The following is a 576,716-nucleotide window of genomic DNA, read 5'->3' as shown; positions in this document are numbered from 1 at the left end:
AAAAAAAATTCGTTTGCTGTTGTTGTTGTTTAGATTGCATGATCTCTTTCACTTCATTTTTAAATTCTGTGATTTTTTGTTTTTCCAACTCAAATTACTGTTGAACCCATTTAGAGATATTTTTATTTTAGTTATATTTTCAAATTTAGAATTTCCATTTGGTTCTTTATTTTTAAATAATTTATCTCTCTTAATTGTTATTTTTTATTTGATGAGACACTGTTATTATAACTTCCTTTATTTCTTTGGGTGTGTGAAGTCGCTTCCATTATGTTCAACTTTTTGCAACCCTGTGGACTGTAGCCCACCAGGCTCCTCTGTCCACGGATTCTCCAGGCAAGGATACTGGTGCGGATTGCCATGCCCTCCTCCAGGGGAACTTCCTGACCTGGAGAGTGACCTGCATTTATTTCTTTAATCATTGTTTATATTTTAGTTCTTTGAAGTCTTCACTGCTTCTTTGAAACCTTTGTCAGCTAAGTTTGAACACAGTACTCTCTCAAGTACTGATGCCTGCCTTTTTTTCTTATGTATGGATCATATTTTCCTTTCTATCTGGAAATCTTGTAAATTTTTGTTCAGAACTGATCATTTTGGACCCACTATTCTAGCAACAATGGATGCTGATCCTTCCCACCTTGCTTCCATTCTTTGTAAGGCTTCTTGTTCTTTGTTAATTTTTTTTTTCTCTGTTTAGTACTTTGCTGAACTATGTAATGAAGTTTATCTCCCTGCAGTGTACAACTTCGATGCCACACCTCAAAAGCACAGCCTTAGGCATGTACAGTCATCCTGCTATGGTAGTGGATTTGGCAGAGTCCCATTTATTTTATTTTCTCTTATGTTAAACTGTCTGTCTACCTTAGCATGGTACCTGTTCTTAGCTTCCATTAATTGCAGGCTGGTCATTCTATTGCTTTCAGTAATGCTTTGGGGCATAAATTGCTACCTATTCTGATCCAGATCTTTGAGGTCACCTGTCCAGGATTGTTCTGACCAAAGGAGGGCTCCTTTTTGTTGTCTCTTTTCCTGGCTTTCTCTGATAAACTTCTAGCCTGTTTACCCTGTAGCCTGTTGCTGTCATGGGGCTACCTTTTAATTTCTTATCATATATTGCTCACCTCTTTGTTTTCCAGAGCACCCTTAGACTTGAATTTTCCCACACTCTGTTCCAAATTGTTAGTTCCCTTGGGTAGAGTTTTAAAGGTCTGTGTTCTTATGACCTACATAGCCTGCTGGGCAAAACCTCTACGATACTGCTCTGGAGGTAAAGACCAGCTCAGTGCCCCCAAGTCTCTCAAAATGACACTCTGCTTCACAAACAGGTTACTGGGTGGTAGGGCAGCTGCTTGAAGATTTCTCTGTTGTCCTCTCCTGGGATGCAGACTCTGGTTTATGAACTGCGGTGAGAGCAGCTGGGGCACCAGTATTCTTAGCCTGCCATGCCTGTGTACTTTCTGTCCTATAAGTAGGGGCTAGGTGGAGGAAGAGCTCTCCAGACCTCTCACTTTTCTTGCTTCAGATTCAGCCGCTGCAACATTGAGCTGGTGGCCAGCTCCTCAGAGGTATCACATCGTTTGACTGGGAGCTGAATGAAAAGGGAGCACTGTATTCTTGGCTGCACCTCTGCAGAGTGGAGCTTCTACTTTGCTGAGCTAGTGTGAGAAAAGAATGAGTGAGTCATAGCTTAAATGCCACAGACTGTCACTGTTCTTACCAAGCAGATTTTCTAAAACAAATGCTTCTTCCTTTTCCGTGTGAGCATTCAGTGATTTAAAATAGTCAAGTTTCTTTTCTAATTTTTGCTAGTCAGGTTATTTATCTGGGGAGGGAGGTTCATAGAGGTCCTTGTGCCATCATTCTGGAAATAGTCTCCTAAAATCATATGATTTTATGTCAAGAGTTTCAAAATTAGTGAAGCATATTCATTGTGCTCAGTTAAAAAGATATATATGCAATAATAGGTTTATTTTATTCATTATTTATTATTTTACTTGTTATGTATTAGTTATCTATTTGGTGCATTAGAAATCACTAGAAAACTGTGTCTAATGGCAATGTTCATTCTGCTCATGAATCTGCATTTTAACAGGGTGCCATAAGGGCTCATTTTTGCATTACTCCATGTCAACTACATTTCCTGAAAGCTTGGGAATTGGAATAATCTAAGGGTTCACTCATTCATGTTTGTGATGGATGATGTTGGGGGCTAGAATAGCTGGGGCTTTGGGGATATCTTTCTATGTCTTTATGTAGCCTGTCCATGAGTGCCTCAGGGTAGCTGACCCTTTAAATGTCACCAGAGAGCTTCTAAGACATATGTCTTGGGAGAAAGAGTCAGGTGGAAGTTCCTTGGGGCTAGTGCACCGGGACAACCCAGAGGGATGGTATGCGGAGGGAGGAGGGTTCAGGATGGGGAACACATGTATGCCTGTGGCGGATTCATTTTGATATTTGGCAAAACTAATACAATTTTGTAAAGTTTAAAAATAAAAAAAGGAAAAAATAAAAAATAAAAAATTATTAACTCTGGCTGACTGGTCTTTGTTGCTATGTGTGGGTCTTTGTTTCTATGCAGTCTCTAGCTGCAACGAATGGGGGTTACTCTCTAGTGGTGGTGTATGGGCTTCTCATTGCAGTGGCTTCTCTTGTTGCAGAGTACAGTCTCTAGGGCAAGCAGGCTTCAGTAGCTGCGGCTTGTGGGCTCTAGACTAAAAGCGCATTAGCTGCAGTGCATTGGTTTAGTTGCTTGAAAGCGTGTGGGATCTTCCTGGACCAGGGATTAAACCCATGTCTCCTGCATTGGCAGGCAGATTCTTAACCACTGGACTACTGTGGAAGTTGCAGTGGAAGGTCCTTTTATGATCTAGCCTTGAAAGTCATACAGTAGCCAGAGGCTCACCAGATTCAATAGGGAGGAAATGTAGACAAAATTTCTCCTGGAAGGAGTGTCAACAATACAACGGAAGAATGTATGGGATTGGATGCACTGGGGTGGCTGCATTGGGAAAATGCTACCTATAACAAAGATGAAAGCTAAAAGGTTGCTATTTATTGATAGGAAACACAAAAATTTTAAATAACTTAAAATATAATTCAATCTTTGTCTCTTTTCTTAATTCTATTTTATTTGTTTATAATGTATGTAGTTCAGTAGCATATGCATGTGCTATGTGCTGAGTCACTCAGTTGTGTCCGACTCTTTGAGACTCCATGGACTGTAAGCCACCAGGCTCCTCTATCTATGGGATTCTCCAGGTCAGAACAATAGAGTGGGCTGCCATGCCCTTCTCTAGGGGATCTTCCTGACCCAGAGATCGAACCCAGGTCTCCTGCATTGCAGGCAGACTTTTTACCATCTGAGCCACAAGGGAAGCATGTAGTTTATAAATAAATAATCACATCATGGGATTGTGTTCAAATTCATTTTAATAATGGGGGTATGATTAAAAAAATTCGAAAACTTTGGTACAGAAATTCAAAATCAGGTTGAGTTATTTTCTCAGCAGCACACCAATATGTATATTATGATAAAAACTATTTTGTGATAACTTCCAAATGAGTATACAACACAAATTATTGGAACAGAATTATAAAAATAATTAGCATCTGGTAAGAACACTCTATGTGCCAGACATAATCCTGTGAGTTTTACATAAACATATAAATATTTATTTAGTCTTCTTAATATGTATACAAATCAGGTGTTCAGTATTTCTGTTTTGCAGATGAGAAAAATTGAAGCTTGGAAGGGATAAATCACCCAGCTTGTATGGTAGAGCTAAACTCCAGAGCCCATAATCTTAACTCCCATTTGAGAAGTGGGCCTTTTATGTCTATTTATGTGTATGTTTTTGGAAAAGTTTCTTTAGTGTCCAATGCAATAATGTGTTGAAAATATTTAACAACTAGCCTTCAAAAAATAAACTGTAGGCAAGGATATATGTATATCTGCTTATTATAATTTTTACTGCTACAAAAGAAATGCCCAATTTACAAATAATAAAATATGTATATATATATTATTTTTTCAGTTCTCTAACCTATAACTTCAGTGTGACTTGCTATTTATTACAAAATGCAACCTAAACTTCTAATGTACAATGTAACAAAATCAGATGATAAATAAAGGCTGGATTATTGTCTAATCTGCAAAGAAATTATTTGTATTGTCCAAAAAAAGGTAGTTTCAGCATGAACATTGGTTGTTAATTTGATTTGTGCTAATGAGTCAGATGAAAGTGAAACAATCAATATGTATGTCAATGAAAGTAAGTAGAGGAAGCCAACTTTTTAAAAGACATTACTACTATTTAGCAGAAGCATATTAAATACAATATTTAATACTTTAAATATTTAAGCATATTAAATACAGTAGGTTTCTAGAATATGCTCTCAGATACTGGAAGGATTCCAAATTTGCTGGCACGTTGAGTGCAGCACTTTCACAGCATCATCTTTCAGGATTTGAAATAGCTCAACTGGAATTCCATCACCTCCACTAGCTTTGTTCATAGTGATGCTTCCTAAGGTCCACTTGACTTCACATTCCAGGATGTCTGGCTCCAGGAGAGTGATCACACCATTGTGATTATGTGGGTTGTGAAGATCTTTTTTGTACAGTTCTTCTGTGTATTCTTGCCATCTCTTCTTAATATCTTCTACTTCTGTTAGGTCCCTACATTTTCTGTACTTTATTGATCCCATCTTTGCATGAAATGTTCCCTTGGTATCTCTAATTTTCTTGAAGAGATCTCTAGTCTTTCCCATTCTGTTGTTTTCCTCTATTTCTTTGCACTGAAAAGCTCGGCAGTAGTCAAAGGACTGGAAAAGGTCAGTTTTCATTCCAATCCCAAAGAAAGGCAATGCCAAAGAATGCTCAAACTACCTCACAAGTGCATTCATCTCACACGTTAGTAAAGTAATGCTTAAAATTCTCTAAGCCAGGCTTCAGCAATACGTGAACCATGAACTTCCTGTTGTTCAAGCTGGTTTTAGAAAAGGCAGAGGAACCAGAAATCAAATTGCCAACATCTGCTGGATCATCAAAAAAGCAAGAGAGTTCCAGAAAAACATCTATTTCTGCTTTATTGACTATGCCAAAGCCTTTGACTGTGTGGATCACAGTAAACTGGAAAATTCTTGAAGAGATGGGAATACCAGACCACCTGACCTGACTCCTGAGAAATCTGTATGCAGGTCAGGAAGCAACAGTTAGAACTGGACATGGAACAACAAGCTGGTTCCAAATAGGAAAAGGAGTACGTCAAGGCTGTATATTGTCACCCTACTTATTTAACTTATGCAGAGTACATCATAAGAAATGCTGGGCTGCAGGAAGCACAACCTGGAATCAAGATTGCTGGGAGAAATATCAATAACCTCAGATATGCAGATGATACCACCCTTATGGCAGAAAGTGAAGAGGAACTCAAAAGCCTCTTGATGAAAGTGAAAGAGGAGAGTGAAAAAGTTGGCTTAAAGCTCAACATTCAGAAAACGAAGATCATGGCATCTGGTCCCATCACTTCATGGCAAATAAATGGGGAAACAGTGGAAACAGTGTCAGACCTTATTTTTCTGGGCTCCAAAATCACTACAGATGGTGATTGCAGCCATGAAACTAAAAGGAAATTAAAATTTCCTTGGAAGGAAAATTATGATCAACTTAGATAGCATATTAAAAAGCAGAGACATTACTTTGCCAACAAAGGTCCATCTAGTCAAGGCTATGGTTTTTCCAGTAGTCATATATGGATGTAAGAGTTGGACTGTAAAGAAAGCTGAGCTCTAAAGAATTGATGCTTTTGAACTGTGGTGTTGGAGAAGACTCTTGAGAGTCCCTTGGACTGCAAGGAGATCCAACCAGTCCATCCTAAAGGAGATCAGTCCTCGGTGTTCAGTGGAAGGACTGATGCTGAAGCTGAAACTCCAATACTTGGCCACCTGATGCCAAAAGAGGATGAGATGGTTGAATGGCATCACTGACTCAATGGACATGGGTTTGGGTGGACTCTGGGAGTTGGTGATGGACAGGGAGGCCTGGTGTGCTGCGGTTCATGGGGTCACAAACAGTCGGACATGACTGAGCAGCTGAACTGAACTGAACTGAACTGGAAGGATTTCTTTAAATTTTTATTGTGGCAAAGTAAAATAGACATACAGTTTACCTTCTTAACCATTTAAAAGGCATTAAGTACATTCACATTGTTGTACAACCTTCACTACTATTCATCTTCAGAATTCTTTCATCACCTCAAGCTAGAACTCTGTACCCCATTAGACAATAATTCCCCACTCATTCCTCTCCTGGCCCCCAGAAACAATTCTGCTTTCTTTCTCTATGATTTTGCCTATTCTAGGTAGCTAATATAAGTGGAGGAATCATGTAATAGTTGTCCTTTTGTGTCTGGCTTATTTCCCTTAGCAAAATATTGTAGCATATGTCTAAATTATATTTCCTTTAAATGCTGTATAATATTCCATTTTGTGTGTATATCATATTTTATTCATCATTCATCCAGCAATGGGCATTTGGGCTGTTTCTACCTATTGGCTATTGTGAATAATGCTGCTTTAAACACTGGTAAACAAACACCTATTTGAGTCTTTGCTTTCAATTTTTTGGGGGTATGTACCCAGAAGTGGAATTGCTGAGTCATATGGTAATTCTATGGGATTCCCCAGTGGCTCAGCAGTTAAGAATCTGCCTGCAATGCAGGAGCCGCAGGTTTGATCCCTGGGTCAGGAAGATCCCTTGGAGGAGAGCATCGCAACCCACTACAATATTCTTGCCTGGAGAATCCCATGGACAGAGGAGCCTGGTGGGCTACATCCCATAGGGTCACAAAGAGACATGAATGAAGCAATGCATGCATGCATGGTAATTCTATACTTAATCTTTTGGAACATGTATACACCCGTGGCAGATTCATGTTGATGTATGGCAAAACCAATACAATATTGTAAAGTAATTAGCCTCTAGTTAAAATAAATAAATTTATATTTAAAAAAAAAGAATTGTCTACTATTCTCCAGTGCCACCCTTTAGTTGTATTTATTTGTTTTACTTACTCTCAGTCTGTGTTTTGCTATTATCATGGGAAATTTCAGGTTTCTAATGTCTCCTTTGCTTCCACATATGCTCTGATCACATTTTATATCTCATTATTAATGTCTCAAACTCTTACTATTCTCTCCATCACTACAAATTTAGATTCCAAACAGTTTAAGGCTTAGCTTGATTTCCAAGTACAATTCAATCATTGACCTGATTGAATACTGACTCTGGTAATATTCAATAAATGTGTTATAAATAATTAAGACTTCTATGTAAAAACAAATGCATACTTGTGAACAGGAAACAAAAATTCCTTCTAGGAGACAGACTGTGAGTCAGCAAGAAACACAAATCATACTACAAAGAAGTTGTTGTTGTTGTTTATTTGCTAAGTCATGTCTGACCCCTTGCCACCCCATGAACTGCAGCACACCAGGCTTCCCTATCCTTTACTCTCTCCCTGAGTTTGCTCAAAATCATGTCCATTGAGTCAGTGATGCCATTCAATGACAATAATGCTATGTGATATGTACACTTCACTAGTAGGAAATGAAAATTTTCAAGGGAAGCTAAAAGATGGAGCCATTTGCTCTTCTTTGAGGAATAATACATAACTGAGAAATGACCTTAAGTTGAGCCTAAATAGATCTTCAGTGACAGTCTGTAATGGAGCAAGGGAGATAAGGGCGATCCAAGTCAGCAGAACAAAAATGCAGAGGTTCAGAGCCAGCAGGTGCAGTACCAGGGGCGGGCCCTCAGGGCCCTATAATATGTCACTGTGGGCACAATGAAGGCAGGTGGAGTGGAGGTAGTGTCAGGGTGTGAGGCTGAATTGGGCCTAGACTGGGAACGACTTAGAGTGACACGCTAAGGAGCTGTTCTTTAAGACCAAAGAAGACTCACAGCAGTCTGTAAGTAAAGAAGTGATGTGGTAAATTCTGCATTTAGAAAACCCACTTCAGTGATCACACAGAGAAAGAATTGGAAGAATTTAAAACTGGGCAATAAGAGACCAGATAGGAAGTCAGTGTACCAGACAGTGCTCTCTGGTGAGAATGACTTTGGAGGGATATCTCTTATGTTTTCATTTCAATGCTGTTGTAAATATCTAAACTTGAAGAAAAATATAGAAAGTTATATGAAACAACAAAAAAATCTGTTTAGGTAGAGACGTGAACTTTTACAAAAAACATTTTGGCAAAATTTCAAGAGCAGCTTTTGTAGCATTGCAAAAGGGGAATCACCATTTAGTCAGCTTTTATTCTTCCTTTCTTCTCACAGGAGTTTGTCCTTGAAGTGCAAAATACAAGGTTTTGAACTAATGTATCTCCAATCTCACCTTTTCTTTGAGGCCAGCACACCTTTACTGTGACACTTTTTATATTCACAATCTCTTGTTTACAGAATGATTATTTTTATCAGAACGAGAGACAATGTCAATCAGCCAGTGTTAGTAAAGAAAAGTTCAAACAGCCCTCTCAAGTTACCCAACAATGAGAATTTATGGCACACTCAAATAGATGAAGATACTTTCTTGATGTATTTTAGCAGGTGGAATTTCTAATAAGTCTATTTTTTGCCTGAAACTTGCAAATGCATGTTACTTTTAATGTTATCAATGACATGAGTTACAAGTAGAGATAAGTGGGATGAACACAATGTTTGCTATGGCAAATCTTTCCCTTTTACCTCTAAAAATCAAAATAGTTTCATACAATGATCTTGGCTATAGTTACTGAGAATTACAATAAGACCCATTAATACTATTAGTTGAAACTTGAGATAAGTTAAATACACATAAATCCCCTCAAGTGGAAAAATATTTGCTGTGGATATCTTTCACTTTCAGTCATTAAAAACAAAGCTCTAGGCATCAGTGATCACAGTTGTTGCTCAGTTCTCTTTTGTACTCAGAAGATTCAAAGAGAACTTACATTAGCATTTGAATCACCCTCCTTCAGCAGGAGCTGACCAACCACACTCTGTTTAAATCTGCCTAAATGCCCTCCCTGGGACAGAGACTATGGAGAAAGGGGACCCGGAGCTAGTTTCCGACTTGTGAGCTTTAGATTCCTGCAGGGCCTCACATGAAGATGGGCACTGTGCAGCCAAACACATGTCAGAAGATGACTCTGGATTGAAAATATGAGGGTGGCTGAAAAATGCATCTCAAATATAAGTGCTCCTCCCTATCTACACAAACATATTAAATCCTTTCAAATACACCCCAGGGTCTCCTCTCTCTGTTACCCACCACCACACACACCCAAGAAATGAGTTTATTGAGTGAAAACAGAAACAAAGGCTGTGACTGGGATGCATACTTGAAGAGCAAAGTCTCTGTGTCAGAAATTAGATCAAAGTTTGAGGGAAAAGATTTTAAAAAATAGAGGCAGAGACTATGAGGATTATGGCGAGGAAGAAACGGAGACACTGTCCATGCAGAAGCTGGTCAAGAACATTTCTTAGGAGTGCCTGGAAGTTTCCTCAGAGCAAGTTACTATCCTTCCAGCCATCTATGGAGGACAATGAGGCCCTTGCCTCTCACTCACTGAGCATCTCATTTGGAGTCACACTGGTCAGTGTTTGAAAGACAGCACAACCTCCCCTCTTGTAGACAAGCACAGGCAATGGTATGAACTCTTAGTCCCAAAAAAGAAGAGGCTGCTGGGCGGCTCTGGAGGAGATATTGTTAAGCCCACACCCCCAGGCCAAAAGAGGATTATATTGAACCATGTTGCCACTGACACAATTCTTGCTTACGATATTTGGCAACTTATCTGGGATACTGTCGTTAAAAAGAAAAAAAAACAACAGGCCCAAAATAGAGTCATTCCAAGTAGAGTCATTTGTGCTAAGCCCCATACTGCAAACCAAGACTTAATACCGAACCTAACTTGTAGTTTCAATCTCTCTCAGAAATGTAATCTTAACTGGTCAACACTAGTGAGGTGATCCTCCCAAAAGGATCCTTCTAATCCTCTCAGGAGGGTGGTCTTCCCTGAAACACTTCATTGTTTGATAATTTCCTGCTTCACCCTTTTTCTGAGTTTAAAACCTGGATGAGATCCACAAAGTCTTTGATTAAAGCATTTACATTTTACTCAGTTGCATTTTATTTATCACCGTTAAGCTCAGAATATCAGTTTTAGATTATATTACAAGCATAGAAGCAATACTAGATGAAGCCACGCATAGCCCTTTCAATAATTACAAGAGGTCTGAGGATTTATCCTACTTGCAAGGTAATAAGTTAGTCGGCCACAGTTTTATGGTTGCTGGCAGAAGACATGCAACTCCTGGGTCAGAGACAAAGGATTTTATTTCTCAGGGCATAGTAGGCAGCATTAACTTCAAGCTAGCATCAGCTCCCTTTGCTTCCCAAGTCCCATTGGGTAGTGAGGAGGTGACCAAGAGGACAGTATGCTGGCCGTGGATTTGTATCATAGCCAAAGAGCCCCAAGCTTGGGAAACTCCAAAGTTTTATAGTAAAAGTGTTAGTCACTCAGTCGTGTCCAGCTCTTTGGGACCCCATGGATGTAGCCCACCAGGCTCCTCTGTCCACATAATTCTCCAGGAAAGAATAATGGAGTGGGTTGCCATTTCCTTCTCCAGGGGATCTTCCTGACCCAGGGATTGAACCCAGGTCTCCTGCATTGTAGGCAGATTCTTTACCATCTGAGCCACCAGGGAAGTCCCCAGTGTTTTATAAGGGAACAGCAAGTAGATCTGCTTACCCTTTTCCCTGTGGTGGGGGTGGGGACATTATCTCTATTATACTAGACAGTAAATATACCTGCCCTCACTTAAGCATCTCTGCCCAGTCTGGCTGTTATAGACTGCTTGGAAGAACAGTTCTCAGTGGATGAGAGAAATAGCTTTCATCCCTACTTGGATAGGATAGTTTAGTTCATTACTACCTACCTGTTATAACCAAATTGTAGTCCGTGGGACCATTCGCCAACCAAATAGTATCTTTTATGTGAATGTAATAGATAATGGGAAACTATAAGAAATTATTTCCCGTAAAAGCAAAATGTCACCTTGATGGGACTGAAAATTGCCCAGTGAATACCTGTTACACAGACTTACACACGTAAATGGGGAAATGACTCACAGGGAGGAAATAGAAGAAAGGAAGGCCAAGACGGAGAACAACTGCATAAATTCAAGGCATTCGGGCATACCCTTGCTCCGCATCCTGGTGCTGCTGCCAGTGCTGCTGCACATTTAATAAACAGTTGTTAGCAATGAGAGATGACTGAGCTTAAAGGTAGTTCTACCCCTGAATGTTTAACTTTTCTGCAGCCGTAAAGTACATCTCTTCTTTCCTTCTTAGGAATACCTTCAATGAAGAATAGCCTAACATTTAGAAAAGTGAATTATGTTAAGTGATGAATTATCATACACACAAAAAACACATCACTGAATCAGAAGCTAGAACAGGAGTTACAGTATGCCAGCCCCTCAAGTGCCCCCTGCAGCCAGTACTCCTAGAGTCGTTTCCTAAGATAACTACCATCCTGACTTCTAACATCACACATTAGATTTACCCATATTTAAACTGCATATAATGGCAGCACACAGCACACATTTCTTGTGACTGGCTTCTTTGTCTCTTCATTGTTAGCAAGATTTATAGTGTTATATTGTATGTAGCAGTAACTAATTACTGGATAGTGTTCTGATTACTGGATAGTATCCTAATTACTGGATAGTGTTCCGTTATATGAAGATATTGCATATGATGAATATTTTTTATTGACTGTAATGTTGATGACATTTTAATCTGTTTTCAGTTTTTGGTCGATAAAGATAATCCTGCAGTAAACAGTCTTGTACACATATTTTGACATAAATATATATTTCTGTTGAGTTTAAACCTAGGAGTGGATTTACAGAGATATGGGGTATGTATAAGTTTAACTTTAATTGTTAATAGGAAACAGTTTTCCAAAGTGACTATGCCCATTTATACTCCTCCTAAGGGTATGTGAAAGCTTTACATTCTCACTAACACTTCCTATTGGCAGCATATTTGATTTTAGCCTTTCTGGTAGTTCTGTGGCAGAATGTATTTGTGGTTTTATTTTTTTTTTTTTATTTATTTTTATTTGTGGTTTTAATTCACATTTTCTTGATAACTAATGAGTGTGTATTCTTTTCCATATGTTTGTTAATCAATTGTATTTCCACTCAGTGAAGCTGTTAAAATCTCCTGCCCACTTTTTTTTTCAATTGAGTTGTCATTTTCTTATTTTTAAGAGCTTTTCATTTTTGATACAAGTTCTTTTCAATTATATGTGTGGCAATATCTTTTCCAACTCAGTGGCTTGTATTTCACTCTCTTAATGTGTCTTAGTGTTAATTCTTTCTTTCCATAGTCATTTTTTCTTATTGATTAATACTTTTGATAGTTAAGAAACTTTCCACTCCTAAACGTATTCTCTTGTTATCTTCTTAGAATGTTAGTTGACTTATTTTTCACAATTATCTTTATAACCCATCTGTATTTTATTTTTGTGTAGAGCATGGAGTATGTCTCTAAGAAAAAACTCATTGGGTTTTCCTTTACACCTTTTAGGTTTTCCTAACATTCACAATACTTGTGAATTCAGACATGTGGATTTTCCACACCAAACTGTTCTCTGATACCAGTTGAGTGTCCTGCATTTCAATTCAATTCTGACAGTGACCAGAGTGAGTGCAGATCCCCCAGGTTAAAGGCTTAATCCCACAAAACTTCCCCACTTCAGATATAAAGTGCAAATAACAGGTCCCCAGGTTACCCACAACTTCTGTCTGACCTGGCTGTAAATTGAAGGACTATCCCTCTTCACGTTCGATCATTTGCTAGAAATAGCTCACAGAACTCAGAGACACACTCACTTGTGTTTACTGGTTGATTATATAACAAAGAACATGATAAAGGCTATAGATAAACAGCCAGAGGAAGAGGTACATAGGGTGAGGTCTGGAAATATCCCCACCACAAGAGCTTCTATCTTCATGAATTTGGGGAGCACATAGATGTGTTTACCAACTTGGAGGCTCTCTGAGCCCCATATTTTGAAAGTTTTAGGAGATTTCATGTTGTTGTTGCTTAGTCACTTACTTGTTTCTGACTCTTTGCAACCCCGTGGACTGTAGCATACCAGGCTCCTCTGTCCATGGGATTTCCCCAGCAAGAATACTGGAGTGGGCTATCGTTGATCAAAAACTCCACTTCTGGCTTCTCTCCTCTTCTGAAACGATGACGGTGGGGCTGAAAGATCCAAATGTCTAATTATGTCTTAGTTGAAGTGGCCAGCCCCGATCCTGAAGCCCACTACAGATCACCCTATTAGAACAAAAGATACTCTGTCACCCAGGGAAATCCAAAGAATGTAGGAGTTCTGTGCCAGGAATCAAGGTCAGAGACTAAATATCAGAACAAAAGATGCTCCTGACGTTCAGTTCAGTTCAGTCACTCAGTCATTTCCGATCCTTTGACACCCCATGGACTATAGTACGCCAGGCTTCCCTGTCTATCACCAACTCCTGGAGCTTACTTAAGCTCATGTCCATCAGGTCGGTGATAGCATCCAACCATCTCATCCTCTGTCGTCCCCTTCTCCTCTTGCCTTCAATCTTTCTCAACATCACGGTCTTTTCAAATGAGTCAGCTCTTCGAATCAGATCTCCTTTAGGATGGACTGGTTGGATCTCCTAGCTGTCCAAAGGACTCTTAAGAGTCTTCTCCAACACCACAGTTCAAAAGCATCAATTCTTCGGCACTCAGCTTTCTTTATGGTCCAAATTTCATATCCATACATGACTACTGGAAAAACCAAAGCTTTGACTAGATGGACCTTTGTCAGCAAAGTAATGTCTCTGCTTTTTAATATGCTGTCTAGTTTGGTTATAACTTTTCTTCCAAGGAGCACGCCTCTGTTAATTTCATGGCTGCAATCACCATCTGCAGTGATTTTGGAGCCCAGAAAAATAAAGTCTGTCACTGTTTCTATTGTTTCCCCATCTATTTGCCATGAAGTGATGGGACTAGATGCCATGATCTTAGTTTTCTGAATGTTGAGATTTAAGCCAACCTTTTCACTCTCCTCTTTCACTTTCATCAAGAGGCTCTTTAGTTCTTCACTTTCTGCCATAAGTGTGGTGTCATCTGTATAACTGACCTTATTGATATTTCTCCCAGAAATCTTGATTCCAGCTTGTGCTTCATCCAGTCCAGCATTTCGCATAATGCACTCTGCATATAAGTTAAATAAGCAGGGTGACAATATACAGCCTTGACACACTCCTTTTCCAATTTGGAACCAGTCTGTTGTTCCATATCCAGTTCTAACTGATGCTTCTTGAACTCTATACAGATATCTCAGGAAACAACTCAGGTAGTCTGGTATTCCAATCTCTCGGAGAATTTCCCACAGTTTGTTGTGATCCACACAGTCAAAGGCTTTGGCATAGTCAATAAAGCAAAAATAGATGTTTTCTGCAACTCCCTTGCTTTTTTTTATGATCCAACAGATGTTGGAATTTGATCTCTGGTTCTTTTGCCTTTTCTAAATCCAGCTTGAACATCTGGAAGTTCATGGTTCACATACTGCTGAAGCCTGGCTTGGAAAATTTTGAACATTACTTTGCTAGCGTGTGAGAAGAGTGCAATTGTATGGTAGTTTGAGCATTCTTTGGCATTGCCTTTCTTTGAGATTAGAATGAAAATTGACCTTTTCTAGTCCTTAGGCCACTGCTGAGTTTTCCAAATTTGCTGGCATATTGAGTGCAGCACTTTCACAGCATCATGAAATAGCTCAACTGGAATCCCATCACCTACACTAGCTTTGCTTGGTAGTGGTGCTTCCTAAGGCCCACTTGACTGTACATTCCAGAATGTCTGGTTCTAGGTGAGTAATCACACCATCATGATTATCTGGGTCATGAAGATCATTTTTGTACAGTTCTTCTGTGTATTCTTGTCACTTCTTCTTAATATCTTCTGCTTCTGTTAGGTCCCTACCATTTCTGTCCTGTATTGAGCCCATCTTTGCAAGAAATGTTCCCTTGGTATCTCTAATTTTCTTGAAGAGATCTCTAGTCTTTGCCATTCTACTCTTTTCCTCTATTTCTTTGTACTGATCACTGAGGAAGGCTTTCTTATCTCTTCTTGCTCTTTGGAAATCTGCATTCAAATTGATATCTTTCTTTTTCTCCTTTGCCTTTCACTTCTCTTCTTTTCACAGCAATATTTGTAAGGCCTCTTCAGACAATTATTTTGCCTTATTGCATTTCTTTTTCCTGGGGATGATCTTGATCCCTGTCTCCTGTACAGTGTCACGGACCTCTGTCCATAGTTCTTCAGGCAATCTATCAGATCTAATCTCTTGAATCTATTTGTCTTCCACTGTATAATCATAAGGGATTTGATTTAGGTCATCACACCTGAATGGTCTAGTGGTTTTCCCTACTTTTCAATTTTAGTCTGAATTTGACAATAAGGAGTTCATGATCTGAGCTACAGTCTTGTTTTTGTTGACTGTCTAGAGCTTCTCCATCTTTGGATGCAAAGAATATAATCAATCTGATTTCTGTGTTGACCATCTGGTGATGTCCATGTGTAGACTCTTCTCTTGTGTCGTAAGAGGGTGCTTGCTATGACCAGTGCATTCTCTTGGCAAAACTCTTAGCCTTTGCCCTGCTTCATTCTGTACTCCAAGGACAAATTTGCCTATTATTCCTACTTTTTCATTCCAGTCCCCTATAATGAAAAGGACATCTTTTTTAGATGTTAGTTCTAAAAGGTCTTGTAGGTCTTCATAGAACTGTTCAGCTTCAAATTCTTCAGCATTCCTCATTGTGGCATAGACTTGTATTACTGTGATGTTGAATGGTTTGCCTTGGAAATGAATAGAGATCATTCTGTTGTTTTTGAGATTGCACCCAAGTACTGCATTTCAGTATCTTTTGTTGACTATGAAGGCTACTCCATTTCTTCTAAGGGTTTCTTGCCAACAGTAGTAGATTTGGTGGTCATCTGGGTTAATTTCACCCGTTCCAATCCATTTTATTTTGCTGATTCCTAAAATGTCGATGTTCACTCTTGCCATCTCCTTTTTGACCACTTCTAATTTGCCTTGAGTCGTGGACCTAACATTCCAGGTTCCTATGCAATATTGCTCTTTACAGCATCAAACTTTATTTCCATCACCAGTCACATCCAGAAATGTGTTTTGTTTCTGCTTTGGCTCCTTCTCTTCATTCTTTCTGGAGTTACTTCTTCACTGATCTCCAGTAGCATATTGGGCACCTACCAACCTGAGGAGTTCATCTTTCAGTGTCCTATCTTTTTGCCTTTTCATACTATTCATGGGGTTCTCAAGGCAAGAATACTGTAGTGGTTTGCCATTCCCTTCTCCAGTGGACCACGTTTTATCAGAACTGTCCACCATGACCCGTATGTCTTGGGTGGCCCTACACACATGGCTCATAGTTTCATTGAGTTAGACGAGGCTGTGGTCCATGTGATCAGATTGGTTAGTTTTCTGTGTTTGTGGTTTTCAGTCTGTATGCCCTCTGGTGGAGAAGGATAGGTTTATGGAAGCTACCTGATGGGAGAGACTGACTGAGGGGGAAACTGGGTCTTATTCTGATGTGTGGGGCCATGCTCAGTAAATCTTTAATCCAATTTTCCACTGATGGGCGGGGCTGTGTGCCCTCTCTGCTTTTTGACCTGAGGCCAAACTATGGTGGAGGTAATGAAGATAATGGTGACTTCTTTCAAAAGTGCCCATGCAGGCAGTGCTGCAGGCAGTGCCCCCAACCCTGCAGCAGGACACGCCAACCCATGGCTTCCCCAGGGATTCTTGGACACTCACAGGCAAGTCTGGGTCAATCTCTTCTGGGGTCACCTCTCCTCTCTCCTGGCTTCTGGTGCACACAAGGTTTTGTTTGTGCCCTCCAACAGTCTGTTTCCTGGTCCTGTTTAAGTTCTGGCATCTCTGTGGTGGGGTTAATGGTGACCTCCTCCAAGAGGGCTTATGCCACACCCAGCTCTGCTGCACCCAGAGCCCCTGCCCCCATGGCAGCCCACTGCCTCCCCGCATCTCCACAGGAGACACTCACACACAGTTCTGTCTCAGTCTCTGGCATCTCTGGCTCCCGGTGAGCACAAGGCCGTTTGAACTTTCTGGTAGGTATGGGGTTTTATTCTAAATGTGATTTTGCCCCTCCTATCATCTTGCTGGGGCTTCTCCTTTGCCTTTGGAAGCAGGTTACCTCCTCAAAGTCACTCCAGCACCACGCAGCCACCCCTGGTGCTTTTATTTCATGTGAAATTACAAGGGTTTTAGGAGAGATGTGCGAGGAGGCAGAGGCAGAGGCAGAGACCAAACCATGTATTCTTTCACAATGTGAGTTAAAGATTAATTCTTTTCTTTTGACATGCAGTTTTTATGACTGCCCAGTACCATTTATATATTTATTGTCCTTTCTCTATTGCCTTCCAATAATATCTTTGTCATGATTCAAATGACTGCATGTATTGAGTTTATATTTGTGCTCTCTATTCTCTTTAGTAGCAAATTTCTCTATCTTTGCACAAATAACACATCTTTTAATAATTCAAGTTTAATTATAAGTCTTGATATCCAATACATAAATCTTTCAGCTTTTAAACGTCTTCCAGCTTGTCTTGGGACTAAAATTCTGCATTAATTTGAAAATTAGCTTATCAGTTTGCACCTATGTATATACACATGTCTGGTGGCTTTTTAAAATAAGGATTTTGTCAATTAAATCAGCTCCTAGAAAATTGGCATCCTTGTAACAATTAATCATCTAATCCAACAACAAAATACATTGCTTTACTTATTCAGATCTGCTTTAACTGCTCTCATTACTGTTTCAAAGTTTCCACTATAGAAGGCTTGTGCATTTTATATTAGATTTACTCCTAGATATCTGATGTTTAACGATGTAAGTGTAATGTCTAATTTTAATTTCATTTTCTAATTGTCAGTGTTACAGAGGAGTAAAATTGTGTTTTCCATATTTAATCCACTCAAGCAATTGTGTTAAATTCGGTGTTTAATTCCAATTATTTGTAAAGTTTTTAGAATTTCTACACACAAATCTTTTTCTTGGCAAATAATGACAAGTTTTACTTCTCCCTTGGAAACCTTACATATTTTATTTATTTAACTTGCCTTATTTTACTTCTAGAGACCTACACCGTGGTCATCCAATTTAAAAGAAAAATTTTCAATATTTCACTAATAAACATGTTCATTGTTATAGGTTCCATTTATTCCTTGCTAAAGACTGTTGAACTTTATCACATAATTTTTCTGTTTATTGAGATAATCATATTATTTTTCTCTTCTATACTGTCACAACTTAGATTTGCTGTTTTTGAACTTGATAAGCATAGAACTATTTAATACATGACCTTAGCATCTGACTATTTTGCTCGATGTTAAGTTTAGTCATTCACATTATTGCTTGTAACCGGAGATGTTCATTTTCATTGTTGAAGAGAATTCCATTATATGATTTTATCACCAATTATTCATCCATTTGATGGATATTTGATGTTTTTTGCAGTCTGGAGAAAATCAAGCTATCCACCTATCTCACTCCTCAGAACAGATTCTCATAGGCAAGGAGCCCTAAATTGCACTCCAGCATTGCTGCTAATTACTGTGGGGACTGTAGTTGTATCCATCGTGCCTGCCTGCGATGACGGCATGCCTTCCATCCCACACTAACACCCCCTCCAAACAACACTATGCACCCCTATGTCCTACTATCAATTTCAGTTAAGAACATTATGGAAATTCCCAAAGATGCTGCTACCTCCCCCTTGCGGCATTTCCCTCACTGTCTTGGTGACATGAGCATCCTCATGGAGCCCCTGAGAAACCTGCTAGGATCCTACATCTTCTCATCTTACCTTATAAACACATTCTTCATTTCTCCCTTTCTGTTTTTTGGTTCCTATCTCCAATACTATCCTGATGTAGTGGGGCAGCTCCATCTGACTTTCATATTCAAGCTTCAAGGAGCCATCCAAGGAGTATCCTAGGATTAGTGGCAGGGAGTTCAAGGAAGGCAATTGAGCCCAAGTCCTGGGCTAGGAGTTCCCCCATGGAGTCTCATGTTCTCTTGTGCTTCTTCCAAAGTCCACTCCAACATGGGGCCTCCCAGGTCCAGCTAATATAGTAACTCAGGGGCAAATACTTCTGTGTCCCAGTTATTCCTCATAGGCAGGGACTGGGTTTGCCTGCTCAGCTTGTGCTGAGATTGGACTGTAACTGTCTGAGACAGTGAGGGTGGTGATAGTGGGTGTAAAGTCATCCTGTGAGGCGCTTCCTGGGCAAGGGCTCCATGGGGTCTGCAAGCACAAGAAGTCTGTGCTGCTCTGCAAAGCGGGATGATGTTACTTCTGTTGGCCCCAGAAGATTCAGGGGAACCTACGAGCCCACGTTCTGAGCATGTCCACATACATACACCCAATCTCAGGTCTCAGATTCCATTAGTTCCCCTTAGGGCCCTCAATGTAGGACACCTGGTAAGGCTGTGTGTTCATTCATTCCCCTTTGCAGCTCTGCAATGTTAGCAGTTAGATGCTGGACCCTTGTACCTGAAGAAGATAAGGGGGTGCACAAACAACTGCCTTGGAGACCCTTTGAATCTCAGAGTACTTAGAACTGAAGCTTTCAAAGAAGCTAACGAAAGCTAAATTTTAATGACCATTTTTTCCCATTCAATTTAAAAGCCAGCACAAGTATACAACTTGTTACTTTCCTTTCTAACTATATCTTACCCTAATCCCCCACTGATGACAGTACTAATAGTGATGGGGCTACATATGCCATCCGCACATAGTCAGATGTGTGTTCTCATTTCCATCTGCCCAGTGAGTGAACCAGCTGTAAAATCCCACCTTGAGTATCTGTTTTCTAAGGTTCCTTTTGATATCAAATGTACTAGTTTGGGATCCCTCCAAAGCAGAGCCCTGAGACTAAAGTTCACCAGCTAGTGCTTTACTTGGAAAATGATCCCAGGAAGCAGAAATGAGCAACCAGAGGAGTGAAACAAAGAAAGAGGGACAACCAAGAAAGGGCGCTGGGTCACACTTACTCCTTATGTGGATTCCAGAGCACAAGTCTTACTGCCTTTTAGTTCACTACTGAAGAGCAGGTTTCCAAAGTCCAATCAAAAGTAACCAGGTTACCAGATTCATCCTTCCTCTTGGGAGACCATGGAACCTCTGTCCCTTTGAGCCTGCCCACACTGCAGCAAAAGGATGAAGACCTCTAAACCTTGGGTAGCCTGTCTGACTTCACTCTCTCCCTGCATCCTGACTCAGTGGTCACTGACTTACTAGGTCTCTGATGCACCTTGGCGGTATCTTGCCACATTCTCTAGTTGCTTTGAGTGGATGAAATGGCCCAAATTACTTACCCATCCATATCACACAAACAAAATCATCTTTTAAACAAAGGTCATGAACCAATAAACCACAACATAAATTACAAATGGTTCAGTTCAATTCAGTTCAGTTCAGTCACTCAGTCGTGTCCGACTCTTTGCGACCCCATGAATCACTGCACGCCAAGACTCCCTGTCCATCACCAACTCCCGGAGTTCACTCAGACTCACGTCCATTGAGTCGGTGATGCCATCCAGCCATCTCATCCTCTGTCGTCCCCTTTTCCTCCTGCCCCCAATCCCTCCCAGCATCAGAGTCTTTTCCAATGAGTCAACTCCTCGCATGAGGTGGCCAAAGTATTAGAGCTTCAGCTTTAGCATCATTCCCGCCAAAGAACACCCAGGGCTGATCTCCTTCAGAATGGACTGGTTGGATCTCCTTGCATTTAAAAGACACTGGGATGACCCAGAGGGATGGTATGAGGAGGGAAGTGGGAGGGGGGGGGTCAGGATGGGAACATGTGTACAAACCAACACAATATTGTAAAGTAATTAGCCTCTAATTAAAATAAATAAATTTATATTAAAATAAATAAATGGAGATTAAAAAAGACATCAGCTTCCTAATTATAAAAACTTTTCAATTAAAAATGATATGATTTCAAATGTTAAGGTACAAAGATGAAATAAACAGATGGAAGTTATTGGGGAAGCTATTTAGAAACTTTTCTGAAAGTTTCTGCTTGACTCTCACTAGTGGTATCTGAGGGAACCGAATAACTTCTGTCAGTGTTTTTGGCAATTAATAGAATTTTGGCGGTATTAACAGGAATGGTGTTACTCTCATACATATTGACACATTAACTCCACTTCTAAGTAACCTATTTATTCTAATGAAATAATCTAAAATGTCGACAGGCATTTAACCCAAATATATTTAACTTAGGGTTAATTTTAATGAAGAAGATATTTAAAATTCTCTATAATATGTGTGCTTGTTAGTCGCTCAGTCATGTCCAATTCTTTGCAATCTCATGGACTGTAGCCCGCCAGGCTCTTCTGTCCATGGGAATTTCCAGGCAAGAATACTGGAGTGGGTTGCCATTTCCTTCTCCAGGGCATCCTCAAGATCCAGGGATCAATAATGAAATCATAATATGTCAAAGAAATAAAATGCAATCTTAAAAATTACATTCAATTTAATTTCCCTCTGCAGGGAAAAATGCCTTTAAATACCACTAAGCCAAAGCAAAAATTTAATCATATACAATATGAATTCAATTAGGATAAAAAATGCATAAGGATAGCTCTTGAAAAAATATTCCAGATGTTAAAATTGGTTTCTTGGGCATGGAGTTATAGATATTTTCTTCTCCACATTTTTATAGCTTCAATTGTGTCTCAAATTTTCTACTGAGTGGACAATTCTTTTACAGTCAGAAATAACAAGGGAAAATAAAGAGAAAGTAGCTTCTATATTAGAATTAATAAAAGTAAATTATTTATCCAGAATAAGATAGAGAATGATGATTGATTTAATTTTCAGATAATTAAATATTTATGATATGTCTACTCCAAATAGAGTGTCTTTCAGGAATACATAATAAAATAAATCTAATATCAAAACTGCACAAACAAATCAGCTTTTCTCTTACAATTCATAAGGAACTTCAGCAGTTACACTCTTTGAAGTCACAATTAGGAACCTCGATTGTCATTCCATCAAAGTGTCTTAATCTCTTAAACTGAGTCTTGTTTCCCTAAAGGGGTGCTGGCTTGTTCTTTAAGCCCCCAGCAATTTACATCTGATATTTTCATTAATTTTCTCCACACTTCATTTAAGGTAAACATTATTTCATGTGCAAATAAATTAGCACTGTCTTTTGCCAATACTGCATCAAATCTTAGAGGTGGGACTTAAACACCAGTCTTGCCCCTTGCCCAGGCCGACCCTCTGGCTCCCGGCTGGAAATACTGGGGACCGGTAATTATTTGTTGGTTTTATATAATTTGGACTGATTTGCATTTTCTCTCTTTTTATATTGATCTGTAACCAGCTCTGTCTTCTACCTAGTGGGTATTTGGGCACGAACTAGCCAGTGTCATTTTCCTGTCCTTTCAGGCGGGGTTTCGCCCCCGGGCTTCTCTGGCAGCCGCCTCCGTCGCTATGGTGACCCCATGTCAGCTCTGACATCGAAGCATCAGCAGCTGTGCGGGGTCTCCCTGGCTCAATGCAGAGCTCAGCGCACTTGGCACCGCGGGCGGCAGGGTCTGGGCGGCGCTGCACGGGGCCTCTGTTCCTCCCCAGACAGGAGCCCACTTCCAAAGACAGACAGCCTGGCTACGATCCCAGCCATGAATGCCTTGAACTCAGCCCTGGACTTGATTTCTCCTTTAACCAAGAGAGAGAAACAAAACAAAACAAAACACCCAACAGTACACACTGGTGTAGTGCTGTCTTCTGAATCTTGGAAACATCTCAGCAGAATTTACAATGTTTCATTTCCAGGGTACAGGCTAGGGGGCCTATTGTGATTAACACCCAGGGAACTTCCCATAACCCCATCAGATCAATATAATATGGAATGCAGCACTGCAGTATATAGTTTTAAAATTATATAAGAACATATAAATAGGAGCTTATAATGTACTGTTAACTTTAAAAACTAAGATGTAAAATCATTTGCAAACTCAAAATACCACTAAATGAAAATACTCATATGCGAGTAAAGATAAAAATATATACCAACAGGATTCATAGAGGCTGGATATTCCATGATAGAAATTGGCAGATACCTTGTTTGGTATTGCACTTAAATTGAATGTAATTTAAAAATATGTCATAACATTTTATCAAACTGCAGTGGGCTCTCTATAGCAAAAAAGAATAACTCTTTCAATGCAATAAACAAATGAGATAAGAAAAACTTTCATTATATTGCATTATAAAGCACAAAATCACATTTCTAAAAGAAAGCTACCTTTACATTTTTTCTTTCAAGAAAAGTGTAAGATATGTCCTTTATAGAACATCCTGAAAGAAGCCTTAAGGCCAGAGAGTAAATGCTCCCAGCTGAGCTCCCCTCTGCCTCTCATGGGGCAGCTCACAGATGACCCAACCCAGTCCTGGAATATACCAGGTCCTTAATTACAGCTGGTAGTATTGCTTCCCTGGGAACACTACTTTTCATTTATTTTATCTTACAAAAAATTCCCGCAGCTAAAAATTTATATCTAATTGCATAGAAAGAATAAGGAAATATCAATATACCTTCATAGAGCATTGACATCTGCTGAGTATCCTCCAATGAGCTTTACAGATAGTCTTTCATTTAATCAGCACAGCAATCCCATAGGGTAGACACTGTTATCCTCATTGTACGGTTGCAGACACTGAGGCCAGAGAGGTTGAGTATCGTGCCCAAGGTCACACAGCTACAGCGGGTTGGGTCCATCCCTTGACAGAACTGGTTTCCTCACCCTCCCTTTCCTCCTCTTCCCTCTTTCTCCTTCCTCACACCTCGATAGGCACAGATAGACAGACACACACACATGAGAGTTTTTTTGTTCTAAATAAATGTGATTATACAATAAATACTTATCATTTTTATTCCTTTTAAGATTTTCTTCTTTTAAATCTTTTTCTTTTTTAAACTTAGGAGGTATACCTGGGCCTAGAAAAACCCTGACTTTATTCAACTGGCCACGCAAATCCCCATTTCTCAGCTGATCCTGAGAAAACTGAGGCTTCAAAGCAGCCTTACCCTAGTGACTCTCTTGACCTGAGTGGACCCAGTCATTCAAAGGGGAAAACAGGTTCTACGGTCAAGGAAGAGTTTATCTCTTCCCACACTGGACCATTTTATAATTGAAAGACTTAAAGTGAAGCAAATTCTATGAACAACAGAATAGAGCAATGAAGGGAACCTGTCACTGATGACACCGTCGAGCCACTGAGTCAACCAGCTAGTGCTTGACTTCTGAACTCCCGCCTTGCGAGATCACAAGTGTCGTTATGATGTAATTCAGTTTGACTTGGTCACTCTTTTACTTTCTGCTGAACTAATCCAACATGGAGAGGGTTTCTACAGGGCTTATTGTTACAAGTAGAATTGTTTGTTCAAAGTCTGTATGCTGTGCTCAGAGAAGGCAATGGCAACCCACACCAGTACTCTTGCCTGGAAAATCCCATTGACGGAGGAGCCTGGTAGGCTGCAGTCCATGGGGTCACGAAGAGTCAGACACGACTGAGCAACTTCACTTTCACTTTTCACTTTCCTGCATTGGAGAAGGAAATGGCAACCCACTCCATTGTTCTAGCCTGGAGAATCCCATGGACTGGGGAGCCTGGTGGGCTGCCGTCTGTGGGGTTGCACAGAGTTAGACACAGCTGAAACGACTTAGCAGCAGCAGTAGCAGCAGCGGCAGCTAGTAAATACTTGACACATTCATGGAAGTAGAGGTGGGGAGCACAGAAAAGCCTTGAGGGGAAATCCCTCATTTGCAACATTTGTGAATTTCTGTAAGTACTCCCACCACAGCTACCAACATAGCGTCAGTGAAGGCAGTTGGGTAAAGATGTGCACACTTAGCTCTTGGCCTCCTATGACACTTCACTGATTTATCTACCAACTGCCACTATAAGATAGTATCCACTTGAGGTTATCTATCAGGGGTTTCCAAACTCCAGGATCTAATGCCTCATGATCTGAGGTGGAGCTGAGGTAATAATAATAGAAATAAAGTACACAATAAATGTAATACACTTGAATCCCAGAACCATCTGCTACCACCTTCATCAGTGAGAAAATTGTCTTCCATGAAATCAGTCCCAGTGCCAAAAGATTGGGGACCCCTGCTCTCATAACACTGATTTAAAATGTTGCATTTACTGAATATTAAAAATTCTGTATTCACACGGGTATATGCTACTGATCTGTTTTCAATTCTTACATAATCCTGCAGTTTTAGTTCCCTTTGTTGCATTGTATGTTTGATTTCTGGTGGGATAAACTTCAACAGTACATGATTCAAGATCTTCCAAATGGTCAAGCTGGGTTTAGAAAAGGCAGAGGAACCAGAGACTGGTAATGGACAGGGAAGCCTGGCTTGCTGCAGTCCATGGGGTCGGGTTGCAAAGAATCGGACACAACTGAGCGACTGAACTGAACTGAAACTGTGATGAGTGGACATTGCTCCACTGCTAATCTTCTTCAAACTTTCCCTTGACTAATCCTGCACGTGACTATTCCAGATTAACTGCAAAATCAGTTTGTCAATTTCTTTGAAAAGTATCTCAAGATTTTTATTTTACAAGCTGTTCCAGATTAATTGACATGCTTATTATAATAAATCTTCCTTACTGCGAACATGGTTTCTATTTATTTTTATTTTTTTCACAAATTGTATGTTTTTCACACATATCTTATGTAACCCACATTTATTCTAAAAATTTTATAGTTTAAATTGTTATTATAAATTGAATTATTTTGTATTATTTATAATTTTGCATTGTTACTATATAGGAGAACAAGTGATATTATATTTTGATCCTTTCTCTATCTCTTTTTGGTTATGTCTTGGGAATGTCTGCATAAGCACAGCATCTGCCATTTCATTTTTTTAACCTCATGATTTTGCTATTATATTACAAAAGTGAAAGTGAAAGTGAGAGTCTCTCAGTCGTGTCCAACTCTTTATGACCCCGTGGACTGTATAGTCCATGGAATTCTCCAGGCCAGAATATTGAAGTGGGTAGCCTTTCCTTTCTCCAGGACATCTTCCCAACCCACGGATCGAACCCAGGTCTCCCGCATTGCAAGCGGATTCTTTACCAGCTGAGCCACAAGGGAAGCCCTACATTGTCTTAAACCTCCAGAACACAGATGAATAGTAGCATTAAGATTCACATTTTTGTATTCTCTGACTTCACAGAATCAGTTCTAAAGTTTTACCATTAAGAATGATGGTGCAAAAATTAAACAAATTGATGCTCCTGTAATTTTCCAGTAGGTCCATTTGCTTTTTAGGTTATGTATTTTCTTTCTATTGAAAAGTTATTTATAATTTTGTTAGAAATTAGTCTTGCAGTTTTATGTACTATTGGCATCTGACAACATATGAACATTTTTTATTCATCTCTTGGCCTAGTATTTTAAAGTTCAGTTTTCAGGGTACCTTATTAATGCAAAGCAATACTCTATATTTTTGTTTCATTTCTTTTAAACTTAATTATTTATGTTAATAAAAATATTATATATATCTTTAAACATTTCTTCTCTATTTATTAATTTGCCAAGCAGTGTTCTAAATTTTCCACATATATTTACTCATTTACCCAAACAAAACTTAATGAGGTAGCTGCAACTATAATAACTGCTTTACAAACGAAGACCCAAAAGAGCAGAGAGTTTGAGTAACTTATCCAAGGTCGTAAGGGTAAAACCTGGCAGACCTACGATTCAAACTGAGGCAGTCTGGTTCCAGGGCCCACAAATTAACCATACTATTTAGCCTCTTATTAATATAAATTACACAAATATATTTCTTAGTATTGAGCAATCCTTGCATCCTTGAGATACACTTCTTGGTCTTCAGATACACTTCTTGGTCTTCAGATAGTCCCAAGGATAATTTTTAATAATATATTTGGGATTTTTATATTGCTTGTTATTAAAATAAATTATAATTTTTGGTATTATTACTTTCATTGCAATCTTATAGAGTAAATTTAAAAGTTTTCCATTTTTCCTAAATACATGGGTAACTTTAACAATGGTATGGTTTTTTGTTTTTTTTTTTTTTTGGTTTTGATAAAAAGTCATTCCCAAAACTACAAAGGCCATGTTACATTTCTGTCTATCTCTGTCTCCCTCTCTCGCTCACTGTAGATTTTCTTCCTTTGGCTATTAGTTTTCTTTGGTTTTCATTGTCCTCAAATGTCATATTAGGAAATTAATATTTATCTAGAAAAATGAATACAAAAATATGTCTACAGAATCACCTAGATTTTCTTATCTACTGTGTTAAATATTCTTTAATTTTTAATCTCCATTATATTTATATTTTTTTTATTCCTAATACTTTTCGTAATGTTTTTCTCTAATTTTCCTGATCAAACCTTTCTAATGTTTGATCTTTATGAATAAACTGCTTTTGATTTGATTTATCAGGCTAACTTTTTGAGATTGGTTTATTTGCTATTTATTTTCTCTTTTGTTTAGTTTGATTTTGTCATCTTACTTCCTCATGGTTATTTCTGCTATTCCCTTTGTAGCTTGGGAAGATCCCCTGGAGAAGGGAAAGGCTACCCACTCCAGTATTCTGGCCTGGAGAATTCCAGGGACTCTATAGTCCATGGGGTCATAAAGAGTCGGACACAACTGAGCAACTTTCACTTTGTAGCCACTTATTTTCTAATCTATTGTTTTCTAGAAACTGTATATATGGCTATACATTTTCCTCTTAGTACAGTTTAGAACATGTATTACAAGTTTTGGTTATAAAGTTCCAGCTTTGTTTATTCTTAGTTTTCAGTTTCTGTTAGATTTCCTCTTGAGTTATTTAATGCATCTTATTTTAATCTTCAGTTAAACAGATTTTTGTTCCTATTCTCTTCTTAGTATATATACACTGTTCAGTTTAGATAATATGGTCTGTATTGTTTATAAATCTTTATCTATATGGATGTTATTTGTAGCCTAATACCAGATCAATATTAAGTGATCCACTGGCATTTGACAAAGAAAAATACTGTTTTTAGAGAGAGCTAATTTGTTATAACTAGGCTTCCCTGGTGGCTCAGAGGTTAAAGCGTCTGCCTGGAATGCGGGAGACTGGGATTCGATCCCTGGGTCGGGAAGATGCCCTGGAGAAGGAAATGGCAGCCCACTCCAGTACTCTTGCCTGGAGAATCCCATGGAGGGAGGAGCCTGGTAGGCTACTGTCCATGGGGTTGCAAAGAGTCGGACACGACTGAGCAACTTCACTTTTACTTTCAATTTGTTGTAAGTCTATAAAACTCGAGCTTGTTAGTGATGTTGCTTAAATATTTTTTAGAATTTTTTTTTCTGAATAGTCTGTTTCTGAATTTTTCTCTCTGACTGTGGATTTATTAATAATTCCTTGTGTTATTAATAGTATTTATTTATAATATCATCATAATATAATACTATAATATAATCTTTGGCAATATTAATCTTACACTGAGGGCACAAAGATTGATTACTATCATCTCTATGAATTGATTTTTATTTATAAACAACATTCCATTTCTTCACATTTTATGATTTTAGTCTTGGTTCCATTCATCTCGTTAAATTTGACCTTCATTTCATTTCTGTTACACTTTACTTTGTATATCATTCATAATTTCTAGATAGGTCTGGTTGTTTTTTAAATATGCACTTCCTATAAAAAGTTTGTGTTTCTGTCTTTAGCTTTACTAATTTTTTTCAACTCATTCTCAGAGTCTGTATTTTAGGTTCAGTTCAGTCACTCAGTCATGTTCAACTCTTTGTGACCCCATGGACTGCAGCATACCAGGCTTCTCTGCCCATCACCAGCTCCTGGAGCTTGTTCAAATTCATGGCCATTGAGTCAGTGATGCCATCCAACCATCACATCCTCTGTCATCCCTTTCTCCTCCTGCCTTCAATCTTTCCCAGCATCCGGGTCTTTTCAAATGAGTCAGTTCTTTGCATCAGGTGGCCAAAGTATTGGAGCTTCAGCTTCAGCATGAGTCCTTCCAATGAATATTCAGGACTGATTTCCTTTAGGATTGACTGGTTTGATCTCCTTGCAGTCCAAGGGACTCTCAAGAAACTTCTCCAACACAACAATTTAAAAGCATCAATTCTTCAGCATTCCAGATATTCAAGCTGGTTTTAGAAAAGGTAGAGGAACCAGAGATCAAATTGCCAACATTCGCTGAATCATCAAAAAAGCAAGAGAGTTCCAGAAAAACATCTATTTCTGCTTTATTGACTATGCCAAAACCTTTGACTGTGTGGATCACAATAAACTGTGGAAAATTCTGAAAGCGATGAGAATACCAGACCACATGACCTCCCTCTTGAGAAATCTGTATGCAGGTCAGGAAGCAACAGTTAGAACTGGACATGGAACAACAGACTGGTTCCAAAAAGGAAAAGGAGTACGTCAAGGCTGTATATTGTCACCCTGCTTATATAACTTATATGCAGAGTACATCATGAGAAATGCTGGGCTGGAGGAAGCACAAACTGGAATCAAGATTGCTGGGAGAAATATCAATAACCTCAGATATGCAGATGACACCACCCTTATGGCAGAAAGTGAAGAGGAACTAAAGACCTTCTTGATGAAAGTGAAAGAGGAGAGTGAAAAAGTTGTCTTAAAGTTTAACATTCAGGAAACTGAGATCATGGCATCCGGTCCCATCACTCCATGGCAAATAGATGGGGAAACAGTGGAAACTGTGACACACTTTATTTTTCTGGGGTTCCAAAATCACTGTAGATGGTGATTGCAGCTATGAAATTAAAAGACACTTACTCCTTGGAAAGAAAGTTATGACCAACCTAGACAGCATATTAAAAAGCAGAGACATTCCTTTGTCAACATAAATCCCTCTAGTCAAGGCTATGGTTTTTCCAGTAGTCATGTATGGATGTGAGAGTGGATACTCAAGAAAGCTGAGCTTCAAATAATTGACGCTTTTGAACTGTGGTGTTGGAGAAGACTCTTGAGAGTCCCTTGTACCACAAGGAGATCCAACCAGTCTATCCTAAAGGAGATCAGTCCTGGGTGTTCATTGGAAGGACTCATGCTGAAGCTGAAACTCCAATACTGCTGAAGCTGAAACTCCAATACTTTGGCCGCCTGATGCGAAGACCTGACTCATTGGAAAAAATCCTGATACTGGGAAATACTGAAAGCAGAAGAAGGGAATGACAGAGGATGAGATGGTTGGATGGCATCACCGACTCAATGGATATGAATTTGGGTGGACTCCGGGAGTTGGTGATGGACAGGGAGGCCTGGGGTGCTGAAGTTCATGGGGTCACAAAGAGTCAGACACGACTGAGTGACTGAACTGAACTGAACAGCTTTCTTTATGGTCCAACTCTCACATCCACACATAACTATTGGAAAAACCAAATCTTTGACTAGACGGACCTTTGCTGGCAAAGTAACGTCGATGCTTTTTAATATGCTGTCTAGTTTCGTCATACATTTTCTTCCAAGCAACGAGTGTCTTTTAATTTCATGGCTGCAGTCACCATCTGCAGTGATTTTGGAGCCCAAGAAAATAGTCTTTTACTGTTTCCATTGTCTCCTCATCTGTTTGCCTTGAAGTGATGGGACCAGATGCCATGAACTTAGTTTTTTGAATGTTGAGTTTTAAGTCAGCTTTTTCACTCTCCTCTTTCACTTTCATCAAGAGGTTCTTCAGTTCCTCTTCGCTTTCTGCCATAAGGGTGGCGTCATCTTCATATCTGAGGTTATTGGTATTTCTCCTGGCAATCCAGAGTCCAGTTTGTGTTTCATCCAGCCCACCATTTTGCATGATGTACTCTGCATAAAAGATAAATAAGCAGAGTGACAATATGCAGACTTGATGTACTCCTTTCCCGATTTGAAACCAGTCCATGGTTCCATGTCCGGTTCTAACTGTTGCTTCTTGACCTGCACACAGATGTCCCAGGAAGTAGGTAAGATGGTATGGTATTCCCATATCTTTAAGAATTTCCCACAGTTTGATGTGATCCACAAAGTCAGAGGCTTTGACATAGTCAGTAAAGAAGAAATAAATGTTTTTTCTGAAACTCTCTTGCTTTTTTGACGATCCAGTGGATGTTGGCAATTTGATCTCTGTTCTTCCTTTTCTAAATCCAGCTTGAACATCTGGAAGTTGTTGGTTCATGTACTGTTGAAGCCTTACTTGGAGAATTTTTAGCATTACTTTACTAGCGTGTGAGATGAGTGCAATTGTGTAGTAGTTTGAACATTCTTTTGCATTGCCTTTCTTCGGGATTGGAATGAAATCTGACCTTTTCCAGTCCTGTGGCCATTGCTGAGTTTTCCAAATTTGCTGGCATATTGAGTGCAGCACTTTAGCAACATTATATTTTAGAACGTGAAATAGCTCAACTGAAATTCCATCACTTCCACTAGCTTTGTTCCTAGTAATTCTTCCTAAGGCCTACTTGACTTCACATTCCAGGATCTCTGGCTCCAGGTGAGTGATCACACCATTGTGATTATGTGGGTCGTGAAGATCTTTTTTGTACAGTTCTTCTGTGTATTCTTGCCACCTCTTCTTAATATCTTCTACTTCTGTTAGGTCCCTACATTTTCTGTACTTTATTGAGCCCATCTTTGCATGAAGTGTTCTCTTGGTATCTCTAATTTTCTTGAAGACATCTCTAGTCTTTCCCTTTCTATTGTTTTCCTCTAGGAAACTTAATTCATTTGCATGTTATATTTGTTTATGGTCTATTTCAACCGAGTGTCCTTTAAAAAAAAAGTCCTCTTTTATGCTTTTCTCATTGTGAGTTTTTCAAATTTTATAGAATATTTCATACACACAAAAATATTTTTAAAATATTATGATGTAGAACTACACACACCACCTAAACTGAGAAATAAAAAACACTAAAGAAAAAATAAAAATTAACCCCCCTTGCCAATCTGTTCAACCCCAAGACTTTCTCTGAACTGCAAAGAACCACTCTCTTGAATTTGGTGATTACCCCTGCCTTTTTGAAAAGCTATGATCCATTGCTCCCAAGACACTACACTTTTTTGGTGTCCTCCTGTCTAGGCAGCTCTGGCACAGCCCTACCACAAATAGTCTGGGTGGGCTTAAACCACAAAAATTTATCTCCTCACAGTTCTGGAGACTGGACATCCAAGATCAAAATGCTTGCAGAAAGCACCTTCTTGCTGTGTCCTCTTCACATGGACTTTCCTCCATGTGTGTGCATGGTGGGATGAAGTGGGGGGAGCAGGAGAGAAAGGAAGAAAAGGAAAGAGGGAAAGACTTTCTTCATTTATAATACCACTAACCCTATCACATTAGGCCATCACACTTCTGTCCTCATTTAACCTTGATTTCCTCCTAAAAGTTGTATCTCCAAACACAGTCGTATTGGGAGTTATAGTTTCAGTATATAAATTTTGGGAGGACACAATTCAATCCATAGCACCTATAGCATTGTCTCTTTAGTTTGTTCTTTGTATATCACTAAATTCCCCAAATTGGGCCCCGTCTTTAAATATGCTTTTTCTCTGCCTTTATTCACAGCCTTCATGATTCTATTTCACATCTTGCCTCTATTACCATCTATGTATTTTGATGTCACTGTACATTTCCAGTCTTCCTGCACAAGCCTGACCCACCCACCCCATCTTCTCCATTACAGGCAATGACCATTCGAGTCCTCTGGTTACTCCAGTCAAACATTGGAGTTACTCTGCACTCCTCGCTTTTTAATACTGCATTCTGTTAATTGACCTATGTGTCTGTTTTTGTGCTATACCATACTGTTTGTGGTATACTCTCTGAAGTCAAAGAGGGTGTAATTCCCTCAGCATTTCTTTCTCAAGATTGTTTTGGCTATTCAGGGTCCTTTGTGTTTCCATACAAATTTTAAAATTGTTCTGGCTCTGTGAAAAGTTTTGCAAGGGTTGCATTGAATCTATAGATTGCATTGGATAGTATGGTCATTTTAACAATATTGATTCTTCAAATCTAAGGAAACAATATATCCTTCTGTTTATATTGTCTTCAATTTCTTTCATCAACATCTTACAGTTTTCAGAGTACAGTTCTTGTGCCTCTTTAGTTCAGTTCAGTTCAGTCGCTCAGTCGTGTCTGACTCTTTGCGACCCCATGAATTGCAGCATGCCAAGCCTCCCTGTCCATCACCAACTCCTGGAGTTCACTCAAACTCATGTCCATTGAGTCGGTGATGCCATCCAACCATCTCATCCTCTGTCGTCCCCTTCTCCTCCTGCCCCCAATCCCTCCCAGCATCAGAGTCTTTTCCAATGAGTCAAATCTTCACATGAGGTGGCCAAAGTACTGGAGTTTCAGCTTCAGTATTAGTCCTTCCAAAGAACACCCAGGACTGATCTCCTTCAGGTAGCTTTATTCCTAGGTATTTTTTTTCTTTTTGATATGACGATAAATGGGATTGCTTCCTTAATTTCTCTTTCTAATATTTTATTTTTAGTGCATAGAAATGCAGCAGATTTCTGTATATTAATTTTGTATTTTGCAACTTTATTGAATTCATTGATGAATTCTCTTAGTTTTCTGGTAGCATCTTTAGGATCTTCTATTCATAATATCACGTCAACTCCAAACAGTGACAGTTTAACTTCCTCCTTTCCAATCTGTATTTCCTTTAATTCTTTTTCTTCTCTGATTGCTATAGCTATGACTTCCAAAAAACTATGTTGAATAAAAGTGCTGAGAGTGTGCATCATTTTCTTGCTCGTCATCTCAGAGGAAATGCTTTCAACTTTTGGCCATTGAGTATGATGTTAGCTGCGGGTTTGTCATAAATGGCCTGTATTATGTTGACATGTGTTCACTTTATGCCTACTTTATAGAAAGTTTTTTTTTTTTTCATGAACGGATGTTAAAGTCTATCAAAGTTTTTTCTGCATCTGTTGAAATGATCACATGGTTTTTATTTTTCAATTCATTGATGTAGTTTATCACATTGACTGATTTAAAGATATTGAAAATTCCTCACATCTCTGCAATAAATTTCACTTGATTGTGGTGTATGATCCTTTTAATATATTGTTGAATTCAGTTTGCTAGTATTTTGTTGTGGTTTTGGCATCTACTGTCCTCAGTGATATTGACCTATAATTTTCTTTTTTGTGTGATATCTTTGCCTGGTTTTGGTATCAGGGTAATCCTGGCCTCATAGAATCAGTTTCAGAAAGATAAGCATTGTGCATGCTCAGTGGCTCACAAAGAGTTGTATCCAAATTTTTGTGACATTTTGGACTGTAGCCTGCCAGGCTCCTTTGTCCATGGGATTTTCCATGTAAGTATATTGGAGTGGGTTGCCATTTCCTCTTCAGAGGATCATCCCAACCTAGGAATTGAACCCACATCTCCTGCATCTCCCACATTGCAGGTGGATTCTTTACCTGCTGAGCCATCAGGGCATTGACTCTTCTCTAAATGTTTGGTAGAATTCACCTGTGAAGTCATCTGGTCCTGGACTTTTGCTTATTGGAAGTTTTTAAATTACTGATTTAATTTTATTACTGGCAATTGATCTGTTCATATTTTCTATTTCTTCCTGGTTCAGTTTTGGGAGATTGTTCCTTTCCAAGAATTTGTCCATTTCTTCTAGGTAGTCCATTTTATTGATGTGTAGTTGCTTGTCGCACTTTTATGAGGTTTTGTATTTCTGTGGTGTCTGTGTAACTTTTCCTTTTTTATTTCTGATTTATTGATTTGGGCCCTCTCCCTTTTTATCTCAATGAGTCTAGCTATAGGTTTATCAACTTTGGTTATCTTGTCAAAGAATCAGCCTTTAGTTTCATTGAATGTTTCTAATTTTTTTAGTTTATATTTCATTTATTTCTGCTCTGATCTTTATGATTTCCTTTCTTCTATTAACTTTGGGTTTTGTTTTTTCTTATTTCTCTAGTTCCCTTAGGTATAAAGGTCAGGTTGTTTATTTGAGATTTTCCTTGTTTCCTGAGATAAGCTTTTATTGCTATAAACTTCCCTCCTAGAAATGCTTTTGCTACATCCCATAGGTTTTGCATCACCATGTTTTTGTTTTCATTTCTGTCTGGGTCTTTTTTCTTTCTTCTTTAATTTCTTAAGTGATCCATTGGTTGTTTAGAAGCATGTTTTTTAGCCTCCGTGTGTTGTGGGGTTTTGCTGCTTTTTCTTTCTTTTTTTTTTTTTTTTGTAGTTGATTTCTAGTCTTAGAGTGTTGTGGTTGGAAAAGACGTTTGATGTAATTTCAATTTTCTTACAGTTACTGAGGCTTGTTTTGTGGCCCATTGTGTGATATATCCTGGAGAATGTTCCATGTGCACTTGAAAAGAATGTGTGTTCTCCTGTTTTTGGATAGAATGCTCTATATATCAAGCAAGTTCATGTAGTCTAGTGTGCTATGTAAGATCTGTGTTCCCTTACTGATTTTCTCTCTGATGAAGGAGGGGTGTTAAAATACTCTACTATTATTGAGTTACTATTGATTTCTCCTTTTATGTCTGTTAATATGTGCATTCTATATTGAGGTGCTCTTATGTTGGATGCATGTATATTCTAATTGCTGTAACTTCTTGGACTGATCCCTTGATCACTATGTAATGAATGCCCTTTTTGCCTCTTGTAAAGCCTTTATTTTAAAATATATCTTCTCTGATATAAATATTGCTGCTCTGGTTTCCTTTTCATTTCCATTTGCATGGAGTATGTTTTTCTAATCCCTCACTTTTAGTCTGTATGTGTCTCTAAATCTGAAGTTAGTGTCTTGTAGGCAACTTGTACACAGGTCTTATTTTTTTTTAAATCCATTCAGATACTTTCCATCTTTTAGTTGGAGCATTTAGTCCATTTACATTTTAGGTAATTATCAATATATATGTTCTTATTGCCACTTTGTTAATTATTTTGAATTTGTTTTTGTAGGTCTTTTCTTCCCCTTCTTTTATTCTCTTCTCTCGTTTTCTGGTGACTATCTTTAGTGTTATGTGTGGTTTCCTTTTTCCTTTTTATGTGTATGTCTATTATAAATTTTTGGTTTGAAGCTTTTCTATAGCAATCTCTTTCTATATATCTATATGTAGAGAAAAATATGATTGTTTAAGTTACTGATGTCTTAATTATATATAGTTAATATATGTTATACTTATATTATTAATGATCTCTTAATTTTATATATATAGTTCAGTAACTATAGATAGATATAAAAATCAATAACATATATATAGAAAGAGAGAGAGAGAGAGATGATTATTTTAAGTTACTGATCTCTTAATTTCAAACACACTTTTAAAACCCTATATTTATACTGTCTTCTCCTAATGATTACTGTTTTTGATGTCAAATACTACATCTAATTGTTTTCTGTATTGCTTAACTGCTTATTGTATATAGAGATGATTTTAGTACTTCTGTCTTTTAACCTCACTACTAGCTTTGTATGTGGATGATTTCCTACCTTTACTGTATTGGGCTTCCCTGGTGGCTCAGAAGGTAAAGTGGCTGCCTGCAATGCAGGAGACCTGGGTTTGATCCCTGGGTGGGGAAGATCTCCTGGAGAAGGAAATGGCAACCCATTCCAGTATTCTTGTCTGGAAAATCCCATGGACAGAGAAGCCTGGTAGGCTACAGTCCATGGGGTCACAGACAGTCAGACACGACTGAGTGACTTCACTTTCACTTTCACTGTATGTTAACCCTTACCAGTGAGCCTTTTCCTTTTGTAAGTTTCTTATTTCTAGTTGTGGCTTTTCCACCTAAAAAAAGTTAACATTCATTGTAAAGGTAGTTTGGTGACACTGACCCTTTTTAGCTTTAGCTTGTCTGTGAAGCTTTTGATTTCTCCATCAAATATGAAAGAGAATATACTTACTTGGCAGAAGAGATTCCATGATCATGAAGGTGTTTCCCTCAGGACAAGGCTTATCCATTGCACTCTGAATGTGCTGATCCTTGCAATTTCCACAAATGTGGGAAACTTGACTATGTAATTTGTGATAGCACTCTCTTAGTATTAAAAAACTCTGAAAAAAAAAAAAAAGTCTTGCTTGGTAGAGTTTATTCTGCTTTTCAAAAATTTTTAAGTCTTTATTGAATTTATTACAATATAACTTGTTTTATGTTTTGATTTTCTGGCTGCAAAACATGTGAGATCTTAGGCCCCTCACCAGGGATCAACTCACATCCCCCGCACTGGAAGGCAAAGTCCTAACCACTGTACTACCAGGAAAGCCCCCAGACTGTATTCTTGGCTGTAAATTTTTCTCTTTTATCACTTTAAATAAATCGCACCATTCCCTTTTGGTCTGCACAGTTTCCACTGAAAAATCAGTTGACAGCTTAATGGGAGTTCCCTTACACATTATTTGTTGCTTTTCCCTTGTTGCTTTTAATATTCTCCCTTTAACTTAAGTTTTCGTCATTTTAATTGCGACATATCTCGGTTTGTTCCTCTTTGTGTTTGATCTGTATGGGACTCCCTGTACTTCATGAACTTGGGTGACAGTTTTCTTTCTCAAGTTAGTGAAGTTTTCGTCTGTTATATCTACAAATGTTTTCTCAATGCTCTTTCTTTCTCTCTTCTCCTTCTGAGGCCCCTATAGTGAGTGTATTACTGTGCTTGATATTGTCTCAGAGGTCTCTTAAACTGTCCTCATTTCTTTTATTCCTTTTTTTTTTTTCTGTTCAGCAGCAGTGACTTCTACTTCTCTGCCTCCCAGCTAGGGTCGGACATGACTGAACGACTTCACTTTCACTTTTCACTTTCATGCATTGGAGAAGGAAATGGCAACCCAGTCCAGTGTTCTTGCCTGGAGAATCCCAGGGACGGGGGGGCCTGGTGGGCTGCCGTCTATGGGGTCGAACAGAGTCGGACACGACTGAAGTGACCTAGCAGCAGTAGCAGCAGCAGCCTTCCAGCTAACTGATCTGTTACTCTGTATCATTTAATTTAGTATTGATTCCTTCTAGTGTATTTTTCATTTCAGTTATTGCATTTTTAAATCTGTTTGGTTGCTCTTTATATTTTCTAACTGTTTGTTAAAAGCTTCTAGCTTCTTACTCTATCCATTCTCCTCTTGAGTTCTCTAGTTATCATTGTAATCACTACTCTGAACTCTTTCTCAGATAGATTGCCTATCTCTACTTCACAAGTTCCTTTGGGGTTTTATCTTGTTTCTTCAGTTCAGTTCAGTTCAGTCGCTCAATCTTGTCCGACTCTTTGCGACCCCATGAATCGCAGCACGCCAGGCCTCCCTGTCCATCACCAACTCCCGGAGTTCACTCAGACTCACGTCCATCGAGTCAGTGATGCCATCCAGCCATCTCATCCTCTGTCATCCCCTTCTCCTCCTGCCCCCAACCCTCCCAGCCTTAAACATTTTCCTCTGACATCTAACTTTGTCTAAGTTGCTATTTGTATTCTTATGTATGTGGTAGGTTAATTACATTTCTTGGCCCTGGAGAAATGGCCCTCTGTAGGAGACATCCGGTGCCTCTCAGCAGTGCTTTACCTTCACTTAGGCTGTATGCTCCAGGGATTCTCCCTAAGAGGACTGCATGGCTCCTTCTGTTGTGGCGGCCTGACTATGTGGGCAGTCTACTAGTCCTGGTTGGCTCCTGTTTTGGTTGGTTGCCAGGCCCTGCCTTGTGTGAATGCTGCTGGCTGCTGTTCACTGGGGCCTGGTCACAGGGCAGTTGTTTGTAGAACTGTGGGGGATCCCAGGGCTAGTGCTGGCTTTCTGGTGGGTGGAGTCAGGGTCCCAAAGACCTCAGAGCTGTTGCCCACCCACTGGCAGGTGAGGCAAGGTCCTGGGGTTATTGCCAAACTACTAGCAGGCACAGATGTTTCCTATAGTCTGGCTGCAGGGCCCAGGAATCCCAGAACTCGTTTCAGATACTTTGGTGGGTGGGGGTGGTTTCTGACACATTTAGATATGGTGCCCATGTTGTCCTGAAATGTGTTCACCTGCTACTGGGCAGAACCAGGGCCCTGCTAGTCTCAGGGTAGAGTCTGACTCATTGAGGGCAGGCTGAATCCACAGGCTTTGGGATTGTAATGTTTTTGCTACTAGTGTCTGTTCCCTGGTGAGTGAGGGTAGTCTAAAAGCTAGTGCAGGCTTCCAGGGAAGAAGTGCTGGTACTTGTCCATTGGTGGGTAGAACTGTGTCTCAGCCCTCTAGTGGGCAAGGCCATGTCTAGGGTCATGTCTAGAGGTGGCTGTTGGCTCAGGAAATCCTTAGACAGCCTGTTGGTTGACACTACCTCACCAAGTTAATTGTTTGTCCTGAGGTGTTCCAGCCCTGGTGCCTACAGGCTGTTGGGTGGGGCAAGGTCTTGGTGCTAATATACCAAGAAGGCATCCACCAACAGCAGTGTTCATGTGGTTTAATGCTCCCAAATATGTCTCCACCAGTGTCCATGTCCTCAGGGTGAGCAACAGTCAAACCCTGCCTCTCCAGGAAACTCCAAAATCAGCAGATATGTTTGGCCCAGAATTTTATCAAATCACTGCTTTTACCCTGGGTCCGGGGGCATGTGAGGTTTTTGTGTGCATGCCTTTGAAGAGTAAAGTTTCTATTTTCCCCAGTTCTGTGGAGCTCCAGAAATTAAGCCCCACTGGCCCTCAGGGCCAAAAGCTTTGGGGGCTTATCTTCCTACTGCCATACCCCTGGGCTGGGGAGTCTGATGTGGGGCTCAGGACTCTCATTCCTATGGGAGGACCTCTGCAATATTCTCCAGTGTATGGGTCCTCCACCTGGCAGGTATGGGATTTGATTATATCACAAGTTCACCCCTTCTCCCAGTCTCATTGTGGTTCCTCTTTATGTCTTCATCTGCAGAAAGTCTTTTCTGGTAAGTTCTAGCCTTATTCACCCATGGTTGTCCTGCAGATCATTGTGAGTTTGATGTACTCATGAGAGGAGGTGAGTTCAGAATCTATCTGCCATCTCAGCCAGTCTTCCTAGATGACATTCTTAAAGAAACTTCCTTCTGCTTCAAGTTTGAAGCAGTAGGTTTTAGCTTTCAGCTCCCTTGAATTCCCTGCATCCTGATTTCACAAAATTAAGCTTCACAATTTGTATTTAAGGTTGTATTATAGCTAGTTCTTCATTGTATTAAAAAGAAGTGTTTTTTTCCCTGTATTTTCATTCTTTGTAATTTTAATTGGATTTTAGAAATTATATAGAGCAAAAATGCCTTAACCGTATCATATGGTATGTAGTCTTTAGACGTTTCAAAGCTAGAGAGTAATAAAAACAAAATGTAGTGTGGTAGTTGCTTCTGTATGGTGTCAGGGAATGGCACTGAGAAAGAGTATGCAAGTTGATGCAATGAAGTAAATAATACTCTAGCTTTTAAGTTGACAACTGGGTTCCCAGCTTGTCATCTTGTTGTCACGCTTCATTACTTACTTTATTTTGCATTTAATTTTAATCAACTATTATATAATTTAAATTTCCCCCTTCCAGAATAAAGGATTAATTAGATAGGAATTCACTGCTGAACGAAGAGGAGAAGCCCCTACCAGCTGAAAGTGCAGATCTTCCTCAACGTGCAATGGGGTTGTTGGTTGTTGCTGTTTGTCACTAAGTCATTTTCAGTTCCTTTGTGACCCCATGGACTGTAGCCCACCAGGCTCCTCTGTCCATGGGATTTCCCAGGAAAGAATGCTGGAGTGGGTTGCCATTTCTTTCTCCAGGGCATCTTCTTGACCCAGGGATTGAATCCACATCTCCTGTGTTGGCTGCTGATGACAAGTTCAATTCTATTTTGATTCTCAATTATTTTCTTGGAAAGTATTTCTTCTTCAAGTTTTGCTACAATGCACTGTTGCAAACTGGCACACTGGTATTTGGGTGTGCCTTTAGCCTAGACGCTCGGGTCCTTCAGTCCTGAGAAATTTCTTGACTCATTACTTTCATTTTTTCTTTTCTGTTTAATGTTTCTTCCTTTCTCTGGGATTTCTATTCTTCAGCTATTCAATGTCTCAGAAAGTCTTCCCAGGTTCTGCTCTTACATTTCTTTTCTTTGCGTTCTGCTGTCTTGGAGAATTATTTTACTCTGTCTTTCATTCCTTATTTCAATTCTGTTGTCACGTTTTTAACTTCTATGAACTCTTTTTGTTCTTTGAATATCTTCTGTCTTTTTCATCTTTGTTTTTCAATAGTATCTCTTTATGTGTTTCATGCCTTCATTAACTTTCTTATCTCTCAGAAGACATTAATGGTAACCACTTTTGAAGTTTTGTTCTTTTAACTAGGACAATATGCCTACACATTCATGAAATATAGAGAAATTTCTCTCTCTAGGCTGTTTTGGCCAGGTCACTATCTTAGAGCAGTTGTTATCCAATTTGTTTATATCTCTTTACCCTTGTGAAAATTATTGAGGATTCAATGAGATTTTTGTAAGAATAAGGAGTGGAAGAGAAAAGATAAATTGTTTCATATATGATATTATATGGGGAGGGAGGAGGGAGGGGGGTTTGGGATGGGGAACACGTGTATACCTGTGGTGGATTCATGCTGATGTATGGCAAAACCAATACAATATTGTAAAGTAATTAACCTCCAATTAAAATAAATTTATATTAAAAAAAAAGAAAATACAAAATAAAATCCAAAGTTGCCACAAGCTAAAAAAAAAAAAAAATTGTTTCAGCACAAGACTAGACTCAAGAGGAGTCCAGCCCAATGCAAGAACAGAAGGTATGGATGAAGTGTAGAGTACAGGTTGAAAATGACAGAAAATTGGAAAGATTGGCACAAACTCCATGTTGCCAGATCCTGCCATGTAGTTACAGAACTAAGATCTCAGGAAGAATCATGGAAAAGTTTCATCTGGGGAGCAATATAATTTAAAAATAGCCTTTTTGGAAATCCCTTCTGCTTGCAGTCTGGAAATGAAATAGAAAAGGAACAAGTCTGGAAACAGCAAGATTAGACTGGGGGCTCCTGAAACAGTCCAAGGAAGGCGTAACATGGCCTTGAATGGAGCAACTGACAAGAGGGTTGAAGAGAAGGGAAAAGGTTTGTGAAGTATTTAGAATATGGAATCATCACAAGTGTGTGACAGATTAGATGGAGGGAGAAGGCAAGTGAGACACTGAGATGAGTCAAGAATATCCCCCATATGTTTGCTTTGAGCAAATGAATAAGTTATAACTTTTCACTGAAACATGGAAATAACACATTTAAGAGTAGCTATTTATTTGTACACAAATTTGTTCATTATGTGAAAATATCTGAGTCAAATTACTTTGGATTCCAAATCTCAATTATTACTTAATGAAGAATAATAAATATGTATTAAACTCTTATTCAAGCCCTGTTTTATACTCTCTCTGTATACACACACACACACACATATTCATTTATTCCTCATAAAATCCTTATGAATTAAGGACTATTAATATTCTTATTTTATGTTTCTTCAAAAGAGGCACAGACTGGTTAAGTAGACTTCCCAAGGACTCACAGCTTAGTGTTGGTGCAGGGATGAGAAGAATCTGACTCCAGATGGCAGTGATAACCACTAAACTGCACTGTTCAGTAGTGTGTACACATGTGTGTTTGCTTAACAAATCTTATGTGTGCGTGCTAGCTCGCTGCAGTCATGTCCCACTCTATGTGCCAGACTCCTCTGTCCATGGGATTCTCCAGGCAAGAATACTGGAGTGGGTTGCCATGCCATCCTCCAGGGGATCTTCCCAACTCAGGGATCAAACCTGCCCCTCTCTATCCTGCATTGGCAGGCATGTTCTTTACCACTAGCACTGCCTGGGAAGCCCAAGTCTTGAGTTTGGATGCAGATAAATTATTGGTGGAATCCATTTTCTCCCCTGATAACTTATTTTCTATTCCCATTTATTCAATCTTTTATTTATTGAGTAAGCTTGTATTTATCAGCCCTTGAGTTAGATAAAAATTCACATATGGAAAACCTAATTCATGCCCTCAAATTAGTCTAGTGGGGATGGGAGACAGGTGAAAGGACCATGACAATACAGAGTGACAAGGTGGGCTCAGAAGCCGCGAAAGCACAGAGGCAGGAAGCCTAAATCAGACCGGACTGGGGCAGGGGAGTAGATACATGCTGGAGGAGACACACAAGAGCTGCCCTAATGCTAGAATGAGAGTCACACACATGCAGAAAGAGGAAGGAGAAGCTTGAAGTTGGAGCCACCTGTACAAAAAAGTAACTGAGAATCAAGCGGATTTGAGGATACTGTTTAGACCTTCACAACCTCCTTCATGTCATAACACTCACAAAAATGTGAAGATGCTAATATGGCACCTGAGGATATGAGGCTGCCTGCAGGTTAATAGATACATGGTTGGAGCTCAAGACAACTTCGAGATGCATGATACTCTGGAGCATCATGACTGCTACCTTTCTGAAAGAATCAATATGCACGTTCCCAAGGCTCAGAATGAATGATGGAATTTGGGCAAAGAAGTGGAGAAGTAAATAATTATGTGTTTGTATATACAAGTATAAGATGCTTTCATTTAAGGTAAAACTACACCTTTTGGGGCAGGGAAAGAGAAAATAAATAGCTGAAGGGATGATGTAGGAAGAACACTTGTTATGATCTTCTCTTCCATTTTGAATTTTGGTTAGTGGGAAATATGACTTATCCTCATATGTAAACACAAAATTCACACTTTGACAGGTTGGTGGATTATAAAGAGCAGAGGATAACATTCTGTTTAATTATACTACAAACATGGGCTCTTTTGCTATTTTATGTCCTCTGACTGTATGGTCAAGCATAATGGCTTATTCTACACAATTTAAATCAGTCACTTTTAAAACAATTCATCAAAGTGTATAGTACAGTTTATTATAATGTTTGTTATGCTCATATTTATATGTTAATTCTAATAATCAAGGCTGAACAACCTCAGAGATTCCACAAATTGGATCACAGTGTGGAAAAACCTTATTATCTAGAAAAAAAATTTTGACATCAACAGTTTTGTTCCAAACTATTTGGCAAAATTTTATAACCAAACCAATACCAGAGAGCTCCACCTGCTTCTCTAGGGAAAAAAGTTCAGCATGGAAGGCAGATTCAAGTGTTAAATGTTAGGGTATAAATGATGCATCCAGAGAGGAAGAAGAAGTTATAGCCTAGAAGCAGGTCTCTGAGGAAATTGCAACATCATCCCATGTCTGGGGTCATCTTGTCCTCAGATCTCAAGGACATTTTTCTCTGAGCTGAATTGAAGTCTAGGCTTCTCAAGGGGATTGAGCATAAAATCATAAAAACTAAAGATGATTTTATTCAGTCTCTTCATTTTACAGCTGCAAGAAAAAAGTGCTCAAGGAGGATGAATAAATAGCCTGAACCAGTTGCAAGGCTAGAGTAGAATGCAGGTCTGCATTAAATCTTACTTTATGAACTTGCCATGGGACAGAGTAGATAGGAAGGGTGATGTCACAGGATGATTCAAATATCTATGATTCCAGGGTCTAATATTCCAGGACATTTGATCCACAAGTTTAAATAACGGTCCTTAAGAAAAAGATTCTATTGTCAAATAAGTCTGATAATTGAGTGAATTAACCAGAGGCAAACAGACTTTTGTGTTATGTTGGTAAGTAGGTTAGTTGGTTTTTACTACAGGAGTACTTAGGGCCTTTATATCTGAATTGATCTTTAAGGGAGCATATTAAAAATAATATGTTTCAAATTAATGTACTATAGAGTATCATTTTCTTGGAACATCTATCATCATCTTACTTCCATGGAGAAATATTAGCTTATAAACTTCAGATAGCTTCATCATGACTTTCAAGTTTTTTTACAGTAGGAATATAAACAACTTTTAAAGTCTATACATATTTCAGACTCTTCATGAAATTCATGACTTCCTGTATTTATTCACATTGCTCTCTCTTCCATCTCCCCTGTCGAACTTCATAACCCATCTTCACTGAATTATCTCTAATTCTTTCTGTTAGAGTTCACTTACATTTCCTTTTTGTCATTCACCAAGCCTTTCTTTAATTTGATGAACATTTGGAAAGTGCCTACTATGTGCCAGGTACTATTCTGGGAACTGAGGGTACAACTGTGAACAAAATAAAAATCACTGCCCCATGGAGCTTACATTCTTCTGAGATGCAGAGGTGAGGAAAGAGAAATTTTTTTTTAATTAATAAGCATACCTATAACAACATTTTATCTCTAATAAAGTATTTTTATGATACCTTAGGGTGTTTACACATTTGTCTCCACTTAAAGGACTTGGTGAGGGTTGTGCCATACTAGTCAGCTCGGGCTGTCATAATGAAATACCATAGAGCAGGTGACTTTAATAATAGGAAATTCTTTCTTATAGTTCTGGAGGCCAGAAGTCCAAGATCATGGTACAGGCAAGGTGGGTTTCACTGTGAGGCCTCCTCTCTGGGCTGGCAGCAGCCACTGTCTGCCTGTGTGCCATTTCCTCATGTGCTCCAGACAGGAGAGAGCTCTTTTCTCTCTCCCTCTTTCTATGAAAACACCAGTCCAATCATGGGGCCCCACTCCAATGGCCCCATCGAAACCTAGTTACCTCCCAAAAGCCCTGCCTCCAAATACCATCACATTGTGTGTGTATGGGGAGGAGGTGGTGGGCTTCAACATACAAAGTGGGGAGGGGGACAAAGACACGCAGTCTACAACTGCAGTGCTTCTTAGTGGTTTTCATATCTTTCAGAGCTCAGCAGGCTCTTCCCATCTAACAGGGCTTTAATGAATATAACTGAATTAATGCTTCAGAAAGGACTGTCTTCCAGCATTAGGAGCAGGCATTAGTAAGACTGCCCCAGGGAAGGAGGAACAAGGTTGCCAGGGATCATCTGTGCATGTGGCTTTCTTCTGAGAGGAGGGCAGAAGAACATGGCAATCTTCATGGTAGGTTTGCCAGGCATCATGCATGTTTCTCTTTCTTCCTTTATTGACTTCATGCTAGATGCTAGTCACATTTGATGCTTTGCGACCCCATGGGCCCTAGCCTGCCAGGCTCCTCTGTCCATGGGATTTCCCAGGCAAGAATACTGGAGTGGGTTGCCATTTCCTTCTCCAGGGGATCTTCCCAACCAAGGATCAATCCCTGGTCTCCTGCATTGTAGGCAGATTCTTTACTGTTTGAGCCACCAGGGATGCCCTTTTCATTCAACTTTTGCAAATAAATTACAAAAATTTGCCAGTTAGAGCTGTTTTCCAAATTTAAATGACATCCTGTATTTTTATTTGCTAAATATACAACTTTACCTCTTGGCTATGTAAAAGTGATTGAAATCTTCATTTCTATATTACTTTTTCACATAAGAGCACAAGTCTCAGTGATAGCCAACAAAATCATTGTCTGCTTAGGCCCTTGTATACACACAAACTTGAAAGGAAAAGAAGCTGCTTCTCTCCTTCACATAGGAAAAATGGGTACTCTTTGGTTAAATGGGAAGAATACAGATAACATTTACCGCATAACTGGCATACCAACTAGCTGGCATATCATCAACTCAACAGAAGTTTCTTCCCCAACCCTTTAAGAATAGGAAGGGCATCCTCTGTAAACCTTGTAAATATAGTATGATCACTCCCTGTTTACTCAATCAGCATCCATTAAGCATGTGTGGCAGGCCTGGCTCTCCTCAGGTGCCAAGAGTGTAAAAATGAGCATGGCATCTGGGATAACCTACTGTTTGTTTATTTTTCCACTTGATTATTTATTCATTTACTTAGTTATGTTTTTCAGACTTGACCCAAAAGTACTTAAAACAACATTTGACATATAGTACTACACATCAGAAAATACATTCAAAAATAAGTGAGGAATATACAACTCTAAAGTCTAATTAGACTGAAAATTTCTAAGAAAGAAAATAAGAATACATGCTAGAAAATGGAAAGGGACTATACATACCTAGATATAATTATATAATTTAAATCTTGTGTGCATTATAAAAATTCACCCACAAAATTAAAAGGGAAATAAAAGGAGAAAACACATGCAATTTTTATACAATACAAACAGTTATTATTCTTTGCAGATAAAAGACTTTCATAAACAGTAAGAAAAAGGTAAATATTCCCATTCAAATGATGCCAAAGGACATAAAGCATACATTAAGACCTCAAAGTAACTTTCCTTCTTTTTCCAGCTTTGTCTCAGACAAAAGTAATGTTATTTCAGAAAATAAAAATCCACAAGAAATAGTAAAAGAAGGGATCATCATGACAAAGGGAAAAGACCTCAAAGAATTTAAGGGCAGAAAATATAGCCAGGCAACTGGAAGTGAAAGGAAGAAAACTTTCTAAGGATTAGGAAAGGGGCAAGCTCTCTCACAAGAGGTCATAGTGTCAGGACCCTCCCAGGCACCCTTCTTAGGGTTGCTGCTGCTGCCATTAAATTTCCAAGTCATGAAGACGGATGTCATGGAAAGGCCCAGATTTTAAATCTGAGAAAGTCAGTGGAGCAAACTTGGACACTGGAACCAGGTAAACCTGAATTAGACTCCTGTCCCACAAAGCACCTCAACTACACTGATGTTAAAAGCTGTCACCTCTCTGGAGTCTCAGTTACCTCACCTGTAAGGTAAGGGACAGAGAAGCCTGTCTCACTGAGTCGCTGCAAGTGCTGCTGCTGCTGCTGCTAAGTCGCTTCAGTCGTGTCCGACTCTGCGTGACCCCATAGACGGCAGCCCACCAGGCTCCCCCGTCCCTGGGATTCTCCAGGCAAGAACACTGGAGTGGGTTGCCATTTCCTTCCCCAATGCATGCAAGTGAAAAGTGAAAGTGAAGTCGCTCAGTCGTGTCCGACTCCTAGCACCTCCATGGACAGCAGCCCACCAGGCTCCTCCGTCCATGGGATTTTCCAGGCCAGAGTATTGCAGAATCGCTAAATGCCATTGATGAGAGGAATGATTCTCAAGCAACATCTGTCTCCCTCTTATGTCTGAGTTGATACGTTATCATAAACAATATGAGGCCAAACAGCAGATTAATTAAAATGGAATATTCGGTTAAACAAAAGTGCATGCTGTTTTTGAACACAGCAATTCCAAAAGTGAAATATTATTCCTGAAGGAAGTTTCTTGAAAAGGCCATCTTCAGCCAAATAAGTCAGAGAAATGATATGGACTCTTTCCCCACTTACAGATTTGCACCATATTAAAAAGATTTTCACCTATTAAATGTATTTCTGTGTCACATAGTAAAGCAACATGTCCAATTTTGCTTAATCTGGCAACTTTCAGTTCTCCAAATGCTTAATTATGAAATAAGAAGAGAAGCTTTTGTTTTGCTAACTCTTCAAAAAGTCTCATAAAACTAATTTTCAGTAGAACGTATTTTCAAAAAAGCCACACTTCACCGATTCAAGCTTTATACTTGTTAGAAAATATAGTTCTTTTTTCCTTTATGAAACATACACAATATTTGCATGATATTAACAGGTCTTATTTAATATTCATTCGTATCCTCAGTGTATACATTTGAGACATTCACTAAAGTCTGGAAATTGAGGATATAAGATGCAGGTCCTGACCTCACAGAAATGAAAGGCCAGCACTGTTAACAGCAACACTAGTGTTATGATGAAGATGTACAAAATTCAAGGAGGATGTTCAAAGGATGGAAGGCAAGTCCTAATTCTAAGACTACTAGAAAATTTCAAGATCATTTATTAAAAATAATGTATATTCTATCATTTTAAAAATTTGTTGTGTACTTACATCAGGGCGTATAAAAATACTTCATTTCTTTAAAACTGATCTTTTCAAAGTTCCAAGGTAATAAGGTAGGGGAAAAGGTCAATTTGCATAATAGATTTGAACGGTTTTATTCTATTCTTTTGAAGCCAGCAAGAATTCCTTCAGACTGCATCTTAATCATGCCCACTTCTCACCCATAAAAAAGGAATGCAAAGGAGGAGAGGGGAGAGCTCTAATCAATCTCCCTTCAGAGGCATCATTTAAGTATTTATCTCTTTCTCAGAACTTGTGAGTTTTCATGATCCCTCAGCCCACCAGCTAAGCTAAGCTTTTCAGTGTAGAAAAGTGAGGATGTCGGGTAAGGTGTCCTCTGGATAGAGAAGATGGAAAAACTGCAAGAAGTTTAGTGCAAATGTGTTCATTCAGTTCCTTAGCCAATGAGTTATCACAAAACTTCATTTAGTTGATTATCAGTAAACATCCTATTCACCTAGCTGTCAAGACACTAATTTTCAGTGTTAGGGAGATATTCCTGAACTTATTCCATTTCTAATGAATGGGCTACTATCCCCTTGCTCATTGACATAGAATAGGACACTGAAACAGAAATTGCACATCTTCAGAAACTTGGGAAATAAAAGATTTATATGACATGGTCTTGGCTTCCTATCTGTACAAAGTTAAAATGAATTCCACATGCAAAAAAGAAAATAAAATTATCTCATGAGAATTGAGTTCAGGGAAGACTGTCAGAGAATGCAATGATGAACACACAGGGTATTTTGCAACTTTAGTTAATGGCCATTTGTCTTATCATATAAATGGGACTCTTCTAAATAATTAATTCAAAGTGTTCCATCAGTTTGAATATGCTTCTCCATATAGACATGTCTGTTAATTAGATCAAGTTTTCCCTACTCTACATTCTTTCTATCATCTGTATGACTTTTCCTTTGTAAGAAATTTCTCCTTTGCCTCAGTCTACAAGGGAAAAATATAGATATGGACCAAATTGAAACAAACCTTTATGTGAAAGGAGCTGCGATAGTGAGAAAACAGCCAAAAAAATCTGAAGAGAAAATGAAAGAAAATACAGAGTAGGTCTCTGTTGGGAAGAAATGCATTTAAGCGCTCATAGCTTGATAAAATAAACTAATTTATTATGAAACTAAATCCCCTGTCCAAATTCTGACCTAATTTTCCTTCTATTTTATGCTAACCTATTTTTGCATAGAAAGACTTCATGTTTACAAATAAGAAATCAATGTACTACAATAACAATTTAACAAAATTTTCAGTGGAGGAACCAAAACATCCAACTACTACAAGGCTTTGGGGAGTCCAGAAACATCTATTAGGACTTCTCAAATTATCTATTTGGGTATTTGAGAAAGACTCTGGTTTTTAAAGTTATTCTCTTAAATGTATGCTAAGTACAGAAAAGAGTGTGACTGATGTATGCTTGTTTACATGTTTGTGTGTGGTGTGTGTAGTCAGAAAGGTAATAAAGCAAATACTATGCACACCGGACCTAGTTTGAGAATAGAGCATTACCAGCCCCTCAGAAATGCTTCCTGATTTTATCCCACTCCTCTGTCCTCTCCAAGGTAACCACTGTGCTGAATGACTCGCTAATCCCTTCCTTAGTTTTATTTGTAGTTTTTTCATGTACATGTGTATACAGAATAAATACATTATTCAGATGTTTTAAGAGTTGCTCCCTCAGAAAAGGTCAATCTTGCCACTGTTAGAAAAGTTTCCTGGATAATAGAGGCAGGTCTGCATCTTTCCCAGGATCACAGTGTGACTTCAGTTTTCCTGAAACATTCCCAAATCCCCATTTGGGAATGTCAGTGGTGGATGAAAAAGTAAAAACTTATAAAAAGGCTCTAGTGCATTCCAGCAAGAGTATGTTTTGGGGATAGGATGGGAATGGGGTGTTTTCTTCTAAGCTATACAACATTGCCAATGTCCCACTCTCACAGGTAGCGGAGGAAAACGCTTCCAGGGAGTGAGCAAGTTATCTCAGCTGATTTGGGCAACAAAGTGTGGAAGGCAGAGCAGGAACAACTGGATATCTTTGCTCTCAACTCTGGTTAGAGCTCAAAATCATCTTGGAATTCCCATTGCTTCTCCCTCTGTTGCATCTTCTTTTTCCTCTTTTCTGCTTTCCACTTAACTGGTATTTTCACTTGTTTGGGTGGAAACTACCTTCTAGTAAATTCATAATAGAAAAGGCTGAAAATATATTCACAGTCAGTTCTCCTTATTTGCAGTAGTTATATTTTATGAAGTTGCCAAAAACACTGGATTAGCAAATACTGAACTATTGTTCCTGGGGTTATTCCTACGAACCTGTTCTCAGGTTTGTTTTTCTACCCATCAGTACCTTACAAAGGGATAGACACACAGATCAAAGGAACAAAACACCTCAATATACTAAACTGATTTTTGTCAAAGTTATAAAGGCAATTCATTGGAGAACAAAAAGTCTTTTCAACAAATGGTACTACAGTAATGGGATGTCTTCTGCAAAAGAAATTAATCTTGACCAGGATCTCACATCTTGTATGTGTGTGAATTAGTTGCTCAGGGCGTCTGACTCTTTGTGACCTCATGGACTGTAGACCATCAAGCTCTGCTGTCCATGTGGATTCTCAAGACAAGAATACTGGAGTGGTTGCCATGCCCTCCTTCAGGGGATCTTCCCAACCCAGGGATCAAACCTGTGTCTTTTGTCTCCTGCATTGGCAGGTGGGTTCTTTACCACTAGCACCACCTAGGAATAGCATATCTCAAAATGCAAAATATAAAATTGCAAAAAAAAAACAGGAAAAAAAATCTCTGTGACCTTGAGGTAGGCAGAGTTCTTCAAAATGACACCAAAAGCCCTATCCATGGAAAAAAACAAATCGAATTCATATATATTTAAAGCCTTTTGTTATTTAAATGACACTGTTAGGAGAATGAAACCACAAGTCACAGAAATAGATACAATATTTACAAATCACATTCTGACAATGAACTCGTATCCAGAATGCATGTAGAATACTTTAAAACCAGACATTTAGAAAACAATCTACTTTTTTAATGAGCAGAAGACTTACACAAAGGCCTGATAAAGGAAGGCTTGTATAGATGACGAATAAGCATACAAAGAGATTCTGCACATGATTACTCCTTAAGAAATGTAAACTAAAACACAGTGAATACCATTACAAAACTATTAGGATGGCTAAAAACAAACCACAAAAATTAGCAATACCGAGGAGTCATCAAAAGTGTCAAGGTCATTAACAATAAGGAAAAACCAAGGGAAATATCACAGACCAGAGGATAGTAAAAAAACATGACACTAACGGCAATGTGGGATCCTGGAGAGATTTCTGGAACAGAAAATAACATCAATGAAAACTGATGCAATCAGTTTGGAGTTTGATTAATATTCAAGCTCCAATTTCAGAAGAGCTACTGAAAGAGGCCTTGGTGCAGAAGGAATAGGATTCCAATCAGAACCAAAATGCATGAAGACATGAAAGCAAAGGGAAGAATAAATATATCAGTAAATCTAAATGAATATTAGTTTTATAAAATAATAATATCTTCATGGTGTGAAATACTTGAAAAGTAAAATACATAAAAATATCACAAAAGATGGGAGGTTAAATGTAATAAATGTGTTCTCAAGTTCTTACATTGTCTGAAAAGTGATAAAACTACCTTTTCCTGTTAGGCTCTCATTAGACAAAAGTACATGTTGTAAACTCTAGAGTATCCATTAAAGAATCATAAAAGAAGGTATCACTAAGTATTTAATGGTTAGAGATCTGAAATAATAAAAAGTGCCCAATCAAGCCAAACAAGCAAAAGACAAAAGAAAAGGAAAACAAGTAGAAAGCAATTGTTTTTCAACTCTTTCAATCTATAAGAAAATGGATTTCAACCTAATTATATCTAGAATTACATTCAATGTAAATAAACAATTTCAATTAAAAGACAGACTGTTGACCTAGACTAAAATAAATTAACAAATTCCTGACAAAAACATCCATGCATTACATTTTTTAAAAGACATTTTGTTTGTTACTTTTCATTGTTATATATTAATTTCCCATTAAACAATTTCTGTTTTTGTCTATTTCTCTTCATTTTGGGGGAAAAGATTTAACTTGCTGTTCTTTTTATAAGTTTTTGAGGTACTACTATAATCATTACTTCTCACAGTGTGTTTTGATAAGAACTAGACAATTTATGGCACCCCACTCCAGTACTCTTGCCTGGAAAACCCCATGGACGGAGGAACCTGGTGGGCTGAAGTCCATGGGGTCGCTAAGAGTCAGACATGACTGAAGCGACTTAGCAGCAGCAGCAGACAGTTAAAAGTTTCCCTAAGTAGCTCAGATGGTAAAGACTCCGCCTGCAATGTTGGAGACCTGGCTTTGATCCCTGGGTAGGGGAAGATTCCCTGGAGAAGGAAATGGCTAACCACTTCAGTGTTCATGGACAGAGTAGCCTGATGGGCTGCAGTTCATGGGGTCGCAAAGAGTCGAACACAACTGAGTGATTAACACTTTAGACAAAGCATATTCTCTCAAAAGATAAACAAATCAAAAAACAAAAATTTAAAGTAAAGTATGTTCTCTCTTATGCCATGACTATACAGACAAGAATGAATCCTTCTGTAGAACAGAGAGAGGACCTGTTCCGGCTGAGATGAGTTGCCCTCACACATATGGTGTATGTGCTTAGTCGCTCAGTCACATCTGACTCTTTGTGACTGCAGGTACTATAGCCTGCCAGACTCCACTGTGTATGGGATTCTCTAGGCAAGAATACTGGAGTAGGTAGCCATTCCCTTCTCCAGGGAATCTTCCAGATCCAGGTATTGAAACCATGTCCCCTGCATTGGCAGGTGAATTCTTTACCACTGAGCCCCCAGGGAATGAAGATCAAGGTTTTACTAGTCTCACAAAATGATTTGAGGATGGACTTTCCTAGCAGTGGACATGACTAGAGAGTAATACTTTCACTTTCAAATTAAGTATGTGTGAATCACATTAAGTGGGCAAAGGTGTAATGTTAAAATGCCAGTAACATGTTCCCAGTTGTAAAGACATCCCAGGTTACCAGTTTTAAAGACAAACTTCTGCCACTGAAAAGCCTTATTATATTAGACTTTAATTTCCACTGTTGAGGTCTTGACGCTAGGAGACCACACATGAGAGTGGTTAAATGTGTTACTTTAGTTGCTGGTATACTAATGATCAAAGATCAGAAGTGGACTTAATGCAAAACAATGCCCTGGAGCCAAGGGCAGGCTAAATGGTATTGCAGCACATTGGGGTAATGAAGGGATAGAATTTGCTAGAGTAGAACAAAGCAGTGAAGAAGTGAGCTAACTCGCAGAGTGGGTCAGTGTAATCAGCCAGAGAAACTCAGCAAGTCAGCACTTTATTGTGCTGATGAAGAATTCAGTCTCCGTTGTGCCAGTTTGAAACATGCATTTAGTAGCAGGGATACTAGTTAATAAGCAAGGTTTTTATAAATGGGATTTTTTAAAATTAATAATGCATTTTGAAGTGTATACCTAAGTGCAGGCTTGGATTTAATTGTTAATATAAAATGTCATCTCCCAACTTTGAATTCCAACAAGTATCATCAGTCACCATGAATTAATGTTGCTTTTGATTGTTATGGTATTTGCTTAGTAAATGTGTTTGGTTTTAGAGCTGTGATAAATGATAAATGCAGGAAGTTATGTTGAATACATACAAAAATAATGTAAATAATATATCAACATAGGATATATTGAGCTCCTTTTTTCCTTTAAAAGGAAGTCTTTCTTGAGAAAAACACATCAACATCAACTCTGGAGCTTTGTTAAAAGTAATGAGCATTGCAGCTCAGATCACATAAGTCAGGATTTCCTGGGTGGGATCCTGGGGATGTGGGTGAGTCTGTGACCCAGATACAAAGAGTCGCAAAGAGGTGAACACAACTGAACTACTGAACAGCAACTGGATATCAGACTAAAATGGCTTCATCTGATGCAGAAGAAATATAGTTCCTGAGCCTGACAGGGCACCTGCTCCACGGCCTGAACCGTGGGAAATGCAGACCATCTGGAAGTGGCAAGAGGAGTCTGTGGCAGCTGCCGGAATTTGTGTGTCTCCATTACAATGGCACCCCACTCCAGTACTCTTGCCTGGAAAATCCCATGAACGGAGGAGCCTGGTAGGCTGCAGTCCATGGGGTCACTAAGAGTCAGACACTACTGAGCGACTTCATTTTCACTTCTCACTTTCATGCATTGGAGAAGGAAATGGCAACCCACTCCAGTGTTCTTGCCTGGAGAATCCCAGGGACAGGGGAGCCTGGTGGGCTGCCGTCTATGGGGTCACACAGAGTTGGACACGACTGAAGTGAATTAGCAGCAGCATTGCTATGGAAGTTTCTTTACAATGAGAAAAACGAGGAGAGTTCAGGGCCATTTAACACGTAGTGACATTTAGTGAACTTTCTGACACTAAACCCAGAAATCCAAGTCTGGAAGCTATACTCCTCAACCTAGCAATTCCCACTCTCCTGCAAACCTTCCAACCATATAAGCTGGAAGGGACAAGTGCCGGGGACCAGCCCCGGCTGAACCAGGGTATTCGAAGGAGAGACGGCGTAGGCGAAGATCAGGAAACAATTGCTTAATTAAATGTTAATTAAGGATATAAAGAGTAATAGAATGAGGATAGCTCAGTAAAGTTCAGTGGAGAAAAGAGGCTGAAATAAGGATAGCTCAGTGAGGAAATTCAGTGGAGAAAAGAGGCTGAATAATTCAGCCAGAAGGTAAGAGAAAGAACGACATGGTGAGACCAAGTTTCGGTGAACAAGGCCCGCACTTTATTTTTCAAAGTAGTTTTTATACCTTAAGTTATGCACAGAGGATAATGGGGGAAGGGGTAGAGTCTTGCAGCAAACCAGGCTTTCTTCCTGCAAACTTATCATATGCAAAAGCTTAGGTGATTTGCATCATCTTCTGGCCTGGAGGCCTGTTAACATTTTAAGACCTTTTCTTCAGAAAACTTATTTTTCTCTAAAGGTGATTGGTCAGGAGCCACCCTCCAAAAGCATTAGATAAAGTTGCATTCCTACAGAGCAAAGGTATGGTGGGCTACAACAAGAAAAAGAATTAACTCAAGGGTCCCAGGTTACAAACATTAAAGCTACTATTTACACCAATTATATTAACCAATACACTGCCAGGGACACAGCAGGTAAGGGATATGGAGACTTAGCAGCAAACATTGGCCCAACAAGTGAAAATCCCTTCACCAATACAATTTCTAATCAATCTTTTAACTACTCAAAAGAATCTGTGTTTAGACAGTTAGAACATCTCCTGCTTCTCACAGTTGGGAGGCTCTGAACAATCACATGTTGCCGGAAAAACCTATTCAGGCAGGCTAGAGGATTTCCAAAGGAGTTTGTAGGTTGAAACACTGTCACACCCAAGAATTATTAACTGGAGCTGTAAGCTAACTCTTTTCAGAGAGGTAGTAGGGGACAGCCCCCCGTAAAGTCAGAGGTGTAGGTGAAAGCACAAAGCAGAAAGTAGGCAGACTCTGGTTTTGGGGGTATATGCTCGAGAATTTCCAGGGGGACTCCTGAAGCTCGATCCCGCCTTTGCGTATGCCGAGCCTTCCTCATGACCTTTGTCATGGGCGGAGTTCCTCACGCTGGCTACCGGCAGTGATAGAATTCCAGTTGAGCTATTCCAGATCCTGAAAAGTGCTGCACTCAATATGCAATATGCACTCAATATGCAATATGCCGGCTCCCGGCAGACAAGGAATTGTTGACAACTGTGGGGAGTACGTCAAGGCTGTATATTGTCACCCTGCTTATTTAACTTATATGCAGAGTACATCATGAGAAATGCTGGACTGGAAGAAACACAAGCTGGAATCAAGATTTCCAGGAGAAATATCAATAACCTCAGATATGCAGATGACACCACCCTTATGGCAGAAAGTGAAGAGGAACTCAAAAGCCTCTTGATGAAGGTGAAAGTGGAGAGTGAAAAATTTGGCTTAAAGCTCAACATTCAGAAAACAAAGATCATGGCATCTGGTCCCATCACTTCATGGGAAATAGATGGGGAAACAGTGTCAGACTTTATTTTTCTGGGCTCCAAAATCACTGCAGATGGTGACTGCAGCCATGAAATTAAAAGACGCTTACTCCTTGGAAGGAAAGTTATGGCCAACCTAGATAGCATATTCAAAAGCAGAGACATTACTTTGCCAACGATGGTCCATCTAGTCAAGGCTATGGTTTTTCCTATGGTCATGTATGGATGTGAGAGTTGGACTGTGAAGAAGGCTGAGTGCTGAAGAACGATGCTTTTGAACTGTGGTGTTGGAGAAGACTCTTGAGAGTCCCTTGGACTGCAAGGAGATCCAACCAGTCCATTCTGAAGGAGATCAGCCCTGGGATTTCTTTGGAAGGAATGATGCTAAAGCTGAAACTCCAATACTTTGGCCACCTCATGTGAAGAGTTGATTCATTGGAAAAGACTCTGATGCTGGGAGGGATTGGGGGCAGGAGGAGAAGGGGACGACAGAGGATGAGACGGCTGGATGGCATCACTGACTCGATGGACATGAGTCTGAGTGAACTCCGGGAGTGGATGGACAGGGAGGCCTGGCGTGCTGCGATTCATGGGGTCACAAAGAGTCAGACATGACTGAGCGACTGAACTGAATACCAGACCACCTGATCTGCCTCTTGAGAAATTTGTATGCAGGTCAGGAAGCAACAGTTAGAACTGGACATGGAACAACAGACTGGTTCCAAATAGGAAAAGGAGTTCATCAAGGCTGTATATTGTCACCCTACTTATTTAACTTATATGCAGAGAACATCATGAGAAATGCTGGACTGGAAGAAACACAAGCTGGAATCAAGATTTCCAGGAGAAATATCAATAACCTCAGATATGCAGATGACACCACCCTTATGGCAGAAAGTGAAGAGGAACTCAAAAGCCTCTTGATGAAAGTGAAAGTGGAGAGTGAAAAAGTTGGCTTAAAGCTCAACATTCAGAAAACGAAGATCATGGCATTCGGTCCCATCACTTCATGGGAAATAGATGGGGAAACAGTATCAGACTTTATTTTTCTGGGCTCCAAAATCACTGCAGATGGTGACTGCAGCCATGAAATTAAAAGATGCTTACTCCTTGGAAGGAAAGTTATGACCAACCTAGATAGCATATTCGAAAGCAGAGACATTACTTTGCCAACAAAGGTCCGTCTAGTTGGGGCTATGGTTTTTCCTGTGGTCATGTATGGATGTGAGTGTTGGACTGTGAAGAAGGCTGAACGCCGAAGAATCGATGCTTTTGAATTGTGGTGTTGGAGAAGACTCTTGAGAGTCCCTTGGACTGCAAGGAGATCCAGCCAGTCCATTCTAAAGGAGATCAGCCCTGGGATTTCTTTGGGAGGAATGATGCTAAAGCTGAAACTCCAGTACTTCGGCCACCTCATGTGAAGAGGTGACTCACTGGAAAAAATTTTGATATGGGTGGGATTGGGGGCAGGAGGAGAAAGGGACGACAGAGGATGAGATGGCTGGATGGCATCACTGACTTGATGGACGTGGGTCTCAGTGAACTCTGGGAGTTGGTGATGGACAGGGAGGCCTGGCGTGCTGCGATTCATGGGGTCGCAAAGAGTCGGACACGACTGAGCGACTGATCTGATCTGATCTGTGGACATAAAGTCTAAGGAGCCTTTGAAAGGTGGGCTGCTCAGCATCCAGTGTGACCTTCAGCCATGGTGCCAAGTGATGCCCCATGCAGACTTTGATACAGAATATGCAGCATCAATTGTGCAATACAGTTTAACAAATCAAATGTACAGAGGAAAAACAGCATTGGGTTCATTCTAGGGTAACTGATGTAGAAAGAGTTCAAAGTTAACAAAGGATAATGAAATGGGAGTGATTCTCTGAGCCAAGAGATGAACTGTTGCAAGGACTTTAAATATAACTATTTCATGATGTCAGGAAAGAGCCTACACCTGCCAGATAAAGCTGGAAGTGTCCTTCTTCTTGTGGACAGTTACATTTTTCTGAGTTTGAAGTGTATTTTGACAGTTCAATTTATCAGAAAATTGCTTTTTGTTGAAATTTATTTGCATGCCTGGTGTGTCATATTGTTTTATAACCGTTTCCTACATATATAGATTATTTTCACTTTCACTTTTGAAACATTTGTGTGTTCTTTTATATAGTTACATTTTCTAATTTATGCTATTTTCCAAGTTCCTTCTTATTTTCTAGTGAACTGTCTAGTATAAATATTTTAAGAGCCAACTTTTGTTATCTCTGTTTATTGTTTTCTTTGTTCTAATTTCCAATTTCTGATTTAATATTTCAATACTGTTTTTTTAAGACTGCTGCTTTAAAAAAAAAATACTTAACAATGTTGCAATACTTTCAGGTGGTCAGCAGAACAACTCAGCCATACATAAATGTATATCCATTCTCCCCTAGACTCCTCTCCCATCCAGGCTGCCGCATAACATTGAGCAGAGTTCCATGTTCTTGTTGGTTATCCATTTTAAGTTAGCAGGGTGAACATGCGCATCCCAAACTCCGTAACTATCCTTCCTTCCAGCACCATAAGTTCGTTCTCTAAGTCTGTGTGTGTCTTTCTGTTTTGTAAGTAAGTTCATTTGTATAATTTCCTTTTAGATTCTACATATAAGGGAGGGCTATTGCTTTTTGTACATTATGACATCTAATGGAATATATTAGTTTCTCTCTTAAGTTGTATCTAGCTGTAAAATTATCAGAGCCTTGAACATAAACTTCAAAAAGGAAGATATACAAATGCCTGATAAGGATATGAGAAAGTATCCAGCAGCATTAGTCATCAAGCAAATACCAAATCAGAGGTCACAACCCACCCACCAGAATGGTTAAGATAAAGAGAACGACAGCTCCAACATCACTGGGGGCAGTGAAAATGGAACAGCCACCTTGGAAAAGGCTTTGCTGTTTTTCATCAAACACACACCTACCCTGTGGCCCAACACGTCCACTCCTAGAAGTGAAATCACTTAACCACGGAAAGATCTGTACATGAGTGCCCTTAGCAGTTTTATTCATAATATGCAAAAATGGGAAGCAGTCCAGATGTCCACCAACAGGAAACTGAAGGCAAAGTGCAAGACAGTCATACACTGGGCTCTCACTGCTCAGCATTAACAGAGAAATGAAAATAACAGTAACATGGATGAGTCTCAGAAATATGTCACTGAATAAAGATGTGTGTGTTACTCACTCAGTTATGTCTGACTCTTTGTGACCTTCATGGAGACTGTAACCCGCCAGGCTCCTCTGTCCTTAGGAATCTCCGGGCAAGAACACTGGAGTGGGTTGCCATCTCCTTCTCCTGGGGATCTTCCCAACCCATGGATTGAACCCAGGTCTCCTGCATTGTGGGCAGATTCTTTACCATCTCACCTCCCAAGGAAGACTTACACAAAAGAGAAATTTCATTTATACAAAGTTCTAAAGTAAGAAAAATAATATATGGTAAAAAAAAAAAAAAAGTCAGAACCAAGCTTCCCTTTTTGGTGAGGGAGTAAGTAGGGTAGAAATTAATAGGGAAATAGCCCAAAGGAATTTTCTGCATTCTAGCTGTTTTTCTATTTTGTTGATAGAAGTTTGTCAAAATTGCAAATTATACACTTAGCATTTGTGCCTTCCACTGTATGTCAATTTTACCTTAAAAAATTAAGAACCAGAAACAAATGCTGATCAGACAGTTGAAATATTTAGAAGTAAAGCATATTGATACTTGCAACTTACTTTGAAGTACATCAACAAATTAGGAGGATTGATGAATAGATAGACTTACTATATATGTGTGTTAGCTAGAACCCAGGAAATTCCCGTGGGCCACATCCCTATCAATTTCCACACTTCATACTCTTCACTCCAAAAGTAATCATGGTTCTGATTTTTTTTTTTACCATATTATTTTTTTCCACTTTATAACTTTGTATAAATGGAATCATGCAGTATTTCCCTTTGTAAATTTTACCTAAAAAATTAAGAAACAAATACTGATAAGAATGTTGAGATTTTATAAGTAAAGCATACTGATATTTGCAACTTACTTTGAAGTGTGTCAAAAAATAAGATGGATCAGTGTATGGAGAGATTTATTATATATGTGATAAAATAAAAGTAACAAAATGTTAGCAATCATGGGACCTAGGTTGTGGGTATGTGAATATTCATTATTTAGTTATTTCAACTTTTCTGTATAGTTGAAAATTTTAATTGGGTTACATGAATCTTTTTGAAGCAAAATGTGAGGAAAATATCTTCGGGCACACTTGAGTTGTAGCCCAGTGGTGGACCCTTGGATAAAGCCTTGCACCATAAGCAGAGGCTGAATGACCTGGGCTTTAACTGGAATGAACAATTATGAAATATTTAAGAGGGAGGCTATTGTGTGTGTGCTTAGGTTTCCAGTAAGCACTGTTACTAGCAGAGGAACAGGAAGGCTGTTCATGTGAAACCTGTGATTACCCACAAGCAGCCCCATTGCAACCTTGGCCTCATTCCTCTGTCACTTAGTGTTTTAATTTGTGCATCGATTTGCAATTCATGATCCACTATTGTTTTATAATTTGGTTATGAGGAAAATTAAGTACAATGATAGTTTTTAATAACATGATATGACCTTTAATTCTTTAAAAAAAGGATTAGGTCAGAACAGAAATACCTCTCAAAATAGTAAGAAACAATGAGCATGGATGTTTTGGTTAATATTTTGTCTAATGTATAGTTTTTCTAAACACATCTCAAGATACTACAAAATATTCAAAAGACATGATTCATACATGAAATAGTGTAATGTAAATACTTATCTAGAAAGGTCAAAAACACTTTAAAAGAAAGTGTTTTAATACAGTGATTTTAAAAATTCTAGAAAAGTTCAAAAGTATGCTGATAGGAAAAAGGTACATCAAGAATGCAAAAATAGTCTTAACTGGATAAACTAAGTTTTTAATGAAACAGCAACCAAAGTATGATTACTAGTTTTTATTTAAATCTTTGATAGCAATGCCTTTAGAAAACTGGCTAAAATATCTTTGAATTGTTCAGAGATTCAATTCAGTTCAGTTGCTCAGTCATGTCCAACTCTCTGTGACCCTATTGACTGCAGCACGCCAAGCTTTCCCTGTCCATCAGCAACTTCTGGAGCTTGCTCAAACTCATATCCATAGAGTTGGTGACGCCATCCATCACCAGTTGGGGATGGTTGGAGGGTGATCCAGCCATCTCATCTTCTGTTCTCCCCTTCTCCTCTTGCCCTCAATCTTTCCCAGCATCAGGGTCTTTTCAAATGAGTCAGTTCTTCTCATCAGATGGTCAAAGTATTGGAGTTTCAGCTTCAGCATCAGTCCTTCCAATGAATATTCGGGACTGATTTTCTTTACAATTGACTGGTTTGATCTCCTTGCAGTCCAAGGGACCTTCAAGAGTCTTTTCCAACACCACAGTTCAAAAACATCAATTCTTTGGCACTCAGCTTTCTTTATGGTCCAACTCTCACATCTATACATGACTACTGGAAACCATAGCTTTGACTAGATGGACCTTTAATGGCAAAGTAATGTGTCTGCTTTTTAATATTCAGGAGTTAGAAAAATATAAATAAGCATATCTTAAAAAATTTTTCAAAAGATATTGAAACAATCCTGTTACACATAAAATAAAAATAATAGTATGATGCAATGTCCCAGAACATCTGTCAAAGACCAAATCAAATCCTCTTTCAATCTAGCCTACCAGGATTGCTTAGGATAAAATCATCTTCAACATTAAGTCCATAGTCTAAAATAGCCGACTAAAGGAAGAAAAAAAAAAATGAATGAGAGTCTAAAGCAAGAGAAAACATTAGATTTAGACCAACATTTAAATAATAGAATACTCTAATGAGGAATATAAATGCTGCATAAAGTTTTAAACAATTAAATTGAAAATATAGATAAGAAAGATATTTTTAAAAAAACAAAGTTTAATAGATTTAAAATAGTTGATAGATTTTTGTGAATTTGAATATATATAGCCAGAATTCAGCACATGGAAACAATTAACTAAAAAATATGATACAGAGGTTACAAGGCATGTTGTCTAGAACTAGAAATATGAACATGTATCTAATCAAAATACAGTACTATTTCCATTATCTAAATCTAATCATAAAATTAGAAAAACCCAAATTGAATTATAAAGAATGTCCTGTATTCTCTAAAACCATCAATGGCATGAACACCAAACTATTCCTAGCTAAAATTATACTAATTAGATGTGACTAGCTACAATGCACAATTCTGGACTAGATTCTATACTGGAAATCATTGTTATAAAGGACAAATGATTAAAAAGAGAGACAAAGCTATATGCTGTACCACACTAAGTCACTTCACTTGTGACACTATGGAGCCCTCTAGGCTCCTCAGTCCATGGAATTCTCCTGGCAAGAACACTGGAGTGTGCTCCTGTGCCCTCCTTCAGAGGTCTTCCCAACCCAGGGATGGAACCCACATCTCTGACATTGGAAGATTTGTTCTTTACCACTAGTGCCACCTGTGAAGTCCAAACTACAACATGGATTATAGTCTAAAGAACAATATTGCGTAAATAGTAAGTTTCCTGAATTTTATAACTTAACTACAAATATTTAGAAGAATATTATTGTTCTCAGGAAAAGCATGTTGAATTTCTATGCAATGAAGGTACTTAATTTTGTAATTTTTGGAGTCCAGGCAAAAACACCACTCAGCTGTGGCTGTGACTGGTGATGGAAGTAAAGTCCAATGCTGTGAACAGCAATATTGAATGGGAACTTAGGACCATGAATCAAGGTAAACTGGAGGTGGTGAAACAGGAGATGCCAAGAGTGAACATCGACATTTTTGGAATCAATGATCGAAAATGGACTGGAATGGGCGAATTTAATTCAGATGAACATTATATCAACCACTGCGGGCAAGAATCCCTTGGAAGAAATGGAGCAGCCCTAATAGACAACAAAAGAGTCTGAAATGCAGTACTTGGGTGCAGTCTCAAAAACAACAGAATGAGCTCTGTTTGTTTCCAAGGCAACCATTCAATATCACAGTGATCCAAGTCTATGCCCCAACTGGTAATGCTGAAGAAGCTGAAGTTGAATGGTTCTATGAAAACCTACAAGACCTTCTAAAATTAACACCCAATAAAGATGTCCTTTTCATCATAGGGGACTGGAATGCAAAAGGAGGAGGTCAAGAGATAACCTGGAGTAACAAGTAAATTTAGCCTTGCAGTGCAAAATGAAGCAGCACAAAGGCTAATAGAGTTTTGCTAAGAGAGCACACTAGGCATAACAAACACCCTCTTCCAACAACACAAGAAAAGACTCTATACATGGACATCACCAGACGGTCAATACTGAAATCAGATTGATTATATTCTTTGAAGCCAAAGATGGAGAAGTCTATACAGTCAGCAAAAACAAGACTGGGAGCTGACTGTGGCTCAGATTATGAATTCCTTATTGCTAAATTCAGACTTAAATTGAGAAAGAAGGGAAAACCACTATAACATTCAGTTATGACCTAAATCAAATCCCTTATGATTATACAGTGGAATGACAAATAAATTCAAGGAACTATATAAGATAGAGAGTGCCTGAAGACTGTAACAGAGGTTAATGACATTCTACAGGATGCAGGGATCTAGACCATTCTCAAGAAAAAGAAATGCAAAAGGGCAGAATGGTTGTCTGAAAAGGCCTTACAAATATCTGAGAAAAGAAGGGAAGTAAAAGGCAAAGGAGAAAAGAAAAGATATACCCATCTGAACACAGAGTTCCAAAGAATAGCAAGGAGAGATAAGAATGCTTTCCTAAGTGATCAGTGCAAAGAAATAGAGGAAAACAATAGGATGGGAAAGACTAGAGATCTCTTCAAGAAAATTAGAGATAGCAAGGGAATATTTCATGCAAAGATGGGTACAATAAAGGACAGAAATGGTATGAACATAACAGAAGCAGAAGATATTAAGAAGAGATGGCAAGAATACACAGAAGAACTATACCAAAAAGATCTCCATGACCCAGATAACCACGATGGTGTGATCACTCACTTAGAGCCAGCCATCCTGGAATGCGAAGTCCAGTGCATCTTAGGAAGCATCACTACAAACAAAGCTACTGAAGATAATGGAGTTCCAGTTAAGCTATTTCAAATTCTAAAAGATGATGCTGTGAAAGTGCTGCACTTAATATGCCAGTGAATTTGGAAAACTCGAGAGTGGCCACAGTGCTAGAAAGGGTCAGTTTTCATTCCAATCCCAAAGAAAGGCAATGCCAAGGAATGTTCAAACTACCCCACAGTTGCACTCATTTCACATGCTAGCAAAGTAATGCTCATAATTCTCCAAGTGAGGCTTCAAAAGTATGTGACCCATGAACTTCCATATGTTCAAGCTGGATTTAGAAAAGGCAGACATCAAATTGCCAACATCCATTAGAACATCACAAAAGCAAGAGAGTTTCAGAGAAACATCTACTTCTGCTTTATTGACTACACTAAAGCCTTTGACTGTGTGGATCACAACAAACTGTGGAAAATCTTAACAAGATGGGAATACCAGACCACTTTACCTGCCTCCTGAGAAATCTATATGGAGGTCAAGAAGCAACAGTTAGAACTAGACGTGGAACAACAGATTGGTTCCTAATTGGGAAAGGAGTACATCAAGGCTGTATATTGTCCCCCTGTTTATTTAACATATATGCAGAGTATATCATGCAAAATGCCAGGCTGGATGAAGCACAAGTTAGAACTAAGATTGCTGGGAGAAATATCAATAACCTCAGATCACACAGATGGCATAACCCTTATGACATTAAGGTGAAGAAGAATAAAGAGCCTCTTGATGAAATTGAGAGACTGAAAAAGTTGGCTTAAAATTCAACATTCAGAAAACGAAGATCATAGCATCTAGTCCTATCACTTCATGGTAAATAGATGGGGAAACAATGGAAACAGTAAGAAACTTTATTTTGGGGGCTCCAAAATTATTGCAGGTGGTGACTGCAGCCATGAAATTAAAAGATGCTTGCCTCTTGGAAGAAAAGCTATGACCAACCGAGACAGCATATTAAAAAGCAGAGACATTATTTTGCCAACAAAGGTCCATCTAATCAAAGCTATGGTTTTTCCAGTAGTCATGTATGGATGTGAGAGTTGGAGTATAAAGAAAGCTGAGTGCTGAAGAATTGATGCTTTTGAACTGTGGTGTTGGAGAAGACTCTTGGGAGTCCCTTGGGCTGCAAGGAGATCAAACCAGTGAATCCTAAAGGAAATCAGACCTGAATATTCATTGGAATATTCATTGGAAAGACTGATGCTGAAGCTTAAACTCCAATACTTTGGCCACCTGATGTGAAGAACTGACTCACTGGAAAAGACACTGATGGTGGGAAAGATTGACAGCAGGAGGAGAAGGGGATGACACAGGATGAGATGGTTGGATGGCATCACTGATATGATGAACATGAGTTTGAGTAGGCTCTGGGGTTTGGTGATGGGCAGGGAAAACTGACGTGCTACATACAGTCCATGGGGTCACAAAGAGTTGGACAAGACTGAGCAATTGAACTGAACTGACCCTATTAAATTAGTTTCCTCTTTCTAGTAAATAGTCCTAGTGGTTTATTCATTTTACTTAACTATCTTCAAATTCTGAATAATACTACAATAAGAGGTTTGTATGTAATCTTGTGCTGATATTGCATATTTGGCAGTAAGACAGAGAGACTGATTCATTCTAAAAGCATATTTTGAGTCCATGGGGTCACAAAGAGTCAGAGATGACTGAGCAACTGAACTGAACGGAACTCTCAAATGGCTGAGAGATGTTTAAGCTACAGTATATGTTTTAGATAAAAGTGATTGCAAAATATGACAAATATTTAAAATTGTCAAGTATGAATTGTGTTGAAGTTCTTTTCATTATTCTTGTAACTTTTGCAGTTGGAAATTTTCTATTAGTTTTAAATTATTAAAAAATAAAATGATAAAAAGTAAAGATGTAATATGTGATATCTACTAAAAAACAAGAAATATATCTAACAAAGACACAGAAACTTTGGGAAGAGAAATTATAAACATTTATTAAAGACTTTAAATAGAACTTAGAAAATGAAAGGATGTACCATGTCCATAAATAGAAAGATGTAATATCATAAAGATAAACAGCATAAGGAGAGAGAACCCTAACAGAATGCAATAGTCTTGCTGAATTGAGAAAACAGATGTTGACTAAAATTTACACATTATACAAGAAAAGAGGGAGAAATGTAGAGAAAGAGCTCCAGAAATCTGAATATAGAGTCTCCTTAAGTCTTTGGCTAAAGAGTAAGCTATGCATTCAGAGAGTATGATTCCATGAGACTAAACAAAAAAACTACTGTGGAAAGAACAACTCCTAGCAAACTAAAGCTGAACAACCACTGGAACTTGCACAGAGAAGACCAGCTGGAGTGTAGAAAGTTCATTAGATGCCAAAGGCATCCGGTATGGCACCCCACTCCAGTTCTCTTGCCTGGAAAATCCCATGGATGGAGGAGCCTGGAAGGCTGCAGTCCATGGGGTCGCTGAGGATCGGACACAACCAAGCGACTTCACTTTCACTTTTCACTTTCATGCATTGGAGAAGGAAATGGCAACCCACTCCAGTGTTCTTGCCTGGAGAATCCCAGGGACGGGGAGCCTGGTGGGCTGCCGTCTATGGGGTCACACAGAGTCGGACACGACTGAAGTGACTTAGCAGCAGCAGCAGCAGCAGCAGCAGAGATCACAGAAAAGTCAACCTGAATAGTAGAACTAAACTATCCCTAGAGCAGGGTTACTCTAAACCTGTCCTAATGAAGCATTTCAATAAGTTTTAGTAGGATCAAGATGATTTAGAAGAAATGAAACTACCTGTCAAAAAATTTTTGTGTTCTTTTAAAACATAGCAAAATCCAAACATCAACATCATGGTGTTCATTATGCAGCATTTACTTAAGAAGCACCAAACATGTGAAAAGGCAGTGAATACAAACAAATGAGTGAATAAAAACAGATCCAGAATGGACAGCAATGATGGAACTGACACATAAGGACTTTATAACAACTACTGCATCAAGGTTTTAAAGGAAAATGTGAACAAAAGAAATGCAATAGAATGAGAATTAATGTGTACATTTGAATGCACCTGTCAAGGTGCAAATGTCAACATTGGAAATGATAAACATTCATTCTCTAAGTCTGAAGGAAACGGAGACAGGATAGATGATAAGAGGGAGAGTGGAGGAATGTGACTGTATCCAACAAATGGTAAGAAAACTCACATCAGATTGCCTTTTAATGAGTATAAGCTTCATAGTAAATTTTTTTAAATCTTCTGGAATTAAGAGGAATAAAGTAGATGGAAACAAATGACTGCACAAAACAAATATAGGATGATATTAAAGATACAAACTGCCTTTCAGTTCAGTTCAGTTCAATTCAGTTGCTCAGTCGTGTCTGACTCTTTGTGACTCCATGAATTGCAGCATGCCAGGCCTCCCTGTCCATCACCAACTCCCAGAATTCACTCCAACTCACATCCATCGAGTCAGTGATGCCATCCAGGCATCTCATCCTCTGTCGCTCCCTTCTCCTCCTGCCCCCAATCCCTCCCAGCATCAGAGTCTTTTCCAATGAGTCAACTCTTCGCATGAGGTGCCAAAGTACTGGAGTTTCAGCTTCTGCATCATTCTTTCCAAGGAACACCCAGGGCTGAGCTCCTTTAGAATGGACTGGTTGGATCTCCTTGCAGTCCAAGGGACTTTCAAGAGTCTTCTCCAACACCACAGTTCAAAAGCATCAATTCTTCAGCACTCAGCTTTCTTCACAGTTCAGCTCTCACATCCATACATGACTACTGGAAAAACCATAGCCTTGACTAGACAGACCTTTGTTGACAAAGTAATGTCTCTGCTTTTGAATGTGCTATCTAGGTTGGTCATAACTTTCCTTCCAAGGAGTAAGCGTCTTTTAATTTCATGGCTGCAATCACCATCTGCAGTGATTTTGGAGCCCAAAAAAATAAAGTCTGACATTGTTTCCACTATTTCCCTATCTATTTTCCATGAAGTGATGGGACCAGATGCCATAACTGCCTTTAGACCTAGTTGCTGCTGCTGCTGCTGCTGCTAAGTCGCGTCAGTTGTGTGCGACTCTGTGCAACCCCGTAGACGGCAGCCCACCAGGCTCCCTGTCCCTGGGATTCTCCAGGCAGGAACACTGGAGTGGGTTGCCATTTCCTTCTCCAATGCATGCAAGTGAAAAGTGAAAGTGAAGTCACTCAGTCGTGTCCGACTCTTAGGGACCCCATGGACTGTAGCCTACCAGGCTCCTCCATCCATGGAATTCTCCAGGCAAGAGTACTGGAGTGGGGTGCCATTGCCTTCTCCTAGTCACTTTCCAGCAGATAATTCTAACATCACATGACCATTTTCATCAGAGTTTTAAAATCAGCAAGGCCAATATGTTACCAGGTCTGTCAATAGAATCAAGGGTGTTAGTTAAGCTAAGCTATGTGGAAAAAACTCAGAATATAAATGGCACAGTGGAATACTAGGAAAAATCAAGCTCTTAGAGATTATAGAAATGGCAAAGTTGATTCAAGAAAATTGGGGGAATAGCAACAGGACAGATGACTGTGTTAAAAGGAGTGGACCCACTTCTTGTAGCATACAGGTTATTGATTAAAACTGACATAAGTTTGGATTAAAGTAAGAAAATAACAGAACTGATTGAAAATTGGGCAGAAGTGTTGAGAAATGCACATGCTAAGGTCTTTGGGGGATTCTTAGAACCTTTCTCTTCATGAACATGTCATAAATTAAGTCACATGTTGCTGCTTTGGAAGGAGGGCAGGGAGAAGGTCCTCACAGAAACATGAGATACACAACCACTCATACTTGCCTGAGAAAGGCTTCTGGGTGTCAGGGTAACAGGAAGAGAATTCTACCCCCTCAATACATTTTTAGTGTGCCCAGGCTGTTGCGTTTGCCCACCAAGTTCAGTTCAGTTCAGTCACTCAGTCAGGTCCAGTTCTTTGCGACCCCATGGACTGTAGCATGCCTGGCTTCCCTATCCATCACCAACTTCCAGAGTTTGCTAAAATTCATGTCCATCTAGTCAGTGATGCCATTAAACCATACAAATCCTCCGTTGTCCCCTTTTCTCCTGCCTTCAATCTTTCCCAGCATTATGGTCTCCATCAATGAGAAAGTTCTTCACATCAGGTGGCCAAAAGTATTGGAGCTTCAGTTTCAGCATCAGTCCCTCCAATGAATATTCAGGACTGATTTCCTTTACAATTGACTGGTTTGATCTCCTTGCAGTCTAAGGGACTCTCAAGAGTCTTCTCCAATACCACAGTTCAAAAGCATCAGTTCTTTGGCATTCAGTCTTATTTATGGTAAAACTCTCACGTCCATATGTCACTACTGAAAAAACGATAGCTTTGACTAAATGGACCTTTGTTGGCAAAGTAATGTCTCTGCTTTTTAATATGCTGTTTAGGTTGGTCATAGTTTTTCTTCCAAAAAGTAAATAAATATCTTTTAATTTCATGGCTGCAGTCACCATCTGCAGTGATTTTGGAGCCCAAGAAAATAAAGTCAGTCACTGTTTCCCCACCTATTTGCCATGATGTGAGGAGATTGGACACCACAATTTTAGTTTTCTCAATGTTGGTTTTAAGCCAGCTTTTTCACTTTCCTCTTTCACTTTCATCAAGAGGCTCTTGTTAGTTCCTCTTCACTTTCTGCAATGATGGTGGTGTTATCTGCATATCTGAGGTTATTGATATTTCTCACAGAAATCTTGATTCCAGCTTGTACTTCATCCAGCCCAGTATTTCATGTGACTTTGAAGAGATTCCCCAAGTTAAAGGACAAAGGAGAAGCCCCAGCAAGATGGTAGGAGGGGCAAAATCACATTTAGAATCAAATCCCATACCTTTCAGAGACACTCAGGCAAACCTTGTGCACACCAGGACCCAGAGACCTCACAGAGACTGAGAAAGAAGACTGTTGGAGTGTCTCCTGCAGAGGTATGTGTCAGCAGTTGACTGCTGTAGAGGCAGAGGCTCTGGGTGCAGCAGACCTGAGTATGGCATAAGCCCTCTTGGAGGAGGTCACCATCAACCCCTCCATAGAGCCACAAGAACTTACACAGGACTGGAAAACAGACTCTTGGAGGGCACAAACAGAACCTTGTGTTCACCAGGTCCCAGGAGAGAAGAGCAGTGAACCCACAAGAGATTGACCCACACTTGCCTGTGCGTGTCCAGGAGTCTCTGGCACAGGGAAGGGTCAGGGATGGCCAGCAACAGGGTTGGGGGCACTGAGTGTAGCTGTGTGTGCATGGGACCTTTTGAAAAAGGTTGCAATTATCTTCATTACCTCCACCATAGTTTGGCCTCAGGTCAAAAAACAGGGAGGGAATACAGCCCCACCCATCAACAGAAAATTGGATTAAAGATTTACTGAGCATGGCCCCACACATCAGAATAAGACCCAGTTTCCCCCTCAGTCAATCTTTCCCATCAGGAAGCTTCCATAAGCCTCTTATCCTCCTCCATCAGAGGGCATACAGACTGAAAACCACAAACACAGAAAACTAACCAATCTGATCACATGGACCACAGCTTTGTCTAACTCAATGAAACTATGAGCCATGTCTGTAGGGCCACCCAAGACAGACGGGTCATGGTGGACAGTTCTGGCAAAACGTGGTCCACTGGAGAAGGGAATGGCAAATACTGAATGGCACTTCAGTATTCTTGCCTTGAGAACCCCATGGACAGTATGAAAAGGCAAAAAGATAGGGCACTGAAAGATGAACTCCCCAGGGCAGTAGGTGCCCAATATGCTATTGGAGATCAGTGGAGAAATAACTCCAGAAAGAATGAAGAGAAGGAGCCAAAACAGAAACAACACCCACTTCTGCATGTGATTGGTGATGGAAATAAAATCCGATGATGTAAAGAGCAATATTGAGTAGAAACCTAGAATGTTAGGTCCATGACTAGAGGCAAACTGAAAGTGGTCAAACAGGAAATGGCAAGAGTGAACATCGACATTTTAGGACTCTGCAAACTAAAATGCATTGAAATGGGTGGATTTAACTCAGATGACCATTATATTTACTACTGTGGAAAAGACTCCATTAGAAGAAAAGGAGTAGCCATCAACAAAACATTCTGAAATGCAGTACTTGGATGTAATCTCAAAAACAACAGAATGATCTCTATTCATTTCCAAGGCAAATGATTCCATACCACAGTAATACAAGTCTATGCCCCAACCAGTAATGCTGAAGAAGCTGAAGTTGAACGATTCTATGAAGACCTACAAGACATTCTAGAATTAAAACCCCAAAAAGATGTTCTTTTCATCATAGGGCACTGGAATGTTAAAGTAAGAAGTCAAGAAATCCATGGAATAATAGGCAAATTCGACACTGGAGTACAGACTGAAGGAGGGGTAAGGCTAATAGAGTTTTGCCAAGAGAATTCACTGGTCATAGCAAGCACCCTCTTCCAACAACACAAGAGAAGACTCTACACATGGACATCACCAGACAGTCAACACAGAAATCAAATTGATTATATTCTTTGCAACCAAAGATGGAGAAGCTCTATATAGTCAGAAAAAACAAGATCGGGAGCTGACTGTGGCTCAGATCATGAACTCCTTATTGCCAAATTCAGGCTTAAATTGAAGAAAGAAGGGGGAAACACTATACCATTCAATTATGATCTAAATCAAACCCCTTATGATTATACAGTTGAAGTGAGAAATAGATTCAAGGGAATATATCTGATAGACCAAGTGACTGAAGAACTATGGAGGGAGGTTTGTGATATTGTACAGGAGGCAGGGATCAAGACCATCTTCAAGAAAAAGAAATGCAAAAACATAATGTGCTTGTCTGAGGAGGTCTTACAAACAACTGTGAAAAGAAGAGAAGTAAAAGGCAAAGGAGAAAAGGAAAGACATACCCATTTGAATACAGAGTTCCAAAGAATAGCAAGGAGAGATAAGAAAGTCTTACTCTGTGATTAATGCAAAGAAATAGAAGAAAATAATAGAATGGGAAAGACTAGAGATCTCTTCAAGAAAATTAGAAATAGTACGGGAACATTTCATGCAAAGACGGGCACAATAAAGGACAGAAAGCATATGAACCTAACAGAAGCAGAAGATATTAAGAAAAGTTGGCAAGCACACACAGACAAACTATACAAAAAAGATCTTCATGACCCAGATAACCACGATGGTGTGATCACTCACCTAGAGCCAGACATCCTGGAATACAAAGTCCAGTGCATCTTAGGAAGCATCACTACAAACAAAGCTAGTGAAGGTGATGGAATTCCAGTTAAGCTATTTCAAATTCTAAAAGATGATGCTGTGAAAGGGCTGCACTTAATATGCCAGTGAATTTGGAAAACTCGAGAGTGGCCACAGTGCCAGAAAGGGTCAGTTTTCATTCCAATCCCAAAGAAAGGCAATGCCAAAGAATTTTCAAACTACTGCTCAATTGCACTCATCTCACATGCTAGAAAAGCGATGCTCAAAATTCTCCACACTAGGTTTCAACAGTATGTGAACCATGAACTTCCAAATGTTCAAGCTGGATTTAGAAAAGGCAGAGGAACAAGAGATCAAATTCCAACATCTGTTGGATGATCAAAAAAGCAATCGAGTTCCAAAGAAACATCTATTTCTGCTTTATTGATGATGACAGAGCTGTTGACTCTGTGGATGACAATAAACTGTGGAAAATTCTGAAAGAGATAGGAATACCAGATCACCTGACCTGCATCCTGAGAAATCTGTGTGCAGGTCAAGAAGCAACAGTTAGAACTGGGCATAGAACAACAGACTGGTTCCTAATAGGAAAAGAAGTACGTCATGGCTGTATATTGTCACCCTGCTTATTTAAGCTATAGGCAGAGTACATCATGAGAAACGCTGGGCTGGATGAAGCACAAGCCGTAATCAAGATTGCTGGGAGGAATATCAATAACCTCAGATATGCAGATGACACCACTGTTATGGCAGAAGGTGAAGAAGAACTAAAGAGCCTCTCCTTGAAAGTGAAAGAGGAGAATGAAAAAGTTGGCTTAAAACTCAACATTCAGAAAACTAAGATCATGGCATCTGGTCCTATCATTTCATGGCAAATAGATGGGATACAATGGAATCAGTGAGAGACTTTTGGGGGGCTCCAAAATCACTGCAGATGGTGATTGCAGCCATGAAATTAAAAGATGCTTACTCCTTGAAAGGAAAGTTATGTCCAACCTAGATAGCATATTCAAAAGCAGAGACATTACTTTGCCAACAAAGGTCCATCTAGTCAAAGCTATGGTTTTTCCTATGGTCATGTATGGATGTGAGAGTTGGACTGTGAAGAAGGCTGAGCACCGAAGAATTGATGCTTTTGAACTGTGGTGTTGGAGAAGACTCTTGAGAGTCCCTTGGACTGCAAGGAGATCAAACCAGTCTATTCTAAAGGATATCAGTCCTGAATATTCACTGGAAGGACTGGTGCTGAGGCTGAAACTCCAATACTTTGGCCACCTGATGCGAAGAACTGACTCATTGGAAAAGACCCTGATGCTGGGAAAGATTAAAGGCAGGAGGAGAATGAACGACAGAGGATGAGATGTTTGGATGGCATTACCAACTCAATGGACATGAATCTGAGCAAACCCTGGGTGTTGGTGATAGACAGGGAGGCCTGGCGTTCTGCAGTCCATGGGGTGCAAAGAGTCAGACACAATTGAGCGACTTAACTGACTGACTGACTCTGCCTATTAATTAAACAAGCAGGGTTTCAATATACAGCCTTAAGGTACTCCTTTCATAAGTTGGAACCAGTCTGTTGTTCCATGTCCAGTTCTAACTGTTGCTTCTTGACTTCCATTATGGATTTCTCAGGAGGCAGGTAAGGTGGTCTGGTAGTCCCATCTCTTTAAGAATTTTCCACAGTTTTTTTGTGATTCACAGAGTCAAAGGATTTGGTGTAGTCAATAAAGCATAAGTAGATTTTTTTCTGGATATCTCTTGCTTTTTCAATGATCCAACAGATGTTGGCAATTTGATCTTTGCCTTTTCTAAATCCAGCTTGAACATCTGGAAATTCATGGATCACATTCTATTGGAGCCTTGCTTGGAGAATTTTGAACATTAGCTTGCTACCATGTGAGGTGAGTACAATTGTGCAGTAGTTTGAACATTCTTTGGCATTGTCTTTCTTTGGAATTGGAATGAAAACTGACCCTTTCTGGCACTGTGGCCACTCTCGAGTTTTCCAAATTTGCCGGCTATTGAGTGCAGCACTTTCACAGCATCATCTTTTAGAATTTGAAATAGCTTAACTGGAATTCCATCACCTTCACTAGCTTTGTTTGTAGTGATGCTTCCCAAGATTCCCTGGACTTTGCATCCAGCATGTCTGGCTATAGGTGAGTGATCACACCATCATTGTTATCTGGGTCATGAAGATCTGTTTTGTATAGCTCTTCTGTGTATTCTTGCCACCTCTTCTTAATATCTTCTGCTTCTGTTAGATCCATATAATTTCTGTCCTTTATTTTGCCCATCTTTGCATGAAATATTCCCTTGGCATCTCTAACTTTCTTTAAGAGATCTCTAGTCTTTCCCATTCTATTGTTTTCTTCTATTTCTTTGCAATGATCACTTTGGAAGGCTTTCTTATCTCTCCTTTCTATTCTTTGAAACTGTGCATTCAGATAGGTGTATCTTTCCTTTACTCTTTGCCTTTCACTCCTCTTCTTAGTTATTTGTAAGGTCTCCTCAGACAACCATTTTGCCTTTATTGCATTTCTTTTTGTTTTTCCTGCCCACCAAATCTATTAAGAAACATTCGTCCTTTAGCGTAAGGTTTATTTTACTGTTTAAATTTAAAAAGCTTTACCCCAATGTTCATCGCAGCACTGTTTATAATGGCCAGGACATGGAAGCAACCTAGATGTCCATCAGCAGATGAATGGATAAGAAAGCTGTGGTACATATACACAATGGAGTATTACTCAGCCATTAAAAGAATACATTTGAATCAGTTCTAATGAGGTGGATGAAACTGGAGCCTATTATACAGAGTGAAGTAAGCCAGAAAGAAAAACACCAATACAGTATACTAACATATATATATAGAATTTAGAAAGATGGTAATGACAACCCTGTATGCGAGACAGCAAAAGAGACACAGATGTATAGAACAGCCTTTTGGACTCTGTGAGGGGGGGTGGGGGTGATGATTTGGGAGAATGTCATCAAAACATGTATAATATCATATAAGAAATGAATTGCCAGTCTGGGTTTGATGCAGGATACAGGAAGCTTGGGGCTGGTGCAGTGAGATGACCCAGAGGGATGGTATGGGGAGGGATGTGGGAGGGGGTTCAGGATGGGGAATATGTGTACACCCGTGATGGATGCATGTTGATGTATGGCAAAAACCAATACAATATTGTAAAGTAAAAAAAAAATAATAAAATAAAAGCTTTAGACAGGGACATTCATTCAACCTAATCTTTCATCTTTTATGAAGCTGGTAGTTTTCTCAAAATTTTTACTGGAAGCAGTTTTAATAAAAAGGTGAAGCAGTGGGGGACATGGTAGTTAATAGTGAAGTTCCAATGAGAAGAAAAGAATGCAATAAAGAGAAACCTGGGAATGTGTCGTTTATTATTTCAGCTGAGATTGCTTTGCATGCCACACCTTGCTAACACCTGGCCATGCAACTCTGAGATGGGTGTGACACCACTTGTCCCAGAATGAGTTCAGGCAAAGACTCTTCCTGAACCCCTGTCAAATTTACTGCACAAAGTCTTGAGTTAAAGCCAAATCCCCTAAAAGGAAAGTCTTCACTCACTTAATAAGCTCAGTTACCCCACTTTCTCATCAGTTTCCCATAGAAGACTGATTGGGGGGAAAAAAAATCTTGCTGTTGTAATACCTGGGTGTGTCTGGGATGTGGGATGGAAGCTGGGAGCAGAGAGGGAAGGTGAAGAAGAAGGATGCCTGCTATTTGGTTGTCTGTATCCATGGAGTTAATCCTTTTCTTTGAACAAGTCAAAGTGATTTGACAGCTACAATTAAGAAATAGTTTCTGTCTTAGAACTGAAAACCAGATAATAAGTACATTTCCAACTCTCCTGCTTGAACATAAAACATCACTATCTTTCCTTTATTTTCATCTGTGTGTGGGTTTCCACAAATGAAGCAAAAAAATTCTCAAAGCTCTCCCTCTTGTCCAGAGTCATATAACAATGGGAGGTAGTAACCAGATCACAGAATAGTTGTGACCTTCAGAGGCCACTCAAGGTTCTAAAGTTCACTTGTACTTATAGGGGTGGGAATGGGCTCCTCAACACAGCCTAAACCTGCATTTTTGCACCCATTCTGTAAAGGTTAGAGGAGGGGTATGTAAAGATGAGATTAGGTGTGGGGAGTGTGTGGTATGCAGTTTCTAGCTCACAGGTTTTAACAAAACCTTTCAATCATCCACATCAGTTTTGTTCCATTTGCCATTTAATATGTTATTATAATGCTTCAAACAAGGCTTCATAAGCAGAGTTTCTAAAACTATGTGACCTCACACAAATAATAGTTTAATGATGTAATAATCTGTGACATTCAAGATTTATAATCAAATGTTTATTTTTAAAATAAAAAATAAATTTAGTGAGTGATGTCAGTGAAAATGGCAGAGTAAAGAAACCCAAAAATCCTCTCCTTCATAAAAGCAATGAGAACACTGACAAAAATTGCCAGAATTAATTTTCAGAACTCTGGGCATTAACCAAAATTCTTTCAGCAATCTAGGAAACATTTATTCTTCAAATAACTGCTGACTGCAGATGGTGGTTGCAGCCATGAAATTAAAAGATGCTTACTCCTTGGAAAGAAAGTTATGACCAACCTAGATAGCATATTAAAAAGCAGAGACATCACTTTGCCAACAAAGGTCCGTCTAGTCAAAGCTATGGTTTTTCCCATGGTCATGTATGGATGTGAGAATTGGACTGTGAAAAAGATGAGCACTGAAGAATTGGTGCTTTTGAACTGTGGTGTTGGAGAAGACTCTTGAGAGTCCCTTGGACTGCAAGGAGATCCAACTAGTCCATCATAAGGGAGATCAGTCCTGGGTGTTCATTGGAAGGGCTGATGCTGAAGCTGAAACTCATGCAAAGAGTTGACTCATTGGAAAAGATCCTCATGCTGGGAGGGTTTGGGGGCAGGAGTAGAAGGGGATGACAGAGGATGAGATGGCTGGATGGCATCACCAACTCGATGGACATGAGTTTGGGTAAACTCTGGGAGTTGGTGATGGACAGGGAGGCCTGGCGTGCTGTGATTCATGGGGTCACAAAGAATCGGACATGACTGAGGACATCGAACTGAACTGAACTGCTGACTTTCAGTAAGAACAGCAATATACATGGCATTTCAATGTGATCCCTCCTATCCCACTTCCCAACTCTACAGTAGCCTGGAAAACAGCCTGTAGTCACTGTGGAAGCCAGCAATCTGGCAGCCACTGGAGGGAGAAGAGCATGGGTGGAGCTCCTTCAGAGCCCCATTTTCAGATTATTGTCAGTATTTGGCCTTCCTAGTGGTTCCTTGGAAGATCTTATGTATAAGACTGGCTATTTCACCAAACTTGGAGATTTCCCAGTGCAGAGCCTTTTCTCCAGGGATGTTTGTCAAAAACTGCCAAAGAAAGAGAGAGAAGACTCTAAAAAAAAAAAAAAAAAAAAAGGGAGAGAGAGAGAGAGAGAAACAAAAGAGGGGACATCACTACCTAACCTACAGAGGAACAAGAATACTATAAAAATATATGCTAACAAATGAGATAATGTAGATGAAATGGACAGATGCACAGAAAAACACAAATTACTGAAACTGACACTAAAAGAACTAGACAATCTAAGCAGACTTACAGCAAGTAAAGAGATTGAATGAATAATTTTTAAAAGCTACCCACAAAGAAAGGCTCGGGTCCATATAATTTCCCTGTTGAATTGTACCAAGCATTTAAAGAAGAATTAATACTAATTCTTCAAAACTCTTACAAAAAAATAGAAAGGAGTGAATACTTCTCTATTCATCTTGTTGTTGTTCACTTGCTAAGACATGTCTGACTGTTTGCCACCCTATGGACTGTAGCATGTCAGGCTCAATTCATCTTACAATGTCAGTATTATCTTCATACCGAAACCACTCAAAGACATCACAAGGAAATAAAACTCCAGGCCAATATCTCTCATGGATATGGATACAAAATTATTCAACAAAATAGTAGCAAACTATATCCAGCAACATAGGAATGGAATTACATATCATACCAAAGTGCAATTTATGTCAAGTATGCAAGGCTGGTCTGGAAATCAATTAATACAATGCACCATATTAATATTTTTTCAATGACAAGATCATCTGAATAAATGCAAAAAAACTTTCGACAAAATCCAATATCCTTTCATAGTAAATGCACTCAACAAACTGGGGACATAAGGTCATATTCTCATCTTGATAAGTGGCATCTATAAACACCCACAGCTGGCATCACGTATCATGATTCAGGACTGGATGCTCTTTATTTAATATCAGGAATAAGACAAAGATGTCATTCTTGCCACTTCCACTCAGCAGTGTCCTAGAGGGATTTGAGACAGTACAATTAGGAAAGAAAAAGAAATAAAAGGCATTCAGACTGAAAAAGAAGAAGCAAAACTATCTCTGTTCACATATAACATGCTCTTGTATTAAATATATAGAAAATCCTATGGAATCCACTAAAGAACAATTAGAACTAATAAATGAGTTCAGCAAGTTTGCAGGATATAAAAATCAATTATATTTCTAGACACTTGTAATAAACAATTTAAAAATAAATAAGGAAAATTTTCAGTTACAATAGCATCAAAAAGAATAAAATACTTAGGAATAAATTTAACAAAACAAGTGCCTGAATGCTTTTACACTGAAAACTACAAAACAATGTTGAAAGAAATTGAAGAATATCTTTAAAAATGAAAAAAAAAAATAGCACATATTCATGGATCAGAAAACTTAACATTGTTAAAAGAGTAATGCTATTCAAATTAGTCTGCAGATTCAGTGGGCAATACCTATCAGAATTTCAGTTTATTTTTTTGAAGAAATTGACAAATTGATTCTAAAATTCATATGGAACTGCAAGTGATCCAGAACATTACCTCATATTTGATGATCGATTCTTAGATACAACACCAAAAGCACAACCAGCAAAAGAAAAGCAGATAAATTGAACTATTAAAATTTTAAACTTTTGTGCATCAAAAATACAATCAAGAAAGTGAAAAGCAACCCAAAGAATAGAACATATCTGCAAATCATGTATCACATAAGGATCTAGTATTCAGAACATAGAAAGAATTCCTACAACCTAACAACAAAAATACAAAGTACTCAGTTAAAAACCGGATTAAAAATTTAAATAGATATTTATCCAAAGAAAATATACAAATGGCCAATAAGCACATGAAAAAATAATGATCCACATTAACCATTCAGTTCAGTTCAGTTGCTCAGTCATGTCTGACTCTTTGCGACCCCATGAACCGCAACACGCCAGGCCTCCCTGTCCATCACTAACTCCCGGAGTCCACCCAAACCCATGTCCATTGTGTCAGTGATGCCATCCAACCATCTCATCTTCTGTCATCCCCTTCTCTGCCTGCCCTCAGTCTTTCCCAGCATCAGGGTCTTTTCAAATGAATCAGCTCTGCGCATCCGGTGGCCAAAGTATTGGAGTTTCAGTTTCAACATCAGTCCCTCCAATGAATACCCAGGACTGATCTCCTTTAGGATGGACTGGTTGGATCTCCTTGCAGTCCAAGGGACTCTCAAGAGTCTTCTCCAACACCACAGTTCAAAAGCATCAATTTTTCAACGCTCAGCTTTCTTTATAGTCCAACTCTCACATCCATACATGACTACTGGAAAAACCATAGCCTTGACTAGACATTAACCATTGCTGCTGCTGCTGCTAAGTCACTTCAGTCGTGTCCAGCTCTGTGCAACATCATAGACAGCAGCCTACTAGGCTCCCCCATCCCCGGGATTCTCCAGGCAAGAACACTGGAGTGCGTTGCCATTTCCTTCTCCAATGCATGAAAGTGAAAAGTGAAAATAAAATCTTTCAGTCGTGCCTGACTCTTCGCGACCCCATGGAATGCAGCCTACCAGGCTCCTCCATCCATGGGATTTTCCAGGCAAGAGTACTGGAGGACATTAACCATTAAGGAACTGCAAACCAAAGCCACAAAGAAATACCACTTCACACCCACTAGGATGACTACAACAAAAACGTTAATGAAAATTAAACATCAGCAAGGATATGTAGAAATCGGACCTCATACATTGCTGGCTGGAGAGTAAAATAATGCAGTCACTTTGCAAAACAGTTTGGCAGTTACTCAAAAGGTTAAACATAAAGCTATCATATGACTCTGCAATTCCATTTCTAAGTATATACCCAGAAGATTTGAAGACATGTGTCTATAGAAAAACTTGTGCATAAAGTTTTTACACATTTGTGCATTGCACTTTGTTCATAATACTCTCAAACTGAAAACAACTCAAACACCCACCAATAGTTAAAAGAGTAAACCAACTGTGATATAGCCATCAGTTCAGTTCAGTTCAGTTGCTCAGTCGTGTCCGACTCTTTGTGACCCCATGAATCGAAGCACGCCAGGCCTCCCTGTCCATCACCAACTCCTGGAGTTCACCCAGACTCACGTCCATCGAGTCAGTGATGCCATCCAGCCATCTCATCCTCCGTCGTCCCCTTCTCCGCCTGCCCCCAATCCCTCCCAGCATCAGAGTCTTTTCCAGTGAGTCAACTCTTTGCGTGAGGTGGCCAAAGTACTGGAGTTTTCAGCTTTAGCATCATTCCTTCCAAAGAAATCCCAGGGCTGATCTCCTTCAGAATGGACTGGTTGGATCTCCTTGCAGTCCAAGGGACTCTCAAGAGTCTTCTCCAACACCACAGTTCAAAAGCATCGATTCTTCGGCACTCAGCCTTCTTCACAGTCCAACTCTCACATCCATACATGACCACAGGAAAAACCATAGCCTTGAATAGACGAACCTTTGTTGGAAAAGTAATGTCTCTGCTTTTTAATTTGCTGTCTAGGTTGGTCATAACTTTCCTTCCAAGGAGTAAGCGTCTTTTAATTTCATGGCTGCAGTCACCATCTGCAGTGATTTTGGAGCCCCGAAAAATAAAGTCTGACACTGTTTCCACTGTTTCCCCATCTATTTCCCATGAAGTGATGGGACCAGATGCTATGATCTTAGTTTTCTGAATGTTGAGCTTTAAGCCAACTTTTTCACTCTCCTCTTTCACTTTCATCAAGAGGCTTTTTAGTTCCTCTTCACTTTCTGCCATAAGGGTGGTGTCATCTGCATATCTGATATAGCCATACAACAGAGATTATTATTCAACCAGGAATAGGAATACTTCATGCAACTATGTGGATGAACTCTGAAAACATTATGCTAAATGAAAGAGATCAGACACAAAGTGCATGTATTATATGATTTCATTCATATGAAATGTCCAGAACAGGCAAATCCATACAGACAGAAAGCTGAATAATGGTTGCTATGGGCTGGGGACAGGAGAGGAATGGGGAGTGACTGCTAACAGAAATCAAGCTTCTTTGGGGGAAAATGAAAATACTACTCTGAATTAGATAAAGGTGATGGTTGCTCAACTTTGTGAAAATACTAGAAACCACTTTTTTGTTGTTCAGTTAGTCATGTCTGGTTCTTTGTGAACCCATGAACTGCAGCATGCCAGGCTTCCCTGTCCTTCACCATCTCCCAGAGCTTGCTCAAACTAATGCCTACTGATTCTCTGACGCCATCCAGTCATCTGATCCTCTGTCATTCCCTTCTCCTCTCGCCTTCAAACTTTGCCAGCATTAGGGTCTTTTCAAATGAATCAGTTCTTTACATCAGTTGGCCAAGTATTGCAGCTTCAGCATCAGCATCAATCCTTCCAATGAATATTCAGGACTGGTTTCCTTTAGGATGGACTGGTTTGATCTCTTTGCAGTCCAAGAGACTCTCAAGAGTCTTCTCCAACACCACAGTTCAAAAGCATCAATTCTTCAGCATTCAGCCTTCTTTATGGTCCAACACTCACATCCATATATGACTACTGGAAAAACCATAGCTTTGACGAGATGGACCTTTGTTGGCAAAGTGATGTCTGTGCTTTTTAATATGCTGTCTAGGTTGGTCAAAGCTTTTCTTCCAAGGAACAACCGTCTTTTAATTTCATGGCTGAAGTCACCATTTGCAGTAATTTTGGAACACCGAATAATAAAGTCTCCCACTGTTTCCATTGTTTCCCCATCTATTTTCCATGAAGTCATGGGAATAGATGCATGATTTTAGTTTTCTGAATGTTGAGTTTAAAGCCAATGCTTTCACTCTCTTCTTTCACTTTCATCAAGAGGCTCTTTAGTTCCTCTTCACTTTCTGGCATGAGGGTGCTGTTATCTGTGTATCTGAGGTTATTGATATTTCTTTCAGAAATCTTGATTCCAGCTTGGGCTTCATCCATCTTGGCATTTCACATGATGTACTCTGCATATAAGTTAAATAAACAGGATGACAATATACAGCCTTGACATTCTCCTTTCCCAATTTGGAATGAGTCCTCTGTCCCATGTCTGGTTCTAATTGTTGCTTCTTGACCTGCCTACAGGTTTATCAGGAGGCAGATAAGGTAGTCTGGTAGTCCCATCTCTTAAAGAATTTTCTACAGTGTGTTATGATCCACACAGTCAAAAGCTTTAGTGCTTTCAATGAAGGAGAAGTAGATGTTTTTCTGGAACTCTCTTGCTTTTTCAATGATCCAGCAGATGTTGGCAATTTGATCTCTGGTTCCTCTGCCTTTTCTAAAACCAGCTTGAACATCAGGAAGTTCATAGTTCAGGTATTGCTGAAGCCTGGCTTGGAGAAATTTGAGCGTTACTTTACTAGCGTGTGAGATGAGTGCAATTGTGCAGTAGTTTGAGCATTCTTTGGCATTGCCTTTCTTTGGGATTGGAATGAAAACTGACCTTTTCCAGTCCCATGGGCACTGCTGAGTTTTCCAAATTTGCTGGCACATTGAGTGCAGCACTTTCACAGCATCATCTTTCAGGATTTGAAATAGCTCAAGTGGAATTCCATCACCACCACTAGCTTTGTTCATAGTGATGCTTTCTAAGGCCCGCTTGACTTCACATTCCAGGATGTCTGGCTCTAGGTGAGTGATCATACCATCGTGACTATCTTGGTCGTGAAGATCTTTTTTGCACAGTTCTTCTGTGTATTCTTGCCACTTCTTCTTAATATCTTCTGCTTATGTTAGGTCCATACCATTTTTGTCCTTTATTGACCATCTTTGCATGAAATGTTCCCTTGATATGGTACATAGAAAACCCTAAAGATAGTATCAGAAAATTACTAGAGCTAATCAGTGAATTTAGCAAAGTTGCAGGATACACAATCAATACATAGAAATGACTTGCATTTCTATATACTAAAAATGAAAAATCAGAAACAGAAATCAATGAATCAATCTCATTCACCATTGCAACAAAAATAATTAAACATCTAAGAAAAAACTTACCTAAGGAGACACTCTGAAAGACAGAGTGCCTGATGAAGTATAGATGGAAGTTCGTGACATTATACAGGAGACAGGAATCAAGACCATCCCCAAGAAAAACATGCAAAAAAGCTAAATGGTTGTCTGAAGAGGCATTAAAAATAGCTGTGAAAAGAAGGGAAGCGAAAAGCAAAGGAGAAAAGAAAAGATATACCCATTTGAATGCAGATTTCCAAAGAATAGAAAGGGAAAATAAGAAAACCTTCCTCAGCAATCAGTGTAAAGAAATAGAGGAAAACAATAGAATGGGAAAGATTAGAGATCTCTTCAAGAAAATTAGAGATAGCAAAGGAACATTTTGTGCAAAGATGGGAGCAATAAAGGACAGAAATGGTATGGACCTAACAGAAGGAGGAGATATTAAGAAGAAGTGGCAAGAATACACAGAAGAACTATACAAAAAAGATCTTCACGACCCAGATCATCACAGTGTTGTGATCACCAACCTAGAGCCAGACATCCTGGAATGTGAAGTCAAGTCGGCTTTAGTAAGTATCACTACGAACAAAGCTAATGGAGGTGATGGAATTCCAGTTGAGCTATTTCAAATCCTGAAAGATCATGCTGTGAAAGTGCTGCACTCAATGTGCCAGCAAATTTGGAAAACTCAGCAGTGGCCACAGGACTGGAAAAGGTCAGTTTTCATTCCAATTCCAAAGAAAGGCGATGCAAAAGAATGCTCAAACTAACACACAATTGCACTCATCTCACACATTAGTAAAGTAATGCTTAAAATTCCTCAAGCCAGGTTTCAGCAGTATGTGAACCATGAACTTCCAGATGTTCAAGCTGGTTTTAGAAAAGGCAAAGGAACCAGAGATCAAATTGCCAACATCTGCTAGATCATTGAAAAAGCAAGAGAGTTCCAGAAAAACATCTATTTCTGCTTTATTGACTATGCCAAAGTCTTTGACTGTGTGGATCACAATAAACCGCGGAAAATTCTGAAAGAGATGGGAATACCAGACCACCTGACCTGCCTCTTGAGAAACCTATATGCAGGTAAGGAAGCAACAGTTAGAACTGGACATGGAGCAACAGACTGGTTCCAAATAGGAAAAGGAGTACGTCAAGACTGTATATTGTCACTGTGCTTTTTTAACTTATATGCAATGTACATCATGAGAAACACTGGGCTGGAGGAAGCACAAGCTGGAATCAAGATTGCCGGGAGAAATATCAATAACCTCAGATATGCAGATGACACCACCCTTATGGCAGAAAGTGAAGAGGAACTAAAAAGCCTCTTGATGAAAGTGAAAGTGGAGAGTGAAAAAGTTGGCTTAAAGCTCAACATTCAGAAAACGAAGATCATGGCATCTGGTCCCATCACTTCATGGGAAATAGATGGGGAAACAGTGGAAACAGTGTCAGACTTTATTTTTCTGGGCTCCAAAATCACTGCAGATGGTGATTGCATCCATGAAATCAAAGGATGCTTACTCCTTGGAAGGAAAGTTATGACCAACCTAGACAGCAAATTAAAAAGCAGAGACATTACTTTGCCATCAAAGGTCCATCTAGTCAAGGCTATGGTTTTTCCAGTGGTTATGTATGGATGTGAGAGTTGGACTATAAAGAAAGCTGAGCTCTAAAGAATTGATGCTTTTGAACTGTGGTGTTGGAGAAGACTCTTGAGAGTCCCTTGGACTGCAAGAAGGTCCAACTAGTTCATCCTAAAGGCAATCAGTCCTGGGTGTTCATTGGAAGGACTGATGTTGAAGCTGAAACTCCAATATTTTGGCCACCTGATGTGAAGAGCTGATTCATTGGAAAAGACCCTGATGCTGGGAAAGATTGAGGGCAGGGGGAGAAGGGGATGACAGAGGATGAGATAGTTGGATGGGCTCACCAACTCAATATATATGGGTTTGGGTGGACTCCGGGAGGCCTGGCAGTCTGCAGTTCATGGGGTCACAGTGAGTCAGACATGATTGAGCTACTGAACTGAACTGAACTGAAGGAGACAAAAGGACTGTACACAGAGAATTGTAAGACACTAAAGAAAGAAATGAAAGATGACATAAACATATGGAGGTATATTCCATGTTCTGGTAGGAACAATCAGTATTGTGAAAATGACTATATAACCAAATGCAATCTACAGATACAATGTAATCCCTATCAAATTACCAAAGGCATTTTTCAAAGAACTAGAACAAAAAAATTCAGAATTCATATGGAAACACAAAAGACCTCAAATAGCCAAAGCAATCTTGAGAAAGAAGAATGGAGCTGGGAGAATCAACCTTCCTGACTTCCGGTTATACTACAAAGCTTTGGTCATCAAGACAGTACAGTACTGGCCCCCAAACACAAATATAGACCAATGGAACAAGATAGAAAGACCAGAAATAAACCCATGCACCTATGGGTACCTTATTTTTGACAAAGGAGGCAAGAATATACAATGGGGCAAAGACAGTCTCTTCAATAAATGGTGCTGGGAAAACTGGACAGCTACATGTAAAAGAATGAAATTAGAACACTTCCTATTGAATGCTTTTGAACTATGGTGTTGGAGAAGACTCTTGAGAGTTCCTTGGACTGCAAGGAGATCCAATCAGTCCATCCTAAGGGAGATCAGTCCTGGGTGTTCATTGGAAGGGCTGATGCTGAAGCTGAAACTCCAGAACTTTGGCCATCTCATGCGAAGAGTTGACTCATTGGAAAAGACTCTGATGCTGGGAGGGATTGGGGGCAGGAGGAGAAGGGGACGACAGAGGTTGAGATGGCTGGATGGCATCACTGACTTGATGACGTGAGTTTGAGTGAACTCTGGGAGTTGGTGACGGACAGGAGGCCTGGCATGCTCCAATTCATGTGGTCGAAAAGAGTCAGAAACGACTGAGCGACTAAACTGAACTGAACACCATATATAAAGATAAACTCAAAATGGATTAAAGACCAGAAACTGTAAAACTCTTAGAGGAAAACATAGGCAGAATACTCAATGACATAAATCAAAGCAAGATCCTTTATGACCCACCTCCTAGATTAAAGGAAATAAAAGCAAAAGTAAACAAATAGGACCTAATTAAACATAAAAGCTTTTGCACAGCAAAGGAAACTGTAAGCAAGGTGAAAAGACAACCCTCAGAATGGGAGAAAATAATAGCAAATGAAACAACTAACAAAGGTTTAATTTCCAAAATATACAAACAACTCATACAACTCAATACCAGAAAAACAAACAACCCAATCAAAAAGTGGGGAAAAGACCTAAACAAACATTTCTCCAAAGAAGACATACAGATGGTTAACAAACACTTGAAAAGATGCTCAACATTGCTCATTATTAGAGAAATGCAAATCAAAAATACAATGAGATATCACCTCACACCAGTCAGAATGGCCTTCATCAAAATGTCTAAAAACAATAAATGCTGGAGAGAGTATGGAGAAAAGGGAACACTCTTGCCCTGCTGGTGGGAATGTAAATTGATCCAGGCACTATGGAAGATGGTATGGAGATTCTTTAAGAAACTAGGAATAGAACCACCGTATGACCCAGCAATCCCACTCCTAGGCATATACCCTGAGGAAACCAAAATTGAAAGAGACACGTGTATCCCCTTGTTCATTGCAGCACTATTTACAAGAGCTAGAACATGGAAGCAACCTAGATGTCCATCGACAGATGAATGGATAAAGAAGTTGTGATGTATTACTCAGCCATAGAAAGGAATGCATTTAAGTCAGTTCTGATGAGGTGGATGAACCTAGAACCAATTATACCAAGTGAAGTGAGTCAGAAAGAGAAAGATAAATACCGTATTCTAACACATATATATGAAATCTAGAAAAATGGTACTGAAGAATTTATTTACAGGGCAACAATGGAGAAACAGACATAGAGAATAGACTTATGGACATGGGGAAGGGGAGGAGAGGGTGAGATGTATGGAAAGAGTAACACTGAAATGTACATTACCATATGTAAAATAGAAACCTAACAGGAATTTGCTGTATGGCTCAGGAAACTCAAACAGGGGCTCTTTATCAACCTAGAGGGGTGGATGAGGAGGGAGATGGGAGGGAGTTTCTAAAGGGAGGGGGTATATATATACCTATGGCTGATTCATGTTGAGGTTTCACAGAAAACAGCAAAATTCTGTAAAGCAATTTAATTCAATAAAAAATTAATTAATTTTTAAAAAATCACTAGTACCTAAACACAAGTTTCAGAAACTAAAACCCTGGAAATATGTCATTAAACTGCTTCATTATACTGGATGCTTGGGACTAGTGCACTGGGACGACCCAGAGGGATGGTATGGGGAGGGAGGAAGGAAGAGGGTTCAGGATGGGGAACACATGTATACCTGTGGTGGATTCATTTTGATATTTGGCAAAACTAATACAATTATGTAAAGTTTAAAAATAAAATAAAATTAAAAAAAAAAAACTTGATTCAGCTTAGGGAAAAAACTTCACAGTAATCATTTTAAAAAATATATAATGTGATGATCCCCTAGAGAAGGTCATGGCAACCCACTTCAGTATTCTTGCCTGGAGCACCCATGGACAGAAGAGCCTGGTGGGCTACAGTCCATTGGGTTGCAAAGACTCAGACATGACTATGCGACTTAGGATGCACGCATAATGGGGTGAGCTAATAAATCATCATCTGAACAGATTATATGTTATTTATCTAATTTAGTAAACAACAAGATAGCCCAACAGTATAACATCCTGGCAGATTAGACTAAAGAGGCAATTTGAAGTTATTTCATACAACCTTTGCCTAAGTTACCATGGACTTTTATTTGTCATCCCTTTAATGTGATATAAATCATACCTGAATGGTCTAGTGGTTTTTGGCAATAAGGAGTTCATGATCTGAGCCACAGTCAGCTCCCAATCTTGCTTTTGCTGGCTGTATAGAGCTTCTCCATCTTGGGCTGCAAGAAATATAATCAATCTGATTTCGGTGTTGACCATCTGGTGATGTCCATGTGTAGAGTCTTCTCTTGTGTTGTTGGAAGAGGGTGTTTGCTATGACCAGTGCATTCTCTTGGCAAAACTCTATTAACCTTTGCCCTGCTTCATTCCATATTCCAAGGCCAAATTTGCCTGTTACTCCAGGTGTTTCTTGACTTCCTACTTTTGCATTCCAGTTCCCTATAATGAAAAGGACCTATTTTGGGGGGTGTTAGTTCTAAAAGGTTTTGTAGACCTTCATAGAACCGTTCAACTTCAGCTTCTTCAGCATTACTGGTTGGAGCATAGGCTTGGGTTACTGTGATATTGAATGGTTTGCCTTGGAAATGAACAGAGATCATTCTGTCATTTTTGAGATTGCATCCAAGTACTGCATTTCAGACTCTTTTGTTGACTGTGATGGCTACTCCATTTCTTCTAAGGCATTCCTGCCTGCAGTAGTAGATATAATGGTCATCTGAATTAAATTCACCCATTCCAGTCCATTTTAGTTCGCTGATTCCTAGAATGTCAACATTCACTCTTGCCATATCCTGTTTGACCACTTCCAATTTGGCTTGATTCATGGACCTAATATTCCAGGTTCCTATGCAATATTGCTCTTTACAGCATCAGACCTTGCTTCTATCACCAGTCACATCCACATCTGGGTATTGTTTTTGCTTTGGCTCTATCCCTTCACTCTTTCTGGAGTTATTTCTCCACTGATCTCCAGTAGCATATTGGGCACCTACTCACCTGGGGAGTTCCTCTTTCAGTATCCTATCATTTTGCCTTTTCATGGGGTTCTCAAGGCAAGAATACTGAAGTGGTTTTCCATTCCCTTCTCCAGTGGACCACATTCTGTCAGACCTCTCCACCATGACCTGCATGGTGGCCCCATGGGCATGGCTTAGTTTCATTGAGTTAGACAAGGCTGTGGTTCTAGTGTGATTAGATTGACTAGTTTTCTGTGATTATGGTTTCAGTCTTTCTGCCCTCTGATGCCCTCTTGGAACGCCGACCATCTTACTTAGGTTTCTCTTACCTTGGACATGGGGTATCTCTTCACGGCTGCTGCAGCAAAGCACAGCCTCTGCTCCTTACCTTGGATGAGAGGTATCTCCTCACTGCTGCCCATCCTGACCTTGAATGTGGAGTAGCTCCTCTCAGCCCTCCTGCACCCGTGCAGCCCTTATGATCAAATCTCTTATGATTATACAGTGGAAGTGAGAAATAGATTTAAGGTACTAGATCTGATAGATAGAGTGCCTGATGAACTATGGATGGAGGTTTGTGACACTGTACAGGAGACAGGGATCAAGACCATCCCCATGGAAAAGAAATGCAAAAAAGAAAATGGCTGTATGGGGAGGCCTTACAAGTAGCTGCGAAAATAAGGTAAGTGAAAAGCAAAGGAGATAAGGAAAGATATAAGCATCTGAATGCAGAGTTCCAAAGAATAGCAAGAAGAGATAAGAAAACCTTCTTCAGCAATCAATGCAAAGAAATAGAGGAAAATAACAAAATGGGAAAGACTAGAGATCTCTTCCAGAAAATTAGAGATGCCAAGGGAACATTTCATGCAAAGATGGGCTCAATAAAGGACAGAAATGGTATGGACCTAACAGAAGCAGAAGATATTAAGAAGAGGTGACAAGAATACACAGAAGAACTGAAGATCTTCATAAACAAGATAGTCATGATGGTGTGATCACTCACCTAGAGCCATCCTGGAAAGTGAAGTCAAGTGGGCCTTAGAAACCATCACTATGAACAAAGCTAGTGGTGGTGATGGAATTCCAGTGGAGCTATTTCAAATCCTGAAAGATCATGCTGTGAAAGTGCTGCACTCAATATGCCAGCAAATTTGGAAAACTCAGCAGTGGCCACAGGACTGGAAAAGGTCAGTTTTCATTCCAATCCCAAAGAAAGGCAATGCCAAAGAATGCTCAAACTACCACACAATTGCACTCATCTTGCACACTAGTAAAGTAACGCTTAAAATTCTCCAAGCCAGGCTTCAGCAATACATGAACTGTGAACTTCCAGATGTTCAAGCTGGTTTTAGAAAAGGCAGAGGAACCAGAGATCAAATTGCCAACATCTGCTGGATCATCGAAAAAGCAAGACAGTTCCAGAAAAAAACATCTATTTCTGATTTATTGACTATGCCAGAGCCTTTGACTGTGTGGATCACAATAAACTGTGGAAAATTCTGAAAGAGATGGGAATACCAGACCACCTGACCTGCCTCTTGAGAAACCCATATGCAGGTCAGGAAGCAACAGTTAGAACTGGACATGGAACAACAGACTGGTTCCAAATAGGAAAAGCAGTACGTCAAGGCTGTATATTGTCACCCTGCTTATTTAACTTATATGCAGAGGACATCATGAGAAATGCTGGGCTGGAAGAAGCACAAGCTGGAATCAAGATTGCCAGGAGAAATATCAATAACCTCAGATATGCAGATGACACCACCCTTATGGCAGAAAGTGAAGAGGAACTAAAAAGCCTCTTGATGAAAGTGAAAGTGGAGAGTGAAAAAATTGGTTTAAAGCTCAACATTCAGAAAACGAAGATCATGGCATCTGGTCCCATCACTTCATGGGAAATAGATGGGGAAACAGTGGAAACAGTGTCAGACTTTATTTTTCTGGGCTCCAAAATCACTGCAGATGGTGATTGCAGCCATGAAATTAAAAGACGCTTACTCCTTGGAAGGAAAGTTATGGCCAACCTAGATAGCATATTCAAAAGCAGAGACATTACTTTGCCAACAAAGGTCCATCTTGTCAAGGCTATGGTTTTTCCAGTGGTCATGTATGGATGTGAGAGTTGGACTGTGAAGAAAGCTGAGTGCCGAAGAATTGATGCTTTTGAACTGTGGTGTTGGAGAAGACTCTTGAGAGTCCCATGGACTGCAAGGAGATCCAGCCAGTCCATTCTAAAGGAGATCAGCCCTGGGTGTTCTTTGGAAGGAATGATGCTGAAACTGAAACTCCAGTACTTTGGCCACCTCATGAGAAGAGTTGACTCATTGGAAAAGACTCTGATGATGGGAGGCATTGGGGGCAGGAAGAGAAGAGGATGACAGAGGATGAGATGGTTGGATAGCATCACTGATGCAATGGACATGAGTTTGAGTAGGCTCTGGGAGTTGGTGATGGACAGGGAAGCCTGGCTTGCTACCGTCCATGGGGTTGCAAAGGGTTGGACATGACTGAGTAACTGCACTGAACTGACTGAGCCTATTGAATTAGTTTCCTCTTTCTATTAAATAGTCCTAGTTGTTTATTCAGGAGAAGGCAATGGCAACCCACTCCAGTACTCTTGCCTGGAAAATCCCATGGACGGAGGAGCCTTGTAGGCTGCAGTCCATGGGGTCTCGAAGAGTCGGACACGACTGAGCGACTTCACTTTTCACTTTCATGCATTGGAGAAGGAAATGGCAACCCATTCCAGTGTTCTTCCCTGGAGAATCCCAGGGACAGCGGAGCCTGGTGGGCTGCCGTCTATGGGGTCGCACAGAATTGGACACAACTGAAGCGACTTACCAGCAGCAGCAGCAGTTGTTTATTCACTTTAGTAAACTATCTTCAAATTCTAAATAATATTGCAATAAGAAGTTGTGTATGTAATCTTGTGTCAATATTGCATATTTGGCAGTGAGACAGAGAGAATGATTCATTCCACAAGCATATTCTGAGTTTGGTTGGGTGTCTGCCTGATGCTACCACACTGTTGGCACATAATATGTAAAGTGCTTTTCTCCCATCTTTTCATGGCACCAAATTTAGCGCTTTTGCAAATAATAGTTGCACTGTCTGCTGATTTATTTTTGTGTGGATAAAAGAAAATATTTTTTTATTTTATTTCCTGAGGCTTGAATGTTGCCACACCAGGCACCCCTTGTAAAAGTGCATTCTGGGGTAACTCTGAGAAGTCAGTTGACTGGGATTTTGAAGGAAGCTGTGTGTGCCATCGTGCAGAGGAACAAGCAGCCGGGAAATTGCAAGTCTTGCCAACTGTGGGCTCTACCACACCAGGATGCAGAAATAAAAAATTAAAAAGGCCAGTCCAGGCCCCTGTGATTTCCTTTTCTCTGGGTCCAGCACTTTGGACTCCAGTCAAGGCCAGCAGCTGGCATCCCAGACAAGTCTTAGTAGGTCAGGTTAGAAGCCTAGCCATTCCCACTCAGCCCTTCATTTGTACCCGCCACACACAAGGGGCCATTTGAATGAGCACTTAAGAACCAGAGCTCTGCCCATTCTTCATTTTGGGCAAGATTCATCTTTGTTCCTCAAGAAACAATGGTTGTGCTCCTTTTCCTCTCGGTTGAACTTTTGGCAACCTAAAAAGAGTGAGGCATCTGCCTCTGTGGTCTCAATTTCCCACTGAACACACTGTGTTCCTACTGCAGCATCAGGTCTGCAAATACATCTGAAATGCACTCATAGCTCCTGAATGAATAACTGTGACATTCATAGCTGGTGTGTGCATTCCCCACTGGCCAAGTGCCCTTGGGGGCTGATAAGCATGGGGCCGTCATTGGGGGCTGCAGGCCTAGAAGCAGAAATTCCAATTAGCAGATAGTCCAACGCTGCCACTCCAAACTAATTTTCCTCTCCACCCACCAGGATAATGGGAACATTGACTGCGTGGAGGAAATATCTGGTGGGCTCCAGGGTGAATCAGGACTGTGCAGTGTTGGTGGTGTAAAGTCAGATATGGTGTGATCCCAGTCCTTGAGGGATTTCAATTTAGTGGAGACTATATTAGATTGTGACATCCACTTGCTCATTGAAGAAGTATATCCTGTGCTCCTGACACGTGCCAGGTCTCGGACAGGCCATCTAGCCCTTGCTTCTGCTCTGTCACACTCACATCCTATCTGTTTTAGAGCCTGTTAGCTCTATCTTCACTATATATTCAGGATCCACCCTTTCTCACCACCACCACCACCACCACCACCACCTACATCAAGCCTTTGTCTCCTATGTCAGTTATTCAGTGAACGCACCTCTCCCTGCCACTGTGGGCCTCATTGTCCACACCACAGCCCAGAGTGGTTCTTTCAGATGTGATTCAGTGATGAGACACCCATGTCCAGAACATTTCAAAGGTTTCCAGGTATTTGAAAAGGAAAAGCCTTATCTCCTCGGTGGCACACGAGGCTTCAGGAGGTAGAAATTACAGCCACTTCTTCCAGATCATTCCCCATGGTTCTCATCTCCCTCCCCTCCACTGCTTGCCTTCCTCCTGTCCTTCAACTTGACCTTGGCAGGAGAGCTCTCAGCTCAGGGCTCTGTGCTTGCTTTCCTCTAGGAACTTTCTTCCCTCAGACAGGCACACAGGCCACCACAGCAGCTTGTTCAAGTTTGTGTTTAAATACCACTTTCACAAGAAGACTTCTTCTGACAGCTTCCAAAATTCTCATCTCATCACCAATCTTGTTTTACCCATATCCCCAACAATAGCTTACCTTATTATTATTTTGAACTAAATATTCAATATCTTATCTTTTTACCCATAAATGTTTTAAGAATGATTCTTTGTTTTAAAAAATAATCCCAATACCTTTATCACATAAAAAATTAACAATGATTTCTTAATATTACATAATATCCAGTTGGTATACAAACTTCTCCCAATGACTTATACATGCTTGTTTGTTTTTAATTTTGTTCAAATCAGAATTCAAGCAAGAATTTTTCTTAAGGTTTTTGTTTTTTAATCTTCTCTCTCCCTTTCTCTCTCTCTCTTCCTCTCTTCCTTCTCTCCTGCCTCTTTCCCAATTTATTTATTGAAAAAAATGAATGGTTTGTCTTGTAGAATTTTACATACTCTAGATTTTGCTGATTGTACACCATCCTCTATATTTCTGTAAACAGGTAATCAAATCTAGATGTCTGATCAGATTCAAGTTCAAATTTTAATTGCACAGGTGATGTTATATATTCCTGTCATGAGGAACCTCATGTCTTCTTACTTCCATGTTTCTGATCTTAGCAGCCACTATTAGATCCAGCAGTGCCTGGTTCTATTATCTCATTAGAGGTGAAAAGATGCTGACATTCAGCTCTACCAATCCCTCCTCATGTTTTGTTCACTGGTCAGGAAATCATTGTGCCAGGTTTGGATGAGGTCATCTGGGAAAGAGAGAGAACTCTGCAGAATGCCAACATTTAAGGAGAAAGGAGAAGGGAGGTGCTGAAAAGCAACCTGAGAAATAAAAACCCTGAAGGAGAGGAGAACACTATCAAAGAAACCAATACAGAAAAGGCTTCTCAAGAAATAAGAGGGAGGCCACAGTGCCAGAGGTTACAGAGATATCAAATAAGACATTGCAAAGAAAATAATAAAAATACTTAGGAATAAATCTACATAAAGAAACAGAAGACCTATATATGGAAAAACTATATAATACTGCTTAAAGAAATCAAAGATGACACAAATAGATGGAGAAATAGACCATGTTCATGGATTGGAAGAATCAATATAGTGAAAATGAGTATACTACCCAAAGCAGTCTATAGATTCAATGCAATCCCTATCAAGCTACCAACGGTATTTTTCAGAGAACTAGAACAAATAATTTCACAATTTGTATGGAAATACAAAAAACCTCGACTAGCCAAAGCAATTTTGAAAAAGAAGAATGGAACTGGAGGAATCAAACTGCCTGACTTCAGACTATACTACAAAGCTACAGTCATCAAGGCAGTATGGTACTGGCACAAAGACAGTAATATAGATCAATGGAACAAAATAGAAAGCTCAGAGATAAATCCATGCACCTATGGACACCTAATCTTTGACAAAGAAGGCAAGAATATACAATGGAGAACAGACAATCTCTTTAACAAGTGGTGCTGGGAAAACTGGTCAATCACTTGTAAAAGAATGAAACTAGAACACTTTCTAACATCGTACAAAAAAGTAAACTCAAAATGGATCAAAGATCTAAACGTAAGACCAGAAACTATAAAACTCCTAGAGGAAAACATAGGCAAAACACTCTCTGACATAAATTACAGCAGGATCCTCTATGACTTACCTCCCAGAATAATGGAAATAAAAGCAAAAATAAACAAATAGAACCTAATTAAACTTCAAAGCTTTTGCACAATGAAGGAGCAAGGCGAAAAGACAGCCTTCAGGATGGGAGGAAATAATAGCAAATGAAGCAACTGACAAAGAATTTATCTTAAAAATATACAAGCAACTCTTGCAGCTCAATTCCAGAAAAATAACCACCCAATCAAAAAATAGGCCAAAGAACTAAATAGACATTTCTCCAAAGAAAACATATAGATGGATAACAAACACATGAAAAGATGCTCAACACCACTCATTATCAGAGAAATGCAAATCAAAACCACAATGAGGTACCATCTCATGTGGGTCAGAATGGCTGCTATCAAAAAGTCTACAAACAATAAATGCTAGAGAGGGTGTGGAGAAAAGGGAACCTTCTTACACTGTTGGTGGGAATGCAAACTAGTACAGCCACTATGCAGAACAGTGTGGAGATTCCTTAAAAAACTGGAAATAGAACTGCCATATGACCCAGCAAACCCCCTGCTGGGCATACAAACTGAGGAAACCAGAATTGAAAGAGACATGTGTACCCCAATGTTCATCACAGTACTGTTTACAATATCCAGGACATGGAAGTAACCTACATGTCCATCAGCAGACAAATGGATAAGAAAGCTGTGGTACATATACACAATGGAATATTGCTCAGCCATTAAAAAGAATGGATGTATACCTGTGATGGATTCATTTTGATATTTGGCAAAACTAATACAATTATGTAAAGTTTAAAAATAAAATAAAATTAAAAAAAAAATCAGTTCTAATGAGGTAGGTGAAACTGGAGCCTACTATACAGAGTGAAGTAAGCCAGAAAGCAAAACACCAATACAGTATGCTAACACATATATATGGAATTTAGAAAGATGGTAATGATAACCCTATATGCGAGACAGCAAAAGAGACACAGCTGTAAAGAACAGTCTTTTGGACTCTGTGGGAGAAGGTGAGGGTGGGATGATTGAGAGAATAGCATTGAAACATACATATTATCATATGTGAAACAGATCACCAGTCCAGATTCAATGCATGAGACAGGGTGCTCAGGGCTGGTGCACTGGGATGACCTTGAGGGATGGAATGGAAAGAGAGGTGAGAGGGGGGTTCATGATGGGGAACACATATATACCCATGGCTAATTCATGTCAATGTATGGCAAAAACCACTACAATATTGTAAAGTAATTAGCCACCAATTAAAATAAATAAATTAATTTTTTAAAAAAGACAAAGAATGGAACAGAAACCATTCAGAAACAGCAGCATGAAATTATGCTCCTTTCCACAACTTCCAGTGTTGTATTTGAAGATGTGAAAGGAGACTGACATTTATTTATCACTTGACATGACACCTCCATTTCCCATGTGAGGTCTTTACCACAAGGGGAAGTTGACTCATCAGGCTAGTGGATATGGCTGGTGCCACTTTGGGAAAACTTCCAAGCAGTTTTTATAAAGCTAAGCCTACAAGTACCCATGACTCAGCAAGTCCAATTCTGAGTATTTATCTAAGACAAATGAAAACTAATGTCCACCAAAAAAAAAAAAAATTATGCATAAATGTTTATAATAACTCCAAGCTAGAAACAGCCCATATGTCAATTTGTAGATGAATCAGTAAGTTATGGTCTATTTCCAAAAAAGATTACTACTTAGGAATAAGAAAAAACAGATTAGTTACATATACAAGTGTGTAACTTGATTTCATTTATACAAATGTCTAACACAGGTGAAAACTGTGTTGAAAAATTCAGAACAGCAGTTACCTCTAGAAGCATGGGGTTACAGATTGACTGTGATGAGGCATGAGGGAACACGGTGATGGTAATTGCCTGTATAATTATAGGGATTTGGGTTGCATGAGTATAAGCATTTGTCAACTTCAAATCATGTACTTCAGACAGTCATCTCATTGTATGAAAATTTTACCTGAAAAGAAATAAAGGAACCTTGAAAAATACCAAACTCTGGTTGATGATAATGCATGCTGAAGTAATTAGGAAGAAAGTACTAATGTCTGCAAACTATTTCAAAATACATCCAAATAATAAGATAGACTGATGGGTGAATAGAGAGATGCAGCAATGGATAAATATATGCAAAAGCAAATAAGATAAAGTGTTAAATTCAAGTCAGTGTGGTAGTATATAAGTATTCATAAGGTTCATTGTAGTTTTTCAAATTTCCCATATATTTAAACATTTCCATAATAAAATTGTGAAAATTTTGCTGTTACATTGAAAAATTGTGTAACAACATAACAGCAAAAAGATAAAGATTTAACAAGCAAATCATTTGCAAAATCATTGAGAAATGGTAGGAATGAATCTAACAAAATATATTTCTCCATAGCAAATCTGAAACCTTATTATTGTAAAATGAACACCTTAATAAACCAAAGAATTCATTATAGTCAGGGTCTGGAAGGTACAATGTTATCGATATGTCAACTCCTTCAGCTGATCTGTGGATTCCATGAGATTCCCACTCAGTTCCCCAGCAGGTATTTATTGTTATGTTGAAGTTGACAAGCCAATTCCAAAAACTTATTAGGAAATACGAAAGGTCACAAATAGATACGGTAATCTTGTAAAATAAAAACAAAGCTGGAGAACATACCCTACCAATTGTCAATAAAATGGTAGTAATCAAGACAATGTGGAATTTATCTGAAGACAGGCAAATTGACCAATGGAATGAACAGCAAATCCAGAAAGAGAGTCACATAAATACAGCCACCAGGTTTATAATAGTACACAGGACAGGGCCAATACAATATTCCCTTATGAAAAAATTTAAGCTTGGTTCTTGCCTCACATCATACACACACAAAAATGATCAATTCCAAATGTATTGTAGACTGATTTGGAGGGAAAAACAATGAGTCTTTTAGAAAAAAGCAAAGCAGAATGTCTAAACAAGGCACAAAAAAATAGTAACTGCATAAAAGAGAAAAATAATAAATTGGACTATTTTAATTTAAGAAAATCTGTTCATCAAACACTATAAAGGGTATGGAAATGAAAGCTACAAAGAGAGGAAGATGTGTGTTATTTATTTCCAACAAAGGGCCATATCTTATTAAGCTGTAGTATAAAGAACTACAGCTCAATAAGAAAAGAGAGAAATCCAGTTTTTCAAAATGAGGGTAAAACTTGGTCAGATTCAACACAACAGGAGTTAGATTTGCTTACTTTTCCTCTTCCTGGACTTTTTTTATTCCCCTCCAGTTTTACAGTGATATAATTAATGCAAATCACTGTATATGTCTAAGGTAGACAGTACAACAGTTTGACTTACAAATATTATGAAATGAATACCAAATGATTGTTAAATTTAGCTAACATCCATCATCTCATATAGTTACAATAAAAAGAAAAAAAAGAACTCGTTTTTCCTTGTGATGAGAAATCTTAGGATTTAATCTTTTCTCAACTTTCATATATATCAGAGTGGCCTTGTCTACAGCTATCATGCCATACTTTACATTCCTGGAACTTAAGGGAACTTCCCTAGCACTAAATTATACAAATGATCCCTGAAAGTATAGTCTTTTCAGGGTTTTTTCTACTTACTTATCTTCTAGGTTATTTGAAATTGTACTAGGAATTATCTCAACTTTCATCAAAGTTCTCTTCTATCTCGTCCATCAGTTTTGTTCAGTTAGAACCCTTCTATTCAAAGACTCATCAGTACAGTTGTAATTTTTTTTTCTTTCTGTCTACTTGTACAGCGTTTCTCTCTACTGTATAGGTCAGATGATAAACCATCAAACAGCTTGAAAACTTGGACCCTTCAGATAAAATGTAGGGTGTGTTGGTGGGTGGAGGAACCTCTCTCTTCTTCAGCTCTCTTTACTTGATCAAATAGGAATTCAGCTTAGTGTTGCAGTTCCTTTCAACCTGCTGGCTGGTGTCCGCAGGATGCTGCTTAAAGTGTTCTGAACAACAAACCCCTTTCCCCGGACAGTCTGATTGGTATCTCTTGGGAATCTCTAAAACATGCTTTCCCAGGGTCTTCTTGTAAAAGACAGACTTCTCCCTGAATCCTGGACCCAAGTGTGTATCCTGGGACCACAGGTCCATTACAGCACTTGGACCTCCAAGTGTACTGCCTGTGCGAGCGTGGAGTTGGGAAGAATTCTGTGTCTCACATTGTCCTTGGCCTTGTCTTTAACTACAGTGCCACATTTAAGTGGGTAGTCATTCCTTTCTCCAGGGGATCTTCCTGACCCAGGGATCGAACCCAGGTGTCCTGTGTGGTGGGCAGATTCTTTACTGTCTGAGCCACTGGGGAAGCCCATTAGTTAGTGGCTCAATAGTTGTGGTTCATGGGCTTAGTTGCTCCAAGGTATATGGGATCTCCCCAGACCAAGGATCGAATCCATGACTCCTGCATTAGCAGGCAGATTCTTTACCACTGAGCCACCAGGGAAGCCCTTATTACTGACTTTTTATTGTGACAAAATATCTATCTATATATATATAAAAAAATGTTCCACTTCATCTGTTTTTACATGTATAATTCAGTGGCATTGATTGCCTTCACAATATCCTAAAACCATCACCATAATTTATTTCCAAAACCCCATGCAGGAATTCTAGACTCTGCTGATTCTAAAATCTACTACTGATTTTAAGTGATGAAAATGTTCATTTCTTTGATTTGAGAAAAGGTAGATTTAGCAATCACTTAGTTAAAGCCTTTTCTTATATTTAAAATACTTCTAATGGGAAGGGAGGAATGACAATTAATTCTAAACTTGCTATAGTTATGTTCCTGTTCCAGAACTAACCTTGTCTTCAGAAGGGTTAGATCTCCTCCTGTAAGGCATGAACTGCATTCTCTATTTCATGATAAGATTCCCTGGACACCCATTAGGACAGACATGAAACAGATTGGGAAGATGTGTCCAGAGTAAATACGTTATGGCAGCTCAGAAGTGGCACTCAGTCACTGACACATACATACACCCTGCCGCATTATCAGCATCACCACCACACGAGGCAATGTGAGGCGGGTCAGAGGACAGAGCAGAATGTAGACACTGTGACTAAGCAAAGGGTATGACCTTTAGTATTTCGATGCCAGGACATCTGTTTTGACCTTTCAAAAACTTTTGTTTGTGTTGGTCATACACCACACAGTGCAGGGTTAAGTACACGAGTGGACTCTGGAATTAAGTTACCTGGGTTCAAATTAGAGCTGTGAAATTTACTAAGCCTTATAACTTCCTAAGACTTTTACTTACTAAGGCAAGTTAACAAACCTCTCTAAGTCTCAATTCTCTAATCTGTATAAAACAGAAAGAAATTGTAACTCTGGCTGTCATAAGGATTTAATGAAGTAAATCTTCTAAATTGTTTAGCACAGTATCTGGGTAATACTTAGTGCAATACTTATAATACTAAAAATACAAATGAAACAGATCAACAAATAATTTTCAACAAATGAAATATTTAGTTACTGATTTTGAGATGTAAAAGTATGACAGAAAAGACAGAAAGGTTTTAATTAATAAGACTGTTCAAAATGTCATGCTTCCAGATTATCAAACTATTTCTTTAAATAGCATTTGGATGTCAAGTTTCTGCATGGAGCAAATTAAACATTCTTTTCATAGTCTTTGCCTTTTCAGTTCCAAGATGCCAAGTTTCAGACAAGCACCTGAATTCCAAGTGAAAATCTAACATAGCTCCAGTGTAAGGCGCATTCATGATTACTCATCCACAACCTGGATTTAGTCCATTTGTTTTCTGTGGGGGAGGGGTTGACATTCAGTAGTTACATGGGGAGTCCAGAGAAAACTTCAAGTTCATGAGAAGTTTGTACTTTGTACTGTTTGAGGTTATTCTAACTCCAGCAGAACATCCCATTTCTATGTATTGCAACAGCCAGGGTGATTGCACACCTGAACGTGTCCTTGGAATGTTCTGAGACATAAACTCATGCCAACTATTTCAGGTATGTCTCCAAAGCTCAGCACACATATCTTTTCACAAACAAGAGCTGAAACAACCCCTGGTCCCATTGCTTGAATGAGTTTGGGAAACTTACACTCTAAGATCAACATCTCCCATCTCAGGTCATGCAGTAAACATCATAAATAAGGATGACTCAGACTGAAGGCTAAAAAATAAATGAATAAGTTACCCAGCTGAAGTCATATTAAACAGTGTAAAGTTTTTTAGAGATGGTAGACAGAGCAGTGATTAGTCCTATTCATAATCATATCAATGAAAATCCTATATATATCCAACAGATGTGATCAACTCTAGACCTCGATGGACTGGGCAGCCAAGAAATGTATGACAAGTGGCAGAGAAGTGCACAGAAGTAGTTGACATCTGAGGGGATGGGTAACCACGATCCAGAGAAGGGAGGGTCACCTGAACTCTCTGAGGAGTTATACTTGATTACAGACACAAAAAGAATCTAGCAGAACTTACAGAGCTGAAAAAAAAAAAAAATTCACCAATGTGACCTGGAGTATAAAACAAGAGACCTAGTGGCAGGTCAGTCATGTAGCTGACCATACCTGATGGTGGGGAGAAACAAAGTGGACCTAGTCCTCTGTAGACACTGTCAGCCCTATTCCCAGGCATTTGGCAGAAAACCAGTTGCAGCCTGCATTTTGCACTCAAGGCTCAGCTCCCAAACACTCACGTGTATGTATTGTAGGCCCAGAAAGACTGAGGGCACAGGTACCAGCCTGGGGTTGAGAGAGACAGGGACTGACACTCACAAAGCCTCTTAACTACCAATACCAATCATAAGGAATTAAAGTATATTTTGATATTACATACCCCACATTTAATAACAATTCATTTCAAAAATTGATCTTTGCTTAATTGTTGTTAAATTAATGCTGCTATCCCATTATGCCAATCTATTTTCATTTTTCTGTTGCAGAGAAAGGTAGAAATGAGTTTATATTTTTCTTTTCTGTCAAGCATTTTCATATCGCATAAACTCTATAATTATTATTGGAAGTTTTACATCCTTTAATTCACTTCCATTTTAATTTTTTTGTGGAATATTATGTTTGATGCCAATATTTTATATTGACATCTATTGTGAATAAATACTACAGTAATCACCTTTTTGCTTTTGGATACAGTCTTTAGTTTAACTTCCCAGAAGTAGGATTCCGATCAAAAGGTGTCTTTTACTTGTCACTGTGTATATCTATTCATTTGTTATTTTTCTCATAAAAGGTGCTGCTAAATTAATGGCAATAAGCATTGCATTAATTTACATCAGGCATATTACGGGTGAAAGCACCATGTTCATCTCTAACACATGAGTTATTTTGTCATCCCGCTAGGCACAAAAGACACCTCAGCAGTCTTTAAAATAAAAATTCATTCATAAATAACTGTGTAGACTACAGTTTGCTGTTTACACATTTAAAACATTTCCTACTAGGTAAATTTTCTATACTTGAACACAGATATTTCATTTGATGCTTACTACTTTGAATAACAATTTTTCCATATAAGCTGAAAACAACACAAATATCTTATAAGTTCTGGAGATCAGAAATCCAAAATGGGTCTGTCTTGGCTGGCAGGGCTGTGACCCTTCTAGAAGCTCCATGAGAGAATTTTCCTCCTCATTTTCCAGCCTCTAGATGCTGCCTTCATTCCTTGGCTGGTGGCCTCCTTCCTCCACCTTCAAAGTCAGCAGCATCAGGCCAAGTTCTTCTCATGCTACCATCATTCTACCCTTCTATCCATTTTGTCCACTTTTAAGGATATTGTGATTGCACTGGGCTCATCTGGATAATTCACAGAATCTCATCATCTGAGCATTCATAAGTTAATTCAAATCTTCAAAGTTCTTTATACCATGTAAGGTTAATACACTCAAGTTCCAGGGATTAGAATGTGGGAAATATCTGGGGGCCGTTATTCTGCCTACCATTGCCCCTAAATCTGAAGGACTCCCTAGGCCCTGACGGAAGAAGATGTACATCCTCTCTAGATAAACACACCCTCAGCCTAATTTCACAGGATTTACACAGAGAAAAAACAAGCCTTAAGCCCACAATCAGCAAGTATATGAGGAAAAAAGTCACCATGACTGAGAGACAGTAGAAACAACAAATAGAAGACTTAAGCCCCAAGAATTAGCATAAACAGATTATTGTGATGATTATAAATAGTAACAAGACTCAAAGAAATGAAAAAACAATTGTTGAAATGAAACACACCACACACACACACACACACACACACACACACACATACATAAAAAGTCAGACTTGAAGATAGAGTATAAGATATTACACAGGATACAGCATAGAGGGGCAAAGATATGGGGACAATTTTTTAAATTAAAGCTACATAGAGAAAAAAATTAAATGTCTAAATCCTGCCCAATCAAAGTCACAGAGAAAAGGAAGATCAAAGGAAAGAGAAGAGAGGAAGGACAGTGTTTGAAAAGATAACAGTTGAAAGTTTTCTGGAAATTATAAAACACAAAATCCATTGATTTGGGATATATAACATACATAAAACTGAAGAAACAAAAATGAAATGTGTAGGACAGGACTTCCCAATACAAGGAACATGGATTCAATCCTTGGTCTGGGAAGATTCCACGTGCCGTGGGGCAACAGACCCATGCACCACAACTCCTGAGCCTGCACATCCTAGAGCCCGTGCTCCGTGAGAGAAGCCCACGTACCACAGCTAGAGGGTAGTCCCTGCTTGCCACAACCAGAGAAAGCCCACAGGGAGCAGAGAAGACCCAGTGCAGCCAAGAAAAGAGAAAATTTTAGAAAAGATGTGGGACACTTCTTGTGCCCCATCTCACATTTTCTTGGCCACTTTTTACTCCAACCATTACTGCAACACCATCTTTCTTCAGGTATAACTCACAGCTTTTCCTTTCTGTTCTGGTGCTTCTCTGGTGCATGTGGGAACCTGACAGACCCACCTGTGTATCAACCCTGATATTTCAAGAGACTTAATACTTCATAGAACAATCCTTGACCAGCGAGGAACAGGAACTGCTGGATAAAAGCTCCCCTAGTGCATTCTCACACAGTCACTTAAAACCTACCACAGAGAGTCCCAGGGGCTTAAATCCCAACTTTCTATAGCAGTGACCACATCAATAAGGTGCCCTTGCATTGGCTCTCCCTACATTCCTGTTTCATTTTTTTCTACTCCCACTTTTCTTTTCCCTCTGATCAGTTTCTAAATAAATAACCTATCCAGATCTATATCTCAGGCTCTGATTTACATGGGGAGGGGGAGATCAAGGCTTGTATGAAGAGTCATTTCCAGTTCTATCAAAGTGTAACTGTAAAATACCAAAGATAACAGAACATCTTAGTATTATCCAGAGATAAAAGAAAAATCATATAAAAAGTAAAGACAGTAAGACTGACATCAGATTTCTCAATGATATGAACACAGAAAACAGTAGGATAATACTTGAAAAGACTGGGAGAAAACAATTATTAATCTACTCTGCACCCAGCAGAGCCATATTTTAAAGGACAGAACAAAATAAAGATGGTGGGGGCTTCCCCGGTGGCACTACCTCTGCTGATGCAGGAGACATAAAGATGCAAGTTCAGTCCTTGGGTGGGGAAGATCCCCTGGAGAAGGGAAAGGCAACCCACTCTACTACTCTTGCCTGGAGAATCCTGTGAACAGAGGAGCCTGGCAGGCCTACGGTCCCTAGAGTCTCAAAGAGTCAGACACGACTGAAGCAACTTAGCACTAATTCATAGACAAATAGAAATTAGAAAGTTTACCATTAATACACCTACATAAAGGAACTTTTAAAGAATGTGCCTCAGGAAGTAGAAAAATAAACTCCGAAAAATGTTATGAGACACAAACAATGACAGGGAGAAAACTGGTAAGCAAGTATAAATCTAAACAAACGTAACATCTATGATATAATAGAAATAATATCTGGTTTGAAAGCTAACAGTAAAAAAGAACTATATTCTGGTAAACAATAAAGTAAAGAAGTAGCTATCAAAGCTAGAATGTTCCAAGTTTCCTGTAGCATTTGGTGAGTCTGGGTGAACTCCGGGAGTTGGTGATGGACAGGGAGGCCTGGTGTGCTGCAATTCATGGGGTTGCAAAGAGTGGGACAAAACTGAGCAACTGAACTGAACTGAACTGGGGGGTTAAGATATTAACTTTTAACTTGGTTAAATATATATTCTAACATGTTAAAATTTAGCACAAAAGTAGAAACAGGATTTAAACTTGATTTGAATGGAATGCAAGTCAAGTAAAAGAAACAAAGTATAATCACAGAGAGCAAAAACATAAAATAAGAGACCAAATGAATCTGTGATCATAGTTAATACTAAACTCTTTCACTGAGAATTTCTTCACAAATACAATGGCTTAACAAATAAAACCAAAACAAGCCATCTCTAGGTTGCTTGCAAAAGCCTCACCTAAATCATAAGAGCACAGAAAATTTGAAACTAAAAAGACTGAAAATTTTACCAAGCATATACTTCCCAAATGCATATCTCTAAATGCTTACAATGCAAAAGAATAAATTTAAAGAAATTTAAAAGGAAAAGATATTAAAAATAAGTGAATAAATCACCTAACTAGAAAACAAATGTATAATGGAGAAGATACACAAAGCCAAAAAGTAGAATCTTAGAAAAGACTCATAAAAGAGGTAAGATTTTGCTGAAATTGTCCACGAAAAAAAGGCTCAAATAGAATATTGCTGCCAAGTCACTTCAGTCATGTCCGACTCTGTGCGATCCCATAGACGGCAGCCCACCAGGCTCTCCTGTCCCTGGGATTCTCCAGGCAAGAACACTGGAGTGGGTTGCCATTTCCTTCTCCAGTGCGTGAAAGTGAAAAGTGAAAGTGAAGCCATTCAGTCGTGTCTGACTCCCAGCAACCCCATGGACTGTAGCCCACCAGGCTCCTCTGCCCATGGGATTTCCCAGGCAAGAGTACTGGCGTAGGGTGCCATTGCCTTCTCCTCAAATAGAATACTAGAACAAGAAAAATAAGTATAACTGCAGATAGATCAAAGTCTAAATTAAAGTACTAAGAACAACTTTATACAACTGAAAAAAATTAAATGAGCAATGTTCTAAAAAATATATAACTAACAGAAATCATTCCAAGATGAAACAGAAAATCTTAATATTCTTATAATTGTAAAGAAATTAAATTATTTTAAAATATTCCAACAAATAAAACAACAGACCCCAAACAACCTGCTGATAGGTTCTACAAACTTTCAAGGAGCAGACTGTTTCAATCTCATGAAAATTTTTCTAGAAAAGAGAGAAAGAGGAAGTACTGATAACACAGGCCAGGAAACTGAAAAAACTATATAACAGTACCAGGTATGAACAGTATAAAAATTAAAAATTCAGCATTAATCTTTCTTTATAAATAGAAAAATAAATCTTAACTAAAATTATAAATCTTTATTAAAGCCATAAATAAACCATAAATAAAATATTAGCAACTAAAGCCAAGAATATAGAACAAAGATAATAAACATACTATTCTCAAATTGAAAGAGCCAAGAACACAAAGTGACTTTAGCATTTTTTAAATTTATAAATATCATTCAGTACTTTAAATGCTGAAAGAGTAAAAGTTACATAACTACCAAAAATACAGAACAAATATTGGAATTCATTGACCTGGTACATGAAAAGATGCTCAACATCCCTAACCATCAGGGAAATGCAAGTCAAAAACACAATGAGATAGTATCTTACACCTGTTAGAATTATTATCATTGAAAAGACAGGAAATAACAAGTGTTGGTGTGGAAAAAAAGAAACCTTCGTACAGTGTCTTTTTTTTTTTTTTCTTTTTTAATCTAGATGATAGGTAGATGGGAGTTTGTTGTTCTACTTTCCTAACTTTAAAAAAAATTAATTTATTTATTTTAGTTGGAGGATAATTACTTTACAATATTGTGATGGTTTTTGCCATATATCAACATGGATCAGCCGTAGGTATCATGTGTTCCCCCCCATCCCGAACCCCCTCCCTCTCCCTTCCTACCCTATCCCTCTGGGTTGTCCAAGAGCACTGGCTTTGGGTATCCTGCTTTATGCATAGAACTCACACTGGTCACCTATTTTACATATGGTAATGTGTATGTTTCAGTGCTCTTCTCTCAAATCATCCCACCCTCGCCTTCTCCCACTGAGTCCCAAAGTCTGTTCTTTACGTCTGTGTCTCCTTTGCTGCCCTGCATGTAGGATCATTGGTACCATCTTTCTAAATTCCATATGGATGTCTTCTTCTCTCTTCCACCTATGATTTTTTCCTTCCATGAGCACTGCCTTCCTAGAGAGGCAGCTATGTAAAATGTTGAGGCCCAAGTCAAAAAAAACAAATACAGAAGTTGAAGGAAATACTCTATAGATCATTATGCCAAACAAGCATCTTTAACCAGGTTACAAGCCTATCTAAACTCTCAAAGGATAAATCTCTGGAGGAATTCAGAAACATCATTATAAAATATTAACATTTAGCCCCAGGTTTTGGGAAAGAAGAATGGGAAAAATCTGGTCACATCCTTCACCCTGATCATCTCTGGAACTCTCAAGATGGCCACTTGGTAGCACCAGATGACTTCAATTGGTCATTAGCTAAGCTTCTCCATGAAACCATTCATCATAGAACAGCCAAATTGGTTAGTATCCTAAGTCAACATTGTTGGGGAAGCTTTAAAAAGATAGTTGAGGTTAGTTTTCAGGTCATGTGTCACCCACGTGTCAACAACATAATCTTGGAAAAAGTGTCAAGGTGGGACATCGCCCAAAACCAAAGCCTCAAAGCTCTTTAAACACTTTCAGATGATTTTACCCAGATTCCAGCCTCTGTGAAATTTGAATACATTTTAGTTACTGTGTGTCTATTTTCAGGATGGGCTGAAGCATTTAGTTGCCAAAAAGCTACAGTCCTTATAGTTGCTGAAAAGACGCTTGATTTTTGTGTTTCTCTTGCATCAAGTGATTGAGGCACATATAAAAGAACTCTGTAAAACAGTATCCCTTACTCAAACACCACACTGTACTGAACCCTTACAGTCTGGAAAAGTAGAAGGGCCAGTGTTTTGATGTTTAGTTGCTAAGTTGTGTCCGATTCATTGCAACCCCAAGGAATGTGGCCCACCAGCCTCCTGCATCCACGGGATTTTTCCAGGCAATAATACCAGAGTGGGTTGCCATTTCCTTCACCAAATGCATTTATAAATTAAAATTACCAATAATTTCAGAAACATTTGAGCACCCTAGCCCAAAGATATCCTTCGAGGCCTTATGGACATACAGCCCACTCTCTGGGGGACACATTGGTTATCTATCTATGAATTAATGACAAGAGAACCCATGACTTCAACTCGCACACCAGACTCTACCTTCCTGCATACAGACACGGCAAAACACTGCAAGCGAATCACGCACTATATCCGGTCCTCTCATCAGTGGTCAAGGCCACCTTCCTACGTCTTTTTACATTGTTCAAGAGGAGCTTTGTTACTGGAAGAGAGATCAGAGACAAACTGCTCTTGAACCTTGCTGGAAGGGACTGTGTCAGAACTGTTATTGATACATACAACATTGAAAGTCTGAGACAAATGTGAAATTTTGGATTCACAATTTACAACTAAAGAAGAAATTCAGAGCCCCACACAATTGGAAGACTATTCCTATAAGGGATTTCAAACTAGGGATCATCAAAGATCCTCCAAAAGCAACCAGTCTTCAAAAGCAAATAGCTGACCTAAGACCTTCAGAACAAATAGATGACAATGGATAGTGGACTGTTTCCACCTAAGACATAAAACTAAGACCTCATCTAATTTCTATTTGTTTGTTTGCTTGCTTATCTACTTACTGATAATCATTCTTCTCATTTTCTATAGCTCCTGTCATCATCCACCCATAATGACCATTTTGCTTTTTTCTTCCCTTACTATCTGTTAAATCAGAACACACTCATTCTGAAACCATCCTTACTTGATCCCAAACAGTAGCCATGGCCTTCATTCTTACTGAATGCTGTGTAATCCATCTCCTACCAGGCTTCCACGATCAAAACTTCTGGGCAATTCCACATTCATGGAATGAGACCATAGGCAATCATAGCCTATGACGTTTCCACGTGCACCTACATGTACAACAGAATCTAAATAAATCAGTCTGTTATTTTGCTAGTGACTCTTTATCTTAGAAAAAGAACAAATTATTGAAATATATTGATCAGGCCCTACATAATTCTAACTTTGCATTCAAAAATCTTTGCAGAACAATGAGCCAGATACTATCTGGCAGAGACTGATAGAAATTCAAAAATGTAACCAACTCATGTAAGATCTTGGTTTCAACCTTGTGCTGTGAGCAAATCCTTTTTTCTTAGAGTACCATGTGTTTTTACTGGATACTATTCTTTGTGGCCAGGATGCCTGATTGTGTTTGCCTCAAATGAATACTTCAGAAAGTAGTATTAAGTCTTGTCTTTATACGAAGACTCCAGTTCTATAACTCAACAAGTTTGGAAATTCAGATTCAGATATGAGTTCCAAAACGAGGCCACCGTTGGTTATTTCAGATACACTACTTGAAAAATTACTGACTCATTATTTATGTAAGCAATTAGAGCAGCACTCCCATCCGTGGGATCATACAAATAGAAAAGGCTATAAGAAACCTACCTATACTGACACTTTCTCTGCCTTAAAGGGATCCACCTAAACTCATTGGCACAGGAAGTGATGAACAATTGCATTGCTCTTCATTTCTTTCTACTTAGTCATGCTAGGTCTGACTGTTGACATTGCCAATACTTCTTATTGTTCTTGAGACAATGAAACAAGCAAGTTTGAACAAGCTATACCTTGTTTTAAGCAGAAAGCTATTTGACTAACTAAGGTTGATCCTTGTAGCCCATGGGATTTGTTTTCTTGGCCTGGGTTTGGCAATTGGGAATCTGGTTTTGAAGAATTTTACAAGTACTAGTAATCATTCTTGATTTTGTCACAGTAGTTATGATAATACTCTGCTGCATTCTCTCCAGAGTCTTAAAGGCTTCTACATAGCAGCTCTCTTATCAGATGATTGCCATGATGATATAACAAAAGGATTGGGAAGATCTTGCAACATAAGTGATTATGAAGACAACTGGACAATCTCCTAGTGTCATGATCTGGATCCCTAGTTCTTCCTGAATTGGACAACCTCTTGCAAATGAGAGAATGACCAAAAGGGGAACAGGAAGACTGAATTTACAAATTACAATGACCTATATATAAAAGTAGAGCTTTGACCACCACCCCTCCCCATCTGCCGCAACTGCCCAGAGAGCCAACCTCTTATTCACGGGAACCAACCTGCTGTCTCTAGTGACAATTGAGAGCCAAATAATAACCCTATAACATTCAGTCCAAAATGCCCAGGACTTGATGAATGACCAACAGCTTCCCTTTGTCCCTACTTCCAACTTAGGACCAACCAGAGGAAGCCAAATGTGTCCCTCTAACAAACTGATAGCATGTCCCTTCTAGTAGCCACCTCCAGCCTCCACAGGCCAGCAACCTTCAGCCATGACACACCTGAAACCTCTTTCTTCCACTGTACAGCTTTCCTACTCCACTGCTTGCCCTTGAGTTTTTAACAAAATGTAAGTGATAATGATTGACTCCCTTGCTACAGACAGCTCTGCACAGCCTTTACCAGATCTTACATTCAAACTACCGCACAATTGCACTCATTTCACACGCTAGCAAGGTAATGCTCAAATTCCTTCAAGCTAGGCTTCAACAGTACATGAACTGAGAATTTCCAGATGTAAAAGCTAGATTTAGAAAAGACAGAGGAACCATAGGTCAAATTGCCAACATATGTTGGATCAGAAAAAAAGCAAGAGAATTCCAGAAAAACATCTGCTTCATTGATAGCACTAAAGCCTTTGACTGTGTGAATCACAAAAGACTGTGGAAAATTCTTTAAGAAATGGGAACACCAGACCGCCTTACCTGCCTCCTGAAAAACCTGTATGTAGGTCAAGAAGCTACAGTTAGAACCAGACATCAAACAACGAACTGATTCAAAATTGGGAAAGGAGTACATCAAGGCCATATATTGTCATCCTGCTTATTTAATTTATACACAGAATACATCGTGAGAAATGCTGGGTTGGATAAATCATAAGCTGGAATCAAGATTGCCGGGAGCAATACCAACAACCTCAAATATGCAGATAACACCACCTTAATGGTAGAAAGCAAAGAGGAACTAAAGAGCCTCTTGATGAAAGTGAAAGAGGAGAGTGAAAAATTTGTCTTAAACTCAACATTCAAAAACTATGATGGGGAACACATGTATACCTGTGGCGGATTCATTTTGATATTTGGCAAAACTAATACAATTATGTAAAGTTTAAAAATAAAATAAAATTGGAAGAATAAAAAAAAAAAAAAAAAAAAAAAAAAAAACCTATGATGGCATCCAGTCCCATCACTTCATGGCAAATAGATGGGGAAACAATGGAAACAGTGACAGGCTTCATTTTCTTTTGCTCCAAAACCACTACAGACAGTGATGACAGCCATGAAATTAAAAGATGCTTTCTCTTGGGAAGAAAAGTTATGACAAACCTAGACAAAATATTAAAAAGCAGAACATCATTTTGCCGACAAAGGTCTCTATAGTCAAAGCTATGGTTTTTCCAGTAGCCGTGTACAGATGTGAGCATTGGACCATAAAGAAGGCTGAGCACCAAAGAACTGATGCTTTTGAACTATGGTGTTAGAGAAGACTCTTGAGAGTCCCTTGGACTGCAAGGAGATCCAACCAGTCAATCCTAAAGGAAATCAGTCCTGAATATTCATTGGAAGGACTGATGCTGAAGCTGAAACTTCACCTGATGTGAAGAACAGACTCATTGAAAAAGCCCCTGATGCTGCGAAAGATTGAAGGCAGGAAGAGAAGAGGATGACAGAGGATGAGATGGTTGGATGGCATCACCAACTTGATGAACATGAGTTTGAGCTAACTCCAGGAGACAGTGAAGGAGAGTGAAACCTGGAGTGCTGCAGTCCATGGGGTCACAAAGTCAGACATGACGGAGTGACTCAACACCAACAACAACATGGGGGTGGGGGGGTCTTCATTTTTTACCACAGTGGGAAACATTAGTTCCTTGACCCAAGGCCCTCTCTACAAGCAGCTCACCATATGGCAGCTGGCTTTGCTCAGAGAAAGTGACCAGAAGAACAAGAGAGGGCAGGGCAAGACAGAAACCATCGTCTTTTTGTAACTTAATCTCAGAAGTGACATCCTTCCACTTGTATTCTTCAAAGGAAGTCATTTGATCCAGCCTGCATTCAGAGGAGATCATGTATGTGAACACCAAGATGCAAGGATCACTGTGGCCCACACTTAATGCAGTGACTGATGTACTTAATACAATCCCATAAATCATTTTACCTTGTTCTTCTTTTTGTTTTTGTCATTTTTAATGTTTTTAATATCATTTCAATGATTGTTTTGAATTTTCACTGTACATTTCATTAGTTATAATTTTCCTTCTCTATGCTCTCAGATATACATGATGTCATTTTTTAGAACAAGGGACCAACTATCTCTCCATAAAATTCTGTTTCATCACCATCTCATCACAGAAGAATGAGGGTTCTTTTAAAATAGACTCACTTCCCATCCTTTAAATCTCCCATACTATTGTGACCTTTAAAGCATGGTCATATGTCCCTCTCTCTGCACCAGCTCCAAGCAACCTTAATGTATTGTTAATATAATTTAGTACTTCTTTTGGTTTCCTTTAGGGGTTGTCTCTTTATTTCAAGAGTTGTCATTTATGCCTCTATTTCCTCTTCCTAAGTCACATAATTTTACTCACTTATACACACGCACACAGTTGTCGGATACATTATTCACTGCTCTCTCCCATGTATTTGCAATCTATCTAGTAAAAGTGTTAGTCACTCAGTGGTGTCCAGCTCTTTGTGACCCCATGGACTGTAGCCTGCCAGGCCCTTATATACATGGAATTCTCCAAGCAAGAATACTGGAGTGAGTAGACATTCTCTTCTTCATGGAATCTTCCTGACCCAAGGATTGAACCTGGGTCTCCTGCATTGCAGGCAGATTCTTTACCATCTAGGCTACCAGGGAAGCCCCATTTGAAATTCTCTATTCTGAGGTTTGTTTTTATATGTTTTCAACTTTCCATTGAGGTATATGATATACAGCAAAGCACACAAGTCAAAAGTGAATAATTTGATGACTGATCACAAAGTTAACACACTCATGTGACCTTCATACATGTCAGGAAATAAAACTTTGCCGGCACTTCAGAAGCTCCACCCAGGCCTCTGCCAATCAGTACCCTGTCCATCCACTCAAAAATCAGCCCACTATGATGATTTCTAACATGAGAGATTGATTTTACCTGGTTTTAAGGGTATGACAAAGGAACAATGCAATATTCATTCCTCTGAACCTGGTCTCTTTCACTCAACGTTATGTTCATGAGATTGGTCCTTGAAGCTCTAGTTCTTTCCTTTAAGTTAATATATAGCATGTCTTCATATGAATTACCACAATTTGCTTATCTATTCTACTCTCAATGAACAATTTGGCTGTTATCAATTTGGAGCTATTACAAACAATGCTTCTACAAATGCTTTGTATATGTCTTTAGCTGCATGTGGGCATGGATTTCTGTCAGGGTTACATCTAGAAGTTAAATTTTTGGTTTGCGGGGAATGCAGTTGTCATCTCTAACAGGCAGTTTCCTTTTCCAAAAGCTGTTACCACTCTGATTCCCACCAACAGTGTACAAAAGTTCCTTGGTTACTTTGTTTGTTTTAGTTAACATTTGTTATGTTTAATAAATACTTTCTTAAATATTTGCATCTTATGACAAGAGGATTTCAGAACATAATCCTAAACTTTGCAATTATTTACTGTGATTTTACCAATATCCTCAGAAACCAGAGCCCTGCTATTGTGTCTGTGTGCCCAGCCCTGTGTTAAACTTGAAGAACAGGATCAATTAGAAAACCCAGAGAACTTGATGTTATGGTGGTTGGATTCTTTTTGCTACTTGGAATTTCTTTTATTTCTTCTTACCCATGAAATTTCAGTAGTAATTACAATAGTTAAAATCTCACAGCCCTAGAAGTTTAATGAAGATAGCTATATTCTTACAACCAAAATTGCTGGATGATAATGATCCATTTATTTCAGCAATTTTTACAATGAAAAGAGATTATTAATAATTCACTTACTTGATTTATATATGAGCAACTCAGGAAATGATGAAAATATCAAATTTCTATAGTGGATCACTCAGTCAGAGCCAGTCTTAGTTATTCTTTCAGCTTATTACACCCATATCATTTTCCAAGACTTCTGCTTGGTAAAGAAAATAATTTATTTGTTAATTTGTTCAGTCATTCAATAATTATTATCCAACTCTGTGTCAACATTCTGCCAGGAACACAAGGTCAAGATGAGATCATGAACACTTCCTACTACAGATGGATGTGTTGGGCACTTTGGTTAATTCTTCTTCCTCAAATACTTCGAAAACAACAAAACAGGTGAAACGTAGAGGGAAAAAAACACAATTTTTATGAATCAAAGACATTTCCAAACCCCATGGGACAAACAGTGAAACATACTCACAAACTGCTTCCCAGCCTGGACTCAAGCCTGGTGGAAAAACCTGGGGCTTCCCTCCCAAAGCTCCAATCAAGAAACGCACCAGCTGCATCACTGAGATCACAGCTGCAAAATGCAAGGAGATGATGGGGACAGTGGAACATCCCCACTAAGACCCACTTCAATATCATGGGCTGTTGAGGGAGAGACAGCTGTAGTAACTAGCCATTCCATTGCCTCCCAGCAAAGAGAGCCTGCCAGAGGTAAAAGGAATTGTTGTTTCTTAAGAATAAAACAAGAAAAAATTAACAGAAAACATTCAAAGGTACAAAAAGCTTTTCTGAAATAAAGAAATACAGTTGACTCTTGAACCACACAGGCTGCTTCATGCAGTGCATCCCACTGGGGGTGGAGAGCAGGAGGGTGCAGTAGACCTTGGACTGGCAAATAGAGGCCTGGGGCTGGGGAGCCCATGTGCCTCAGTTTCCTCCCCAACAACAGCTGAATTTTTATAGTACCTGAAAATTGAGGGGACTTCTCTGGTGGCTCAGACGGTAAAGAATCCACCTGCAATGTAGAAGGCTAGGGTTCGATCCCTGGGTAGGGAAGATCTCCTGGAGAAGGGAATGACTACCTACTCCAGTATCTTTGCCTGGAGAATTCCTTGGACAGAGGAGCCTGGTGGGCTCCAGTCCATGGGGTCACAAAGAGTCAGACATGACTGAGCGACTAACACACACACACTCCCTATTGAGGTTCCTACATTTGTAGATTCAACCAGCCAGAGATCTTGTATTACTATATAGTACATAAAAATCTGCCTATGAGTGAACCTGAATTTCAAGCCCACATCATTGAGGATCAGTTATATTTAACTATGTAGATTAACCTAAAATAAACACATTTGGGAAAGCCCACAGCAAGACATAGCCAGTGAAATAAATGTGCTTCAAATAGAATAAAGAATTATGAAAGTATTCAGGTAGGAAAAACAAGCTACACTGGGGGAGAGGGGAGTGGATTCAGGTTCTTTGTAATAACTAGAAATGAAACAAAACAACAAAGCAATGTCCACTAGAACTGAATCCCAGAATATTCTTAACTAAGTAAGGGTATGGGGACTACTATACCAATATGATTATTTTAAATAGGAGTTTTAAACACAAGGCACAACAACAAAAATGCATAACAAGGGGCTTCCCTGGTGGTCCAGTGGTTAAGAATATGCCTTCAATGTAGGAGATGTGGGTTTGATCCCTGACTGGGAATATAAGATCCCACATGCCATGGGACAACTAAGCCCTCACACCACAGCTACAGGACCCACGTGATCTGTACACATGGAGCACGTTGGAGCCCAAGAAAATAAATATGCTGCAACTAGAGAGAAGCCTGCAGCCCACCAAAAAGACTGATGCAGCCAAAAATTAATTAATTAATTAATTAATTAAAAAATAAACAAAGTGCTTAACAAAATCCATTCACCTATCCAAACACCATTCATTGATGCTGAGTTTTCAACCTATTGAAAAATACAGCTATTGTTCAGTCGCTCACTCGAGTCTGACTTTTTGTGACTACATGGACTGCAGCATGCAAGGCTTCCCTGTCCTTCACTATCTTCTCGAGTTTGCTCAAACTCAAGTCCATTGAGTTGGTGATGCCATTCAACCGTCTCCTCCTCTATCATCTCCTTCTCTTCCTGCCTTCAATCTTTCCCAGCATCATCATCTTTTCCAATGAGTAGGCTCTTTGCATCATGTGGCCAAAGTATTGGAGCTTCAGATTCAGCATCAGACCTTCCAGTGAATATTCAGGGTTGATTTCCTTCAAGATTGACTGGTTTGATCTCCTTGCAGTCCAAGGGACTCTCAAGAGTCTTCTAAAACACCACAGCTCAAAAGCATCAATTCTTTGGTGCTCAGCCTTCTTTATGTTCCAACTCTCACGTCCATACATGACTATTGGAAAAACCATAGCTTTGACTACATGGATCTTTGTTGGCAAAGTAATGTCTCTGCTTAGGTTTGTCATAGCTTTTCTTCCAAGGAGCAAATGTCTCTTAATCTCATGGCTGTCACCATCCACAGTGATTTTGGAGCCCAAGAAAATAAAGTCTTTCACTGTTTCCATTGTTCCCCATCTATTTGCCATGAAGTGATGGGACTGGATGCCATGATCTTAGTTTTTTGAATGTTGAGTTTTAAGCCAGCTTTTTTACTCTCATCTTTCATCTTCAAGGGGCTCTTTAGTTCCTTTTAACTTTCTGCCATAAGGGTGGTGTCATCTGCATGTCTATGGTTATTTATATTTCTCCTGGCAATCTTGATTCCAGTTTGTGATTCATCCAGCCCAGCATTTCACATGTTGTACTCTATGACCAACCTAGACAGCATATTAAAAAGCAGAGATATTACTTTGTCAACAAAGGTCCAACTAGTCAAGACTATGGTTTTTCCAGGAGTCATGTATGGATGTGAGAATGGACTATAAAGAAACCTGAGCACCAAAGAACTGATGCTTTTGAACTGTGGTGTTGGAGAAGACCCTTGAGAGTCCCTTGGACTGCAAGGAGATCCAACCAGTCCATCCTAAAAGAAATCAGTCCTGGGTGTTCATTGGAAGGACTGATGTTGAAGCTGAAACTCCAATATTTTGGCCACCTGATGCGAAGAGCTGACTCATTCGAAAAGCTCCTGATGTTGGGAAAGATTGAAGGCAGGAGGAGAAGGGGACAACAGAGGATGAGATGGTTAGATAGCATCACTGACTCAATGGACATGCATTTGGGTAAATTCCAGGAGTTGGTGATGGACAGGGAGGCCTGGCATGCTGCAGTTCATGGGGTCGCAAAGAGTCAGACACGACTGAGTGACTGAGCTGAACCGAACTGAACTCTTGAGTATAAGTTAAATAGATAGGGTAACAATATACAGCCTTGACGCATTCCTTTCCCAATTTTGAACCAATTTGTTTTTCCGTGTTTGGTTGTAACTATTGCTTCTTGATCTGCAATACAGCCATAGGAAGAAATAATTGTGGTGAAGAGTAATTATAAGAAAGGACATAAATGTTATTACAGTGGATATCTAAAAATAATATATGACAATACCAAATGCTTGCAAAGATGTAGAGAAACTGAACCACTCACATTTTGTAAACAAGAACACAAAATGGTACAGCCCCTCTGGGGTATGGCAGTTTCTTACAAAACTAAGATGTGTTGCTCAGCACACAACCAGAAATTCATTCTCAGGTGATTTCCCAGAGAAAGGAAAACATGTTCACTGAAAAACCTGTACATAAATGTGCATAGAATTTTAATTTGTAATAGGCCAAAACTGGAAATAATCCAAATATCCTTCAGTGGGAGATTGGTTAAATAAACTGAAGTTCATTCATACTATGGGTAATAGTGATAAAAAAAAGAGTAAACTATGAAGTACACAAGTTGGAATGACATCAAGGGGATCATACTGGGTGAGGGGAAAAACAGCAACATCAAAAGTTTACATATTTGTAGACTTTTGGATCGCAGCCATTCTGACTGGTGTGAAATGGTACCTCATAGTGGTTTTGATTTGCATTTCTCTGATAATGAGTGATGTTGAGCATCTTTTCATGTGTTTGTTAGCCATCTGTATGTCTTCTTTGGAGAAATGTCTATTTAGTTCTTTGGCCCATTTTTTGATTGGGTCATTTATTTTTCTGGAGTTGAGCTGTAGGAGTTGCTTGTATATTTTTGAGATTAGTTGTTTGTCAGTTGCTTCATTTGCTATTATTTTCTCCCATTCTGAAGGCTGTCTTTTCACCTTGCTAATAGTTTCCTTTGATGTGCAAAAGCTTTTAAGGTTAATTAGGTCCCATTTGTTTATTTTTGCTTTTATTTCCAATATTCTGGGAGGTGGGTCATAGAGGATCCTGCTGTGATGTATGTCAGAGAGTGTTTTGCCTATGTTCTCCTCTAGGATTTTTATAGTTTCTGGTCTTACGTTTAGATCTTTAATCCATTTTGAGTTTATTTTTGTGTATGGTGTTAGAAAGTGTTCTAGTTTCATTCTTTTACAAGTGGTTGACCAGATTTCCCAGCACCACTTGTTAAAGAGATTGTCTTTAATCCATTGTATATTCTTGCCTCCTTTGTCAAAGATAAGGTGTCCATATGTGCGTGGATTTATCTCTGGGCTTTCTATTTTGTTCCATTGATGTATATTTCTGTCTTTGTGCCAGTACCATACTGTCTTGATAACTGTGGCTTTGTAGTAGAGCCTGAAGTCAGGTAGGTTGATTCCTCCAGTTCCATTCTTCTTTCTCAGGATCACTTTGGCTATTCAAGGTTTTTTGTATTTCCATACAGATTGTGAAATTATTTGTTCTAGCTCTGTGAAGAATACTGTTGGTAGCTTGATAGGGATTGCATTGAATCTATAAATTGCTTTGGGTAGTATACTCATTTTCACTATATTGATTCTTCCAATCCATGAACATGGTATATTTCTCCATCTATTAGTGTCCTCTTTGATTTCTTTCACCAGTGTTTTATAGTTTTCTATATATAGGTCTTTAGTTTCTTTAGGTAGATATATTCCTAAGTATTTTATTCTTTCCATTGCAATGGTGAATGGAATTGTTTTCTTAATTTCTCTTTCTGTTTTCTCATTATTAGTGTATAGGAATGCAAGGGATTTCTGTGTGTTGATTTTATATCCTGCAACTTTACTATAGTCATTGATTAGTTCTGCGATCCAAAAGTCTACAAATAATAAATGCTGGAGAGGGTGTGGAGAAAAGGGAACCCTCTTACACTGTTGGTGGGAATGCAAACTAGTACAGCCACTATGGAGAACAGTGTGGAGATTCCTTAAAAAACTGGAAATAGAACTGCCTTATGATCCAGCAATCCCACTGCTGGGCATACACACTGAGGAAACCAGAAGGGAAAGAGACACGTGTACCCCAATGTTCATCGCAGCACTGTTTATAATAGCCAGGACATGGAAGCAACCTAGATGTCCATCAGCAGATGAATGGCTAAGAAAGCTGTGGTACATATACACAATGGAGTATTACTCAGCCATTAAAAAGAATACATTTGAATCAGTTCTAATGAGGTGGATGAAACTGGAGCCTATTATACAGAGTGAAGTAAGCCAGAAGGAAAAACACCAATACAGTATACTAACGCATATATATGGAATTTAGAAAGATGGTAACAATAACCCTGTGTACGAGACAGCAAAAGAGACACTGATGTATAGAACAGTCTTATGGACTCTGTTGGAGAGGGAGAGGGTGGGAAGATTTGGGAGAATGGCATTGAAACATGTAAAATATCATGTATGAAACAAGATGCCAGTCCAGGTTCGATGCACGATACTGGATGCTTGGGGCTAGTGCACTGGGACAACCCAGAGGGATGGTATGGGAAGGGAGGAGGGAGGAGGGTTCAGGATGGGGAACACATGTATACCTGTGGCGGATTCATTTTGATATTTGGCAAAACTAATACAATTATGTAAAGTTTAAAAAAAAAAGAAAGTTTACATAATGTATGCATCCATCTATGCAGTATTCTAAAAATGAGAAAATTACAGATATGAAGAACAGATTCTTGATGCAAGGGTTTGAGGAATAATTAAGATGGATCTGTTCATGACTGTTGTGGTGGTCATGCAAATTTACATACATGACAAAATTACATAAAACTAAACACACACAATAGCATGTAAAAGTGGTGAACTCTGAATAAGATTGATTAAATCAATCTTGATTTCCTGGTTGGGATACGGTACATATGCAAGATATTATTTTGGAGGGAAAGATATACAGAAATATCTCTGCATTTCTTACATTTCTTTATAGATATGGATTTATTATTATCTCATAATTGTTGTTGTTCAGCCGCTAAGTCATGTCTGACTTCTTGTGACCCCATGAGCTGCAGCACAGGCTTCCCTGTCCTTCACTATCTCCCTGAGTTTACTTAAATTCATGTCTAGTCAGTGATGCCATCCAGCCATCTATCCTTTATTGTTATCTCATAATAAAAGTTATAAATATTTAAATAATCATATAAATAAGAAAAAATGGAGGTATAGGGGTATAAATAATTAAAACCTAATGTTGAAACATTTATTTAACCCAGATAATCACTTTGGTCTTTTAAAGTGTTTTACAACATTTACAATATTTTTAAAATATAAAGAAATAATTTATAACTATTTGAATAGAATGTAGACAAAAATAAATCTCAGTTCTTTCAACTTAGTTTCTTTTAAGTTCAAACAAAATTAATTGTAGTGTAATTTATTTTGAAACATCATATGTAATTTGATTATATTTTTCTAGAATTATTTCTGTCCTTTTTTTTCTGTCTTTGGATCTGCAATTACATGTTAAGTGATACTTAGAGAAATGTACATCTAGTGCCAGTAATGGCTACTTCCCATTAATGAGATTTGAGACAAGCTTTTTAAATTTCTTTTAGTATTTTTGTATGATTTTTAAATTGTGGATATGTGCCATTTTTAAGCCTAAACATACAAAAATCAAACAAAATTGTAAAGAACAATGAAAGAGTAGTACCTGAGCTTTAAAAAGTACTTTAAAAGCTGTGTAGGATGACAAGCAAGTAAGCAAAAGATTTAGAAGGGCAGTCGAAGTTTCCAAGAGAGACAAAGAAGGATGGAACCATAGCTGCCTGAGCTCCAGAAGTAAAGAAGACTGCCCAGGAATGATGGAGCATTTTATAATATTGTTTTTTAAAGCCTTCGTTTCTTGGTAATTTTACAAGTTCTGCCTGGAAAACGCACACTCTAGTAAAAACTTCTTCGAGTCAGACTTTCCACTATAAAATCCGTTAGTTTTGATAATTTATTCATGTAACCGTGTAAAAGGTGAGAAACTGCAAGTGGAACAGCATGGAGTCGGAGGCCAAGGTGCTGTTTATTTATCTTAATGAATAGTTTTCATAATTAAGATCTCACTTGAATAAGCTACTTTTCAAAAATTCATTTTCACCATTTCAACCATCATTTTCTTTTTATCATTGTAAAAGATGCTGCTGCTGCTGCTGCTGCTGCTAAGTCACTTCAGTCGTGTCCAACTCTGTGTGACCCCAGAGATGGCAGCCCACCAGGCTCCCCCATCCCTGGGATTCTCCAGGCAAGAACACTGGAGTGGGTTGACATTTCCTTCTCCAATGCATGCAAGTGAAAAGTGAAAGTGAAGTCGCTCAGTCATGTCCGACTCTTCGCGACCCCATGGACTGCAGCCTACCGGGCTCCTGCATCCATGGGATTTTCCAGGCAAGAGTACTGGAGTGGGGTGCCATTGCCTTCTCCAGTAATGTGCTAGTAACCTACTTTTTTCATTTATATATGAACTGAAAAAAGCACGCAAATGTTTAATTTTCATAATTAGTTGGGAATTTTCCTAATAATTAAGGAGCAGGTATTACTTTGTCACTTGATTTTAATCTCTGATCATACAGTTTGTGTATTTTCGATCTGGTCTTGGTCTAGCACCAAGAACTCTTGTACTAGCAAGGAGACAGGATCTCCATCTTTCTCTGGATCTATGTCTAATATTTGTACAGTTGACTGTGAATGTCACTGTCTATTTACATGGTTTAATGTGGACTAACATAATTGGCCATCATAAAGTCATGGGATAGGGCACTCATCAAACCAATCTTGCCCACAAGCCTAGCGATGCTGACATATGGTCACTCAGTTCCTGCCTAAGCACCTGCATCTTCAGGAAACTCACCACCTGCCAGGTGCTCAATTTTCACAATTATGAAGTTTTGCAATCTAAATAAAAGATGTTTGGGACATTATCTCATTACTCTACAGGCAGGCCTTGGATATTATACTATTGTAAGCACTTTAATCTTACTAATTCAAATGATTTTCGCTTTTCCACTGTTGCCTAATGGACTACTGTTCAGACACAACTTACTGTTCAGTGAGCTGCAGACTGGTCTGTATTAGACTTGTAGTTCTGGGTCAACACACTGCATGTGTGGGCACCTCATGCTATTTTCTATAATAATGACAATGTGGTTTGAATCACTTTCACAAGTTAATAACACACAAGCAATATATAATTGCAAAATTGTCCACATACCACATAAAAGAAACGTCACTTTTGAAGACTAGATGTGATGATGTTTGTGGAGTACTTAACTCAGAATTCATATCAAGTGGGCAAATAATGTCTATGAAAACCTCATGTTGTATTTCCCAATCTTGTATATAAATGTGTCTGTGTTTTCGAACTTATATGTTTTCATTTCTTTCATGGTTTTATGAAAAATAAATAAGGTGGGATGGCGATAGAAACAAGGGCCTATTTTACCCTATATGACTGGTTGATGAAAACCACATTTTTATACAAATATTATTATAGAACCTTACTGTGCTTGTTCATTAAGGAAAAATATTTGAATCCCATCATCACAAGTGACTCCTGTGCTCCCAGGGGAAAATCAGCAACAACTTCACAATTAGGACAGAAAATCAGAAATTAAGTCAAGATGCCAGACTCTCCCTGAGACCAGCAGCACGTGTGCTGCTCTGAGATGTTGGGCACATTTCTCAACCTCTCTAACCTTCACTTTCTTTGTTTGGAAGAAATAAAATCTCACTCTAGAGTTAAATACTCTGCTGTGGCAAACACTACTTGCATTATGTCTAGGTCTCAAAATGAAACCCCAACTGTCCCCCAAATGTTTACCACCCTCCAGATGGCATTTAAAATCAAGAACTCATTTGCAGCAATATGGATAGACCTACAGATGATACCAAGTGAAGTAAGTCAAACAGAGAAGACAAGTGTTACATGATATCATTTATATGTAGACTCTAAAAAAATAGAAATAATAGAATTTATTTGCAAAATGGAGACTCACAGACATAGAGAACAAATTCATGGTTACTAAAGAATGAAGGGGAGAGAGATAAATTTGGAGTATGAAATTAACAGGCATAACAGAGCATGAAATTAACACTCTATATAAAGTATATAAACTGCAAGGGTTTCCTGTATAGCACAGGGAACTATTGGGTTGGCCAAATAGTTCATTTCGCCTGCAATGTGGGAGCCCTGGGTCCAATCCCTGGGTTGGGAAGATTCCCTGGAGAAGGAAAAGGCTACCTACTCCAGTATTCTGGCCCGGAGAATTCCATGGACTGTACAGTCCAAAGGGTTGCAAAGAGTCAGACCTGACTGAGCGAATTTCAGTTTTATTTTCAATACATTCACTATCTTGTAATAAACTACAAGGGAAAAGAACATATATATACACACACACACATGTACACACACACACACACACACACACACACATATATGACCAAATCACTTTGCTGTACACCTGAAACTAACACAATATTCTAGATCAACTATACTTCAGTAAGGGACTTTTGAAGCAGTGCTGGTGGTAAAGAACCTTCCTGACAATGCAAGAGATGCAAGAGACACAGTTTCCATCCTTGGGTCAGGAAGATGTCCTGGAGGAAGGCATGGCAACCCACTCCAGTATTCTTGCCTGGAGAATCCCATGGACAGAGAAGCCTAGCAGGCTATAGTCCAGGGGGTTGCAAAGAGTCGGACATGACTGAAGTGACTTAGCATGCACTCACACGTGCTTCAGTAAAACTACAAAATAATTTTTAAAAGTCTAATGGCTCATTTTCTCACTTGAGATCTCAGCTACCAATACACCCCTACTCAGCTGTACCTAACTGCTTCAGGGAAGCCTCAAGGGGCATTCAGTCATGCTCAAAGACGAACACAGGTCACCTCAGTGTCAACCTTCCATGTCTATGCAGTCTCCACCGATCTTCCTGGGCACTCACTCGCTCCCTGGATCTCACTGGTCCTGCCAGTCCTAGGTTGCTGCTCCTCTGAAAGAGTGTGTATTCCTGCTCAGGGATGTCCCCAGGACTTCCAAAGCTACAAACTATTTCAATACAGCCAACTATTTTTACTCACGTCAGACATTTCTTTCTGCCTGCCCTCCCTCTGCACTGCCAGGGAATTATTTTATAGGGTTACCTTTTAAAGTTAGAGTCAATATCTCTCTGTCTTTCTTGCAGTGACAGAACTCATAGAATATATACAAGTTCCTTAGCAAAGGATATGCAAGCCCATCAGGACACAACACTTGTCTTCCTCTGTATTTTTATTTCCTGCAACTTCCTTGTTCCTAGAAACTCAGGTTCTAACAGTACACAAATCTTGCAGGCTGTTCCATTCCTCTTTGCCTCTGTTCAGGCTGTTCCTGCCAGATCTCAGATTCTGTTCCAAAGGAAGGGTTAAACATTCACCTCCTCCATGAAGACAGAGGATCTTGGAGGAACACTTAACCTTTGCTTCTTCTGAACCCTGTGGTTTGTCTAAGGTACCTAATCAATTGTATTGATTGTTTTGCTTTGTTTTTAATTTAGATCTTTCATACTAGTCCCTTCAGAGGCTCAGGCAATTTTAAAATTCCTTTGGAAATCCCTACCACCTAGCAAAGTGTTTGACACATAACTGACATTCCATGAACAGTTGTTGGATGAACAATGACACTCATCAAAAGAGCTTGGTATCAAGGTACCCATCACCATGGGGCTCTGCATGGATTGATCCAAGGTTACCTTTTAGAGCAGCACTGAGCTTTCTGGGCATATAGCAAATGACGTAAGAGATGAGAGTGCCTGAAGAGGCACAGAGAACACTGTCAAATTCCGAACGATGAGAGATGCTGGGTTTTTCTCATCACAGCATTTGGATTAAGAGCATCTCTTAAGCCAAATGACTACTGTCAGGAGCCAATGTAACCTGAGGGCAGAAGCACAGATGATAGGTCATGGGCAGCTGCACCTGCAATGAGTAAGCACTGAGAGAATGGAGGCTAACAAAGGGCTCACATCTCTTGAACTTCCGTAAGAAGCACCGGGTGTATGAAGGCCAGCAGGGCCGCCATCACTACTCAGAGACCAAGAGCCTGCCCCCTGCCAAAGGCGTCATCTCAGCCATCCCTCAGGGAAAACGAGAGAAGGTTTGCAGCGTACTCTCCCTCAGAAAGAGAGAAAAAATATTTCCCACCAGAAAACAAAGGAACAAGAAGAGCTCAGTGGGGCTTTCAGTGGGAAATTGCAAACTTGAAATGAAATCCAACTTTCCTATTTTGGTGGACGGCAGGGGCAGGAAAGAGAGCTAAAAATAGAATAACAAAAACTAACTTTATTTGAAATATACAGTGAAAGAAGTATTGAATAAGAACCAATGTAAATAACAAAAAAATGAGGAATTTCAAACCAAAATGAGGGTTTAATGACCCTTTTATTGCTTAAAAAAGAACTGAATCCTTTTTCCAATTTCTTATCCTACAAAAGAAACTAGTATGTGGACTATCCAATGCCAAAATTACAGCAAATCATTTTAACTCCTGAATTTTCTAAGCGTAAAGGATGTCTTTTCCAAAAGGCAGATATTTCCTAAATTTTGCTAAACAGAACAGTTTTCTTACTTTCTCTCCCCGTTACCACCATGGCCTATGATATTCAAATCAGTCATCTAAATTAAAATGTTTCTGAAAAGACTACAAAACTGAATGCTGCTTTTGCCTCAGATTTTTCTACTAAAAGCAAGTTTTTGCACAGACATTAAATGTATAATGCACATTGACTTGAAGTTATCTGGTATTCTTGGAGTAGAAGAGACAATCTAAAACTATGAAAAAATTGTCCTTCATGGGAGATATTGTAACAAAAGGGCAAGAAACACAGTCATTCCCACTTTTAAGGACAGAAAATCATTTTAGGACTTGCTTCCCTTTTTCTCACCTCCCCATCACTAAACTCTCTTGTGGGGGAAACATTATTATGGCAGATAACTCTGAGCTTCTAAAACAACCCCTCATGAGCAACCCTAAATGTGACTTAGGAGGTGAGTCACTTGGGCATTCTTCTCATCCCTTTTCTTCTCACTCCAAACTCAGTTCTAAACTAAGCTGTCTGCTCAGAGGAATGCAAAGAGAGAGGTCCTAATGAGAGGACACCATATCATGAGGCATCAGTGAAGGGACAGAGAACCACAAAATCGGAAAGGAACCAGTTAGTCTGTTAGTCCAGGCCCCTCACAGGTTTACAGTTAATATTTGCACACTAGGGTTTCACACAGATTCAACTTATCACCTGATTTACAAAGATAAGTGTCATAATTGCTTACATTTGCACAGCATCACAACTCTTGTCCGGAAGTCACCTACTCCAAACCTTGCTTGTCAGAATTTTGCCAAGACCCCAGAAGCAAATTGAAGCAAGACCCCAAGAAACTTGATGAGCTGGTGTAGAGTGAAGGCACTGAAGTTTCGGTATTCTATTCATGAGAGGACCCATCCAAAGCCAATTTCATTTTCATCTTTGTGTGTTTCTAACCAGCAGATTGGGCTTCCCAGGTGGCGCCTAGTGGTAAAGAACCCGCCTGCCAATGCAGGATACATGAGAGACATGAGTTTGACCCCTGGGTCCAGAAGATCCCCTGGAGGAGGAGATGGTTTCATGGCAACTCATTCCAGTATTCTTGCCTGGAGAATCCCATGGACAGAGGAGCCTGGCAGGCTAGAGTCCACGGGGTCACAAAGAGTCAGACACAACTGAAGTGACTTAGCACGCAGGCAAGCAGCATAATTATTAAATTTCTCAGCTCACGAATAGATGAGAAACAGCCAACATTTAAAAGATGACTGACTTAATCAGCTGACAGATGGTGAAGGAGAAAGAAAAATACTACAAGTTAATAAGGCATAGCCACCTAGTTAATAAGGATTCCATGTAGAGACTGATGTACCAACATATTTCATTAGTTCCTTGGGGATCTCTGTGTTATAGTTCAGACTCTCAATGAAGGTCAAAATGATGAATGCCCTTCATTCCTTCACACCTTCAGATGGCAGCTTACACACAAAATTCTCAGAAAAACTTTCCTCCAATGACTCCACTTGAAGCAGCCCTAAACCATCGTTCTGTTTCTCAGCACCTTTTATATGTCCTGCCCAATATATATCAAAATTTACAATCATGTTATTTATGACTTTACTTTTGTGTTACATTATCTACCTGCTGCACTAGATTATGAATTTCATGTGGCATTGAGCCATGTTCTTCTTGATCATCACTGATTCACTGACTGCCCAAATCCTAGCTCTGTGATTGTCACATGGAAGGGTCTTGATAAATAAACATTGGGTGAATAAAGAAATGTTACCAGGAAAGTGCATACATTCCCTCATTACAATATGTCACTTTAGAAATGTTTCTTTAAATTTAGGAATGCTCCTTACAAAGAGGATTAAAGAGATGTTGTTTCCTGAAAGGGCAGCAAAGTTGGGGGAAAGTAACTTACCATTTATTGAACAATGATTGTGTACCGGGAATACTAATCCTCACAATGACATAGTAAAATAGGTATGATTAGTCCTCCTTCACTGATGAGGAAACTGAAGTTAAGTAACTTTCCAATTTTGTGCAATTAGTGGTAAAGTCTGGATTCAAGCCTGAGGTCCACATCTCGTTACTCCAATGGGTAAAGCTTCAATTATCCTCACTTAAGAAATAGCTTATATGATGTCTGGGATGCTGGCTGGACTTGAACCAGGAATAGGGCTTCAAAGGCACTATTAGAAAAGAAGGAAGGTCTTGTAGATTGGAGCTGAGTCAAGTCTGAGAGTCAAGACAGGGAGACCAGGTTCAAAGGGCAGACAAAGAATTATAAAAGGACAGAATCAAAATCAGGAGTCCTATGAAAACAGGATCTGAGTCATGCTTCAACCCACTTAAATCTGGCATCCACCCCCCCAAACTTTCCCAAAACAGCTCTCACTAATGTCACCAATGACTCTGACATCACCAAATCCAGTGGGTAATATTTATTCTTTATCTTGCGTGGCTTCTCCGTAGCATTTGGCCTTCTGACCGTTTCCTCCTTTGTGAATCATTGTTTACCTTTGGCTTCCCCAGCACACTCTCTCCCAATCCTCCTTTTACATATCTGTCTGCTCCAACTCTGTCTCATTTGCCACTTCATCCTCCTCCACCTTGGCAATAAATGTGGGGCTTTTTCAAGATCAAGGTGAAATTTTTTTCTCTTCTATCTCTCAGTTTTTCTTCTCTCTGGGTGAACTTACCAATTTTTAAGGCTTTAAATATTATTGACAGATTGACAACTCTTCATTTCCATTCTACACTACATTTCTGAGCTTCAGACTTGATTTCAAAATTTTCCTACTTGACATTACTGTTTGGATATTTAAAAGACAGCACAAATGTAATAAATTCCAATACAAACTCATCAAATTTAATCCCCAAAATTGAGCCCATATGTCCTTCAATCCTCACATGTAAATCCTACTAGTTGTCCTGTTTGTTTGTTTGTTTGTTTGTTTCCTGGAACCACAACTAATTGATCTACCTAAACTCTTAGTCTTCTCCAATTCATTCTCCATGTTGCCACTAGATACACCTTTTCAAAATACAAAAATTTCTCCATATCATGTTACTAACCAGGGTAAAACTCCATGTTTATATTTGAACTGTATGCTGCTGCTGCTAAGTCGCTTCAGTTGTGTCCGAATCTGCATGACCCCATAGACGGCAACCCACCAGGCTCCTCTGTCCCTGGGATTCTCCAGGCAAGAAAACTGGAGTGGGTTGCCATTTCCATCTCCAATGAATGCATGCATGCTAAGTCGCTTCAGTCGTGTCCGATTCTGTGCGACCCCGTGGACAGCAGCCCACCAGGCTCCTCTGTCCACAGGATTCTCTAGGCAAGAATACTGGAGTGGGTTGCCATTTCCTTCTCCACTTGATCTGTATATTATTGAATAATCAGACTTCTGCATGCCTTTCTCAGCCAGTCTCAATCTATGCCAATTCTCCTTTCTGGGTTCCACCCACCAAAGGTGCACTTTCAGATTGTAGAATCCCCTGTGCTCCCTCTGACCTCAGGGCTTTGATATAGTCTATGCTTCTTCCTGGAATGGTCTTGCCGCTACCACCACCCTTCATTTGGCCATCCATAGAGTTACTCAACTCTAGTGTAACTTCCTCAGGAATCCCTGTACTTTGTGGATCCCCATCACACACACACACACACACACACCCACACACACCCACAGGATCAAGTTCCCCTGATACATATTATTCTTGTTCATAGGTACCTACACATTGTATGCTTTGATTAATGTCTCTCTTTCTCAATGAAATGTAGGTTCTGAGGGGGCAAGGACCATAGAGATGGCTCATCACTGAACGCCTGGGCCAGCACAGTATTTTGCACAAAGATGATTTACAAGTCTTTGTAAAATGCAGGAAGGAAGATAGCAGGGAATTAGTTCTGAGATTACCTGTGGGCAGCTAAATTTCAAATACACCAGACATTGGGTAGGTGGTATCCAGGTATGTTTGACTTAAAGTAAAGGTGATTTGGTAGTATCAGTGGAGAATGTGTGCAATTATTTATAAGGTAATAAACATTTCACTTAATCTTTAGATTATTTTGACTTTACAAAGTTGAATTATGACTAACAAATTTTTATTGTTGGACTAGTACTGTTTTGTTAAATCATATCTCCTAATTAACTTTTCATTCTGAATTTAAGATGTATTTCCATTATAGCAACTTGCAATACATTTTTCAATTTTTAACTTTTTCAGGGTGCCATTGATTATTTCATTTATTTTAATCAGAATACATTTGATTTATAATGTTATATTAGTTTCAGGTGTACAACATAGTGATAGATTCCGTTCAGTTCAGTCACTCAGTCATGTCCGACTCTTTGGGACCCCATGGACTGTGGCACATCAGGCCTCCCTGTCCATCACTAACTCCCAGAGCTTACTGAAACTCATATCCATTAAGTAGGTGATGCCATCCAACCATCTCATCCTCTGTTGTCCCCTTCTTCTCCTTCTTTCAATCTTTCCCAGCATCAGGGTCTTTTCCAATGAGTCAGTTCTTTGCATCAGATGGCCAAAGAATTGGAGTTTCAGCTTCAGCATCAGTTTTTCCAATGCATATTCAGGACTGATTTCCTTTAGGATGGACTGGTTGGATCTCCTTGCTGTCCAAGGGACTCTCAAGAGTCTTCTCCAACATCATAGTTCAAAAGCATCAATTCTTCGGTGCTCAGCTTTCTTCACAGCCCAACTCTCACATCCATACATGACCACTGGAAAAACCATAGCCTTGACTAGATGGATCTTTGTTGGCAAAGTAATGTCTCTGCTTTTGAATGTGCTATCTAGGTTGGTCATAACTTTCCTTCCAAGGAGTAAGCGTCTTTTAATTTCATGGCTGCAGTCACCATCTGCAGTGATTTTGGAGCCCCCAAAAATAAAGTCTGACACTGTTTCCACTGTTTCCCCATCTATTTCCCATGAAGTGATGGGACCGGATGCTATGATCTTCATTTTCTGAATGTTGAGCTTTAAGCCAACTTTTTCACTCTCCTCTTTCACTTTCATCAAGAGGCTCTTAAGTTCTTATTCACTTTCTGCCATAGTGTGGTGTCATCTGCATATCTGAGGTTATTGATATTTCTCCCAGAAATCTTGATTCCAATTTGTGCTTCATCCAACTTCATGATGTACTCTGCTTATAAGTTAAATAAGCTGGGTGACAACATACAGCCCTGACATACTCCTTTCCCAATTTGGAACCAGTCTGTTGTTCCATGTACAGTTCTAAATGTTGCTTCTTGACCTGCATACAGATTTCTCAAGAGGCAGGTCAGGTGGTCTGGTATTCCCATCTCTTTCAGAATTTTCCACAGTTTGTTGTGATCCACACAGTCAAAGGCTTTGGCATAGTCAATAAAGCAGATGTAGTGTTTCTGGAACTCTCTTGCTTTTTTGATGATCCAGCGGATGTTGGCAACTTGATCTCTGGTTCCTCTGCCTTTTCTAAATCCAGATTGAGCATCTGGAAGCTCACAGATCACGTACTGCTGAAGCCTTGCTTGGAGAATGGGAAAGACTAGAGATCTTTTCAAGAAAATTAGAGATTCTAAGGGAACATTTTAGAGATACCAAGGGAAGATTTCATGCAAAGATGGGAACAATGAAAGACAGAAATGACATGGACCTGACAGAAGCAGAAGATATTAAGAAGAGGTGGCAAGAATACACAGAAGAATTATACAAAAAAGATCTTCTTGATCCAGATATTCATGATGGTGTGATCACTCACCTAGAGCCAGACATCCTGGAATGTGAAGTCAAGTGGGCCTTAGGAAGAATCACTACGAACAAAGTTAGGGGAGGTGATGGAATTCCAGTTGAGCTATTTCAAATGCTAAAAAGATGATGCTGTGAAAATGCTGCACTCAATATGCTGGCAAAGTTGGAAAACTCAGCAGTGGTCACAGGACTGGAAAAGGTCAGTTTTCAATCCAATCCCAAAGAAAGGCAATGCCAAAGAATGCTCAAACTACCACATAATTGCACTCATCTCACACACTAGCAAAGTAATGCTCAACATTTTATAGATTATACTCCATTTAAAGTAATTAGGCTCCAATTAAAATAAATAAATTTATATCAAAAATAAATAAATAAAAATTTTTTAAAAGTCAAAAATAAATAAATAAATAGCACTTACCTGGGCTTCACTGGTGCCTCAGAGGTTAAAGTGTCTGCCTGCAATGTGGGAGACTTGGATTCGATCCCTGGGTTGGGAAGATCCCCTGGAGAAGCAAATGGCAACCCACTCCAGTATTCTTGCCTAGAGAATCCCATGGACGGAGGAGCCTGGTAGGCTACAGTCCATGGGATCGCAGAGTCAGACAGGACTGAGCAGTTAAAAAAGAAAGAAAGAAAAGTATAGGACTTACCTGGTGGCTCAGTGGATACGAAACCACCTGCCAATGCAGGGGATATGTGTTCGATCCCTGGTCCAGGTTGATTCCACATGCCAAGGAGTAACTAAGTTTGTGCACCACAACCACTGAGCCCAAGCTCTAGAACCTGTGAACCCCAACTACTGAGCCTGTGTGCCACACCTACAGAAGCCTAAGCACCCTAGAGCCCGTAGACTGCAACTAGCGAGCCCATGTGCTGCAACAGCTGAAGCCCATATGCCTAGAGACTGTGCTCTACAACGAGAAGCCGCTGCAATGAGAAGCCCTCACACCAACAGGAAGAGTAGCCCCTGTTCACTCCAACTAAAGAAAGCCCACATGCAACAATGAAAACTCAGTGAAGCCAAAAATAAAATTAATTAATTAAAAACTAAAGTTATTATAAAAATATTGGCTATATTTCCTGTGCAGTACAATGTATCCTTGCAGCTTATTTATTTTATACCAGGAAGCCTGTACCCTTATTCCCCTACTCCAATTTTGCCCCTCTCCCATCCCTCTCTACACTAGTAATCACTAGTTTGTTCTATATATATATATGTCTGTTTCTTTCTTGTTATATTTATTCAATTGTTTTATGTTTTTAGATTCCACATATAAGTGATAACATGCAGTATTTATCATTGTTTGATTTATCTCAATAATCATAAAAACCTCCAGGTTCATCCATGTTGTTGCAGATGGCAAAATTTCACTCTTTTTTATGACTGATTAATAGTCCACTGTTTATCTATACTATATCTTCTTTTGGGGACCATGCAAGGAGATCAGCCCTGGGATTTCTTTGGAAGGAATGATGCTAAAGCTGAAACTCCAGTACTTTGGCCACCTCATGCGAAGAGCTGACTCATTGGAAAAGACTCTGATGCTGGGAGGGACTGGGGGCAGGAGGAGAAGGGGACAACAGAGGATGAGATGGCTGGATGGCATTACCGACTCGATGGACGTGAGTGTGAGTGAACTCAGGGAGTTGGTGATGGACAGGGAGGCCTGGCTGCTGCGATTCATGGGATCGCAAAGAGTCAGACACGACTGAGTGACTGAACTGAACTGAACATGCAAGCTGTGGGATATTAGTTCCCAAAGTGAAGTCGAAAGTGAAAGTGAAGTCGCTCAGTCATGTCCGACTCTTTGCGACCCCATGGCCTACCAGGTTCCTCCATCCATGGGATTTTCCAGGCAAGAGTACTGGAGTGGGTTGCCAATTCCTTCTCCAATCACTTCCCAACCAACAATCAAATCCATGCCCCCTGAAATGGAAGTGTGACGTCTCAACCACTGGACCACCAGGGAAGTCCTATACCACATCGTTTTTGTCCATTCAACTATTCGTGGGCATTTAGGTTGATTCCATATCTTGGCTGTTATAAATAATGCTGCTATGAACATTGGGGGCATGTATCCTTTCTAATCAGTGTTTTCATTTTCTTCATGTATACGCAAGAGTGTAATTGCTAGATCATACAGTAGTTCTATTTTTAGTTTCCTGAGGACCCTACATACTGTTTTCCATAGTGGCTGCACCAATTTACGTTTCCACCAACTGTGTAGGAAGGTTCTATTTTCTCCACATTCTCACGAACATTTGTTATTTGTGGTCTTGCTGGTAACAGCCGCTCTGAAAGATGTGAGGTGATATCTCATTGTGGTTTTGAAAAACAACAATGAGTTGTTTCTAAAAACTAATTCTTGGTTTCATTGATCTTTTCTATTTTTTGTCTATATTTTATTTCCTCTTTTATCTTTATCATTTCTCTCTTTTCTTTTTAATTTATTTTTTTATTGAAGGATAATTGCTTTACCAAATTTTGTTGTTTTTTGTCAAACTTAAACATGAATCAGCCTTAGGTATACATATATCCCCTCCCTTTTGAAACTGCTTTTCATCTGCCTCCCCATCCCACCCTTCTAGGTTGACACAGAGCCCCTGTTTGAGTTTCCTGAGCCATAAAGCAAATTCCCGTTGACTATCTATTTTACATATGGTAATGTATATTTCCATGTTACTCTTTCCATACATCTCACCCTCTCCTCCCTCTCCCCATGTCCATAAGTCTATCCTCTATGTCTGTTTCTCCATTGCTGCCATAAAAATAATTTTTTCAATACCATTCTTCTAGATTCCATGTATATGTGTTAAAATATGATATTTATCTTTCTCTTTCTGACTCACTTCACTCTGTATAATAGGTTCTAGGTTCATCCACCTCATCAAAACTGACTCAAATGCATTCCTTTTTATGGCTGAGTAATATTCCATCTTGTATATGTACCACAACTTCTTTATCTATTCATGTATTAATGGACATCTAGGTTGTTTCCATATTCTAGCTATTGTAAATAGTGCTGCAATGAAGAATGGGATACATGTGTCTTTTTCAATTTTGGTTTCCTCAGGGTATATGCCTAGGAGTGGTATTGCTAGGTCATATGGTGGTTCTATTCCTAGTTTTTTAAGGAATCTCCATACCATCTTCCACAGTCCCTGGATCAATTTACATTCCCACCAGCAGGGCAAGAGTGTTCCCTTTTCTCCACACTCTCTCCAGCATTTATTGTTTGTAGACTTTTTGATGAGAGCCATTCTGACTGGTGTGAAATGATATCTCACTGTAGTTTTGATTTGCATTTCTCTAATAATGAGTGGGGTTTCCCTTGTAGCTCACTCAGTAAAGAATCTGCCTGAAGTGCAGGAGACCTGGGTTCGATCCCTGGGTTGGGAAGATCCCCTGGAGAAGGAAATGGCAACCCACTCCAGTATCCTTGCCTGGAAAATCTCATGGACAGAGGAGCCTGGTTGGCTGCAGTCCATGGGGTCGCAAAGAGTTGGGCACGACTGAGCAACTAACACAACACAGTAATGAGTGGCATTGAGCATCTTTTCACGTGTTTGTTAGCCATCGGTATGTCTTCTTTGGAGAAATGTCTGTTTAGGTCTTTTTCCCACTTTTTGATTGAGTTGTTTGTTTTTCTGGTATTGAGTTGTATGAGTTGTTTGTATATTTTGGAAATTAATCCTTTGTCAGTTGTTTAATTTGCTATTATTTTCTCCCATTCTGAGGGTTGTCTTTTCACCTTGCTTATAATTTCCTTTGCTGTGCAAAAGCTTTTAAGTTTAATCATGTCCCACATGTTTACTTTTGCTTTTATTTCTGTTAATCTAGGAGGTGGGTCATAGAGGATCTTGCTTTGATTTATGTCATCGAGTGTTCTGCATATGTTTTCCTCTAAGAGTATTATAGTTACTGGACTTACACTTAGATCTTTAATTCATTTTGAATTTATCTTTGTGTATGGTGTTAGGAAGTGTTCTAATTTCATTCTTTTACATGTAGCTGTCCAGTTTTCCCAGCACCATTTATAGAAGGGACTACCTTTGCCCATTGTATATTCTTCCCTCCTTTGTCAAAAATAAGGTACCCATAGGTGCATGGATTTTTTTCTGGTCTTTCTATCTTGTTTCATTGGTTTATATTTTTGTGCCAGTACTGTACTATCTTGATAACTGTAGCTTTGTAGTATAATCTGAAGGCAGGAAGCTTGATTGCTCCAGCTCCATTCTTCTTTCTCAAGACTGCTTTGGCTATTTGGGGTCTTTTGTGTTTCCATATGAATTATGAAAATTTTTTGTTCTAATTCTGTGAAAAATGCCCTTGGTATTTTGATAGGGATCACATTGTATCTGTAGATTGCATTTGATAATATAGTCATTTTCACAATATTGATTCTTCCTAGCCAGGAACATGGAGTATCTCTCCATCTGTTTATGTCATCTTTGATTTCTTTCATTAGTGTCTTATACTTTTCTGAATACAGTTCTTTTTTCTCCTTAGGTAAGTTTGTTCCTAGATATTTAATTTTTTGTTGTTGCAATGGTGAAGGGAATGATTCCTTAATTTCTCTTTCTGATTTTTCTTTGTTCGTGTATAGAAATGCAAGTGATTTCTGTGTATTGATTGTGTATCCTGCAACTTTGCTAAATTCACTGATTAGCTCTAGTAATTTTCTGATACTATCTTTAGGGTTTTCTATGTACTGTATCATGTCATCTGCAAACAGTGAGAGCTTTACTTCCTCTTTTCTGATCTGGATTCTTTTTATTTCTTTCTCTTCTCTGTTTGCTGTAGCTAGGACTTCCAGAACTATGTTGAATAATAGTGGTGAAAGTGGACATCCTTGTCCTGTTCCTGATTTTAGGGGGAATGCTTTCAGTTTTTCACCATTGAGAATAATGTTTGCTGTAGGCTTATCATACAGGGCCTTCACTATGTTGAGGTAGGTTCCATCTATGCCCATTTTTTGAAGAGTTTTAATCATAAATGGGTGCTGAATTTTGTCAAAGGCTTGTTCTGTATCTCTTGAGATTATCATATGGTTATCTTTCAATTTGTTAATATGGCGTATCACATTGATTCATTTGTGTATATTGAAGAATCTTTGCATTCCTGGAATAAACCCAGCTTGATCCTGGCATATGAGCTTTTAGATGTGTTGCTGAATTCTGTTTTCTAAAATTTTGTTGAGGATTTTTGCATCTATGTTCATCAGTGATATTGGCCTGTAGTTTTTCTTTTGTGTGTTGTCTTTGTCTGGTTTTGGTATCAGGGTGATGGTGGTCTTATAGAATGAGTTTGGAAGTGTTCCTTCCTCTGCAGTTTTTGGAAAGAATTTTAGAAGGATAGGCATTAGCTCTTCTCTAAATGTTTGATAGAATTCTCCTGTGAAGCCATCTGGTCCTGGGCTTTTGTTTTCTGGGAGATTTTTGATCACAGCTTCAAATTCACTGCTTGTAATTGGGTTGTTCATAATTCCTATTTCTTCCTGATTCAGTCTTGGAAGACTGAACTTTTCTAAGAATCTGACCATTTCTTCCAGGTTATCCATTTTATTGCCATATAGTTGTTCATAATAGTCTCTTATAATCCTTTGTATCTCTGCATTGTCTGTTCTAATCTCTTCTTTTTGATTTCTAATATTGTTGATTTGAATCTTCTCTCTTTTTTTCTTGATAAGTCTCACTAAAGGTTTGTCAGTTTTGTTTATCTTTTCAAAGAACCAGCTTTTAGTCTTATCAATCTTTACTATTGTTTTTTTTTTTCTTTTTTTTCTCTTTCTTTTATTTCTGCTTGGATCTTTGAGATTTCTTTCCTTCTAGTAATTTTGGAGCCTTTCTGGTCTTCTTTTTCTAGGATTTTTTTTTTTTTTTGGTGTACAGTTAGATTGTCTATTCGATGTTTTTCTTGTTTCTTGAGGTAGGATTGTACTGCTATAAACTTCCCTCTTGGAACTGCTTTTGCTGCATCCTGTAGGTTTTGCATTGTCATGTTTTCATTGTCATTTGTTTCTAGAATTTTTTTTTTTTCCAGTTGATTTCTTCAGTAACCTTTTGGTTTATTTAGAACTTGTTCTTGAATCACTATATGCTTATGTTTCTTCCACACTTTTTCCTATAATTGATACCTAGTTTCATAGTGCTTTAGTCAGAGAAGATGCTTGATATGATTTCAATTTTCTTAAATTTAGTGAGTTTGATTTGTGACCCAAGATGTGGTCTATCCTGGAGAAAGTTCCATGTGCACTTGAGATGTATTCTGCATTTGGATGAAATGTCCTGAAGATATCAATGATATTCATCTCATCTAATGTATCATTTAAGACTTGTGTTTCCTTATTAATTTTCTGTCTTGATGCTCTGTCCATTGGTGTGAGTGGGGTGTTAAAGTCTCCTACTATTATTGTGTTACTGTCAATTTCTCCTTTTATGTCTGTTAGTGTTTGTCTTCTGTATTGAGGTGCTTTTATGTTGGTGGCATAGATATTTACAATTGTTATGTCTTCCTCTTGGATTGATCCCTTGATCATTATGTAGAGTACTTCTTTATCTCTTGTAATCTTCTTTATTTAAGGTCTATTTTGTCTGATATGAGGATTGCTATTCCAGCTTTATTTTGCTTCTCGTTTGCATGCAATATATTTTTTGATCCTCTCACTTTTAGTCTATATGTGTCTTTAGGTCTGAAGTAGATTTCTTGTAGACAACATATATATGGGTCTTGTTTTTGTGTCCATTCAGCCAGTCTGTGTCTTTTGGTTGGAACATTTAATCCATTTACATTTAAAGTAATTATATATATCACATCAGATCAGATCAGATCAGTCACTCAGTCGTGTCTGACTCTTGGCGACCCCATGAATCCCAGCACGCCAGGCCTCCCTGTCCATCACTAACTCCCGGGGTTCACTGAGACTCATGTGCACGAGTCAGCGATGCCATCCAGCCATCTCATCCTCTGTCGTCCCCTTCTCCTCCTGCCCCCAATCCCTCCCAGCATCAGAGTCTTTTCCAATGAGTTAACTCTTTGCATAAGGTGGCCAAAGTACTGGAGTTTCAGCTTTAGCATCATTCCTTCCAAAGAAATCCCAGGGCTGATCTCCTTCAGAATGGACTGGTTGGATCTCCTTGCAGTCCAAGGGACTCTCAAGAGTCTTCTCCAACACCACGGTTCATAAGCATCAATTCTTTGGTGCTCAGCCTTCTTCACAGTCCAACTCTCATGTCATGTATGGACATGACCACTGGAAAAACCATAGCCTTGACTAGATGGACCTTTGTTGGCAAAGTAATGTCTCTGCTTTTAAATGTGCTATCTAGGTTGGTCATAACTTTCCTTCCAAGGAGTAAGCGTCTTTTAATTTCATGGCTGCAATCACCATCTGCAGTGATTTTGGAGCCCCCAAAAATAAAGTCTGACACTGTTTCCACTGTTTCCCCATCTATTTCCTATGAAGTGGTGGGACCGGATGCCATGATCTTCGTTTTCTGAATGTTGAGCTTTAAGCCCAACTTTTTCACTCTCCTCTTTCACTTTCATCAAGAGGCTTTTTAGTTCCTCTTCACTTTCTGCCATAAGGGTGGTGTCATCTGCATATCTGAGGTTATTGATATTTCTCCCAGCAATCTTGATTCCAGCTTGTGTTTCTTCCAGTCCAGCGTTTCTCATGATGTACTCTGCATATAAGTTAAATAAGCAGGGTGACAATATACAGCCTTGACATATTCCTTTTCCTATTTGGAACCAGTCTGTTGTTCCATGTCCAGTTCTAACTGTTGCTTCCTGACCTGCATATAGATTTATCAAGAGGCAGGTCAGGTGGTCTGGTATTCCCATCTCTTTCAGAATTTTCCACAGTTCATTGTGATCCACACAGTCAAAGGCTTTGCCATAGTCAATAAAGCAGAAATAGATGTTTTTCTGGAACTCTCTTCCTTTTTCCATGATCCAGCGGATGTTGGCAATTTGATCTCTGGTTCCTCTGCCTTTTCTAAAACCAGCTTGAACATCAGGAAGTTCATGATTCACATACTGCTGAAGCCTGGCTTGGAGAATTTTGAGCATTACTTTACTAGCGTGTGAGATGAGTGCAATTGTGCGATAGTTTGAGCATTCTTTGGCATTGCCTTTCTCTGGGATTGGAATGAAAACTGACCTTTTCCAGTCCTGTGGCCACTGCTGAGTTTTCCAAATTTGCTGGCATATTGAGTGCAACACTTTCACAGCATTATCTTTCAGGATTTGGAATAGCTCAACTGGAATTCCATCACCTCCACTAGCTTTGTTCGTAGTGATGCTTTCAAAGGCCCACTTGACTTCACATTCCAGGATGTCTGGCTCTAGGTCAGTGATCACACCATTGTGATTATCTGGGTCATGAAGATCTTTTTTGTACAGTTCTTCTGTGTATTCTTGCCATCTCTTCTTAATATCTTCTGCTTCTGTTTGGTCCATACCATTTCTGTCCTTTATTGAGCTCATCTTTGCATGAAATGTTCCTTTATATGTTCCTATTGCCATTTTCTTAATTGTTCAGGGTTGATTTTATAGATCTCTTTTCTTCTCTTGTATTTCTTGACTATATAAGTCCCTTTAACATTTGTTGTAAAGCTGGTTTTGTGGTATTGAATTCTCTTAACTTTTGCTTGTCTGAAAAGATTTTATTTCTCCATCAATTTTGAATGAGATACTTGCCAGGCACAGTAATCTTGGTTGTAGATTTTTCCCTTTTAGTACTTTAAATATATCATGTAATCCTCTTCTGGCCTGGAGAGTTTCTGCTGAAAGATCTGCTGTTAAGCATGTGGGGTTTCCCTTTTGTTTTTTGCTGCTTTTCTCTTGCTGCTTTTAATATTCTTTTTTTTGTGTTTGGTCTTTGTTAGGTTGATTAGCATACAACTTGGTGTGCTTCTCCTTGTGTTTACCCTGTATGGGACTCTTTGTGCCTCTTGGACTTGATTGGCCACTGTCTTTTCCATGTTGGGGAAATTTTCAACTATAATCTCTTCAAAATTTTTTCATAATCTTTCTTTTCCTCTTCTTCTGGGATCCCTATAATTTGAATATTGGTGCATTTGATATTGTCCCAGAGTTCTCTGAGACTATCCTCAGTTCTTTTCATTCTTTTTACTTTATTGAGAAGGCAATGGCAACCCACTCTAGTACTCTTGCCTGGAAAATCCCATGGGCGGAGGAGCCTGGTAGTCTGCAGTCCATGGAGTCGCTAAGAGTCAGACACGACTGAGCAACTTCACTTTCACTTTTCACTTTCATGCATTGGGGAAGGAAATGGCAACCCACTCCAGTGTTCTTGCCTGGAGAATCCCAGGGACGGGGGAGCCTGGTGGGCTGCCATCTATGGGGTTGCACAGAGTTGGACACGACTGAAGTGACTTAGCAGCAGCAGCAGCCCTTCAGAAGCTATTTCTACCATTTTATCATCCAGCTCACTGATTTGTTCTTCTGCTTCAGATATTCTCCTATTGATTCCTTCTAGAGTATTTTTAATTTCAGTGACTGTGTTGTTTGTCTCTGTATGTTTATTCTTTAATTCTTCTAGGTTTTTGTTAATTGATTCTTGCATTTTCTCCATTTTGTTTTCAAGGTTTTTGGTCATCTTTACCTTCATTATTCTGAATTATTTTTCAGGTAGTTTGCTTATTTCCTCTTCATTTATTTGGACTTCTGTGTTTCTCATTTGTTCCTTCATTTGTGTAGTATTTCTCTGCCCTTTCATCATATTTTTAAAAACTTATTGTGTTTGATGTCTCCTTTCCCCAGGCTTCAAGGTTGAATTCTTTCTTCCTTTTGGTATCTGCCCTCCTAAGGTTGGTGTAGTGGTTTGTGTAAACTTCCTATAGGGTAGACTTGTGCTAAGTGTTTTTGTTTGTTTGTTTGTTTTTCCTCTGATGGGCAAGGTTAAGGGAGGAGGTATCTGTCTGCTGATGATTGGGTTTGTATTTTTGCTTTGTTGGTTGTTTAGATGAGGCGTCCTGCACATGGTGCTACTGGTGGTTGAGTGATGCTGGCTCTTAGATTCAAGTGGTTTCCATAGTGTGAGTTCTCATTATCTGATACTCCCTAAGGTTCAGTTCAGTTCAGTTGCTCAGTCGTGTCTGACTTTTTGTAACCCCATGGACTACAGCATGCCAGGCCTCCCTCAGCATCACCAACTCCTGGAACCTACCCAAACTCAAGTCCATTGAGTCGGTGATGACATCCAACAATCTCATCCTCTGTTGTCCCCTTCTGCTGCTGCCTTCAATCTTTCCCAGCACCAGGGTCTTTACCAGTGAGTCAGTTCTTCGCATCAGGTGGCCAAAGTATTGGAGTTTCAGCTTCACCATCAGTCTTACCAATGAATACCCAGGACTGATCTCCTTTAGGATGGACTGGTTGGATCTCCTCGAACTCCAAGGGACTCTCAAGAGTCTTCTCCAACACCATAGTTCAAAAGCTTCAATTCTTTGACACTCGGCTTCCTTTATAGTCCAACTCTCACATCCATACATGACCACTGGAAAAAACACAGCCTTGACTAGATGAATCTTCATTGGCAAAGTAATGTCTCTGCTTTTTAATATGCTGTCTAGGTTGCTCATAACTTTTCTTCCAAGGAGTAAGAGTCTTTTAATTTCATGATGGCAGTCACCATCTGCAGTGATTTTGAAGCCCAAAAAGTAAAGTCAGCCACTGTTTCCCCATCTATTTGCCATGAAGTGATGGGGCTGGATGCCATGATCTTAGCTTTCTGAATGTTGAGCTTTAAGTCAACTTTTGCACTCCCTTCTTTCACTTTCAAGAGGCTCTTTTGTTCTTCTTCACTTTCTGCCATAGTGTGATGTCATCAGTATATCTGAGGTTATTGATATTTGTCCTGGAAATCTTGATTCCAGCTTGTGCTTCATCAGCCCAGTGTTTCTCATGATGTACTCTGCATATAAGTTAAATAAACAGGGTGACAATATACAGCCTTGACGTACTCCTTTTCCTATTTGGAACCAGTCTGTTGTTCCATGTCCAGTTCTAACTGTTGCTTCCTGACCTGCATACAGATTTCTCAGGAGGCAAGTCAGGTGGTCTGGTATTCCCCTATCTTTAAGAATTTTCCACAGTTTATTGTGATCCACACAGTCAAAGGTTTTGGCATATTCAATAAAGCAGATATAGATATTTTTCTGAAACTCTCTTGCGTTTTCAATGATCCAGTGGATGTTGGCAATTTGATCTCTGGTTCCTTTGCCTTTTCTAAAACCAGCTTGAACATCTGGAATTTCACAGTTCACATATTGCTGAAGCCTGGCTTGGAGAATTTTGAGCATTACTTTACTAGTGTGTGAGATGAGTGTAATTGTGTGGTAGTTTGAGCTTTGTTTGGCATTGCCTTTCTTTGGGATTGAATTGAAAACTGACCTTTTCTAGTCCTGTGGCCACTGCCAAATTTGCTGGCATATTGAGTGCAGCACTTTCATGGCATCATTTTTTAGGATTTGAAATAGCTCAACTGGAATTCCATCACCTCCACTAGCTTTGTTCATAGTGATGCTTTCTAAGGCCCACTTGACTTCTCATTCCAGGATGTCTGGTTCTAGGTGAGTGATCACACCATTGTGATTATCCAGGTCAGGAAGATCTTTTTTGTACAGTTCTTCTGTGTATTCTTGCCACCTTTTGCTAATATCTTCTGCTTCTGTTAGGTCCATACCATTTCTGTCCTTTATTGAGCCCATCTTTGCATGAAATGTTCCTTTAGTATCTCTAATTTTCTTGAAGAGATCTCCAGTCTTTCCCATCTTACTGTTTTCTTCTACTCCCTAGAGTTAGTTCTCTGGTGGTCTAGGGTCTTGGGTTCAGTGCTCCCACTCCAAAGTCTCGGGGCTGGATCTCTGGTCAGGAACAAAGATTCCACAGTGGTTTGTTATGGCATAGGTGAGATTAAAACAAATGCCCCAAAATGAGAAACCAAAGATGAACCCCAGACAAATGGCTGTTACAAAATCAGGCAAATAATACTTAAAACAATGCAATATACACCCATGTGCAAAGGCAAAACAGTCCAAAAACAATAAAGTACAGTAAATTGACCTGGCAAACAAAGGAAATCATAACTTATATTTACTGCTGCTGCTACTGCTGCTAAGTTGCTTCAGTCATGTCTGACTCTGTGCGACCCTATAGACGGCAGCCCATCAGGCTCCTCCGTCCCTGGGATTCTCCAGGCAAGAACACTGGAGTGGGTTGCCATTTCCTTCTCCAATGCATGAGAGTGAAAAGTGAAAGTGAAGTCGCTCAGTCATGTCCGACTCTTAGCGACCCCATGGACTGCAGCCTACCAGGCTCCTCCATCCATGGGATTTTCCAGGCAACAGTACTGGAGTGGGGTGCCATCGCCTTCTCCGAACAAAACTGACTAAAGCACAAACTGGAAAAGAAAATTAAAGCAATGTGCCAAGTGGGGAATAAAGCAATGAAAACCAAAATAACATATATGTTGAGAGGAAAGGAAAGAAAGAATAGATATGCAAAGTTAAATAGAGGTAAATAAAGAAGATTTTATACATTAAAGATTAATTGCAAGGGGAAAAGAGCAGCAGGAAAGGCAAACAAAGGAATAAATGTAGAAACAACATAATAAGTTAAAAAAAATTAAAATTATAAGAATGAGAAAAGATAAAAGGAAGAAGAAAGAAAAAAAAAAGTAAAACTCCACAGAAATGCAAAAGCCCAATGTAGAGGCAGAGGTTTATAACAACAACAAAGAGTGTGACTGAATATACACATATATATACACATCCATAAGCAAAATCAAAACATTTCAACAAAAATAAAGTACAACTGATTGACCTGGCAAACAAAGGAAACCAAAAATTATATCTACCAGAACAAAACTAACTAAAGCACAAACTGGAAAACAAAACTAAAGCAAGGTGCCAAGTGGTGAATAAAGTAATGAAAACAAAATTAACAAACTTGTTAAGGGGAAAAGAAAGAAAGTAAAGAAAGAAAAAGTTGATATGCAAGGTTAAATAGAGACAGATAAAGAAGATTTATATACATTAAAGACTAACTGCAAGGGGAAAATAACAGTAGAAAAAGCAAACAAAGGAATAAATGTAGAAAAAATAATAATAGGTTTAAAAAAGTAAAATTAATAAAAAAGAAAATAAAATAAGGGAAAACTCCACAGAACTGCAAAAGCCCAACATAGAGAGAGAGAGGTTTATATCAACAATAAAAAATGTGACTGAGAAAAATATTTTAAAAGCTCAAAAGTTTAATTAGATTTCATAGTGCCAATAAAATCAACAACTACAATGGGTGGGGGAGGACAAAATAAGAAAAAAAATCAAAAAGATTCTACAGAACAAGTCAAAACATAAGAATAATAAATGTTTTTCTTGAGTCACTGTTGTCAGAGTCCTTTCCCTCGCTGGGAGTCACAGTCCCCATCACCTTCCTAGGATGCCCTCCAACACTGTGCTAATCTCCGGACCTACTGTGGGGGGAGCTGAGATTCTAATCTGGTCCTATTCCTGTGTGTTCTCGCCTCCAATGTCCACAGCTATCAGAACTAGTGTGTTTTCTTTTGTGAGAGCTCTCAATGGCCTTTTATATATTCCATAGACACAGAGTTTGCCTAGTTGATCATGTGGATTTAATCTGCAGCTTGTACAGCTGGTGGGAAGGTTTTGGGTCTTCTTCTTTAGCCACACTGCCCCTGAATTTCAACTGTGGTTTTATTTCCACCTCTGCATGTGGGTCACCCACTGGGACTTGCTCCTGAGTCTGCCCTGGAGCACATGTGTCAAGGTGGTGAAGCTGCTTGGGTTGCACGGGTTCTGGCAGCACCAGGTACTCAGGGGAGTTGGTGGCTTGGACAACAGGAAATATAGTGCTTTAAACAGGTATGGCAACTAGTATTGGCCAATACGCTCCAGTATTATTGCCTAGAGAATCTCCCTCCCTGACAGAGAAGCCTGGAAGTCAGTCTACAGGGTCGCAAAGAATCGAACACTACTGAAGCGACCCTGCAAGCACAGACGCGAGACTATTTTTGTCTGTGGCAGCTCTGCTCCAGTGAGAATTGAGCATGAAGGTGGCACAGTTACTTGGCTTGCAGGGTCTCTGGTGATTCAGAGTGTGCAGGGACACAGCCTACCTCCTCTGCAGGAGTTATGGCCCTATCAGAGTCTTTTTTGAGCCTCTTGTAGCTGGCAATCAAAAGGCCTCTTCGGCCAGTCTTTCTCCATAGCTCTGCCCATTCAGGCACTTAGAGGGCTCCCTTGCCTGGGGTCCTTCTCTGTTGTTCAGTGCATCAAGCACATAGAGGACCCCTCTGGCTGGGGTCCTACTCTGTAGATCGGTGCACCGGGCACTTAAAGGGGCACCCTGGCTAGGGTTCTACTCTGTAGTTCAGTGCGTCAGCCATTTGATGGGCCAGCTTCTCTATTGTTCAGCTGCTGATGCTGGTGTGTGCGGACAGAGAGGCTACGGGGATGGCTCCACCCCCATATGCATGACTCAGCAGTATTGCCTTGCTTCCATAGCTGCCTGGCTTTTCTCCACAGGCATTTCCCACCATAGTCTCCTCCCTCACATCCCCTCAATCTGTCTCTCCCCAGTCAATAGCAGCCCTCGCCCTGGGATTGCTCCACAATCCCTAAACTCCAGCTCCCAGCTGCTGTACCTTCCAGGGGACCTGCATCCCTGTTTGGAGTATGTATGGCTGTGGCAAGGACTGTCTGATTCTCATTCTATTTAGGCTGCCACAGATCAGCTGTTTCACTCTCAGCCTTAAATGTTTCTTCTCTGAATCAGACAATTGCCCCAATGTGGGGTATCAGACCCCTGCTTCAGTTAACCCACCAGCCAAGGTCAGATCCAGGCCTACCAAAACTCCTATTTTCCCCCTAGTTCCTCATCCTAATGAGTTTTGCCTAGTTCTATATATATGAGCTATTTCAAATCCTGAAAGATGATGCTGTGAAAGTGCTGCACTCAATATGCCAGCAAATTTGGAAAACTCAGCAGTGGCCACAGGACTGGAAAAGGTCAGTTTTCATTCCAATCCCAAAGAAAGGCAATGCCAAAGAATGCTCAAACTACCGCACAATTGCACTCGTCTCACACGCTAGTAAAGTAATGCTCAAAATTCTCCAAGCCAGGCTTTAGCAATATGTGAACCGTGAACTTTCTGATGTGCAAGCTGGTTTTAGAAAAGGCAGAGGAACCAGAGATCAAATTGCCAACATCTGCTGGATCATGGAAAAAGCAAGAGAGTTCCAGAAAAACATCTATTTCTGCTTTATTGACTATGCCAAAGCCTTTGACTGTGTGGATCAAATAAACTGGAAAATTCTGAAAGAGAATGGAATACCAGACCACCTGACCTGCCTCTTGAGAAACCTATATGCAGGTCAAGAAGCAACAAAGAGAACTGGACATGGAACAACAGACTGGTTCCAAATAGGAAAAGGAGTACGTCAAGGCTGTATATTGTCACCCTATTTATTTAACTTATATGCAGAGTACATCATGAGAAATGCTGGGCTAGAAGAAGCACAAGCTGGAATCAAGATTGCCAGGAGAAATATCAATAACCTCAGATATGCAGATCACCCTTATGGCAGAAAGTGAAGAGGAACTAAAAAGCCTTTTGATGAAAGTGAAAGTGGAGAGTGAAAAAGTTGGCTTAAAGCTCAACATTCAGAAAACTAAGATCAAGGCATCTGATCCCATCACTTTATGGCAAATAGATGGGGAAACAGTGTCAGACTTTTGCTCTTCCATTTGAAAAAGAAAAAGAAAAAACTCTTCTGTCTTCTCATTTTAACTTTCTCTGTCTCTATGAAACTTGGTGAAATAGTTACCTATCCTGGTCTCAAAGATGTGCCCTTATGTGGGAGCATCCTGATGCAGACTGCATGTGCCCAGTAGCTTTCATGGGGGAGCTAGAGTGAGCACAGGCCACATTTCCCCCCAGAGTGTCACCGTGGTGGGAGGTGGGGCTTGAGAAGGAAGGACTGAGCCAGAACAGGGAGCTAGAGCTTCTCCTATGTTCAGTGGCTGTCACTACTCTATCAGGGATGAGTTAAGTCCTGAGGTGCTGCAGCAGAAGCCCTGTGGCCACGTCCAAGCTGGTTCTGTTCCTTCTAAGTGTGTGCTCTCCCCCAACAACCTCATCTTCACCCCCCATCGAAAGCTGTGCTAAAACAAGTAGGGCTAAAGTGGGTGCCTAGTGCAGGTTGGGGTATGAACACTGGGATGGCCCCAGTATGCAAGTCAGAGCTCTAGCCGTTCCACATCCAATGCCTCCACCAACAAGGGCTGCACTTGCTCTGTCCAGATGCAGGCATGGGTACACACAGCTGGGCTCTCTCCAGGGCAACAGCAGCTTTGCCCTAGCAGGGAGCTGCACCAGAGCGGGAGGGCAGGGCAGGGGCCTTCACAGGCAGGTGGCACACATGGGTGGTCGTGGGAAACAGGCCAGAGCCCCAGGCAGTTTCAGTCTGCTTCCTGCCCCCTTGTTTCAGGAGTGAGCAGGCGTGTGCACTCTTCACAAGCAGAGTTTTGGTTTCTTACAGCCCTCCTGTAAGCCCCACTGGATTTCAAACCAGCCAAGAGGGGTCACCTTCCTGGTGTTGGATGTCAGGGATGGAATCCTCAATATGTGTCTGGAACCCCTTGCTTCCCAAGGAGGATCCCTGACTCTGTATAACCCCTTCCTCTTCTGTGACCTCTCCTGTTGTGCAGGTTCCAACCCCATTGCTTCTCTTCCCTTCCTACCGAGTCCATGTGGATATTTCTTACAGCCTTGGTTGTAACAGAGCCTTCCTGCTGACTTCAGGTTGTTTCAGTGAGAACTGTTCCACATGCAGATGTATTTTTGATGTGTGCATGGGGAGAGGAGAGCTCAGCTCCCCCTACTCCACCATCTTGATCTCCTCCAACTTTTAAGTTTTTTAATGTGAGTAAGAGTAGAGTTTAAATGTCTGACAAATGTGTGCTATTTGCCTGACAAATAGGACTGGAAGCAGTTCTGCATAGATCTAAGATGTATAACTTGATCAGCTCCAGACTGTCTTTCCTATTCTTATCTCTAACTTTCCCTTCTCCCATAAGAGAGATTTCTTCGAGACCTGACAACCACCTCCAGTAGATTTAGATAGCTTGGGTTGGTCCAGGATCCAACACTCTTCCTGATAATAGCACCTAAGTATGCTGAGAAGGAAATGGCAACCCACTCCAGTATTCTTGCCTGGAGAATTCCAGGGATGGCGGAGCCTGGTGGGCTGCTGTCTATGGGGTCGCACAGAGTCAGGCACGACTGATGCGACTTAGCAGCAGCAGCAGCATGCTGTCTTAGCATACCACCTCCACCCCATCTAGGTGCTCAGGGCAGAGCAGACCACCCCCTCCCCCAGCTCCCTGGCTGGGCAAGTGGTCCAAGTCTGGGCAGTCAGAGCTCATTCCCCTGGTGAAAGTGACTGGCACACAGATGGACACAGTCAGGTCAGTGGGACTCGGTCTGGTTCATTGGACTAGGTGAGAAGAAACTCTTTTTCCTTTTCTCTTGGCTGAGAAGATAGAAAGTAAGTGTGTGCTGTTTCTGCCCTGTTGCCCTCACAAGATGGAAATGAAGCCACAGAAAGAAAATAAATAGTGGGAGAGAGTGAGATGATATCTGTGGAGTAATCTGAGTGCTGGTGCCATCGTGCTTCCAGGGCAAGGCTGAAAACTTCTGGAAAAGGGCCGACTAACAAATAAGTTAGATTTTGTGGGCCTATGGACTCTATTGTGGCAAGTCAGCTGCTCTCACAGCAAAAAAGTAGCCACTGGTAATATGCAAACTATAAAGAACTATGCTCCAAGACAGTTTTATTTTTAGACACTGAAATGTGAATTTCATAAAATTCTTATTCTCTTTTGATTTTTTCCCGCAATCATTAGAAACTGTTCTTAGCTTGCTGGCTTTACAACAGGCCATAGGCCAGAGCTGGCCACAGGCTATACTTGCCAACACTCATTCAGCTTTTCAGTATCCCAGTCTGTAAATTCCTCTCCTGCCCACCCCCGCCTTTTTTTTGCCTTCAATAAGTCCATGTTTGAGGACTTTTTTTCCCCCTACCATTTGCAAGTGAAAAAGTCTCAAACTTCTTATCCCATGTTTAGTACCTGGGCTTTAGTTTCTCTCTTTGGAGCCCGAAAAACTAAGAGATCTGAAAGAGCTAATAGAAATGATGTTTGAGAAACACTGCACATTTGCTAAGGGAGAAAAAAAATGTTTGATAATATCTTAGCCATGGTAAATCTGGGGCTGAATGCATTGCTTCAACACCAATATAAAAAAAAAAAAAGTCACTAATAAAAATAACCAAACAATTGTAAATTTACTAACTTCAAATAAAAACCAGTTTTATTCATTAAGTCACTTGTAAAAGTTTCTGTGGAACTTGAGAATTGTTCAAGTTCCTTTAGCCTGTGAACAGTCAGAAAGGAGTTGTGAACAAGCTCTAAGCATCAGGGAAACAAGACTGAGGCTTCATCCCACACCAGGAAGGCCCAGAAGGACTATCAAGACCCTCTCCATATCACACAAGGGCCAACTTCCTAGGCAGCAGCCTGACCTCCTCCCTGAAAGGTTGAAAGACAGAAGCACCACATCAGGGTGTTTATTTGTTTCATTTGAAGGTGGCATTTGGACAAGTGCTACAGAATTAATTCCTTTAAGAGTAAACTTGGCAGCCCTACCAACATACATCAGCTTTATGGTGGACATGGCACACAGAAGAGGAATATGGAGCAGCATAACAGGCATTTGCCCTTCAACTCAGTGTTCTCCTCCTGGGTATTTACCCAAGTGAGATAGAACCATATGTCCATCCAAAGATTTGTATATGAATATTCATAGCAGTTTTATTGATATTGATAATAGCCCTAAATTGGAAACAATTGGAGGTCCAACAGCTGATGAGTGAATAAACAAAACGTGGTTTGTCCAGGATGAGTGACTTTCAACTACGAACAGCTGACTGGTTCAGGATTGAGAAAGGAGTATGACAAGGCTGTTTATTGTCACCCTGTTTATTTAACTTATATGCAGCACACATCATGAGAAGGATGATGAGTTACAAACTGGAATCAAGATTGGAGGGAGAAATATCAACAACCTCAGATATGCGGATGATACCACTCTATGGGCAGAGAGTGAACAGGAACTAGCCTCTTGATGAGGGTGAAGAAGGAGAGTGAAAAAGATAGTTTAAAAGCCAATATTAAAAAAAAAATTAAGATCATGACATCACTTCATGGCAAACAGAAGGGGGAAAGGAAGAGCAGTGATGGATTTCCTTCTCCTGGGCTCCAAAATCACTGTAGATGGTGACTGCAGCCATGAAATCAGAAGATGATTGCTCCTTGGCAGGAAATCTATGACAAACCTAGACTGTGTGTTAACAAGCAAAGGCATCACTTTGCCTACAAAGGTCCATGTAGTCAAGACTACGGTCTTTCCAGTAGTCATGTACAGAGGTGAGAGCTCAACTGTAAAGACAGAGTTCCAAAGAATTGATGCCTTGCAATTGTAGTGTTGGAGAAAACTGTTGAGAGTCCCCTAAACTGCAAGGAGATCAAACCAGTCAATCTTAAAGGAAATCAACCCTGAATATTCTTTGGAAGGACTGATGCTGAAGCTGGAGCTCCAATACTTTGGCCACCTGATGCAAACACCCAACTCATTGGAAAGGACCCTGATTCTGGGAAAGACTGAAGGCAGAAGGAGAAGAGTGCAACAGATGATGAGATGCTTGGAAGGCATCACCAATTCAATGGACGTGAACTTGGGCAAATTCCAGGAGATGTTGAGGGGTGGGGAAACCTGGCATGCTGCAGTCCATGGTGTCGGGAAGAGTCAGACTTGGCAACTGAACAACAACTAGTAACTCAGCAGTAAAAGGAGCTACTGATAAAACCAACAGCATGGATGAATCTCAATAAGCCGAGTGAAAAAAGCCAGACCCAGAATACAGTTGACCCTTGAACAACACAGGAGTTGAAAATTCACATGGAACTTTTAACTCTCCCAAAATGTAATGACTAATAACCTTCAGTTGACCAGAGGCCTTACTGATAACATAAACAGTTAGCTAACATGTATTATGCATGTTATATGTATTATATACTATAGTCTTAAAATAAATTAAGCTAAAGAAAATAAAATTTCATTAAGAGAACCATAAGGAAGAGAAAATACATTTACAGCAGTGCACTGCATTTATTGATACCGTAAGTTTGCATTGCCTGTTTACAAGATGAATCATCTGTCAGCAACTACATCAATATTGTCTTATGTAACACAAAATATTGTAGATGTTTTATGTATCACTAACACTAGTGAAAAATATCACTATATCACTGTATATATCACTATATCACTAACACACTAACACATCAAAAAATAATCTAAAAAATAAATTCATACTTATTTACAGATATAATTATTCATAATGAACAGCATCAATATGATTGCTTTATGGTTGCCTAGTGTAATCAATAGCAATTACTTTATGGTAGCCTAGTCTATATACTAATGAGTGAGTTGTTACAAAATGTTTATGGGATACAGTTTTATAGTCATATTCATAAATTTGATATTGGAATTGCAGATGCTTTTTTAAAAAAAAAATACCTTACTTGTTGGGGACTTCCCTGGTGGTTCAGTAACTAAGACTCCCATTTCCAATGCAGGGGACCCAGGTTCAATCTCTGGTCAGGGAACTAGATCCCTCATGCTGCAACTAAGAGTTTGAATACTGCAATTAAAAATCCAGCATACTGCAATGAGGGTCGAAGATCCTGCACGTGGCAACTAAAACCCAACACAGCCAAATTAATTAAAAATTAACCAGGGGTGGAGGAGGTGGAAGGGGAGGAAGGAGAGGTAGGTGTAGCTTCATGGAAATAAGTTGTAATTTCTGTCTGACTTTTTTTGCTGTTTTTTTCTCTAAAAGTATCTCTATATTATATAGTACGAATCATTCTTTCACTGTTTGCTTTAGTTTCAGTGCCTATATCGTGGACAATCCAGGTCATAAAAGAAGTTGAAAGCAGTCCTGAGTAATCAAAGCCCTTCTGCCGGGTTGTCCGACATCAGCTTGTTGCCTGGTGCTGCTTCTTCCCTGTCTCCCTCATCGCCTGGCCCTGGTTGGGAAATGCTCTTCTCCATCAGGTCATTGTCTGTCAATTCCTCTCATATACCATCTATTAGCTTTTGAATTTCTCTAGGATCCATAACTTGGAACCCTCCACCTCCGACCTTGGTTGCCATATCCACAATCTCTTTCATAATTTCCTAGATGGGCTCTGTTGTAAATCCTGTGAAGTCATGCACAACATCTGGACTCGGTTTTCTCCAGTAGGAATTTATTGTTTCAGGCTTGATGACTTTTTCTATAACAATGATGGGATCTTCAATGGTGTAATCCTTCCAAGTTCTCATGATGATGTTTTCTCTATTGGTGTTCTCTTCCATAGTTTGACAATACTTTGCATAGAGTACTGTGTATAATGAGGTCCTTATGACCTCCTGACCTAGAGGCTGAGTTACAGACATTGTGTTTGGGGGCAAGTAGACGACTTTAAATTGGAGAAGGAAATGGCAACCCACTCCAGTGTTCTTGCCTGGAGAATCCCAGGGATGGGGGAGCCTGGTGGGCTGCCGTCTATGGGGTTGCACAAAGTCGGACACGACTGAAGCGACTTAGCAGCAGCAGTAGCAGACCACTTTAATACCTTTGATGTTGAACTCACAGAGTTTGTGGCAGTCAGGGACATTCTCCAATATTAAAAGAACTTTTAAAAGCAATCCCTTACTGGCACAGTACTTGGTGACTTCAGGGTCAAAGCATTGATGGAACCAGCCCAGGAAAATCTCTCACTGTCCAGGCTATCTCATTGTACAACCAAAAGACTGGCAACTGGTGTTCACCTTTTCCTTTAAGGCTCAAGGTTAGCAGATTTATAGATAATGGCCAAACTGATCATAAACTCAACTACATTTGCACAGAAGAGTGGAGTTAGCCTGCCCCTTTCTGCCTTAAATTCTGGTGCTGGCTTCTCTTCCTTACCACTGAATGTCCTTTGTGTCATCTCCCCTGCCCATAATATGGCACTTTCATCTGCATTAAAAACCTGTTCAGGCAGATATCCTTCCTCCTCAGTGATTTCCTTAACAGCACTTGGGAATTCATCTGCTGCCTCTTGGTGCGGAAGCTGCTTCTCCCGTTACTTTGACATTTTTAAAGCCAAACTTATTTCTAAAATTATCAAGCCATCCTTTGATGACATTAAATTCCCCAGCTTTAGACCCTTCACCCTCATTTTGTTTTAAGTCATATAATGACTTCACTTTTTCTGGAATCATATTAGAGTCTATATAGAACGCTTTTCTTATAGGTATTTCATACTCACAGAAAAGCTACCTTTTCAGTACAAGAGAAAATGGTCTTTCACAAAAAGTGCAACATTTTTGAGCCTGCTGCAGCAACTGCTTCACAAATTTCCTTCTTCTTCTCTTCTTTTTATTTATCTTTATTTCTACAATGACCCTTGCATTGGATTCATTTACCCTGAAATGTGGCAACTGCAGCTGCAGACATTAACCTACAGTACCTATCAAGCAACTCAACTCTTTCTTGTAATGTGGGAGCACTCTGGCATGGGTCTCACGGTGTTGTTTAAGGTTTACAGCACTGTACTAAACATGATGAAAAATACAGAAGAACCATGAGAAATCACTTTTTACTGAGATACCCAATTTACTGGAGAGGCAAACTGCTCATGTGGAGTAATGGGAGTCACAGGGAGGTTTAGGCAGCAATCCCAACATTTGAGATCACGTGATAGCAACAGGAGGTGCTCTGAAGTATTACAGTAGTACAGTATGTACTATAGTTCATTTTATGCAGTTTTGATTTCCTGCTGTATCTTTCTGTTGGTTTACATTTACATTTCTCTCAACTTTAAATGGTGCTTGGCTCCTCCGTCCATGGGATTTTCCAGGCAAGAGTACTGGAGTGGGGTGCCATTGCCTTCTCCAAGTATGTGCATACATTTTGCTAAATTTTAAGAAAAAGATTTTTTTTTAGTTAAACTTATGTTTATTTTAATGCATCTTAGCCCACATAGTTGGTATAAAATCAGAAAACACAAAGCAAAAAAGAGAGAAAAAACAAGATCTGGAGTCTTGGCATCAGAAGGGCCCCTCATAGACTTCTAGAGTTGGTGGCCAGTATGAGTCATTGCCAGACAGTTCTTGGAGGCAGAGGACATTCTAGACTCTGCTGCATCCAGGAAATCCAATGTCCCAGGGAGTCTCAAATTTGTCTTGATGCTCTGACCATAAGGAAAATGTGAAAGTGATAAACCCAGTGGTTTGTTATTTATAATAATAATAATAGCAGCCTGCTGCTGCTGCTAAGTCACGTCAGTCGTGTCCAACTCTGTGCGACCCCATAGATGGCAGCCCACTAGGCTCCCCCATCCCTGGGATTCTCCAGGCAAGAACACTGGAGTGGGTTGCCATTTCCTTCTCCAATGCCTAGTTGGGTATAAAAGTGGTTCAGTTCAGTTCAGTAGCTCAGTCATGTCTGACTCTTTGCGACCCCATGAATTGCAGCACGCCAGGCCTCCCTGTCCATCACCAACTCCCAGAGTTCACCCAAACTCATGTCCATCGAGTCGGTGATGCCATCCAGCCATCTCATCCTCTGTCGTCCCCTTCTAGTGGTTACAAACACAGAATTATTCAGATCTCTGTTCAAAGTGATGTTGTAAAATTGTTAACTGAATTTCCAGTGAGGTGTTTAAATGATTAGTGATCATCAGTTCAGTTCAGTCCCTCAGTCGTGTCCGAATCTTTGCAGCCCCATGGCCTGCCGCACACCAGGCTTCCCTGTCCATCACCACTCCCAGAGCTTGCTCAAACTCATATTCATCAAGTCGGTGATGCCACCCAACCATCTCATCCTCTGCCGTCCCCTTCTCCTCCTGCCTTCAATCTTTCCCAGCGTCAGGGTCTTTTCCAATGAGTCAGCTCTTTGCATCAGGTGGCCAAATTATTGGAGCCTCAGCTTTAACATCAGTTCTTCCAATGAATATTCAGGACTGATTTCCTTAAGGATTGGCTGGTTTGATCTCCTTGCAGTCCAAGGGACTCTCAAGAGTCTTCTCCAACACCACAGTTCAAAAGCATCAGTTCTTCAGTGCTCAGCTTTCTTTATGGTCCCACTCTCACATCCATACATGACCACTTAGTGATCATAAGGAATGGTAAGTACACAGCACCACTTTGTAGGTTTTTGTCACAAATTTCTCACCTAGACATGTGACTGTGACACCCCACTAACCCAGCCACTCACCTACCCCTGTCAAGTGTAAGTATTCCAAAACCACAAGCCATGATTCTCCAAGGGCTCCAGTTTGGGGTTTTCATCCAAGTGCAGATAAGCCTGCACACAGAGGCGGCGACAGTGCATGTCTGTGTGTCACAGGCTGGGTCACCCACATAAAAGGGCTTTGGGCCATTCAGAGTTTCTACCACACTTTGGTTTTCTAAATGAGGTGAAGTGGAAGGGAGGTATCTTCAAGGGAGGGGTTGAGATGGACTTATTTTCTTTCTGGGCAAAACAAACAAAAGTGAAGAAACAAAAAAACTGAGCTTGATAATGTGGTTAGGATATCCTTAGCTACTTTAAGGTTTAACCCAATCAGACCATTTAAGGCTATGGTCAACGTGTAAAGCAAATAATACTAAGTACATATATGTAAAAAGTGTTATGAATAGGTTTTATACACCATTAATATTGTATACATCTTCAGTCAACACTATCCACCTCCCCATACAACTTTCTGTTTGGTTTGGTTTGAGTTTGGGTTTTTTGGCTAGCTTTTTTTTCTGTTTGTTTTCCTGGCTTCTGATTTGCTTCCCTCATCCCCGCGTGTGCTGAGAGCCTTGGATGTCCAGCCCTGGGGCCTCATTCACGCTTCCACAAGGTTATATAGATGACACGGCAGAGGAGGGTCAGGCAGAAGCCCCCCAGGCCAGGGTGTAGGCAAAGCAGTAGGAGTTGTCTGAGTTGAGATTGCATTCCAGGTGCCTGACCCTGTAGACGGACGCTATGCACAGATCAGCGAGGATCCGGAAGCCCCGGTGATGTAGAACCACACCACCCCCTTGGTGAGAGTGAAGAGCTGGCGGAAGAACAGGAACAGAGAATGCTGAAGATGATGGACAAGATCATGGTGGTCTGGACAGACAGCAGCCATTCTCTAACAAAATTTTTTATAACAGATTTGCTTATATTTTGTGGTGAAAGTGTTAGTGAAAGTGTTAATCACTCAGTCATGTGTGACTCTTTGCCACCCCATGGACTGTAGCCTGCCAGGCTCCTCTGTCCATGGAATTCTCGAGGCAGGAATACTGGAGTGGGTTGCCATGCCCTGCTCCAGGGGATCTTCCCAACCCAGGGATTGAACCCAGGTCTCCCAAATTACAGGCAGATTCTTTACTGTCTGAGCTACCAGGGAAGCCCATATATTTTGTGGTAGTAGATGATAAAACAGACCAGATCTACTTATATTTTATGTACTCGTCATGCCTTTAACTTAATTTCTATGATGTGTCTAGGCTACAGCTTGTAAGTTTTTAAAAATTATTGCAAATCTCAAAAATATTTCCAATATATGTATTTTAAAAAATTTGTATTGTGGACCCACAGATTTCAAACCAGTGTTGTTCAAGGATCAAGTGTACTTTATACTGTTTAATTCCTTTTGAAATCTATATTCCTTTAGAAATTCTAGAAAATGCAAACTAGTCCATAGGGACATAGACTTTCCTGGTGGTACAGCGGTAAAGAATCTGCCTGCAATGCAGGAGCTGCAGGAGACTCAGGTTCGGTCCCTGGGTTGGGAAGATCCCCTGGAAAAGGAAATGGTAACCCACTCCAGTATTCTTGCCTGGAAAATCCCCTGGACAGAGGAGCCTGGTAGGCTACAGTCCATGGGGTCGCAGAGTTGCACACAACTTAGCATGCATGCTATAGTGACATAAGTTACGTGGGGCAAGGCGCAGAGGGCTGGGGTTTGCCAAGAAACACGAGAGAGCCATCAAGGTGGTACATGTGTATTCTGACTATGCTGGTGATTCACAGGGCTTACATTGTACACTTTAGACAGATGTGTAAATAATACCTCATCAAGTTGATAATACTTCTTTCTTTTTTTAAATTTTATTGGCATATAGTTGATTTACACCATTGTATTAGATTCAGGTGTACAGCAAAGTGAATCACTTATACATATAGATAATAAAGACTTAAGACAGCTCTCAAATGGCCAATAAATACATGAGCAAAAAGCTCAGTACTACTAGACAATAAGGAAATGCAAACTTAAACCATATAAAACCATAAAAACATGTATTTCATTTCATCTAAATTATACATTAATTTTTTAAATGCAGATCTTAAAAAAAAAAGAGTTTTATTTTTAAAACTGAAACAAAATACTCAGAAATTCCACTTGTTTACTCAAAGTTTAAATTAATTTCACTTAATAAAATAAGTGGACACAAACAACCCACCACATCTCTTCATGGCTAAGTATCAAAAGCCAGGATCCTTGGAAATCTCACCTCCTTCCAAGTCAAGCCAATGAGCAGACTCCTCATCTACACCCCTCCTTTCTCCTTCCCCTCCTGGCTCATTCTAGTTCTGGCCTCTGACACTTGTTCTGTCTTAGACCTTCAGGAGTTCCATTCCCTCTTATAGTTGCCCTGAAGAAGCAAGCAGACCCCTCCCTCTGCCATCTCTCCACAGATACCTTTCAGATCCCAGCACAGCAAAAGTGTCACTTGATGTCTGCCTATGTAATAAAGGAGTCGGGGGAGTAGGAAAACATTATTTTTCTGAATGTGAAGATTTAATATTATCAGGAGGTAGAGAAAATATTTTAAAGAGATCAATACTTCTTAAATATTCCTATAAAGTTAATAAAATTTCAACCAAACCTCCACTCCAACCAGACTCTCGCTCTACCACTCCAGTGAAACTTCTGGCCGAGGACACCACCGACATTCCAGTACCAGATTCCATGGGTGGATCTGCAACTTTTTAAGCCGCACTTGCCTCCAGCATAGATCAGTCCACTTCTTTTCAGTCTCCTTGGCTTCTTCCTCTTTATCTCCCAAGTCTCTTCATCAGAGGCCCCAGGGCTCAGGACTCTGATCACTTCTCCTCCTCTAATCCCTTTATGATTTTATGTAATCTCCAGCCTAAGTAGCATCTGTATATCGATGATTACAATTTTTATCTCTTGCCTGGACCTCTCTCCTGAAGCTCAAACTCATAAGGCCAACTTCTCCAGTACTCCACTCTAAAGTCTAAAAGTATCTCAAACATAGCAAGTCCCAAAATCAGACTCTCATTTTTCCTTCTCAAACTCTCCTCCCCGCTCCATTTCTTATCTCAATAAAGACTACCATCACCCCCTTCCTAACCAAGACCTGGAGGTCATCCTTGGCTCTTGTCTTTCCCTCACACCCAGATTCCTCAGTAATTTCTGTCAACTCTTACTGCCTCTCCTTCTTGTACTCCACTGCTCCCTTCGGAGGGAGCACCCCTCCCCCCATCTCATTTCAAATTCATTGATCTTCCTGCTCCTCCCTTCCATCATTATTCTCGCACAGCACTTTCCCCATAATATCTCTTTATTGGCAGTCTTCCATCCACTAGAATACATGCTGAGCACTGCCCTTAACAATCAGGAGATTAAACAGTAGTACCCAGCACACAGCAATCACTCAGCAAACATATGCATGCAAGTATGGCAGCTAAGGAGTTTACTACACAAACTAGACAACTTCAAGTTAACTGTGACTAGCTGAAGGCCATCTCCCGCCCACTTTCCTCCTCCGTAACCCCAAACAAGGTGTGGACGTGAGGGCAAAGATCAAATCTCCCTAGGTCCATGTCCCACAGCTGGTGTAAGAGGTGAAAAATCAATGGGTTGTCTTGGGAGATGACCAGAAGCACATTCTGCTTTCTGCTGGAGAGAAAGGACTTAGCAATTCTGTGTATAAACTGCCTTGGAGAAGGTACAGCCTTCTGAAGCTGGTCCTAGGTTGACCCAACAGTGTTCAGAGCAGAGGACCTATATCCAGGAATGCCTACAGGGGCTACAATCAGATGGAACTTGATATGAAGCACAGGTCTGCTTTTTTTCAGAGTGTTTTATTTTATATTTTATACCTCAGAGGCCCCCTTAGGTTTAAGAGAAAGTGTATCACCGACCAGATTGGTCCATGAAACCTGTTGCCACAGAATTTAGGGCTAGAATTACTCTTTATGTGGAACTTGCAGTCATCAGGTGTTCTAAGGCTAGATAAAGATGCCCCGTCCAGTAAAGCACTGTCAGCTGATCTGTAGGAGGACTTGCAGTGTTGAAATCCCTCTTATCAGATAACAAGTAGCAGGTGAGAGCTTCTCCCCTCACCAGGTTCAGCAGAGGGGTGTTTTCTTCAAAAGACATGGATCTCTTCAAAGTAGTTCTAGCCTTAGTCAGTTTAAAGTTGGTTTAGAGGGACTGTGAAAGGTGGTTACCTACTGAGACAGGAGGAAAGGGGGCAGGGTGCAACCTTTAGAAGAGTGGCATAGCCATTTAAGATACTGTATAAACCAGTAAGGATCAGCTAGGTCCAAGATTGAGGAAGCTTTGACTTTCAGTGGACCATGAGCTTCATTGCATGCTTGTTGTAACACATGAGTATCTAAATGACACACCCACAGGTGCCATGACAGTTCCAAGGATGGCATAAAAGGCCAAAGAGTGGGTGGTACCCCAATTTCTGGAAATCACCACCCCTTCTCCGAGAGAGTTGGAATAATCTTCCCTCTTGTTAGCCCATAAAATTACCCAGCCCATAAAAATTAACCACCCTCACACCTCTGGCCATTTGCCTTTTGAGATGGACAGTATTCTGTCTGTAGAATGTGTATCCCCCGGGGTCACCTTTCGCCCTCTGAGAGGACCCACACTATGTCAATGGAGTGTGTACACATGTGTGCTATGTTTAGCCAGGTCCGACTCTGCAACCCCATGGACTGTAGCCCATCAGGCTCCTCTACACATGGAATTTTCCCAGCAAGAATACTGGAGTGGGTTGTCATTTCCTACTCCAGGGGATCTCTCCTACCCAGGGATCAAACCTGCGTCTCTCACATCTCCTGTACTGACTTGCAGATTCTTTACCACCTGGGAAACCATGGAGTGTGTATAACTCTAAATAAATCTGTTTACACTTTTCTTTGTCTGGCTTTTGAGATCTTTCCTGTGCAAAGCCAAGGCCCCTCATTTGGCGCCCCTCCTGGGGACTCAATCAAGACCTGAAATGTGACTATTTCGCTTGAGCCCCGCTTTCCCTGCAACACAACCACGTGGCACTTCCCTTGATAGGACTATGTCCAAGGTTCCCACCACACTTCTAGGAGGATAAACTGGATTCCATCTCTCTGGCTCTGCTGTAGCTCAGCCCAGCTCCTTTCCTTCTGGCTGCCCTCAGAGGGGCTTTCTATAGACCTTAGGGACGCCCTTTCCAGTGACACCTGCTGAGCTCAAGACATTGCAGGAGATCTACATCGCTGTTTGAAAAACAAACGAGAAATATCCCCAAATCTCAGAAAAGAAGGTGTAAGGAAAGCAGCCAATATTCTCCTCTGTCCTCTTGAAATCACCAACCTCCCCCCCCCCCCACCCTATTTCTCCTGCTAGTCCTGTTTCATTGCTCATTTAAAAGCTAAATATTTTTTAAAAGTACACAAAAGTTGAGGGAAGAGTGGGGGATGGGCAATATAGCCAAAACACCCAGTTACAAAGAGATCCTTATGAACAAAATCACAATAAAGGGTCACACCATCATCTCTGGCCACATCAGAGAAGAACGCCTCACACGCAGCACATCCGCAGGCGGCCCAGATGCACGGCCAGGAGAAGCTGGGAGTAACCATTAGGGTGGCCCACCCCGGACGCGCCCCCACCTCCACGCGTCCTCCCGGGCCATCTGGCCAGATGGCCAGGCCAGACTACAGCTCCGGCCTGAGGGTCCGCAGTCGGGCGCTCCTCCGCGCCTCTCTGCGAAGGGGGAAGGGAGCGCAGTGCACCCGGGGAAGGGAGGCAGGGGAGCCACTGTGTGGCGCGGGCGCTTGGTGAACCTGCAAACCAGGCTGAGCTCATGGTGGGCACAGACTTGGAGGGTATTTGCTCATTTCCCCACGCAGCTGTCGCAACAAATAACAGGTTTTTTTTTGAAGGCAAGGAACAACACTGGCCCTCCAAGTTTCATCATTAGAAACCTCAGGGGAAAAAAATCATTGTTGTTAGCTTGTTCCATGGGGAGACTGAAAGGGTGTTTTGTTTTGTTTTGTTTTTTAAAAGACTAATTCTATGTCCAGATTGTTTATATGACCATGAAGATTAGCTGAAGGGTAAATCTAATGGGCTGCCACTCCATCTAAGGGTTCAGAGCTGAGCCAATGAACTGTGTTTGCTTATTGCTCTGTCTGCATATGAGGAAGGCTTAGAAAACCTCCAGGAAATGAAAGAATGTTACATATACAACCCACAGCTCTGAAAAACGTGTACAGTAGTTTTTGTCAATTGCTATGTGGTAGGTGCTTTGCCTACATTATTTTGTCGTAATAATTCTATAGTGGCAAAATAAATAAATAAATAAAAAGAATTAATGACAATTTATGGAGACAAAAACTAAGGCTTTTTGTTGGAAAGATTGAATAAATAAAACATGCTCAAACTCACAATGGCTCAGACAATAAAGAATATGTCTGCAGTGCAGGAGAGCCAAGTTCCATCCCCGGAACTAAGCAACTTTCATACACACACATGCTCAAAGTCCATTTAGTTAACGGCAATTTCTAGATCTTATTCATTTGGTTACTTCACACATGCCCCCTGCCCCATATATGTGTGTGTGTGTGTACTTGTGTATAATATATATTACACATGCACAGATATATATGTGTGAATGTTTATGTATCAAACATAAAGTAAATAATGTAATACAAATTATTCATAAAATATCATTTAAATATTTAACTAGGTGTTGAAGACCTTGTTGTATAAACTAAGTAATGCTAGGGTATAATAGAGTAAGAAACAACCTGGACATCCAGGTAGCTGAGCAAAGCTGAGTTTCTCTCCTGCTCTTCCTATCCATCATGTAGATGTGACAAGCTGAAGGGTCTGCTCCCTGCCGTCATCCTTATTCCAGGCCCAGGCTGAGGAGGAATCCACTCTCTGGACCATCACCAACTAAAGTAGAGGAAAGTGTCATGGGGAAGTGCACTCTGCTTCTGAAGAGTTTGCCCAGAAATGACATGAATCTCTCCATTATCATGTTACACAAGTCCAAGGCTGTAGGGGGAACAGAAGGTTCCATCCTCTATGGGGTGAGGGCAGCAAGACCCCATGGACACTCTGCTTTTCCTCATTGGGCTACAATTAATTGGTCTCAAGCGAGATTACTAAAGAGGAAAGGCAGTGGGAACTTGCCAGATGATCTTGCTGCTGCTGCTGCTAAGTCACTTCAGTCGTGTCCGACTCTGTGCGACCCCATAGATGGCCTCCTACCAGGCTCCCCCATCCCTGGGATTCTCCAGGCAAGAACACTGGAGTGGGTTCCCATTTCCTTCTCCAATGCATGAAAGTGAAAAGTGAAAGTGAAGTCACTCAGTCGTGCCCGACTCTTATGACCTAATGGACTGCAGCCTACCAGGCTCCTCCGTCCATGGGATCTTCCAGGCAAGAGTACTGGAGTGGGGTGCCATCGCCTTCTCCAGCCAAATGATCTTAGCATGTGACAAAACTAAGTGCCACCATTAGAACACCTCACTAATCTCCAGTGACAAAATAGCAATTCCCTTAAATGCAGGCATTGAGATTTCTAGTTACATTTGACATTATTTTTACAGCGGAATGGTAAAAAATCCTATTTTTTGATGGCATTGAGAAATCAGTGAAATTGGTAGCGGTGAGAGCAAACCCATAATGAGAACCACACCTAAAATGTGGCAGTAGCACTATTTAATCAGGAAGATTGAGGCTGCAAACACTAATGCCAGGAGTAGCCACACAGGCCCCATGACATGTTGGATCAGGCTTGGTGGTGTTGGAGACCCAGTGTCCTTTCCGAAAACGACAGTTATCACCTTTCGAAATGCCAGCTTGCAAGAAAGCCCACCCAGTTGGCCAGCACTTCGCATTTTTCAAAAGAAACACGAAATCCACATTTTGAATATGAAATCTCTTGATTTTTAAATGCTGCTATTAATAAATTACTTTAATTGGAAGAAATATTACATGGACCCCACAGAACTACATCTGCATCCTGAACTTGGTTTGCAGGCCACCAGTTGAAACCTCTAGGCTAGTGTTTCTAGCAAGACAAGTAGTGACACCTTGGATAAAATATTTAGTGTCAGTTTTAAACCCTTAACATGAGCAAGGCATTGTGTAGAGTCCAGAAACTTTCTACAAGATAATTAACAAAAATCTCAACAATGCTAGAAACTAGCATTCAAAACAAGCTCCTGCTTTTTGAGCGTTATTGTTGTTGTTCAGTTGGTAAGTTGTGTCTGACTCTTTGTGACTGCATGGACAGGAGCATGCAAGGCTCCTCTCTCCTCCACTATCTCCCAGAGTTTGCTCAGATCCATTACCATTGAATTGGTGATGCTATCTAACCAGCTCATTCTCTGTCACCCCTCTCCTCCTGCCCTCAATCTTTTCCAGCAGCAGGGTCTTTTCCAATGAGTTGGCTCTTTGCATCAGGTGGCCAAAGTACTGGAGCTTCAGTAACAGTCTTTCTAATAAACATTCAAGGTTAATTTCCTTTAGAATTGATTGGTTTGACCTCCTTGCAGTCCAAGGGACTCTCGAGAGTCTTCTCCAGCACCACAATTTGAAAACACCAATTCTTCGGCACTCAGTCTTCTTTATGGTCCAACTCTCACATCTGTACATGACTACTGGAAAAGCTTTGACTATACAGATGTATGTTGGCAAAGTGATGTCTCTGCTTCTTAATACACTGAATAGGTTTGTCATAGCTTTCCTTCCAAGGAGCAAGCATCTTAATTTTATGGCTGCAGTCACCATGTGCAATGATTTTGGAGCCCAAGAAAATAAAATCTGTCACTGCTTCCAATTTTGTCCCTTCTATTCACTAGGAAGTGATGAGACTAGATGCCTTGATCTTAGTTTTTTTAATATTGGGTTTCAATCGAGCATTTGTTTACTCTCCTCTTTCACACTCATCAAGAGGCTCTTAGAATGGTATCATCTGCATATCTGAGGTTGGTGGTATTTCTCCTGGCAATCTTGATTCCAGCTTGTGCTTCATCCAGCCCGCCATTTAGCATGATGTACTCTGTATATAAGTTAAATAAGCAGAGTGACAATATACAGCCTTATCATACTCCCTTCCCAATTTTGAACCCGTATGTTGTTCCATGTCCAGTTCTAACTGTTGCTTTTTGACCCAATCCAGGTTTCTCAGGAGACAGGCAAGGTGGTCTGGTATTCCCATCTTTTTAAAAAATTTCCACAGTTTGTTGTGATCCACACCATCAACCCTAGAGATAATGAAAAATACTAATGACATAAAATTTTTAGTAGTAAGAATACTAATGACAAATGAAGGCCTCAGCACTTCTGTGTCAGTATATTATCCCTGAAGAAGAAGCTGCATCCACTGTACCAGAGACAGGCCTCAACTCAGAGTCAGATGCATATAACTTGACTCAAAGGGAGAAGAAATCAGGAAAGCCTGCCACCAGCACCTCCCAGGAACCTCAGCAAGGGTTCTGGGGCCATAGACTCTTACCTTTCAGAAGCATGTGATCTCTGCTCACAGTGAATAATTGTAAGCGTGTAAAAGGACAGACATTTGAAAACATGTCTCCCTCCAACTCCTGACCCTCAACTACTTCCCAGCTGGGGAGATGTCCCCTACAGTGGCAGTTCTTATATCTTCTCAAAATATATCTTTAGAAGAACTGTTGAGCATGTGTACATTGAAGTGGAAACCTGTTTTAGAAGCACATGTTCTTATAGAACTTTAGGATTGGAAGGCATCTAGTTCAGCTCTTAATTCACAGCTTCCCAGGTATTGCTTCTGCATCCAAATTTCTCTATCGATAGACAAACACACTTTCCACTTGGAGGCAACTCATCCCACTTCTAGAAAACTCCAGTAGTTTATAAAAGATAATTTTTAAAGTTCTGAACTCTGCCACTCTGGTGTTTTTCCTCTTCAGTTCTTGCTTTGACCTCAAAGGCCAGCGAAAACAGGTGGCCAAATGCCTTTTGCCTAAAATGGAACTTAAAATATTTGAAGCCTTCCCATCGTCACCCTGCCAAATAATCCTGGCTTCTCCTCCCCTTTCACAGGGTGTGTGGTTTCAGGGGATTCTCTGCCATGTGCCCTCTAGAAAGGATTGAACTCTTACTTAAAATACTCAGAAACCTCTTCAAAGAGGAGAACTGCTTATCAGAGGAGAAAAAGAGTTTCCAATTTGTAGCTGGCAAAGTAATGAACAAATCTGTGTTATGAAAATGGATGGACAACAGGAGATTTAATGTGTAAATTCTTGGTGTGCAGGGAGGCTTTATCTAGGAATTTGGTGGCCAAGTAGAAACTTTGGTTGTACTGTCTCTAAAAAGTTTCCAAAATATTCTGAAATAGAATTTGGAGGCCTAAAGTCTCTATGTGTCTCAGGTTTGGAAAAGTGGCAGTATGACAGTGATGAAGGACATTGCCAGGGTTTGGGTTCGAGACTGGCCTCATGACTAGCAAGGATGCTTTGAGACTTTGGGCAAGTTATTTACTTAACATTTCCTAGCCACAGCATCATCTTGCCATAAAAGGCAGACAAGTAACCTTGCTCATGGGTGGTCAGATAAGTGAGTTCCTGAACAGTACCTGGTACAGTGGAGTCAGGGCTGCTCCTGCTTTTCTTATGGTGGTGATGGTGGTGGCAGCTTTTGCTTGGGCTATGGCCCGGGATGTGACCTGGGGTCACTTTCTTCAGAGGCTGAGTACCCAAGCATCCTCTACAAAGGGTCCAGTCTGGGAAAAGCTCTGCTCTCTCAGGATATCATTTCTGCTAGCTCAGTCACACAGTTCTTTACTTAACAAGTAACACATTTATGAGTACATACCCCTCTGTGTACCTATCAAAGAGCATAAAATCATCCTGCATGTCACCCCTCACATCACAAGCTCAGGACATGTCACATACCTGTCCTAGGAGGATGGTGAACCACCCTTTTCTCCCCACTGGACCCACCCCATATTGACTCGTGTGCCACAGTGTCTCTTCAGGTAATTGTTTCCACAAATCTCTCCTTCTTGAGATACCATCAGGTCATGTGGAAGGATGTACTGTGAAGGTTATTGCTGTTGACCTCTTTTGGGGGACTCATGGGAGAATTCCTGTGCAGTCTTCCAAATTGGTGGTAGCTTTGTGTTTTAATGGACAATATGATCCATGCTACCGCATAAATGTTCCTCAACAAAGGCTTAGGGCTCAGTCTGTGGCCCTTGTGGAGTACATGCCTGGAACTTCTGTGAGCAGGTCAGCTATTCCAAGTACCCCTGGCTGCACTCCATGCCCACTGCTACGTGCCCCTGTGCCCTTCTCTAGCAGACAGTGTTTTCCTGTGGTTGTTTTTCTATAAACCACTTTACGTCCTTGCTTGGAGTGTTTGGAGGGGACTGAAGCCATGGCCTGCAGAATCTACACAGCCTTCTTCATCCAGGGGCTGGATGAGTTCAACAGGCTCAGTGGTCATCCTGATTCATTAAAATGAAGAAACAAACACAAATAACTCTAAATTTAAAGGAGCCCCACCCAGGTTCCATGGACTTGGTCCCTGGGAAGGAAAGATGCAAGTTCTGCTCCTCCCACCATAGGAAAGGTCCTGCTCTAACTCCAATTATTGTGAGTTTGCGATTCCAGCTTAAATATCAGGGAGACCAGAGGTAAACCACCTGAATGTCACAGTGGATCTTGTGAAGAGGAGTCTGACTGTAGATGGTGGAGGACGTCTGTTTTGGAGGAAGAGGAGCAGTAGGTTAGGGTGGGCTTTGCAGAAGGAATTTAGCTAAAAAGATCCTGCAGCCTGCTGCTGCTGCTGCTGCTAAGTCACTTCAGTCGTGTCCGACTCTGTGCGACCCCAGAGATGGCAGCCCACCAGGCTCCCCGTCCTTGGGATTCTCCAGGCAAGAATACTGGAGTGGGGTGCCATTGCCTCCTCCCCTGCAGCCTGAGAAAGCCTAATTTCTTCCTGCCCAGTCCTTAGTGGGTTTCTCTGTCTTTCTCTTGCTTGAGTTACACCGTGGTTGTCTCTGGGCCGAGGGGCATCTAGCTAGTATTTATATTAAGCCTTTATTCTAAGCGCTTTGACTTTCTGAAGTGATTTACTTCATGTACCCCTGGCATACTCCTTCGGTGCCAAGCACTGATTCAACAAACATTTTTCCAAGGCTAGTCTCTGCCAGGAGTTGGGTGTCCTTGTTTCATTTGAATTCGAGGGTGCTTGACGCCACCTGAAGGACCCTCGGGCTTGAGAGAGCATCTCAGAGGCCAGACACCCACCCCAGCCACGTGGGCGCGGCTAACGAACGTCTTAGCTTCCAGGCCACTTCCGATCCCCACTGGGATCCCAGGGTGCTCAGAGGAGTTGGGTGCCAGAATAAAGCGGTGGTTTCCCCCAAGGCACCCTTATCTGGCCTTGGGCCTAGGGCTCAGCCAGTTTGCCTGGAGTTAGTACAAGTTTGCCCCGCAAATTGGAGGGAGAAAGAGGGGAAATGGTAACCCCGCACAAAAGTGGCTCGAAGAAGGCTGGATTAGGGAGACAGCAGGCGCGTCCGCGAGGGACGCCCGGCTCGGCTCCTCACGGCCCCTCCGTGGGCACCGGGCTCCTGGGGCAGCCGCTGTCCGCCGCCCCTAGTCCTGCCGGCCGGCGCTCCTCCGGCGGGTTCCTCCTCGGTCAGGCGCGCGGTCCGCCCCTCCTCCCGGTCCCTCCTCCTGCAGCCCGGCCTCCCCGCGCCCCCGCCCCCGCCTCCGCCCCAGCGAGCTAGAAGTCCCGGTGGCTGGCGCAGCGCGCAGCCTCCGCCCCGGCTCGGTGCGCACGCCCGCGGCCCCACGCGAGCCCTGTCCGTCGTGCGCCGCCGTGTCCCGCGCCGCCGAGACCAGCGCACGGCGGCCGCTGCGTCCCAACCGAGTGCGGAGCCCGGCGCGATGCGACTGTCCGGGGCGGGCCGCGCGGCGCTCCTGGCGCTGCTGGCAGCGCACTTCCAGACGAGTCTAGCGCTGGAGGAGAAGAAAGGTAAGGACGCCCGCGCCGCCGTCCTTCCCGTCCCGGGCGGCCGCGCTTTCCGCCGGGCTGCAGAGGAATGCGCGTCTCGGTTCCGGGCGGCGGGGCAACCTCGGGCGCGGGGCGCGGGGCGCGGCGGGCCGAGGAGCCCGGAGCGCGGCTTTCCCCTCAGCTCTCCTGCCCTCCGCGGGCTGGACGCCCAGGCGAGCGCGTCCCAGCACGTGCGCCCACAATCTGCCCGGGCCGGGAGCTGAGACGGGACACTGTCCACCCCGCTCCCTCGGACCTCCAGGACCGGAGCGGCCCTCCGCGCCCGGCCCCGCACCCGCGCCCAGCCTCCGGTCAGGCTCCCGAACCTGGCAGCCATCCTCCCAGAGCAGCCTTGACCTGGAGGCCCGGAAGCTCGTTCCGGGCACCGGCCACCTGTGCTGCGAGTCAGGGAGGGCCGAGGTACCCGTTGGCACCAGGGGGCGGGTCTCACAGCGCCTCCACACCCGGGTGCGGCCCGAGCTGCCCCCGCCGTCCGCGCCCCTCAGGCGGTGGACTCTTCTGAGTGGTGGTTTCCCGGGACTCCCGAGACTCGCCCCCACCTGCAGCCCGTGGGCCGCGTGTCCCGGCTTCGAGGTGGATGGGACGGAGCGGTGGGACAGGCTGTGGCCAAACAGCCGGGGCTTGGTGCGAACGCCCCAGGGGCGGAACCCATCCTGGCTGGTTCCCCACGGTTTCAAAACAGGGCTCACAGCAAGCTCTCCTCCTCAAAATCCAGAAATTTTTGTGTTTGGGATGTGTTTTCTAGTTTTGAAGAATTTGACATTAAGCCAACCAAAATATTAAACTTAATTTAAATTAAAAAAAAATTGATGTCCGTGATTCACGTGTGCCAAATATCCAGACCGAACATGAGCGAGTCTGGCTTCGTGACTGCCGACCATAAACCCACTTGAAATGAGAAACATGCCTCAGAAGGTTTAATTGCACAATTTCAAGATCGAGCAGCTTGGGTTCCGAGAGTCAGGTCTGTACTTGCTGTTGAGGTCATTGGCACAGGGTATGGTGCTGAGCGAGTTTGATGCGGGAGCGCTAAGGCATAAAGCAGTGTTTCCCAAACTTTGTTTCAAATTAGAATCACTTGGGATTTGAAACAGAACAAACAAAAAACGGTGTCTGGCTCCCACCCCCAGACTTTGTCATTTCACTGGTCTGGGGTGAGTCCTGGTTGTATGAATTTTTAAAAGCTCTTCAGGTGATTCTGTTGGGCAGCCAAGTTTGGAAATCACTGGCAATAGAGGTGAAATCTCTGGCAAGATTGCTGCCGATGTAAAAAGCTCTTTTGGAACATCTGGAGTTTTAACAATCTTGCAAAGGAAAGAGAATGATGATTTTAGTAAAAAAAAAAAAAAAAGGAAAGAAATTAGTTTTTTCAATGAAAGTCTCTCCTCCTCTGAGTCCCAGGCTGTGGTCCAGCTCCTGAATCAGTTGACAACAGGATTCCCGCCTGAAGGCAGGTGGCAAGGGGACCCCATCCTTATTTTAAACCCTTGGAGTGCCTCCAAAGCATCACTTTTCTCACTTCAGAAATGTTCCCAGCTCTTTGCTGTTACCCTTCTGAACACTACTATTAGTGCTTAAAGATTCTTTTCTAAGAAATATATAAATACCACTTAAATTGCCTGTTAGTCCCATGTTTGTTTAAAACAGAATGCTTCTGAATAGAGTAGTGAGAGTAGGTGAACAAATGTTAAAGTAAGAAGACCAAAATGTACAGGGCAAATTATTAACAGCAAGTGTTAAAGACCCGTGTTGATCAAATTGGTAAGTTTTATTCTAGAATATTTACTTATTTTAGAGAGGTTTGTCTTTGTTCTTGCTGCACTTGGTCCTGTTAGACACCATTTTAAGTGTCCTTTTAATCCTTACATCAACCATACAAGTTGGCTCTTGTCATTATATGTGGGGAAACCGAGGTATGGAAAAGTAAAGTGACTTTCCCATAGCTTGCAAAAGGCAGATCTTATAGTCAAACTCTGGCCCCAGAGCCCTCCCCTAGGCGCTGCCTGTGTTGCTCTGTGCGGGTTCTGGCTTTTGAGGAGCCCTGTCGGTGTGTGTGATGTAGGATGCTGGCAGAGGGAGGAAGAAGACTGGGGATGAGGAAGCCACCTGCCCATGGTCTGTACTCCTGCTCCCAGTACTCAGGAGGCCCCTTTTGTGGAAGAACTCTGTCACAAAGTGAGCGATGAATGTGGAGATTGCTGGAGGAGTGTTGAGCAAGTTCCTTGCTTTTGAAAAACAGAAAGGTGAAGATGCTGCTCCAGAAGTGATCCTGGATGGTATTCCCAGCTAGGCCATCCTGCCTGGCCCCTCCTCAGGTGATATCCTTGGCTCAGTAGATCTGGGCTGTATAAAAGAGAACAAATTTGGGGATTTTGAATCGTATCCAGGGTGAAGCCTCCCTTTCTTTAAGGAGACTAGAGGACGCCCACTCAGTACTGGCCTGGAGGCCAGGAGCCTGTGTCCTCATTCCCACGCTGTTTGAAGGTGAATGTGTCCCTTGCCAGCTCCAGGTTCTGAGACCTTGTTTCTCAATTCAATGAATGTTTATTGAGTGCATCGCGTGTGCTAGACATGATGAGTTAAAAGGGGCCGTGGTTATCCTAATGGTTTGTATTGTTGTTTCCAGAGTGGTGCTTTAGGCCACTGATTAAGTAGTATCTTGCTTTTCCGATCTGGAAAGGAGACCAGCATCTGTGTGGCTGTCATCTGTCCACACTATGTAGCTCCATCTAGCAGTAAATGGCTGATAGCTCCCATCGGCTTTGGACTGCCATTTCATGCTTCATATATTTAGTTGCATAGTCCATAAGTTTTCAGGAACTTATTCTGAAATTTGAAGACACCAATTGCCAGAATTCATTGTGCTACATAATTAGACTCAGTCCATGTGATGGCACTAACATGTTGTAAAATGTTGTTAGAGGTGGTGTCAATAAAGAGAAGAATTCTGCCCTATTTAAAATAAAACATTCTTTGTTTTTCCTTTGGTCCAAGCTCCAGAACCAGCAGCTAGTGTCTGAAACTTTCTTCACGGGAGTGGCAAGCCAGCTCTAACATTAAACTGATGATCATGGTATTTAAGAGAAGATAGCCCATATTGGTACCCCAAGCCTCGATATGGGGGCAGGATCTGTGATGGGGATCCTCAACTTGTTAAAGGACATCTAGGAGCTCTCCTGGCCCCTGCCATGTGACTTGCTGTGAAAGTTGTGTTTGTGTGTGTGTGTGTGTGCGCTTTAATTTGGACTTAGTATAGTAGAAATGGGTTTTGGTTTTACTAATGGGGATATGTTTTCCAGAAAAGATCCAAGTTCTAGAACAAGTTCTAGGCATTGTTTCCTTGTAGACGTAATTCAAAAACTAGATTCTGCTTCTCAAACCCTGTTGTGTTTTCTTCTTTTATTTGTGGACATTCAAGATTATAAGAACCATTTTTTATTTCAGTTAATAATTACTTGTTTATTTCTGAACCATCAACACATACGGAACAGAATTTACATCGTAGCTTGTTCTTATACGTCATTCCCATTTGCATCAGAGCTTCTGCTCGTACCTTCTTTTTCATCTTCCTTCTAAAAGGTTTTTTCCCGGAGAAAATTCCAACAGTTTTTTCTTTGCACAATGTCTAAGGATAGTCTGCCATGCAGCCCATGGGCGTCAGCAGGTGAGCTTGAATTGAGGCAAGGATCCAGGCTTTAGGACTTACGCCAAATAACCGGTTTGACTGAAATTTTCACCTTTTCAGAGTCATCAGGTCCAGCTTCCTTGCAACAGGTTTAGGTAGACACAATTCAGTTGTCTAGAAGGTTCCCTGAGCCAGGTGGGGCAGGAGCGGTGGCTGGGGCTGGTGACTGTGGTAGCTTGTTTACTTAGCCCCATTAGAAGCTAAGCGCTGAATTTGACATTTTAATCTCTGAAGACATTGAAGTATAATATCAAATGTCTGACCCTGTTGAACGAGCATCTGTGAGTTGTATATGCTTAAAATAAATTTTACTCCTACCAAATTTCAGCAGCTTGCTTAAGAAAGTCATTTGTGAAAGCTTAAGTGTGGAATAGAGTTTCCTTTTCTGTTCTGCATTATACCCCATTTTGGTGGGTTCTCATGGAAAAACCCAGGGTCCAAGTATCTTTTCTGACTATATCTGGAATGTGCCTTTATCAAGAGCCTTGAATTGCAATTTAGTGAACTAATGATTGGATGAGAATGTCTCGAAAACAGTTTTTTTTTTAATTAATTTTTTTATTGAAGGACAATTGCTTTACAGAATTTTGTTGTTTTCTGCTAAACCTCAACATGAATCAGCTATAGGCTGATATATACACACATGCCCTCCCTTTTGTACTTCCCTCCCGTCTCTCTCCCCATCCCACCCCTCTAGGTTGATACAGAGCTCGTGTTTGAGTTTCCTGAGACATACAGCAAATTCCCGCCAGCTACCTATTTTACATTTGGTAATGTAAGTTTCCATGTTACTCTTTCCGCACATCTCACCCTCTCCTCCCCTTTCCCTGAGTCCACAAGTCTATTCTCTATGTTTGTTTCTCCATTGCCACCCTGCAAATAAATTCCTCAGGGCCATCTTTCTAGATTCCATATATATGTGTTAGAATACAATATTTATCTTTCTCTTTCTGACTAACTTCACTCTGTTCTAGGTTCATCCACCTCATTAGAACTCAAATGTGTTCCTTTTTATGGCTGAGTAATATTCCATTGTGTATATGTACCACAACTTCTTTATCCATTCATCTATCGATGGACATCTAGGTTGCTTTCATGTTCTAGCTATTGTAAATAGTGCTGCAGTGAAAAATAGGATACATGTGTCTTTTTCAATTTTGGTTTCCTCAGGGCATATGCCTAGGAGTGGTATTGCCGAGTCATATGGCAGTTTTATTCCTATTTTTTTTAAGGAATCTCCATACCATCTTCCATAGTGGCTGTATCAATTTACATTCCCACCAACAGTGCAAGAGTGTCCAAAACAGTTCTTGATACAGCCACAATTGCACCTGTTACTAGGTGGCCAGTAGACATGGCTTTGACTTAGTTTATTATATTCAATTATTATTATATGAATTAACCACTGTTGTTCTTCCTTTGAGTAAAAAGACAGGTATTATTACGTATGACAACTTTGGCTTTTATTTGCATTTTTTTTCTTTATGTTCTAGCCATGGTGACTATTTGTGCTGTTCCATCCACAGTTTGAGCTCTGGGAATGAATCTGACTTGATACTTGTCTAGAAGTCAAAAGAAGAAGAGATCTATAGATAACAAGTGTGAAAATGTCACAGAAGCAGTGATAGAATTCGATGGAAGATAAAGAAGTCTTCTGGTATTTAGTCCTTGCTTTAAATTCTGCCTGCAGAGGGGGCTAGGTGTAGCACCAAATGGAAGGATTACTCATTTGAGCCTGAAAAGAACTATGTGTATTTCCCCAGATAATATGATGTGAAGGACATTCCAAGAAATGTGTCAAGAGTAGCAAAGTCCTGAAGAGCACTGGTTATCCATTGTGGTGGGAGGTGAAGGGAGAGCTGACGAGGCTGCAGTTGTTTGAGAGCTATGTGTGAAGGGAGGGGCGCCATGCAGCTAGGAACTGGTGTAATGTATTTGGTGGAAAGAAGACTCTAGCAGGCTTGTGGGGAATGGGTTACATGGGCAATGGTAGAAATAGGGAGATGGGTGAGTCATGCAGATGAAATGCTGTAGCAGAACATGAGATGAAATGTGCAGAACAAGAGACTCAGGAAGATCGGAGGTGGAATTGATTGATTATCATATGTCACGAGTACAAGAAAGAGAGAGTTCCAGGATGACACACAGGCTTCTGACTTGAAAACCTGGACAAACATAAATGCATTCACAGAGGCTGCAAGTGCTCCAGGAAGAGTAGAGTCAGTTGGTGGAATTTGCGGTACTCTGATAGAAAAGTCCAGGAGGCAGTTGCAGTATACAGGTCTGGAGCCCAGGAGAGTGGTGGCCTTGAATTGTTGTTTTATTAGCATTTCAGTGTCTTTGGTATTGTGTTTGTCTTCAATGTTTTTGGCAGTGGAACAACTCACCCCAACCTCTTCCATGCTCTTTGTCACCATCCATACTGAGCCTGGCCAGGTTCTAGATTACCTGCTGCTTTTTGGACTAGGCCACTGTGATTAGCAAGCCAGATTAGGTGCAGTTATCAACAACCGTACATATTGTGCATGTAAGTACGTTAAGAATCATGTACTTGTAATCATGTTATTGTGGAATGATCTCATGTATGTTGAGAATCATGTTAGTATACTGCTGCAAATCATCAGATGAGAATTCACCATTTCTTATGTAGGAAAGCATCAGATTGCTTTTTTTATATGTTAATGACTGATCCGAAAAGACTAGGAGGTGACTCTTTTTTAAAAAACAAGACAGAACAGTAGCCTTTGAACTTTGAACATTCCTCACCAAGAAACTTCTGGAAAAAAAGGATGCCCTAGGTCAGTCCAGTCAAAATTTCTGGAGGATGGAGCACTGAATATACCTTTAAAAACTCCCTGGGGGGTTGTGAAGAGTACATTAAGTGGTGTGTGCAGCTTGTGCAGACAAGTTTTGTCTCTGTTTCCTGACTTCCACTTTTCACACATTACACATGGGTTTCCTCAAGATCAAGGAACTGGTTTATATTTCATTAGTAAAAGAGACTCAAAGTTACTTTTTTTTTTTCATGAACTGATACATGAGAAGTCTAGTCCACTGGCTTCTAAGTATGTCCCAAGACAGCAGTAAGAGCATCTTGATAGGAATGTCCATTCCTGAATCCCCACCCAGACCTCTGGATAATTGCTGGGGGTCAGGCCCACGATGAGATGCACACCAGGGTGGAAGAGCTGCTGACGTGCTGCCTACAGACCTCAGGCTGGGTTCTGAGTTCACTGGAGGAGCACTGTAACTGCGTCTGGCCTTCCTGGATGCATAGTTTGCAGAGCTGAGTTGGGACAGGGACACGTGTAGTACAGCGTCTCATGACAGACATGACAGGGGTTTGATTGGAGCCCAAAAAAGGAGCTGCCTCTGTCTCTGTGACAGTGGCAGTGTCCCCAGAAGAGGACATATAGTTGAACCTCAAAGGATGAAGTTTTTGCCTGGTCTCTGTGCGAAGGGAAAAGAGAGGCAATATTGTGGCTGATGTTCCTGCAGTGGGCCCACCATGACTGGTCATGTCATACACACAGGGGCGAAGGCGTTTAGCATTTCCTGCTTCATTTTCTTAATAATCATAAGGAAACTCACAATATCAAAAGTAAAGTGCATTTAAAAAATACAATGGCCATTTGGTCGTTTTTTAAAAAAGTAACCAGATATGAAGGATTGAACTAGAATCTGGACAATAGTTGATAGTTTTAACATTCTCCCCAGTAGCATGATTTGGCCCTAAAACTTACTGTGAATAAGAAAAATGACCTTGTCCGATCCTTTATGTAACTCCTACTACAGAAAGCAAAGAGAGAATGAAAACAGAAGTCTGCCTAGTTCTGGACACAATAAATACTTGTTAAATCACACTGAACTCAGAAAATCTCTCGCATTAATCGAGCCTTGCTCACTTGTAAATTAAAAGACATCTGTTTCCTGATTCACTGTTGAAAACTGGTTTACCTGTTTATTTGCAGAGGTTGTTTGGAAACAAGCAGGCAGACTTGTAACGGGGTTAATGGCTGTTGATGCACCCCTGTGTACTCATTCCTGCCTTTATGTGGAAAGAAATATGGAGGTGGTTCTAGACCACTGTTTACTTAGAGCATTTGTGAAGGACTTTATTTTAAATGCAGCAACATGATACCTGATGGTTTCCTACTACAGACGCCCAGGCCTGCTCATAGCGGGTGATGTCATGATGGCCTTAGCAGCTGTAGTCCCTTACTCATGAGGTTATCATGGCCACTGGCTAAAGTTCCTTTCTTTTACTCTAGGTAAAAGCTTCTTATTTTTCTTGGAGAAAACTGACTCACTGCTTATAGTCTCTCCAGGATGACAAGCTGAATATGTGTGAATGTATGTGAAAAACTGTGCCTGTTTTACTTTCTTTGCCCTCAGTCATAAAATTCATCTCTAGTGTCTGGAATAGAGACAAATCATTTATTGATCCTGTGGAAGTCCTTCAGGACAGGCAAGTGTTCCTGGAAATCTCTTGTGATTGTAAATGGGATTTCAGAAAGTTTTTCAAAACTTTTTTTACCTGTTTTACTTACTTACCAGCAAATGCTGAATACCTGAAAATTGTCAGGAGATTTCATTGCCATTCCTTTTCTGCATTTACACAATATCTCTTAGTTCATTCGTATGTGTCATAAGCCAGAGTAGATGGCTAAAGTTGTGCCAAACAATATAAATTAAACTATTTTAAGTTGCAAGAGCCTTTTTTTTTTTTAACTAAGGTATATTTTAACGTAATACTAGAAAGTTTAAAAATTACCATCTCTTTCACAAGGGGAAAAAAGCCCAGAACTTTCGGTTTCATCTACTTTTGATTAAGTCCAGATGAATGACAAAAAAGCAAAAGGTGGTAGTTGAAGCATTATTGTATCACCTGTTGGTGTTTAAGGTACTGATTTTAATTACGAGGCGTTTCAAGACTTGTTCTTGGTTTTGATTTGCTACAGCGTTAATAAAGAATCAGAAACCTTTCCTTATAGTTACTTCCTGATTGCTTTATCTCTTACCGTTTCCTAGTACTTATGCCTGGAACGCATTTACAAGTAAGAATAATGTATTACCTTAATCTGTCCTCCCTTCCTTCCTTTCTCCCTTTCTTTTGTTTTTGGAAGCTGCTATGAGTAAGCCTTTGCAGAGAAAGAAAACTTTGACAAAAGACCACAATAAAAAACTTTGATAAGGGACTGTAAAAATATAGAATATAATTGTTTAAGTCAGAAAGTATCAAAGACATTCATGCTTATGATTATTTTTAGTACAAATAAGCATATTCACGTATCACTCCTTGAAAAGTGGCATTGCTCAAGGGTTTTGTCTCAGTATGCAGCTTCGTGTATTTTTTCCCAGTAATCTGTTGTTAGTTACAAGGGGGAAGAGAAAACAGGCTGGAATCTACCTTCCCAGTTTCAACTTCCATAAAATAACTAAAGCACATGGTTATGAGACTCCTGCCAACTGGAAGTATCTATGAAATTAAAAGCAAATCTAAATGCATGCAAGATATGTATTTAAACACATTGATAATAAATGTATTGTCCCTATAATTTAGATGCTAAAACATTGATGTCATAATAATAATAACAGCTTGCGTTTGTACAGCACTTCACAGTTTACACAATGCCTTAATATCCATCTTTCCAAGCCTCCTAACAACCCCACAGGATGGAGATAATTATTCACATTTGAAGGTGCAGGACTCAGGCTCACAGGCATTCTGCACTTTGCTTGTGGTCGCCGGACTAGTCGACACTTTGGTGCTGAGAGCTTTTCCTGCTTCACAACAGACATTGTTTTCGAACTGCTGTGTCAAATGTGCCCCCAAACTCTCCTTACTCCTCCTTTGAGACGGGTTTTTAGCTGTTGATACCGCCTATCATTTTTAGTCCAATTTGAGAATCAAAAAACTAACAGTATTCTTCAACATTTCTGTTATATTTCTCTTACTTCTATTTAATGCCTCTCAGAAGTTCTGTTCTGTTTTTGTCCCTTTCCTATTTTTCCTCATGTTTTGAAGTATTTTTTTAGTTTTCTTATATATGTGTTAGAGTAGCCTATTTCATAAGATATAGGCAGTGAATTTATGAGCCTTGAAAACATTTACTCTAGAAATTAAACGTATAACTTTATTGTAAAGAGTCATAAACCGTCAAGGAGATGTGGGTTCGATCCTTGGGTCTGGAAGATCCCCTGGAGGAGGAAATGATAACCCACTCCAGTATGCTTGCCTGGACAATTCCATGGACAGAGGAGCCTGGTGGGCTGCAGTCCATAGAGTTGCAAAATTGAACAGGACTGAGCGACTGAACACATACAACACAAACTTATTTAAATTTGCCAGACCTGTAAATACTTGAAGAAAAATGAAGGGAGAAAGCAACTTGATAGAGCAGTTGGATCAGTTAGCAATGCCTGTGGCAAAGTGTGCTCATTTACGTACACAGTTCTGTGAAGAGTCGTATCTGTGATTTAAATGGAGCACATAGTTCAGTTCATTAGGGTGTGTAAACAGCTATTATGAAAAGATACACACTCAGTAAACAATGTGCACTCCAGGATGGCTCACACCCTTTACACGAACCCATTCTGGATGGTATCATCCTTGGAAGCATGGACTTTAAGGAGAAATTATTACAAAAATAAAATTGTTCCACTTTGAGGAGCTTTGTTAGTTAAATTGATGGAACAAGGACTTCATTTATGCAGAGACACCTTTTCTCAAAGAAATACCAGACACGGTGTTCGTTCTCCCCCGTTATGAAGGAAAGGACATTTGTTTGTCATTGTTTATTCCTAGCATAGTGGAAACTTTTCAGTACTCCAGCAGAAATTCCCGCAAAGCATGTTTATATTTCATAATTATCAAGTGAAATAGGAAAAAGTTTGTAAGTAAGCAGCATAATTGGTCTGCAGTTGCTGCCTGTGTATTACAGGTGTAGGTCTGTCACTGAGAGAACACATGATCTTTGCAGCCTGAGATGGCACAAACCCTCGCAGAGAACAGGCAGCTAGTGTATTGATTTCAGGGCCACTTTAGTAACTGAGCCTCTAAGTCTTGCGAAAGTTACTTGGGCAAAAGCTATGCCATGTCACCTTCAGTCAGCAAAGTCTGTCCAGCCAAGGCAGAACAGAAAGTTAAGCAATTTGGTGAAACAGAACAACGTAAGGAGTCAATCAGATGAATTGCCCAGTTTTTCACTTCACTTTCAGCCTCTAGATACTCTTTTTTGTTTAAATGCACATTTAACCTTGTGCGTGGTTTGGGGGAGGCACTAAGTGCAAAAGTCCCAGGTAGATGGAGGATTTGGGCAGGTATCTCAAGTCCATGTTCCCTCGTGACGTAGTGATTGTTCTTAAAGTCTCGAATAGAAAAGCTAGGTTTTTAGATTGTTGAGCAGTGGCTACTAACTATGCATAATGTTGCCCAGTTGCAAAAACAAAACATTCAAACTGTAGCCAGGGAAATAAGTAGTCAAAAGTTCCAGGTCTGAAGCATCCTAGGAACCAATGAGAATGGGGTCTTTGATGCCTTGATGGGGACAGTTGTCAGGAGTGCCTGCTTCTGTTGCATTTTTCTTTCCTCCTTGGACTCATTTTGGGGAGAGTTTGGACTTTATCCACCTTCTAAGCTTGTATCGTCTCACCTAGGTGACAAGGGAGAGGTGGACCGAGGTGACAGTCACAGTGACATGGAACAGGGGTGAACACAGGGCTGCCGAGTGCAGCTTATAGAAGTTTTACAGGCGGGGTGACTTCTGGACACTATGTACAAGGCTGATTTTTAATTAAGACAGAACCACTAGGTATCATGTAACGTAATAACAATATGCAGTCCTGATCTCGTGACTGTCACATGTCCAGTTCACAAGCTGCTCTGTCTAGCCAGAAGGGGCTCAGGCTGAGTTTAAGAGGCACTTTAAAAGTAACAAATGATAATTAATACCCAGTGGTTTTGAAATGAGCCATCAAGCATGCCGACTCAGTGGCGTCTCTTGGTGACGGGGAGAGGGTAGGATCATGAAGTCTGTGTCTGTCTGGGGAAGCGGCTCTGGCCAGCGAGGTGGAAGCTGAGTGTGCCTCACAGGGAGGAGCATGTCTGCAGAGGGGTTTCCTTAGAGTTTGATCGGTGACATTTCATAGAGCTTCACACACATGCACACACCTCTGCCTCCTGGTGTGGCCTGGCTTGCCCTGACAGGTGGGAGTCGTGTGCATCCTGACACATGTGGCTGGGACATGTTTGTAGGTTTGCACGTGTGTGCCGCCTCCACAGGTGTGCAACCACTGCCCTCTGACCATCCTGACTGTCTCTGTTGTTGGTGTCTTTGCCACAGTCACTTATCAATGATCTCTGCCCACTAGTTGATACAGACTTGATTCTCCTGAAGAATCTGTATCTGTTTGTATTTTGGGGACTGTAGAGTGGAATATGTATGTTACTTATTAAAATGTTATGATTAAATGGGGGAAATGTCCCTGGGCTTCTTGACTCAAACAGGGAAAGAAGACACTTCTTCAGCCAAGAAGTGACTACATTTGTGGGGTGAAGAGGACCTCCCAAACTGGAGGCCAACAAAGTCACATGTGCCAACTGTTCAGGGCTCTTGAAGTAACTACTCTCAAAACAAAAGCTTCCGTTAGGTGGGTGTTTGTGAACCTCACTGGTTCTGTGTCCAGAATTATCATGTTTATGATTAATTTTTCCAGTCTACATATTATTATGCTAAAGGATGCATTAGACCAGTGATTCTAGGACCAATCATCATCAACATTTGACAGATGACTTTTTTTTTCATTCTAGGAAAGGCAATAATAACCTTCTGTATCTCTAACATCTACTTGGTGTTAAATGTTTTATAAACAGGACAAACAAATGTGCACATGGGACTAAAATATAAATATACAAAATGATTATGTCAGAGAACGTCTAGATCTGCTATGTGGTGCCTTTTTGGATAAAAGTTACTGAGGCCCCCCTGCCCCCTGAACACACCCAGGGTGGGGTGGGGTCTGGATTGGGCTTCACCTCTTGGTTGCTGGCTCAGCCCAGCAGCCCTGTGAGTCCTGGTTTCCTCATCTTTAGAATGGAGACACAGTCGTAGTGCTTATCTCCTGGTGCTGCCAAGAGGATGAAAGGAGATGATTATCCATTCCACAGGAGCTCACTGTATGACTGTGTAAGTGCTGTGCCTTGCACTCTAACCTCTAACCCTTACCTCAACCTTCACGATTCCTGTCCCTTCACCTACCTGAATGCATGTGCCTAGGAAGGGTCACTCTGGAGCCCGCCTGGGACCCGTGTCCTCAGCAGATGCTTGCCTCTGCCCCAGACACCCACCAGCTCTGGGTCCTGGGAAGGCTGTGGGGTCCCAGCAGCAAAGGCTCCCCAGACCCACTCTTTCCCTCCGCAGTGGGCCTCACTTTCCCTCAAAAGAGCATTGTTGTTGTTTTGTTCCTGTAGATCCCTGAGCCAGTTTTTAAAATGCTCCTGGTTTCATTGTACAACTTGATGACTTATTCCTGTGCTATTTGCACGTTGGCGCTTCATTGTGGCCATGGTGAAAGGCCGTTTCTCCTCTGCTCTCCTTGCTCACCTTCTCCTTTCGTCACCACAGCACACACAGCAGAGATGGCCACACACATTTCCCAGCCTCTAAGACTTCAGGGTCCCCTCGCAGACGCCCTGTCGGAAGCCCGTGCCCCTCTCAGTGACAGTTACGTTTCTAAAGAAAGAAAAAAGTGGAAGTGTTATTTGATCTGAAACTAATTCAACTGTTTCAGGTAGTGCTTCGTGCACTTGTGATGGGTTTTAAGCCCCTACACGTCCCACCCAGCGGCCGCTGCCTTCATCCTGGCGCCAGCCTCATAACTTCCTTTGCTTTCCTGTTCTTCACTGAGTTTGTACTAAGATTTTCAGGTGCTCTTGTGGAGCCATGAAAATGCACCAGTTACCCATCATTCTTCCTGTCTATCTGTCTATTACTTCTATCATTGTTTTTGAATTTGCAAGATAACAGAGGGTCATGAATTAATACACTAGAGACTTGCTATTTCCTAGCAGCAGCATATAAAAGTTATTTTTAAAGTTGTTTTAAATCTGTGAGTAAAAATAAATTGCTGCAAGAAACACCAAAAATGGAAAAGCTAACAGTACAAAGTTGATCATTTATCTCATAGGCATTGCTAGCAGCATAGCTGCTTTATAAACAGTGAGAGGATTTATGAGACACTTAATTTACAGCTGGGATGAAGGGCATTCTAACCTCGCTCCGGGTCTTGCCACCCTTGAGCTTTTTGGAGTCACATGGTACGGGGTGGGGATACAGCCTGCCTGGGAGCGGGCTGTTTGAAAATACGCAGGACACAGAGGGAAGCAGTCAGCACTCAAGCAAACATTTATTTTCTTAGAATATTAATTTTATGGTTAGCGTTTCTTTTTTTAATTTTAAGAATGGGAGAAAAGAAAATGTGTGGTTAGGAAGGTGAGGATTAAGGAAGTTAACCACTGTACATCCCCTAGATAATGTTAGTGACAGTAAGTTCTTCACTTTTAAACCCTGTTTTAAAGTGGGTATTTGTCTGAACTGAACGTATGGATCTTATTTTTTCTCAAATTTTTTTTTTCACTTAATAGAGAATTTCAGAAGACTTTTTAAATTGTTGTAGTTCTTAGGAAAAGCATACTGAAAACACTGACCACGTTATGTAAATATGAATGGTGGTTTGTTGTAACAGCAAGGCTTTTTGTTGTTAGCTTTTTATTTTTAAAGAAGTACAAATTCACTGGAAGTTGCAAAACAGGCACAGGGAGGTCCTATGCACCCTGCCCACACCTCACCACCACCCCCCACCCCCCGCCCCCACCAAGTGGAACATCTTCATAAAGCTGTAACTATTCAATTTGACATCTTTATCTAATAAGCTAAATGCTCACTGCTTTAATTAGCTTTTTAGGTAGTATTATAAATTCGTCTTTACAATACTGTTTAGAAGGTAATTTCTTAAAATGAAATTTGTGGGTCTTCAAATTTGGAGACCATGCAGTCGTGAGGTGGGAAAGCTAAAGAGAGATGAGTGAAGAACACAGATGAACAGATGGACAGAGAAATAGAGACAGATAGATTGATTACTTTTTTCTTGATTATTTGGACAAGCCAAACATTTTCTTGTAGTTTTGGGGTTAATTTGCCAAGTCTATATTCTCTTTGAGTCAGAGTGGTTGGGTTTTTGTGTGTGTAGCATTATATTCATCCCATGTTTATTTTTGTCTATGTGGTCTATTTTGCCTTCTTTAAGTGGCCTAGAAGGGGGTCTTCTGGATTGCTGGTGAAGTCATGTTTCTTGATTCAGATGCTGATTCCACAGATATGTCACTCAGTGAAAAATTCATGGAGCTGAACATTTTTTATTTGTATACTTTTCTACGTATATGTTATGCTATAATAATTTAAAATACTAGAATCACAGTCATGCAGTAGAGAAGATAGAACATCTACAGGGAAAGCCAAGGTTTTATTAGAAAAATCAAGATCTCAAAGACAGTATTGGACTTCAAAGTCAAGGCTTTACATTTGTTCTTTCTCTTGGTATAAATAGCAAAAAGATCTCTCCAATTCAAAATGAGGCTGTTCTTACTGTTACTTCAATTTACTCTAAGCCAAAGATGGAGAAGCTCTATACAGTCAGCAGAAACAAGACCGGGAGCTGACTGTGGCTCAAATCATGAACTCCTTATTGCCAAACTCAAACTTAAATTTAAGAAAATAGGGAAAACCACTAGACCATTCAGATATGACCTATCTCAAATCCCTGACGATTATACAGTGGAAGTGAGAAATGGATTTAAGGGACTATATCTGATAGATAGAGTGCCCGCATGAACTATGGATGGAGGTTCATGACACTGTACAGGAGACAGGGATCAAGACCATCCCATAGAAAAGAAATGCAAAAGAGCAAAATGGCTGTCTGAGGAGGCCTTACAAATATCTGTGGAAAAACAGAAGTGAAAAGCAAAGGAGAAATGGAAAAATATACCCATTTGAATGCAGATTTCCAAAGAATAGCGAGGAGAGATAAGAAAGCCTTCCTCAGTGATCAGTGCAAAGAAACAGAGGAAAACAATAGAATGGGAAAGATTAGAGATCTCTTCAAGAAAGTTAGAGATACAAAGGGAACATTTCATGCAAAGATGGGCTCAATAAAGGACAGAAATGGTAAGGACCTAACAGAAGCAGAAGATATAAGAAGAGGTGGCAGAATATACAAACAACTGTACAAAATAGATCTTCACGACCAAGATAATCACAACGGTGTGATCACTCACCTAGAGCCAGACATCCTGGAATGTGAAGTCAAGGGGGCCTTAGGAAGCATCACAATGAACAAAGCTAGTGGAGGTGATGGAATTCCAGTTGAGCTATTTCAAATCCTGAAAGATGATGCTGTGAAAGTGCTGCACTCAATAGGTCAGCAAATTTGGAAAACTCAGCAGTGGCCACAGGACTGGAAAAGGTCAGTTTTCATTCCAATCCCAAAGAAAGGCAATGCCAAAGAATGCTCAAACTACCGCACAATTGTACTCATCTCACACGCTAGTAAAGTAATGCTCAAAATTCTCCAAGCCAGGCTTCAACAGTACATGAACCATTAACTGCCAGATGTTCAAGCTGCTTTTAGAAAAGGCAGAGGAACCAGAGATAAATTGCCAACATCCGCTGGATCATCGAAAAAGAAGGAGAGTTCCAGAAAAACATCTACTTCTGCTTTATTGACTGTGCCAAAGCCTTTGATTGTATGGATCACAACAAACTGAAAAATTCTGAAAGAGATGGGAATACCAGACCACCTGACCTGCCTCTTGAGAAATACATATGCAGGTCAGGAAGCAACAGTTAGGACTGGACATGGAACAACAGACTGGTTCCAAGTAGGAAAAGGAGTACGTCAAGGCTGTATATTGTCACCCTGCTTATTTAACTTCTATGCAGAGTACATCATGAGAAATGCTGGGCTAGAAGAAGCACAAGCTGGAATCAAGATTTCTGGGAGAAACATCAATAGCCTCAGATATGCAGATGACACCACCCTTATGGCAGAAAGTGAAGAGGAACTGAAAAGCCTCTTGATGAAAGTGGAGAGTGAAAAAGTTGGCTTAAAGCTCAACATTCAGAAAACTAAGATCAAGGCATCTGATCCCATCACTTTATGGCAAATAGATGGGGAAACAGTGTCAGACTTTATTTTTCTGGGCTCCAAAATCACTGGAGATGGGGACTGCAGCCATGAAATTAAAAGACTTTTACTCCTTGGAAGGAAAGTTATTACCAACCTAGACAGCATATTTAAAAGCCAAGACATTGCTTTGCCATCAAAGATCCATCTAGTCAAGGCTATGGTTTTTCCAGTAGCTATGTATGGATGTGAGAGTTGGACTGTGAAGAAAGCTGAGTGCTGAAGAATTGATGCTTTTGAACTGTGATGTTGGAGAAGACTCTTGAGAGTCCCTTGGACTGCAAGGAGATCCAACCAGTCCATCCTAAAGGTAATTCAGTCCTGAGTGTTTATTGGAAGGACTGATGTTGAAGCTGAAACTCCAATATTTTGGCCATCTGATGCAAAGACCTGACTCATTTGATAAGACCCTGATGCTGGCAAAGATTGAAGGCAGGAGGAGAAGGGGACGACAGAGGATGAGATGGTTGGATGGCATCACTGACTCAATGGACATGAGTTTGGGTAAACCCCGGGAGTTGGTGATGGACAGGGAGGCCTGGCATGCTGCAGTCCATAGGGTCGCAAAGAGTCAGACATGTCTGAACTGAACTGAATTACAGGTTATTTTAAATATAGGTTTAAAAAAGGATAGCATTCGAGTGGCATACTCCCCCTCCTTACATATATATAAAAATCCCCACACAGAGAGCCTCTTTTAACAGGTATTAACCAACTGGAGAATTCTTGCAGAAAGACAGTGTTGTTCAGAGATAACCGTATCTTCCTTCCCTGCCTGTTACCTCCCAGTGCCAGGCTCTTGTGGAGCTGTATTTAGACACACACAGGGAAAGCGAAGGGACAGCCAACCCCATGGTAAAGACACTGCCAGTGCACATGGCATGAGTGTTCCCCTCCTGCAGATCCTCCTGTGGGGCTCTCCAGAGACTCCCAGTGCCCTGGCTCTTACCCCGTCACACTGTGCTCACAGCGCCACAGGGGCACTTGATCGTACTAGATTGATATAATTTTGCCGAATCTTAGGTCATGTTTCATTTTCATTTTTCAGTTCAGTTCAACTCAATAGACGTGCATTAAATATTTCCTGCATAGACTTTGTACCGAAAAGCTGCTGGGGACTGGCTTCCATAGTCAGAAAATATAGTCTTTGCCCATAGAGAGCCTTCAGTCCAGAAGCCTGTGCTTTCCCTTGCATTTCCGAAAGTGAGAATTTAGTCTACAGGGGTTTGTGAGTTCTTCGCAGCCAAAGTGACAGTCACACAAAAGCTGAATGGGTCCAGTAGGTGCTGGCACATGGACGTGAAGCATGGTGTAGCTCTGAGTCCCTTGCAGCTTTCTCAGAGCCTCTGACACACTTCATTTTGTCTTAATAATCATATAAGAATAGCCCCATTTGCATTTTTGATGTCTTTATCAGGGACAACAAACCCCAAGCTCCTGTGTTCACAAAATAACTGAAGTGATTCAGAAAATATGAACTCCTTCCACATTTCTAAGTCAACATCTAAAATCATTTACCATAAGCTTAATAGTTGTAAGAGAGAAAATTTCAGTCCTTTGGTAAAGCTGCCAGAAAGACACTGACTTCTTTTTTTCTGGTCAAAATACTTGTTAATTCTTTCCTCAGAAGGTCTGTCTCAGTTCTGAATGCCAATTCTGAGACGGTTATTTTGACACTGGATGGGAAGTTGGGGCAAGGAGATGCCATGGACTTGCTGTGGGAGGGAGTCTACCAGGCTATCTACAGGATTCCATGGCTGAGTCTGGTGCCATGCATCCTGGCACCTTAGTGGGGCCTGAGATGGACCAGGAGGGTGGTTGTGAAAGGTGAACATGGGTTCAGGTGGTGGGCATTAGGGAAAAGTGCACACAGGAGAGGTAGACCATGGAGAGTCCCAGTCCCACAGGGGCCGCCACAGTGGGTATGAGACAGAGCGGCAGGGGTGTGAAAATGTCATTCAGGAAGCGGGAGGCAGCGTCTGGCCTGCAGCACCGGCCTTTTCCTGAGCAGTGGGCCTTTCTCCAGAGGGAGGGGGCTGTGAAGAGCCCAGAGGTTCGGAAAAGTGCTGAACAAACCCATCACCGTGCAGGCGCGCTGTTCCTACACAACTCTAAGTCCACCATGCGTCCCCACCGGGGCTGCTGCCGGGAGAAAGTCCACTCCCACCTTGAGCTTTTCAGTAGCGGTGGCAATTTTGAAGCTGCTGTAAAGTTGCTCTCAAACTTGGGGGTCATAGATGTACCCCTTGGGGAAGAGCCTGTGGATTTCATGAGATTTTAAATCCTATTTATTCATTTTGAGGATAATCTGAATTCTTTTGAACTTTTGTGCAGACTGAACCATTTTGTAGCAATAGATCACCACTTGACGGTGGGTGCAGTGAACCTCACCCTCCAGTGATATCTCAGCAGTCACCTGAGTACTAATGGAATTAGGAGGGAAAAAGAAAGCTGTCCACGGAGCCACATGTTTACTGTGTGTTTGCCTTCTCTTCTGTTGTTTAGGCTGGCACTGACCGTGGCTGTGCCTGAAAAGAGTTGCCTCAACTATTTCACTCAGGTTTTTGGTTGTTGATAGCAGGAGTTTGAGTCTAGTACTAGTAACCCAGGAGTGGACAGAAGCAGAGATGTGTGGATGAACTTTTTATCATTTCTGACTTTCCCCAACTGGGGTCCAAGGGAAATTGTCTCTCTGTTTAAAAAAAAAAAAAAAGCCCATGAAATATTAAATGTGAGCAACCTCACTATAAATGAATGAAGCTCCGAGGAACAAGCAAACAGTTAGGTTCTTTTTCAACACACCATAGCAGGGGCCTGATCATCAGATGCTCCATTGACGTCAAGTAGCAGAATAAACTTGGGATTGGGAATTCTGTTGTGCACTCCCCGCTGTGTGAAGAACCTGGAAGACAGGTGTGGATAGTGGGAGAGATGGTGGGAGAGAGTGGAAGATGAGGACCAGTGATGAGAACTAAGGACACCTAATGGGAAGGAGAGGAACCTCAGGGGCCACACTGGACTCTGCAGGTGGACAGGGAGGTGAGTGTGCAGGGATGAGGAAGGGCAACAGAGGCTCCTAGAGGTACGAGGCATCAACTCTGACACCAGAGTGGAATGGCCTGGCTGGGGCAGAGCCCCTCTGTCCTGGAGGGTTGAAGACCGAGCATCATGCAGGGTTAGTGCTGAGATCTTCATTTATAGAGAGTGTCTAGGAACGCTTGAGTGTGTAGTTATTTAAGGAAGAATTTCCATGCATCCACGCTTGTTCACACTCTCTCATGCTGTCACAGTGGCTACAGAGAAAGCACGGCCTGACATGCACCCAGCAGCCCTGGGAGCAGGGAGCCGTCCCTAACCTACTGAGGATGAAGGAAAGAGATGGGTGCTCTCCAGGCACCTGGCTGATCTCTCTTTCCTAGACTAACTAATCTCTAACATATGACTGTCCTCTTAACTCATACACTGATGGTGAAGCAAAGATTCAGAGCTCTGTGAGGGTCACAGTGTGTAAGCAGGTGTTTTTAAACAAGTTTGCTAACACGTGGGGTAGATCCAGCCTTGTCTCCACTGGCCCTTGTTACAACAAAGAAAACTGCTTATCGAGGTTTTATTGTGGCAATGCCTCTCCACTTCAAGCTTGGAATCTGGCCATGTGAGCTCAGTGGAGTGGTTCTACCTAGGGAAGCATAAAAAGTGGATTATACCTCTATAGCTATATTGCCTGTAAGATTTCTGCAGAACTACTATATACATATATTCAAAGAAATATTAATCTTAAAGTCAGGTAGGATCAAGATGCTTAAGAAAAAGGTGAGCTTGGGAGATCTGTGTCGTTACATGCATTCTCTGTTTACTGTAATGGCATCGGGGAAAGCTTTGGTAGGTGCAAAGTGGGTGAATCAGAGCTCTTCAATACCCTTTACGCGTTGCTGCTTTTATTTCAAGGCTGGTTTGAACCATTACAGACTAATATTTAAAGTGCTTTCCCCACTCTCCTTTGCTCTACATTTCCCCATCAGGTCACTGGATTATTGAAGGGAGATGTTCTTTGTTTTTGTTTTTTTTGCTGTCTACTTACAAAACATGTCTTTTGAACTACCATATTTCAGAGATAGCATGCCTTTTCCCAGAAAATCTCAGGTTAAGATTAAATAGGCACTGGATGTTTATCTGATTTTGTTTATGGGAGCATGAGAAATTTGGTAACCTTTGTATATACATACACTGTTAACTAGGTAAGAGGTCATTGGAACATTTAGAATTCCACTATAAACTTCTAAAATTGTCAGGTCAAGTCTATTGCATCAAAAGATATTTGCTGTTCATCCAGGAATAAAATCAGCTATGTGAAAAAGAGTGGGGTTCTATTTGGAAATCTACATTCAGTGACAGAAGTCCCAGCAACGTCAGATTCTTCAGGAGTTCACAAGGCCTTTCTGCCCTGCCCACCTTGCTGGATGCCTTAGCAAATCAGTCTGAGTCTCTATGATGGGAAGTGTTCTAACTCCACACATGCAATCAGTCATTGATTGTGGAAGAAGTTATATGTAAAGCCACAGAGTGAGCCGGAAGTACTCTGTACTTCTTTTATGATGTTCTAAATTGCATTATCATTGTTTATGTTCTGGTACAAATTTCTCAGTTCAGTTCAGTCGCTGAGTCGTGTCCGTCTCTTCACGCCCCCATGAATCGCAGCACACCAGGCCTCCCTGTCCATCACCAACTCCCGGAGTTCACCCAGACTCAACGTCCATCGAGTCAGTGATGCCATCCAGCCATCTCATCCTCTGTCATCCCCTTCTCCTCCTGCCCCCAATCCATCCCAGCATCAGAGTCTTTTCCAATGAGTCAACTCTTCGCATGAGGTGGCCAAAGTACTGGAGTTTCAGCTTTAGCATCATTCCTTCCAAAGAAATCCCAGGGCTGATCTCCTTCAGAATGGACTGGTTGGATCTCCTTGCAGTCCAAGGGACTCTCAAGAGTCTTCTCCAACACCCCAGTTCAAAAGCATCAATTCTTTGGCGCTCAGCCTTCTTCACAGTCCAACTCTCACATCCATACATGACCACTGGAAAAACCATAGCCTTGACTAGATGAACCTTTGTTGGTAAAGTAATGAGAACAAATTTCTCACTAGATTGTAAACTCTATGTGAAAAGCAACTATCTGATTAATTCTTCCCACAGTGTTCAGCCCCATCCCAGGTACACAGTAGGCACTAAATAAATACTGGCTGCACCCATTGAACATGTCTAAGGTATGATTGGATTTCAAATAAACTTCTAAAATCCAAACACATCTTTATTCACCAGGAAGCATGAATTATTTTTTAAAGGTAGTGGTGGGGGAACTTTTTAAACCAACAAAAGATTAGATTATGATCATCTTAATTCATGAATTTTCTCATTCAGTTCAGTTCAGTTGCTCAGTCATGTCTGACTCTTGGTGACCCCATGGACTGCAGCACGCCAGGCCTCCCTGTCCGTCACCAACTCCCGGAGTTCACCCAAACCTATGTCCATCGAGTCGGTGATGCCATCCAACCATCTCATCCTCTGTTGTCCCCTTCTCCTCCTGCCTTCAGTCTTTCTCAGCATCAGGGTCTTTTCAAATGAGTCAGCTCTTTGCATGAGGTGACCAAAGTATTGGCATTTTAGCCTCAACATCAGCCCTTCCAATGAACACCCAGGACTGATCTCCTTTAGGATAGATTGGTTGGATCTCCTTGCAGTCCAAGGGACTCTCAAGAGTCTTCTCCAACACCACAGTTTAAAAGCATCAATTCCTCAGTGCTCAGCTTTCTTTATAGTCCAACTCTCACATCCATACATGACTACTGGAAAAACCATAGCCTTGACCAGATGGACCTTTGTTGGCAAAGTGATTTTGGAGTACATAGAAAAACAAGCATGTCTGAAGGAGAATACCAAGTGTTTTATTATTTTACTTTTCAGAGAATTCATCTCTAAAGTGAATAACTTGATTTCAATGTATTTTTAAGGAATTAGTAGTTGGATTAGAATTTAGTTATCAAGGAAAAGCATATCTTAGCATTTATGATTAGACCTCTTTGAATAGAAGGGTCTGAGCTTTATCTGCTGTATTCACCATCATCCAAAGAACTCAGGAGTATAGATTTCTTTCTTTTTTAAAAATTTAAAGTAGTAGAAATTGGCAGGCAGTTCAGAGTAATATCTGATCTTCAGAGTGTCCTTAGTAATTAAAAGAAAAACTAATTATTTTTGTGTGGAAGTCAGTAAGGTGACTTTAAGTACATATTGAGAGGTCGTTTAAAGGTCTTAAATATTACGACCAAGAAGAATAAGTTTCACTTTCATTTATTTTGGAAATAGGTATTAACTGTAACCTCAAGAAACATTATGAACAGTGAGTTTGCTTCATGCCAGAGTGTTGTGAAAGTTAAGTGGTTGGTGGTTATTTTTATTTGTTACTGAAGTCACGTCCTATCTGTCTGTGTGTCTGGATCTGCACAGGGTTGGCACATTGCTGAGAAGACCACAGTTCCAGGTGGCACTGGTGGTAAAGAACCCACCTGCCAATGTAGGAGACCTAAGAGATGCAGGTTCCATCCCTGGGTCAGGAAAATCCCCTGGAGGAGGGCATGGCAACGCATGTCAGTATTCTTGCCTGGAGAATCCCATGGACAGAGGAGCCTGGCAGGCTACAGTCTGTAGGTCATAGAGAGTCGGAGATGACTGAAGCAACTTAGCCCAGGCAGTAAATGAGAACTTTTCAATGAAGTAAAATTGAATGTCAAGGACAGGGAAAGCAAAGGTCATTTGATTCTGTGATTCATATCCCAGGTATTTTATGCTTTTTTGTACTCTGTGCAGGATTCCTCTGTTTCATTTTATATTTCCACCTAGCGTGGGTGTGGCTGAGTCTCCTTACAAAGGTGATTCATGTAATTTACTGTATGTAAGTGTGTGAGGAAGCTATAAAATTTTGAACCATCAACCAGATAAACTGTTGAATCTTCAAACCAAAAGACATAGAATAGAGAGAGAAAAAAAAAATCTCAACAAAATAATGATAACAGGTCAAATTTTGCCGCCACACATGAGTCTGAGGAGGAGCCCTGGTCTTGACTTTGCTCGTACGCATTTAACTAATAGTTCTTTCTTCTTTCCCATTTATCTCTGGAAATGGAAATTAGCATTGTAGGTGACAGTGACTTTACTGGGATGTAGCAGCTGTCTGTGAATTTCCTTTTGTTGTTTTTAAAACAGACTATCACATTTAAATGTCAAATACTGTGATAAGCTGGTATCCTTTAGAAATACTTATTTTATTTCAAATCAAACATTCTGTCCTTCACACTGCCAGTAATGACTGACTACCGTGCACAAGCTGTTACCCTCAAAGTTAGGACTTGAGTTGCAAATAAACTTAACTGTGTTCAGGAATATGGAGGTCTAGACCAACAGTTCTTAACTGGGCACAATTTTTCCTCCCCCTAACTCTTCCAGGGAACATTTGGCAATGCCTGAAGCATTCTCTGGTTTTCACACAGGATGTGTTACAGTGTGACACACCAGGTATTCTTTACCTGGTGGCTCAGCTGGTAAAGAATCCTGCAATGTGGGAGACCTGGGTTTGATCCCTGGGTTGGGAAGATACCCTGAAGAAGGGAGCAGCTACCCACTCCAGCACTCTGGCCTGGATAATTCCATGGACTGTATAGTCCATGGGGTCATAAAGAGTCAGACACGACCGAGTGACTTGCACTTCAGAGCTCCTCCAGGGAGCATTCGGCAATGTCTGAAGCAGTTTCTGGTTTTCACACTGGGTGTGTTACAGGCGTCTAGTGGGGAGAGGCCAGGGACAGCCCCCACCACAAAGAATGATCCCCAACCCCAAATGTTAGTGGTGCTGAGGTAGGAAAAGCCTGGGCTAGGCCAAAACCACTAAATTAGGCTCATACTCATCCATCTTCTTTCATATTACCCTAGAATACACTCATGGGCTTTATTCTTCTTGCTTTGGAGTTAATTACTCCTTCTTCTGGGTTTTCTGTACGCTTGGCAGTGCAACAGAGGCTTGGAGTTTGGCATTCCTGATGGCTTGCTCTCAGGCCAGCATTCCACCTCCACCTGCACTAGCCTGTCCAACCTGAAAGCTTACCAAGTGAAAGCAAGAGTCTTGTGAAGACGCCTTAATTATACCCACCCATAAACTTGCTTAGAAAGGAATCTGTGAAGCCCTGGAGTTAGAAACTGGCTCTCTCACTGTTGTAGAAACAACATAAATTTCACATAAAACACATGCTTTTCTTTTCTTCTTTTGTCTCCATCCTGGCAATTCAAAAGTGCCACTAGGTGAAGAAATCTCTCCCTGCCACTCCCCAGAACCAGAAGAAAACCCAGCTTGTTCTAGCCCAGCTTTGTCATGGAGAGAAGGCAGCTGCTCCATTCTGAAATAGCCTTTCTCTGATAGCAGTTCACCCAAGGGTAAAATGCATTTAACTGTTTGAATTACACAATGAACAGTAAATGCATGCCTGTTTCTGCTTTATGGTACTTGACAGTGAGACTGTGTGTTGGGGCTTTATATCACTATACCTGATAGCCTAGCAGAGGAGGACGAAGCTTCTTCCAGGCAGGGGTCACCATGTCAGCGCTGTGGGGTGCTGGCCACCAGCGGCCAGAGACCCCTGAAAGGGCTAAGTCACCATGCTGTAGGCCATGCCTGAAGGGAGTTACTAGAGTCCTGGAATGGGGCCACACACCTGTGGGGTATTCCTGGGGCATTTGGGCAGGGCTGGTGACCCAGGGTCTTGTTGGACTATGAGCTTTACAGTCCACAGGGGGGCTTCATTGACAGGCCCCTCCCCCAACCCAATAATTCATGTGTCTCATAAAACACAATCATTTCTTGAACTTTGAAGTTGTCCCTGTAATAGTGCCTGACATACAACAAGGGCTCAGTAAGTATCTGTTGAGTGAATGAATGGGTTCAGAACTCTATGGGCTCTTGCTCCAGTTCTCATTTAACAGAGACGGAAATGAGAGGCCCATAGACATCCCACAATTGCCAGGTGAAAAGTTTGCTTTCATGGCTCATGGGCTGCAGGGCCCTGTGGTCGGTGTGCTCACGTGGACCCCAGGGAAACAGTCATTCAGCGGATGGTGCTGCGTGGGCCCCCTCCGGCTCCCGCTCCAGCTTCCTTACAAAGAGCCTCCAGGTTTGCTTAGGCTGCAACTTCCCCAAGTCTGCATCTCCCCAGCTGAGAAAAAAATCAAAGAATAGATAGAATGCAGCTGAAGACCTCAACATAACTATTAGTTTTAAAACAATGAAATAGATATTTTCAAATGTCTAACTCCATTAAGCAAGATTTTTAAAAAAAATTATTTATATATATTAGTTCTTTAGTTGATTATATATTAGTTTATTATATATATTAGTTCTTACTCTCTCTGTATGAATGCAATACAAGTTAGAGAACCAAATGGATAATTTTTTTTAATGAAGTAGACACATTTTAATTAAATTTAGTGTGACTGTAGCCCGCTACATAACTGATTGAACTTAATTTGAATTTCTATATTGTATGATTTTCCCAGTAATTGATCCCATTTTCCCATCTGTAAAAAAGAGGTTAGACCTCATGATAAAAGGTACCTTTACCGAGTTTAAGGACAGTTTTCCAACAGGAGGTCTCTGGCCCAAGTGCACATGGGGTCTTGCAGCTTCAGAGTCAACACCACCACCTGGTAACGATGAGGACTTCTCTGTACCTTAGTTTCCGCACCTGCCAGATGCCAGCACCGTGGCAGCAGGGCTTAGGGACATAAGGAGGGTTCAGGGAGGTGATGTATGAAGTGCCTGGCATGTAGACAGCGCTCAGCAAACGTTAACTATTTTACTGCTGCTGCTTTGATTATTGATGTTGTGGTTTCTAGACTTTTACCAGTAAGGTAACCATGAGTCGCATTCAGTGGCTTTTGGCTGCTTGAAATGTGGCTTGTCCAAACTAAGATGTGCTATGAGTCTAAAGTAAGATTTCTCATATACTTTCTCTTGTACTAAATCTTAACACTTTTTAAAATTAATTACACATTGAAATAAAAAGATCTGGGACATATTGCATTAAATGAAGTATATTGTTAAAATGTATTTCAGCTATTTCTTTTTACTTTTTTATTAATGTGACCTGGAGAAGGAAATGGCAACCCAGTCCAGTATTCTTGCCTGGGAAAATTCCATGGATGGAGGAGCCTGGGGTCACAAAGAATTGGACATGACTGAGCAACTAACTCTTTCACTTTTTCACTGCTGCTGCTGCTGCTAAGTCGCTTCAGTCGTGTCCAACTCTGTGCAACCCCAGAGACGGCAGCCCACCAGGCTCCCCCGTCCCTGGGATTCTCCAGGCAAGAACACTGGAGTGGGTTGCCATTTCCTTCTCCAATGCATGAAAGTGAAAAGTGAAAGTGAAGTTGCTTAGTCATGTCTGACTCTAGCGACCCCATGGACTGCAGCCCACCAGGCTTCTGCGTCCATGGGATTTTCCAGGCAAGAGTGCTGGAGTGGGGTGCCATTGCCTTCTCCAACTTTTTCACTAGAAAATTTTAAATGACATATGTGGTTCACATGATATTACTGGATGGTGCTGTGGGCAGCCAGGGTCCCTGAAATATGCTGCAGGTTTTGTTACAATCTTACCACATCTCCTGGTCTCCTCCAGTTCCAGTCCTCACATCATGGGCCTGAATATTTAGCTTTTTTTAGGCTTTATCTCCAAAGGGTTGGCCGAAATAGATTGAAAAGAATAAGCACCTAAGCAAATAGGAGTTTAATTTGCTCTCTTACTGTTCGGCTCTGGCCAAGGGGAGGTCCTGTTTAAGCATAAATCTGCCCCCAGTGAATGAAGGGAGATCCACTTCCCTGCTTCTCAGAGGATCCACTGAGAGAGTGTCATGGCCTTGCCCATGGCTCTCCTTTCAAGGGCAGCACGTGGTGTGGTGCTTCTTCAGTTTGTGATTCCCGGCTTTGTTCCTTAGACACATGCTAGTGCTAAAGTTGTTCTTGAAAAAAAAGTTCTAAGTGGAAGGCCCTGCATGCACAAAGCTACTTTCTGTGCACATTTTGTATTAAGGACTCTGGGAAGTGAAGGACTCTGCCCTGAAGAGGCCTGTCTGACGTTGTCACCACCCTCAGTCACTCAAGTTTATTTGACCACAGAATCCTTTTCAAAGAGCACCTGTAAGACACATCCCACTGCCCGCCTGAGATAGCTTCAAAAACATTCTCTTAATGAAAAGGGTCCGTTCACATGAACAATGTTTTCAGGGAAGGCAGGCTGAAACGCTGCCCTGGAAATGTGAGCCTGCTTTTTGTTGATTGCCTTTGCTGGAGAAGTCGCCGATAACTGTGCTTCTCTACAAAGAGTGAGGGGAAAACAGTAATTGCTCTTTTATTGGTGTGTCAACCTCTTATGAGTACCGTTCTTTTTTTGTTTGTTTGTTTTCTCAAACAATAATGAAAGAATGCCCTGTTTAGATCAATAAAATAAGAAAAAAGCCACAAAGGGTTTGCCTTAAATTTATATTTCTTTATAACCAGTCTGTTTCCTGACAACAATTGACACATCTAATGAGAGATGCAAATCTGACAGGACCACTCCAGCAGAACTGTACAGTAACAGGAAGGTAGCCACACGGGGAGGAGGTGGCCCTGCGGGAGGCGGCAGGCTGGGCGTGAGCACCAGCTGGGAGCCTCCTGGTTTCAGGAGGCTTTGCGGCTTCATGGTCCCAACCACAGGCCTGTGCCGTCTAAGTCGTAGCAGCATGGCCAGCTCTGGGGGGATCTCCTCCAACATCCAGTTACTTCAGATTTCAATTTAGAGGATTTTGCAGTACTTTAGTGTTGTTATTCAGAAAAACTTATTTATAAAAAATCTCAAAGAAATCTAATACACTCAATCAAATTTTTTTTAATGAAAAATGTATTTGTGTATATGATTTGGCCTGCTGCTTTTAAAAGGTTAAAATTGGGATGAAAGAAGACTGTGTACAACCATATGTCTGATAAGGGGTTAATTTCCAGCATATATACAAGAAATTCATACAACTAAATCAATAGCAACAAAACAAAACAAAACAAAACACAAGTAATCCATTTAAAAAGTGAGCAAAGGACACAAATGGATATTTTTCCAAAGAAGACATAACACATGGCTGACAGATACATGGAAATGCAGGTTGAAACCATGAATATCTTTTCATACCTGTCAGAATGGCTGTTATCAAAAACATAAGATGTAACAAGTATTGGTGAGAACGTGGAGAAAAGGGAACCCTTGTGCACTGCTGGTGACAAAGTGAATTGGTGCAACCACTGTGGAAAACAGTATGGAGGGTCTTGAAAAACGAAAAATAGAACTACCTATGACCCTGAAACTCCACTCCTGGAAACTAAATCAGTATCTCAAAGAGATATCTGTACCCTCGTGTTCACAGCAGCATTGTTCACAAGAGCCAGGATATGGGGACAATCTAAATGTCCATTAATTAATGAATGGATGAAGAAAATGTGATGCAATTTTTTAAAAAAAGGAGGAAAGCCTGCTATTCTCAATGGCATGGATAAACTTGGAGTACATTATCCTAAGAGAGATAAGCCAGACAAAAAAAGACAGGTAGTGCATATCATCACTATGTGTGGGGTCTACACAAATTAACAAACACTGAACTTGTAGGAACAGAGAATAGAATGGTAGCTGCCAGGGGCTGCCTGGGGGAGAGGGGGGTGGGGAAGTGAGCGGATGCTGGTGGAAGGGCATACACTTTGAGTTGTAAGGTGAATAAGTTCCGAGGATCTGATGTACAGCATGGTGACTATAGCTAATTGTACTGTGTTGTCTACTAGAAATATACTGCTAAGAGAGTGAATCTTAAACCTCACTACACACACACACAAACACATACACACACACAAAGGCAACTGTGAGGCGAAAGAAGGGTTAAAAGAAGACATCATCTGAATATTCATATTATGTATTTTGTGACAGGGCTAGAAAATAATCAAAGATTGATATTTTCCCTAGGGAAAATATTCTATTGAGGAGCAGAAACTTTAATTTTTATCTCATGATTTTCTTTTCTTAATGCATAACATATATTATACCATGGTCTACATGTGTTATAATCAGATGATCACTTATTACAGGAGTGTTCTCAATATATATTTTGTCAACAGGGATGATGATCCAAACCATTTAGGCCTTCCTGTTCTAGCTTTGTCCACTGGTTTTCCCTCAGTAATGAGGGGTATTTAAAATAAATTTTTTGTAATGACACGTGGCTTCTCTGGGCTGATATGTAGGGTCTAGGTAACAGCATATGCGTTGTCAAGCTGTGTAAGCTGGCTCCAGGGCCCTGCATGGAATCTGAGTTACAAGTGCGAATGAAGTCGGTGAAGTTTAGGTAAACACAGCTGCCCGATGGCCTCTGGGTAACCTTGGACATCACTGTAATTTACCTTTGGAGACATGCATGTGCATCTTTTCTGGCGTGATAGGACCTTCCATGATGCTTTTACAGTGGTTTTGTCTGTTTGTTTTTTTGGTTACCAGACTTTCATGGAGCCAATAGAAGACAGTGGTTAAAGGCGACTCTTTATAGACAGACTGGGCTCAAACCGATGGGACCGAGGGCATGCTCCAGCGCCCAAGTCTTGGTTTGTGGCTTTGGGTGGGGCTTCCACCATGGTCAGCACACAGGACACTGCAGCATGAGCAGGGTGGGTGCTCACAGTGACAGGGCCCGCTGTCCCAGGGCACAGTCAGGTGAACTGCAGGACAGCCGATCCAGAGTTCACACAGGGATTTTCTTCTTTTGAATGTCTCTAAGAATGAAAATAGCATAGAATGCTGGTGACTCCCAGAAAGGAGTTATATACATCAAATACAAACTGTCTCTTAATTAAAGGACATCCAAACTATTGGTACAAATGGTGTGAACAAGCCATGTATACACAGCAAACCACGGCCAGGCAAGGCTTTCGTTTTTCTGTTAGTGTTTCCCAAACTTTCCACTCTGATTTTTGGTGTAGACACCAAGTAACCCTGGTTATCTCCCCTGCTTTCTGAATACTTTGTCAGGATCCACAACAGGAGGAGAATCATTGGTTTTATGGGCCGAGTGTTTGGATTATACTATAAAGTGGAAATGAAATCATCAGACTTTTGTTGCCTGAAGTTGGTGACACTACATGTATATCTTTTCCACAAGTATTTTGCTGATGCTAGTTGTAGCCTGCCTGCTGATACAGTGTCTGTGGAACATACAAAGGGTGATGCTGTATTGAAAAATCAACCCCCAAAAAGTTTTTGTTATCATTGTCTTTGGAGGCTCCTGATTCTCTGAATGGTGTCACAGTCAAGGGTCTCATCTTGTCTTTGCTGTAATTGATCCAGTGCTTAAAATTGTTCTCAGAGATTAAATTTTGCAGGAGTTGTATTACCCCTTTCCAAATGCTTACTATGTTTAACCAGCATACCTATCTAGAAAATTCAATCTATATTTGGTATAGTTTTTTTTTTTTAAAGAGAACAACGGCATTGTGAGTCTGTGTTGTGTCTAAGACTAACTCACCTCACTGCCACCCCCCATGGTTTTAAAAGTAAGCAAGCGTGGTTGTGATATGAGATTCAAAAAGTCCCAAGTACTATCTATACACACACTTGCCATTTGACAAGAATAGTAAGTCTGAGAAGTAGTCTGAAGTCCTTGTATTAGAAAAAAAGTTCTGTGTCAGTATTTCCATTCCCTGTGAATGATCAGTGGAGGTGTGTAGCCAGAACCACTCAGGTTTTCGGTGCGTGCATTGAGTGGGGTGCTCTCTGAGGCAGCCCGTCTGCAGGTAACAGGGCTGGAGAACCACGTGGCCACGTAATGGGACACTGGAGCCATACCCAGATCTTTCGACTTCAGTTGCTTCTGTAACACCAGAAAGAAGAAAGTCAGGCTAGAAGGATAACAGAAAACAGAAACCAGCTAGCTTAATTCTCACAAAGAAGACACTGAAGTGGTACGGAGGCCTGGAGTGGCTATGTGTTAATAATTAGGAGCACAAATGGCCTCCAGTGCATTGACGATAGAACTAGAAACTCAAAGTCCTATATTAAAAGAGTATTTTCAACCCTTTAAAATAAGTGGAAGTATTAGTATGTATGCTTTAGCCACATGAAGTATTTTGCTATTGTTGATACAGTACGTTACATGACTTTTTATATCCAAATTAGCAAAGTGTGATTTCCATCCACATTATAAATTATAATACGATTTTTACAGATTGCACATAGGGCTAATGATTCATTGATATGTGCATAGAAAGGGCTACCCCAGCTTCACAACCTAGGAGGCATGAAGAAAGTAGAATTTTAACATAGCTTTTATTAGGGAAAACCCGGAGCCATAGCACCCTCCTGGCCATGGACTCGTGAGTGCTCAGCCCCTCCTCACTGTTTCACAGGTTGCCGCTGGTCCGGCAGACCTATCAGCCCTTAGACGGGCTTTGTGGAAGGAAATCTGATTTTTCACGCACAGGTCACATTTGACAGTTGGAGACTAGCTGTTCCAGGCCTCTATCATCCTCCTACAGACCTTCCCCTGGCAGCCTAGCCACGCCCCTGGGCATCCCTCACCTTTCCCAGGGCTGCAGGTGAGAGGCTCTGGGCAGCATAGAACCACGGATAGAGTCGGGTGAGGCCCTCCTCAGAAACCAGCCCGCAGGGAGCAGGGTTCTTTCATGTATGAGTGATAAAGAAAATCAAGACCGTGTCCACAAGCTCAGAGGAGTGCAAACCCCTTGCTTAGAAGAATTCTCTTCCTTTTTAAAGATAGTAATATTTTATTGTGTATATTTACCACATTTTATTAATCCATTCATTCTTCAATTGACATTTGGCTTGCTTCTGCGTTTTGGCTGTTGTGACTAATGCTGCTATGAAATGGGTGACTGCTGTCCTTTTCTAAAGCCCAAATCTGATGAAGTCACTCCCCAGCTTAAAATCTGCCCAGCGGGGTCAAGGCCGGGGTGTTCTTGGCTTTCTCCTGCCAGCCCTGGGTCATCTGGCCCATAGCTGTGGCTGAGCCTTGAATCTCCATAGCCGTCTGCCTGTGTCCCTACTCTGCCCTCCCTCTAGAATGTGGCTCAAATCTCTACCTGCTCAAACCTTGTTTCTTCTTTAAAAAACAAAAACAAAAACAAACCCCAAAACCCAAAGAACTCAGGTGTCCTGGCCTCTGCCTAGGGTTTAGCACATGCCTGCTCCATCCCCTCCCTCCTGTATTTGTCTCTGTGTGTCTGTGTTACCTGTAGGATCTGAGCCCTAGAGCAGGGCACAACATCTGGTTTAGTTTGGAAATCCTGTTCTTCCCCAAGTGCCTAATGTACTGGAAAGGTCCCTTGAGCAGTGTGACAGCTCCTGACCCTCAGGAGAGCCCTGCAAAGTCATTCCTTTGCAGACTGCTGGAGCTGCCCAGGTCACAGCTCTGTGCATGAGTGATTCTAGTCCCCAGAGAGTGACCTGTGCGGCTGCCACAGTCCTAGGAAGTCTTTACACAAAGATGGGGCTCAGCCCTCTTTGGTCAAGTTAGGGTCATGACCCTCTTAAGTCTGCTTGTTCAAAAGTGTAAAGAGCCGAACTCATGCACTCAGGCTGGCTCCACCCATTCCCCAGCGTCATGTTAACTCACTGTCCCCCTGGCTCACTCGGCTCCAGTCACACAGATCACTGTTTAATTTCTCCCACTGAAGTACAAGCTGTTCCCTCCATCTAGAAAGCTTATCCCAGAGCTTCCATTGTAACCTCCTTCTCACCTTGCAGAGTGTTTGCTCTTTAAATGTCTCTGACCACAAGGGCGGAGTTCTCACCTGCTTCCTCCAGCTGTGGAGTCATAGAGGCCAGCACCACCATACAGCGATTGATAAAAAAAAACACTGGGTTGAGAGTGGTTAAAAAAAAAACAAAAACGTGAATCTCAGCTCTGTGGTGCCTGCTTTAGCGGAGTGAGTTGTCTCAAATCCCGCATCCTCTCTGGGCCTTAGTTTTATCTGCTGTGCTACTGCTGCTGCTGCTGCTGCTAAGTAGCTTCAGTCGTGTCTGACTCTGTGTGACCCCATAGATGGCAGCCCACCAGGCTCCCCCGTCCCTGGGAGTCTCCAGGCAAGAACACTGGAGCGGGTTGCCATTGCCTTCTCCAGTGCATGAAAGTGAAAAGTGAAAGTGAAGTCGCTCAGTCGTGTCCGACTCTTAGCGACCCCATGAACTGCAGCCCACCCGGCTCCTCCGTCCATGGGATTTTCCAGGCAAGAGTACTGGAGTGGGATGCCATCGCCTTCTCCGTATCTGCTGTAGTATGATCAATATTCCCTTTTCTGGGGTTTACTGGAGGATTACATGAATGGACACTGAGCCAGTGCCTGCACACTGATGAGAAATGGCTCTGAGCCTCGCAAAAGAAGCTTACACACGGTCCTTTCTCAGGCACAGTTTATTAACTAGATGTATGTATTAACTAGAAAGGGGTTCTGGGAGTAGTGTGGTGTCCACAACACTGACCATGCACCTTGGCCTCGTGTGACTGGACCCTCACATGTTAAGCCTTGCTATTCTTCAAAAAGCAGACTTTTCTTTCAGTATTTTAAGTAGCAATCAATCGTTAATAGTAATGGCAGTAATGATGCTGCCTCCACTGAAAGCAGTCTAAATGCTGCTCTCCCCAGAGACCCTGGGACTGCTGTAGCCAGGAATGGGACTCTGTAACGGATCAAGGGGAGATGCCACCAGATAGAGACGTGGCCCCGGCAGTGCACACTGTAGCGGGGGCATGCAGCCAGCCTCTTGCTCACTAGGGCTGACGTCAGTGCCCGAGGAGCAGATGCCAGGTGGGCTGAGTAGAAAGGGGTGAGTCTCCACGCTCCTGGTGGGGATGCAATGGCTGCAATGTGACTGAGGCTGGCTTGGGGCCATCCGGAGGAAGGGTCCACTGCAGAGGGTGAGGGCACTGGGCTCTGACTGCTGGGGCCCAGTGCACCCGTACTGCTCAGTTCTGGGTGACCCTGCGGACAGGGACACATGGTGAGTGGGAGAAGAGCCAAGAAAAGAAAATGTGGATTTCCAGCACCAGGAGAGCCCCCTCCACCTCTGAAAACAGTGCCCTGCAAGCCTTTCAGGGACACGGTTTGAGGAAAAATATGTTATTTTAGCTTTCCTAGGTCAGGGAGAGAATCTAGCCTGCTGCACATTCCTCAGAGCAGACTCTTCTAATTATTACCAGTTTAATATGGGTTCTGCTTATTTAAGGAAAATCCCTGTGGTTCCCCGACATGTTTCACTGTCATAACTTCGTGTTTGAGTAAATAAAACTTCACGGACCCAGCTCCTGTAAGAACTCAGTCCTTGGCCTGGGGGGCTGGGAGACCCCTGACCCCAGGAAGCAGGACCGCAGCTCTGGAAATGAGCCCGACGTCACGTGGCCCTGGTCCAGAGGTGGTGCAGGGATGTTAGTGCGTGCCCTGTCCCGATATTCTGTCCCGGCGGCCGCGGAACTTCCAGCCTGTGGTTGCTGGAGCCGCCTCCCTCCCAGGCGTGCTTTCCACTGTGGGGTTTGCATGTGATCCCAGAGCGCTGCCCGTGTCAGTGGAAGCTCAGCTTCTGCTTTCCAGGGCAGCAGAAAGCCTCCCGCCCTGGGAGAAATGCGGGTCATAATGTTGTTGGCTAGCTGCCCAAGGCCAAAAAGCAAATGTTACAATTAAAATGCAAAGGACAGCAAATCCGAGAATTCTGACCCCTTACTGGGAGCGCCTGCCGGCTCCTGTCCCCACCTAGCGGCCCTTGTGTCCCAGGAAGAAGGGGTGGGGGAGCCATCTCCTCAGACACCTGACCCCTGGCCCTTCTTCCAGGTGATTCACGTGAGCTCACACTGCTTTTTGTTTGTTTGTTTGAGCTCTTAACTGATCTGCTTTACAATGAGATGGTTTTGTTGGAAGCAGACAAACCCAGTTTCCAAGGGACACTGATGATTTCTCCCGTCTCTGAAAAAGAGTTTTCATTTCCCCCAGTTTGTGAAAAAGGTGCCCTCCCTTCCCCTCCGTGGACAATTTCCAGCTGTCAGCAGCTGCCGCGGGTGGCCGTGTGGGGCCTTGTCAACCATAGAAGAGGAGAGCCTGCCCACCTGGCTGCCTGTTCCTGTCCATTCTCTGCCCAAACCTGCACCCACCCTTTCTGGAAGGTTGAAGGCTGGCACTCCATGCTTCCCTCCTTCAAACCGTATGGCCCAGTTCAGGTGGCTCCCAGAGCCCAGCACCAGCTGTAGCCGGGATCCGGCCATCCAACTCCACCCACCTCAGCCTTCACTGACCTTGAGCAAGTTTTCCCTCCAGGTCATCCTCCCTTTAGTGTGTTCAGGACCAGGTGACAGTGTTGTGTGGAAGGCAGCACTGGAGGATGGAACCATCTGGCAGGAAGAGCTGTGTTTGACCAGACAGGGAGGCCAGAGTCTGGTGGGTAGGGCTGCCTTGAGCAGGCCTGGAGCCCTGACAGGCTCTCCTGCAGAAATCCTCCTCCCTCTACAGCCACACTCGAGTTGGGTCATCAAGGCTGATACATGCATCTCTGTCCCTTGCTCCCAAAATTGGGACACTTCATCTGAATCATGGCTTGACAGCAAGCCTGGTTGTGTGAAATCTGCTTGGGAAAGTATGGACACAGTAGGAAGCCCGCACCTCTGCGCTCACACCTATGCCGTGGTGGTGGGTCCTCGGGGCCTTCTGTATCTGCGTCCGTCCTGGTCCTCATCCTCTTCTTCATGCTCATGGCGAAAGGCCCCTGCCGACACAGTGCAAAGCCCTCCCTGCAGTCAAATCTCCTCAGGTCGTAAGCGCCTTAACTCTGTTAGGTAGGTCCAAAATGGAACGTATCTGGACTCAGTGTACACACTTACACTCGTGCGTTAACTCATCCAGCCCACAGACATCATTTAGGAACTGGTTACTATAGCTGCATATGACACATGGCTGTTCTCCTCATAAGTTCATGACATTTGGGGCTATCCTTGAAGTGACCACATCTAGCTGTGCAGCTTCCTCTCTCCCCTTCTGTCCTCTTCCCCTAGCAATCCCTGCCCACCTCCAGACACACGCACCAGGATCCGTGTCATCTGCAGTGAACCACATCATGAACTTTTCTGAGTTTGAGTGACTTAACTCTTCTGTTTACTGTTTCTCTTAAAGTGGATTTCCACCTATTTGAGGTCAGTTTCTTGAGCTTTGTGTGTTCACAGTGCTTATTAACACAGAACTGAACACATGTGGGTCAGAGCTGAATGAACAGGGCACATCAGGGAGCCTCAGTGTACTAAAGCTTTGGGTTTCTCCAGTTCTGACCTTGAGTTTGCTCTTAATAGTTAACCTGATTCTGTGACAGTTTGTTAATTATGAAGGGAGTACGAAAGGTGAGTTAGACCTTTTGCTCCTGAAAAAATATTCACAAAACATGAAAGAATGAATAAAGACCTTTGTAAGTGACATTTGTAGCTTCAGAGTTTAAGGAAAATTCATGAGTGTTTTCACTATTTGAGTAAAATAGATGGTTATCCTGTATTTATGTGTAGGGTAATGCCTGGGAAACTAAGGAGCTCGTCTGATGTGTCATAGTCATTAAAGCAGCTATTCCCTTCTTAGAAGTAACTTCAATATGCTGGCAAAACCAACACAATATTGTAAAGTAAAAAATAAATAAAATTTAAAAAAAAAGAAGTAACTTCTAAGAATAACATTTTAAACTGAAAGATGTTCTTTTTACTGATTTTCAAACTGATGACAGAATCTGACTCTTATCTCAGAGATATACTCTGCCCCTCAAACACTCGTGTCTGAGCAGGCTTGTGGGATGTGATAGAACTCCATGTGTCCCTGGGACTCTACCTGCCGGGTTTGCCTTTAACAACTACTGATAATAATATAGTTAACTTTTAACATGGAAAATTTTAATTTCGGGTTCACTTGTAGATCACAAGTCCTTGTGTTTCCTTAGTCTGTTTATTGTCCGACCATCTTACGGAAAATTGTCCACTTTTGGTGTGGACGCAGTTTTCTTGAAGGCACTATTTGTTGAGTGACTGACAGGATGAAAAAGCACGAGTTACGTAAGTGTGAAGAAGATGGGGTGTTTACACTGGCTCGGGTTAGGTGTGAGCCAACAATGGAGTGGTGTGGACATGGCACTGTGCTGGTGGGAGTTCAGGGTCCTGACCTCGGGAGGCGATGGCCCAGCGCCAGCTGCCGGCAGCAGAGAGTGCACCCTGCTGGCTGAGCCAGGGCACACCTTGTAGGGACCGTGGCAAGTGGGAGTTTGTGGAGTGGAGTGGAGTCACGAGGAGAGTTAGAATCCACACACGAGTAGCTGAGGGCCCGCGGGGCATGCAGCGTGATGGACAGGCTCGTGGTGCTAACAGCCAACTTAAATGTATTTGCTCCTTCGCTTTGTGTTACTCTATGCTTACCACATTTGTCAGTGTGAAACTATGTAACCTATAGTAGTACTCGATAAATATTTGTTGAATAAATATTTGCATGATTAATCAGAGTTTTACAAGATTTCTTATCCATTACATCATCATTATGAGAAAACAATGTTTTCACAGAGATGTGCTAAGGGGACTCTGGGCCTGTTTGTGACCCAGAGAACATCCAGTTGGAATTTGAGATGGAAGCATGGGGGTTCAGGCTGAATTGGGTTCCCCACCACATGGGGTCCTGAGGGGGACAGGCGGGGGCTCCTTCCACCCCCACAGAAGAACAGCCTGATTTTAATTTACTTCTGTCACTCCAAGTTTTCTTCCCTTTCCCAGTGACCAGTTTTATTACTGTTAATCACAGAATTGCCATTTGAAGTCATATGATTTTTTATTGTTAAATTTAGGTATTCTAGTTTGTTCAACCATTTTTTTATTGGACCAGTTTGTGTGGTTTCTTGATATTTATGTTTGCAATAGTGCCTCAGTTTTATACAAAATTATTTTTCTCTTGGATTATTTCCTTGGGGTATAGTTCAGAAAGTGAAATTACTACAGTCTCGTGGTAAAACTTTTGAATTTCACAGTGATGCTAATTTTTCAAAGCCCCACACTCTACAAAAATTGTAACAATGCACATATTTTTAATTTAAAATAAACCTTTCCTTAGTATCATCTCTGTCCATTTTTATAGGAGAATATCAAACTGTTTCAAGAACCCAAGCTCTAATACCATCCCCTCATGAGCACGGTGGCCCTTACTCTGTCTCCATTTCAGGAAAACATTGTGGAACTTTTCATCTTGTGTTTGGGGAGCCATAGAAGACTGTGAAAGACACCATAGTTTAGAAGGTTATTTGGCTTGTTCCCAGTGTAACAATGCAGTTCCCTCTGAACAGTGGGTGAGCAGGTTTGGGGACACTGGCTGCTGCGTGGCCTGGAGAAGGAGCCTGGCTTTGGAGCTGGAGAGTCTGGTCTCGGTTCAGTACCGCCCGTCACCAGCCGCACAACCGTGAGAGCCTTAGGAATGATAAGCACAGAGTGGGAGCCCAGCAAATTATTGTTATTCATGATGACGTTACACGGACGTAGCCAGATCTGCGATACTTTAACTCCTGTCACGTGTCAGGCTTCTAAATGACCCGAAAGAAGTTGAACAAAACATTGGGAGACATTCCTTGCTCTGTAAACAAGCCGTAAACTCCAGCCCAAGCACCTATGCAGGCCACTCCTTACCGTGTTTCCACCAGCGATACTGAGTTGAAAAACAGCACGCCCCACTCTGCATCACTTAATGTGAATCCAGAGGATCTCGTGGTCATGTTCAGTAGGCCCCAGTCCTGGGTGTAAGGGTCTCGTGTGGACAGCGTTCTGCTTCCACGCAGGGCTGTGTCGCTGGGTAGCTTTCAGGCCCCAGCCCTGGGACACAGCTCCCCACCCACGCTAAGGAGAGCTGTGTCCAAATGTGGAGAGCGCGCCTCCTGCTCTTCTCAGCTGCTTCCAATTAGCCCCGATGTACTTAACCTGGCTTGCGCCTCTATCAGTACAATTCTCCCATGTCCATGCAAATTCTGAACCACAGAGGGAGAGGAAACAACAGTGAGTGTTTTCTGTAATGGAGCTCTGCCCTCCCTGCACTGCAGTACTTGCGCTGCACGGATTTCTTTGCTCTGATTAGACAAATGCTTCCTATCCCAGACCGCCATGAGAGGCACGCTTCTCCCTCAGCGGGCTCAGAGGATGTCATATATAACAATCACTGTGTAAACATACAGAGCTCTCTGTGTGGAATGCCATTGTCCATATGTGGATTTTTGGAACCAAGACAAAATGAACTTAGCCAAGAGACTGTAAAAGGTAGGCCAGCTATGATCTAATCTCCTTAACCAACAAGGCAGTTTGTACTTTGATGGATACAATTTGTGTAGCACCTCAGAAGGGAATCTGTTTAAGCCTCATAGACAGAACCATCTCTATGTGGGTACCATTTCTGGAGCTATAAAGCTTGGACTGACTGGTCCTCACAAGCTCAAGTGCGTGGTGCACCCTGTCATTCTCGGTGGATCGGGGGCTGGGGATCTAATTGCCCAGAGACATGGGACTCTAGTGGTAAAGAACCCTCCTATCTATGCAGGAGACAAGGGTATGATCCTTGGGTCAGGAAGATCCCCTGGAGGAGGTCACGGCAACCCACTGCAATATTCTTGGCTAGAGAATCCCATGGACAGAAGAGCCTGGTGGGCTCAAGTCCATAGGATCAGTAGGGTTGAACAAGACTGAAGCGACTGAGCACACACACATGGGACTGTAATTTCAGCTTCAGGGGAATTTAGGGCCCCTGGGGAGGAACTAAAAATGCCTGTGAACCAGGAGGGGAACTGATGCTGGGGATAGTGAAAGGTAAGAAATCTAGCCTTTAGGAACTAGAGAACCTGAGGCTAGAAGCTAGAATGGAATGATGGGGCAGGGTCCCAGCCTCAGCAGCTCCCAACACTTGGTAGAGAAGGACACTTCATTTTTGAATTAAAATTATGCTTCAAAGACATGTGGGGGATTTGTGCTTTAATACGTGAGAAAGGGGCAGGAGTTCTGGCTTCCAAAGCATCTGAATTAAAATGTAAGTAATACGTGGCCATGAAAGGGTGAAATAGTAGAGAAAATGGACTCTACACCCTTTCTGAACCCTTTATTTAAGATCATAGAAATAACCCTGCTGCTGCTAAGTCGCTTCAGTCGTGTCCGACTCTGTGCGATCCCATAGACGGCAGCCCACCAGGCTCCCCCGTCCCTGGGATTCTCCAGGCAAGAACACTGGAGTGGGTTGCCATTTCCTTCTCCAATGCAGGAAAGGGAAAAGTGAAAGTGAAGTCGCTCAGTCGTGTCCGACTCTTAGCGACCCCCTGGACTGCAGCCTGCCAGGCTCCTCCGTCCTTGGGATTTTCCAGGCAAGAGTACTGGAGTGGGGTGCCATTGCCTTCTCCAGAAATAACCCTAGGAATAAGTTACAAATAATTGCCCATTGATCATTTTCACCTATCACTTGAATGGATTTCTCTTTCATCACTACTCATTTGCATGGAAAAATGTACATGGGTTTCTGAGTTTAATTTTATGCTGTTCCTCTCCACTGTAACGGTGCCATTTAGATCCTATTTGATAGGCAGGAAAACAGTATTATTCAGTATTAGTCACAGTATTATACAGTATTGTGATTCAGTATTATTTCCCAGTAGCTTTTTATCCTTCCCAGTTCTTTGCAAATACTAATAATCAGAAGCTGACATGTGGCATTACTGAAAACCTGTTTAATATGATGCTGTGCTCTGAACTTGACAAATGTGCTTTTAATACCATGTTAATGGAGCCCGTAACTGCTTACATGAGATGAATCTTACCATGCTGTGGAGGCTTGTCCCATGGCAGGCGTTGTGCTTAAACTCAGCCTGCAAGAGACACATCATGGCTCCTTTTCTGGTGAGGACACAGAGGACCAGAGAGGTGGAATGACTACCCCAAACTCACAGAGCCAAGCCCAGGCCCCGAGCTGTGTGCTGCCAGAGTCGCTCTGCTTCTCCACACCACACTGCATGTCCATTCTCATCTCTCAGGATCAAATGGGAAGAACAGATGGGGTCAAATTTCAACCTTAAGAGAAATTGGGAAATCTATGCCAGGAAGCCAAAACAACTGGCCTCATCAAATTGGTCCAGTCGCTCCTCTCATTTCCAACCTTTTTGCCTTTGGCAGACTTTCTCTCCCCCGCGTTTCCTCTTTGATCTTCCCTGGTGAAGTCATTAAAGTCCAGGCTTTGTTTCACTGTCGTTCATTATTTAGCTGGACCCAGGTGGGCTGATGCAGTTGGAACGGTGTGGAATTCTCTGGACAGCAGTAGAGTTGTGGACAGGTCCAGTGTGTTTTTAAGATTAAAAGCCCAGGTGTGGGGGAGGAAATAGAAAGAACAAAAAATAGATTTCTTTTTTTTTTTTTATGTAAATACTAAACCTACACTTACAGAAAAAGCTCTCTCCCCATGAGATCCACCCAAAGTATTTTACCATTAGCACACCCAGAGGTTACTCAGAGATGGGCCGTCTTGGGGCTAGCCAGACTGCACACGGCATCAGCCAGGCCAGCAAAAGTACCTCGTGAGCCCAGAAGTGGGCACTCATTGCCAGGCTGGGTCTGTGCGGCAGGGGAAGCAGAGCGCTGGTGGAATGGTTTGTGATGACACGCTCTCTTGAAGGTGACACAGAGGGGTGTCCCCCGGGACTAAAGGCACCACTTAACTTGTCCTGGGGTGTAAATTCCAACAACTCTTGTCTTAAACTAAGAAATGAAGCTGAATCAGTGCAGGAGTTTTTAGGCTTATTTGGTTTGTGCTGCACATTTTACTTGTTTTCCTTCCTTTTCACCTCCACATGCCGCCCTCAGGGAGTGATAAGCCTAACATGGAAAATAGAGGTTTTAGTACATGTTTGTCATTTGGACACCACTGTCCTTCAGCGCTAATAGAAAGGTAGGTCCCATCAACCTTCTTGTTTTATCAGTGCCTCGTGGTGTGTGACGCACAAGAAACAGCAAATACTGTATCAGATATCTTGGGTTTACTTGCCTGAACAAAACAGATTTTTCTTTTAAAAGAATGATCTTCCCTAGACTAAAAGAAAGCACCCAAGTACAAGAAAACATCAGATTTTGATCTATAACAATGCGTTTCTTTAAACTATGTCTTTTATTTAGACTTTAAAAATACGTGCAGGCTTATGTATAAACCTATCAATATAGAATGAATGTTTAATAGTAGATTGTGTGTGTTATTCACAGGCCTATTTGACTGTCAAGTAAAAGTAACTTCAATTCATAATAATTGTGTCATGTTCTTCTCTACCAGTAAGCAAATTATGCAAGCTTTGCCATTCACATGTGGAAAATCATTTTAACATAGTATTAGTTATAATTTCAAAAATCCAGAACTGGATATTTGTCATGGAGCAGCCTGTATTGCTTTGTTAGGAGAACATATTAGAATCCAGACATCCACAAAGATCCCCTCACCTTTTCAGACTCCATTTTCCTTTTTTGAACAACACAGAGTGTAGGGGCACTGAGCTCCTGCACAGAGGAAAATGTGAGTATAACTTTACAGTCAGCCCTCGGTATCCATGACTTCAACCAACAGCAGACAGATCACGTGATGCTGAAGTTTTTACCATTGCAAGAAACCTGTGTGTAACTGGACCCGTGCAGTTCAAACCTGGGTTATTCAAGGACCCAGTGTACAGACAAAAACACAAATAGATGCAAACCAAACAGAGATCTTAGAGTGATCCCAGTGATGTTTATGCCCTTTTTCCCCCTCATTCAGTCCTGCATATTCTCACTCAGTGGCCATTTGCTCTTATTTTAGGTACAGTTTAAACCCAATTAGAAACCAGAAATTCTTGTATGTCCACAAAGGATTTTAAAAGCTTGACAACAGGAAAAAAAAAAAAAAAGTTTAGCGATTTCTATAGCAGGTAAAGACTGCTAACAACACAAAGATAGAATTTCTCATTGATCTTAAGACCTCTGAATTTAGAAGTTCTCATAACAGCCTCCAGAACAAAGAAAAAGTCAGGGGATGAAGGACACAAAAAGAAGTTATAAGCCTAAGGGGCAGGTCTTCCATGAGACATCAAGCAAGCCCTACCAGCCAAGGCCCAGGAGGGTGGTGTCCCAGCGTCATCTCCAGAGCAGTCACCTGTACACGGTACCACACACCTAATATGGTGACATCGGAAGGCTTACAGCAAATATTTTACAAATACTTATCCAAAACCATTGAAATAAGCATTCTCAAGGCTTACAGAAGTCAATCTGAGTTATCTGGAAGGTGACAACGGTTTTCGGAGATTGCTTTCAGTTCAGTTCTGTTCAGTCACTCAGTGGTGTCCAACTCTTTGCAGCCTCATGGACCGCAGCATGCCAGGCCTCCCTGTCCATCACCAAGTCCCAGAGTCCACCCAAACTCATGTCCATTAAGTCGGTGATGCCATCCAACCATCTCATCCTCTGTCGTCCCCTTCTCCTCCTGCCCTCAATCTTTCCCAGCATCAGGGTCTTTTCAAATGAGTCAGCTCTTCGCATCAGGTGGCCAAAGTATTGGAGTTTCAGTTTCAACATCAGTCCTTCCAATGAATATTCAGGACTGATCTCCTTTGGGATGGACTGTTTGGATCTCCTTGCAGTCCAAGGGACTCTCAAGAGTCTTCTTCAGCACCACAGTTCAAAAGCATCAATTCTTTGGCGCTCAGCTTTCTTTATAGGAGATTGCTTGATCCTTAATAAATGAGGGGCCAGATGAGGATTTCCCCCTCTGCTGTCTCAGAAATGTAATTCTAGAATTCCTTAGCTTCCTGGAGATCTTGCTGCATTCCAGGCTTTTCATGTATAAACACTTAGATATGCTAAGTAACTAACTCCCTAGGGAGGAGAGGGGTGGATGAGGAGTAACCTTTGCTGATGACTCATGTGCTGTGTGGAAATTCCCCGTGCAAGTAAGATGCATTGGGTGAGTCTAAAGAGTTAATGCACTTTGAGAAGCCTCTAATTTATTATTCCGGAAGAGTAATTTACTCACCAGAAGTGTAGGGGTGATACCAACACATCTGTAGCCTTTAAAAGATCAATTTTATTTTAAGATTAAAAGTACAAAGCAAGAGCTGGAAAGTCGTTAAAAACTGGCAGTTTCCCAATTTTGAAAGTACTCATTAAAAGATTCCTGTTGCAGAAGAAGCAAGAAATAGCTTGGGATTGTGGCAGCGTGGATCATGTTGTAAACATGTTAACTCCAGCTGGAAAGAGGTCTGCAAATAAAACCAGAGATAAGATGAAGCATCAGCAGGAGGTGCTTGGGTGTAGGGCCTGTGGACCAGGTTTCCCTACTTCTCTCCACTAACAGGTTTTAATGTACCTGGCAGGGTTGAAGACATGTTGTCCCCCTGGCAGGGGACAACAGAGTAAGTGAAGTAATTTTTCTACCAAATCAAGTTGGGTCATATAGCACTGTCATTCCCAAACCTCTCTGCTGTCGCATTCCTCTGTAACTCTGGAGAGGGTTCCGGAAGTCTCTTGCTGTCATAGATTATGAAAAAGATGAGCTGTTCCAAAAGGCTAGAGATTGTTTCTAGCCTATGTGTTCCTAGGTGTGGCTGCATGATTGAAGTTCAGCGCAGATAGGACATCTGAATGCTGACATGTCTCTCTGTGCCTGTGGAGACCTGCCCTGTGGGGGTCTGCTCAACTTTTGCTTCTCTTTTTTGCAAGTTAACATGTTCCTTCCATTTGGAGAGACTCCTTCACCTTTCACTTGGTGGTGTTCTCACCTTCAGAAACATAAAATAACTAATCTGATTTGAATTTGGAGAATTACAGCCCAAGTTTAAGAATTAACACTGTGGTTACAATATTGTGGCATTTGATAGAAAATGAATTCTCACCCTGCTTCTATTATTTTCGGACTTTCATAGCTCTTTTTCAACATAGGACTGTTGTGGTGCAGGAGCCTGGGCATGGTAGGTGATGGGCAGCAGAGGCAGGGGATGCCCAGCAGTGCTTGGTCACAGCAAGACCAAGGCCAACATGTAAGCGAAGAGAACCCAGATCCTGCAAGGAGATGAAGTCAGAATGCATGGTAGCACACAATCTTTAGGACCACACAGAGGCATCTCTTTTCACCATCAAGTTTGGTTTTCTGAGTCACAAAAAAGGGCAGGTGAAAAGGTTTGATTTCAGATCAGTACTAGGAAGGAAAGATAGGAAGATGAACTGTCCTGGCAGGTTGCTGTGGCTATTCCTGAGGTCCATGGCGCACTGCTCTTCTTTGGAATGGACCTCAACAAAGACTAATGATGTGTAACGTTCCTGAGCTTGGAAAATGATACAGCAAGGAAGAAGTACATCATTTCACACTCACATAGACCTTCTGAAACTTAAAAATAATTAACGCATTCAGATAGAGTTGAAATGACAGAACTAGAGGTTGAGTTGGCAGTTTCAGAAGCAGGATGGTGAGCCTCACCCTGCCTGCAGGATGACAGCAGGTGGGCTCAGCTCCCCCACCAGCTGACCACAGGATCTTGGGCTGGCTCTGCACCCCTCAGGGTTTCTCTGCTGCAGGATGCTATGAGGTGAGGGTACTCAGCACCTACTCAGTGCCTGGCACAGGAAGTGCATCAGCCAACTACAATTCTGTGGTGTCAGAGTAAATGAGGAAGGTCAGAATTTAAAAAGCTCAAGCTGGAAAATGCTTCTTGGTTTGAAATGTCAGAACAGTGATAATTATCTATAGACAGACATCTTCAATCAACACCATTATTCTGTCTCATATATTCTTTTTAAATTTTTTATTATTAATTTATTTTTAATTAGAGGAGAATTGCTTTACAATATTGTGTTGGCTTCTGCCATATAACAATATGAATCAGCCAGTATACATAGGTCCCCTCCCTCTTGAACCCCCACCACTGCCCACCCATGCAGCCCACCCCTCTAGTAGTCACAGAGTGCTGCACTGGGTTCTTTGCGTTATACTGCAACTTCCCATCAGCTGTGTGTTTCACATAGCTGTGTTTCCCATACAGCTGTGTGTATGTCTCAATGCCACTGTCTCAATTTGTCCCATCCTCTCCGTTCCCGTGTCCAGACCATGTCCAGTTTATTCTCTATGTCTACATCGCTATCCTTGCCCTGCATATAGGTTCATCGATACCGTTTTCTAGGTTCCATCAGATCAGATCAGATCAGTCACTCAGTCGTGTCTTCGCGACCCCATGAATCGAAGCATGCCAGGCCTCCCTGTCCATCACCAACTCCCGGAGTTCACTGAGACTCACATCCATCGAGTCAGTGATGCCATCCAGCCATCTCATCCTCTGTCGTCCCCTTCTCCTCCTGCCCCCAATCCCTCCCAGCATCAGAGTCTTTTCCAATGAGTCAGCTCTTCGCATGAGGTGGCCAAAGTACTGGAGTTTCAGCTTTAGCATCATTCCTTCCAAAGAAATCCCAGGCCTGATCTCCTTCAGAATGGACTGGTTGGATCTCCTTGCAGTCCAAGGGACTCTCAAGAGTCTTCTCCAACACTATGGTTCAAAAGCATCAATTCTTTGGCGCTCAGCCTTCTTCACAGTCCAACTCTCACATCTATACATGACCACAGGAAAAACCATAGCCTTGACTAGACGGACCTTTGTTGGCAAAGTAATGTCTCTGTTTTGAATATGCTATCTAGGTTAGTCATAACTTTCCTTCCAAGGAGTAAGCGTCTTTTAATTTCATGGCTGCAGTCACCATCTGTAGTGATTTTGGAGCCCAGAAAAATAAAGTCTGACACTGTTTCCACTGTTTCCCCATCTATTTCCCATGAAGTGATGGGACCGGATGCCATGATCTTCGTTTTCTGAATGTTGTTAATATATAATATTTGCTTTTCTCTTTCTGACTTTAGGTTCATCCACCTCACTAGAACTGACCCAAATGTGTTCTGTTTTATGGAATAATATTCATTGTGTGTATGTACCACAACTTCTTTATCCACTCATCTGTAGATGGACATCTAGGTTGCTTCCATGTCCTAGCTATCGTAAATAGTGCTACTATGAACATTGAGTAAATGTGTCTTTTTCAATTATGGTTTTCTCAGGGTATATATCCAGTAGTGGGATTGCTGGGTTATATGGCAGTTTTATTCCTAGTTTTTAAGGAATCTCCATACTGTTCTCCATAGTAGTTGTATCAATTTACATTCCCACCAACAGAGCAAGAGGATTCCCCTGTCTCCACCCCCTCTCCAGTGTTTATTGTTTTAGATTTTTGATGATGGCCATTCTGACCAGTGTGAGGTGATACCTTATTGTAGTTTTGATTTGATTTGATTTCTCTAATAATATGTGATGTTGAGCATCTTTTCATGTGTTTGTTGGCTGTTCTTCATTCTTTGGAGAAATGTCTGTTTAGGTCTTACACCCACTTTTTGATTGGGTTGTTTGTTTTTCTGGTATTGAGCTGCTTATGTATTTTGGAAGTTAATTGTTTGTCAGTTGTTTCATTTGCAATTATTTTCTCCCATATTGAGGGCTGTCTTTTCATCTTGCTTATAGTTCCCTTTGCTGTAAAAAAGCTTTGAAGTTTAATCAGGTCCCACTTGTTTATTTTTGTTTCTATCTCCATTACTCTAGGAGGTGGGTCAAAGAGGATATTGCTGTGTTTTGCCTGTTTTCCTGTAAGAGTGTTATAGTTTCTGGCCTTACATTTAGATCCTTAATCCATTTTCAGTTTATTTTGTATGGTGTTAGGAAGTGTTCTAATTTCATTCTTTTACATGCAGCTGTCCAGTTTTCCCAGCACCACTTATTGAAGAGACTATCTTTTTTCCATTAGGTATTCTTGCCTCCTTTGTCAAAGATAAGCTGCCCATAGATGCATGCGTTTATCTCTGGGCTTCCTGTCTCATTACATTGGTCTGTCTTTCTATTTTTGTGCCAGTACCATACTGTCTTGATTACTGTAGCTTTGGAGTATAGTCCAAAGTCAGTAAGGTTGATTCCTCAGCTCCATTCTTTCTGAAGATTGTTTTGGTTATTTGGAGTCTTTTGTGTTTCCATACAAACACAGAAATTTTTTGTTCTACTTCTGTGAAAAATGCTATTGTTAATTTGATAGGCATTGCACTGAATCTGTAGATTGCTTTGGCTTCAGTTCAGTTGAATTCAGTTCTCAGTCATGTCTGACTCTTTGCGACACCATGAACTGCAGCACGCCAGGCCTTCCTGTCCATCACCAACTCCTGGACTCATGTTCATTGAGTCAGTGATGCCATCCAACCATCTCATCCTCTGTTGTCCCCTTCTCCTCCTTCCCTCAATCTTTCCCAGCATCAAGGTCTTTTCAAATGAGTCAGCTCTTCGCATCAGGTGGCCAAAGTATTGGAGTTCCAGCTTCAACATCAGTCCTTCCAATGAACACCCAGGACTGATCTCTCTTAGGATTGACTGGTTGGGTCTCCTTGCAGTTCAAGGGACTCTCAAGAGTCTTCCCCAACACCACAGTTCAAAAGCATCAATTCTTCAGCACTCAGCTTTCTTTATAGCCCAACTCTCACATCCATACGTGACTACTGGAAAAACCATAGTCTTAACTAGACGGACCTTTGTTGACAAAGTAATGTCTCTGCTTTTTAATATGCTGTCTAGGTTGGTCACAGCTTTCCTTCCAAGGAGTAAGCATCTTTTAATTTCCTGGCTGCAATCACCATCGGCAGTGATTTTGGAGCCCAGAAAAATAAAGTCAGCCACTGTTTCCACTGTTTCCCCATCTGTTTGCCATCAAGTGATGGGACCGGATGCCATGATCTTAGTTTTCTGAACCATGAACTTCCAGATGTTCAAGCTGGTTTTACAAAAGGCAGAGGAACCAGAGATCAAATTGCCAGCATCTGCTGGATCCTTGAAAAAGCAGGAGAGTTCCAGAAAAACATATATTCCTGCTTTATTGACTATGCCAAAGCCTTTGACTGTGTGCATCACAGTAAACTGTTGAAAATTCTGAAAAAGATGGGAATACCAGATCACCTGACCTGCCTCTTGAGAAACCTGTATGCAGGTCAGGAAGCAACAGTTACAACTAGACATGGAACAACAGACTGGTTTCAAATAGGAAAAGGAGTACATCAAAGCTGTATGTTGTCACCTGCTTATATAAATTATATGCAGAGTACATCCTGAGTAATGCTGGACTGGATGAAACAGAATCTGGAATCAAGATTGCCAGAAGAAATATCAACCTCAGATATGCACATGACATCACCCTTATGGCAGAAAGCAAAGAAGAACTAAAGAGCCTCTTGATAAAAGTGAAAGAGGAGAGTGAAAAAGTTGGCTTAAAACTCAACATTCAGAAAACTAAGATCGTGGCATCCGGTCCCACCACTTCATGGCAAATAGATGGGGAAACAGTGGAAACAGTGAGAGGTAGGTTTATGTGCATGCTAAGTCATTTCAGACATGACTGAAAATGACCCTGTGGACCATAGCCCACCAGGCTTCTCTGTCCTTGGGATTCTCCAGGCAAGAATCCTGAGTGACTTGCCATGCCTTCCTCTAGGGGATCTTCCTGACGCAAGGATTGAACTTGCTTCTCTTACGTCTCTTGCATTGGCAGGTAGGTTCTTTAGCACTGGCACAACCTGGGAGCCCCTGAAGTAGGTTTCTTCCTAGGTGTTTTATTTTTGCTGTTGCAGTGGTGAATAGGTTTGTTTCCTTAATTTCCCTTTCTGATTTTTCATTTTTAGTATATAGGAATGCAAGGGATTTCTCTGTGATTAATTTTATATCCTATGAGTTTACTAAATTCATCAGTTAGCTCTAGTAATTTTCTGGTGGCGTCTTTAGGGTTTTCTATGATTAGTATCATGTAATCTGAAAATGGAGAAGGCAATGGCACCCCACTCCAGTAGTCTTGCCTGGAAAATCCCATGGATGGAGGAGCCTGAAAGGCTGCAGTCCATGGGGTCGCTAAAAGTCAGACACAACTGAGCGACTTCACTTTCACTTTTCACTTTCATGCATTGGAGAAGGAAATGGCAGCCCACTCCAGTGTTCTTGCCTCTGGAGAGTCCCAGGGACGGGGAGCCTGGTCGGCTGCCGTCTGTGGGGCCGCACAGAGTCGCACACGACTGAAGCGACTTAGCAGCAGCAGCAATCTGAAAACAGACTTTTACTTCTTTTTTTTCCAATCTGAATTCCTTATTTTTTTTTCTTCTCTGATTGCCATGGTAAGGAGTTCCAAAACTATGTTGAATAATAGTGGCAAGAGTGAGCACCCTTGTCTTCTTCCTCATCTTAGAGGAAATGCTTTCAGTTTGCTATGGGTCTGTCATATATAGCCTTTTATATGTTGAGGTATGTTCCTTCTGTACCCATTTTTCTGGAGTTTTTATTATAAATTGGTATTGGATTTTGTCAAAAGTTTTTTCTGCGTCTTTTGAGATTGTCATGTGTTTTTATCTTTCAATTTGCTTATAGGGTGTACCACATTGATTGATTTGTGAACGTTGAAGAATCCCTGCATCTCTGGGAATAACCCCACTTGATCATGGTATATGATCCTTTTAATGTGTTGTTGGATTCTGTTTTGTAGTATTTTTTTTGAGTATTTTTACATCTATGTTCATCAGTGACGTTGGCCTGTAAATTTCTTTTTTTCTTTCTTCTTTTTTTGATATCTTTGTCTGGCTTTGGTATCAGGGTGATTGTGGCCTCATAGAATGAGTTTGGGATGTTCCTCCTTCTGCAGTTTTTGAGTTTGAGAAGGATAGGTGTTAATTTTTTGTTAAATATTTGATAGAATTCACATGTGATGCCATCTGGCCCTGGGCTTTTGATTGTTGGAAGAATTTTGATCACAGTTTCAATTTCAGTGTTTGTGATTGGTCAGATCATGATTTCTGTTTTTTCCTGGTTCAGTTTTGGAAGATTTTGGATCACAAAGAGTTGGACATGAGTGAGCAACTAACACTCTTTACTTTCACTTTTCTAAGAATTTGTCCATTTCTTTGAGATCGTCCATTTTATTGGCAATAATTCCTCGTGGTAGTCTGCTATGATCCTCTGTATTTCTGCGTTGTCTGTTGTAACATCTTTTGCATTTCTAATTTTATTGATTTCAGTCTCCTCCCTTTTTAAATTAATGAATCTGCCTTATGGTTTATCAATTTTGTTTATCTTCTCAAATAACCAGCTTTTAGTTTTATTGATCTTTGGTATTTTTTCCTTCATTTCTTTTTCATTTATTCCTGCTCTGTTCTTTTTGATTTCTTTCCTTCTACTAACTTTGGTGGGGGTGGGGGTGGGGGGCGGGGCGGTGTTCTTCTTCTTTTTCTAGTTGCTTTAAGTGTAAGGTTAGGTTGTCTATCTGATGTTTTTCTCCTTTCTTGAGGTAGGCTTGTATTGCTCTAAACTTCCTTCTTCAGTTCAGTTCACTTCAGTTGCTCAGTGGTGTCCGACTCTGTGACCCCTTGGACTGCAGCACATCAGGCTTCTCTGTCCATCACCAACTCCAGGAGTTTACTCAAACTCATATCCATAGAATCAGTGATGTCATCCCACCGTCTCATCCCCTGTTGTCCCCTTCTTCTCCTTCCCTCAATCTTTCCCAGCAACAGTCTCTTTTCCAGTGAGTCAGTTCTTCGAATCAAGTGGCCAAAGTATTAGAGTTTTAGCTTCAGCATCAGTCCTTCCAATGAACACTCAGGACTGATCTCCTTTAGAATGGACTGGTTGGATCTCCTTGCAGTCCAAGGGACTCTCAAGAATCTTCTCTAACACCACAGTTCAAAAGCATCAATTCTTCAGCACTCAGTTTTCTTTATAGTCCAACTCTCACATCCATACATGACTATTGGAAAAACCATAGCTTTGACTTGATGGACCTTTGTTGGCAAAGTAATGTCTCTGCTTTTTAATATGCTGTCTAGGTTAGTCATAACTTCTCTTCCAAGGAGCAAGCATCTTTTAATTTCATGGCTGCAGTCACCATCTGCAGTGATTTTGGAGATGCCCAAAATAAAGTCTCTCACTGTTTCCATTGTTTCCCCATCTATTTGCTATGAAGTGATGGGACCAGATGCCATGATCTTAGTTTTCTGAATGTTGAGTTTTAAGCCAACTTTTCACTCTCCTCCTTCCCTCTTAGAACTTCTTTTTTAAACTTTCCTCTTAGAATTGTTTTTGCTGCATACCATGGGTTTTGGGTCATAGTGATTTTGTTGTCATTTATTTCTATGTGTTTTTTTATTTTCTTTTTTATTCTTGGTTATTTAGAAGTGTGTTATTTAGTCTATGTGTGTTTCTGTTTTTTAGAATTTTTTCCTGTTACTTGATATCTAATCTGATTGCCTTTTGGTCAGGAAAGATGCGTGATACAGTTTCAATTTTCTTAAATTTACTGAGACTTGATTTGTGACCCAACATGTGATCTACCCTGGTGAATGTTCCAGAATGTGCCCTTGGGAAAAAAAAGTGTATTCTGCTGTTTTTGGGTGGAATATCCTAAAGATATTTGTTAGGTCCATCTGATCTAAAGTGTGATTTAAGGCTTGTGTTTCCTTATTTTCTCTGTAGATGATCTGTCCATTGGAATAAGTGAAGTGTTAAAATCCCCTACTATTATTATGTTAATGTTGATTTATCTATTTATGGTTGTTAGCATTTGTCTTATAGGTATTCCTATCTGGGGTACATAGATATTTATAATTGTTACATCTTCTTCTTGGACTGATTCTTTGATCATTATGTAGTGTCCTTATCTCATGTAACAGTTTTTATTTTAAATTCAATTTTTTTGATATAAGTATTTCTTTTTTTTTTAATTTTATTTTTAAACTTTACATAATTGTATTAGTTTTGCCAAATATATAAGTATTTCTATTCCTGCTTTATTTTGATTCCCATTTGCATGGAATATCTTTTTCCATCCCATGACTTTCAGTCTGTATGTGTCCTTAGAGGTGAATCAGATCTCTTACAAGCAGCATATAGACACATCTGTATCCATTTAGTCAGTCTGTGTCTTATGGTTGGGGCATTTAATCCATTTATATTTAAGGTATTTATTGATATTTATATTCCTGTTGCCATTTTCTTAATTGTTTTGGGTTTGTTTTTGTGAGTCTTTTTCTTCTCATGTGTTTCATGCCTACAGAAATTGCTTTAGTATTTGTTGTTCAGCTGGTTTGGTGGTGCTGAATTCTCTTAGTTTTTGCTTGTCTATAAAGCTTTTGATTTCACCACCAAATCCGATGTGAGATCCTTGGTAGGTAGAGTAGTCTTGGTTGTAGGTTTTTCTCTTGCATCACTTTAACTATATCCTGCCACTCCCTTCTGGGCTGTAGAATTTCTCCTGAAAAATCAGCTGTTAGCCTTATGTGGCTTCCCGTGTATGTTATTTTTTGCTTTTCCCTTGCTGGTTTTAATATTTTTTTCTTTGTGTGTGATTTTTATTGGTTTGATTAATATATGTCTTGGCATGTTTCTCTTTGTGTTCATCATCTGTGGTACTCTCTGGCCTTCCTGAACTTGGGTGACTTTTTCCTTTCCCATGTTAGGGAAGTTTTTACTATAATCTCCTCAAATATTTTCTCATACCCTTTCTTTTTCTCTTCTTCTCAGACCCTGTAATTTGAATGTTGGTGCATTTAACATTGTTTCAGAGGTCTCTGAGACTGTCTTCAACTCTTGTCATTCTCTTTTCTCTGCTCTTTAGCAGTTATTTCTATCATTCCATCTTCCAGCTTACTTATGCATTCTTTTGCCTCATTGTGCTGTTGATTTTTCTAGGGTATTTTTAATTTCATTCATTGTCTTGTTCACAGCTGTTTGTCGATTCTTTATTTCTTCTAGGTCTTTGTTACGTGTGTTAAATGTTCTTGCATTTTCTCCATTTTGTTTTTAACTTCTGAAACTTCTTTACTATTCCAAATTCTTTTTCAGATAGGTTGCCTAGTTCCTCTTCATTTATTTGGTCTTGTAGCTTTTTACCTTGCTTCTTCATCTGTAACATATATTTTTTGTCATTTCTTTTTTTTTTTTTTTTGGATGGATGGGACTGTGTTCCTGCCTTCCTAGTTATTGGGCCTGAGGCTTTCAGCAGTGGAGTTTGCATGCAGTTGGGTAGAACCAGATCTTGGTGTGCCAGTGTGGACCTCTGAGATACCTCACTCTGGTTACTGTTGCCTGGGGCCTGATGTTCTCTGTTACTCTAGCAGTTCTGACTCAGCATTCTCACCACAGGGACTCAGGCCTGATCTCTCATACCTGGTTGCCCCCGGGGCTCCTACCATCAGCCTAGCTGTTGGAGGTCCCCCACCAGCTTTTGGTGAGTATCTTTTGCATGGAGAGGCACAGACCGTGTCTTGGATGACATCTTGGCTGTCTCTCATTTATTCTTTTTGAAAAAAAAAATTTATTGAAGTAAGGTTGATTTAAAATATTGTGTTAGTTTCAGATATACAGTATAGTGATCCAGTTATCATTTTTTCAGATTTTACTCCATTATAGGTTTTTACAAGACAGTGGGTATAATTTCCTCTGCTATACAGTATATCCCTATCGCCTATCTATTTTATTTATGAAAGTTTGAATGTGTTAATTCCATATTCCCAATTTTCCCATCCCTCCCTTTTTCTGTATATCTGTTATTCTGTTTCTGTTTTATACGTATATTCATTTGTATTGTTTTTAAGATTTCACATATAAGTGATATTGGGATTCCCAGATGGCACAGTGGTAAAGAATCCACCTGCTGGTGCAGGAGACGCAGGACGTGTGGGTTTGATCCCTGAGTCAAGAAGATCTCCTATAGTAGGAAATGGCAAGCCACTCCAGTCTTCTTGCCTAGAAAATTCCATGGACAGAGGGGCCTGCTGGGATTCAGTCCATGGGGCTGCAAAGAGTCAGACATGACTGAGCAGCTGAGCGCAAGCACGTGTAAGTGATATCATACAGTATTCATCTTTCTCTGTTTTCCTTATTTCACCAAGTATAATATTCTCTAGATCCACCCATGTTGCTGCAAATGGCAGCACTTCATTATTTTTTATGGCCAAGTAATATTCCCACCTGTTTGTGTGGGGGTGGGGGACATTTTCTTACATCAGCCATCTGCTCACAGGCACTTTGGTAGTTCTCATGTAATGGCTGTTATAAATAGTGCTACCATGAACTCTGGAATGCATGTGTCCTTTCTGGATATATGCCCGGGAGTAGGATTGCTGTGCCTGGAAAATCCCATGGACGGAGGAGCCTGGTAGGCTGCAGTCCATGGGGTTGCTAGGAGTCGGACACAACTGAGCAACTTCACTTTCACTTTTCACTTTACTGCATTGGAGAAGGAAATGGCACCCCACTCCAGTGCTCTTGCCTGAAGAATCCCAGGAACAGGGGGAGCCTGGTGGGCTGCCATCTATGGGGTCACACAGAGTCGGACACGACTGAAGCGACTTAGCAGCAGCAGCATCAGACCATTTGAAGATGGCCATTCTGACCAGTGTGAGGTGAAACCTCATTGTAGTTTTGAGTTGCACTTCTTTAATAATTAGTGATGTTGAGCATCTTTTCATGTGCCTTTTGGCCATCAGTATGCTGCTAAGTCACTTCAGTCATGTCCGACTCTGTGCAGCCCTGTAGACGGCAGCCCGCCAGGCTCCCCCGTGCCTGGGATTCTCCAGGCAAGAACACTGGAGTGGGTTGCCATTTCCTTCTCCAATGCATGAAAGTGAAAAGCGAAAGTGAAGTTGCTCAGTCGTGTCTGACTCTTAGCAACCCCATGGACTGCAGCCTACCAGGCTCCTCCGCCCATGGGATTTTCCAGGCAAGAGTACTGGAGTGGGATGCCATTGCCTTCTCCAACAGTATATCTTCTTTAAAAAATGTGTGTTTATGTGTTCTACTTATTTTTAATTAGATTTTTTATATTGAATTATATGAGTTGTTTGAATAATTTTGGATGCCAATCCCTTTTCACATTATATGCAAATATTTTCTCCCATTTTTTTAAATATAAATTAATTTTTTTAATTGGAGGTTAATTACTTTACAATATTGTATAGGTTTTGCCATACATCAACATGAATCTGCCACGGGTATACACGTGTTCCCCATCCCGAATCCCCCTCCCTCCTCCCTCCCCACACCATCCCTCTGGGTCGTCCCAGTGCACCAGCCTGAAGCAACCAGTATCACGCATCGAACTTGGACTGGCGATTCGTTTCCTATATGATATTATACATGTTTCTCTAGGTTGTCTTTTTGTTTTGTTGATGATTTCCTTTGTTTTTAAGGCTTTTAAGTTTAATTAGATCCCATTTGTTTATTTTTGTTTTTATTTCTTTTGCCTTATGAGACTGATCTAAGAAAATATTGCGGCAATTTATTCAGTTCAGTTCAGTCGCTCAGTCGTGTCCGACTCTTTGCGACCCCATGAATTGCAGCATGCCAGGCCTCCCTGTCCATCACCAACTCCAGGTTGGCTAAAAAGTTCATTTGGGGTTTTCCATAAAATGGTATTGTGGTAGTCAGCATGCCAGTGCCATCAGCCAGGATATTGATATTCTGTCAGTATCTAAGAGCATACTTGGGAAGAATTGAAAGGAGAAAGGGGCTCACCTCCATACTTGTATTAGAAATGTATGGAGCTGAGTGGAGGAACAGGCTGGGATGGGCAGCAGGGGAAGAGTGTTAGGACGTGTGTTCCAGGTAGAGAGGTCTGGCTTTGTTACTGAACTTCCAGGACCCTTAAGGGACAGTAGCCACTTCTTTTTCCTGATTTTCCTTTTTCTTTAGAGAAAGGTCAGGAGACTAACATCTCTCTTTTTTTTTAAGTTGGATCATAATTGCTCTACAGTGTTGTGTTGGTTTCTGCCATACAGCACACAAACCAGTCATAAATATAGGTATATCCCACATGTACATCCCTCTTCTCGAGCCTGCCTCCTCCCTCCAGTCCCACCCTCTAGGTCGCCACGGAGCAGCAGGCTGGGCTCCCTCTAACATCTCTTATAAAATATAGCTTTGAGACTCTCAGTTCCAGACTGACTACAGAGTTGAATATGAGGCTTATTCTTACTGTATTTTTTCTTAGCCTTTTACTTTTGTATTGGTGTGTGACTGACTAACAATGCTGTGATAGTTTCAGATGGACAGCAAGGGACTCAGCCATGCGTATATCCATCCTCCCCCAAACAACCTTTACTGTATTTTTTAATGGAGTTCTCATTTCAAGAAAGGTAAAGAAACCAGGTGAGAGTTCTACAGTTAATTTTTCCTCTAAAATCCAAATAATTAAGACAAGTGATCCTCCTGACACTGCTGAGCATATGAAGAGAAAAATTTACACTGATGCCTCTGGAGTTCCATATGCTCAGCTGCAGAATGAAGTCACTTATAACCACCCAGCAATGGCGATTTTAGCCCTAGTGATGGCTGTGCTACACATATGTGTCCAATAAGTATTTGTTGAATGAATAATAAACAGCCCCAGAAAAAGAGACAGTGGGTGTTTGCCAGGGCCTGCGATCCCAGGTCTAGAAGAACCCCTTGCTCCATCCATCCCGACTCACTCACAGGTCCCCATAGGCCCAGCTCAGCAGACCCATCAGTTCCCATCTTGCTCCGTTCTGGGTGCCCCATAGCCCAACAGGTACTCTGCCTATCAGGAGCAGGCTCCCTACTCACTTTGTCCTCCTCTCAAGAACTGGAGACCTTCTAGGTCACAACACTGTGTTGAGTATCCACCTTCCCGTGACATTGCCAACTTGAGTTTAAATATTAGGCCACCAACAGTGGAGTCAGATAGATGCAGTGAACCCAGAAGATGCTTAAATAGACTTCCCTAGTATTGGAGGAGAAAATCCTTACAGTGCATCCCCCAAACTGATTTCCCCACTAATCACAGAGGTTCTATTACACACACAAACATGCATTCTCTCTCTCTCTTTCTTCCCCTCTCCACACAGCCCTGCCCACACACAGAATCTTGTTGCTTAACTTTCAGATAGTGCACTTTCAGAATAGTTTCCAGAAACACATCATGTACTAAACCAAGATATTACCTGAGCTGTTTTGTTGTTGTTGTTCTAAGAGAGAGCAATGCAGCCTGCATTATTTTTCAGACATCACAAATATCACACTTGAAATGCACAGGCAGGACACAAATATAGTTAGAAAACTAGGTTTCACAGTATTTTAAAAGGAGAATAAGAGTTGCGTGCCTTATCCCACCTTTCTCTGAATGTTACATTTCTCCCATCCCAGGCTGCATGAGAAAAATGACAGGGGTACATTGTGTCTCTTTTGAGTAAAGAAGCTCCTGTTTTCCCATGTTTTTATTGCACAGCACCTTCTTTTACTTCTGGTCAGACAAGCATAGGTTTTGATCCAAGAACTTGTGCTCTTCTGAGCCCCCTAATATCACTGCCTGACTTATTCTCCATCTAGGTGATTGTAAGAATCACCAACTTTCCAGCCTCAGCAAAACCTCCACTGCCTGAAATATAACGAGCTTACCCATTTTGGAGAGGACTGCCATGATTGGAGTAGGAAGAGAGCCAAAGTGTTGAACTTCTTATCTAATTTCCATTTAGAGTTCTAAGATTTAAATACATATGTACACACATACCCACATGGAAGAAACTGGGAACAGCATTTTAAAAAATGATGAGATGCTGGAGTTAGAACAGGACGTGTGTTCTCCAGGTCAATCTCCCATTTTATAGATGAGAGAGAAGGCCTATGGAGATGGCCATTGGCAAATGATCCTCTCGTCTTCCATTTTATGTCATCATCCACAGCGAATGCTGATTTTAGAAGCAAAACGTGCAGGAAGAACTCACACAGACTGTGGCCTGGGTTTCCTCCTATCTTGCTACTTTCATTGATCAGTGTTTCCTTCCTCACCGCCCCCCCCCCCCCCACCGCCCCACACACACATTAGTCCCACAGAAGCGAAAGGAGGTGGAGAAAAGAAAAAGAAATGAACAAAGCTGATGGGCTTTCTTCCCAGAAGAATCCTACTTAATCCTAGCTTTATAAAGTTTTTCTTTATCCCATGGCAACAAGGATGTACACATCCCGCTGAATGTTTCAGTCACTTGGAGCAGGTGAGGTCTGTGCCAAGTTCAGGCAGGAGGCAAAGTGGAGATGAGCCCCAGAGGTAGATGCCAGCCCCTGTCATGCCCCCTGTGCCTCTGCCTCTGCTGTGAGATCCAGAAGGGCCCCCTGACACTGACCACAGAGGCAGAGCAACACGGCAGCTCACAGCACTGCCAGGGGGAGTCTCAGGTCCTGCTCACAAGCCAGAGGAGCTGTGTGAATGAAGACGCCCTGTGAGTCCCACTCCACTAGTTGTGTGCGACAGTAGAAAACTCATAAAGGATATAGTTTCCAAAACTGACTTTGTGTGTTTGGGGGTTACGGCAAAAGGAAAGAAACTTTTGAATATATACCTCCGTTTGCTTCTCTCCCTTATGATCGTGTTTTGCCTATTTTTAAAAATTCAGAATCTTCGAGAAACAGATGAAAAGTTCTCTCAGAATGTTTTATTTGAGAAGAAAAGTGAAGCCAGAGAGCCTCAGGGTGTCTGTTAAACCAGGGCTCGGTGGCTGTCTCCTCACAAGCTGCCCAGGCATGTTGGCAGAGTCCTGGCAACTCTGTGGCTTCTTGGGTCTCTTGTTCTCTCTTAGACTGTGACCGTCCTTCCCTCCTAAACGCTGGTACCCATGTGCCTGTGTGTGCCTCTATGTATGCACACGTGTAGCTTACAAGAACTCTAAAGAGATACATTTCTGCTTAAATACTAATATGTTTGCAGTTTACGTTTCAAATCAGTATAGAATCACAGAATTCCCTCCAAATTGTATTTCAAAGTGCAAGCAAAACCAAAATGTATCTTACAAATATACTCATGGCACATTTAGGTCACATGTAACTCTGTATGTTCCAGAATGTAACTTATCTCTTGAAAGACAGTTGACATGGTTTTCTGGGCAAGACAAGGCAAAATATTCAGTAACTTAGCAGCATAATCAGAGTAGAGCCAATACTGCAGCACATTTTTCTCTTGGATTGGGTCAGGAAGTGGCATAGAGAAAACAGTGTAGAAAAACCTGAAAAACTCCTGTCGTCAGTGCTGGGATCAGCACTGTCCCTGGTAGGAGTTCCGCCAGGGACACATGGGTGCCAGCACCTCCTTGATCATGACTTTGCAGGCAGCTCTCATATTGTATGTGACCTCCTAGAAGGTGAAGTGGGTATGCCTTATAAAGTTCCAGTGCCAACTAAATTATTGCTTTACAGAACATCAGTCCAGGTATCACCACTGTTACTAGCAGAGTGATTTGGGAGTGACTTATTCAGGTAACTTTGCACAAACTTCAGCACATACTGCTTGCTCAAGTGATATAGAGCTTTATTCATAGCGTCCAATCACTGCGGGAAGAGCACGCACACACTGGAGGGAGACCAACAAGTGTAAACCGCAGCTTTCCCGCCTCACCGACCACGGGATCTGGTCAGCTCCGCGAGGCACCTGCACCTACACGTCCTTGGCGAGGACCCTTCCCGAGGGCCCTGGAAGGTGTGAAGTGGGGCCGTGCCTGGCACGTGCTGTGTTACCTGCTGTCATGAGTGCTGCTGGTGCTGGGTTCTCTTTTTAAGGAAGTGATTTCCTATGCAAAGGCACCAGCTACATTAGGACAACTTCTTACCAGAACATTTGCCGGTTAATTGTTTTCTCTAATGGGGCCAGGAATGGTGGTTTAGTCTTTGTATGACTGCTGGCTGCACTGCAGTCAAATTGCTTGGATGTGTTTAGATAAATACTGACGATAGATTTTAACAATGTGCTGTTTTGTCTGCTTAGAGAGATCCTTGAAAGATGACTACTGCTGCTACTGCTAAGTCGCTTCAGTCGTGTCTGACTCTGTGCGATCCCATAGATGGCAGCCCACCAGGCTCCCCCGTCCCTGGGATTCTCCAGGCAAGAACACTGGAGTGGGCTGCCATTTCCTTCTCCAATGCAGGAAAGTGAAAAGTGAAAGTGAAGGTGCTCAGTCGTGTCTGACTCTTAGTGACCCCATGGACTGCAGCCCACCAGGCTCCTCCATCCATGGGATTTTCCAGGCAGGAATACTGGAGTGGGGTGCCATCGCCTTCTCCGTGAAAGATGACAGCACAGGTGAAAAGCTGTCAAGACACCTGACATCTCCAAATGAACCTGCTTCCTTTCCTTGTGAATCTGCCAGTTTCCAAAATGTCATATGCCTGTGACTTTTTTTTTTTTTTTTTTTTTAAGGTACATGGTTACAGTTTAATTCACCATCTGGAAAGTTTACTAACAACTAGACTGAATTTTCTCATGTTAGCATCTCGCTGCTCGTGCATAAGCACTCGGGCTTTGCTCTACCGTCACTTTCAAGGCGCCTTGTTGTTCTTTTCCTCCCTTGGAATAAGGCCAGTGTGCTACCCGTCAGTCTTCTTTCTGTCATTTAGCCACTTAATTATCCATGACTATTCCAAAAACCGAAGGACTGCTCTCAGTCCAGATAGTTGGTGAAGGACAGTGCTGATCATCCACATCCGCCGCCCAGGGCTCCCCCGAGCCTGCTTCCTCATCTGTGAAAAACTGTGAATACAGTGCCTTGCTACTAGATTTGTGTGTGTGTGTGTGAGAATAAAATCAAATACTCACTGGAAAACTTTAGCACAGTGTGTGGATAAGGCGTGTGCCAGAAACGCTTCTGCGGTTGCTGGATGAAGGGTGTGCAGTGTAGATGCCCTGTGATATGCACACGTGGCTCTCCCCACACTCCCCGAATGCCACTGGAGTGCAGCTCACACTTTGTATGTGACCTTGGGGATGTGAAATGTATGTTACTCCATAATGTTCAAGTGTGAGCTCAGTCTTTAATTTATATAACATGATGGGCTCGTAACTGCTGTTAAGAGCATTTATATCCACTTTGCGCCATTTTTCCCATGAGGAAATCAAGGAGCAGAAATTAGAGTACTTTCTAGAATCATCTGAACCACATTTCTGTTCCTTTGCCACCCTGTTAATTATAGAGACAGCCACACCTACACCAGATTTCATTTTCCCCACCTCTTAAGATGTTATCAGCTTCATTAAAAAGAAATAGTTTCCCCACTAGTGGGGGATTCCCTGTTGGTCCAGTGGTTAGGACTCTTGCAGTCTTACTTTCGAGGGCCCAGGTTCAATTCCTGGCTGGGGAACTAAAGTCCCACAAGCACACACATGGTGGCAAAAAAAAAAAAAAAAAAAGAGGCAAATATGTTGTCTACTCTGTCAGTTAAGCAACTATAATGTATTTTTCTTTGAAGACTCTGTCTCCTGGGATGTATATCTTCCATCAGAAATAACTTTTAGGCAAATTATAGTTAAAATACTGCCTGCACCTTTTCCCCTTTAAAGCTGAAATAATCATATCTTCAGTTCAGTTCAGTTCAGTTGCTCAGTTGTGTCTGACTCTTTGTGACCCCGTGAATCGCAGCACACCAGGCCTCCCTGTCCATCACCATCTCCCAGAGTTCACTCAGACTCATGTCCATCGAGTCAGTGATGCCATCCAGTCATCTCATCCTCTGTCGTCCCCTTTTCCTTCTGCCCCCAATCCCTCCCAGCATCAGAGTCTTTTCCAATGAGTCAACTCTTTGCATGAGGTAGCCAAAGTACTGCAGTTTCAGCTTCAGCATCATAGCTTCCAAAGAGATCCAGGGCTGATCGCCTTTAGAATGGACTGGTTGGATCTCCTTGCAGTCCAAGGGACTCTCAAGAGTCTTCTCCAACACCACAGTTCAAAAGCATCAATTCTTCGGCACTCAGCTTTCTTCACAGTCCAACTCTCACATCTATACACGACCATTGGAAAAACCATAGCCTTGACTAGACGGACCTTTGTTGGCAAAGTAATGTCTCTGCTTTTTAATATGCTATCCAGGTTAGTCATAACTTTTCTTCCAAGGAGTAAGCGTCTTTTAATTTCATGGCTGCAGTCACCATCTGCAGTGATTTTGGAGCCCAGAAAAATAAAGTCTGACACTGTTTCCCCTGTTTCCCCATCTATTTCCCATGAAGTGATGGGACCAGATGCCATGATCTCTGTTTTCTGAATGTTGAGCTTTAAGCCAACTTTTTGACTCTCCTCTTTCACTCTCATCAAGAGGCTTTTGAGTTCCTCTTCACTTTCTGCCATAAGGGTGGTGTCATCTGCATATCTGAGGTTATTGATATTTCTCCTGGCAATCTTGATTCCAGCTTGTGTTTCTTCCAGTGCAGCGTTTCTCATGATGTACTCTGCATAGAAGTTAAATAAGCAGGGTGACAATATACAGCCTTGACGTACTCCTTTTCCTATTTGGAACCAGTCTGTTGTTCCATGTCCAGTTCTAACTGTTGCTTCCTGACCTACATACAGGTTTCTCAAGAGGCAGGTCAGGTGGTCTGGTATTCCATTCTCTTTCAGAATTTTCCACAGTTTACTGTGATCCACACAGTCAAAGGCTTTGGCATAGTCAATAAAGCAGAAATAGATGTTTTTCTGGAACTCTTTTGCTTTTTCAGTGATCCAGCGGATGTTGGCAATTTGATCGCTGGTTCCTCTGCCTTTTCTAAAAGCATCTTGAACATCTGGAAGCTCACAGTTCACGTATTGCTGAAGCCTGGCTTGGAGAATTTTGAGCATAACTTTACTAGCGTGTGAGATGAGTGCAATCATATCTTAGACTGAGTTAAACTAGCCCTCTCTGAGCGAGAGTGTAAGCTGCACCCTTCACTTGGATGCGGAGCGGGGAGGGCGGAGCCACTGAATGTGAGCAGGGCTCCGTTCGTCCTGGGTGTGGCCGGCGGTCCCTGCTTGGCCTCTGGTCCACTGCCCAGTCCTCCAGGGCAGCAGCTCTGCTCCTCCTCCTGCTGGGTTCTGGCTCAGTCTAAGGTGCTCACTATTAACCCCAAGAGAGAACAAAGAGGCTGGCTCCCCGCCCTTCCCACTTGCTCTGAGTCATGCTGAAAATGTTTCACAGTATCTGTTTTGACCATGACTCCCATCCAGATCCACAAAAACACTTGGGAAAAGGACCACATGGTCACTGTGAGATTCCATTTTGAGTCTCCTCCTGGATGACCAGTTACTTCATAACTTTAATACCTTGCTGCATTTACATCCTGGCTGTCTCAGGACTGAAAGTTATGAGCATGTCATCAAACTTGAGCACCAGTTTCCAGCTGGTTCTCCCTGGTTTGTGTTTATAAAATAGAAACAAAGTATAAGTAGTGATGTATTCTTTTACTCAGTGTGAAAGACCACTTGTTTTTGAGACTAATACAGATTTTTTTTTAATACCTAATTATTTTTAAACATCCTACCTGTTCCCTGAATACATGATGTTCTTACCTAGGATGTTTCAGGGAGGGGATAATTTCTCTCTGCCACTCTTGTGTTCTTTGCTGTTGTTCTTTAATCACTCAGTTGTGCCTGACTCTTTGTGACCCATGGACTGTAGCCCACGAGGCTCCTCTGTCCATTGGATTTCCCAGGTAAGAATACTGGAGCAGGTTGTCATTTCTTTCTCCAGGGGAATCTTTCCAACCCAGAGATTGAACTCATGTCTTCTGCATTGGCTGGCTTCCCAGGTGGCGCTAGTGGTAAATAACCCACCTGCCAATGCAGGAGACAGAAGAGATGTGGGTTAGATTCCTGGGTCAGGAAGATCCCCTGGAGAAGGGCATGGCAACTCCAGTATTCTTGCCTGGAGAATCCCATGGGCAGAGGAGCCTGGAAGGCTACAGTCCACAAGGTCGCAAAGAGTCGGACAGGATTAAAGCGACTTAGCACGGTAGCTCCTGCATTGGCACGTGGATTCTTTACTACTGAGCCACCTGAGAAGCCACCTTGTATTCTTTAGGCTTGTCTAGTAATTAAGTTGACACAAAAAAAAGATTAATAGGAGGGAAAAAAACAGTATAATTCATATGCACAAAGGCCTCATAGAAATGGGACCCCCAAACTGACCAGAGCAGACTGTTTTTATATCATTTTTAGATTAAGAAGAGTTATTTGTGAAGATTTAACAAACAGAGGGGCTTGTGCTTGGGAGAGCAGAATAATTAAGTGGCAGAGTTTGCTTGTACGGCTTTCCCAGCTTTGAATTCCATGTATCTGGTAGTAAAGATGCCTTCTACCCTTTTGGTACAGGGAGGACACCTTCACATGGGAGATTGCTTCCCACTTTCTGGGGGAAAGAAGAGGGTCAGAATGGGGGGTTTATACCTTTTCTGCCATCAGCTATTTGTTAAGTAACTTTAATTCAAATTAATCAATATGCTTTTGAGGCATATTTTGGGGTGGCCTGTTCTAGGATGCAATAGATGTACAGTATTACTAAAGAATATCTTATATTTAGGGATCCTTATTTTCATGTTATAAACTACTGCAACTACTAAATGAACCATGCATTGAAGTCAAAAAAGAATTTTGTAATCGATTAGTGAGGGTTTCCCTCGTGGCTCAGGGGTAAAAAATCTACCCACCAATGCAGGAGACGTGGATTCCGTCTCTGAGTCAGGAAGATCCCCTGGAAGAGGGCATGGTAACCCACTCCAGTATTCTTGCCTAGAAAATCCCATGGACAGAGGGGCCAGGTGGGCTGTAGTCCATGGCGTCACAAAAGAGTGGGACATGACTTAGTGACTAAACAATATCAACAAATCAATTAGTAAGCTGTCAAAATCCAGATTATTTTTGCTAAATGGCTAACCTATCATTATAATTACCAGATAAAGAGCTCTCTAAAGAAGGATATTTCAACAAAACCTTTCCATCCAGAATTTGAACCATGAGATTGTATTTCAGAAATCTATCTTAGACAACTTTGGTGAAGATTCTTACAGTCATGTTAATGGAAAATCAATATAAGAACAACCTCAAGAAGGCAAAGCACACTAGTGAAGTCACTTCATCACCCTCTTAAAACTCTCATAGAACATTTGTAAGTCACTGAGTGAGGGTCACTGAGTGAGTGTCCAGGTGGCAGTACTGTCCCCTGCTGGGAGAGCAGGGTTAGGCGGCCCCCGGCTGTGGGCTTGTGATTGGCACAGTGGAAGACAAAGCTCAAAGGAACCAGTCAACTCCACCAGGTGGAATGCCACCTCTGATGGCCTGGCCTCCCTTGCCCACGACTGAGGCCTCAGGTTCCTCGGTACGTGTGACAGCATTCCTTTCGCTTGAGCCCTTCTTCTGGAGGTCATTTAATCAAGCGAGTTATAAACACCGTGGCAGAAGTTCTCATCTCAGGGCTTTTATAATAGAAACAGTTTTCAGACTGTGCTCATGGGGGAGCGGACTTAGCAACGACAATAACAGTAACAAAAGAGAAACCCAGTGTGCTTTGGAACACATCTGTCAACCTGAATTTTCCCCCAGTTTTGGTCACATCACAGCTGATATATAGCTGTGCCCCACCCAAATTTTGGGAATACGTCTTCTTGAACTTGCTTACAAGTTGCCTGCTCCCTGAAGTGAGGGCTCCCCTGACCGGGATGCCCAGGAGGCAGGCCTGTGCCAGCAGGGAAGTGAGGCGGGCGCTCGGGCCCATCACAGGTGTGCTGTAGCTGCCTGCGGCTGGCAAGCACCACGCTGCACGGTGCAGCACCACGCTCCACGGTGAAGCACCACGCTCCACGGTGCACTCCGGGACTGGAGCACTGTTTTGTTTTCTTTTCCAGTTGGTTTGTAAATAGGATTGCACAAAAATCCGTGCATATCAACTCTCCGGTCAAAATCTGCTGAGCTAAGAAGAACACTGAGTCAGAGGGGCTGATTTCAGTGTGTGGGAGAGTCAGTGAGGCTCCACAGCACAGTGCTTTACAAAGACAGGGGGGCTCCCTGCACGGCCATTTCGAGAAACTGGGAATATCCAGTCCGTTTACTGCAATTGTCCTTGTCTGCGTGTCCAGCCTAGCAGTTATCCATTACTACCTAGAAATGAATGGGGCATTTGACATTTAAAAAATCTCATTTAAGGTACTGCTGCTGTTTTTTATGACATTCTATTAGTGATGTTTCATCAACTTGAAATTTATTAAACACTTTACTGATCCAAACTTTCAGTATATTGTGTGGCCTGGACTTAGGAATATAGTTAATGTCAAGAGAATAATTCTTTTTTATTTCTATTATTTGGTTCACCTATTTTCATACACACCAGCCAAAACAACCATGCACACACACACACACACACACACACACGCACACACACATTCACCTATATCTTTTGTATCAATTTTTCAGAGCTCATCTCGGTGATCCCTGCTTCTTCCAACAGTCTCCCTTGCAAGGAAATAGTTTCTCCTCCTTTTTATTTCATTTGTACAGGATACAGCTCACTCTTGAGGAAAAGTTACTTGGGCATGCATTGTCCCTCCCCTACTAGAATGTCACCCCTTCACTTACCCTAGATCTTTGTAATGCCAGCCACCCCATCACTGGCATTGCCATGTAAATGGTCAACAAACATATGATGAATAAAACAGAGAATGAGAGAAGTTGACCAACAACCAAAGATCTGAACCTTCTCTGCTTTGGTGTTTGAAAACTGAGTTCACTACCATCATAGGACCTATAAAGGCAGAGTGAAAATTGTACAGAAATCCATGTTAGTACCAATTTGTCAGCACACTTGTTGAGCAAATACCCATGTAGTAATAGAGGAGTTGATACGTCATTCAGTGTCTCAGTGAGACCAATTATAATTACTTAGATGCAAAGATTCCAAAGAAGATATTTGGAGCGAATCTTCCTTCTTTGTATACCTGGGTGGAAACGGACGGTATTCTGTGCTAGATCTGCTATTTTTAATAACACATCAGTGCGCCTAGCATAGAACCTTGGGGAATTTCAGTGTAAAAGATCATATTAAGATTGTGAAATTATTTTCCTGTGTGGTTAAAATAGTAAATACATATTTGTACAACATAAGCTGTTATCCCATTTAATTGCTTAATTTTCTAATCTCAGTCTTGCTATTTACCTAGAAGGGAAATCTTTGTCTTCCTTTTCTTTCTTTAACAGTGAAAAGCATGTTGTGTCATGTGCCCACGCACAGACTTCCTAGTTTAATATATAGATTGATGATGTGTGATTGTGACAGAAATGTAGCCTCCTGAGTGGAGCCAGCCCAGGGGAAGCCAGGCTGGGTAGCACATAGACTAAACGACCCAAGTCCAGCAGAGAGCTGAAGCAGACCAGAGCAGGAATCCAGGCTCCTGGAAAAGGGGACCTCCTGTGAGGCCATGGGCTCTTAGGTGCTAGGGTTAGTGAAACACTCATGGGAAGGAGACTCGGAGAGGTGCTTTTCTGGGTGCACCCTCACCTTTTCTTTTAAACTAAGGCGGTGACAGAGAGCTGGACATTGTCCCCTGGGCTAGGGCTGCAGAGCAGGCTCTGACGCCTTCGTTCTGTTTGGTTTGGCTCGCAAAGCTTCACAGGATTGCCGTGTTTCACCAGGTAAAGGTGATGGCTGGTGAGCCAGCAGCGCTGAGGGTGTGGAGGGCATGGGTGGGCACCTTAGCTGACTCCCTCGGGTAAAGTACACTGCAGGCCTGGCTGTCCTCCCTGGGTTGGAGAACAGTCAGGAACAGGCTGCATGTGTTTCTCGAAGCTTTCTAGAAACTGTGGTGTGCTTCTAGTTCCTGAGTGTCCCTTGCCTGTGGGGGTGGGGGGGATTCAGAATGACAGTTGTGGGACTGTGATGGGATGGAGGGCGGATGAGGGTCGGCCCTCAACACACCCATCGCTTCCCTAAAGGCCACAACAGGGCCAGAAAGTGCCCTTCTCATAGCCATACTTTAGGCCCCCCCTGTCTCCAGAGGTACCACGCTTGTGGAGAAACACTGTTCTTTCTTTGCTTTACTTTCCCTAATACCTAGACTAAATGCTGGTTGAACTAAGCCAAACAATACCTGAATGTACAAAGAGTCTATAAGCTTCCTTCTTCTTCTGTCTGGTCTCAACTCCCTGAGGAGACCTGTTCTTACAAACTGTAACATGTCTTTCCACCTGTATGTTTATCTGTGCCTGTCAGTTTGGAGACCACATTGATGCTCCAGTTGCTGAACCTGTTGTATTAAGTAACTGCCAGCGTGGAAGCCATGATGGGTCCATGGTGTGGGCTCTGCTCAGAAGGACAGAGGTGTGGGCAGCCCACGGGCAGCAGGGGGTCTCTGGGTTCCAGAGCATCCACTCCATCACCTATGCATCCTCCACAGAGAGGCGCGGTGAGAACCAGTCCAGGAACTCTGCTGCTGTGTGTAGCCCCACGTCCTTGTGTGGCATAGAGTGGGATGCAGGCACAGGGCACCAGACTCCCCTCCTCCTCCAGGTACCAAGTCCTGATGCTCAGTTTTGGTTTCAAAAGGGAGAAGAGACAATCAGATCAGCACTAAGGGGTTCTTTACTCTTTCCTGCCTTGACTGATAGGTTGTTGCCAAAAGCAAATATTTGTGTGTTTTGAGAGCTTTTCATATGTTATATTTGTGGGTCTTTTGTCAAATATGTGGTTTGCAGTATTAACTCCAGTCTACAGCTTTAGCGGGGTCTTTGCTGAGCAAACCTTTCTCATTATGAAGTACAGGTGATCAGTTTCTTTTTATGGATTGTGCTTTTGGTGTCATGTCTAATTCCACCCCGAAGTCCAAATCCTGAGGCTTTTCTCTTATAAAAGTTTCATAGTTCTGCAGTTTAGACTTAAACCTTTGGTCCATTTTTAATATACTGTGTGATCTTTAGGTCACCATTCATTTTTTTTTTTTTTTTTTGCCTCTAACGTCCAGTTGCTCCTGCAGCATCTGTAGAAAAGATGCTAGCCTATTTCAAGACATTACACACCTGTGATAATCAGGAAGTCTTGTTTCTTTTTGTTTTGATAATAAATGTTGGTCACTGCAACATCGACATGGTGGAGACCAACATGGGGCATTCCTCGCTATGGCACTATGACCTTGGGGCTACTTGGTGACATCAGTCATTTGTTTGGAAGTTGGGGTGCTGGTAATGACAAGACCCCCCTGCCAACCATTAGACACTTAGATAAATGCCCACTAAAGGCGCACAGCAAAGCATGAAAGGTCATTCCTAGAGTTTAAATGCTTACAAAGTACATGGCTACCGTGTTTATGTCAAATAGTTTTCCTGGAGGAATTTTTCCTAATGTAAAGCAAAAGCAATTTAATTTGAGCTGATCGTGTTTTGAAACATGCTTTTGGCAGGGCTCCTTGCAGATAGGGAAATGATTAACAGGGTGGTTTATCAGTTTGGACTTTTGGCGCAGAGGGAACATTATCTTTTGATGTAGTGTAGGACTGGGACATATACCCCAGAAGTTGGACTTTGTGGACAGTCCTCTTCCTCATCCATGGCAAGGAGCAGGAGGAGAATGCGGCACTCACAGAGGACATGCATCCTCCTCTTGGCCATTCCTGCTGCTGGTATGAAGCAGATGTGTTTACCCTGGATCTGCTTTCTTCTTTGCTGTGTGTTGCAGACTCCCAACAAAGGCCAGGTCCCAGGAAGCTGTGGTGCAGGTGAACTTGAGCTGCAGTACTGAGTGCACCTGCCCTTGGCCACCATGCAGAGGTGGCAGCAGCCACTAGGTCCCTGCCACAGCCTCCCCTTGGCTAGCAGGCAGTCACCAAGTTACCCCCTAGCCTAGGATAGCAGTGACTGTTTCTGCACAACTCCTTGGTATTGCTAGGAAGAGAATGGGCAAAGAGAACATTTTAAAGTAGTGAATGTTTTTTTCCTTCAAGTTCTTTTCCTCTCTTCAGAACACAGTGTTAGTGTTTTCTTGTTTATTCTCTAGGGGATTTCGAAGCCAATCAGACTCACAAAAAATTGGTACAGGAAAGGTTTCAAGATAATATTTAGTTTAATGGCTCTAAGACATTACCAAACTGAGAAATCTATTTTAAAAATTATGACATTTACACATAGCTATATATAAAGTTTCATGAAATAATACTATGTTTATAATGTTATTCTGATACTGTCCACTTTCTTTTATTTCTATCAATGTGTTTTTCTTTTTCTCCTTTGTTATGCTGGTCTTAATCCACTAAGATGATTTCCCAGCACACTTCTGAATTGAGGCCGCAATTTAAAATAGCATCTGTGGCATGATTCTCATGTACACAACAGAAAACTGAGGCCATTGGTGGACATGTGATTAACCTCAACCTCAACTTGGTTAAAGCTAGTTATAAAGTGGCAGAATCTGGATTAGAACTGTTACAGCATCAGGAACTTGGGCCATTCTTGGTACTCCAGAAAGTAGAAAGATAGTCTTTGAACCTCATACAGGAATAAAAGGTACATTATTACGTTATTCCCCATTTCATTTTCTCCTTTCTGCCACCAGTCATTAGATTAGGACCCCAATCAGGTATGACATGATTTTAACTTGATTACATCTTTAAAGACCTTATTTCCAAATAAGGTCACATCACAGATACCAGAGATCAGGACATGGACACCTCTTGTTGAACAACTCAGCTCACTGCACAGTCACCTACCTACTCCACTCGAAGACTTTGATCTCAGTGTTCATAACCACAGGCAGCCTAAAGCACATGATCTCTGAAGTGCATTGAAAACATTGTATTCCCTTCCTTAGTCTATAGTCAGTCAACCTTGAACTCCAATGAAGGGCTTCCTTTGGATTTTCTTAATGATTGACTCCACCAAGCCCTCCCCACAGTCCAGAAGGACTGTGGCAGATACCTTTGCTGGTGGTCTGGAGCCCTGGCTGAAAGCTGTCTGTGGTGAATGCAGTATGAGAATGACCCACAGTAGGTCATTCCCAGGGGCTTGAAAACTGATCTGCAGTGTAACAAATAAAGTGATACGGTGGGACACCTTAGATATCGCAAGTTTTAAATTATAGCAGGGCTGACTGGAGAGCCCTGGTGAGTCTACAGATGATAACAGAGACTGAGGAAAGGGAATCACTTTTGCCCCTCAGAAGTTGCAATTCATTAATCAAACTTGTGTTTTAAAAAATATGTGAAGAGGAGATCAAGATGGTACAGTAGAGGGATGTGGAGCTAACCTCCTCCCACACATACATCAAGAATACATCTACATTTGGAGCAATTCTCACAGAATACCTACAAAAGCTTGCATAAGATCTTATACAACCAGAGCTGTAAGAAAGATCTCCATGTAACGGGCAGGATGAAGGAAAAAGAGAGAAGAGGAGGTGTGGGGAGCGGACCTGGATGCTGGGAGGGAGCTATGATAGAGGAAAGGCTCCCTCCCCCTGGGAACCTCTCTCACTGGCCAGGAGGTCAGCTTGGACAGACAGGGAGCTTCAGAGGCTGGAGAGGAAAGTTTGCAGGCTGGCACGTGGCCCCACAAGGCAGAGAGAGACCAGCACAGACGGTCCTGGCCACATCACTGTGCTTCCCAGCCCAAGATGCATGCCTGCTGGTGTGCGCAGTGACTGGCTTCAGCAGACAGACCTGGAGAGACAGCTTGGTTTGGTCATACAGAGACAGCCCAAAGGGTCTTTTTGGCCACAGAAAGAAAGTCATGATTGTTGTTATGTGTAGGTTTCTATATACTCTATATAGAAAACCATAAAGATGCCACACAAAAACTATTATTAATAAAACTGATAAATGATTTCAGCAAGGTAGTAGGATACAAGATTAATATATAGGAATCTGTTGAATTTCTTTACACTAGCAATGAAATATCAGGAAGAGAAAGTAAAAAGCAAACCTGTTTAAAAACCTGTGTCAAAAAGTACACAGGAGGTGAAAGACTTATATGTTGAGAACTACAAAACATTAATAAAGGAAATCAAAGATGATTCAAGGAATGAAAAGATACTCTATACTCTTGGATTGAAAGAATTAATATTGTTAAAGTGTCCATGTTACCTGAAGCAATCTACAGATTTAATGTGGTCTCTATCAAATTACTGATGGCACTTTTCACAGTACTAGAATAAATAATCCTAAAATGTACATAGAACAACAAAAGACCAAGAACCGCCAAAGCAATTCTGAGGAAAATGAACAAAGCAGGAGGCATAAATCTCCCAGGCTTCAGACAATACTACAAAGCTACAGTAATCAAAACAGCATGGTGTTGGCACAAAAACAGACACATGGATCAATGGAACAGAATAGAGAGCCCAGAAATAAACCTGCACACCTATGGTCAATTAGTTTTTGACAAAGGAGGCAAGAATACACAATGGAAAAAAGACAGACTCTTCAGCAAGTGTTGCTGGGAAGCTGGACAGCTGCATATAAATCAGTGAAGTTAGAACACACCATACACAAAATAAACTCAAAATGGCTTAAAGACTTAAAATATAAGGCATGCCACCATAGAACTCCTAGAAGAGAACATAGATAAAACATTCTCTTAACTAAATCATAGCAAGGTTTCTTATGTTGGTCTCCCAAGGCAATAGAAATAAAGGCAAAATTAAACAAATGGGACCTAATGCAGACTCATTACCTTTTGCACAGCAGAGGAAACCATAAACAAAACACAGAGACAGCCTTCACAATGGGAGAAAAATAATTGCTAATGATGTGACTGGCAAGGACTTAATTTCCAAACTATGCAAACAGTTCATACAACTCAATAACAAAAAGCAAATAACCCCATCAAGAAATGGGTGAAAGTGAAAAGTGAAGTCACTCAGTTGTGTCCGACTCTTTGCGACCTCATAGACTGTAGCCTATCAGGCTCCTCCGTCCATGGGATTTTCCAGGCAGGAGTGCTGGAGTGGATTGCCATTTCCTTCTCCAGGGGATCTTCCCGACCCGGGAATCAAACCCAGGTCTCCCACATGGCAGGCAGATGCTTTACTGTCTGAGCCACCAGGGAAGCCAATGAAATGGGAAAAAGACATAAATAGCCATTTTTCCAAAGACGATTCACAGTAATAACCAACAGGCACATGAAAAGATGCCCAATATCACTAATTACTAGAGAAATGCAAGTCAAAACCACAATGAAGTATCACCTCACACTGGTCAGAATGCCATCATCAAAAAGTCTACAAATAATAAATATTGGAGAGGGTGTGGAGAAGAGAGAACCCTCCTGTACTGCTGGTGGGAATATAAATTGTTACAGTCACTCTGGAAAACAGAATGGAGGTGCCCTTAAAAACTAAAAATAGAGTTACTATATGATCCAGCAATCCTACTCCTGGGCAAATATCCAAAAAAAAAAAAAAGATAAAAACTAATTGGAAAAGATACATGCACCCCAGTGTTCATAGCAGCACTGTTTACAATATCCAAGACTTGGGGACAACCTAAATGTGCATCAATAGGTGAATGGATAAAGAAGGTATGATACATATATACAATGGAATAGTAGCTACAAAAGGAGTAAAATAATGCCATTTGCAGCAACATGGATAGACCCAGAGATTGTTATATTGAGTGAAGTAAGTCAGGCATAAAAAGAAAGTATCATATGATATCACCTATATGTGGAATCTTAAAAATAGTACAAATGAACTTACTTAACAAAACAGAAACACAGACACAGAAAACAAAGTTATAGTTACCAAAGGGGAAGAGAGGGGAGAGAGAAATTGGGAGGATGGGATTAACAAATGTACACTACTACATGTAAAATAGATAAACAATAAGGATTTACTGTATAGCACAGGGAACTATATTCAATAACTTGTAATCAACTATAATGGAAAAGAATTTTTTAAAAGGAATATAGGTATACCAGTTCAGTTTAGTTCAGTTCAGTCACTCAGTTGTGTCCGACTCTTTGCGACCCCATGAATTGCAGCACGCCAGGCCTCCCTGTCCATCACCAACACCCAGAGTTCACTCAGACTCACATCCACTGAGTCAGTGATGCCATCCAGCCATCTCATTCTCTGTCGTCCCCTTCTCCTCCTGCCCCCAATCCCTCCCAGCATCAGAGTCTTTTCCAACGAGTCAACTCTTCGCATGAGGTGGCCAAAGTACTGGAGTTTCAGCTTCAGCATCATTCCCTCCAAAGAACACCCAGGACTGATCTCCTTCAGAATGGACTGGTTGGATCTCCTTGCAGTCCAAGGGACTCTCAAGAGTCTTCTCCAACACCACAGTTCAAAAGCAATTCTTCGGTGCTCAGCCTTCTTCACAGTCCAACTCTCACATCCATACATGACCACTGGAAAAACCATAGCCTTGACTAGATGGACCTTTGTTGGCAAAGTAATGTCTCTGCTTTTGAATATGCTATCTAGGTTGGTCATAACTTTCCCTCCAAGAAGTAAGCGTCTTTTAATTTCATGGCTGCAGTCACCATCTGCAGTGATTTTGGAGCCCCCCCAAATAAAGTCTGACACTGTTTCTACTGTTTCCCCATCTATTTCCCATGAAGTGATGGGACTGGATGCCATGATCTTCGTTTTCTGAATGTTGAGCTTTAAGCCAACTTTTTCACTCTCCACTTTCACTTTCATCAAGAGGCTTTTGAGTTACTCTTCACTTTCTGCCATAGGGTGGTGTCATCTGCATATCTGAGGTTATTGATATTTCTCCCGGCAATCTTGATTCCAGCTTGTGTTTCTTCCAGTCCAGCATTTCTCATGATATACTCTGCATAGAAGTTAAATAAGCAGGGTGACAATATACAGCCTTGACGTACTCCTTTTCCTATTTGGAACCAGTCTGTTGTTCCATGTCCAGTTCTAACTGTTGCTTCCTGACCTGCATACAGATTTCTCAAGAGGCAGGTCAGGTGGTCTGGTATTCCCATCTCTTTCAGAATTTTCCACAGTTCATTGTGATCCACACAGTCAAAGGCTTTGGCATAGTCAATAAAGCAGAAATAGATGTTTTTCTGGAACTCTCTTCCTTTTTCCACAATCCGGTGGATGTTGGCAATTTGATCTCTGGTTCCTCTGCCTTTTCTAAAACCAGCTTGAACATCAGGAAGTTCACCATTCACATATTGCTGAAGCCTGGCTTGGAGAATTTTGAGCATTACTTTACTAATGTGTGAGATGAGTGCAATTGTGCTATAGTTTGAGCATTCTTTGGCATTGCCTTTCTTTGGGATTGGAATGAAAACTGACCTTTTCCAGTTCTGTGGCCACTGCTGAGTTTTCCAAATTTGCTGGCCCATTGAGTGCAGCACTTTAACAGCATCATCTTTCAGGATTTGAAATAGCTCAACTGGAATTCCATCACCTCCACTAGCTTTGTTCGTATATAGGTATATACACGCACATATATATATATATGACCAAATCACTTTTCTCTATAGCTGAAACTAACAAAGTATTGTAAATCAACTACATTTCAATAAAAATTAAAATGTGAACTATAATGCAGACAGCCACTTGTTAAGTATTCTGTGAAGTCTTTGGTGGAATAAAGTCCACTATCTGTACATATTACTTACATGAATCAGTAGGTGACATGCTGGGAATGATCATCCAGGTTCAGTAAGTAACCAGGGTTTTTTTAATACAATAAATGAGGAGGAATTTGAATATACAGACTGGCAAGATCAGAATCCTGAAATGTGGACCACAATGAATGGAACAGACCTAGGGAATTCATTAACAGCAAGGTCAAGGCAGAGCCAGCTGCAAAGATACAGGATGAAGGAAAGCTGACTTAACAGATGCACTCATGAACGTGAGGCTAGCTTGCCATAAAGAAATAAGAGCCCCAACTGGGATGTTGTAACAAGTCACTGCAAGTGCTATGGTTTCAGATAACATACGTGCTTCATCACCTTGTTTGGTGCCCAGGTTCTCAGGGACCCACAGTGCTAGTATCCAGCTGGGTTCTCAGCTGGAGCTCCCAGCCCTCCTCCATGCTCATCCAGGTTGTTGGCAAAATCCGCTTCCTGGAGGTTGTAGAACTGAGGCCCTTGGCCACTAGCAGCTGCCTGACATTCACAGCAGGACTGTTTTCTTCACAGCCAAAGTGTCTCTGCCAGGAGAGACATTTGTTAAGAGCTGTTACCTGATCAAATCAGGCCCACACAGATACTCTCCTGTTTAATCTGGGACCTTAATGACATCTGCAAGATCCCTTTGCTTCTGACATAAAACCTAATCACAGGCATGGTGCCCATCATGCCATTTGGATCAAGCTGCATGAAGAAGTGAGCAGGGCTATGAAGCTGGGTAAGCTTATGTTGATTGGAAGTGCTGTGCTCCAGGGCTGTACTTGGGAGGGGTGTGTGCAAACTGAAACAGGCCAAAAGGTGAAGAAGGCACTTAGGAGAGTCACAGGGACAGATGGAGATGGCCTGGGGATGCTTATTTGGGAGAACACTAAGGGAGGATATAGTAGCTGTCTTCACATATTTGAAGGGCTATCATTGAGAAGAGGAATTTGGCTTTTGGCCTTCAGAGAGGCAGAATGTGCCATCCGGAAACACTTATCCTGGCCCCAGCGCTTGCCTGCCACGTTCTTTCCTAGCTCCAGTTCAGTGCTTGTCTGAATTCCAGAGGAGCACAGCCCTGGTCTTAGTCTTTAGCAATCACACATATTGTGGATACTCAGTAAATAGAGAAAGAACCATGGCAAGGGCACATTTCCATTGGACTGATCTACTGAAGGGTTGCTCCAAGCCAAGGAGCATCTCCTCCCCTTATTTCTGTAGACCCTCAAAGGTCAACTGGCACCAGAAAATCAGGAGCGTTCAGAAGTGTCTGGTGCCCAAGTGGACAGCAGTCAGCTGCCTAGAATAAAAAACATCCATACCATTGTTTTGTATTTAATCATATAAAGAATATGTACCAGTTTGAAAAGTTGCCTCAAGTATCTTACCTGAGGCATTGGAATTGACATTCAGTTGCCCCTTTCTAACTACATTTCAGAAAATTCTTTTAATATTGCAAAAACTCAGTATCATTTCCATCTTCTTTAAGTCTTCTGCTTGTATCTGCTTTTCCCCAGGATGATCTGGTAGATCCGAATGCTGTGGGCCCTGGGGTCAAGTGGGCACTGGTTTCAGATCTGAAGTCACCCTTAGATGTCTGCTCTGTCTCACTGAGCCATTTTCTTTCCCATAAAAATGGGGGTGATTCTGTCTCTAAAAGAGTCTTTGAAAACCTAATAGAGTAACATACAGAATAAACGATATAGTTGGTGCTTCATAAATACTTCTACTTTCTGAAAATTACTTCTGAAATAACTGGACAAGAATCCTTGAGCATTTAGAATGTTCATTTAGCCATACCATAATATCAGTGCTGTGAAATTCTGCTCAACATGATCTGCTAAGTGTCAGGCAGAGGGAGGAATTGACACTCAGGGTCCCTGTCTCCTGGCACAATGCTCGTTCCTTACTCAGGGCATCCTTGATGCTCACAGGCACCCCAGTGACATAGGGGCAGATGCAGTGGCCAAGCTCATGCATATCTGGCTCTGTGTTTCATCCACTGAATGTGCTGCTCTGAGTCTGGTCTGTGCCAACTACAGGCCTAAGTGGGGACATCCCCCACTGCCCTCAGGAAGGCAACTGTCTTCCACTGATAACTCCTTGTGCGGCTCACAAGTTGTTTAAAACCAGTATTGATTTTTTTACATGAGCCCGGTGTACGAGACAGCAAAAGAGACACTGATGTATAAAACCAGTATTGATAGTATTACTGTAGCTGCTGTTTACCAGGTACAAGGCCCTGTGCTAGGTAATTATTATGAATTATCTCATGTCTGTAATGGGCTTCCCTGATGGCTCAGTGGTAAAGAATCTGCCTTCAATGCAGGAGACACAGGTTCGATCCTTGGGTTTGGGAAGATCCCCTGGAGGAGGAAATGGCAACCCACTCCAGTATTCTAGTCTGGGAAATTCCATGAACAGGAGCCTGGCAGGCTATAGTCCACAGGGTCGAAAAGAGTCAGACAGAACTTAGCAACTAAACAACAGATGTCTGTATTGCCGCACAGTTTTCCTGCTTTAGTGAGGAAAGTGAAGCTCAGAGACTGAATAACTTGCTCTGGCTCACACAGTTGGTCAGTACAGAGCCAGGGCTTCCAACCCAGAATGTCCTTAATGTCTTAAAATCAGTAATTACAGGTTAAGATTTAAAAAAAAAAGACTGTGGTAATCCAAAAAAGTGCGATTATTTGGCTCCCTTGGAGGAAGCAAGAGCCCTGGAAAGACGTATCACCAGAGCATGGGAAAAAGTGAAGCTGCGGCTTCTCTGTGAGCCAGTCCTTTCCTGGCAACATCTTGGAACAAAACCAACTACAGCAGAGTTTTCTGGCTTAATATGAGCTGCAGAGTGACTTTTTTCTGTAGTGCTTTCACTTCTTTCTCTCATCTCTGCTTAGTTAACTTCAGGCACCTGCCTGGCCCACTGGACAGCCGTTCAGTTGGCAGCCCCAGTGCTGGCCCCCGAGGCACAGGGGCTGCTGCTCCCTGGTCCCCTGGGCCACGGCCACTGCAGGCTGAGCAGAAGACTGTGATCTGGGGGTTGAGTGCTTCTTTTCTTTCTGTTCCCCCTTCTAAGTTGAGAATCAACCCCAGTCTCCCCCTACTTTGTCCCCTCTGCCTGTCCTCACTGTGGCCCCGCTGCAAGCTCATATTCTGTGTACACAGTGCTGTCCTAATATTTCTCTTTTCTCCAGGCAGGAAATGAGAACTCATTTTTTAGAGCCATTCAGGAAGTCGTCCAGAGTTATAATGGCCTATTATCTAATGGCCAGGGTTTACTTAGGCTTTCACTACTTCCACTGCCCACTTGAAACAAGGAAAAATATTTCCCCCGCCACCATGAGTGTGCTATTTACACTGACCACAAGCACTCGGACGTGGCGAGTTTCCCTCCAGACACGGATCCACGGAGCTGCCCTGCTGCCCAGCACCACACTTCAGGCTAACACTATTTCGTGTTCTTTTAAGAAGTTTCTCAGTTACTTTTTTTTTCAGTCTGTGATCTGAACATTGTGCTCATAATCCCTTTATTTAACCCTTCACCCTTCATTGCTTAGAGTGTTGATCACCCTGAGCTGTGGTACTTATTTAAAATGGGTATTCCTAGGCCTGTAACTGAGATTATGGGAGGGTGGGCCTCCAGAACACTCACATTCCAAGTCTTGTTTTCTGAACCCAAAAAAGGCAGAGCACGTGCTTTTACGAAAGATGGTTTGTGCCTAAAGTGTGTAAAACATTTCAAATGTGTGGCAAAATGTGCTTTATTGGCACCAAAGATTTGTTATTTTTATTAGGAGCATTAATGACAGGAACAGACTTTGAGGGAAGATGAAGAAAGCACCCTTAGCTGCTGTCTGCTGTGCGGTGATGAGTTGAATCGCCCTCTCAGGGTCATCAGTGCGTGAACAGCCACACCCCAGCCAGGGCCCCACCCCGTGGGCCGAGCTCTCATGCAGGTTACCGGCAGGCCTGGCCTTGAGTCAGGGCTTACAGGAACCTGTGCAGGTGAGCGGGGAGCATTCCAGTACCTGGTGTGCAGTGGCCCCTCCCTCCCGCACCCTTCCCTCTGTGTGTCACAGGCCACAGGAAGGAGCCCATGGCAGGAACACAGGGTGTGTGTATCGGGAGCTGCCTGAGACGGGCCCACGAAGGAGGTGACAGATGGGAACAGCAGTCTCCTTCCTTAGATCCCAGCCTAACAGAGGGAGGAAAATGCCCTCTCTCCACATCCTTGGCATCTGCCACACCTGCCCAGTTCCCATTCCTCTCCCGTCTGGGTGACAGCCCCACAAAGCCTGAGGTATCAAGACGGAAACAGGATGGTTACCTCCAGGAGAAGAAAACCTGGTTTCAGACTCTGCACTCACCTCGCCCTCCTGCCCTGCTCTGTCAGGCCCCCTTGACACACAGGACATCATGGATGAGCCAGAAATCCATTCTGTAAAACTGCAAGACAGATGCTAGAAATGTTCCTAGGATGTCTTCATGAGCCAGAACACAGGTGCCTTCAAGGACACTTAACCACTTTGCCCTGAGCGTTTCCACTCTCCCTGAATGGAGCCCAAGCCACACTTCTGGTTATTCAGATTACACGGGGGTAATTTCAAAGTAATTTAAAAGTCAACTGCCACTGCTGGGCATCTGCACTGCAAATTAAATGTCTGGCACGTGACTTTATTAAGGTAATAGTTCATTACAATACAAATTACATGTGCCACCTGGGTGCCCTCACAGGCACCCACCCCTGTGATTAGCAGCAGCCATCACCCTCCCTCTCAGCCCTGATGAAAGCCTCCATTACTCTGCTAATGGGGACACAGCCCTCTTATCAGCCCCATTTGCTTTTTTTTTTTTTTTTAATGCTGACACTGTTTTCTTTCTGGAATGAAAAGCCTCTGCTGATTAAATTGAAATGTATGTCTCACTCCCATCCCTTTGAATGTGAAGACATCCTGCACTCCCCCATCCTTCTTCTTCTGCTCCTCCTCTGTGCTTATCTGTCTTCATTTATTTATTTATTTGGCAGTATTTTAATTACTTGACACAAATGCCTCATATTTGTAAAAAGTTCAGTGGTAGCAGAAAGTCAGACAGTGTAGGGAAGCAACCTCTCAGATCCCACTTCCACCAGCCAGTTTGGGAGGTGCCTCCCAGAATTTGTTCTCTGTATTTTACATGCAAAAATATGCACAAATAAAAATAGTTTTTGTTTATAGTTTTATACTATTAGTTTATATAATGCAAACTCTTCTGCCTCTTGCTCCTTTTTTTGTAGCTTTACTTTACCTGAGAGCTTTCCAGATTGCAATAATGTGGACAGCTGTGTAATTGTTCCTCATCCTGGGGTGGCCTGCTGCTGCTGATGGGCATTTAGATGGCTTTGGATTTGTCAGCCAGAACACTGTGGGCTGTAGTGAACATGTTGACTCAGATTTTCTCTGCATACAGGAAGGGGTTTTCCAGAAAAGACTTGGAAAGGAAAGACCTTTCCATGGATTTTTTGATCAAATTTTTAAAAAATTTCCATCATACTCAGCAGTTGGAATACATATGCAGAGCCCCAAATCATCAAGATCATTTCCCCATCTATCCTTTTTTTTTAATTTTATTTTATTTTTAAACTTTACATAATTGTATTAGTTTTGCCCCATCTATCCTTTTGTGAAGCCAGTCATGTCGCACCAAGAAGTGATGTCACTTCACCACACCATCCTTCATTATGTGCCACATGAAGGCTCCAGAGTCCTCACTTGCAAATCCAAGCAGCCCTAGAACCCAGCACTCTCACAATTCACCTACCCCCACAATTGTAGCACATGAACGATCCTGTTTTTCATTCCCTAGAACTGCTTTTTCTATATTTATTATTGTATAATTGCTTTTGAAGACAGTGTTCAAATTTTATATCATGTGGAATATGTTAATATAATCAAGTTTATAAACCTTGTTCACCAGTTCACAACAGACTGTCCTAGCAAATGTCACCAAGCTCAGTGACAAGCAGGTGACGTCATTCATGTGCCAGGCTAATTATTAATACAGCTGCCTGTCCTGGCGTCAGCCTCTGGGCAGGGTGAGCTGGTAGTGCATCTCCAGCAGTTTGCAGATAATAAATGTGGTTTGATCATGTTACTAAAGAGCTGTCAGTGTAGAGATTGGATTAGAGGTTAGGACTGGATGGTTTCTATTGCTAGCGTTTCTACAAATGGCCAGTTAGAGGACTGAATTCAGCCTGAACACCTGTCTGAAAACCTGTAATGGACAAAGTTCACTTAATTGGTTACTTATATGTGTTGCATCATTCTAACTTGCCCTGTGTTTTCACGTTTCTAATTTTAATTTAAAAAAATCCAGACTTAAAAGGGGCTTTGAAAAATTATTTCATTTATGTTGTTTTAACTTCCTCAAGCAGCATGTAGGAAAAAGAGGATGGGCTGGTGCTCTCAGTGGTACCCTGCAGCACGAGTGCCTGTCCGCTCCGCACCCTGGGCAGCCTTTCAGGTCACTTCTGGTGGTCGTGTCCTGTGAGAGCAGATCTGCCTTCTACCCTTTTAGTTCTGTTTTCTGTATTTGAAATTATCAAGATCATGTTTCCAGGCTTTTAAAACGAAATTGCCTTTGTGTTGGTATTGGTCATTTTTTACTCCACTTAGTTTTGGAATCTCCAGCTTGACCAATTTATAACCCCAAATGGTAGTTTACAGTTAGTAATAAATCCCACAAATGACTATAGTAACCAAATCCATATTCTCTTCCCATTGCTCATTTCCAGGTTTTAGTCCTAGTTAATGATAAACAAAACAGAGCGTGTCTCACCCTGATTGTAGAGCTCCTCTGCACTGCTCTTCCTTGCCCTCTCAGGGGATCACACAGCTGTTTCTTCTGGAAGCAGTGATTTCTACTCATATCTGTACACAGTCAATAATGAAAAAATGATTTTTTGAGAGGGAAACTGCATTTATATCTATTCTAATTTTGATGGAAACTTTCTCTAGAGATTGGGGTTTTGTTTTTAAAGTTTTTTCTTACAAGCATGGGAGAGTTTTTATATCTGTTATCCAAAGACTCACCTGAGTTTCTTAGTGTGTCATGTAAGGCTCAATGTTTTGAGTCTAGTCCACTCCTGGCAGTGGTGTTGATCCTTCTGGTCACATTGTGACTGTTCCTGATGGCCCAGAAAGTGGCCAAGGAAGATAGGTGCCAGCAGACACGGAGCAGTTGTCCTCGTAAAACATTAGCTATATCGCAGATGATGGGAAAACCATGAGCAGGACAGGAAGTGCATCCACCTAGAACTTCCAGTACAGCCAGCATGAGATGCACATAACACCTAAAAAATGAGACTATTGTACAGATGCAGAGCATCACAAAGGCTTGTTTGTTTTCCCCATGACAAAGGAAAGTTTGTCTTTAAGACATCTGGCAATAACATTTTTCATTTGGAAGTTAATCTTAGAAATGAGTTTCCATTGACTGGCGAGGAGAATGAATTGTCCTACCCTAGCATCCAGCTGCCCATCCTTGGGAGAGAGAGCGCTTGACCTCTCGTGGTCAGTCAGGAGAGGCTGCAGCTTTGTGACAGTGCCAATTCTGGGATGTTTGCCTAAGGATCATCCTGAGCACAGCCAAGGGGCTTCGTGGAACTGACCCTGCTACCGTCCAGGTGATCATACAGGACAAGCTGACCTGCCACAGTAGGAGGTCCAGTCAGAGAGAAGTTTGCAAGCATCTGATTCGGGAGCAGTTGATAGAGCAGTGCTTGAAGACTCCTTAAGTTAGAGACTAACATCTAGGTCATGGTTTTCTACTAAGTGATCATAATGAAAATAGGAAGAGGAATCTACTCTAGAGCATTCTAGCAATTTTCCTTCTAACTTCATCTCTCCCTTATGCTAGATACTCTAAGACTTTGCATGCATGCTGCTATCTCAGATCAGTTTTGGAAGTGCATGAAAGAAGTAAACATGTGGTGCTTTACACTGCTTCTGACCATCATCATTGCTCAGCACCACATGTTTATGAGCTCCAGGCAGACTTCGCTTTCTAGCAGATTTCAAAGTCATTATCTTTGAAATATTAGAAAGGTCCCAGCAATTTAGCAGAGGCATTTTGGATCATTCAAAACCATGACTCATAGTAATGCAATTCATGACTCTAACTTGAATTCAGACATCCAGACTTGGGAAGTTGCTCTGAAGGCTTTTTGGGAACTTAGAGATGGAGCTCTGAGCTCCATCAGTAGTTTTTCTCACTCCTCTTTCCTCAATGTGTGTGTGTGCTTAATCGCTAAGTTGTGTCCAACCTTTTGTGACCCTATGAACTGTAGCCCACCAGCCTCCTCTGTTCACGGAATTCTCCAGGCAAGAATACTGGAGAGGGTAGCCATTCCTTTCTCCAGGGGATTTTCCTGAACCAGGGGTTGAAGCTGGATCTCCTGCATTGCAGGAGGATTCTTTACCATAAGTTACCAGGAATGTCTTGCAAGTGTGGACCAAAAAGATGGTCATTTCCCTGAGGACACTCTTTGATCCTGTTATTTTTGTGTAACTTCTGGTGCTCAGGCCTGCGGGACTGAAGGCAGGGTCTCTCCAGACCCTGAGGGTGCACTTGCTTGGAAATGCTGGGAGAAGGAATCTGTCACCTTGGGAACTTAGAGCCACCTCCAGCTAAACAGGAAAGTCAGAGGTAAACACAGGGTGATCCTGGGGCTTCTTCACTCTTAAGCTGATAAGGGAAGAACTTCTGGGAGATTCAGTTGACTAGATTTCACAGGGAAAAGAGAAAACAGTATTTTAAAACTCAAATTTGTATTTTCTTTTACTTACGATTCAGTGAAAACTCTATAGGTTTTATAGAGCCTTAGAAGTCACCCTGTAGGGTTGAATGTATTGCTTTTTGCATGTTTGAAGCCCTTACCACTGTTAAGAAAGAAAAAGTCACAAAATAGTGATAAGAGCAGCAAAGGCTAGATTGACAGCAGGGCATCGTGAAAACAAAATAATAACTTACTGCCTCTGTCCTCATAATTAAAATATATATATGCTCACCCTGGCAACCTTGTTTAGATCCTGGGCCCACGTAACATCCAGCAGCTGGGAGTACACACAGCAGCCTCTTCAGTGGAGCCAAGTGGAAGGCAGGCCAGGGTCAGGCCACTGTGCTCCTGCCAGAAACCACTCCTCCCGTCAAGGAACCCTCAGCTCAGTGGGTCTCAACTGAAATGGTCTGAAGAGCTTACAAACACCAGTGCCCACCCCAGAATGATTAATTTGCAAATAACACTTTTTAAAGAATGTACCATGACTTACTGAACATCTAACCCAATGATTCAGTCTATAAGTTCTTTCCCTTTAATTTTCTTGGTAGTAAATGGGAGTTTCCCACCTGTGTCTTCTAGGGTTGGCAACTCTTGGTTCTATTTCATAGCAGTGCTGGCTCTGTTGATCAGAATTCACTTATGGCTTCTTTCTAGAAGAGCATGGTGGTGATGGGGATTTGTCTCCCCAGCAAATATTGAAGGGTGAATTTGCACATCAGGAAGTCTCTTCCTGTTGGCTGTAGCTGTCTGCTGGCTGGGAATAGTATTGTTTCTGAACAGTTTACAGTAACACTGGGTTAAGAAAACATGCCAGCACACCATGAGGTATCATCAGTGATGGAGACGGTGGCCTGTGGACTAGCTCATTCATTCAGCAGGTTTCTCTCTCGGGCTGCTGAGTCTTTACTGAATATTGGGCATGTAGGTTTGAAGCAGACACAGCCCTGCCCTCTCATCTCCCCCATTGTTTCAGTCCAGTTAGGCCAGAGCCAGTGGTCAGCGCTCAGAGGATTGACTGCACCTCTTCATACCGTGACCAGCCGTATTCTTCACTCCCTTGCTTGTTGTTGACCTGAACAGTATCTTTGGGGCTCACTTTCCTCACATATGATATTTAAATGCTAATAGATGCTGCTGGCAGGGGCCTTAACCTGTTCTGTAACAAATAAGGTATCCCTTATTCTGTGCCCCAACTTCCTGCAGCCTCGGCCCCCCTGTTCCGACTGCTCAGGCAGCCCCTCCCCAGCCCATTTCCCTGTGTCTGTGGTGCCCCGGCCCGGGTTACATCTTGAGCCTGTTCTCTGACCACTTCCTCTGGATCTCCTCTGAATGGTTCCGCAGCTGCTGCACCATAACTAACATTTTGGATACCACGGTGTGAAGAGGAAAAGGAAAGGAAAGTGAAGTCGCTCAGTTGTGTCCGACTCTTTGCGACCCCATGGACCCTCTGTCCATGGGATTTTCCAGGCAATAGTACTGGAGTGGATTGCTGTTTCCTTCTCCAGGGAATCTTCCCAGCCCAGGGATTGAACCTGGGTCTCCTTGTAGACAGACACTTTACCATCTGAGCCACCAGGGAAGTCCTGTGTGAAGAGGAGTGAGTGGTATTTCAGAGCTCTCAGCTGCTGTCTCCAGATGATGAAGTACCCACTGCCCTGTCCTTAAGGTTTATCACTCAACGCCCTTGAGAATGACATTCGGAATTCCAGAGATGTGTAATTCCAAATCACCTTTCCTCCCTGCTCCCACGGCATTATAGCTGTTTCACCTCAGAAATCTTCAAGCCTAAGATCAGGAACCCAAATTTAATGCTCGTTGCAGTGCTTTGCTCTATCACACTTTGGAGACATTGCTTTTTTTTTTTTTTTTTAACAAATTGAAGGTTCGTGGCAGCCCTGCATCAAACAAGTCTTTTAGTGCCATTTTTCCAACAGCATATGCTTACTCTGTGTCACTTCTGGTATTCTTGCAATATTGCAGACTTTTTTTAAAACATATTTGTTTTGGTGATCTGTGATTAGTGATCTTTAATGCTATTATTCCAAAAAGGTTACCACTGCCCGAAGGTTCAGATGATTGTTAGCATTTTTTTTTTTAGCAATAAAGTACTTTTTTTTTTAAATTGTAGTCTAATTGCTTTACAATGTTGTGTTAGCTTCTGCTGTACAACAAAGTGAATCCACCATAAGTATACATATATCCTCTCCCTCTTGAGCCTCTATCCCACCTCCTCATCCTACTCCTCTAGATCATTACAGAGCACTGGGCTGAACTCCCTGAGATAGACAGCAGCTTCCCACTAGCTAGCTATTTTACACAAGGTAGTGTATATATGTCAATCCAAATCTCCCAATTCATCCCTTCCTCCTCTCCCCACCTCATGTCCACCCAACATGTCCATTCTCTGCGTCTGTGTCTCTATACCTGCCCTGAAATTAGGTTCATCTGTACAATTTTTCTAGATTCCACATATATGCATTAATGTACAATATTTGTTTTTCTCTTTATGACTTACTTAACTCTGTATGACAGTCTCTTGGCCCATCCATGTCTCTGTAAGTGACCCTATTTTGTTCCTTTATGTGGCTGCATGATATTCCATTGTATATATGCACTACAACTTCTTTATCCATTCATCTGCCAGCATGTTCTGGCTATTGTAAAGAGTGCCACAGCGAACGCTGGGGTACATGTGTTTTTTCATATTATGGTCTTCTCAGGATATATGCCCAGTAGTGGGATTGCTGGCTCATACGGTAGTTCTATTTTTAGTTTTTTAAGAAATCACCACACTGTTCTCCATAGTGGCTGTATAAATTTACATTCCCACCAACAGTGCAAGAGGATTCCCTTTTCTCCACACCCTCTCCATCATTTATTGTTTATAGATTTTTTGATGATGTCCATTCTGATTGTGTAATGTGTGCGATACCTTATTGTAGTTTTGATTTGCATTTCTCTTAACAGTTAGTGATGTTGAGCATCTTTTTATGTGCCTCTTGGCCATCTGTATAGCTTCTTTAGAGAAATGTCTGTTTAGGTCTTCCACCCACTTTTTGTTTGTTTGTTTGTTTGTTTGTTTTTATATTGAACTGTATGAGCTGTTTGTGTATTTGGAGATTAATGCTTTGTCCATTGCTTCATTTGCAAATGTTTTCTCCTACTTTCAGGGTTGTCTTTTTGTCTTATTTATGGTTTCCTTTGCTTTGCAGAAACATTTAAGTTTAATTAGGTCCCGTTTGTTTATTTTTGTTTTTATTTCATTACTCTAGGAGATGAATCAAAAAATATCTTGCTGTGATTTGCGTCAAAGAGTGTTTTTTCTGTGTTTTCCTCTAAGAGTTTTATGGCCTGATGTTTAGGTCTTTAATCCATTTTGAGTTTATTTTTGTGTCTGGTGTTAAATAATGTTCTAATTTCACTCTTTTACATGTAACTGTCCAGTTTTCCCAGCACCACAATTTATTTCTCCATTGTGTGGTCTTGTCTCCTTTTTCATAGATTAGGTGACCATAGATGCATGGGTTTATCCCTAAACTTTCTGTCCTAGCCATACTGTCTTGATTACTTAGCTTTGTAGTGTAGCCTGAAGTTAGGAAGACTTATTCTTTCAGCTCCATTTTTCTTTCTCAAGATTGCTTTGACTTTTCAGGGTGTTTTGTGTTTCCATAAAAATTGTAAAATTTTTTGTTCTAATTCTGTGAAAAATGCCATTGGTAATTTGATAGGGATTGCATTGAGTCTGTAGATTATTGCTTTGGGTAGTAGAGTCATTTTCACAATATTGAGTCTTCCCATCTAAGAATAGGATATATTTCTCCATCTGTCTGTATCATCTCTGAATTTTTTCATCAGTATTTTGTAATTTTCTGAGTATAGGTCTTTTGCCTCCTTTCATACATTTATTCCCAGGTATTTTATTCTTTTTATTGTGATAGTAAATGGGATTGTTTCCTTAGCAATAAAGTATTTTTGAGTTAAAGTATGTACATTACTTTTTTATATATAATGTATTAAACCCTTAATAGATAATGATATAGTGTAAATATAACTGGGAAACCAAAATATCTGTGTGACTCGCTTTATTGTGATTTTCACTTTATTGCAATGATCTAGAACCAAACCCAATTCACCTCTGAGGTCTGCCTACACTATGGTTTGAATAAAAAAAAAGAAAATGAGCAGCTAGGGTTGCATGAACACTTCATACTGTTTTATTTTTTCATAATGAAGACTTCTCCCCTCTTATAAGAATGTCACCCCCTCTTCTCTACTGGTTAAATTCTAATGTTTCTTCTGATCCCCAGTCTCTCTTCATCATCTTTCCAGATGTTATATGGAAACCTTCTTTTGCAGTTTTGAAGTGAGTGAAGTTGCTCAGTCATGTCTGACTCTTTGCGACCCCATGGACTGTAGCCTACCAGTCTCCTCTGTCCTTGGGATTTTCCAGGCAAGAATACTGGAGTGGGTTGCCTTTTCCTTCTCCAGGAGATCTTCCCCACTTAAGGAATGAACCCAGGTCTCCCGCATTGTAGGCAGACACTTTACCGTCTGAGCCACCAGGGAAGTCCAGTTTTAGTAAAGACTAAACCCTGTATACCTGTATAAAGACTAAAACTTACCAACCATGTCTGGTTTGGAAATTGTCATCTGTCTGGAGCCACAGTTCCTCCTCATGTTCTCAGGGTACTGCCTCCCTGCCTCTGACACACGGTTGTGAGCTGTGTTGAAAGTGTCCAGGCCACTTGCTGCCGAGCACAGAGAGATGCTTAGTCGAGCTGACCAGACACATCTGCTTTGATAAACCACACAAGCATCCTCACAATCTTTGTCATTCCTCCTACAATGTGAAGCCCTGTTTTTTTCTGCTAATTTAGATAAAATTTTCTTTTTTAATTTTTTTAAATTTTATTTAATGTAACTTTACAATATTGTATTGGTTTTGCCATATATGAAAATGAATCTGCCACAGGTATACATGTGTTCCCCATCCTGAACCCTCCTCCCTCCTCCCTCCCCATACCATCCCTCTGGGTCGTCCCAGTGCACCAGCCCCAAGCATCCAGTATCGTGCATCGAACCTGGACTGGTCACTCGTTTCATATATGATATTATACATGTTTCAATGCCATTCTCCCAAATCATCCCACCCTCTCCCTCTCCCACAGAGTCCAAAAGACTGTTCTATACATCAGTGTCTCTTTTGCTGTCTCATATACAGGGTTATTGTTACCATCTTTCTAAATTCCATATATTAATTTAGATAAAATTTTCTTTGTAAATCTTGATAAAATGTAGACTTTAAACTTTTCATTGATTTTCCAGTTATATAGTTATATTAACCATTCAGAATCTTGTAAGATATACCCATGTGTACAGGGAAGTTTGCTTCTGAGTTAACTCTGGCACGCCAGTGGACAAAAGCCTAAACCATGTCATGGGAATAGCTGTCTTGGCCATTTAAGCCCAGTTTTTCTGCTTGTTTATAAAAATTCTACCAAGCTATGGGAATTAGATGACAGAGATCACCTATTATTTAAAAACAAATTCTATTTCTGAATATTTTACTTGAAGGAAGATATGAAGCATCATGATCTCCGGGAGCAGGAAACCAAAATATTTTCCCACTTGGATATAAATTGATTGATCATGTGTTCCAAGCCCAGCTGCTCTTTCCTCAGCTTCCAGTTTTACATTTGTTGAGTAGAAACGTATCAATTCCCTTGGAAAAATAGACCTCTGTCTCCCTTGCACTGGTGGTAGAATCTGGCTATGTCTTCGCCACCCGCTCCAGAGTGGCTCTGAGTGATGGCCATGCCCTTGCTGGGGGCTGGGCAGGGCGCTGGGGCGGCAGTGTTTCTTGACTGCTCTCTTCATGAAGTTATTGGAGGTTCTGCCGAGATTAGATGTTAATAAACCGCCTGTACTGCACTTGTGCAATGGAGCTAGTGCAATGGAATGAATGTAATGTAAATTTAATACCCCAGCTCCTCCCCAGGCCTCCAGATGCACTGTATCATCCTCCTTTACCCGATAAGGAAACGGAAGCAAGAGAGACTATGACTTTCCCGAGGTTGAGCCTGTGTTCTTTCTGAAGCATGAATTGGTTCAGTTCAGTTCTTTCTGGAGCATGAATCAGCTCAGTCGTGTCCGCTTGTTTGCGACCCCCTCATGGACTGCAGCACACCAGGCTTCTCTGTCCATCACCAACTCCCAGAGTTTGCTCAAACTCATGTTCAGTGAGTCGATGCCGCCATCCAACCATCTCATCCTCTGTTGTCCCCTTATCTTCCTTGAATAACTGGTTCTAAAATGTTAGCATGCAAAGAAACTCCTGAGAACACTTGTCAAAATTCAGACTTCTGTGTGCTGCCCAGATCTACAGAACCAGAGCCTCCTGAGGGGGATCTGAGCCACTTTCCTAGAACACAGGACCCCAGCCTCCTCTTTGCTCCTTGCCCGATGTCCTGAGGGCTCTCAGATCCAGAGGAGCAGGCAGGCAACACAGCTGCTGTGAGAGTGAGCTCAGCTGACAAAGCTCCCGCTCACACCTCCCACCCACAGCAAAACAAAATAAAACTGACCAGCCCAGCTATCCATCAAGGAACAAATGGATAAACAAATCACCCACACTCACCTGGAGGGAATTTACTATAAAGCTAATGAAACTGAAGCTCCTTCCAAGGCCCTGGGAGGTCCTGGCAGTATGCTGGCAGGGTTTTATATTTTATGAAATTTGCATAAAGGAATTATCTTGTGACTTTTCATTCCAAGTATTCACTTTCACTTTGTACCTAATTCTCCATGCATAAGTCTCAGGACCCATAAAGCCTGTGTCCTCTTCTAGGGCCACAGGTGGCTCCTGCACAGGAGTAAAGAGATTTCAGGAGATCACAGTGTGCCTGGTGAGCAACAGCCAAGATGGAGTCTATGCTTTGTCCAACAACAGGCACAGAACATTCCCATTTGTGAAAGAAAGGAGTGATACACTTATATGCACCTAAGCACCTGTAAAGGGCCTTCCCTGGTGGCTCAGACAGTAAAGAATCTGCCTGCAATTTGGAGGACCCAGGTTTGATCCCTGGGTTGGAAAGATGCCCTGGAGAAGGGAATGGCAACCCACTGCAGTACTCTTGCCTGGAGAATTCCATGGACAGAGGAGTCTGGCGGGTTACAGTCCATGGGGTGGCAAAGTGTCAGACACAACTAAGTGACTACCCGCCCCCCCCCAACAACACACACACACAAGCACCTCTAAAAATGTTTTTAGCTCTATATCCTTCTATACTCTTGATCTTTTCCCAAACTTCAAAATGAAATTGATTCTATTATTTTTCTAACTAGAAGTGTAAATTGTTATAGGAAGTTTGAAAATAATTAAAAATGTAATAGGAAAATATTCTCAAATCATGCTTCACAGTAATAACTACTCTGCTGCTGCTGCTGCTACTGCTAAGTCGCTTCAGTCGTGTCCGACTCTGTGCGACCCCGTAGACAGCAGCCCACCAGGCTCCTCCATCCCTGGGATTCTCAAGGCAAGAACACTAGAGTGGGTTTCCAGTTCCTTCTCCAATGCAGGAAAGTGAAAAGTGAAAGTGAAGTCGCTCAATCTTGTCTGACTCTTAGCGATCCCATGGACTGCAGCCTACCAGGCTCCTCCATCCATGGGATTTTCCAGGCAGGAGTACTGGAGTGGGGTGCCATTGCCTTCTCCTAATAACTACTCTAACATTTATTTAAAATTGGTGTTCCTTCTAGAACAGACCCCAGAGCTGCCCTTTGCCTTAATGGTGTAGTTGCTGAAACGGAGAATCCCCTTTGCTTTATAAATGAGGGTGTAGGTAGCATTATTGGAAACAGAAAGCTCATTTATTTTTCTTCCAACCCTACTTCTAAAGAGCCTATATTTCTCTGAATAACCAATTTTTGGCCTGGTTGGGACCAGCACAGTCAAGGGAGGAGCACACCTCTTCACCTCCTGCGAGTGTGTCAGCCACCAGCCTGTTTCTAAAGACCTGGAAACATTCACGGCCTTCCGACAATCGAGAATGCTTTAAATATATAACTTGACTCTCTACATGATGAAATACTCCTCAGCCAGTAAAAAGTATTCTGTATTTAAATATTTATTAAAATACAAATTTTGCAATTTATTAATTTTAGTAATAAAAAAGGGCAAGTAAAAATTATGTGCAGTAGAATCCCATTTTTATAAATAAAGTCCCTACCTGCCAGGTATTCATACAAAGAGTTCTGAAAATAGAAAAACCTATGAAGATCATTGGTTTTATCTTTTTTCCTGTTTGCTTATCTATAGTACAAGTTTGCTTCAAAGACCATGTTCCTTCAACAACATAAAAGTGAAATAATTGAATTATTTAAACAACATGGCCCTCCAAGCAGCTGTCCTTTGTAATTTGAAGCTTCAGATTTCTCAACTGATAAAAATATTCAACCAGATGTTGAAATAATACGTGAACAAGTAACTCATAGAAGGTGTTAAGGTGTTGTCTGTGAACCGATAATTAAGTGATTTGATTCCTGACTCCACCTTCTGATTTCCATGCAGCAGTTGCTGCTCCAGGATCTGTGTCTCCAGAGGGAGCAGGTGAGAAGCCTGAGGAAGGCCCCCACAGCATAGCATGTGGCCCTCTAGGCTCTTCTCAAGTGCCTGTCTTCTCCCATCTTCCCTCCTTCCTCCCGTGGCCTCAAAGAGGAAGTGGAAATCACTTTAGAAATAGTCCTGTGTTCTCGCTAACCTGGTATGCTCACAAGTGGTTTCCTTTGTATCCTCTGTTGGTTTATTCTCTGGAATTCAGTGGATCGCAGTCCCATTCCTGGAATGCTGTGAAGACCATGGTCCACGTTCCCCATGTCTCATCGATTAAATAGATGTTTCAGATGCTCTAACAGATGCCCTTTCTAGGGTAGAATGGCCCCATTTGACTCTTCTGTTTTGGGCCATGGAACGGGTAGTTTTTTTTAGTGATACATTCTTTTAAGAATTAAAAGCCAACATTTGGCTTTCAGAATTGGAAGTCAGTGTGATGGTACAAGCCTTGAGAGTGAGGGCAACATTCCTTTCTATGAGAAGATTAAATAATTGCTCAAAATAGCTGAGGAGGACACTTGGTCCCAGAGGCACAGGAAGAATTCAGGCGAAAGGTGGGAAGAGAGCACTTTGCACTTAGTCACTGGAGAGTTGTGAACAGATGCTGCAGAGCCACCTTCTCGAGGGGTCCCTGGCCGTCCCCAGCTGTGGCCCCCCTCTGAGGACAGGCTCACCAGGCTGTGCCTGCACTGAGGCATGCAAGGCTGGGGGGCATCTTCTGCTGATGGTTCTGTGTGCCCCCTTCCCACATCTGACTCGTGAGAAAGCCCAGATTTCACAATCCCTCCCATGTCTTCTGCCAACTTCTGTGAACAGATGTGGAATTAAAAAAATAAAAGCAAAGGACCTCCATTCTCAATTTAATATTATAACTAGGATGTTTCTGATAGAAGAAAATAGGCTAATGACTTGTTTAAAATCTCAGAGATGGAACCAATACATTAAATGCACCAGTGTTTACATATATGAGCAGACCCGCATTTTACTGCTCTTTGCTTTATTGTATTTCAAAGATACTGCGTTTTTTTACAAGTTGAAAATTTGTGCCAACCCTGCTTTGTCAGATGATGGTTAACATTTTTAGCAATAAAGTATTTTTTAATTGAGTATGTATATTTTTTAGATACGATGCTGCTGAACACCCACTAGACTACCATATAGTGTAAATATAACTTTAATGTGCGTTGGGAGTGCAAAAACTCCTGTGTCTTACTTTACTGCCGTATTCACTTTATTGCCTGGTCTGGAATGGAACCTGCAGTGTCTCTGGAGTCTGCCTGTGCTCCACAAGGTGGGCTGCATTCTATAAATTTAATCTTTGAACATTTTTCTGAGAGACACTGGGTCTAGGAGCCCTGCACACCAGCCAGGTTTGTCAGAAAGACGTCGGCCTTCGTTGTGGCCTGGGTGGCCAGGGTGTGCGGCCAGCCAGCCTCACAGCACCTCCAGGCCTTCTGTGGGTGGCCTGCTCCTTGAGCAGGGCCTTGAGCACCTTAGGAAAGGAAAGCGCTAGAAGATCACAAACCTTCATGGAGCTGCTACCGGCCTGTTTGCTAATGTTAACTGTATCAAGTGGTCCAAGAAGGCCCAGCTCCTGTGCACTGTGGGCTCCAGTCACAGCTGCGTCATGCACTCCCCTCCCCCGTGAGCCAGGATGTTCCATGTAAACAGCAGTGTTGATTCCATCTGGCCAGCTCCTCTGGGTTTGGTGGGTGGGCCCCCAAGAGAGCCTGTGCCTACAGGCGCACCTCCCCCTCCAGCTGTCTGCTTTCTAAATTGTCTCAGAGCCACCGCAGCTGTGCACCGAGGTGACCCTGCTCACAGCTGTGGTGAGCGAGGCCCAGGAAGGGGATTGCGGCTTCCGCCCTCTTGGAGCACCGAGGCCTTGGGGTCCTGGGCTCGGGGGACACCTGACAGGAAGTGGCAGCCAGGCTGCCCGGGCCTACGGGATTAGGGTCCATTTGAACTCTGCCAATGGCAGGACCTCACCACACCAGAGACAGTCTGTGTGCCTCCTTTTTCCGTAGCTCTAGTAATTTAAAAACAAAAAAAAGTTTTTTGACATCATTACAGTATCCGTGTCCCCACCTCACCTTTCTTCTGGTCCTCTGACACCACACAGGAAGCCTTCTTTCTTCATGCGAGTCCCCCAGTTTAAAGACAACTGAACATCCTCTACCTGAAGCTAAGCAGTTCCCTCCATGCAACCAACGATGGCTCTTGTCACACTTTGTCACCAGCCCAAAGAACCCGGTGCTTCCCAGGCAGCCCCCGACGACTCCTGCCGTCTCGCAGCTGCTGCGTGTATTGGGGTTTGGACACCTAAGTAAAGCACTTATCTTTTGTCCCTTTTAAATTAATACTGTTATCAACACTCCTTTATTTCAGCTTCCTGAGGACACCTGGGATCCAAGCCTGCCGCACAGTTTGGCTTCCCAGTGTTTCATAGTGCTTTCTGTGACTTTGTTTACCGTGTTGTGGTATAGATGTTGACCAAGACTCAGTTGTATGTGGTTAACTCTACTGCCCTCAACTGCTTAGAAATCAATACTCTGTCAACAGGCTCTGTTTACCGTATGGGAATCCATGAAATCCTATCAGCCACCACATCTTTACTAATTAATTTTATGGTTTAGTTAACTAGATGGTCTCATTGCAATTCATAATTATAATATGCCTTAAAATATCTCTACTTTCCTAATACTTTCTAATGCATTTTTTAGAGATACCATTGCAAAATTAATCGAACATTCATGAACCTGTAGTGTCACATTAAGAGATGGAGTTGAAAGCTGGCATATTTCATTTGAAGCTCAGTCTGAGGAAGAGAGTTCATATAGACAGAGCTGTGCAGGTGGAGTGCTTTGGGAAGAACAAGGTACCGGTGGATGGCAGTGTCTGAATCTGAGCAAGGAATATTGTCAAGGAAATTTAGGCATCAGACTATGTTCTTCTACAGAATAAAATCCTGTAAAAAAAATTCAAAGTATTCTGGAACTGTCTCTTGATTGGGAACTACTCATACAGGTTTTATCATCTCTAGTTGCAAGAACAAAGGATGCTGTATAGGACCTTCACATCTTTTAATTCACGAAAATTAATTTTTATTGAATTATATGGTTTCTAAAATTTTATTGCTTACATTACATTATTTTATTTTTATGTTTTCATGCCAGAGGGTAGATGTGCCTATGCTCATATTAAAAACAACAGTGTTAATTTCTGTCTGAATCAAAACCCAGTATATAGGATCCATGATGCCTATGCCTACTCAAAAGCATCCGAGACATGCTGAAAGAACATCTGTTGCTAAAAGGATAGGAAATGTTTAACAAGTGTTTACTTTGTGATAGGCACTCGCATGTGAGCTTTAGGTTCTCATTGACAGCCCTCCATGGCAAAAAGCATTGTGAGCAATTCAGCAGGAGGAAACTGAGGCATAAAGAGTCTACATAAATATCCCAAGGCCACACTGGCGATAACCTGTCAAGCTGGATTGAAGCCACACACGTTGGTTCCAGCCCATCTGCAAGGCTGCTGAGGATAAGTAACTTGTGGTAGATGGAGATTTGAAGTCACATTGAATGCTCAGATGGGCTGGGTTTAAATCTCACCCCAGCTGCCTACATGCTCTAAGACCTTTCTGAAAATGGTTAATTGCTCAGCCATGTTCGATTCTTTGCGATTCCATGAGCTGTAGCCCTCCAGGCTCCTCTGTCCATGGGATTCTCCAGAAAAGGACAATGGAATAGGCAGCCATTCTCTTCTCCAGAGAATCTTCCCAACCCAGGGATTGAACTAGGTTCTCCCACACTGCAGGCAGATTCTTTACCATCTAAGGCACCAGCAAAGCCCTGTGGCAAGGTCATTTCCCTGAGTCTCACTTTTCTCAACTATAAATTAAGAAAAACTAGGGCCAATTATGGAAGGTTATCTTAACAATTCCAAGGATGAGCACAATACCTACTAGGTACCCAGTATATACCACATGGTCCACAGTGGTTAGCACTGCTTTGTATTCTTGGGGCAAAGATGCCAGGTGTGCCAGGTCACAGCCGCCTTGGCCCATCTGCCTTCTTCTCCCAGCTCCTGCCCATGAGCAGGGCTGGGCTGGGCTCAGCCCAGCAACTCGGGGAAGCACTGACTCCTTTCATTCAAAATCCATGTTAGTGACCCTGTGGAGTCTGTTTTTTGTGTTTTTTGTTTGTTTTTTTTCCAGTGAAGTAGGAAGTGGGCAGCCTTTCAGGGAAAGTGATTTAGAATCATTTTTTGTTTATACTTTAGCTTCATTTTATCGAAAACAGATCAACTGCTCTCAGAAAGCTACTCAAATGGAAGAAAAGTGGAGGTCAGGAAAGGAATTTGGGTTAGTAAACTTTTCCATTATAGAAATAGAATTAATAATCAGCAGCAACTCTTTTTGGTTAATATGGTCAATTTACACTACAATGACGCCCCTTTGAAAATTAATTGTACAGTGGATATTTACTTTTGATTTCAGGATTTGGAGTGTAATCAGCATTTTCAATTATTGTTATGAGCTTGTGGTTATTGCATCTTTACCCTTATTGCTTGCTTTAGCTGTCTCCTCTGATGTCAGAAACTTAGGCAAGAATAAGACATTTGGTAATAATATGACTTCATGTACTTTGGGAAACCAAAGAAAGGCTGCGCCTTCACTCCTTCAGGTATTGGAGGTGAAACTAATTCATTTGTTGTTCCTTTTTTAAAAAGTCTTACTCTAAGGGATTTTGTAAGTCAGTTTTCTGTGTTAGAAGACAGGAATTTATAACTTTCTTATAAAATAGAGTGTTAAACCTACCTTCTGTGATCAAAGAGAAATTAGGCCGATGGAATGGGAGATGGGGAGATACAGGTAAAAAGTTTCAGTCTTAAGAGGAGTTCATTCTGAGGATCTAACTTGTGGCTTGGTGACTGCAGTTAATAACACAGCATTGTATTCTTGAGATTTGCCATCACACAGACAAATGACTTTATGTGATACGATCTTGATCTTGATAATTATTTATCAATGTGTATGTGTGTATGTATCATGCATCACTCATATGCATGAAATCTGTCCTATTAGATTTGCCAGTTATTGCTCAGTAAAATTAAGGAGTGAAAAAGGAGAGCCTGGGTCTAGTAGTCTCAGTGCCCATATGTAGACGTGGGTTGCTTCTCCTTTTCATCATGGAAACAGCTCCTGCATAATGGTGTGTGCAGTGAATGAGGCACAGTCACAGTGTGAGGGTCCTCAGAGCCTGGGCACAGAGCTGGCCACCTGTGTCTGACTCCAGAGGGGTTGATGACATGCAGGTAAATCATAGGGCATAGGTTCACCCACATTAGGACATGCATAGAAAAAAGAATCCTGATTTTATTCTAAAGCTCATTATATTTAAGGTTATTCCAAATGTATATGTTTTTAATTTCACTGTTTTGGTAGAATTTGACAAATAGGCTTCCCAGGTAGCACTAATGGGAAAGATCCCACCTGCCAATGCAGGAGACATAAGAGATGAGGGTTCAGTCCCTGAGTAAGAAAGATCCCGTGGAGGAGGGAATGGCAACCTACTCCAGTATTCTTGCTTGGAGAATCCCATGGACAGAGGAGCCTGGCGGGCTACAGTCCATGAGGTTGAAAAGAGTTGGATGTGACTGAGCGACTAACACACACATTTGACAAATAAGATTTCATTTAAAATAAATGTGCATTTGATGAGTGGGTTTTTTAAAACTTTTTATTTTTTCCTCTGAAAGAAGTAGGATGGTAAAAATAAGTAATAGAAGTTTTAAGCATGAAATAAGAAGTCTGTCACATGAATTTCTTAGTTCTTTCTTGAAAACAACAAAATTCAAAGCTTTGGAAAGGAGGTAGTACGTAGAATCCCCAGAAGCTTCAGCTCAACCACCTCAGCAGAAAGCCAGGGCCATAGCCACTCTGGAGAGCAGATAGAAAACTGTTCAGATGTGGAGCGCAGAGACTGGGGTGGCTCAGCTGTTACATGGGTGGGTAGTGCAAATAAATAAGGATGCTCACTCAGCCCCTCCCCAGCACTGGTTGAGGGCTTGCTGTTTGTTCACGCCCACTCTCAGGTCAGAAATGAGCTGGAGCACTTCTGGTCCTGGTCATGATTCACCAGGAGTGTCGTCCTACTTAGAAATCCCTGCTTAGAAATTCCCTTCATATTTGTGGCTGTATGTCTGTGTCTCAGGACTTCTGTAGTGGTTCAGGGGTAAAGAATCCACCTGCCAATGCAGAAGACGTGGGTTTAATCCCTGGGTTGGGAAGATCCCCTGGAGAAAGAAATGGCAACCCACTCCAGTATTCTTGCCTGGAGAAATCCATGGACATAGGGGCCTGGCAGGCTGCAGTGGGGTTACAAAAGAGTCAGACATGACTTAGCATTTAAACAGCAACAACAGTGACCAATGTCTGTCCTTGAAAGTGAAAGTGAAAGTCGCTCGGTCGTGTCCGACTCTTTGTGACTCCATGGACTGTATAGTCCATGGAATTCTCCAGGCCAGAATACTGGAGTGGGGAGCTGTTCCCTTCTCCAGGGGATCTTCCCAACCCAGGGATCAAACCTAGGTCTCCCGCATCGCAGGTGGATTCTTTACCAGCTGAGCCACCAGGGAAGCCCTGGTATATCCTTAATGTGATAGTTTATCAATTATTCCTCAACACCTGCATTTTTTTAAATGCATATTTTTAAATCAGTTTTTAAAAAGTAGTGTTTAGAGATCTTGATAAAATTATAAGGGGCAAGACAATACCCTATTAACCATGGAATTCCCTTCAACTCTCATAACTCAAATGTTCCTGAATTCATTTTCATAATAAACATGCTAAATATATGTATGATATATTTGCTTGTAATACATACACACACACACACACACACACACACACATATATATATATATTTACAACACTACAAGTCTGCTTTATCAGAAAAAAGTGTGCTTTAGGAAGCGTAATTTGGCAGCATCTGGACATTCTCATTGTTTACACAAAATAGTTCATGTTGTAACAAATGATTTCCTCCCATCTGTCACTTCCTCTTTCTCGCCATTTTTTTGTTCCTGATACTTGGTATATATATATTTTTCCATTTCCATTGTCAAGCTACATGACAAACAAATAATCACAAAAAGAATATGATTTTTCAGTGAAGGAAAATACCCATTAGGTCTTGATAATAGTGAAATTATTATCACTATTTCCCCCCCTCCCCAGGTTTGGTTTTATTTTGCTTTCAGTAGCACCTATAGAGCTAAATGATATAAAAATGTATTACTGTTTCAGATGTTTATGTTGAATGAGTTTCATGTGAAATATTAGCGTTATAGTCCCAGTAGAAGGGAGTATGTGAGGAGTAGATGCTGCAGCAAGTGGGAAATATCCAAGTTCCTATTTTTCAGCATCTTGTAATATCCCAGCAATGTCCTGCTGGACAGAGTGCATCATAAGGCACAGGAGTGAATTCCACTTATCCAGAGTACATTTGACTCCCAAATCCTTGAGGCCAGTTTGCCTATGAAACTGTAGGATGGTTTGGCACGAGTGCCTGTACATCATGTGGAGAGGTGTTGCCCACTCAGAAAATTTCTAACCCCCTCCTCCACCCCCCTTATCTGAAGCAAACTACTGAAAAGATAGGCATGTTTCCAAATAAAGGATTTGCAAACTAAGAAAAATATTTTAAATTCATGCAAACAGTTATACTATGTTTTACTATACAAGAATTGTCAATAAACAAAGAATAACTGGAATGAAGCATCTTTTTACTGGATCCCACTGGGTTTCTTACAAAGATCTGTGTTTTCTCTTCAGTCATTATCCTTGAAAGATGAAGTTGAAACAAAAGCTCTTTTCTTTTTAAGTTGGAAGAACTTCTAAAAGGTGATTCCTAGCTATATTCTGATTCAAGTGCAAAATTCTTTGATTCTGAGCTAGTCTGTTTTTCACATAGGAGCCTAGAAAAGCCATGAGTGATAGGAAATGGCTATATGTAGACTCCTCTGTGAAGTGTGATCCAGAAGACCCAAAGAACAGACCAGGCATTGTGGTTGCCTGCAAGCTTGGTACAGACTTACTCCCTTCATTTTAGAAGACACCCTGAGCACCTCTTATGAGTTAATGGAAGGATGGCTGGTGTTCAGAGCAAAGGAGAAAGTGGTCCTGGTCTGCTTCCCTCGGCAGACCTCTAGTGGAGTAACATATTGCTTTTCTGATATTCAAAGTAACACTATACTTTATATATATATTTAACACTATATATTATATATATATTTAACACTTCAAAAATTATAGAAATATATGGCATTAAGTAAAAATCCCCATAAACCTCTTTCCCCACACAACCAAGAAATAGCAGTTTATAACTTTCCCCAAATTTTTGCATTTCATATAGCGTGTGTGTATGTGTATGGAGACATATATATGTGTGTATATAGGGAGAAGGAGAGGTGTGAATTCATACATAATGAATTTTCAACAAAAATAGAACCATGTTCATGTTTTAACCTTTAATTAAGAGTTCATAACTCATGGTTGTAATTGTGTTCTGAAAGTTCCTTATTTCCTTTTTAACTTCATTCTACAACTTGAGCAGGTTCTGTATCTAATATTTTAATAGCTTCCCTGTATTCAAGGATTGGGATGTGCCCTAATTGGTCTGACAAACCCTCTATTGTTAGATATTTGGTTTATTTCTAGAAAATGTCGCCTCCTTGTTCATACACTTTTAGTTTCTGTTGGATAATTTCTGAAAGTGAAATCATGGTCAAAGGTTTGTGAGAGTTTTAGATGAACATTTTAAGAAGGTGATAAACTAGATTAAAACTAGTTGTTTAATGTTTTAAAACTAAAACTAGGAATTTAAGAATCTGCTGGTGAGGAAAAAGAGGAGAGTGAAAAAGCTGGCTTAAAACTCAGCATTCAAAAACAAAGATCATGGCATCCAGTACCATCACTTCATGGCAAATAGATGCGAAAAAAGTGAAAACAGTAGCTGATTTTATTTTCTTGGGCTTCAAAACCACTGTTGATGATGACTGCAGCCATGAAATTAAAAGACACTTGCTTCTTGGAAGAAAAGCTATGACAAACTTAGACAGTGTATTAAAAAGCAGAGATATCACTTTACCAACAAAAATCTGTATAGTCAAAGCTATGGTTTTCCCAGTAGTCATGTAGGAACAGTATAAAAAGGCAAAAAGATATGACACAAAAAGATGGACTCCCCAGGTTGGCAGGTGCCCATTATGCTACTGGAAAAGAGCAAAGAAATAGACCCAGAAGGAATGGAGAGGCTGAGCCAAAGTGGAAATAATGCCCAGTTGTGGATGTGTCTGGTGGTGAAAGTAAAGTCCAATGCTGTAAAGAACAGAATTGCATAGGAACCTGGAATGTTAGGTTCATGAATCAAGGTAAATTGGAAGTAGTCAAACAGGAGATGGCAAGAGTGAACATCGACATTTTAGAAATCAGTGAACTGAAATGGACCAGAATGGGTGAATTTAATTCAGATGACCATTATATCTACTACCATAGGCAAGAATTCCTAGAAGAAATAGAGTAGCTCTCATGGTCAACAAAAGAGTCCAAAATGCAGTACTTGGGTGCAATCTCAAAAATGATAGAATGATCTCTGTTCGTTTCCAAGGCAAACCATTTAATATCACAGTAATGCAAGTCTATGCCCCAACCACTAATGCTGAAGAAGTTAAAGTTGAATGGTTCTATGAAGACCTACAAGACCTCCTTAAACTAACACCAAAAAGAGATCTCCTTTTCATTATATAGGACTGGAATGCAAAGTCAAGAGATACCTGGAAGTCAAGAGATACCTGGAATAACAGGCAAGTTTGGTCTTGGAGTTAAAAATGAAGCAGGGGAAAAGGCTAACAAAATTTTGACAAGAGAATACACTGGTCATAGAAAGCACCCTCTTCCAACAACACAGTGACAACTCTACAAAAGGAATATCACCAAATGGTTAATACTGAAATAGATTGATTATATTCTTTGCAGCTGAGGATGGAGAAACTCTATACAGTCAGCAAAAACAAGACTGGGAAATGACTGTGGCTCAGTTAATGACCTCCTTATTGCCAAATTCAGACTTAAATTGAAGAAAGTGGGGAAAACCACTAGACCATTCAGGTATGACCTAAATCAAATCCCTTATGATTATACAGTGGAAGTGACAAATAGATTCAAGGGATTAGATAAGATAGACAGAGTGCCTGAAGAACTATGGATGGAGGTATATGGAGGAGGCAGAGACCAAAACCATCCCCAAGAAAAAGAAATGCAACAAGGCAAAATGGTTGTCTGAGGAGGCCTTCCAAATAGCTGAGAAAAAAAGAGACGCAAAGGAGAAAGGGAAAGATATAGCCATCCGAATGGAGAGTTCCAAAGTATAGCAAGGAGAGATAAGAAAGCCTTCCTAAGTGAACAATGCGAAGAAATAGAGGGAAACAATAGAATGGGAAAGACTAGAGATCTTTTCAAGAAAATTAGAGAAATCAAGGGAACATTTCATGTAAAGATGGGCTCAGTAAAGAACAAAAATGGTATGGACCTAACAGAAGTAGAAGATACTAAGAAATGGTGGCAAGAGTACACAGAAGAACTATACAAAAAGATCTTCATGACCCGGATAACTTTGATGGTGTGATCACTCACTTAGAGTCACACATCCTGGATTGCAAAGTAGAGTGGGCCTTAGGAAGCATTAGTATGAACAAAGATAGTGGAGGTAATGGAATTCCAGCTGAGCTATTTCAAATCCTAAAGACAATACTGTTACAGTGCTGCACTCAATATAGCAGCAAATTTGGAAATCTCGGCAGTGGCCACAGGACTGAAAAAGGTCAGTTTTCATTCCAATCCCAAAGAAAGGCAATGCCAAAGAATTTTCAAACTACTGCACAGTTTCACTCATTTCACATACTAGCAAAGTAATGCTCAAAATCTTCAAGCAAGGCTTTAACAGTATATGAATTGAGAACTTCCAGATGTTCATGCTGGATTTAGAAAAGGCAGAGGAACCAGAGATCAAATTGCCAACATTCATTGGATCACAGATAAAACAAGAAAATTCCAGAAAAACATCTGCTTCATTGACTACACTGAAACCTTTGATTGTGTGGATCACAAAAAAACGTGAAACATTCTTCAAGAGATGGGAATACCAGATCACCTTACCTGCCTCCTAAATAACCATGTGGAGTCAATAGCAACAATTAGAGCTGGACATGGAACAAATGGCTAGTTCCAAATTGGAAAAGGAGTACATCAAGGCTGTATATTGTCACTCTGCTTACTTAACTTATATGCAGAGTACATCTTGCAAAATGCTGGGCTGGATGAAGCACAAGCTGGAATCAAGATTGCTGGGAGAAATATCGATAACCTCAGATACGCAGATGGCACCACCCTTATGGCAGAAAACAAAGAGGAACTAAAGAGCCTCTTGATGAAAGTGAAAGAGATGAATGAAAAATCTGACTTAAACTCAACATTCAAAAAACAAAGATCATGGCATCTGGTCCCATCACTTCATGGCAAACAGATGGGGAAAGAATGGAAACAGTGACAGACTTTGTTTTCTTGGGCTCCAAAATCACTGCAGATGGTGACTGCAACCATGAAATTAAAAGATGCTTGCTCCTTGGAAAAAAAGCTATGACCAACCTAAACAGCATATTAAAAAGCAGAGACATTACTTTGCCAACAAAGGTCCATCTAGTCAAAGCTATGGTTTTTCCAGTGGTCATGTATGAATGTGAGGGTGGGACTGTAAAGAAGGCTGAGTGCTGTAGGATTGATGCTTTTGAACTGTGTGTTGGAGAAAACTCTTGAGAGTCCCTTGGACTGTAAGGAGATCAAACCAGTCAATCCTGCAGGAAATCAGTCCTGAATATTCATTGGAAGGACTGAGAGTGATGCTAAAGCTCCATTACTTTGGCTACCTGATGCAACAAGCTGACTCATTAGAAAAGACCCTGATGCTGGGAAAGATTGAAGGCAGGAGGAGAAGGGGGTGACAGAGGATGAGATGGTTGGATGGCATCACCAACTCAATGGGCATGAATTTGAGCAAACTCTAGGAGATGGTGAAGGACAGGGAAACATGGTGTGCAGCAGTCAATGGGGTCACAAAGAGACATGATTGAGTGACTGAACAACAACAGCATGTATGGATTTGAGTGTTGAACCATAAGGAAGGCTGACTGCCAAAGAATTGATGATTTTGAACTGTGGTGCTGGAGAAGACTCTTGAGAGTCCCTTGGACTGCAAGAAGATCCAACCAGTCAATCCTATTGGAAATCAACCCTGCCTATTCATTGGAAGGACTGATGCTGAAGCTCCAGTGCTTTGGCCACCTGATGCAAAGAGCCGACTCCTTGGAAAAGCCCCTGATGCTGGGAAAGATTGAGGGCAGGAGGAGAAGGGGATGACAGAGGATGAGATGGTTGGATGGCATCACTGACTCAATGGACATGAGTTTGGGCAAACTCCAGGAGATAGTGAAGCACATGGAAGCCTGGCCTGGTGCCGTCCATAGGGTTGCAAAGCAGCTGAACAACAACAAGGAGATTTAGCCTGCCTGGGTTTCATGAACAATAGTTGAAAGAGCTGAAGTTATTCAGTCCTGACAGGAGGATCAAAGGGTGCCTCAGATAGGACTGCTGCTGCTGCTGCTAAGTCGCTTCAGTCGTGTCTGACTCTGTGCGACCCCATAGACAGCAGCCCACCAGGCTCCCCCGTCCCTGGGATTCTCCAGGCAAGAACACTGGAGTAGGTTGCCATTTCCTTCCCCAATGCATGAAAGTGAAAAGTGAAAGTGAAGTTGCTCAGTCGTGTCCAACCTCAGCGACCCCATGGACTGCAGCCTTCCAGGCTCCTCCATCCATGGGATTTTCCAGGCAAGAGTACTAGAGTGGGGTGCCATTGCCTTCTCCATCAGATAGGACAACCATCCTCAAATCTGCAAAGAGCATGGAATGGACTCCACTTGAAGGAGGCAAAACTGGGAGTGGGCGGTGCCAAAGGATGGACTCCAAGCATGGCTTCTTAGGCTTAGGAAGGATGTACAGAGTGCCTGGCACTAACCAGACCCTGCCTTAGCAGCAGGAACACAGACCTGGCAAGTTGTCTGCTCTCATGGAGCTTACATTTTAGTTTGGAAAACAGAAAATGCAGAAATGAACTTACCAAAAAGGAAATTAATGATCGTGGTCAATGCTTATTGAAATGTTACTGGTCAATGTTCATATATATAGGGTACAGCAGTAGAGAGTGACTGGAAGGGAAGAAAGTTGAGGGGCAGCATTTAGCAAGATAAACAGTAAAGGCCCAAATGAAGAATAGGCTGCCTTACTGCTACTGCTGCTAAGTCACTTCAGTTGTGTCCGACTCTGTGCGACCCCATAGACAGCAGCCTACCAGGCTCCTCTATCCATGGGATTTTCTAGGCAAGAGTACTGGAGTGGGTTACCATTGCCTTCTCCAATAGGCTGCCTTATTAGGCAGTAAATTCCACTGCCTTGCAAGTTAGAAAGGGAATAGATTAATGTACACAGAGGATTGAATTCTGGGATCTGCAATGTTATTTAAAGTCTCTTTCAACATCAGATGTATTGTTGTAATCCAAACAAAATGTACCCTCAAGCTCTCATATTCTTCCCAAGGATCAAATTTTACTGTAGTTACTGTGGGAGACTCACATTCTTGTCAGGAGAATTATAAGGAATATCTGGAGTAAATATCTTCCAGCATTGGACTGTGTTCCCAGATAACAGTAACTTCAGGCTGATTTCTGCCTTAAGGCGTGGCCTCATGACTGTCTTCAAAAAACCAAAGCACAAAACACAGTGCTTGATTGCAGGCAATCCAGTTACCAGAGACCAAGCAGAAAGCAAGACTAGACAGGTCCTATAGCAATGCCTTCCTCTCTTTCCCATATGAGTCATTGCTAGAAAATTACCTTCGCAGAAGGGCTTAATTCCTTTTCAGACCTTAAAGTGAGACTTCCTCCTGGCTTAAGTATAAACTTTTGTCTCAAAAGACAGATTCTGTTACTCCATTGAGCCTAGGACTATGAGGGTGTGTTTATTTGAATGATGAAAAGGCCTATTTGATATTTCAACAAGCAAAAACAGATATATCAAACCATTCTCTTTTTTAATGAGTACCAAAAATAGGTCTCCAGTGAACTTCTGAAGGAAGAGGAGAACCAGGTCCTGCTCAAAGCTGGTTGTGATTTGCTGTGCAGGACATCTGGCAAGCTAGCCCTCCACACTGAACGGTCATCCAGATGACCAAATTGGAAAGTACGTTGGTGGTGGTTTAGTCACCAAGTCATGTCCAGCTCTTGCGATCCTGTGGACTGTAGCCCGCCAGGTTCCTCTGTCCATAGGATTTCCCAGGCAAGAATCCTGGAGTGGGTTGCCATTTCCTTCTCCAAGGGATCTTCCCAACCCAGGAATCAAACCCAAGCCTCCTGCATGGCAGTCAGATTCTTTACCAAATGAGCTTCGAGGGAATCCCAGCATGTGGGATCTAGTTCCCTGACCAGGGATCAAACCCGGTTCCCCTGTGTTGGGAGCTCAGAGTTTTAGTCACCAGGGAAGTCCTCATAAGTATGTTAGGGGGAGTAAAAAGATAAAAGAAATTGAGATATAATGATATAAACAGATATCAAGCAGTGTGATATTATCACTGTAAGAGTTGGTGGAGGAAGAGTTTGGAGAGAAGATTTCATATGAATCCTATGAGAATTAACAGAAAGAGACAGAGATCTCAGTAGAGAGAGATGGCTCTGAGTCTATCCACACTGATCCCTGGAGGGAGCAGCACAGAGTGTCTGTGTCCCTGAAGCCAAGCCCACCCAGCCCTGCAGGGAAAGCCCCGTCTCCAGGCAGCCCTCCCACCCCTCCAGGGGCAAGGCAGCCAAGGTTGGGCATCTCCCAAGGTTTGCATCAGTACTGCCCTCAATCTTTTATAGGCCTTTGTCTTAAATCTTAACATGTATCTACATGAACAGAGTCAAGGACCCAGGCTACTCTCAGTCCTGTAATTACTGGATTTCCATGTTGCTTCCTGTTCACACCCGGAAGTTGAATTTCAAATATTGCTTTTCAGACTGTATTTGGGGCCAATTTTAGCTCCACTTTCCTTTCTTTTGCCTCTTGCTGGCCATCCGCCACCAGACTCTGCACAATGACCAGCTGGCCCCTGGCAGATCTTGGGCCCAGGTGTGAAGTAGCTAGAGAAGCATTCAAGAGCCAAGAAGGGAGTGATTGCATTTTCCATTGGCAGTATGCAGAAATGAAGGGGATTCAAGTGCCTTCAGAAAAGCTTCCTTCCAGTGAGTGGAGTTTTGGGGGGTTTCCAGACTTATACTGCTTTTATTCTTGGAAGCATCATTGTCCCTTTCCCCCTGCTTCCATTTATATCCCAGGAACTGATTCAGAAGCCATAGAAATTGGATTTGGACTTGCTGAATGCTAGCAGACAGCTGACTACACTCTTCCCAAGAACCCTGCCAGATGGGTTAGGTACCAAGTACGTGCTCTGGGCTGGCTGGCTGGGTCCTCCAGCTCCTCTGACCGATGGTGAAGTGACCAGAATGAGCTCCGCTTCATTCTTTAGGTGCTTTGTGATTTGGGCTTAATCAACCAGGGTATGATTTCAACCGACAGTAACGGGTTCAGGGCAGCTGCCCAGAGAGACAGGTTTCATCCTGCTTCCTTGCTGGTTTTTCTTACCTCACACTTTTTTTTTTTTTATTAGACTTGGATTTCAGTTTCTTGAGGCTGTTGTTTCCACCAATTCAGACAGGCTCCCAGGAGGACCTACCAGCTTCTTGAATACAATGCAGCAGTAAATGTCTTAGGTTTAAAATTGCCTAAAATGTGGTCTTAAAAAACACTAAGAATATTATTACCTTCCAGACTGAATAAAATCCTACAGAGGTAAATTCCTTGTGTACTGGCCTTACCTAAAGAGTAAATGTGTTCAGTTAAAGATAATATGGAATAGAGGAATATTACCCTGGGAAGCAGCTGGCCTCTCCCATTAGCAGCACATCCAGTAAAAACCATAGAAATGCCACATTTAGGAGGGCTTGGGGTGGTGCTAATGAAAGGAAAGGTTTTTAAAATGGGGAAAAAGTGAAATGTGTACCTCTGGTAATAATTCCTCTCTGCCAGGCATTGTGCCAAGTGCTTTTGTCCACATTAGACTGAGAGTACCCCGTTGTAGGGAGCAGGGGCTGGTGGGGGGAGTATGGGGGGCTTGACTGCTTACACCAAGGCCTGGAGCTGGAACTGAACTCCTCTGTGACTGAGACCCACCCTGGCTGGATGAAAGCCCTCAGCTGCTCACTGCACAGGATTCGTGGGCAACAGGGCAGCTGCTCGTCACCTCCTCCTTTTCAGGCCAGAAAAAGCCACCACAATAGCAACAAAGCATTAAACCTGTGCGCCACAGTGGACTTCTCAAGTATTATGCAAAACGTGCACAGAGTGAGTTTCCCATCCTTCTACATCTCGTGGATATTCATAGTGACACCAGCACAATTTTGAGGACACTCTGATGGCTGCTGCTCAGTGTTCTCCCCCCATCCTGCAGCCAAGAATCTTGGGCCAGCTCTGGGGACACAACAGCCCAGTGTCCAGGCAGCTGGTGGGAGGGGGCTGTTGCTCAAACCTGTAATTCACAGGCAAAACAAACAGATGATTGGCTGGGGGTTGTCACTTTCAATGAAGGCCTTCGGCCTCGTCTGACATGGCCTCAGAGTAAGCCCCCTGGGGCTCCCTGGCAGGCTCTGCGGCGGACTGGGAAGCTTGAGGAAGGGCTGCACGGATCCAAATCAGAAAGTCTACCTGGGCCTCCTTCACCTATGAGGCTTGCTGTTAGAGTGAAAAACAAGAAAGAGTGGATGTGAGTAATTGTTTGAAATGTGACGTCGTGACAATCCTTGTTAGGCAATGAAATTGCTGTCCAGAGGGCTTTTGTAACCAGCCCAGGTCACTAGCACACCGTGGTGCGGCCACTCCTGGATCCGTCTCCTGATTTTCAGTCCTGTGTGGTTTTTTCATCGTGCACACACTCTTGACTGTCACACAGGAACTGCAGTCCAAACCCCTGGGCTCCAGGCTTCTCTTCTAAAGATAGGTATCAGTTTATCGTGGTGGCCCTGAAACATCAATGGAAGAAAAAATTATGCCCCATAGACTCAGGATATCCATATAATTTTCCCCTGCAAACTAGCACACTGTCGTGAGTGAGACAAGGGATATACCAGACCAGACCCTGGAGGTAAATCCCTAAGAGAACCGCTCAGGCAGGCAGAGCAGCGATTCCCACACTGTAGAAAGGTCCACAGAACTTTGTAACTGAGCCTTCAGTTACACAGAAAGTTCAGTGAATTGGAACAGCTCATTGCCTAAACATTCTGACTAATAGTGACACAGTGAGATAACACTGCTCACCGTGTCTCATGCTCACGGTGACTAAACGAGATAGCGTAACTGCCTCCTGCATAGTGAGCACTCAGGAAACGTCTTCATCCCGTAAAACCACTTCCTAGTCCGGCCCTCAGCACCCAGGAGCTGCCTACCTCCCAGGTGAAGTGCACAGCGAGACGTGTGCCCTGTTTTTGCTCTCCCAGGTGTCGGCAGGGGGCTCCTTTCTGTTTCCTTTATCTCCGAAAGTGTGAAAAGTCCGTAATGTTTTTACACATTATGTTTTTGCCTGTAGACAAGGAAATAACTTTCTTTCCACATTTCCAATGTTTTTTAAATGGATGGCCTCCAATAAAGATTCATTGAAAGCTTTTATTACATTCACTATTGATTCAAAAACAGAGCTCAGAAATTCAGCTTTTTTCCAACGTTGTTGCCCTGTGTATTCATAGAGCTTCAGTTCTGATACAAGCAGTTTATCTGTGACAAAGACCCCACGGTGAGTTGGTACGAAGCAGAGCAGTGGGACAGGCTCTGGAACTGTTTAAGAGGAGTTCAAGTGCTACCCAAAGGCCCACAGACCTCTAGAAAGCATGAGACGTGCCTTACTTGGTGGCCTAGGGCCACCTGGGGAGCACTGAAGAAACGCTGCTGGGTCAGCCCCACCAAACTCTGATCCTCAGGTCTGGGCCCTGCCCTGGGTGTGGGACTTTGAAAGCCCCCAGGGACAAGTGCCCCCAGAAGCACTGTGAATGACACATCCCCTTCTCTCCACACTTAATACCTTCTCTTCCATTTACAAAGTAAGACATGGCCATCCTGGAATATTAGAAAAGTATATTGTAGTAAATAAAAACCTTGCCATCCAGAGACAATCAGTATTAACAGACTAGTATGTATAAGTGTCTTTTACTCATTAACAGTATACCCTGAGATTTTTCTGTGGCATTTAATATTTTAAAGAGATGTTTCATTGTTAGACCACTCAATTTTATACCTATGTGCAATTATTTATTTATTAGAGTTTCTTAACATTGGACATTCAGCAATTTTTTAAACAAATGGTATTCTGTTAAATATACATTTCTGATTTTTATCAGAAGGAACCAGTGGACTTGATGTAATTGGAGAATTTATTCTCTTCTATGGTAGCTGTGTCCAGTAGATCTAAAGTACTAATATATATGCTTGTGGGGTTCTTTTCTTGGCATTTCAGACAGAATGAAATATATTGTTACAACCTATGTAATATCAGCTTTTGAGAGGAGGAACATATACAGGCATAATGAAACATTGCAGCCTTTTATTTAGTATTCTTTAAGTTTACATGAAAACCTAAGACAATTTCAAAAAATACCCTAACTTAAAATATTACCAAGACTCTACTTAGGCAAAAGTACAGGAACTTTGTGGTTTAGTGGTTAAGGATCCACCTTGCTACGCAGCGGGCAAGGGTTCGATCTCTGGTCAGAAAACTAAGATCCCACATGCCAAGGAGCAGCTACGCCCAAGTGCGGCAACTGCATAGGCCCATGTGCTCTGGAACCCCAGAGAAAGACCCTGCAGCATGCAGCAAAGATCCCGAGTAACACAATTAAGATGCAAGGCAGCCAAATAAAATTTTTTTTTTAATCTCAATGGAAGTGCATCAGGCACTTGACAGGCTTGTGTCCTAATGCCACGATAGACTTGATAAGAAGGATGTTACCTACCAGGATAACTGAAGAAACACCATGCACAGTGCCCACAGAGTAAATATCTGTGGTTGCTATTTCTGTGAATTCTGTTTAACAAATATGTATTGTCCTCTGTTGCGTTAAAGAAATTATTTATCATTACCTAAGACTTTAACTCTTCTATCTTTTAAAAGTAGACTGTGTAATCAGTCACAGGATTTCAGAGTGACTCACAGATCTGTAAATATGAAGGGTTTCCTGGAAACCATCTTGGAGGTGGAGGCTGTTGGGAATCCCTCAGGTCTGGCCTGGGACAGTGGGACACGGGTTCTTCAGGGTTTCACTCCCCACCTGCAAGTTCCATTCAGACACTCAGGCTGCTGCTAATCAGACGTGGTAATTTATTTATATCAACTCTGTCAATCCCATGGGGACCTTCCTGTGTGCCCCTCCCTCTCCCATCTAATTCCATTTACATAATGACAAATCGGTGTCTTTGCGGGTGGTTGGACTGGTTGGCCCCTGGATTACATAACTAGAATGGAGAATGACCTCAGTAAACTTTATGATCCTCCAGGCAATCGTATACTGGTAAAATTTTACGTTTAAATGACAGCAGGTGTGTGGAGGAAGATGCACACAGCACTTCCCAAAACATGGATAAGCATCTGAAGTTGGAAACAAGTGTTCCCGAGTCAAAGTTCAGCTATTTTATTAATTTGCTCAACTTGGAATAGGGGGAAGAGTGTTTGGGTTCGTGGTTATTGTTATAACCTTATATGATACTTGAAAATATAGCTTAATCATGCTAGAAAGGAGAGACTGCCCTGGGGAAAATGTGGACTGACAGATTTGAGGAAGCCACGTGTGCTCTTGGTTTAAACGCCTCTCTGTGCGGCGGGCGCCTGATTGTAAGCCTTTCGCCTTCTCTCTTCTGGCGCGGGGCAGGTGAGTGAGGTCCCTGTGCCCACACTGCGCTCAGAGTTCCAGCCCTGGTGGCGCTCCTCAGGAGTCCAACCACACCAAGCATCTCCTCTTTTGCCAGTGCCTTAGTGAGAGGCTCTGAAAGGTCCTGAGCTAGACCACAGTGCCCTGGCCCTCACAGGGCTCCCGTATCTGTATGCTCTGCAGCTTCATGCATGCTCCCAGAATTCTGAAAGCCTTTTCCTGTTGGGAGATTCTGTTCAACTCAGGCAGGTTTTCATATAGAGAGCAACAGTCCTAGAATTTTTACAAGTAAAATTTCAATTCCTATATCACAGAGTCAGAAAAGTGCACAGATCAAAGGGGTACATAAAATTTGATGAACTTCACAAACCAAACCCGTCTTTGTAACCAGTGCCCAGATCAGGATAATCGGCCTCTGTGTCTTGTTCTGGGATATGGGAACCATTATCTTCACGCTAACATCATGGACTGGCTTTGCCTATTCTTGAATTTTGTATAAATGAAATCATCCAATAAGTACTCTTGTGGGTCTGGTTTATTTCACTGAACATGACATGTTCAGCTTTGTCCATATTGTTCTGTGGAATTGTGTTTTTTTCATTCCCACTGTATAGTCCGTGAAAGAGAATTCTCTGCTGCATTTGTCCATCTGCCATTCACGAGCTTTAGTGTTATTCTCTTTTTTGCAGTTATGACATGGTGAATATTATTGCACATGTTTGCTGGTGCGCTCATCTGCATTTCTGTTGGATACCTAGGAGAGGAATTGCTGGGTCTTAGGTGTGGGTTTGCTCTACTTAAGTAGATATTACCAAAACGTTTCTGAAGTGGTTCTGGCAAACTACACACTACCTGCAGCGTTGGAAAGTTCCCACTGCTCTGGATCTGCTCAGTGATTCTGGTGTCTGTTTTCATTATTTTAGCTATTCTGATGCCTGTGCTCCTGGAAATCTAATGATGAAAGTCAATATTAATTAACCTTCCCTAAATTAACTTTCTTAAATTTATAAATATAGAAATATAGCCTTTATGCGAAGGAGGTAGCATGGGACCTAGGACACTATATAAAGCAGAAATGGGCTTCAATGTTGCTTCTGCCTTTGTCAGCTGAGTAACTTATCTCTAAACCTCAGTATCTCCTTTCATAAAACTGGAATAAAGGACGGGATTACGTGAAGATTAGATCACATAATGAGAAGAGCCATAAAAGAGAAGAGCCTTGAGCACACTATGTTCAATAGTAGTTTGTTGTTTATACCCTCCTCCCTACAGGTTTTTTTAAAAAAATTCATGGTTACTACAGAAAAGCTTGTGTTCTTCAGCAAAGCATGAGGGTTGTGTAGGGCCATGGGCCACAGTGAGCTCTGACGAAGGATGGCAAGCTGACATGTGGTCTCTTTGCTTTGTTCTCCTCCTGGATGATATGAATTTTCATAGTTTTCCCAGGGACATCCCTAAAATCATAGAGGATGACACTTCAAAGAGAGCTTGGGGACATCCCTGGAGGTCCAGTTGTTGCTGCTGCTGCTAAGTCACTCAGTCGTGTCCGATTCTTTGTGACGCTATGAACTGTAGCCCACCAGGCTCCTCTGTCAATGGGAATCTCCAGGCAAGAATACTGGAGTGGGCTGCCATTTCCTTCTCCAGGTCCGATGGTAAAGACTCCATGATTCCACAGCAGGGAGCACAGTTTGGCTCACTGGTTGAGAAACTATTATTCTACTTGTCTCATGGTGTGGCCAAAAAAAGAGAGAGAGAGCACGTGCATGGGAATCCTCCAGCCCAACAGTTTACTCCATTAACCTGTAACTAAGCCTCAGGAGGTAGAATGACTCTCTAATGTCGTTGTCCCCTGCATGCACCTAGAACTCAGACCTTCTGATTCCAAAAGTGGAATCAGATGCTGGTTCCACAGTGTTTGGTGCCTCTAGTAAATTCGGCGTTTATATATAAGACAAAATGAAAATAACTTCTGACATATGCAGTTAGTATAATTAACTTGTTTGCAATAAATCCAACACCTCTCATACCAATGACTTAACTATTCAGCAAATTGAGAAGGAAATGTAGGGTTTCCCTGGTGGTTCAGTGGTTAAGAACTCACCTTCCTTGTATATTTTTGAGATTAGTTGTTTGTCCGTTGCTTCATTTGCTATTATTTTCTCCCACTCTGAAGGCTGCCTTTTCACCTTGCTAATAGTTTCCTTTGTTGTGCAGAAGCTTTTAAGTTTAATTAGGTCCCATTTGTTTATTTTTGCTTTTGTTTCCAATATTCTGGGAGGTGGGTCATAGAGGATCCTGCTGTGATGTATGTCGGAGAGTGTTTTGCCTATGTTTTCCTCTAGGAGTTTTATAGTTTCTGGTCTTACGTTGAGATCTTTAATCCATTTTGAGTTTATTTTTGTGTGTGGTGTTAGAAAGTGTTCTAGTTTCATTCTTTTACAAGTGGTTGACCAGTTTTTCCAGCACCGCTTGTTAAAGAGATTGTCTTTAATCCATTGTATATTCTTGCCTCCTTTGTCAAAGATAAGGTGTCCATATGTGCGTGGATTTATCTCTGGGCTTTCTATTTTGTTCCATTGATCAATATTTCTGTCTTTGTGCCAGTACCATACTGTCTTGATAACTGTGGCTTTGTAATAGAGTCTGAAGTCAGGTAGGTTGATTCCTCCAGTTCCATTCTTCTTTCTCAAGATAGCTTTGGCTATTCGAGGTTTTTTGTATTTCCATACAAATTGTGAAATTATTTGTTCTAGCTCTGTGAAGAATACTGTTGGTAGCTTGATAGGGATTGCATTGAATCTGTAAATTGCTTTGGGTAAACTAATACAATATTGTAAAGTTTAAAAATAAAAAAATAAAAATAAAAAAAAAGATTCCCAAACTGGAAAAAAAAATTTTTTTCCAAAAAGGTATTTATTTTCTTTTGTCATCCTTCTATTTTTTTTTTCATTTGGGTATCTAGAAACTGCTGCTTTCTGTATTTTGTTACTAGGTCATTTGCTACATAGGGATTTTTGTCTGTTGTAACTTTGAGAGTGCATCATTTTAATTTAGCAATATAATCTTTTAAAAATGTGCTTATACTATAATTTTGTGGGGTTTTGATATTAAAGTTACCACTGTGTATTTTTTTATTCATTTGTCAAATCGTTTTTTTCTTGCCTTTTTTCAGTTCTTCTAAATATATTTTTGTTTAAAATTAAATATATGTGAAATAAAAATATAACATATAATGTTCATACAATAAAAAAAATATGAAATAAATATGTATATAGTAAAAAAAAAAAAAAAAAAAAAACTCACCTTCCAATGCAGAGGATGTGGGTTTGATCCCTGGTTGGGGGACTAAGGTCCCACATGCTTCGTGGCCAAAAAAAAAAAAAAACATAGAATAGACACAATATTTTAACCAATTCAATAAAGACCTCAAAAATGGTCCACATTAAAAAAAAAAAAAAAAGGAAATGCATTTGCTCTTTCTTTATAAAGTATGGTAGGGGTGTGGTTAAAGGTTTTCTTGCCACCTTTTTATTAATAGATCAGTAAATGTTTATGAAGGTGTGAGTGGAAGTGGGGTCATAGCACCCAAAGAAAGATGTAACGTTCTAGAAGGGAGGGGCATTTCTTTGGGGAGCACCCACGCTTTCCCACCCCCACAATTAAGAAGCATGTTACAGTTAAGCTACAAAACCCAAACAAGGCAACTTGTCAAAAAGGAAGACCTTTTGGCTGTAGCTGCTGCATGGAGGAATATTTGATCCTAGGAAAGCCAGGGTGACCCTGGAGCCAGAGATCTGAGTAGGGGAGACATGCCTCCAGGCCACAGCCCTGTCCTGATGGAAAGATCTCTGTGGTCACCCAGACCCTCTGCAGAGGGCACTGTCCATGTGCTGCTTCCTCAGACTGGTCCACAGGCGTTTTGCAGGATGCCCGCAGTGGGCTTGGAGGACCTGGGCAGACGCCCCAGCCTCCACATCTATAAACCCGTGTGGGGACTGAATGTGTGCTCTCACATTGTTGGTAGCTTCAGAAGTCTCTAGTATAAGTTAAGTTTTTATGAATGAATTCTTTGTCTTCATAAAATACTTAGTTCCCCTTTCAGGTTTTCAGCAGAAATGCTAGAGCAGGGTGGGCCCAGCAGGTCCACCTGCTGCTCAGGAGACTGCTCTCCCACCCCCACCAGGTATCATGACACAGCTGTGGCAAGTCCAGTAGACACAGTGCCTGCCGCCCAGAAAGTCCACCAGCACACAAGTCAGGCAGTCACTCAGAGCCCGGGAGTAAGTGGTGTGGGCTGGTCCCTCAGGGACCAGACACTGGGTCAGCAGTGGCTGGACACTGAAGCCGCAGACTGCTGTGCAGTTGCTAAGTCATGTCCGACTCTTTACGACCCCATGGATTGCAGCACGCCAGGCTTCCCTGTCCTTCACTATCTCCTGGAGTTTGCTCAAACTCATGTCCATTGAGTTGATGATGTCATCCAACCATCTCACCTTCTGTCAGATCCCATCTCCTCCTGCATTCACTCTTTCCCAGCATCAGGGTCTTTTTCAGTGAGTTGGCTGTTCATGTCAGGTGACCAAAATACTGGCGCTTAAGCTTCAGCATCAGTCCTTCCAATGAGTATTCAGGGTTGATTTCCTTTAGGATTGACTGGTTTGATCTCCTTGCATTCGAGGAACTCTCAAGAGTGCAGAGAAAATGTGCAGTGTGTGTTTCATTTTACAAATTCTTATTGGAAATCTAAAGTTTCAAAATATACTTCAAAAATATATATTTTTTTAATTTAAATTTATTTTTTTAAATTTCTTTATTTTAATTAGAGGCTAATTACTGTACAATATTGTATTGGTTTTGCCATACATTTTTAAACAAATCCTACCCTTCCTCCAAAGTAAAGGAGAAAAGAATACGAGTCTGGGAAGTTCAAGTAAGCCTGAAACCACTTCGCCTTTCCCCACTGCTCATTTTACAATTAAAGTGTCAGCATTTTATTATTGCAAGAAATGTATCATTATTAACACCTTAATTTTATAAAACAGTTTAATGTGAAAAGAATATGAGTGCTCTGCAATGCACGCCTTCTGGAAGCCTTCTCTAGTCCTACACCGAGTCCTCTCTTCTGTGCGAGCAGTATAGTGGTCTGCAAGTCCTTTCCCGTAAGATGTAACACAGTGAGAATACAGACTCAGAATTCAACATCAGACTCTTCCTTCCTTTGATATGATACGATGTGACGTAAGTTGGAGTGTTTAAAACTGCATGGTGACTAATAATACTATATTGTGAGCTCGAAATTTGCTGAGAGTAGATCTTAAGTGTTCTCACCGCACACACACACAGAGTAACTCTGTGAGATGATGGCTGTATTAATTATGGTAATAATTTCATAATGTGTGCATTATTAAATTATCACATTGTGCATCCTAAATAGATACACTTTTTATTTGTTAACTATGCCTGGATAAAGCTGGAGAAAGTGATGTTGGCTCTAAAGTTGTACTTCAACAAATGTTTAATCCTCGGAAGCTAGAATTTCAAATTTCAGTGTAGTCAGAGACAGTCTTACTCCAACAAATGTGAGAAGAGATTGTCACTGTGCGTTTTCTCCTCCTCGGCAGTGTGTGAATTTCCTCAGAATACAACCTGTGTGTTCTAAGCACACCACTGAAACTCATCTGGGAAAGATTCAGAGACTGCCTCTATAGTGAGATCTGGTCCATGCCTTACTCTTTCCTGCGGAAGCTGTTACAGCTTTGGCCCGTGTGGCAGCTGCTCTTGCCTCGTGGCTCAGGGGACTGCCCTGTCTCAGCTGTCTGTCTCTATCTCTGTGTTCGTGCCTTTGACAGTCTCTCCTGTTGGGAGGACAGGGTCGCAATCCGTGACTGCTCAGAGGCCCGTTCAGTTCCTACTGCCTCCTGTGCTACCTTCACCTGGCGCTTGTTAGAAATGCAGAAACCCAGGTCCCCAGGAGTTTCTGATCTGTATTTTAACACAATCTCAGGTAATTCATAGGCCCTCCAGGGCTTGAGAACCAGTTTCACGAGTTCCTGGTGTGATTATTACTGAGGTCAGTGCTCTAACGGAGTGGCTGGATATGAATGTGTGCATGCTAAGTCGCTCAGTATGACTCTTTGTGACCCTATGGACTTTAGCCCAGTAGGCTCCTCTGTCCTTGGGATTTTCCAGGCAAGAATGCCGGAGTGGGTTGCCCTTCTCCAGGGGATCTTCCCAACCCAGAAATTAAACCTTTAACCTGCATTGGCAGGTGGGTTCTTTACCACTAGCACCACCTGGGAAGGTATGAATGGGGAATCTTTGTGTGTGAGTCTGGAGGGACCCAAGGCCATCCACCTGGCAGGGGCTGGCTTGCACTCTGGACATCGTTGCATCTCTGCCTTCCCGCAAGCTGGGCCCCAGCTGCATCTGGCAGAGCGCTGCAGTAGCTGTTCTCTGAGCCTGGGGACCCGCTCCCAGCCAGACCCATCTACACTCGTGGAACCAAACTGGAGCTTCTTTGTGAGCAGGCTCTGCTTCCTGGTTTTTGGTATGAATTTCTCAGCCACTGCATGGGTGCCGAGCAACTTTATTAAAGGCAAAAGGAAGTGCTTTCTTTCTTTGATAAATCATTGCTTCCACTCTTTCATTTGAAAGTTGTTCACTTTAGTACAAAAGAGAACATATGACCGCCATGAGGACATTGGTGTGGATATGGCCCATCTGAAAAGGCATCTACTCATTTCCCTGCAGGGCTGCCCAGGTGGCGCTGTAGTAAAGAGTCCACCTACCAGTGCAGGAGGCACAAGAGATGCGAGTTCAGTCCCTGGGTAGAGAAGATCCTCTGGAGTAGGCTACACTCCAGTACTCTTGCCTGGAGAATTCCAGGGACAGAGTAGCCTGGCAGGCTACAGTCCACGGGGCCACAAAGAGTCAGACACAACTGAGTACAGCACATCAGTGGTGGTGTGAGCACTCACCTGTGTGTGGTGTGAGCACTCACCTGTGTTTAGTGTTGGTCTTTCTTACCGGACTGTTAGTTCTGTGAGTACAAAGACCATTTGCACCCCCAGCAACAGGCACAGAGCCTGGCGTGTATTTGGGCCCAGGAAACATGTGATGAACGACATATGAGCACATTTATTCTCCTACGAACATCACCAGCAATCTTCAAACATTTGGAGCAGAGGCTGCTTGTCAGGCTGCCTGTTATTAATACTTTATTTTCCACTGGTTATGGAGCTCTCAGACTTAAAAAGGCATTATTAGTATTGCTTAAGAAGAAATGGTGATGGAAACAAGTCCAATGGCATTACGGTTAGAAACTTGCTAGGTGTCATTTTTGAGGGATTAGATAACTATGTTGTCTGGTCGACTGAACTGCCTGTTTGTTGCAAGTTGGGACTTTGCTGGACTGGTTTTCAGGGCTGGAGGGGGAGAGATAAGTGAATCTTCTAGTGAGAGGTCATCTGTTTTGAAAGCAGGGAAGATTCCACGAACCAGATCCAAGTGTTACAACATAGGGAACTGCCTCAGACCGCTCTGGATAAGGAAGCCCCCCAATTAAACATGAAAGCAAAAATTCACCATGCTGTCCTCTTTGCAAAGCCCGTGCAATCCAAAGCACTGAGTGCTTAGATGTTCACAGCTGTGAGTAGATTTGGGGGTGAAACTGATACCAAAGGACAGGCGAGCTTCTCCCACTAGCACCAGAGGATGAGCAGCCCTGCACCCTTGCCTCTGTGCTGCAGAAGCTGTTTCCACAGAGAACGCGCATTTCCACAGAGAAGAGCAGACAGGCAGGGCGGGTAAGGCAGGTCCTCTCCATGGCCTCCTGCCATTCCTCCCTCTCAGGTAGTGGCTTGGCCATTAGAAGAATGTCTTGGGCATCTTTGCATTTTCCTTGGCAAAAAGAACAGAAGATCCTGCCTTTCCAGAGACTTCTCTCGTCCTCACACTCAGCCGGCTGGGCCAAGCTTGCTGCTGCTCTGTCTTCCTCTCTGCCCCTGACTCGGCCACCACCCCTGATTCTTTCTCCCTCTGAATTACACTCAGAGAACCACCATTAAAACCAATTCAATATTGTAAAGTAATTAGCCTCCAATTAAAATAAATAAATTTAAATATAAAAAAAAAGAAAAAAGAAAAAAAATAAAAACAGACTAGAAATACACCAGTCTGCAGCGTAATGGGTGATTGTTTTATCTTTTGTTTTAGATAACCAAGCTTTCCTGGATAGTGTCAATTAATTGAACTTAATATTAGAAGACCTTCCCACTTTACCAGAATAAAAAGGCATTTCAGTGATGCAACTGAGTGTGTGGTGTAGTTAATTCAGCTGTCTAAGAAATGTATTTGTTGAATACAAGTTCTGTGTTCAGCCCCTTGTTCTGTGCAGGGGGCTCCTTGCTGTCCGATTCCATCAAGTCACATGGTATTGTGCATTTAAAATCAGTTATGAAGATAGGTCTCATGTTAAGTATCTTACCACAATACAGTGTTTAAAAAGTAAATACATTATTTGATTTTTTAAGTCAATTCATACCCTTAGAGTCCATCCCCGAAAGATTTAGACAGTGTGTCTGAGGCCACTTTCTGAGAGAAATGATACCAGTTTACTTAGGTGCGTGCATGCTAGGTCGGTTCAGTCACGTCTCTGTGACCCTATGGACTGTAGCCCACCAGGCTCCTCTGTCAGGCAAAAATACTGGAGTGGATTGCCATGCCCTCCTCCAGGGGATCTTCCCAACCCAGTGACTAAACCCACATCTCTTTCATCTCCTGCATTGGCAAGCAGGTTCTTTACCACTGGCGTCAACTGGGAAGGCTAGTTTACTTAGGTAGTCGTGGTGAAACGAGCAGCCGAAGAGCCTCTGAGACCACACCATCACCTAGGGTGCTCCACTCTAAACCCCTAACACCCACATCCCTCCCCACCTCCTAAGCTCCCAGCCCACAGCCGCCCTCCATGCCCCAGCCGGTCCTCCCTGCCCTCTGACAGCACACTTTGCAGCAGCCCTGGCCCACCTGTGTGCCACAGGCCCTCCCCCCACTGCCGGCCCGCTGTGCGGGCTTTCCTTCTCAACAGTGCCAGACTGGCATCAGCATGCTGGCTCGCTTAGTGGGTGGACCTGTCTCCCTGCTGCCTCCCTCGCTCCAGTCTTCTCATAGTCTGCTCATGTTCTGTTCCTTTCTTCTTTCTCCCCCCGTCCCCCAACCCGTGTTCCTCTGCATAATGAAAAGCTACTCTGCACCATACATTCAAGCATCAGATCCTTTAGGAAGCTGTTTTGTTTTGTTTCTTAAGGTGTCCTCTGTCCTCTGTTAGTTGAGAATTAGCAGTCTAAGCTGTTGCTGTAACTTCTTTCCAGCTTGTCACATTCTGTCTCTCCCTGGACTGAGTCTCTTCAGGCCTGGAGCCAGTATACAAGTATCTTGTGTTCAGTAGATGGTGACAAATGGATGGATGGATTGGCTAATTAACACTTTACAGTAGCACACCTTTGGTGCAAGGATCACATTAACATAACCCACATACTGGGTTACCTTAGAGTGAGGTCCTATAATCAGCACACAAAACACAAGACTAGGTCTTGGATTCCTTCTTCATGCACTGGCTTGCCAGAGAGGATACTGAAAATGATCCACCTGGCTCCTCCAATTTTACCAGAATGTGTCTTAAATGTCTTGTCTGGAAAAAATGTGATATGTGGCTATAGACCCTTCTTGGTGTGGCCTAGTAAGTTTCAGTGAATTTGTGGAGTGATGGTGATGTTGTGGTGAAAGCCAAGGAATAAAAGAAGTATTTTCTGCTCTAGCAATTAAGAAATAAACATTCAAAGTTCACTTATAGTAATTAGCATAACCATTTCTTTGATAAATATGGAGAAAAGAAAACATGACTAAAAATACTGCATATTTCTGTTCAAGATTATGTACCACCCTGAAGAACTTCATCCCACCTTTATCGTGTATTTCATTTCATGAGGCTTTCTAAAAGGAGCTTTAAAGCTGCGGTATATCTAGTATAAATGTCAGTTTAAATCCAAGGTGCAGTTTTGAGAAGGAAAGTCTATAGGAGAAGACAGAGAAGGATTAAAATATGGGGGAATTATAATGAAAGACTAGAGCAGCTGGACTTTGCCAGCTCAAACACAGAATTAAAGCTCTGTGTGTGTGTACATGTGTGCAAGTCTAATTAGGGAGAGTGAATAAAGGAATAGGGACATGATCAAGAAAGCTATGGATTCAGTTATAGGAAAACTCTTTGCTGTAGTTCAGTCATGGTTTTAAGATGTCCAGACTTGTTAATATTTTCCTCCTGTGCTATTGGCACAAATTTTGCTGTGACACTACATACTCCTTCAAGCAAATCTAAAAGCTTTGTTTCAGCTTGTTTTGTTGAAATCTGTGTGTTTCAAGTCTCTACCAAGTTTTTTAAAGGCACATTTCGGCATGAAATTAACTAAATCATTCATGATAGAGGCTGAACCCCATACAAGGTGTAGACTCAGGCTCTGGAGATTTATTTGACTTTGTTGGTATTTTCAGAATTTCAAAATTGCAAATTTAAGCTCTACAACTGTGATGTTGCCCAGGATACGTTTTACTTACAGCCTCTGGTTGGAAAGCCATAGGGGTTCCTGTGTGAATACCACGGATCTGGAGATTTTTGTGATGCTGCATTGTCATCATACACAGGTTTGGACTTGGCGTAACTAACTCCAAGGACAGACCCTTGTGAGCTGTGCACTTGGCTGACAGTCGGGAGCCATCGCCAGCTGATTTGCCCTCGGGTGCCCCGCTCCCATCCACAGCCCCAGGCCCAGTCCAAGACAGGCCACCCCTCTTGCCCTGACTTGATTGAACTCAAGGTCTTTCCCTAGGATCCAAGCATTTAGTTTTCCCTTACTACTGTGACAGCTCACAGTCCAGATTTTTACTTGGGAAGGTCAGTGCTCCTGACATCATGCTCTTCTGTGCTTCTGTACTGAGCTGTCCACCTCTCTGTGGATTCAGACTCCCTAACACCTGCCAGGGTTGGCTGTAACCCTGCCACCACGTTAGTGCCTGGCTGGAAAGCTCAGTGCATGGGCATCTCCAGAGATCTTGTTCAGACATAGATTTTCATTCTGTGAGTCTATGATGAGGCCCAGGATTCCTTATCGCTAACAGACTCTCGCAGGTGAGGCCAATGTTGCCAGTCTGCAGCCCCCACTCCACAATGTGAGGCTCTAAACTGTTCTGCATGTGCCTAACTGGTCTCTCCATGCTGTTCTTGAGACCTGCTGGGCCCCTCTCCATGGGTCAGTAAGGCCGTTTGTTTAAATTAGAAGAGGGAGAATAGTTAATTTTATGAAGGTGCAACATGGCATAGAGAAATGTAATTCTTGTTTTTGCATTGAAAAAAAACATTGAAACCACATGCTTCAAAAATAATGGCTTTTCTGTTTACAAGAAAAAATCACAGCATTTGAAAATTACAAGCTACTGACATCCCACATAGAGGGGAAGAGTCCCCTGTCACCAGGACACTGCCAGAAGCCAGGCTCATTCCCATCAGCTCTGGGCTTCAGCTGAGGGTGCTGGCTCTTCAGACAGGTAACATGTTCTAGGGATGCCAGTTCCTACAAGACCTCTGTCTCAGAGCTTGTGCTTCTGAATAAGTTGTGTAATTAAACTTCTTGTTTTGAGGAAAGTGGAGATTCACATGTTGTAAGACATGGTACCAAGAAGCCCCGTGCAACCTTTTGTCTAATTCCCCAGTGGAGCATCTTGTTGGAACAGAACATCTCCTCCCATAGAACCTCTTACAGACACATCCACTTCTGGTCACCATCTAGGTTCTGCTCCAAAAAGCAGCAGGTATTTTTAAAACACAAACCTGAGCATGTTCCTCCTCGTTTGAAATCTTCTCATGCCTTTAAAATGGAGAGTCCTCAGCAGCAAGCCCTTTAACGGCCCCCTACCTCCCCTTACCCTGCCCTCTGCTAGACTCATGTCCATCCAGGGGACCTTCCACAGTCACAGCTCCTCCTGCAGGAAAGCCTGTCGAGCCCTTCCCCACACTTGGTCAGGCTCCTGAAGAGCTCAGATGAATGGCTGTAACTCAAAGGATCCTGCCAGGGCCTCTCAGACGGGATCAGGGTCTACCTTCCATACTCTCCCCCAGCCACACTCACAGTGCACGCATCAGCGAGCAGTTCCATGAGTTGGTGGCTGTCCGTCACCCCCTCTGGACTGCAGGCTTCCTGAGGCAGGAGCAGCGTGAGTCCGTTCTCAGCTGTGTCCCTGGACCTCGTGTGTGCCTGACACACGCTGATGCTACAGTGACGGACTAATGATGACGACAACAGCGATGGCCTCTGGGAGCCAGACACTGTCTTACAGATGTTAACAGTTTAATCCTCACACTGATTCCACAAGGCAGGCACCTTTACTCCCATTACGGAGGAGGAAGGACAGGCTGAGTAAGAAATAATTTGCCTGGGGTGATACCACCAGTCCCTGCAGAGCTGGCTCAAAGGCAGGCATCAGAGTTGGAATCCTCAAGCTAGGACAGGAGTATTCACCACAAGCAACCTTTGTGCTGGGCCCCACGCGTGGTGGTCAGGTGTCCAGTGAGAGCATCCACTGCGTGAATACAGAAGGGAAGTGGTCCCAAGACTGCCCTCATTAACCAGGGCATAGGAGACACCAAGACTTTCATTCTAGTGGGCTTGATTCTCAATAGTTTCCTTATGTTGACTTTTTAATAGCTTATGTATTAGGTAGGGGCTTCCCTGGTGGCTCAGTGGTAAAGAATGCACCTGTAATGCAGAAGACACTGGAGACTCAGGTTTGATCCCTGGGTCTGGAAGATCCCCTGGAGGAGGGCATGGCAACCCACTTCAGTATTCTTGCCTGGTGGGCAATAGTCCATGGGGTCACAAAGAGTCGGGCACAACTAAGCAACTGAGCACACACCCACAGAACATTAAGTAGACATGAATTAGACATGAATTAGAAAACTGAGATTATTTGCATGTGTGAAGTATAAAACATTTTGTAAATGTTATTTTATTTGTAAGTGGATGAGGGTATAATGAACATGACACTCATTATATGAACAATATTGTAGGATTTGGAGTATAAAATTGACTTAGGAATTGTCCTGTGAAATAGCCACAAACATCCCGTAACACTCCCCATTTAACCTCAAATCAACATTAAATAAGAAGTGACTGGACTTAAGGGCAAAAACTGCAAGTGTATTTCTGGTGGTAAAACCATTCCCAGTGACAATTAATTTATTGTCTAGTTAATAAGAGTTCCCTTGTCCCTTAGCACGTTAATACTTGCTCCCAATTACTATTTAATATTTTTGATTTTGTATTTCTTTTGCAAGCTGAGCGATCATTTGATGAATGGCTGGATTCTGCTGCCCAACTTTTGAACTATTTCCAGCGTAAAATTACAATCCCAGATAATCATGCCACAAAGATCTGGGTCTCATTATGAGGGAGAAAAGCTGGGAAACGGCCCAGTCTGACCTCCCCCAAACCAAACAGCCATGGCTTTTTCTAGTTGTTCTACAAATGATTCAAATTTTTTAGTAATTCTAAAAACTGATGTGTTTTTTCCATGAAAGGAAGTGTTACCACATTTTCCAAAGGAGGAGGATCTATATCCTTGCTCTTTCATCCTCTCATTCCCACCCCCTCACCCTTGCCACCACCCACACAACATCTGTAGTTCCTAAACTAAAAGCACAAATTATTATGAAAGTTAATTGAGCTTACAAAGAAATGTTTGTGTAGGAAACTTTCTCGGCTTCAAGGAGAGGTCTGGTTTGAGTGGCCATTCACCAGGGTAGAAATCAGCTCACTGAAGGCATTCCTGCAGCCCCACAGGAGCAGCCCCTTCTGCTGCCACCACCCCCGCCTGCAGATTTGATCATGTGCCAGAATAAACAGTTCGATGATGAGTTCAGTTAAAACATAAAGTACACACTCACAGTTTTTCACCACTCTGGGTACTGGCCTCAATAACCAGATAGTCAGCAAGAAAAAAAAAGTAGGTTACAGATTACCAACTAATTACATCCACCGCATTAGGCCCAAGCCCTCCGGCCACTTGAAAGGCCCTTGGACACAATCCTCACTCGGCACTGGCCTTACAGGGACCTGCAGGCCCCAGGCTGCCAAGAATGACTTTATCCCCATCAGCATGTTCTGTCAGATTGAATGGCACAGCCTGAGAATCCCAGACTGGCTGAGAACAAATGAAAAGGTTTGCCATCTCTTGGAGTGCATTGTTGAGCCTGAATTTGGTACTTAGACATATTGTGGGGCTCGGCAGCTTTCCCTTGAGGTGGTTTTTAGACCCAGGGACTTGGCTCCAGCCCCAACACTTCACTCCTCTCCCTTAACTACCAGGAGTCTCTTAGACATATGATCACAAGCAAATAGATGGAGGGCATATTGTTGAAGCCTTGTAACGTCACTTACAGCACCTGCCCTTCGAAAGACACTAACCATGATCAAAGGCAGCATATTTTGCTCCTAGAGATGAGTCTCTGATTGTCCCCAAGAGGAAAGAAATTCAAATAGTTTGCTACTAAGTGATAAGGTTGATTCCCTGGTGGCTTAGACAATAAAGCATCTGCCCACAATGCGGGAGACCCTGGTTCAATCCCTGGGTCAGGAAGATCCCCTGGAGAAGGAAATGGCAACCCACTCCAGTACTTTTACCTAGAAAATTCCATGGATAGAGGAGCCTGGTGGGCTACAGTCCATGGGGTCGCAGAGTCGGACACGACTGAGCAACTTCACTTTACTTTGAGTGATAAGAAAGGGGCCTCCCTGGTGACTCAGATGGTAAAGAATCTGCCTGCAATGCAGGAGACCCAGATTTGATCCCTGGGTCGGGAAGATCCTCTGTAGAAGGGAATGGCTACCCACTCCAGTATTCTTGCCTGAAGAATTCCATGGACAGAGGAATCTGGCAGGCTACCTTCCATAGGGGCACAAAGGGTCAGACACGACTGAGCGACCGACACACACACAAGAGATAAGGAAACCCCACTCAGGACTCTTTGGCCTAGAATGATTGTCATGGTGGAGCAGTTTTACCTTGGTCATTGCACTTAAAGGAAGGCTCTCTAAGAACGCTTGGCAAGGAAGAGAATTACATAATGTCTTCTGTGAGCAGGAGAAAAGCATAAGAGAGAAGTTAAAGGTAGGAATTTTTTCAAAAGAAGATAAAAAGTATGTCTTGTGAATCCCGTGTGCGTTATTTTTAAGTATTCCCTTGGATAATAGTTAATAATGCAGCAAGGAAAGCAAGGGTAAGTTTTCTTGTCTGTTACTTAATAGACCATGTTTTTGGAAGAATCAGTCTGGTTAAATCCCAGATACATTCAATCAGAAAACGGGCTTTCAACAACAGAATTTTGTGCCTGCAGTCTGTAGCAAATCCAATTCTATTAGGCCAGGAGGATGTAATAGAAACTAAAACCTAAGAGAGACCCAAGCAAGGAAAAATACTTCCTCATCCAAGCCTGAGAGGAATTTACCATCAGCCCTACTATTAATAGAAGCAGTGGAGATTCCATTTTCATTGCTCATCTGCCACTTTAGTTATTAAACTTAAAAAAGAAGTGAATCAAGTCTGCTGAAAACCTATATATGATGTTAATATAGAGATTTTAGTAACTCAGCAGTATTTATTCATCTCTTATGGCTTGCTGAATTTCTCAGTGTAATAAGCTAAAGGGAAGCCAAAGGAAACAGAATGTTTGCTGCTGTTCTCAGGTGACATGTTATTCTTTAAAGAGACAGAATGTGCTGTGAAACAACAGAATGCTTTCACCACAAGTGAAAATGATGAGCAAGTGCACATCCACAAGAGGCAGCCACAGGGCTGAGGAGCCAGGAGGAGGAGCTGATAGGGGAGCCTCTCTGGAGGACAGCCTGTGAAGGGAGACCACACACGTGGAATTCCCGAGAGCGCTGGGGAGGCAGGATTCAGGGATCCTGAAAGCAAGGGGCTAAAAACAGCAGTGAGAGACTCTCATTGTCTTCGCATATCTGCACGCCCAGAGGTAGAGGAGAAATGAGCTGCATCTGTGTTAAGTCAAAGGCCATTATCAGGGGTCTAGCTTAAGGGAAGAGAAGGAATAATTTTGAGATAGCATTGTAGATGGAAAATTGGATTGCTTTACCGACTCATAGCAGGATTAACATTCTTAGTCACTGGGAAGGATAAGCAGAACTTGAGTTTTTGTTTGTCATGAATATGGAAAGCCAGGATTCCTGGACATGGATTTGGCTGTCCAGTTCTAAGAATAGATGTTGCTTCACACAGAACCGTAACCCGCATGTGTGCTTGCTAAGCCACATCCAGCTCTTTGTGACCCTGTGGACCATAGCCCACCAGGCTCCATTTCCATGGGATTCACCAGGCAAGAATACTGGAGTGGGGTGCCATCCCCCTCCTCCAGGGGCATCTTCCAGACCTAGGGATCAAACCCTCGTCTCTCACATCTCCTGCACTGGCACCTTACCATTAGTGCCACCTGGGAAGATTGTAAGCCCCACATACACATATAAATAACAGCTTGAAGCCCTTCACTTCCTTGTTAGTTCTTAGTACCTTATATCTTCAATCCCTCTATTTAGCTGATGATGAATTAGGAAGAATTTAACCCTAAGAAAACCCTTTTGGGGGCTTCCCAGGTGACACCAGCAGTAAAGAACCCACCTGCCAATGCAGGAGACATGTGTTCGATCCCTGAGTCAGAAAGATTCCTTGGAGTAGGAAATGACAACCCACTCCAGTATTCTTGCCTGGAAAATTCCATGGATGGAGGAACCTGACAGGCTACATTCCTTGGGGCTGCAAAGAGTCGGAGACTGACTGAGCACGCGCACACACACACAAACCCTTTTGGAGTTTGACCTTAGGAGTGAAATTGCCCACTTTAACCAGGTTTATCTTCTAGAAAGTCCAGGATAAAGGGAATTCTAATTGTGTGCTTCCCCTCCTCCTGTCAGGCCTTTCCCTAAATCAGAGATTGGCAAAGTACAATCCAGTGCCCAAATCCAACTGCTGCCTGTTTTACAAATAAAGTTTCATTGACACACGGTGGCACCTGGCCATCATTACTTGTGTCTGGTGCTGTCTTTGGCCCACAACAGGATCGAGGATTAGGACACAGACCATATCATCTGCAGACCTGAAAATATTTACTCTGGCTTTTTTCAGAAGTTTTCCAGTCCCTGCTCTGGAACAGCATACAGGGTGCTTCAGACTGTATTTTCTGGACTCAGACCTGTGTCAGTGAGAGGCAGCTCTGGTTGGCATCACCCATTCACACCTTTTTCCAGGCACATGGTCCATCTAATAGCAGATGGTTCTGTAGGAGAACTATGACCTTGAATTGCTGGCTTCTCATGGAGAGCTTTCACATTCTAGAAACAGTAGTATCTGAGCACAATCAAGAATCTTCTGCAGCAGAAGGTTGGCTCAGGCTTCTCCCGAGTCAACGGAGAAGTTGTTAGTGATTTCTGAGTCAGTCTTTCCTCATCACTGAGCCCAGGAATTGGGATGGGCTTTGGGTCACATTGTAAACCAAGGAAAGAGGCTGCATGCCTCCCCCACTGAAATGCAACTTAAAAGGAATATTTAAAGTAAGTAGGAGTAAGTGAAAAAATTGTTCATTTTAAAACAAGCATTAAATAAAAATATGTAAATACACACAGCACACAAATCCCAGCTGCGAAGGGTCAGATGAAGCTTTTTGCTAAATGAAAAATAACAAGAGTAGAGAATGTTGTGAACACAAAGCTAGGAGCTCTTCTAAGGGAATTCTTCTAAAAGACACACAATAGGTGTGGCTTCTTCAGGCTTAAGTGCCCAACACAGGTTCCCTGATGAGATATGGGTCCAAATGTGCCCCCTTTCAGGCCATGGGCTCTGGGTTAGCTATGGTCAGTGTCCACTGTTCCTCCCTCAGCAGCAGGAGCCACAGCTGTTCGCCAGGCCACACGTAACAATGTGAGCAGAAGGCAGAGGGGTCAACCTCTGGGAGAGCTTGGAAGGAAGGAAGCAATTCATTCTACTGGGACCCAGTCCAGATTTAACTCAGATTAAAGTTGTAGTAATATTTATTGAGTCTACCATGTGTCAGATGCTTTGAGCACAGATTCTCCCATTTCCCTGAACCCTCCCAAGAGTCCCTGTTTTATAGGTGAAGAAAAAGAACCTCAGTGTGATAGAAACATGGTCCCAGTAGTGTTGGGACCAGAGTTCTGACCCAGTCCTTATGGCTCTAAGGCCATTGGTCATTGACAGGTCATTGTAAAATTTGGATGCTCTTGTTCTGTAGTCAGAATGGATAGGGGGTTAGCTTGCCCCTTTTCTGACTTTTCAAATCCTTTATGACATGACTGTGACGGATTGGTTCAAATAGTTGTGCTGAGGACTTGGCACGTTTTGGTAACTTTTTAAAAAGCAAGCAGCTCATTGGTGAAATCAAGCCCCTTATCTTTTTAGGGAGATTACTTTTCTCCTTTTATTGTTTCTCATTTGTTCCCAGGGGCAAAAGGGATACAATGATGCCCCCACAGAAAGCAATTCCAGCCTGAAGCAGCATAATGCAAGCTCAGACTTGAAAAATGGCTTAGAAATCTCAGCCCTGTTAGCTCTTATCACGTCTGAACCCTCCTCCCCCAAATCCATCCTTTCCCAAGCAGTCCCAGTAGACCAGCTTCCTTCTGTTTCCTAACATCTTTGCTCCCTTTCTTCTGCTCCTTTTTCCTGTAGGTTCCCTTGTAGGAGAGTCACAGGTCCTCTGTGACCTCCTGAATGTCTCACAGCAAAGGCTGGGCAGAACACCATGGGACACTCGAGGAGCTCGTCCTGGCCTTGCCGTGGCTGGTGCCAGTGGGGAAGCACAGGGAGGGGTGCTGGGAACATCTTTGTTTTCAGAAGAAACCTTTGGTGTCATGACTTCTCCTGGTGTTAGTGATCACTCCCTTGTTTAGCTGTTTGTTGTCATTTACCCTGTTTTTTTTTTTTTTTGGGGGGGGGGTAGGTGGCTATTTGTATGTTCGATTTTCCTTATGCTCACGAGTAAACCAAGTTAAATGGGTATCTATTTAGAGACGTGGCCTTGAAACAATTGTGCATTAGTGACTTATTTTTAAAAACAAAATCAATAATGATAGGAGAAAACATTTAAAAGCACATTCGGATTGTCTTGGGGTGGGGGTAGACATGCCACATGGAGCCCACACCCAGTCTTTCCACAGAGAAACAGTTGCAAGAAAGATCCTTACCCTCCATTCTGGTTTAGACATCTTTTATTTCCTTGCAAATTATGTATCTTTTCCAGAATTGTTTTCATTAAGAATGCATGGAGAAGTGATTCTTAGAGATAACTATAGAGAACCCAGGAAGAATCATTCATGTGTATCTCCAGATGACCCACAGGAGGGCAATGCAGGGGAGAAGGAGAAATGAAATAAATCTTATTTTCTTAGTGTGGCAAATTGTGGGACTGGGTGTAGTGGAGTCACCAAGCCCAGCGCCTGGCACTTTTAGGCAGCCTCCTCTTTGCTGGGAACATGGAGTGACTTCTTTGCTTTACTGTGAGGAACATAAGGAATGTTCCCATTGGCGACTTCTCCTCTTGCGGGCCTGGGTCCTTCAGTGGCTCTGTTGCATGGCTGGGGGAAGTCCTGTGATTATTTCGTGAGTAAAGTCATCTCCCCAAAGGGCTGGTATGTCTCTTCAGGGCAGTGAGCACTTCTGATTCATTCTTGACAACTGTTGTTGAGCCATTTTATTAAATGTGTTTTAGTTGAAGCAGTGAATGAACAGAAGAACAACCAGCCCTCGTGGCCCTGGTGCCGACCACAGAGCAAGAGGGAACAAACATTTGCTCAGTGGCCAGCGACACCTACGCCATGGCTCCCCAGGCTGGGGTGCTCTTCGGCCGGACTGGTGTTTGGGTGAGCTCCAGAGGAACAGCACCCACCTTGGGGAGCATTCCCCAGCCTTCCTCATTAGGGGGAGTCACAGAGGCCTGGGCAGGATAGAAAGCCGCTGCCTTCTGCTCTCCAGGTCTCTACTGAAGAGGGTCATCGGAGTCAGAGGTGAAAGGTGCAGGGAGACAGAGGCTGTCTTAAGTCAGACTCTGAACTGTTAAGTTTTGAACCGGTTTCAAGTAGTGGTCTTTGACACCCACCCCATTAGGAATATTCCCTTTCCCACTTTCCAGGCTTACCTCTGTGATGACCATCTGCCCCCCACCCCTTGCCTCCGTCCTGCTCTGCTCTTTCAAGTCTCCTGCTTTTAGACAGGCAGACCATCCCATTTCAGTGGCCCTCTGTGGTGAGAGGGAGTAACGGCCCTTCCTCATTTAGGTGATAGGCAGGTCTCAGCGGTCACATTCTTGAGGAAGAGCTTTGAAATTTGTCTCTGCAACTGTGCAGTGTCAAGTACTGACCTTGTGGCCTCTGCACTGGCCCTTGTGGCCCTGCACTGCTCGGGTTGAAGGACTCACCTGAAAACACAGCAGGACTCTGAAGAAGTAGGTCAGAAGCATGAAAATCGAAGTGGGGGTGAAGCATCCAGGTGATGGGTTGGCAGTGGCGTTTCTCACTTGAGAGGCATGCCTGTGTGTGGAGACAGCCCCGAGTGTGAGAAAGCAGTAGTCCCCAGCTAGGAGATTAGAAAAACAGAACCCAGCCGGGAGGAGGCGCTGACTCATGATATCTCTAGAAAGTAAAGACCAGACACACTAAATTCTCTCTTGTTTATATTTTCACATGGAGAGATTTTAAACCAATTCCAATCTTCTGTCCTTTCTTCAGTGTACCCTGCTCAGCGTTTAATATTCATTCAAGGAACACTAACCACATGTAATCTAGTTCTGTACTACCTAATATAGATTCTGGTGTATAATCTGATAATGTCATTCATCTGCCCATGAATTTTCATTCAGTATTTGTCCATCTGTTTAAATAAAGAGGACCAGGCACAAATTGTGTTGCCAAATACTCAAAAAAGATTTATGGGGCTGAATGAATAAAAAATTAATGGGTATGGCTTTCTGAAATCTTTTCTGGTCCAGGTTCATTTTTGATCATCCCAAATAGGTAAAATTCATTTCTTACTTACCAGCCATTCAACTACCTATAAAAATGGAATGGACAACCAGCTCCATGATTCAAAAGTTTTTCATTTCCATTGTCAGAACCATTCTCTGGACAGCATCCAATAAAAGTGAACAGTAATGTCTTTAATTTTAGAATTTTAAAGCATCCTCAATTTTGACACAACACAGCAGTTCTGTTGACTGCATTTAAAGAAGAAATCCACCCCGCCTCCCCAAGAGGTGGGGGTAGTTTGCTGGTATCCTTGAAGACACATAGGCAGAAATAGATTGCAGTGGTTTGCCTGCTCTGAATACTGCTGTAGCAAAGCCTCAATGTCAGACATGATTTGTATTTAGAGAAATGTGTGATTTATGAAGCACTTTTGTGTCCACAATCTCATTACTGCTCACAAGTACCCTGTCAAGGGCATCAAGCTGGTCCTGTTGAGACCCAGAGAGTTGAGATAACTGGCTGGAGATCATCCCATAATGATACATCACAGTCTTCACACTGATTTGGAGATGTCTGAGTTGGCTTAAAGCTCAACATTCAGAAAACGAAGATCATGGCATCCGGTCCCACCACTTCATGGGAAATAGATGGGGAAACAGTGGAAACAGTGTCAGACTTTATTTTTCTGGGCTCCAAAATCACTACAGATGGTGACTGCAGCCCTGAAATTAAAAGACGCTTACTCCTTGGAAGGAAAGTTATGACCAACCTAGATAGCATATTCAAAAGCAGAGACATTACTTTGCCAACAAAGGTTCGTCTAGTCAAGGCTATGGTTTTTCCTGTGGTCATGTATGGATGTGAGAGTTGGACTGTGAAGAAGGCTGAGCGCCAAAGAATTGATGCTTTTGAACTGTGGTGTTGGAGAAGACTCTTGAGAGTCCCTTGGACTGCAAGGAGATTCAACCAGTCCATTCTGAAGGAGATCAGCCCTGGGATTTCTTTGGAAGGAATGATGCTAAAGCTGAAACTCCAGTACTTTGGCCACCTCATGCAAAGAGTTGACTCATTGGAAAAGACTCTGATGCTGGGAGGGATTGGGGGCAGGAGGAGAAGGGGACGACAGAGGATGAGATGGCTGGATGGCATCACTGACTCGATGGACGTGAGTCTGAGTGAACTCCGGGAGTTGGTGATTGACAGGGAGGCCTGGCGTGCTGTGATTCATGGGGTCGCAAAGAGTCGGACACGACTGAGCGACTGATGCGATCTGATCTGATGCTGTCACTGGAAACCTTCCACCACCCCTCCCCAAGCTGGTCTTCCCGGGATTCATGCACCAGTTAGCTCCCAAAAAAGTGGACACAATGTGCACAGGTCTCCTAACTTGTAGTTTATTTTTAAAAAGTCATAAACTTGGTTTGGGCTTACTTTAATGGCTAAGGGGAAAATTATAGGGAAGAAATCAACCAGGTACTCTGTGTCCCAACTCTAAAACAAAATAGGTGTTGTTTTAAAGTCTTCTGCTTGTTAGCTTAGATTTGAGTTTGTAGATGTGTCGATCATGCCAAGGCTTGGCATGTTTAATCCAGTAGGCGTATTATAACGCACATTGCAAATTACCAAATATTTAAGAGGACTTTTTGAGTGTTATATGTGCATTTCCAAGTTGCAATGTAGATTGAAATTCAGTTTGACAACAGTCTTTGGATGCCTACAGGATGAGGACTATGTATTAGGTATGAAATTAAATATGATCAAATAAGAAACTGTTGATAAAATATAAAGTTTTGAAAAATAAAAATCTTTTCAAAATTATAATGAAACTTTTCCCATTCCACAAAACCTTTTATTAAAGCCACAATGAAAATTTAAATACTATTTTGTACTTTTTAAAAATCATATTTGTGTTTACTTTTATTATATGTTTTCCCAAATTTTTCATTATAATTTAACTGTAGGTCAACATTCCTACAAACTTATATGGATTAAATAAATTTCACAGGCCAGTCTGATGCTATAATCACAATTTATGACATTTTTCTATGGAATAAATTTACTCTCTACTCCCTGAAATGAATGTAAAAAATGTATTGATAGATCAGGAAGAAAATGGAACTTGGAATCTCTTCAACTCCATCATTATTGAAGAGACACCAAATCTGTGCAATGCATGGCTTTTCCCAAGGGCTACCATATGCAACTGTTCTGAATACCAATGAAGTGAAGAACCTGCAGCTTCCTTACCCTTCTAACAGTTTCTATATCTAGTATTTTATTTGGTTACTTCTAATTTTTAAAGCACTTCCATAAAGCCATTCAATTAATAATATGCAAAACTTTGAAGAACATTTCTCAATTTTTATGAAATGTATTTTATTAAAAGTGTCATTCTTTTGGCCTTGTTCAACACAGAGTTTTGTAAATTATCTCCTCAGTAATATATTATTATAAAGTAATATATGGTCACTGTAGAAAATTTGAAAAATGCAGAAACTCTAAGGAGGAAATAAGAAAAACACCCCAAACCCAGTATTCATAAAAGACTATTGTTAACAATTTTTCTTCCAATAACATTTCTGTGCATTTTTTTTTCAGATGTATAAACATACACATTTTGAAATTACCACCATAACACAATTTGAGTAGGCAAAAGAAATGATTAATCCTGATACTATGAAACCTCTAGCAAGCTCTCTGAGTATCTTTTCTTTATTTATTTTTAAATCCATTATGTAAATATCTTATTTGAGATTTCCTTAAACCTTTTCAGGATGAAAGTGGGCAAAATCTTCCTTTGGTTTTTAAAGCTTAATCTAATACGTTAAGTAGCCTAGAATGATTTTACAGTAACCAACTAGAAAGTTGTGAGAACTGACACTGTCCTGCGACATCCTGCCTCCTTCTCTACCACCAGACACAGGGAAACAAGAAAGGCTGAGAGGTCCATGTCAAGTCATCCAAGACTCTGGTCACATGACCACTATCAGCCCATTGCTTTCACATCTGAAATGTAAACACAGCATGTGTATTCACATCCCAGCAGTCAGTCCAAGGAGATATATGTGTATTCCACCTCTCCCCACTCTTTGTATTTGCATAATAAATAATTTTAAGTAGTGATGAATGCGAAGAGAAAAGAAATCAGAAAAATGTGATAGAATTCAGTAGGGAAGACTTAAGCTGACCTGGTCCCAGAACAGGCTTTTCTGAAGGGATGTCATGTCCACCGAGGTAGAATCTCAGTGACAAAAGGGACACAAAAATGCAAAGACCTGGGGAGAAAGGGAAGAGTGTTCCAAGCAGATGGAAGAGCCCTGAAGGGGGCGGGAACCTGGTGGCTGGGAGAAACAGAGAGGCTTGGCTGGACCAAAGGGCAGGGGAGGGAGCCTGAGAGAGATGGTAGGAGGGGCACGAGCAGGGGCCCATCCTCTGTTCTGCTTCCCTGGGAAACTTGGATGGTTCAAACCCAGAGCAATGTGATGTGATTTCTGCTTCAAAATGAGGTACTCTGTGGGAAATGAGGCAATAATAAAAACAGACAGTTTTAGAGGCCATGTGGAGAGATTTGCAAGTGCCCAGGGACCTTGGCTGCCATTAAAGCATAAAGAAAGCAAATTAAAACAATTAGGCAATTCCAAAAGTATCTAAGTGGATTTGGGAAAATCTGGAGAAACCTGTTTTAGTGTTATGTCTTAGCCTTACAGATTTGTCCAGGCTTGTGGGCAAAGAGAGAGGTACACCCCCACAATGACACAGGAAAGCCACAGGCTCTCCCTGTCAAATCAGGCATGTCTCAGGACTTAAAGGTGGCAGACTGTTTTATTTTCAATTCAAATAAATTGGGGGGTGGGGTTTGGTTCTTCAGAAAGAGAACAGCCTGACTCTGGACAGCACATGAACCCTGGTACCAATGGTGCCGTGTGAGTCCATGAGCAGAAGTCCCCAGACAGGCAGAATTGTCCTAACTGGAAACACATCTGCAGTTTGTGGTGTCTGGGTCAGGGGCTGTCTGAACAGGGCCACGAGGGAGCTCCCAGGGTGACCGTGATGTTCTGGGCATGACAGGAGTATAGGTTACACGCTGCATGCATTTGTTGAAACTCATCAGTGCTACACTTATTACTGATTATCTCATAGTTTGTGGTGTGACCTCAATAACCACTGTCAGTAATCTTGAACTGTAACCAGTGGCATGTCAGGATGAAGGATACAGCTATCTGTGCCTTACTTTGTAATGCATAGAAAAAATTAGATGGTAGGTATGTGTTAAAGTGAACATAATAAAATGCTACTTTAAGGATGCTCACAGTACAATTCTGTTAGGTTTTTGTCCATTTATGAATCATCATAATAAATTGTGAAGATGAAAAGCTGAGTGCTTTGAAGGCCCCCTTCTTGTTTCAGTAGAATTTGTCTTCAGATTTGCGGGAAGGAAAGCAAATCTCTATCATGTTATATGGAGCTTGACACAAACACTTTTAATTGTCTAGTTTTCAAAGGCTTAGCCTAATGTAATATTGAATTCTCTCTGAATAAATTGCTTAAAAACCTAATCCTAAATGCATATTTCAATGAAATTCTTAAAGTACAATATATTATTTTTTCTTTCTTCTTCCCATTGGATAAATATTCTTCTCACAGAGTAACTCTATTTAATGCCCAGTATTTGAGTAAGCCAACCAAATGCGGCCAGTTCACACAGTATCACCGGACAAGGACACATCCACGGAGGTCCCAGCGTCTGTCTGGGCACACCTTCTGTCAAGGCAGCTGTCACAGTCCCCAGTAGTTAGCTGTAACAAAAGAAACCTGAAGCTTTGTGTGCATTCACTTCTCAGAATAGCTCTGGGAGGCCAGAATGGATTTTTAGCAAGTCTGTATTTGAGAAAACCCTGCTGCGGAGCTCCAGGAAGTCCTTCAGTCTGCATACAGGGGAAGTGCTGACCGGAAGCTTTCTCCTCTGAGCTCAGAGCCTTTCCTCTCACAGCTTTGCCTTAGGTCTGCCTCGCTAGTTAGTGATTTTTATTTTTCAATATTACTGATTTAATGGTCTCACATTTAAATGTCCAATATTACATAACATGAGATATTTGGTATAAAGATGGAGCCAAGATTATACCTTGTTCAGTCAAGAAACCCAGGCCAAGCCATTTGCATCCTCACCCCAGACCTGCTGTCTCCCTTTTTGTGTGTGGCAGAGAAGCCTCAGAATAAGCAGCCTTGTCATGTTTTCTGTTGCTACTTTAGTCATTAACCCAGGAGTAGGACTCAAGATGGATTTGCCTTCAGCTCAGTCCAATAGTGTGTTGGCTGCTTTTTCTTAAGAATAAACATGTTGGGCAGTTGGGCAATTTTTTGCCATTATTAAAAAATATGTCAACATTTTGCATGAAAGTTTAGGTCTGTTTCCTCAGAATAGATTTTCCAAAGTAGGGGAATCATCATGACATAGACTTTAAGCATATTTATTTGTATGCACAGTCTGTCCAGTTGTTTCCAAAATGTTTTACAAATTAACATTCATATCAATAATGTGTAATGTTGCTATTGTCTTCCAAATATAGGATCTTTTTTTAAATTGGAAAGTAATTTATAGTAACTATAAATAGCAAAGGGTCATGGTAGGTATTCATCAAATAAGTCCTTTCAGTGTTCATTTAGCACTTTTTGAAAGAATAAATAAAAACACAAGTGTAGTCCTTTTGCAATTATTTTCTTCTTTAACAGGGTAAACTTACCTGACATGTTTTCCTTTTTAACTGATGAAAGTCATTTTCACATAATTTAGTAATAAAAATAGTTCAGCCAAGAGAAATTTACAAATGGATATTTTTGAGCCTTTAAAATGAAAACATTTGTGATTGCTTTCATCCTTCTGTGTACAGAAGAAACCCTTCGGAAACATGCTCCAACACCCAGTTCTAGTCAACAGTGGTCACCTGGCTGGCATGAAGGGCATGACCAATACTTGGGGCTGCCTAGACCAGAGCTGACCAGTTAGGCTGAAATTTAGGGACCATAGCTTCCAAGGTGTGCCAACAGAAAGGTCACCTCTTGTTGTCAAAATCCGGCACTTCCACTGATGCTGGCATCTTTAAGGACCTTCGAATTGGGAAATCAGTCTGGCCTCATCTGTATGCACTGCAGCCAACTGTGTGCAGTGATTCCAACTTGAGGTTGCGATCAGAGCAGCCCACACTCCTAAGTGAAGGCAGCCAGAGATGTTGGGTCCGTCCCTTGTTATGGTTGAAAGAGTGATGAAATCACCGTGCCCTGGAGCCGGTGCAGGGGGCTCTGTCTTGTGAACCATTGCAGTTCCCTTGTGAGCATTCTCTCTACCACCAAATTTGAAAGAGACCACAGAAGGGAGAAGAGGGAAATCCTCACAAAGTCAAAGAGGAAGTAAGGGTTGCTTCATATTTAATGGTGGTGTAAATGCTTCACGTTCATTATGTGCTGTCTGAACATGCGCTCAGTGCCTTGGCACCAAAATGCAAGAGCAGACAGTCAAATGATGCTCTGCAGAACACTACCGTGGGGAGGGAGCAAAGAACCTATCAAATAGAAATGCAGATTTGGGAAGAGTTCCTCAGGAAGTCCCCACATACTGACTCTGGTGTTGGTATTGTGCTCAACCACCTGGTTGCAGATTGCAGCCTTGCCTGGTCAGGTCTGAATCAAACCTCCAAAGCCAGAGGCCGTATTTCCTCACTTATGATAATTTTGGCTCAAAGTACAGTCGCTTACCAGCTCCCTGCTTCAAAAGTCCCAAACCTCTTTGTTTTCTTATGCTTGCCTATACATGTTGTTCAAAGAGCTAATTTATAAACATGGCTTTATTATAATCCTCTCCTTTGCTTTTAAATATAGACTACCAAATGTATTTTCATAGTCTGACTTCATCCCCTAATTTAAAATGTTTTCTTATGTTAAGTTTGACAGCTGAAAACATCAGGGCATTAAGTGTGCCGAGGCCACATCCCAGCAACTGATGCCAAACCCTTGCCCCTCCACCTGGGTGGCAGGCTCCTTAGAGTGTGGCAGACTCAAAGACATGCTGGTTTCTTAGCAACCAAGTGTGTTTTCATGTTACTTTCTAAATTTTATGTAATATTTGATTTTATTCTTCGGTGCATCAGTTTAGAATATTTTTTGTCTCCGGTCAATGGATTTTAATTTACAGTCTTGTCATTGATTTTAGGTTGTACAAAGCTGTGGTAGGAAACTATGTTTGTAAATAGTCTTTCAACACATAATAATGTGACATGTTATCTTTTTGCAAAGTAAAAGTTCATTATATATTTATTAACATTGTAAATATACAATTATTGTCTATTTTTTCATGCATTTTACTAAAACTCTTATAGACTGTTTGGTCTCAAAGATTTCCATAGGGTTTTCATCTGTTTCTCCTTGAATTTTTAATATTTTTAAACAGTTGCATGCATTATAGAGATGAACTAGTCCTTAGTTTGAACTGCATCTTGTATAAACTTTTAAACATTGTTTATCATGTTTGTCCTGAGTGGCCTTCAATCAGAATTACTATCCTAAGTCCCTGAAGCATGCAGTTAGTTGAAGATTGTGAAGATTGTTTTATTTTAGTTTTTCTACTTTACTTTATTTCATGTGATACCTTTTTTCCCTTGTTTCCAGTTTGCCAAGGGACAAGTAACAAGCTCACCCAGTTGGGCACTTTTGAAGACCACTTTCTGAGCCTACAGAGGATGTTCAACAACTGTGAGGTGGTCCTTGGGAATTTGGAAATTACCTACATGCAGAGTAGTTACAACCTTTCTTTTCTCAAGGTTAGTTCAATGAATTTGATCCTTACCCAAATACAGTAGAAGTAAATAAAGTAAATATAAGTAAATAAGGCCTTGGCAGAATTTAATTGGCAGCGTATTTACTTTTACTATGGCAATTACTTACACATGCAAGTTTTATGGAAAGGTCACTTTACCAGATAGTGTCAAGTTGTAGCTATAAAAGAATAGCAAAGAGAAATAGACTAGCCTGGCATTCTGCTATCATTGTGGACACTAATCTTTTAACCAGCACTGCAGCCATGGTATCCTGCTATACTGAAAGAAGACCTGCTTTGTAGCCCTTGCCTGTTTTCTTGGTATAAATACTCCCACCACGGTTGATTTCTGGCTACCAAGAGTTTAAAAACTAGTTCACAAAACTCCCATATGTTTTGCAATAGGCTCCAGTGAGCCAATCGGAGCCAGCCTTAAAAGCTTCTGAGTTGGTGTAGTTAAACTTAGGATTTGATTGGTTTTCTTCTGGGTTTGTTTGTTTGCTTTTGATGGAAAGCCTGCAAGACAAATACAAAATAAATTAATAAAATGTTTCCGTTTTCTGCTAAGTCTGTTAAACACCAGGCAAAATGAAAGTCACAGCATTCCTCAGTAACGCACATGGTCCGTTGTTACTGCTGTCAAGCTCAAGAGGCAAAAATGCAGGAATCACTATAAATCTTGTTACCTCCCATGGGGTCAGTGGTAATTATCTACATGATTTGTCAACCACTCCTGTTCAGCTAGGTGTCCTGGGCTCTCTGGATCCGCTTTAGATCTTGCGTTCATGGTTCCTCCAAAGAGAAATAATATGTTCATGTTTTATTTCCTTAGACCATCCAGGAGGTTGCTGGCTATGTACTCATTGCCCTCAACACAGTGGAGAAGATTCCGCTGGAAAACCTGCAGATCATCCGAGGAAATGTGCTTTATGAAAACACCCATGCCTTAGCCGTCTTATCCAACTATGGAGCAAACAAAACCGGACTGAGGGAGCTGCCCTTGAGAAACTTACAGGGTGAGAGCAGGGCGCAGGAGGCTATAGTACGAAGAGCGACTTGGACGGTACTTAGCAGACTGGGTGCTTTTCTGAATTCCACTCAGGGAAGACTTTTGCTTTGCATGCCAGCCATATGCAAGAGACAGTGAGTAGAAGTTCTAAGAAGACAGTAGTTAATGGGGCAGGAAGGGAAGAGTTAAGCCAAGTACAGGTTCTGTCTTGTTCATGGAAATGTATCCAGAGAGTTACCAAATAAATTAAGACATGGTAAAGGTTCTGGAAAAAGGAGAGTATGACCAGATGACGGGACTGGAATGCTCAGGTAGTCCGCCAGTCACTGCCTGGACCTCATGTATAAGGGGACAAAGAGTAAAAATCCAACCACTGTCTGAGACATTTTCCAGAGTCACGCTATTATACAGAAAGCCATTTTTAAGTTTGTAAGGATAGAGAATAAAGGTATTACAGGCGAAGTTTGAGTTCTTGTGGGGAGGGCACTTACGAGGGTGCTGTGAGAGAAAACTGTGGAAAAACGGCAAGTTGATTTTTAAAATTTGAAGATAACGATGACTGTGGCAGGTACAGTGCCAGCCATGCTAAATTGGTAACTTAATTTAATGCCCCTCACCTTCTTTCAGAGCAAGTGGTATGCTCTGCCATTTTACAAAAAAAAAAAAAAATTGGTCAAAGTAACCCTCTTGAATTCCTACAGGAGTGCGGAAATGGCCAGGGTTGGCCACCCAGACCATGCCACAGAGCCCTAACCTTCCCTCGTGCCTCACGGCTCTGATGGGCAGTGGGGCCAGCCCTGAAGGGGCTGAGAGCAGAGGACACACAGCAGAGGAGGGTCGCGGTACGGGGCCTGACCCCAGGCCGGGGTGCAGAGCGGGCTGACTGCCCAAGCCCCATGGCGCCTGTGTGCGGGTCAGCTCCTGGGCTCTGCGTTTATGAAATGGCCTTAGGGCTCCCCTCAGCCTCCCACGCAGTTGGGTGCGGTGCTGGCACTGGGCTGTGCTGTCCTCGCCCTCAGCCCACCGGGATGCCTCCGAAAGTTGCTGTCTCGTGGTGCCAGGCAGAGGCAGGTGGGGGCGCAGACTGTCAGTTTCCAGCCCCAGCTGTATCAGCTCCATGGCTCACCAGCCAGGCGCCTGGGAGTGGGTTCTTTCTGTGATTTCAAAAATGGGGGGGGACAATGATAACAGACTCCGCAGGGTTGTTGAGAAGATTAAGTGAATTACTGCAGATAAAGCCCCAGGGAGCTGTTTCTGTGCTTGGTATTATTCCTGTTGTGAGTATTAGGGTTGTATCAATTCAGATTATTTAATTTTATTAAATAATCCTCTAATTTGGATTATTCGACATGAATTACAACCCACTCCAGCATTCTTGCCTGGAGAATCCCATGGACAGAAAGGAGCTTGACGGGCTATAGTCCATGCAGTTGCAAAAGTGTCAGGTATGACTTAAGGACTAAACAACAACAGTTGATAACTAACATGGGCCTCTGGTCATCCCGCTGCTGTCCCCTTGGCCTTCCTGCTCCTGGTCTGTCATCCTGAGGCTCCTGAAACCCCAGCTCTCTCTTCTATGTCTCCAGCTCTGGCCTCTCATGAGTTTATCCCTTGACTCTGGCTCCCTCCTAAGTGAAGCTTTTCACTTGGTTGTCCAGCTGTCATATCTGATTTCACACCCAAAACAAGATGTGGCCCTTTCCGACCCCCTAGCCTGCCTTCTGTGACTGCAGCCCCTCCCCACCATCTGCCGAAGGAACTGCTTACCTGGCCCCTCACGGCCTCTGCTGGGGCTGTCTGTCTGCCTGGAGCACACTGAGCCCACTTCCATCTGGGTTCCTCCACATGTTCTCTTCCCAGAGATGTTATTCTTTCTAACAGCCAAAGAGAGCTTCCCCAGAAGAAGTCTTCCTTTTCCGTGTCCTCTCCCACTCTGGGATGCTTGGCATTGCTTACATATCTAGAATTGAGTTATGGTCAGAGGACCATGTGAGGATTAGCTCAGGCCATGCATATGTCTGACTACTAGGTAGTACAGTGGTAAAGAGGTTCAATAGACGCAGGTTCGATCCCTGGGTCAGGAAGACCCTCTGGAGGAGGAAATGGCAACCCACTCCAGTATTCTTGCCTGGAAAATTCCATGCACAGAGGAACCTAACAACCCATGGGGTTGCAGAGTCAGACACAACTGAGTGACTGAGCATGCATGCATGTAAAGCAGCTGGCACAGTGCCAGCCTCGTCATGGGTCATGGTCCTCTGTGAACAAGAGGTTACTGACTATGCATTGCCCCTCACATGCTTGTGCTTTCTTAGAGAGGAGCCAGCAGGAATCATTCATCTCCGCATGCCTCACAGCACTCACGTCCATGTTCTGTGCACAGAAGCCATTCGGTAAATGTTTGCATAAGTGTCATGGGGGAATACTTGCCCTCTGCTCCAGCTCAAGTTTTCTTATCACCCCTGGTGTTTCACGTCATGCCAACTCTTCCTTTGAGCAGTTGAACAGTTTTAAGTCTTTGCCTTCCCTTGGCCACACAGTCTCTTCATCACACATACAGATCCTTCCTGCTCCTCTTTCCCCACTTTCCCAAGCACCACAGCATCTTCCCTTCCACCCACCCTTCCTGTCCCATCTGCCCTTTCACACTGTCATCACGCGGTGACCCCGGTCTGGCTGGGACCAGCCAGCCTCCCTGGGAACCATCAACTTACTGTATACCTGTCATTCATGCTACTTGACTAAAGCATTATCTTCCCATGGCCCCTGATTTCTAAATTCTGGTCATTCATTGTTCAAAGACCCAATGCAGGGGAATCCCAACTCCTCCACAGAGGAATCCATCAGCTCACTTTCCACTGCCCCACTGCAGTTCCAGGGAGTCTCATTTGCATGCTGCCATCTCTTAACAGAAGGTAAAATGTGAAGAAGCATATGCATACTTCACAAGAGTTTAGAAGAGATGGCAAGTTTGCTCATGGGGGTTCCTTTCTCATGCAGAAATTCTGCAAGGTGCCGTGAGATTCAGCAACAACCCTGTCCTCTGCAACGTGGAGACCATCCAGTGGCGGGACATCGTCAACCCTGATTTTCTAAGTAACATGACAGGAGACTTTCAGAACCAGCAGGGCAACTGTAAGTGTTCCACAGTGCTCCCCCCAACCCCACCCCCGGATTGCAGCTCATAAGGCAGGGCGGAGCTGTAGAGTTGGGGTGGGAGCCAGAGAAGGCACAGTTCATGTTAAGTTACATGAATCTGCAGCGAAAATAAGTAGTAAACAGATTATATGCTCACTAGAAGAGCACCTATTTAAGACAGAAATAGGTTTGTTTTTTGTGGTGACAGCTCACTTGCTTACAGGTCACACACACACACACCCCGGCCCTGCCAGGGCAGCTGAGCTCTCATGTGGCATTGAGAAAAGCCCATCGTGCCAACCCTGGCAAGGGGCTTCTCTCATCCTGTTTGAGGAGACTAACCACGCTTTTGTAGCTTCCGATTTTCTGCTGAGGCTCAAAGTGGCGCCAGGCCCTTTGGAAGCTTTGAGGCTCAGCTCTGCCCTTCTGCTCCTAGGTCCCGGGCACTCCCACATGGATGGAGTGCCCGGCAGAACTAAGGAGCACATGGAGATAAGCTTGTCCACATTTAACTAGTGCCCATGACCTAGTCCCCACTATTCATCAATAAAGGGAGCAGCTGGCCAGGACCACGCTGCAGGTCAAGTCTCCCCGTTAGCACCCTTGACATACCTCGTGGGAAACTTTGAGGACCCCAGTTTCCAAGTAGCCTGCTCCCTTCCTGATCTCCCTCACCTTTCAGGCTTTTAAAATAAGAAGCCATCACCATTTCCTGCTTCTCTGTTTTCCAACAACTGTGCAGTGGATGCATGGGTGCTTTTTTTACTTTTTTTTTTTTTTTGGTGTTTTTGGTCTTAGAATTTGAAGCTGATATGGGTCTTAAAAATCAACTAAAGCTGCTTTGTTTTTTGCTTTTTTGTCTTTGACTTGATTGATTGATTATGATGAAATACCTCTAAGATGAATTTACCATCTTAGCCGTTTTTAAGTGTACAGTTCAGTAGCATTAAGCACATTCACATCGTCGTGCAGCCATCGCCACCAGTCGTGTATTTTCCTCTTGACAAACTAAAACTGTCCCCACTGACCACTAACTCTCCACCCCCAGGCCTTGCGTCCATCATCTTACTTTCAGCCTACGAATTAGACAACTTTAGGTGCCCTATATGAGTAAAATCACACAGTATTTGTCCTTTTGTGACAAATTTGACAAATTTGTACTTTTGTGACTGACTTCTTTCACTGAACACAGTGTCTTCAAGAGCCATCCAAGTTAGAGCATGTGTCAGAACTTCCTTCCTTAATATGGCTGAATAATATTTCATTTGTTTATACATTCATCTGTCAATGAGCACTTGAATTGCTTGAGTTGCTTCCACCTTTTGACAGTTGTGGACAAAATGTTGCTGTGAACATGGGCATTGAGCCCTTTGACTTTGTAAATGCATTATTCCAACAGATACCTGACTGACCTACTTTGCTTGCAAGAAAGCAAAAGCTTTCTTTTACAATGTAAAATTTTACATTTTCCAGAGATGGAGGTTAGCCTTTGCTCAGCAATCTGATGTACAGTGGGGAGGTTAAATTGTGTAAATTTGTAACAACAACAATAACAACAACAACAAAAAATAAAACTGTCATGGAAAGGCTGTGAGCGTAATATGGTTTTGCTATAGATCAAATCAGGTACCCAAAGTAGCTCACCTGCCCTCCTTACGCCATAGCTGCAGAAATGACCTGGCAAAACAGTGTTGGGAAAGACAAATGGTGAACAGGTTTATGCAATAATAAGATTCAAATATTACAAAGCTACGGCAATAAACCAAGATGGTATTGGTTTAAGAATAGACATATAAAAATAAGCCATAGACAAATAAGACAGTCACTTTCACTTTTCACTTCCATGCATTGGAGAAGGAAATGGCAACCCACTCCAGTGTTCTTGCCTGGAGAATCCCAGGGACGGGGGAGCCTGGTGGGCTGCCGTCTCTGGGGTTGCACAGAGTCAGACACGACTGATGTGACTTAGCAGTAGCAGCAGCTGAATCAAATGTCCATAAAGAAATGTCATTGTAAGCAAATAAGAAAAGAATTAAATATTTAATATATTATTCTGGAATGTAACTACTAAAGGAAAAATACCTAAGTGACAGAACTATTAACGGAGTTTTTTTAAAGGAACTAAGGATATTAGGTTAGTCACATTGGAAATTACAAAACTACCATCACCCGTTACCTGTGTTTCCCTCATTAGTTGCCTGACTAGGGACAAACTCACAGTCTTGCTCCTCTCAACTGGAGCTTTCAGGTCACAGATGACTTCTGAGAGCTTGTTTCATGTCATCTTTACCCAAAAAATCTCATAAGGTGATTTAAGTGTTTTATGGACATGGGTTTTATGGACAGAAAAGTTACTTAATATTACGTTATTATTGATGTAGTTTGGAATTTGAAGTTAGAATGGGTAAGTTTACTCAAGAGGAAATTGAAATAAATCTATAATCCACTTCATATACCACTGTAAATTCCAAATGCAGGTTAAACATAAAAAATGTTGAGTGTATATATAAGTGCTAGAAAGAAACATAAAAATAAATATTTGTAATATCAAGTTGAATAAAAGCCAAAGTTAGATACTATAAAAGAAAACTTCCATATAAAAAAATATTAATGATAGGAAAATACTGTGCAGCTTCTGATTGCCTTGAAAAGGTTAATATTCTTGCTATGTGACTATGTAATGTAGTCTTCTAAATCCTAAGAAAAAGGTGACTACCTCTCCAAAAATGGGTCAAGGACATGAGCAGCTCCCCTCTCCCCATCACACACACACACACACACACACACACACACACACACACACAGCCAAAAATAAAGTAAAATATTATTTGTCATTGTATTACAAATGGTTAAAATGAAATAAAGAAGCATCATTTTTGCCTTTGCTAAATACATATGTTCCTTTTGATTTTTCAGTGCCTATATTGCAAAGAAACAGAAATTTACATAGTCTACTTGTGGGCATGTAAGTTAATTTTGGCAGTATGTATTGAAGTTTTAAAGTATGCATGCCTCTGGCCTATGAACATCATGTCTAGGAATATTAAGGAAAAAATGAGAGGAATGAAAATTGTAAAGGATGCAGAAAAATATTTTTGTTCAAGCATATTCCTTATATCCTTGTGTTTAATACATTTCAAAGGAAACATGTCTAAAAACAAGATTGGAAAAAAAAAAAGAAAAAAGAAAAACAAGAGATTGGTTAAATAAATTGTGGTACAGCCATGCCATTAAAAATTCATGTTATTGTGCATCGAACCTGGACTGGCGACTCATTTCATATATGATATTGATATATGGCAAAACCAATACAATATTGTAAAGTAAAATAAAATAAAATAAATTAAAAAAATAAATAGAATAAAGTAAAATTAAAAAATTTAAAAAAAATAAAAAATTCATGTTAGGTAGAAAGATATTTAAAGGCATGGAAAATTGTCATAATGTATCATGAATTATTAAGTTATAATGCAATGTGTAATGTGATATTAATTCTTATATATAGATATACTTATGCCTATATTGTAGAGAAGGCAATGGCACCCCACTCCAGTACTCTCGCCTGGAAAATCCCATGGACGGAGGAGCCTGGAAGGCTGCAGTCCATGGGGTCACTGAGGGTCGGACAAGACTGAGCGACTTCACTTTCACTTTTCACTTTCATGAATTGGAAAAGGAAATGTCAACCCACTCCAATACTCTTGCCTGGAGAATCCCAGGGACGGGGAGCCTGGTGGGCTGCCGTCTATGGGGTCGCACAGAGTCGGCACGACTGAAGCAACTTAGCAGCAGCAGCAGCATGCCTATATTGATTACCTCTGGATGATCCTCAATTCTTCTTTTTGCTTTTTTCTGTTACTCATATTTTAAATAATCTCTGTGATTCTTTTTTTGTCACAGAAGTTTAAGAATATAATCATAAACAGACTTTGAATTCCTTAATTGGCAAATATTTCCTGTGTTATGGAAAGATGTCATTAAACATTTTTATTTTAAATATTTTCTTTTATAAACTTATATGCTTATAATAGAAATTTGAAAATATGGTGACATATAGGGTAAAAAGGAAAGATCACGTGGTGTCACTGTACAGATGTAACCACACTCTACATACCTACCTGTTACTTTGCTCTTTCCTCTTAGGTTTCTCTCTCTCTGTCTGCCTTGTCTCCATTTCTGTCTCTTCTCCCGGTGTATGACCGACACCATCCGTTCGGGGCTCAGCTGCCCCTCTTTCAGGATTTTGAGAAGCACCAGCACTGCACTAGGGCCTTTCACCCCTGGGATCAACTATAAACCTTGTTGGTCATACTGAAGGGGTGCCCTCGTCCCACCATCACTTGGCAAATCATCTCTTCCATTTAAAACTGAAATTCTCCCAGAGACTGAATTCTCCTGACTGTAGCAGACTTTGGGACATATATTAAGTCCCTTGGGTTTTTTCCCTCATGAGAGTCTTTTTAAATCATCTTGCAAACCAACCAACTGAACAAGTAGAGAATAAGAAATTTGAAAGCTCTTGTTTCTAGGCTGCAGCTCTGCTTAGAGGCTGGGGCAGGTGTTGTCAGTTTCTCGTTCCCTTTCCCTGTGATTATGAATTTAACTATTACTTTTATATTTTAGGCCCAAAGTGTGATCCAGCCTGTCTCAACAGAAGCTGCTGGGGTGCCGGGGAGGAGAACTGCCAGAAATGTGAGTCAGGAACAGAATTTCACTGGCCACCTTCTCCCCTTACACTTGGCTGATGGTATTGATATTCGTTTTCCCTTTGAAGACTCCAAGCATTGTTGATTTTAAGGCCAGATGTTAGCAGTTACATGAATGACAGTCTTGCACATCTCCCCGCATGCGGTTAGTCCAGCATGGGCCACTGCTGGCACTGCAGCCTGGCATGAACCAGTGCAGGCCCGCCACCCAGGCATTCTCTCTGAACAGTAGTTTGGGTTTTCCTGAAAATGGAGGCTTGTCTCTGTTTCTTGCATCACGACACCTCCTGTGTCCTCTCCCTTCCTGCCCCTCTTTTGGGTACCCACCTCCAGAGAAGCAAGAGCAGCTTCTTGAAGGGGATTTTTCTGCGGGAATCCTAGCTTAAGACCACGAATGGCCAGGAAATGTAGGGACATGTCAGCTTGATCTGTGTTTAGGTCAAATTGTGATGTGATTGTTATGCCCTTTTAAACACTGCCTTCTGACAGGCGTTATGTTATTTGTACATACTTTCTGTTACCCCAAAACTCAATTCTTGTCAGTCTCTAGTTTAACAAGTCTGAAAGTCCAGAGTTAATCTGAGTCAGTTCTTAGTGATTAAAAACAAGTAGAAAAAAGAAAACATACAGTAAGAAAGATCAAGATGAGTTGAGTTTAGCAGAACAAGCATGTTTGGGAACTTAAGTGTAGAATCACTAAATTCATCCTTGTTATCAGTCTTTCATCGCCATTTGCAAGTGCTCCCAGGGTCCCTGAGAAGTGATCCTTCCACCTTCCTGACCCCGCAGCTCACGGTGGCCTTTGCTTCCTTTCAGTGACCAAAATCATCTGTGCCCAGCAGTGTTCCGGGCGCTGCCGTGGCAGGTCCCCCAGTGACTGCTGCCACAACCAGTGTGCCGCTGGCTGCACAGGGCCACGGGAGAGCGACTGCCTGGTAAGACACACCGCAGCTTCTGCGGCCCAAAGTTCAGGGGCCTCCCTTTGACTGAAATGTGCTGACTGATGTTTGCAGCCACCAGGTAACAAAGCATCTTTCAGTGACCGGCCTTCACCACCTACTTGGTGACCTTGGGTAAATTATGTGACCTCACCTACTGTTACGTGGTCTAAAGGGCATGATGTATGTGGCATCAACACCCGAGACCAGGGCACAGAATGAGCCAAATACTAACTGTGTTAATTGTCCCTCATGTCTGCTGTGGCCAGCACCAGTGTCAGCACCATTTATTGCTCCGCTCAATTCTCCTTACAACCTAGAGAGCTAAGGCTGCAGGGACCCCTAAAATGTCCCCAGTGAAGTTAGGCGATCACACAGATCCTCAGGGGCAGGACAGCTGGACTCCATTTGTATCTTTTGCCCCTAAAGCCTCTGCTCTTTCCGCTTAGCTCAGATGCTTTCTGCTGATTCCCCAGCCCATGAGGGTGCTGAAGGCCTCGCTGTAGTCCCTGTGACTGCGGAAGGTGTCACCGTGGGCCGTTGGTGCCACATGTCTGATTATGGGTACCTTGTGTGTCCCGAGACCCCAGGACAGGCAGCCAGGGTCCCAGGGGCAGCACTGAGTGAGTTCCAAACTGGGAGACTCACCCTGAGTGGGACCCAGAAGAGTCTATAGTTTTTAGGAACAGGGAAACTAATGTTCCAGAGGCTGGAGGGGCCCTGGGCTTTGGACCCCACTGGTCTGACCCAATTCTGCCAGGCTGCTGGAGGGAGGCAACACCAGGCTCTTGGTCAGGACCCCTCTGTGTGTGGTCTGATTCCCTCTGCACAACAGCCCCCAGTCAAAGTTCTCTGTGTTTGATAATAAATCAAAAATGTATCCTCAAGTGTTGTTTAGGAGGGAAATTGGACGTAAGTTAAGTTGAATACTTTCGCTGTAGAGTTACTACTGTAGCGTGTGAACTCCTGCCTTATTTTGAAAGTTAACAGAGATGTGTTTTTCCCTCCTCATAATCTCCTCAAAACTATCTGAAACAGTGTATTTAAGAAAAACCATGCTTTTAAGAAAACAGTCTTTCTGCCCCTGTTGAGAGTGCTTTACTAGACGTCTGCTCTGACCAGACCCCTGGACACAGAGGGCTGTGGCCCCGCTCCCCGTGGAGTCTAACGATCACACCACCCCTCCCGTGGCAGGTCTGCCGCAGGTTCCGTGATGAAGCCACCTGCAAGGACACGTGTCCGCCACTCATGCTCTATGACCCTACCACCTACGAAATGAAGGTCAACCCGCTGGGGAAGTACAGCTTTGGCGCCACCTGTGTCAAGAAGTGTCCCCGTGAGTGTCCCTTGTGAGCCCCTTCATTGCCAGGCACCTGTTTCTGCTCTGTCTCCTGCTGAGGTTCCCGTATCCCCCACTCAGGGATCCTTGGGTCCCTGTATTCACTTCAGTATCAGGCAGGTGAGGTGATGGCTGACCCCAAGTTGGTTCTTGTGTCCTGAGCCCAGCCATGGTTGCCCAGAACATTCCATGGTCTGATTGGCACAAACCCAGGGCCGTTGGGCCATTTCCCTGTTTGGCTCTTGTACTCGGCAGGTGTTTATAAGGCCTAAATGAGAGAGAGGTCAGAAGACCGGCCTTCTTTAGCAGTTAAAAACCTGGGCGTGTTTGTGCCATTAGGAGCACAGAAGAGAGCTTTTTGCTTGTTGATTGGCTTTGTTTAATTGTTGGGGCTTGGGTTTTGCTAATTTGTGCTTTACATGAGACTCTAGTATTTAGGGAAATGGCAACATGAGTGATTTCATAGGAGAGGAAGTGATTTTCAAGAGGGAAGATTAACTAAAAAAAAAATTGTTTTTAAGAACAATTATGAAGGAGAGATTTATACTACCAGACTTGTGAACATGAAATTTTAAAAATTTGGAACAACAACAACAAAAAAAAAACCACAAAAAAAGTCATTGTAAGGTAAATGACAAGATAAAGAAAACTTAGCCACAACTGTGACACAGATATAATCTTTGAGAGAATTTGAAATCTACAGGAAACCACTTAGAGCCTCAGAGAACATAAGCAGACAATTTACAGAAGGAAAGTGACAAATATCCACTAAACACTCAAACGTCCAGTGGTTCGAGGATCCACTTGGGGAAGTCAAAAGAAACACAGAGAGTTCCTGAAAAGTTTATTATGAACGCAAGTTACTTCTCCCTGAGTGACGGCCAAGGCAGGATGTGGACCCTGTCGCCCACAGAGGCCCGAGGGCATGAGGGTGGCCAAGAGAAGAGTGGTCTTTGTTTCGGGTCACTTTTTAAAATAAATATTAAGCTTTCAGCTGTGAGTCCTGAATGTAAGCATCATAACCAGCGAGCAGCAACCTGATGGGGAGGCCATGAACACCTTGAACCCCATTCCTCTCTGTTTGCAGCCTTCCTTCTTGTCCTTAAAGTAACCAGAACCAGAGAATCACCTGTCATCCAGGGTCACTATGCCCAGAACCAGAGAATCACTGTCATCCAGGGTCACTATGCCCAGAACCAGAGAATCACCTGTCATCCAGGGTCACTATGCCCAGAACCAGAGAATCACTGTCATCCAGGGTCACTATGCCCAGAACCAGAGAATCACTGTCATCCAGGGTCACTATGCCCAGAACCAGAGAATCACCTGTCATCCAGGGTCACTATGCCCAGAACCAGAGAATCACTGTCATCCAGGGTCACTATGCCCAGAACCAGAGAATCACTGTCATCCAGGGTCACTATGCCCAGCACACCTGGTGCTGCTTTCACCACCTTCCTTTCACTGTCCCCCAGGTAACTACGTGGTGACAGACCACGGCTCCTGCGTCCGCGCCTGCAGTTCTGACAGCCAGGAGGTAGAGGAAGACGGTGTCCGCAAGTGTAAAAAGTGTGACGGGCCTTGTGGCAAAGGTGGGAAGCTGCCCGGTGTGGGCACGGGGCCCTCTCTGCTTCCAGTCATGGCTAGGCTCCCTGCCCCCAGACCCTCAGCATCATCCTCAGACCAGATTTGAGGGAGTCTCCAAGCTCAGAAACATGTTCCTTCCTTTCTGCTGTGCTCTATCCCAGGGGTGTCTTCAATGCCAATTTATCCCTTCTTATCCTGCACTTTATCTTTTATCTTGACATTTTTCAAACACCCAGAAGCATTGCAAAATAGCATAATGAACACCCATCTGCCCTGAACTTGAATTCCTCAATTTTCAGTAATCACCACATTGTTCTCACTCCGTGTTTGTGTCTCTCTGTGTGTGTTTTCTGAGTCCTGTGATGACTACAGGTATTATAACACTTCACCCTGCATTCGCCAACACACTTTTGTACAAACAGGACATGTTCCTAAGTAACAAAAGACAATTTCACTCTTATCCCATGTTTAACATTGATTCTAGTTTTCAGTTTAATTTCAACTCCTCTGTTATCCCAATATATCCTTTTTAGCTGCTTTTCAATCCAGGCTCTTCATTAATTCAAGATCGTTTCTCAGGCCTCTTTTCTCTGATGCTGTGAGGAGTCAAGGCCAGCTGCTCTGACCACCCCTGTCTGGTCGGGTCATGTTTTCTGTGGGGCGGGACACAGATGGGGCACTGCAGGTAGAGAGTGTCCCACCAGGGGTGCACAACTCTCATCTCATTACTTCTGTGGCTTCTCTGGCTCAGTGGTAAAGAATCTGCCTGCAATGCATGGGACCTGGATTGGATCCCTGGGTCAGGAAGATTGCTTGGAGAAGAAAGTGGTAACCCACTCCAGGATTCTTGCCTGGAGAATTCCATGGACAGGGGAGCCTGGGTTACAGTCCATGGGGTTGCAAAGAGTTGGACATGACTGAGTGACTAAACCACCTCGATGGCAGAACCGATGATTCGCCTGAAGTTGCATCAGTCAGATTGCTTGGCGATTGTAAGAATGACTTCCTATTTCTGTCATTTCTTCTATATTTACTAGTGGACATTCTGTTTCTAAAATAGCTTTCTTAGTACCCATGTGAGCTCACTGAACCCTTTTTTATTCAGTTTATGATAACCCCTCCTCACATTATTCACTCTGATGTGCAGACTATCTCCAGGCTCCCATGGAGCCTCCCCAGCTGGTGCCCAGGCCCTTTGGGTGTGTGCCAGGCCCAGGCCATATCTTCCACTTGCACAGAAGACACATCTACACTCTAAGCATCCCCTGGAGATCACTCCAGATAGCATCATGTGAATCTTCCTTATTCTGCTTAGCCCTGTCCACAATCCCTATACGATCTATATGGTCATTTAGATTGTTTCCACTATTTTACTGCTATAAAAAAAATGCCTCAATGAACAGCTGCTTGCTTGAACATCTGCCTCAGATGCCACCGTCTCTAAGAAGTTTCTGTGGTTTCGGCTGACACTGACCACTGCCCCATGTATTCTTTCAGGGGCAGACTGAGCCTCCATGCTCCACGCCATCCAGTCCCTCAGCCTCTTTAGGAGGTTTGTGCTATTACGATCCCCCTTACAGAGGAGGCACTATATCACAGAGGATCTAAATGACTTGCCCAGGGACCAGTGGCCAGGATTGGCAGATACAAGCTGGGACAGCTCACAGGGCTTCAGTCTGAGGTCAGACCTATGAGCTCCCAGTGTGGCAGGCGCGTCAGTGCACAGAGGAATGGATATCCTTTGGCTCCAGGGAATCTTCAGGCAAAGGAAACATGCAAGGAAGAAAATGACACATAGGGTGGTGCCTGGAGAGGAAGTGAGTGAGTTCAGCCACTGAAGACAGAGGCTTACTACCAGCATCCTCAAATGGATCAATAAAAGCAGAGATTATTTCTGATTTTGGTCTGTTAATTTTGTGCTCAACAAACATTTTGGCTCGCCTATAATCATTATGCTGTAAACCCACCCGCAGTTCAAATCCTGGAGTAGTGGCCAACTGAGATCCCTTTGTGTAGGGAGATGTTGGTAAACGAAGGTGGGAGCATGTGTGTTGATGGCCCACAACTCCTCCAGATCTGAAAGATCTAGAGGTGAATTACAGTTTGTCTCCATATTTAGGAATTAAGGTAACCCCACCATCACCATCACGCCTGAGCAGAGATAGAATGAATATTCTCTCAAACATGTAGAATTCTCTTCCAAACCTGTAATTAAAAGGCAAGTCCCCATCAGCAGGCATCTGCCTCGGGGCTTGTTTTGCTGAAGCTGCCTCACTCTGTTTTCAGCCAGAGCCTTGGAATCCTAAGCAAGCCTCACCACCCCTTTGCCAGACCCATAGCGAGGTATATGCATTCCAGGGCAAGCCTGGAGTTCCATGGGGCTGATGGGATAGGCCCCATGGCCAGGTGGCAGCCCAAGCAGTGGGAACTCCAGAGAGAATGGAGAAGAAGGAGATGCGGTAACAGGGCTCCCATGTCCCTGGTGAGGCCTGAGAAGGGAGGGGAGGACCTCACCCTGAACAATAAGATCTTCCATGATTATTCTTCAAAGATAAAGTCTGAAAGAGAAATACCAACAATTGCATTGTGAATTCTAGAAGTAGAGCCACAACAGATAAATGGGCTTCGGAGGGAGATGACATTTAAGATGGAAATTAGGGAGTGAATGTAAATTAATAAATGAGCTCAGAGTGCAGAAAACGGCATCTGAGACTGATGTCACAGTAGGACAGAGATCAAAGCATGTGGCTTAAGTAGGCCCTGTGGAAGAAAAGCAGTTCATCTGATAAGACTTATTACAGTATTCTTTATGATGTAATATCAGTTCAGTTCAGTTCAGTTCAGTCGCTCAGTCTTGTCCGACTCTCTGGGACCCCATACACTACAGCTCACTAGGACTCCCCCTCCATCACCAACTCCCAGAGCCTACTCAAACTCATGTCCATCGCATCGGTGATGCCATGCTTGTGAATGGTTTTACTGATAGGACAATATTTTACTTACAGGACAATGTTCGCAGCATAATAAGTGAAAAAAGAAACAAAAAACTACATATGTGGTGTGACATAACCTTGGAGGATAACTGAAAGGACATTTTCTAAAATATCAAAGTTACACAATAGAATTTTTAGTCATTTTGTTCCTCTTTGTTCCATGTTTTCAAGGTTTTCTTCCATGGATGCATCTTGCTCTTTTAGTTAAAAAATTTATGCATACTGTTTCTTTCCATTAGAAAACTAAGCTGCAGCCCAGATGAGGGCAAGGGAAGGCATTGAGGGTTTAGTGGGGGCACACGCGTGATCCCCGTGCGGTACCAACAGCCCAGGGGGCAGCTGTAGTGTAGAAGGAGCTGGAGACCTCCGGGGCAACTGGACTCTGGCCCAGGTGGGGAAAATTGAGGAGGAGAAGGCAAGTTCAGTGAGGACAGGCAGCGTCTCCTGCACTGCAGCCTCACACCCTGTCATGGCCCCTGGTCCCTGGCAAGCCTGGCAGTGTTTGCTGCAGGGATGAAAGATAGCACGCCAGCGACGGTTCCCGCGGCTGCACTTCTCTTCCTGCTCCCGTCTGCCTGAGGGACCACAGCTCTTACTAATTCAATACATGTGAATGGAATAAACACCTCTCTTTACAGTTTGTAACGGAATAGGAATCGGTGAGTTTAAAGACACACTTTCCATAAATGCTACAAACATTAAACACTTCAGAAACTGCACATCCATCAGTGGAGATCTTCATATCCTGCCAGTAGCATTTAGGGGGTAAGTAAAGATCAAGTTACTGGTATACCAGAGAAAAATAGACTCTGCTCTGTTCACGGCAGGTTGTTACTGACGGCTCTGTTACTTGTTTCAGTGACTCCTTCACACGTACTGCACCTCTGGACCCGAAAGAACTGGACATTCTAAGAACTGTAAAAGAAATAACAGGTGTGTAATCATTAAGTGTGCTAGTTGCTCAGTCGTGTCTGGCTCTTTGTGACCCCATGGGCTATAGCCTCCAGGGTCCTCCATCCATGGGATTTTCCAGGCAAGAATACTGGAGTGGGTTGCCATTTCCTTCTCCAAATAATGTCTCATACAAAATAGAAATTTCTAAGCGGTATGTGTCTGAACTTTCCTACTGCTTTGTAGGGTTTTTGCTGATTCAGGCCTGGCCCGAAAACAGGACTGACCTCCATGCTTTTGAGAACCTGGAAATCATACGTGGCAGAACGAAGCAGCAGTAAGTGGGCCCCAGCCAAAGACTTGTAGAGTCTTTTCTTTTGAGGTAAAAGCTACTGAAGTGCTGCAGAGACACTACAGAAAGTCCCCACACACCCTCACCTGGCTCCCCCGATGGTGACACCCTGCATCATCAGCATGGCTGTAACTGAACTGCAGACTTTCTTGGATCTCGCCAGTTTTCCGCAAACACTTTTTGTGTTCTGGTCAGCCCACACTGCAAGGGACAGTCACGTCTCCTTAGTCCCCTGCTGTTCATGATAGTTCCTCTGTCTTCCTTGTCTTTCGTGGCTTTTGAAAAGTACTGGTCAGGCATTTGTAGGATGGCCAGTGTTTTCTCCTGATTTGGTTGAGGTTTTGTACTTTTGGCAAGAATAGCACTAAGGCTACCAGTCCTCATCAGCACCTCATTTCAGGGGACCTGAGAGGCACTGAGCATGTCTTTCAGGATTTCCACTTTTCCAGCTCCAGCACACAGACACACACACATGCACATGCGCACACACATATGCGCGTGCACACACACACACAAGCATCTTTAACATAATAAGGGTAATAATGAATTTTGTGGTAAGGCAAAGTTTGGGACGCTCTTGTTCAAACCTGCCTTGGAAAATACCTGGTTTTGAGAACTGTTTCTCATAATGGACACCTGAGAGGGCTACATAATACTGTGAGTATTAAAGAAAATCAGAATACAGTGAATGTAAAATAAGCATCGCTTTCCAGAAATCATTCCAGCTTTGCATCTCTGATGCTAAACATGCAGCTAATATCATTTCCCAGAAAGGCCCTGTGCCCTGAGTTCTCAGGAATACTTCTTTTGACCAAAGTTCATATAGAGATGAGAGACTTAGGTCAGTTTTCTTGGGTGACTAGCATGTACCTCTCAGCTTAGTTTTAGGGTTTTAAACATAAAACTGACTTTTTTTTTTTTTTTTTAATTTATAACATTTGCTGAGAAGCCCAATGATACACAGTTCCTCCTGGGGAAGTGTGACCCCTGCCAGACCTCCCTGCAGGGAGGACTTCAGCTTTGTCCCCACTGGCGTGGCTCCCCTGAGCATGGCTAAGGGAAGGGATTCCTAAAAGCAGGGGTGCAGTCGAATACACAGAAGTCACACTGTGGGGGGGACACAGAGAGGAAAGAGTGGGCAGAGAAAGAGAAGCGAGGAGAAAGGAGTTTCCCGATTACACTTTACATTTTCTCATCTCGTGCCTTCATCATCAGCCTCTCTATTCAGTGCTGTCTCAACTGGTCTGTTTCCCACCTCGGTGTTTAGTGAGCTTCCTAACAATGCACATCTCCTTCCTGTGGTTTCCCGTCATTGCAAACAAGAGCCTCCTCCACGTGGTGTCCACAGTGGTCAGGCTCTGGCCTCTTCTCCCTTCCCAGACCCCGTCCCACCTTTCTGCTCCAGCAGCAGCATGTGGTTCTCAGTGCCTGTCACGTGCTCCTCTGTGTCGAAGACTTCCTTCCCTTTAGTGAGAATAACTTCCATCTGGTCATGTGATGAACACGTCCTGGTCACCTTGTAGGAACCTAGCACAGGGTTGGGTAGTGAAGAAAATATCATGGCTCCTGCTCTGGAGGTCCTGATGATCAGGCATCACCTCTTCCAGAGACCCTTCCTCAGACTTGTTTAGGTGAACCCTGCTCTTTGCCTCTGTGGTCCCCTCATCACCACTCTCATGGTACTGGGTTAAAAATGATTGTATCATCAGTAACAAAGGGTTTTTTGAGAGCAAGAAGCACACACTTAACCTAGAATTAGAATAAAATTAGTCACATATTACCTCAAATATTTGTTCAATAAATGGATTAATAGATGGATGGATGGTAGGTGGATGGATGGAAAGCTGAATCTATGATTTTTTAAGTATATTTGGATATTTGAAAAGTTAATATATTCTCAATTGCCAAGCAAAGTTAAAATGCAGTAAATGAAATAATGATATTAATAAATTATTCAACCCCTAGTCTGCCACTAGAGTTAGAGATATTAAATGAACAAGGAACTAACTTTTCCCTGGAGGAACCTTAAAAACACTTGCAATTTTCCAAAGTTGCGGGACAGACCTTCCATAACATGACTTACATGACTACAAACCGGAAGGCAGTAGTAAATCTAAAGTGGTACAGAAAAACGTTTTTGTTGATACTATGCTGTCATAATTTTTCACAATATTATTTTTTTTCTCTTCACCTTAGTGGCCAGTTTTCTCTTGCGGTTGTCGGCCTGGATATAACATCTTTGGGATTACGCTCCCTCAAGGAGATAAGTGATGGTGATGTGATAATTTCAGGAAATCGAAACTTGTGCTATGCAGATACAATACGCTGGAAAAAACTTTTTGGGACCTCAACTCAGAAAACCAAAATTTTAAACAACAGGAGTGAAAAACAGTGCAGTGAGTAATCACTTTGGTTGATTGTGGAGATGGTTCTAACAGGTCATTTATTTTGATTTAGAATATTGAAAGGCTAATCCCAAACATTTAAATTACTTTTTACATTCCTAAGAAGCAAATTAAGGGAAATGTGTATATTCTTTTGTGACGTTCATCAGATTTTTTCCTAGATAATTCTCATCTCATAGGATAAATCTGCCTTGAAGTCTAAGCCATCAGTTATTGGTAATTTACAGAACAAAATTTAGTATTGATTATGGCATTTTAGCTGTGTGTTCCTCCCTACTCATTTCATCCCCAATGACTAAACACATTCTCATACACACACACACACACAGACGCAGAGGAATGGGGTGAACATTTCACACTGGCATTTCCAGATCCGAGTTCACAGCCATAGTCAGCTTTTGAAGTGGTGCCTGCCCCTGTGCTGAGATCCTGGCCACCGGTAGAAGCAGAGCCAAGTTCATATCCCGGCTTGAGCCCTTCCTAGCTTTGAGGCATTCATCAGTTTACTTAAATCTTTGGGCTTTATCTTCCTCATCGATGAAATGGAGGCAATAATGATTCTCACACCATAGTGCAATTAAGAGAATTGGTGAAGTTCTGGGTGTCTTCCTGGTTCTGTGTCCCGTACACGCATGACAAGGACCCTCACGCTTTCTGCTCCTGCAGCTCTGACAAGCTCCATCTAGATATGCTTGGCACCCAGCAGGGCAAAGGGGACTTGTGCCGGGCCTCTGGAGGCCCTCGTGTCACTGCTTCTCCCGGGGGCACTGGTGTATTTGTGGCCACTGTTCCTTGTCTGACCATGGGACTCACCCTGTATTCTCAGAGGCCACAGGCCACATCTGTCACCCGCTGTGCTCATCAGAGGGCTGCTGGGGACCTGGACCCAAATACTGCATGTCCTGCCAGAACTTCAGTCGTGGCAAGGAGTGTGTGGGAAAGTGCAACATTCTAGAGGGGTAAGAGTTTTGTTTTGTTTTGTTTTTTTCAATTGCTTTGTTTTGATTAAAAAATAAGACTTAGGATTGTTTTATAAGTGTATAGTTAATTTTCTTTTCCTTTTTGTTTGTTGACAGTTGTTTTGTGTGTGTGTGTGTGTGTAGATTTATTTAGTTAGTTCATTGTTTTTGGTTGTGCTGGGTCTCCGTTGCTGCTCGCAAGAAGCAGGGGCTACTCTTTAGTTGCAAGAAGCAGGGGCTACTCTTTAGTTGCAAGAAGCAGGGGCTACTCTTCGCGGTGGCATCTGTTGTTGCAGAGCACGGGCTCTAGAGCTCCGGCTCAGTCATTGTGGTACACAGGCTGAGCTGCTTCACAGCATGTGGGATCTTTCCAGACCAGGGATCGAACTGGTATCCCCTGCGTTGCAAGGCAGACCACTCAACCACCCATGAAGCCCTGTTGATAATTGTTAACCACAAAAGGAAATGAAAATACATTTTTCATTACTTAATCCAACCCAATTTATAGAGTCTCTTTATCTGGAAATTTATTTTTCTAAGCTACACAAAGTTCCCAAGACAAACAGAACAGTCTTCCGTGGTTCAGATGACCAAGACCATGGCCATTAGTCGTATCCTTGTAGCACGGCATTCCTGCTGTGTCAAAACACAGCTCCAGGTTAGTTTTTGTTTATGTTCAAGACACACTGAACAGTGCAAATAACTTTAAATAGAACCTTGGACAAAGAAATAAACAGTTTGTATAACATTTGTTGAATTTATTGCAGTCAATAAAAAGTACAGTCTGTTGATTCTATGGGAATTTTGATATTGAGTAAGGCTTTGAATGATCTCAAATAGTGATGAAAATAAACTAACAGGAAAACAAAATGTAAGGATAGCAACTGGAAGAGGCAATTTTTTTAAAAATAAAGAAAAAGAGAAATTTTATGGTAAAGAAGAAGATAGGAGTTACAGATAGCTCTAGGAAATTTTCCTTTCTGTTTCACTATCAGGGCTTGAACTACAGCTCAGCTCAACTAACTAAATACTCAAAACAGGATGAATTCAATTCCATAGGACTCCTTTAGTTGATAGGCTCATTGACCTAACAGAGTAATTTGCATAATCAATAGTATTGTTTCAATAAGTAAGAAACACTGGTGTAATCCTTAGGGCTGCAAGCAGATGCTGAGCTCACATTTTCAGTGTTCAGGTCTCTCTGAAGGGGCTTCCCCAGTGGCTCAGATGGTAAAGAATTTGCCTGCAGTGTGGTAGACCTGGGTTAGGTCCCTGGGTGAGGAAGATCCCCTGGAGAAGGGAATGGCTTCCCATTCCAGTATTCTTGCCTGGAGAATCCCATGAACAGAGGAGCCTGGTAGGCTACAGTCCATGGGGTTGCAAAGAGTCGGACAAAACTAACACTTTCAACATTTTTCTCTTTGAAGCAACAAGGTAATTAAAATAACCTTGGCAGTGGTGCCTGGGTCTTCCTATTAGAGAATCCTGGTGTCCAGCAGCACCTTCTCTGTTTGCAAAACTGGCCCCTATACTGCGTGTGGTGACTCAAGAAGCAGCACAGGGAAAAGTCATGTGGCTCTTTTGGTTTAATTGACGCTGACTGCCTGAGAGGACTCACGGAACATATCTTTGGGTGTGCACACTTCTTGTTCACTGCCTAGTTAACTCCCGGTAGTCTTAAGAGCTGCCCACATCTACCATGTCCTTTCAGTCAAGCATCAGCTTCTCAAGTATTTATTTATTTACTTTGTGGTTGCACTGGGTCTTCACTGCTGTGCACGGGCTTTCTCTAGTTGCAAAGCGTGGGGCCTGCTTTCTCGTGGTGTTGCTCAGCTTTTCCCTGCAGTGGCTTTTCTTGTCGCCGCGCACAGGCTCTAGTGCACGGACTTCAGGAGCTGCAGCGTGCAGGCTCCATAGTTGTGGCTCATGGGCTTAGTTGCTCTGTGCCATGTGGAATCTTCCCAGATGAGGGATTGAACCCGTGTCCCTTGCATTGGCAGGCAGATTTCTCTCCACTTTACCACCAGGGAAGTCCCACTCTATCCATTTTTGAGAAATGGTTAAAATAGTCCAAGGAAAATACTTGATACCTGTGTTCCATTCTTACTGTTTTTAGTAATAATCATTAAGGAAACTTTAATAGCTCTCTTTCCCTTTCCCAGGTATTGATCTAGTTACCATTTCTTTGCAGCGTAACTTAAATATCCATGAATCTGATATAGGAGGGGGTGCCTTTTAAGGACTATGATCTTCTTTTCTCCCATGTGTTGGCTTATCTAATATTCAGAGACTGTGCCTGTAGAAAAAATGTAGAGAAGCTGTTTTGATCGTAAATGAAGCTTATGCTTTGTTCTAGGAGAAGATGACTAAAGATTCAGCTGACAGAATCACTTTATTAAATTACAGTATAGTCCTACTTTCCCAGCCGTTTGACTTTTACATAAAATTGTTTTGTCTTTCTAAGAGAGGTGGTTGGTGTCACCTGAACCTTCAGACAGGTGAACCCAGACAGCATTTGGAAGCAGGGTCTGTAGGGATGGCACTGACCAGTTTCCTGTCTTCCTTCTGTCAGAGAGCCCAGAGAATTCGTGGAGAACTCCGAGTGTGTGCAGTGCCATCCAGAATGCCTGCCCCAGGCCATGAACGTGACCTGCACTGGACGCGTAAGCAGCATGTTTGATGTTACCCCCGCGCATCAGCTGCAGACCCGCAAGGGTGACCCACCACCATCACCCCGTGGCTGCTAGACCGCCGTCCAGCCCACTCCCCACACTCGGCCCGTCCCGTCCCGTCTCACAGCCATCGGGGCTGTGACTGAGGGGAGGTCGGCATGTGGCCTGGCTGGCTCGGGCACTCATCTTCTGTGTCCAACCCCCAGACGCACACAGCGGTGCCTGGTCTCAGACCACAGATCAGGGCCCTATGAACAGGGTGCACTGACAGCCAGCCTTCACTGTTCCTGACACCTGCCACCACCGCTTTATCATCTTAATCAAACGTTACCACATTCTTATTTAACATTAGTTTATAGTTATTTGAAGGAGGTTTTTTAAATCACATAGAAAAATTTTCAAAATTCAGTTTCATATCTACATGTTCAGTAATATTTTAGAGAGTGTAAGTGAGAATGAAGATCCCTCTCACATCAATGTGTTCACATTGTTAATTCTCAGTATTACTTACATGAGGAGCTCTGTTTGAATTTGAGCTGCAACAGTCATATCTAAATCTACTGATGGAAAATGCTTTTCAGAAGTTCTCTGAATCAGACAGATGATGATAAGGTTTTGAGGTACAAGCTGCCAAAATAGCTGGTTACAAAGTAAACCACTGGTTTTTAGGTTAGTGTTGGGTTAACTTTTCATCAGTGAAATAAAATGATTGGTGCTATTGATTGACTTAGTCATCTGATTGTTCTCGCTCTGGGAACACTCAGTCTTTGAGACATAAGGGTGCTTAGCCAACAGGCAGACCCTCCCTAGCCACCTTACTTCAGCCCTTGTGAAGTGTGTGGATGCAACCCAGGCAGCCCTAATGTATCGACAAGTTTAACAAACAGAACCAAATTTAGCACAGCACAGTTAATTATGCAGCCACTGTGTTTCCACCTGCCACCTTCTCAACACTGGGGAAACGCAGGTGTGGGTTTGCTTAGCTTTGCCTTGGCAAGCACAGCTTCCCACAGAAGCCCCTAGGAAGCCCATCTGAATGATAAGGATGTAAATACACACGTAGGCCAATCAGTGTTTTAACAAGGAAAAATGCCCACAAGGTATGAAGTAAAGTCAAGTAAAACACCCAGTTCGGTTTCTTTTATGTTTTCATATACAATACACATATAAAGTCAGGAAGGCTTTATTCTCACCTGTTAACAGTGGTCACATCAGGCAAGACACAGTCAGAGAAGAATTCGTCCCCTTGAAGCATTTCTACATTGTTTGACTTTTTTTTATGATATATATTTTAAGTAAAAAGTTACTTCATTCTGAAAGACACATACATAAATATTTGATTTATGAAATGGTTTTTCTGCCTCGGTGCAGGGACCAGGCAACTGTGTAAAGTGCGCCCACTACATTGATGGCCCTCACTGCGTCAAGACCTGCCCTGCTGGAGTCGCGGGAGAGAACGGCACCCTGATCTGGAAGTTTGCAGATGCCAATCACGTGTGTCTCCTGTGCCACCCCAACTGCACCTATGGGTGAGTCAGGGAACTCTGGGTCTGCAAGAGAAAATGCAGACTCATAAACTGAAAACATTTTCCAAACTGTGCAGGCGGTAAAGTACAGAGCTTTGTATTAGAGTCAGGTCCTCCGGGTGTTCTGGCCCTACGGCCATGGCAGCAGCAGTGAAATCTCACGGGAGGTAACGGTGCTCACCAGAAAGCCTCTCAGCGTCTCCAGGTGTGCATCATGCCAGGGCTCTGTTCTGCTGTGCCAACAAGTGCAAACAAGGGTAAGGGGCAGCTGGGATGAACACGAGGTCCTACCCTATCCTCAAAGGTTTCTACACATCTTTCCAGATGACTGGGATTCCTGTGGGAATCCTTACTGTTTTACAATTAATGGAAGATAACATTGCCTAGAATGTTCCTTAAAGGAGCTTTTTTTTTCACTACAGTTAGCTGAAGCACTCTGAACATTTGTATCTTGTTTACTAAAATAATAAATTTGGCAATGAAACTAGACTACTTCTAGAAATCAGAAGGAAAAGTTGAGTTCTCATATATATTTCATATTCCCTTCTATCTCTCAGTCCTCAACCTTATTTAGAACTGTTACTCTTCTCCAGAGCCATCTCTTACTAGCTCTGTGGCCTTTCGAAAGTGTATTACCCTGTCTGTGCCTCACTTTTCTCATCTGTAAATTAGGTTAATACTACTGCATTGCTCACAAGGTTTCTGTGATCTTAATACACGTAATGTACTTAAATGGTGCCTGGAACACATGCGTGCTCAATCAAGGACTGCACAAAAGGAGGCGTGGGGCTGTTGGTGGTGGTTATGATGTTCATAAGCAGTGGTGGTGCCAGTGTTGGTGGTAGTGATGGTGGTAATTGTGATTGTGATAATGATTAGAGTCCTGAAGGGATGCAGACTTCCAAAAATCAAGAGTCTTGAAAATTTTCCAAATATGTCCTAATATTTTAACTGTATTTGTATGTACAAAAATGGTCTTAATGACCCAGATAATCACAATGGTGTGATCACTCACCTAGAGCCAGACATCCTGGAGTGTGAAGTCAAGTGGGCCTTAGGAAGCATCACTAGGAACAAAACTAGTGGAGGTGATGGAATTTCAGCTAAACAACTTCAGATCCTAAAAGATGATGCTGTTAAAGTGCTGCACTCAATATGCCAGCAAATCTGGAAAACTCAGCAACAGCCACAGGACTGGGAAAAGTCAGTTTTCCAGTTGTTTTCCCAAAGAAAAACAATGCCCAAGAATGTTCAAACCACTGCACTGCTGCTGCTGCTAAGTCACTTCAGTTGTGTCCGACTCTTTGTGACCCCATAGACAGCAGCCCACCAGGCTCCCCTGTCCCTGGGATTCTCCAGGCAAGAACACTGGAGTGGGTTGCCATTTCCTTCTCCAAAAACCACTGCACAATTGCACTCATTTCACATGCTAGCAACGTAATGCTCAAAATCTTTCAAGCTTTAAAAGTATGTGAACCAAGAACTCCCAGATGTACAAGCTAAAAAGCAAAGGAACCAGGGATCAAATTGCCAACATCCACTGGATCATAGAAAAAGCAAGAGAATTCCAGAAAAACATCTACTTTTGCTTTGTTGACTACACTAAAGCCTTTGACTATGTGGATCAAAGCAAACTGTGGGAAATTCTGAAAGAGATGGGAACACCAGACCACCTTACCTACTTTCTGAGAAACCTGTATGCAGGTCAAGAAGCAACAATTAGAACTGGACATGGAACAATGAACTGGTTCAAAATTGGAAAAGGAGTACATCAAGGTTGTATATTGTCACTTTGCTTATTTAACTTGCATGCAGAGTACATCATGAGAAATGCCAGGCTGGATGAAGCTCACAGTGGAATCAAGATTGCCAGGAGAAATGTCAATAACCTCAGATTTGCAGATAACACCACCCTAATGGCAGAAAGGGAAGAGGAACTAAAGAGCCTCTTGATGAAAGTGAAACAGGAGAGTGAAAAAGTTGGCTTAAAACTCAACATTCAGAAAATGAAAATCATGGCATCTGGCCCCATCATTTCATGGCAAATAGATAGGGAAAAAATGGAAAGAGTGACAAATTTTATTTTCTGGTCTCCAAAATCACTGCAGACGGTGACTGCAGCCCTGAAATTAAAAGATGCTTGCTCCTTGGAATCAAAGCTGACCAACCTAGACAGTGTATGAAAAAGCAGAGATCACTTTGCTGAAAGGTCTATATAGTCAAAGCTATAGTTTTTCCAGTAGTCATGTACGGATGTGAGAGCTGAACCATAAAGAAGGCTGAGTGCTGAAGAACTGATACCTTTGAATGGTGGTGTAAGAGAAGACTCTTGAAAGTCCCTTGGACAGCAAGGAGATCAAACCAGTCAATCCTAAGGGAAATTAATCCTGAATATTGACTGAAAGGACTGCTGCTGAAGCTGAACCTCCTATACTTTGGCCACCAGTTGCAAAGAGCCGACCCATTGGAAAAGACCCTGATGCTGGGGAAGATTGAGGGCAGGAGGAGAAAGGGGTGACAGAGGATGAGGTGGTTGGATGGCATTCCTAACTCAAGAGATGTGAAAGACAGAGAAGCCTGGTGTGCTGCAGTCCATAGAGTCACAAAGAGTCAGAGGCAACTAAGCGACTGAACAACAGCAAATATGGAGGAGTCTGGGCCTGGAGACAAGTGATTTGGAAATGACTTGCACCCTGGTCAATTTCCATCATTTAACCTTCTTCAGTTTCAGCTGTTACAGGGGTAAATGGAAGGGCACCATCTTTCCATGACCCTGTGGTCCAGAAGTTTCAGTCCTGGGTGACTGAAGAGTAATCCCAGCAACAAGTAGGAAGCCTAGGGATCTCCTATGCCGTTTACATGTGATTTTCTTCCCCCTCTAATGTTAGTCTAGCCTATTGGTGTGTTCCAAGTGACTTGGAGTATTTTACCAAGTTTAACATCCAAAATCCCCACTAAAACCAGTAAGTTAATTTGGCTAGGGCTAACATTTTTATAATATTTTGTATTTCCAGTCAGGAAATGATAATTTCTTCATAAATTATTTTATGAAGAAATAAAATTTCTTTTTTATTCTTCATAAATTCACATATTCTTCAGTTAAGTTTTACAGTTTTGTTCTTTCATGTTCTGTCTGTATTACATTTGCTATTGTGAAATGGCCCTTACTTAGAGTTTATCTTCTAATTTATTATTTCTAATATATAAGATAGCTTTTGATTGTTTTGGTGGAGGTGTATAGTCATCTCATATTGATGGTCTTTATTGAACTTCCTTTGAAATTAATGTTTTAGTTCATGTTCTTGAAGTTTCTGGGAAAACAATCATATTGTCTCCAGTAATGGTATCTTCATCTCTTTTCCAAAAGTTTCAAATCATATTACAAAGGCCAGAATTTCTAGAATAATGTCAGATACAATAGTAGTGGATATCTGAGTTTTATATCTGATGATTGTGGGAATGGCTATAATAAATCACCATTAAGAACATTATTTGCTATTACTGTGAGTTACTATCTTGTTAAAGAAACAGTTATCTACAGTTACCTACAGTTATTCCTACTTTTGAACTATTTTTGTTAATCCAGAATGAATTTTGAATTTTACCAGACCCCTCCTTGACAGAAATTTTAAGATTTTTAATATTTTTCCCTTTGGGTATATCAACATGCTGTTATATTGAGTAATTTGCAAACTCTACAAAGCATGATATAAATGATAGTTTGCTAGTTTCTCACTCAATCTATTTTTTTTCATATTTCTCCATAATAAGGAATTTTGGAACAGATTCTCTTAAATAGAATGATATTACCCATAAAATATATGTTTCCTATTTTTTTCTGTCTTTTGGAAATAACTGTATTTATGTATGTGTCTGTGAACATGTAACACTGATAGAAAAGCATGTAGTTTTATGCAATCTTGTTATTACTATCTGTATCTTCATCCAAAAGAATTATTTGACAAAAAATGGGTTTAATTTTTTAAATATGGAGAAATATTGATAGGATAAGGGGAAATAAGAAACCGTGTCTTTTATTGTGTATCTATGATGAATACAGCATCATCAAACAGATAGTCTCATTGATGTCTCAGAGCAAGCTCACTGCTTTTCCATTTGTATTGTTAAAGCAACACTTGGGCTCTGGAGTCATTAGCCTGCAGTCACAGAGCCCAGGTTATGGGAGCATACCTGCTTCAAGAAGCCATCCTGTTCCCACAGGGGAGGTCTGGTTACCCAAGGGAATGGGTCAGGAAACTCAAAGGCCATCCACTGTTGAATGGAACCATATTTTATAGTAAGGTATCAGGGAAAGGTTTCTTTGAAATTTTATGCCAAAAAACTAAATAATATAACATTTTGCCAATTTTAATTACATGTAACAAAAAATAAATGGGAGACAGACAAGCAGTAATTTTTCTGACTAAATTAAATGATAGCATGATGCAGCCTCTTTTGCCTGATATTTGACAATCATTTCTATAGACTTATGCAGGGCACCATCAGCTTTCTCATGGACCTCTTAATCCTCTGATACTCAGATCATCCCCTCTTACCACACCTGTCCTGTCATTGCCCTCGTCCATCATCTCTTCAAATGCAAAGGCTAAGCTCTGACTGTGAGTATCTCTTCTCAGTAACTTCTTGCTAGAAACCCAGTAGGTTTCCCAGCAGCACTTTCAGAAGCTGCATGAAACCTGCTTCTTGTCCAAAGTTTGCAGTTCCAGTTTGCACCACTTTGCATAGAGTTCCCATTTTGTTACTTTCTGGAGACTGACAGGCATAATGGGAAAATATAAAAACACTAGTGAGGAGGGATATATTGAATGGTCATCCATTCAGTTCAGTTCAGTCGCTCAGTCGTGGCCAACTCTTTGCAACCCCATGGACTGCAGCACACCAGGCTTCCCTGTCCATCACCAACTCCTGACACTTACTCAAACTCATGTCCATCGAGTTGGTGATGCCATTCAACCATCTCATCCTCTGTCATCCCCTTCTCCTCCTGCCTTTAATCTTTCCCAGCATCAGGGTCTTTTCAAATGAGTCAGTTCTTCACATCAGATTGCCAAAGTAGTGGAGTCTCAGCTTCAGCATCAGTCTTTCAAATGAATATCCAGGACTGCTTTCCTTTAGGCTGGATTGGTTTGATCTCCTTGCAGTCCAAGGGACTCTCAAGAGTCTTCTCCAACACCACAGTTCAAAAGCATGAATTCTTCAGTGCTCAGCTTCTTTATTGTCCAACTCTCACATCCGTAATGACTACTGGAAAAACCATAGCTTTGACTAGACAGACCTTTGTTGGCAAAGTAATGTCTCTGCTTTTTAATATGCTATCTAGGTTGGTCACAGCTTTTCTTCCAAGGAGCAAGTGTCTTTTAATTTCATGGCTGAAGTCACCATTGCAGTGATTTTAAAGCCCAGAAAAATAAAGTCTTTTACTGTTTCCATTGTTTCCCCATCAATCTGCCATGAAGATGCAACTGGGTGCCATGATCTTAGTTTTCTGAATGTTGAGCTTTAAGACAACTTTTTCTCTCTCCTCTTTCACTTTCATCAAGAGGCTCTTAAGTTCTTCTTCACTTTCTGCCATAAGGGTGGTGTCATCTGTGTATCTGAGGTTTTTGATATTTCTCCTGTAAATCTTGATTCCAGCTTGTGCTTCATCCAGCCTGGCATTCAGCATGATGTGCTCTGCATATCAGTTAAATAAGTAGGGTGATCATATATAACCTTGACGTACTCCTTTCCCCATTTGGAACCAGTCTGTCAGTCTGTTGTTCCATGTCCAGTTCTAGCTGTTATTTCTTAACCTGCATACAGATCTCTCAGAAGGCAGGTAAGGTGGTCTGGTAGTCCCATCTGTTTAAGAATTTTCCAGTTTGTTGATCTGTGACTGATCCACACAGTCAAAGGCTTTGGCATAGTCAATAAAGCCGAAGTAGATGTTTTTTTGGAACTCTCTTGCTTTTTCGATGATCCAATGGATGTTGGCAATTTGATCTCTTATTCCTCTGCCTTTTCTAAATCCAGCTTGAACATCTGGAATTTCCCGGTTCATGTAATGTTGAAGCCTGGCTTGGAGAATTTTGAGCATTAACTTTGCTAGTGGATGAGACAAGTGCAATTGTGCCATACTTAGAGCATTCTTTGCCATTGCCTTTCTTTGGGATTGGAATGAAAACTGTCCTTTTCCAGTCCTGTGGCCACTGTGAGTTTTCCAGATTTGCTGGCATATTGAGTGCAGCACTTTCACAGCATCATCTTGTAGGATCTGAAATAGGTCAGCTGGAATTCCATCATTTCCACTAGCTTTGTTCATAATGATCCTTCCTAAGGCCCACTTGACTTTGCATTCCAGGATGTCTAGGTGAGTTACCACACCATCAAAGTTATCTGGGTCATGAAGATCTTTTTTGTATAGTTCTGTGTATTCTTGCCACCTCTTCGTAGTATCTTCTGCTTCTGTTAGGTCCATACCATTTCTGTCCTTATTGTGCCCATCTTTGCATGAAATGTTCCCTTGGTATCTCTGATTTTCTTGAAGAGATCTCTAGTTTTTCCCATTCTATTGTTTTCCTCTATCTCTTTGCATTGATCACTGAAGAAGGCTTTTATCTCTCCTTGTTATTCTTTGGAACTCTGCATTCAAATGAGTATATCTTTACTCCATTGCCTTGCACTTCTCTTCTTTTCTAACTATTCTCTAAGGCCTCCTCAGGCAACCATTTTGCCTTGTTGCATTTCTTTTTCTTGGGAATGGTCTTGATCACTGCCTCCTGTGCGATGTCATGAACCTCTATCCATAAGTCTTCAGGCACTCTTGTCTATCAGATCTAATCCCTTGAATCTATTTGTCACTTCTACTGTAGCAATTTGATTTAGGTCATATCTGAATGGTCTAGTGGTTTTCCATACTTTCTTCAATTTAAGTCTGAATTTGGCAATAAGGAGTTCATGATCTGAGCCACAGTCAGCTACCAGTCTTGTTTTTGCTGACTGTATAGAGCTTCTCCATCTCTGGCTGCAAAGAATATAATCAGTGTGATTTTGGTATTGACCTTCTGGTGATATCCATGTATAAAGTCTAGTCTCATGTGTTCTTGGGAGAGTGCTTGCTATGACCAGTGCACTCTCTTGGCAAAACTGTGTTAGCCTTTTCCCTGCTTCAGTTTTTACTCAAAGACCAAACTTGCCTGTTACTCCAGGTATCTCTTGACTTCCTACGTTTGCATTCCAGTCCTCTATAATGAAGAGGGGATCTTTTGGGGGTGTTAGTTCTGGAAGGTCTTATAGGTATTCATAGAGCCATTCAGCTTCAACTTCTTCAGCATTACTGGTCGGGGCATAGACTTGGATTACAGTGATACTGAATGGTTTGCCTTGGAAATGAACAGAGATCATTCTGTCATTTTTGAGATTGCATCCAAGTACTGCATTTTGGACTCTTGTTGACTGGGAGGGCTACTCCATTTCTTCTAAGGGATTCTTTCTCACAGTAGTAGATATAAGGGTCATCTGAGTTAAATTCACCCATTCCAGTCCATTTTAGTTCACTGATTTCCTAAAATGTTGATGGTCACTCTTGCCATCTCCTGTTTGACCACTTCCAATTTACCTTGAGTCATGGACTTGACATTCCAGGTTCCTATGTAATATTGCTCTTTACAGCATCAGACTTTACTTCCGTTATCAGTCACATCCACAACTGGGTGTTTTTTGTTTTGTTTTGTTTTGCTTTGGCTCCGTCTCTTCATTTTTTCTGGTATTATTTCTCCACTTTTCTCCAGTAGCATAATGGGCACCTACCGACCTGGGGCGTTCATCCTTCAGTGTCATATCTTTTTGCCTTTTCATACTGTTCATCCATTAGCAGATTTTTTTTGTCTTTGATGATTATGGTTTTTGTAGGAGATAACAGATTATGAGAAAAGGAGAAGCTTGTGTCTGGTGTAGGGAGGAAAGTCTGTAAGCTTTTAGGGTCAAGACTACATTGTCTGACACCATGGAAAAGGGGTCTTAGACCCTCAAGACCAAGAGGAGTACAGTGCAGAGATGAGAGCCCTTTGAATGAGATAGAAAATGATGTGTACACCCATGGAGGATTCATGTTGATGTATGGCAAAACCAATACAATATTGTAAAGTAATTAGCCTCCAATTAAAATAAATAAATTTAAAAAATAAAAGAAGAAAATGACTAGAACCATATGGCAGTGTACATCAAACAAGCACAAATCCTGTTCACACACCTGAACGGGGCTTCTTTATCTTTCCTCTGGCCAAGAATGTTAGTGTTCGCCATCAAACTGGAATATTCAATCTTGCTATTGAATATTCAGTCTTGCATTGACAAATATTGCTGTACTTCAAAACCAACTTATTCTGCCTTTTCATCCGTCATCCTATAATCAGAATAGCAGATGGTGGTGCCCCCCCAGAATGGGAACCCAGCTGCTGAGGGGATGCGTTAAGACAAATGCTATCTATGCTTCGTGTATGACATCTTAGTTGTGTGGAAGAGGGTGAAGCCAGTTTCTGGCTTTCTGGGTCTGCCATCATCCCCATTTCCCTGCCCTGAGCTGCACATTGTTACTTGTCTGCCCCCACCTTAATCAGTGTGGCCCAGGAAATGGTTCTGATCTCGGCTCCCTGCACCTCCTGCCCACATGGATGTTCTAGAGCCAGCTGTAAGGTATTTGAACCTCTGTCAAAAGTAAGACATGAAAACATTTCAATAACAAAGACCAGAGGCTGCCTACTCTGTTCAATCCCTATCACAAACTGGACACTCAAAACTACTTGCTGAGTGAATGAACAAATGAATAAATGCATGATAAACAAATGATTAAGCAATATTGAGACACATTGTGATTCTAATGATCTAAGAGTAATTTGATACATGTCACCTTATGATTTAATAAAAACTCTCCAAGAAAAAATGATAAATAAAATGATTGAAATGTGTCTTTACCTTTCAATTCCTACAGCTGTGAAGGGCCAGGTCTCGAAGGCTGTCCACAGAAAGGGTAAGTGTGACACTTTGTGTGTGATGACCTGACCAGAAACAACCAATAGTTCTGTGGGCAAGGGTAATGCTTTCTCACTTTTCTGACTCCCCTCTGCCCTGGCAGGTTCTCACTTCTCCCCAGGCCAAACTGGGCATTCCTAGCAGAACCCACCCTGCCTGCATTACTGGCTGTGTCCCAGGGATGGGAGAGTGACACAGGGCATCAGTGCCAGGCCTCTTCCACATAGAGCCGGCCGCACCACCTGGTGCTTCGCTTTCTATACAACCCGTCGTTGCTCCGTGGCTCACAGTATTATTGGATGCTGCTTCTCTTCCAGCTCGTCTTCTCTTTCCTCGCTAACTCAGTTGGCCTTCAACTTGTGTTTGAATGACCTTTCTGTTTGATGACAGAGCTCCAACTGTGGGGATTTCTCCCCTTACTTTCTTTTCTAAACACATGACTTCCTTCAGCATTTCAGTTGTAATCTGTTTGCCATCATTGCCTGAAATGCTACACAGAGAAAAGCAGAATTGACACTTTCTATTCAGACTCATCAGGAAAGAATGATATTATCAATTAATAATATCTGTCATGGAATCAGAATTATATACAAGACACCCACCAAATACCCCCAAACACTAGCCAAATATCCAGGCACCTCTGCCATCTCTACTAAAGTTTACAAAACTCCTCCCCTCAACAGCTTTCCTTAGCATCAGTCCGCTCAGTCTCTTGCCCAAGAATTAGCCAAGATAACCGATCCCTTCTACTATCAAGTGAAACATTAAAGACAAATAGGGAAGTTTCTCAAAGACAAAGGTTGCCTTTTATGCCCCTCTTCACTTGAGCCATGAGGACACCAGCAAGCTTCATCCTCTCTTCATGCTGCAGTCAGTATCTTAGCAGTGAGGTTTTCCATCATATCAGCACCCTGAAACCAGCCAATGACCTTTGTTATATTCATTCTTTCAATTTGTTCTTCTCTTTTCACCCACCCTTACTATCCATGGAACATATACTCTGTACAAATTATTCCTTTTACCTTTCAATGGCCCCTTCAAAATAGTAAAAACCCATTAATTCAAACTACATTAACTAGGAGAATAGTATAACTCAAGACATGACTTTTTTATGTGCTAAGAAGAATGTGTTCTAAGTACTACTCACATAAAGTACATTTGACACTTAGGAGAAATTTGTAAGAATGCTGGCACATTTTTTGTGTGTAAATTGTGCTACTAATTATTCTTTGATATTCATTAACTGCCTGAAAATACAAAGTTTGCCAGAAGCTCAGATGGCACAGGTGCTTGAAAAACAATAGCTTTATAAAGATTCTAAATTCAGAATCTACTCATTCAGACAGTTCTTTCCCCAGTGAGTTTTGGGTGTTTGCTCTCCCCTGGTGGGGGAAGGGGGTGGGGGTGGGAGGACGACTGCAGAATGACCTAACTTATCTATGACAACTCTGCTCTCTGTGTGGAAATCCTGTCCCTGCCTTACTCCTCCACACATTCATGCAGCACTTCACACGGTTCTCATCCCACGTTATAAGTTCAGGATCCCTCAAGCAGTCTCCACAGTTTTGAAAGGGTCCCTCCGTCCAGCCTGGCCAGCAGACATCACATGGGGAGGGTGTGCTTCTAACGAGTGGAGACACCCAGGGGAGACACACAAATTCGTGCAGAAAGCATGACTGACTCAGCTATTTTTCGAGTTATGTTCCCTTAATCAACAGACGACAACATACTCTTCATAGCGAGAAGTCCAAATGATACCCAGTTTAAAAATCCAAAAAGGTGGGGTGAGGAGGCTATTATACTGAAGAAAGTTGAAAACCTGCCCTGGGAATATTAATCTGCCTCTCTTTCTCCTTGACAAGCTGTGCACTATCGCACTGAGACAGTTCTAAATGATGTCACAGCATCCACACACATGGCAAATATAGGACATGCCAACATGACAAACCAACCCCCCTTGTGTGTCCGCCAGGCCCAAGATCCCGTCCATTGCCACGGGCATCGTGGGCGGCCTGCTGCTGGTGGTGGTGCTGGCCCTGAGCGTCGGCCTCTTCATGCGCAGGCGCCACATCGTGCGCAAGCGCACACTGCGCCGGCTGCTGCAGGAGCGTGAGGTGAGCTGGGCGACCACCAGGCGGTGTCTTACAGATGAGATTGCATGACTGAGCTTTATTGTAATGAAAAAGCCAGGAGAATCTCTGAATGTCCAGTTATAAGCAAGTCCGTATACACTTTGGTACTTGCATTCAGTGACATGCAGCTGTTTCCAGGGTAAGTCCTGCTGGAGGTTACCCAGCTGTGGTGCCCACCACCCGGCTTGTTCTGCTCAGTGGTCGGCGAGGGGGAAGCTGGTGCACAGAGGCCCGTGAGTTGCTGTGAGCACAGGAGGTGTCACTTTGTAAAATGCCACAGTTCCCACCAGTGACCAGTATTGTCTCTGACACCATGATTTCAGGAAAAGGTCTTCAGGTGGTATCTGTGACCATCCGTATGTCTCTCCAGAGACATACAGGGCCTGGGGCCAGAGCCCCCAGGAGGAGGGACCCATGGCAACTTCAGCAGCATGGCTCTGCAGGGCTCAGATGGGCTACCAAAATGACCATCACACAAGCTTGCCTTCCCCCCAGGCTTTCCTAGCCTGGTCACAGAAACAGAAATTGCACTTATTGCCCAGGAGCTGTTCTGTTCAAGGTCACATGCTTTGGAGGATGTGGGAGATGTCAGTCCCGGTTCCTTAGGTGTCTCTCACCAAGTTCCCTAGAACAGGTATCCCCGTCTGGGGAGTGAGTGGGGCAAGCTCTCTGGGCCAGAGCGTGAGTGCGCCTCCTGCCACATGGAGTCAGGAGCTGCCACCCCATCCCTGGGCCATGTAGGCAGGCATCAGCTCTTCCCCTTGTCTCTCACAGCTCGTGGAGCCTCTGACGCCCAGCGGAGAAGCTCCCAACCAAGCTCTCTTGAGGATCCTAAAGGAAACAGAATTCAAGAAGGTCAAGGTGCTGGGCTCAGGAGCATTCGGCACCGTGTACAAGGTGAGCCTGAGGCGCCTAGACTCGAGTCTGGGGCCGCTTCCTCTGCTGTGGTCCTTATCACAGTGCGGTGCTCGTTGTGTCACTGAGGGTTCAGGAAATTCCAGTATTTTTCCTAGGTTGTCTGGATGAAATTTTTTATAATCAGAGTGACAAGGAAGTGGTCCACTTGGGCACAGATGATTTCCTGGAGGACAGAGTGAGTTTTCAGAGGATGGGTGGCACAAGTCAATCTGAAAGAGTGTGGCCTGTCCCTGCAGGGCAGCATCTGAATAAAGCCCAACTCAAAACAGCTTCCTCTTCATTTATTTTTTCTATGCCCTCTTTGCTTAGTCTAATCACAGTTAGTCCTACACCCAGTATCTCAGAATTCTGTATACAATGACTCATACTGACTCTGTAACTTACATGAGCTGAAGGGTTTTATCTAACTACTCTGATTCCTGGGACACAACAGCTAAAGAGCTGCTGAGCTGTCATGACTCCCAGCCTGGGTGGCCTTGGGTGCAGAGCTGTGCTTCCTCACCCTTTGGGGTATGGCCACTAATGACACCCAGCCAGGCCAGGAGCCACATCTTACATGTGTGACGACTGCCAGCCAATGACTTCTCCTCTCTTTGTTGTAGGGACTCTGGATCCCAGAAGGCGAGAAGGTTAAAATTCCTGTAGCTATCAAGGAATTAAGAGAAGCCACATCTCCAAAAGCCAACAAGGAAATTCTTGATGTGAGTTTCTGCTTTGTTCTCTAGCTATCTGCAGGCCTGGACATCAGAAGCTACCTTTTCTCGTGGTTGGCAGCACATTTCTGTGTTCTGGACTTCCTTATCACCACATTCTAAATGGTCACTTTTCACTTTTGCTGTATTTTTTCCTTCTGGCTACACAGTTGGTATAATTCTCCCTCATAGAGATGACTCGCTCTTCTGTTCTCTTAATGCCCCAAAAGAATGGGAACCTGTGATCCCTGGGCATCCACTAGGGGCTGGTGGCTTCCCCCTGCCGTCTCAGTGATGCCTCTGGCTGGCCTGTGGTACTGTAGGTTGTTGTGTTCAGCATGCCTTGGGAAAGAAACAGAGACATGAGGCAGCCTGCTCAGGGTCACGAAGCTGGGTAGGTTTCCAGCGCCAGGTTACTTCTGATTCTGAAATGAGTGTTCGTTTTCTTCCACCAAATATCTCATCTTTGAAATGGCTTTTTAAAGGTTCCTAGGATTAACAATATCATGCTCCATAAACTCTATAATCTGTTGCTCACCTTCTGTACTTTTTCTCAAAATAATTTAAATGTTTCCAGCATCTGCTGAGTGCTATTTTATGGAGTCTTTGAAATACTTCATAAGGTTATTATTGTTACATGCTTTTACTTTAGATTCTGCTGAACTTTTCCTGGCTTCCTTTGGACCTTCACTAGCCAATGAGGGCTCTGCATGGTCTTAGAAAGAGGCTGGAAGAAGGAGGAGCCAGCCTGGTGTTGGGCAGAACCTACTTCAGGCAAAAGCTCAGAAAGTTCTGAGGGATGCAGCCTTGCGGGCCCCAGCTAACAGCACTGCCACCACTCGCTATGGGTGGATGTGGGTTTTTCTTGCTCTTTTCCCAAAGCAGAGCCAGTAAAAGAAGAGGTGGAGGGGCTCAGCAGTGAGTTAGGAGAACAGTCAATGAAAAAGGAAAGTGACTGCCTTTACTGACTCAGAAATAGTTCATCTTGCAGCCAAGAAAGACAAAGGTCAAATGTAATATTTCCCCACTCATATCTAACCAACAGAATAATATGGTAAGCAAAGCAAACAGGCCTTTTAAAAAATGTGTTCAGACACTGAGCTTCCCAAGAGGAAATCCTCTCCATCCGCATTTCTCTAGGCAGCCTTCCCTCCATTCGTTTTGCAGCAGGGAAGTCCCACTGCAGTATTTTCTTTGTGAAGGATGAATTATTAACACAGTGTAACAGGAAATCTCACACACTGTTGATATGCTTATCAAGCCAAGTTATCGTTCATTTTAGCAGTTTACAAATTAATGAGTCTGTTAATATAATGTCAGTTCCTATTTACGTAACCATAAGAAGTGTTACAAGCAAGCCATTTGTGAAGTCTCTTCACTTACAACCTCTAGCTCCTTTTCCTACACAGTTAAAAAGAAAATATTTTAGCAAAATTTGCTTCCTTATTTCACTTTTTACTCATTCAAGACATTCTAATAACTGTCACAAAATGTGAATTTTGACAATATTCTCTGTGCAGAGTAAGGGCAATTTTGAAGATAGTAGCAATACTTTGAGAAAGAAGTAGTTCTGCTGAAAAGGACCCTCCAGAACCCCTAACCTGGAGGAAATCTGCTTTCATGGGGCAGGGGTAGGGTAGAAAATAGAGAAAGTGAAGACTTAGAAAAAGTGTTTAAAGCCCTTTTTGCCTCTTGCCCTGTCTCTGGGCTCCTCTCCTTCTCTCCCTCTGGCCCATTCCTGCTTTCTTCTTTCTGCTCTGACACCCACCCTGTGGCTGTTCTGGGAGAGGACAGCAGCCTGAGGCCTTGGTCTGCTTGTCCTGAAGCTCCGTCTGCCCCACAAACACAGAGCCACTCTCGTAGGCTGGGTGCTGCCATGGGGAGCCCCTAAGGAAAGGGAAAACTAAAGCAAAGGCAGTTTCAACAGTGAGTTAAAGGGCAAGTTAATCCTGTGACCAGGCTGCCCAGGGGGCTGAGTGTGGGCTTGGCTCACACGCACTTGTAAATGGCTCCAGCTTCCCCTGGTTTTACTTCCCTACCCAGGCCAGCACTAACGTCCAGCACACATGCCCTCTACCCTGGGTGCACGGTGCCATCAGTGGTGGCTTAGGTACTGGGAAGCTTCAAAACTATTCTTAAAGCTGGGCATATGCCTCTCCTGAAGGAGTTTAATGTTTAGTGAAATCCCTTTTCCCCAGTCCTTAACATAAACTAGTTCACAGATGAGGGAGACATGCAAGAAAGAAGGCCCAAACAATCGTTTCGACAACTGGACAAAATAATAGATTTTCAAGGTCGACGAGCCTCAGAGGCTCTGCTGCCACGTGACTCTGACCTCAGCCTTGGGAGCCTCTGAGCGTGGGTTCTGCCTGCCAGGCTCCAGATTGATCAGAGATGGTGAGGAATACCAAGCATTCTTGCTGTAGGTCACAGAGCACCTTTGAGATTCCAAGATAAACAGTTAAGAACAAATCTCACGTTAACTCCTGCACACACTGAATAGGACACGTGACTGGACAGCATCCCTGTTGAGCTCAGGCTTAGACGTGCAGAAGGGACACCCTAGCTCGGGTGCTGTACCAGATTTTAATAGGAGCTAGGACCTGGCAGGGCTCCAGGCTCTGTGTGGCCCGACACCCACACCCATGCTCCACTCCCTGAGCCCTGGGTCAGCTCCTCACGGCCCACAGCAGATGGGCTGCTCAGACTGCTCTGCTCTGCAGATTTTTCTCCCCTCTGAAGTGAGTACAACATGTTTCCAAATCTCAACCAGATCTTGAGAAAATAGAAACAGCCAGAGGATTACTTTGGTGTTATGGTTGTACAGTTTCCCAGACTCGGGAGAGAGATGTGATTTCTGCTTTTCTGGCAATCACAAGGCCTATTAATTTTCTCATAGACTTTCTAGTTTAAATTTAGGGTGGGCATAGAAACAGCATGCAGAAGAGATTCATATATGTGCTCTGTGTTATAAGGTCTAGGGCTTTCACTCAGCAAGTCTTCCCCGGTCTGTGGGGTTAATCAGTAGCAGGGAGGATGGCTGAGGGGCCCCGGAGGCCAGCGGCCTGGGGCGGGAAGACTCTAGTGGGCCCAGTCCTGACAAGAAGTGTGATCTTGGGCATGGTCCACTGGGTCTCAATTTCCTCTTCAGACGAATAGTAGCTTCAGGAGGAACCACTTGCCTGCCTTCTCCAGTCCTAAATTTTTATCAGTTGTTGTTGTTGTTTGGTTCCTAAGTTGTGTCTGACTGTTTATGACCCCATGGACAGCAGCACAGCAGGCTTCCCTGCCCTTCACCATCTCTCCACGTTGGCTCAAACTCCTGTCCACTGTGTCAGTGATCCCATCCAACCATCTCATCCTCTGTCGTCCCCTTCTCCTCCTGCCCTCAATCTTTCCCAGCATCAGGGTCTTTTCCAATGAGTCAACTCTACACATCAGCTGGCCAAAGTATTGGAACTTGAGCATCAGTCCTTCCAATGAATATGCAGGGTTGATTTCCTTTGGGATTGACTGGTTGATCTCCTTGCAGTCCAAGGGACTCTCAAGAGTCTTCTCCAGCACCATAATTCGAAAGCATCAGTAGCTTTTTATCAGTAGCCCTCTGAAAAATGAAGAGCTGTCTGAATGTCCATAATATTAAATATCTACTCTGCTCTTTAACATTGTGATGCTGCGTTTACAACCAGAGGAGAAGGGCTGCCTGCCCATGAAGGTGGGGTACCGCCCACTCAGGGTGCTTGTTCTAAAACAAGTAGCAGAGCTGAAGTCTCTCTTATTAGTGAAAGCAACAGGGTCTCTGATTTGTGTGATTTCAGTGTCGTTCAGCTGTGATGTTTCTAAGGTATTTCTAGAGGTGTGTTGGGCAGCACGGAGGCCCCACAGGGGAACAGGTGTTGGGGAGAGGGAGACACTAAACAAGTCCCCCCTCCCTGCAGCTCACACAGCACACCCGCCGGGATGGGTCCAAGAATCAGCATTTCTGGCAATTTGGCCAGCAGCACTGAGCCTGCTGCCCTGAGCGAACAACTGCAAGGAGCCAGTAAAGTTTAGCTTAGATGGGAGTCAGAGGCCCTCAGAGGAGGGGTCAGCCAGGGAAAGCGGAGGTGGAGGGGCATTCCGGACAAAGCCCCTGCTGGGGGCGAGTATGGGAGAGCAGTGAGCGGGTGGGGCAGCAGCGCCTGTGGGAGGAGAGTCCAGGGAGGCGTGGGGGCCTCCCCGGAATGGTGAGGCCCGGGCAAGGTTACTGCAGACGCTGGTGTTTAGGACACTGAGGACATTTGTGTTTCGGACTCTGCGTTCGCCCCAGTCCCTCCACCCATCTGCTCTGTCCCCACTGTCCGCTCCTGAGGCACAGCTCCCGGCAGCCCCCTCAGGTGCCTTCACCTCCCAGGCTGTGTTGGCTCCTGCACAGGGAGCCCAGCCCCGACCACATCAGTGGGCAGAGCGGGAAAGGCACCTCTGAACTTTCTCTTGGAGACGAGGTGGTCCCTTTTGTGTCTGTATAAAAGGTCAGCATCCTTGTACTCTAAAGGGAAAGAGATTGAGTTTATTGGTAGAAATTTAGGATTCCCTAATTCTTAGACAAAAACGAGGCCCAGCTATGCGCTTGGTTTAAATGAAGTCAGCTTCCTCCAGCCAAGGATAGCAGAAGAGTTAAAATGAAATCCGTAGTCGTGAGTCTGTGTCAGGCCTCTGCCCTGGCCGCCTCTGAGTCAGCAGGGGTAGGCTTGGGGGAAGTGGTTTTCCTTTCCCAAAACTGCGGCCAGCAACACAGACCACCTCTTAAGAGATGAATCCTGGGTCGCCCACAGCGTCTGCGATCACTGCAGGTATAACGTCCTCTCTCCGTTTCAGAGCCGGCACATGTACACAGAAAGGCCTTCTTTCTCCGCTGTGTGTGGTAGAGGTGCCTGTGGTCCCAGCAGTGTTGATGGTGGGGTGGTGGATGGGGGGACTCCTCCTCTGCCTGCCACAGAGGAGGAGAAGTGAGGACTGACCTCCCAGAGCTGTCACCATCACCTCGATGCCCATGGTGAGGGTTCCTTAGTCAATGGCCAGGTCATCATCAGGATGTGGGTTGCCACCCGCCCCAACAGTGTTTTAAACTGAGGCATCTTTGGCTCTGAGGCGGAGGTCCTCCTAATGACTCAGCATCACCCAAACTTGGGGACATCGGGTCTTGTTTTCACCCAGCACTTTGCCAGTGGCGAGCACTGCTGCGGTCTCTCTGTGGTGCTGAATGCCACCTGCAGTCAGAGGGTGCCTACGCCCACCAGATGTCTGGTCACTGCTTGGCCTCACGAGCCAGAGATCCTGTGTGAACATCCACTGCTCTAGATGTTTCATGTGCCCATTTCCACACTTAGACTCCAGTTGGGTTTTTAATCTAGGAAGGGTCTGCCTGCTTGGTCCCGTAGCCACGTCAGGGAGCCACGCTGATGTGCCTTCTCCTCTTCTCCTGCAGGAGGCCTACGTGATGGCCAGTGTGGACAACCCCCATGTGTGCCGCCTCCTGGGCATCTGCCTGACCTCCACCGTGCAGCTCATCACACAGCTCATGCCCTTCGGCTGCCTGCTGGACTACGTCCGCGAGCACAAGGACAACGTCGGCTCCCAGTACCTGCTCAACTGGTGTGTGCAGATCGCAAAGGTAACTCGCAGGCAGCCAGCGCTGAGAGCCAGCAGCCAGGGCCACAAAGCAGGCCCAGCAGCCACCTCTGCTTCTTGCTGTGCCCGCACCTCCTGGGCTGATGTGATCGTTAGAGGGAGCCCAAAGAACAGTGGCAAGGGGCAAAAAACAACCACCAGGAAGTCAACAATTACATTCTCCGTCCTAGGACAGCAGAGAGTTTGTCAGGAGAGATGTGTGTGTGTGCGTGCGTGCGTGCGTGCGTGCATAGACACAGTGTAGACTTTATTTTGGATTAAGTTGAATTGATTGTCTTTGGCGTCAGATTAGTGCCTCCCACTCCACATTGAAAATCTAATTATTCAGCTACATTCGCACAGTTGGGTGCTCTCAGAATGGTTCATGTTAGTGTCTTATTTCCCTGGCATTCTTTTTGTTGAACACTATGGTAATTTGTAGCAGAGGATGAGGTATGGCTTTCACGCAGGCAGAACTGGTAACAAAACCAGCAAACCAGCCCACCTGAGGCTGTCAGGTGACAGAGTGCTGGGTGGACAGGCAGGTGCTGGCTCTGATGTGTGGTGGCAGGAGGTCAGCAGATGCTGCTTCTGCTTCCTGAGGCCCCTCATACGTTCCGCTGTCAACAGGCTAGACTGAGGGAGGAGCCGGTGGGGCGGTGGGCAGACAGTGACCAGGTGGCTACACTGTGAGCTGAAGCCAGGAGCTGAGCAGCAGGTATTTAGCTGCTCGTGTGGCCTCACAAAGACTTTCTTTCATCTCAGATCTCTCTTTCTTGATCACAGCACTGCATCAGTTATTTGCAACCCAACTTGCTAATTCTGTTTCTTCTAACAGTGGGTATACCTTTCACTCAGTTGAATGAATGGAATCTGTGGATGAATCCCGCCCCGAACCCCTCATCCCTGGAGAGCGGTTATTAGCTGGAGGAGACCAGGGAGGCAGGGAGCCCCTCGTCTCCCAGCCCTGTCAAGTCCTGGTTGCTCCTCTCACCCAGCGCAGCAGTGCAGCTCGGTCCTGTGGATTTACAGTTCTCCCAGAACTGGGGGGCTCCACCAGGCTGTCAGGCAGCAGGCTGCCTCCTGGGAAAACAGGCAGCAGCATGACGCTCTTTTTCTGCTGCCACTGGGCTTACTGTCTCAGCCACAGCCCCGGAGGCTCCAGCACCCTAGGAGTGGGAGAGCGCCTTCTCAGAACCCTCCCACCCCCCAGTGCTCCTGTCATTGTCACGGCCACAACCCTGGTTTTGGAACAGAGGGAACCACGCGGCCACGCTAAACAATGGTCCTGACGGAGCCTGTGCGCCTTAGTGCTGCGGTCTCATGAAGATGCAGTAATTTCTGTGTCTGACTGCGTTAGTTTCCTAGGGCTGCCACCAAAGATCGTGACAGACTTGGTGGCTTTCCACAGTGGAAACTTAATCTCTCACAGTTCTGGAGGTTGGAAGTCTAGAATCAAGGTGTTAGCAGGGCCGTGGCCCCTCTGAAGGCTTTAGGGGAGAATCCTTCCTCCCTTCCCCAGCTCTGGTGGCTCCAAGCATCCCCGGTTTGTACCAGCATCACTCCCATCTCTGCCCACATCTTCACGTGGCCTCCTTCCCTGGGTCTGAGTCCAGATCACCCTCTCTCTTATAAGGTACCAGTTCAGTTCAGTTGCTCAGTCGTCTCCAACTCTTTGCGACCCCATGAACTGCAGCACGCCAGGCCTCCCTGTCCATCACCAACTCCCGGAGTTCACTCAAACTCATGTCCATCGAGTCGGTGATGCCATCCAGCCATCTCATCCTCTGTTGTCCCCTTCTCCTCCTGCCCCCAATCCCTCCCAGCATCAGAGTCTTTTCCAATGAGTCAACTCTTCGCATGAAGTGGCCAAAGTATTGGAGTTTCAGCTTTAGCATCATTCCTTCCAAAGAACACCCAGGACTGATCTCCTTTAGAATGGACTGGTTGGATCTCCTTGCAGTCCAAGGGACTCTCAAGAGTCTTCTCCAACATCACAGTTCAAAAGCATCAATTCTTCAGGGCTCAGCTTTCTTCACAGTCCAACTCTCACATCCATACATGACCACAGGAAAAACCATAGCCTTGACTAGATGGACCTTTGTTGGCAAAGTAATGTCTCTGCTTTTTAATATGCTATCTAGGTTTGTCATAACTTTCCTTCCAAGGAGTAAGCGTCTTTTCATTTCATGGCTGCAGTCACCATCTGTAGTGATTTTGGAGCCCCCCAAAATAAAGTCTGACACTGTTTCCACTGTTTCCCCATCTATTTCCCATGAAGTGATGGGACCAGATGCCATGATCTTCGTTTTCTGAATGTTGAGCTTTAAGCCAACTTTTTCACTCTCCTCTTTCACTTTCATCAAGAGGCTTTTTAGTTCCTCTTCACTTTCTGCCGTAAGGGTCATCTGCATGTCTGAGGTTATTGATATTTCTCCTGGCAATCTTGATTCCAGCTTGTGCTTCCTCCAGCCCAGCGTTTCTCATGATGTACTCTGCATAGAAGTTATATAAGCAGGGTGACAATACACAGCCTTGACGTACTCCTTTTCCTATTTGGAACCAGTCTGTTGTTCCATGTCCAGTTCTAACTGTTGCTTCCTGACTTGCATATAGGTTTCTCAAGAGGCAGGTCAGGTGGTCTGGGATTCATCTCTTTCAGAATTTTCCACAGTTTATTGTGATCCACAGTTTATTGTGGATCACAATAAACTGTCAAAGGCTTTGGCATAGTAAAAGGTGCCAGTCATTCCTAAATCCAGGATGATTTCGTCTCAAGATCTTTTAATTAGATCTGCAAAACCCTGTGTCTGAGCTCACATCCTGGGTTTCTGGGTAGATGTGAAATTTTGCAGACTCTGTTCAGCCCAGTGTCTTATGTCGGGGAGGAGGTCATTAGCCTGCCATAGGTTTCACTAAACATAAAGTCTTTCCTGGAGGTCTATTCATGTCCTGACCTCTAATCTCAGAAATTCTTCCTTAGTCTCCTCCCTGATAATCTTAGGCAGGAGAATCGCCAAAGTTATCCCCCTCCACTCCAGGCAGTCTCTCCTGCTACTGCTGCTAAGTCACTTCAGTCTTGTCCAACTCTGTGCGACCCCATGGACTGCAGCCCACCAGGCTCCTCTGTCCATGGGATTTTCCAGGCAAGAGTACTGGAGTGGGGTGCCATTGCCTTCTCCGCCAGGCAGTCTCTAGTACCTTGCTTAACTTGCTTTCCTTTTTTTTAACCCCTTTTGCTTCCTGGGAAGATCTGGCTTATATACTTGTTTACTTGACACTGGGAGGGAGGTGAGCTGTTAGTCGTACCCTGACTGCTGCCCACATGGGACCAGGCGTCCAGAATGCGGCACAGCCGAGCTGTCTGCTCCTGCCTGAAGGGTGAGCACAGCTCACCAGGTGCCCATATGTTTAGCATTCTAATTATCTTGTGTCAATTTGCAGCTCCACAAAAGTGAATTTTTATGTGAGGGGACACACAGCCTTGGCAAGTTCTGCCCAGTTACAGAACTGGGCATGTAACTCTGGGGGATTCACAGCTCCGTTTTGGCTTTTACTAGGCGAGTTGTCTCAGTGGTAAAGAATCTACCTGCCAATGCAGGAGACATAAGAGACATTGGTTCAATCCCTGGGTCAGGAAGATTCCCCTGGAAGAGGAAATGGCAACCCACTCCAGTATTCTTGCTTGAAGAATCCCATGAACAGAAGAGCCTGGCAGGCTATGATCCATCAGGTCACAAGGAGTTGAACACAACTTGGGGACGGAGCAGGCGAGTTGTCTCCGAGGTTGAGCCGAGACAGAGAAGACAGTCCACAGAGCCCCTGTGAAGTGCCCACTCAAGCCCCAGGATGCATCCCATGCTCACTCCTCTGGTTTTTCCCTGCACTTTGACTGATTTAGGTTAGTGACTAAAATCTCAGCTGAAACATCATCATATTCTAGCTCTATATCTACTGTCTTTCCTTAGAGCAGCATCTCCTGGTTTTGTTCCTTTCTTATTCTTGAGGTTTTCCCCTTCTTTCTTTGGCAACCCCACATTCAGATCTGCTTGCCCACAGAGATGTATAGATGGAAGCTTGTTTGACCCCAAAATCAGTCTTCTACAGCATGAGGAAAAGCAAACACCTGACCATGGCAGTGCCCACCACAGGGCAAACTCAGCTCCGGCCCGACCCCGGTCAGCCCTGAGTTTCCAAGGTTCTGGAGTTGAGTCCCCAGGGCCTGAAAGTTTTCCAGTGTAGTGCTCTATATAATATTATTCAGAATTTCACTTTGTTATTTAAATCCACTGCTCTGCCTGTTGTAGTCTGTTTAAGATCATTTTCCTCTGAAGTCCGTTCACGTTGCAGCTGTCATTAACTTTTGTCTCTATGGTGCTGCTTTCTGTTTCAGCAGAGAAGCCTCACTGTTGTGCTTGCACAGCTGTATCAGTGCAGCATCTATCCTGCCAGGATAGGAAAGCAATGGTCTCCTCACTTGTAAGGAGAGAAATTTGCTGTTGGGTTAGGTACTATTCACCTTTAGTATTAAACAGTTTTCTTTGTAAAACTTAGAAATGAAACTACCCAGAAAGACTTAGTGGCTGACCAGAAACTAAACTTGCTGGCATTTTTGAAGTGGGATTTATTGACTTATAAATGTCCTCACTGATTCACAAAGGCCCAGGCTCTCTTGGGAAGTTTTCCAAACGTTGCTAACAAGTCAGACACTATTACACAGGTTTATTGTCCTCACTAAATTGGTAGGAAGACAAGTAAAATTATATCACCCAGGCACAAGGAGAAAGAAAAGAAGCAGAGGTGGCCTGGGGGGATTCTTATTGGGGTTTGGAGACCAGAGGTGCCCTTCCATACAGGGGTAGAGTGGATTCTAGACTCAGGTCTCAGAAGGCTGTGGTCCCATCATCTGCTCCGTGATCCCCCCTTCCTAAGTTCCCAGCTCATGAAGGTACACAGAGCTCTCACTCACGGGAAGTAACTTAGGTGCTTCAGAAAGTGTGTCCATTCTTTCTGGCTACTTAAACTAGCTAGTAAATTCCAAAATAATTAGATGGGATGATAATGTCATAAAATCCTAGAATCCAAAAGATGTGCTGGACTTTAATTTAGAGAACACTGCTGCCGTGCCAGGCTGTTCCTTGGAGCACCACAGAACGCATACTGCAAATCCTATGTAAATCAGCTCCCCAGGCTGATTCATTTAACATTTTCTCCAGCCTTTGGGACACAGAGCTTTCTTTCACCTAACCTGGATTAAGATCTCACAGAAGTTAGTTTTCAGAGAGATAAGTTTCAGATCTTGACCAGGCCCCAGTGAGATTTGAAGGCAGCTCTTGGGGAAGGGGGATCCAGGGGAGAGGCTGTCAGAAAGAAACTGACCACAACTCTGTAAGCACCAGACTACGCCTAGTGTATTCTATAAGATGAGACTTGATAAGGATGAACTTCAAAAGGCATTCCATTCAAAGGACCCATTTCTTAAGCACACCGGACACTTAGTTCGGTCTCAGTTCATTTGAAAATGCCCCAGGTATTTTCACCGTTCACACATTTATAGGAGTTCTTAGGTCGTGTGAACAGCTAAGAGAAGACCCATCCAGGTTAGGGGAGGAAGGTGGTCCTGCCTCTAACGGGAGTGAATGAAAATCATGCTGGCAAAGGAGTGGTCATCCGTCACCCTCGCTCGGCCTTTGTGTGGGAGATGCTGACCATCCCGAGCAGCTCCCATGCACAGCCTCCTGTCCCGGCCCAGGGGCTCTGACCTTTGCACCTAGGTCTGCTCCCCTTCCCCACACCACCCAGGTTTCCTGTTCTCCAGATCAGCACTCCTAAAGGTGAGGTTCCAGGCAGCCCCAGCCCCACTGACTCTCTGTGCAGCTTAAGGGTGGTGACCAGAGAAGACTCCTCCTAAGAGCTGATTCACCTGCAAAGCACACACCTGCATAGCACCCCGAGGCACCAAACCGCAGACAGGACAGAGACAAACACACATCTAGTCATAGATATTTTCAGTTATTTGGATTTTTTTTTTCATTCTTACATTGTTCCATAAAAGATTACAGTTGAACTTAACCTAAATGATCACTTTACATTATGTCCTTATAAAGCCAAAAGTTGCTGTACGATTAAAGCATATTCATCAGCTCTTAGACATTTCATTTAGTTATTTCTTGAGCATTTATCTGTCAGTGTCCAGTATCATGTGAAATATATATATAATTAAGACAAAATTTCTTATCTCCCCAAACTTATGAACAGGTAAGGAAAACAGATCCATAGAGAGCTAATAGTACAGGAAGAAATGAGGGGGTCAGATCAGGAGAGGTGGGGACCAGACTCCCAGAGGCTGCTCTACAAGCCACATGGGGGCCAGCAAAGTGGGCTCAGCCTGCCAGTCAGGCGCCTGGTGTGGGGACGGCAGTGGTGAGGCAGGTGCCCCACACCCTCTGGAGTCCTGGACGTGGCTCAGTTCCATTGATGGGAGTGAGAGCCAGGCCCTGTCCTGGGAGTTGTCTGAGGGAGCAGTGGGCAGTGACGGAGAGACGCTGAGGGCTGCTGAGGAATGAGGGGCAGGACAGGAGGGGAGGGAATACCACCCAGGGACCTTCAACCCCAACATCATCATGAAAGCCAAGGCCACCATGCAGGTATTGGGGGCCATGGCAGCGGCCTAATTCAAGGTCATGTCAAAAAGGGTGGAGTAGAGAGGATGGATTTGACATCCAGGAGGAAATGATGACAATCACAGCAGTGACGGACCATTCTACTGGGTGCTGTCCTACGTGCTCCATAGGGATTAACTCATTTAATCCTCTGAGTAGCCTGTCTTACATGTGGAGAGAGTGAGGTAAGGGTGTTTAAGTAACGTGCCAAGGTCTCAAGTATATAAGCAGCAAAACTAAGATTGGATCCCAGGCATCCTTGCTCCCACATCTGTGCTTTTCCCCAGCCCTTGATGTCACAGATCAGAGTGGAGCCCCCAGACCAGTGAGCCTAGCAGGTCTCCTGTCCCCGCCCAGCAGAAGCTTGGTGTCTGGAACAGGACAGTCTGACACTTGCCTGCCTCTCCTGAGGGCAGGGCTCAGTGGTGTGGAGGCTGTGCTTCATTGAACTCTACCAGAGCCTTCTGCCTGCCCTCCACTTCCTATTTATGCCGTCTCCATAGTCCCCAGGTCACATCCCCCCCTTTCCCACACGGTGGTTAAAAAATCTGCTAGAAACGCAGCTCAGGTCTGCCTCTCCCTCTGGGCTCCTACTGAGAGCTCCAGGATGCTGCAGTGCCTGGGAAAGCCGTCTGTGAATGTCAGACCCAACCCGGGCCTTCTTCTGTGAGTGTTGTGCCAGGAACATCTTCACATCCCTCATGGAGTGTCCACAGGTCTGTGCCTTCAGGTCCCAGCGTGAAGGGGGCACTTCAGATCCCCTTTTAACCTCATGGTTGCAACATCCACCTTTGCTGTCCTATGTTAACTGACAAAATAAATATATTCCCTTAAACTGAAGGGAGAATCTCAGAGAAGAACCAGGGAAATGCATTTCCAAGAGGCCCCACGAGGCTTAAACACTGGTGTTGCTTCCTGCGGTTCTGTTTGGATTCTGAGAGTTCACGAGCAGTGTCAGGGCTCTTATCTTTGGTGCTGGTTAAAATCTTAACTGTGTGGGGCACTGAGATGGCCTTTCAAGCCCTCTGTGTTATGTGGGACAGAAACCGAGGAATAGAGTTTCATGTAAGTTCAAAGGAGCCTAATCTTATCCTGTAATTAGCTCTGACTTTTAAATCCCTCTGGCTGATTGGCTGTCTGCTCCAGAACACATAAACTGCTTTCTTCTCCCCTTTCCCAAGCCTTCTCTGAGAAAACATTGCTCTGGTCCTTTAAAGATCTCAGGAGTAGGAGGAGGGGTAGGGTGGAGGTGCCTTTCATTGTTACATTTACACAGCAGCAGATAAGAGTAGAGACCCCACAAGAGACTGGCCCAGACTTGCCCATGAGTGTCCAGGAGTCTCTGGTAGAGGCATGGGTTGGCGGTGGCCTGCTACAGGGTCGGGAACACTGAGTGCTGCAGTTCATGCACAGGGCCTTTTGAAGGAGGTCGCCTTATCTTCATTACCTCCACCATAGTTTGGTCTCAGGTCAAACAACAGGGAGGGAACACAGCCCCACCCATCAACAGGAAATTGGATTAAAGATTTACTGAGCATGGCCCCGCCCATCAGAACAAGACCCAGTTTCCCTCACAGTCAGTCTCTCCCATCAGGAAGCTTCCATAAGCCTCTTATCCTTGTCCATCAGAGGGCAGACAGAATGAAGACCACAATCACAGAAAACTAATCAAAGTGATCACATGGACCACAGCCTTGTCTAACTCAATGAAACTATGAGCCATGCCATGAAGGATCACTCAAGACAGGCGGGTCATGGTAGAGTTCTGACAAAACGTGGTCCACTGGAGAAGGGAATGGCAAACCACTTCAGTATTCTTGCCTTGAGAACCCCATGAACAGTATGGAAAGGCAAAAAGATATGACACTGAAAGAACTCCCCAGATTGGTAGGTGCCCAATATGCTACTGGAGAAGAGTGGAGAAATAACCCCAGAAACAATGAAGAGACGGAGCCAAAGCAAAGACAACACCCAGTTGTGGATGATGTAACTGGGGATAGAAGAAAAGTCCCATGCTATAAAGAACAATATTGCCTAGGAACCTGGAATGTTAGGTACATGAATCAAGACAAATTGGAAAAGGTCAAATAGGAGATGGTAAGAGCGAACATCAAGATTTTAGGAATCAGTGAACTAAAATGGACTGGAATGGGTGAATTTAACTCAGATGACCTTTATATCTACTACTGTAGGTAAGAATCCCTTAGAAGAAATGGAGTAGCCCTCCCAGTCAACAAAAGAGTCCAAAATGCAGTACTTGGGTATAATCTCAAAAATGACAGAATGATCTCTGTTCGTTTCCAAGGCAAACCATTCAGTATCACAGTAATCCAAGTCTATGGCCCAACGAGTAATGCTGAAGAAGCTGAAGTTGAATGGCTCTATGAACACCTACAAGAACTTCTAGAACTAACACCCTAAAAAGATGTCCTCTTCATTACATGAAACTGGAATGCAAAAACAGGAAGTCAAGAGATACCTGGAGTAAAAGGCAAATTTGGCCTTAGAGTACAAAATGAAGCAGGTCAAAGGCTAACAGAGTTTTGCCAAGAAAATGCACTGCTCATAGCAAACACCTTCTTCCAACAACACAAGAGAAGACTCTACACATGGACATCACCAGATGGTCATACCAAAATCAGACTGATTTTATTCTTTGCAGCCAAAGATGGAGAAGCTCTATACAGTCAGCAAAAACAAGACCAGGAGCTGACTGTGGCTCAGATCATGAACTCCTTATTGCCAAATTCAGACTTAAATTGAAGAAAGGAGGGAAAACCACTGGACCATTCAGGTATGACCTAAATCAAATCCCTTACGATTATACAGTAGAAGGGACAAATACATTCCAGGAATTAGATGTGATAGACAGAGTGCCTGAAGAACTATGGACAGAGGTTTGTGACATTGTACAGGAGGCAGTGACCAAGACCATCCCCCCAGGAAAAAGAAATGCAACAAGGCAAATGGTTGTCTGAGGAGGCATTACAAATAGCTGAGAAAAGAAGAGATGCTAAAGGCAAAGAAGAAAAGGAAAGACATATACATTTGAATGCAGAGTTCCAAAGAATAGCAAGGAGAGATAAGAAAGCCTCCCTCAGAGATTAGTGCAAAGAAATTGAGGAAAACAATAGAAGGGGAAAGACTAGAGATCTTCTCAAGAAAATTAGTGATACCAAGGAAACATTTCATGCAAATATGGGCACAATAAAGGACAGAAATGATATGGACCTAACAGAAGCAGAAGATATTAAAAAGAGTGGCAAAAATATACAGAAGAACTGCACAAAAAAAGATCTTCATGACCCAGATAACCATAACAGGGTGATCATGCACCTAGAGCCAGCCATCCTGGAATGCAAAGTCAAGTGGGCCTTAGGAAGCATCACTATGAACAAAGCTAGTGGAGGTGATGGGATTTCAGCTCATCTATTTCAAATTCTAAAAGATGATGCTGTTAAAGTGCTTCACTCAATATGCCAGCAAATCTGGAAAACTCAGCAGTGGCCACAGGACTGGCAAAGGTCAGTTTTCATCACAATCCCACAGAAAGGCAATGCCAAAGAATGTTCTAACTATTGCACAATTGCACTCATCTCACACGCTAGCAAAGTAATGCTCAAAATTCTCCAAGCCAGGCTTCAACAGTACATGAACTTCCAGATGGAAGTTCAAGATGTTCAAGATGTTCAAGCTGGGTTTAGAAAAGGCCAAAGAACCGGAGATCAAATTGCCAACATCCATTGGGTCATTGAAAAAGCAAGTGAATTCAGAAAAATATCTACTTCTGCTTTATTGACTGCGCCAAAACTTTTGACTGTGTGGATCACAGCGAACTGTGGAAAATTCTTCAAGAGATGGGAATACCAGACAACCTCACCTACCTCTTGAGAAATCTGTATGCAGGTCAAGAAACAACAGTTAGAACCAGACTGGAACAATAGACTAGTTCCAAATCGGGAAAGGAATATGTCAAGGCTGTATATTGTCACTTTGTTTATTTAACTAATATGCAGAGTACATCATGTGAAATGCCAGGCTGGATGAAGTACAAGCTAGAATCAAGATTTCCAGGGGAAATATCAAAAACCTCAGATACACAGATGACACCACCCTTATGGCAGAAAGCGAAGAAGAACTAAAGAGCCTCTTGATGAAAGAGGAGAGCAAAAAAGCTGGCTTCAGACTCAACATTCAAAAGACTAAGATCATGGCATCCAGTCCCATCACTTCATGGCAGATAGATGGGGAAACAATGGAAACAGTGAAAAATTTTATTTTGGGGGGCTCCAAAATCACTGCAGATGGTGACTGCAGCCATGAAATTAAAAGTCACTTGCTCCTTGGAAGAAAAGCTCTGACCAATCTAGACAGCGTATTAAAAAGCAGAGACATTACTTTGCCAACAAAGGTCCATCTAGTCAAAGCCATGGTTTTTCCAGTGGTCATGTACGGATGTGAGAGTTGGACTGTAAAGAAAACAGAGCAGCGAAGAATTGATGCTTTTGAACTGTGGTGTTGGAGAAGACTCGAGAGTCCTTTGGACTGAGATGACATCCAACTAGTCCATCTTAAAGGAAATCAGTCCTGAATATTCAATGGAAGGACTGATGCTGAAGCTGAAACTCCACTATTTTGGCCACCTGATAGGACCAGCTGACTCATTAAAAAGACCCTCATGCTGGGAAAGATTGAAGGCAGGAGGAGAAGGGGATGATAGAGGATGAGATGGTTGGATGGCATCATCAACTTGATAGACATGAGTTTGAGCAAGCTCCAGGAGTTGGTGATGGACAGAAAAGCCTGGCGTGCTGCAATACATGGGGTCACAAAGATTTGGACACAACTGAGAGAGCGAACTGAACCAAATGCTGGGGTATTGGGATATTTTCTGGTATCTGGGCATCTGGCATTTGGCAGTCTCTGTGGTAGCAGCCAAGTTTCACTTGGAGACCCCAGCATGAAATTATGGACACAGTCCCAATGGTGGCCTCAGAGCACTTGGTTTGTGTAGCAGCAGCTCAGCCTCGGGACCTGGGTCAGCTCTCAGGGCAGTTGTGTGGGTGCTGGGTCTGCCAGTACCTGGAGAGGTTTCTTTACAGGTGAGTTTGCCATGCCTGACTTGGAACTGTCAGCTGCCATGATCACTCATTCATACCCTCATTCTTCTTCAACAAGCTGTTATTTTGTTTGTTTCATTGTTTTTTTAACTTTACAATATTATATTGGTTTTGCCATATATCAACATGAATCCGCCACAGGTATACACATGTTCCCCATCCTGAACCCTCCTCCCTCCCCGTACCATCCCTCTGCGTCATCCCAGTGCATTGAAACAAGCTGTTATTTAAAAATGTATCCAGTGTACCAGATTCTCTGTTGGGCATATAAAGAGGCAGAATGGAAGTTCACAGTGATAGTTAATTGTAGCTGGAAATGCCCTCTGCTGTCCTCCCTGTGGGTTTAGTGAACCCTTCGGGGGACAAGGCTGATGCTAGAAACCCCGTGAAGGTGGAGAGGAGCCAAGGAATAGAATGCCTTCTGTGTTTGGAAGCCCTGCTTCTTTCTCCATCTCCATACTCCATCCATAAATAACTATTCCTAACCTGAAAGTGCTGCTCCAGGGAAGCACCTACCAGTTTCCCCTTGAGTAGACATGAGCCAATTAACCTTATTTCCTGGCACCTGAGAAATCTTAGGAAGGGAAGCAATTAAATCAAACAGCATCTTCAACATTCAGGAGCTTTCTAAATCATACAAAGGAGACTTGGAAATCAGTCACCTTTTTACAGGAAAGAAGAACACAAAAGGCCTCAAAAATAGCCCTCCAAGACTAATTCCTAGTAATGTCTTTGTAAGACCCTATTTTCTTATGAGGACTTCCCTGGTGGCTCAGACAGTAAAGAATCTGCCTACAAGAGACCTGGGTTTGATCCTTGGGTTGGGAAGATCCCTTGATGAAATCCATGGACAGAGGAGCCTGGTGGGCTACAGTCCATGGGGTCACAAAGTGTTGGACAAAACGAGTGACTTTCATTCACTCACTCACTCATCTTCCTAATTTTTCATTTTGCTTTGATATGACAAGTTAATTTTTAGTTTTTACCTAATATGTATCAAAAGGAAGTAAAGCATTTGCCAGAAAATGTGGGATCTACTCTTATCTACAAGTGTTCCCTGCACTTGCACTAAAATAAATACAGCTGTGTACAAAAAGCTGAAAAGTAATGAAGAGTTGGTTGAATTCCATTCATTTCCATTTTTTGCCCTTCAATAAGCATTTCCATTTTTTGCCCTTCAATAAGCATTTCCATGATGCCTGCCCTTCCCTGGAGAGGTTATGAGTGTCAGCTGTAAAGGAGGCTGGAAGTGTGGTCCACTTCCCTGACTGGAGAGAGGAGAGGTACTTCTGTGAATAAGTGGGAGAGAATGTGGTCCCAACAACACAGGCTTCTCCTGCCTGCCAGGCCTGGCTTGGGAGCGAGGGCTGCCAAGCTTGTGACAACAGGTTAGAGCTTGGGAAGGTCAAAGGAGTTTAGCTCATCTGGGCGGGCATCAAGCCAGAAGTAGGAGCAGGAAGTGACCCCACCTGTCAGGGGAGGAAGGGCAGGTAACAAAAACACCAAGGAGGCTGTGGACAAGGATGAGAGGTCAGGGTCACAGTCAGCCCTTCATATCCACGGTTCTGCATCTGCAGAATCAGCCAACCATGGATCAGAAATACTTGGGAAGAAAATTCCAGAAAGCTAAGAAAAAAAACCACCAAAACTTGAATTTGCTGGGCGCAGGCAACTGTTTACATAGCATTTACATTGTATTTACAACTAATTACTTTGTATGAGGTATTGTAAGTAATCTAGAGAGAATTTAAAGTACGCAAGAGGATGTGTGTATGTTACATACAAATACTATGCCATTTTTTATAAGGGACTTGAATATTTATGAATTTTGGTTGGGAGGTGGCAGTGGGAGGGGTTCCTGGAACCAGTTTCATGGGTACCAAGGGACTGCACGTCTGAGAATTCACTAAATGTCAGGCACTGCGCTGGGTGCTTCTCAAATATTCTTTTTCTTACAGCGTTCTTTTTTTTCATATTAGAATCCATCTATTAGTTTTTTAAAAATTCAAATTACAGAGCACAAAAGACAATTTTGTATCTATTTTGACAATATCTTTGAGATTTTTCTCAGTTTGAGATGTTATGAAAAAGCAGGTCTCCATACAGCTGGTGAGAACAGAAACTCTCTCTTGACATGGTTCGTTAAACAAAACTGGAACAGGCCAGTTAACAGGCCAGTTAACTCATTTTATTCCATGAAGATAGATGAAAGATTATATGAGCTTTCACAACTGGAACAACCAAAAGAGAACTATAGGTAATTCATTGTATCCAAATAGAGGACAATTTTCAGCACAGATTAGTTCCTCAGATCTATTCATTCTGAAGGCCTTGTGGCAATTTATAGGGCAGACTACATTTCCATGAAAGGAATATGATGTATATAAATCCTGAATCTAGGGAAGTGTATGTAGAGAGTAATATCCTCTTTGGCCTAGTAGGCGGTCGGGGAGCAGGGTGGGGTAAATACCAAAGTCATCTCTTAACATCAAAGCCTGGCAGTAAACAAGTGTCTGTAATATCAATAACACATACATTAAACATTAACTAATCAGAATTTTTCTATATTTCTATGCATATTGGCATATTACTCAAACACTGATGGTGTTAATGGGAAAAGAATTCCAATATTATGAGTAATAAATAATACCTAAGATTTCTCCAGATAAACTGCTGGGGCTATCTTAAGTACAGAAGCAATTTGAGAAAAGCAAATTTTTTTTTTATTGGAGTATAATTGCTTTACAGTGTTGTGATAGTTTCTGCTATACAGCAAAGTGAGTCAGTTACACGTATTCATATATCCACTCAGATTCCTTCCCATCTAGGCCACCACAGATCATTGAGTAGAGTTTCCTGTGCTACACAAGAGGTTCTCATTAGTTATCGGTTTCATATATAGTAGTGTATATTTGTGGAGAAGCAATGGCACCCCACTCCAGTACTCTTGCCTGGAAAATCCCATGGACGGAGGAGCCTGGTAGGCTGCAGTCCATGGGGTCGCTGAGGGTCGGACATGACTGAGCGACTTGCCTTTCACTTTTCACTTTCCTGCACTGGAGAAGGAAATGGCAACCCACTCCAGTGTTCTTGCCTGGAGAATCCCAGGGACAGGGGAGCCTGGTGGGCTGCCATCTATGGGGTCGCACAGAGTCGGACACGACTGAAGTGACTTAGCAGCAGTGTCTGTTTGTCAATCCCAATCTCCCAATTCATCCCCTCTTCCCACTTAGTTTTCATGCATTTGTTCACTACATCTGTCACTCTGTTTCTGCTTTGCAAATAAGTTCATCTGTATCATTTTCTAGAGCCCACTATATTATATAATGTTTTTTTTTTCTCTTTCTGACTTGCTTCACCCTGTGTAACAGTCTCTAGGTCCATTCATGTCTCTGCTGCTGCTACTGCTACTAAGTCGTTTCAGTCGTATCCGACTCTGTGCGACCCCATAGACGGCAGCCTACCAGGCTCCCTGTCCCTGGGATTCTCCAGGCAAAAACACTGGAGTGAGTTGCCATTTCCTCCTCCAATGCATGAAAGTGAAAAGTGAAAGTGAAGTCACTCAGTCATGTCCGACCCTCAGCGACCCCATGGACTGCAGCCTACCAGGCTCCTCCGTCCATGGGATTTTCCAGGCAAGAGTACTGGAGTGGGTTGCCATTGCCTTCTCCGATTCATGTCTTTACAGACGGCATTTCTTTCCTTTTATGGGCTGAGTGATATTCCACAGTATATATGTACCACATCTTCTTTTTCCATTCCTCTGTTGATGGACCTTTAAGTTCCTTCCATGTCCTGGCTATTATAAATAGTGATGCAGTGAATTTTGAGAGTCATGCATCCTTTCAGATCATAGTTTTCTCTGGATTTATGCCCAGAACTGAGATTGCTGGGTTATATGGTACCTCTATTTTTAGTTTTTTAAGAAACCTCCATACTGTTCTCCATAGTAGCTGCACCAATTTACATTCCCACCAACAGTGTCAGAGGGTTCCCTTTTCTCCACACCTTCTCCAACATTATTATAGATTTTTTGATAATGGCCATTCCGACTGGTGTGAAGTGATACTTCACTGTAGTTTTCAATTTTATTTTTCTAATAGTAATGTTGAGCATCTTTTCATGTGCTTCATGGCCACCTGTATGTCTTCTTCATAGAAATGTCTATTTAGCTCTCCCCCCCACAATTTTTTATGGGGTTGTTTTTTGTTTTTTGTTTTTTTGATATTGAGCTACATCAGCTGCTTATATATTTTGGAGATTAAACCTTTGTCAATTGCTTCATTTGCAAATATTTTCTCCCATTCTAAGGACTGTCTTTTGGTTTTGCTTATAATTTCCTTTGCTATGCCAAAGCTTTTGTTTAATTAGATCCCATTTGCTTATTTTTGTTTTTATCTTCATTAGGAGGTAGATCAAAAAAGATCTTGCTATGCTTTATGTCAAAGAGCGTTCTGCCTGTGTTTTCCTCTAAGTGTTTTATAGTGGCAAGCCTTACATTTAGGTCTTTAACCCATTTTGAGTTCATTTTTGTGTATGGTATTAGGAGTGTTCTAATTTCATTCTTTTACATGTAGCTGTCCAGTTGAAGAGGCTGTCTTTTCTTCATTGTATAGTCTTTCCTCCTTTATCATAGATTTGGTGACCATAGGTACATGGGTTTATCTCTGAGCTTTCTGTCCTATACCATTGAGCTACATTTCTGTTTTTGTGCCAGTACCATACTGTCTTGATGACTGTAGCTTTCTAGTATAGTCTGAAGTCAGGGAGCCTGATTCCTCCAACTCCATTTTTCTTTCTCAAGATTCCTTTGGTTATTCGGAGTCTTTTGTGTTTTCATACAAGTTGTAAAATTTTTGTTCTAATTCTGTGAAAAATGCCACTGATAGCTTAGTAGGGATTGCATTGAATCTGTAGATTGCTTTGGGTAGTATAGTCATTTTCACAATATTCATTCTTCCCATTTGAGAACATGGTATTTCTCTCCATCTGTTTGTTTCATCTTTGATTTCATTGATCAGTATCTTACAGTTTTCTGCATACAGGTCTTTTGCATCCTTAGCAGCCTTGATTCTGATTAGCACAGTTATGGAGGCAGCCAGGGAGAGGGTGAGGATTGGTACTTTGTAAAAGCAAATTTAAAAGCCATGTGATTTCCATTTAAAAAGAAAAACAAAACTGGACAAAAACCTTCACTGGTAGTGAATCATGTAAGATAGTCCAGGACAGTGTGATGAGAGCCCTGGGCCCTGGGGAGGCAGTGTCCCATATGAACTGGCCCAGGGTGGCAAAGCCAGGCAAGAGGCAGCAGCCATTCTGAGTAGCATGCGGCCAGGTTTTGGCCCTACAGTGGGGCTCCTTCTCTGTCGCTGGCCTCTTCTACTTGTTCGTTTGAGCTTGAAACTTGAGTAACTGGATGGAGATCAGTTAGCCTCTTCATCCTTGGAGTGGATCAATGGTCACTGATGTTGCCAGGTCCAAGTCACTGTGTCTGTGGAGGGCAGTTCGCCCACGCGTAGACTTCAGGTCAGATACTGTTGCGTGACACTGAACGCGGCACTGAGGCGCCCACCCCTCCCGTGTGGCCCTGTGTTTCAGGGCATGAATTACCTGGAAGACCGGCGCTTGGTGCATAGGGACCTGGCGGCCAGGAACGTGCTGGTGAAGACGCCGCAGCACGTGAAGATCACAGACTTCGGGCTGGCCAAGCTGCTGGGTGCCGAGGAGAAGGAGTATCATGCAGAAGGAGGCAAGGTGAGGGGCTGGCTTGTCGACAGGCACACACTCTCCTGAAGGAGACTGACCAACTCAGGGCCATTCTCAGGACCTTCTAGGTGAGGTCACAGTGCCACCAGCACTGGGTCTGGCCAGGCTCCAGAGCTGCCTGGGGAGAAGCATTTCCTGGGAAGGTGAATAGAGATGTTTCTGACACACCCAGAAGCCAAAGGCAGTAAATGTGAATTCAGCTTCATCTGTAGGGGACTATTAGCCAGTTAGGTTTCCACCTCCTGCTCCAGGGTAAAGACCCTTCGGAAGAACATCTTGAAATGTCATAGCTGATTTGGCAGCAAGGAAAGTTTCCTGTGATTGTTCCAGGACCTCCCGAGGGGCGCTGGGGGTACTTGGCTTCTTCCTCTGGACAGGCCTGGGGCTTCTCCAGGGGGCTTTCCCAGCAGTGAGGGATGCAGGTCTCCAGATACACCCTTCAGAACACTCTAGATCAGCTGTACACGTCTTCAGTTTCACACTGCCTTGCATGACTCCAAGCAGCTGGCCCTGTAAGCACCCACAAACACAGGGCACGACCAGGGTCCCCAGCTACCAGCCCATGCACCCAGCTCAGCAGAGGAGCCCACAGACAGACCAAAGGCCCTCCTCAGTCCTGGGGTCTGACAGAGACCCTGTCCTCTGCCAGACAAACCTCTCCTCCTGCTGGGAAGGAGCCCTGGGCCTGGGGGGCAGGGTGTGGGTGGCCTGGTTTTCTCACCTTTGTCATTTTCAATTTCTCCCTTTGTCATTTTTTTTTTCAATAGAAGGAAGCTAATAGTTGTCTTATTACTTTTACCTCTCATCATTCCAAGGTCCCTATCAAATGGATGGCTTTGGAATCAATTTTACACCGAATTTATACCCATCAGAGTGATGTCTGGAGCTACGGTGAGTCAGAATCCTGAGGCTGGTGAATCAAGGCCGAGACTGTGCTGGCTTGCACTGTTGATGTGCTTTGTACACTCTGCCATGTGAGACACTGACTACAATAGAAAACATGAAAAAGGAAATTGAGTCTAACGTCCTCCTGAGCGTCACTGGAGGTAATAGTGAGCTTGTCAGGAGAGAGAGTAACAAGAGGGAAAGAATGTGAACCTGGGAAATGCCTGTACCCCAAAGTCAAGCAGGTATAACCTCTCGCTGTGAATTTGAAGTGAACCAAAGGGAGATGACAAATCAGGTTTCGTGTGGAAGTGTTTCCGGTAGAGGGTGTGGTTCTACAGTGGACTGACTCAGTGACCGCAGCTCCGTGTACTGAGTGGTTATCTTTGTGCTCGACAAAACGCACTGTGAGAGTGTGTCTTTGGGCAAATATGAGGAAAGTAGCTGCTGCTTCCAGCTCTCATGAAGGCCATCTCACCAGGACCTGCTTCTTTCTTCCTCCAAATCCCACGCGGCCTGTGCTCTGTCCTCTGCCCAGCTTCCCTCTCCTCAGACACACCTTTCATGCTCTCGTCTTGTTCTCTGTCAGAGGGGCTCCAGAGCCTTCAAGAGCCTCGCCTTTCAGGAAAGCATTTCCACTGGTTGCTGTGCTGGGTACTACCCACTGTTATGCAGTCAGCCCCCCCTGTACTGCCAAATCAGCCCAAAGGCTGCAAAACAGCTGATCTGCATTGAATGGTGAACATCAGTCTATCCCAGCTATCAAAGCAATAGAGGTGAATCACCCACCCATAGAACATGTATTTGAGGAGAGTAATATTATAAGGAGTTTCCAAGAGGAATGCTGTCATTATCACAAAACAGAATCATTCAGGATATCTCCCGTTTAGCATTTCTTTTACAGCATTATTAACTTCCTAATATTCCCATTAAATTTTTAAGATTTTCATGGATTTTTGTCTATCTCTCCTGCTATTAAATTTTTTAAAATGTCATGGGCCTTTGTCTATCTCTCCTGCTATAATATAAGCTTTATGAAGACAGAAATCTTTGTGAATGAATATGTGAATTTTCATTTATACCTGTGAGCTGAGCTGCTTACAATTGACGAACTAGATAAGGAAACAAAGGTATTCTGATACCTTGTTATTTTCAGCTGTGTTCAAGAAGTGTCTGCTCCCCTGGAGGGACAGGGAGAAATGCTGCTTCTCCTGTTTGTGGTTCTGCCCAGACCCGTCATTGTCATTGTTGCCACATAGCCCAGTGTGGTGACACACACCCCCTTCCCGCGACACTACGCAGGGGCTCCTCCTGGGTCTTCTCTGGGCTTGTTTTGTACTCATTCATCTATTTTCCAGACAGCTGGCAAAAATATTTTAAACTACATTAGACTTTTACTTCTCTGCTTAACCTCCTTCTTTGATTTTCCAAATATGCTCCAGATAAAACCTAAAACCCTGACCGTGGTCAAGAGTGGTATGGGCCCCTGCCTTTCCCAGCTGCCCACCTGTGTTCTCCCCTTGCCCCATGTGCCCACTTGCAGATTGCAGGGCCACGTCTGCCCAGTAAATGAAAATTCTCAAACTCAGTGACTTAATCCCTCTGGGTGATTATAACCAGCATCAGAAAGCAGCGTCAGCACAGGGGTTATGTTTTTCATCTCAGTGGAAATTGTGCTGTCAAGTGATTACGATCTGCTGTTCTGGCAGTACATCAGAATTGTTAGAATATGAACCTGAATTTTTAGTTTAAAAAACATATCCTGTTACTCTACTCTCTAGACTCTAGTCAAGGCAAAATATTTTAGTTGGGAACCTGCATGTTCCACTTACCAGTTGAAAAGAGAGAGAATTCATACCAACTTCCAACCCTACTCATACCCCACAGCCAGGCATACACACGGCCCTCTTTCACCATTTGTCCCAAAACCTGAAAAGTTTGCTTTCCTTTAGGAAGTCATTGTGTGTGTGTGTGTTAAATGCAATGTGTAAACCTAGTTTAAACCTGGACATGAGATTTTCTTTTTTTGATCAAGTCCATAATGACTCTGTGGTGGGAAGGACAGAAGGGTTATTAATATTTTCTTGTTCCTGGACCATGGCTTTTCTTCATTCTTCCACCTTGCATCTGCATGTTAATTCAGATCATTCAGTTTTGGAATGGCCTTTAGAAAATCCACCGTGCAGATCCATGGTATTTAGAGGTCAATTCTAAAGAAAAGGGGTCGTTAGACTAGTTGGAGATTAGGAACCACCCCCCGCACTCCCTGTGTGGTTTGGGGACTCAAGACTCAGGCCCACTATGCTCATCACTAGAGGCACCCAGGGTATCGTGCTGTCCAGATGGGGACATACTGCTCATCACATTTGTGTTTCTGGAGCAGAGAATTCCATCAAGGGAGGCATTTAGGTAGAAAGACCATCAGAACTTCAGAACAGTCTGAAAAAAACACCAATTCTAATAGTACTCTTGCTTTAATTTTTTTAATCATGGTGATTTATTGAAGTTGAAATTTAAAATATGGAGTTTTTATATTTATCAAAAGGAACAGAGGTTTTTATCTCTAATTTTTTTATTCTTTAAAAACACAGTTTATAGTTAGTTAAGTCTCTTGGGGCGCACGTCTGACTGTGTAACTCCTGCTCCATAGACCAGGCATGTCTCAGAGAGGTGGTGTCTTGTGCTGTTATTACTAAAGTTTGCTACTTATTGGCTACTTACTATTTGCCTGGCATTGTCTGAACTTTGAAGTTGTGTTATCTTGTTTGATCTCACAACCATCCTATGAGACAGACGCTGAACTGAGGCTTCCAGGACCGAGCAAATTGCCCAAGGCCACAGAAACAGGGGTTTTTAAACGTTGGAACAGTATGTCAACAATGATGACTAAAGACAAGATGCTGTGATTATTATTGACTCATAAAGCAACCCCTGCTGCCTCTTAGGAGTCACTGTTTGGGAGTTGATGACCTTTGGATCCAAGCCTTACGATGGAATCCCTGCGAGTGAGATCTCGACTGTCCTGGAGAAAGGAGAGCGCCTCCCACAGCCACCCATCTGCACCATCGACGTCTACATGATCATGGTCAAGTGTGAGTGGCCAGCGGGACCTGTCACTGGGCTGCCCTGAGCCACACCCCAGGTCTTAGACTCCCTAAGACACTCTCTCACAGCCTATAGGCAGGCACATTCGTCAACCCCTTCTCAGGGCACTTCACCAGAAGCGCATACCTGCTGCACTGAGCACTGTGAGCTAATGTCACACTCAGCACTGTGAGCTGATGTTTTCAAGCAAACAAGTCAAGTCAGAAGCCCCCAGAAGCTGTTGTATCAAACACTCTGCTCTCTGAGTTGCTCAATGAAAAACCTGCCCCACATTTTGAAGCCTGTTACCAGAGAGACTGTTTTTAAATGCCTAACGGTGAATAACCACACGAGATTAGTAGAGTCAACACTTCTGCTTTGACTTAAACCTTTCAGATATTGGATTTACGTGAGGCCTTCTGCAGTGTAGCAGGTAAACATTGTAATCCAAGTAAGAGTGTATGGCTTGATTGTGACACTACTTCGCTGTCAGAATCCCAAGTTCAGTAGGCTCTGGGGGTAGTATTACATATATGATGAGAATTTACACAGAAAGCAGCCCAGGGAGTGTGAGAGAGCCAAATCCATGTCAGTATTGAGCCTTTCTGAACTTTAGACCACAGAGCTAATCAATTGTGACTTCCTTGCTTTAGGTTGAGGAAGCTGGTATCCAGAGAGGTCACATGATTTGTCTGAGGTCACATAGCAGCCTGGCCTAAAATAGCTTGACGTCCTGCTGAAAACAAATGTGAACTCTCAGGGTCATGAGGATTTCCAGTCAACAGCTGTTCCTCCAGCATGTTTAATCTAGACCTGGATCGTTGTGTCATCAGATGCAGTGGCGTGGTCAACAGGAGTGTCCTCCACACGAAGGCACTGAGCGTCCTGTCACGCGCATGTGTGATTGCTGAGTGTGACACAGTGAAATGCCAGGGAATGGCACTCCCAAGCGCTGAGCTTCTTAGAAAGTTCCTAAATTTCCCTAAATCTGGTTTCCAACTTACTAGACTGCTGAGTGAATGTGGATGAGGCTGAATGTCAAGTGAGAACTTTACGGAGAGTCGAGACCCAGGGCTCCCTACAGTCAGAGCAGTTCACAGAAAGTGAAGTCTGTCATTCGGCTGCTGGGTCACTTAAGACGATGACACCATAATGACCCTTGGAAGGGCAGGCACAGGAAATTAGAGCATGTTATTGCCATTCTGACTCAAATATGTGACGTCATCATGGTCTTTAAACAGTAATCAGTGCCTGCTTGCCAAGACTGAAAAACCTGTCACAAAGATTAGGTTTCATCCTCATTTATTTGTCTTAAAGAGTCCCCCCATAAATACTTTCAGGGATGCCATCTTTACCAGTTCTTTTCGGGTTCTAACTGAACTGACTTCCCTCCTTCCTTCCCCAGGCTGGATGATAGATGCAGACAGTCGCCCAAAGTTCCGTGAGTTGATCCTTGAATTCTCCAAGATGGCCCGAGACCCCCAGCGCTACCTTGTCATCCAGGTACGGTCCGCTCCCCCGCTCCTCCCCAGGAGGATCCTGTAGTGAGCTCACACATCCCCGTAGTACCGCGGTGATGCAGCTCGCTGCCTCCCAGGCCGCACCAGAAACCGTCAGGCATTAGAGCAAGCACAGCTCAAGGTGGACTAAGTCAATTTCACCATGGGGCCCCCAACTGTCCGCCACTGTGTGAGCCCAGCACACTTGGCGCCCCCTCATCTTCATGGTCCCTTTAGCCAAAGCTTCATATCTGTCTCTGGGGAACCAGGGCTTTGGTGTGGGGCAAATCTGGCTTCAGATTCTTGACTCTCCACTTTAGGTTAACCAAACCAAGCTCATGGAACTTTAAAGATTCAGTGAAATAATAAATGCAGAATGCATTGCAGAGCACCTGAAGCAGTTCCAGGAATGTGTGTGTTCTAGGGGGAGGGTCCCCACACCCCCAGGCAAGCACTTCTCCAGCACCAGCTGGTGTCCTGCAATTCAGCTCAGTCTGACACTGTCCACCTGGGACAGCATCAGAGGCCATACTCCTCCACGTCAGATGCCAGTGCCAAGTCCAGATGCTTCTGACCTACCAGCTAAAGACTGGAGGTTCTCACTCCCCCTCTGCTTAGGTTCCATTTATTTGCTAGAGCAGCTCACAGAACTCAAGGAAACATTCTACTCACTAGACCACTGCTTGATTATAAATGGATATAATGCAGGAGTGGCCAGATGGAAGAGACGCAGAGGGGAGGTGTAGGGGAAGGGCATGTTTTCCATGCTCTCTCAGGCACTGCTCTTCCCCAAATCTCCACGTGCTCACCATCCTGGAAAGACTCTGAACCTCATCCTTTCAGGCCTTTATGGAGACTTCATTACATAGGCATGATTAAATCATTGACCCCCAGTAGATTTGACCCCCAGGCCCTCTGCCCTCACTGAAGGTCAGGGTCTAGACTGAAAGTTCTAACCCTCACATGGGATTCTAATCATGTGGCTCTACTGGTCACCAGCCCCCATCTTTCAGTGCTCCCAAAAATCTCCTCATTAACATAAGAGACACTGAGGAAATTCCAAGGGTTTAGGAGCTCTGCAGTGCGGAAGACCTGGGTTCCATCCCCGGGTTGGGAAGATCCCCTGGAGAAGTGAACAGCTACCCACTCCAGTATCCTTGCCTGGAGAATTCCATGGACAGAGGAGCCTGCCAGGCTACAGTCCATGGGGTCACAAAGAGTCGAACGTGACTGAGTGACATTCACTTTGAGGAATTCTGTGCCAGGAGCAGGGATGAAGAACAAAAGTGCCTTTTTTACTGCACATAGCACAGCACGCAGTGAAGGCTGTGCCTCCGGCACCTCTTTTACCTCCTGAGCTGTCTGCATTTCCTTTAAGGACTTTGGGACATCAGGGAATTTTCAGTGTTTTCATTTCAGCCAGGGGGTGGGGAATGGGGGAAGGGAGGAGGAACTGTATTTTGGAGAACCCGCGGGGGAAGGGGGCGGGTTATTAGAGCTAAACTGGCAAATATACAGGCACCTGCAGACCACAGACCACACCTCGATAGCAAGGGAGCGGAACAGCAGCTCTCTGGCCTTTCTGATGGTCTCACAATCTCTGTGCCAGGGGGACGAGAGAATGCATTTGCCAAGCCCTACGGACTCCAACTTCTACCGCGCCCTGATGGATGAGGAGGACATGGAGGATGTTGTGGATGCTGACGAGTACCTCGTCCCCCAGCAGGGCTTCTTCCACAGCCCCGCCACCTCCCGGACACCCCTCCTCAGCTCGCTGGTACCAAAGTCACTCTTTCTTAAGCTCTGCCTCTTGGTTTGAACAGATTGAGTTTTAGAGAAAATAATACCCATCTTGCAGAACTTAACCAGATGGTGAAGCTAAAATCAGAATGAATCAATTGAGTGTATCAGTGATTTTATTGCATTGCAACAACTGTGTCATAATCTTTTTGGTCCATTAAGGAACAGAATTAAATCAGAACTAAACCTAGTTTTCTCATACTAATGCGTCAAGATGAAATCAAGCCCCTTTAAATGTCCCTTCTCCCTGAGGCCCCTTCCTGCTCTCAGTGGAGATGGTTGAGTGTCCGCCTGCATCATAAACACTGTGATTCTTTTTCAGAGCACCTCCAGCAACACTCCCACTGTGACTTGCGTTGATAGAAATGGGGTAGGTATCAACATCTACAAACCAGAATTAAATAACATCTCTGTTCCCCAGATCTATTAGACATAAGAAGTACCCACCTTAACCTGAATAATTGTGATTTCCTTCCTGTATTGCTTCTTCCCTTGATCCCTACTCTGTGGCCAGCAATTAGCTATCATTTCTCAAAGTGCTGTTGAAAATGTGATTCATGGACCAGCAGCATCATGCAGTTCCTGGACCTGGCAGTTTGTTAGAAATGCAGACTGTCGGGCCCCTACCCCAAACCTACTGACACAGGATCTGCTGGGAGGCGTCTGGCCATCTGTGAGCTCGCCTTCCAGGCAATGCTGATGCTTGATATGTGAAGCCCTGATTAGATCCACACTTACCAATGCAGAAGCCACTAGCCATGTGTGGCTACTTAAATTTAAATGTTAATTAAAGTTAAATAAAATTTTAAATTCCATTCCTCATACATGTGGTAAGGAGCTACCGTATGGAAGAGCGCAGATCACAGGGCACATCTGTCATTGCCAAGAGCCCTGCTGGACAGCCCTGGTCAGGGCCATCCACTTGCCCTGTGGTCTGGGCCAGGAGTGAAGTACCACCTGGTTAGAAGTGCAGCATCTCTGGCCCTCTCCCGGATCTCCTGCATCAGAATCTGCATTTTAGCAAGCTCTCAGGTGACTTTTATCCCCGCTGAAGTGAGCAGCACTGGCTGGAGTTAACCTTGCCTCATCTCCCCCCGACAGAGCTACCCTCTCAAGGAAGACAGCTTCCTGCAGCGCTACAGCTCAGACCCCACTGGTGCCCTCATCGAGGACAGCATGGATGATGCTTTCCTCCCAGTACCCGGTGAGTACCGCTCGCTGTGGGGAGTTCTGTTCCACGGCCTCAGCCCCGGGGCCAGGCCAGCTGCTTCCTTCAAGCTGGTTCAGAGGTGGAGCCCACGGTGAGAGTGCAGACAAAACAAAGGGAGAAAGAGGGCAGTCAATAGACAATGACTAAGTATGCACATGGGTCCAGGCATGTCCAAGTTGTCTTTAGAAGGAGTCTGTAGATTTTCTAGAATTTGAAGCCAACAGTAAAGATATACATGTGTGAGTACTTGAGAGAAAGAGTGTGTGTGTGTGAGAGAGAGAGTGTGTGTGTGTGAGAGAGAGAGTGTGTGTATGTGAGAGAGAGTGTGTGTGAGAGAGTATGTGTGTGTGAGAGAGAGTGTGAGAGTGTGTGTGTGAGAGAGTGTGTGTGTGAGAGTGTGTGTGTGAGAGTGTGTGTGTGAGAGTGTAAGAGTGTGTGAGAGAGTGTGTGTGTGTGAGTGTGTGTGAGAGAGTGTGTGTGACAGAGACAGTGTGTGTTTGTGTGACAGTGTGTGAAAGTGTGAGAGAATATGAGAGAGTGTGTGTGTGTGAGTGTGTGTGTGTGAGAGAGTGTGTGTGAGAGAGAGTCTGTGAGAGAGAGTATGTGTTTGAGACAGAGTGTGAGAGACTGTGTGTGAGAGAGAGAGTGTGTGTGTAAGAGAGAGAGTGAGTGTGTGTGAGAGAGAGTGTATGTGAGAGAGAGAATGTGTGTGAGAGAGTGTGTGAGAGAGTATGTGAGAGAGAGTGTGTGAGAGAGAGTGTGTGTGTGAGAGTGTGTGATAGAGTGTGTGAGAGTGTGTGAGAGTGTGTGTGAGAGTGTGTGAGAGAGAGTGTGTTTATGTGAGAGAGAGAGAATGTGTGAGAGAGAGAGTGTGTGTGTGACAGAGACAGTGTGTGTTTGTGAGAGTGTGAGAGAATATGAGAGAGAGTGTGTGTGAGTGTGTGTGTGTGAGAGAGAGAGAGTGTGTGTATGTGAGAGAGTGTGTGTGAGAGAGAGTATATTTGAGACAGAGTGTGAGAGACTGTGTGTGTGTGAGAGTGTGTGTGAGAGAGAGTGTGTGAGAGAGAGTGTATGCGTGACAGAGAGTGTGTGTGTGAGAGAGAAAGTGTGAGAGAGAGGGAGAGAGTGGATGTGTGAGAAAGAGAGAGTGTATGTGTGTGAGAGTGAGAGTGTGTGTGAGAGCGAGAGAGTGTGAGAGGTGAGTGTATGTGAGAGATTGTGTGTGTGATAGTGTGTGTGTGAGAGAGATTGTGTGAGAGTATGTGTGAGAGAGAGTGTGTGTGAGAAAGAAAGAGTATGTGAAAGAGTGTGTGTGAGAGAGAGAGTGTGTGTGAGAGAGTGTGTGTCGAGAGAGTGTGAGAGTGTATGTGAGAGATTGTGTGTGTGAGAGTGTGTGTGTGAGAGAGATTGTGTGAGAGAGATTGTGTGAGAGAGATTGTGTGAGAGTATGTGTGAGAGAGAGTGTGTGTGAGAAAGAAAGAGTATGTGAAAGAGTGTGTGTGAGAGAGAGAGTGTGTGTGTGAGAGAGTGTGTGTCGAGAGAGTGTGAGAGTGTATGTGAGAGATTGTGTGTGTGAGAGTGTGTGTGTGAGAGAGATTGTGTGAGAGAGATTGTGTGAGAGTATGTGTGAGAGAGAGTGTGTGTGAGAAAGAAAGAGTATGTGAGAGAGAGTGTGTGAGAGAGAGAGTGTGTGAGAGAGTGTATGTGTGAGAGAGAGAGAGTGTGTGTGTGAGAGAGAGTGTGTGTGAGAGAGAGTGTGTGTGTGTGAGAGAGATTGTGTGAGAGAAATCGTGTGTGTGTGAGAGAAAGATTGTGTGAAAGAGAGTGTGAGAGAAAGTGTGTGTGTGAGAGTGTGTGAGAGAGAGAGAGTGTGTGAGAGAGTGTGTGTGAGAGAGAGTGTGTGAGAAAGAGAGAGTGTGTGTGTGAGAGAGAGAGAGTGAGAAAGATGTGTGTGAGTGTGTGAGAGAGAGAGTGTATGAGAGAAAGAGAGAGAGAGAGTGTGTGTGTGAGAGAGAGTGAGAAAGAGATGTGTGTGAGTGTGAGAGAGAGAGAGTGTATGAGAGAAAGAGAGTGTGTGAGAGAGAATGTGTGTGTGAGAGAGAGTGTGTGTGTGAGAAAGAGATGTGTGTGCGTGTGTGTGAGAGAGAGAGTATATGAGAGAAAGAGAGTGTGAGAGAGAGAGAGAGTGTGTGTGAGAGAGTGAGTGTGTGTGTGAGAGAGAGACAGATAAGATCCCTGTTCTCTCTCCTGGCTGCATTTCTGGCCTGTGAAACTTGTATTTACTTAATCTAAGCTCTGTCCCCAGACAGAGCCAACCTGCACAAACACACATCTCAAGGGAAGCAGTCCTCTGAAAACTTTAAACTTTAAAAAGAAAAACATGCACGTTTCTCTGAGCAGTACGAAAAGAACACAATTCATTTTTGCAAGAGAGTCCTCTCCTCAGGCTTCCCTGCCTCTGTCATCCAGTGCCTCATGGAAGAATAGTCACAGGGTTCAGAAAGAGCTGTGAAATCCTGTTGGGGATGATGCTTTGCTGATTACACTTGATTTCTTTTCAATTTCAGAATATGTAAACCAATCTGTTCCCAAAAGACCCGCAGGCTCTGTCCAGAACCCTGTCTATCACAATCAGCCTCTATATCCAGCTCCCGGCAGAGACCCTCAGTACCAAAATTCACTCAGCAACGCCGTGGACAACCCTGAGTATCTCAACACCACCCATCCTGCCTGTATCAATGGTGTGCTCGACGGCCCTGCCCTCTGGGCTCAGAAGGGCAGTCACCAGTTTAGCCTAGACAACCCTGACTACCAGCAGGCCTTCTTTCCCAAGGAAGCCAAGTCGAATGGCATCTTTAAGGGGCCTGCAGCTGAAAATGCAGAATACCTGCGGGCAGCACCAGCAGGCAGTGACTTTACTGGGGCCTGACCGTGGAGGACAACATCAGCCATAAACTTCCAGCCCCTTCCACCCCCAGGACCAAGCCACGGCAGCTGTTGAGTCCTGACCGCCATGCCGACATTCTCTCTTGGACCCACAGACTGGTTTGTCCATATTTGCCCTGATCAGCCCACCTTTCAACCAAGAAGTGCCCCCGACTCAGATGCGCTTTGCACAGTTGCAGGGACGTTCCTTTGTGTTCAAACTGTGAGGCTTCCACAAAAGGCATCCAGGAAGAATGTTGTCCGTTTGGGCAGAAGTTCACCTTTCAGTGAGGTATATTTGAAAAACACTAAATATGTTTAAGGAGTTTTATTGCTTAGAAACATCTGGGGTTTTTTCATTGACACTGATTTTACTTTTAATGAGCTTTTCTAATAAGGAAAAAGCTTGCTTATAGCACCTGTGGTACTGAGTTGACCCAGGCCCAACTGTGACTGAGACGCACGGACCAGCCTTCCAGCCAACACGTGATTCCATTGGCTCTGCTTGGAGACTTCTCCACTGCAAGTCAGTTGAATAACCAGCCAGTCCTCTGAGTCCTCAGCAGGCCACATTGGTACTATCTCAGATCAAGGCAGGTACAAGACAATAAGCCACTTTGAACTCTTCCTGAGCAAGGAAGAAACAGAGGGAGTAGAATTCTTCCTCAGACTTACTTGTATATAGATGTCTCCATGGTACTTTCTCTCCTTTGGGTGACCAGTGTATTTTAATTATAAGTATTAGACTTGTTTATTTTCCATTCCATAGTTTTGAAACCCAGTATGCTTTCCCTGTACAGCAAAACGGTAACCACGGTCAGCTTATATGTGATTAATCGGCATTCAGACCATTGCCTTTAATTGAGATGGAATGACAGTGCAAAAAAGGAACAAATCCCCCGAATTTGAGTCTTAAAGGAAGTATATCAAGTCTTTGGAGGTCAGGGGACAGGTGTCTGTCTGAAGACTGCATATGTGATGCTGCTCTTGAAACTCTTAGCTCCCCCAACGCTCTCCCCGACACACACACAAAACAATTTGTTTAGGCTACTCCTAGAAGATAATTAATTATTTTACTTCAAGGGTTTTTTACTCAAAGGGCACTTTGCTCTTCACTGGGAAGCTGCCCAGAACCCTGCTTGCCCTTGGTGAGTTGAAGGGTCCAGGCACGGGGGTATCTGTGCAGGAGTGCCTCACCACTACGGCGCTTTTCACAGGCGAAATAGAGACGGCATTATGTGTCATATGAAATTCAGGTAAATATGAAATTTGACTTTGAGGTTGATGATAATGCCTTCATAACATCTCCAGGTATGTGGGAAGAAGAAAACAATCCCCCTTTAAAATAACTCCCTGTAATTAGAGGACCTGCTACTTAGGACACAAGCTTTTTCTCATCTGTGTCCCCAAACCCTGAATGTTACATAGTTCTTTGTAGACAGTGTTGTAAACACTCTTAGTCAAGATCCATCTCAGCCAGCAAGAAGTGTTTTAGACAGTATTTTCAGCCCATGGTTTTATTCAGCTCCCAACTTGCCCCCCACACACAATTTTCCTTTAGCTTTTAAGTTATTTACTGACTCAGGTGGATCAGGGCCCCACAGTTTTGTCATCAAAGTATTTAATTTTGTCTCAATAGAAATATAAGTTATATTCAGCTCCATCATGTTCCACACTTTAACACCTTACCAGCTTGGCATAGGTATTAAAGATAAAAAAAAAAAAATGATAATACCTGATTCCACAAAATTCACAATTTAGCAACGAAAATTGACTAACGAATACTAACCTGAAAATGACATGACAGATGCCAGTCAAGACTTGTCAGCCCAGCACGGTGACAGCACAGGGCACAGGGTGAGGGGCGCCTGGTGTGGAGGGGCCATGGAGTCGGGTCAGAGGACCCCTAGGGCATCAGCCAGCAAGAATTGGAAAGTGCAGCAGAGGGAGCCCGGCCATGAAAGTGTCCTCCAGAGAAGCTGCTCCTGCAGCAGCTCCACAGGCTCTGCTGCCCCTTCAAGCCTGGGGTTAGGCTTGGCACATTCCCCAAGTGCCCTTCCGGTCCATCCCCACTGGGGGGTTAAAAACGATTCATGAAAAGATTAAACAATGTCTCTAAGGATCTGAAGTTTTATGTCCTTGTCAGCAAACCACTCTCATTATTTATTCATCTCAGAACATAAGTGCTTTAGCCAGATATGTATCCAGCACTGAGAGACAGAATGACCCACATTCTGCTCTCACAAGTTTGTCAGGAGACAGTTGAGGAGGGAGCACCACAACATCCTGGTCCAACTGTAGCAGTAAGAGCTTAGTATTTTTGTAATTTGAAATATTTTACTGTAACATAATAAAGTAGAGAGAACTTCAAGGTTTTTCTTTTTTGTATTTCAATTTCCTGGCATAAAATCTACTCACTAAATTTTTTTTTTTTTTAATTTTCTAAAACATTGTGTTTCCATCAGTTTTCTCACTGTGTCTGTCCAGGGAGGTTCAGGGGGCCTGTAGACTCTAGAGAGCCTAAGAGAGCAGAGCCTGAATCCAGGTCCGGGGGCCCCGTGGACAGTCAGGAGAGGGGCTCTCACACCTCAGGGGTCTGAGGGGCCACTCAAAGCTTAACCCTCACCCCTTCGGTTTCTGCTCGTTAACACAAAGCCCTGAGGCCCCACAGAGAGCCTGTCTGCTGTTTTCCTCCGCAGCCAGTCCCTGGAGCATTTCCCCACAGCCCAGTCAAGCCAGGCCTTCAGAAACAGGTCAGGGAAAGAAGAGTGAGAGTGTTTACAGCTGACCCTTGAACCTCATGAGTTTGAATGGTGTGGCTCCACTTAGACATGGATTTCTTCAATAGCGGACACAACAGGCCACATGAGCACCAGTCAGCCGAATTCGCCATTAAAGAACCAAAAGCTCTGGACAGCTGACTGTGTACAGTTACAGGCAAGTCCACTGCTCAGAGGGTCAGGGCCCCAACCTGGTCTGTTCTAGAGTTAGCTGTCCAGTGGGCCATACATACATATTATCACATAATCTTTAAGGAGGCCCTGTTGTCTCACACTATGAAAAATAGTTCTGTCACCTCAAGATAGAGTTGAATCTTCCAAACTCTAAATTTGCCCAGAGTCAGTTGTCACTGAGTTATAACTAGTAGCACAGTGGAGGGTGCAGATTACATTCCAGTTGATGGCAAGCCTTAGAGGTCTGTTGAAAGTTCTTAATTTTGAGCTTTAGCCTTCCCCTGTCAAAACTGCAGACATGCATGAACCATGAAGTGCAGAAGCAGACAGGCAGTGGTTCTCAGGCTGACTGCCCTTGGGTGTCTCCTGGGTCCCAACCAAAAAGACTCTGAATTTGTCTCAGCTGCAGCCTGGGCTAGGCGCTTCTGAGAGCTCCCCTGGTGATTCTGATGGGCACCAGAGTTTGGGCAACAGCTGTGTAAAGAAAATGTCCTTCAGGGAGACTTGGGCCTGGACTGACAGCCTCCCACTCGTGCGAAGCCTGGGGCTGCATTCGTGCAGGACAGGCTGTCAGGCCGTGGCGACTCACCGTGCTCACCTGCACTGCCCGTCAGGACTGACTGTAAGCTCAAAAGGAGCAGTGTAATCATAATTGCAGGGTCTCCCCGTGTGGTTCTAATGGACAACCAGAGTGGGAACCCTCATCTCTCAGGTCACCTTCACTTGGACTAGCCTATGCATCGACACTGTGCCCTTGATCAGGGCAGAATCAGACTATGTGTGTGGAAGAGGTTCCTGAGGCCGTGCCAGGATGACCACTGTCCTTGGTGTGCCTGGAGCCTCGGCTGCTGTTGGCCGTTCCAAAGCCTCTAATTCCTTGTCACCAGCAGCTAACTCATGCCAACAGTGGCAGATACCCCAAATCTGAGCCTTGAGAAAGCCCTAGACAGTTTCTTTTCTAAGAAGTTGGTTTAAAAAACCCATCTCCTGCTACAGGGAATGAGCTGCTCACCCCAGTGATGGTTCTTGAAGTTGCCCTTAATGTCTGTTCTGCATTTATTACTTGGTGACAAGCACATTATTTTTTTTTTTTTCCTTTGTCTTCCTTGCTGGGGCTATAAAACCTTACTGAATAGGGTCTCTTGCCTCTAGTCATGTCAGCCATATCAGGGGCACACATTTTTATGCTATAAAAGACACATTCCAATAGGATTTTTAAATGTAAGTCTATTTTTGTAACTTTTTAGAGCACTGAGCTTTGTAAGGTATATTTTTAGGAAAACTCATTTTTCTGCTAAAGGAAATAGTTTACTTTAGAAAGACTGCAAGAAAATCAAAATTTGAAACCGAGATTGTTGTTTAAACAATTTTAACATTTAACAGTTTTAATTGTTGTTTAAAGGGATTTAACTGAAGCAAGAGAAAAGTCTCTCTCATAAAAAGGCACAATGTCATTGCAGAACTGGGCTAGGTTGTTGTCCTGATGAAGAGGAGAATCATTTTTATATTTATAAAATGAGAAAAGGATACAATTACATTTAGTTTCTTTGTCTGAATCAGGTTCATTTGACTCTGGGGCAATTCAGTGGGAAAGAACCACCGTCTATTACAACTAATAGACAACATCAGCTTCATGCTGTATACCACTCATCTGCCGATGGACTCTGTAAATGTAAGAAAACAATAGCAGAGCTCTCTGTTGGTTTATATATACCAATCTGACTGATGTAGATTATTTTTGTGTTTACAGTTGATAGACATTTACAATATAGACTAGAAATACCTGCAGAGCCCTAATGTGTAGCATGTTTGATGAACACCACCAGCAGTCTTCCAAACTAAGCAGAGCCATCCTAGCGATGGGGTTTTTATCTCAGGCTGCACAGTGACATCATGGCAGTGGGGGAAGGGAAGCTTTTGAAAATCTTGAGGCCTAACAGTGCCTCAGGTGAGTGAAACCCAAGATTTATACTTTGTAAAGCTCCTAAAATCATTCTGATGTACAGCCAAAGCTGAGAACCACCAGCCTAGGGATTCACCACAGGTGTGTGGACTTGCAGGTAGATTCTCCAAGAGTAGGTACGTAAGCATTGGGCGAACTCTAAGCACAAAGACCCCAGCATCCGTTGCTGCGGGTCAGGACCCTGAATGGATGGGGAGAGGGCCTAATTCATCGATGAGAAAGAAATGTAAAGCAGACCCCTTCTTCCATGTCCTCTGTCAAAGGTAGATGGATAGCAAGCATCCTTGCCACTTGTCAACCATCTGGCTGCCCTGCCTCCAGCCATTGTGCAGCCATCACTGCCCAGGGAGAAAGGAAACGTGGACTCAGAGTTAGTCACAAAGGGAGACGGCAAGGATACCGCATGAGTAGTTGGATGGTGTTTATAAAATAAAAGCCAACAAGAGGATTCCTGCTAAATGTTTTATATATATGACTGTGAAGAAAGCTGAGCACCGAAGAATTGATGCTTTTGAACTATGGTGTTGGAGCAGACTCTTGAGAGTCCCTTGGACTGCAAGGAGATCCAACCAGTCCATTCTAAAGGAGATCAGTCCTGGGTGTTCTTTGGAAGGACTGATGCTAAAGCTGAAACTCCAATACTTTGGCCACCTCATGCAAAGAGTTGACTCATTGGAAAAGACTCTGATGCTGGGAGGGATTGGGGGCAGGAGGAGAAGGGGACGACAGAGGATGAGATGGCTGGATGGCATCACTGACTCAATGGACATGAGTCTGAGTGAACTCCGGGAGTTGGTGATGGACAGGGAGGCCTGGCGTGCTGTGATTCATGGGGTCGCAAAGAGTCGGACATGACTGAGTGACTGAACTGAACTGAACTGATATATATATATATATAGGATAAAAACTGAAGCAATAACTAGTATTATTTTCTCTTCACAAGCACAGTATGCCCTCTGAGGTTACAAATTCCTGTCTGAATTGCCATCAGAAGTACTAAGAATCCCTACTCTATCACCTGGTAGATAAAACTGCATTTTTAGGTGCATTTACTAATTTTTTTCTTAAAGAAATACTTTTGACTTAATTCGGCTACAAAGTAATCTTGCTGTATAATATGAAATTTTGGAAAGGAAGATGTACTGTGGATCTGATGACATATTAGAGGTGATGTAATCAAGTAGCCTTAGGCAGCAGTAATTTCATTTTTAAACAAGCAAGCAATAGCTTTATAGCCTCTAATATATGGTACATTTTAATATTATAAAGTTTTTCTGTGATGAAATCAATATTTGTACAAATAGAAAGCAAGATTCTCTTTTATATGGTTTACACTGTTGATCAAAACATGTTGATTGTATATGGAGTATTAAAAAATTAGATGTATACTATTCATGTTCTTTACTCATAAGTATCTTATAAAAACATTGTATTCTTGTTAACAATGCAGTGTTGATAATAGTTATTAATCATATCTGACCTATTGTAGATGTCCTTTCCTGACAACTTTTTAAAGTTAATTAATAAACTTTATTTTTAGAGCAGTTTTAGTTTCAAAACTGCAAAATTGAGGAGAAATTATGGAGAGTTACCATGTGCCCTCTGCCCCACAGGCTCCCCACTCTTCCATGCACACTGCAGGGCCTGATGCACTTCAATTAGTGGAGAGTTCCTGAGCCTGAGTTGACCGTCCCAGCACCTTGCAATGTAGGGCAAACCTTCCCGGATTCCCTGCATAGTCTCTTCTCTTTCCAGAGCCGAGAGGGAATTCCTTGATGATGATGCTATAGCAAGTTGTGGTTCTGCTCAATCATAAACACTGAAAGTCTGAGGCATTAACAAACCACAACCGTGTGTGCAGAGCCTCAGGCCCAGCTGCTCCAACTCTTCCCCAGCAGTGCTCCCCCATGGGGAAGACCGGCCCCCCAACCCCCACTCCAGGCCTGTGGGGGAGCCCTTCTGAGCCCATCAAGAAATGACTAGTGCTGAGGGAAGTTGTTGCGTTGAGATGAAATCCTTGAACAGGTAAGGGAATCAGGTTTCTCATTCGAACTGCCCTTAAAAGGGGGTATGGGGAGAATGGGGTGCACAAGTGGGAGGCGGGTGCTGGTGGGGGATTGCCACAGGCTGGCCAGCACCTGGAGCCCACCCTACCTCCCCAGGGGCCACCCCAAGGTCCTCTTGTGTCACAGTCTCCCTGATGCTTGGGGTGACACCCATCATTTTCAGAAAAACTGTGGCTTTGTTTAACATGGTTCATCCAGAAGACCATTATCACTTACAAACACAAGTTGAGGGGGACTGTCGTACAGGTGGGAGCAGGACTTCAGGTTAACTAGGTTCTGGAATAATAAGCGGATCCAGGGACCTTTCTGTATCCCTGTGGGACATGCCCCACCCCCAGACCCCCTCAGGCTCCTGGCCTCCCCGAGCCCCCACTGCCCTCACACAGCACCCTGGATGGCATGAGCCTCTCAGCATCACAGCCTTCCATCAGGGCTGAGCCATGGAAGGAAGGTCAGGCAACTGAGGTACAGGGACCATGTTTTAGGGCCTGGCTGCCTGGAACCTTCACTCCCAGGGGAAGGCCATGGCTTTCATCCGGAGGCTGACACCCCCACCTGAGAATAAGTACACCGGCCCCTCAGTCTCCATCCTCCCGCCCCCTGATCTGTAGCTGAAGCTCAGTGCAGATGGGGTTTCAGCTTGAAGAGATTTCGCCTTTGGGCCAACAATCTTGTAAAAGTAATCACAGCTCTCTGGAGAGAGAACAGCTTTGCCAAGTATAGGAGAGTCTGAAAAGCATGAGTAGCTGGTTCTTCCTGCTTTTGTGTGGCTCTCCCCTAGCTCAGGCCTTGGGCAGGGCGTCCTGCAGCCTGTTCTGCCAGCTCTGCTGGATCCTGGCTCCTTCAGGCTGTTCAGGGCCTTCCTCCACACGCAGAAAAGGATATTTAAAACCTGGAGTAGGAAAGCTGTATCACATCTAATTTTTGCTCTGGTCTCAAAACACAGTAAACAAAATATACTAGAGCCCATGGGCATCCGTTTGTAGTTTGGAACTGGAAGGAGGCTTGCCCCCTGGCCCACCAGGCACACTGAGCATCCTGAGAGACTCAACCCTGGGGGATGCCACATCTGCCCTGAGGTCTTTCCACTGGTTCTGCCTGCAGTCTCTTCCTCCCTGCCCTGGATACTAGGTTCTAAAGAAAACAAAAATACATCTTTTGTATATTTTACTCCATTCCTGGAGTAAAACAAGCCCAAGCACAGAGCTAGCCCATCCAAGGCCCTCACACGTGCGGGTCAGCCGCAGGACAGACAGGGCCTCTGGCCAACCATTCTGTCCTCCACCGGTGGCTCCCCTCGCGCACAGCAGGCCACCCTGGCCTCTCAGGTGGTCTTACGGAGAAGGTGCTGCTGACCAGGGCTTAGGGGAGGACTCCCTAAGTGCCTGCCCCCTACACCAGCATGAGAAGGGAAGGCAGGCTGCGGGGGGGTCTCTGCGTACTTCCTACCCCTCCCCCAGGAAAGGCTGCATCCCAGGATGCAAGGGTGTTGTGGGGACACAGCTAGGATTACAGCCCAGGACCCCGACACCTGGGACTGAAGCTGCTGTGGCAAGCAGCGATGACCCGTCAGCTCGGCAGGGGCGGTCCAAGGTTCCCAGGAGCCTTTGAAAGGCCCACCCAGTTTTCCAAAATGCAAAACCTCTTCTTCCCTTGAACCAGTGATGCCATTAAAAAGCCCAGCCCTGCTCCCTCTGGGTGGAAGGAGAAGTTGGAGGGGTACCTCCCCTCTATTCTATTCCAGAGTAGCTCGGCATTTCTCCTTTCCAATTATTTTCTCTCTAAGGAGCTTGCCTCTTCTGCCTTTCCTGCTTCCCCTCTATCTTATCTCTATTGTATAATTTAACCGTTCTGGAACCAAGCAGAAATGGGAGCATATGCTAACCTATGACGAGTTTCCTCTGCTCTCACATCCACTCAGCTGAACAGTTTCCTTAAGGGCAAGTCTAAATGGATGGACCTCACACAGCACACAGCCTTTAGCCACCAGGACAAAGAGGCTCTGCTTCATAAAGATCAATAAATAACAGACAAAATGGAAATGGCACAGCCCTTCACTGAAGAGTACTAGACTCAAATGATTTCTGGACGTTTTAGCAAACCTGAAAAAGAATAGTTAATTTTCATATCAATTAAAGTGTTGCAAAACTTTATAAAAAATGGGAAGTTTCCCAATTCATCCTACAAAAGTTAGAATAATGTTTTAAAAATCAAAGAAATATTACAGAAAGAAAACTGTAACTTCATTTACAAATGTAGATATAGAAATCATTAATGAAATACAGGAAATGGAATTATTTACTCCATCAATTCAAGGACAGTTTATATAAGATATTTCATTTATATTCATGAAGAGAATAATAGGGAAAATGTGAATATTAAGAGATTCACAAAGGATTTGATAAAATTCAATCACACTGCTACTAAAATTTCTTAGTAACCTAAGAAGGGATGAAAACACCTTTAACTAGGTAAAAATATCTACCAAAAATTTTAAAAGAAGCATTGAGCTTAATGGTGAAATAGCAACACAATACCAAATACCAAATAAAGAACAAGTGACTTTATCACTTCTGTTATTCAACACTCTTCTGAAATCCACTGTTTTGGAGACAAGGAAAAGCATATAATTCATATACAATATACTTGCATCCATAGACTATAGTCAGCAAATCCTGTTCCATGCCCAAGAGTTAAATCTCGCCAGCAGGCTAGTTTATAAATAAAGCTTTATTGGAACATGGTCACATTTATTGCCTAAGGCTGCTTTCGCACTGCAGTCGCAGAGTCAATTCAGGGCAACAGAGCTCCTGCAAAGCCAAAAACATTTCCTATCTGTCCCTTCACAGAGGAAGTTTGCTGATCCCAAACAATGGAATGAAAGCAATTATTAACAAAATTAATAAAATAAAATTCAGTCCATATGTAAATGTCATTAATCCTATATACCATCAATCATTAATTAAACAATGTAATGGAAAATAATCCCATTTAAAATAGCAATTAAAACTACAAAATAACTGGATGTAAACTTAAATGTGCAAGAACAGTATGAAAACAGAAACTATAGAACTTTGCTGAGGCATAAAAGAAGACTTAAAATATATATTGTATTCATGGATATAAGTACCTAGCTAATCATGTTAAAATATCAATTCTCTCCTAAGTATAAGGTAAAGTCAATGCAATTCACTTGAAAATTTCAATGATTATTTTGGGAAGTAGAAATTTTAGAAGTTGGAATCTAAAAATGAAAATGCATGACAGCAGCTAAGAACATTTGGAAAGCAACTGAGTAATGATATCAATGATATAAGAATACACTATATAAATCTAAAATAAAGCTACCTAGGACCAATGTAGCTACAGGAAATAATTAATGAAAAAAAAAATAGAATTATGGAAACAGATGTGCACATGGAAATGTAGCATGTAATGGTAATGCCATTTCCAGACAGTGGAAGAATGAAAGTGTGTTTAGTCACTCAGCCATGTCCGACTCTTTGCAATATCATTGACTGTAGCTCACCAGGCTCCTCTGTCCATGAAATTCCCCAGGCAAGACTACAAGAGTGGGTTTCCATTTCCTGCTTGAGGGAATCTTCCCAACTCAGGGATTGAACCCAGGTCTCCCACACGGCAGGCAGTTTCTTTACCATCTGAGCCACCAGGGAAGAAGGCTCCCCAATGAATGATTTTAGAGAAAATGTTTATACCTTTGAAAATTAATTAGAGATCTACTTCAAATTCCAGTTGGACTAAAGATCTAAACCTAAAAGATATCAAAGCAACTGGGTAAAATGTATGTGAATATTCTTGAAACTCAGGCAAGGTGATGCTGACACATAATAACTTAATCCCAAAGACATGGAGGGAAGGACTGTTATCACGTCCACCTAAATTCTTCTTTTTAGTTTTTAAAGAAAAAAATAACACAGTAAAAAGTCAAAATTTATATAAGGAGAAAAAACCTTGAGGGGTATCAGGGATTAATATTAAGGATTAAAATATAAAGCCCAACAGACCCATACAAATGTTAAAAACCGTACTAAGACTTTGACAGTGTATAAATGGACAATTCATGATACAATTACTCACATTCACATGCTAGCAAGGTAATTTTCAAAATCCTTCAAACTAGGCTTCAACAGTATGTGAACCAAGAACTTCCAGATGTATAAGCTGGATTTAGAAAAGGCAGAGAAACCAGAGATCAAATTACCAACATTTGTTGGATCATAGAAAAACAAGAGAATTCCAGAAAAACTTCTGCTTCATTGACTGTGCTAAAGCCTTTGACTGTGGATCACAGCAAACTGTGGAAGATTCTTTAGGAGATGGAAAACCATATTAGCTTACCTGCCTCCTGAGAAACCTGTATGCAGGTCAAGACGCAACAGTTAGAACTGGACATGGAACAATGGACTGGTTCAAAATCAGGAAAGGAGTACCACAAGACTGTATATTGTCACCCTGCTTATTTAACTTTTATGGAGTGTACATCATGCAAAATACTGGGCTGGATGAATCACAAGCTAGAATCAAGATTTCCGGGAGAAATACCAACAATCTCAGATGTGCACATAATACGACCCAATGGCAGAAAGTGAAGAGGAACTAAAAAGTTTCATAATGAGGTGAAAGAGGAGAGTGAAAAGCTGGCTTAAAACTCAACATTGAAAAAACTAAGATCATGGCATTTAGTCCCATCACTTCATGGCAAATAGGGAAAAAATGGAAACAGTGGCAGATTTTATTTTCTAGGACTCCAAAATCATTTTGGGTGATGACTGCAGCCATGAAATTAAAAGATGCTTGTTCCTTGAAAGAAAAGCTATGACAAACCTAGACAGTATAATAAAGAGCAGAGACATCACTTTGCCAGCAAAAGTCCATACAGTCAAAGCCATGGTTTCTCCAGTAGTTGTGTATGGATGTGAGAGTTGGACCTTAAAGAAGGCTGAGCACTGCACCAAAGAATTGATGCTTTCAATGTGGTGCTGAAGAAGACTTCTTGACAGTTCCTTGTACAGCAAGGAGATCAAACCAGTCAATCCTAAAGAAAATCATCCCTGAATATTCATTGGAAGGACTGATGGTAAAGTTGAAGCTCCAAAACTTTGACTACCTGATGCAAAGAACTGACTCATTGGGAAAGACCTGGATGCTGGGAAAGATTGAAGGCAGGAGGAGAAGCGGGCAACAGAGGATGAGATAATTGCATGGCATCATCAACTTAATAGACATGAGTCTGAGCAAACTCTGGGAAATGGTGAAGGATAGGGAGACCTGGCATGCTGCAGCCCACTGGGGTCACAAAATCAGACCAGACTTAGAGACTGAACAAAATGGGGAACTTACAAATGACTAATAACAAGGAAATATATGCTTGGCCTCACTAATAGTCAAGAAAATGCCAATTAAAATGAAATTATAAACCCTTTTCTCCACACATGTTGATAGAAATATAAAGTATCATAAACTTTTTGGAGGTCAGTAAAACCCTAGGCGATAGTAAAGTACAGGGAAGCCTGGCATGCTGCAGTCCATCACATCGCAAAAAGTCAAACACAACAGAGTGACTGTACAAAGACAGCAAAAGAGTTTAAATGCGGGTCTTCTCTCATGGTCCAGTGGTTGAGAGTCTGCCTGCAATGCAGGGGATGTGGATCCCTACTCTGGGAAGATCCCACGTGTCATGGAGCAACTAAGTCTGTGCACCACGGCTACTGAGCTTGCACTCTAGAGCCCCAGCTCTGCGGCAAGAGAAGCCACCGCAGGGGGAAACCTGAGCACCACAGCTAGAGAGCAGCTCCCTTTCCTCGCAACTAGAAAGTCCACAAGCAGCAATGAAAACCCACCACAGCCAAAAATATTAAATAAACTAATTAAAATAAATAAATGTTCAAAAAAGTGTAAATGTGCATATCCTTTGATAGGGTAATTTAATATTTGTAGAAATAAACTCCCACTCTAGTATTCTTGCCTGGAAATTTCCATGAACTGAGGAGCCTGGTGCGCTGGATAGTCTATGGGGTCGCAAAGAGTCAAACACGACTTAGAAACTAAACATATGTGCAAAATACTGTTATTGACCAAACCTCTCCCCACCCCAAATTCATGCTGAAGTCCTCATGCCAGTATTTGAAGGTTGGGCCTTTCGGGGTAGTTAGGGTTAAGTGAAGTCAGGAGGTTAAGACCTCGTATTGGGATTAGTGTCCTTGTAAGAGGAGAGGGGCCAGAGCTCACATGCCCTCTGCCACATGAGGACACAGTGAGAAGGCATCTGTCCGCAAGCCAGGAAGAGTTCCCACCAGAACCTGGCACCCTGATTCCACACTCCCAGCCTCCAGAACTGTGAGAAGTCAGTGTCCGCTGTTTAAGCCCCCAGCCTGTGGTATTTTGTTTTGCCAGTTGGAGGTAAGACAAATATTCAAGCAATTATACATTTGTTATATGAATTATACATACAAATATATGAATACAAATGTTCACTAAAAAATTATTTGTAATAAAGAAAAAAAATTTTTAATTTTAATATCTATCAAAAAACAAATTATCAAATAAATCATGCAGCATTCATAATACGGGATTCTGAGCAGTTGTGAGAGAGAATAGGAGAAATCCATATGAATATGGAAATATATCCTCATGATACAGTTCTAAATGAAATAAAGCAAGTTGCTAAATAGCATTTTTGTCATTTTTAAAAGCTTATGTTTCTATATGTACCTACCTTTGAGTGTGTGTGTATGTGGGGGTGTGTGCACACAGTCTGAAAGCCATCTGGGAATAGTAATGTGAGCCCATTCATGCTGGAGAACTGAGTAGGGAGCAATATGTGAAATAACAAAGTAGCAAGGAGCGACTTTACGTTCTGTTTTCTATCCTTCTGTGTTGCTTGGCTTTCCACAATGAATATATATTATTTTGGCAGTTGTTTTGGGACAAAATTTAATGTTTGTCGGTTCCATTCCCTCCACTCACAACAAAACATTTAGTGGTTTTTCATTTTGTTTGCTTTTCTTCCTCTCTTCCCCCAGAACAAATCCTGGCAGCATGGTCTCGGGGGAGCTGGTCGTGGAAGGAGAAAGCAGTGTTGGGGCTTCAGGCCGCCAGAGGATGTGGCTGGCGGGGAGTCAAGCTGAGCACACAGGTTCCTGGCTCACCAAGGATGGGACGACATAGCCCCTCCACAGCCAGGGAGTCTTAGTCAGCTTGGCTGTCATAAAATCACACCACAGACCAAGTGGCTTAAACAACAGACATTTATTTCTCACAGTTCTGGGGGCTGAGAAATGCAAAGTCAAAGTGAAGGTAGATTCGGGTCCTGAAGCCTCTTCCTGGCCTTGCAGAGAGCAGACTCTTCACTGCTTACCCACATGGCAGAAATAGAGGGAGAGGGCAAGCTCCCTGGCACCTCTTCCTAAAGGGACACTGACACATCAGGGAGCCCCACTCTGAGCCTCTTACATCGTCTTTGTTTTAAAGTCTATTTTGTCTGGTATGACTATTACTACTCCAGCTTTCTTATAAATTCTGTTGGCTTGGAATACCTTGTTCCTATCCCCTTACTTTCAGTCTGTAAGTGTCCCTAGGTCTGTGGTGGGTCTCTTGTAAACAACATATATACTGGTCTTGATTTTTTTATCAGCCCAGCTAGTCTATGTCTTTTGGTCAGTGCATTTAATCCATTTACATTTAAGGTAATTATCCATCTGTATGATCCTATTACCATTTTGTTAGTTGTTTTGGGTTTATTTTTTTGTAGATCTTCTCCTTCCCTTGTGTTTCCTGCCTAGAGAAATCCCTTTAGCATTTGTTGTAAAACTGTTTAGTGGTGCTGAATTCCCTTCCCAACAAATGGGAATACCATTTGTTGTAAAACTGTTTACTGGTGCTGAATTCTCTTAACTCTTGCTTCTCTGCAAAGCTTTTAATTTCTTCATCAAATCTGATCCAGAGTCTCACTGGGTAGAGTATTCTTGGTTGTAGGTTCTTCCCTTTCATCACTCGAAATATATTGTGCCATTCCCTTCTGGTCTGTGGAGCTTCTGTTGAGAAATCAGCTGATAACCTTATGGAATTTCCCTTTGTTATTTCTTTTTCCCTTGTTGCTTTTAATATTTCATCTCTGTCTTTAATGTTTGTCAGTTTGATTCCTATGTGTCTTGGTGCATCCCATCATGGGACCCCACTCTCATGACCTCACCTAATCACCTCCCAGAGGTCACATCTTCAAACACTACTATAACTGGAGGTCAGGGTTTCAGCATATGGATCTGGGGACAAAAATATTCAGTCTATAACAAAACTCTTTCTTCATTTTAGAATACAAGAACCTGGAGGAGGATAGAGGACTTTAGTGAGAGCACATGCACCCTTTAGTTTAAGTGATATACAAGTATGCCTTCGAATTTCTGGGTTTTTTTTTTTTTTTCTTTTTAAGTGAGATACTGATCCAAGTATTCAAGCCTTGGCTATTATAGGTCAAAGTTTCAATATTTAATGCTTTTTAATGCTTAAGAAACAATATTTTTAAGTTTATTGGCTTCAGGAACCAGCAGCAGAAAGATCTGGGATATGTTTTTTAAAGTGAGTTGGAGCAGGAGGGTGTTAGGAAGAGTTTCCTTAAATATATTCCCTTCAAAGAGCACATCCCAAAGACAGTCCTAACCCAGTTCCACAAGAGGATTAGCCTTAATGTGGGAATCCACTGTATGTGGATTAAAGAGATAGGAATACCAGACCACCTTACCTGTCTCCTGACCTGTATACAGGTCAAGAAGCAATAGTTAGAACTGGACATGGAAAAACAGGCTGGTTCAAAATTGAGAAAGGAGTATGTCAAGGCAGTATATTGTCCCCCTGGCTATTTAACTTATATGCAGAGTACATCATGTGAAATGCCAGGCTGCAAGAATCTCAAGCTGGAATCAAGATTGCCAGAAGAAATATCAACAACCTCAGATAAGCATATGATACCACTCTAATGGCAGAAAGTGAAGACAAACTAAAGAGCCTCTTGATGAAAGTGAAGGAGGAGAGTGAAAAAGTTGGCTTAAAAACTCAACATTCAAAAAGCTAAGATCATGGCATTTAGTCTCATCACTTCAAAGCAAATAGATAGGGAAAAAGTGGAAACAGTGATAGATTTTCTCTTCTTGGGCTCCAAAATTACTGTGGATTGTAACTGCAGCCATGAAATTAAAAGACACTTGCTCCTTGGAAGAAAAGCAATGACAAATCTAGACAGCATATTAAAAAGCAGAGACATTATTTTGCCAAGAAAGATCCGTGTAGTCAAAGCTATGGTGTTTCCAGTAATCACGTGTGGATGTGAGAGCAGCCAAGTCAAGATGGCAGAGTAGAAGGACCTGTGCTCATCTTCTTTGAGAACACTAAAATCTCAACTAGCTGCTGAACAACAATCAACAAAAGGTTGTTGGAACCCACTAAAAAAAGATATCCCAGGTCCAAGGACGAAGAAGAGGCTGCAACAAGATGGTAGGAAGAACTCAATTATGTTAAAACCAAACCCCATACCTGCCAGAGACTCTAGGGAGGCATAAACAAAATCTTGTATGCGCCAGGATCCAGGGGAAAAGAGCAGTGACCCCACAAGAGACTGAGCCAGACGGATGTGAATGTTGGACCGTAAAGAAGGCCAAATGCTGAAGAATTGATGCTTTCGGATTGTGGTGCTGAAAAAGATACTTGAGAGTCCCCCGACTGCAAGAAGGTCAAACCAATCAACCTTAAATATTCATTGGAAGGACTTATGCTAAAGCTGAAGCTCCGATACTCTGGCCACCTGATGCAAAGAGCCTACTCATTGGAGAAGACTCTGATGCTGGGAAAGATGGAGGGCAGGAAGAGAAGGGGCAAGAGAGGATGAGATGGTTGGATGGCATCATCGACTCAATGGTCATGAGTTAGAGCGAACTCTGGGAGAGTGTGAGGGACAGGGAAACCTGGTGCCTGTAGTCCAAGGGGTCACAAAGTGTCAGACACTACTTAGCGACTGAACGACAGCAGCTGCATGTACCTAATAACCTTTCCCTGCCTGTCTAGCATTGTGCTAGTTATGTACCATACTTGGGAGAATCAAGACGATAATCACTTAGATTACTTCCTATAGGGCTTAATTCTCTCCAGGTATCAAAAGGCCAGCTGACCTCTAAGAGTAAAGAAGGATTTCAAGCTTCAGCCACTACACTAACAGAAGGAATACACTCAATAACGAAGTGCTAATTAATACTTAAACAATGAAAGAAATTAACTAAGAAAATAATAATTAATAGCAAATACTGATTGTTAACATAGGTCAGACACTGTGCTAACTGCATATCTACACTATGAGAGAAAAATGATTTTCCCATTTTACAGATGAAAAAACATTTAAAATGCAGTGTTATACTACCATTTTGGACATAGGAAAAGTCATGTCAACCTTTATGGGAACAGAGCCCACAGAGCTGGGGTATTCTCTGGGGGTCAGCTGCACATTGCCTGGGCTGCAGACACAAAGTCAAAGCAGGCAACGGTGGGATGTAGTCCTTCTGGGCCCCCAGAGAATGACAGGCCAATAGAGTATGTATCAGTAATGAAGGACACCGGCTTACTACAGCAAACATTTACAAACTCACCCTGTGCCAAGAGAAGTGTTAGGCACTTGCTGCAGAACACCAGCTTTCTTCACAGTGCCTAACACTTCTTGGCCACCAAGGGCCAAGAACTGTTCTGGACACTGGGGATGTGATGGTAGAAAAGCTGGCAAGGCCCTGCTCTCCACCAGAGCCTCAGCTCGTTTCTTACATTCCCCCTTTTCCTGAGACAACATAGATGATCTTAAAGTTTCTAAATCTGAAGGCACCAAGGAGTTCCCAGAATAGCCACAGTGGGTTCTCCAGGTGACTCCTTTTTCTCAAGTATATTTACTTATTCCTAGGACCTCCAACACTTCCTCACTGAGTTTTCCTTTAAGCAGCTCTCCCCTCCTTCCTAGACCTAGTACTAACTCTGCCCAGACATGTCCTCTGTTACCACCACAGCGGAGCTGGCTAGGACTCTGTGCTTTCACTGGTGAAACCACCCACCAGCTCATCTCCCTAATGCCAAAGACAGGTTTCTTCAATACGCCCACTAACCACCAATGCCAAGCAGATCTATCTAGCACCCAGATCCAACCACATACCTCACCATCTTGACTCTGTTCATCCAAATTCCTCAGTGTGACATTCATTCCTTGTGACCCAACCCAGCCTGTCCACCCTCCTAGCCCATAATTAGCCCATCATTGTCTGGTCCAGGATGCCGCACCTCCCACCTTCCCCAGCAGATCCAGCTGTCACTTACCCGACAACACCCAGCCCTGTGCCACCTCCTCCAGGAAGCCACGTCTGACCTCTACCTCATACTGAGAATTCTGTTGTGTGGAGTATTTCCCACACTAGACAAAATTCCATGGAGTCAAATATTGTGCCATACTAACTATTATTCTCTGGTGCCTAGAGCGGTAACGGGCACTTAGTAAGTGCTCAATAAAGATTTGTTGAACCAAACTAACATGATCCCTGCCTTCTTCTATACGTAGTAACCAATCCTTCACTTAGATCCAGAAATAGTCCCACAGCGACTTTCTCCATGTTCTATAAAATTAATTTCTCAGTGACCAAAGGCATAATTAGCAGAATGAGATGACCAGAAAACTCCAGCTGAAATCTCTGGCCATGAGCGGTCCTGTATCTTATTTCTCTTTTAAAACCTGTATCAGCACACAGCATCCATCCCCAGCACCCACCCTCAGCTCCACATCACTGTGGCGCGTGTCACCACACTCCTGTTCTTCCATAAACCTCGCGATCCGTGGAGATAGTCTTTGATACTACACCTATGTAATATCAATTCATCCCTCTTTATAAAACACTAAGATATTGTCATGGTAATCGATTTTGTGTGTGTGTGAGGAGGGAGAAGTCTTCAAAACATTTTCCTGAGGGAAAAGAGCAAGCTACAAAATTATAAAAAGAGACTTCTCTCTTTTATAACAGAGAAATCCAGCCTATTCTATCCAAATCCTGCATAGTACTGGATATGGTAACCCACTTCAGTAGTCTTGCCTGGAAAATTCCATGAACAGAGGAGCCTGGTGGGATACCTTCCATGGGGCCACAAAGAGTCAGACACGACTGAACACACACACCAATGCACACACACACTCCACAGTATAACCTTGTCATTTCTTTTTAAAGCCACTATCTCTTTGTATCCCCTTGGTAGCTTGTTTCCAGTCATTCGCTATTATAAACAATTTTTCAATGGACATTGTATACTCCCTCCTGTACACCTCTGCAAGGCTGTCTCAGAGGTATGGCAACAGGGAACTGCTTTGTCAAATCATGGGATATTTTAAATACATACTGTCAAATTGCCATAATAATGAAAGGCTCATTTCTTAATATCATTGTCAATTCTTAGTATTATCAAACTTTAACATTTGTGTCAGTTCAGTGAATGTTAAATAGCTGTTTTGGTTTTTCTTTTTCTTTTTTTGTATTGGTTTTGCATTTTCCTAGTGAATATGGACATTTACAAAATACTTAAGTAAAACATATAAATAAAGATAAATGAACATAAAAATATATATTTATTTTCTTATTATATTACACATTCAAATTTTGTTTGTGATCTTTTTCTATTGGGATGTCTGTTTCCTCTCTGTGGATGTATAGGAGTTCATTACATACCCTGGATTCTCATTTTCAATTTTCTAGTCAGATACAGTATATATTGTAACTATTACCATTGGTAAACATAATTTTAACATTGTTCAAACAAATGATTTTTATTTCTGGTTTTTGCCTTGTGAATCTTATTTTAGAAGGTCTTCCTTTTCCCTAAGGACATAAAAATGTTTTCCTATATTTTTGTTTGTCTCCAGCTTTATTATTATTTATTATATTATATTATATATTATATTTATTATAATTATTTATTATAATTATTTTTTTTATTCTCAGCTTTATGAGTTTCAACAGCATAGCTCCCCCTCTGGTGCTAGACCACACATCCTTCCAATGAGATGGTTTCCTTAGCCATGTGCTCCTCAGCTGGCACTTCCTGGGCCAAGGCACACCCAGCAGGTCTGCTCCCTCATCACTATTAAACCTACAACCTCCCAGCAAACCAAGTCCCAGCCTCAGTGAGAAAAGTCAAGGGAAACATTCCAAGTGGCCCTGCTGCTTTGGGTTTTCTGGTTCTGATTTCACGGTCCTAGTGATTAAATGCCTCCCACACCACCCACAGAGGCTGGAAACCTAGGAACAGCCCTGGGACTTAACCAGTAGGAGGTTCATGTGATGCCTTAAAAATGTTTTCCTGGCAGAGGAACACATCCCCACATAACTCAGCAGGATGGGGCGGCAGTGAGGGGTCTGAAGAACCTTGGCAGATTCTGTCATAGCCAGGATCATCTTTCCAAGAAGAACTTGCAGACGCTGTTGGCTGCCAGGGTGGTACTGAGCCACCTCCAGACTAGAGAACCAATCCATATGACCATATCTCTCCTCCTTGTTGGGTCAGAGAAACATGCTCTATACCTCAAGTGCGTGCCAACTCCATCAGGGTCCCCCTTCCTGGAGCTGGGCAGGCTTTAGACCACTGCACATTTTCAGCAGGAGACACCTTCCCCTTTGTCATAAGACAATTCCAAGACTTCCAGGCCTCAAACAGAAAGAAGCACCAGAGTCTTCCTTCCAACAGCAACAACAATCCTCATGAGGTTGGCTGTTATTATCATCCTAGTTTGCAGGATGGCTGCTGTACCTCCAGATGACAGCAAGAAGATGGAGACAGGAGAAGCAGGTAAAGAGGAATGCGAAACAAGCAGCTTTGGGTCAGAAACTCTAGAAGTTTGATTATCTGTCATCTGTCAGAACACTGATCAAGGGCAGCAAGATACCCTGACCCTTCTAGGGCCATCATGTTCCATCCATTGGAGCTGGAGTAGTCACTCACCCTCTCAGAATCAAGGAATCTCTGCCACCTAAACAACTGGGACTACTACAGCAGAAAGCAAGAGAAACGAGATGCTGTCGGAGAGAGACTAGCCAGTGCACACAAGGAGAAATTGGGGGGAAACAGAACTATGGTAAAGGTATGAATTCAACCAAGTGGTAACCAGAGATTTCATCACAATTCCACAGGCAGCGCAGCAATGGAGGCTCAATGTGGGGAGTGCCCAATGGCTGGGATGTTGGGGACGCCAGGGATGCTGGAACCCTACAGTTACCCACATACTCTTTTCAGTGTGGAGCAGACCCTGGAAAGCTAACAGTGATGTGAAGAGCAGAGTCCAACCCACAGAGAAGGACTGGAAAACTGGATCAGGGTATGTGGGCTCAGCTAAGTAGGTCAAAGTGCAGGGCTAGGCAGCAGCCTCAGGAGGAAACCAGAAAGCAGCCAAGAAGCCAAGGCAGAGCTGATCACCTGGCCCAGGGAGACGCAGCTAGCATTAGAGATGGAAGCTGGGACTTAGGAGTCAGGCAGTGACCAGGATCGCCTCCGGGTGTAGCCCAGGATTTCTGAGAGCAAGGCTTGGAGCAGCACAACCAAGTCTAGCCTCCATCCTAGGGGTGGGGATGAGGCTTTCATAGTACACTCCACCCTTGCTGGATGTGACTAGGTCCTGTCAAAGTTGACCTCAGTTGAGCCAACACGGCTGGAAGGGGAACCCAGGGAAGAGGGGCTAACACAGTCCTCACAGCTCCCACTCACGTTCACTTGCTCATCAGCCTCCTTCACACCCATTCCTGTGACAGAGGAGACAGCCCCTCTCCCTCCACTCTCTCTCCATGTGCTTCTCTGTGTCTGTGATTCTAGAGAAAGGTCCAGAACAACTGCTCTCCCCTCTTTCTCTTCCCATGACGCCCTTCCCATCCTCTTGACAGGTTGTGCCAGATTTGGGCACCCTCTGGGTTATTTCTACCTCCTTTCCTTTCATCCACTAGGGTGTGGAGAGAAACTGGAGTCCAAGAGTTGTCTGTGCTTCAGGCCACACCCAGCAGGGCCCACTTCCCACCTGGAATTCTGACTTGCTGCTTGGAGGTGCAACAGCCATCTTTTCAAGCACCTTAATGTATTTATTCACTAAAAACAAACTTTCTTCTATGACTTTGTCATCTCTTGCATACTACAGCTCAGCTTTCACTCTCACCTTTTAGTCTCCCCAACCTATTCCATCTAACAGAATACAGCATATTAGTTATGAAGACCATTTACCACAGAACAGGAAACAGTAAGGCACATTGCCCATGGCCTCATGCATTTTGGAGTTCTCATTACTAGACCATATAGAATGCAATTAAGACACTTGCTCCTTGGAAGAAAAGCTGTGACAAACCCGGAAAGCATATGAAAAAGCAGAAAGATCACTTTGCCAACAAAGATCCATATAGTCAAAGCTATAGCTTTCCCAGTAGTCATGTATGGATAAGAGAGTTGGACCATAAAGAAGGCTGAGAACTGAAGAACTGATGCTTTTGAACTGTGGTGTTAGAGAATACTATTGAGAGTCCCTCGGACAGCAAGGAGATCCAATCAGTCAATCCTAAAGGAAATCAACCCTGAATATTAATTGGAAGGATTAATGCTGAAGCTGAAGCTCCAAAACTTTAGCCACCTGATGTGAAGAGCTGACTCACTGGAAAGACCCTGATGCTGGGAAAGATTCAGGGCAGGAGGAAAATGGGCAGTGGACAATGAGATGGTTGGATGGTATCACCAACTCAATGGATAAGAGTTTGAGAAAACTCTGGGAGATAGTGAAGGATGACTTAGCGACTAAACAACAGCAACAAGAAACAATAAAGAATAAAGAGCATCCTGTTGCTAGTAGATTTATCTGAAATTGCTGGAGTAAGACATCTTGCTAGGATTTGAGCTGAGGTCTGCTCCGTTGTGTGTGCTGTTCAAACAAAGCAGGATCCTGGATGTTTTCGCTTCTGAGAGACAAAGCACAGGACCCCTCTGCCCTTCATGGGAGTCCACAAACTGCCCGAGCTGAGGACTTCACATTCAGGGGGCGAAAGCACTGTTGTGCTTACCTTGTTTTACATTCTTTGAGAAAAGGAGGGAGCTTACTCAGGTTATAACCTGAGGAGCCACTTCCTTGGCAGTGAGAGTCTCAAATCAGCCATTAACGTGATTTACAAGCGTATGTGAAATAAACAGCAGGCAGAACAGGTGCTTCTAGCCTCTCCTACAAAGGTGCAATGACTCTATGGAAATGCACTTTATCATTTGTAAAGGACTCACATCCAAGAAAGAAGGCAGTGGCACCCCACTCCAGTACTCTGGAAGACCCCATGGACGGAGGAGCGTGGTGGGCAGCAGTCCATGGGGTCTCTAAGAGTCAGACACGACTGAGAGACTTCACTTTCACTTTTCACTTTCATGCATTGGAGAAGGAAATGGCAACCCACTCCAGTGTTCTTGCCTGGAGAATCCCAGGGACGGGGAGCCTGGTGGGCTGCCATCTATGGGGTCGCACAGAGTCGGACACGACTGAAGCGACTTAGCAGCAGCAGCAGCAAAACCTCCAAGAAAACCAGACTTTTCAATACATGAGCACAATTACCTCCTTGTCAGTTCAGTATTTTATAGAATACCTACACTCCCCAGCCTGTTCCCAAATGAGGAAACCATGAGCCACAATGTTACATGCAGGGTTATATAAAATGAGATTCTCTCCCCATAAGTGGGGAGGAAGCACAAGTTGAAAGAACATGTAGCTGTTTGATGTCAACTGCGGAAACAAAAGTCTTCTAGGACAACTCAGATTCTTGTGAAAAACGATTTGTGACAGCAGGACAGGCGATGGCTGCCCGCCTCTCCCTCTTCCTGTTCCTCTTCTGTCGGGTCACCACAGACACACAGGAGCAGGCAGAGCAAGCGGCAGTGGCCCGGGAGGTGGGCTGGCTCAGCTCTGGCTTGCAGGGGGTGCCAGACCAAAGCCCAGGGCTCCAGCTGGGATTCTGGAACAAGACCGAGTGTCATTAGCTCTTTTCTGAAGGCAAAAGCGTCCGGATGAGGTGACAGGAGAGCCAGGTGGCTCCGTCCACAGAGCAGAGGGGGCTGGAGAGGCCTGCTGGCACCGCTCTGCCTCCCTGGACTCCGGCCAAGGCCTCCAGCCACAGCCTGAAGCCTGGTGAACCACTAAGGGCCGGCAGGAACCGATGCTGAAGGGCAGGCTTGGGGTAAAGAGCAGCCTCTCACTTGGAGGGGAGAACCTCCTGCCATTTATCTGGCCTCCTGGGCTCCCTAGCTCAGTCTTTCCCCATGGCCCCCTGCCCGCCCCTCTCAGCCCTTCTCTCCCTCGAGAAGCACCTGCGCTGGGGGATACAACAAAGAGAGACCACCACGGGGGCTGGAGTCCGGCCAAGGCCTCGCGGTGGTCCTGCGATGGCAGCCTGCTCATTACCCACTTCAGCTCAGGTGTCAATCTGGTTTAATATCAAGGAGAAAGTGCAGGTGAGCCGTGGGCATCCAGCGTGGGCGGTGCAGCCTCCCCCAGCCTCTGCTGTCCTGGCCACCAGGTCGCTCCTCTTTCTGAAGCCAGCACCCTGTCCTCAGCTCCCACTGATGGCCCAGGGGCATCCTCACAGCTGCCCTGGAGCAGAGGGACAGACGGTGTCAGCCGCGGGCCACCTGCTTCAGAGCCCCTGCATGCCCCCTGTGCTCAGCCAGGTTCCTCTGCCGTGAAAGCGGCCACCCCTCCAGACTCAGCCTGGCACCTCTCCTGTCCCTCTGCACAGAAACAGCCTGATGCCAGCCAGCTCCACAGGCCTCGCACCGGTGCCTGTGCTCGCCCTGCTTTATCCATGCTGCGGGGGCTCGTCTCTGTTATGGAAAACTCTTAAAAGCAGGGGAGGGAGTCTCCCAACTCTAAGTGGGGAGCCACCAGCACACATGTGGCAGGTCTAGCGCATGTGAAGGATGCAGAGCAGGACCTTGAATGTACTAGTGCGTGCAAGGAATCGTCACTTTCCTTTTTCTAGTTGTCATTATGTTTTCACCCTCATCCGTGTTCAGGTGTCAATGAAAAATAAATAATAAAGAAAAAAACATACAAAAATAACAAAATACATTAAGCAAAGGTTCCCCTGTTTGTGTATATCTGTCACATCTCTTTCACAATTTATACTCCATGAAGACAGAGACTGTTTCATTTGGTTTGTCAAACATAGGTGTTAATATATTATAAACACCTGGTCAAAAACCAATACGAAAGAGAATTTAGAAATGCCACTTCTGCAAAGGAAATTCTAGGTAAGTATCCAGATCTTTTGTTGAGTCAGTAATCTGTGGGAATAAGATTTTCAGTAGTGTTCAGCCTGAAATTCCAAACCAGTATAAATATTGATCAATTCAATTCAGCCACTCAGTTGTGTCCGACTCTTTGAGACCCCATGAACCGCAGCACGCCAGGCCTCCCTGTCTGTCACCAACTCCCGGAGTCTACCCAAACCCACGTCCATTGAGTCGGTGATGCCATCCAACCATCTCATTCTCTGTCGTCCCCTTCTCCTCTTGCCTTCAATCTTTCCCAACATCAGGGTCTTTTCAAATGAGTCAGCTCTTTGCATCAGGTGGCCAAAATAAATATTGATAAATCTCCTGAAACGAAAAGACTGTTACAAACTAATTCCCTTCCATGCCAAGGTACATGAAAAAATGCTATAAAAGAGAGAGAAGAAGACATCACTCTGTTACCTTTCAAGGCTAAAATGCAAGGAGAACTTGCCATAGCCCCAAGTCCAAATGGTCTTGCAATTTCAGGGCCAGTAGTGGTGGGCAAGGACAGTAAGACCATCTGTGATGGGAATGTGTGGCAGAAAGAAGCAGATTTCCAAAGCTGTAACAATTTGAACAACGAAATAAGCAATGATTGTAACAGATTAGAGCTCATTGAATCAAATAGGAGTTGATGAGTCCATACTAATAAAAGACATATATATAAGAAGTGAAAGCTCTTTATTAAAGTAGAATGCCAACTCATAAATACAGAATAAAGATGGAAACCTCATGGTGTTGACACTCACACTGAGAGTGCAAATGCAGTGCACTAAGCCTGCTGGCACCTTTACACACATCAACACAACAGCTGCAAACCGCCAGCTGCCCACTCTCCCCGTTAGGCACACAGTCATGAACAAAGAAATGTGACACCAATGACAAGTGATGTCAGTTTCTCTCAAAAATAATCTTGATAAATTGGGGGGGTGGGAAGGTATCAGTTTCACTAAGTCTGGGCCAATAATACACGTCCTTTACTATTGCGTGAGGTCGAATGAGGGGGCTGGGTGAGGCGCGGGCACCTTGTGCTGAAGGGTGATGGTCATGGCACCGAGGAGCCTGGTGCTGGATGGGGTTCGGGGGTGGAGCTGGCCAGCTTTCTCACGGACACCAGTCTTATTTGAAAGAATTTATAGACAAATTCGCACTTTGGGTATTAGGGAGACATTTTCTCAAAAACTGAGAAACCAAGCCTGAAGCTTCAAAGGAAATAACTGAGAGCAAGAGTTCCCAATGAGAAATTTCAAGATCTTTAACAAAAACTGGAATATTGGAAAACTTGAATCTGCCACCATGAGCTTGTCTGTTTCCCAGTATCTAATTACTTTTGTAATGAGATCAGTGGTGATAGAAACAGATGTGATATTTTGATATTGTAACATGAAATGTGTCAATATTTGAAAAACTTCAAACTCAAGAATCCAGTATTTTCCAAATGACCAATGTCACAAAATGTGACAAAACAATACAATGGTAAAACATCTATTCGAACTGCAAGATAGAAAAATGGATTTTAATGTAACAGACTATAAAAATTTAATTGATGTTTCAAATTCCACATTGCAACTAACCTTTTAAGAAATTACTGTTGTTGAGTTTTGGTGTAATATTGAAAAAGAAGACCTGTAATTTTCCAAAGCAGATATTTATTAATAAATACCCATCCTTTTTGTGGATTTTCTGCAAACATTTGTGCCATAATAGCATACTACAACAAATCAAAGAGGTGTGCAAAAATACAAAACAGAGCCACTTTTCTCACTAAAATTTCTTTTGAAATATTATTTTTCCTAAAATTTTTCATTTATGTTAACACGCAGTTAGTTTATTATTGTTATTTTAAATGAATTAGTAAATAGGTTAAAGGTTTCCTACCTCTAATTTCTTCTTCAATAAATACTGAGAGTTCTAAACCATATTAACAAAAGCTCTTTGGAGCCCTTAGTAAGTTTTAAAAATGAAAGGGGAGGACATTCCTGGTGGTCCAGTGGTTGAGAATCTACCTTCCAGTGCAGGGGACGTGGGTTTGATCCCTGGTTGGGGACTAAGATCCACATGCCGTTGGGTAACTAAGCCCAGGCGTTGCAACCACTGAGTACGCTCACTCTCGAGCCCGTGCCCAGCAACAAGAGAAGCCCCACCCACTGAAAACAGAGAAAGCCCATGTGCCTCAGTGGAGAGCCAGTGCAGCCAAAAAATAAAAATAAAAGGAGTCCTGAAACTTAGAAGTTTAAAAGTTGTTGCCTCGGGGAAAAGTATGCTTTAGGAAAAGGTATTTTCTTTCTTGCTGATTCCTCAGAAACATTGATCTGCTAACAATTTGGAACTCTGCAGAATTCTGGGAGAGAGAGATGGCCTATTTAGCCTCACTCAGCCTTATCTGACCCCACAGACCCTGTCTGTGAGCTCACAGTGTGAGCATCTCCCCACAGACAGAAACAGTGGAGACTGGAGCACAGGCTCTGCCACGAACTTGCCATGTGGCCCACACCAAACCCTAACACTTTGTAAATCCAAACCTAACACCCTGTGCAGCGGCACATCAACACTCCCACCCGCATGTGACTTGGACTGAGCTGTCTTCCCAAAATCACACGTGGACGCCCAGGGCCTGAATGAGGGGGTCCAGAGAGGCATCATTTGGGGATGAGGCCTTTGGGAGGTGGCTGGTTTAGATGGGATCCTGAGGGTGGGGCCCCCATGGTGGATTAGTGCCGTTATAAGAAGAGTCACCAGAGACCTGGCTTCCCCGCCCCCACTCATGAGCACAGCCAGAAGGCAGCCATCTGCTGCCACGAAGAGGGCTTGCCAGGAACTGAATCTGCTGGCACCTTGATCTTGGACTTCCAGTCTCCAGAACTGTGAGAAACAAATGTCTATTGTTTCAGCCTCAAGAATGTGGTGTTTTGTGACAGCAGCCCTAGCTGGCTAAGACACACACGCCTATGATGAGGACTGGCAGCGCTGTGCAATAACATACCTGAGCTCCGTGTCCCTGCTCAAGTGAGCATCCTCAGCTAAACTCTTTTCTAAATGTTTAAATGCATTTTAAATCAGAATAACATGTACACGTTTTCTAAAAACCAACTAGTGAGAGACACTGATAAAGAAAACCATTGTCCCCGCCTACATTCCCCCCATCAGCCCTGCTCTCTAGAGCAACCTGATTCAATCATTTCTGACTCGGCTCTGCAGTTGCCTCTGATATTGCCTCCAATAACAAACTCACAGAGCCATTTCTGGACTCATCAGCTCTATGTAGTATCCATTAGCTCTCTGTTATGCTGAATGATGGTTTTGTTTTCCTGTATACTCAATATCTTTCTCCATAACACATTCATCTACTATATACAAATACATATGTATATGAAATATAAGTGTATAATACGTTTTCAATGTATCTCTTGTTACTTTATAAATTTAAATTATATCTTTACATCTCTATTTCTTCTTTCACTAATTATAGGCATGTTGCATTTCTCTCTTTTCCAAATATAATACCAACACTCATTTATTAATCAAAGTCAAATGGAAAATACATCTGCTCTGATTTGTAATTTAGGCTCCCTAGCTGTCAGAGATGGAGTAGGCAATGGCACCCTACTTCAGTACTCTTGCCTGGAAAATCCCATGGATGGAGGAGCCTGGAAGGCTGCAGTCCAAGGGGTTGCTGAAAGTCGGACACAACTGAGTGACTTCACTTTCACTTTCACTTTCATGCATTGGAGAAGGAAATGGCGGCCCACTCCAGTATTCTTGCCTTGAGAATCCCAGGGACAGGGGAGCCTGGTGGGCTGCCATCTATGTGGTCGCACAGAGTCAGACACAACTGAAGCGACTTAGCAGCAGCAGCAGCAGCTGTCAGAGATGGTAAGCATCACCTGGGCATCTTGTTTTCTTTCTGTCTTAGTGTTTTTCAGGTCTACTGCAAAATGTCTACTGTCTCAGTGGTGAGAGCTATTGAAACCCAGACTGCATCTGTGGCCAGGCTCTGTCACAGCATCCACAGGGCACCTTCACAACATCCATGGCCTGCACCTTGGAGAAACTTGTGTGTGTCCCAGGAACCCTCTTCTCCCATGTCTGTGAAGACGTGATCTTTCCAGGGCTGAGAACTGTTATCCTCCAGGAACTCTCTTCAGAGATCTCCCAACATGGACCCACTGTCTCCTGGACCCCATGGCTTCTTTTCTTATTTGGTCCTTGTTTTTGCCATAGCACAGCCTTGCGGTAGCTTCCCAGGATAGACGCAGAGGAGTAAATGTGGACGTCCTGCCCTGCTAATGAACATCTTTCAAGGGCCTGGGAAGGAAGGGCCTTTGCCTTATATTGACGTGATTGTGTGTGTTTACAAATTCTTCAAAAATTAGATACTTTAACAGCAATTGTTTAGGGCAACATCTCTCTTCTGCCTGCCCTCTGTCACATTCTCCACCTTCCTGAGTGCTGGTGAAAGTGTTAGTCATTCTGTCATGTCTGACTCTTTGTGGCCCCATGGACTGTGGCCCACAAGGCTCCTCCTGTCCATGAGATTTTTCAGGCAAGAATACTGGAGTGGTAGCCATTCCCTTCTCCAGGGGATCTTCCCAACCCAGGGGTCAAACCTGGATCTATGACATTGCAGGCAAACACTTGTCTTCATTTGCTTGTATGCAGCGGCTTGTCTGAGCCACCAGGGAATCCCTTGTCAGTGGAGCTGCCTGAATGCACGTTTACAGTGTGGCTCAGGGAAGCTGAATGGTGGACACTCTGAGTTGCGGCACCTCCATTTCCAGGCAGAGCTGGGTTCTTGCAAGCCAGGAGCAACCCCACTCACCATGTCCTCTCTGTCTCCATCAGGCGTCACCCCTGCAGGGCCTGAGGTTATGTCCCAGTAGGAACACTTATTTTCCTATATTACCAATCAGATCAGATCAGATCAGATCAGTCGCTCAGTCACTCAGTCGTGTCCGACTCTTTGCAACCCAATGAATCGCAGCATGCAGGCCTCCCTGTCCATCACCAACTCCCGGAGTTCACTGAGACTCACGTCCATCGAGTCAGTGATGCCATCCAGCCATCTCATCCTCTGTCATCCCCTTCTCCTCTTTCCCCCAATCCCTCCCAGCATCAGAATCTTTTCCAATGAGTCAACTCTTCTCATGAGGCGGCCAAAGTACTGGAGTTTCAGCTTGAGCATCATTCCTTCCAAAGAAATCCCAGGGCTGATCTCCTTCAGAATGGACTGGTTGGATCTCCTTGCAGTCCAAGGGACTCTCAAGAGTCTTCTCCAACACCATAGTTCAAAAGCATCAATTCTTCGGTGCTCAGCCTTCTTCATAGTCCAACTCTCACATCCATACATGACCACAGGAAAAACCATAGCCTTGACTAGATGAACCTTTGTTAGCAAAGTAATGTGTCTGCTTTTGAATATGCTATCTAGGTTGGTCATAACTCCCTTCCAAGGAGTAAGGCGCAGGAGGGCCTAGAGGAGCTATCCCACGTTGAAGATCAGGAAGGGCGGCGGTAAGGAGATACCCCTCGTCCAAGGTAAGGAGCAGCGGCTGTGCTTTGCTGGAGCAGCCATGAAGAGATACCCCACGCCCAAGGTAAGAGAACCCCAAGTAAGATGGTAGGTGTTGCAAGAGGGCATCAGAGGGCAAACACACTGAAACCATACTCACAGAAAACTAGTCAATCTAATCACACTAGTACCACAGCCTTGTCTAACTCAATGAAACTAAGCCATGCCTGTGGGGCAACCCAAAATGGGCAGGTCACGGTGGAGAGATCTGACAGAATGTGGTCCACTGGAGAAGGGAATGGCAAACCACTTCAGTATTCTTGCCTTGAGAACCCCATGAACAGTATGAAAGGCAAAATGATAGGATACTGAAAGAGAAACTCCCCAGGTCAGTAGCTGACCAATATGCTACTGGAGATCAGTGGAGAAATAACTCCAGAAAGAATGAAGGGATGGAGCCAAAGCAAAAAGAATACCCAGCTGTGGATGTGACTGGTGATAGAAGCAAGGTCCGATGCTGTAAAGAGCAATATTGCATAGGAACCTGGAATGTCAGGTCCATGAATCAAGGCAAATTGGAAGTGGTCAAGCAACAGATGGAAAGAGTGAATGTCGACATTCTAGGAATCAGTGAACTGAAATGGACTGCAATGGGTGAATTTAACTCAGATGACCATTATATCTACTACTGCGGACAGGAATCCCTCAGAAGAAATGTAGTGGCCATCAAGGTCAACTGCAAGTCCAAAATGCAGTACTTGGATGCAATCTCAAAAACGACAGAATGATCTCTGCTCGTTTCCAAGGCAAACCATTCAATATCACAGTAATCCAAGCCTATGCCTCAACCAGTAACGCTGAAGAAGCTGAAGTTGAACGGTTCTATGAAGACTTACAAGACCTGTTAGAACTAACACCCAAAAAAGATGTCCTTTTCACTATAGGGGACTGGAATGCAAAAGTAGGAAGTCAAGAAACACCTGGAGTAACAGGCAAATTTGGCCTTGGAATGCGGAATGAAGCAGGACAAAGACTAATAGAGTTTTGCCAAGACAATGCACTGGTCATAGCAAACACCCTCTTCCAACAACACAAGACAAGACTCTATACATGGACATCACCAGATGGTCAACACTGAAATCAGATTGATTATATGCTTTGCAGCCAAAGATGGAGAAGCTTTATACAGTCAGCAAAAACAAGACCAGGAGCTGACTGTGGCTCAGACCATGAACTCCTTATTGCTAAATTCAGACTTAAATTGAAGAAAGTAGGGAAAACCATTAGGCCATTCAGGTCTGACCTAAATCAAATCCCTTATGATTATACAGTGAAAGTGAGAAATAGATTTAAGGGCCTAGATCTGATAGATAGAGTGCCTGATGAGCTATGGAATGAGGTTCGTGACATTGTACAGGAGACAGGGATCAAGATCATTCCCATGAAAAAGAAATGCAAAAAAGCAAAATGGCTGTCTGGGGAGGCTGTACAAATAGCTGTGAAAAGAAGAGAAGCAAAAAGCAAAGGAGAAAAGGAAAGATATAAACATCTGAATGCAGAGTTCCAAAGAATAACAAGAAGAGATAAGAAAGCCTTCTTCAGCGATCAATGCAAAGAAATAGAGGAAAACAACAGAATGGGAAAGACTAGGGATCTCTTCAAGAAAATCAGAGATACCAAAGGAACATTTCATGCAAAGATGGGCTCGATAAAGGACAGAAATAGTATGGACCTAACAGAAGCAGAAGATATTAAGAAGAGATGGCAAGAATACACAGAAGAACTGTACAAAAAGATCTTCATGACCCACATAATCACGATGGTGTGATCACTGACCTAGAGCCAGACATCCTGGAATGTGAAGTCAAGTGGGCCTTAGAAAGCATCACTATGAACAAAGCTAGTGGTGGTGATGGAACTCCAGCTGAGCTATTCCAAATCCTGAAAGATGATGCTGTGAAAGTGCTGCACTCAATATGCCACCAAATTTGGAAAACTCAGCAGTGCCCACGGGACTGGAAAAGGTCAGTTTTCATTCCAATCCCAGAGAAAGGAAATGCCAAAGAATGCTCAAACTACTGCACAATTGCACTCATCTCACACGCTAGTAAAGTAATGCTCAAAATTCTCCAAGCCGGGCTTCAGCAATATGTGAACTGTGAACTTCCTGATGTGCAAGCTGGTTTTAGAAAAGGCAGAGGAACCAGAGATCAAATTGCCAACATCTGCTGGATAATGGAAAAAGCAAGAGAGTTCCAGAAAACATCTATTACTGCTTTATTGACTATGCCAAAGCCTTTGACTGTGTGCATCACAATAAACTGTGGAAAATTCTGAAAGAGATGGGAATACCAGACCACCTGACCTGCCTCTTGAAAAACCTGTATGTAGGTCAGGAAGCAACAGTTAGAACTGGACATGGAACAACAGACTGGTTCCAAATAGGAAAAGGAGTTCGTCAAGGCTGTATATTGTCACCCTGCTTATTTAACTTCTATGCAGAGTACATCATGAGAAATGCTGGACTGGAAGAAACACAAGCTGGAATCAAGATTGCCGGGAGAAATATCAATAACCTCAGATATGCAGATGACACCACCCTTATGGCAGAAAGTGAAGAGGAACTAAAAAGCCTCTTGATGAAAGTGAAAGTGGAGAGTGAAAAAGTTGGCTTAAAGCTCAACATTCAGAAAACAAAGATCATGGCACCTGGTCCCATCACTTCATGGGAAATAGATGGGGAAACAGTGGAAACAGTGTCAGACTTTATTTTTCTGGGCTCCAAAATCACTACAGATGGTGACTGCAGCCATGAAATTAAAAGATGCTTACTCCTTGGAAGGAAAGTTATGACCAAACTAGATAGCATATTCAAAAGCAGAGACATTACTTTGCCAACAAAGGTTCATCTAGTCAAGGCTATGGTTTTTCCTGTGGTCATATTACCAATAGGAAATAACAAATTCTGATCAACCACAGCGAAAGGACTGAATGTTTCTAATTGCTCTGTAAAAATAGTGTAAGACTTTTGTCATATGAAGAAGCAATCAAAAAGTATGAGGAAAATGAGGTATAAAAGTATAATAGAAATCAGTAAATGAAATGAACTTTTTCTGGACTTTACAATATTTAAAGCTAATATTTTATTTAGTTGTAACTTCTTGTATGATTCTAAGTAACTACTTACTTTGTACCTAATTATGGAGTAGCAATTTTTTAATGTTTTTCTTAAAGAGAGTCCCCTAGGTTGTACAGACTTCAGGTCCTGCCAAAACTGAATCCATCATTGTATTGCAGGTACATTTTCTGAAGCCTTGCAATTCTGAAAATAACTTATATTTGACAGATAACATGGCTAAGTAAGAAATTTTGGTTTGAATTTTTGTTTCTCAGATGCCCAAAGGCATTGAATCAGAAGAGAGTACCATGTTAATTTGTTTCCCTCGTTTGGTAGAGTGGGGTGGGGAGTGGGCAGGATGGACAGTCCGCTGGCCTACACTAACCACAGCCACACCTATTATTAAAATAGAGATTCTTTTGCACCAGTTGGTAGATGGTCAGCATCCTGTGAGCCCCCACCCCTACCCCAGCATGTCCCAGCACCTGCAGCCTCTCCTCTTTGATCTCTAAACCTTCCCACCCTCCAAACAGTTAAAGGGCCAGCAGGGTCCCACCTGAAAGTGCTTCCAGAAAATCCATTCTGATGGGCCAGTGCCCAGGCCATACCTAGTGTTAAATATGTTGAATCCTGCCCCTGGATGGTGGGATTTTGTTGTTACTGTTGGTATTTATTTTACTCTGGAAGCCACTAATATTTTCTTTTGTCATATGAGTTCTGAAATTTCATAGTAATGCGGGCTGTATAAGCCTCTTTCTTTTCACTGTGCTGGGTTCCCCACCGTGGAGATCTTCTCCTATCAGGCTAGAAATTGCCCTGATCCCTTTTCTGCAGGAAGGCTTGTTTTAATTGTAATCCATGTTCAGCTTGCAATGGGATTTTAAATTCTTTCCTTAGGGAATTACCCTGAGACTGAGGCTCTAGTTTACTTCCAGAAAACACCATGCACAATTAGGCAGGAAGCTGGGTCCTCCTATGAGGCCCCCGTCCTGTCCACCTGGGTTTGATCCCTGGGTCAGGTAGATCCCCTGGAGAAGGGAATGGCAGGCAACCCAGTCCAGTATTCTTGCCTGGAGAATCCCATGGACAGAGGACCCTGGTAAGCTACAGTCCATGGGGTCACAAAGAGTCTGACATGACTGAGCAACTTTCTTTTCCTTTCCACCTTCTCTCTAAAGTTTTCACAGATGCACACACACCCCCATCCTTGCCAAACAAATGTCTCACTCAGCCAGAACTTCACCTTAGTCTGCATATGTAGCTCTACCGTCAGCTACTCTCACGCGCCTGTCCCTTCTGGGTTCCAAGCCCCTGCACTTACTTGGCTGTGAACACAGCACGGGAGGAAAACACGGTGGCTCCGTGGTAAAGAACCTGCCTCAATGCAGGAGATGAAAGAGGTGCAGGCTCGATTCCTGGGCTCCCCTAGAGAAGGAAATGGTAACTGACTCCAGTATTCTTGCCTGGGAAAGCTCGTGGACAGAGGAGCCTGGTGGGCTCCATGGAGTCACAAAAAGTCAGACACTACTGAGCGTACACACACACACCATTCAGTTGGAGACAATGGGAAGAGAGCTGGTTCTTTGAAGGGCACAACATCTCCTTGGGTAAAAAGGTCTAAAAGAGAAGAGAACCAGAGCCTTGAATATTTTTCATGATAGGGCCTTAATTATATTTAAGTTTTGATGAAACTTTACATCTGAATTTCTGAAAAGTTGGATTAGTAAGAGCCTTTTACTCTGGTTTTATCATCAAGTGTGATTACAGATTCACCCCCTTTCAGCCCACACATGACCCAACTTTAAGGTTAAAGAAGGAGGATCAGGCAAAGGGATCATTTCACATTGCACCAAGTGAAAGAAACTCGCAGATTGTAAAAACAGGAGGCTGCCGGCACTGCCAAGGACAGTGGCCATGATCCCCCCATGATTCCAAATGGTTTAGGCCTCAGAACTTGGAGGCCAGCCAAGGAGAGTCTGTCTCTCTACCCCAGCTCCCACCCCTACAGGCAGGAGCCTTGACCTAGCCTCTGAACCACATCCCAAGGGCTGGGCCCAGGCATGCCTCGTTGTTTTGTCTAAGTTTGATCAGGAATGAGTAGAAGGCCCAGCAACTACCTTCTCCCTAGATAAAAACACTTCATCAGCTTTTGTTTGGCAAAGCAGGAACATAGAAAAGAATCGACTTTCTTATCCCTCTAGGAGCAGCTCTGCACCCCATGCCCTGATCTCTGTCTCCTTTGCTCCTTATCCTATGTTGGAAGTCTTGGAGCTCAACTGTTTGACAGGAGAGCAGGGCCAGTTAAATGTAAGGCTCAAATAAAGATTTGAATATCTAGAGAGATAAACCAGGGATCCAAATCTGACCTCTGTTGCCAGAAATTCAATATCCCTTTGTGTCAAAACTAGAATATTTTAAGAATCAAGTTACCAATTATTTATTTATTTTCTTTGATATAAGAAATTAATGGAAATCTTAAAAGAGAAACTAAAATTTTTAAAAGGCCTCAAATCATGGAATTTGAGGGTTTTTTCAATTATAAACATAATGCATATAGAAAAATTACAACAAAAAACTTTAAGAGCTAATTTTCTTGGGTCTCTTCTGTGTGTACATGTTATGAGACTTTGTTTAAAAAAATAAAACTTAAAGTTTAAAATTTAAATTAAAAATTTTTTAATTTAAATAAAAGTTTTGATCATCCACCAAAGCCCCTGTTTTTTCTCTTTGGTTGCACCTGCCACCTCCAGCACACAGCCTTTAACTCTTGATCCAAAAATTGCTGTTCTAATTCCAGCCATAACATCCACATTTCAGGCAAAAAGGAGACAAAGGCAGGAAAGGGTGTGCTCCTGTTCTGGAGGACACTTCTCAGAACACCTATATCCCTTTGGTGCCCTGTATTCACAGAGCCATGCTCTCTGGGGGGTGAGGTCTGTTCTCATGGCCACATGCCCAGCTAAACACCCTGAGTTCATTTACTGTAGAAAAATGAGAGAACAGACATTGGATAGTACCTTGGAATTTGGAGCAAATTCCAAGGAGAATCTTTGTTAGATCAGCAAAGGAATGAAAGTGAATACACAAATTATAGAAGTCACTCTACATAAGAAAAGAAGTGACTTGAAGTCTGGGAAGACAGGGCTGAAGCCAGCTCAGCCAGAGAGGCCCAGACAAGCAGACTTACAGGTGGAGTGATGAGGCTGCTGACTCCAGGAAAGAGTTCCGGGGGAAAGAAAAAGTTGTAGAGGATTTTGTAAGAAGGGGTTTGCCAGGTTAACTCTCTACCCCTCCATGAGTGTTGACATGGTGCAGAGCTGACCTGATGCAGTGAAGAAGTGCATCCTGGTTTTCAGGAGGCGTGCAGTTGGGGTGCAGCAAAGCATAGCTGCTGGAAACACCAGAGTTTGTATGTTTTCTGAGGGAGTAATGGACACGTGCTGGGAGAGATCGCTGAATGGAGAACTCTGTCTAGGCCTAGTCCCATTGATGAAACTGTTGGAGAAGACTCTACTGCTAAGTCACTTCAGTCATGTCCGACTCTGTGTGACCCCATAGATGACAGCCCACCAGGCTCCCCTGTCCCTGGGATTCTCCAGGCAAGAACACTGGAGTGGGTTGCCATTTCCTTCTCCAATGCATGAAAGTAAAAAGTGAAAGTGAAAGTGAATTCGCTCACTCGTGTCCGACTCTTAGTGACCTCGTGGACTGCAGCCTACCAGGCTCCTCCATCCATGGGATTTTCCAGGCAAGAGTACTGGAGTGGGTTGCCATTGCCTTCTCCAGGAGAAGACTCTAGAGAGTCCCTTAAACAGCAAGGAGATCAAACCAGTCAATCCTAAAGGAAATCAACCCTGAATACTCATTGGAAGGACTGATGCTGAAGCTGAAGCTCCAATACTTTGGCAACTTGATGTGATGAGCCAACTCATTGAAAAGACCCTGATGCTGGAAAAGATTGAAGGCAGAAGGAAAAGAGGGTGGCAGAGGATGAGATGGTTGGATGGCACCATCAGCTCAATGGACATGAGTTTGAGCAAACTCCAGGAGATGGTGAAGGACAGGGAAGCCTGCCGTGCTGCAGTCCATGAGATCACAAAGAGTTGGACATGACTGAGTGACAACAACAGCAGTGATGAAAACAGGATATGGAGCATTTCTGCAGCCCACACTGTCCACATGAGTATTGGGAGATTCCTTCTGGTCAGTCATGGGGTCCAGAGCATCTGAGGGGCTGCTGCCTAGCATCCCAGTGTGTGCGGCCACCTTCCTGAAGCTGCAGACAGTGGACAATGTGAGTCCACACGCCTCTTACCCCTCCCTCCTGTACTGATGTTGGGGGGGAATGAGAGGGAAATGTATGATCTAGAACTAACTTCCTACTCCCCTTACTAACAGTGATGTGACTCAAAGTTTCCTGGGAAGTTGGGGTAGGGTCTTCTTCTGTTATCACCCTACAGAGCTGTTGTTCATCTTTGTCATGGATCCTCATGAGTTTTCTATTAGAAGAAAGGAAACAGTGTTTGTTTTATGCATTACGCATCCCGCAACCCAAGGGCAGGAACTGCTGGGTAGTGGGGGAGAGTATTCTAGGTAGAAATAACACGGGAAAAGATGGAGTTAGGAAGACAAAGCCCCAGATCAGGAATTAAGAACAGACTGATGGCATGGAGTGCAGTGAAAGGTGACTCTTAGGGAGATCTAAGGCTCTGCTCGGGTGCTAGCTCGTCAAGTAGAAGCAGCTGCTCTCCTGGGTGCAGGAACTGAGGATAAGAACACATTGATTAGCTAATAATGTTGGCCCCAGAGGTGCAGAGAGAGAAGAGTCAGGGAAGGACATGAAAACCTCACCACAAACCTGAGACAAGCATGCCTGGGGCCTTGGAGACACGAGAGGAATTCTGCAGTCTATTTGAGGAACTGACCTTAGAACAGACACCAAGTCCGTCTCGTGACTGCAGGGTCCTGGGCTGCACTGGCCTCAAAATTCAGGGCACATCCCCCTCTCTTAACAGGAGGTGGTGGGGTGGAATGTAATCCCTGGGACTGTCTTTGCCTCAGGAAAGCAAGGAAGAGTCGGGGCTCGTACAGGAGGGACCACAGTGACCTGGGAGGTGGAGGGATGTCTTCCAGCTGCTTACCTGAGTGACAGTGATGATGATGACACTAAAGAAGCAAGGCTGCTCTGAGAAGTCGGCAGGAAGGAGCAGAAGGGGACACAGATAAGGACATGCATTTCCAGACTCCCCCCAGCATGGTCTGCATTTCCCCACAGCAATTGGTTATGGGGGAGCTTTCCTGATCAAGCTTCAACTCTTCACGTGACCCAGACATTTGAGAGGTAGCTTTGTATTGCGGTCCACTGTCCTTTCGGTGAAGGAACTTAAGGCCCCTGGGGTCGGGCTGATAGCACGAGGTGTCTGTTTATTTATCTGGCTCTGTTGGATCTTAGCTGTGACTGTGGAATCGTTATTGTGTCACTCAGGGTCTTCTGTCGTGGCACACAGACTCTCTAGTTGTGGCTCGAGGGCTCAGTAGTTGCCGCACACAGACGTAGTTACCTCATGGCATGTGGGATCTTAGTTCTCCAGTGAGGAATCAAACCTGTATACCCTGTATTGCAAGGTGGACTCTTAACCCCTGGACCACCAGGGAAGTCTCCCTAAGTCTTCTTCTCAAAAGCTGGTATTTTTGGATGCTGCTAAGCTGCTAAGTCACTTCAGTCGTGTCCGACTCTGTGTGACCCCATAGACAGCAGCCCACCAGGCTTCCCTGTCCCTGGGATTCTCCAGGCAAGAACACTGGATTGGTTGCCATTTCCTTCTCCAACGCATGAAAGTGAAAAGTGAAAGTGAAGTTGTTCAGTCGTGTCCGACTCTGTTTGACCCCATGGACTGCTGCCTACCAGGCTCCTCCGTCCATGGGATTTTCCAGGCAAGAGTACTGGAGTGGGGTGCCATTGCCTTCTCCATTTTTGGATGAGATCCATGAAATTCCATGCATTCCTAGCGATTCTCCCTCACAACCCAAAGTAAAGCAGCTTTTATTGTCCTGCCTGTGTCTGTGGATCTTACATATGCCTGTAAACTCTGACTGGGGGGTCCTCAAATCCCCTGGGCCATTTCTCAAAGGCTCGGGACCTGCCACAGAAAACCTTCCCCTGAACCTGTGCTGACCATTCAGGCTTCCTGAAGGATATGTTCAAAAGACCCCTAAAGTAACAGTATGACCTTAGAAATGTAACAGTGCAAAACTGTTACATTTCAATTCTATTCATCCAAATTTTTTCTGAGGATCAACAGTGGTTTCAGAGGTTTGGTTTCCTGTCATCAGATATCAACTCCCTGATACTGGTGGAGTACCTAGAAAAGACTCTGAAGATTTATTGAAACTAAGATCTTTTCAAATGAAAAGATGAGTAGAATTCCCTGTCTTAGTGGAAGTCACCCCCCTTTTCCAGTGCCCTTTGGGACCCCGTCAGCATTCTGGGCCTCATCACCCATCTCCACAGTGACAGTCTTTCAACTTCAATCCACATCCCCTGCCAGTTCCAGTGTTGGCCTGGAAACTGGTGTGAAGAAGCCTGCTTGCTTATTTGCTCACTAATTATAAATAAAGCCCAGATGTTTTGTCTAAGGGCACGGTGAAAAAAGTGACCTTCCAGCCTCTGATGTCTAACTGGCCCAACTGGGCCATGTGTTTTTGAGTTCCTTTATTCCAAACATCCTATCAATTTCCTCAAAGCTAATTTTCCTTGAGCCTGCATTCCACAGTCCCTCCAGCCTGCCCCCTGGTAGACACTGCTTGGTTCATTTCTCATAAACTCTGATACCCACCATCCCCGCTCCCTCTCACCTGGACCCCACATCTCCGTATCAATGTTCCGTGTCCAAATGCAGTAGGCCACATCTCATCCATTGGCTGGTCACAGTTTCATTCTCTCGCTGGCCCCTAAAGTCATTTGACTTTGTGATCCTGGTGCAGTTAATGGAGATGTCCAACAGCACAGTCCTGGAGAAGCCAGCCACCAAGGGGGTGAACAGCGGAAAGACAGTCAGCGAAACAGAAGAAACGGTCAGGCAGCTTCGCAAAAATCAAAGGAGAGGAAAATTTCAAAACGGTAAAATTTTTTTTCAGAGGGACATCATGAAGCTATGGACTGAAAGTGTCTACTGTATAATTTTATTAAGTGGGCAGCTAGGCAGGGACACAGAAGAACTGGCGCAAGGAAAGCTGACAGTCCAGACCAGTAGGCAAGTGACACGTGAAGGTCACGACAGAGAGGATGGAACTTGGAATCTAGAAGCGCTCAAGCCGGCCAAAAGCTGGTTCTGCCGTTTGTTACCATTTACTAGCTTTATGATCTGGGCAAAACAGCTCTGTTGTCCCTCAGTCGCCTCTTTTGCGAAATGGGTGTAATGAGGCCTTCCTCAGAAGGTAGTGGTGAGAGTGAAATAAAACAGCATTCAGCAAGTGCTGGTGTCATGCCTTACCTTCAGCATCTTGTTTTCAGTGTTATATACATTTCACCTGTTCACAGAATCATCATGTGATGACTTTTTTTGGTAATTTCAGCAGAAAATGGGCTTTTGCCTCCTGTTCAGCCTACGCAGTAAAGTGGTTTCAGATGCAAACTGTCCTGCGCCTGCCAATAACAACGGCCAGTCAACTCAGAGGGCTGGACGCCCCGCCTCTTCAACAGTTTGAGATCCTCTCTGCTCCCATCTCTCTCCCCCGTGGGTCCCACCCACATCTCACAGCCCTCTTTGTCTTCTCCTCAGGCTGCGTGTCCCTTCTTGGACTCTAAAGGGAACTTACCTCTGTTTCCAACCCACACGCCTCTCAGCTTCTCTGAAAGTTTTTACTCCCCAGAGATTCTATCCACACTTGTGGCTTCACTTATAATTGCCTTGTGGAAAACACCCAAACAGGTACCTCCAGGCCTCTTCCCTCTCCCAAAATCCAAATGCACATCAGCTACATGTATAAAGCAAATCTAATATCACCCTCCCACCCCAGCTTCCCCTCAAAGAGCAGCAAGATCCACATTTCCCCAAACTTGCAGCATCACCACTGGCCCATCCTCCTGTACACACCCGCCTGCCAGGCCTGGTGGATTCCCCTGCCACTTCCACGTCAGTCCCTATTGGACTTGTAGTCTCACTCACAACCTTTCCATCCTGCAAGATGCAGAGGAAGGGAAGGAGCAGGATGGGCAGAGGGAGGTAGGGGAAGGTGATTTTAGTGAAGATGCTCCTAGCACCCCCTCGGATTTAGCAACCTTGGTCTGAATTGACAGCACCCCCTGCGGTGAGCCTGCGGGCCCAGGCCCAGTGCAAACAGGAAGTGCGGGCCCAGGCCCAGTGTGAACAGGAAGTGCTCTTGATGCTTTGCAGGCTCACCCCACCCAGAGACCCAGGGGGCACGGCCAGGCCCTGGAACCAGGTCTCTAACAGGGCACTGGCCTGTTGCCCCAAGCTAAACTGATCAGGGCCTTCCTGTTCAAGCACAAGACTATGCCCAGCAGGTCACCCATGGTCCAGGCACCAAGCCTCTGCTCTCATACTGACTCCAGTAATCTCCCAAACACTGCAGGACACTGGCCATCTCCAGCCCAAGCTAGTAGCCAAAAGCCCTCACCCGAGCACAGGTCCTCTTGGGTCGGTCCTCCTTGCGCCCGGCATCACCCTGGGCAGCTTCATGCAGTCTCATCTCATTCCCATGAAGGCCCTGCAAAGTGATCTAATTGTCACCAAGTTGAGCAGCTAGAAGGCGCAGGGAAGCGCTTCATCCCAGCTGTCTGCCTTCTTCCCTGGGAACCAAGCTTGGAAGCAGTGCCTTGTTTTAATGTGACACGTTGCTCTAGAGAGGGAGTGAGTCCCGTGTGTTCTGCCCATTTTATCTCAGCACAAAGGGCAGTGTGTTCCTCTGCCTGGATGACAAGGACAGAACATTCAGTGGCCCCTCAGGGGCTTAGCCAACACTGATGCTTCCCTAAATCTCGTTTTCAAAAGAGCTCCCCCTTGTCCCAGCTCTATCTAGTCCCACTTTAGAGTACATCATGATGTTTCGTATCTTTTTGTAAAAACCACATATTCAAATACTCATTCTCACAATCCACGAATGCCGTATCCCTACATTGTGTTAAATCTTGACACACTTCCAGTAATGCCTGGAGTAGAAACCGTTACTGAAAACATTCCCGGTCTCATGGTGCCCTCTGCTGGTAGAGCACAGAACATACAGCACAAGGGATCTGGGCCTCCTGTCTACAGGTGCTGAGGTTGAGAGCTCACTCAGCAGTGAAGAAGCTGAATTCCAGCCCCAACTCTTCTGCCGATTGACTTACTGGCATCCTGTCAGTGATGCCCCTTCTGGGTCTCGAGGGCCTGTGCTGGAATGAAGAGCTTGAACTGGTGCTTCTACAGCCCTGCATTCCTGGATATCAAGGGAATGAATCCAAGGTTTGGGAACCAGACCCTTTCACAACCTGCTGTAGAAGCCGTAAAACTTCCTGAGCCACAATAACTTCAGGTCAATAAAATATCTCCTAACTCATCTTGACTTTTCAGCTTCCTGAGGGAACAGAGAGAAACCCGGGGCAGAGGAGGGCGGGCTGCTGAACCGTCCATACGTTGCCCACAGGCCTTCTGTCCTTCCCACAGTCCGAATCCCACTGCTCTTCCTGGGCCACGGCTATTCCACCGCTGCTCTTTACTTGTTTCCCTCGTAGGTGTGAAGGTTGTGCATTATCTAAAACATGGGACTCTTCCTGCATGTGAGAGCCATTGACAAGCTGTCTTGGAGACAGCACTGGGGTTAGTCTCTACGGGGGGCAGGGCGACTTCTGCCACGTTCCAGCTGGGTCCTGTGTCTCCACTCCTGAATTACTGAAAAATAGGGGTTTACTGAGGACCAAATGAGAAATGAATACAAAACTGCTTCATCAGCCCTGAAGAACTGGGCACATAGATGTGATCATTACACTGTGAAGCCATCAGATAACCTGGCATAGTCAGGCAGTAAAGAATGACTCAAAGTAAACTGAAAAAAATCCAAATTTATGCAAAAAATAAATGAGGAGCTCTTCAGTACTAATAGCAAGATTATCTCAGGGCATCATTTCCCAAAATAAGACTCCCTTGAGATTCTCCAAGGGGAAAAATGATTGCGTGGGAAAACGCTGTATTTCCTCCAGGGATATTCACAATGCCTGTCAAATTTTGCTATGAAATTTGTCAGTAAAAATGTTCGATTTTTAGAACTGTTTTGGATTTTGAATTTTCAGATAAAGATTTGTAAACCTGTATCAAAATCTATTTTTAAAAACCTTTCATGTTGATATATGGCAAAACCAATACAATATTGTAAAGTTAGAAAATGAAATTTAAAAAAGTCACATAAAAAAATAAAAACCTTTCAATCTGACTTGCTCCTATGTTTCTGGTCTCTTCAGAAGAAATGACTTCTAGATTGTTTTAGTCCATATTATTGTCAGTAATTTAGTAATCAAAGTAATCCTACTAACTAGGGTTGATTTAGGACTAAATTACCCAATGCAAATATACAAAGTGGTTATCTGTAAGTAGGCACCCAAGGGCTTCACGCGTGTGCTGTGATGGAAGGATTCCTTCCAGCTGTGGTCACTAGGAGGGACATTGCGTAGAACAGCACTGCCTGAGGAAGGACTCAGACCACTCCTCACACTGCTATTCTGAACCTCAGATTAGGACTAGTGATCCGACAAGCGTAAATTAGAATCACAGAATAGACTAACTGAACTCAGGACTGACATGGAACATGTAGGATGCATAGGTATGTTTAACTGAAAGATTATTGTAAGAAAGTCCTGGGAGAGACCCTGGACACGACTTTAGTTGGGGCAGGCAGAGTCATGTGTGAGTAACAGCGTTGAAAGCTTTTGGCAACAAACCTTCTTTCTTGCTTTTGTTGGTCGTCCGCGGTGGGCCCACTGCCCACCTGTTCCATGCTGCTTTTCTCTCAAACCCAAGGAAATGCTCCGTTCAGACAAGAGACCACGCTGGTCCTAGCCCTTCTGCTTGGAATGACTTCTGCCACTTTTTCTCACCCTTCGCTGGACACAGTCAATCCCATGCTCACATCTGTTCCATGCATGTGGTGGGGTCTACAATCCTTGGTGGGAGGAACAGCAAGTATTTTGAGCAACAAACAGTTTGCCACAGATACACAGGGTGAGACTGGCTCACAGTCTCAACTGAAATCTCTTCCCTTAGAATGTATTCTATTTGAAAATATTGCAAACAGGACAGAAAGCAGAGACAGCTCTAATATTTAAGTATGAGTACACTCATCAAGGGCAAATAATAAATTCTATTTTAAAGCCTGCATTTATGTTTTATCTGCTGCTGAACAATCAGAGTAAATAATCCTACTTAACAATTTCCCATAAAGTTTCACTCTTCAAAGCAGCAATATCCAGAACTCTATGAAGGTGAGAATCCCTTTTAAAGAGGTTACTTAATGGGTAATTTAGACAGAAGGTGCTGCCAAACAAGGTGATTCTTTTTCTTTTTTGTTTAGTATTCCATCTGCAAATGACTGGATGATGCCTTGCAAGGACATGCCTTGTCTGTCCTGCTCCACCACAGAGGTGCTAAGTGATCCCCAGTACTAACAGTCAAGGGAAAAGATGCAGATGCTGATTTTGTCAGCAAAATGAGGTTAAGATTTGGGGGGAGGTACTACAGCCCAGGGAGTAACTGGATCTCGAGGGCCCACCGCCTTCTTAGGCACTAGGAGGGCCCGGCCAACTTCTCAGCTCCGAGTTCCCAGCCCTGTGGAACACAGGTCAGAGACAGGCTCCTACCACATACTCTCAGCCCAGATTTCTACTCCAAAGTATTACATATTTACCTGTTAAATAAGTCATTATCAGGCTGGAATTATTTCTTCTTTCTCTCTTCATTTATTTCTGGTTGTGCTGGGTTTTCATTGCTGGCAGGCTTTTCTCTGGTTGTGGCACTCGAGGGCTACTCTGTAGCTGTGGTGCACCGGCTTCTCACTGAGGTGGTTTCCCTTCTTGCAGGGCACAGGCTCTGAGGCACGCAGGCTTCCACAGCTGTGGTGCGAGGGCTCACTAGTGGATTCCTGAGCACAGGCTCAATAGTTGTGGTGCGTGGGCTTAGTTGCTCTGCGGCATGTGGGATCTTCCCAGACCAGAGATTGACAGGCGAATTTTTTTTACCACTGAGCCACCAGGGAAACCCTGGGATTATTTCTTCTTATTTTGAATACATTGAAAAGGACATGAAGGAGTGTGCTAAATCATCTTTATGACAGAAAGAAAATTTTCCTAAGAGAATGTGAATGGCAACTAAGATTGATAGCATCTCAGTAGTCACATAAATGAAGACCCAAACTCAAGTTTATTTTGCTTATTATAAAGGAACATCTTTAAACTCAAATTTATTTTGAAAGGAACATCTTGGTAGGGAAAGCAAACTTATGCAATGGTAGGGAATCTACCTTGGACCAGAATAAACAAATGGAGGAAAATAATTGGGGGAAATACTGCTTATTTTTACCTGATAGATTTTCACTGTGATTTTGTTTTTCGTATAATGTAGCTCTGTAACCCTGTGAAGATTATTTTACCTCTGTGTGCTGTAGTTTCTCTATCAGGGAAAGCAAGAAGCCAAAAAAGATGGGATGAGTCAGAGGCTGCTTCCCAGTCCCAGTTCCACCACTGACTGCAGACGCACAAGTCCCTGTGCTCCCATGCGGGACCCGTAGCACCAGGGTCAAGCAAATATCAGCACATATGTGGATCAAATGAGAAAATAAAACTGAAAGTCCTCCAAAAATTAAAAAGTAGTGTACAAATGATGGCAGCTTCATCTCACTCTCCCAAATCCTTACCAGATGGAACTTCAGCATCTGTCCACTCATGAAACATCTTCAGTTTTAGGCCTTGATGCAGTGATCATTAGGGCAAACACAGCCCTGAGGGTGCTGTGAGCCATGGAGGAGACACACATCAACGTAACCACACAAATACATCTGCGATCCTGTCACATAACCTCTTTTTGTCCATGTTCTTACTCCCCAGTCAGCTCTAACACCACGTGATCATCTCCAGGGTGGTCCCACTCCCTTCCCCCACAGCAGGGGGCAGGAGCCCTGTGTGTGACGTTGTGTAAAATCTCCAGCCCAAGGTGATTATAAAAAGCACATGGAAATCAGTTCATTGTCATTGGACTCTCTGAGGTAGTACACCCTGTACGTGTGCCCGGGTGGGTAGGCCATGTTGCTACAGCATGGTGCCCCAAGCATCTTACCTTTCTACCACTATCTCCAGCTGGGGGCATGGTTTCCTTGTTGTAGACAAACTATCTGTGCTCAAAAACCCTAACTCAGCCCTGGTCCTGTTCACCAATCACTCCTGCTGGGTCCACTGTCTGAAAGAGTCCATGTCGAATTTCAGATTCAGAGCCCTTGAGTTACGGAGAGAGGCGTGTCACCCTGGCTCATTCAGTGCAGGTAGGCCTCTGGTTTCTTAGGTCTCTCAGGTAAAATAACAAGTATTATCATTCCTCAAATAGACTAAACTTAGGCCAAATTGAGACTGACCCTCTGGCCAAAAGAAAAATAGCCCCTCAAAGATGTTGTCTGAGTTTGCTGGGGCTGCCACACCACAGACGGGATGCAGAAAATACCTCAGGTTGGGTGATGATACTGCAGAGTTCATCTTCTCACAAGTCTAGTGGCTGCAGTTTCAAGATCAAGGTGTCAGCAGAGCAGGTCCTCCTGAGGCGCTTATCCCCACCTTGGCCACCTTCTTCTCCCTGAGTCATTGCATCACCTTCCCTCTGCGTCTGTGTCCTAATCTCTTCTGACAAGGGCATCAGCTCAGTCAATGGAATCAGGCCCACCCTGACAACTTTATGGTAGCTTAATCACCTCTTAAACGCCCTGTCTCCAAATACAGTCACAATCTGAGGTCCTGTGGTTAGAACTTCAACATACAGAATTTGAGAACCTAGTCCAACCTCTAACAGACACCCATATCCTAATCCCAGACCAATGAATGTTACCTTACAAGGCAAAAGGACTTTGCAGGGGTGATTAGGTTAATTTAAGGATCTTGAGGTGGGAGGTTACTCTGGATTATCCAGGTGGCCTCATTGTACTCACAAGGTCCTTAGAGGGAGGCTGGAGGACCAGAGTCAGAGAGAAACAGAGGCAGACTCACAGGGAGAGACTCTGCAGACTCTGAAGATGGAGGAAGGGGCTACAGAGAATACCTTTTCTGGTTTTTGGAGGCACCTCTGTTCTCCCCGAGAGCCTCCAAAGGGACACAGCCCTGCTGATGTGATCTTAACTCAGGAAGATTTCCGACCTCCAAAACTGTGAGATAATAAATCTGGGTTGTTTTGAGCCACCACGTTTATAGGAATTTGTTACAGCAGCAATAGAAAGTAACTTGCCAGCCTGAAAATATTTTGGAAGCTGTGAAAATGAGGAAGCAGTCAGAACAGTCATCAGAAAATAGTGAAAAACTGGAGATCCAGAGAAAATACCAAAGGAACTGAAGAAGGGAGAGAAATGGGGGAACGAGAAATCAAGGAATTCAATGGGAGAGATGGAAAAGGATGCCAACGGTGGTGGCCCAGCAGAGGACGTGGGCCGGCCCAGGAAAGTTTATAACATTAAAGAATTTAGGACGTCCCTAGTGGTCCAGTGGTAAAGAATCCGCCTGCCAATGCAGGGGACATGAGTTCAATCCCTGGTCCAGGAAGATTCCGCAGGCCAAGGAGCAACAGAGCCTGTGCACAATTACTGAGCCTGTGCTCTGGAGGCCCCAGGTCCCAAGCACCCTAGAGCATCCACAAGAGAAAGTCCACACACAGCAACAAAGACCCAGTGCAGCCAAATAAATAAATTTGAAAAAAAAAAAAAAGATTTAAAACACAAAGAACATAGAATCAGTCGTGGAACCCCAAGCCTCTAGGAACAGAAGGCAACTGTGTATTCAGCAACTGTTTGTACCCACAGCTTTGACCACACCACCAATGCCCTAGCCAAGCTGCCTTAGAAAGGTCGGTCCACAAAGAGCATCAGCCAGGTGTGGAAACAATCCAGGGTGCACACTTCAGGGAAGCCACAGACACGACAGTGCCAGGTGCTATGGTCATCCAGGTGAGAAATCTGGGTGACAATCTACGGCATTGTCACCCATAGAGGTGACAATATTAATAACGGCTACTTTTATAAGCTTGGTACTGTGTCCAAGCACTTGAGAGACTGAATATACAAACAGACAAAGGCCAGACTACATATAAAAACAGAGCTCTGGCCCCTCACCTGCTGCAGCTGCCCAAGGAGCCAACCTCTCATCCACAGTAACCAGCCCAGGAACCAGCCTGCTGTCCCCAGTGACAGTCAGAGTCAAATAGTAACCCTGCAGCATTCAGTCCAAAATGCCCAGGACCTGATGAACAACAGCTTCATTTTGTCCCTGCTTCCAACTTGGGACCAACCAGAGGAAGCCAAATAGGTCCCTCTAACAAACTGATAGGACGTCCCCTTCTAGTTACTGCCTCCAGCCTTCCCACAGCAGCAGCTTCCTGCCAGGACACACCCAAAACCTTCCTTTTTGCTACCATGAACCTTTCCTACTCCTCTGCCTGCCTTTGAATCTCTGACAAACCAAGTGACAGAGGCTGCCTCCCTTGCTACATACAGCCCTGTGTGAATAGCTTCTGCCTATCCTCACGTAGGCAGTCTTCACGTACACATTAAGGCAATACACACAGCCGCCCAATGTGGTGATAACCTCCATGATGCTATGTAGCAGAAGCTGGAAGTCACTTTCTGATTGGCACCTGAGGCTGTGTGTTCTTCATCTGACACTTGGAGCCCAGAGAAGCTTGGCTTTTTTCCCCCAAAGCCTACTACTAACCATATTTGGGAAAGACTGAGCCAGTTTCAGAAGCAAAGCCATAATTTGGAAGTCAGAAAGACAAACAGTCAAACGCCTGTGCAGAAGGATGAAACAGGGAAAATCAAAGCATGACCAACATGATGGTCCAAGGTGTCTGGCCCACATCACAAGGGCATTTCTTTTTAGAAATTCACATACTTAAAACTATTCCCAAGTATTCCTGGAGTTTCCTCTAGGGTCTGTCTCAAGCTGTCCAGTGCGATCCAGGCCACCACTGTGCTCCTGAGCCCCGTAGACTCCATTGTGCCACCCTGGGTCTCACCTAGAACCTGAGGATGAAGGCTATTGCCAGGGTCTGCCTTCAGAATCCTGCACTGTTGCACCAGAGCCCAGACCACCGCCCCGAGGGGCCCGGCCTGCCTCCCAAACATCAGAGCCTGGATCATATGCGCGCCAGGGGAAACCAGCATGGCCCCTCACTCCTGCTCAGCAGACCTCCTCAATCCCCGTGTTTTATCCCAGGATCACTGTCACTCTAGATGACTGACAAAACGTCGACTCCTTCCCCCAAGATTCCTAAAGACAATCACCCAATAATGGGAATATACTCTCCATTAATACTCAACATTAATCGCAGCAGGATCCTCTATGACCCACCTCCCAGAATACTGGAAACAAAAGCAAAAATAAACAAATGGGACCTAATTAAAATCAAAAGCTTCTGCACAACAAAGGAAACTCTAAGCAAGGTGAAAAGACAGCCTTCAGAATGGGAGAAAATAATAGCAAATGAAGCAACTGAAAAACAACTCATCTCAAAAATATACATGCAACTCCTGCAGCTCAATTCCAGAAAAATAAATGACCCAATCAAAAAATGGGCCAAAGAACTAAATAGACATTTCTCCAAAGAAGACATACAGATGGCTAACAAACACAGGAAAAGATGCTCAACATCACTCATTATCAGAGAAATGCAAATCAAAACCACTATGAGGTACCATTTCACACCAGTCAGAATAGCTGTGATCCAAAAGTCTACAAGCAATAAATGCTGGAGAGGGTGTGGAGAAAAGGGAACCTTCTTACACTGTTGGTGGGAATGCAAACTAGTACAGCCACTATGGAGAACAGTGTGGAGATTCCTTAAAAAACTGGAAACAGAACTGCCTTATGATCCAGCAATCCCACTGCTGGGCATACACACTGAGGAAACCAAAATTGAAACAGACGTGTGTACCCCAATGTTCATCGCAGCACTGTTTATAATAGCCAGGACATGGAAGCAACCTAGATGTCCATCAGCAGATGAATGGATAAGAAAGCAATGGTACATATACACAATGGAGTATTACTCAACCATTAAAAAGAATACATTTGAATCAGTTCTAATGAGGTTCTTGAAACTGGAGCCTATTATACAGAGTGAAATAAGCCAGAAAGAAAAACACCAATACAGTATACTAATGCATATATATGGAATTTAGAAAGATGGTAATGATAACCCTGTATGCGAGACAGCAAAAGAGACACAGATGTATAGAACAGTCTTTGGGACTCTGTGGGAGAGGGAGAGGGTGGGATGATTTGGGAGAATGGCATTGAAACGTGTATAATATCATATATGAAACGAGTCGCCAGTCCAGGTTCGATGCACGATACTGGATGCTTGAGGCCGGTACACTGGGACGACCCAGAGGGATGGTACAGGGAGGTGGGGGGAGGGGGGTTCAGGATGGGGAACACGTATATACCCGTGGTGGATTCATGTTTATGTATGACAAGACCAATACAATATTGTAAAGTAATTAATCTCCAATTAAAATAAATAAATGTATATTAAAAAATAATGGGAATAATAATTACATTCCCATAATTGCCCTGTTGAACTTCGAACAGATAATCTTAAAATTATTTTCACAAACTCTGTTCATGCATGACACCATCCTTCTTTTGGAGGAGGATGGTTAAGATCTCAAACAAACCAAGCCAGCCAGCTGCCATCCACCTGGGCTCCCTGTGCCCAGTGAGCTAGAATCTGAGGAGGGAAGGGGAACAGGCACAGTGAAAAGAAAAGGGCCAATCAAGGAAGACTTGTCAGAAAATCACACATGCATTGGCAGAAGGCCAGCTGTGCTGAACATTCCAAGATCATGGCCAGCAAGCACAGCTGCTGGCATGTGGTAGACAAGGTCTCCCTGAGCTCCTCCTGTGCAGCCTGTTGGTTAGAACAGAGCTGATCAAACCCAAAGGTGGCAGAGATGCCAGAAGTACAATGTACAAAGGATGAAAACCAAAGTTGAGCTGTTTTCTGAATGGAGATGCTTTCTGTGTGAGCCAGGCAGTGGGAGGCTGGATGCCCCCACCCCATGTGAGAGCGGCGGGTGTGACCCTGGTGCTCTCCTGTGGGTCAGTGCACCCTGCCAAGCCTCCACCTCAGGGTGTGCAGCGCAGGTGTGTTGACGCTGCTGTCTGCCACACATGCTTATGAGAACTTCCGCACTCGACATAACCAGTGCTGTTGGAGCCAAAGACAGAAGGCTGTAGCTTGTGACTAGGCTGGCCTGTCACTGCCCCGACCCTCCAGACACTGTGCTGGCTTAAGGGGGAGATCAACAAAACCTATCAGTATATTCAGGGAGGTGGAAGCGGAGATTAGGACACGAGATCTCTTCTTTATCAAATCATGAGTTGCAGGAACCCTGTAACCTGGAGCCCCTGAAGGGCAGTGTCCTTGCCAACTCACAGGTGCAACGCAGACCTGCAGATGAGAGAGACCGTTGACAACAGGGCCCGACAGCCAGCGTCCTGCAATTGCTGAAGAAATGCTGAACTCCTGACTCTGCATCATTGCAAGGGACAGTGAGGTCGCTTGTTTTTCTAAGTGGACTGTCCTTGAGCTTCTATCTCTTCCCTGCTAGAACCGAGGGAAACTGGCTGAAGACAAGCCCTGAGCAGCAGACTCCCTGCCTCTCTCCAGAGTCCACTGAACCATGACCCCCATGGGGCATCAGGCAGAGAGAGCCTCCAAGAATCACAGCTCCTGCCAGAGCTGAGCCCAAAGTGAGGCTGTGTCACGACTGCAAGAGAAAAAATAAAAGCTGTTTTCCAAAGGGACTGCAGCCTTGGGACCAGGGTCCTGGGCCCTGGGTCCCAGGCATGTAACTCTGAGCAACAGAACATGCTCACTCTGGTGCAAAGTCCCTGATGCTAGGGCAGAGCTGGTCCAGAGGACAGCCAGAAATTCCTCCCTCAGGACATAAACCACCAGGAACCACTTTCACTGGCTCTTTATGTTTTCAGAACTGGGACTGGAAAATCCAGCAGAGTTAATGGGTGTTCCTGGCCGCAACCAATGTGGGACTCTGGAGGGGACATTGCACCAGGTCCAGGTGGGGCCCTTGGATTGCTCTGGACTGAACTGTGCCTCTCAAAACTCATATGGCTGTGTTGCAAATATAACCTTTAAGGAGGGGGTTAAAGCTAAAAATGAGGTCATAAGAATTGGGCCGTGGGCACACAGAACCAATGTTCTCATAAAACAGGCATAGACACCAGAGATTTCTTTGCCTCTTGGGCACACTGTGGGAAGGAAGCCGTCTGTGAGCCAGCAGAAGAGTCCTCACCAGAAACCACATCCTGGCAGCGCTGATTGGGACTCCCTCGCCTCAGAACTGGGAGAGAAAATTTTCTGTTGTTAAGCCCCAGTCTACAGCATTTTGCTTCAGTCCTGAGATGACTAAGACGAGGACTGGGAAGATCTCTGGGTACATACGACACCCACCTGATCCTGTGACTTTCTAGACAAAACTTCAGCAATGCTGAGCTTCCCATGCTGAAGGACAGGCCTGCTATCTGGCTCTGGAGGCTGCATCTGCTCGGAGCTCTGCTGCCCTGATGACCAGCATGGCTGGGCCATGGGGCTACACACCCAAAGGCTAGACTTCAGCCAGGAGCTCCATTTCCTCACTGAGGAGGTCAGAGCTGCTGTATAACCTTGAAGAAAATTAGGAGTCAGGCAAAGTCCTAGCTCAGGCATCCCTGGTCAACTGGCCCCACAATTTGGGCATCAAGGGGGCACAGAATTAAGTAACCCTTCAGACTACAGAAGCTTTGGATGCATCTGAGGCTGGTAGCAGGGACCTCCTTCTGATAACCAGTCAGCAGAGCAGCCACCATGGACAAATATGTGGAAGACAGCTTCCTTGGACTCCAAGTCCCAGGAAGGTAGGGTCATGTTGGCTCTGCCCACCTTCAGCCTGTGCTGAGCATGGACAGAGGTGCCCAGAGAGGCAGCTGTTTCCCAAGGGGGAGACCATAGAGTGCCCCCCCATCCAGGTACTTCTGAGCACCACAGGGTAATCTATCCTGGATACACAGCTCAGTTTTCCCATCCTGTGGCTCTCTTCCCAGGCCCTTAGAGTGGAAGAAACTCCCTGCTTCAGCTCTACCCTCATTTCACAGCACAACCATCCATTAGGGAGAGAGGATAAGCAGCAGGTGAAATCCATTGTGCAGCCAGAAATCTGCTGGCCCTTCCCCATCATAATATTACTGAAAGTGGGGTTCAGCTGCTTGCCATTCAAAAGCCAATGCTCAAGAAGCAAAGTTAGTGGAAAGTTTGCTTTATTCCATAGGCCAACAACTGTTGAGGAGAGCAGGCTAGTGTCCAAAAGCCACCTCCTCCACCAACAATCAGTGGGCAAGAGCTTTTATAGATAGAGGGAGAGGGTCATATGTGGAAACAGCACATCAGCTCTGATAGTCATCTTGAAATTGATCCGTGGTGTCTGATCAGCGTCATCTTGACTCTTTCAAGTACAGCTAATCTTCAGCTCCAGAGTTAGTTTTTCCCCATTTCCTTGAGGCCAGATTGTAGCAGCTTATGTCATGGCTAAAGTCTGGTGAACTTCTTTCACCTGGTGGGTGTTTCCGTATATATAAGACAGCTCATAAGACATGACTCAGAATATTATCTACAGCCCTTGGGGAAGAACTAAAAATCCTTGATTTTGCTGAATGACTAAACTATTATTTGGTCTCAGTTGGCTGTTTTTTCATTTGTTTCTGCACATTCTCATTTCTCTGATTTGACGTATTCTTTGGGTGAACTTTTTCTACAGACAAAAGGAAGATGGAGGACATGGTGGGGAAGAATCATAGTGTCGCTTCCTTTCAATAACCATTAGCACCAAGGTTGCGGGGAGGAGAGGCTGCCATGCCCAGTGACCCCAGAATATTTCTGGAGTCTTTTTGCTTTCCCACTTCCCTAGGATGTTATTTCACAACTTCTCCTGGCTTGAATACCCCACGCCCTTCCTCCCACTCCTTACTCCATCCACAGCATCTCCTTCTGCTTCCCTGAGGACACAGAGGCAATGATTTCCCAGCCTATCTGCTAAACTCCTTGCACCAAGAACCACCTGCTCCCTGTTCTCCCCATGGCAGTTGGTGAGCTGTCCTTGCTCCTTCTAAAACACCCCTACCCTCCATTTGTGCTTGGGACCTCATCCCCTCATGTCAGCTCAAGGATTTTTCTCATATGATTTTCTCCTCTCTAGCATCAGCAATTAACCCTTATCTCCTGGGTTATCATCATGAATGTACAGCATGTTCTAGGATCTTCCACCTTTTAAAAAGTCCTCTCTAGAACCCATGTTCCCCTTGAACTGCTTCTTCCTACAGTCCTGGCTCCTCACCCTCCACACTGGGCCTCTTTCTTCATCTGTAGCTGCTCCAGGCCATCTCGTCTGTCCCATGTCTGTAATGACTCCAAAATGCTCATGCTTATTAAATGTCTATTTCCAGCCCCAATGTGTTCCCTGAGATCCAAACTCAAATATCTTAGTGCTTATTCAGATGTCTAGTACGTATCTGAAAATGAATACCATCAAAACAAAACTCTTCCCAACTCCCCTCAAACTTGCAGAGCCTGATGCCAGCAAATGGGATGGATATTGCTACCACTTTCAATCAAAACCCCAGGAATCCTCACTAAGTCCTCTTTCCCACATACTCTGGGATTCATCAGTGGGTCATACTCACTGCTTCATGAATTTGGAATCCAATCCTCTGCCTACCAGGGCCTGCCAGCCCCCAAGGCCCAGCTCGGGGCTCCTCTCTAAGCTCTTACAGGGCTAGCTGCCAGCCCATTGGTGTCGAAGCCCCAGGGGCAGGACAATGAGTGAAAGATAAGCGGAGACCAGGGACATGCCCCCCAGCTTCCACACTCAGGACCAGGGCCATGGTAATGGTCATTATTTGTCTTAAATCACAAGACAGTAAGTAGAAGAGGCAAGATTTGAACCTATAAAATCTGGTTCCAAATTCTGGGCTGTAAAATACAGATGAGGACTGGGCATGAAGAATGTCCAGCTCACCTAAAGAATTGCCCAGCTGACCTGTAAACTTTCATTTTCATTATGGAGGGAGTGAGACGTATCCAGCCCCTCACTCCCCACTCACACATTCCCACGGTTTAGTTCCTCTTGACTTTCTGCCATTAAGGGTGGTGTCATCTGCATATCTGAGGTTATTGAAATTTCTCTCACCAGTCTTGATTCCAGCCTGTGCTTAATCCATTCAAGCATTTCACATGATGTACTCTGCATATAAGTTAAATAAGCAAGGTGACAATATACAGCCTTGACTGACTCCTTTCCCAATTTGGAACCAGTCCACTGTTCCATGTCCAGTTCTAACTGTTGCTTCTTGATCTGCATACACTTTTCTCAGGAGACAGGAAAGGTGATCTGGTATCCCCATCTCTTTAAGAATTTTCCACAGTTTATTGTGATCTACATAGTCAAAGGCTTTGGCATAGTCAATAAAGGAGAAGTAGATGTTTTTCTGGAGCTCTCTTGTTTTTTGTATGATTCAATGGATGTTGGAAATTTGATCTCTGGTTCCTCTGCCTTTTCTAAAACCAGTTTGAACATCTGGAAGTTCTCATTTCATGTACTGTTGAAGCCTCACTTGAAGAGTTTTTTGTTTTTTTTTTTTTTAATTGGAGGCTAATTACTTTACAATATTGTATTGGTTTTGCCATACATCAACATGAATCTGCCACGGGTGTACACGTGTTCCCCATCCTGAACCCGCCTCCCACCTCCCTCCCCGTACCATCCCTCTGGGTCATTCCAGTGTACCAGCCCCAAGCATCCTGTATCTTGCATCGAACCTGGACTGGCAATTCGTTTCTTATATGATATTATACATATTTCAATGCCATTCTCCCAAATCATCCCACCCTCTCCCTTTCCCACAGAGTCCAAAAGACTGTTCTAAACATCTGTGTCTCTTCTGCTGTCTTGCATACAGGGTTATCGTTACCAACTTTCTAAATTCCATATATATGCATTAGTATACTGTATTGGTGTTTTTCTTTCTGGCTTACTTTACTCTGTATAATAGGCTCCAGTTTCATCCACCTCATTAGAACTGATTCAAATGTATTCTTTCTAATGGCTGAGTAATACTCCATTGTGTATATGTATCACAGCTTCCTTATCCATTCATCTGCTGATGGACATCTAGGTTGCTTCCATATCCTGGCTATTATAAACAGTGCTGCGATGAATATTGGGGTACACATGTCTCTTTCAATTCTGGTTTCCTCAGTGTGTATGCCCAGCAGTGGGATTGCTGGGTCACAAGGCAGTTCTATTTCCAGGTTTTTAAGGAATCTCCACACTGTTCTCCATAGTGGCTGTACTAGTTTGCATTCCCACCAACAGTGTAAGAGGGTTCCCTTTTCTCCACACCCTCTCCAGCATTTATTGCTTGTAGACTTTTGGATCACAGCCATTCTGACTGGCGTGAAATGGTACCTCATTGTGGTTATGATTTGCATGTCTCTGATAATGAGTGATGTTGAGCACCTTTTCATGTGTTTGTTAGCCATCTGTATGTCTTCTTTGAGAGATGTCTATTTAGTTCTTTGGCCCATTTTTTGATTGGGTCATTTATTTTTCTGGAATTGAGCTGCAGGAGTTGCATGTATATTTCTGAGATGAGTTGTTTTTCAGTTGTTTCATTTGCTATTATTTTCTCCCATTCTGAAGGCTGTCTTTTCACCTTGATTATAGTTTCCTTTGTTGTGCAGAAACTTTTAATTTTAATTAAGTCCCATTTATTTATTTTTGCTTTTATTTCCAGTATTCTGGGAGGTGGGTCATAGAGGATCCTGCTGTGATGTATGTCGGAGAGTGCCTATGTTCTCCTCTAGGAGTTTTATAGTTTCTGGTCTCACATTTAGATCTTTAATCCATTTTGAGTTTGTTTTTGTGAATGGTGTTAGAAAGTGTTCTAGTTTCATTCTGTTACAAGTGGTTGACCAGTTTTCCCAGCACCACTTGTTAAAGAGATTGTCTTTTCTTCATTGTATATTCTTGCCTCCTTTGTCAAAGATAAGGTGTCCATAGGTGCGTGGATTTATCTCTGGCTTTCTATTTTGTTCCATTGATCTATATTTCTGTCTTTGTGCCAGTACCATACTGTCTTGATGACTGTGGCTTTGTAGTAGAGCCTGAAGTCAGGCAGGTTGATTCCTCCAGTTCCATTCTTCTTTCTCAAGATTGCTTTGGCTATTCGAGGTTTTTTTGTATTTCCATACAAATTGTGAAATTATTTGTTCTAGCTCTGTGAAAAATACAGTTGGTAGCTTGATAGGGATTGCATATTGCTTTGGGTAGTATACTCATTTTCACTATATTGATTCTTCCGATCCATGAACATGATATATTTCTCCATCTATTAGTGTCCTCTTTGATTTCTTTCACCAGTGTTTTATAGTTTTATATATATAGGTCTTTAGTTTCTTTAGGTAGATATATTCCTAAGTATTTTATTCTTTTCATTGCAATGGTGAATGGAATTGTTTCCTTAATTTCTCTTTCTATTTTCTCATTATTAGTGTATAGGAATGCAAGGGATTTCTGTGTGTTGATTTTATATCCTGCAACTTTACTATATTCATTGATTAGCTCTAGTAATTTTCTGGTGGAGTCTTTAGGGTTTTCTATGTAGAGGATCATGTCATCTGCAAACAGTGAGAGTTTTACTTCTTCTTTTCCAATTTGGATTCTTTTTATTTCTTTTTCTGCTCTGATTGCTGTGACCAAAACTTCCAAAACTATGTTAATACTAGTGGTGAAAGTGGGCACCCTTATCTTGTTCCTAACTTTAGGGGAAATGCTTTCAATTTTTTACCATTGAGGATAATGTTTGCTGTGGGTTTGTCATATATAGCCTTTATTATGTTGAGGTATGTTCCTTCTATTCCTGCCTTCTGGAGAGTTTTTGTTATAAATGGATGTTTAATTTTGTCAAAAGATTTCTCTGCATCTATTGAGATAATCATACAGCTTTTATTTTTTAATTTGTTAATGTGGTGTATTACATTGATTGATTTGTGGATATTGAAGAATCCTTGCATCCGTGGGATAAAGCCTACTTGGTCATGGTGTATGATCTTTTTAATGTGTTGTTGGATTCTGATTGCTAGAATTTTGTTAAGGATTTTTGCATCTATGTTCATCAGTGATATTGGCCTGTAGTTTTCTTTTTTTGTGGCATCTTTGTCAGGTTTTGGTATTAGGGTGATGGTGGCCTCATAGAATGAGTTTGGAAGTTTACCTTCCTCTGCAATTTTCTGGAAGAGTTTGAGTAGGACAGGTGTTAGCTGTTCTCTAAATTTTTGGTAGAATTCAGCTGTGAAGCTGTCTGGACCTGGGCTTTGTTTGCTGGAAGATTTCTGATTACAGTTTCAATTTCCATGCTTGTGATGGGTCTGTTAAGATTTTCTATTTCTTCCTGGTCTAGTTTTTGAAAGTTGTACTTTTCTAAGAATTTGTCCATTTCTTCACATTGTCCATTTTATTGGCATATAATTGCTGATAGTAGTCTCTTATGATCCTTTATATTTCTGTGTTGTCTGTTGTGATCTCTCCATTTTCATTTCTAATTTTATTGATTTGATTTTTCTCTCTTTGTTTCTTGATGAGTTTGTCAATTTATTTATCCTTTCAAAGAACCAGCTTTGGGCTTTGTTGATTTTGCTATGGTCTCTTTTGTTTCTTTTGCATTTATTTCTGCCTTAATTTTTAAGATTTCTTTCCTTCTACTAACCCTGGGGTTCTTCATTTCTTCCTTTTCTAGTTGCTTTAGGTGTAGAGTTAGGTTATTTATTTGACTTTTTTCTTGTTTCTTGAGGTGTGCCTGGATTGCTATGAACTTTCCCCTTAGCACTGCTTTTATAGTGTCCCACAGGTTTTGGGTTGTTGTATTTTCATTTTCATTCATTTCTATGCATATTTTGATTTCTTTTTTTATTTCTTCTGCGATTTGTTGGTTATTCAGCAGCATGTTGTTCAGCCTCCATATGTTGGAATTTTTAATAGTTTTTCTCCTGTAATTGAGATCTAATCTTACTGCATTGTGGTCAGAAAAGATGCTTGGAATGATTTCCATTTTTTTTGAATTTACCAAGGCTAGATTTATGGCCCAGGATGTGATCTATCCTGGAGAAGGTTCTGTGTGCACTTGAGAAAAAGGTAAAATTCATTGTTTTGGGGTGAAATGACCTATAGATATCAATTACGTCTAACTGGTCTATTATATCGTTTAAAGTTTGTGTTTCCTTGTTAATTTTCTGTTTAGTCAATCTATCTATAGGTGTGAGTTGGGTATTAAAGTCTCCCACTATTGTTGTGTTATTGTTAATTTCCCCTTTCATATTTGTTAGCATTTGTCTTACATATTGTGGTGCTCCCGTGTTGGGTGCATATATATTTATAATTGTTATATCTTCTTCTTGGATTGATCCTTTAATCATTATGTAGTGTCCTTCTTTGTCTCTTTTCACAGCCTTTGTTTTAAAATCTATATTATCTGATATGAGTATTGCTACTCCTGCTTTCTTTTGGTCTCTATTTGCATGGAATATCTTCTTCCAGCCCTTCACTTTCAGTCTGTATGTGTCCCCTGTTTTGAGGTGGGTCTCTTGTAGACAACATATATACGGGTCTTGTTTGTGTATCCATTCAGCCAGTCTTTATCTTTTGGTTGGGGCATTCAACCCATTTATGTTTAAGGTAATTATTGATAAGTATGATCCCGTTGCCATTTACTTTACTTTGTTTTGAGTTCGAGTTTATACACCCTTTTTGTGTTTCCTGTCTAGAGAATATCCTTTAACATTTGTTGGAGAGCTGGTTTGGTGGTGCTGAATTCTCTCAGCTGTTGCTTGTCTGTAAAGCTTTTGATTTCTCCTTCATATTTGAATGAGATCCTTGCTGGGTACAGTAATCTGGGCTGTAGGTCATTTTCTTTCATCACTTTAAGTATGTCTTGCCATTCCCTCCTGGCCTGAAGAGTTTCTATTGAAAGATCAGCTGTTATCCTTATGGGAATACCCTTGTGTGTTATTTGTTGTTTTTCCCTTGCTGCTTTTAATATTTGTTCTTTGTGTTTGATCTTTGTTAATTTGATTAATATGTGTCTTGGGGTGTTTGGCCTTGGGTTTATCCTGTTTGGGACCCTCTGGGTTTCTTGGACTTGGGTGATTATTTCCTTCCCCATTTTAGGGAAGTTTTCAACTATTATCTCCTCAGTAATTTTCTCATGGTCTTTCTTTTTGTCTTTTTCTCTGGGACTCCTATGATTCAAATGTTGGAGCGTTTAACACTGTCCTGGAGGTCTCTGAGATTGTCCTCATTTCTTTTAATTCGTTTTTATTTTTTCCTCTCTGATTTATTTATTCATTCATTTATTTCTACCATTCTATCTTCTACTTCACTAATCCTATCTTCTGCTTCCGTTATTCTACTATTTGTTGCCTCCAGAGTGTTTCTGATCTCATTTATTGCATTATTCATTATATATTGACTCTTTTTTATTTCTTCTAGGTCCTTGTTAAACCTTTCTTGCATCTTCTCAATCCTCGTCTCCAGGTTATTTATCTATAATTCCATTTTTATTTCAAGATTTTGGATCATTTTCACTACCATAATTCGAAATTCTTTATTAGGTAAATTCCCTATCTCTTCCTCTTTTATTTGGTTTGGTGGGCATTTATCCCGTTCCTTTACCTGCTGGGTATTCCTCTGTCTCTTCGTCTTGTTTATATTGCTGAGTTTGGGGTGCCCTTTCTGTATTCTGGCAGTTTGTGGAGTTTCCTCTCTGTGGGTGGGGTTGTACGGGTGGCTTGTCTTGTCAAGGTTTCTTGGTTAGGGAATCTTGTGTCGGTGTTCTGGTGGGTGGAGCTGGATTTCTTCTCTTTGGAGTGCAATGAAATGTCCAGTAATGAGTTATGTATGTCAATGGTTTTGGAGTAACTTTGGGCAGCCTGTATATTGAAGCTCAGGGCTGTGTTCCTGTGTTGCTGGAGAATTTGCGTGGTATGTCTTGTTCTGGAACTTGCTGGCCCTTGGGTGGTGCTTGGTTTCAGTGTAGGTATGGAGGCGTTTGATGAGCTCCTGTTGATTAATGTTCCCTGGAGTCAGGAGTTCTCTGGTGTTCTCAGGATTTTGACTTAAGCCTCCTGCTTCTGATTTTCAGTCTTATTTTTACATTAGTCTCAAGACTTCTCCTTCTATACAGCACCATTGATAAAACATCTAGGTTAAAGATGAAAAGTTTCTCCACAGTGAGGAACACCCAGAGAGGATTACAGAGTTACATGGAGAAGAGAAGAGGGAGAAGGGAGTTAGAGGTGACCCTAATGAGATGAGGTAGTATCAGAAGAAGAGAGAGCAAGCTAGCCAGTAATCACTTCCTTATGTGTGGTCCACAGTCTGGACCACTCAGAGATGTTCACGGAGTTATACAGAGAAGAGTAGAGGGAGGAAGGAGACAGAGGTGGCCAGGAGGATAAAAAGGGGGAATCAAAAGGAGAGAGACAGACCCAGCCAGTAATCAGTTCCCTAAGTGTTCTCCACCATCCAGAACACACTGGTAATTTGCAGAGTTGGGTAGAGAAGAGAAGGAGGAGGGAGGAGACAGAGGTGACCTGGTGGAGAAAAAAGAGAGTCCAAAACGGGAGAGAGCAGTCAAGCCAGTAATCTCACCCCAAAGTAAAAATGGGTACTAAAGATTGGGTTCTTAAAGGTACAAAATTGATAACAAATACACAAAAGCAAAGATTAAAAATCTAGAGTAGAGGTTGGATTTTCAAAAATACAATATTAAAGAAAGGAAGAAGAAGAAAAAAAAGACAAAGTCACAAAAATTACAAAATATAAATATATATATATGAAGTTTGCTTTAAAAAAATAGGGTCTAAAAATGAAAATTAAAGGAGTAATAGAGGATTTAAAAATTAAAAAAAAAATTAAGAAAAGAATGATTGTAAAAATAGTAAAAATATATCTAGGACTTTCTCTGGTGTTGTTGTGGGCAGTGTGGGGTCAGTTCATTTTCGGATAGTTTCTTGGTCCGGCTTATATTTCTCAAGATCTATAGGACCCTTCCTATGTAGTTGGTACTAACTACAGGGTTTTAATCTATTGCACGTGTCACTTCCAAGGTGGTTCCCTCTGTTTTAGCTTCTTCTGTTTGCTGGTCTCTTCAGTGTCTGATTTCCGCCCTAACACAAGGGGGGCGGTGGTGGACACTTTTTTTAGGCTCACTTGTTCAGTCATGCTGTGGGAAGGGAGGGATGCTGCAAACAAATAACACTGTCGTGTGCTTGCAGTGTCTCAGCCACACTGGGCCTGCCCCCACTCACGGCAGATGTGCCCTCCCTGCCCACACTGCTCAGGCTGTAGGTTGCTCCACCAGGAAACATCTAAGGCCAGCCCTGGGCTGCATGCACCTCCCAGGTCTAAGCCGCTCAGGTTCAGGCACTCGGGTAGTCCTTAGAGGTGCAGACTCAGTTGGGCCTGTGTTTTGTGCCCTTCCCAGGTCCGAGCAGCTCAGGTGATGCGGTGTTTGGCGAGTGCAGTCACTGCAACTTATCGCCTCCCCCGTCCTTGCCACTCGGTTTTCTGGGTGTACAACCAGCACACCTTCTCAGGCAGATGTTGACCGTCCAGAACCCCAAGAAATCTTAGCAAAGAAGCCTGCTTGCAGTTTGGTAGATAATGTCTCTCTGGGGCTGTGATTGCCCCTTTTTAGCTCTGGCTGCCTGTCACAGGAGAGGGATGGTCTGCAGCCAGCTGGTTCTGTTCAGTCCTTTGTTCTGTGCGTGGGCCTGGCAGTTTCTTAGGTTAGGACTTTTCACGTGGTAGCTATCCCACAGTCTGGTTTGCTAGCCCAAGTTAGTTCGCTCAGATTGCCCTCGGGGCATTCAGGCCCGGTCCTTGCTCTAAGCAATGCAGCCCTCGCCTCCATGCCCAGCCCCCACTTGCTAGTGGCAGGTGCAGGCGACTGCACCACTACTCCGCTGGGGGAGTTACCATTGGGCTCGTAATCTTTGGGTTTTAATTATTTATTTATTTTTCCTCCTTGTTATGTTGCCTTCTGTGCTTCCAAGGCTCACCACACACTCAGCAGTGAGAGTGTTTCCTGGTGTTTGGAAACCTCTCTTTTTAAGACTCCCTTCCTGGGATGGAGCTCCATCCCTACGTCTTTTGTCTCTTTTTTTGTTTTTTCTATTTTTTCCTACCTCCTTTCGAAGACAATTGGCTGCTTTTCTGGTGCCTGATGTCCTCTGCCGGCATTCAGAAGTTGTTTTGTGGAATTTACTCAGCGTTTAAATGTTCTTTTGATGAATTTGTGCGGGAGAAAGTGGTCTCCCAGTCCTATTCCTCTGCCATCTTAGGACCGCCTCTCCTCGCTTGGAGAGTTTTGAGCATTACTTTGCCAGCATGTGAGATGAGTAGCCAAAGATAGCACAAATGATGTGTGGTTTGAGGTTGGTAATAAAAGACATCACACTTTTTCTCCTCACTCTCTGAAGATTATTGCTCTGACACAACCCATCATAGGGACACTCAAGTAACTCTACAAAGGAGTCACTGTGGAGAGGAGCCCAGGTCTCCTGCCAACAGTGAGTGCCAACTCAGCAGCCACGTGGGCACATCATTTTGGAAATGTGTCCCCAGCCCCAGTCAGGCCTTCCTGACACATTGACTCTTCCTGAAAGTCTCCAAGTCAGATCCACCCAGCTGAGCCTCTCCTGAATTCCTGACCCACAAAAAGGTATGAAATGATAAATGTTTATTGCTGTTTTAACCTGCTGAGCCTTAGAGTGACTTGTTAAGCAGAAAGAAAAAATTAATATGCCTGGAATGATCAGGATATTTCGTGAAAGAATTTGGACTCTGAGGTCTGGTTACAAAAAGAGAGAGAGAGAGAAGGCCGGGGCATTAGGTTAAAGAGTAATCTAGATCAGAAATGATATATTTTACCAAAAGTCAAACAGAGAAGAATAAACTTATCCCTGGGCCCAAATTATCCTGTTTCCCTGGTGAGAGCAACAGTGCTCCTCCAGGATCTGGGCCAAGGCCAGGGGTGAGCTGGCATCATGATCTTTGTGATAAGCTGGCCTGGAACCTCACTGACTCTGCTCATGGGTCTCAAGCTGCTTTGCATGTTAAAAATGCTTGAGGAGTTTTTAAATATACTGATTCCTGGGCCACATTCCCAAAGATTCTGATTTAACTGATCTGAGCTGTAGCCTGGGCATGGGGAATAGAAGAATCTTTCTAGGTGACTCTGATATGCAGCTCTGGTTGCATTCGACTGTTATAGATAAAGTGCTTCAGTATCTTGCTAGAGCTGGGCTAAATATATGTGCAGTGAGGATGGGCAGAAACCTGGCTCTTTGTTCTAACACAGCCCAGTATACAGGGGTGCTGTGACTATGCAAACTAAAGTCAGAGTCTTCTGAAGGGCAATATATATATATATATATATATATATATATATATATATATTTTTTTTTTTTTTAATATGTTTGGGGTTTGGTTGGGTATATGTGTTTTCATTTGTTTTGTTATTTGTGTGTGTGTGTATTTTGTTTTTGTTTTTTTGTCTTCCAGCACTGTGTGGCTCACAGGATATTAGTTCCTCAACCAAGAATTGAACCCTGGCTCTCCGCAGTGAAAGGGCAGAGTCCTAAACACTGTAGTGCTAGGGAATTCCCATGAAGGGCAATAATTGAATAACCAGTGCATATTGCTGCTCTGGTTATCTATAGCTGTGTGGCATAAACCACAATAACCATTTACTGTAACTGACACTCTTGGTCTGGCTGGCAGCTGAATCTAGTATGAGAATGCTGGTTAAACATCTACATGCAGATCCAACCAGTTAATCCTAAAAGAAATTAATCTGAATATTCATTGGAAGGACTGATGCTAAAGTTGAAACTCCAATACTTTGGCCACCTGATGTGAAGAACTGACTCACTGGAAAAGACCCTGATGCTGGGAAAGATCAAAGGTGGGAGGAGAAGGGGACGACAGAGGATGAGATGGTTGGATGGCATCACCAACTCGAACTGCAAGCTGGTGCTCTGTGACTACCTAGAGGGGTGAGATAAGGAGGGAGGTGGGAGGAAGGTTTACAAGGGCGGGGACATATGTATACCTATGGTTGATTCCTGTTGATATATGGCAGAAACCATCACAATATTTTAAAGTAATTATCCTCTAATTAAAAATAAATTTTTTAAAACTATGCAAATCAATATGATATGCCACATTAACAAATTGAAAGATAAAACCATCTCAACAGATGAAGAGAAAACTTTTGACAAATTTAACACCATTTATGATAAAAGCTCTCCAGAAAGTTCAGTTCAGTTCAATTCAGTCGCTCAGTCATGTTCAACTCTTTGCAACCCTATGGACCACAGCATGCCAGGGCTCCCTGTCAATTACCAACTCCCAGAGTTTACTCAATCTCATCTCAGTTGAGTCAGTGATGCCATTCAACCATCTCATCCTCTGTCATCCCCTTGTCCTGCCTTCAATTTTTCCCAGCATCAGGGTCTTTTCAAATAAGTCAGATCTTCGCATTAGGTGGCCAAAGTATTGGCGTTCCAATGAACACTCAGGACTGATCTCCTTTAGGACAGACTGGTTGGATCTCCTTGTGGTCCAAGGGTCTCTCAAGAGTCTTCTCCAACATCACAGTTCAAAAACATCAATTCTTTGGCACTCAGCTTTCTTTATAGTCCAACTCTCACATCCATACATAACTACTGGAAAAACCATAGTCTAGACCAGACGGACCTTTGCTGGCAAAGTAACGTCTCTGCTTTTTAATATGCTATCTAGGTTGGTCATAACTTTCCTTCCAAGGAGTAAGCATCTTTTAATTTCATGGCTGCAATCACCATCTGCAGTGATTTTGGAGCTCACGAAAATAAAGTCAGCCACTGTTTCCACTGATTCCCTGTCTATTTGCTATGAAGTGATGGGGCTGTATGCTATGATCTTAGTTTTCTGAATGTTGAGCTTTAAGCCAACTTTTTCACTCTCCTTTTTACCTTTCATCAAGAGGCTCTTTAGTTCCTCTTCACTTTCTGCCATAAGGCTGCTGTCATCTGCATAGCTGAGGTTATTGATTTTCTCCCAGCAATCTTGATTCCACCTTGTGTTTCTTCCAGTCCAGTGTTTCTAATGAAGTACTCTGCATATAAGTTAAATAAGCAGGGTAACAATATACAGCCTTGACGAACTCCTTTTCCTATTTGGAACCAGTCTGTTGTTCCATGTCCAGTTCTAACTGTTGCTTCCTGACCTGCATACAGATTTCTCAAGAGGCAGGTCAGGTGGTCTGGTATTCCCATCTCTTTCAGAATTTTCCACAGTTTATTGTGATCCACACAGTCAAAGGCTTTGGCATAGTCAATAAAGCAGAAATAGATGTTTTTCTGGAACTCTCCTGCTTTTTCCATGATCCAGCGGATGTTGGCAATTTGATCTCTGGTTCCTCTGCCTTTTCTAAAACCAGCTTAACATCTGGAAGTTCACAGTTCACGTATTGCTGAAGCCTGGCTTGGAGAATTTTGAGCATTACTTTACTAGCATGTGAGATGAGTCCAATTGTGTGGTAGTTTGAGCATTCTTTGGCATTGCCTTTTTTTAGGGATTGGAATGAAAATGGAACTTTTCCAGTCTTGTGGCCACTGCTGAGTTTTCCACATTTGCTAGCATATTGAATGCAGCACTTTCACAGCATCATCTTTCAGGATTTGAAATAACTGAACTGGAATTCCATCACCTCCACTAGCTTTGTTCATAGTGATGCTTTCTAAGGCCCACTTGACTCCGCATTCCAGGATGTCCGGCTCTAGGTCAGTGATCACACCATCGTGATGATCTTGGTCATGAAGATCATTGCACAATTCTTCTGTGTATTCTTGCCATGTCTTCTTAATATCTTCTGCTTCTGTTAAGTCCATACCATTTCTGTCCTTTATCGAGCCCATCTATGCATGAAATGTTCCCTTGGTATCTCTAATTTTCTTGAAGAGATCTCTAGTCTTTCCCAATGTGTTGTTTTCCTCTATTTCTTTGCATTGATCGCTGAGGAAGGCTTTCTTATCTCTCCTTGCTATTCTTTGGAACTCTGCATTCAGATGCTTATATCTTTCCTTTTCTCCTTTGCTTTTCACTTCTCTTCTTTTCACAGCTATTTGTAATGCCTCCCCAGACAGCCATTTTGCTTTTTTGCATTACTTTGCCATGGGGCTGGTCTTGATCCCTGTTTCCTGTACAATGTCATGAACCTCAGTTCATAGTTCATCGGGCACTCTATCAGATCTAGTCCCTTAAATCTATTTCTCACTTCCACTGTATAATCATAAGGGATTTGATTTAGGTCAGACCAGAATAGGTTAGTGGTTTTCCCTACTTTCTTCAATTTAAGTCTGAATTTGGCAATAAGGAGTTCATGATCTGAGCCACAGTCAGCTCCTGGTCTTGTTTTTGCTGCCTGATAGAGTTTCTTCATCTTTGGCTGCAAAGAATATAATCAGTCTGATTTTGGTGTTGACCATCTGGTGATGTCCATGTGTAGAGACTTCTCTTGTGTTGTTGGAAGAGGGTGTTTGCTATGACCAGTGCATTCTCTTGGCAAAACTCTATTAGCCTTTGCCCTACTTCATTCAGTATTCCAAGGACAAATTTGCCTGTTACCCCAGGTGTTTCTTGACTTCCTACTTTTGCATTCCAGTCCCCTATAATGAAAAGGACATCTTTTGGGGATGTTAGTTCTAAAAGGTCTTGTAGGTCTTCATAGAACCGTTCAACTTAAGCTTCTTCAGCATTACTGGTTGGGGCATAGACTTGGATTACTGTGATATTGAATGGTTTGCCTTAGAAATGAACAGAGATCATTCTGTTGTTTTTGAGATTGCATCCAAGTACTGCATTTCAGACTCTTGTTGACCATGATGGCTACTCCATTTCTTCTAAGGGATTCCTGCCCACAGTAGTAGATATAATGGTCATCTGAGTTAAATTCACCCATTCCAGTCCACTTTAGTTTGCTGATTCCTAGAATGTCGACGTTCACTCTTGCCATCTCCTGTTTGACCACTTCCAATTTGCCCTGATTCATGGACATAACAGTCCAGGTTCCTATGCAATATCACTCTTTACAGCATCGGACCTTGCTTCTATCACCAGTCACATCCACAGCTGGGTATTGTTTTTGCTTTGGCTCCATCCCTTCATTCTTTCTGGAGTTATTTCTCCACTGATCTCCAGTAGCATATTGGGCACCTATTCACCTGGGGAATTCCTCTTTCAGTATCCTATCATTTTGCCCTTTCATAGTGTTCATGGGGTTCTCAAGGCAAGAATACTGGAGTGGTTTGCTATTCCCTTCTCCAGTGGACCACATTCTGTCAGACTTCTCCACCATGCCCGCCCATCTTGGGTGGCCCCATGGGCATGGCTTAGTTTCACTGACTTAGACAAGGCTGTGGTCCATGTGATCAGATTGACTATTTTCTGTGATTATGGTTTCAGTATGTCTGCCTTCTGATGCCCTCTCACAACTACTAAGAATGCTTAAAAATACAAATGTCTAATAAAATTGTGTGTAAATGGTCTGGGAAAATGAAGTGTGGATGAGAATGATAATTATTCCTTATGAGACAGGGAGGTTTTAAATTTACTTTCTGAAGTCAGAGCCCTAAAGGGTCACCATTGCCATTTAGTGAGTAAGCAGTTTTAGCACTTTCATTTGTCCACCAGTTCATTCCATGTTCACCATTTCATTTCACCAGTTCAGTTCAGTTCAGTCACTCAGTAGTGTCCAACTCTTTGTGACCCCATGGACTGCAGCACACTGGGCCTCCCTGTCCATCACCAACTCCCAGAGTTTACTCAAACTCATGTCCATTGAGTCAGTGATTCCATCCAACCATCTCATCCTCTGTTGTCCCCTTCTCCTCCTGCCTTCAATCTTTCCCAGCCTCAGGGTCTTTTTAAATGAGTCAGCTCTTCGCATCAGGTGGTCAAAGTATTGGAGTTTCAGTTTCAACATCAGTATTTCCAAAGAACACTCAGGACTGATCTCCTTTAGGATGGACTTGTTGGATCTCCTTGCAGTCCAAGGTACTCTCAAGAATCTTCTCCAACACTACAGTCAAAAGCATCAGTTCTTCTGTGATCAGCTTTCTTTATAGTCCAACTCTCACATCCATAATGACTAGTGGAAAAACCATAGATTTGACTAGATGGACCTTTGCTGGCCAAGTAACATCTCTGCTTTTTAATATGCTGTCTAGGTTGGTCATAACTTTTCTCCCAAGGAGCAAGTGTCTTTTAATTTCATGGCAGCAGTCACCATCTGCAGTGATTTTGGAGCCCCAAAATTTAAAGTCAGCCACTGTTTCCAATGTTTCTCCATCTATTTGTCATGAAGTGATGGGGCCGTATGCTATGATCTTAGTTTTCTGAATGTTGAGCTTTAAGCCAACTTTTTCACTCTCCACTTTCACTTTCATCAAGAGACTCATTAGTTCCTCTTCACTTTCTGCCATCAGGGTGGTGTCATCTGCATATCTGAGGTTATTGATATTTCTCCCAGCAATCTTGATTCCAGCTTATGCTTCACCCAGTGCAGCATTTCTCATGATGCTTATAAGTTAAATAAGCACGGTGACAATATACAGCCTTGACATACTCCTTTTCCTGTTTGGAACCAGTCTGTTGTTCCATGTTCAGTTGTAACTGTTGTTTCCTGACCTGCAATACAGATTTCTCAAGAGGCAGATCAGGCAGTCTGGTATTCCCATCTCTTTCAGAATTTTTCATAGTTTATTTTGATCACAGAATCAAAGGCTCTGGCATGGTCAATAAAGCAGAAATAGATGTTTTTCTGGAACTCCTTTGCTTTTTCTATGATCCAACAGATGTTGGCAATTTGATCTCTTATTTATCTGCTTTTTCTAAATCCAGCTTGAACATCTGGAAGTTCACAGTTCATGTATTGTTGAAGCCTGGCTTGGAGAATTTTGAACATTACTTTACTAGCATGTGAGATGAGTGCAATTGTGCAGTAGTTTGAGCATTCTTTGGCATTGCCTTTCTTTGGGATCAGAAAGACCCTGATGCAGGGAAAGATTGAAGGTAAAAGGAAAAGATGGCAGAGAATGAGGTGGTTAGATAACATAAGCAACTCAATGGACGTGAACTTGAGCAAACTCTTGGGGATAGTGGAGGAGAGGGAAGCTAGGTGTGCTGCAGTCCATGGGGTTGCAAAGAGATGGACATGACTTAGCACTGGACAACAACACCCAAGGCTAGCTAATGTTTGAATGTGATCCCTATCAAAATATCAATGGCAGTTTTCATAAAACTAGAATAAATCATTCTAAAAAATTGTCTGGAACCATGAAAGACCCTGAATAACCAAAACAACCCTGAGAAAAAGAAGAGAGCTGAAGGAATCACACTCCCTGGTTTTGATTATACTATTAATACAAACTAATCAAAACAGTATGGTACTGGCATAAAAACAGAGACATGAATCCATGAAACAGAACAGGGAGCCCAGAAATAAGCTCACACACGTCTAGTCAGTTAATCCATGAGAGAGGAAACAAGAACATACAAGGGGCAAAGGGCACTCTCTTCAAGTAAGAGTGCTGGCAAAACTGAACAGCTACAATTTTAAAAAATGAAATTAGAACCTTCTCTCAACACCATAAACAAAAATAATCTCAAAATGGATTAAAGACCTACATGTAAGATCTGAAACCATAAAACACCTAGAAGAGAACAGATGTGGAATACTCTTTGAAATAAATCATAGTAATATTTTTCACATTCCTATCCTAGAGTAAAAGAAATAAAAGCAAAAATAAATAAATGGGATCTGCTGCCGCTGCTGCTAAGTTGCTTCAGTCATGTCTGACTCTGTGTGACCCCATAGACGGCAGCCCACCAGGCTCCCCCATCCCTGGGATTCTCCAGGCAAGAACACTGGAGTGGGTTGCCATTTCCTTCTCCAATGCATGAAAGTGAAAAGTGAAAGTGAAATCGCTCAGTTGTGTCTGACTCTCAGCGACCCCATGGACTGCATCCTACCAGGCTCCTCCATCCATGAGAGTTTCCAGGCAAGAGTACTGGAGTGGGTTCCCATGGCCTTCTCCAGAATGGGATCTAATTAAACATTAAAGCTCTTACAGAGCAAAGGAAACTATAACAAATAAAAAGCAACCTACAGAATGAGAGAAAATGTTTGCAAATGATACGACCAACAAGGAGTTAATATCCAACATTTAAACAGCTCATACAACTCAGTATCAATTAAAAAAAAAATTAAAAGATGAGCAGAAGACCTAAACAGAAATTTTTCCAAAGAAGGTATACAGATGGCTAACAGGCACATGAAAATTGCACAACACCCTAATTATTAAAGAAATGCAAATCAAAATCGCTATGATATATCACCTCACCCATGTCAAGTGTGGCCATCATCAAAAGGAACACAACTAGCAAATATTGCCAAGGATGTGGAGAAAATGGATTTGGTAAACTCAGCTGTGGCTACAGGACTGGAAAAGGTCAGTTTTCAATCCAATCCCAAAGAAACGAAATCCCAAAGAATGTTCAAACTACCACATGATTCCACTCATCTCACACACTAGCAAAGTAATGCTCAAAATTCTCCAAGCCAGGCTTCAACAGCACATGAACTGTGAACTTCCAGATGTTCAAGCTGGACTTAGAAAAGGCAGAAGAACCAGAGATCAAATTGCCAACATCTGCTGAATCATGGAAAAAGCAGGAGTTCCAAAAAAAACAAAAAAAACCTACTTCTGTTTTATTGACTATGCCAAAGCCTTTGACTGTGTGAATCACAACAAACTGTGGAAAATTTTTCAAGAGATGGGAATACCAGACCAGACCAGCTTACCTGCCTCCTGAGATATCTGTATGCAGATCAAGAAGCAACAGCTAGAACTGGACATGGAACAACAGACTGGTTCTAAATAGGAAAAGGAGTACGTCAAGGCTGTATATTGTCACCCTGCTGTTTTAACTTATATGTGTATATGCGCGACTTAGTTTCTCTGCTGTGCTCCTGAAACTATCACATTGTTAATCAGCTGTATGGGCTCCCCAGGTGGCTCAATGGTAAAGAATCTTCCTGCCAACGTGGGAGACGAGGGTTTGATCCCTGGGTCATGGAGATTGCCTGGAACAGGAAACAGCAACCCACTCCAGTATTCTTGCCTGGGAAATCCCATGGACAGAAGAGTCTGGAGGGCTACAGTGCATGGGGTCACAAAAGAGTCAGATATGACTTGGGACTAAAACAACAGCAACATCATTCCAAAGTAAAATAAAAAGTTAAAAAATATCATCTACAACAGAAATCATTTTTAGATTTCTCAGTTGTCTCCAAGATATCATTTAAAGTCCCCCACGGCTCCACCACAGTCCCTGTTCCAATTAGCTTCACACACTGAATGTTAAATGTTCATTTCTTTTAGTCTAAAACCTACCCCTTGCCTTTTCTTCCTTTTCAGGATGATTGTTTTTTAAGAATGTGGGCCAGATGCCTAATAAATTAATAAATTCTGCATTTGTCTGATGATTTCTTTGTGATAAGATTCAAGACAAATACTTTTGGTAAGAGTACTAAATAGAAGATATTGAATATTCCAATATTTTGACTATTTCATATTGTATCACATCAGGAATTCTGAAATGCCAATTTTTTCCACTGTTGGTGCTATTAAATTAGATCACTTGGATAAGGAAATCACATCTTCCCTGATCTAATTAGTAGGGAACCTATGTAATTTGTTAGTAATCTGTGGGATGAGGGTTTTTGTGTATAACATCCTGTTCCTACAATATCTTATCTCATGGTTTTATCATCTAATGATCATTGATCAATCAACATCAGTGATCACTTAGGGGTGCTCTTTAAAATGCTACCATTCTTTCTAAATTTACTTGCCGATATTTGTAAATAAGAGTTTGCTTTCTTCTCCCTTTTCTTTCTTTCTGCTTTTGAATTTTATACAGACTTGTGCAGTTTTATACAGTTATGATTTATTATGGTCATTATTCTTTTTGACAAATAGATCTATTTTGAGGCAATGGGAATCTCTTGCAAATGGAGTGTTGTTATTTGTGTGTGTGTGTGTGCTTGAGGTACACAATAAAGAGATAAAAGCAAATCCTGTATCCTTTGACCCAATTTAGCCATCTTTGAATACTTCCTTGATTTCTGGTAAAACAAGATGATATCCCAGGTTCCCTTCAGACTCCCCAAGTCTGAGGCCTGTCTTCAGACATATGTTCAAGGCGTGCTGAGGACAGATGAAAAAACAATGCAGACTCAATATTTATGTCTCCTTTTTAGCACACCAAGAAGAGCAATGAGCAGCAGCAGGGGCAGGGAGGCTCTTGGGTTACAGAATCATGGCCATTTTTTAAATCACTTAATTTTTTAATGGGATATCGTTGGTTTACAATGTTGTGTTAGTTTCTGCTGTACAGCAAAGTGAGTCAATTATACATTTATCCACTCTCTTTTAATTCTGTTTCCTTGTAATCCATTACAGAGTATAGCAGAGTTCCCTGTGCTATGCACTAGGCTCTTATTAGCTGTCTATTTTATATTTAGTAGTGTGTATGTGTCAGTTTCAATCTCCCAGTTTATCCCTCCCCCATTACCTCCTGGAAGCTGAAAATTGGTTTTATACATCTGTATACACTATTCCTGATTTGTCCCCTTTTTTTATATTCCACATATAAATGATATCACATGATCGTTGTCTTTCTCTGTCAGATTTACTTCATTTAGTAGTATGATGATCTCTTAATCTATCCATGTTGCTTCAAATGACATCATTCCATTCTCTTTTATGACTGAGTAATATTCTGTTATATCTATGTACCTCATCTTCTTTATCCATTTCTCCAATGGACATTTAGTTTTCTTCCATGTCCTGGCTGTTGCAAATAGTGCTGCAATGAACACTGGGGTGCATGTATACTTTCAAATTTGGTTTTCTCTGGATGTGTACCTTAGGGGTGGGATTACTGGATCATGTGTTAGCTATATCATTAGTTTTTTCAGGAACCTCTATACTGTTCTCCATAGTGACCGTACAAATTTACATTCCCACTGATGGTATAGAAGGGGTCCCTTTTCTCCACATCCTCTACAGCATTTACTATTTGTAGATTTTTTTAATTGTGGCCATTCTAACCAATGTGAGGTGATGCTTCATTGAAGTTTTGATTTGCATTTCCCTAATAATTAGTGATGTTGATCATCTTTTCATATTTCTCTTGGTCATCTATATGTTTTTTTGGAGAAATATCTGTTTAGGTCTTCCCCTCATTTTTTGACTGGATTTTTTTTTATATTGAGCTGTATAAGCTGTTTGTATATTTTGGAGATTAATTCCTTTTCATTTTCATCTTTTTAAAATTCATTTTAATTGAAGGATAATTGCTTTACAATGTTGTGTTGGTTTCTGCCATACATCAACATGAATCAGTTGATGTTTGGCAGAAACCAACACAATATTGTAAAGCAATTACCCTTCAATTAAACTGAATTGGTATACATATACCATACACATATTCATAGGTATACATATGTTCCCTCCCTCTTGAAACTCCCTCCCACCTCTCAGCCCATCCCACCCCTCCAGATTGTCACAGAGCATTGGTTTGAGCACCCTGAGTCATAAAGCAAATTTCCACTGGCTATCTATTTTACATATGGTAATATAAATGTTTCCATGCTACTCTTTCCATTCGTCCCACCCTTTCCTTCCCACTCTGTGTCCACAAGTCTGTTCTCTATGACTACATCTCCACTGCTGCCATGCAAATAATCAGTACCATCTTTCTAGATTCCATATATATGCATTAATATATGATATTTGCTCTTCTCTTTCTGACTTCACTTGTATAATAGGCTCTAGGTTTGTCCATCTCATTAGAATGGCCTCAAATGCATTCCTTTTTATAGCTGAGTGATACTCCATTGTGTAAATGTACCACAACTTCTTTATCCATTTATCTGTTGATGAACATCTACATTGCATCCATGTCCTAGCTATTTTAAAAAGTGCTGCAATGAATATTGGGGTACCTGTGTCTTTTTCAGTTCTGATTTCTTCATGGTATATGCCTAATAGTGGGATTGCTGGGTCATATTGTAGTTTTATTTCTAGTTTATTAAAGAATCTCCATACTGTTCTCCATTATGGCTGTATCAATTTATATTACCACCAACAGTGCAAGAGGGTTTCCTTTTCTCCACACCCTCTCCAGCATTCATTGTTTATAGACTTTTTGATGATGGCCATTCTGATTGGTGTGAGATGATACTGCATTGTATTTTTGATTTTCATTTCTCTAATAATGCATCTTTGAGCATCTTTTCATGTATTTGTTACCTATCTATGGGCTTCCCAGGTGGTACTAGCGGTACAGAACCCATGAGCCAATGCAGGAGACATAAGAGACACAGGTTCAGCCCCTGGGTCGGGAAGATTCCCTGGAGGATGGCGTGGCAATCCAGTCCAGTATTCTTGCCTGGAGAATTCTATGAACAGTGGAGCCTGGTGGGCTACAGTTCATAGGATTGTAAATAGCTGGACACAACTGAAGCGACTTAGCACGCATGCATACCATACCTATCTATGTCTTCTATGTCAGTTCACTTTGTGGTCACTTTACACTGAATGGAAATTAGAAGTTCAGCTTTGTAGGAAAGAACTTGACACCTGGTCAGGCCCTGGGCTCCTTTTTCTCTGTCTTTGCCACCACATGACTGCGGTTGTTTGGTGTGTGGCTCTGCCCATGTCCCTTTCGCAGTGATGGCAGAGGCCCTCGCCTGTAGACTGCATGCAGTGCTGCTTGCTCTTCAGCTCTGTCTGCATACAAAACTGGCCTGAGAACACCTAACAGTCCTGTAATCTCAAAGAAGCCTCTAAGGCCTGTAGACACAAGTTTATACAGGAGTTTTAGTTGCTTTCAAGCAAATGAGTAAGTGTGGGCATCAAGTTTGTTTTTATTGAAGGTACACATGCTAGAGGCTGTGTTTTGCATGGTGGCCTTAGAACTTCTCAGTTACAGGTAAGTTAACAAAAAAGTCACGACCTGCTGGAGACTTCACCTGGAGACAGGGAAGAACAGAGCTTAGAAAAGGGTTTAAAGGAGAAGAGGGACTCGAAACTAAAAAGCCATTTAATGAGAATTATGCTGTTGGATGTAATGTTTGCACTGACTTTTATTTTTATCATTAAGTGAGCATTTTCTTATATCAACTTTAAACATTTTCCAGGGTAAAAATAACATAATAATGATACCAACCAGGATTCTTGGCCTTCTCCAATCAATAAAAATTGACTAGAGGTCAGACAAAAGAAATTCAGGTGAGGCTTTACTGGGGTTCCTGTGCTGGCTGTGGTTCCCTTGCTCACTGACTGAGGAAGAGGATGGGGAGTGAGGGGGTTGAGGGGGCGGTAGAGACCTTTCTCCTTATATGGGGTGAGGGTAGGGCTGTGTCCAGGGATCGGGCTGGAGGGGTGGCTTCGGTGGTTTGTCCACCTCTTTGTGCTGTCCCGCGCAGGGGGCCATGTGCAATACCTTGCCTTTGCTCCCTACTCCAGTTTTTTTGCTCCTGACTCTTCAGAAATAGCAGTTGGGTGCATTTTGTCTTTATATCTTTTGGTTCAGAATTTGTCCCAACTGCACATGCACATAGCTATTATTCAGTTCAGTTCAGTTCAGGCACTCAGTCGTGTCCAACTCTTTGCGACCCCATGAATTGCAGCACGCCAGGCCTCCCTGTCCATCACCAACTCCCGGAGTTCACTCAGACTCATGTCCCGTACAATTTCTTTGTATTTTGTTGTTTAAGGAGAGGTGTTCCCACGTGCAAGCTTTGCACCAGGGCAACAAAGGATCGCAGGTCCCAGCCCGGCCTGTCTCAATACACTCTATGATGCAGAACACTGCATGTTTTTCTCCCCTTTTCACTGTGTTTGAGCAGAACCAAAATCATTTCTCAAAAAAAAATCTTTTAGAAAAATGATTCAAGATGTCTTTAAAATTTTGTATCATTTGATTATACTTCTAGGAACAGTTATAGTGTAATAATTAGATGTACAGGGTTACAAATAAGATTTTCCAAGAGTTATTAATAGCATAGAGAAATTATATACAACTCAGAGTCCAAACATAGGGGACTCCTAAGAAGTTAGGCTGTTTCCATTAAGTGGGATATTACACAGCCACTAAGATCACACTTTGGCAGACTATAGCAGAGCCTGAGGAAATGCTCAGGATAAAATGTTTATTGATAAAAGTCAGGGCCTCTATCTACCTACTTACACATAAATGGATAATTAGATCATTGTCAGAAAAGGGAATATGAGAATAGGCAGAAACTGAGCTTCCCTGGTGGTCCAGTGCTTAGGAATACTCCTGCCAATGCAGGGGATACAGGTTCAATCCCTCTCAAGGAAATCCCACATGCCCCAAGACAACTAAGTCTGTGCACGACAGCTACCTAAGCCCTCACACTAAGAGCCCACGTTCTGCAACAAGAGAAGTCACCACAATGAGAAAGAACCCTGCACACAGCGATGAAGACTAGCCCCTGCTCACCGTGACTAAGAAAGCTGGCCCGCAGCAACGAATATCCAACGCAGCCAAAAATAAATAAACAATCTTCTAAAGAAAAGAATAAGCAGAAACTGAATTAGTAAAATGTTAGACAAATAATCAGGAAAAGTGTAGCCCTGAAATTCCTGGACAAAACTGTACATACGTCCTCAGAGTTTATTAACGAAATAAATGCAAAGTATCACTCTTTCATCCAAATCATAATATCAGCAGCAGAAACAACCAGCACAGTTCTTGAGACACTAACCTGCTGTGTTTTCGCATCAGTAAGGACTTGGCAAACTTTCCTAAGCGCTGTTCTCGCCACAGGTTCCTGTCTTCAATGGAGAAAAACACTAACACTGTTTTTGAAGATGTGGGTCTCCTTTCTTCACTTCCTGTCTCCAAGAGGCGTCTTAATGTAGGAGGTATGGGAATTTGTTCTGACCTTTCAAACCTCAGGACCACCCTCATTTGCTGGACACTCTTTAGTAGTACAAAGACATGGCCACTGCTTTGAAATTACAATGTTTAATTATTTTCAGTTCAGTTCAGTTCAGTGGCTCAGTCCTGTCCAGCTCTTTGTGCAGTCCAGCCCATGGACTGCAGCACACCAGGCCTCTCTGTCCATCACCAACTCCCAGAGATTGCTCAAACTCATATCCATTGAGTCGGTGATGCCATCCAACCATCTCATCTTCTGCCGTCCCCTTCTCCTCCCCCTTCAACTTTTCCCAGCATCAGGGTCTTTTCAAATGAGTCAGCTCTTCGCATCAGGTGGCCAAAGTATTAGAGTTTCAGCTTCAGCATCAATCCTTCCAATGAATATCCGGGACTGATTTCCTTTAGGATGGACTGGTTGGATCTCCTTGCAGTCCAAGGGACTCTCAAGAGTCTTCTCCAACACCACAGTTCAAAAGCATCAATTCTTTGGCACTCAGCTTTCTCTAGAGTCCAACTCTCACATCCATACACGACTACTGGAAAAACTGCAACTTTGACTAGACGAACCTTTGTAGGCAAAATAATGTCTCTGCTCTTTAATGTGCTGTCTAGGTTGGTCATAACTTTTCTTCCAAAGAGCAAGTGTCTTTTTTTTTTTTTTCTGATTTTTATTTTTATTTTTTTTTAATTTTATTTTTAAACTTTACAATATTGTATTAGTTTTGCCAAATATCGAAATGAATCCGCCACAGGTATACCCGCGTTCCCCATCCTGAACCCACCTCCCTCCTCCCTCCCGTACCCTCCCTCTGGGTCGTCCCAGTGCACCAGCCCCAAGCATCCAGTACCGTGCATCGAACCTGGACTGGCGACTCGTTTCATACATGATATTATACATGTTTCAATGCTCTTCTCCCAAATCTCCCCACCCTCTCCCTCTCCCACAGAGTCCATAAGACTGATCTATACATCGGTGTCTCTTTTGCTGTCTCGTACACAGATGAATGGATAAGAAAGCTATGGTACATATACACAATGGAGTGTTACTCAGCCATTAAAAAGAATACATTTGAATCAGTTCTAATGATATCTAATGATATCTAATGATATCTAATGATAAAACTGGAACCTATTATACAGAGTGAAGTAAGCCAGAAAGAAAAACACCAATACAGTATACTAACACATATATATGGAATTTAGAAAGATGGTAACAATAACCCTGTGTACAAGACAGCAAAAGAGACACCAATGTATAGAGCAAGCGTCTTTTATTCATGGCAGCAGTCACCATCTGCTGTGATTTTGGAGCTCAAGAAAATAAAGCTTTTCATTGTTTCCACTGTTTCCCCAGCTATTTGCCACGAAGTGATGGGACCAGATGCCATGATCTTCGTTGTTTGAATGTTAAGTTTTAAGCCAGTTTTTCACTCTCCCCTTTCACCTTCATCAGGAGACTCTTTTGTTCCTCTTTGCTTTCTGCCATAAGGGTGGTGTCATCTGCGTATCTGAGGTTATTGATATTTCTCCCGGCAATTCTGATTCCAACTTGTGCTTCTTCCATCCTGCATTTCTCATGATTGTACTCTGCATATAAGTTAAATAAGCACGGTGACAATATACAGCCTTGACCTACTCCTTTCCCAATTTGGAACCAGTCTGTTTTTTCATGTCTGGTTCTGTCACTTCTTGATCTGCATACAGATTTCTCAGGAAGCAGGTCAGGTGGTCTGGTATTCCCGTCTCTTGAAGAATTTTCCACAGTTTGTTGTGATCCACACAGTCAAAGGCTTTGGCGTAGTCAATAAAGCAGAAGTAGATGTTTTTCTGAAACTATCTTGTTTTTGTATGATCCAATGGATGTTGGCAATTTGATCTCTGGTTCCTCTGCCTTTTCTAAATCCAGCTTGAACATCTGGCAGTTCATAGTTCACATACTGTTGAAACCTGGCTTGGAGAATTTTGAGCATGACTTTGCTAGTGTGTCAGATAAGTGTGATTGTGTGGTAGTTCGAACATTCTTTGGTACTGCCTTTTTTTGGTATTGGAATGAAAACTGACCTTTTCCAGTCCTGTGGTCACTGTGAGTTTTCCAAATTTGCTAGCATATTGAGTGTGGCATTTTAACTGCATCATCTTTTAGGATTTCAAATAGCTCAACTGGAATTCCATCACCTCTACTAGCTTTGTTCATAGTGATGCTTCCTATGGCCAACCTGACTTAGGACTCCAGGATGTCTGGCTCTAGGTGAGTGATCACACCATCATGGCTATCTGGGTCATGGAGATCTTTTTGTATAGTTCTTCTGTATATTCTTGCACCCTCTTCATAATATCTTCTGCTTCTGTTAGGTCCACACCATTTCTGTCCTTTATTGTACCCATCTTTGCATGAAATGTTCCCTTGGTATCTCTAATTTTCTTGAAGAGATCTCTAGTCTTGCCCATTCTACTGTTTTCCTCTATTTCTTTGTACTGATCACTGAGGAAGGCTTACTTATCTCTCCTCGCTATTCTTTGGAACTCTGCAGTCAGATGGGTATATCTTTTCTTTTCTCTTTTGCCTTCCACTTCTTTTCTCAGCTATTTGTAAGGCCTCCTCAGATAACCATTTTGCCTTTTTGCATTTCTTCTTCTTGGGTATGTTTTTGATCACTGCCTCCTGTAGGCTGTCACAAACCTCCATCCATAATTCTTCAGGGTCTCTCTCTATCAGATCTAATCCCTCGAATCTATTTGTTATTTCCACTGTATAACCATAAGGGATTTGATTTAGGTCATATTGAGAGGGTAGCAGGCAGGAAGGCCAGGGGTCTCCAAATGGAGAAAATAGGCTGCAAGTGTCAGACTTTTTTTATCTCTCTCTTAAGCAGCAGGAGGAAACAAACTAGTGTTATTTTTTCCCCCTTTTCTATACAAATATAAAAAGAGGTTTCTCTTAAAATTTTGTGTTGCCATAATTACACCTGGATCCACCTGATCTTAACTTTTCTCCTATCCACTCCTATCTCCTATCTCCTGGATCCACCTGTCCACTTAACCTTTCTCAAACCTTGAGCTAACCAATGTGTTTTTCTTATGGAAATGTTTATATTAAGCTATGTTCATGAACAATGTATTTACCATAAACTCTGTCTTCAAGTTGGTTCTGTCTTCAAGTTGGTTCTGCTCTGAACCACCTTGAGAAACCAGTATGTTACACTCATATGTTGTTCTCCTAATGTTAATGAAACTATATATTTGTATGGAAATCTGCCTTTCTTCAAGATTCATGCCTCTTGTTTTATGGCTTGGAATGACTCACCTGGTGCCATTCTCTGAGTTTTGAGACATTTCCTTTCTTAAATTAGCAGACTGTTAGTAGCTACATAACATCCGGCTAAAGACTAGGAGGGGGGCACTCTTTCTACCCGCCCCCCCCCCCCCGATGTCTATGTCAGAAGCTTTGTCTATCTCTTTTATACTTTAATAAAACTTTATTACAGAAAACTCTGAGCAATCAAGCCTTGTCTCTGGCCCGGGATTGAATTCTTCTCCGGAAGTCAAGAATCCCAGCACCTTTCATGGTTCTAAACAACCTTTCAATATCTAAGTGGTCTAGTGGTTTTCCCTACCTTCTTCAATTTAAGTCTGAATTTGGCAATAAGGAGTTCATTATCTGAGCCACAGTCAGCTCCTGGTTAATTATTTTAGGCCAAACCAAATTCTTAGGGAGGGCATACTTCCCAACCCTTCTATGTAAGTGAGATCATCAGTACAAGGAATAACTAATGCCCATCCAAAAGAAATCCAAAGAGTGGTAAGGGCAAGTGATGTCTCCTTTCTTTCAAAGGAATCTAACTTGAAGAGGGGCAGCTCTGTTTTCATCTGACTGAATCCTAGGGCACTACTCAAGGTTGAAAAGGCTGTATTTTCCCTTTCAGATCTTGAGACAGTGGCCTGCTGTCTTTCTCCCTTTTTCAGGCAAAGAGTAAACCATTTTTCTCATTCCTCCAAAACTCTGTCTCTGTATTTCTTTTCTTTTTTTAAAAATATAAATCTATTTATTTTAATTGGAGGTTAATTACTTTACAATATTGTATTGGTTTTGCCATACATCAATATGAATCCACCACAGGTATACACGTGTTCCCCATCCCGAACCCCCTCCCTCCTCCCTCCCTGTACCTTCCCTCTGGGTCGTCCCAGTGCACCAGCCACAAGCAACCAGTATTTTTTTTCAACGTTTTTCAAAGTATTTCTTTTAAGACTTTTTGATATCAACATGTACTCTTAAAAATGGTTGAAGTAGTAAATTTTGTTACATATACTTCACAGTCATAAAGAAAATTGGTGGGGTAGGGGGGAGAAAAAGAAAACAGATAACTGCCAATTCACTTACTGCCTTTTGTCTTCTTGAAAGCTGGGGGAAGGACACAGGGATGAGGTGGCCCAAAAGCCTGACATTTCCAATCTTGCTTGATAGCAGCAATGGCCAAGACCTGAAGAAATGGTGGCCTCCACCTAAATTCTCTCTATCCAGACCTCATGCTGCTGTATCACAGTGTCAGAACCCAGTACTTACCCAGCAAGAGTCTGAAAAAATGTAATTTTAGCTTTCCAACTATTTCCTACACATGGAGAATGCAACAGAAGTTGAGAGAATTAATCCAAGTATCTTCTGCAATGGTTTTCTGTACTTTAGTCCAAATCGTTATAAACAGTGTGTTGAGTCAAGTGATTCCTTCTAGTAAACCATGGAACTGGTGGATGTGATAGGGCTTCACCCGCTTGATTTGAGAAAGAGAGTAGTCTTGGCATGAAAGAAGAACTGCGCTTGACAAAAAAAATCAAGTTTTACCTGCCTAGTGTAACAACATGGAGGAAGACTGGTAGAATGAGTGTTTATTATTCTCAGTTATAAATAAACTTCCACGGATCAAGGAATATGAAGATAATTTGTTCCTCCAGTTACAATTATAGTTGGGGGTCCAACCAGACAAAAATATACAAGCTTACTGCCGGGGACCAGCCCTGGCTGATCCAGGGTATTCGAAGGAGAGACGGCGTAGGCGAAGATCAGGAAACAACTGCTTAATTAAACGTTAATTAAGGATATAAAGAGTAATAGAATGAGGATAGCTCAGTGAGGAAATTCAGTGGAGAAAAGAGGCTGAAATAAGGATAGCTCAGTGAGGAAATTCAGTGTAGAAAAGAGGCTGAATAATTCAGCCAGAAGGTAAGAGAAAGAACATGGGGAGACCAAGTTTTGGTGAACAAGGCCCGCACTTTATTTTCCAAAGTAGTTTTTATACCTTAAGTTATGCATAGAGGATAATGGGGGAAGGGGTAGAGTCATGCAGTAAGCCAGGCTTTCTTCCTGCAAACTTATATGCAAAAGTTTAGGTGATTTGCATCATCTTCTGGCCCGGAGGCCTGTTAACATTTTAAGACCTTTTCTTCAGAAAACTTATTTTTCTCTAAAGGTGATTGGTCAGGAGCCACCCTCCAAAAGCATTAGATAAAGTTGCATTCCTACAGAGCAAAGGTGTGGTGGGCTATAACAAGAAAAAGAATTAACTCAAGGGTCCCAGGTTACAAACATTAAAGCTACTACTTACACCAATTATATTAATCAATACACTGCCAGGGACACAGCAGGTAAGGGATATGGAGACTTAGCAGCAAACATTGGCCCAACAAGTGAAAATCCCTTCACCAATACAATTTCTAATCAATCTTTTAACTGCTCAAAGGAATCTGTATTTAGACAGTTTAGAACATCTCCTGCCTCTCACACTTGGGAGGCTCTGAACAATCACATGTGGCCGGAAAAACCTATTCAGGCAGGCTAGAGGATTTCCAAAGGAGTTTGTAGGTTAAACACTGTCACACCCAGGAATTATTAACTGGAGGTGTAAGCTAACTCTTTTTTCAGAGAGGTAGTGGGGGACAGCCCCCCGTAAAGTCAGAGGTGTAGGTGAAAGCACAAAGCAGAAAGTAGGCAGACTCTGGTTTTGGGGGTATATGCTCGAGAATTTCCAGGGGGACTCCTGAAGCTCGATCCCGCCTTTGCGTATGCCGAGCCTCCTTCCTCATGACCTTTGTCATGGGCGGAGTTCCTCACGCTGGCTACCGGCAGTGATAGAATTCTAGTTGAGCTATTCCAGATCCTGAAAGATGATGCTGTGGAAAGTGCTGCACTCAATATGCAGTATGCACTCAATATGCAATATGCCGGCTCCCGGCAGCTTACGAAAATACAGAAGTTACCAAGGATTGGACCCCATCTTTTTGATATCCTTAGATGTTCCAGGGGAAGAAATATTGTGTGCATACTTTACTTGGACCCATTTTTTATATCTGCACATGTTGGAACAGTGGTCCTTAAGGTAAGAAATTAAGTGGGATTTTTCCAGTTGTCCCAGAATTAGTGACTAAAGTCCAATGCCACACAGAAAGATGCTAAATACACCCACTACAGTTAGGGTCAGACATAGTCTCCCACCCCCAGAACTAAAAAGGAGACTGGCTCTAAACTGTAGCTTCCATCTGCCTCACCAGAGGAGGGGTGGAAGTGGACAGGTCCCTGAGTTCTCTTGTCATCTTGCCCATCATTCAGAGTGAGAGGCTTCTCTCTTCTCCTTCTACACAGAAGAGGGAAGTGTTTCTCCCCTACCTGTCCTCATTCAGAGCCTAGAGAGGAAGGAGGTGCTAGAAGAATCATTTATGGGAATTAGAAGTGCCTGAAAAAAGACGAGCCTCTCCCTTCCCCCACTGATGTCCCTCATGCCAGCAAGATGAGAGGGATCCACTGGGTGTGCCAGAGAACCAAGAGGAATTACTCCCCCATCCAGTCCAGACATCTGAAGCTCTCGGGGACATGAGGGGAGATAAGGCATTCCGGTATGGAGCATAGAGGCTGCAGGAGGCAGGAGCCCTTGGGTCTAGTACAGGAACAGAGCAGGCAAGCCCCACCCTGAACAGATACTGTAGACTGGACTGTTGGTATGACTAACGGGACACACAGAGACCCCCCTTGAGGGAATACTCTGTGGCAAAGGGTAGGTCAGGGTGAAGCTCAACTCTGCCCCCTCCCAAATCAAACACACATACCATCTACATAGAGAACAGCATAGCAGAGAAGCCACCAGCATCAGACTGTAACCATTTAAACCACGGTGGGTCCAAAAAGGGCAGGTGATTAAAGAGCAGGCCCAGCCCTTGAGCCATTGTCTCTGTAGAGATGATGATGGGGAAGACTCCCATCAGATGCAGCTAGACCAGATTTCATTTAGTTTTTTTTTTTTTAATAAAACTTTAAGTAAAACACACACACACACATATATAATGCGTAAATTATCAGATTACAGCTCAATGAACAAAGTTGAACACAACCCTAAATGTAAAGACTTGAACATCACCAAAGCCACAGTCACCCCTCTTGACCCTCTGTCACTATTCACGCCACAAAGTAACCATTGTCCTGACTTCTAACAATAGGGATGAGTTCTGACTACTTTTAAACTTTACATAAAGCTCAACATTCAGAAAACTAAGATCATGGTACGCGGTCCCATCACTTCATGGCAAATAGATGGGGAAACAGCGCAAACAGTGGCTGACTTTATTTTTTTTGGGCTCCAAAATCACTGCAGATGGTGACTGCAGCCATGAAATTAAAAGATGCTTACTCCTTGGAAGGAAAGTTATGACCAACCTAGACAGCATATTAAAAAGCAGAGACATTACTTTGTCAACAAAGATCTGTCTAGTCAAGGCTATGGTTTTTCCAGTAGTCATGTGTGGATGTGAGAGTTGGAGTATAAAGAAAGCTGAGTGCCAAAATCTGATGCTTTTGAACTGTGGTGTTGGAGAAGACTCTTGAGAGTCTCTTGGACTGCAAGGAGATCCAACCAGTCCATCCTAAAGGAGATCAGTCCTGGGTGTTCTTCGGAAGGACTGATGTTGAAGCTGAGAATCCAATAGTTTGGCCACCTGATATGAAGAGCTGACTCGTTGGAAAGAACCCTGATGCTGGGAATGATTGAGGGCAGGAGGAGAAGGGGACGACAGAAGATGAGATGGTTGGATGGCATCACCAACTCAATGGGCATGGGTTTGGGTGGGCTCAGGGAGTTGGTGATGGACAGGGAGGCCTGGTGTGCTGCGGTTCATGCGGTTGCAAAGAGTCAGACACGACTGAGCAACTGAACTGAACTGAACTGAAATGAAACTATATAATGTATTGTCTTTTGACTCTGGCTCATTTTGTTCAGGGTTGTTTTTGAGATCCATCCAAGTTGCATGTGGAGCAGTTCATTTATTTTATTGCTATATAGCACTCCATTATATGGTACATTCTTTCCTGTGCTGCAGTAACAAATTACCACAAACACTGCTGCTGCTACTGCTGCTAAGTCACTTCAGTCGTGTGCGACTCTGTGCGACCCCATAGACAGCAGCCCACCAGGCTCTGCAGTCCCTGGGATTCTCCGGCAAGAACACTGGAGTGGGTTGCCATTTCCTTCTCCATTGCATAAAAGTGAAAAGTGAAAGTGAAGTCGCTCAGTCACAACCGACTCGTAGCGACCCCATGGACCGTAGCCCACCAGGCTCCTCCATCCATGGGATTTTCTAGGCAAGGGCTTGCAATAACAGAAATGAATTCTCTCATGTTTCTGGAGCCAGAAGTCCAAAGATAGTATCTGAGCCTTAGCCAAAGGGTCAGCAGAGCTGTGCTTTTTCCAGAGGCTATAAGGCGATCCATCCTTTGCCCCTCCCAGCTTCTGGTGTCCACCAGCATTCCTGGACACATCACCCAATCTCTGCTTCCTGGATCACACTACCTTTTCTTTGTGTGTGAAATCGCCTTCTGTTTCCCTCTTATAAGGATACATCTGATTGTGTTGGTGGTGGTATCAATAAACTTTACATTATAAGATTCATGATTACAAAGCCAAACTGTAGCTTTTCTTTCGCAGCTTACCTTTTTAACCTGAGTGGGTTCTATTGGGCTTTCTCACTATTTTTGCTAACCTGATGCTAGGAGGAAGGGGAATGTCATTATTCAATAGGCCCAAGTCCAGATGGAATGAATCTTAGTTAAGCTTCAGTTCTTTTTAAGAACAGAAGCCTCCACTAGTGATATGAATTCTGGGTAATATAATTTACTAAAAATAATAATCAAAGAACATAGAGAGGCTTTCTGCCCAAGCAGATAGAATCCCATGATATTCATATTGCCAGGGAAATAATACAGGACTAGAAGAAATTACCAGGATGAGTCACCCCTACACTTGCCAGTTCTTTCCCTGACAGATGGAGAGGAAACAAAATCTAAAACTGTGTGTATAATAAGGATTAACAGACTGAAAAGAGTTAAAAAGACAACAGTGTGTATGTTCTAGAGCATGACGGAAAGCAGGCAGAAATGGGAGTGAAGTCAGGCCTTGAAAGTCAAGGAGCCTACTGCGTGAAATTTGTTATTTTGCAGCTTTTGGCCTGAAGCAACCTGGAGAACTCCCCAGGCCACAGACTGCTCAGGGCAGCTTGAAGCGTCAGATGACAACATGTGGGGCTGGCAGAGCAGGTGGAAAGTTAGGGGTGAAATTCTGGAAAAGAGGGAGATTTAGAGTGGATAAACCCCAAAATCTGACTGTAAACTCTGCCCAGGTTCTTGACTGATCCCTTAAACTACACACGCATGGAGATGTTACTGAACCAAACACGGGTCTGCTCACCCTTGCAGTGAAGCCAGTCTACCGACACTGGATTCGGTGAAGAAAAGTGCAGCCTTTATTGTAAGGTGCCATACACGTGATAGTCCAGGACAACTAGTGTTCAAAACCCCCAAGCTCCCCAGTGGGTTTCAGCAAAGCATCTTTTTAAAATTTTATTTTATTATTTAACTTTACAATATTGTATTGGTTTTGCCATATATCAACATGAATCCGCCACAGGTACACACGTGTTTCCCATCCTGAACCCTCCTCCCTCCTCCCTCCCCATACTGTCCCTCTGGGTCGTCCCAGTGCACCAGCCCCAAGCATCCAGTATCGTGCATCGAACCTGGACTGGCGACTTGTTTCATAAAGCATTTTTAAAGGCTAGGTGAGGGAGTGGGTGGTGGGGTGCATGATAGCTGTGCACAATTCTCTGATTGGTTGTTGGTGTGGTAACAGGGCAGTGTCACAGGGTGTCACATTATCAGTCCTCAGACTTCAGGAGACCTGGGGTTATGTGCTCCTGGTCATGTAGTAGTTAACCTCTTCTATTTAGTGGGGGGTTTTCACATCTGTAAAACAATTTAGGAATATGCATCAGATGTTATCAAGGTACTTCAGGGCCCCCTGGGTGGTGCTACTCATAAAGAAAACTCCTGCCAATGCAGGAGACAAGATACACGGGTTTCATCCCTGGGTCGGGAAGATCCCCTGGAAGAGGGCATGGCAACCCATCCTGGTATGCTTGCCTGGAGAATCCCATGGAAAGATGAGCCTGGTGGGCTACAGTCTGTGGGATCGCCAAGAGTCAGACATGACTGAAGTGCCTTAGCACACACACATGCAAATACTTCAGAGAGCAGCTAAAGCAGAGGATATGAAGAAGGGGTCTGTCTCAGGAAGGCTCCATAGGATCCTGTCTCTTGACAAGGAGACTTTAATGGGCCCAAAGTAACAGCTGAAAACTAAAGGAACAGATAGATAATTCACTGCTGTCCACTGTGAGGGAGGAAGAGTTTGAAGTTCCTTTTTTGTTCTATTAATTTCTTTAAAAGAAAGATTAACACTGTGTTTGGATGTTTATGATATATGTAGATGATACAGATTTACAATAACACAAATCAAAGGACATGTAACTAAACTATCTTTTGTTTGTTTGCTGTTGTTTTTATTTTAGTGTGAAAAAACACTTAACTTGACATCTACCTTCTTAACAAATTTTAAAGTGCACAGTGTATTACTGTTTAGTATCCTATATGTGGCACAGCAGACCTTGAGAGCTTATTCCTCTTCGGTCACTAACACTATATGCCTATTTCCCTCCACCCTCCTCCCCCTCTTCTGCCCTGCCACAGCCCCATCTCTGTCAGCCACTATTCCATTTTTCAGTTCTATGTATTTGGCCTTTTTTATTCAAGTCATTAACCCATTTTTAAATTGGTTTTTGATTGTTTGCTTGTTTATTTTACCATTGTGCTGTAGTCGTTCCCTGTACATTTTCCAAATTAACTCCTTATCAGAAATATGGCATATTGAGTGCAGCACTTTAAATGCATCAACTTTTAGGATTTCAAATAGCTCAACTGGAATTCCATCACCTCTACTAGCTTTGTTCGTAGTGATGCTTACTAAGGCCCCCTTGACTTTGAATTCCAGGATGTTTGGCTCTAGGTGAGTGATCACACCATCATGGTTATCTGGGTCATTGAGATCTTTTTTCTATAGTTCTTCTGTGTATTCTTGCACCCTCTTCCTAATATCTTCTTCTTCTGTTAGGTCCATACCATTTCTCTCCTTTATTGTGCCCATCTTTGCATGAAATATTCCCTTGGTATCTCTAATTTTCTTGAAGAGATCTCTAGTCTTTCCCATTCTACTGTTTTCCTCTATTTCTTTGCACTGATCACTGAGGAAGGCTTTCTTATCTCTCCTTGCTATTCTTTGGAACTCTGCATTCAGATGGGTATAACTTTCCTTTTCTCCTTTGCCTTCCACTTCTTTTCTCAGCTATTTGTAAGGCCTCTTCAGACAACCATTTTTGCCTTTTTACATTTCTTTTTCTTAGGGATAGTCTTGATCACTGCCCCTGTAGGCTGTCATGAACCTCCATCCATAGTTCTTCAGGCTCTCTCTCTATCAGATCTAATCCCTTGAATAGATTTGTCACTTCCACTGTATAATCGTAAGGGATTTGATTTAGCTCATACCTGAATGGTCTAGTGGTTTTCCCTACTTTCTTCAATTTAAGTCTGAATTTGGCAATAAGGTGTTCATGATCTTAGCCACAGTCAGCTCCTGGTCTTGTTTTTGCTGACTATATAGAGCTTCTCCATCTTTCACTGCAAAGAATGTAATCAATCTGATTTCGGTATTGACCATCTGCTGATGTCCATGTATAGGGTCTTCTCTTGTATTGTTGGAAGAGGGTGTTTGCTATGACCAGTGCAGTCTCTTGGCAAAACTCTGTTAGCCTTTGGCTGCTACATTTTGTACTCCAAGGCCAAATGTGCCTGTTACTCCAGATATCTCTTGACTTTCTATTTTGGCATTCCAGTCCCCTATAATGGAAAGGACATCTTTTTTGGGGGTTAGTTCTAGAAGGTCTTGTAGATCTTCATAGAACTGTTCAACTTTGGCTTCTTCAGTGTTACTGGTTAAAGCATAGACTCACATTACTGTGATATTGAATGGTTTGCCTTGGAAACAGAGATCATTCTGTTGTTTTTGAGATTGCATCCAAGTACTGCATTTCAGACTCTTTTGTTGACTATGATGGCTACTCCATTTCTTCTAAGGGATTCTGGCCCACAGTAGTAGTTATAATGATCCTCTGATTTAAATGGTCCTCTGAGCATATTTGGAAAACTCAGCAGTGGTCACAGGACTGGAAAAGGTCTGTTTTTGTTTCAAAGAAAGGCAATGCCAAAGAATGTCACACTCATCTCACACACTAGTAAAGTAATGTTCAAAATTCTCCAAGCCAGGCTTCAACAATACATGAACTGTGAACTTCCAGATGTTCAAGCTGGATTTAGAAAAGGCAGAGGAACCAGAGATCAAATTGCCAACATCCATTGGGTCATCAAAAAAGCAAAAGAGTTCAAGAAAAAACATCTACTTCTGCTTTATTGACTATGCTAGAGCCTTTGACTGTGTGGATCTCAACAAACTGTGGAAAATTCTTAAACAAACAGGAATACCAGACCACCTTACCTGTCTCCTGAGAAATCTGTATGCAGTTAGAACCAGACATGGAACAATAGACTAGTTCCAAATTGGGAAAGGAGTAGGTCAAGGCTGCATATTGTCACCCTGCTTATTTAACTTATATGCAGAGTACATCATGCAAAATGCCGTGCTGGATGTTCCTTCTTCTCTACTAACATTATTTCTGAAGTTTGGGAACATGATGAAATAAAATTTACATTTTAAAGTTAGACAAAATTTAAACATAAGATTCTGTTTGGGCCTCCTTTCTACTATAGCCCACCAAGTTCCTCTGTCCATGGGCATTCTCCAGGCAAGAATATTGGACTGGGTTGCCATGCCCACCTCCAGGGGATGTTCCCAACCCAGAGACTGAACCCAGGTCTCTGGCATTGCAGTCAGATTCTTTACTGTCTGAGCCACCAGGGAAGCCCATACATTAAGCAGACCTCCTCAAAGGTGGAAGCACCTGCTCGACTACACAGATGAACCTTCCTTTCTTCTGACGCCAGCAATGGAACGTCTGAAAAGGTTAGTACTCTTTCCAGGTCTGTAGGGTGGTCATGGTGACTCGCTGTTTATTTTGAACATGATTACCTGGCAAGAATTCACAGAAGAACTGTACAAAAAAGATCTTCACAACCCAGTTAATCACAATGGTGTGATCACTCACCTAGAGCCAGACATCCTGGAATGTGAAGTCAAGTGAGCATTAGGAAACATCACTACAAACAAAGCTAGTGGAGGTGATGGAATTCCAATTGAGCTATTTCAAATCCTAAAAGATGATGCTGTGAAAGTGCTGCAACTCAATATGCCAGAAAATTAGGAAAATTCAGCAGTGGCCACAGGACTGGAAAAGCTCAGTTTTCATTCCAATCCCAAAGAAAAGCAATGCCAAAGAATGCTCAAACTACCACACAATTGTACTCATCTCACACGCTAGTAAAGTGATGCTTAAAATTCTCCAAGCCAGGCTTCAGCAATACATGAACTGTGAACTTCCAGATGTTCAAGCTGGTTTTAGAAAAGGCAGAGGAACCAGAGATCAAATTGCCAACATCCGCTGGATCATCGAAAAAGCAAGAGAGTTCCAGAAAAGCATCTATTTCTGCTTTATTGACTATGCCAAAGCCTTTGACTGTGTGGATCACAGTAAACTGTGGAAAATTCTTAAAGAGATGGGGATACCAGACCACCTGACCTGCCTCTTGAAAAACCTGTATGTAGGTCAGGAAGCAACAGTTAGAACTGGACATGGAACAACAGACTGGTTCCAAATAGGAAAAGGAGTACGTCAAGGCTGTATATTGTCACCCTGCTTATTTAACTTATATGCAGAGTACATGATGCGAAACGCTGGACTGGAAGAAACACAAGCTGGAATCAAGATTGCCGGGAGAAATATCAATAGCCTCAGATATGCAGATGACACCACTCTTATGACAGAAAGTGAAGAGGAACTAAAAAGCCTCTTGATGAAAGAGGAGAGTGAAAAAGTTGGCTTAAAACTCAACATTCAGAAAACTAAGATCATGGCATCTGGTCCCATCACTTCATGGCAAATAGATGGGGAAACAGTGTCAGACTTTATTTTTCTGGGCTCCAAAATCACTGCAGATGGTGATTTCAGCCATGATATTAAAAGACGCTTACTCCTTGGAAGGAAAGTTATGACCAACCTAGACAGCATAAAAGAGCAGAGACATTACTTTGCCGACAAAGGTCCATCTAGTCAAGGCTATGGTTTTTCCAGTAGTCATGTATGGATGTGAGAGTTGGGCTATAAAGAAAGCTGAGCGCTGAAGTTCTGATGCTTTTAAACTGTGGTGTTTGAGAAGACTCTAGAGAGTCCCTTGGACTGCAAGGAGATCCAATCAGTCCATCCTGGGTGTTCATTGGAAGGTCTGATGTTGAAGCTGAAGCTCCACTACTTTGGCCATCTGATGCAAAGCACTGACTCATTTGAAAAGACCCTGATGCTGGGAAGGCAAGAGGAGAAGGGGACAACAGAGGATGAGACGGTTAGATGGCATCACCGACTCAATGGACATGAGTTTGGGTGGGCTCCAGGAGTTGGTGTTGGACAGGGAGGCCTGGCGTGCTGCAGCTCATGGGTCGCAGAGTCAGGCATGACTGAGCAACTGAACTGAACTGAACTGAACCTGGACTGTGTGTCTCTGGTGAACTTTATGTAAAATATCAGTCTGTCATTTTTATGTATGACTCTTTGTCTTGAAAGTGTATTTGACTTTGTCTTTCAATTCTAACAGGTGGAACAGTTTTCAGAGGTTTCTGAGAATCTGCTTCCCAGGTTATAGTCCTCAATTTCAAAATTCTCAATTTTTCCTTCTTAGCTTGTTAATTGAATTTTCATCAACAGATACATACAGTAGGGTATATAAGGCCCAAGGCAAATAATGTTTTGTAGGGCTATTATTTACGTGAACTTTTTGAATCAGCCCCATACTAAGACCTAATCATTCTCCAGACCACTCTTCTAGAGCCTAGGTCCAGCCAGGTGACCCTAGGGAATCTCCAGAGGCACAAGTCCCAGAGCTCCTGGGGCAACTGGTTTGTACCCTGCAGGGGTACAAAGAAATGGAACAGAACCTCATGTGTCCTGCCAGGACCTGGAGCATGCCACCCAGAAGGCACAGCCAGTCTTCTAGAATCCTAGGCATAGGAGAGGAACTTGGAAAATCCCAAGGAATGTATTATGGGTGTATTATGCCATCTCTGTCTTCTTTTCCTTTATCCTCTTTCATCCTTAGGTCACTGGACTAAATCTCACAGGGATCATAACAGAACACATTTGACTGATGCCATGTAATGTCACCCTCAAAGCCTTTTTTGCCAACAATCAGTAATAAACCTGTCCCAGCATACAGCCCAGCAGTCTTGAGTTTTTCCACCTCACATAGAACAGGTTAGCATAACCCTGTCACCCACCTGTGTTGTTGGAGAGCTGGATCATGGCACTCTGTTGCCTAGGTATTGGCTATCAGTTTCTCAACTGTTTTTTTTTTTTAATGTATCAGCTTTATTGATATATATTCATACAGCATACAATTCACTCATTTAAAGTGTATACTTCAATAGTTTTTGCTCAATTGTGTCTGACTCTTTGAGATGCTATGGACTCCAGCCTGCCAGGCTCCTTTGTCCATGAAATTCTCCAGGCAAGAATACTGGAGTGAGTTGCCATTTCCTTCTCCAGGGGATCTTCCTGACCCAGGGATTGAACCTAGGTCTCCTGCATTGCAGGCAGATTCTTTACTGTCTGAGCCACCAGGGAAGCCCTTAGTATATCACAGAGTTGTGCAATTATTATCACAATCAACTTAGAACATTTTCATCACCAAAATAAACTCTGTGTCAGATGTAAAGAACAGACTTTTGGACTCTGTGGGAGAAGGCGAGGGTGGGATGATTTGAGAGAATAGCAATGAAACATGTATATTACCATATGTGAAATAGATCGCCAGTCCAGGTTCGATGCATGAGGCAGGGTGCTCAGGGCTGGTGCACTGGGATGACCCTGAGGGATGGGATGGGGAGGGAGGTGGGAGGGGGTTCAGGATAGGGGAAAACATGTACACCCATGGCTGAGTCATGTCAATGTATGGGAAAAACCACTACAATATTGTAAAGTAATTAGCCTCCAATTCAAATAAATAAATTAATTAAAAAAAAAAAAACTCTATGTCTCCTAATCATCACTTTCTAATCCCTCTCCCCTTAGACCTCTCCACTGTTCTGTTTTCTGTTTTTATAGATTAGCCTGTTCTGGACAGTTTATATAGTGCAGGGTGCCATGCCACCTCTGCCACCCTCACAGGCTGTGCCCAGTCTGCAGGAAGGAGCGGGCAATGCACGGTTACCCATGAAGCCCCGTCTTTCTTCACCATGATGACATTCTCTTTCCTGAGGACCCATCTGAGTTGAGCTGGGGACGAGCCCCTGCCCCCATTGTTCTCAGAATTCCCCCACATTACATTGTTCTCAGAATCCTACCACATCTGCAAGTGAGGTTTTGTTCCTGGGCCCAGTGGTTGCATGTGGCCCTCAGAGAGTAAAGGAAGACACACTCCTTGCAAGTAGACTACACTGGGGCTGCCTTCATGTCCCCAGACCTCAGAGATAGCTGAACCCCACAGGGATCTCCTGTCTGAGTTAAACTTTCTCATATTTTGGAGCTCTCCAGATGAGCTAGTGCTGAGAGTCTGCTGCCACTTCATCGATGTCTCCTGCTCTTTCTTAGCTTTCCCTGTGATCTAACCAACTGCTGGGTTCATCTTTGCCTTCTTATCTATCTGTTAGTCTAGAACAACCTAAATCATCCCATTGATTCCTGCCGAGATCTAGAAATAAAATTAGATATTTTGGATAGTCATGATAGATTTTGATCCAATGTAGAAAGAGAGTTATGAAACTGCCCATTTTGACTCAAAGACTTTCAGGGATCACCATGCTCTCACCTGGTGACAGCCACTGAAGGGTCCCTTTAGGACTCCTATGAGAGTGGTGGTCCTGTCCTCAGCACTCAGAGACTCTGTCATAGAGGACTGCTGCTGAGAGCTGCCACAGGGACAGGAGCCCCCCAGTCCACCACCACTTATTTCTGCAAAGAACCCAAAACCCAAATCTAAATTGTTTCTGGTTTTTACAACTATCACGTAAACATTAACATTCAGCTTAAATTTTAAAATTTGGCACAAGCTTTAAATCTACTGATTCATCTATGATCACACACACACAATTTGGGTCAGGATCTCCTAACTCTCCTTTTTCATATTTGAATTGACACCTAGCCTTTCTTTGATTATCATTTTCCAATTATAAATTGAATTCCAGAAAGCAAGAAATTATACAAATAACATCAAAATACACTAGAAAAAAAAAAAAAGACTATGGGTAAAGAATCTGCCTGCAATGCGGGAGACCTGGGTTTGACTCTTGGGTTGGGAAGATTCTCCTGGAGAAGGGAAAGAAAGGCTACCCCCACCAGTATTCTGGCCTGGAGAATTCCATGGACTATTCAGTTCCTGCAACTTTGACCTTCACTTTCACAGGAAATAGCAAACACCAGCAGTGACAGTCGGAGAAGGCAACGGCACCCGACTCTAGTACTCTTGCCTGGAAAATCCCATGGACGGAGGAGCCTGGTGGGCTGCAGCCCATGGGGTCGCTAAGAGTTGGGCATGACTGAGCAACTTTACTTTCACTTCTCACTTTCATGCATTGGAGAAGGAAATGGCAACCCACTCCAGTGTTCTTGCCTGGAGAATTCCACGGATGGGGGAGCCTGGTAGGCGGCCGTCTATGGGTCGCACAGAGTCGGACACGACTGAAGGGACTTAGCAGCAGCAGCAGCAGCAGCGAGGGTGGAGTTCTTTGCGGTGCTCATATACACATTGTGTCTCTTTGAGTGCTCTAAGTCCCTGAAGCCTAGGCTTGTAGCAACAGGTTGCTGAAGGCAACAGTTTTCAAATGTTAGGTCTCAGAATTCCTTTACACCCTTAATTTGTCAATTATAATTAACAATTTGTTATCAGTTCAGTTCTGTCGCTCAGTCTTGTCCGACTCTTTGCGACCCCATGAACCACAGCACGCCAGGCCTCCCTGTCCATCACCAGTTCCCGGAGTTCACCCAAACCATGTCCATTGTGTTGGCGATGCCATCCAACCATCTCATCCTCTGTCGTCCCCCTCTCCTCCTGCCCTCAATCTTTCCCAGCATCAGGGTCTTTTCAAATGAGTCAGCTCTTCGCATCAGGTGGCCAAAGTATTGGAGTTTCAGCTTCAAAATCAGTCCTACCAATGAACACCCAGGAATGATCTTTAGGATGGACTTGCAGTCCAAGGGACTCTCAAGAGTCTTCTCCAACACCACAGTTCAAAAGCATCAATTCTTCGGTCCTCAACTTTCTTTATAGTCCAACTCTCACATATTATGTTAATGTATTTGTCAACATATTAACATAAATTATATGCTAAACTTTAACATAAACAACATATTTTTATGAAAGATAACTATTTTCAAAACCAAAATAATATGCATGAGAAAAGGGGTATTGTTTAATTTTTTTGCAAATCTGTATACCTGACTGCTTCTCTATTTAACCTGCTGTGACATCGTCTATAATGTTGCTTCCGTACAGTACCAAAGAGAGAGAGCAGTGTGCGGGTACTTCTCTCACACCTGTCTCCAATGGTCTGCACAGGCTCACTAGTGCTCAGTGTCCTGTGCATATGTACGCAGAATATGACTACCAGAACACCCATTACCACTGCTGCTGGGACAGCTGCAATTGGTTATCTAGCTTACAAAAGATTTTATGTTAAAGATCATTGCAGCATATCTATGGAAACCTTTCATAACCAGAAAAACAACTCCAGTGTGTACTGCCGTTGATGGAGGTCCAAAAAGTTTACATTATGTAATGGATTTCACACAAAACACAACAAAAATGAGGCAGGCTGGGACCTGGGAACTTTTGCTACAGCGCCTGCACCTGGACACTCCTCTCCTCCAGCAATGGAATACAAAGCAACTACAAGGGACTAAAACGAATTATGTGCATGTGCAGTTTGGGCAAATTATGGACAAAAGATACAAAAAGACCAAAAAATCCAACTGCCTCTTCTGAAGAGTCTAGAGCAAAAACAGTATATTGTGCGTGGCCCCTGTATACAATGTCACCAGAGGAGTGGACAAAACACCTAAGCCCTCCCTCTAGCCCAACCCCTGACACATCCCTACTCTCACCCCATATTAAGGAACCAACTCACTCCCACCCCCTCAGCAAGCAAGCAAGGGAACCTGTTACTTATTCTCATTCCCTTTTCCCAGCAGCAGGGGCCCCACACTCACCTGAATTTCTTGACTGGCCTCTGGTCAATTTCTATTGATCTGGGAAGGCCAAGAACCCTGGTCTGTATCAAAAAAACTAGAAACAATGTGAAATCTCTGATCACTAAAAAATAAGATATCTAAATGGACAATTTTGATGCTGCAAATCCATTTGTCATGATGTTACTTAACTGTTTAATTAGAATGACTACCCCTTCTGTCTAACGCACCTCCCTGGGTTTTAGACGTGCAAAACTGCATAGCGACATCATTTACCTTACTTGTTGAACCATCTTGGTGAACATTCTTTTAAATTAAAAAAAAAAGGAAAACAGAGAAACCCACCTCATGGCCTGTGGGTTATTCTGGTCTTGGAAGGATTTGTTTCTTTACAGTTAAAACAATGACATTAAGACATGAAAGTGAAAGTGTCAGTAGCTCAGTCATGTCCCACTCTTTGCGACCCCATGGACTGTAGCCTATCAGGCTCTAGTTTACATTAAAGTTAATATATTGAATTATCCTTAAAATTAAAAAAAAAAACAAAAGCTAGTTTTGGCCTCACACCCCCCCTAACGGGTCTGATCACACTATGAGAACTGCTGGCTTAAGGAATCAAATTTGTCTTAAATCAGGGTTGTATAGCATACATAGGGCTTGTGTATGGCTTGCAGCTGCAAGGAACCATCTCATGTATCAAAAGAGACAGGAGGTAAAGCAAACCCCTTCCCTATACCCTTGAGCAAGCTTGTTTCTTCCCCCAGCTAACAACTTGGGACAGGATGGATGGACAAAGCAAAGGAAACCTCAGAGGAGATTGCAGTGTAAGACAAAGGGCGTTCGCTGGTCTGCCTTGTGGGACTTCCTCTTGTACCACCTAAAGGAAAGGCCTTTTAATGGAAGCCTGGGCAGCTCTGGCAAGCATAAATGGGACCAGAGGACTCACCGGTGGCTGAGGAAGGCGTGCAAGCCCTGTCAGATGACAAACATGTGAATAATAAATATAACAAAAAGAGAAATAATAAATCAAAAGCAAAGCCCAGGCCTTCACGTGTCCTCAACAGATGTTCTTTCACCTGACCACTGCCAACATGCATGCCATCTGGAGGTTTCTCAGCCATGCATCCCTACTCACCCCTTCAGGAAAACCTGATCCTACAGGAGGAAGTCTCACTCCCTGGACCCTTTCAGGGTTTCCAACCTTAAGTGGTACCCTAGTTTTCAGTCAGGTGAACACAGAGATGCCCCTCTCCCAGTTAGATTCCTTTGAAAGAAAGGAAACATCACTTGCCAACTGCCCTTACCACTCCTGGGATTTGTTTTCGATGGGTATTTAGTTAATCCTTGTACTGAGCATCTCAATTACATAGAAGGGTTGGGAAGGATGCCCTCCCTAAGAATTTGGTTTGGCCTAAAATAATTAAAACGTCTGTAATTTCCAGGCACTGGCCAAGTCCTTGTACTACTAAAGAGTGTCCAGCAGAGGAGGGTGGTCCTGAGGTTTGAAAGGTCAGAACAGATCCCCATGTCTCCTGCATTAAGAAGCCTCTTGAAGACGGGAGGTGAAGAAAGGAGACTGTCATTTCTTGAAAAACAGTGTAAATGAAATCTCCACTGAAGACAGGAACCTGCAGGTCGGACAGCGTTTAGGAAAATTTGCCAAGCCCTTACATTAGGTTTAGAGTTTTGGTCTTCAAAAATATTGGTTGTCTTTAGGACAAGTATCCACGGTTATCACCAAGATTTCAAGGAGAAGGAGAAAAGCTATATTTACCTCACACCAGGTTGTGAACAAAATGTTGCCTTGCCATTGCAGCAAACAAGGGATCATCCACTGTGGTCACCCCCAGTGGTGCACCCTGAGGGGATTCATGATGAAGGAAAAAACGGTATTGAAACCCCAGATAGGTAAGATGCAGATCAGAGAAATAATGTCAATGAGCCTGGACTCTTGCATCTTAGAAGGGCACTGCTGCTGCTGCTGCGTCGCCTCAGTCGTGTCCAACTCTGTGCGACCCCATAGACGGCAGCCCAACAGGCTCCCCCGTCCCTGGGATTCTCCAGGCAAGAACACTGGAGTGGGCTGCACTAAAATCATTAATTTGTGAAGTCAGGAGTTTTTGTGTGTGTGTGATTAGCAGTAACTTTTTGATATTCAACTACAGGTTTTTTTGTTTTTTTTTTTTTCCAGCAAACTCCTATGTATCCTGGCTCCTCCTTTTCCTCTTTGGAACAGTTCCTCAGAACTATCTGAGAGGCTGCCATCACAGGCTATAGTCCTCAGTATGACCATGGAATAAAATGTAATTCTCAACCCTTAGACTGTGCACTGTTTTCTTTTCAGTCAACAAGGGATAGAGACAGGTCAAAGGTCACTAGGCCAAACACACCAAAGCCAGCAGTCTATGTTTCTGCTGCACATACCTATGGTGTCAGGGTCTAAATATGGGAAACATCTGCTGTGGGTTATTTTGCCTAGTAAGGAAATGGCAACCCACTCCAGTATTCTTGCCTGGAGAATCCCATGGACAGAGGAGCTTGGTGGGCTACAGTCCACGGGGTCACAAAGAGTCCGACATAACTGAGTGACTTCACTTTCTTTCACTTTCAACATTCCATTGTTGGAGAAGGCAATGGCACCCCACTCCAGTACTCTTGCCTGGAAAATCCCAAGGACAGAGGAGCCCATGGGACTGGGCTGCAGTCCATGGGGTCGCTAAGAGTCAGACATGACTGAACGACTTCACTTTCACTTTTCACTTTCATGCATTGGAGAAGGAAATGGCAACCCACTCCAGTGTTCTTGCCTGGAGAATCCCAGGGATGGGGGAGCCTGGTGGGCTGCCGTCTATGGGGTCGCACAGAGTTGGACACGACTGAAGCGACTTAGCAGCAGCAGCAGCAGCAAAGTCCATGAAGTGGGAGAGGGATGGCTCCTAAGACAGATGAGTCTCAGCAGTTAGGGGACTGAATTTCCTATATGGTAAAGGTAACATGAGTTTGAGCAAGCTCTGGGAGATGGTAAAGGACAGGGAAGCCTGGTGTGCTGCAGTCCACAGGGTCTCAACAGTCAAACACGGCTGAGTGACTGAACAACAAAAAGGTATCACAATTCAGGAGTGGTTAGAAAATGTCCTCATTGAGGGTGAGAGAAAGATGGACACTGGGATAAAGAAATGAAGCAGGAAAGTGGAGTGGCCCTTCAAGGCATCCCGTTATATCAGTTCTGTTTCCTTGAACACTAAGGATATATGTTTATGCTGAGTAACACCTTTACAGTGATTTTCTCCTACACTGGAGTTTTCCATGGTCATCCTACAGATAGAGGCTATTTAACATGTTAATCGTAGTACAGTTCAGAGGAGACACCTGGACAGGCAGGAGTGGGAAGCCAGGCTACAGAGGCAGAATAGAGCCTTTATTGTGGTAGATATTGTTTTCCTCTATCATGTCATTTTTGATGTATTAATGTATACCTTTTTTAGTTCCAGAAGAGTATTCATATTATGCTAAACTACGCTTACTTTTCTAACTTGGAATCTTCGGGGCAGAAACTATCTTTGTCATCACCTAGTACCATTTGGCATTCAATCATGTTTAAATGGAAACAAAAATTAAAAAACGTAATAATGGAAAAATATATTTTGGCAAAAATAATACAATTATGTAAAGTTTAAAAATAAAATAAAATTTAAAAAATAAAAAATAAAAAAACTCAATGCACGATACTGGATGCTTGGGGCTAGTGCACTGGGATGACCCAGAGGGATGGTATGGGGAGGGAGGAGGGAGGAGGGTTCAGGATGGGGAGCACATGTATACCTGCGATGGATTCATTTTGATATTTGGCAAAACGAATACAATTATGTAAAGTTTAAAAACAAAATAAAATTTTTTAAAAAAAGAAAAAAAAAAACTCTGATTCTTGCAAAGTAAAAAAAAAAAAAGAAAAATATATTTCCCTTGAGGAGAAACCATGTCATCTATAACATCTATTTAGCTTCAAATACTTAAAGAAACAAGAAGAAGAAAAAAAGAGAACCAGTAAAGACTGTTAACTATGTTGTGATCATACAACTGCAGATTTACTTGCTCCTGTCCTTTATAACATACGTTATGTTCCTGGGCAATTTAACTATTACTGAAGGAACTTTGGGGTCAATGAAATATTTAGGTGATTAAGTATGCTTTCACATTACCTGCTGTTACCTAAGATACTCGTTTATTCAAAACAAAGGGGCTAACCTAAAAGAAGGAAAAAAAAAAAAAAGGCGTTGGCTCCTCCTCCAGACCCCCCCAACGGCGGGATGACAGGGAGGGACCGCGCCCTCCCCGGAGACGCTGTCCTCGCGGCGCCGCCGGCCGGCTGGAGCCTCCTCCTCGGAGGGGACCCCGTGCCGCGGAGCCTTGGTGACTGCAAGGCGCCGCAGCCTTCCCGGGGGCCCATCCCCAGACAGGTCGGGGCGGGACCGGGCGCCAGCCACAGCCACGTGTACGCGCGACGCGGCGCATCTGCCGCTGTCCTAGGGATTACCGCCGCCCGCCGTGGCCAGGCCGAGCGCCTCTGAGGAGGCTTGTCCCAGCTCGCTCGCCGTACCGCGCGGCCCCGCGGAGGGCAGGGCGCGCGGCCGACATGGGCGAGACCATGTCCCGGAGGCTCAAGTTGCAGCTGGGCGGGGACGCAGATATGGAAGATCGGGCGTTCCCCAACCCTTTCCCGGACTACGAGGCCGCCGCCGAAAGGCAGGCCGAAGAACCGCCATGTTCTCGCACGCCCCTCTCCCCCGAGGAGCTCGGCCTCCCTTTCCACAGCGACGGGAAGGTAAGTCGGGGATAGGCTGCTAAACCCGGGAAACACCAGGCCCGGAGGGGAAGGGCAGGGGCGCCAGCGATGGTAGAGTCCAACTGCCGCCCCCTGGTTGGGCCGACGTCACTCGCCGGCGCCGGGCGGACGTCACGCTCCCGCGTCGCCTGGGTCACGGCCTGACCCGGGGGACGCCGAGGGTGTGAGAGGCTTGGCCTAAGAGGGCTGGGCAGGGGTCCGCGCTGCGGTCCTGCCTGGGCGGCATAGCCCTGCCTGGGCGGCGTGGCCCTGGAAGGCTGTGAACCTCTGTGCTATTAATCTCTTTCCTCGTGGTCGGCGCCTCCTGGCTCCTCCTGCCAGTCCGCTAAAAAAATAGTCACAACCTAAAAGGAGTGTTTTATTTGATGGGAATGTTTAGGACTTCAAGCCAGGGAGACAGCGTGTCATGTAGCCCTGAGAAACTGCCGGAGAAGGCCGGAGAAGAAGTTAGGATATATTTAAGTTTGTAACAAGGCCCCAGGCAGTTTGCACATCAAAGTTTATTGTTAATTAAAGAAAATAAATAATCTCAAGTTAAGGAATTTACTGTGAATGGGAAGATGCAGGAGTGTGGGGTTTTTGAAGTCATTCCTGTCCTGTGCATCTCAGCTATCTGAGGCCAACATCCTGGTTTTTTTGATGTCTCACATGCCTCCGAGCCCCTCAGCACTGTGGCTGAGGGTCGGTGAGTGGTGGCATCTGCTGAATTGCAGGCACTGTTTTCTGTTTTGGGAGCCCTCATTCACATTTGGAAGCCCCAAAACGCTGATGGCTGGACTTGCGTGTTTACTGTTGTGGGAGGAAATGTTTCACAGTCCCTCTCCACGGTTGGAAATTCAGCCATATGTGAGAGACTTTTCATGAGGTTTTTTTTTTTGGTCCCGCCACTCTGGAAGGATGTCTGAGATCAGACGAAAGTTCTTGTTGATATGTCGCTCCAGGTGTTAACTTCTGGATTAGGCCCGTTGATAGATAATAGAAGATTCACTGGATCCTTTACCTTTTAACCTGTTAGGATTCGGGAGATGTTTCCCCTGTTGCATCTTCCCATACCTAGAATACACTGTTATTGAAGGCATACAGATCTCTATTTTTTTGATCAGTTGCTTTAAGTCACTGTTCCATTTGTTGGAGGCCTGGCTACACATCTAAGAGAGGGCAGTCTTATAAAATAGACATAAGCAATTTGGCTAGTACCCTGGACACAGTCAGTGTGGCAGAGAGACAAAAAGCATAAACAATTTAGAAACAACAAATTAAAACAGTTACTAGTTTAATGAGTTGTAATCCAGTTGCAATAACCATTAAAGTCCATAGAAGATCCAGCTGGAGAAGCCAGATCTTGGCAGGATCAGGCAGAGAGACAAAGATAAATGTTTTATCTTTTTTACAAAGGCATACTTTATCAACCTGTTGTAGGACACAGCATAAGAGAAAAAGAAGTACTGGAAAACAGATTCAAGTTAGTATGTTTTCTGAAGTCAAAGATGTAAATCATAATTCATCAGTTCATTTAGTTTCATGTAGTTGATTCCTGTTGATCTGCATGAAGTAATCAGGTTTTCCATTAGTTTGTAATTTGTTACCCAGTTTAGTGGCAGATGGTGACTGCAGCCATGAAATTAAAAGACACTCCTTGGAATAAAAGTTATGACCAACCTAGGTAGCATATTCAAAAGCAGAGACATTACTTTGCCAACAAAGGTCCGTCTAGTTAAGGCTATGGTTTTTCCAGTGGTCATGTATGGATGTGAGAGTTGGACTGTGAAGAAAGCTGAGCGCCGAAGAATTGATGCTTTTGAACTGTGGTGTTGGAGAAGACTCTTGAGAGTCCCTTGGACTGCAAGGAGATCCAACCAGTCCATCCTAAAGGAGATCAGTCCTGGGTGTTCGTTGGAAGGACTGATGCTGAAGCTGAAACTCCAGTACTTTGGCCACTCATGCGAAGAGTTGACTCATTGGAAAAGACCCTGATGCTGGGAGGGATTGGGGGCAGGAGGAGAAGGGTATGACAGAGGATGAGATGGCTGGATGGCATCACCCACTCGATGGACATGAGTTTGAGTAGACTCCGGGAGTTGGTGATGAACAGGGAGGCCTGGTGTGCTGCAGTTCATGGGGTCACAAAGAGTTGGACACGACTGAGTGACTGAACTGAACTGAACTTAGTGGTATTAAGGCTATCAGAAACACATTTGTTAATTTGTTTCAAAGTTCTTTTTATGAGTTTTCTTGAAAATCTTCATTTTGTAAAATCAGTATAAAATTATGATAGTCTCTGAAGGACAAAACTTAAAATAGCATAGTTAAAGATTTGAGTACAGTGTAATTAGGAAATTTGGATATTTTAGTATAACAACTAGAATTATGACTGGTAGCATTATATCAGGACATATCAGATGTTAAGGATTTCATATAAATTTTAGAATATCTGTATTAATGATATTTATCCATACATTATAACCTAAAGTTCACCTTCAGTCATTTGACAATGCTTTTGAATTAACAATGCCAAATAAACTTAATTTAACATTTGTCTCTGAGATGTTTTGGAGGTGTTTCTTCAAAGCATCTATCTCTGAGTCAGCTGGAAGCTAAAACAGCTTAGTTAGATTTTGATATTTGGGAATTTTGTTAGAAATATCAAAAATGTTTTAAAACATAGTATCATAGGTCACTGAAAGAATACTTATTCAACCAAAGTCATAAAACAATTAAAGGAAAACAAATAGAGATCACTTAAGGTTGCAGATCACACAATTTATTATTAAAAAGTAGCACTTCTCCCAGAAATCAAATTCCACTCCTGTACTAGCTTACTTAACAAAATCCATTTAGTCAACTTTAATCTAAATTTAGATAATCCTGAATATGGATAAAACTTTGTCCGTTTTCTTTACAAAATCTCTCAACACTTTCTGTATTCAGCCTGTCTTCTCATTTTCCATCCAAATAAAATCAACTGGCTCATACTTTGTTTTTCTTCATTAAAATGTAATTTCATTTTTCATATCTTTCTGAAAACATACATTCCATTTCTTACTGTATACTGAAAGTTACTGTATCATTTCTCATAACTTTTTAATTCCATGTTTAAATTAGGATCCTCAACTCTTAAAACCTTAATTTTAGTAAAGCTAAGAAGTAAGCAGTTATGAACTGTCTTACATTGGCATTCTGTAGATTGGTGTATAAACACCAGTGATAGTTTCTAAAAACATTTGTTTTCTTATAGAGAACATCTCAGGTGATACCAAACATTTTCATTAATATTCCCGAATACTTTGTTTTTCTACTTAGTAATTGATGTCTTAGTATCTTTTAGCTATTTAATAAATTTTCATCACATCAGTTAGCATAACTCCAGAATTTTTAAGTTATCAAATATCTGGAAAGATCATTTTAAGTAGTCACTTCTAAAAGATAAGAGTTTTAACTCTAAAGCTCTTATTTACATTCACTTTTAAGTTTCATTATATCAAGTTATTTTCTTGCAAGAGATCTAGTAAGGTCTTATTTATTAAACCTAGGTAAAATAATCTTAACAACATGTCTTATTTTAGTTAGATTAACAAACTTAAACCTTAATATCAGGCATCAATTTAATATTGACTATTTCTCAGTTCATGTGAACCTGAAAGTCATCATGGCCAGTTTCTTTAAAAGTAAGAGCTTTTTATGAGGATTAAATAGAGCTCTTTTTAAATCAAATTCTAATAATACTTTTTTAGAAGTAGAGATATTTCATATGTATAATGTGGATACAGATATAAACAGGCAAACTCGAGATCTTGTTGCAGGAATGCGGCTCCAAAGTGGGCTCTTGTCTAACACTCGAAAATACCTGAGGAGACACATTTGCTGACAAAGCAAGAGATTTACTGGGAAGGGGCACCTGGGCGGAGAGCAGTAGGGTGGGGGAACCCAGGAGAACTGCTCTGCCACTCGGCTTGGAAGTCTCTGGTTTTATGTTGATGGGATTAGTTTCCAGGTTGTCGTCGCTCAGCCAAGATGGATGCCAGAGAGGAGGATTCTAGGAGGTGGTCTGACACGTGGTGACTCTTTTTGACCTTTCCCAGACTCTTTGGGTTGGTGGTGGCTTATTAGTTCCATGTTCCTTACCAGAACCTCGTGTCTAAAACAACTCCTGCAAATGGTTACTAGGGTGCCTGGCCAGGGTGGGCGGTTTCATTCAGTGTGCTTCCCCTAACAGTCTCATGGCTTCATTTAAAAGCTTAACTAAGAATCAGGTATTACCGTATAAAGTTACTAGTTTACAAACAGTTGGAATGCATTAAAGTTGCTTGCTGAGTTAATTAAGGCTTACTATCTGTAAGTTTTGGCTGAGGAAACAATCCAGCAGTTTGGATTTAAAACTGCCACATTTTTTCCCTTGGTTTCAGATCTTGCCAGTGGCGTGAGCTAATTCAGGTCTTTATGGCCTACATTTACATTTCTGTTTTTTCAGACACTTGTGAGACAAAAACAGTTGCTTAGTTTCCCAACTTTAGAATTTAATTTATTATGCGTTCAAAGGTTTGTATAAGGCATTTAGCAAAGACCTTTCTGAGTTTATAAATTAAACAAAAGTAAAACCACTATTTTTATTTTCATTAGCCCTTGCACGTTAGTCCCCAGTTTTACTAATTTTGTATGGCTCAGATAACTGTTGCAGGGAGGAAGCCAATTCTGACTCCATGTTGGAACTGTTCCTTTGAATTGGTTTTCATTGCTTTAATCATACTTAATAGCTTGCCTCAGAGGACATTGCCCCTCTGCTTGACTATAAACTAAATGCTTTTGTTCAGCTCATAGAGAAATAATCCATCCCTGCCTGCCTCAGTTCAGTTCAGTCGCTCTATCGTGTCCAACTCTTTGTGACCCCGTGAATCGCAGCATGCCAGGCCTCCCTGTCCATCATGAACTCCCGGAGTTCACTCAGACTCATGTCCATCGAGTCAGTGATGCCATCCGGCCATCTCATCCTCTGTCGTCCCCTTCTCCTCCTGCCCCCAATCCCTCCCAGCATCAGAGTCTTTTCCAATGAGTCAACTCTTCGCATGAGGTGGCCAAAGTACTGGAGTTTCAGCTTCAGCATCATTCCCTCCAAAGAAATCCCAGGGCTGATCTCCTTCAGAATGGACTGGTTGGATCTCCTTGCAGTCCAAGGGACTCTGAAGAGTCTTCTCCAACAACACAGTTCAAAAGCATCAATTCTTCAGCGCTCAGCTTTCTTCACAGTCCAACTCTCACATCCATACATGACCACAGGAAAAACCATAGCCTTGACTAGACGGACCTTTGTTGGCAAAGTCATGTCTCTGCTTTTGAATATGCTTTACTTCATGGCAAATAGAGGGGAAAAAGTGGAAGCAGTACAGATTTTATTTTCTTGGGCTCCAAAGTCACTGCAGATGGTGACTGCAGGCATAAAATTAAAAGGCGCTTGCTCCTTGGAAGAAAAGCTATGACAAACCTAGACAGCATATTAAAAAGCAGAGATATCAATTTGCCGACAAAGGTCTGTATAGTCAAAGCTATGGTTTTTCCATCATGTATGGATGTGAGAGTTGGACCATAAAGAAGGCTGAGTGCAGAAGGCCTGATAGTTTCAAACTGTGGTCCTGGAGAAGACTTTTGAGAGTCCCTTGGACTGCAAGGAGATTAAACCAGTCAATCCTAAAGGAAATCAACCCTGAATGTTCATTGGAAGGACTGATGCTGAAGCTGAAGCTCCAGTACTTTGGCCACATGATGCAAAGAACTGACTCCTCAGAAAAGACCCTGATGCTGGGAAAGATTGAAGGCAAAAGAGAAGGAGATGGTCAGATAGCATCATCAACTCAGTGGACATGAATGTGAGCAAACTCTGGGAGATAGTGAAGGACAGTGAAGCCTGATGTGCTTTATGTAGTCCACGGGGTTGCAAAGAGTCGGACATGACTTAGTGACTGAACAACAGTGATAAATTTTTTTTTTCTCTGCAATCAGCATCATTTCTATTTAAGATAATCGTAGTAAGGCTAATTTGTTCGCAAAATAAGTCATCTCATTAAACTTGGTCTGTCTTAGTGAGGGAATCTCCTGGGGGTTGTCAAGGATCTCCTTCTGACAGTGGAACTGTTAAAAGATAAACTGAGGCATATTGCAAATGCTAAGAGTTAAGGGAGTACAAATTGATTTGGATCAGGAAACGCCAAAGTGAAAGTGGTTAGGAGCACTTTTCTGACAGGAGCCAGGGGAACAGTGTGGGATTAGGGGCACTGACCCTATGAATAGCTGAATGTCCCCATAACTTAATTCCAAATAGGTGGTTCCTCTGTATTAAAATTCTTCCCTATCAGTGGTTCCTTATCTGTGGCTTTAGCCAACCAGCAATTGTGTGGTACTGTAGTATTTACTGTTGAAAAAAATCCATGTACAGGTGGACCTGAGCAGTTCAAACCTGTCTAGTTTAAGGGTCAACTGTATAGAAAAGTGTGGAAGCAAAGCAAGGACCTTCTTGATTGGCTGTGACTTAAAGCCTAGTTGTCTGTGGTTGGTTGTCCTTGGTGTTTGGATTTCATAACCTTGAGGCACCTACAGGCTTAGGTTTTGGTTTGCTGAATTAAATTGCTACGGCTTCAGAGCTGCCTCAGTCTAATGAATCGGAAAATAAATGGCCTTTGCCAGGCTGAGGGAGTACTGAGTGAAGGGAGAGGGGAATAAAGTCTAACTGCTGAGGAGGGAGCGTGAGTAACACTGTGTGGTAACCAGGATGCAAAGGCAGACCGGAGCCCATTCTGAAGGGCTTGATGGGTCCTAAGGATTTTAAAAGTTTTAAAATACAGAAATGAAGATTCAGAGAATTTTTACTTGTCTTCTATAACTTGGCATTATCTTGAACTGTTGGAGATGCTTCATTTTTTACTTCTTCACTTAATTTTCTATATTTTTGTTTAAAAGTGTGCTCTTTTCATTTCAGAATTTGTTCAGTGTCACAATATATCACGGAAACCTAAGAAAATAGCAGTTTTCAGTTGCCCAGAAATTATAATTATTTTTTCTTCATTCAAATAAGCTAATTTGGGCGTTTCTCTTCAGAGTGAGATTTTTGGACCCAAAACATCAGCCTTTCCTCCAGCCAGTTTTCAGTTTGTGATGTGGAAAGATAATGACATACAAGTAGAATTGAAAGATTATTTAGAGGGGACTAGAAGATACTGCAAATCAACATTTCCCATCAGTTGGGAACAACATGTGAAGTAAGAGCACTTGACATAAGAACTTGAATTGACCTAGGTTTGACTCCTACATTTCTGCCACTTATTAGCGATGCTGCGTGCTGTGTGCTGAGTCTCTTCAGTTGTGTCCGACTCTTTGCAAACCTATGAACTGTAGCCCCACCAGGCTCTTCTGTCCATGGGATTCTCCAGGCAAGAATACTGCAGTGGGTAGCCTTTTCCTTCTCCAGGGGATCTACCTGACTCAGGGATCGAACTGCCTCTCTTATGTCTCCTGCATAGGCAGGTGGGTTCTTTACCACAGGCGCCACCTGGGAAGCCTGTTACTAGCGTAGACCTTGAACAAGTAATTTGGGCAATGATAGTACATTCCTCATAGGTTATGACTATTTAATTAGTTAATGCATGTAAACACTTAGAATGATGCCCATTAATATAGGATAATAGGATAATATAGGATAATGTCATCAGATTGTAGTAAAAGGTTAAGTTGAAAAGGTAATTGAAGTTCTTAGTATAATATTGTGATAATATATTATATTGGTTGAAAGTTTATGTAATAGTTGTGATATAACCTGTTCCTCTTTAGCTTAGAGTTAATACCTTTAGAGCACTCAAAAGTGGTACTTGATAGTGATACAATTATTTACAGTACAATACTTGATATTGATACAATTATTTACAATTATTACACGTAGTTACTAATATTAATACATAGGTAAGTAGTTTGAGTTCAGTTAACAATAGATACTACCATTATTATATATCCTGTTTTTCGTTACTGTAGCATAAAATGTGATAATGAAAAATTTCTTAAAAGTTTATCTTTACTGGAATTAAAAAAATACTGCATTTCCTTTACTTTTTCCTTCTTAGACAAATGCTTACTCTTTTGCATTTTTCTTCTGAGGAAGATACAGCCAAACATGCAGTATTCATATAGGTGTGTTCTCAGATTGTCAACAGTTCTCAGATTTTCAAATTCTATAACATACTTTCCTCACATCATCTCCACAATGGGGATACTAACACCCCTGCTGATGGTGGTGAAGGTGAAAAAGGATTACCAGATGTTGAAAAGTCAGCTAAACTCTGTCCACAGTTCTGTCAACTCATGCTGTTTTTATTCGGGCCACAGAAAAATCGAAGATTGTTGTGTATCATTAAATGGATCTTCAGATTTGTATGTTTGAGCTTGAGCCCTCAATGGGAAGCTTAATGGACTAAGTCAGTTCAGTTCAGTTCAGTTGCACAGTCGTGTCTGACTCTTTGCGACCCCATGAATCGCAGCAGACCAGGCCTCCCTGTCCATCACCAACTCCCGGAGTTCACTCAGACTCACATCCATTGAGTCAGTGATGCCATCCAGCCATCTCATCCTCTGTTGTCCCTTTCTCCTCCTGCCCCCAATCCCTCCCAGCATCAGAGTCTTTTCCAATGAGTCAACTCTTCACATGAGGTGGCCAAAGTACTGGAGTTTCAGCTTCAGCATCATTCCTTCCAAAGAAATCCCAGGGCTGATCTCCTTCAGAATGGACTGGTTGGATCTCCTTGCAGTCCAAGGGACTCTCAAGAGTCTTCTCCAATACCACAGTTCAAAAGCATCAATTCTTCAGCACTCAGCCTTCTTCACAGTCCAACTCTCACATCCATACATGACCACTGGAAAAACCATAGCCTTGACTAGACGCACCTTTGTTGGCAAAGTAATGTCTCTGCTTTTGAATATGCTATCTAGGTTGGTCATAACTTTCCTTCCAAGGAGTAAGTGTCTTTTAATTTCATGGCTGCAGTCACCATCTGCAGTGATTTTGGAGCCCAAAAAAATAAAGTTTGACACTGTTTCCACTGTTTCCCCATCTATTTCCCATGAAGTGATGGGACTGGATGCCCTGATCTTCGTTTTCTGAATGTTGAGCTTTAAGCCAACTTTTTCACTCTCCACTTTCACTTTCATCAAGAGGCTTGAACTCCTTATTACCAAATTCAGACTTAAATTGAAGAAAGTAGGGAAAAGCACTAGACCATTCAGGTATGACCTAAATCAAATCCCTTATGATTATACAGTGGACGTGAGAAATAGACTTAAGGGCCTAGATCTGATAGATAGAGTGCCTGATGAACTATGGAATGAGGTTCGTGACATTGTACAGGAGACAGGGATCAAGACCATCCCCATGGAAAAGAAATGCAAAAACGCAAAATGGCTGTCTGGGGAGGCCTTACAAATAGCTGTGAAAAGAAGAGAAGCAAAAAGCAAAGGAGAAAAGGAAAGATACAAGCATCTGAATGAGAGTTCCAAAGAACAGCACAGAGAGATAAAAAAGCCTTCCTCAGCAATCAATGCAAAGAAATAGAGGAAAACAACAGAATGGAAAAGACTAGAGATCTCTTCAAGAAAATTAGAGATACCAAGGGAACATATCATGCAAAGATGGACTCGATAAAGGACAGAAATGGTATGGACCTAACAGAAGCAGAAGATATTAAGGAGACGTGGCAGGAATACACAGAAGAACTGTACAAAAAAGATCTTCATAACCCAGATAATCACGATGGTGTGATCACTGACCTAGATTCAGACATCTTGGAATGTTTGGGCCTTCGGAAGCATCACTATGAACAAAGCTAGTGGAGGTGATGGAATTCCACTTGAGCTATTTCAAATCCTGAAAGATGATGCTGTGAAAGTGCTGCACTCAATATGCCACCAAATTTGGAAAACTCAGCAGTGGCCACAGGTCAATTTTCATTCCAATCCCAAAGAAAGGCAATGCCAAAGAATGCTCAAACTACCATACAGTTGCACTCCTCTCACATGCTAGTAAAGTAATGCTTAAAATTCTCCAAGCCAGGCTTCAGCAATACGTGAACCGTGAACTTCCTGATGTTCAAGCTGGTTTTAGAAAAGGCAGAGGAACCAGAGATCAAATTGCCAACATCCGCTGGATCATCAGAAAAGCAAGAGAGCTCTAGAAAAACATCTATTTCTGCTTTATTGACTATGCCAAAGCCCTTGACTGTGTGGATCACAATAAACTGTGGAAAATTCTGAAAGAGATGGGAATACCAGACCACCTGACCTGCCTCTTGAGAAATCTGTATGCAAGTCAGGAAGCAACAGTTAGAACTGGACATGGAACAACAGACTGGTTCCAAATAGGAAAAGGAGTTCGTCAAGGCTGTATATTATCACCCTGCTTATTTAACTTATATGCAGAGTACATCATGAGAAACGCTGGACTGGAAGAAACACAAGCTGGAATCAAGATTGCCGGGAGAAATATCAATAACCTCAGATATAATGGACTAAACAGAATGTTTAATCCATGGTTAGGGAGGGCTTAACCATGCATTTTCATTTCTCTTCCCCACTTGACTTTACTCTTTCAGATAGGAATTTTTCTTATTTGTGCTTGAATTATGGTTATTATAAAAAAAATGATATTGAACCTAATACATAATAGATACTCAGTGAATATTCTTCAATAGAATGAGGAATAAATGTACTGAAATAAAAAACTTTTATTGTTTATTAGAATTATTTTATATATTATTTAATAGTATCATTTTACTTTTAAAGTTTCTTGTGTATCAAGAATATTATTTGAGTCATGATTTAGGTCCTCTCAACAATCCTCTAAGATAATAAAAGACTGTAATATACTTTATCCGTGTCCCAGGTGAGGCCTATACTCTGTAAGACCACCTTTGGAGTCTGCTAGGGCCAGAGTAGATCTTGAGCAAATTTTGCTGGATTAGATTTGAATACAACAAACTGAGTTTTCCAAAAATAAATATAATTTGACCCCAAAGTCCCACTGTGTTAGTTATAATAATATATGCTTTGAGCCCTTATAATCAGTTTATTAATATACATCACTAAGCAGTTGACCTTGGTTCTTCATTGCAATTATAAACATTTTCGTGGATAAGACATATATCCCCTAGAGAAGTGGTCCCCAACCTTTTTGGTGCTAGGGACCAGTTTCATGAAAGACATTTTTTCAATGGACCAAGACGATGGAGGGTATAGTTTGGAGGATGAATCAAGTGCATTATATTTATTATGCACTTTATTTCTATTTTTATTGCATCAGCTCTACCTCAGGTTATCAGGCATTAAATCCCAGAAGTTGGGAACCCTTGCCCTAGAAAGTATATACACAGAAGATTATCAAGTTAATTTTTATGACACAAAACAAATACATCCCCTTTTCTCCTTTAGTAATTCACTTTGAGGTAATGATTGGGGTACTTTTGATATTCATTTTTGTTTGAAAATAGAATGTTAGAAAACAAGCGCACCTACTTCGTATGTGTGAACTGTCACAGAGCATCTTCCCCTGGGAGATCTGAGATTACGAAATGCACTTTCCTCCACCTGTGCACTGAAGGAAGAAGGTTTATTAAAACCTTTCCTATCAAAGAATTGCTTGCTGATGTCTATGTATTTGCACATATATTCTTATACCTGTGGGCTTCCCTGGTGGCTCAGACAGTAAAGAATTCTCCTGCGGTGCAGGAGACCTGGTTCGATCCCTGGGTTGGGAAGATCCCTTGGAGGAGGGCATGGCAACCCACTCCAATATTCCAATATTCTTGCCTGGAGAATCCCCATGGACAGAGGAGCCTGATGGGCTGCAGTCAATGGGGTTGTGAGGAGTTAGACATGACTGAGCGACTAAGCAAAGCCTAAGTAAGTAAGTAAGTGAAGTCGCTCAGTCGTGTCCACTCTTTGCCACCCCATGGACTGTAATAGCCTACCAGGCTCCTCTGTCCATGGTATTTTCCAGGCAGTAGTACTGGAGTGGATTGCCATTTCCTTCTCCAGAGGATCTTCCCGACCCAGGGATTGAACCCGGGTCTCCCGCATTGTAGACAGACGCTTTACCGTCTGAGCCACCAGGGAAGTCCTTAAGCAAAGCCTAGCACGGCATATACGCACTTGTATTTACTGGTATCTGTACATTTGCCCATATACTGATGTGTATAATGTCTGTATATCAAATAAAATGTCCATTAAAAAGCCAATTTTATTGTCTTTAAAAATGCAGGCGACTCATTGTTAGCTTTAGTTTCTCTGTGCATAACATGGGGATAATAATGTTGTTACAAAGCTGTCAGGATAGAATTAGATAAGTGTCACAAGTGCCTACATATATGAGGAATGTAAGAAAGTATTTTATTCATAAGCTTTCCTGGTGCATTATTCAAACTCGGAGGTTTTGTTCACAAATACCTGTTGAAAACATTATGTTTTGCTTTAGGAGTTATTTATATGTGCATATTACACACCTATTTTAAGACTTTCAACTCTTATTCTCATTTTTTTTAAAGATTTCTGTATTTTTATATTTTACAATATTTTATATTGTATTTCCTCAAAGAACTTTTATAAAAAATACAGAAAATATAATTATTTTAGAAATAACCAATGTAGTTTTGCTTTATAACATTCTGGGGTATCACTGTTTGGGAAAATTGCCTAGTGTGGGGGACAAGAATATTTTCTTGCTAATTGCTGTGTTCAGTTCAGTTCCGTTCAGTCACTCAGTCCTGTCTGACTCTTTGCGACCCCATGAACCACAGCATGCCAGGCCTCCCTGCCCATCACCAACTCCCGGAGTCCACCTAAACCCATGTCCATCGAGTCAGTGATGCCATCCAACCATCTCATCCTCTGTCATCCCCTTCTCCTCCTGCCCTCAATCTTTCTCAGCATCAGGGTCTTTTCAAATAAGTCAGCTCTTTGCATCAGGTGGCCAAAGTACTGGAGTTTCAGCTTCAACATCAGTCCTACCAATGAACACCCAGGACTGATCTCCTTCAGGATGGACTGGTTGGATCTCCTTGCAGTCCAAGAGACTCTCAAGAGTCTTCTCCAGCACCACAGTTCAAAAGCATCAGTTCTTCAGTGCTCAGCTTTCTTTATAGTCCAACTCTCACATCCATACATAACTACTGGAAAAACCATAGCCTTGACTAGACAGACCTTTGTTGACAAAGTAATGTCTCTGCTTTTGAATATGCTGTCTAGGTTGGTCATAACTTTCCTTCTAAGGAGTAAAGAAAGAAAGTGAAGTCGCTCAGTCATGTCCGACTCTTTGCGACCCCATGAACTGTAGCCCACCAGGCTCCTCCATCCATGGAATTTTCTAGGCAAGAGTACTGGAGTGCGTTGCCATTTCCTTCTCCAAGGAGTAAGCGTCTTTTAATTTCATGGCTGCAATCACCATCTGCAGTGATTTTGGAGCCCCCAAAAATAAAGCCAGCCACTGTTTCCACTGTTTCCCATCTATTTGCCATGAAGTACTGGGAGTTGATGCCATGGTCTTAGTTTTCCGAATGTTGAACTTTAAGCCAACTTTTTCACTCTCCTCTTTCACTTTCATCAAGAGGATTTTTAGTTCCTCTTCACTTTCTGCCATAAGGATGGTGTCATCCGCATATCTGAGGTTATTGATATTTCTCCCAGCAATCTTGATTCCAGCTGTGCTTCCTCCAGCCCAGTGTTTCTCATGATGTACTCTGCATATAAGTTAAATAAGCAGTATGATAATATACAGCCTTGACATACTCCTTTTCCTATTTGGAACCAGTCTGTTGTTCTATGTCCAGTTCTAACTGTTGCCTCCTGACTTGCATACAGGTTTCTCAAGAGGCAGGTCAGATGGTCTGGTATTCCCATCTCTTTCAGAATTTTCCACAGTTTATTGTGACCCACACAGTCAAAGGCTTTGGCATAGTCAACAAAGCAGAAATAGATATTTTTCTGCAGCTCTCTTGCTTTTTTTATGATCCAGTGGATGTTGGCAATTTGATCTCTGGTTCCTCTGCCTTTTCTAAAACCAGCTTGAACATCTGGAAATTCACGGTTCACGTGTTGCTGAAGCCTAGCTTGGAGAATTTTAAGCATTACTTTACTAGCGTGTGAGAGGAGTGCAGTTGTGCGGTAGTTTGAGCATTCTTTGGCATTGCCTTTCTTTGGGATTGGAATGAAAACTGAGCTTTTCCAGTCCTGTGGCCACTGCTGAGTTTTCCAAATTTGCTGGCATATTGAGTGCAGCACTTTTACAGCATCATCTTTCAGGATTTGAAATAGCTCAAGTGGAATTCCATCACCTCCACTAGCTTTGTTCATAGTGGTGCTTCCTGAGGCCCACTGGACTTCACATTCCAGGATGTTTAGCTCTAGGTGAGTGATCACACCATTGTGATTATCTGGGTCGTGAATTGCAGTGTAGTTAGTAAAAATCCACCTCCCGAATTCTTTAGCTTCTCAAGCTGTTTCTGTGCTTTGTGGTGGATATGTATCATATTCATATGGTGTGATTGAGTGAAAACTGGAAACCTTTTGCAAATCTAAAGATAAATTGTACATGGAAAATCAAGCAAAGATTTTCATAGTAAGGGCTCAGCATGGGGATCCCAGGAAATTTGGGATTAGATAGTCTAGTTAAGCTCCAGGAGTTAGGTCTCTTGCTGACATGTGACCTAGGGCTAGCCTCAGATTTCTCACCTAGAAAGTGGAGAATCATTCAGTGATGTGAAAGATTAATTCAAATGTCATGTAGAGTGCTGAGTGCCAGGCATATGGTAAATGCTCACTAATTATTAAATAAATTCTTTTTATAGTAATACCATTATTAAATGATATGAGCCAATTAAAATTCCTCCAAGTAAAGTTATAGCATAACAGATTTTCTTCTTTGTTCCTGAGGCTTTGGTTCCAATGTAACTTAGAAATCTCTTTTATGACAAAATTAAAAAATTAGGAACTAGACAAGACACCTTAAAACAAAGGCAGAGAAATTATTTTTACAATAAAATTTTGACAAGTATTAAGAGGAATTAGAGTGAATAATCATAAGCCTTAGAACTATACTCTAGTATCATTTATGAGGAATAAAGCATTTGCTTTGGAATCAAGTTATCATGACAGAGCTAAAACTATACACAAATATCTTAGACCTACATTCAGCTACAATGAACAGAAGACTTAACTTGGAAGTATTTTAATCAGATTATTTTTCCTGTATAACAGGAAGTCTAGAAGTAGGCAGCTGATGGTGTTGATTCATTTCAACAAGATATCAGATACTTCTACTGCTGCTGCTAAGTCGCTTCAGTTGTGTCCAACTCTGTGCGACCCCACAGACGGCAGCCCACGAGGCTCCCCCGTCCCTGGGATTCTCCAGGCAAGAACACTGGAGTGAGTTGCCATTTCCTTCTCCAATGCATGAAAGTGAAAAGTGGAAGTGAAGTCGCTCAGTTGTGTCTGACTCTTAGCGACCCCATGGACTGCAGCCTACCAGGCTCCTCCGTCCCTGGGATTTTCCAGGCAAGAGTACTGGAGTGGGGTGCCATTGCCTTCTTCAAGATATCAGATAGGATTTCTGCAATTACGTTGGTCTTTCTTTCATATTTTTTGTGTTGTAGTATAAGATGGCTGTAGTCCTGGATTTCTTGTCTAATGTTACAACTGGACAAAGGGAGAAAAAAGAAGGGAATACCAGCTCTGTGTTTCTCTTTTATCAAGAAGTGTGAGAACCTTCCAAGAGGCCCTAGAAGACATGCACTTGCCTTTCACTGGTTGAAACTGTGTCCTGTGGCTGCCCTTGGTCATAAGCAGTCTGGGACAGCAAGTAGCTCTTCTGGGCTTAGATGTGTTGCTGCTGTGAATAGAATCAGGATTCTGATGATAAGGAAGAAGGTGTGGGAAATAAACGTGGGCTGGATACTACCTTATGGGTTCTGCCGTATCAGGTTATGAAGATATAAAACTCTAGGTTTTTTTTTTCCTTCTTATGACTTATTTTGCATTTCTTTGACTAATGGTAGAAACCCAAGGTTTAAGTGGTTTAAAAGGTTTAAATACAGGAGGCTTAAGGGACTAACTTGGAGTCAAAAAGTTACTAAACAGTTGGATGGAGAATCAGACAACTATTCCTCTTTAACACACAACAACAATACCTGTTAATTCTTCTGATCCATGGAATCAGGGTATCTTTCCATTTGTTAATGTCTTCAATTTCTTTCATCAGAAGCTTTCAATTCCAACATACACCTCTTTTACCTCCTTGATAATAAAATGTATTCCTAAGTATTTTCTTGTTTTTGATGCTATTGTGATTAAATTGTTTGCTTTATTTCTTTTTTGAGAAGTTTCTTGTTAGTGTTCCCTGGTGGCTCAGTGAAAGAATCCTCCTGCCTTCGCAGGAGAGGCGGGTTCAATCACTGGTGCAGGAAGATGCCCTGGAGAAGGAAATGGCAACCCACTCCAGTATTCTTGCCGAGAGAACCCCATGGAGAGAGGAGCCTGACAGGCTACAGTCCATGGGGTCAGAAAGAGTACAAAACGACTTAGGGACTGAACAGCAGCAATAGAAACACAACTGATATCCATATGTTAATTTTATATCATGCAACTTTACTGGTTTTATTGTTTATATCAGTTTTTTGGTTGAGTCGTTAGGGTTTTCTCTCGTAGTTTTTGTTCATTCACTAAGTCGTGTCCAACTGTTTTGACCCCATGGACTGCAGAGCACATCAGGCTTCCCCATCCTTCACTGTCTCTGAGTTTACTCAAACTCTTGTTCATTGAGTCAGTGATGCCATCCAACCATCTCATCCTCTCCTGCCCTCAATCTTTCCCCACATCAGGGTCTTTCCCGAAGAGTAGGCTCTTCACATCAGGTGGCCAAAGTAGTGGAGCTTCAGCTTCAGTGTTGTCCTTCCGGTGAACAATCAGGGTTGATTTCCTTTAGGATGGACTGGTTTGATCTCCTTGCAGTCCAAGAGACTCTCAAGCATCTTCTCCAGCACCACAGTTTAAAAGCATCAGTTCTTAGGCACTCAGCTTTCTTTATGATAGAACTCTCACATCCATTCATGACTCTTGGAAAAACCACAGCTTTGACTATGTGGACCTTTGTTGGCAAAGTGGTGTCTCTGCTATTTAACATGCTGTCTATGTCATAGCTTTCTTTTTATGGAGCAGTTGTCCTTTAATTTCATGACTGCAGTCACCATCCGTAGTGATTTTGGGGCCCAAGAAAATAAAATCTGTCCACTTTCCTCCCGTCTATTTGACATGAAGTGTTGGGACCAGATGCCATAAGTTTAGTTTTTTGAATGTTGAGTTTCAAGCCAGATTTTTCATTCTCCTCTTTCACCCTCATCAAGAGGCTCTTTAGTTCCTTTTCACTTTCTGCTGTTAAAGTGGTACCATCTGCATATCTGAAGTTGTTGATTGATCCTTTTAGTGTATTTTTGAATTCAGTTTGCTAACATCTTGTTGAGAATTTTTGCATCCATATTCATCAGAGATATTAGTTATGACTAGTGTCCTTATCTGGCTTAGGAATCAGAGTAATGCTGGTCTTGCATTTGTAAGTTTTCCTTCCTCTTCAGTTTTTGGGAAAAGTTTAGAAAAGATTGGTGTTAATTATTCTTTAAATGTTTTGTACAATTCACCAGTGAAACCATCATATTTCTGGGATTCTGTTTCTGGGGAGGTTTTAAATTACTGATTTCAATCTCCAAATCCATTGTTGGTCTACTCATATTTTCTATTTATTCCTGATTTGGCTTTGGTTAGTTGTATGTTTCTAGGAATTCATCCATTTTTCTAGGTTATCCATTTTGTTGGCATATAATTGTTCATAGTAGTCTCTTGTGATACTTGGTAGAGTCGACCCTTGAACAACATGGGGGTTAATCTGCATATAATTTATATAGTCAGCCTTTCATGTTCTTGATTCCTTCACACCCCTGAATTCAACCAACCATGGCCTCTGTAGCGCTGTAGTATTTACTACTGAAAAGTTTCTGCATATAAGTGGACCCATGCATTTCAGAGCCATGCTTTCCAAGAGTCAACTATGTTTCTGTGGTGTCGCTTGTAATATATCTTTTCATTTCTGTTTTTATTTATTGTCTTCTCTTTTTCTTAATTTAGCTAAAGGTTTATCAATTAAATTGTTTTTAATCAACTCTTAGTTTTGTTAATCTTTTCTGTTATTTCTCTAGTTTCTATCTCATGTATTTCTGCTGTGATCTTTGTTATTTCCTATCTTCTATTAATTTTGAGTTGTTTATTCTTTTTCTAATTCCCTCCCTGGTGGCTTGGATGGTAAAAAATCTGCCCGCAATGTGGGAGACCAGGGTTCAATTCCTGGGTTGGGAAGATCCATTGGAGAAGGAAGTGGTAACCCACTGCAGTATTCTTGCCTGGAGATTTCATGGACAGAGAAGCCTGGCGGGCTGCAGTCCATGGGATCGCAAAGAGTTGAACAAGGCTGAGCGACTCACACTTTCACTCTGAGGTGTAAAGCTAGGTTATTTATTTATTTAAGATTTTCCTTTTCCCTTCCTGTAGGTATCTATCATTATAAACTTCTCTCTTAGAACTGCTTTTGCAGCATCCTGTAGTTTTGGTAATGTGTTTCAGTTGTCATTTGTTTCAAGGTATTGTTTGATTTCCCTTTTGATTTCTTTGGCATTGGTCATCTGGGAGTATATTCTTTAAATTCCTCATATATGTGGATTTTCCACTTCCCCCTTGTTGTTGATTTCCATTTTTATGCCAGTGTCAGAAAAGTTGGAGGAGGAATTGGCAACCCACTCCAGGGTTCTTGTCTGGAAAAATCTATAAGCAGAGGAGCCTAGTAGGCTCCTTGGGGTCCATGGGGTCACAAAGGGTCAGACACAACTGCACAGCTGAACACAAACACAGTAGTTACATAGTATGGTTGCACTCTTCTAAATATAGTAAGACCTATTTTGTGGCCAGTCATTTGATCTACCACTAAGAATATTCTGTGTGTACTTGAGAAGCATGTGTATTCTGTTGTCAGATTGAATGTCTTATATGTGTCTGTTGGGTTCATTTGGTCTCATGTATGATTCAAGTCCAGTGTTCTCTTGGTTTTTTGACTGCATGACCTATCCCTACTGACAGTGTGGTGTTGTAGTTACCTATTACTGTTGTATTATTGTTGGTTTCACCTTTTAGCTTTGTTAGTATTTGCTTAATATATTTAGTTGCTCTGGTGTTGAGTGCATTTGTATTACTATTGCTAATTGGTAATGTCTTCTTCAAGAATTGACCCCTTCATAGAAGGACCATTGTCTCAGGTGACTGTTTTTTACTTAAGATCATTTGTCTGGTATAAATACAGCTACCTCTGCTCTCTTCTGGTTTCCACTTGTGGAATGTCTTTTTCCATCCTTTCACTTTGAGCCTGTGTGTTCTTAAAGCCAGAGTGAGTCTTTTGTAGGCAGCATATAGTTGGATCTTGGTTTTTTAAATTCATCTAGCCATTCTTTGCCTTTTGATTAGAAGTTTAATCTACTTATATTTAGAGTGATTATGGATATGTCAGAGCTTACTGCGCTTCCTCAGTGGATCAGCAGAAAAGAATTCACCTGTAATGCAGGGGACCTGGGTGTGATGCCTGGGAAGATCCCCTGGAGGAGGAAATAGCAACCCACTCCCATATTCTTGGCTGAAAAATTCCCTGGACAGAGGAGCCCGAAGTCTAAAGGGTCACAAAGAGTCAGACATGACTGAATGACTGAGTACAAATACAAGAGCTTCCTAGTGCCATCTTTTTAATTGTGTTTTGGCTATTTTGTAGTTTTCTTGTTCCTTTTTTATTCTTGCTGGGTTCCTTTGTGAAATGGTGGTTTCCCACTGTTGTATGCTTCTCATTCTCCATCTTTGTCTTTTGGGAATCTAGTCAAATTCTTTGCTTTGCGGTTATCGTGAGATACATAAAACATCTTATACCTAGTCATATTTTACTCTGATAATGGCTTAACTTCAGTTCAGTTCAGTTCAGTTGCTAAGTCGTGTCCGACTCTTTGCGACCCCGTGAATTGCAGCACGCCAGGCCTCCCTGTCCATCACCATCTCCCAGAGTTCACCCAAACTCATGTCCATCAAGTCGGTGATGCCATCCAGCCATCTCATCCTCTGTCGTCCTCTTCTCCTCCTGCCCCCAATCCCTCCCAGCATCAGAGTCTTTTCCAATGAGTCAACTCTTCGCATGAGGTGGCCAAAGTACTGGAGTTTCAGCTTTAGCATCATTCCTTCCAAAGAACACCCAGGGCCGATCTCCTTCAGAATGGACTGGTTGGATCTCCTTGCAGTCCAAGGGACTCTCAAGAGTCTTCTCCAACACCACAGTTCAAAAGCATCAATTCTTCGGCGCTCAGCCTTCTTCACAGTCCAACGCTCACATCCATACATGACCACTGGAAAAACCATAGCCTTGACTAGACAGACCTTTGTTGGCAAAGTAATGTCTCTGCTTTTGAATATGCTATCTAGGTTGGTCATAACTTTTCTTCCAAGGACTAAGTGTCTTTTAATTTCATGGCTGCAGTCACCATCTGCAGTGATTTTGGAGCCCCAAAAATAAAGTCTGACACTGTTTCCACTGTTTCCCCATCTATTTCCCATGCAGTGATGGGACCAGGTGCCATGATCTTCGTTTTCTGGATGTTGAGCTTTAAGCCAACTTTTTCACTCTGCTCTTTCATTTTCATCAAGAGCCTTTTTAGTTCCTCTTCACTTTCTGCCGTAAGGGTGTTGTCATCTGCATTTCTGAGGTTATTGATAATTCTCCCAGCAATCTTGATTCCAGCTTGTGCTTCTTCCAGCCCAGCGTTTCTCATGATGTATTCTGCATATAAGTTAAATAAGCAGGGCGACAATATACAGCCTTGACGTACTCCTTTTCTTATTTGGAACCAGTCTGTTGTTCCATGTCCAGTTCTAACTGTTGCTTCCTGACCTGCATATAGGTTTCACAAGAGGCAGGTCGGGTGGTCTGGTATTCCCATCTCTTGAATCACATACAAAACCTTTCCATTTTTACTCTTCCTCCTTTTATGTTTTTTTAAATGTCATAATTTGCCTTCTTATGTTGTGGATTTATTAGCAAATTATAGTAACTTTATTTACTTTTGATACTCTTGTTCTAATCTTTAAAGTAGCATTGTGTTAACATCATATTACAGGGTTCTGAGTTTGCCCATATATTTATCTGTGTATTTTTTCTTTCATGTTACTTATTAGCCTCCTTTCATTTCAGCTTGAAGAACTTCTTTCAGCATTTCTTGTTAGATAGGTCTAGTGATGATGAATTGCCTCATCTTTTGTCTGGAAATGTCTTTATATCCCTGAAGGATAATTCTGCCACGTGGAGTATTTTTTTTTTTTTAATTTAAAAAAATTTTTAAAGTTTTGACCATGCCAAGCAGCATGCAGAATTTTAATTACCCAACCCAAGATTAAACCTGTTCTCCCAGCAGTGGAAGCACAGGTCGGAACTGCTGAACCATCAGGAAAGTTCCCAGGTGGATTATTTTTGATTGTTTTTTTCTCTCATTACTTTGAATATATCATCCCACTGTCTCCTGGCCTGTAAGAGTTCTTCTGAGAAATTCACTGATGTCCCATTGGAGGTTCCTTTGTAGGTTACAGTCTTCTTTCTTTCTTGCTGTCTTTAGGTTTCTCTTTTTTGTGTTTGATTTTTTATACTTTCTGTTTTTTAAATAAAATGTCTTGGAGAAGGACATTTTGGGTTGACTTAATGGGACAATCTGTTTATTAGCTTCATGAACTTGATGTCCAGATCTCTTTCCAGATTTGGAAAGTTCTCAGCCATTATTTCTTTAAATAAGTTTTCTGCCTCTGTTTTCCCTCATTTTTTCCTTCTGGAACTCTAATGATTTGGATATTGGGTTTTTGAGGATGTCTTCATAGATTATTCAGACTTTCTTCACTTTTTTATTCTTTTTTCTCTTTAGGCTGAGTTCTTTCAAAGTTCCTGTCTTTTTTTTTTTTTTTTAAAGAATTTTAAAAATATTCATTTATTTATCTGGCTGTGTCAGGTCTTTGTTGCAGCATGCAGAGTCTTCATTGAGTCCTGTGGGACCTTTTGTTGTGGCACACAGACCCTCTAGTTGTGGTCTGCAGGCTCTGGAGCACAGGGGCTCAGTAGTTAGTGGCGTGAGGGGTTAGCTACTCCGTGGCATATGGGATCTTAGTTCTCTGAGCAGGGTCGAGCCCATGTCCCTTGCATTGCAAGGCAGATTCTTAACCATTGGATCACCAGGAAGTCCCCCTAGCTGTTTTACTGATTCTGTTTTCTATGTGGTCTACCTGCTTTTGATGCTCTCTATTTCATTTTTCATTTCATTTGTTCAGGTCTTAAACTCTAGAATTTTTTTTTTCAGTGATTTTTATTTCTTAGTTAAATTTCTCATTTTCATCACATCGTGTTTTTTTTTTTTTTTAATTTCTTTGAATTTTCTTTCTGTGTTTTCTTATAGCTGAGTTTCCTTAGAACAGCTATTTTGAATTCTTTATTGTATAAATAGTAGATTTTCTTGTCTTTAGATTTGTTTACTGGAAGATTATTGTGATCTTTTGTTGATATCATGTCTCCTTGATTTTTCATGTTTCCTCATAGAGTCCAAAATGCATCAGCAGAAACTACATTCCTTTAATGACCTCTGGGAATCTTACATGCTACTCTGTGACTTGCTCCCTCTCCCCAGGCATGGACTTCCTTTGGGATACTTTGGATGCAGTATGAGAAATGAGAGAATTAAGTCTCTTCAGCAGAGTCCTGCACAGACTTAGATACCAAACGAGTGTGGCTGACCCTTTAGAAACTGGACTCAGTGGCTCTCCCTTTCCCCTGTGAGAGAAATCATGGGCTGTCTATTTAGCCACATGCTGTATCTGTACATTATGTGATACAGGCAGGGACAAGCTGTTCCTCTTATCCACTCCAGCTCATCCAAACTTTTTTTTTTCTTTGTCCTCAAAAGGAATGTTGATACTTCTCCTCTGGAAATATGGATTTCCACAAAGGCTGTCTCATCTGAAGGTGACTGCTGAGTCATTGTTCTGCCTGTACTCCCAGACTATAGCTCAGGGGCTGGACCTGGCTCAGTCTCCTGTAGGTTTCACAGCTGGTACTGAAGTCTGTCTGCTTATTACCTAATGCTCTAGTGGGCCAGGTTTGCTGTAAGTCCCTTGGAGTAAGGTGCTGGGTTCCACTACTCACACGAAAGTTCTTCCATTTGTGGATAGATCCCTAATTTTTGTTCTTTAGTTTTTTAATATTTATACTTATTATAAGTTTTTCCTGAAAGTACACAAGAGGTTATATTATTTATGAGAAAGAAAGTAACTAGTGAGTGGTTCCCTGAATCTCACATCTGAGTCATCAAAACCCAGGTCAAAGATTCGTAGACAAAGTCTGTATTATAGGCAAAGAATGAAGAAAAATTAAGTTTTCTGTGCTTTTTATAAAAGGGAAGAAGACAACTGTCTCTCCTTCCTTTTCTGAGAGAGTTTTGTTGGAAATATCAAAATTGTCATTGTTATTCAGTCACTCAGTCGTGTCCAGCTCTTTGCAGCCCCATGATGTACTGGAGCATGCTAGACTTCCCTGTCCTTCACTTTCTCCTGGAGTTTGCTCTAACTCATGTACATTGAGTCAGTGATGCCATCTAACCATCTCATCCTCTGTTGCCCCTTTTTCCTCCTGCCTTCAGTCTTTCCCAGCATCAGTGTCTTTTCCAAGGAGTTGGCTCTTTGAAGCAGGTAACCAAAGTATTGGGGCTTCAGCTTCAGCATCAGTCCTTCCAATGAATGTTCAGGGTTGATTTCCTTTAGGATTGACTGGTTTGATCTCCTCACTGTCCAAGGGACTCTCAAGAGTCTTCTCTTCAGCACCACAGTTCTAAGACTTCTCTTTGGAGCTCACCCTTTTTTACTGTTCAGCTCTCACATCCATACATGACTACTGAAAGGCTACCATAGCTTTGACTATATGGACCTTTGTCACAAAGTGAAATCTTTGGACTGTAAATAAATCTCTCTGTGATAAGACCAGGCTCCTTTGTCTTCAGTTCTATGACTGGGAAGTGTCTTCCTGCTCCAGACTCTCATACCCTTTGAAATGTACACACATCCCTCCAGGTTTAAGTAAATCTCTCTGGGGCTTTCACAGTTGTAACGTAATTCTAAGGTTGCTTTTAGTTCAGAATCCCAAATTTCAGTGAAATTTGGCCTGAAAGCACTAACTGTCCAGTAACATGAAAGTAACTTCCCTGTAGCCTCACAGAGGGATGTTTCTTGATGATAAAGCCTGTCAAGAAGACATAATAGCCCTAATTTGTCTGTGTCAAATAATAGAACTGTAAGTACACTGCTGCTGCTGCTGCTGCTAAGTCGCTTCAGTCGTGTCCAACTCTGTGCAACCCCATAGACAGCAGCCCACTAGGCTCCTCTGTCCCTGAGATTCTCCAGGCGAGAACACTGGAGTGGGTTGCCATTTCCTTCTCCAATGCATGAAAATGAAAAGTGAAAGTGAAGTCACTCAGTTGTGCCCGACTCTTAGCGACCCCATGGACTGCAGCCTACCAGGCTCCTCTGTCCATGGGATTTTCCAGGCAAGAGTACTGGAGTGGGATGCCATTGCCTTCTCCCGTAAGTACACTGAAGGGCGGCAGAAAGAGAATTACTATTACACCTCAGCGATTGATGTAGTGACTAGAGTTTTTAAAAATCATCAAAGGCAGAAAAATCTGGACAACACTGTAAACTACATGTTTAAGAATATTGATGTGGGATTTCCCTGGTGATCCATTGATTAAGAACCTGCTTGCTAGTGCAGAGGACAAGGGTTCCATCTCTGGTCAGGGAAGATCCCACATGTTGTGGGGCAGTTAATCCTGCGTGCCACAACTACCGGGCCCTAGAGCCCATTCTGAGGAGCCTGTGCACAGCGACCAGAGAGTAGCTCTGCTCGCCACAACCAGAGAAAGCCTGTGCACAGTGACAAAGACCCAGTAAAATAAATAAATAAATAAATAAAAATTTTTAAGAATTACTGATAAATTTCCTTTGAGAAAGATCACCAGCACTCAGTAAGAATATCTGCTTCCTTAGCGCCTAGCAGCCTTGGAACTTTATATTTTATTATTTGTTAATCTGATAGTATTTGTATTTATTTTCAATTCATTAATTGCTAAGTGATTGAAAATGTTTGCATATGCTTGCAATTTGATTTTTTCTTTTTGTAAGGTATGTTGATAATTTTATGTGTATTTCCATATTGTTACATAGCCTACTTTTATTTATAATATTTTATACTGTACATATTCCTCCCTTGTCATTGACTTTTAAGCCATCTTATGTTCTTTAACTTAAATTAAAATGTTTGTGTAGTCAGATCCATCTCTATACTCTTTTTTTGTTTTGTTTTTTTCTTTGATTTCTGCAGGTTATTTTTTGTAATCCTACTTGTTACTTAGAATCCATATAGGGCACGCTCTCATTTTAAAACTTAACCTCATAAAAACAAGATAGACTCGCTCCAACCAATGAATCATTGAAATGGGCCAGGTATTATAATTTCTGTTTGTTTTTACAACTTAGACTGTTAGACTGAAGTGAAGTGAAAGTTGCTCAGTCATGTCCAACTCTTTGCAACCCCATGGACTAAATAGTCCATGGAATTCTCCATGCCAGAATACTGGGGTGGGTACCTTTTCCCTTCTCCAGGGAATTTTCCCAACCACTGCAACATTATCCTGCTGCTGCTGCTCCTAAGTTGCTTCAGTCGTGTCCGACTCTGTGCGACCCCAGAGACGGCAGCCCACCAGGCTCCCCCATCCCTGGGATTCTCCAGGCAAGAACACTGGAGTGGGTTGCCATTTCCTTCTCCAATGTGTGAAAGTGAAAAGTGAAAATGAAGTCGTTCAGTCATGTCCGACCCTCAGCGACCCCATGGACTGCAGGCTTTCAGGCTCCTCTGTCCGTGGGATTTTCCAGGCAAGAGTACTGGAGTGGGGTGCCATTGCCTCCTCTGAACATTATCGTAGTCTTCTGTAATTTAATATTATGTCTTCTTTTGGTTGTCAGATTATTAATAACTTCACAAGACGGATCCAGACCAAAATTAAAGATCTTCTACAGCAAATGGAAGAAGGGCTGAAGACAGCTGATCCACATGATTGCTCTGCTTATACTGGTTGGACAGGTAAGTCTATGGGATATAAGCAATTGATACATTTTATTTTTGGATTATGATGTGTAAGACTTGGATCTGAATTATTTTTCTTTTAAAATGATATGTTTTATACTTTATAAAAAGAAGTTTTGAACTATCTTCATTGATGAAATGCTTTGTAATTTTTTTTAAATTTATTAAAAAATCTAGCATAACAGGCTCTAGATTCATCCACCTCACTGAAACTGACACAAATTCATTCTTATTTATGACTGAATTATATTCTATTGTATATATGTACTGTATCTTCTTTATCCATTCTTCTGTTAATGAACATCTAAGTTGGTTCCTTGTCTAAGCTGTTGTAAATAGTACTGCTGTGGACATGGGTACGTGTGTCTTTTTGAATTACGGTTTTCTTAAATATATGCCAGTGGTGGTGTTTCTGGTTCATGTGGTAGATTTTTTCCTAGTTTATTAAGGAGTCTCTGTTCTCCATAGTAACTGTGTCAGTTTACATTCCCACCAACAGTGCGAGAGGGCTCCCTTCTCTCCACATCCTCTCCAGCATTTATTGTTTCTGCAGTCTTGGATGTTGGCCGTTCTGACTGGTGTGAGGTGATGCCTCATTGTAGTTTTGATTTGCATTTCTCCAATGATTAGCATGTGTTTATTGGCCATCTGGATGTCTTCTTTGGAGAAATGTCTGTTTAGGCCTTCTGCCCAATTTTTGATGGGGCTTTGTTTTTCTGATATTGAACTATGTGAGCTGCTTATATATTTTGGAGATTAGTCTTTTGTCAGTTATTTCATTTGCAGTTATTTTCTCCCATTCTCAGGATTGTCATTTAATCTTCTTTATTGTTTCCTTTGCTGTGCAGAAAGCTTGTAAATTTAATGATGGGTTTTTTTGTGGGTTTTTTTTTTTTTTTAAATTTCCATTACATTGATCTCATCAAAAAGTGTATTGCCTATGTTTTCCTCTAAGAGTTTTATAGTTTCTGGCCTTACTATTTAAGTTTTTAATCCATTTTGAGTTTATTTTTGTGTGTGATGTTAGGAGGTGTTCTAGTTTCATTCTTTTGCATGTAGCTGTCCAGTTTTCCCAGCACTGTTTATTTAAGAGACTTTCTTTTCTCCAGTGTATGTTCTTGCCTCTGTCATCACAGACAAGGTGCCCATAGGTGCATGGGTTTATCTCTGGGGTCTCTGTCCTGCTCCATTGGTCTATATTTCTATTTTGGTGCAAGTACCACACTGTCTTGATGACTATAGCTTTGCAGTAAAGCCCACAGTAAGGAAAGTTAATTCCTCCACCTCCATTCTTTCTCAAGATTGCTTTGGCTATTGGGAGTCTTTTATTACCAATAGCTCTGAAAAGAAGAGAAGCAAAAAGCAAAGGAGAAAAGGAAGGATATTCCCATCTGAAAGCAGAGTTCCAAAGAATAGCACGGAGAGATAAAAAAGCCTTCCTCAGCGATCAGTGCAAGAAATAGAGGAAAACAACAGAATGGGAAAGACTAGAGATCTCTTCAAGAAAATTAGAGATACCAAGGGAACATTTCATGCAAAGATTGGTTCGATAAAGGATGGAAATGGTATGGACCTAACAGAAGGAGAAGATATTAAGAAGAGGTGGCAAGAATACACAGAAGAACTGTACAAAAAAGATCTTCATGACCTAGATAATCACGATGGTGTGATCACTCAGCTAGAGCCAGACATCCTAAAATGTGAAGTCAAGTGGGCCTTATGAAGCATCACTGCGAACAAAGCTAGTGGAGGTGATGGAATTCCAGTTGAGCTATTTCAAATCCTGAAAGATGATGCCGTGAAAGTGCTGCACTCAATATGCCACCAAATTTGGAAAACTCAGCAGTGGCCACAGGACTGGAAAAGGTCAGTTTTCATTCCAATCCCAAAGAAAGGCAATGCCAAAGAATACTCAGACTACCGCACAATTGCAGTCCTCTCACATGCTAGTCGGAGAAGGCCCTGGCGACCCACTCCAGTACTCTTGCCTGGAAAATCCTATGGGCAGAGGAGCCTGGTGAGCTGCAGTCAATGGGGTTGCTAAGAGTCAGGCATGACTGAGCGACTTCACTTTCGCTTTTCACTTTCATGCATTGGAGAAGGAAATGGCAACCCACTCCAGTGTTCTTGCCTGGAGAATCCCAGGGGCGGGAGCCTCGTGGGCTGCCGTCTATGGGGTCACACAGAGTCGGACACGACTGAAGTGACTTAGCAGCAGCAGCACATGCTAGTAAAGTAATGCTCAAAATTCTCCAAGCCAGGCTTCAGCAATACATGGACTGTGAACTTCCAGATGTTCAAGCAGGTTTTAGAAAAGGCAGAGGAACCAGAGATCAAATTGCCAGCATCCAATGGATCATCGAAAAAGTAAGAGAGTTTCAGAAAAACATCTATTTCTGCTTTATTGACTATGCCAAAGCCTTTGACTATGTGGATTACAATAAACTGTGGAAAATTCTTAAAGAGATGGGAATACCAGATCATCTCACCTGTCTCTTGAGAAACCTATATGCAGGTCAGGAAGCAACAGTTAGAACTGGACATGGAACAACAGACTGCTTCCAAATAGGAAAAGGAGTACATCAAAGCTGTATATTGTCACCCTGCTTATTTAACTAATATGCAGAATACATCATGAGAAATGAGCTGGAAGAAGCACAAGCTGGAATCAAGATTGCTGGGAGAAATATCAGTAGCCTCAGATATGTAGACAACACCACCCTTATGGCAGAAAGTGAAGAGGAACTAAAAAGCCTCTTGAAGAAAGTGAAGGAGGAGAGTGAAAAAGTTGGCTTAAAACTCAACATTCAGAAAACTAAGATCATGGCTTCTGGTCCCATCACTTCATGGAAATAGATGGGGAAACGGTGGAAACAGTGTCAGACTTTATTTTTCTGGGCTCCAAAATCACTGCAGATGATGATTGCAGCCATGAAATTAAAAGACGCTTACTCCTTGGAAGGAAAGTTATGACCAACCTGGATAGCATATTCAAAAGCAGAGACATTACTTTGCCAACAAAGGTCTGTCTAGTCAAGGCTATGGTTTTTCTAGTGGTCATGTATGGATGTGAGAGTTGGGCTGTGAAGAAAGCTGAATGCAGAGTAATTGATGCTTTTCAACTGTGGTGTTGGAGAAGACTCTTGAGAGCCCCTTGGACCGCAAGAAGATCCAATCAGTCCATCCTAAAGGAGATCAGTCCTGGGTGTTCATTGGAAGGACTGATGTTGAAGCTGAAACTGCAATACTTTGGCCACCTCATGCGAAGAGTTGACTCATTGGAAAAGACCCTAATGCTGGGAAGGATTGAGGACAGGAGGAGAAGGGGATGACAGAGGATCAGATGGTTGGATGACATCACTGACTCGATGGACATGGGTTTGGGTAAACTCTGGGAGTTGGTGGTAGTCAGGGAGGCCTGGTGTGCTGCAGTTCATGGGGTTGCAAAGAGTCGGACATGACTGAGCGACTGAACTGAACTGAATTGTATTTCCATACAAATTGTGAAATTTTCTGTTCTAGTTCCGTGAAAATACCATTGATATTTTGATAGGGATTGCATTGGATCTGTAAATTGCTCTGCGTAGTATTGTCATTTTCACAGTATTAATTCTCCAATCCAAGAACATGGTATATCTCTGCATCTGTTTGTGTCATCTTTGATTTCTTTCATCAGCTTCTTACAATTTTTTACATACAGGTCTTTTGTCTCTTTAAGTAGGTTTATTCCTAGGTATTTTATTCTTTTTGTTCAATGGTGAATGGGATTGTTTCCCTAATTTCTCTTTCTGGTTTTTCATTGGTAGTGTATAGAAATGCAAGGGATATCAGTGTATTAATTTTGTGTCTTGTGACTTTAGTATGTTCATTGATTAGCTCTAGTAATTTTCTTGTGACATCTTTACGGTTTTCTATGTAAAGAATCATGTCATCTGCAAACAATGAGACTTCTCCTATGTCTTTTTCAGTCTGGATTCCTTTTATTTGTTTTTTTCCTCTGATTGCTACGGCTAAGACGTCTAAAACTTTCAGTTTTTCACCATTAAGAATAATGTTTGCTGTAGGTTTGTCACATATGGACTTTATTATTTTGAGGTATGTTCCATCTATGCCTATTTTCTGGAGAGTATTTTTTTTTTTTTTTTTTTATAAATGGGTGTTGAATTTTGTTGAAAGCTTGCTGTGAATCTGTTGAGATGATCATGCAGTTTTTTTTCCCTAACAATATGTTAATAGGGTATATCACATTGATTGATTTGTGATACTGAAGAATCCTTGCCTCCCTGGAATAAACGCCCCTTGATCATGATATATGAACCTTTTAATGTGTTGTTGGATTCTGTTTTCTAGAATTTTGCTGAGGATTTGTACATCGAATTTGTCCATGATATTGGCCTTTAATTTTCTTTTCTTGTGGCAGCTTTGTCTGGTTTTGGTATGAGGTTGATGGTGGCCTTGTAGAATGAGTTCTAGAAGAGTTTGAGCAAGATTAAGTGTTAGCTCTTCTCTGAATTTTTGGTAGAATTCACCTGTGAAGCCATCTGGCCATGAGCTTTTGTTTGTTGGAAGATTTTTGGTTACAGTTTCAATTTCTATGTCTGTAATTGGTCTGTTCGTATTTTCTATTTCTTCTGTTTCAGTCTTGGAAGGTTATACTTTTCTAAGAATATGTCCATATCTTCCTGGTTGTTTATTTTATTACCATATATTTGCTCGTAGTAATCTCCATGATTAATTTCTTCACTGCCTGTTGTAACTTCTCCTTTTTCATTTCTAATTCTATTGATTTGAGTCTTCTCCCTTTTCTTCTTAATGAGTTTGGCTAATGGTTTGTCAATTTTTTTAATCATTTAAAGAACCAGCTTTTAGTTTTATTGCTCGTTGTTTTTGTCACCTTCATTTCTTTTTCATTTATTTCTGGTCCGATCTTCATGATTTCTTTCCTCCTACTAACTTTGGGGGGTTTTTTTTGTTCTTTTTCTAGTTGCTTTAGGTGTAGGGTTGAGTAGTTTATTTGAATTTTCTCTTGTTTCTTGAGATAGGATTGTATTGCTATAAACTTCCCTCTTAGTACAGCTTTTACTGCCTCCCATAGGTTTTGAGTTGTCATGTTTTCATTGTCATTTGCTTCTAAGTATTTTTTGATCTTCTCTTTGGATTTCTTCAGTGACCTCTTCATTACTCAGAAGCATTTTGTTTAGCCTACATTTGTTTGTGATTTTTATAGTTTTTTTTTCCCTTTGTAGTTCACATCTAATTTTACAGCATTGTGGTCAAAAAGATCTTGAGATGATTTCAGTTTTTAAAATTTACCAAAGCTTGATTTGTGACCCAAGATGTGATCTATCCTGGAGAATGTTCAGGAAAAAAGTGAGAAAAAAGTGAAATCTACTGTTTTTTGGTTGAAGTGCCCTGTGGATATCAATTAGGTCCAACTAGTCCAATATATCATTTAAAGCTCGTGTTTTCTTATTAAGTTTCTATCTAGATGGTCTGTCCATTGGTGTGAGTGGTTAAAGCCTCCCACTATTATTGAGTTACTGTCAATTTCCCCTTTGATAGTTAGCTTTTGCCTATGTATTGCAGTGCTTCAATGTTGGGTGGATATATATTTATAATTGTTATATCTTGTTCTTGGATTGAACCTTTGATCATGATATGGTGTCCTTCCTTGTCTCATGTAATGGTGTGTATTTTAAAGCCCATTTTATCTGATATGAATGTTGTTATTCCCACTTTCTTTTGTTTTCAATTTGCATGGAATGTCTTTTTCCAGCCCCTCACTTTAGTCTGTATGTGTCTCTAGGTCTGAGGTTATTATCTTGTGAATAGCATATATAAGGGTCTTGTTTTTGTGTCCATTCAGCTAATCTGTGTGTTTTGTTTGAAGCATTTAATCCATTTACATTTATGGTAATTATTGATATATATGATCCTATTACCGTTTACTTTTTTCTTTTGGGTTTGTTTCTGTAGGGCTTTTCTTTGTCTTGTGTTTCCTATCTAGAGAAGTTCTCTTACTATTTGTTAAAGCTGGTTTGGTGGTACTGAATTCTCTTCACTTTTGCTTCTGTAAAGCTTTTGATATCTCCTTTGGATCTGATGAGAATCTTGCTGGATAGAGTAATGTTGGTTGTAGGTTTTTCCCCTTTCATCACTTTTAAGTATATCCTGCTACTCCCTCTGACTTGTAGAGTTTCTGTTGAAAGATCAGCTGTTAGCCTTACAGGGATCCCCTTGTATGTTATTTATTGCTTTTTCCTTGCTGCTTTTAATATTTTTTTCATTGTGTTTAATTTTCATTAGTTTGACTAGTATGTGTCCTGGTGTGTTTCTCCTTGGGTTTATCCTTTATGAGATTCCCTGGTCTCCTTGGACTTGGGTAGCTATTTCCTTTCCCATGTTGGGAAGTTTTTGACTATAATATTCTGAAATATTTTCTCATACCCTTTCTTTTTCTCTTCTTCTTCTGGGATGCCTATAATTTGAATATTGGTGCACTAAATATTGTCCCAGAGTTCTCTGGAGTGTTGCTATTTCTTTAATTTTTTTCCTTTGTCCTATTCTGCTTCAGTTATTTCCACCATGCTATATTCAAGCTCACTTATCTGTTCTTCTGCCTCAGTTATTCTGCTGTTGGTTCCCTCCAGAGTATTTTGAATCTCAGTTATTGTGTTGTTCACTGTTGGCTTTCTATTCTTTATTTCTTCTAGGTCGTTGGTAAACATTTTTCATATATTCTAGATCTGTGTTCCATTCTATTTATCTGTGCATCCATTTTGTTACCAAGATTTTGGATATCTTTACTATCATTGCACTGAATTCTTTTTCAGGAAGACTACCTATTTTTCATTTGTTTGGTCTTGTGGGTTTTTACCATTTTCCTTTATCTGCTTCATGTTTCTCTTTCTTTTCATTTTGTTTAATTTATTGCTTTTGAGGTCGCCTTTTTGTAGGCTTGAAGGTAGTAGTTCCTCTCATTTGTCAGGGTTCCCCCCCATGGCTGGGGTTGGACCAGTGACTTGTGAAGTTTCCTAGTGTTGGGGACCTGTGCCCGTGTTCTTGTTGTTGGTGGAACTGTGTTTTGTCTCCCCAAAGGGTAGTGCCATATCCAGTAGTGTGTTTTAGGGTTTCTCTGGGCTTGTTATGGCTTTAGGCAGCCTGTCTGATCATGGGCAAGTGTGTGTTCCTATTTTGCTGAAGGTTTTGCTTGAGGTGTCTGGTATTGAAGATTGCTTGCTTTTGGGTAAGGCTTGGTCTTAGTGTTGAGAGACCTTTGGAAGAGCTCTTGCTGATTAATGTTCCATGGTTAGAAGGTCTCTTGGTCCTGAGTCCTGTACTCGGGTCTCCCATCTCAGGGGTTAAGGCCCATCCCCTTAATGCAGCTCCAAAATGTCACAGGCCACACAGCACAGAACACAAAACCCCAAGACTAATGGTTAAACCACAGCCAAGAACACCCAAAGAAACTCACACACTTAGATTGAGAACAGAGCAAGAAAAAAGAAATGAAAAGAAAAAGAGAAAAACAGGAGTCGAAAATGAAGAAAGTAATCAAGTCATTAAACAAATCCAAGTGTGAAAATCAGTGCTAAAAACTAGACTAGCACAGTGGGGAAGGAAATGGCAATCCACTCCAGTATTCTTGTCTGGAAGATCCCAGTGACAGAGGAGCCTGGTGGGCTGCCGTCTATGGGGCTGTACAGGGTCAGACACGACTGAAGCGACTTAGCAGCAGCAGACTAGCACAAATACAAAGTAAAAAACATGGAAAAAATGTAATATAACTAGAGAGTACTGTAAAAACAGGAAAAAATAGAATGAATTCACTTAAAAATAAGATGTTTTAATGAATTCATTTAAAAATAAGATGTTTTAACAAAGGCAAAAGTAGTTCATAAAAAATAACAATTAAAGGTTTAATAAAGAAAGAACATCATTAGAACAATATGAAAAAGAAAAAATATATAGAGTGATAGCTGGAAGAATGTTGTACTAATTCCTTATTTTCCTCTTCACACAGTGTGCTGTAGTCCATCTACCTACTCAGAAAGTCTTCCAGCATTTCTGGAAAGGTCTTTGGACCTGTTGTGGGCAGTGTAATGTCAGCTCAGGCTCAGATTTTGCTTTACTCAGTAGTTGCTTTACTTGTTCCCAGAGTCCACAGTTGCCCCTAAAGTCCACAACTTTGGGCTGATTGTGGGGATTTAATCTGCTGCACCTGCAGCTGTAAGAGCTGTTTTCCCTTCTCTCTGTTGCTCACACGGCCCCTGGTTCTCTGCTCTGGTTTAGGCCCTGCCTCTGCTTGTAGGCCTCCCTCTCATATCTGTTTTCCACCTAGACATGAGGGGACAAAAATAGCAGCTTATTAGGGCTCACTTGTTCAGTTGGACTGGGGACAGGGAGGGGTACAGCAGACACATTTGGGGTGTGTGGGGAGTGCCCACTGAGGCTGAGATCTGCAGGAAGTTACCACACTCTAAGGAAGGTCATGCACTTCCCCAGGGGAATTGGCCTCAGGTTGTGGGTCCCTAGGCAGAGCCCAGCTGCTCAGGCCTCCAGGAAGGTGTGGGCAGTGACCTGTGCCCACTCACAGGTTGGTGGCAGTTGGAACCCTGGGGTTGAGACCATAGTGGCCTCCTGGCCACCGCCTCTGGCCCCCACACTGGCCTGGCAGCAGTCTAGTATCCCATGTTTCCCCCTCTGGTATCACAAACTGCAGTTGCGTCTATTTCTGCATCTGGCTCTCCTGCCAGACTTTCTGTTTCTGGAGTCACTGACCGCTGCTGTCTCCTTTTCCCTCTGGCACTTGTGAAGATGGGGTCCTGCATTCCATGAGCATGGGGAGTTAGAGCGTTCCTGCAGCAGTGATCTCTTGCCTCTCTGGCAGGCCCAGTCTTTTCCCTGAACTCCCTTAGCTGTATCATACTAACCTCCTCATCTTCATGGTAGTCAACCTCAGTCCTCTCCCTGGAGTCCGACCCCCAAAGCCTGAGCCTTGATACCCTCCACTCACTGTGGAGGCATTCAGGCCACTTCTCGACTGGGAAGGGCAGTTTGGCAAGATCTCTGTGGTGAATTATCTCGGTTTTGCCTTCTGAGCACCTGTTGCTGGATTCCCCTCTGAGAGTCCAAAGGTCCCCCTGACTCCTCCCATGAGGGGTTTCCGAGTGTGTGGGAACTTTTCCTCCTTCATGACTCCCTCCACAGGGTGCTGGTCCCCATCTCAAAATCCTTTGTCTCTTTTTTTATCTTTATCCTTTGCTGTATCTCATTCTTATCTTAACTCAAAGATAAGATTGACTTATCTTTTTGGAAGTCTGTCTTCTGCTAGTGTTCAGAAGTTGTTCTGTAGAAGTTGTTCCACATGCAGATGAATTTTTGATGAGTTTGTTGGGGGAAAGGTGATCCCCCATCTTACTCGTCTGCCATTTGAAGGTCTCCTGGACATTAATATTCTTAAACACTTGCCTACCTGTCCTGAGCCCCAACTGCTTCCATTCTGGGCCACATGTTCCTTCCAGGCCTGTAGTTTTATTTCTAAAGAAATTCTTTCTGCTTGAAGTTTAAATGTCATATGAAGTTAGTATGTCATTTTTGTAACATTGATTACCTGACCTAATATATGTCTGATTTTTTTAAATGTGTAATGAGAACAGACTTGCTCTAAGGTCTGTTTTTCTTTGTTTGCTTCTATGTCTTTGTTCTTTGCGACAAGCTAAATTTGTGTGACTTTTCTGGCCTTAATAGTTATCAATGATTTAACCTTCTGTTTGTACTCATTTAAATCATTTGTACACATAAAGATTTTGATTTTGATAATTATAATTAAGCAACCAGTAGTAACACTTCACATCAAAAATTTTAATTTCAAAATCAGTTTGCCTTAACTAATCTTTATATTCTTTTTATTATTTTACCATGGTGTCATACATTATAATAGCTATCTAGGGAATATAAAAGAAATGAGACAGACCTTGTTTTTGTTGTTGTTTAATTTAATTGGAGGCTAATTACAATATTGCAGTAGTTTTTGCCATACATTCACATGAATCAGCCATGGGTGTACATGTGTCCCCCATCCTGAACCCCTCTCCCACCTCCCTCCCCATCCCATCCCTCTGGGTCATCCCAGTGCACCGGCCCTGAGCACCCTGTCTCATACATCGAACCTGGACTGGCAATCTGTTTCACATATGATAATATACATGTTTCAATGCTATTTTCTCAAATCATCCCACCCTTGGCTTTTCCCACAGAGTTCAAAAGTCTGTTCTTTACATCTGTGTCTGTTTTGCTGGACAGACCTTGTTTTGAGGGATTAGAAACACAGTATGATTATTGTTAATAGCAATTCACATGTAAATTTATAGTCTTTTCTTGCTAAATTTTTATACTTTAATCAGTAAACAGTATGGACACAAGTGTAATGTTGGAGGTGCCAGGAATTGGTACTTGTTTTTCAAGTGACACCCAAATATGATGGCCATGATCTCTTTATTTGTGTTTATATATGTACTCATTTATGTTATGCTTTATTTATTATTTGCCTGTTGTGACTACAATATTACATAGTGACAATAGAATTGAATTTTTCAAACTTTTATACCCAGACATGGAGCTAGTTCTCTTACAGAGCCAAAGAAATTTATCCTAAATATAAAGTTAAATAATTTTGGCTAACTTGAAGTAAAATACAAAGAATACACTTATTTTGAAAGGAAAAATCAGTTGTTAGTAGCACAGGCTTCCCCCATGAAGCTTTTACTTAAAGAATTTCTTCTGTTTTAACTCCGTTATTGTTAGACCCCAAATTGGCTATGCATCAGAATTATCTGAAGAGCTTTATAATAAACAGAGACTCCATTCCAGGACAGTTGTATCAGGAATTCAGAGAGTATGATTCTAAGAATCATTGTTTTTTAAAAATCCCCAATTGTTGTCATTTTGGGGGATCACTGAGAGTTATCATGGAAGTATTTGGCTTGAATGATTTCAAATAATATTTAGGGCTTTGGGGTTCATGTAGCAGTATGGAATCCACTTAGACCCATACCTCCCTGTCTTGTCTCCTAAAACTGTACAATATAAGAAGAATAATTGAACCATTCAAAATTTCTCTCTTTAGCAAAACATGAGATAGAGAATATACACAAATAATACAGGGTTAAAAACAAATAGCATCCAGAATGACTATGGAAAGAGCATTGGTAGAGCAGGGGAAGAAAGACAAAGGATCCAGGGGTGGCAAAATCTGTCCTATGACTCCCCACAAGTGATTATTCCCAGCAGGAGTGAGACAGACCCTGAGGGGAAGCTTAGAGGGCACATCTATGTGAAGGGTGGGCAGGTAATGCTAGACAAAGCAGAGAAGAAAGGTATCTGGTTATATGGGGAACATAGGCTTTATAGACTTTCTAACAAAGCACTATTCTGAAAAAGAGGATTAACTTAGAAAGCAGAAGCCGCATTCCTGGTGACACTGCTAATGTGTAGGAAGGAGGGAAGCATCAATGGTAGGTGCCTTCTGAAACAAAAAAGATGAGAGTCAAAGGAAAGCTGGCCACCAAAAGTCATCATTTATTATGTAAACTGTTCCTCACCTAAAAAGAAGAACATGCCTTTCAAATGAAAGCCACTCTCACCATCTTCCTCTTCTAGAGAATCTTCCTATTAATATTTGATCCAGAAAAATACACCTGTTTCAAATTTAAGAAAAAGATCAATTATTTACATGATATTAGAAAAAATAAAAAAGAAAATCAGAGTTTGTCAGCAGAAGAAAACATAGCAAGACATTTCTACTACAAGATGGAGAAAAAGTGCAGCACTTTTCAGCATTAATTTTGTAACTTAATTATGCAATATATTCACAGTGCAGAAATAGTGGAACTCTGAGGAGAGATGGTAAGGCAGTAAGACGATGTAAAATGAGAATTGACAGAACTCAAAAAAGAAATTCAAGGAAATGACAAATTCATGTCAGAAACGAGGACCAAATTGCAAGGAGTTGAAGAAAGAAATGAAAATATAGGAATACATAAAAGGAAAAATAAAACAAGAAAAAAATTACATCAAAGGAAAACTTTCAGTTTCTGCCTGACATGTAAGGAGTTACTAATAAAAGTCACCACTTTGTCCTAAAAAGTTAAAAACTGAACAGACTGAAAAGTCAACAACTTTTCTATTTGTCATGTAATCCCAGTTTTCTGGATCCATCAGAAAATTGGGGTTACATGACAAATAGCTACACCTAAAATAGGAGCAATATTCAGGGAGATTCAGAAAATCACAATTTACTAGAGCAGAGACCTACAAAGGGAAATCACCACAGGAACCTAAACTGTAATTGATTAATGCCGGAAACTCACTGTAGGCAAATATGGGAAAGAAAAAAACTCCAGGAGGACCCAGTCATAGGGAGGCTTCCACACTTTTGTGACGTTAACTTCAGCAGTTATCCCAGGTCCTCACTGTGAATATTGGAAAAAATCCCTGCATGCTTCTCGTGGGGTTGAGGGGCAAAGGAACCATTTTAAAATATTTCAGAGCATTCTGTTCTTAACAAGGCCAGCCTTCAGGAGAAATTATTTTACCAGAGCCTAAGCTACTGGATCAGAAGCTAAGCTACCTGGGGAAAGTGTAATAGCCGACTCCAGCTCCCTCTGGCATCCTGTTCAACCTAAGGGAAGAAAGACACTGAGGCGTACTAATGGAGTTCATGGTCCAGGGGCGCATGTTCACTGGAACACTGAGACCTGCTCATAGGACCATAGAATGCCTCCACTCCTGCACTCCTGACCACTCCATTACTGCAGGACTATTTGCTGCAGTTTCTTTTACCTAGTACTTTGTCTACCTTTCAACAGAAAAATTGCTAGACATACTGAAAGGCAAAAACAAGCCAGTTTGAGGTGACTAAACAAACGTCAGGACCAGAACGAGATATGGAAGGAATGTTGGAATTACTGGACCAGGAATTTTTAAATACTATGATGATATGCTAAGGATTTTAATGAAAGGTAGACAACTTGAAGGATCCCATGGATAATGTAAGCAGAGAGGTGTAAATTCTAAGAATTGAACATAAATGCTAGAAATCAAATACACGGTAACAGATAAAAAATTCTCTACTAGACACAGCTAAGGAGAGAATCCTTAGCTTAAAGATACAGCAGAAGAAATTTACGAAACTGAAAAAAAAGAAAACAGAATATTCAAGAAATGGGAAACAACGACAAAAGGTTTAACATTTGTGAAATGGGAATACCAGAAAGAAAAGAAACAGAGAAAGGATCAGAAGCAATATTTGAAGCAATAATGACTAAGAATTTTTCCAAATTAATATGCACTAAACCACAGGTCTAGGAACAGGATAAATACCAAAAACAAAGAACAAAAACCTGCATCTAGGCATTTAATATCCAAACTTCACAAAACCAAAGGTAAAAAAATCTTGAAAGAGATACGTGCATCCCAGTGTTCATCACAGCACTACTTATAATAGCCAGGACATGGAATCAACCTAAATGTCCACAACAGAGGGGTGGATAAAGAAGACTTGGGGCATATCTGGGCTTCCTTGGTAGCTCACACAGTAAAAGAATCTGCCTGTGATGTGGGAGACCCAGGTTTGATCCCTGGGTCAGGAAAATCACCTGGAGAACGGAATGACTGCCCATTCCAGTATTCTTGCCTGGAGAATTCTATGGACAGAGGAGCCTGGAGGCAGTATACAATGTAATTTACTCAGAAAAAGAACGAAATAATGCCATTTGCAGTAACATATGGACCTAGAGATTGTCATACTGAGTGAAGTAAGTCAGACAGAAAAAGACAAATACTGTATATCTCTTATATGTGGAATCTTAGAAAAGGGTACAAGTGCACTGATTTATGAAATAGAAATAGAGTCACAGATGTAGAAAACAAACTTACTAGTGGGGAAAGCAGGGAGCCAAAGATAATTTGGGCGAGTGGGATTGACACATACACACTAGTATATGTAAAACAGATAACTAATAACCACCTCCTGTATAGCACAGGGCTTCCCTGCTGGCTCAGTGGTAAAGCATCCCTCTGCCAACGAAGGAGATGCGGGTTCAATCCCTGGGTCAGGAAGATCCCCTGAAAAAGAAAATGGCAATCCACTGCACCATTCTTGCCTGGGAAATCCCATGGACAGAGGAGCCTGGCAGGTCACAGTCCATGGGGTCACAAAGAGTTGGACACAACTGAGCAACTGAGCACACATATAGTACACACACACAAGTTGCTCAGTCGTGTCCGACTCTTTGCGACCCCATGGATTGTAGCCCATCAGGCTCCTCAGTCCGTGGGATTTTCCAGGCATGAATGCTGGAGTGGGTTGCCGTTTCCTTCTCCAGGAAACCCTATTCAATACTCTGTAAAGACCTAAATGGGAAAAGAATTGAAAAATGACTGGATATATGCATTTGTATAACTGATTCACTTTGCTTTACACCTGAAACAAACACAATACTGTAAATCAACTATACTCCAATAATATATATTTTTTAAACTCTTGGAAGAACATGAAGGAAAAAACTGCCCTATTATAAAGAAGCAAGGATCAGAATTACACCAGACTTCTTTTTGGCAACAATGTAAGCAAGGTAAGAGTGGAGTGAAATATTTCAAGTGTTGAGAGTTAAAAAAAAAAAATCCTAGAATTTTGTACCCTTTCAGATTATCCTTAAAAGTGAAGGAGGTGTAAAAACTTTCTCAAACAAAAATCAAGGAAATTTGTTGCCATTTGACTTGATTTTCAAGAAATGATAAACCAAGTCTTTGTGAGAAGGAAAATGGTATTAGTTAGCTACTTGTTGCTGTGCTTAGTCACTCAGATTTGTCTGACTCTTTGAGACCCTGTGGACTTCTTTGTCCATAGGGATTCTCCAGGCACGAATACTGGAGTGGGTTGCCGTGCCCTCCTTTGGGAGATCTTCCCAAGTCAGGGACCAAACTCAGGTCTCCCTCCTTGCAGGCGGATTCTTTACCATCTGAGTCACCAGCAGTTACTAAAATAAGGAAGAGCTTTAGTGTATGAATAAGTGAAGGTGAAATAAAAATTTTTATTTTTCTTATTCTCAAATGATCTAGCAGATCAAATTATTAGATTGGTGCAAAAGTAATTGCAGCTGGAGCAAAAGTAATTGAGGTTCAAAAGTAATTGTGGTTGACTTTTGCATCAATGAACCGCAATTATTTTTGAACCAAGCACTTTTGAACCCCGCTTTTTTGCACCAACTGCAGTTACTTTTGCACCAACTTAATATATATTCAAATAACAGCAATGAATATATTTGTTACATAAGCATATATGTATGTTTATATATACGCACATATATATGTTTATATGCACATATATATATTTTATATATATATATGATTATATATATGTTGTTGTGTCCAGCTCTTTGTGACCCAGTGGACTGCAGCACGCCAGCCTCCTTTGTCCTCCACTATCTCCTGGAGTTTGCTCAGATTCATGTCCATTGAGTCAGTGGTACTATCTAACCATCTCGTTCTCTGCTGCCCCCCCTCCTTTTGCCTTCAACCTTTCCCAGCATCAGTCATTTCCAATGAGTCATTTGTGTCAGGTGGCCAAGGTATTGGAGCTTCAGCATCAGTCCTTCCTATGAATATTGAGAATTGATTTGCTTTAGGATTGACAGGTTTGATTTCCTTGCAGTCCAGGGGACTCCCGTGAGTCTTCTCTAGCACCACAATTTGAAAGCATTGATTATTGATTCTTCAGTGCTCAACGTTCTTTATGGTCCAACTCTCATGTCTGTACATGACTGCTGGAAAAACCATAGCTTTAACTATACGGACCTTTGTCAGCAAAGTGATGCCTCTGCTTTTTAATATGTTGCCTAGGTTTGTCATAGCTTGCCTTCAAAGGAGCAAGTACCTCCTGCAGTCACCGTTCACACTGGTGATTTTGGAGCCCAAGAAAATAAAATCTGTCACTGCTTTCACTTTCCCCCCTTCTATTTGCCATGAAGTGTTGGGACCAGATGCCATGAGTTTAGTTTGTTTAATATTGAGTTCCAAGCCGGTGTTTCCACTCTCTCACCCTTATCAAGAAGCTCCTCAGTTCCTCTATACTTTATGCCAGTGGACTGGGATCATCTGCACATCTGAGGTTGTTGGTATTTCTCCCAGCAGTCTTGGTTCTAGCTTATGATTCTTCCAGTCTGGCATTTCACATGATGTACTCTGCATATAAGTTAAGTAAGCAAGGTGACAATGTACAGCCTTGTTGTCCTCCTTTCCCAATTTTGAACCAGTTTTCCATGTTCAGTTCTAACTGTTGCTTATTAATCTGCAAGAAGTGAGACAGGAGACAGGTAAGGAGGTCCCATCTCTAAGAATTTTCCAGTTTTTTGTGATCCATACAAAGTCTTTAGTTTAGTTAATGAAGCAGAAGTAGATGTTTTTCTGGAATTCCCTTGCTTTCTCCATGAGCCAGTGAATGCTGGCAATTTGCTCTGTGGTTCCTCTGCCTTTTCTAAACCCATCTTGAACATCTGGAAGTTCTCAATTCATGTATTTCTGAAGCCTAACTTTAAGAATTTTGAGCATGACCGTACTACCATGTATATGTTATGTATAAGTAAAATGAACAATAGTAAGATACAACAGAAAGAAAGATGAATTTAGGAACAATTTGTTATTATAAGATACTTGCTCTACCCAAGAAGTGTTATAGTGATATTTGAAAGTGGAGTGGAATTAAATTGAAAACAAAATAACATCGTAAAATACAGAGAAAGCATTTGGCAAAATCCAGTGCCTATTTGTGATTTAAACATCTCAGTGAACTAGGAATAGAGGGGAACATCCTCAACTTGGTTAAGAACATCACAAAAAAAACTATGTCATATTTAATGGTAAATATTTAAACTTACCTGCTAAGATCAGCAACATGGTAAAAATGTTGCTCACTACTGCTTTCCGCATCATACTTGAAGTTGTAGTTGATATAATAAGACAAAAAAGGAAATAAAAGGTATGCAAATTTGGAAGGAAGAAATAAAACTGCCTTTGCAGATGTCATAGCCATTCTAAGTAGAAAATCAGAATCAACAACAAAAAAATTTTTGTAACTAATAAGCAATTAGAGAAAAGTTGTGGGATATGAAGTAAGTTTACAAATTGTTTTTTTATATACCAGCAATGAATACGTGAAATTTAAAGAACACAATACCGTTTACATTAGCATCCCCCCAAAATACTGAGGTACAAATCTATCAAAATATATATAAAAATCTGTGAGAGGTAAACTACAAAGCTCTTTATTAAAGATAGCAAAAGGAGAACTAAAGTGAGATATTTCATGTTCTTGGATAGGAAGACTCAATATTGTCAAGATGTCATTTCTTCCCAGTTTGATCTATAGATACAGTGCAGTCCCAATCAAAATTCCAACAAGTTATTTTGTGAATATCAACAAACTGATTCTAAAGTTTATATAGAGAGGAAAGAAACTCAGAATATTCCACTCAATATTGAAGGAAAAGAACAGATGGAGAACTAACACTATCTAACTTTAAGATTTATAAGACTTTTAAGACTATAAGACTCATAAGCTGCAATAATCAACCAGTGTAGTCCTGGTGAAAGAACAGAAGAGAGCCCAGACATACAGCCACAGAAATATAGTTAGCAATATTTAACACAGGATCAAAGACAATGCAGTGTAGCAAAGATGGTCATTTCAACAAATGGTTCTAGAGCACCTGGGCATCCACATGCCACAGAATGAATCTAGATACTTTAAAAAGAATTAGCAAAAGAAAAAAAATTAGCAAAATAGATTATGGACTTGAACATAAAATACAAGACTCCTCAAGATAATACAGGAGAAAACCTAGATGGCCTTTGGTGTGGAACTGACTTTTTACATACAACACTGAAGATGTGGTCTGTGAAAGAAACACAGCCAAAACCCTGGGAATATTGTAGGTTCAGTTCTAGACTACCACAGTAAAGCAAGTTTCACAATAAAATGAGTCATATAAATTTTTGGTTTCTCAGTGCATATAAAAGTTATGTTTAGTCTGTTAAGTTTGTAACAGTATCATGTCCAAAAAAAAAACCCCAGCAATGTACATACCTTAATTTTAAAATATTGGTAAAAAAAATGCTAACATAAGCATTCAGTGAGTCTTTATCCTTTCGTTGGTAGAGAGTTTGAAATGTGAGAATTGCCAAAATGTGATACTGGGAAACAACATGAGCAAATCCTATTGGGAAGATAACTCTAACAGACTTACTCAATTCAGAGTGCCACAAAGCCTTAATTTGAAAAAAGAGAGAGAGAGACAGTGAGAGAGATCCCTGTAAATGATAAGGCTTTTTAAAAAGCTACTGTGTGAAAAACAATGAGAAGATAAGCCACTGACCAGGAAAAAGTCCTATGGCTGATTCATGATGAGGTTTGACAGAAAACAACAAAATTCTGTAAAGCAATTATCCTTCAATTAAAAAAATAAATAAATTTTTAAAAAATTGCAAAGGACATACCTGATTAAGGATTTTTACCAAGCATAAACAAAAAAAAACTCTTAAAACCCAATAATAAGGAAATGAACAACCCTCTTATAGAATAGACAGAATGCATGAGCAGACACCTCACCCAAAAAGATACACAGATGGCAAGTAAACCATATGAAAACATATGAAGAGATGTTCAACATCTCATGTCATTGGGGAATTGCCAAATTTCAAAACACTGACAGTACCAAATGCTGGTGACAGTGTGGAACAACCAAAACTCTGATTTACTGCTAGTGGAAATGCAAAATAGTCAGCCATACTAGAAGATGGTTTGGCAATTTTTTACAAAGCTAAACATGGCTCTTACTATACGTTCCAGTAATTGTGCTCTTTATTACCCACCAAAAAGCTGCACATGAGTGTTTATAGCAAACCATATTCATAGTTGCCCCAAGTTTGAAGTAGCCAAGATGTCTTTCAGTGAGTAAGGCGATAACTAAATGGTGCATCTAAACGATGAAGTGCCATCAGCATTAAAAGGAGTGTGCCAGAAAGAGACATGGAAGAAACTTAAACTTTCTACTTTTTCTAGAAGACACTTTGAAAAGGCTACCTACTATATGATTTCAATTATATGGTATTCTGGAAAATATGTAACTATGAAGACAGTAGAAGTGGTTACTGGTTTCAATGCATTTAGAGGTGGAGCACAGGTGAACAGGCAGAGCACAGAGGATATTCAGGACAGGGAAACTGCTCTGGATCATCTACAGTGGTGGATACATTTTGTTATACACTTGTCCCAACCCATAGAATGTATAACACCAAGAGCGTATGGCAGTATAAACGGTGGGCTTTTGGTGAAAATGATGCATCGGTGTCAGTTCATCAGTTGTGACGCATGTACTATGTGGTGTGGGATGTCAGTAGTTGAGGAGGAGGTATGTGAGAGAAGTATCAACGGGGAGGAAATCACCTTGGTATTAAACCTCTAAGTGGCCACATTCAGAGGTTCACCAGCACCCTACAAGATTTTCAAGGATTTAAAAATGAAGATAAGATTTTAAATCCAGCTAGGTTACCACTCTCCAAACATATAAAGTATAACAAAAGATATAAGAAGAACCTAGAAAATATTTTTATTTAGAGCATTGCAGAGGACTCTGCTAGTGTAGTAGCTTACACACAATGGCTCATGGGCCAAATCTGGCATACAGCCTTTTCACGGGCCTGTTACCAAGAAGGGCTTTTATTTACATTCCTAGAATTTTGAAATAAAAGAATACCCAACAGAGACTGAATGTGGTCCTCAAGGCCTAACCTAGAGTTTATTATCTAGGTTTTTATGGGAAAAAAAAAAATTTGCTGACTCCTATATTAGAAGACTAGCTAAGATACGATTCAAGGAAACATGGACATAAGCATAGAGTAACATTGATTAGGAACAGAATTTTGCAGATAGGAGAATAGGCATAGAAACATCAATAAAATTGGGAAAATTTAAAACAGGAAATTTTAGGAATAACGACTACTTTTCACTACATAAATTTATTTCACAATATAACTGAAATGGATAATTCTCTGAATACATAATCTACGAAACCTGACACTGGAAGAGATACAATGTGTAAATAGATAAAATTCCAAATAAAAATTTGAGAATGTCATCAACTACCTGGCCAAAAACTTCACTGGGAAATTTTACCAAACTTTAGTTAAAGAACAGGAAATCCCAAGGAGAATGACATAAAAATGCTGTAACATGAGTTCTGTACTGTTTCCCTCTTCCACCCAAAGAATACTGATTTTGATAATTGCACACAAATGAGAGTACCTTTCTGGGACCCAAGAGTCCAATGGAGGAGTTACACGATATTATTGAAGCAAAGAAAAAAAATATGGAACTGAGATTGGACACATTGAAAAGGGTAAGAGGAAAATTCCCACATCACCTGTCACCTCGTCCTCAACAGCTCAGTGCCAAGAGAGACACGCTTGGCCTGTGATTTCTCCTGCAGAGGAAAGTGAGAACATGTGAGTGAGTGCCCAGCTTCCGCAACTCTGTGTGAAGCTACTGAGGACACCCACTTCTTTCTCACCCCTTTCAGAATACAGAGGTGATCTGCATACCTGAAGGGCAAGGAGAGGCTGAGAGCACAGCAGCCAGGGCTCAGAATTCAACAGGGGCACAGTTCCACTAACCACTTTGCAGACTCCATCAGGAAGCCTGCGCGTGAGTCACTGGGGACACCCGCTGTGGATCCCCCAAATTGGCCCATAACCATAACCTTGGGCCTCCAACATGCTGCATTCCACACTCAAACACTGACCCACCTTATGTGTGCCCCTGAGGGCAGTGTGTGCAACCTTTGTGGACATTCAGCATGGGCAGAAAGCTGGCTCAACCCAGCAGGATTGGGAGAAAGCATACACACTTGAGGAGCCCTCAACTACCCTAGGAAAAGCAAACATGAGACTCAGCACTCAGCCGGACTTTATGGAATTAGGAGAGGCATACAGTCTTAAGAATTCTCCCCTAACAGGGAACAAAAAGTATGGAACAGGCATATCCATAGAGACGTTCTGAGAAAGCCTGAGAATCCCTCGTAAAGCTGACCGAAGGCATTTCATTTCTGAAGGCTGTCAATAAAGACTGAAGGAGGTGACTGCATCTTCAGATGCTGAGACAGCAACTCATGACTTCAAGAAATATGAAAGATCAAGTAAACATAATACCACTTATACTTCAGAATTTTATAATAAAATAACTGTCCAGTAACCACTCCTAAAGAAATGGAGATTTATGGTTTCTCTGATAAAGAATTCAAATTAGTGTTTTTGAAGAAGCTCATGAACTACAAGAAAACGGAGAAAGACATTTTAATGAAATCAGGGAAACAATACATATAACAATACAAAACAATGCATAAACAACAGGAAAACAATACATCAGTTCAGTTCAGTTCAGTCGCTCAGTCGTGTCCGACTCTTTGTGACCCCATGAATCGCAGCACGCCAGGCCTCCCTGTCCAGCACCAACTCCTGGAGTTCACTCAGACTCACGTCCATCGAGTCAGTGATGCCATCCAGCCATCTCATCCTCTGTCGTCCCCTTCTGCTCCTGCCCCCAATCCCTCCCAGCATCAGAGTCTTTTCCAATGAGTCAACTCTTCGCATGAGGTGGCCAAAGTACTGGAGTTTCAGCTTTAGCATCATTCCTTCCAAAGAAATCCCAGGGCTGATCTCCTTCAGAATGGACTGGTTGGATCTCCTTGCAGTCCAAGGGACTCTCAAGAGTCTTCTCCAACACCACAGTTCAAAAGCATCAATTCTTCGGTGCTCAGCCTTCTTCACAGTCCAACTCTCACATCCATACATGACCACAGGAAAAACCATAGCTTTGACTAGACGGACCTTTGTTGGCAAAGTCATGTCTCTACTTTTGAATATGCTGTCTAGGTTGGTCATACATAATAGAACCAAAAAGGAAGCCTAGAGCTGAAGAATACAAACAAAGGACATGACAACTGCAGCAGAAAGCAGCAGCAGTGGAATGAATCAACAAGAAATAAATAACCTATGAACTTTGAAGCAGGTCATTTGTAATTAACTAGTCAGAGGAGAAAAAAGTAAAAAGAATGAATAAAAGTAAAGAAAGCCTACATGAATTAAGGGATGTCATCACGAAAACAACTAATGTATTAGAGGAGTCACAGAAGGAAAAAGGGCGCAGGGGAAAGTAAAAGCTTATTTAAAGAAATAATTGCTGATAATTTTCAAAATCTGGGAAGAGAGATGGAAATTAAGAGTTCAAGATGTCTGTACTTTCCCAAAGAGATTCAAGTCAAAGAAGACTTTACTGAGACACATTATAATAAAACTGTCTAAAATGAAAGACAGAATTTCTGAAGCAGGAAACAAAAAACTACTTACATACAAGTTCAGTTCAGTCACTCAGTCGTGTCCGTCTCTTTGTGACCCCATGAACCGCAGCACGCCAGACCTCCCTGTCCATCACCAACTCCTGGAGTTCACTAAAACTTGTGTCCATTGAGTCGGTGATGCCATCCAACCATCTCGTCCTCTCTCGTCCCCTTCTCCTCCTGCCCCCAATCTTTCCCAGCATCAGGGTCTTTTCCAGTGAGTCAGCTCTCCGCATCAGGTGGCCAAAGTATTGGAGTTTCAGCTTCACATCAGTCCCTCCATTGAACACCCAGGACTGATCTCCTTTAGGATGGACTGGTTGGATCTCCTTGCAGACCAAGGGACTCTCAAGAGTCTCCTCCAACACCACAGTTCAAAAGCATCAACTCTTCGGTGCTCAGCTTTCTTCACAGTCCAACTCTCACATCCATACATGACCACTGGAAAAACCATAGCCTTGACTAGATGGACCTTTGTTGGCAAAGTAATGTCTCTACTTTTTAATATGCTGTCTAGTTTGGTCATAACTTTCCTTCTAAGGAGTAAGTGTCTTAATTTCATGGCTGCAGTCACCATCCACAGTGATTTTGGAGCCCCCCAAAATAAAGTCAGCCACTGTTTCCACTGTTTCTCCATCTATTTGCCATGAAGTGATGGGACCAGATGTCATAATCTTAGTTTTCTGCATGTTGAGCTTTAAGCCAACTTTTCCACTGTCCTCTTCACTTTCATCAAGAGGCTTTTTAGTTCCTCTTCACTTTCTGCCATAAGGGTGGTGTCATCTGCATATCTGAGGTTATTGATATTTCTCCCAGCAATCTTGATTCCAGCTTGTGCTTCATCCAGTCCAGCGTTTCTCATGATGTACTCTGCATAGAAGTTAAATAAGCAGGGTGACAATATACAGCCTTGGTGTACTCCTTTTCCTATTTGGAAGCAGTCTGTTGGTCCATGTCCAGTTCTAACTGTTGTTTCCTGACCGGCATACAGGTGTCTCAAGAGGCAGGTCAGGTGGTCTGGTATTCCCATCTCTTTCAGAATTGTCCACAGTTTATTGTGATCCACACAGTCAAAGGCTTTGGCATAGTCAATAAAGCAGAAATAGATGTTTTTCTGGCACTCTCTTGCTTTTTCGATGATCCAGCGGATGTCGGCAATTTGATCTCTAGTTCCTCTGCCTTTTCTGAAACCAGCTTGAACATCTGAAAGTTCACGGTTCACGTATTGCTGAAGCCTGGCTTGGAGAATTTTGAGCATTACTTTACTAGCATGTGAGATGAGTGCAATTGTGTGGTAGTTTGAGCATTCTTTGGCATTGCCCTTCTTTGGGATTGGAATGAAAACTGAGCTTTTCCAGTCCTGTGGCCACTGCTGAGTTTTCCAAATTTGCTGGCATATTGAGTGCAGCACTTACACAGCATCATCTTTTAGGGTTTGAAGTAGCTCAAGTGGAATTCCATCACTTCACATTCCAGGATTCTGGCTCTAGGTGAGAGATCACACTGTCGTATTATCTGGGTCATGAAAATCTTTTTTGTACAGGTCTGCTATATATTCTTGCCACCTCTTCTTAATATCTTCTGCTTCTGTTAGGTCCACACCATTTCTGTCCTTTATTGAGCCCATCTTTGCATGAAATGTTCCCTTGGTATAATTTTCTTGACAAGATCTCCAGTCTTTCCTATTCTGTTGTTTTCCTTTATTTCTTTGCACTCATCACTGAGAAAGGCTTTCTTTCTGTCCTTGCTATTCTTTGGAACTCTGCATTCAGATGCTTATATCTTTCCTTTTCTCCTTTGCTTTTTGGTTCTCTTCTTTTTCAGCTATTTTAAGTCCTCTTCAGACAGCCATTTTGCTTTTTTGCATTTCTTTTTCTTGGGGATGATCTTGATCCCTGTCTCCTGCACAATGTCACGAACCTCCATCCATAGTTCATCAGGCACTCTATCTATCAAATCTAGTCCCTTAAATCTGTTTCTCACTTCCACTGTATAATCATAAGGGTTTTGATTTAGGTCATACCTGAATGGTCTAGTGCTTTTCCCTACTTTCTTCAATTTCAGTCTGAAGTTGGCAATAAGGAGTTCATGATCTGAGCCACAGTCAGCTCCCGGTCTTGTTTTTGCTGACTGTATAGAGCTTCTCCATCTTTGGCTGCAAAGAATATAATCAGTCTGATTTTGGTGTTGACCATCTGGTGATGTCCATGTGTAGAGTCTTCTCTTGTGTTGTTGGCAGAGGCTGTTTGCTATGTGAGTGTGTTCTCTTGGCAGAACTCTATTAGCCTTTTCCCTGCTTCATTCTGTATTCCAAGGCCAAATTTGTTTGTTACTCCAGATATCTCTTGACTCCCTACCTTTGCATTCCAGTCCCCTATAGTGAAAAGGACATCTTTTGTCAATTGTACCTCCATAAAACTGGAGGAAATGAACAATAAACAGTAAAAGAGTCAGTGTTTTTGTTTTTTAAAGAACAGGGAATCTCAGTGCTACTCTTACACTGTTTCAGAGAACAGGAAAATAAGGAATACTTTTCATTGTTTTATGAAGCAAGGTTAACACTAGTGCCGAACCTGATGTAAAGATTTACTAAAAAGAAAAAAAAATAAACATAGCTCAATCTTACTTTTGATAGCTACAGTGTTAATTTGGCTTCTAAGAAAAGGTTTGTATGTTTTAGATTTTCATACTGAAGTATTCAGGGGAAGAATGTCATGATGACTTCTTTTTTTATACTTTGCCTGTCGTCATTTACTTTAAAATACTTAAGATTTGAATATATATAACCATAGATCTTTGGGTTCATAGGTTGGCCAGATCGTCATCCTATTTTTAGGGGTTTCTGAGTCAGTAAGGAAGTACTGGTGAACCTTTTATAGTGATTATTATATTTGAAATTTGTTGGTATTGAACTTGTTTTCTATATATTTATAATTTCAGTTTTTGAATACAGAAAACACACACTCGAAATCATAATTGAATCATATGGAAGGATCTTTTTAGGGCTTATTAATGTGCTCCTTTTCTATCTGTTTGACACAATGACTTATAAAAACAATGGATAATGATAAAAGGACTTTTCAAAAAATATATGTGGGTGTTAAGAGTTAATCTCAAAGGGAACTAGGATATCTTGAATAGCAAAATTAAAGAAGAGAGAAGCTACCTATTTTGAGACATTTAAAAGAAAAGTAAAAAATAAAAATAGGATATCAGATAAAGAACAGAATATTAGTGAACCTCAATTCAAACATTAATAGATTTATTTTTGGCCTTTTGACCAGCATATCAGTTTTTTTAAATACTTTTTCCTGAGTATATTTTATTAGGTATATGTTTATACAGATTGATATATTATTTAGCCGTCACATTGACTTCCTGAGCCCAGGAATGCGTGCCGCCTTAGAAGCCATATAGTTCATCCTCCTTCGATTTTCAGAAAAAGACACCTCTCTGGTTCCCTTGAGTAACCAGATCTGTTCTTTAATCTAACACAGGAAAGTTGGGTAGGTGACAGCTATGTCTTGTGAATTCACTACCTTAAACTTCATCATGTGGCTCTTCCATAAATGATGAGCTGGATAACTGGTTGGTTGGTCACTAAAGAAAATTGAAAAATTGTGAGAAATAGGTATTGGAAAGAAGAGGGTATAAAATTCAGAAAAGCAATCGTGTAATTTGGCATAAGATATAGGAGGAGGACATTATTATATGAGAATTAAGAAGAAGAGGACCCAAGTTAGCAAAGGAAAATAAGTACAACCTTGAGACAAATGAAAATTGAAGGGGAATGAATGGGAAGTCTTACATTTCCCTTATCTAGGAGTTACTGAATCATTATGTTAGAGCAATTGGCACCATTTAAACTTGTCTGAATTTATTTCTACCCTGGGTTTTTCCCCCCTTATTTTTAAGAAACATATCATATGTGATTTTTTTAATGTTACCCCTTCAGAAGTGTAGACTTTGTGTAGGAGTTTCATGTGATTGTGAATTAATGTCCTGATGATAAAAAGGAAAGGCTATAATGCTTGTCTTTTTTTGGGCGGGGGACTGTTCCAGGCATAGCCCTTTTGTACCTGCAGTTGTACCGGGTCACCTGTGACCAGTCCTATTTGCTCCGATCCCTGGATTACGTAAAGAGAACACTTCGGAATCTGAATGGCCGAAGGGTCACTTTCCTCTGTGGAGATGCTGGGCCCCTGGCCGTTGGAGCTGTTGTTTATCATAAACTCAAAAGTGATTGTGAGTCCCAGGAATGCATCACAAAGTGAGTTTTTACTACTGGAAGTGCTTTCTCCAAATTCTCAGTATTGATGTTGAAAGAAACTCAAAAAATGAAAATGACTTTCTCTCTCTTTTTTTTTTTTTTTTGCAATTTATCCAATGCAGTTTATTTACACTCTTTTTTTTTTAATTTTATTTTTTAACTTTACAATATTGTATTGGTTTTGCCATATATCAACATGAATCTGCCACAGGTATACACGTGTTCCCCATCCTGAACCCTCCTCTCTCCTCCCTCCCCATACCATCCCTCTGGGTCGTCCCAGTGCACCAGCCCCAAGCATCCAGTATCGTGCATCGAACCTGGACTGGCGACTCGTTTCATATATGATATTATACATGTTTCAGTGCCATTCTCCTAAATCATCCCACCCTCTCTCTCTCCCCCAGAGTCCTAAAGACTATTCTATACATCAGTGTCTCTTTTAATTCGCCTGCTCTTGCAAATAGTTCTCTCCAAGTAGAAAAAAGTTTGAAAATTAATCTTGAGCCTTCAATATTGGGATTGTTTGCTCCTTTTCTATCCAAGCATGTGTTTGTCTTAATTTGAGGGAAGAGAGTAAACATGTTTTTTCCTAAGTAATTTTTGGTTGCCTTCAGTGCATGAAAATTAGCTTATAAGACTATATATAATAACTCACTATAATACTGAGTTATTCTTTGGTTCAGTTGTTATGAAATACAGAGAATGTAAGTTTTTATTGCATGTATTGGTTTATATTCTCTTTTGAATCAGAACTCACTGCCATGGTCTAGTGAAGTGTCTGGCATGTGCTGGTCAGTTAATGTTAGTTAACCATGGGGTGACTCAAGCTATTTCTCAACCATTGGCTACATTTTAGTAAGATTTTTATTAAAATTTCTAATCACTTTTAATTCTGGGTTTCAAAACTGAGTATCTTCTCTTATATGTATATATTCCTATAAAGTTTAGATATATTAGTAAATGTAGAACTTTTGAACAGCAAGATGTGTTATTATTAATTTTGATATCTGAGAGAGAAGCTTTTGTTTGGTTTTGTAGTGGAAGTTTTTGTTGTTTTCCGTCTTTTTTGATATTTTAAAAAATCACTTTTAAATGAAAAATAATAACGGATAATTCCTAAAGTTATAGGGTTACTTGCAGTTGCAGGAAGAGGTATTTTAGACATTCTCTGGGAAAACAGACTTTTTCTTGTTGGGTAGACTTTTGCAACTCCAGAGAACCATCGTCTGTCGAGATTCAGACCTTCCTGATGAGCTGCTTTATGGACGGGCAGGTTATCTGTACGCCTTACTCTACGTGAACACGGAGATAGGTCCAGGCGCTGTGTGTGAGTCAGCTATCAAAGAGGTACTGTGGGGCCGTGGGCTGGGGAGTCCTCTCCTTTCCATCAGGCAGCCTGTCTGCTAGCATAGAGCTATAGTAGTAGCTGGACTCTGCTTCTAGGTAAGAGTAATTTCCTAAGGCCTCTCATAAAATTAATAAATAGCTCTTTTATTTTTTTCTTCTGGGGATTTTTTTTTTTTTAATTTAAGTTTGTATTAATTCAGCTGTTTTTACTAGAACCAAACACTAGCTTAAAGAAGAGAGAATGTTTATTTCTCTTTCATGAGGTATCTGAACTGATAGGCAATCAAGGTGAATATGGCTAGGGACCAGCTTCTCTCTTGTTCTGCCTTATCCTTGGGCCATGCCCTTATCTGCACGGCACTGAGAGCCCCCAGCCCAGGGGGTGGTGAGGACGTGGAGGAACCAGAAGTTGCCCACCTCACCTGTGCGCACATCCTACTTCTAGAACTCTGTCAGATGACTGTGTCCCCCTGTCTGTATCTCTGAGGCGATATATCTCACTAAAATTTGGAGCCCTGTTACCAAAAGTATGAGGGGAGAGAGGATATGAGGAAACAGTTAAATACTACTTTGCCACATAGTCATTCTAAAATCCTGCAGCAAACTCGTTGCTGTAATCTTTCATAAATAAAGCCAGTTCCTCCAGCATTGGTGGGTGTACAGTTATCCCTTAGTACCTGCTGGGGATTGATTCCAGGACCCCCTCTGGATACCAAATGCCAGGATGCTGAAGTCTCTTAATAAAGTGATATAGTATTTGCATGTAAGCTATGCATATCCTCCTGTGTACTTTAAATCATCTCTAGATTATTTTTCATACCTAACACCGTATGGTATGTATGTATGTAAAATGCTGTGTAAACAGTTGTCTCCATGCCACCAATTCAAGTTTTGCTTCTTGGAACTTTCTGGAATATATTTTCCCCAATATTTTTTTCAGAGGTTGGTTGAATCCACGGGTGTGAAACCCACAGCAGATATGGAGGACCAACTGTACTTGCCTTTTGGGGGAAAATATTGAGTCTAAGTAGTCCAGGACAGTTTTTATAGGAAGTTTTTCTAGGTTCTAGTAAACTGTCCATACAAAGACCTTTTGATCTCTTGGTTCTGCTTCTTAGTATCTTTTTCTACTCTGAGATTGTCTTCTGATTTCTCCCTGACTGTATTTATTGATTAATAAAGATAATGGTGCTTCTCTTTTCAGATTAAGTAATCTATGTATTAAAGATTAAACATTTTCAGATTAAGTGATCTATGTATATAAAGACATGCTGTTATTGTTAATTAAAGTAAAACAGATTAGATGTAAGTTTTCTAGACTTACCTGTATCATCATCTGTGTAGGTAGTCAATGCTATCATTGAATCGGGCAAAGCTTTGTCCAAGGAAGAGAAGAAGGTAGAGCGCTGTCCCCTGCTGTATCAGTGGCACAGGAAGCAGTATGTTGGAGCAGCCCATGGCATGGCCGGGATCTACTACATGTTAATGCAGGTGAGTGACAGTCTGTAGTACCAGTGTAGTAACCACATTATAAAATACCAGATTGAATCGAGAATAGGAACTGAAATTTTACCACAAACCAAGCAGGCTGAAATGAAATAAGAATCATGGATCCTCAAGCAGGGACCTCCTGAGAGAGAGTACTTCAGTGTGCAGTTTTGTGCTGGATACGGTGTCTGTGGCCCACACTTTATTTCTGTCCATTTTTCCCTGCTCTTTTAATTGGGGAAAACCTTCAAGAAGCAGAAAAGGCTTCTAGAATGCAGACTAGGGCAGAAGCTTTTTCATATTCAAATAACCCCAACTTGGTATCAGTTGTGTTGAAAATTTTTAAGTAGTTTATTATTGTGGTTATGATCTTGTCTCTGAATCACCCCTGTCTGCTGAATCACATACTGACACTTCCATCAGATAGTCAAAGATTTTGCACCAAATACTGCTTCAGCCTGCTTCCAGCCTTATGGCCTGCGAGCCCCTCGTCTGTGGGCAGACCTCAGCAACATCGAAGGTTCAGTTCTACACTGCTGCAGGAAAGCAAATGTCACAATGAAGGAAGTCATACATTTTTTGGCTTTCCAGTGCGTGTAAAAGTTATGTTTACATTATAGTGTAGTCTATTTAAAACGTGCAGTACTATTATTAGATCCTTAAAAAAACATGTACATACCTGAATTTTAAAATACTTTATTGCTAAAAAATGCTAAACTATCATCTGAAACTTCAGTGAGTGGTAATCTTTTTGCAGTAGTTACATCACAGGTCACTGATCGTATATCACTATATCAAATGTAATAACAATGAAAAAGTTTGAAATATTGTGAGAATTACCAAAATGTTTCACAGAGAAACAAAATGAGCAAATCCTGTTGGAAAAAGTGGTGCCAATAGTCTTGTTTGATTCAGAGTTGCCATAACCTTCAGTTTTTTAAAAACACAAGTGCAGCACAATAAAACAAGGTCTGGCTGTACTTTTTTTTTTTTTTTTCCAATTAAGCCTTTTTTTATTCTACCACACCCATAACAGAGTACTTTTTTTATTCAAAATTACAAAGCTAGTATGTCAAGGAACATGGATTAGAATTTAGATCTTTTTAATTAAAAGCCCGTATATTCCTTTTTAAAATTTTTACTTAAAAATTCCTTTTTTATTTTTATCTTTTGCATCATGCTGGTACTCACTAAAGGAAAATAGAAAATTCCTATCTGCCCAGGACTAGAACTTCTTTCTCTGGTGATTAAGTATATTTGGTTATCATTGTAGAAAGTAAAACATCTATGTATTCCAATTTGTGAATTTTGTCTTAGTTCAGACATGTTCCCAAGCAGCCAGAATTCCATGTCTCATTTTAAAATGGCAATTTTGTTCTAGACAGTTGGTAGATTGTCTGTTTTTCTCTATTTTCTCAGAAAAACATTTATAACAGTGGCCTTTGAACCTTTAGGGGGAACATAATCATAAGAAAATCACCAATAATTTAGTTTTGGGTGTTTAATTTTGCTAGAGATGAGGGGGTTCCTTGAGAGAATCACAAATCATAAAATTTTCAACTCACCTACTTTTAAAGGGACAAACATAGAGACACTATTTTGTAAAGGATGCTATTTAGAAATTGATGTCAGCCTTCTCTTCCTGATCACTAAGCAATGATGGGCCAGAGCTGGTCTCGTGAAGCTGGCCGTGCATGCCTCTCCCCAGTGGTGCCAGCCTGACCCTGCGGGGGCTCCCGTGTGGTTTCATTTGAAACCACAGAACAGCATACACAAAAACTTTCAAAATATCACTTGAACTGAACTCCACTTTTACAATGAAGAATAAAGAACAGTTCTTCTTGAAAATCATGTCAAAACATCAAGGAAAGCCAGAAACTGACACCCAGCTTCTTTGATGAGACTTGGAGACTTCTGTAGCCCCACTAGACAAGTATGTAGACTGAGAATAGATGAAGGAACAAAGAAACAATAGGCGACCGGAGAGGACAGGATGGTTGCACAAGCTGCCTGCGGAAGAGGATGCCAGCAAGAAGCAAGCCAGGAATTTAAGCCCCGCACTCAGGAATTTAAGGTGCTCTCAAATGCAGTGCCAGACATGTATGCAGGTGGAGACTGAGTCTGGGCCACAGGAGGGCATCTTTGAAAATCTCTGTGGAGCCCACCTGGGCCTCTGCAGGGATCACCCTGCACAGCGAGGTGACTAGAGATAACAGGAAGTAGACTGAAAGAGTGAACCCAGTTCTTTTAACTCCAGAAAGCCAGGTATAGATGAGTCTGAAGTGAAGCACAGAACTGGAGGCGGGGCTTCATGACTGTTCCCACGGTCAGCAAGGAGACCTTGCTGTGGCCACAGCCAGCCTCTCCCCAGCACCTTCCCCCAGCCCAGCTGTCAGTGCCTCACCACCTCACATAGGGAATTGAAGTCTCTTGCAGAAACAGCTCAGATAAAAGATTTGCAGATATAGGTATATGAAAGTCCCCAGCTGTCTGTGATGGTTAAATTTATGTGTTAACCTGACTGGGCTGTGGTGCCCAGACATTTAGTCAGACATTATTTCCATGAGGGTGTATAGGTGATGTTTACATTTAAACAGGTTGACTTCTGGTAAAGAAGTCTGTTCTCTGCACTGTGGATGGGCTTCATCCAGTCAGTTGAAGGCCTCCCCTGAGCAAGAGGGAATCCCCAGCAGACAGCCTTCAGCTTCATCTGCAGCCTCAGCAAGCATTGATGCAAAAGTCTGCCCAGGCCTTAAGTAACCAGAGAGGTAAATTAATTCTAGTTTTATATGTTCCTCAGTATTCTAGGTAATTGATGCTTAACTATATTAGCCACAATATAGGTTAAAAAAGAAAAAAACTTTTGGAAAAATTAATTAAATTTTTTATCTGTTTAAAAGCCAGCAGCAAAAGTGGACCAAGAAACCTTGACAGAAATGGTGAAACCTAGTATTGACTATATGCGCCACAAAAGATTCCGATCTGGGAATTACCCGTCATCACTAAGCAATGAGACAGACCGCCTGGTGCATTGGTGCCACGGCGCCCCTGGTGTCATCCACGTGCTCATGCAGGCGCACAAGGTCAGTGCTCAGGCTGTGTCCTTAGCATCCGGTGTGCACACACACGCTGCTCACCACTGAGTTTTCCGTTCGGTCTTGATAATCACATTTGCTTGCAAACTAAAAACCTTTTAGGGCTAATATTTCTACTAGTAAGCAGAAAATCTTATTTCACTGTTCATCACCACTATAGTTAGAGCTGTAAGTGTGTATGTGTGTCTTAACAGGGATTATATTTATGTGTAAAAGAAAACCTAGATGACAGAAGTATAAATAACCAGTAAGGTAGGAGGTAGCATTATAGCCACAGTGCTTTTTGTTTGACTTCACATCATTTCATCTCCTTCCTTGAATTAACCTTTGTTGCAGGATGATGATGATGATTTGGGGAATTTTAAATCTGAATTTAAAATTATTATAAAATTATTTATGAAAGATGGACATGGCGTTCAAATTTTCACACATACAGGGTATTATTGGAAATTTGGCAATGCCTTTACTGATGAACTGTAGTGGACTCTCAATCTGTCTGTGCACAGTGTTAAGAATACTGTTATTTCTCTCCTGGACTTAAAATTACCATGTAAATTGAAATTATCATTTAAGATTGCTATTGAAATTTTTTCTTTTAATGCATCTTTGTAATGGTTGATGTTTGATTTTCCCTCCTGTAGATGCTACTCACATTTCACATAGGGCATATGCTTGTTGGTATGAACATGTATTATTTGAAATTATGTAGTATTTTAAATGGTCTTGGAAAAAATGTCAAGATCTTTAATACTATTTCTGTGATGTATTAGGTATTTTGTTAATTGAAAGTGATTTCCTAACAGTTACCTTTGTGGACATTTGTGGACCTCATGGGTGGAAGCTGTTTTGATGAATAGTTACAGTCAGTGAGTTTCTGTGGTAGCTTAGATGGTGAAGAATCTGCCTGCAATGCAGGAGACCTGGTTTTGATTACTGGGTTGAGAAGATCCTCTGTAGAAAGGAGTGGCTACCCACTCCAGTATTCTTGCCTAAAGAATCTTATGGACAGAGGAGCCTAGTGGACTGTAAGTCCATGGAGTTGCAAAGAGTCAGACATGACTGAGCAACTATCACTTTCACTTTTCTACCATCAGTTCTTTATGGTAAGTTATAAGTTATAGTAACAAGTCTTCCACCTTCTAACCACACATTCAGGTCTTAGGGCACTAGCAGTTTGTGTGGACTCAGCCACTAATAAACAAATACTAACATTGGTCAAATAAAGTTATATTTGAAAAAGTAAATATGTTTCCCAAGAAAACCATGTAAGTCACAGCAAAGTGATATCAAAGTTATCCTTTGATTCTGGGCTAAATATGTGAAAAAACCATACCCTTCCTTCCTGTACCCACAATCCTGCTCTGTAATTTCCACAGTAGAACTGTTAGAAATGCATCTTGATGGTCAACTCTTGACCTTCACGTTTCATGAGAAAATGTTTTCATATAAATTATTCTCTAAAACTCATTTGTTAGTTGATTATTTCTAACATGGAATATCTTTCTTCTAGGTGGTGTTTGTCAGAATCACCTGGAGAGATTATTTTCAAACTATACTTTCTTTCCTTCTTCCTCAAGATTCTGGTACCTTCCTGATATGAAGCATCGTATTGACATATTAATTTATCCCTTTGTCTTTCAGTTTTTTCTGGTTATTTTACTACTGTGAATAAGCTATAGTGAACACGTGTACAGGCCTTTTTGTAGACACATGTTTGCATTTCTTTGGGGGTGATAACTAGGAGTGGAATTGCTGGATCGGAAGGTGACTTGTTTAGTTTCTAAGACACTGCTAGACCTCTTCTTAAAGGGATGTACCACTTTTACGTTCAGTCAGCAGTGTAAGAGAATTCCAGCTGCTGCACATCGCTGCCAACTCTTGGTGTTGGAAGTTGTCTTCATTTCTGGTGGGTATTTCATTCTGGTCTTGATTTATGTTTTCCTGATGATTAATTAAATCGAGCAATTTTGCTTGTGCTTATGGGTTGTTCGTACAGTTGAACCTTTAGCAACACAGGTTTGAGCATTGTGGGGCCACTTATATTTGAATCTTTTTCAATAAATACAGTACTGTGGTACAACACAGTCCACGATGGGTTGAATGAGGATACAGAATGGCATACAGGTAGGGCCGGCTGTAAAGTTACACAGGGATTTTCAACTAGGTGGGGGCTGGGGTACCAGCCCCCATATTGTTCAAGGGTTAACTGTATATTTTTGTTAAATGTCTGTTCATATCTTTTTCCCACATTGTTTTATTTTTTTATCTTTTTATTATTAAGTTATAAAAATTCTTCCTATGTTCTAGTTATAAGCCCTTTTGCAGATATGTTTTAGAAATAATTTCTCTCAGTCTGTAGTCAGCCTAATTTAATATTCTGTATGGTATCTTTTAAAGAATCAAGTTTTAAATTCTGGTGAAGTCTACCGTATCAGTGTTTTGTTTTATTTTTTTTAATGGCAGTTACTTTCTGAATTTTGTCTAAGAAATTTTACTCATTCCCAGGTTATACAGACAGTATTCTCCTACATGCTTCATGGATTTAGATTTTATATTTAGAATTGTCTCAAATTAAGTTTTATATACTGTGTGAAGGACTGAGGCTCATTTTCTCACTGTAGGAATATTTGATTGTTCCCACATTGTTTGTTGCAAAGACTTATTTCCCCAATTGATTTGGAACCTATAGAGGCACTAATTCAAAGATCGATTACCCAGTAAGCACAGGTTTATATCTGAGCTTGCTATTCTGTTATTTTGGCCTCTTTATCTGTCATCGTAATACCATCTTGTTTGGGTTACTCTAGCTTTACGCTTTAAACTCAGGTAATTTAAGACTTCAGCTTTGTTTTTCTTTTGCAAAACTGTTTTAAATATCCTAGATCCTTTGCATTCCAGTATAAAATTTAGAAATCAGTTTGTTAACTTCTGTAAAAGAGGCCTATTGGGATTATGACTGAGATTGCAGTCAATTTATAGATTAGTTTTGGTGATTTGATATCAATATTGAGTGTTCCTATCCACAAATATGGTTTCTGCTGTTTTTATTTTCTTTCTATTAGGTCAGCAATGTTTTATAGTTTTTGATGTTTTTATATTTAAAGTGTATCGCTTCATAGTTGGGCCTCGTCTAGCAATGCAGTTTTAACAATCTCAGCCTTTAATTTGGAAGTTTAGTTTAATAATATTTACATGGCTGGGATTTAGCTCTACCATTTTTCCTTATGGTTTCTATTGGCTACATATTGGGACTTTTTTTCCCCTACTTTTTTTTTTCTTCCCTTTTAGGGAGGTAGGAGAGATTAATTGGATTTTTTCAGGAATTCCATTTTAATGTCTCTGTTGACTCTTAAATTGTATCTGTTTGCACATTTTTTCAGTTCAGTTCAGTCGCTCAGTCGTGTCTGGCTCTTTGCAACTCATGGACTGCAGCACACCAGGCCTTCCTGTCCATCACCAACTCCCAAGTTTACTCAAACTCATGTTCATTGAGTCGGTGATGCCATCCAACCATCTCATCTTCTGTCGTCCCCTTCTCCTCCCTCTTCAGTCTTTCCCAGCATCAATCAATCAGGTCTTTTCAAATGAGCCAGTTCTTTTCATCAGGTGGCCAAAGAATTGGAGTTTCAGCTTCAGCATCAGTCCTTCCAGTGAATATTCAGAACTAATTTCCTTTAGGATGTACTGGTTGGATCTCCTTGCAGTCCAAGGGACTCTCAAGAGTCTTCTCCAACACCACAGTTCAAAAGCATCAATTCTTTGGTGCTCAGCTTTCTTTATAGTCCAACTCTCACATCCATACATGACTACTGGAAAAACCATAGCCTTGACTAAACAGACCTTTGTTGGCAAAGTAATGTCTCTGCTTTTTAATATGCTGACTAGGTTGGTCATAACTTTCCTTCCAAGGAGTAAGCGTCTTTTAATTTCATGGTTGCAGTCAACATCTACAGTGATTTTGGAGCCCAAAAAATAAAATCTGCGACTGTTTCTTCATCTATTTGCCATGAAGAAGGGACCAGATGCCATGATCTTCGTTTTCTGAATGTTGAACTTTAAGCCAACTTTTTCATTCTCCTCTTTACCTTTCATCAATAGGCTCTTCAGTTCTTCTTCACTTTCTGGCATAAGAGTGGTGTCATCTGCATATCTGAGGCTATTGATATTTCTCCCAGCAATCTTGATTCCAGCTTGTGCTTCATCCAGCCCAGTGTTTCTTATGATGTACTCTGCGTATAAGTTAAATAAGCAGGGTGACAATATACAGCCTGGACGTACTCCTTTTCCTATTTGGAACCAGTCTGTTGTTCCATGTCCAGTTCTAACTCTTGCTTCCTGACTTGCATACAGGTTTCTCAAGGGATAGGTCAGGTCATCTGGTATTCCCATCTCTTTCAGAATTTTCCACAGCTTATGGTGATCCACACAGTCGAAGGCTTTCTCATAGTCAATGAAGCAGAAATAGATGTTTTTCTGAAACTCTCTTGCTTTTTTGATTATCCAGCAGATGTTGGCAGTTTGATCTCTGTTCCTCTGCCTTTTCTAAAACCAGCTTGAACAACTGGAAATTCATGGTTCATGAATTGCTGAAGCCTGGCTTGGAGAATTTTGAGCATTACTTTACTAGCGTGTGAGATGAGTGCAATTGTGTGGTAGTTTGAGCATTCTTTGGCATTGCCTTTCTTTGGGATTGGAATGAAAACTGACCTTTTCCAGTCCTATGGCCACTGCTGAGTTTTCCAAATTTGCTGGCATGTTGAGTGCAACACTTTCACAACATCATCTTTTAGGATTTGAAATAGCTCATCTGGAATCCTGTCACCTCCACTAGCTTTGTTCGTAATGATGCTTCCTAAGGCCCACTTGACTTCACATTCCAGGATGTCTGGCTCTAGGTGAGTGATCACACCATCGTGATTATCTGGGTTGTGAAGCTCTTTTTTGTATAGTTCTTCTGTGTATTCTTGCCACCTCTTTGTAATATCTTCTGCTTTTGTTAGATCCATACTGTTTCTGTCCTTTATCGAGCCCATCTTTTCATGAAATATTCCCTGGTATCTCTAATTTTCTTTTTTTTTTTTAAGATTCTACCTTTTATTTTTATTTTTTTATTTTTTAACTTTACAATATTGCGTTGGTTTTGCCATATATCAACGTGAATCCGCCACAGGTATACATGTGTTCCCCATCCTGAACCCTCCTCCCTCCTCCCTCCCCGTACCATCCCTCCAGGTCGTCCCAGTGCACCAGCCCCAAGCATCCAGTATCATGCATCGAACCTGGACTGGCGACTCGTTTCATGTATGATATTATATATGTTTCAATGCCATTCTCCCAAATCATCCCACCCTCTCCCTCTCCCACAGAGTCCAAAAGACTGTTCTGTACATCAGTGTCTCTTTTGCTGTCTCGTATACAGGGTTATTGTTACCATCTTTCTAAATTCCATATATATGCATTAGTATACTGTATTGGTGTTTTTCTTTCTGGCTTACTTCACTCTGTATAATTTTCGCTGGTATTTCCCATTCTATTGTTTTCCTCTATTTCTTTGCACAGATCACTGAGGAAAGCTTTCTTATCTCTCCTTGTTATTCTTTGGAACTCTGCTTTCAAATGGGTGTATCTTTCCTTTTCTCCTTTGCTTTTTGCTTCTCTTCTTTTTACAGCTATTTCTAAGTCCTCCTCAGACAGCCTTTTTGCTTTTTTGCATTTCTTTTTCTTGGGGATGATCTTGATCCCTGTCTCCTGTACAATGTCATGAACCTCCATCCATAGTTCATCAGTCACTCTGTCTATCAGATCTAGTCCCTTAAATCAATTTCTTACTTCCACTGTGTATCATTAGTGATTTGATTTAGGTCATACCTGAATGGTCTAGTGGTTTTCCCTCCTTTCTTCAATTTCAGTCTGAATTTGGCAATAAGGAATTCATGATCTGAGCCGGTCAGCTTCTGGTCTTATTTTTGCTGACTGTATAGAGCTCCTCCATTTTTGGCTGCAAAGAATATAATCAATCTGATTTCGGTGTTGACCATCTAGTGATGTCCATGTGTAGATCTTCTCTTGTGTTGTTGGAAGAGGCTGTTTGCTATGACCAGTGTGTTCTCTTGGCAAAACTGTGTTAGCCTTTGCCCTGCTTCATTCTGTTCTCCAAGGCAAAATTTGCCTTTTACTCTAGGTGTTTCTTGACTTCCTACTTTTCCATTCCAGTCCCCTATAATGAAAAAGACATCTTTTTTGATGTTAGCTCTAGAAGGTCTTGTAGGTCTTCATAGAACCATTCAACTTCAGCTTCTTCAGCATTACTGGTCAGGCCATAAACTTGGATTACCATGATATTGAATGGTTTGCCTTGGAAATGAACAGAGATCATTCTGTTGTTTTTGAGATTGCATCCAAGTACTGCATTTTGAACTCTTGTTGACTATGATGAAGAATCCCTTCTAAGGGATTCTTGCCCACAGTAGTAGATATAATGATCATCTGAGTTGAATTCACCCATTCCAGTCCATCTTAATTCATTGATTCCTAAAATGTCAATGTTCACACTCTTGCCATCTCCTGTTTGACCACTCCCAGTCTCCATTCTAAAGGAGATAAGCCCTGGGTGTTCTTTGGAAGGAATGAGGCTAAAGCTGAAACTCCAGTACTTTGGCCACCTCATGCGAAGAGTTGACTCATTGGAAAAGACTCTGATGCTGGGAGAGATTGGGGGCAGGAGGAAAAGGGGACAACAGAGGATGAGATGGCTGGATGGCATCACCAACTTGATGGACGTGAGTTTGAGTGAACTCCGGGAGATGATGATGGATGGGGAGGCCTGGCATGCTGTGATTCGTGGGGTCGCAAGGAGTTGGACACGACTGAGCGACTGAACTGAACTGAATTTGCCTTGATTCATGGACCTAACATTCCAGGTTCCTATGCAATATTACTCTACAGCGTCGGACCTTGTTTCCATCATCAGTCACATTCACAACTGGGTGTTGTTTTTGCTTTGGCTCTGTCTCTTCATTCTTTCTGGAGTTATTTCTCCACTGATCTCCAGTAGCATATTGGGCACCTACTGACCTGGGGAGTTCATCTTTCAGTGTACTATCTTTTGGCCTTTTCATACTGTTTGTGGGGTTCTCAAGGCAAGAATACTGAAGTGGTTTGCCATTCCCTTCTCCAGTGAACCACATTTTGTCAGAACTCTCCACCATGACCTGTCTGTCTTGGGTGACCCTACACAGCATGGTAGTAGTTTCATTGAGTTAGACAAGGCTGTGGTCCATGTGATTAGATTGGTTGGTTTTCTGTGATTGTGGTTTTCAGTCTGTCTGCCATCTGATGGAGAAGGATAAGAGGCTTACGGAAGGTTCCTGATGGGAGAGACTGACTGAGGGGGAAACTGGGTCTTATTCTGAGTAGTGGGGCCATTCTCAGTAAATCTTTAATCCAGTTTTTCATTGATGGCTGGAGCTGTGTTCCCTCCCTGCTATTTATCTAGGGCCAAACTATGGTGGAATGACTTCTGTGGTGTAGGAGATGTAGGAGACCCAGGTTTAATCCCTGGGTCGGGAAGATCTCCTGGAGAAGGAAATGGCAACCCACTCTAGTATTCTTGCCTGGAAAATCCCATGGACGGAGGAGCCTGGTAGGCTACAGTCCATGGCGTCGCAAAGAGTCGGACATGACTGAGAGACTTCACTTTCAAACTATGGTGGAGGTAATGAAGGTAATGGTGACCTCCTTCAAAAGATCCTATGCATGTACTGCTACACTCAGTGCTCCCAACCCTGCAGCAGGCCAGCACCAACCCACGCCTCCACTGGAAATTCCTGGATACTCACAGGCAAGTCTGAGTCAGTCTCTTATGGGGTCACTGCTCCTTTCTCCTGGGTCCTGGTGCACAAAGTTCTGTTTGTGCCCTCCAAGAGTCTATTTTCCAGTTCCGTGTAAGTTCTGGCAGCTCTGTGGTGGGGTTAATGGCGACCTCCTCCAAGAGGGCTTAGCCATACCCAGGTCGACTGCACCTGAGCCCCTGTCCCTGTGACAGTCCACCACTGACTTGTACCTCCACAGGACAGGCTCAAACACTGTTCTGTCTCAGTCTCTGTGGGGCCCCTGGGTCCTGGTGCACACAAGGTTTGTTTGAGCCCTCTGAGCGTCTCTGGCGGGAATGGGGTTTGATTCTAAGTGTGAATTCGCCTCTCCTACCACCTTGCTGGTGCTTCTCCTTTGCCCGTGGACGTAGGGTATCTCCTCACAGCTGCTCCAGTGCCTACCATCCTACTGGGGTTTCTCTGACCCCAAACGTGGGATATCTCCTCTCGGCCGGTCCAGCCAAGCGCAGCCACTGCTCCTGATCTTGGACGTGGGGTATCTCCTCACGGCCGCTGGTCCTAACCTTGGACTTGGGGTAGCTCCTCACGGCCGCTGGTCCTGACCTTGGACGTGGGGTATCTCCTCACGGCCGCTGGTCCTGACCTTGGACGTGGGGTATCTCCTCACGGCCGCTGGTCCTGACCTTGGACGTGGGGTATCTCCTCACGGCCGCTGGTCCTGACCTTGGACGTGGGGTAGCTCTTCTTGGCCACTCGCCACTCATTTTTTAGTGGTTGCTAAATATACGTCTTTAATATTTCAATATAGAAATTGCAATGTACATCCTTAACTTTTCACAGTCTCCTTAGAATTAACATTGTACATTTCACATAAAAAAGAAGAAAGAAGTAAGGGCCAAGTTCTCTTGACTGCAGTTCTGTATATCTTTATTACATCTGTCAGATGTATAAATCAACAAATGTTAAACTAACATTCAGGAAATAAGAAAGTATAGCGACCCTTAAAATGGCCATGGGTGATCTATGCTGCTCATCGCCATAAAATATATCATCTTCAGGGGGTGGTCTGAGAAGACCCTGGCAAAAGCTCATGTCTACTGTTTCTGAAGTTCATGTGATTGTCCAAAAATCTGCAGGTGCAGTAATGACTTCTACTTTCTATTTTCTGCTTCTGAATCACATTGAATGCCTCCCATTCTGAGTCTAAATCAGAATCCTGCTGATGAGGGATGCTGGGAAATGTAGTTCTCAGGAAAAAAAAAAAACAACCAGTGATATAATTTAGTTTTATAATTTTTGCTTTTTAAGTAATATTTTAAAGAAATTAAGACAAAGAAGATGGTCTTTCATATTTATTTGTGTATTTGCTCTTTAGAGTGCTCTTCATTCCTTCTTGAAGATCCAGATCTTTCCTTCAGGCTGAAGAGCTTCCTTTAGCATTTCTTATAGTCAGTTTGGTAACAACACATTGATTATCAGTTGTTACTTATCATTTGTCTTTATTTCACCTTCATTTTTTTTTTAATGGAAAATAAAGGACAGTATATTTTAGTTCTGGCGTATACTTTTGGATCCCAACATGTTGCTAAATGTCTCGTACCTCAGGCCCTGCCTCAGGTACTTAGCACCATACAGGCACCAGGTTGTTCTGCCTGGAACCACACACTTGAATGCACCAGCTGGAACTCCTTTGATCTGGCTTTGGCTTATTCAGCAGATTACTTAGGAGAGGGTGGTCCATTGTCAAAGAGGTGATTCGTGCAAGGAATGCATGTCTGGCAAACAGCCTTCAGTTTGTTGATTGTTGTGGTATTTATGGTAACGGAGATTTTGTATCTTTTTCCTGATTTAAGGAAATTTCTTGCAGTTCTCTGTGATGATGATGACATCCAAATGAAGCAATAAAATTTAACAGTAGAATTCCTACTGTTTCATATTCCTGTGGCACTAGTGTGTGGGTATTTTGTACCAAAGTGCTTTATAGATTTCAAGGTGAGCTTGACATTTTGGGAGTACTGGTTCATCTACGTTACATACCAGGGACCTTTTCCTAATGTAGGTGAATATTTTGGTTATTTTCTGGTTGTTCCAACAATGGTAATTTTCATGGGCAAAATCTGAAGCCATCGCTCTGGGTGGTGCTTCAGTCTTCCTTCTGCATCTTGTCGTGATTTGGGAGGAATGCTCTCCTTATCATGAACATTTAAATCAATTCTGTGGACATTTCTTTATTATTCCAAAAACTTCAGAGAACAGGGATTTTGTAATAACTGATCCAGAAATTTCCTACCACTTTAAGAATGCCTAACAATAAGACTCAGTGGTAAAGAATCTGTCTGCAAATTCAGGAGATGTGGGTTCTATCCCTGGGTCAGGAAGATCCCTGGAGGAGGAAATAGCAACCCACTCCAGTATTCTTGCCTGAAGAATCCCATGGACAGAGGAACCTAGTGGGCTACTGTCCACGGGGTTGCAAAGAGTCAGACATGAATTAACAACTGAGCATGCACAACAATAAGCAAAAGCAGTGATGGAGATGAATACTGCTCTATACTTAGGAAAACTCAATTGTTCCACCCCATCAAATTGGCTGCTAAGTGGAAGATGTTAAAAAAAAAAAAAAGAAAAAAACTGAAGTTGCTTTTGTTGTTGTTGTTATGGGATTCCATCTCTCCAAGACTTACAAGGAGAATGCCTCTTAGGAATCATTTTTTAAATTAACTAGTGAAATACTGTAAGTTAATAAAGTAAGTATTATTTCTGGAAGAGGTCTTAGTAAAGGAATCACCTGAAACTTCACTTCTGCTTGTGAGAATTAAAAAAAAAAAACAAGTAGTTTTATTAACTTTGTGTCGTGTGTGTTTCTTGGCAAGTCGAAACCCTGTCACCAATCCAGCTTCACTGAATATGAGCTCATATTTTTTCCTTTTCTCGTATTTTCCTTAAAGGCTTTAATTTTAATAGTTGAAACAATTTTGAAGAAGATAAAGGAAATATATGATAAAAAGATGAAAGCTTTAAGAAGAAAGGGAAAAAGCCTTCATTTCCTTGGAGCGGATATTGTTATTCAGTGTTTATGAGGGAATGATAAACACTTGCATTCATCTCACACGCTAGTAAAGTAATGCTCAAAATTCTCCAAGCCAGGCTTCAGCAATATGTGAACCGTGAACTTCCTGATGTTCAAGCTGGTTTTAGAAAAGGCAGAGGAACCAGAGATCAAACTGCCAACATCCACTGGATCATGGAAAAAGCAAGAGAGTTCCAGAAAAGCATCTATTTCTGCTTTATTGACTATGCCAAAGCCTTTGACTGTGTGGATCACAATAAACTGTAGACAATTCTGAAAGAGATGGGAATACCAGACCACCTGACCTGCCTCTTGAGAAATTTGTATGCAAGTCAGGAAGCAACAGTTAGAACTGGACATGGAACAACAGACTGGTTCCAAATAGGAAAAGGAGTACGTCAAGGCTGTATATTGTCACCCTGTTTATTTAACTTATATGCCGAGTGCATCATGAGAAATACTGGACTGGAAGAAACACAAGCTGGAATCAAGATTGCTGGGAGAAATGTCAATAGCCTCAGATATGCAGATGACACCACCCTTATGGCAGAAAGTGAAGAGGATCTAAAAAGCCTCTTGATGAAAGTGAAAGTAAGGAGTGAAAAAGTTGGCTTAAAGCTCATCATTCAGAAAACAAAGATCATGGCATCCGGTCCCATCACTTCGTGGGAAATAGATGGGGAAACAGTGTCAGACTTTATTTTTCTGGGCTGCAAAATCACTACAGATGGTGACTGCAGCCATGAAATTAAAAGACTCTTACTCCTTGGAAGGAAAGTTATGACCAACCTAGATAGCATATTCAAAAGCAGAGACATTACTTTGCCAACAAAGTTTCGTCTAGTGAAGGCTATGGTTTTTCCTGTGGTCATGTATGGATGTGAGAGTTAGACTGTGAAGAAGGCTGAGCACTGAAGAATTGATGCTTTTGAACTGTGGTATTGGAGGAGACTCTTGAAAGTCCCTTGGACTGCAAGCAGATCCAACCAGTCCATTCTAAAGGAGATCAGCCCTGGGATTTCTTTGGAAGGAATGATGCTAAAGCTGAAACTCCAGTACTTTGGCCACTTCATGTGAAGAGTTGACTCATTGGAAGTCTGTGATGCTGGGAGGGATTGGGGGCAAAAGGAGAAGGGGACAACAGAGGATGCGATGGCTGGGTGGCATCACTGACTCGATGGACGTGAGTCTGGGTGAACTCCGGGAGTTGGTGATGGACAGGGAGGCCTGGTGTGCTGTGATTCATGGGATCGCAAAGAATAGGACATGACTGAGCGACTGATCTGATCTGATCTGATGGCAATAAGACATAATGATTTGCACCCCACAAGCTGTTCCCTATAGTCATGTATTAAACCATAAAAAAAAAGTCAACCCATTTTCCCTTGGAAAAGGGAGTAATATCAGAATGTTATAGCTCAATGGAAAAGTTCACAAGATTAAAAAACTCTGAAATTTATTTCATACCTTGAAGTCCACAGCAGGGTTCTACAGAGGAGAGAGAGGAGCAAGGACTCAGTGACCAGGTCTGAGGGAGGGAGAGAGTATGTTCCAGCCCAGTGGCTCCAAAGAGTTAGAGTCACTCTTCAGAGGATTAGACATGAAAGAGTGTGATCTCAGTGGGCTCTGGAACCACTGGCACCTTCTGTTCACTCTCTCTTTTTTTTTTTTTAATTGGAGTATAGTTGAATAGCATGAAAAGGCAAAAAGATATGACACTGAAAGATGATCCTCCTAGGTCAGTAGGTGTCCAGTATACTACAGGGCAAGAGCAGAGAAATAGCTCCACAAAGATTGAAGAGGGTGAGCCAAAGCAGAAATGACACCTGGTTGTGGATGTGTCTGGTGGTGAAAGTAAAGTAAGATGTGTAAGCAACAATATTGCATAGGAACCTGGAATGTTAGGTTGTGAATCAAGATAAGTTGGATGTGGTCAAACCAGAGATGGCAAGAGTGAACTTGACATTTTAGGAATCAGTGAACTAAAATGGACGGGAGTGACCAAATTTGATTCAAATGACCGTTGTATCTACTACTGTGGGTGAGAATCCCTTAGAAGAAATGGAGTAGCCATCATATTCAACAGAAGAGTCTGAAATGCAGTCCTTGGGTGTAATCTCAAAAACAACAGAATGAACTCGGTTCATTTCCAAGGCAAACCATTCAACATCACAGTAATCCAAGTCTGTGCCCCAACCACTAATGCTGAAGAAGCTGAACTTGGAATGATTCTCTGAAGACCTACAAGGCCTTCTAGAACTAACACCAAAAAAAAAAAAAAAAAAAGATGTCCTTTTCATCATAGGGGACTGGAATGCAAAAGTTGGAAGTCAAAAGATAGCCTGGAGTAACAGGCAGATGTGGCCTTGGAGTATAAAATGAAGCAAGGCAAAAGCTCACAGTTATGCCAAGAGAACACACTGGTCATAGCAAACTCACTCTTCCAACAATACAAGAGATGACTTTACATGTGGACATCATCAGTACTAAAATCAGATTGATTATATTCTTTGCACCCAAAGATGGAGAAGCTCTACACAGTCTGCAAAAACAAGACCTGGAGCTAACTATGCATCAGACCATCTGCTCCTTATTGCAAAATACAAGAAAGTATGGGAAACCATGAGGCCATTCAGGTATGACCTAAATCAAATCCCTTATGAGTGTGCAGTGTAGGTGATGAATAGATTCAAGGGATTAGTTCTGGTAGACAGAATGCCTGAAGAACTATGGATGGAGGTTCATAGTGTTGTACAGGAGGTAGTGACCAAAACTATCCCCAAGAAAAGAAATATAACAGCAAGACAAAGTGGTTGTATGAGGAGGCCTTGCAAATAGCTGAGAAAAGAAGAAAAGCAAAAGGCAAAGGAGAAAGGAAAAGATACACCCAACTGAATGCAGAGTTCTAAAGAATAGCAAGGAGAGATAAGAAAGCCTTCCTGAGTGATCATTGCAATGAAATAGAGGAAAACAATAGAATGGGAAAGACTAGAGATCTCTTCAAGAAATCAGAGATTCCAAGGGAACATTTCATGCAAAGGTGGGCACAATAAAAGAATAAAGAAACAATAAGGACCTAACAGAAGCAGAAGAGATTAAGAAGAGGTGGCAAGAATACGCAGAAGAACTACACAAAAAAGATCTTAATGATGCAGATAACCATGATCCTGTGATCACTCACCTATAGCCAGACACCCTGGAGTGCGAAGGCAAGTGGGTCTTAGGAGCATTACTTCGAACAAAGCTGGTGGAGGTGATGGAATTCCACCTGAGCTATTTCAGATCCTAAAATATGATGCTGTGAAAGTACTGCACTCAATATGCCAGCAAATTTGGAAAACTCAGCAGTGGCCACAGGACTAGAAAAGGTCAGTTTTTATTCCAATCCCAATGAAAGGCAAGGCCAAAGAATGTTAAAATCACTGTACAGTTGCACTCATTTCATATGCTATAAGGTAATCCTCAAACTCTTCCAAGCTAGGCTTCAGGAGTACATGAATTGAGAACTTTTAAGATGTACAAGCTGAACTTAGAAAAGGCAGAGGAACCAGAACTAATTGCCAACATCTGCTGGATCATAGAAAAAGCAAGGATATTCCAAAAAAGATCTGCTTTGTTGACTACGCTAAAGCCTTTGACCGTGTGGATCACAACAAACTGTGGACAATTCTTTCTTTCTTTCTTTCTTTCTTTTTTTTTTACTTTATTGTATTGGTTTTGCCATACATCAACATGCATCCTCCACAGGTGTACACGTGTTCCCCATCTTGAACCCCCCCTCCCACCTCCTTCCCCATACCATCCCTCTGTATCATCCCAGTGCACCAGCCCCAAGCTTCCTGTGTCCTGCATCGAACCTGGACTGGCTATTCGTTTCTTATATAATATTATACATGTTTTAATGCCATTCTCCCAAATCATCCCCCACCTTCCTCTCCCACAGAGTCCAAAAGACTGTTCTATACATCTGTGTCTCTTTTGCTATCTCGCATACAGGGTTGTCATTACCATCTTTCTAAATTCCATATATATGCATTAGTATAGAGATGGGAATACCAGACTACCTTATCTGCCTCCTGGGAAACCTGTATGCAGGTAAAGAAGCAACAATTAGAACCGAACATGGAACAACAGACTGGTTCCAAATTGGGAAAGGAGTACATCAAGGCTCCTTTGTCACCCTGCTTATGTAATTTATATGCAGAGTACGTCATGTGTAATGCCAGGCTGGATGAAGCTCAGGCTGGAATCAAGATTGCCGGGAGAAATATCAATAAACTCAGATATGCAGATGATACCATTATAATGGCAGAAAGTGAAGAGGAACTAAAGAACTTCTTGATGAAAGTGAAAGAGGAGAGTGAAAAAGCTGTCTTAAAACTCAGCATTCAAAAAAAAAAAAAAAAAACAACCAAGATCATGGCATCCGGTCTCATCACTTCTTGGCAAATAAATGGGGAAACAATGGAAATAATGACAGACTTTATTTTTTTGGGCTCCAGAATCACTGCAGTGACTGCAGCCATGCAAGACACTTGCTCCATGGAAGAAAAGCTATGACAAACCTACACAACATATTTAAAAGCAGAAACATCACTTTATTGACAAATTGAGTGAGTGAGTAAAGTCACTCAGTCGTGTCCTCTTTGTGACCCCATGGACTGTAGGAGCCTACCATGCTCCTCTGTCCATGGGATTTTCCAGGCAAGAGTACTGGAGTAGGTTACCATTTCCTTCTCCAGAAGATCTTCCCAACCCAGGGATTGAACCCGGGTCTCCCACATTGTAGGCAGATGCTTTACTGTTTGAGCCACCTTACTGACATATGTGTAGTCAAAAGCTATGTTTTTTCCAGTAGTCATGTGTGGATATGAGAGTTGGACCATAAAGCAGGCTGAGTGCTGAACAGTTGATGATTTTGAACTGTGGTGTTGGAGAAGACTCTTGGGAGACTCCCTTAGACTTCAAAGAGATCCAACCAGTCAATCCTAAAGGAAATCAACTCGGAATATTCATTGGAAGGACTGATGCTGAAGCTGAAGCTCCAGTACTTTGGCCACCTGATGTGAAGAGCCAGTTCTGCTGGAAAAGTCCCTGATGCTGGGAAAGAATGAGGGCAAGCAGAGAAGGGGGCGACAGAGTATAAGATGGTTGGATGGCATCACTGACTTAATGGATGTGAGTTTGAGCAAACTCTGGGAGATAGCAAAGGACAGGAAAGCCTGGCATGCTGCAGTTCATGGGGTTGCAGAGAGTCAGACATGACTTGGCTACTGAACATCAACATAGTTGATTTACAGTGTCACTGTTAGCTTCACAAAGCAACAGTATATAGCAATATATAGCAACAGTATATGGCAATAGTTATAGCAAAGCAATATTTTATATATATATAAAATATCTATATATTACATATATAGATATATATCTATATATAAATACAGGAACCAGAGATCAAATTGCCAACATCCTCTGGATCATCGAAAAAGCAAGAGAATTCCAGAAAAACTTCTATTTCTGCGTTATTGACTATGCCAAAGCCTTTGACTGTTGGATCACAATAAACTGTGGAAAATTCTGAAAGAGATAGAAATACCAGACGACCTGACGTGCCTCTTTAGAAACACGTATGCAGGTCAGGAAGCAACAGTTAGAACTGGACATGGAACAACAGACTGGTTCCAAATAGGAAAAGGAGTACGTCAAGGCTGTATATTGTCACCCTGCTTATTTAACTTATATGCAGAGTACATCATGAGAAACGCTGGGCTGGAAGAAGCACAAGCTGGAATCAAGATTGCCCGGAGAAATATCAATAACCTCAGATATGCAGATGACACCACCTTATGGCAGAAACTAAAAAGCCTCTTGATGAAAGGTAAAGAGGAGAGTGAAAAAGTTGGCTTAAAGCTCAACATTCTAAGATCATGGCATCTGGTCCCATCACTTCATGGGAAATAGATGGTGAAACAGTGTCAGACTTTTATTTTTCTGGGCTCCAAAATCACTGCAGATGATGATTGCAGACATGAAATTAAAAGACGCTTACTCCTTGGAAGGAAAGCTATGACCAACCTAGATAGCATATTCAAAAGCAGAGACATTACTTTGCCAACAAAGGTCTATCTAGTCAAGGCTATGGTTTTTCCTGTGGTCATGTATGGATGTGAGAGTTGGACTGTGAAGAAGGCTGAGCGCCGAAGAATTGATGCTTTTGAACTGTGGTGTTGGAGAAGACTCTTGAGAGTCCCTTGGACTGCAAGGAGGTCCAACCAGTCCATCCTAAAGGAGATCATCCTGGGTGTTCATTGGAAGGACTGATGCTAAAGCTGAAACTGCAATACTTTGGCCACCTCATGCGAAGAGTTGACTCATTGGAAAAGACCCTGATGCTAGGAGGGATTGGGGGCAGGAGGAGAGGGGGACGACAGAAGATGAGATTGCTGGATGGCATCACCGACTCGATGGACCTGAATTTGAGTGAACTCCGGGAGTTGGTGATGGACAGGGAGGCCTGGCGTGCTGTGATTCATGGGGTTGCAAAGAGTCGGACATGACTGAACGACTGAACTGAACTGAACTGAACTCTGTATTGACAACAGTATATCCTGCTTGGGGACAGTTTCTCCTTCCTGAAAACCTTTTGGCTAATCCTTTTATCTTAAAAGTGTAAATTATGGGAGTGGGTCTAGTAAGATCTTTACAATCTCCAGATATTCTTTTGATTCATTGTAATAACTAATTAAAAAGTATATTACTCCCTTGCTAACACTAGTGAGGGGGCACTCTTTCTGCCCCCTTCTGATGTCTGTCAGAAGCTTTCTCTACCTTTTTTATACTTGAGTAAAACTTTATTACACCAGTTCTTCCCTGGTGGCTCAGGTGGTAAAGCAGGAGACCCAGGTTCTATCCCTGGGTTGGGAAGATCTCCTGGAGAAGGAAATGGCAACCCACTCCAGTATTCTTGCCTGGAAAATCCCATGGACGGAGGAGCCTGGTAGGCTACAGTCCTTGGGGTCACAAAGAGTCAGACCCGACTGACCGACTTCACTTTCAGTTTATTACACAAAAGCTCTGAGCAATCAGACCTCGTTTCTGCCCTGGATCGAATTCTTCTCCTCCGGAGGCCAAGAATCCCTGCGTCTTTCATGGTTTAGCAACCTTTCAGAAGTTAACTACATGATGACCAGACTGTATCCAGGACTTGAGCTGCCACAATTCTGAGAATTGACTTCAAAGAAATGGGAACAAGTGTACCACAGGACTGAAGATTAACTGTACCTGTAACAAACAAGATGATGCCGGTCAGACCACTGATGACCAGTGAAGATGACTGTTAGAGATGACTGTGCTGTTTCTGCATGTAACCTCCCCCCACCCCACTCTGTAAAAGCTGTCACCTCCTGCTTGGTGGTGGTGTTGGGGGGGGAGTCAGTCTTTGGAAATATGTCCGCCACCTCCCCCCACCCCCGTTGCCAGCATCTGAAATAAAGCAAATTTTCTTCCCACCAACCTGGCCTGCTTATTGGCTTTTGAATGGCGAGCAGCCAGACCCCCAGATGCTGATCCCCTTTCAGGCGCTGTTTCTCCTGCTCCTCAGAGCCTCCTCAGTTGGATACCCAAGAGGTCACAGGGAGGATCCTTTTGGCCACCCAAGGAAACTCTTCTCCAGTGACCTTTTGCCTCAAACCCATGGTCTAAAACTTGTTTACACTAGAATGGAATGAGCGCAGCAGCAGAGATTGCTATTAATAAAATAACAGATTCTGAGGAGAGGACTGGGAAGGAAAACAAATGCAGTGTGAGGAGAAAGAGCAGAGTGAAGGGGAGTCGGAGTGGTGAAAGCCTCCTCCTGCCCTGCCAGGGTCATCTCTCCCGAGTGTGTTTGTCTCTGTCACTGGAAACCACCACGTGGAGATGGTGCTTCCTCCGCTGAGGGGCTGAAGATGCTCTGTGCAGGTTTCTTTGTGACAATTTATATGACAGCTTGTCGGGTGCATTGGGTATATGGCTGACCTAAGGTATGGAATGTTCTTGATGTGGATGGCAGGGCCGTGTGGAATCTTCCACTGCCTTCTACACGAGTAGGAGTTTCAGAGCTGCAGCCTGTAAGTCCCAGGAAGTGCAAAACAGTTTGTGTATGCCAGACCATCGTACCAAAGAGATCTTGTCAGTTTCCTCATAATTTTTTAACCTTTGAACTGCTTTTGAAACACTGCGCACTGGAAGGAGGGCGGGGGAGAGGAGTGTCTTGGGACTTTCCTAAGCCACTTGGGGCAGGGGGAGACGGGGGGAACTACAGGCTGCCTGGTGCGATGCTGCTGCTACTGGGCTCAGTTCACCTCGGGTCACTTCAGGTTTCCTAAGGGCAAGACGTTTTCTCAGCAGAAAGGGGAGATGTGCTGTTTGTTACTTAAGACACTAGTTTAGCACTGCTTTGTTTGCCATCTCTCAGGTTTTTAAGGAGGAGAAGTACCTGAAGGACGCAGTGGAGTGCAGCGACGTGATTTGGCAGCGAGGTCTGCTGCGGAAGGGCTATGGGATCTGCCACGGGACTGCTGGGAATGGCTACTCCTTCCTTTCCCTTTACCACATCACACAGGATAAAAAGTACCTCTACCGAGCTTGCAAGGTAAGAGCATGTCTATCCAGACAGCTTTTGAGCCCTCCAGAGCACACAAAGCCCAAAACAGCTCTCTGGTTTCAGACATGCTTCGCCCAGCTCTGCAGTTTCTTCTACACAGCCGTGTCCCTGCTGGCCCTCTGCCTCAGGGGTCCTCTCTGTGCAGTGGGACTGGGGAGTGGAAATGCCCTCCTCAGTCCCACAACCTGTTAAGTGTGCCTTCCTGTGCATTTATTAGCCTCGTGACTTTAGGACGTCCCTTCTTTAAGCCTCAACTGGAAAAATACTATCCACCTCCTAAATTTGTTCCAAGAAAAATCAATTATGATAATGGGCAGATCATCAGTCAGTGCCCCTGCTTAAAGTCCTCCAGTGGTTCACACTGCTCCATGCACAGAACCCACGCCCCACGCTGGAGGGCCCGTGTACCTCAGCCCTCGCATGCCTCCTCAAGCCTTGCCGTGTGCTCCACACTGCTGCTTCCCCCCCCCCCCCCGTGCTCTCGTGGGGCACAGCAGGCCTGGGGCTCCCCTGAAATCCTCCTGGTGGAGGGGACCTCTGAGGTCTCGACCCTGGTGATGGAGCTGCTGCTCACTGCGGGGTGCTGCGCTTGCTCTTCCTGTGCCATGCCCTCGACCATGAGCCGGGACAGTGCCCGGCCCCAAGTGGAGACTAACAAAGACGCTTTCAGGTGTTTGAAAATGAATGCACAAAGCAAGACTCAGTAAACGTTTGCTATACACACTTCACAAAATAGTTACGAAGACACTGGGAAAAAAGATTGGAGGAAAATACATCAAAATGTACAAGACCATGGGTGGATGGGGGCATTCAGAGTGGCTTATTTTTTATATTTATTACTATTCTGAAGGCTTTTCTTAAACCAGGTGAAATAGAGCTGTGGTGCCCACGCTGACAAAGGCCGTGCACACAGGGTCTTGTGGGGGCACCGAGGGCAGGTGCTGGCCCAGGAGTGTCATGTAAACTGAGACCCAGAGGAGAGCTGGAGGCTTTGCAGGGCTGGGGGATGGGAGCAGAGCTGCCCGCAGAGGGAGCTGGAGGGGTGAGCACCCTGGGGCCATGACGTTCCATTGGCCGGAGCAGAGACATGAGGGGCAGCTTCGGGTGACAGCAGTCAGTGGCAGATGAGCAAGAAGTTGTGGGGATTGGGGAAGACTTCACAAGGAGGGAGGCGCAGCTAGTTTTCTAAAGATGTAGAGCTTTTCAGGTGGGCCAGGAAAGCATGGCGTGGAGAGGGGGTGTCTCTCCCTTAGGAGAAGAGCTCCTGCAGAACCATGGAGGCAGGTGCAGCACAGGGGAGCCCGACACCCCAAGTGCCCAGTGTTAGGGGGTGCAGGGTGAGGGATGAAGTCAGAAGGGCAGAGGCCAAAGAAAGCTAGTCCTTCCCCTAGTCAGTAGATCTCAACCTTGGTTACACTGTAGACTCACTGGGAGCTTGTGAGTGCTTAAAAGCTCTCACACTTAAGAGGGCCTGAAAAAAAAGAAAAAGAAAAAAGAGGGCCTGGACCCCAGCCTAGATCCAGTGGTGCAGGAGCCCAAGCCCTGTGGTCCCAGCAGCTCTGGGTCTCCCCACCAGCCACATGAGTCCTCATCTGTCAGGAGGGGCTTCATGAGGGTTTGTGATTCACGTTTAGTCTTCTCTCTCAGAAGGATCACCATGGTTTCTCCAAATTGTTGTTTAATAATTAATGCAGGAAATGTTGGGGCTTCCCTGGTGGTCCAGTGGCTAAGAATCTGCCTTCCAATTCAGAGGATGTGGGTTTGATCCCTGGTCAGGAAACTAAGATCCCATATCCCACATTCAGAGCAACTAAGCTGGCGTGCTGCAGCTACTGAGCCAGTGTGCTCTGGAGCCTGAGCACCTCAGCTGTAGAGTTTGTGTACCTCAGGGCTGTAGCTAAGACCCAATGCAGCCAAACAACTCACTCACTCAATATTTTTTAAAAAGCGGAAATGTAGAGTTACAAACCAAGGATACTGGCTATGATACTAAAGAGAGATTTAGAAACACTTAGGATGTTGAGCCCACAGAATTTGGTGGATTTTTTTTAATGTGGAGAAGACAGAAATGTATGAATATCTTCCTGATGTCTGACTAAGAAAATCAGATAGATAGTGCATCAAAAGAGCTAGAAGTGTGTGAGGGCCTGGAGGGTAGAAAGCAGCATGGGTTTTATTATAATGTCACAAAAATCCATTGAAGAAGTTTCAGAAGGAAGCGTCAGAGAGCTCAGAAGAGTTGCTGAGAAAGCTAAGGGATGCGTTTTCGAGAGGAATAGGGTGGGCAGTGGGAAGCCCAGGGGCTCAATGAGGAAAGGAGGGGAGAGGGGGGCACGCTGCATATTCAGCAACAGTGCTCAGCATGCAGGGGTTTTCGTCTGCACAGAGTGCCTGCCAGGGCGGAAGGCAATGCCTGGAAGAGATAGAAGGTTGTGAATTGTGTGCTTTTTACTTCAGTCTTCCCAACAACCTTCCTGGGTAAATCCTCCCTGACGGATGAGAAACAGGCCTAGACAGGTGACAGGACTTGCCAGGTCTCACCTCCTTAGAAGAGGTGGCGCTAAGTCCCTCCAGGCCCACACTGCTGGCCGCTCTGTTGCCTGGGCATCTGGGCCTTTGATTCTTTGTGAATTCACTACAGTGTCTTATTAGTTCCATTTCCACCAAGTGAAACCCCACCCTTGAAAATAAATGTCTTTCTTCCTAGTTTGCAGAGTGGTGTCTAGAATATGGAGCACATGGCTGCCGAATTCCTGACAGACCCTATTCTCTCTTTGAAGGTAAGAGTGATGGAAACTCCAGGTTCAAGTCTCTGGGTGTGTGCGTTTGGTCCTCCTGGCTCTGTGCACCATCACAGTTGATCTTACTTAGTGATCGGTGCAGAGCTGGCAAATACCAGGAGCAAAGTTATTCCTTGCTGAAAACTATACTGAGTCTCTTTACCTTGCCTGTTTGTGCTCCTGTGAACTTTTGCCATGTATTTTTAGATCTTTTGTGAAGTATATATGCATAGACTATATGCTGCTTAGTGGTGGAAGAAATAATAAGTTTTTCCTCTGCATTTCACCTGTAATACTATGCATATAGTATTGATCTATTCACAGCAAACTTGGTTAGTTATTTAGATACATTTAATTATTTAAGTCATATAAAGAAGCAGGATGGGGAACACATGTATACCTGTGGCGGATTCATTTTGATATTTGGCAAAACTAATACAATTTGTAAAGTTTAAAAATAAAATTAAAAAAAAAAAAATAAATAATACTAGTAATTTAAAAGTATTAGTAATAAAACTATTAGTACTTGGAAAAATAATAAGAAAATTCTGAAAAACAAGAGCAGTGAAAGAAACCAGCAAACACATTGAGGGTCTGCTGCAGGCAGAATGCATAGAATATAATTCAGGAAAACCAAACAGAAGACCTGCAGAGACTGAGATATTCTAACATAAGTTGCAGAAACTAAGGGCAAAGGTTAAATGGGGTTGGGATAAATTGACAGCAACTTTTTAATTACTTTAGGGCTACATTTTGTAGTAATTCCAAAGTAAATTCCAGAAGGAATAAATGAATACTTATAAAAAAATCAAATAATAGATGGGTGTTAAGTTTTGTCAAGTACAAAGCTGATAAGATCATGTGATTTTTCTCTTCAACCTCCTAGCACTGTGAATCACATTGGTTCATTTTCAAATATTAAGCCAATCTTGCATCTCTGGAATAAACTTTACTTGGCCATGGTGTACAGTGCTTTTTATGTATTGCAGAATTGTATTTGCTAATATTTTGTTGATGGTTTTTGCATTTATAGTCATAAGGAATATTTGTCTTTAGCTGTCCATTTTTATACTGTCACTGTCTGGTTTTGCTATCTGGGCCATACTGGCCTACTAATTGATATTTTCTCTGTTGTCTGTAATAGATTGTATACTAATTGGTAGAAGAATTCTGGTTTAAATGTTTGGTAACATTCTTCCACAAAACCTTCCTAGCCTAAAGATTTCTTTTTCAAGAGTCTTAAATTTATGAACTTAATTTAATAGTTTACCAGGCTGTAAGTTATCTATTTCATATTCAGTGAGTTTTATTAGTTTGCATTTTTAAGATATTGCTCCATTTCACCTGTGGGGTCAAATTTATGTGTATAAAATTTTGGTAGTATCCCTTCATTATCTTTTTGATGTTTTGAATTGTCCGTAGTGATATGCCGTGTTTTATTTCTGCTATTGATAATATTTTAATCATATAATAGACAAGTGAACAAAAATTAGAGCATTTGTCATTATCGTTTGCAAAAAAAGATCTTTTTTAGTATTCACAGATTTTATAATGAAAAAATGTTTCTCAGGATAAAAATTTTCATCATGTCATAAAAATGAGTTGTATCAGATATAACAGAATAACCTGTGTGTGTGTGTGTGTGTGTGTATAGAAATAACAGAATAATAGATATAACCTTAACTGTAAATGAAGTTCATTCAGGTTCATAAATTCGAGTTTATAAATGGCAAATTCAAAGCCCCAGTGGGTGAAAATCTTTGCATGTTCCCTGCCTAGAGGCTGGGAAGCTCTCAGATTCTTTTGGATCCTGTGCCTGACAAATGCCTGGCAAGAGACACCAATAAGTTGGTTCTAGTCAGATGGTGAGTGGCTGTGTGGAGGCCGCGAGGCTGGCAGGGCCCCTAGCTCTTGGAACCCTTTCTGCAGGAGTTCCCTCCAACCAAGGGATCCTTTGGGTAGGCTGCTGAGTTACTGCAGTGATTGGCGGTGGGGATTTTAACCAAGCAAGTTTGTTCTAAGTAGTATTTTTAAAACCTAAGGAAAATATAAAATGCAGCTTTACATTTGAAATAAAAACATAACAACTCTGAGAGGAAGTTTACATGTTGGAATATCACAATAGCAACGCCCTTAACTTTTTTGTTAGCAGTTCTATGAAATCACCATAAAGTGTCAAGACGCAAGATTTAAAAATAAGATAGTGAAGAAAACCTGCTGTGTGCTAATATAAGGATTTTCCATTTGTGTGTGTGAAGTTATTTTTAAAGTCCTCACTACCTTTCCCCACATCCTTACAGCCCCAGTAAAGGCAGTGATTAAAAGTCAGTTGGCTTGGGACCCCACCACACACCGTTTTTTTCACGATGGATGACATTTTTCGTTGCAGGCATGGCTGGCACTATTCACTTCCTCTCTGACATCCTGGCCCCAGAGGCATCACGGTTTCCAGCATTTGAACTCAGCTCTTCACAGAGGGATACAAAGGTTCAAAAAGACTACTAAGAGATTTGACTGGACCAGAAGCCACCAGGTTGCTGAGTACCTGACACAGAACCAACTGGGAATTCTGAAGGCGGGAGAAGGAGAAGCAGACGTCTTCCTAGACCCCCTGTGTCAGAGTGTGGTGACAGACCGTCCCATCAGCATTCTGTAACAGTGCCCCCTCGCTGGTGTAAAATATGAATTATTCGTGTCCAGTCCTCTGTCGTGTGTGCATGTCTCTTGGTGTTTGCTGTCTGTAGGTGTAGGTTGTTCTAAACAGAAGCCCTTCTCTGTCCATGAGCCCGAGCTGGCTGTGCATGAGGGCACACGGCAGCCACTTCTCTGTACATACTATTAAAGTGAGGTGTTTTCTGTATTGACAAACAAGGAAATAGGCAGGTGGTGTCTCTTATGTAACAGAATTCTCCACAGTGATGTCCCAGTGGTAAAACTTTCCAGCATTTTCTGCGTGTGCCTTTCAGATGAGAGTGAGAGAAAGACCACTCCAAAAATGAAAAAATAAAACAGGATTGCTGAAGTAGGGGGTGGAGAGCCTTTCCACTAGATAGTCAAACGTGCACTCTCTGTGTGTTGTGCTCTTAGTGTTTCTAAGAAGCCACAGGGGGCACATTCCAGCATTGTCCCCTGTTGGGACTCCCATTCTTAGGCTTGTTGTGTGAAGTTCTAGACTCTCCTCAATCCAAGGCAGCCTGTGCCCTGAGGAGTGGACCCGTGATACCGGGGACATTCGGGGGAGCTTTTTCATGGCCACATGAAATCAAGTAGCAGCGGCTGAGGGCTGGCAAGTCTCGGTTCAGTGTATGTTATTAAAACAGACTGAACCTCAGTTCTATCAGCATTATAACTTAGTGCTGTAAGTTCAGTGGATACAATTCCAGATAGGTTATTCCCATGTCCCTCCACTTAAACTTTTTTCAAAATTTAGTAAGTTATCAAAGTACAAATTTGGGATGAATATAGTCCTTATTTTTGTCTATTATTCAGGTGATAGAAATCTCACATTTGATGAAATGTATTAAGCATAAAGTACTAGTCTGTGTCTATGCATATGGGAAACAGTTCTAACCAGGAAAATTACACTGTCTGTCTGACATTTTTTGTTTTAAAACTGGGCATTAACTTGGATTAGCATACCCTCATGGTATTTTTACCATGTAGATCTGTCTTTAGAAGAATTTTGTTGTCATGGTATGAATGGTCTGAGACTTTCTACAGACTTCTCACTTATGGGCCAAGGCTGATCAAAACAAGGTAGATCTCTGATGATCTGCTCCTTGTCTACAAGGGGTTGTCAAGTGTTTGTCAGCCTTGGTTTCCACTCCTTTCATAAAGGAGGAAGAAGAATGCTCACACAGAACAGAGATTCCTTTGCACATGCGCAGTTCTTGGGATGCCAAGCCTTGTTTGTGGGGCTAACACCCTAACATGTGCCCTTTGGTTTCTAAATGATGCCTCATGCATCTCTTCATTTTCTGACACTCATTTCTGTGTCATGACTGTTTTTTTAAGTTAATTTGATGACTTCCATAGGTATAAATCCTCATGATTGTATATTCTAACCAGCTCCATGGGTCTCCTCATGTGCTTCTCAGGCAGCCCAGTTTCCCAGGACCCACAGGTAGGACTGGAGTGGGTTGGGCTGTTGTAAGAAAAGCTCACTTGACCTCAGCCCACACGCACCATTCCCATCTCAGCCAGACCTCAGTGGCAGCCCGCCAGGCCTGGGCACGGAGTTACATCCAGGCTGGCTCATTTCCCAGGGGAGGCC

The 576,716-nt window shown here is 42.2% G+C and overlaps 2 protein-coding genes, 1 long non-coding RNA gene and 1 pseudogene across 5 annotated transcripts; 3 read left to right on the top strand and 1 right to left on the bottom strand.

Moving 5' to 3' along the window:
- Positions 1-37,090: 37,090 nt before the first annotated feature.
- LOC133235784 (U1 spliceosomal RNA) lies at positions 37,091-37,239 on the top strand (annotated as a pseudogene).
- A 133,784-nt stretch (positions 37,240-171,023) lies between these two features.
- Positions 171,024-389,529, top strand: EGFR (epidermal growth factor receptor). The gene is made up of 28 exons (XM_061395688.1): positions 171,024-171,268; positions 315,124-315,275; positions 316,104-316,287; positions 319,281-319,415; positions 324,042-324,110; positions 324,941-325,059; positions 326,257-326,398; positions 327,877-327,993; positions 331,620-331,746; positions 331,841-331,914; positions 332,119-332,209; positions 334,421-334,620; positions 335,456-335,588; positions 338,161-338,251; positions 339,632-339,789; positions 348,776-348,814; positions 350,789-350,930; positions 351,723-351,845; positions 352,469-352,567; positions 358,026-358,211; positions 375,588-375,743; positions 376,571-376,646; positions 379,586-379,732; positions 381,130-381,227; positions 382,833-383,000; positions 383,346-383,393; positions 384,125-384,227; positions 386,801-389,529. The coding sequence occupies exons 1-28, from the start codon at positions 171,181-171,183 to the stop codon at positions 387,160-387,162; spliced, it is 3,627 nt and encodes a 1,208-aa protein (XP_061251672.1). The 5' UTR covers positions 171,024-171,180; the 3' UTR covers positions 387,163-389,529.
- A 21,152-nt stretch (positions 389,530-410,681) lies between these two features.
- On the bottom strand, positions 410,682-430,101 carry LOC133234979 (uncharacterized). Of its 2 annotated transcripts, none has more exons than XR_009732384.1 (3): positions 429,763-430,101; positions 428,616-428,767; positions 410,682-412,819 (listed from the first exon to the last, which is right to left on the bottom strand). It is a non-coding gene; the product is annotated as an uncharacterized LOC133234979 (long non-coding RNA). The 2 variants fall into 2 exon arrangements; XR_009732383.1 differs by lacking the exons at positions 428,616-428,767; positions 429,763-430,101 and adding exons at positions 412,916-413,015; positions 427,978-428,604.
- Positions 430,102-490,941: 60,840 nt separating this feature from the next.
- LANCL2 (LanC like glutathione S-transferase 2) lies at positions 490,942-575,145 on the top strand. 2 transcript variants are annotated; one of them, XM_061395684.1, is made up of 9 exons: positions 490,942-491,140; positions 517,343-517,460; positions 543,977-544,184; positions 545,387-545,534; positions 546,879-547,025; positions 549,923-550,105; positions 569,475-569,651; positions 572,371-572,443; positions 574,833-575,145. In XM_061395684.1, exons 1-9 carry the CDS (start codon positions 490,952-490,954, stop codon positions 574,946-574,948), a joined length of 1,359 nt encoding a protein of 452 aa, XP_061251668.1. In that variant the 5' UTR covers positions 490,942-490,951; the 3' UTR covers positions 574,949-575,145. The 2 variants fall into 2 exon arrangements, with proteins under 2 accessions (XP_061251668.1, XP_061251669.1); XM_061395685.1 differs by lacking the exon at positions 549,923-550,105.
- The last annotated feature ends 1,571 nt before the right edge of the window (positions 575,146-576,716 follow it).

The sequence above is a fragment of the Bos javanicus genome, chromosome 22 (assembly GCF_032452875.1).
Source record: "Bos javanicus breed banteng chromosome 22, ARS-OSU_banteng_1.0, whole genome shotgun sequence".
Taxonomy (NCBI): Eukaryota; Metazoa; Chordata; class Mammalia; order Artiodactyla; family Bovidae; genus Bos; species Bos javanicus.
This window is presented reverse-complemented; position numbering and strand designations above follow the sequence as displayed.

Excerpts from the sequence above, each read along its gene's own strand:
- EGFR (XM_061395688.1), top strand. The coding sequence starts at position 171,181 with ATGCGACTGTCCGGGGCGGGCCGCGCGGCGCTCCTGGCGCTGCTGGCA. Across the intron at positions 348,815-350,788 it reads GAAGGCTGTCCACAGAAAGG|GCCCAAGATCCCGTCCATTG; the intron begins GTAAGTGTGACA and ends TGTGTCCGCCAG. Across the intron at positions 381,228-382,832 it reads AGCGCTACCTTGTCATCCAG|GGGGACGAGAGAATGCATTT; the intron begins GTACGGTCCGCT and ends TCTCTGTGCCAG.
- LANCL2 (XM_061395684.1), top strand. The coding sequence starts at position 490,952 with ATGGGCGAGACCATGTCCCGGAGGCTCAAGTTGCAGCTGGGCGGGGAC. Across the intron at positions 547,026-549,922 it reads TCTACTACATGTTAATGCAG|CCAGCAGCAAAAGTGGACCA; the intron begins GTGAGTGACAGT and ends TCTGTTTAAAAG. Across the intron at positions 569,652-572,370 it reads ACCTCTACCGAGCTTGCAAG|TTTGCAGAGTGGTGTCTAGA; the intron begins GTAAGAGCATGT and ends CTTTCTTCCTAG.